At 34.4% G+C, this 576,716-nt stretch overlaps 8 protein-coding genes across 22 annotated transcripts in view; 2 read left to right on the forward strand and 6 right to left on the reverse strand.

Annotated features, from left to right (window-relative positions):
- Positions 1-1,043: 1,043 nt before the first annotated feature.
- LOC111043759 (DEAD-box ATP-dependent RNA helicase 20) lies at positions 1,044-17,766 on the reverse strand. Its single transcript, XM_022328802.2, has 10 exons — positions 17,615-17,766; positions 17,379-17,476; positions 15,065-15,313; positions 13,985-14,222; positions 11,596-11,964; positions 9,701-9,984; positions 9,049-9,110; positions 8,704-8,763; positions 7,829-8,071; positions 1,044-4,685 (listed from the first exon to the last, which is right to left on the reverse strand). Exons 2-10 carry the CDS (start codon positions 17,411-17,413, stop codon positions 4,012-4,014), a joined length of 2,214 nt encoding a protein of 737 aa, XP_022184494.1. The 5' UTR covers positions 17,414-17,476; positions 17,615-17,766; the 3' UTR covers positions 1,044-4,011.
- Positions 17,767-26,037: 8,271 nt separating this feature from the next.
- Positions 26,038-29,677, forward strand: LOC120351311. The gene is made up of 2 exons (XM_039428075.1): positions 26,038-26,583; positions 29,131-29,677. The coding sequence occupies exons 1-2, from the start codon at positions 26,180-26,182 to the stop codon at positions 29,135-29,137; spliced, it is 411 nt and encodes a 136-aa protein (XP_039284009.1). The 5' UTR covers positions 26,038-26,179; the 3' UTR covers positions 29,138-29,677.
- Positions 29,678-42,862: 13,185 nt separating this feature from the next.
- Positions 42,863-200,108, reverse strand: LOC111043752 (fibrous sheath CABYR-binding protein). 12 transcript variants are annotated; one of them, XM_039428081.1, is made up of 14 exons: positions 199,958-200,108; positions 189,328-189,391; positions 167,555-167,607; positions 149,648-149,705; positions 128,669-128,732; positions 116,144-116,196; positions 102,633-102,812; positions 81,422-81,787; positions 55,572-55,640; positions 53,993-54,346; positions 51,849-52,106; positions 50,459-50,572; positions 48,176-48,307; positions 42,863-45,238 (listed from the first exon to the last, which is right to left on the reverse strand). In XM_039428081.1, the coding sequence occupies exons 7-14, from the start codon at positions 102,798-102,800 to the stop codon at positions 45,209-45,211; spliced, it is 1,491 nt and encodes a 496-aa protein (XP_039284015.1). In that variant the 5' UTR covers positions 102,801-102,812; positions 116,144-116,196; positions 128,669-128,732; positions 149,648-149,705; positions 167,555-167,607; positions 189,328-189,391; positions 199,958-200,108; the 3' UTR covers positions 42,863-45,208. The 12 variants fall into 12 exon arrangements, with proteins under 12 accessions (XP_039284015.1, XP_039284016.1, XP_039284017.1 ...); XM_039428082.1 differs by lacking the exons at positions 149,648-149,705; positions 167,555-167,607; XM_039428083.1 differs by lacking the exons at positions 128,669-128,732; positions 149,648-149,705.
- LOC111043760 lies at positions 158,011-160,831 on the forward strand. The gene is made up of 3 exons (XM_022328804.2): positions 158,011-158,298; positions 159,407-159,557; positions 160,054-160,831. The coding sequence occupies exons 1-3, from the start codon at positions 158,100-158,102 to the stop codon at positions 160,574-160,576; spliced, it is 873 nt and encodes a 290-aa protein (XP_022184496.1). The 5' UTR covers positions 158,011-158,099; the 3' UTR covers positions 160,577-160,831.
- A 4,897-nt stretch (positions 200,109-205,005) lies between the features above and the next one.
- Positions 205,006-224,175, reverse strand: LOC111057805 (TATA-box-binding protein). 2 transcript variants are annotated; one of them, XM_022345271.2, is made up of 8 exons: positions 223,894-224,175; positions 222,761-222,868; positions 221,281-221,391; positions 219,082-219,215; positions 216,994-217,237; positions 213,546-213,649; positions 212,896-212,990; positions 205,006-205,108 (listed from the first exon to the last, which is right to left on the reverse strand). In XM_022345271.2, exons 2-8 carry the CDS (start codon positions 222,770-222,772, stop codon positions 205,032-205,034), a joined length of 777 nt encoding a protein of 258 aa, XP_022200963.2. In that variant the 5' UTR covers positions 222,773-222,868; positions 223,894-224,175; the 3' UTR covers positions 205,006-205,031. The 2 variants fall into 2 exon arrangements, with proteins under 2 accessions (XP_022200963.2, XP_022200964.2); XM_022345272.2 differs by having other exon boundaries at positions 223,785-224,018.
- A 6,541-nt stretch (positions 224,176-230,716) lies between these two features.
- On the reverse strand, positions 230,717-291,504 carry LOC111044090 (blastoderm-specific protein 25D). 2 transcript variants are annotated; one of them, XM_039428090.1, is made up of 22 exons: positions 291,273-291,504; positions 290,128-290,425; positions 285,574-285,795; positions 277,331-277,515; positions 273,547-273,743; positions 272,059-272,301; positions 270,768-270,908; positions 269,669-269,831; positions 268,738-268,854; positions 267,859-268,007; positions 265,533-265,750; positions 263,336-263,436; positions 262,785-262,895; positions 258,083-258,181; positions 256,021-256,935; positions 255,386-255,529; positions 254,643-254,763; positions 253,302-253,372; positions 245,899-246,090; positions 244,124-244,241; positions 242,755-242,855; positions 230,717-231,421 (listed from the first exon to the last, which is right to left on the reverse strand). In XM_039428090.1, the coding sequence occupies exons 2-22, from the start codon at positions 290,411-290,413 to the stop codon at positions 231,284-231,286; spliced, it is 4,032 nt and encodes a 1,343-aa protein (XP_039284024.1). In that variant the 5' UTR covers positions 290,414-290,425; positions 291,273-291,504; the 3' UTR covers positions 230,717-231,283. The 2 variants fall into 2 exon arrangements, with proteins under 2 accessions (XP_039284024.1, XP_039284025.1); XM_039428091.1 differs by lacking the exon at positions 291,273-291,504 and adding an exon at positions 291,055-291,210 and having other exon boundaries at positions 231,131-231,421.
- A 4,680-nt stretch (positions 291,505-296,184) lies between these two features.
- LOC120351312 (blastoderm-specific protein 25D-like) lies at positions 296,185-297,577 on the reverse strand. Of its 2 annotated transcripts, none has more exons than XM_039428092.1 (2): positions 297,355-297,577; positions 296,185-296,508 (listed from the first exon to the last, which is right to left on the reverse strand). In XM_039428092.1, exon 2 carries the CDS (start codon positions 296,494-296,496, stop codon positions 296,200-296,202), a length of 297 nt encoding a protein of 98 aa, XP_039284026.1. In that variant the 5' UTR covers positions 296,497-296,508; positions 297,355-297,577; the 3' UTR covers positions 296,185-296,199. The 2 variants fall into 2 exon arrangements, with proteins under 2 accessions (XP_039284026.1, XP_039284027.1); XM_039428093.1 differs by lacking the exon at positions 297,355-297,577 and adding an exon at positions 297,137-297,293.
- Positions 297,578-317,556: 19,979 nt separating this feature from the next.
- The window catches only part of LOC111044076 (G-protein coupled receptor GRL101), a 492,864-nt gene continuing 233,704 nt past the window's right edge, over positions 317,557-576,716 (reverse strand). The window contains 24 exon segments of the mRNA XM_039428094.1: positions 317,557-318,433; positions 319,052-319,269; positions 322,887-322,978; positions 323,966-324,113; positions 325,712-325,910; positions 327,297-327,495; positions 327,933-328,004; positions 328,756-328,827; positions 334,418-334,489; positions 335,398-335,469; positions 335,933-336,102; positions 336,460-336,614; positions 337,318-337,437; positions 339,372-339,500; positions 343,915-344,031; positions 345,157-345,273; positions 346,360-346,497; positions 347,941-348,093; positions 380,240-380,419; positions 382,000-382,098; positions 393,412-393,540; positions 419,495-419,611; positions 435,038-435,142; positions 474,040-474,180. Of these exon segments, the coding sequence (XP_039284028.1) occupies positions 318,101-318,433; positions 319,052-319,269; positions 322,887-322,978; positions 323,966-324,113; positions 325,712-325,910; positions 327,297-327,495; positions 327,933-328,004; positions 328,756-328,827; positions 334,418-334,489; positions 335,398-335,469; positions 335,933-336,102; positions 336,460-336,614; positions 337,318-337,437; positions 339,372-339,500; positions 343,915-344,031; positions 345,157-345,273; positions 346,360-346,497; positions 347,941-348,093; positions 380,240-380,419; positions 382,000-382,098; positions 393,412-393,540; positions 419,495-419,611; positions 435,038-435,142; positions 474,040-474,180 (3,347 nt within the window). The 3' untranslated portion in view covers positions 317,557-318,100.

Consider the following 576,716-nt stretch of genomic DNA (forward strand, 5'->3'; position numbering starts at 1 on the left):
GGAGGAAAGCCATAAATGATAAATGGGTATTGAGTATTGTCATGTGTATATTCGCTATACGATAATATACTCGCAATACTGATGATAATGATTGAATCAGTACCCCAACACCTCCCATAAAAAGGAATCAGTTGTTGAAGAATATTGTATCTGATGAACAATATATTTCACTTTTTGTGTAGTTGAGAAGTTGAACAATATATTTCTGTTCATTTAATATAATGATCAATATATTTCCAAAGAACAATATAGTTATGTCCCAAGCTGAAAGCTGTTCTATCTTTGCTTAACAAAATGTCCAAAAAATGTATAGACTGATATGTTGATACTGAACGTCAAAACAAAAAATGTACAGCTATGAATCTCACTCTCTATTGTAGTTCGATGTTTTGTCAAAAGGTAGTATGGCATGAGGAGTCCGCATGCAAACTAAAAGGCCTAGCGACCTAGTCTAGGCTACTCATTAACAAGCTATGAAGTTATACCAAAAGATATGTTTCTATTATTTTTGTATTTATCTCGCTTAAGCTACGTACGGTGGTCTCAAACAAGATATTTACTGTCTAAGTAGGCAGTAGAGCCCTCTGTAAAGAGGTCGAATTCCCAAGTGATGTCTGTAACGACTTTAGCCACGGCTATATAGCTTAGTAATCGGACCTAAGATTGATAAAAATGTTTAAGAAAGCTATCTTAATTTTTTTAAACCGATAAGCTTTCAAACAATAAATGTGGAAAATTCTCAAGCTATCAAATATTGGCATTTCAGTTCAGATGAGAATTCTTAGTTATTCCTCTGAGATTACAAACATAAGCTCTCTGGTATTAAATCGCAATCAAATTCCTATTGTTTCTAATGCTTAGCTCACTCATATTTCCGACTATTATTATAATTTATTACTTCTTTTACTGCTTGTAATTTTAAAATTATAATTTGGTTTTTGTTATCAAATATAATTTTATTTGATATGAATTACTCTTGAGAGCAAAATTATTTTCAATAGCTAATATCAAGCAAGGTGAGGGAAAAGTGAATAAACTTTAGATTAAATCAAGATTGCATGATTTTAATTTTTTCTAATAATAATACTGTATTACATACAAGAAATGCACTTTGAAGAAACTCACAGAAGAGTTTTACTCGATCATTATATTCTATAGAAAAATTGTTACAGATCTTCTGACAATTTTTTTATACATATAAAAACTATCACAACATCTCCTGCTTTCTCTGTCAACAAACACTCGCTATCCAAGAGTTTGCCCTCAAAGGAAACAAAGGCTTTGTGCAAATATATCTTTCATCCCACACTTTCACAAGGGTCGCCAAACTTATTTAAAAAGAAAGAAATCATAACAAATTGACCTATATATTTTACCAGTATACAAATATATATTATTTTCACAAATTTCATTTTGTCATGGTAAAAAAATTGCACGGCACAGAATCAAGAACACCGAGCACTTGCTATTGCTATTTAATTTCTCAAATACCATTCGTTAAGATCAATTATTCGTAAAGTCATTATCTGTCTGCATCATTACACTTTTACAACAACTGCGATTGTAAGCTTTTTCTTATCCATTAACTACTAGAATAATAATTTGTTCTCATCTTTTCCTACGAGAAAGGTGGGCGGAGACGGCATCATCTTAGAGCTCCGTTGTCTGAACCCAAACACATACTGACTTATTCCTACGGTACCTCTACTGTTTATTAATCGATTAACAATATACAACGCTATCTAAATTCATTCGTTTCTAAACTTCAAAAAGATAAAAATCAAACGTAACATAAAAAATAAAACATTTGTAATATACCGTACAAAGACTGAAATTCCTTAGTATATTAGAATATCGATATATCAATGTATATGAGCAAGATTAAAACAACTAGTTTACATACATGTCGTTCACACATATATAAACAATCTAGCATGATGTGCTCATATAATTTTTGTACAAAAAATAACTTTGTAAAAAACATACAGACCAGATTGGTTGAGAGCAGTCGTATAATTTTCCTAACAACCGCTACTAGCTCAGGCCTGTTAGCAAACTCCTGAGGAAAACAAGCTTGCATTTACGTCACCGATTTATTATTAAAAACAGTCTAATGCTTGTAATTAATCATTTATCAGTCTTTGAGAAAAATATCACAATAGTTTAACCGCACGGCGCAAGGCCGACGACATACATCAGTAAAATAGTAGTACTAATAATAATTTGTATATCAAAATACTGTAGCGTCTCAATTGCGGACAAAGACTTCAGACAAAGTCTCTGCAGTTGCAAATTACTACTTGGAACGCGCGCGTTGCTTGATTGATGCAGATAGTATGTGTGTGTAAGTGTGTTTTGTGTAATGATGGTTCTAACCGACCTTTCTCATGGACACGATAGACAAGATTCGATGCAAACTTAAGTTAAAATATTATTCTCTACATTTACATATCACAGTTCAAGTGTAATCAAGGTCTTCCATTATAGCGTTCAATTAGAATAATCAATAGACTTAATACATTACTAAATTTATCATCATTATTATAAACAACTATTAGTAGGTATTACATATGTACACGACCCTTGAGGGTGGACTGATCGTACCATTACAATATTTAGATATAAGAGAGGATTTAAGGAACATTTCTGGGCGTGAGCCCGTCCTCTCACTCGCTACTAAACTCTCTCTCTCTCTTCCTCCCTCACTAACAAACGGCCAAAAAATAGAAAATCAGATTCTTTGCTTGCAAAATTAATTTCTATTCGTTATTTCCAAGCATAGATTTAAGAACAACATAGTATTTTTCAGTTAACAAAGTACTCGATAAAAATAGTCAGATTGTTTTTGGCACCGGAAGGAACAATACATAATTTGGTCTAGGTGACTCACACACAACACAACTATGATCACATCTATGATGAATGTCATTCGTTGTCATTGTAGAGCAATGCATAACGTTCATTCGCACTCTCTCTATTCATCAGTTTGCGAACAGAAGTGGTATAATGACTTCATCACTTTATTTACAGATAAAATTATTTGAAAAGAAAATAATATTCGCCAGATTATCTGGCTGGGGAAAGAATGTTACTATCATGAAGTTGATGAACATTATCTAGTGTCTTAAATTACAAATACAAGATAGGTTTCCTATCCAGCACCAATCTGAAATATCACAAATACAAGAAGCAAAAAATACCGACAGGTAATTATTATTTTGTAAAAAAATAATAGAAGAAAATATGTATAACACAACTAATAACATTTTTCAACCGTCGTTCGTGACAATATGTAATCTTGTAAATCCTTCCATAGTTTCAAAGAAAACAGATTTTTAGTCTTCCAATTATTACATTTTAATGATGATGATTGATTGATTGATGATAATGATTCACTTTAGCTCATAACCCTCCCCTTCTGAATGTTTCGTGCATTTCAAAGGCATACAGAGATTTTTATAATTCTACAATTATTATCAAATACCGAGATACATAGTTTTAATAATAGTTATTATAATAAGAAAAAATAATAAAACACAAAAAGATTGGAATGTGGCCACATCATATACTCGGACAACAATATTGTGTTGTTTGTGATAAAGAGATAGAAACAGACGATAGTAGTTGTATAGAAATAACTATTATAATGTAATAACGCTATCCAACCAACACAACCAATCGACCGACCACAAATAATAAGAAGACACTCTGGTGTTTTATACAAAGGCTAGCATCGAAAATAATCATGTGCAGCGACACATGACAAAGATTCGTGTGTTGTTAAGTTAGTAGAAAATAATTATTACTGTGCACACTTCAGTGGTGCAAACCCAAAACACCTAAACTTCTTTGCAAATAGCTTAGTATTTACGATTATATTATTGTATACGTTGGAAAAGACTAAACAAAAAAGAAAACAATATTGAAAGCACAAATGTGTGACACATTCTCACTAACTACTTTGGAATAAGAAGGTAATAATGTAATGAAGAAGAGGATGGGGATGGGGACCTACTGCTGGACAGTCTGCATGCTGTAGGCGGGGTAGGGGGGGAAGGGCATGGCCATGGGCATGGGGGGAGAGTGGCAGTGGCTGGTCTGTGGGGGCGGACGGCTCTGCTGGTAGAACTTGGGGTTCATCATGGGCGACTGGTCGGAGCCCGAGTAGGTGGGCATCATGGGAGGGGGCATCGAGTAGACGTTGCCGTTCTCCTGACCGCCGCCGTACTTCTGGTAGCGCTGTTGCTGGAAGCGTTGCTGATAGTTGCCTTGGCCGGCCTGCTGGTTGCGGTCGGGTGCGGCGTAATTGCGTTGCTGGTAGCCGCCATAGCCTCCACTCTGCGAATCCTGACTGTGCTGACTGCCGTTGGCGTACTGGTTGCGGAAAGGCCTAGGCTGCTGCTGCTGCTGCTGTTGTTGTTGCTGCTGCATGTATCCGCCATAGGCTCCGCCCCCCGCGCCTGGATGCCCACCGTATCCGCCGCCGTTCTGCTGCTGGTATCCGCCGTAGTTCTGGCCCTTGTAGCCGCCTCCGTTCTGGTACTGGCCGCCGCCTCCAGCTTGGAATCGGTTCGGCTGACTCGGCTTGAACTCCTTCACATCCTGGATGTTCTGGTTCCATGTGCCCTTGTTCACAAAGCCGTTTGTATTCTCTCTTGTCCTGTTATTGTTCCATCTGTTACGATCTGCAAAGACAGCAACAAAAGTTAGTATCAGAAACAGAAAATTTTACATTTATACATTAAAACAGTAAAAACACCAATTTCAAGGTATTATTTTTAAAAAACTCGGAATAAAAAAACCGAACATTCAATGAAGGTTAGTATAAAATATAGTCGTATCCCATATCCCTGGGCGTTTATGTTACAAATTTCACTCTTAACTCAAGCTGACAGTCCGCGTAGTTCCTTGTCGTGAAGCCATATGGTCTCTCATACTGTGCTGTTCACAGCACTCTCAACAACACAGTAATAATCGTCAGTAATCGGCTCAAGATAATAAAAACACCTTAGAATTTGGAACATAAACGACCTATACCATGTGATATCTTCTTATGCTTTCTTTTCTCTATGGTAAAAAGTTTTCAATAGTTTGTGAAAAGCTTTCACAATAAACTATGAAATTCAAAACTATAAGGCAATCAATGAGAGCTCATTTATGAAAAATTGACTATTTACTAGTAGTTATGTGAACTGAAGACCTCGTAAAGTTAGTAGCCTCCTTTAATAATGTCAACTGGTCAGCCAGAGTAGAAAGCAGAGAAAGGTAGAAAAAATACAAGTTTACTTTGTCCCGGTTGCACAAAAGGCTGTTAAATTTCAATCATGATTAAATTCAATGAAAACCAATCAGAGAAGGATTTTATGTAAATCTTTCTCTGATTGGTTAGATCATTTTTATCCATTAGTCATTCTAACTGAATCCGAAGTGAAATAGCAGCTTGACATTACTTTACTTCAACTTATTTTTCCTTCTTCAATCATTTCAATGATTAGTATTATGTGTTATGATAAAAACAAAGAATATAGTGCCCAGGACATAACTGGTCTAGCCGTTCTTTAGGAATGTACCTATCGACATTTCTATCTCATGTATTCCTATTAAGATTGTATTTTAGGTTAAAAGTAAGAGGAGGCTCTTAATAGGTCGATTGAATAGAAGCTAGCAATTTCTAGTCCAATGCTCGGTTGAAGAGTCGTCACATAAAGTTAAAAACACGCAGTTAACTCATTTTCGAAGCCATAACTCCACTTTTCGTTGCACAGAAACTATAGCTCACATACAACTAACAACGCCCCGATTAGACATATTATGATTTTGTTGCACTGTCGTCAGAAGGAGCTTAAAGGTTCGTACCCACTAGAACGTACCAGACACGGACCGTGTCAGACCATGCCAGGCACGTAAAATAACAAATATGCCCACTACAACGGATCAACAGCGTTCTATGCCAGTACATTACGCGTACGGTACGCGTATGATACGCTTATGATGTATGATGCCCGGTCAGAAGTTGTTGGGAACGCGTCAGTTAGCAAGAGAATGTAGCGATGAACAGATGTACGTATTTTGCGGTGTTGTAAAAAAGTGTTCTAATCAGTGTTAAGTCGTGCTGTTAAAATCACTATCTAATCGCTCCAAATGCATTTTTGACCGAACGCAGTGAGGTCTATGTTTCAACTCGGATTTTCTTTTGTCTGTATGTAAAAAAATGAGCGCGTCTTCAGGCAGGTTGTCAATCAGCACCTCACATGCATTTCGACGGGCAACAAAGTCGCGTTCAGTCACCTCTTGAACAAAAGCCAATTTTTAGGAATTAAAATTGAAGGTCTTCATGGAAAATTCGTCGAACAGTGGAGTCAGAAATTGCCATAGCAGCTGCGTGTTTGCGAGCCGAACGCCGGGAAGAACGAACAACTGACTGCCTCTCTGTTTCGATATTTTCTGGAGTTCAAATGATTCGTTGAAGTCTATTTCTGGTTTTAGCGACACTTCCACATTCCCTAAATGAGTTAACCCAGACAGAATAGGATTACGGCCAGGAACGAGTCTATGAGGAAAAATTTCAAATCGAGACTGGAAGGCACGTTGTGTAGCAACAACAAGTGATCGACCATTAGAAAAGAAGCTCTCAAATGCGAAGGCCCGCTGCTCTCTAGACCAGAGGATGATGGCTACTTACTTGAGGGAGGATAAATTTGAGAACTTCCCCCTTCAGATGTGCCCCCTCCTGCCCCTCTACACGACAAATCCCCCCCGCGGGAATTTTTTTCAAATAAGTAAGTTTCTCTGGCACCTTGTATCAACGCGTTTGGCCGTAAATGCGTTACATACATAAATACAGACAAAAGAAAATCCGAGTTAAAACGTAGACCTCACTGTGTTCGGTCAATAAATTTTAAACCAAATTCTTAAACAAACATAATTAAATATAATTTCAAAATAAAATAAACCAAATAAAACCACATCATTGCTACAACAAAATTCTTTCGGCAGTTGGGCCTATCAGTTACAATTCACGTCACAAAAGATTAAGGAGTAAATATTATTATATTATCTTTATCGAGTTTAGTTTACTAATAAGTATTTACTAACAAGTAAATATTTATAAGTATGCATCATCTAACGAGTATTTTGGCTACCCACAACTCATATTATTGTAGCCTCAATACTTGTAGGTGCTCAACCAACATGATAGAATTGTTATATAATAAATTATAATAATTAGTCTATGTCTTACATGATTATTAATAACCAATGATTATTATAATTTAGCCATATCGCCATGTTGTTCGTCAATTTTATTTGAGGTCTTCTAGGTCTGTTGACATTAATGTCTATTGAAACTTTCCACGTTGCCATGACATTGGTTGGATAGAAGCATGTTCGGAAAAGTGATGCTAATTCGAGATATAGCTAAATGGGTTCTGGCGAACGACTGTGCAATGACCAACCATTTACGTCAGTGATTTTAATCTATGTCTCACATAGCTGTGTTTGATTTTATGTAACGACTCTGCAACTGGGCCTAGATGATTTCAAGCAAATGCTTGGATTCGAGTCAGCTGTATAATCTTATTTGTACAGCTAGAGAACTAATGGCTAGGTGCTAGTCACTAGATTCTAGTTCTTATTCAATCGAACCATTGCCTCAACTTCGCCCACAACACTTGTAGTAATTTGAAGTGTGATAAATAAAGGCAATTATCTATTATCTATCTATCGCTAGGTGAAGATGGCGACGGCTAGTCGTTACAGTCGTCGCTTACGAATTCCACCTTACTTTAGACTGAATCTGAATAATAGAATATGTGAACATTAGACTGACTCTGTTTGCCGTTCATGGTGTTCTTGGCCATGTTGGCGAGCTCGTGCAGCTTGGGGTTGACGTCCTGTTTGGCCTCGGTGAGCACCGAGATCAGCTCCTTGGCCTGGCGCTGGTTGTTGGCCGTGAAGAACGTGTAGGCTGTGCCCGCCTGCTGGCAGCGTCCGGTCCGCCCGATCCGGTGGATGTAGTCTTCAGACGTGTTCGGGTAGTCAAAGTTTATAACATACTTCACGTCTTCAACGTCTGCGCAAACCAAAAACAATGCCATTGTCCAGTCAATGATGCACACTTAAAAACAATACCACAATAATAATAATAATAATGTTGAAACTGAATTTATAAGAATATGTTGAATCTGTTGAATATTTTACAATTGTTATTAATTTTACTGTAAGTATGTACCTTTGTACATAAAGTATGTAACTGGTACTGCAGTACACTGTATTATTAAAGCTCATTTTGAATTACATCGTTCTATAATTAATAAAATCGAATATGGCTACAATTCATTCAATTCATCAAAGAAATACATTCAAGAGTACAAGATTACATACTCAAGATATGAAAAAATATAAAAAGTCCAGCTTATTAAATGTAACAAACCTATAGGTTTGATGAGCTCTTTAGATTCAATAAGTGTCCTAGTAGGTGCGTCTTAAAAAAACACTTAACGTAATAAAGATATAGTTTTATTCAAAATTGACTTGACCTAATACATTAATGATTCAGCAAATGAATAAATACCACATAAAATAATTATCATTCTACTGTAATAACAAATTACTGTATTCCATTCCCAGTAAACTATCTAAATTGTTAGTATTTATGTAGTTTTTTTTTCAAAGTAAGTTGGAAGAATTGGAAGTGGAACATACCTAATCCACGAGCGGCGACATCGGTAGCTACTAAGATGGCGCATTTTCCACTGCGGAATTCTGAAAAAGTACACAATTCAAATTATAGGAAGATTAAAGCTACTGCACTGTAGGATTTTGAATCTTGGTATGAATTATAAACGGAATAAATTTAGAAAGAAAGAAGAACAGGATAGGCGTAATTCGTTGTTAATTTGATTATGAGTTAGATAATTTATTATTAAAACAAGAACATATATCACAATAATTCGTTTTTTAATAACTATTATTATTTTTTTGAACTCTACCAGTTTTTATGCCGGCCTGTAATATTAATGCACTACGTAACTACAGCAAGGTACACACCTGACAGAACATAATCTCTTTCTTGCTGGGACTTGTCTCCGTGAATGCAGATCGCAGGGAATCTGTAACATGAAAGACATTACAGTAAAAAAAGTTCTATTTACAATTAATAAAGAGCATTCACTTTAAAACTCAATTTAAAACTGTCACCAAAATTACGATCATGATTCCTATCCACTTCTAATAACTCATTATTCAAGAACTGTATATTAACGCTACTAAAATACTCAGTGATAAATTACATTTTTCATTACAGCAAGTAGAACAACAAATATTTACTGAATATAATCTTGATCAAGGTCTATAGAAATAAATCTAGACACCAATGTTACTTATGGAGCGACCATATATTGAAGCTATATTGGAGGCAAATTTCAAAAAATTTTCTAAACTCTACATTAAACCAGATAGCTTCAATATGGCCATTCTGCAATGCACCATGGGATCGTATCTGGCCTCTTTCTATAGACCTTGATCTTGATCTTATTTTCTAGGGCAACTGAAAGAAAATGATTCAAATATTTTTCTAGTAAAATTTTTTAATCATACCATTCAATGAATAAATATTCTACAATATAAATATAAAAATATTTACTGAATGTATAATTATACCGTAATTTATTGTTCACTGAATAGTGCCAATAATACATACCCATCCTTTTTGATGAGCTTTGTGATGTCATCCACTTTCTTTTTCGTTTCAACAAAGATGATAGCTTTGAAGCCGCGTTCATTGCCAATGTCTTTGAGCAGTTTCATGAGCTTGCCCTCCTTTTCGGCATCGTTGCACACATCGATGATCTGTCGGATGTTGTGGTTGGCAGCCAGCTCCAGCGAGCCAATGTTGATTTGCACGTAATCGTTGAGGAAGTCCTCAGCCAGAGCTTGCACCTCCTTGGGCCACGTTGCTGACCACATCAGAACTTGCCGGTCAGGCTAAAACACAAATACATTCAACATTAATTCCATATTCCACAATATAAGGCTGTGACTGTATAATAATATTATGTATACTATAATCAACATCTGTACTATATTATTGACCGAGTGAAGTGAGGTCTAAGATTCAAGTCGACTGTTTGGCATTTCTCTTAATGTTTAAATGATTATATGTTGCACATTTACGGCGAAACGCGGTAATAGAGTTTCATGAAATTTGACAGGTATGTTCCTTTTTTAATTGCGCGTCGACATATATACAAGGTTTTTGGAAATTTTGCATTTCAAGGATAATATAAAAGGAAAAAGGAGCCTCCTTCATACAACAATATTAGAGTAAAATCAGACTATAGAATTATTCATCATAAATCAGCTGACAAGTGTTTACACAGATGTGTGGAGAAGCCAGTCTAATGCTGTATTTCCATTTGCCAGTCAATAGTTTCAATCAGGTACTTGTGGATGAGAATACTGCGTGAGGTCTACTGTTCACAGAACTACTAGTATCTATACTATAATGTACCATAATATAATGGACTGTAAACATACCTACAAATCAAATTAATTAATGGAGTTGATAATTATTATTATACGAAAATCCAAATTAAATGCTGTAATTCACCCCGAAGACTTCTGCTACTGCAAATATTCACAACAGGGTAAGCAGCTAGATGGAAATTCATTCTTTGGGGTGAATTACAGCATTTAATTTGGATTTTCGTTTAATAATAATTAATTCATTAACATTTGAATAATTGCAATATCTCATATGTTAATTAATAGAGCGCTGAGGCACTATAAATGGAGATTGTAATGAGATTGGGCATTCAAGTGTAGTAGTTTATCTTCTCAACGTGTTATACTAAGGCACTTAAATGTTTAATCTAAATGCAGTATAACACTACAACTCTCATACTAAAAGTACTGCTGCAGTCGAATTGATTTGATTATCATGATTTGGAATAAAATCTATTGAATAAAGTTCGAAGAAACAGGAATTTTTATAAAGTTGAGTTCACTATAATATTTGCATTTATATAATCCGCATATTCAATTCAAGTACTGATCAGAACGAAATCAAACAGCTTTATAAAGTAATTCGAACATAATGTTATATAATTAAATCATAAATTGTATTGATGATTGTTTGAATCAATATTGTAGTGGTGAACTGAATTTGAACGAATTGGGTAGGATCGTAGCCCGTTCAACGAGAATCTAGGCCTGGACAGTGAATGAGAGACATAATGACATAGCAACATTCTGTGTATCAATGAATAAATAAATAATTCAAGTATGCATAATTATATTTTATCAATGAAATATAATGACGAAAATAAAAGTGCAAAGTGGTATTTATTCATTTATGTGTAGTCTCATAAGGTAATTTCAAGTATAAAACTCACTTGTTTATTGAGGTTAAATTTTGTCAACTTGTGTAGCAAAATAGAACTTCCTAAACACAGACCTGTAGTCTAGTGGAACTCTAGATGCACCTCTTATTAGAGAGTTGAAACCTGTAGTCTAGATAAAACTCTTATTTTGTATGTAACAACATTCTGGGAAATGAATTGATTTGAAAAAACAAAACATAAGCTCTAGACTCACTCGGATCTGTTCGATGATCTTCCTGATCTGCGGCTCGAAGCCCATGTCGAGCATACGGTCGGCCTCGTCGAGCACGAGGTAGGTGCATCGCTTGAGGTTGGTGGTGCCTCTCTCGAGGAAGTCAATGAGGCGTCCAGGTGTGGCGATGACAATCTCGACGCCGCGCTCCAAATCCTTGGCCTGCGGTCCCTTGGGCGCGCCGCCAAAGATGCACGTGTTGCGAATGGACGACGTGCCGCCGAAGTCGTGCGCCACTGACTGGATCTGCTGGGCGAGCTCCCGTGTCGGCGCCAGGATCAGCGCGATCGGCCCGTCACCGCGGTTAAGCTTGCTCTGGTTCTTGATGTGCACCGCCGCTGGCAGAATGTACTACAAACAACAAACACCAACGTCATATTCCAGCTTTAGGCCTACACAACAAAAAGTCAATCATGCTATAATTATATGAACTACCTCTGAAGCTACCTCTAAGTGTTGCCACACAACACTATAGAGCACCTAGAGTCTATAGAGCACTATGTGCACCTAGAGTCCTAATTCCTGTTCTGTTTCTTGATATGCACAGTTTTTAGTGGTACATACTAATGCCTAGTCCACATGTTGGCCCAGCCTGCAAGGTGAACACTGAACAGTGCTCAATGGAGGCCAGCGGTAGCCATCGTTTGCAGACCACCCCATTCACACACTGGCGCTGGTCGTCATTGGGCCAACATATGGATGGTGGCATAGGAAACAACCAATAACATCATCAACTTGAGGTCCAAGAGTCAGTCTGAATGAGTTATTATAAGAATAATCAAGAGATACCTAGATCTCCAGTTCTTCCTAGATCTGAAAAGAAAACGTTTACATAAATTCACGCTCAAGTTGTAAACACGTCTGAATGAGTTATTCCGTTTAAAGATTATTTTGGGTTTTAACAAACTTCCAACAGTCGAAATAAATTCAGTCAATTGAATACTCATCATCAGAAACAATTGTTCTAATAAAAATAATTCTCTCACAAATAACAAAAAGTGTGTTGCTCTTGAAATAATATAATATTTAAATTTCAATTATTGCTACATTGAATATATTCAATATGAAATTAATCTGAATATATTTCACAGCACAATCAATAATGCATTACAAGTATCCGCCGTTCTACCGGGAACCACATTTACTTCGACGATTACGAAAAAACTCTTGCGATCACAGAGAAATGACAGTTTTTATACCGTAACTAAATACAACTTTCAACGATCAACAGGTCTATTCTTCAAACAACGTTTTGTAGTGTGAACGTTCCTGTCTTTCACTAGTATTGTAAAAACATCATTACCTCACCAGAAGTATTGTAATGTCAACAGATGAGAATTGTTCGAATTCCAGCCACCAACTCAGTTTACCGAGAGAGAGATCATAGTTATCAGTCCAGTGTCACTCGCAAAGTAATACTTTACCAGATACTGAACCGTTTTCGAAACGAGATGGGAAGTTACGGGTGATTTAAGAGATCCAGACGTGTATACAATATTCCCACGCAACTAAACATTTCGCCACCACGGAATCTTAAGGATTGGTTCCGTCCATTCAACTCCACTCCACAACAAGTAGAAACCGCTGCTGTACCTATGAAATGCTAAGAACTGCAATCAACAATTGAGCAAACACACAAGCATGTCAAGCATGTACACAATCTCTTGAAAAATCTCTCATTGAAAGGTGATTTTTCCAAGACAATCTTAACAAACCAGAATTGAACTTTCATATTGTTTAGGTTAATTGACATTTATTTAAATTTTAGCGCATGCACAATCCTTTTTCAATATATGGTTCAACCAAACCACGTAACCAACTCCAAGTAGGATGCCTTAGTAGAGCATATCCAAAACATTACAGGCGTTCATCTTAAATCTTACACACCGGTACTTGACACTACAGTGTATATTGGTATATTTTCAATCTGAAACTTATTTCTAATCATCATTTTATATAAACTTGAAATCAGTGATACATTTTACTCTTTACTTTTTCTTTGTATTTCCTTACAAACAAAAAGACAGGACGTGCAAGACAAATCCATATCAGCCTCAAAGCCTGCATATATTTAGCTTCAATATGTTTATTATCCTTTCAAATTATTAAATTGAATGCTGTTGTTTGAACAATCAAATTGTACAGTTCTGAAAGTGAGAGAGTTGTTTGTTTTATACAAGCAATAGGCTAAAACTGTTTCACAACTACTCTTAAAATCTCCCTGTCGCTTCACTTCACTCACAGCTTAATACATTCAAGTCCGAACTTAGTACACTTCGAACTGGTCCGAGTAGTTGATATAATTTTTTGAGGGAAATAGCAAGTGAAAATACAATTATGCAGTTCTAAAATGAGTCCGTTCAATACTTACAGCCAAAGTTTTGCCGGAGCCAGTTTGAGCAATGCCGACTAGATCGCGTCCGCTGAGCGCAATCGGCCAGCCTTGCGCCTGAATGGCTGTTGGCTCGGAGAAGCCTTGGCGCATGATCACGTCCATCACGTAGGTGGGAAAGTTGCCCTCCTTGAAGAACTGCGACGGAAACGGAATGTTCTGTCCCTTCACAGTAATCTCCTTTCTACTTCTGTATTCTCCAACTTCGTCTTCGCTTCTGAGAATCAATAAAAAGTTATACATTCAATAGGTTTTGGGGCAAAATCTATTAGAATATTAACAATTCTATTATTATAATTCAATCACGAAAAAACATTCTATGAATATTCAGTAGGATTTGGGGTAAAATCTATTGAAATATTAGCAGTGCTGTCATCATTGATTCCACTTTTACATGAACAAAAAGTGGTAGATTTTCTAGGTTAAGAATTGAAATTCTTATATTAACATACTAAACATGTGAACAGAAAATCGCAAAAAGTTCATTTATAGAAAACTGTAAAAAAGGTGAATAATATTCAGAGACCGATATTATTTGAATTGTGGAACCTCTTTTGAGTTTCAATTCGATACGAATCCAATAAGTATTAATCATTTCAGAGTTAACTAGATCTATTTGACAAATAATCAGGAAAGTTGAGCTGTCTGAATTTTGATTGAAATGGATGTTTCAATCGAAGTTTTCTAACATTTCAAATAGCCATTGAATGATTTCATAACAAACAAGAATAATTGATCAATCTTTAGATTGAAAGAAATCAAGAAAAATTAATTGGCTAGATACTTCAAATGAATGATAACAATTCTATTATTTTTATTGAATACTTGATAATTTGATGTTACATGCAGCTTGAACATCAATTTATTCGGTTTTTAATATCATTCTTAAATTTACAATAACAATTTGCAATAATAAAAAATTTGCATTACAATAAGACACTTACGGATAGTTACATCTTGCAAATTGTTCAATGTTATAATGGAAAACATGGTTGACTCATTTCAGGTGAGTTTCGAACTCTTGGGTAAGTAATAATAAAACATATAATGAAATCGTACCTATTTTTGACATCTTGATGCGGTTCATAGAAGTTCTTCTCAAACGGCATGAGAGCAGTTTTGTCCCAAATGGGCTTCCTGAGACCCTGGCCAGGCATAGTGCCCTTTCCTTTCGGCCCGATTGCCATCCTTTCGAAGCCGTTGATCAGGCCATTCTGATTGACTTGATCGATCCTGGGAACCCAGAACCGGTTCTTGTAAGGCTGCTGTTGCTGTTGCTGCTCGTTGTTGCGAAACCTGTTAAAGTTACTGTAACCAATAAAAAAATTCATTACCAAATAAATTAATTAAATGTCATTCTAAATTTCTAAATGCACGCGTGATGTAGTGGTCAGGGGTTTACAACTCAGCCAGCTTCGATTGACTCATTAAACTGAAAATTGAATTATACACTCATCATGATTGGCCAATACATTTTTCCAATCGTGGACATCATGAACAATATTCAATTCAATTTTCTTTCCATCCATGACCAGTCTTTACACTGGATAGATTTCGTCAAAAGATATTAAATCATAATTATGAAAATTCATTTTGAAATTATTGAAAAATATAATTTTTTGCTCAATAAAATGCAATTGATTATTTTAAACGAGAATGAACAGTTAATATTACATTATTAAACCTGTATCAGCTACCGTCTATAAAAGGTATTGACAAGGCAGAGGATCGGCAACGTTGTACTATATTTATCCACTGACATTATAACATGGACCTCACTATAATTATGCCACAATTCTGTATCTCACCTTTTTTTGAAGTCGATATCTTTAAAAAAGAACTAAATACAATTGTGACGTAATTAGCATCAGCCGATAAGATAAGCCATTAAAACTTTAGTAGGCTACCAAAAGTAACAAAAAATATAAATAAATAAAAAATTTACTATTACAAATACTCTGTCTAATCTAACATCAAAAATATATTCAAAACCTGTATAAACAATCATTCCAAGGTGTAACGATTAAATTATAAGAAATGAAATTAATCATAATGAAATAAAGTTTAAAATTTCAAAATAAGCGTTATAATTTTTAGTCCTAACAAAATCATCTTATTGGACAGATTAAAAAAGTGATTAATACATTATTATCAAATAACTTAAGACTAAAAAGTCAAAGAACTAAGCTTTTATTCAATCTGAATACGGTAGTTAGAGTTTAGGTTGGTTTAGAATAAAATTTCAAAGTCTCATCTTAAATTTTTAGGCCCGGTTGCACAAAAGGTGGTTGAATTTTAACCGTGATTAATTTTACGGTAACAAATTGGAAGTCTTTTTATGATAAGAACTCTTCTCTGAACTAAATTAGGTTTTTCGTGAAATTAATCATGATTAAAATTTAACCGGCTTTTGTGCAACCGGCTCTTAGAATTGAAATTGAAAAATCATGAAATTTTTCTAAAATGTTCTCAAAATAAAAATGAAAAAGACCCTTGTCAAGACAAACTGCCTGAACAGAATAGTTCAAGTTGTGATAGAAATTGGTGTAACCTAACTTACTCTATAAAAAAATCATTTTTCCAGTAATTTCAACATAGATGGCTATATACAATTTCATTAATAGAAAATAAAACTCACTTACTGAAATCAAACTTCAAAAGTAACATGTTATGAAATAACAGCTAAAAAATGCTTGTAAAAACTTGTTTGTGAAAAGCTTGGAGTGTAACACAAAATTGTGTAGTCTACCTACAAAAGTAAAGCCGAAATTTGCATTGAGTAAGTTAATAAAGCAGTGGAATGTAAAAAATGAAACATTAAAATTGCAAGCTAATCAATAACATTTATATTGCAAGTGACCTAGATTGTATATTATAAACATCTTTTTGCAAATGACTAAAGTTTGAATTTATTTTATTAGAAAGATTCCTGAGGAAATACATGTATAAAAATTTACTTTGAAAAGTCATTGTTTCAATAAAAGAGAATGTTAGGCTAACCCAGTAACTTATTGATTTTTCAAGATTCCGCATACCTATTTCAGACGACGTAATCGGAAGTGAAATTCTCCATTTTATCAATGCTGTAGAATCAAAAGTTAGAACCATTGTATTTCATTAGCTACTAGAAAATTATTGTTAAAAAACCGTCTTTTTTATAAAAATCCTAAATTTTATAGTTTTAAAAATAGGAAGACGATAATAAGCAATAAAGAGAGTAGTCTTTCTTGCTTTCTCGAAATAGATAGAAAAATCTGTAGCCTGAAAACAAGATGGTGGATCCAGGTCAAAAGTGGAAAATACATTTCGGATAGACCTAAAGAACTCAAACTAAATTCAACTAAAAAATTTATATCAATATAATTTTACTCACGCATTGTTTTGATGATTGTTGTAATTGCCGTACATAGTACAGCAGATAATCTTTCTTGAGAAAACTTAAATCTCTTCTACCCTAATCCTCCAACTGGCCTGAAAATAAGTCAATAATTTGTTGTTAGTAAACTTGAAAGAACCAATACTATATCCAATGATAGAAATAATGTAACTAGAGTAATTTTATTCAAAGGTTTATTGTTATTCTAATAAGGTTTAGAAAATATAAATTACCTTTGCAACCGGCTAACAAAGAGAAAATGGCAGAAAGGGAAGGGCCAGGCGAGCTAAGCAGCAGTGACCAAGTGAACAAACTCAACAAGAACACGTAAATAGCCAAAAAGATTACAGTGCGCATATGCTCATTATCAAACACCAATCACAGCCCGTCTGATGTCATTTTTAGTTACAAATCTAGCAAGATGCAGCGCTGTTGTTAAATTTGCAGCGCTATCTATAAAAATAGCTCGAGATTCAAAATAGCTAAGATCTATACTCTCCACTTCTACAGAATTTTTATTATAATAATAGTAGGTACAGTTTATGATATTCTATAATTTTGTTAAAGCTCAATATAATTAAATATTTCTCTCACTCATGACCAGAAATTTTGATTGACTGTGTCATTGGGTGAACTTAAATGTTGTTTTATACCGCTTGCAATCATAGATCCTATAGTATAGATCTATAGGTAATAACTTTTAAAGTAGCCTAAGTTATTTTTCATTACAATTTAAATAAACTTTACTAATAATTATAATATTATTATTGCTAACGAAAAATTTTTAAGTGAACAAGTGGAATGAAACAGTGCTTTCGTCCATTTATCAAAAGTTTTTTATTAAAATATGGCAGGATACTAAATAATAAAGTTGTGGCATTACAAAATAAGATTAAATTAGCAGGCCTACTGAAATCAAATAGGTGTTATAAAAAATAACTTTCATAAAAATAGAGTACGGCATACCTTTTAATCAAGTATAATATGATCGATTCTTGGTCCTCAGTTGTTCCTTGTATTTTATCAACGACTTCAGTGTGCATGGAAAAGCCTTGTTTTCTGATGTTACCACCCTACTAGCCCAGGATGAGGACCCCCAAACTGCTGTTTCCCAGTCTAATCTTCTTGTAGAAGAGGCTAGCCAGTGGTTTAAATCAAACAAACTGTGTCTGAATGAGGGGGAACACAGAACCTGTTGTGCACCTTAAGGCGTAGTCTGCAGGCTCGTGGTGAGGCGGAGGTCAAACTCTTGAGTTTTGTGATGGACCCCACTCTATCGTGGGATAAACATGATATGTATGACATTATATTGGCACGCTGTGCAATCAACTAGCCAGGGTAACGTTTTTGATGCGGAAGCTGAAGCAGTTGTTCCATAGTATAAACTACGGAATAGTACTATGGGGCCATGCGGGTAGCTAAGAAAGGATTCTCCTTCTACAGAAGAAAGTTCTTCGTGTCATCACGTCATCGCATTACCTGGAGCACTGCCGAGCACGGCCAATTTTCAAACGTCTGAAAATACTGACAGTGTACAGTCAGTACATGTATAGCTCCCTACTGCACCTAAGGAGTAGGGTTCATGCCTACCAGGAGAGGGGTCATCTGCACCACCACAATACCAGGAGACGGGGCAACATTGACCTGCCCTACTCCAGATTACAGTATCGAAAGCACATGAATGTGCTTTCTACCCCTTACAGACGCTAAAATTTTTTAACAAACTGACGATTTGTGTTCCTGAGCTGGATTATGGGAGGTTTTGTAGGCTGGTACGTGAGAAACTCATCAACTACCCTCTTTACTCACTGAGAGATGATGAGACCAGTGGACTTGTGGACCAGTTTGAGATTTTTTCATGATTTAGTATTACAGTCCATCTACAGAGCCACATGAAACGACCTATCTTCAGCCATCTCTAGTTAATTTGTGTATTAATTGTTTTATACTTTGGCAAAGTCTGTCTGGCGACTGCCGGTCATGAACTGAATATACTGAATGTTTTTTGATGACAAAACTATAACATGATACCACCCCTATATGGAAGGTACCTTTTTTACTTTATGACTTTATTTTTATGAATAACGATTTGCCTCGGCTTGGCTTCAATCGGTAGAGCATGAGAATTAAATTCTATAAAATCTGGTCTTGGTTTTCTAAGATACAATTTCGCTAGTCTTAATAGGCTCATTCAGGAGCTCTTGCAATTTATTGCTTGGGCCATTTATAGAAATTTCTGGAAAGTATTATTTCCAGAGCTTTAATTAATATTACAGTATATGGCTGTGAAAACCAGTTTATTCTATTACTGATAAAATTGGGTGGTAACTCTCCCAATAATTTAATACTGATGATTAATAGATATATATGAGATTTGTACTGTATGGTATTGGGGAATAAAATGAATGGTACACCGTAAAAAAATTGATACATATATTGAACAAATAATTTTAAAGTCAGATCAATATAGAAAATATATAGAGCAACAAAATATACAATAAAAACAAGAATAAATATTAAGATAAAATATCACATATCAGTACACTATTCTTCAGCTCTATAGCACGAAACTTTACCATGTGCTTTTCAATTCATTGATAATATGCATTTATTTGCATGTAGCTTCGGTATAGACTTGCTGTTGCTTGTCGATTTAGGTAATCTCACTTTATATCTGATTTCATAAATCATAGAATGATAAATTGACAAATCAATGATTATAAATATATTAATTTCTATAATTTCCAGTAAATTTCTCAATAATATATATTATATATTTCTCAGGGTGTAAGATTCGGCACCTGATGGAAATAGATAAATCAATTTATCCAGTGAACCAGAGCTACATTATATTATTACAAATTATATTATAAAATCAATGATTGGGTGAACGTTAGTATTACAAGCTTAGAATTTAATATTCTTTTAATTGGTGTACTTTTGGATATATAAATTGACTCATTCCTATTCAATAAAGTATTTCTTATACCCTTTTAAGACTTGCGCAAGTTTTTTGTATTAATTTCTTAATATTTAAAACCTTTCCAATGAGCTACCTTTATTTTTATTTCACTCGAAGCACTGAGGGCGCCCTAATTTTATTTCAACTATTTATCACTCACGTGCTGAATTTTTATAAGTTGCTGGCAGCGATCTGAAATTCCTGGTAGTCCTGGATTGTTGGTGGCCGAAGTCGTCTCCTCCAAGGGATTAAATAAATATTTGAATGACTTTCGCTTTAATGCAGCATCACAAAGTCTTATAGAAAATTAATAATTGGATTTAAACTTTAAGTCTTTAAAAGGTACAATATAATAAAGAGTCTTGTGCTCTACAAATTTTGGTGACATTCCATGGTAGTGTCTGGCAGGCAAGTGGGTGGGTTCTACTTTTCTTTCCACAATTTTTATTTCCGACTTGCAAATTTACATAAATTTAAATAATTTGCTACTATGCCATTTAAAGTTTCAAATAGTTCGTGCCAATCTATTAAATTATTACTTGTATCCTAGGTCTAATATTTTATACTTTCTCAGGCCATATCCAATACATAAACTGAACAGTAAAAATCTACAAAATCTTATCATTTACAGAAATATTTATAAATACATTTGAATGGGCTTACTATTGCCGCCTATCGATTACTACAACTTGATTGGTTCATGCAAATCCACTACAGTATACATGCACCTATGAACCTCCTATTTCCTTAATACTCTAATTTATTTTTATTTGGGGGTTTAAGTATATTTATTTATTTATTTATTTATTTATTTATTTATTTATTTATTTATTCCTTGAAAAAGCATTACAATAATTCACAATTTAGAAATATAACAACAAAATGAATCAATAGGAAATACAAATAAACATAAGGAACTATTTCCCCAAAAGAGCAAGCTCGAGCTTGGGGAAGGAGCAGCCGTACTTTGACTACTTACTTATTATTAATTAATATTACAGTATATACATTAACAACTAAAATCAAATCCTTTCAATAAACAAGATAAATCAGTGATGCTATAATAGATCAATATATTTACATACAATATGTGTTAGAATGCAACAAAATTTGTAAATTATAATAAATTATAATAATGACCTGATATTGCCTAGCCCAGTGTATAACATGATATAAGATGTGGTACAAAATGAAATCTATTCAATTGGAATAATTACTATACTAATGTAATCCAGAAATTCTCGGCACTATCCCAGCCATGAGAGCTAACCAGATACTTTTTCAAATGTAGTCCAAAGTTTTTTTGGGCGAGTAAACCTCTCAAATTACTTGGAAGAATATTAAAAAATAATGGAGATAAATATATGAAGCTACGCTGACCAGCAGTAGTCAATAATCTAGGAACAGTAACCAGACCTGACTCCTCCCGTCTTGTAATAGCACAATCCGTTCTATTAATGAAATGAAAAAGTGATAGCTTCTTATAATATAATATGATGTGTTTCAGGTATATCTGTCTAATCGGTAGAACTGAAAATTCCAAAAAAGCCAATCTTGTTGAAGTTGAATACATTCTATTCTTTTTCAGAATAATTTTTAATATTAAATTTTGTATTGTTTTTACTGGTTTTAGAACATTTGTATATGCACCACCCCAACCCACAATACCATATTGGAGCAATGACTGTGCCAGTGCATAATACACTATCTTCATGACTTTCATAGGCAAAACAGAACGTAATTTCACAAATAAATAAATAAGTTTTCTAGATCGTGTAGTAAGCTGCGACAAATGTACATCCCACTTTAAATGCTGATCAACCATTACTCCAAGATATCTGATACTGCTAACCTTCTCTATTTTATTACAATTAACTGAACACCCTAAATCTACATGACTAAGACAATTTGGAGAATGCAAAACAAGTGACATATTAACTGGCTGATTCTGTATATTCAAGGAAAAAGAGATGTATTTTGTTTTGGACAAATTCAGAGTCAGTTTTCTTCTATCAAGCCATTTTTTTACTTCTCCCAGTCCCCTAGCAGCTGAGTCATATGTGCTAGCCCAGTTTTCTTCATGAAAAATTAAAACTGCATCGTCTGCAAATGACAATATTTTCCCATTGATTAAATTAAGGTTACAAAAGTCATTAATATAGATCAGGAAGAGGCAAGGTCCAATCACTGTTCCCTGCGGGATTCCCATTTTAACAGATTTATATTCACTAACAGTGTTATTGACTCTAACACATTGTTGCCTATTCTTTAAATAACTGCAAAACCATCCCAGTGCCACATCCTCAAGACCAAGGCTACGGAGACAATCAAGTAGACGATCATGGCAAACTGTATCAAAGGCTTTTGCAAGATCAAGAAAAATAGCTATTTGTCTCCTACCTACATCCAAGTTTAAGATTGTTTCTTGAACAAAAGCAGCAATTGCTTCCTGTGTTCCCATCCCCTCTCTAAAACCAAATTGATTTTTTGACAGAATATTATTCACTTCCAAAAATTTATGTAGCTGTCTCTTTACACATTTTTCAATTATTTTAGCCAAATTCGAAAGTAAACTTATAGGTCTATAGTTGGTAATTTTCCTTTTGTCTTGTGATTTGAATATTGGTTTTACTACAGTTGTTTTAAAAGAATCTGGAAAAATACCTTGTTCAAAACTTACATTAATAATGTGTTTGAGTGGAGAGGCAACAATACTTTTAACAGATTTTAAAACAGATACAGTAATGCCATCATGACCAGGCCCAGATGCACCTCTAAGACTCTCGATCGCCTCCACAACCTCAGTCTCTGATACATATTGAAAAGTAAAATAATCTTGCGGATTGTGGGGATTGTCTGGTTGCAAATCGTCACCAGGCTCACTAGGAATATTTTGTACCATTTTCTCTCCTATAGAGATGAAAAATCGTTAAAAGCATTAGCACATATATTGGGATTATCCCTAGCACTATAGATATTACCATCAATTTCAATTTCTTCCAAACACTCCTTCCTTATTTTACAACCAGCTACCTCCCTAACTACATTCCAAGTCCGTTTTACATCATTTCCAGCCTCCTCAATTTTTCTGCTATAATACAATCGTTTAGCTTCTCTAATAAGGACTGTCAATCTATTTCGATAACTTCTAAAATAATTTCTCAGATTTAAATTGAATGGTTCCTTTTTACATTTGTTAAATAGAGCTTGCTTTCTTCTAATAGAAAATACTAAACCTTGAGTAATCCATGGCTTGATTTTTTTAAACCTCGAACTAGATTTGGCTACATTTATAGTGGATTTTTCAATATAGCTTTGTAGAGTTGCTACAAAGTTATCTGTTGAAACATTAACATCCCTACTAGAAAATACAGACTGCCAGCCCTCAGACTGGATAAGAGACAAAAGCCTATCATAATCGAGCCTGGTGGCAACAAGTGGCAACTGAGCAGCATTGTTAGTCAAGTCTATTTCACAACGAACCCTAAGAGAAGTAACATAGTGATCAGTAATACAAGTCTTCAATACCATGGGTTCAATGTGCTTATTAGTGTGAACATTACCGAAATAATGATCTAAACACGAAGGTGTTCCCTGAAATGGAACCCTTGTAAAACAATTCACATAAGATATAAGCCCATTTTCGTTCAATAAATTCAAATAAGATTCAGTGTGGATGTTATTTCTATTATTCAAGATATCAATATTTATATCTCCTACAAATATAATATTTTTTCCTAAATTTAAATTCGAAAGCAGCTCAGCTAAAGAGTTAACAAAGTCCTGGCAATTATCATTAGGTGATCTGTAAGCACAAACAATAACCCCCTCCTCAAAAATTTTCAGCTCTATCACGAGACAACTAGCCCCAACTATTGTGCATTCCCGCACATGAACATGATCATAATCTTTTTTCAAGTAAACTACTACACCCCCATTTCTATTTGTGTGATTCATTGAATAGTACTGATTAAAACCAGGTATATCACACCCTATGGGCCTAACACCTTGGTGACCCGTCTCAGATAATACAATCATGTCTATAAATGGCAATACATTAGCAAATTCTAAACAGAACTCGTCTAAATTCTTCCCAATGAATCTGATATTACTATGAATTATATCAAAATTTACACTGGGTTGATTAGAAATAATATTGTAATAATCATTAGAGTTATTCAAACATAATGTCTCAACTTCATCGAATTCATCTAAATTTTCAAAAATGTCCATAATAAAATTATTTTACTGTTCATTGTTAAACAAGTCTTTAGTACTTACATCTTAGAAAGGTCCACATCACTTTTAATATGTAAAACATTCTTACTGGTTTCGTCTTTTTTGACAAGAATATTACCATCATGTACCCACACAAAGCGATATCCTTTCTCCCGAGCGATTGTTCTGGTCGTATTTAGCAGTTCAAGTGTTGAACATTATTACATGCAGTATATTTTTATAAGGTTTATAAGTTGTTTCTCACTTTATAATAATTAGCCATGTGCTTTTTTAATTCCTCTAGTTGCATACCATTTTTGTACAATAAATTTCTGCCAAGGTGTCTGGCTAGATTTTATGTTATGCGACTTGATCGATCATTATGTCGCCGATCAGTGGATATTTTAAGCCTAACCTCAATTTTTTCAATACTTTATATAATATAATATAATATAAGTAGCAAATAACTTTCTATTTCTATTCAGCTGTTCTAATTTTAGCCGTGATACCTGATATTATCTAATCTTCTAAAACGTTATCACATTTGGCGATACTAGACTATTATTCCACTTCAGACCTATAAAATTCTTTCAAATAGGAATTTTGTTTACCCATCAGATTTTGATATGTTACAACTCCTATAGTACTTGTTTCGTCTTCTTCATAGTCAGTGATCTCTATTTTATTAGAACATCTTTGACCCAGTGATGTATGTTTTAAATGCTAAGGAAATTGGACAGATGTATCATGCCTTTGTTCAGTCATTATTATCATATGGTATTCTGGCCTATGGTGCTGCCTACCAGGTGCACATTAGCATATTAGAGTATTAGAGACTGTTCAGAAATCAATTCTTAAGGCAGGTTCAAAAAAGAATAGAAGATATTCCTCTGCATCCTGCATTACTTTTTTGTGAGTCCAGAGTTTTGTCACTGAGAAAACTTTTCATGAAAGATCTGTTGATTTATATCTATCAAAATTCCCATTCAATATTTACTCCTACAGAACATTCATATAATACAAGATATGCATCAGTAGTAGGTGAAATACTGACACAATACAACAAACAAGATCTTTTTCAAAAACAAATTGCTTTTACATTTCCCATATTTTATCCCGAAATTTCCTTCTCCATTCCAACCAAAATAGATTATTGGATGTAGTTTCTACCTCTGCTTTCAAGTGGCACTTGAAGAACTGGCTGTTTGATAACAGTGAGGATAATGCCATCTCACTCATCGTTACTGGGGGTGCACGTGTCTAATTCAATTTGGGCGCCTTCAGAGAGAATTTTTTCTGTTCTGTCAAGCTTGTCTGTTCTGCTTTTCCTGATTTGTATTTGTTATTTAAATTGTATCCTGAATTCAAAAAGATTGAAGACCTAAGTAGAAAAGTTTCGTGGTACTGTGACTTGTGCAATTTGAAGGTTAGGGAGACAATTGAAAATTCGAAGTCTACTACTTGTGTTAAGTCTACTTGTGATAATATTGTTTTGGACGGTTACTGTGAACAATTAAAACAGGTAAATGCAAATTATTTAAATCTGTGCAAAAGATTGGAATTACTAGAAAAATTTCAAAACGTGACAAAACCCAATTGCAATGGGCTGCCTGTTGTGATGCAACAACCTAACAAGCAGTTACAGGTTAAAACAATTGTAGCTGATAAACTTCCTGCTGTTAGTGTTAACGAACTTGTCGAAACGTTTGAAACAAAATCTTCTTCTAGTGACAAACAAAGTGCTTCTGTTTCCAATCAGAAGAAATCTGATACTTCGCGAGTGTCACGTATGAACTATAGTGCTGCTGTAGGTAAAAAGTCAAAACATATTATTGGCTCAGTAAAAAGTTCTTCCACTGTGACTGTTGAGAGTGGTGTTTTGCCTCTGAGAACGGTTGATAAGCATAGATCAATCTTTGTATCTAGGCTGCAGCCTGAAGTGACGGTGTCTGAAGTTACCACGTATCTGAATCAGTCTGGCATAGCCAGCACGGATTTTGACTGTCAAAAATTGAATTCCAGGTATGACTCCTATTCTTCTTTCAAGTTGGCTGTAGCCGATAAGTTCTTTGATCGTGTGCTGCCTGCTGAATTTTGGACGGAGGGGACTTTAGTTATAAAATACATCCCTGCAAACAGGAAAAATAAGCAATCATCTAATGTTTTTTTAGGCAGTCCAAAACTGGCTCCTCAACTGAAAGACTAATCGATTCTGACGATTGTGTTTCCATGCATGATTTTCCTTATGATAAACTGATTTTTGACATGCTTTTTTATAATGTGCAATACATTAAAAATAAAGTGAATGAACTTGAATTGTTTCTTAGCACAAACATGAGATTTAAATTGCTGTGTCTGTCTGAGCATTGGATGTGCTTGGATGATCTAAAACGTTTTAAAATTGCTGGATATGAGTTGGTAGCCTACTTCTGTTGAAGTGAGTTCCAGTGTGGTGGGGTTGCTATTTATATAGACACATCTGTGATTGCCCACTTTGCATGCATTGACATTTCTATGCACTGTGTTGAAAAAGAGCATGAATTCGCATGTGTATCCCTGTTGCATGCAAAGTTATACATTGTTACAGTCTATCAGTCACCAGCTGGTTGCCTTCAAAATTTTTCCAACTCACTTGAGGGACTTGTCGTTCAGTTAGCTAACTTAAATCCTGGTTTTAACATAATTGTTGGTGGTGACTTCAACATTGACGTGTTGAAGGCTGACCACAGGACAAGGGAGTTCTTTAACCTACTGAGATCTCTGGACCTCTATGTGGCTAACTGGCAGCCCACTAGATTGGATGCTTGCCTCAATAATGTGATTACAAATCCGAACATTGGCAATAACATTAGTTGTTCAATTGTAAATCCTCTCCTCAGTGACCACCTGGCACTCGGCTGCAATGTGGAATGCCAACTTCCACCTACCCTGCCTCTATACCTGCAGGGCATGATCGATTCACTTGGGTGCGACCCATCACACAGGGTGGATGCGAGCATGTGCATTTACATTCTGCATTATCTGACTCTGATTGACTGGAGCTTTCTGAAGGATCATCCTGATGCACAGCCCAATTTCACGGCGTTTTTTGATAGACTCCTGACTGGCTTCAACAACTGCTTTCCACTAAAACATTTCCTCTCTGGAAGGCCTGGTAAACGTGGTGCACTGTGGATTACAGACGACCTTCTTGACCTGAGAGACCTGGTTCTTATGGCATACAAGCGGTTTCGGGCTGATCGACTTCTGTCCTCTAAACAGACCTACATGGGACTGAGGAGAACTTACCAGCAGGCTGCTCGTGCGGCCAGGATGCGCTACAACTCTGAGCTGATTGACCGGGCACCCAATAGGTGCAAAGCTGCCTGGGGTATCATCAGGGCCGCTGCGGGTGTACCAGCTCCTGGTGCTGTTCCAGTATCTGTGGATGATCTTCACGATGCATGGACCAGCTCTATTCGCGGTATCTGTGAGGGGATCCGAGCTTCCCCTGTAGTGGCGGTGGATCTGCTCTCAGCTTCAGTTCGGCCCCCCACTCTTCGGCGCCGTATTACTTGTGATGATGTCACTCGAGTTGTGAACTTAGTAAAGACATTTATGGTATGACCAGTGCTACTATTAAGGATGTATTAGCTCTTATTGTTTCTCCCCTGACTGTTTGTATTAATCTGTGTTTCCAGCAGTCTGTATTTCCTTCTCAGCTTAAAATTTCTAAGACAGTGCCTGTCTTTAAGAAGGGTGATAGGCATGATCCTACTAACTATAGGCCTATTTCCATCCTGCCTATTATATCGAAGATTTTTGAAATTCTTATTGCCGAGCAACTCCTTGCTTATTGTGACCAGTGCGGCCTGTTTGCGACCACCCAGTTTGGTTTCAGGAAAAATAGATCCACCACTGATGCAGTAGATTTCCTGCTTTCCAAAATATTTGATTGCTTTGAGGCATGTGGACTTGCTGGGCTCACCTTGTGTGATCTCAGCAAGGCCTTTGATACAATGGATTCTCATGGACAAGCTTAGGCATTATGGTGTGGGACTGTCTCCTCACAAACTGATTCAGGCCTACCTGGGGGGTCGCAGACAGGCGGTTCTGGCTAATGGAGTTCTCTCTGAGATTAGGGATTGTGTTGACTGTGGAGTGCCTCAGGGCTCTGTCCTGGGGCCTCTGTTGTTTCTTATTTCAGTTAACGATATAGCTCAGGTGGATGGCAGGTGTGTTGTCTGTTATGCAGACGACACCACCTTCTTCAATGCTGGTCGTGAGATGAGAGGACTGAGGGCGGCTATGGTGGAGACTGGAGCATTTGCATCGGACTGGTTCTCTGCCAATCGCTTCCTCCTCAATGAAGACAAAACTCAGTCTATTGTGTTCAGTCTCAGAAATGAGAATGAGTACAATTTTGCCCCCGTCAAACTGTTAGGGTTTACCCTTGACAGGAAGTTCTCTTGGGGCGAGCACATTGAGACAGTCTGCGCCAGGTTGAGCAGAGTGGTTTTCCTGCTGAGGGGTCTCAAATACAGTGTGCCACCTCATTATCTTGAAATGTGCTACTTTGGCTTTTTTCAGAGCGTGATTTTATATGGCCTCCCCCTCTGGGGTGGAGCCACAGAAGTCGCCCGAGTCCTTCATCTCCAGAAGAGGGCCCTGAGGATTATTTGTGAGGCTGGTAGATTAGCCCACTGTCGCCCGCTCTTTATCAAAGAGAGGATCCTCACCGTCTTCTCCCTCTATGTTCTCCATACCCTTTGCAGAACACATGCAAACGTGGGGTTGCTCATGACCCGACAGAGCTTCCACCCATATGAGACTAGGGGTAGACTCAGGCTGGATTTACCCTACCAGAGGCTGAGCAGAACTCGGACTGGTCTGGCTCATAATATGTCTATCAGCCTCTATAATAGGCTGCCTCTGTTGGCCAGGGATCTGCCTGCTGTGCAGTTTCGAGGGGCTCTGAGGAGCCTGCTGATGGATCACCCCCTGTACTCACTCCGTGAGTTCTGTATGTTGGAGAGCAGTGTGGTGAGTGCCTATTTTCTTATTTGATTTCTGCCTCTGGGCAGTTGTTTTTCTTTTACATTTTTGATGTGTCCCAGTGGGCTTCACTTTAGTGATCCCTTTTATGGACCTATTTAAATAAATACTAAATACTCCCTCACTATTCCTTGGTTTCATCAATCCATTTTATCATCTTTTATTTATAAATCTAAAATTATTTATAACTTAGTTTTCCACTTTCTTAAATCCTTTCTCAAAAAAAGAGAATTATAGAATCATTCTTGAAATTTTTCAATGTAGTTTAGTTCTCTAATAAGAATTGAGATCTCTCTTTATAATTCTAATGCGTTTTGTTATGTCAACTCGAGCTTACGCAAAGGCCTTTGTTGCCTATGTAAGCTCTTTCCTATCTGATTCCAAGAATGAAATTGTGATAGCTAAACCTCAAGAGTTTTATTGTTTAGTATAGTTTTATATTTTGATTAAAGTACCTAAATATATTGTATTGATTCTTGAATTGTATATACTTTATTGCTTAAGATTCTATGTAACTGCTTTGAATTGTATTCAGAAGGAAAAAATAAATGTAATTGAATCTTTTTGGTAGGAGTTTGTGAGTCGGCCGTCTCTAGTCCTCAATTCGTCATGTTACATGTTTGAATGTACGGTATATATTCCCCCACATACTCCGACACTACTCCAGTTTCCAAGCTATAGGGCTACACAGCAGACTTCCTATTATTCTATAAATAGGAAGTACACTGAAGGTCCTGGATGGTCTATATGCAGTGGCGGCTCGTGCAAATACTAATGGGGGGTTCACATTTAACATGAGCAACAAGATCTAGATCTTTAATAATTTGTTAAACCCCATGTTTCAAGTGAATTTTGTTCGTTTCACGTAGTAGAATGTAATTTTTTATTCCTAGAAGAGTACTAGGCCTATCATATTATTACGTAGGTAACAAAATATTCTAATGGGTTGTATTATATTAAGTACCTATATAATAATTTGGATTTTCGTTTAATAATAATAAGTATTTAGATATACTCAGGATTCTCAACCTAGAAGATGTACTCCCATACTCCCATTGAATAATTCATGTACAAATCATAAATTATACAGAAAACAGCAATAATTTTTCCTCGATGTAAGATAATTTCCAATCAAAGAAATAAGGATTAACATGCTTTTAGAGACTTTTTTAACACTCACCCTCCTTCTAGTTGGCATTTACAGAGCATTTTTTGAAAATAAAATCCATCCTCCTCTCCTTCCTTGCTGCGAAAACATCGATCACCATGCTTTTTAATTTTTTGAGTCAAATGAGCTAAATCACACACACCGTTCTTAATCCATGCTGGATCGCCTTTTTCGCGAGCAAACAACAAGCACAGAAAACAATAAAGTTTGTTAGTTTCTTCACAACCACACAGCCAAGATGTCTTTTCATATTGTTGGTCTTTGAAATCTCTCTTGTATGTCCTGGATTTCGATGTAGAAGTCTGATGTATATCAATTGTCGGTGTAGGCCTACCACTTTCCTTAATCGATATATTTTTTCCTCCATTGATAAATTAGAGAACACTATCTCTAAATAGCTAACTGAAACCTTTCTTGAACCCTCCATTCTCACTTTTCAAAACACAAGAAAGAAGAAACAAGAATTAACCTCAAAATCGACAACACATGTAGCGCAAACGCGAAACTGCAAACAGTAAACAAAATAGTAGCCAGTGCCAGCTAGAACAGTTCATAAGTGGAAACGGCTCTAGAAGGCAATGGCGCCAATGCAAAGTCACACTATCACAGCTATGAGCTGCTTGGAAGGCAGCTCACTGTAAAGCTAATGTAAATAGTCTCCCACCCCCCACGGGGAGGGGATGAAGCACCGCCATCTTTGTCTAGTGGAACCGCGTCAAACGGGACATCGTCCCTAGTAAACAAACACTTGCAGTCAGTTCCTATTAGTTCAGTTTACATCGTGTTTCGTTATATTGATGTGATTGAGTGATTGAGATTGAGTATTAGCAGTGAATATTGATGGAGTATCGAGTGTCAAGTGAATTATTGTAAGTGATACAATATGGACAAGTTTGTATTTAAAAAAGCGCGTGTTGATGAGATCGCAAAACCACTCCCAGCACTGGAATCATCTGTAGTGGTACCTGGAACATCTGCCAGTCCCAGTAATAGTGACAGTTTAGATTTGAACAGCAATAAAAAGGTAATCGGTAAGGGAAGATCCTTTCAGAAGTCATGGGTATCTAAATATTCTTGGTTAGAATATGAAAATGAAACTGACAAAGCATTTTGTAAAGTTTGCAAAGATGCAGAAGCGAAAGGCCTTATTAAGTTTACTCTAAAGAGAGAAGATGCTTTTACTTCTGTCGGCTTTTCAAACTGGTAAAGGGCCTTGGAAAAGTTTCGTACTCATGAAACTACCAATGTTCACAAGGAGAGTATTCTTAAATTGTCAACTGTTTCAAACTCAAGTGTAGCTGCCCAGTTAAATGAGCAAATAGATAATGACATGAAAAAAGCCCGGTTAGCGCTAACTGCTATTTTCACAACTATGAAATTCCTATGTAGACAAGGTCTAGCAATTAGAGGCCATGAAGACAAAAACTCGAATTTTTTGCAACTATTGAAACTCAGGAAAGAAGATGTCCCGGAATTAAAAAAATCGTTCAGGTTTTAAATGGACATCCCATGATATTCAAAATGAAATAATCGATTTGCTAGGTCAGTCTGTTCTGCGGTCGGTCTTATCTAACATTAAAAAATGTGAACACTTTTCCATCATGGTGGATGAAACAAGTGATGTTTCGATCCACGAACAAGTATCATTTTGTATTAGGACAGTAAATGATGATTTGACCACCAATGAAGATTTTATTGGATTATATGAAACGCCAAACACTGATTCTAAAACTTTGTTTACTATTGTCAATGACATTCTGTTACGTTTGGATTTGCCCATTGAAAAATTGAGAGGACAGTGCTACGATGGTGCTTCTAATATGAGCGGAAAGTTTAATGGACTGCAAAAGTTAATTTTAAACTTGCAACATCAGGCCATTTTCGTCCACTGTACTGCACACAGTCTTAATTTAGCAGTTGAAGACAGTCTTCGGTGCCTGACTTGTATGAGAGACATTATGAACCTTGCAAAGGATCTAATTAATAATATTAGAGAATCCCCAAAAAGGATGGAACTATTCAGAAGTGTAATCAGTGCCAATGCTACTGTTCTACATGATACATCAGGAATTCGACCACTTTGCCCAACTCGATGGACAATGAGAGCATCAAGTGTGCAACAAATCTTGTAGAATTATGAAAATATTTTGGAGTTGTTTGAAACCATCTCTTCCTCGGATAAGAACGAAGCAGGTTATAAATGTGCAGGCTTTTTGGAATCAATGCTGACTTTCAAGACTTATTTCCTTTTACAGGTTTATTGCTATGTAATGAACCCAGTTGAAGAGGTAAATCGCAAAGTTCAATCACCTGATTTGAGCGTAACTGATTTAGAAGATATGTTTATTAACCTAGTCTGTATTTTGGAAGAAAAGCGTGGAGGGTTTGAGGACTTCTGGAAGTTTTGCCTATCAGTGAAGCCACCATCAGTAGCTGAACCGGAACTAGCAAGAAAACGCCGCATTCCTCAACGGTATGAAAACAAGGAGGCTGGAGCACCCCACACATTCAACACACCAGCTGAATTTTTTAAAATCAAATACATTGAAATTTGTGAAACTGTGAGGTCTTGTGTTGCCAGCAGATTTGATGCAACAGGACTGTCAAAGGTCATTGCAGTGGAAAGGGAGTGTCTGTCTGTTTTAAACGAAGGACAAAAAAGTGATATGACACGCTCTAAAGAGTTTTTTCAAAATGATCTGGACACTGACAGATTATTCTTACATTTGTCAATGTTAAGTGACATTTCCAAACAAAAGAAGCTGCAACTTCGTACGTTGAATGATGTTAAAAAGTACTTTGAACTAGAACCCAGTGTGAAGGAAATGTTACCAGAACTTGTGAAAGGCTTGAAACTGCTTCAAGTTGTGCCGGTGACGTCAGCAACTAACGAACATTCATTTAGTGCCTTGCGCCGCCTCAAAACCTACCTTAGAGCTACAATGGGACAGAAAAGACTCAACAACTTAGCGATAACTCATGCTCATCAAGATATTTTGGAAGAAATAGACATTTGTCAAGTCATCAACGAGTTCATTAAAAGGAATCCAGTCAGAAGATCCAGTTTTGCACTCTTCTAAGGACAAACTGTTCTGTTTTCTCTTCTAAGGATAAAAGTTTCAGGTAAAGCCTCAAATTCTGTTTACTTTACATTCTAATGTCAATTTTTCATGTCATGTTTTTTAAAGACAGTTTTCAGCAATTCTTATCTCAGAATTCTGTTATTTAGGCTACAATAATTTCATTCAATACTACTTAAATTATTTTTTAAAGAGGTTGGCTGTATTTTAAACACAAATACAAAAACACACATACATTTAAAATACAAGAACTTAATTTTTGATTGAAACTTATGTAACCTTTACCTAAAATAAATAGAATATTTTTGATTGAAACTTATGTAACCTTTACCTAAAATAAATAGCTTTTGAACCTCTTAGTAACAGTCAGTTTTGTTACCTATTTTTTCATCCATACTTGATTTTCTAACTTTGAATTCTAAGCAAATTATCCTATTAAAGAGCTAAGTTGAGAACAAAATTTTTCAATAGGCCTAGGTTTCATAACAGGCGATGGACCTATTTATTAAAACTTATACATGAAGTTGATTGGTTTACTGTTAATTACACTTTTAATGTTGTTATAAAAGAACAAAAACAATGAGCAATCTTCACTTAAAAAGTTGAAAAAATAGAGGAAAAGGTGGTAATATGGCCCCTGCATATAATATGGCACCCCTCTGTATTTCAATAACCAAGTGCTGAGATCTAGTTTTGTAGATGGGAACTAGCTCATTAGCTCAGTTGATGGTCACTTGGAGTCCATGGAACAAGTCTATGCAGCAGTTGGTGAATTTTGAGGTTATTTCTATCCTTGTGTTTTTTGAAAGTTTGGAAGGTATGTAAATTTCTCAAATTTAATGTGCTATAACTAATAATTTCTCATTATTGAGCATTGTAATTATGATCTAGAAGTTATTTCCAACATTTTAACATAAACTAGAATGCTCTGTTGCTTTCAAGTTCTAACCTACAAACCACTTTGTTAAATCACAATCATGTCTGCAATATGGCCCCCTTAGGTGAATGTAATATGGACCCCGGGGTCCATATTACAAGCAGTTTGAATATTTGTTGTTAAAAACCTGCTATTGCTCTCCATACAAGAAAGAACTAGAGGACTTCTATGCAAATAAAGAAGCTGACACTCACAGAAGAGGCCGTGGCCGTGGACGTGGACGTGGTAGAGGTGCCAAATAAATTTGATTTTTAACGACCCTCAGCTTTCTACATCAGGACTCCAATCTCCTATTACTGATCAAGAGCATGGAAAATCAAAGACAATAAAAAGGCCTAAACATCAAGAACAAACCGACAGCAGTGATGATGATGATGATGATGAGGTGCAGCTCTCCACTTGCTCCATCGAGTCACCCTTTGACCTGCCAATTGGAGAGCCTCAACCAGACGAAAAAGATGTGGCATGTATTTTCTGCGATGAAAAATTCTCGAGTAATGTACGAGGAGAATTATGGGTCCAATGCTTGATGTGTTCTCTTTGGGCCCATAATGAATGTGCAGGAGCAGAGAGGGAGGAATATGTCTGCGATTTTTGTCGTTAACTTTTTCTACATTCACTGACCTTCAATCATCTACAAATATCTATAATCCATTTTTTTACCCTAATATAAGACTATTACTCATGCATAATAAACTTTTTTAGTGCCACAAAGCCGTTTTTAATTTTTTTCTCCTTATTTTTGTATGTAAATTATGAGGTCCATATTACAAACACCATGGGGGCCATATTAACAACACCTCCCAATATTTTCAGTATGTGTAGGGTTATGAAAATTTATTTTTAAAAATTATAAAATGAGGGTTTTAATGATTATTAATACAACATTGTGTTCTGCAACTAACAATAGATTGTATTTCTGCAAAAAGCAAAGGTTTTTTATCAATAGTATCCATTTTATAAGACAAAAACAAAGTGGGGGTCCATATTACCACCTCCTCCTCTACTTCAAACAAATTTTATATGCTCAATAAAAAGCAATTTTTTATTTTATTTTAGTCAAAACTTGATTGTTACTCATCATCGAAACAAATTGTATTGTGTTTTGAGGGTTTTTTCCCCTGGTTTATTAATACTGTGTAAGTAAAAAGATAGCCTAAAAATGCTTCTGAGCACCTTAAAATTTCAAAAAATTTCCGGGGAGTACCCCCGGACTCCCCTGTTCCTGGGGGGTATTCCATACCCCCCAGACCCCCCGGTGCAATTGAGCCCACCCAAAGTTTTTGATAAGTCGGCGCCATGAACAAATGGTAATCTGAAGGTGCTAAATCTGCATTTACAGTCGTTCCGCGTGGTGTAAAGTCAATCAATATAATGCCAAATCGATCCCAAAATTTTGTGACCATCAATTTCCTTCCAAACGGCAGTGGCTTGATCTTTTTTGGTTTTGTTGGTGACTGAGGATGACGCCATTCACATGATTGCCGTTTTCTTTCTGGCGTGTAATAAGAAATCCAGGTTTCATTGCTGGTAACTATTGAATTAAGGAATTCATCACCATTTTCTTTGTAGTGCATTAGGAATTCCAAAGCAGATCCCATTCGGATTTGTTTGTGACATTCCGATAACGCGTATGGCACCCAATGCGCACAAACTTTTCTGAAGACTAAATGGTCATGCACAATGCGACCAATAACAGCTCTTGAAACACCAGGGAAAATACGGGTCAATTCAGATATTGTCACGCGACGATTGTTTTTGATTATTTCATTGACCTTTTTCAACAAGTCCTCGTTGATTATTGAGGGCCTCCTGGAACGTTCTTCATCATGCACATTAACTCTCTTATTTCTAAACCTTTCACACCTTTTCGAACGTTTCTTTCATTCATTACATTTTCACCATACACAGTAACAAACTGCCTATGAATTTCGACCGGTTTAACGTTTTGATGGTTTAAAAAACGTATCACTCCACGAATTTCACAATCGGCAGCAACATCAATTGTCTCATTCATTTCTAAACGCTATAGCTGAAACGTAAATAAAGATAGAACAACGCGACAAATGGCAGACAACAATGCAGTGTGTATATTACGAGACTGGATTCAGCCGACACAGGTTAGCCAACCTCACGGCGAGAAATTTCCCAACGGTCTTTACTTTAGAGATAACCTCTCGTATATAGACTGAATATCGCTTATAAATTTTTCAAGTCTCTAGATCCACGGTACCTCTCACATAAATTGTTATTAATTTCCCTCTGATGGAATTTAACAAATTGTATAAGCTTATACGGTATTTTATGTAGGCCTACTCTATGGGAACCGGTGCAGTATACCTTCTATAGTGAGGTCCACGTTGATTGATTGTCCATATTATAATGTCAATGGAAAAGATAATACAAAAGCGTTGCCGAGAGATTTAGGAACGATTTATTGTCCAACGACTCGCTCCGACACTTGGTAGGTATCTCACTGGTGCAGGGGTGTCCGAACCTGGTAGCCTAATGCAATATGAATGAGCCTTAATGAGTTGTAATGTTGTGATCTATATAATTAACCACCGTATGGGTATTTTAGATATATTTCAGTATTAAATCAGAATTTTCCAATAATTTATGACTAAGCAAAATGTTTTTAGCTCAATCTTTTAGATTGATTATACATACGGTACCCCTGGATATTTTCATCTAAATAAAAAACATAATTATGTTGATTGAATTATTTAACAATGTAAGTGGATAGAATACACAATCAACTTAGACATTACTCAAATATAAGTATACTTATTTTCACAGTTAAGAATTACATAAAACCTAGACATATTAATAATTTTAGGAGTTTGAGTGAGAGAGCAAATAACTAAGTTATTCAGCGCAGCATAGAAGTCCAATATTTAGGAATGATTTGATTTGGTAAGACATGTCCAATATTTTTTTTCAGTAACTTTAATAATGTTCTAGCCTTCTTTCTAATCCAAGAGATTTGAGCATCAAATCTGCCAGGGCTGGGATGGAATAAGTTAGACATATATATAATTAGAAGATCGAAAAGTAACTAGTGATTTCGCCTCACTCAGGTAAGTCTACTTGTGTAAGTAACTTGACCAATACTAATCCTAACCTGATCTCCAATACTAATCTCCAATTGTAGCCTATTATTAACTCATTTATGTAGACAATTATTATGTAGAACTTGCATGTTGAGTGTTGATCTTGTAGTCTTTGTCAGTAAAATTAAAATTCCCAATTTTTCAGCTCTACCTTGAGATTTGAGACGTAGGCCTACAATCACATCACTTGGTGTTGGGTTTCAGTAAAAATAAGTAGCATGATGTTGGACATTTTCACACATGAGCAGGCCATTCACTATTCAACATTACTGCACCACTATAGCTGGATCTTTCACAACTCACGCTCCGACTGGTTCATTAAGGTTATTCGGTACACCTTTTTATTTTTATTCAAATTGGATAATATTTTTCAATATAATTGTTAAGATCATTATAAGAGTGAGAAAAAGTGGCAACTGAAATTTTTAAGTGGTCTAATAAGCGAGTTATGGGTTGTTGAAGTGCTAAACTCAGTTTTCTTTCCAGATCATAAATGGTTTCGAATTTTCCATTGGAGTTTTTTTTAATACATTCAGTATATCATTGGCTTCGTTCTAATCAACTATCCATATAACTGGATAGCGAACAGAGTAGGCTTTGCCAGCCGAGAAACGGTCCGGCGCATTTTCAGCCATCCCCTCCACAAAAGGGCACACGAGTAGCCTACTTCCAGCCGAAGGCCTATGCACCATTATTGAAATACCATTATTCTGACGAATTACCACTATTCATTTCATATTACTGTACTACGTTTCATATTAATAACTCTCATTAAAGCTCCAAAGATCGAGCACCTTACTGTACACGATGGTTGCTTCATGTTCTGCACCAATTGCACCAACAGATTTAAGAAAGGAAGTGATATTTCACTAGTAAGTTGAATATATTTATATATATTTATGAATATATATATGTAAGTTGAATATATATTTATTCTTCTATGTAGATTGAAATACCATTATTCTAACTATTCATTCTTATTATTATTCTATCATTTTTTTCTACACCGAGTATATTCTATAATTAGTTAATTTTGGCTATTGAAAAGAAATAGTCCATTATACAGTCATAGATTGTTTAATAATTACTAATTTTATTTTCCAGAATATATAGAAATACATTTATGAACTTGCTGCACATATAAATTAACTGCCTTCTAACCACACTTAATCAGTCAAAGTTTGATAAACTTTGTATTTATAGCTTATTATTTAGTCTAAAATTGTATTGAGTTCTAAAATGCCAAGAGTGTATTGACTCATTGTGAATTACTACTTTACAGAATTCACTGACTACATAATTATCAAATGGCAAACTTGTCAGGCCAAGCAAAGATGTATTGAAAATTGTCAAGTTTGTTTACAGTAGGTGATACACTTCAAAACTGTAAACTAATGAATAATATCATATTGAGAAGTTGTATGCATTTTGAAAATTCCCTATTCAAAAATCATTTTAGTAATGGTGATATTGGTGAGAACAACCACCGGGTAAATCTAACAAGACCTGAAGAATATAGGCCATCATTTGGCAAGGGAGGAAACAAATAGAATTAATATAGATAGAACAGAGCTCCGACAGAAGTTCCCTAAACTTATTCTATTCAATAACGTTTGATTTTGTTTGGATTTGATTGTAAATATTGTGATTATAGATTAGATAAATTTAGAGTTTATAAGATTAAAAATAATGTGCTTCTCATTGTAATCGTATGGATTTGATTGTAAATATTGTTGACCGAGTGAAGTAAGGTCTAAGATTCAATTCGACGGTTTGGCATTTCTCTTAATGTTTAAATGTTTATATGTTGCGCATTTACGGCGAAACGCGGTAATAGATTTTCATTAAATTTGACAGGTATGTTCCATTTTAAATTGCGCGTCGACGTATATACAAGGATTTCGGAAATTTTGCATTTCAAGGATAATATTAAAGGGAAAAGGAGCCTCCTTCATACGTCAATATTAGAGTAAAAATCAGACTATAGAAATAATTATTCATCATAAATCAGTTGTCGAGTTGACTATAAATCGCCTGCCATGACGCATGCAATTCAATATCTCAATGTAACTTGATAAAAAATCAGCAGCTGTGTAGACTATAAAAGGCATGCCTCATTGAATGCAATTTTTATGCACTATTAAATAGGATGCAAAGAACTTATAACAGCTTGTTTGAGCGCTTAGATGTCTTCTGGTTTTCTCGCGCTAAATTCCGGAAAGCATTATGATAATTTTAAATCTTGTGTAAGCATATCAGATCAAATAAATAGTTGTTGTTGTATCAGTGTGGATGTGGATATGGTTTGGGACGTCGTTCAGTTATAAATGTTATTTATTCTATTGATAAAAGTTTTGTTCATTATTTGTTATTATATTCTTTAATTTTTATAAGTTTTGGAATGTTGAATTCTCAATTTGTTTTATTTTTACTTTTTCCAAAAGTATTTGAAATCTTTGTATTTTTCATTTTTGAATTAAGTGGTATTTTTGTTGTTCGTATTATTTTTATCATTATTTCTCTTTTTTTATTTGTATCTGTACAATTTTTATTGTTAAGGAGACATATTTAGGAAAACCCGTTGTCTCCATTGTGAATAAATATATAAAATAATAAAATTAACTATTTATTGCGTGCAATAACACGCATGCAATTAATAACTAAAATAACATAGTATTGTCTCTCGAACTTTCTCTGCTTTGAACTTGGGCTGTCCTGTTGCCGGTATGTCTTGAAGGAGATTAGCTTTTGATGTTAGCATTTTTTATACACCAACCCCAACAGCCATTAGCCGTTTTTACACCGATATCTCGCCGACACGACATACAGACAAGATTTACTCAGATGGACAGTATAAGAGGAGGCTGCGGTTTATAACTGCGCGAGGTCTACTGTTCACAGAACTACTAGTTATTATCAATTAGGTAGATTAGATTAGATCAGTGGTCGCCAGACAGTCGATCGCGAGCTACTAGTAGCTCGTGGGGTAGTTTTTGGTAGCTCACAGAAATGCTTGAGTTGGCAACCAATATTTGACCTCAAGTCCACAAAGAAAAATATTCAAATATTATTCAAGTTGCATTGAGGTTGAAAGCTATCTATGTTCAGCTCTACCTAAGTGTGTAAAGCATCTTTTTCGAGTATGAAATTCATAAAAAATCGATATAGGAACAGACTCTGACTGATGAACATTTGGACAACTGCATCAGAATGGCAGCTACAACGTACTTTTCAAACATCAAGTAAATACTTGATGACCAAAAAGAGTTCCACTGCTCTAATTGAAATGTACATTTCAACTCTTGTTATACTTTTTACTATAAGATGAGTAGATTTCAACACTAAAAATGTATCTCTGTAGGCAGTAAAAGTGTGAAAAATTTCATTTTGCGTACCCTACCGTACTTTCTTCATTCTAATATTCCTTGGTAGCTCACTTGAAGATTTATGAATGCTATTCTAGCTCACAGGCTCATAAGTTTGGCGACCATTGGATTAGATACTGTGCAATAAATTAGATCATTGTGCACAACAGAATATAGTTCGCATTATATATTATTATTGATTAGTTAGATTAATGGCCGTTTGCAGAGTCGTCACATAACTTTATTGACTCGTATTTAGCCTATGTGCATCCACATAAACACAATTTGCATTGCCCAGACGCCACACAGTTATGTGGGATGGTAAACTAAATTCTTTCTCAGGCGTTGCACAGTCGTCAAATAGCATTTATGAGCATCTACATAAGCTAAAATCATCCTTTTAAACTATGGGTACGAAGTCGTGCTGTTGAAAGATAAATATATTAATTCAGAATATTACATATTTTTTTTTACATGCTTTGTTTGTCTACAGTTTCCTTTTTATTAATAAGTAAGATTATTGAGAATATAAAGCGAATTTTTGTCAAGAAGGGTTTGATAGTGCAATAGAAAAGCAAGGGTACCTTCCAGCGCTGTGCCATTCTTGCCCCTTTGTGGTGGGGAGAGCGCTCAGCCCAGCCCAGCCGGACCGGTTCTTTCAACATGTAGTTCGCTATCCAGTTATAATTTTTTTCACATTCCATCACTCTCATTCCATCACTCACATTCCATCACTCTCATTCCATCACTCACATTCCATCACTCTCATTCCATCACTCACATTCCATCACTCTCATTCCATCACTCACATTCCATCACTCACATTCCATCACTCTCATTCCATCACTCACATTCCATCACTCACATTCCATCACTCTCATTCCATCACTCACATTCCATCACTCTCATTCCATCACTCTCATTCCATCACTCACATTCCATCACTCACATTCCATCACTCACATTCCAGCTCGACTCTTATCACTGCCACTCTATGTATAGAGACGGCAGTGCTCTTACTAGGCGGCTGACCTTGGGATCACGGATTTCAAACCTTCGTGATGGACCTTTAGATCCAACTCGATCGGCTAGACATACAATATTCAACAACACCATTCACGGTCTGACGTCTAATCCAACATTGAATGTTGGACTCACGTTGGACAACAAATCGAATAGTGAATGTCCTGCTATACCGATTTTCAGCCCTCGGTCGACATTTGGATTGTCCTCTGATTGGCAAATTTTCATCAACAGCTGATTCTCAGCCAAAGGACAATTCTGAGAGTCGACCGACAATCGGTAAGTGTGGAAACGGCTCGTGACGTGCTAAACTCTTGTCTAGCACATCTCAATTAAAAAAAAAATAATGGGAATTCTACTTTCGCCTTGTTATGAGATATTCGAATGTATTTACGCTATTATAGTCAAATAGTCTAGTCTGTACTCTATTATATAATTATATATGATGTAAAACCTTGATAGCATCATACAATTATGAACTATATAATGTGAAAATATTAACAAGAATTTCAAAATAGGGAAGGTATTGATGGTCTCGGATAATTTGTATGAAAGGTCTATCACAATAAAAGAATGAACCCTTGAACAAAAAATTTGAAACATTGTATATTTTAAAATCTATAAACACATTCACACGACAATATAAGATTGAGTGGGGATCATGATAATATATATTTTCATATAAAATCAATTCAAATCAATTATCATAATTTATACATTATGGTATGATGTGTATAAATGGAAGGTTAGTTTTAAAATTGACATACAATAATTTCTAGTAGAACATTTACAAAGCTGATATTTTCTATGTACATTTAGAATAATAAATTCAACAATTATTTAAATAGGAAGTACACAAAAAATTACAGCTTCGTTGCTTATCAAAACGAGTCTTAGTCGAGTTTACAGTAACAAACTTTTGATGATATCTTGACGCTATTTTTATACTTTGGATGGAATAAGAAACCAGTTCTCCAAAATTTCTCATCAGTCAAGTTGAATGTAAAATATGTCGAAGATCCAAACATACGGAAGGAAAATTTTCTCGGTATTCAAATCTAATAATTTATATTCATATATGATAATTCATTAAAAATGAATGAATTCGAAAAATTCACAAATGCTATTCTGTATAAAAAATTTCTCTACCACATAACAATATTCTCTTTCTCAATTTGAACGGCAATGCTTGGAGACATGACATTAATTAGAACTATTTGAAGCTGTTTCACTAATGTGTAATAAATATCAAAATAGCAATATACTTGGTTTGAAACTTTCCTTATTTTGACATAGCAAACTCAAGGTAAGATGTTTTGGCACCAGTGAAGAGAAATAGATATTGTTCAATAGTTCTACTCATAGCCAACTAGACTAACGTTTAAACATAATACAATTATCATTACATGTATATTTCAAGCATTGCTCCAATTTTCAAGGATTATGGAAATTAAAACACAAACTAAGATAATCTCGAAAACAAGAGCCAGTCTTGAAATTATTCTACAACTAATTTAGAGTCATTGGTAATTTCATTCGCTATCAAGCAGTTTCCCCACTCCAATCTAACAACCTTAATGGAGATCTCAAACAATTATTCTAAATTTGTTCTGATTTTGCGTTCTCATCATTATGATATACGATCTCTTAGCTGCAAAAACCTTCGATTTGCGATAGCATCGCCTGTTTCATTCTACCATGTTGTCTACTCAAAACTGTATTGAAGAACCAATTAAATGAAAATGAACATTCAAAGAAGTCTACAAAACTACAAGTGAAAAGAATAAAAAAATAGATAAAAAAATATATATCCCCAGTCCCGCCCTATTTGTTGATTAAACATTTGTGAATTTGTTTTCGTGATGATTGGGTTAAGTGGGCGTGAGGACTGAGTTGGAGTTGGAGTGTGCTGGCTGGCCGAAACACATCAATCATCCATCAAGTTTATACACATACAATCTTGCCACTAAAATTACATACATCATAATCATAAGTAATGATAATAATAAGCATTGCATTTAAACTTTATTAAAAAAAACTATTTTACAATTTTCAATTAGCAATTTCTATATATAGTAATTATCAATAATATTTAATACATATAAAAAGCTTTACAAACAAAAAGCCGCTCAGCGCTGACTTTCATGTAACCTCTAATTCACATTCACACTTGCAGTGAAATATATAATATATATATAAACAAACATTCCAATGTAAATATCATTACTGATTATTCAGAATTTAAAACTGGCTAGACTACTAATATTATAATTATAAATCTATTCTACATTTATGAATGATAATATTGATACATACTGCCATGCGAAAGTTTTGTGTTGTTTGATCATGCTTACTTATTCATGTTTTGATCAAACCAATCTGAAAACGAATTCACCAATTAGAGAGATCTAGGAGTCTAGAAATTAGGGGTGTATTTCAATCATTGAGATTGGAAGTTGAGTTGTGCTGTTCCAGAACAGAGAAGCCTAGTGCTGAGATAAATTGTTCCCAATGCACAAAGCGTTTTACCTGGAATTTTATATGTTTGTTTTCTCTTCTAAAATTTGCAATTGAAATTGAACACAAATTATTTCACCGTCTAGACGAAATGCCATTGGAAGAATCCCACCTTGTAGAATTGTTTATAAACTTTCAACAGTAACTACACTGTTCAACGAAATACGAAAGACAATAGTTGTGGAAAGTTGAGACAATAATTTGTTCTTATTTTGTTCGCATTCAAATAATTTCAATCAAATGAACTTGTCACTTGAATTTTAGCTCCAACAAAAAGTGACATGTGCGCATAATTATTTCGGCGAACGAAAAAAAGTTCTTACAAATTTCTATCCACACTTTCACTTTTATCCAACTATACATTATTTATATATATACGTGAGCGCTCGTTCTCATCTGTGGATGGCTCTTTAGTCCATGGTTGCTACCGAATCAGAAACCTGTAGAAAAAAAACAAATTAAAATCAATTTTTCACATTATTATGTCTTGAAAAATTATATTTCCTCACGCCATATTTGAATGTTGAAAGTAATTTTCCTAAGTACTGTATATTCAACGATTTTATTAATTAGTGAGTCATGATTGACATTTATTGTTGATTAAATCGCAGTTGAAATGGGCTCACAGGAAATAATTATATACTGAACTGTCATAAAATTAATACCATAGAATATATTGTCATGCGCCAGGTTGCACAAAATCCTGTTGAATTTCAATCATGAGTAAATTCCACAAGAACCTACCAGGTAAGACTTCAAGGCTTCCTTGATTGGTTCTCGTGCTATTTAATCACAGTTGAAATTCAAGGCTTTTGTACAACCGAGCCTCAGACTTTTAGTAATTGAGACAAATTTATTCAATTTGTGATACAAAGTTATTTAGAGATAAAAGGCAAAAGAAATAGTGAGTACGTCAAGTGAAGCTGTGTCCTGTTCGAGATGATACCGTCTCGGGTTCTCAGCCGCTCAGAGCCCATCTTTTATTGCAAAGAAACGAATTTTGAACTTCAATGAAGATTATTCATGTAATTTTAACAAAATAATAAATAATCATTCTATTTCTGTATATTTTTCATAGTATAATACTTTTTCATTTTTACCATAGAGCTATAAAACTACATATATACAAATCTTTTTGAAATTTCCTAGACAAATTGTTGTTTCATTTTAATTAATAATATTATATACAGTGTTCTGAAAAAGGTTCCCATAAGTCAGGGCGTAATTCCTTTCATCAAAAGAAGAAGAAAAGTTCTAATTAACATAGGTCCGAAAATGCTTTGTTACTAAGTTTTACAGAGTGAAAGATATCGTCTTAATTTCAGTTCCCCTGCCAAAACGAAGCCCTACGTGTATTTGTTGGCTGTTAATTAAGATGTAAAAGCTTACTTTAAGTAAAATGAACTGAGAAATTGAATAAAACCCCTTCCAGACCTGTAGCTACAGTAATTTCTAAGATATGTGTCGAAATACGCTAAACTTGGTCCCGGAAAACAAGTTCCTTCAAGGTTTGAAGCAGATTTACTATGTTAAATGTACAATAAACACATATTTTATTCCCTCCACCTCCTGTCTAAAGTACTTACTTTACTCCCTGGAACATAATACTAAAGTGTCACTTTTTCGCTCTCGGGAGGAAAAACAAAAAAAACTCCCTAGAGCGTCTTATTTTATTCAATATTTTTAGTTATTTTAGTCAATAAAAGAGCGTAAAAGTAACTCCATTTCAATAACATGGAAAGCAGCTCTATTTTAAAAACGTGCATTTGAAATAGATTAGAAGGTCTAAGCTCAGATGAGGAAGCATATTATAGAATAGTCATTAAACCAACTAAATTCAATTCGAACCTCAACCAGACATTTGATCAATATATGAAATTTATGTTTGTATGCTAAAATTATTACAAACTTCATATCACTATACTAAAAAAATGTATAAATATTTTTTATATTCCATGTTATTCAAAATACCAGCCAACGAATATTCCTCATTAACTAATCAGATTTGAAACGGGAGCTTCATCATAGTTGTAGTTGTGGCGGCCATTGTTGTTACAACTTTTGCCGACAGATAGCGCATAGCGCTGTCGGCGGAGAACTGTGATTACAAGCCAGCTTAGCTGTTTACTTTTTAGATTATGTTTTAACACATTGTTTGGTCACGTTCGTTTTAAAAAATTATTTTATTTGCAGTTTTTATAAAAATGTAGGTGGAGGAAAAATGTTGTGTATATCACGAGTGAAAAATGTTTTCTAGATTATTATGACAAAAAATAGTGTAAGTTACTTGAACGTGAATGTCTTTTGCAGTGCTCGGATGAAATTCTAGTCTCGGCTAACGCCTCGAATAGAAACATCATTCTCGCCTGCAAAAGGCCTCTTCCCGGCCTTGTGACTTAATCCTTTTGCGTTAAGCGTATAAAAATAATTCATATATTTTGTATGTAATCAAGGATTATATTTTCAAGGTTGTGTTTGTCTATCAAAGACTTATTCTACATCTTTCTCTTCAAAATTAAATTTTCTAAAAGTTCTGTAAAAAATATTTTTTGTTTATGGGACATTTAACATGGTAAATTGTTTCAAACCTTGTTTTTGAACTTGTTTTTCAGGACTAAGTTTAGCGTATTTTGTTTGACACATGTCTTAAAAATTACTGTAGCTTCATGTCTGGAAGCAGTTTTATTCAATTTCTCAGTTCATTTTACATAAAGTATGCTAAATTGTACATCTCAATATTAACAGCCAACTAATACCCGTAGGGCTTCGTTTCAGCAGGGGAACTGAAATTCAGACGTTATCACTCTGTATAACTTGGCAACTAAGCATTTTCGCACTTATGTCAATTAGAACATTTTTCTTCTTTTGATGAAAGGAATTACGCCCTGACTTATGAGCACCTTTTCTCAGAACACCCTGTATTTACAAAAAATAACGATTTGGTACACACTAGTAGGCTATGAATAAACTATTTACAAATAGCAACGAAACCTGATTCTTTGATTAGAAATAATTATTTATAATGAACAGTTGTTGAAAATTAACAATTTTTTTGTCTATTGTGGAGAAATAACACATCAATCAGAACACACTCAAATTGATAATAGTGTCATGGAAAGTAGGTGTAACTACTGTACACATTACTTTAAGTGTAAAAATAACCTATTTTTGGATTCTATCTAAATTTGGGAGAAGAACAGTTTTGGGTTTTAAGCCTGTTGTTCCTTTCCCAATCATTCATAGTTGAGAATTATATTGTATGTATAAATAAATAACCCGATTACAGATGTGAAAAAAGCACAAAATATTAAAGCAAACAATCATTTGGACATTGACGAGCAACTTATCTATAAGTTATGAGTAAAAAGGATACTCACATCATTGTTGCATTCATAAGAGTTCACTTCATTGTTGCATTCAACAGAACTCAATTCTGGAATATCTGTGTTAAGATCCAAAGATTTAACTATTTCTACTTTCTCCATTTGGCTGATAACTTCTTCGATCACCTGCAGCAGAACAAAAAGAGGTTTTAGAAGTTTTGTCAACTAAATAATACAGTGAAAAATTATTTTTTTTCCTACATGTACATCTTTTGTCTTCAGTAAAAGGCTTCAAACAAACAACAGCTATTTGAATTTGGGATTAGGTTTTTGTTTCTACGATTCTTCGTTGTTTATTTATTCTTCGCTGCTCTATTTGAGGTTAAATTATTACTTAATTGGTATAATTTGCAATTTTCCAGTGGTTGTTCATTTGTTATTATTGGTGGTTTACTTTATGCTAAAAACTGTTCAAGAAGTTTCGACTGATGTAAAGTCGAAACATCATGCAGTTATTAGATCATGTTTGTGCATGTAAAAGTGTGTTTGACAGCCTGCAGTATCGATAGTGGCAGGCCTTAGTTATTAACATTAATAAGAACATAGTAAAATAGTCAAACTGTTTCTAGGAACCTGTATTGATTTACATAGTTTAAACAATGCTTTTTCTAGTGCTAGTAATACGTAGGCGTCACCTGTATTTTGACTCAATTTATCTTTTTTGATCCAATAAAACACATTATTTAAACAAATTAAACCAGTAATCTCCAACCTATGGCCCGCGGATGGATTTTTTCCGGCCCGCCGAGAGTTATTACAACAGATTTTTCAAAATATATATTTATACACATTTTCGACAACAACTGTGAGTTCAATACTCTTCTCTTACTAGCCACTCCATTTCTTAATAAGTGTAAAATTAGCTGTAAACAAGCAGCGATCAACCATTGCGAGATATTAGCAAATGGTCTGCACGGACTGTACACGTCCCTGTTTGAACGCTACAAAGAAGGTAACCTACTTCCTTTTTACTGTTCTCTCCCAGAAAGACTTTTAAAACATAAAAAACCATGCTTGAGCTATGTTATCTCTTTTTGGATCTACCTACAAGTGCGAGCAGACATTTTCAAAAATGAAGTTTGTTAAATCCAAATACTTCCTTGTCAAATGAACATTTGAAATCAATTTTAATGATCGGAACCACAAAGTTTGATCCTAAATGGGCGGACATTCTAAGTGGAAAACAAAATATGCAATCTTCTCACTAAAAATAAGTATTCTCTTTTAGCATGGTAACCTTTTGTGAATTCATGTATTGTCTTATTACTATTAAACAGTTATTATTTTGTTTAACTTGCTAAATTCACGAATTTTCAAGATTTCTCATGACCTTTTTACACACAATAAATTGGACTTTGTATTAAAATGGAATGAGTTGGTTTGTTTCTTCCTACTTGAAACTCCTCATATTATTTTAATGGAAATATAATAGTTTTACACCTCCCAAATGCCCCGTCGTGTGTGTCCCCACAAGTCAAAGTCCACTATTGCAAATTCTTGCTATTGGCCCTCTAAGCCTCCCAAGAATTAACAATGTGACCCTTGGATAAAAACGGTTGGAGACCCCTGAACCATTCAATATAAGGAAACTGGACATTACAATTCACCAAATATCAAAAACACACTAGCTGTCATTCGTTTTGAATGAGTCTTTCAATAATTGAAATGAAAATATTGAAATTTAATGCATATAGAGTAACAATATTTTCATTTGAAACAAACTAAATTCAACTCTATTAATTTCTCAACATACAATAAAACATGTAGGAAGGAAGCTACCAAATAATTTTTACAACCATTAAATGAAAACAAAAAACTTATGATACACATGTTACTTATATCGCTCAAAGCTGTATACAAAAACAATGTTCACAGCTACAGTAATTCAACTATTACTAGCTCATAACTGAATACTTGAAACATTATTGTGATCAATTCGTGTATCTTGAATGATACATGAGATGAGTGAATGGTTTATTAAACATACACTGGAAAGTATAACTGAAACGAATTTCTATTTTCGTAATCCTACAATTGGTAAAGATCAAATCAACATCTTATAATTATTATATTTCTAACAATTATATATATTTAAATAATTCCATCACCCTTTCACCTCACTGCCCAAGCATAAGCTTCAAGCGTAGGAAAGGTAGCTCATAATATTATTCAAGTTCATTATATTACACCATAATCCACGTATATTGTGGGAGGAATAGTAGAAAGGAGTTGACTCGTCAACTATACAAAGTGATGTGATAAATGCATAATTATTACCGAGTGATGACCGTCATCACCGAATCCGTTGACAAGTGGTGGAGGGAGAGGGAGGGATTTGTCCTCCTGCTCCTCCTCGAATTCAGCCATTCCTTCACCTCCTCCATTCACCTCCTGCAACACCAACACCCCCTTACTAAATCTAGGCTCTCTCACACTTCAATCAACCACTAGCAACCATATAAGCAGCAATAGATAATTCTCAACAAAGCAATGTGCAAAAAGCAGACAAAACTCCTAATTATACATTTCAATCATCATCAGCATCCAACAAAAAGGACCATAAAAATTGTGTAGAGTAAAGCACTAAATGCAAACACACTACTATACTAGCAGAAGGGGGATGAATAGAATAATTGAATAGAGATATAATCAACAAGCACATTGCATAGTAAATAGCCATACAACAAGCAGATCAAAAATAACTTGAAAGTAATTATTCACTATTGTCGATTACAATATTATTTTTTGTAGAATTAGGAACCGCTATTTTCTTCAAGAGAATTTGTGATTGTACAGTTGATGAAAACTATTCAATAAAACTTGTTGAATGTGAGGTACAAAACAATAACTCAAAATATTAAAGATATGGAGAGATTAAAGTATTCAAATAGTTAAAAACCTGTTGCATGTAAAAAGTATATGTAACAACAATTAGATTACACAAACATCAAACTCAAAATACAACATCAACTTATTCACATAAGAGAGCGAATTTCGAATCCAATCATTTATTACGAGAAATAAATCATTTTTGTGAAGATATATTAAAACGGCATCAAAATATAAATATCTGGAAGAGAATTGAATAATCAAATCAAATTTGTTTGTCTTTATGGTACTATATTATTAAAATATATTAAAAACATTTGGCCCGATGAGAGTACAAGAACGACACAGTATGAGAGACTACCAGCGTCACATAGCTTCACGAAAAATATTACTACGACTATCGGATCTAACAGTAAAATTTAGAACATAAACGCCGTACACCATACGATATCTTATTAAGCTATCTATGCTACACAGCTTCTCTATGCTATAGTAAAATCAATGTGGTCAATGTGGAATTTTGTTATTTATATGGATCATATTTTCAGCATTTAATAATATTCGTTTATTTTTTATTCCAATAAATAAATGAAGTTATATGAGTGAATTGGAGTTTTACTTCCAAAACAAGAAAATAATAAAGTACGATATCTCAGATTTATGCGATTATTTCAAGTTATAGATTAATCTTAATTATTCAAACAACCCATAATTTTCAAGATCCTTGTCTCATTTACCGAATTATGTAGGCCTAATCTTTAGTTAATTTTAATGAATAAGTTTGATGAAGTATTAGAAATAGGGCGGTTGGTTTTGATGAGAAGTGACGCTAGCAAACCTCGGTCTCATGGGTGTCCTTTTCGGGCTCGACTTCTGGGGCCGGGGTGGGTGCGACGGGGGTTGGGGGCGGTGCCTCGGTCGGAGGAGGACTGGCCGGCAGGGGAGGCGGCACGGCTGCTGTCTCTTCTGCTACAGGTGCAGGGGCCTCTTCAACGGGGGCGGCTGGGGCCTCTTCAACGGGGGCGGCTGGAGCCTCTTCAACGGGGGCGGCTGGGGCCTCTTCAACGGGGGCGGCGGCTACTACTTCTACTTCAGGCTGCTCAACACAAACAAACACAACACTAAACACAAATAGCCTAGCACTGCAGCAACTGCAACTGCCAACAACTGCAACTGTAATCTTCGGATATGACAATGAATGAACGTTCAGTAGAGTTTACTCTACAAATTAAGAATTATTATTTCAACCATCAATATTAATGACCATTTTCAATTATTATATTGATAAAAAAATATACGAGGTACCTTGATATAATTTTTATTTCGATTCATGTGGTAGCCCTATTGAATATTTTTCAACCAAGTATATAATATACCAAGTGCACAGTTAAACGAGGTGCCAGACTAGAAAGATAATACAAGACAGAAGAGGTCATGCAAATGACGTAATGCATAAATGTAAGGACTAGATTTCAAGTGTTTCTGACGTAAATGCACATTTATTAATCGGTTTTACAATTAAATTACAATAGATTTGCTACTAGGTGACATTTAGCTTCGTAGCTATTGCGCATACATGACCCCTATTGTCCACTTCTATTACAGTGGTACTCACCAAATGTTAGTTGAAAATATCAAGTTTACTGAACTATTTTGTCTACGGAGATTTCCGATTCAACGAGTAGTTTAACAATTAAGTTACGCCTAAAATTAATTTCAGAATAGAAAATCTCCCAAAAAGCTTCCAGTCTTCATCTTTTCGTATGTGATCACTCAAATTATGCACAACAATTCATTATGCTATAAGCTATAAGGTGTTAAAACATCCATCATGGAAGAACTAAAAAGGATCAGCTAAAGTAATCATTCATAAATATCATGCTAAAACAATGCGCCAACATGCTATTGATAGCAAATCACACTCTTCATGTTTGTTTTTTTTCTGTTAAAAAAATAACTGAGAAGTATCAGGGGTTTTTACTTCTTCCTAGAGGAAATGAGTTACATAAATTTATATGTATCAGAAACACGAAATTGATTTGAGATCTGTATTGCAAACCTCAAAGCTTCTTGAGAACATCAATAATGGGACTGGAAATAAGTTGCACTTTCTAGAAATACTTGATATTGCAGTTTATCTTTATCATACTGCAATGAAATATTACTGTAATATTATATTGACAAACTAATGACCAGCATTCATGATAGTTGGTTATTGAAAAAGAGCTCAAACCACATTTACAGAATGTAAAATAAAAGCTTGGGTGTTTTTCAAATATGTGGCTGTATCTTTGGTTGTTGTGAAATTACATTTCCTAATAATAATTACAATAAAGTAGACTAATAATAACTGTAGTAATGTATTTCCATCTAAATAAATATTTCAAACTGTAAAGGGAAATTGGAATCGTAATAAAATATTAGTACAGATGAAATGTGTAATTGATAAACTCGGAAGAAACTAGTACAATGAAATTCTTATCACGCGATACAGGTAGTAGCTACCACATCGAAGATATGAACTTTGATCATTAAAATCTATGACACACAATTCTCTTTAAAAACTACCTACACTAATACAATTGCTTGGTATCTAATGACTTTCAAACTACTTTTCATTCATTCATAATTTTATTTATTTGGATGACTTGAATGATATAGGCCTGTAGGTCAGCAGATAAATTCAATTTTGGATGATTTTGCATTGGGAAGTAGATGGAAAATGCCAATTAAAAAGTTGAAACAACCAAGAAAACAACTTTACAAGTCTATACAAAGAATTAAGTTGAACAATTTTATTTTAATCTCAATTAAAACTGTGAGCCAATCAATGGGGGTACGGTATTAAAAAAATTGGATAGAATGAACATACAAATGAACGGCCAAATACCAGAAAAGCAATGAATTGAGCAAGCTAGAGCCATGCAGCGAGGGTTGCCTGCAACCGAGCGTAGGTTGGGTTAGGTTAGGTTAGTGACTGACCTCTTTGACAACTGGCGGCTCAGGCTCAGAGACGGGGGCAGCTGGCGGGACAATGGGACACACTGGATCGGCGACAACTGGCTTCTCAACTGGCGCTGCTTCAACTGGTGCAGCTGGCTCTTCGACTGGAGCGGGAGCTGCGGGTGCAGCTGGGGCTTCGACGGAGACTGGTGCCGGCGGCGGGGTGCTGACCACGGGTGCTTCCGCACTCTTCACGGCCTCTGTGACGGCGGCGACCGCCTCAGATGCTGCCGCAACCACCTCCACTGCCTCCACTGCCTTCACTGCCTCCACAACCTTCTTCTCTTCTTTCTTTTCCTCCTCTTTCTTCTCGCTTACTGCTTCCACGGCAGCCTGTAAAGTAGAAAATGAATTAGAAACGGTTTCATTCATCAACAAACTTAAACTCAAGATGAAACTCACAAAAGATGATAATAGTAGCAATGGATGAAAAAAATATAAAAATGGGATAAGTTGAATAGTAGATCATGTTCAATAATCAGGCGAACCAGTTTACTTATGCTAGTAAGGCCTGAAAAGTGGTGCAAATATTAGTATGGAAAATATCAATACATAGAAATTTTAAACATAGAACGTGTATTATAGTAAAACATTAAATTAAAAACAAAATTCAGTTTTAAGAATGGAAACAGTTGACAGGCAGCAATATGTGTTTTATAGAATAGTTCATAGTAATAATACTTTATTAATAGTGATGGCCAAGATCACTTGGTACATTTACAATAAATGAATGTGTCTAACCATCTTGTTTTTGTCATAGAGCGATAAATTTCACTCAACTATTAGCCTAAACGTTCATTTTATTTTCACTTCAAGTCACTGGTAAAATATTAATTTATCTATTATTAAAAAAAGACACTCAGCACAAGAGAAAATGTTTGTAAATTGATAGGTAATGAATTATATAATAATTGTACGACGTTCTTGTAACATAAAGTAAAACAGGATGAAATAAGATAATCTTGTCAGATTATTGATTAAACAGTACTCATAATTTGAACAGAAATGACAACCATTGCAAGTTGGAGACATTTTTGGAATATTTCAGTAATTTACATATTTTAGAAGTTTAACTGAGGAATTCTTTGACATATGTTTCAGAGGTTACAAAATTGCATTTTATGATGAATATCTAGTCTTTTATAAGCCTAGAACTATTGATTACGATTATATTATGATTAAGCCCTACTTAAATAATTCAACAGTCAAGACGAGAAGTAGGCATGTCTCTCTATTCGCCTTTTGTATAATATGGCATTCCAAGTTAAACGAATCGTATTACAAATTCATTGACAAATTATTCATCTGTAGAATAAGTTCAAAATAAAATCTTCAAGTAATCAAGTTGTGAGAAAATTCATACATAATTTACATATAGGCCTAGGTAGGTTATATTTTTAGAGTTGATAATGTGCCAAAATAACATATTTCATCCACCATTTAAATTCCTCTCCCACTCATATCTCAACGGTCAAGAGAGGATTAATGATAACTGGGGTTTTGATATAGCGAAGCAGACTCTTACAAAAATGAATAATGGAGAATATTGTTACTATACCTTCTCAGTCTCGGCTACTTTTTCTGTTGCCTCTGCTTCGGCCACTGGAGCTTCAGTTGTTTCAGCAACCTGAAAAATATTTTTAAATTAGACAAGTTTAAATTTCACAACCTTCCAACTACAGTATCAAAAATACCAAGATAAAGGCGCGAGTATGACTGTAATGTTTGATTCAAAGACAAAATTACAACTTTTGTTACTAAAACATTCAACGTAATTTGAAACGTAATTTTAAATGTACTTCAACAGTTAGGCTCAACTTACACTTACGCGACTCAGGTCGAGATCATATGTTTCCAAATGGTGACACTCAGACCAGTCGATTCTAGTCTCCGCGACGTCACCCATTTGAAAACACTTTCTCTCGACTAGAATCGAGTCTCTTCTCGACCTGAGTCGCAAAAGTGTGAGTTGAGCCTTTCACACCATTGAAAAAGTCTTATATTATCAGTTAAAAAATAAGGGAGCCAATTCAAACGAACAACTTAAAATAAAAATCAATAAAAAAGAAAAAAAGAATAAAACCAATATTAAATATTTTTCAAGTGAGTAAGTGAGTGAATATTGAAATTATTGGAAAGTATGATAGTTTAAAATATGTTCAATCTGAACTCAATTTTGCGAATTGATCAATTTAGTATGAGTAGAAACTAATTGGAATTAATTCACAATTCAATTACAGTAGCTTGATAAGGACGCAAAACAGAGTTTTCAAACATTACTTGCTATACGTTTCTCATAGTATTTACAATTTCATACATGATTCTGTACAGAAACAAATCATTTACTAAATATTGATCATAATATACATGTTTGTAATACATTTTTCAGAGAACAAATAGTGCTATACATTACACAATGAACAACAGAAATGAAATGGCTCTAAAAATTTATAATTTTAATTACTAAAATAATTACAATAACTCAATTTTCATATTCAAAGTATACGGTAACTATATAATAATGAGGTTGTGCGAGAAAAGTGAGATGGTTAACCTCAATACTTAGGTTAGTTTATTCAACTACCGTGGGCTTGTTAGAATATCAGGCTGATGAATGATATTGGATAGGTCTAGTAGGCTACCTATTCCTGTAATGGAAGTTGAATATCGAAAAGAGAAAACATCTGTTTAGTACAAGAACTATTAATATCATTGCCAATGTCAATTAACGATGCTAGTTCTTGCACAAGCCAAAATATTACATTTTTATGAAAATGTAGATGAAACATCTATTAATGTTTTTCTTGTCTGTAGAATGAGAACAATGCCGGCCGGGTTGGTCTAGTGGTTACAAACTTCGCTCTGCTAGTACCGCCTGGTTCGGGGTTTGAATCCCGCCGATGGCATGGACGTTTGATAATCTCATCAATTCACCAACGCACTTTAAATTACCCACGCACAAGCATAAAGCTCATCTGAGCATCATCCGCGATAAAAAAAAATGATACGGTTGGCACATCTCTCAAATAATGAGGGAATTCCCTCACCGTTCTACCTCTTTGCATAGTATCAGTATAAAAGAAGTCTTAATTTCAGAGCTATCATAGTATGGGCGCTCATTTTGCGACGTCAGACAAAGAATAGGAAATTGTATTAGTGGGAAGAAGCCGGTTGCTAAGCAGATGAGGCTGGTGGCTGCTGCACTGAAACACAGTTGGCAACGAGATGTAATTTGGAGCTCTTAGCACGTACAAAGGAGACCGTTAATCCAGGCACAAAGCTATGAGAATTGAATCAGCCGTCAAAGGGCGGCCAAAGCCTGACTATCTGATTTGGCCAACAGTTGCCAGTCGCTGCAAGAACCATGATCAATGCTCAGGCTCAGGTCATGACTAAAACAAATGCTTCTAACGATCACAAGATTACATAATTAGTTGTCATTATCATGATGAAATAAAAGCATTCAAGTTGACGCAAAAATTGAAAGCACTGTTCTATGAAGATATCAATTTATTGCAGGTTGATATTCATAAGTACTGTAACAAAATTGGTGAAATAACATTGCAAAGATAATAAATTAATGCACTTTCTCAGATTTCCATAATATATCATTGCTTATTTATAATTCTATGATTTATTTTTATTACATAGTGGTTCTATTTATAGTGTTGATTTATTAAGCTATTAATTTTTGCTCACCCAGGCTGAGGTTTGGTATTTGCAAGGTATCTCCTTGTTGTATTTATATGCTCTTCAAGAGTTGTTCCATATTTTTATTATTTTAGTCATATTTAAGAAAGAGAATAATTTGATTTGAGTCACCAGAAGCACAATATCGACAAAGCTCGATAGAATACTAAATTCCAAGATAAACTGATTTGAATGAAATGGAGAGACTAGACTGGGATGAGGTACCTTCTACACTACAGTTTACTGAAAATGTAACATGTTATTGAAACTGTTAAAAGAGCTTTCAGGGGCAGTGGAGGAAGGATAATACTTACAAAAAATCACATAAATGGAACAAATTTAACTCGTTAGGGAAGCTATATCTGGTTTTTGTCGAGGTGACGTGGCTCTAACTTCACGCCTTGTATTATTCCTTTCACAATGTTCTCTCATTTAAATTTTTTAGAATGAATATACCACGTTTTATTTCAGTACCTATAATATGATGACGACTTCATATATCAACAATTATTATTAAACATGTGAATAGAATCTCAAGGTTCCTTGTGAAAAAAACCAGCCAAATCCACAAAGTAAGGTAAGATATAATGTATTGTGTAGAAATTGCAATAGTGTAATTTTTAGTTTACTGAAATTTGTGACATCACTTATTTCCTAGTAATCTTTTTGAATTTGAACATATTAATTTTTCATTACGCACAAGCTTATATGAGCATCATCCACCATAAATAAAAATAAATTGCACACAATAAAGAATAATATCAATTGAATAAAGCTCATCACATACAGGGTGGGTGAAAAATCCGAGAACGGCTTAATATCTCATACACAAAGGTAATTTGATAATTGCAAATCATGAATGAAATACATAAGTGGTATTGATTAATATTATGAATATCTTCTAAACGGTTTGAGATATCGATGTGCGGTTTTCACCATTCATTTTTTCTTAAAATTCCGTATCGAAATCATGCATCGCATGACCACCTTCCTATTTGAAAAAATGAAGTTGCATTCAAAACGGCGGATCCAAGATGGTGGGCCAGATTTCTAAAGTCATAGTAAAGTAGTATTTTCAATTTGAGTAGGATTCCCAATCACATCCACCTTGGAATCACATTTATTTATGAGATACTATGCCGTTCTCGGACTTCTTCTTCTCTCCTTTCTGCTTTGAATAGTATTGATTAATAACGTGAATATCTTCGAAACAGTTTGAGACATCGATATGCGGTTTTCGCCATTCTTTTTTTCTTGAAATTCCGTATCGAAATCATGTATCGCATGACCACCTTCCAATTTGAAAAAAATAAGTTGCAATCACATCCACCGTCAAATTACCTTTGTGTATGAGATATTAAGCCGTTCTCGGACTTTTCACCCACACAATACAATGTAAAAATTATGATACAATGAATTGCTCACAATTTAATATTTGATTCACTTTTCATTTGAGATGATGGGTATGTGGATATAAAGTGATGAAAACAAAAATCCGAAAAACCAATAACATGTGAGTAGTTCAGTATGAAAAGCGTAAGCCACTATGAAATATTTACAAGTGAGTGTGTTCAGCAGTTCACACAAACAAAATCCCAGAAAAATGTATTTTATAAGTCGGTTAACTTATATAATCATACTCCCGACCATTTAAAGCAGCTGCCACTCAGCAAATTTGAGCGGAAAGAGTAATTAATTGCTGAGTGCTTGTACACAGTGTTGACGAATATTTTGAAGTTGATTGGAGTTAGGTGATACAATGCTGATACTGTAGCCTACATCCTAATTATTATTTAGTATATTTTTACGAATAGTTTTCAAGTTTTGTTGTAAACCTTCTATTTTTTTATGCTGTCTGACAATGATCCGTGTATTATTGTAGTATTTATGACCAATAAAATATTTATTTATTGAGAATTTTCTTGAAAACATAAATGATAAATAAATGGAAATTTACTAATAACTTTAAAAAAAATGAAATCACTAATCCTCAACCTAGAGATTGAATTCAAAGACACAGACTAATAAAATAAGAACAGAATATTCCCAAGTACCGTAACCAAAATACAAACTGAACCCAAAAAATAAAATTGGAATAATTGCAATTCCATTATAATATCAGTATTCGATTCTTACAAAAATTTGGTAGCTTTCTAAATTTGCATTCTCAAACAGTATTAACTACTTTGACTAGCTTCAGCACGGTAATAACTATATCAAGATTTTTGATAAATTAATATGAAAGTAGAATTTTCACCTGTACAAGAGTTTCATCCTTCTGTTCCTCACTCATGATTGTACGTACTAATCAACAACAATAACTTGAAAAAACTGAACTTGAACAAATAACGAATTAGTAATTGAAGGGAGGGAGGGACGTATCGACTGGAAATGTGCTCAGCTCGGGATACCAGCAGCAAGCAGACTGACAGAGTCAACGGTATTTATGTAACTATTTATAGGGCGAGTAGTAGGGATGCACTCACTCACACAGGTAGGGTTGATTCATCAACTTATTTATTTATTTACATACACGACAGACACATGATGAGAAAAATAGTCTGTAGCAAGGTCGGGGAGTAAGCCGAGAGTCTCGGGTTTCATCGACATGAGCAATGAGATATGGTGGGCGTTGAAGAGGAGGAAAAGAAGGAGATGGCACAGAGGGGTGAGGGTGAGGGTGAGGAGGAAGTTTGAGTAGGAAGCACCACACCTTCCGTTAACATACAGCAGAGCACAAGATCCCCAGTGTCAAGCAAAAAAGTGCATTAACTTCAAGTGCATTAAGCTTGCCAAAATTTGCCAAACACATAAACACACTTGTTCTAAGTCATTCAATTTGACGCATGAAGCAGTTCAGATGACAAATTGGTGACACACATTTCAAAATTGAGAAAGATGGACAAGAGATAAATTATGATCAGCCTACCACTTCCAGTATCTCCTTGAATATCTGCAGGAAAATAGAACATGGACATTATATCACTATAATTTTAATTTAAAATTCTTGATTTTATTCCTTTGTAACATTTGATTCTTCCTTCATTCATGGCTATACAATGTATTCATTGGTCATATTGATCTGTACAATGTATTCATATGTTATATTGATAAATAAGTAATCTTGAAATTATTTTTTAATGCTTCAAAACAGTGATAATCAAAATTTTAATATTTGGTTGAAAAATGTTACAAACGAACACAGTAAGGTATTTAAATATTTAGATATCAAATTGACGTGAAAGCTACTAAAATTTATCAAGATTATCAAATTTATCAAGAAGTAAATATCAGCGGTAGATTAAAAGTGGGATAAGTGATGGAGTGGACAATAATTGCTACAATGATTGCTGTTTGTGGCCTGGTTGGAAGTTTTCTCTTAATTTATGTTTCTTGTGGTTCATGAAATATGCGATTCCAGGAGGCGTAGCCGTTTGCTCTATAAACAGAACTGCTGAAAGGTCAGTGGAGGAGCAATAGTAGTTTTTGGGCGCCCAACAATTTTCTGTGAAATATCGCCTACACTTGCTTGCGCCGCGCCGAACTGTTCCAGTGTACAAGTCAACAGACAGTTTCTTCCGAGTGTCGTTTGTGACGCGCTTATAAAGTGTTGAAGCGTATCCGACGATAAAAAATCAACTTTACTCAAACGCTGAGAAAGTGGCGAAGGAGAAACCTACACTTTTTGGCAGAGATCTGGTAAACAGAATCTTGACAGATATATCAATCAGGCTACATACAAGAATCAATAGAACATTTTACTGTCCATTCCAAAGTACTCAATCAATTTTTTCAAGTTTTCATTGTCATAGACGTCTATAAGCATTTGTGGCACTGCATTAAAGACTTGATTAGATTTAACAGTCTTCACACTCTGATTATTATTGAAAGAGTTCCGTGGAAAGCTAATATGTGACTAATAGATAAGTAATTAAAACGTTATAGCTTTTGAAATTAGAATTTAGATAAGAAGCAGAGAGAGAGAGAGAGAGAGAGAGAGAGAGAGAGAGAGAGAGAGAGAGAGAGAGAGTTGTAGCTTGCATTTCTAAGCAAACGTATCGTACTTCTGTATAGCTAATATTAATTATTGTACTATACTATGAAGCATTTGATGGCATCATAGTCTTCATTTGATACTACAATAATCGGTGAGTTGAACCATGTTTATTACCAGTTTGACATTTAATAGTGAATTGATAGCAGTGATTAGTTTATAAAAATATAAAAAACATGATGGATATTATAAAAAGTTGATTGAAAGTCAATCGCTCATCACGAAATTACTGGTGGATTTGTAGAAATACAACCAACTCGGAAAACTTTGGATAAAGTCAACTGGACATATTATACTAACAAATTGATGAAATTTGTAAAAGCAAGTAGATTAATAACGAGAATACTGATTTAAGCTTCATTTGACTTGATAGCGATCTTGGAGCTCACAGGAAAGTACGTGAATAAAGTGCTCACTAGAATAATTTTCATCGATTAAAACTCAAAAATAGAAAATGTACCATAATAGTAAATAACAATTTCCATCAATAGACAAGTCAACCAGAATAATATAGAAAACGAAGCCGACTGGATACGACAGTTGCTTCTGTGTTATAAAAATAATTATTATCTTCTTTCAATGATTGTGAAACATCTCATTGATAGAAACAAACAACTGGCTTGAATGAAGTCCATTAGCCTACTCCATAAAAACACTTGTGTCCTGTTCACCTGACAAGGCCTGCAATGGAAGCTTGAGGTCGTTTCACCCAATGCACAGAGTGACAACAACAAAACAGCGCACTGATTGAATTTCAAGTAAGGCACGGATAGTTTTACCTGTATATGTCAATACATTAGTTGATATTTGTTTGTGTTCATTCAAAAAACACATTCTGATTCAAAGACGACACAATGACAGAAAAAGATAACAAGGTCAGAATTTCTGGATGGTAAACAAGCTAAGAAAAATCCATTTCCTGCAACACAAGCTCAGTTACATAAAGTTATTTTCTAGTAACTTTGGAGTTTTACATAATTTTTTTTTTTCAAAATAACTTTGGAGTTGAACTATTCTAATTTTGTAAAGAGCAAAATATGACAATTTGTCGTTTCTCCACTGATTCTAATAATTTATTATAATTTTCAATTCACTCACTTGAACACAAAATTCATTTTATTTTGTTAATGAATCATAGTAAAGATTATTGCATTATTATCAGTATCTTTTAGTTATTTTTATTCAATTGTTTTGTAACATGCTTATTAGAACTTGCAAATTTATAAATTTAGTAGGCTACATGAATATATTTTTAAAATTGATAATTTATTATTGTAGAGTGATGTAGTTATAGATAATAATAATTGGAGCATTTTTCTAGATAAAAGTTTTTGGGCGAATGTCAAGTATATCTTTCCATAAAGTGATTAAACTGTAATTTCCATAAATTTTGCTGAAGAACCTGATGATTTAGTTATTAAAAATAATACAATATTAGGTATCTACACAGCGATTTTGGCCTTGAGCCGAAAGTGAGAACTCGCTAACGCTTGTTCAATAAAGATTTTTATCCAGACATAATAAATGTAACAATTATTATGCTCTATTTCTTCCAACCGGATCGTTATCAATGTGTGCAAGTTTAGCTTTGTCCTGCGGACGTAAATAGATAGGTTCCATTATTGTGTTACACAATTAAAGATTTAAGCTATTTTTGGACCCAAAACAAAAGGCATTTTCAAACAGTTGCAAACTCTCAACAAGCGGTCGCTCAAATAATGTCTCAAATTTAGGAAGTTATTTGAGTGAGAAGCCCAAAAATTCCAAGGGGGTCACATGGCATGCCTCAGTGAAGGCAGCTGTACACCAGCTGTCAGCTTTTGAAGAGCAAGCAGCTGATGGCGGGAAAATGCAAACCAAGTGGGGGAGCTGTAGTCAGATTCAATAACAACTGTCAGCATTGGTTCAATGAGCAACTATTCGTGTTATTTATAAGAAGAAATGCGTTAAGTTAAAAGTGACTCTCACTATACAACTACTATGCTACTGGTCCTTCTTATGTATGCTATTTAAAGCCCCTATCGCTACCTCTGTCTGCTCTTGCAATAAGATATTCTGCCGACTCATTCATTGTAAAATTGGCCTCCTTTTACGAACAATGCAAACTACAAATAATATTAGTAAAAGTTCTCTTGTTTAGAGATAGATAGACTGAGTTTCTTTTTGAACCAATAGAATTAAGGTTGAAGACAAATTTTATTGAATATTTGATTGATGAATTTAACTTTTATTGAAAGCTACTTAATGAATTTGCTAGGATTTTAATGTTTTTTTTTTCAATACAGTATACCGCGATTGGTAGGTGTTCACAATGATATTGAAGTTGATAACTGGTATAAAACAGTACCATCAACTCCTAAGTATAGTATTATTATCTTATGAAATATAATTTTAAATTCAATTCAAAACCTTTGTCTAAATAGATTCAAATTCAATCCATATGAGTCTTCACTCACAATACAGTAACTCTGCTGTGAATTCCAGCAGAATATGAATTTCATAGTCGACTTGATTAGGCTTCCAAACAACTGGCGCAACTCTCACGCTGTGGCAAAGTTTAAAGCCTGCCGCCAAGTTGGAAGCCTTCTCACCACCAAGAGTAGGAAGGAGGTTGAAAGCGGAAGGGTGCAAAGGAGCATGGAGCAGGTAGATAATGGAGTGGCAACGTGGCTAAGTTGGCCAGACTTCACGAAATAGGTGAAACCCGATCGAATTTGGCTAATCTGCTCTTCTTCCCCATTTCCAATCCCGAGTAGGGATTCCGCTAACCCTGCGATAATTCTGTGACATGAAATGGAGGAAAGTGGCCTGGAGAAGTGGAAATCAGCTGGGATGCTGCACTCACTGCCTTGTATCAATTCTGGCATCAAACCCTTCCACAGAAACAAACACCAGCTAATTCCGACCCCTTTTAGCGTGGTTAGAAATTCTGGCATAAATCCAGGAAACCATTGGATAGTGGTGTGAGAGGTAATTGAGGCCCGGACATCGCATCCCAACCAACTGACGAACAACGCAAAATTTACGACCAGCGCCTGCTCATTCGTCATGCATGCACAAGGTGGTCCGCGCGAGAAATGAATTTTCAATGCCCTGCCCATTGGCTTATTGCTGGTGTGATTGGCCACACTATAAATTGTTGCCAATGCACTTCACGCTCATAAACTTCCCTACTCTTCCCCTTCCACAAGCGGCGTTAATGACATTCAAAAAAGAAAATGTCCCATTCGATAGTTACTGGCATTTTTAATCCCAACCTAGGCCTATATTGAGACTTGCTAATCCCGCTACCTAGCTAGTTCCCTTTTCTACACATTACTGTGTTCTAGGAATGGCGATTTTCAAATGGCTATTACCAACAAATTGGTTTTATCTCTGTGTGAGATGATGATATAAGTACTGTGAAATAATTTTCTTTTATTTAGATAATGAATTCATGATGATGTCAATTTTTTCTTCACCGGCTTCTATATTGTAAATCTAAACGTGAGACTACATTCACGGGTACTAATTAATCGAATTGCATGTGTGAATACGGGCGTGGATTAGTTTTATTACTCTAAATTACTCACTAATTAATTGGAGTGAGCAAATGATGTCCACTCCTTGACAAGGTGAGTAAGATAATAGCATAGAGAAACAATAGCGTAAGTAGATATCCCATGGTTTAGGGAGTCTATGTCGTAACTTTTACTGTTATCTCAAGCCGATAGTCCACGTAGCTCTTTCCCTTGAAGCTGTGTGACACTGATAGTCTCTCATATTGTGACATTCATACACTCTAACCCGGCCAAAACAGTAAAAAACGACAGTAATCGGCATGAGATAACAGTAAAAGTTGCGAAATAATCTCCCTATACCATGAGATATCTACTTACGCTATTGTTTCTCTATGATAATAGTGATAGTGAGGAGTGTAAAATACAATCATTTTTACATCATTCCATTCCTTGTCAAAGATTTAATTGCACATTGGAGATCTCCATCACGTGACAGCAACTTATTTGGCCGATAGATCGGATTGCATGCACCATCTGATGACAGCCTGGGCGCCGCATGTAACATATCGTTGCATTGCAGCATGCGTCATTCTACCACAAAAGCGCCTTCTATTCCCTGCTAAGACTGAAAACCGATCGATCTGATAGAAAAAAGTAAGTTTCCCCACAAAGAGGAAAGGAAATTGAATGTTTTGTGGCTTCCCCTCACAGCCACCAGCAGGATTTTCTCCGGTTTCAAAGGTTTCTGCGGTTCGGACACACCTCAACAATGGCAACATATTCTGGGTCAAAAGAGAGAGAACCAAGCGAGACAGAAGAGAAGACAATCAGTAATTTCGCCAATGGCAGAGTTCAGTATTCCTAACAGCAGAACAGAAGATCTGTCCAATTGAATCGTAGCAAGTTTCAATCAAGATACTAGACCATTATTTATTGGTTCAGATAGTGGCTTTTAAATCCAGTAACTAGAGCGACTTACTTAGTACTTATTTATAAAATTGATTGATTTAATAGAAACCATAATGGATAACATATATAACTAGTTAATCCAATCGCTTCACGCCTAATAGTAAAATTCTTCGTTTTGAAACTCATCTCACTCTTACCAAAGGAAATGTTCAATAGCTTACAAGATTGCAATGATGCAATCAAATCTATTTTTTTAGATTCCAGTAATTGGATGGGAAAATAGTTTTATTCGTTCATTTTCTCTTCGTTCTTAAAAGTAGCCTACTTTAAAATTAAACGGTTTTTATTTGTCAGTATTCCATACATTACCACCAACTACCGCTAGTGAAGAAAGTATTCAAAGTTGAGAACAAACCTGAAACAAGAAAAAAATACATTATTTATTTATTCATTAAACATTATACCAACGATGACTCTGTTTATAAATCTGCCCTAATAGAGAGAGGGATGATAATGTACTAATATAGTACATTATTAAATTCATTGTGCCGGAAAAAGAATCAGTATTTCACATTGGAATCACTTCATTTTCCTTCCTTAAGGGGTTTTTCTCTTTCACAGTTTTCTAATACCTGAAAAATATGCTCACAGACTTGACGTGTGAATGTATCACACAATTCGTAATGAATTATGTTCAAATATAATTATTAAATACCATGGAAGCTGCTTGTCTACGTTTCAGTGTACAATAATTGAAAAATTCAAAAATAATACATTTTCCGAGATGAGGATATTTTGATATTATTGTGCCTTTGGCATTGGATTCAATCAGCTCCTGTTGTAACAAGTAAAGGAACGTGGGTTAAGAATGACGAGACAGATTTGTACCTCACAACAGATTTGATTTAAAAGAGCTTGCATCCAACGCAGGAAGGAATGATGCGCTTCGAAAAGGCTGCAGAATGGGGAAAATTGGAGGAGCAGCTCACTTCTCTTGAGAAGGAAAACAGGAGCAGGGTTGAGGTGAAAGATGAGAACTGCAGAAAGTGGAAAAAAGTAAGTGCTGATAAGGAGCCATTGCCTTTACCTCACTCTCACTCACTCCCCTCCCTTCCTAACCGTATCCAAATAGAGAACGAATGTTAGTGTGCAGCAGAAAATATCTTCCATGCACGCGCCTGTCCTGTTTATAGTTGTAAATAAAACATTTTCCCTGCGGATCTTCTCGTAAAGAAAAGAAAATGAACAATAAGTAGAAGAGAGGCTTATCTGAGATGAAATCCACCCAAAGCAGGGGAAAAATGAGATTCCACGCTTCCTCAACAGCTTTTTCAAAAGAGTAGGGTGGTGGGGGATGTTTTTGAAGTAGAGCGAGACTGTTCCAAGACTTTCAGGCGGCGGCTGATGATTTCATCACGACTGATCCTCGAGACAGCTCAGCTAACAAGGCTCTTTATTAATTTATCGCTAAACTAATTTTTAAAATTTCCAGGTGTATTGAAAGCCAGGCTTCCGTATTTAATGCAATTCATTACGTCTATAAAGGAGCGAGGAGTGCTTCCAGCTTATAAACCTTTATGGAGATTCTCGCTCATAACAACACCTTTATGGAGTACTCGCTCAATTATAACTCAGCTTAGTGAAGTAAGAAGATCCGAATTTAAACATAAATCCCAGGATGTCTCTTGTTTATTATACTAATTCAAAATAGTTTAGATCCTACACAGACCTTTCAACACGAGTCTGTGAATAATAAGACAATGTCCAATCTCAACAAGCTTCAAAATTGAAAAAGCGTACAACCTATAGTAGTGATGTAGGCTAGTCCTACATGGATACATTTATCATGTGAGCACGGTTGTCAAGATGACTGACTGTTTTGGCAACGAACTGTTTATGAGAAGATAAGAACTTAGAGTTTTATTTGGAGTTTTATGAGAAAAGTTCAAAGATGATGTTTTATTTGATTTTTATTTTGTTCATAAATTTAAACTTTTAATGAATAAAGGGTTAATTACAAACGCACATTTACAACAGTATTATAGGGAAGAATACATCACTACTTGTGGACCAAAAATGAGATACATATTGTACATAATATTATTCTAGTGTGATGTTCAGATTCCAAGAAGTTTCGATATCGAATACTACTCACGATCTAATACATTTATCAATTCTCAATTCAATTCAAATTTATTGATTCTCAAAAAAATATACAACACTTTCAAGACAAATATATATATATAAGAATCTACACCTGCAAAGAAACCCTGTGCGCAGGTGTGAGTTGCAATATAAATGTTTTTCAAAAATATTTAACAAAAATGATCCAAAACAAATTTCTTGAAAAAAATACAGAATAAAAACTAGTACTTAATAATAAAGAGATACTAAAAATAAAGGAACGGAAGGAGAAAAGACGGAAAAGGCCAAGAAGAAAGAAGAAGGAGAATGAAGAAGAAGAGAACGGTAAGAGGTAGGTAAGTCAACTGCAACCATGGAGTAGACGAAAATTAGTTTATTTAAAACAATTTTTCCTCGATTTTATTTGCTATTATCCATTTATCTATGTCTGATCTAAGCCTTTGGTTTATGTTTGTTTTTTCAAGAATATTTAAGGGAATGTGGTTTATTAATTTATTGGAAATATAAGAAAACTGTCTCCTACAAACATTCAAGTCCATTCTGACAAATTGAAAAATGTATATTTATATTCTTACTAATAGAAAATCCGGTACGATCTCAAACTCTAGAAAAATGATTTTCGAATTCTCAAAGCAGTTGCAGGTCAATTAATTACGAGCCAATGTGTGAAATCAAGTTTTCAAAAATGTGAAATCGCCAATATTTTATTAATGTTTACAAGCTCCTTCAAAAGCATAACGGCTTATTCGAATATTCTTTTTGCTCAGAATAGTACAGAGAAGATTCAAGCGCAAGCCATCAAGTTATTTCTTAATCTTTAGAAAAGGAAGGCTGGCTACATCTTGAAGTAGTTGATTTCGAATTAAGGCTGTTGAAGTGAAACGCTTTATGCGACACACCATCAAAGGAAACGAATTTCCATCCAAGCAGTTGTGTGCCGGCTTCAACTGCTAAGATTCTGTTGGTATTTTCAGCGATCTCATTTCCCGCGTACCAGCACGAGACTATTTGCAGCGAAATTTTTCACAAAATGGAAATTCTTTTAGTGGGGGCGGTTTTTTGCAACCGGTCTTTCAATGGAACAGACGACTGGTTTTTCCTACGGTAGTGGATAATGTGTACCCCATCAAGCGTATCTCGACTGGCGTTATAATGGCCTTCACCAGTCAGGCCCCCTTAAATTGCTCGGGGGACCCATTCTACTCAACCACCCCCCCCCCCCTAAAACGACCCCGCACATTGCAAATGCCACTTTCAACTTTCATAATGTCTTGAGTTCTTCCCCGACTCCGGCTCTTGTCACAATATTCACTCTCACTCACATTCACACTCACCCTCTCACTTCTTCCGACCAGCTCACTCCAATCCTTGTAAATGCCAGTATTTAATCTCGTAAAGTATCAATTCACCCTCACTAACATCATCGGTGCCTACTCACCGAGATTAAATTACCAAACAACGGACACACCAACAGCCTGGCAAAATTACTGACCAAGTCAGTATAGAAATATATAAACACGAAAAATCTTTCAACTTATATTTGAACTTGTCCAGATATCAAGTACTAATGTTAGATGTCTAATTGACACATAAATTATCTCTAGCACTTATAGAATTCATTATAATCAGTTGATTTAACAGTTCACTTATTCATTTTTGATAATGAATGTTGTACCAACAGACACTATGCCTAAAACTAATAAAACATTAATTATGAAAATAAAGCAACACGTTAAAAAAATAAATACTATTACAGTCCGGCTTCTTATGGCTCAAAAACAGGGTTTCGTGGGCACTTCGTGAAGATTGATACTGACCCAAATATTCTGATTGTAGGGTACCTCCGGATATCCGAACCACTTGATGCGCATTTGGGGGTCGCGACTGGGCCATAAACCAATGGCTGCAAACCATACTTTTCTCTCTTTTTCCAATGACGCTTCAGAAGTGAAAAGTAGACTTACAGCCCTCAACTAGATGTCATTTTAAAGCTTTGGGAATATTCCACAACACAGTATCAGTAATGGTAGGTTATGTTCACTGTGAATACATTTACAGAGTGGAAAGTGAAATTTCGTCCCCGAAGATTGTATGCTACAAGTTTTTGAAACTAAATTAATCATGGAAAGAGTAGGTAATTAAAATGAGATTGATACCTAGAAAATTATATTTTCGGTAGTTATGAACACTTTGGGGGTAGAATCGATCCGATATCTCTCAGTATAACTGAATAGAAATCGATATAAAAGAATTTATCAGTTATGACCGCCATCTTGAATTTATCAATAATGAAAAATATATTCGTTGCTTTGCTATTAATATTCTTATTTGGCTGGTTGTAACGAAGAGATTAAGACCATTTTCAAGTCTTTATCATGAAGTAGTCGTGAAAAAATGTATATTTCAGTTTTAATGATAGTTAATTGGCTCAGCGGCTAGAATGACATCATAAAAAATCATAACTCCAGAACAAAAGGTGATAAAAGCTTGAAACAAACGGGAATAGATAATAAATTCTATTTCAAAGAAGGTTTGTTTCGCACTCTATATCCAAAAATTGCCATTGAAAGTAGTTAGTTATTCAGAAAAAATTCTCGTGAAAAATAAAATGTTTTTGAAAAAGTTCATTTTTGTAGGTTAAAATCATGTTTTAGGTGGAAATATGTAATACTGTAACAAACTTGGTAGAATAGTTAATTGTGATTCGATTCGCGTTTACTAGAGGCCTCTTATCATGGATGGTAACCATTCTATGACCGTTTTCATTAATGCTGGATCCGCCAATTTGAATCAGCCATTACACGGCACAGTCGCGACCCCCAAATGCGCATCAAGTGGTTCGGATATCCGGAGGTAGGCTACCCTACAATCAGAATATTTGGGTCTGTATCCATCTTCATGAAGTGCCCACAAAATCCCTTAAGTAACCGTACTGTTAGTAGAATTACTTTGAAGACTTAGCAAGGTATCAGGACTTAGCAAGAAGTTGCTCAAGATAGATAATTTTAACTTTAGAATCAAGGCATTAATCAACAAATCGAATTCAACAATGCACTTGCAGATTCTAATTTAGTTCATATTATTATGATTGTTATTCCAGCATTATCAAGCATCCTGACTGCATTTAAATTTGTCTAGTTTAAATACAGTAATTCTAATTACATATGAAAATTAGAAAAAAACAGCCTGTGATTAAAGCTGAATTAAATAGCATAAATTAAAATCAAGAATTCTTAGAACTGTGTTAGAAGTTACAAATCTCGAAATAGACTTGCTTAGAGAAACAGCCTGTTCAATCAAACAAACGTTCAATCATTTACAATAATATCTGTGTACAATAACGTACACAGGATTTTCCCCAACAGCAGCCCGAGAAATACGTGAAGAGTAAAGAGGCAGTCAAGCACTGATTAAGACAGGAGAAGAGAAGGTAGGTTCAAAGTAGCTTTCCCAAAGTTGGTGTCATCAATCTGGACTGTGGTCTGGTGGCCTGATCGCCATCGCCATCGCCATTGTGCACTTCAAGCGGTTCATCACCTCGTTAAGTGGATTGCGTTCAACATTTCCAACGTTCAAGAAGTTACAACCTAGGCCTTAGGATTTACTGTTCAGCATCAGTCTCAACTCAGAGGAGTTTCAAGCTCAAAACTTCACATAAGCTACTTTGAATGATTGGATAAAGTCATTAATTCAGAGTACTTAGACTACTTCAAAAGACAAATTATTATTATTGATGATTGATGAAGATAGAGATAACTAGCCCGATATGTTCATACTGAAATTATTATAATTTTTGCTGAATACAATGTCAACCTGGAATTGGAAACAAAATGGAGTGTCGATAATGGAACAGAAATTATGATCCTTATGAAAATATAATGAAGTTCATTATATTATTTATGATAATGTAATGAAGTGTCATTATGACTGCAATGCAATGTATTTGACCCCTTGAAGTGGACTTCATTCTAATTCAGATTTTATCATTTTTTAAATCATTTCAAGTTTCTAATTCAGATGTTGAAAATAAATAAAAATCTCGTAATTGGATGACTCAATAAGAGGACTCGTAATCTCGGCATGAAGGAAATATTAAAAGTGACCGCTTTTCCATCTCAAATGGACTTGAAATGCAAATTCAACAATAATGCTGTCTTATAATAACAGTCTTGAGATTGTTTGAAGAGCAAACAACAGCTATATTACAGACATTTGGGGCTGAAAACACTTATTAATCTGCAAGTCACAACTGGGAAGAATATCTACCTGAAAGGAGCCGTTAACGATACGCTTCAAACATGAGAAGAGATTTTCTGTGTAAAGGACAAAAGTATTGTGTAATAGAGCCAACAAAAACAAACAAGCAGAGGGAAGCTGAACAGTTCATTGTTATTCTTTGCCATTGTTGGCGCATTATTAAGAGCAGTGTTTTAAAAGCCGGTGATGAGCGGAGACCGGCAGAAATCTGAGAACAAAGATAATCTGGAGCAAAAAGAGCTCGTGGTGTTGGTTGCTTGCAAGTGATACTGGCGCTGGTGGTTATTAAAATAGTGAGTCGGCGAGGAAGATAGAAAAGCGATTTGATAAAAGGGTGGAGATTTACGAGACAGGAAAGGAGGAAAAAGAAGTGAATTAGTGAGAAGATAAAGATCAGAATGAGAGGAGCTGGATTTCGTTTCTGGCAGGACGCAGCCGCCATTTCTAGACCTGACAAAAACAGAATCCTGGATTTCTTATAACTCCTCATTATTGATGTAATTACTTCAGAAACATTGATGAAATTCATGTTAAATTTATTGATTGTGAGCATTATAAGACTGCCTTTGTTTCCTACTATAAAGTAGAATCTCGATGGATCAAAATCGTTTGATGTCATAACTGACTATTTATTTGAATACCCCGATACAATGAATATTAGTTATGGTCGGGTCCTTGAGATGCGAAATATCAGAACTCGAATATAGTTAGAGTTGGACCTTGGGCCGCAGTCTCAGAGTCTTCAGGAGAGAATTATTGCGAGATGTTTTCTACACAAAGCTTCACTGGAGTGTTCACAGAAAGTTCTAGAGCTGAACAAAATTTGTTTCTACCATAGAATTATGTTGCTACACTTGATGTGCACAGGAACTAAATACGACCAAAAAACAAGACAACTAGTGTGAGAGAGATAGCCAGAAATGCATTTTTGGCAAGTTGTCTGTCACTTTTGGTTGCGTGCATTTCTTTACTACTTCCGGGGGCTTCACCACCACCCCTCCCCACGTGCAAAAGGAAGTTCCAGACAGGAGAGGGGGTGTGAGAGGGAGGTAGACGACTTGAGGGTTCGGGTGCAAACATAATGAAGTGATAGGGTGGGGGTGGAGTGAAGGGGTTGGGATGCATCCTCTGCCCTGCTCTGGTAGACCATCTCTGTTGCACGGATCGATGGCAGCTCTCACCCCGGTGACTGGATGTAACCATGGCAACTGAGCCATGCCGTCTCGATCAACACCCAACACCCTCGTGCCGAGGCGAACCGGGAGCTCGCCCACATTATCATTACTATCTACATCCACACTATGACACACGATTACCATCAAATCCATGTGAAAGCTTCTGTGACATGAGAGCGCTCCATTAGCCCATCACTAACTTTGATTCTGTTTACTCACTATCAATGATCCGGCTTAAAACCTCAACATTAATTATTCAACAATAAGTATTCAACATTAATTTATTCCTAAAATAATTTTGATTCTGTTTGAACACAATCATGGTTCTGCTAAGCAACTAAGTATTAAGATGATATTGTCGAGATTAACTTGTGAATAAAATTATTCAATACAAGATTCTTAAAAATTATCAATAAACATTTGAAGATCAGCTCAGCTCTTCTAACATCAGCTCTGAATTATTCCAAATTCTTCCACATAAATTTCAAGTTATTCAAGTGACTGAAGTAGTAGGCGAGAGATTTATTTATTATTTTCAAACATGCCATATTCAAAACAGATTTGATATGCCTGAGTTCTTTACAATAGAAAAACAAATAAATACGAGAGCAAACATCGAAGTTCATGAGGTTACTAGGGGGAAATGATTGGTAGAGCAAAAACGTTGAGATCATGATCAGAAGAAAAAATGATCAGGAAATATGGAAAAATGGTCATGGAAATAATATAGTTCTCACACCGGAAATATGACAGGGAAAATATAACATTCTATCGATATTGCTATCTGATATAAGTAGTGTTGAGGTTTCTATAACATTAAATCAATATTCACTCACGTATCCGAACACATTGCGTATTAGCAAATAACGATCACGAAAAGACATAATGAACAATTAAAATTGACGAAGGAGCTGAAATATCATTTAAAATTGGTCATTGAATTATAGGAGTAGGAAGTGAAATGAGAAAAAACGTATTACTTGAGGAATCAACATGTAACACTACTGTAAATATGAAGAGAAATAAGCGCTCTTGAGAAGTGTTTCTATAAAGAAAGGGGGAGGAAGGCTACTTGTTTCTTGTTTGCCAGAAATGGGGAAAAATGGAATAAATATTGACGCTTGTGGGATTGTTGCCAACACCATTTGACAGGAAAATTGATGGGAAAATCTCATAGAAAAAGAGAACAAAAGAAAGATGGATTACGCAATATTTGAGGGTTGAGATTGAACATAACTTCGAACTCAGCGACCTCCACTTGCCATTCCAAACCAAAATTTAAAAACACAAAACCACAGAGCTGTTACAGCATCCAAGCTATTTGAACAATTCATTAATATACAGAAGAAAATATAAAAATCCAATTCCCTTGAGAATAATATTGGATTGGAATCCGTTCTGGAGGAGACTGGGAGGACTTGTTATCAATTTGATTAAAGTAAATAACAGCTTTAAAACATACATTTTTCTTCAATTTTGAAAAAAAATCCAAACAAGGATGTTTATTGTTGATCCTTATAATTGACCATCTTCCATATTTGATTGGAGAACATGTTCTGTCACGAACCAATATAGGCCTACAGTGTAGTGAAACATCATTCTCATTCAGTCGATAACTTGAAACAAGAATGAAGAAGGTACCAGCTATAGAAGTACTGTATTGGTTATATATAGTATAGTGAATCAGCCAATGACTCATGACAGAAAATTGTATAACGGTTAAAATGGCAAGACAATTCGACTATTCTCTCTCCGAATAAAACTGAAACCTGTAATAATGGATTGTAGAATTTTCACAATAATTGCCTATCGATTTTCGGCTTTGTACTCTCTCATCAATTATTAATGGTCTTTATTGAGAGAACAAAAATAACTGATAAAAATTTTGTTGATAAATGCTTCTGTTTTCTTGGACTTGGACTACCTAGTAAGTGATGATAGCTTACTTCTTTAGTATTTTAGTTCAGTCTTAGTTTAATTACATTCATTGAAAACAAGAATAGAAATAGATCCAGCTATTTCGAATGGGGTCATTGTTATAGCTCGAGTAGTAATAACGGTACAAATTTGAAGACTTCAATATTTCAAGATAATCTATAGTACACAATAAGAGATATACACTATACGTTGCAAATACAATCTGGAGATTTTCCTTATCACATCATTTATCATTTCATTTGTTTTCTCTTAGCTTATAAAGTTTCCTACAGTTCTCTGTTTGCTCAAGAAATGGGACGAAAATACACCTACGATGCTGAGTTGAAAAACAAAGAAATGGGACAGCTACTCCGAACCAGGTGCAAGATACCAGAAGTTATCGGGGCCTTGAAAAAGTTATTATGTTGTCCACATCGTTACTCCTGGTTACCTTTCTCTCTTCATACCAACTTGGCCCACAAATCTTAATTGGATTCGTTCTTCACCGTTCACAGAAATACTTTTTCCAGAAATCATGAATTTACAAACTTTGTTGTGCAGTGAGAAATAAATTATCTGATGAAGTTTTTCTATCCAAAGGTTGGTTACAAGATAATGTTTTTAGAGTATTTATAGTACCTACAATAGTGCTGTCTTATCCAACATTTAGCAATAATAAATGAGTCTTTGTATTGTACTTTCTATTTGTATTTAAACAATAGATGTTCAAGAGAAAAATAAAAAAGATAATAGAGATGCAATACTAGATTATAATAAAAATATAAATTAAATTATTGATATAGTTGGCCCTGGCATTCTATGCATATTGTAGATCACAGATACTGTACACGAAACTAGTCAAAAGCTTTCGGTTCATGAAACATTTACTACAGCGCTTTCAACATAATAAAGTGTACCAGAAGTAAGAGCAATCCGAAAGCTCCCCAATTAATCTGTCAGCAAGTGAGACTAACTGTTGGGAAAGGAAGTTTGCTCAAGCTCTTGACAGAAAAGTCATTCCAAGCCTTCAAAGCAAGTATGCTTTACTGGGAAGTACATTAATCATGGATATAGCTCGGGAAAGACTTAAAAATGTATGAAGAGGTAGCATCCAACATGTGAATAACGTTAGCGTGTCAGGATTCAATTTTGAATCAACGCTTAGGAACTGAACGATGAGGTTGAGTTGGCGATAATGAATAAAAGATAGCGTCGGATTTTCCGTGAAAAATGGGGTGACGACAAGAGTATACATACCAAGAAGAGATAACGACCGAATCTGTTTGCGGTGGGAAAATGTGAAGGAACAAGATACAAGTTTAAGGAAAAGGGAAATATGAAAAAGAGGATGATAAAAAGTGTAGAACGCTACGAAAGAGGACGAGCAGAACTTTTTCAATGATATCCACGAGGAACGTGATGGGAGGAGGAAGGAGTTGATACGTGCTTCGTTGGAGGTCAGAATATGACACTAACTTACGAATATTGGAGAGAATAAAACAGCAAGTCGAGCAAGAGATAAGTGGACGGGCGAATTTTATCTGTTGTATAAATGCACTCAGTAAAATAAAGACTCATCTCAAAGAATTGAAAATGAAATAATTTATGAAGATAGATGGGAGAGAGGATGAAGGAAAGAAAATAATTACCGGAATGTGGATAGGATGTAGTAAAATGGAAGAAATTAACCAAGGGGGTATATTTACGATGGTGGATAGATGAGACTGATATAAGGAGCAAAAACTGCAAACTCAGAGAATGAGGTTGAGAAAAGAGAAAGGGGATGAAAGTAATTGAAAGAAGAATAGGAAGAATATGGTGTAGAGATAGAGAACTGCAGAATGATAACCTAGCCGACTGAGTAAGGTGAACGTGATAGGAATTCCTGGGTAGAACCGGCAAAAAGGGGTTGTCTCTTTCCCCTCATCGTCCCACGGATTCGTCTCTCTCTTTCTTACAGACATAACGAAGACATCTTGCACCACGACTTGTCGCGGTTTCCAGGCAGGAATTACCCATGATGCTTCACGTCCGGTCTCTTCGGTTAGTCATGGTGTGTCGACCCTCGTGTTTCATGTAATCTAAATTCCCCACATCCCTCACTGAATTTGCCCGTTTGTCACAACATTCAGGTCCGTTATCAATCAACAAGGATCAGGCCGCAGCTTTAATATGTACAGCCAACTAATGTATATAGACCTCTAGAAATGTGAGTTGAACCATTTTAATCCCGCAATCAGATTACTTTTTAGTGTTTAATTAAATTTAATCAAGCTCTCAGAACTCCGTTTCCCTTATGCCTTATTCCCTATGCCGAAGCAAAAAAACAATTGAAGCTTCAAACACAATTCCTTGAAATATGTTCTACTATTTCCATATCATAAGAAGAATTTTTCAATGAAATTTGGTTTGCAACGCACAAAAACAAATTGAAGAAGGATCAATATACAAAAATAGTAACAGTAAAAAATAAATACAGTACTGAAAAAGTTTTTTCTTCAAAACATCAGACCATGATTAAAATAAACTTGACAATATGAATTGGAATTGGAGCAGTACTGTATCCTCTATCCAGAGTGCAAACTTTTACGAAACTAAGCACAAACTCATCTTCATCACTCAACGAACGAAAAAAGAACCTGCAGAGCAAACCCAGTCATAATCAAATCGCTCCAACTTTACTGCGCCGTAATTAATTTCGAGTCTGCATTGTTTTAAAAAGTTCAAAGACCCTTAAAAGTTGGGACTTGGGAGCTCGGGAGAAAAAAAAACGTTGCTGATTGACGCGCTTCACGACTTTAAATCGTTAAGAAAACATTTTATTAGTTTGCCTTGCGCGTAGTGTGTCATCAACGGGTGGATAGAATGCACCAAGTAGCAGCCGAGTTTTAGGAGGAACAAAATAAAAAAGTTTATGAGAGTGGTTGAAGCACCCTTTGGCGCCCTTCAACGCCCTCTCTAGGGCACAAACGGTCCTTGTTCTTCAGGCAACTTGACACTTTAATTAAGTGTAAACACAGTGTGTTGCAGTGGCCTAGGGCTAGGGCGGTGCAACGTCTGACGCTAGCCAGAGCTGAAGCCAGCCCAGAAGACGGGTGACGGGTGACTGAGCACTAATGGCTTATGATAAGGCGTCAACGGTGATGAGGAGTGGCAAACAAGAGGAAATGGTTGCTGAGAAGCATCAACAACGAAGAAGAAGGTGTGAGTGAGCTGGAAAAGTGAAGAAGGTAAGTTAGAGCAAGAGAGCAGTAAGCACTGCACATTGTCACGGAGTATTACTTAACAGAGAGCAAGCACTTGCACTTCAAACCACCCGATTCCTTCAGCTATTTTTCTTTCTCATCCCAAACCAACCCTGCTCGTCGCCGATTCGTGTTATGTGCCGCTGCCACTCTTTAAGTACTCCCACAGCCCTACCACCCGAAAAAATATTATTCTACAAGATTTACGTTTTTGATTTCCAAACGCGTTTCCATGCTGTGATAATCTAGACTTGAATTGACGGATGGAACTGAATTTTGGACATGATTGTCCATGGAATACGGATGTCTACACGAATGTTACTATTTCGTGAGAGAAATATCATACTATATCTCATGGTCAATAGTTAATATAGTACTTAAATATATTCCACATACATTACATTAATAGATATTAATTTGAATAATGAAAATCATTCAAATAAAAACTAAGCGTTTGAAACTTATGCTAAGTTAACAAGTAACTATAAGCATTCAATCTAAAACAATAAAACATTACTTTCACGTTTCCAAATCACGATAAAATTGTTCAGAAATCTGATAAGAAGAATATCACAGTAACACTAAAAATGAAAAACTATCAATTAATAATTTTGTTCGGCACCAAGCTATTAAGTTGATGAAGATTTTTCCATTGAATAAAGTTTATGTGATATTTTGAAATCAAACTGAATTGAAAAAAGAATCGAATCTGGTTGAAAAAAAAATTATGAATTTTCCAAAGGTTTGGTATTTGTGGTCAAGACCTCGTACGGTTTAGTCTCAGGGGTGTGTTTCCCAGAATCAATTTGAATTTAATAATGATTTTCCGTTCCAATCAAGACACATGGATCTATAAAAATGAATCTTAGTTCACTTGTATTTCTGCAAAAAAGGATCCTTATAGGTTTCTTCCAAAAAAAGATTTTTCATGGGTTCTATTCCTAAATGCCTACCCTACAGACATCAATTTCACATGTTCTCAACTGACGTTCCTTTCCATGCGCAACATACTGCAGCCCATCATTTTATCTGCCAGTTTTTATTTTCAATAAATGTCGGTTGCAAAGTGTTTTCAGACATGGTGTGGGGGATGGGCCGAGAAAATGGATGATGTGAGATGAAGAAGTTGGGATGGATGATGTAAAGTGGAAAGTGGTGGTTCCATTTTGGCCAAGAAATGAATAATGACAGTAATAAAAGGGATAAGGTCGACGAACCCTTTGATGCCTTGAGCCGGGCATTCAGCAGCATTGTCCCAAAAGCAGGTGTGTTCTGCTCCAGGAGTGAAAGGAGAGGCTCAGCGCGTGTCCACTCAACAAAACCGAGAGGAGCACAACTTCAGCTTCTCCTCACTCCTCCAAACCATAATCGCTCACCACAATGACAACGAGACGCGTCAATACGCGCAAACACCTCACTATTCAAAACTCACCGTACAAAACACGTCTCTCTAATGAGAGGTGTTAGTCATCGCGCCACAAACTCTACGATAGGATATAAAACAGACAACGAGAGCAAGCTCAACAACCTCACAAAGCAATCGTGTGTATATTCATCACGACTTTTCAAGGACCCCAGCTGCTGTAACAAGTCACTGATCGTACGGACATCATGATATGAGTGGATTAACAAAGTTGATAGTTTGATATACTGACGTTGCTATATAGTATAATTCATTAAAGTGTAAACTCTCACAGGAGTAACAGTGGAAAACTATACTGGCAATAGTGGATATTGATCATGAAACTGGGGAAATTGTTTTCTGAACTCTATTAGTCTAGTTTCACACAAATCGATTTTTTGACGTACGTTTTTTTGCCGTCCTTATAAATTCTATTAGATTAAACATAACTTGGCAAACAGATGATGTGTCCATTTAAACAAGATCCGTTTAATCTGGTGGATTTCATAAGGATGGCAAAAATCGATCTGTGTGTAACTGGCTTTACAGATCAAGAGTAATACAAAAATGAAATTTTACTGTCTAACCAAAGAATTACTAATTATACAGTATACTTAAGACACAGGATGAATGACCGATTATAAGAAAAGATTTCAAGAAGAACCAGAGAATAAAATTCTCTTTGAGCACAAGTTGTCAATTTTCTTACGTTCATGAGTTGTGAGTAATTTAAATTCTACTAGCCAAGGGCTAAATTTAATTTTTCTATGATTTCAAAGTATTGATTTTTTTGGAGAAACCATCTTCTTTAAAGAAACCATATTCAAGGAAGTTACATAAAGTCATATTGTAGTCAATATTTTTTTATAAACGTCTACAAAACATATCAGTCCACGTGCTCTCAACTAGGAATTCATCCATACACCTCATACCTATCATTTTATCAACCAGTTTTTTCAACAGCCTCTGCCCTTCCGTCAATAATTACTGATAGTACAACTGTAACTATGTTCACTACTCCTCACTATGTTTCAATGGCCAATTTTATGTATTCTTCAATGACTATTTTTCTGTATTCATCAATAAATTTAGTGGAATATTGATGTGAACTGACCTCAGGTAAGGCGGCCTCCTTAGCGACTTCGCCGTTCTTTCCGGCCGACTCGTCCTTGGTGACATTCGGCTTGGTCTTGTCCTTCTTAGAGAAGCTGATCGATCTGAACGACCACTTCTTTTTGGACTTTTCCTTCTTCTTCTTTTCGGGCTTGCCGCCCTCCTCCTCCTTGGAGGGTGTCTGGTCGGGGGTGGCTGATCCGTTCTCGGCCGGCGTGGTCGGACTGGCGGGGGTGTCCGAGTCGGCCTCTGTCGTCGCTGGGGTGTCGGGCGTTTTCGGCTCGTCCGGCGTTTTCGCTTCTTCGGTGCTCTTCTCTGGTGTTTCCGGAGTTGCGTGGTCACCACCACCGTTCACCAGTGGAGCCTCCTACAACAAACAACATTGCAAAATACTGTTACAAACTGCAGATATCCAATTGAAACAGACATTTCTGATACAGTTTACATAGACAAAGAAGAATAAAATTATTATGAACTACAGAAGTCCAGCAGCCTTACTATTATCCAATCCTGGATAAAAATTACTGAAACCACCAATGTTTCATTAGTTGTTGAATAATTATATTGCATTGCATCAAACATTTCAATTCCACTGTAAGGGATTGGAGAGTAGCATTAGCGCAAAACGTGATTCCATCAAAAGATATGGTTGAACCGAAAAAAAGCAGTAGTGGCGAGATGATAGACCAAGATAGAGGGGCACAATCAAACAGCAGCTGGAAAAAAGGAAAAAGGAAGAGAACAGTCGTAAAGTGAAATTCACTTTGAACTGTCAGCATTGATTGAATAAGAAGCATTGATTTTATTTATAAGGAATTCTGAAAGTTTAGAGTGAATCCAACTATGGAAGACAGCAAGTTTCGCGCCGAAAAATGGCCTTGACTGCTGCTGCTGTTGCTGCTACTGCTGCTCTTCGGAGAGCAAGAGAGAACAGCATACTGTAAAGAAACAGGCACTAAAAAACTGCGCGGCAAATATCTAGGATTGACAAACGATTTGTGAATGATAGAATAAAAGGAGTGGGAAGCAGAAGCTACCAGCTCCAACTCTGTGAGTGAGAAATTATGATTACACTTGGCAAGAAAGAGAAGGTGGAGTTTTGCCCGCGCTTTTTCATGCCATCTATCCATGACTGGTGCTTTTTTCTTGAAGAACAAGCCAAGCGTGAGTCACACAGCTAGGAGCCGGCTGTCAGCTTGGAGAACGCAGATGAGATGAACCACTATTTGGCCGCTTTCGTTACACTACAATGACTTCCTCACATCATTGCACACAACTTGTTCAGCATGATAATGATCTTAGTCTTCAACAAATGCACTACCAAATAATGTAACAAGACCCAGGAGTTACAAAGTTCAATTTCAAGATATGAGTTCAAGAAAATATTTATAGTAACTTTATGAAACATGAGGCGTTTTGAGATTAGTATAAAAATTATTATTTTCAATTACAGAATGTAGTACCATAGAGAAACAATAGCGTGTTTGTTTCTAACGCTATTGTTTCTCTATGGTAGTACTCAATACAAAATGAAGTATGAGATAAGTGATTTATTATAACCACAAAACCATAAAATGGTGTTCAATCTGTGAGTAAAGGTTATGAAGAAATCAATAACTTTTGGTTCATTTCAAACGGTGCTAAACACAAACCCGACATTAAAAAGGCTGTAATTTAATGGTCTATGGTTACGTGGGAAAGAAAGGATCAGAAGGATTTATGTAAGTTACACGCATTTCAGTGCCCGTAAAGAAAGAATTTTTTATTGCTTTAGGTTGTTGAGAGTGCCGAATAGCTTTCCAGGGGGTTGGAAATGCTCTTATACAGTTGAACAGGTTGTTTCTTCTTAGCGTCTTCAAAGGGATTTGGGAACACAACACGACGGTAAGGGAAGAATCTGGCCCAGTAGCTGAGTCTTAGAATGGATTTTCATCTCTCCAAGGCTAAATCCAAGCCTTTCGAACGACGTAGCCGTTCAAAAGACTCACATATATTTGGTTTAACGTTAGAATTAACTACGTGGACGAACGCACAAAGCTTTCTTTGGGGAGGAGAGGACTCTGAAGTTACTCCTTTATAGGGTAGGAAGAATTCAATTTCAGAACTACATTCTATTTTGTTCAGGAACATTATTTTAACGATTAAAAAGGATACAATTCAGTATTATTCAATGACATCTCTAATATAATGGCCTAGTCTTGTGAATTGGTCCCAGGTATAGTAGAAAAACATAATATATTGTGAAGGTTGGATTTTTAAAATAAAACCACCACGAAAATACTTGGACCTTCGAAGGAATGAATAGTTTTAAAAAATCGTTATTGCCCATAATTACAGATAAAAAATCAAGATTAACTACTTGGACTAAAACGTAAATAATAGGAAGTGAAATAATAATAATAGCCTGATAACAAACATAAGGAATTAGAGAAATAAGTTTTTATGAAAATGATAATGAAAAAAAAAAACAATGAATGATTGAAGCTTTGAGTAATGAGTTGGGAAGAAATTGAATTTATAACTGTGAAAATTTAATACAAGAAGGAAGGACTAAAGGAGGCAATTGAGAGTGAATCGTGGTATGAAAATGATATAAGAGAGCTCAGTTTGGTCAATACGAACACTAAATGAGTTGAAAGAATATAAGATGGCATAGTTTGAGGAATGTGAATATAGAAAGGAAGTAGAACCTTTTAGAAGAAGTAGGTGGAGAACATGAAATATGAACATGAAAAATATAGGGAATAAACACGAACAATGCAAACGGAATAAATTGTCAGGGATAAAAGTTTTGGCTGATATCAACTTCCTACGTGAAGCAGGTACTGACGTGGAATAGGTAACAAGTTAGAAGGGAAGAAGTATTGTTCCGAGACATCGGGGTGGAAGTTCAAAAGTTAAGTAAACGACTTCCTGAAAGTTTCGCAACTTCCTAGTCTGATGTTTTTGTGACCGGAAGATTAATTAGGGCTTAATTTACAAAACGTCGCAAGTGGATTAAATTCACAAATTCACTGTTAAATTTATTAAAATATGTTTGACATTACAATTTTCATCAATATTGGATAAATGCGCAACTAACATGACCTTTTCAGTACAACCAGTAGGTAATAGTTACTATTCCACAGATTCATTTTAGAATTGTAAAGATTATAATTCTACCAATTATAATAATTGTTAGAATTATAATACTAACAATAATTATTATAATTATAATAATTGTTAGTGATGTAATAATTAAGAATAATTGTTAGAATTGCATCTAGCCTTGTTCCAACAATGAGACATCATCTTCCTAGATTCCAGAAAAGTTAGAAATATAATTTGACAAGAAAAAATTAACATAATTCCGTGTTATTGGATTGAGTATAAGAGGAAATTAAAAATAAACGTCAATTTAGGGAGGATACAAATATTTATTGATTATCAAGTAAAAAGATCATCTATTTTCTTGGTCCTGCAAATTATCTAATATCTGATAGCATCATTGTGTCTATAATAAGTTATCTGTCCTACAAGTAGGACAATCATCATGGATAAAATTTCATAAACTGCTACTGGCAGCCATCAACAACAATTCAAATGTATGCGGATTGTGACCGCACTGAGTCCGGATGTGAACCCCGTATGTGATAGTGAGCTTAATATCGTTTAGCGCCAACCCCACCCACTAGATTATTACTCACGAGAAGACGATGCAACAATGAGTCATTCATTCATTCATTCATTCGTACATCACCGAACTGACTGTAGAAGACGTTCCGTTAATTCAATGATGAAAGGGAAAATGTCAGGGGGAATTTAAATTAATTGGACTACAATAACAACGATAGCCATTGCAAAAGGAGGCGTCGAAAAGATGTGACCAGTAGCAATCGTCAGAGCTCAAGATTCACCAGTTCCCACGATCATCTTATTTCCTTTATACGTAACACGAACTTACATTGAAATTGAGATGAAATCGTAATTGGGCCTTATACGGCCGTAAAGTAGGTTTACTGTCTAAAGGGCCTCGTGATATGACAATATTGAGTCTTAAAAACCTGATAATGATATTCAATACTTAAACAAATTGAATGTTTTGAAATTTTAAGATTGAAATTCAACAGTATGGAAAATATAAATCTCTTAGAACGATAACTGTGACATGTGTAAGGGTACGTTTATGTCGGAGCTGCGATTAGTGATAAAAGCTGCGATTCTAGCAACGCGTAGATAATACCAACGTGCTTTCTAATAGGCCTGTTTATGTCGGAGCTGCGATGAAAATCGATCTTGGGTCCTGACCATCGATAAGAGCATCGATAATGGCTCGGGCCATTTTCGAAGCAAGTATCGAGGCTAGTATCGAGTTGTAGAATACAAAGTACAAACATGGACCAATATTTTTTCATGATTTGGGTTGATTTATATGTGGAGTTTCGTAAGCAAGTGACATTTTCTTTACTTTATTAAACTATTTCTTATTCAATTACAAAATTCTATCTTATTGTCAATGATAATAATGAAACATAATATAGACCTTGATGTATGCATTTCAAGAATAAATTCAATTGTTTCTATTTTATTAAAGAATATAACTTTCTTGTATAAACCTACTTACCTTAATGTTAGCATTAATCGCTCCTCTGTCATGATAGGACTTATGTGATAATTATTCCAGTCCTTTTGGAGATTATTGGAAACTCTCGTCAAAATGTAGTCGAAAGTTTCTATTTCCATTCTCATAAAGTCAAAACATTTTTTTGGATGCTGTCTTAAATCTTTATATAAATGATGATACTCTCCAAATACATTCCTCTCCACATTGATAGGATGTGCATAATATTCACATTCTCTACAACCTAGTAAGTAATGCTTTACTGTATTCGATGCAAAAATGAAATCTTCATCAGAATCACTCATTATAGCATACACAAATTGGTTTTTCAATACATGAATTAAAGAATCAAGCTTTAAGCACGACTGTCGGCATGAACAGTCGATAGAAGCTGAGCGCTACTCCCTACTAGCATCGCTTCTCTCATCGTTGCTAGGATCGTTTATCACAGCTCCGACATAAACGTACCCTAATTGTAGGACATAGGTATTGTATTAAGTATTAAAATTTGTAATTGGATGTCGAACAAGTTTTTTCAATGATGGATGGAAGATACCTCAAATACCACAGGAATATTCAAAAAAGTAAAGGCATTGGAAAACATGTCAAAAATACCCTACGACAGGAACACCAGAATGCCATTTGACGATATGATGGCGTCATGGTGCAAGGTCGCACACAATACATCCATTAGAAATCATGTGGAAGTTGGAGAAAAGTGAATTGTGTCACAGGCTTGGTTCCGGGGCACATTCATCCATTATGTGGCACATTTGCAACTGACAATCCCTAGATAAGGAAAGTTTAGACAACAACTATCTTCGTCCTTATCAGATAAGAGACAATAAAATGCTCCTTATGCATTCTTCAGTTGAAAATTAAAGCTTTCTCAGTTGAAAATGATATACAGTAAAATTGATAACTGTTGAACAAGGAAAGATACACAGGAAGTTTTGGTTGAAAGTACGATAAGAGTTGGCCACTGTCTGTTTATTTGATCACATAAAAGGAGAAAGGTGTGTCCAGGGATGGAGCTGTCGTCCTCAAATAAAACTTTTTATCTAATATCCTTTAAATTCCTCTAATATAACTTCAGATATAGAATATAACACACAAGACTGACGTAGAAGTATCCACGAAACATGTTAAGCTTATTCCAACCGACCTTAACATAACCTAGAATAGCTAAACTAACATGGCAGCAACTTTTATACAAATAGGAAAAATATTCGGAGCCCAACTAAAGCTGTAGGTCCACTCATCTTTCATCATCATCCATCTCATTACCCACGCACAAGCATTGAGCTTAGAATTTTCCTCGGCAAAAACGTACTGATTTCCAAATTCCAAATTTTCAATAGCTTTCATTGAAATCAGATTTGTCAATTTCAATATAGACTAATATAAGCTGAAAATTTACGTTATCGATACGATTTTCTTCATCCTGTCTAGAACCTATTTTGTTTCCGTTGATGAAACATTATTACAGACTGAGATTAAATGAGGCGTTTCTAAAAATTTTAGAACCTACGAAAATCAGAATTTTACCTTCCAATGATAATTTATTGAATATTGAGATTCCAATTGCACTCATTTAAAAAGTTCATCGACAAAAATAGGAAGTTATCGCTAACGTACTAAAACTTATGTAGTAGTAATTGACTGAAATATTGTGAAACGTACTGAACTGTGAATGAACTAATCTGAAATGCACTTCCTGTTGCCACACTAAGCACTCGAACTCCAAACTCAAGTGCTCGCTCTCATTTTCGAGTGTTTATCATTTAAAGCACTCGACGTTCTTTGATTTGAAAAAAGCCCGCACTTGATTGCTTCTGAGATGAGACAATAATCATTACGCCATCGAGTATTTCAACGGAGGACTGTATAGTGATTTTGCTATATTACCAAATGCAATTGCACAACACGCCCATCAGCATTGTCATTGACGCCAGCTGATACTTGATACAATTATTTTCAACGCAAATAGAGTAAATAATAGGTGTCAGGAAAGCCAACTGTCCAATAGCAATGAATTGCGCATGTAAATATTCAATTACTAGATCAAGTAACACAAAAAATCAAACAACTAAGTTGTGGCAAGCGTGATTGAAGTGCTTCAAATAATACATTCAATAATAGTTTCCAGGGCACAATCGGTATGAAATTATTTGTTTGCTCAAATTATCAATTTTCTGGTCAGACAGTCATGTAATGAGGGAAATGTGAAATGAATGAATATTGAAATAAATGAGAAGAATTGCAGCCTTCCACACTGCATTTCGACTAGCCTTCAACGTCAATAGATGGAACGTGGAAGTGGATGGATAAGCATCAGGTCTTGAAAATGGTTTGCTTCACGAATTTCAACAAAACACTTCATGTGGGAATAAGTTACTCAGTGAAGGTATCAACACATTTTGAAACTATCAATGATAATTACCACCAATTGAATGATTGACTAGTCTTAAGGTTATCAAAGTTATCAAAATAAGAGAAGTTACTGTACATTTGCTGTTTTGAGCGACAATAGACTAATTTGTATCAATTTTGAAATATTTACAAAAAAATTACTGAACATTTTCAAGAAATGCAGAGAATGTTGGTCTGTCATTGATAAAGCATGTTCACACAGCTTTCCCAGTTCCAATAATAGGCTGGTTCATCAAGCATTTAGGCGCAGAGCAGAGCCCTAATGTGTGGGTGAGAACTGACAAGTGATGGAAGGGGGAAGTTGACTGACTCAAGTCGTCGAGATAAGAGCAGCTATTCATTGTTGGGATTGGGATCGGGGAGAGCAGAGCAGCAATTAGCTCCTTGTTTATCGGGGCCACAGGTCGAGATCACAAGGTCAAATTCCTCCACTCCACATTCCAAATTAAATGAATCCGATTATCATCATTAAATATACTACCAACTAAATTAACAGCACTATTCATGAATGAAGAAATAAGAAAACTAAAGACGCAATTTTGAACAGCATCACCCACCAACTCCTAGTTAATCGCAGCGCCATTAAATCAAAATGACTATGTCTAAAGATAAGTTGAACAGTAAATGATTGTTAGGGAGGATGTTGCCTATAAAGTCTGATAAGGACTGTCCTAGAAACTGGCTGAACTTGATCCCATAAATGCGAAGAAAAAGTCTGGAGCTTGGATAATGACACATTGATATAAACTATTTGAGCTAAATCCAGAATAATTACTATTATCCATAATAAGCCTGGTCTCTGACTTAGACAACTTATTAGTATATCATCGTAACAATAAAATATAAAATAAATATTAATTCAGATATTATGATACGGACAGGATATTATGATGAACAATGAATTCGACAGTGAAGGAACAAGCGACAAGACAGCCTGGAAACAAGATGAGCAAGCATTGTTTTTCTGGGAAAAAGCCCCACTGTACAACTCACAAAACACCGCTCTCCACAACCAACACAATGACCAATAATTCCAGTTTTGTGGGAGAATTACACAGGAACACGCGGCGAGCAGTAATTTTCAAGCAAGGACCTAATTTCGTACGAAATTGGTCTCTCCCTTGGATGAAAATGGAAAAATGAAGATCTGTATTAAGATTACGTGATACACAGTGATGCAACTTCCCAAGAGAATAAATTTCGTCTTTGGAGTTCCTACATTTTCGATAAGCGTTACCAAAAAATGAATGTCCAAGTTATTTCTTGATCATGACTTGTTGAGGTCAATTCAACAGATATCCAGAACGTAAAGAATTCTATATAACTTACTACATCACAAAAACACCAAGCAGTAGTCTACGCAAATTGTGGTTGAATTATTTCAAGAAATTATTGGAAAGTGGATAAAAAACCAGCATAGAAAAACAAAACTAGATCTCATAGAAATAAATATGAATGTTACCAGTTAACATTCTTCATTAAAATCCCTAGAACTTATTAACTGTTTTATATGAAATCTCTGCAGATTCCCATATTGAAATTTATTATTCAAGAACCAATAATTATAAATTCAAATTCTGCTATCATTTAAAATCCACTATAACAAATACAGACTGGAATTTATAATGAGGCGTTAGGTAAACTGAATAAATATTTCAAGACTTTGGCGGGTAATATTTAAAAAAAAAATCAAAATATTATTCACATAGTCATAGTAAAGATATAGTGCATGGGAAGGGTAACTAAGTTCTTAGGGTTTTGACGAGGAATTTTTTTCAAAAATTGAGAATTAATCTAGGTCTTGACTCAGTCAATTACGGATCGTATTTATGAACTACTCTTGAGAACCTTCTGAACCGAACACAACACAAGATATGAATCGAAAGATTGCGGTGGCTGCTGGATTTTTCTGATTGGTTTCTAGTCAACGAAAAGGTGTTTTGTTGGGAATTAAAAATAGGAAAGAAAAATAAGATTGGTTGGAATTAGGATGGATCAATAAGGAAAAGCATGGGAACATGGGTTTGAACGTGGAGAGGTATATTGGGAAGCAGCCAAAGCGAAGAGCGCTCGGAATTGAGAAACTTTGTCGCAATGAAGGGTAATATCACGAGCGAACAAGCGTGAATAACGAAAGAGGACAGAGGTTGGGCTGCTAAGAGGAGGCAGGGAGCACAGGGGAGCCAACCAAATAGAAAGATAAAATGATAGAATTACACGCCGAGTCAAGGTAAGATGGATGCGTGGGCACAAGAATAAAGGCAGGCATGCCGAGAGAACACTGGAAAGCAAAAGGAAAGCCGGAAAGCGTTCAATGATTCATAACCGTATAATATAAAAGAGAGAAGAGTAAAAAGATGTGAAGAGCACCGCAAAAAACTTGTTCACTTCAGTGGAGATCGCCAAGAGCACACAACATTCACCTCTCGGCTTGTTTGGAACGGACGAATTTATCTGCCGTTGTGAATAATATTATCTCGACACAAACTCTGAAAGGGTGATGTCTCAGGAAGACCAAAAAAGCAAGAGAGACCCCACAGTAACAAAGATCAAGCGACCTTGAATCAAGAGAGATCCCTATTCCATCGCCTCACTTCTTATCAAAGTGTGACCTTCACCTTCCACCAGGCTACACTCAACTACGTGGAACAATGAACATTATAAGCGCTATAGATTTTTATGAGCCCATAGATGTCAAGATCTGTTGATGATAAAGTACTCATGAGAGTATAAAACAGATCGGAGCAATATTGAATGGTACACGTTTATCATTAGAACTACAGTATTGTCATTGAAGTGACTGGATGTGAAGGACAGAGAAACATTGAGGATGTGAGGAAGTGCATATGTGTGCACATTCATTTTTTATTGGTTTAATCAGTTCAGATACTCAAGAACTGAATAAATGCTAAATGAGAAAAACTATTCCAGAAATATCAATATGTGGAGGGAATAAGGAACTGATTAATAAGTTCGAATTCAAATCAATTACTGAGAGTGAGAGGATTGGAAGCAGAGAATAAATGTCCATAAATTAAAAGCTAATCATTAAAGCTGCTGATCATTAAGGTCCACTTGAAGTATTCTCAAAATATTTGTTCTGGAGAGTAAAAGAATTAAATGTCAAATCAAATAAAGAATGATATGACCAGAGTATTTATTGATTACTGAGCCATGACTTGAATATTGGAGACTTCAACTTCAATACAATCTGCAAATCCCATGATTGATACATTTCCATTTTCTAATGATCTAGTAAGGCCAAGATAACAAGTTACTCAATTCAATTCTACACTCTGGATAAATATTATAAGACTATTATTTTAATTGAGAGTAAACTAGTTGCTGGTGAGTTGTAGTAATTTAGCCCAATTAATTTCTGCTCAATTTATTAGTCATCGAGTTAGTTTGGTTTAATGAGACGAAACTGGCAGACAAGAGAGCACCACTTGTTCAAATCCAAGGTCACGTGGCCCACCAGCCCAAATTGGCGGGAAATTATTGGCGGCAGCTTCAATGCCAAGATCACTCCCCATTCCATTCATCACATTATTACATCTTTTCAGTTCCACTTATGCTCCTTATACATCAGTCTCCGCTCGCCATGAATTGAACTCATGATAAAAGCTATCTTTTATTTTCTAACCTCTGTTCATGGTTGACTTCTTTGCTATACCAACCTCCCGGCGGGTAACATTCACTTCATAAAGATTACATTTGATCAAGAACCAGCCCGGGTGAGCAACTTCAACACATTCAGTTTTCAGTTCGTCAAGTTGCTGTTGCTTTCAGTAGGTACAGTTTTAGTTACTTAACTTGAGGTCCCATTAGAACTATGTAACTAACGCATTCTCAAATCCTAGAATTTTTGTCATTTTCCAATGAGTGTTCTTTCTCCTAGTAAACAATACATTCCATGAACAAAAACATGCTACAGCCTGCGCCGTGAACAGCCTTCCAAAGAAAGAGGTAGTGCGTGAAGGAATTCCTTGTCACAGAAGCCACCAGTTGTGTGTACTTCACTTTGTACACTTCTCAACTTATTGTCCACTTTCAAAGTGTCTTCCAAAGAAAATCTGTTCTCAGTTTGTTTTAATAATGAGTTTTATCTCTAATCAAGGTAAATTAGACGTAATGTGAAATCTAACAGTGAGACATATCTATCTTACAAGTACTAAGATAACGAGAGTATATGGCAGCTAACGAGAAATAAGAGAGTACTTAGCCTAACGAGTACTAATAGATTTCATTTGAAGCATTTAACTTATAAAACTTATAAAACTAGGAGCATTTGAATAAATAACAAGAAATTAATTTCTTCTCAGCATTGCTTTAAACAAGTATTGTACATGCCGTATTCTACATTCAATTATTATGATTGAAATGTAGTAGGCCTGAATCAATTTTACGAAATCGTATTATTTTCTATTCACTATCTATAAAACGCTATATTTTTATTTTTATACATTTGTTCTATAGATAGTGAATAGAAATACTATTTCGTAAAATTGATTCAGGCCTACTACATTTCAATAATAATAATTGAATGTAGAATACGGCATGTACAATACTTGTTAAAGCAATGCTGAGAAGAAATTAATTTCTTGTTATTTATTCAAATGCTCCTAGTTTTATAAGTTTTTATTATAATATGGTGTTGCTTCAAATGAAATCTATTAGTACTCGTTAGGCTAGTACTCTCTTATCTCTCGTTAGCTACCATATACTCTCATTATCTTAGTACTCGTAATATAGATATGTCTTACTGTTAGATTCGTCATCAATAATTATCAACCATAGTGGAATGTAATGTTGACTCATGATTTCAGAAGAATTGGTCGATAAATGAATTCCGCTTAATCAGCCAACACAAAAGTTGAGCCGAATCAATTATTCTTGTCTAGTCATCTCTAGACAGTCTTGCATTACTCATTATAGCTTCCAAGGAATGCAAAACAGTAATTACAATTAACATTGCTCATGATTTTGTGTATCGGTTCCTGTCTAAATGTTATAATAATGTACACTCTGCACAATTTCGTCTTCAGATGTCAATTCCCATCAAATTTATAACTATGAAGGTACTTTACTACATACTAAAGCGAGTATCGATACTCTACTGTCCACATACAGTAGCATAAATAAAAGATAGCATGAGTCTTATACTATCTTTTCTCCGTGTTAAAGGTCACCTCGTTTCGAAGAATACCTCAATATCATGAGTTTTTCTTGGAACCTCAAAATACTATAGGTTACAAAGGGTGGTTCAACTGTATTTTTCTTGCACTGATGATTAAAAAAAACATATTCATGTTATACAGACTGTCTCACAAAATGTGTAACTACAGAATCAACATGAAGTTTGCAACAAATTTTTTTCTCATATCGACCTTAGTTTTGAGATCTATTGATATTTCGATATTTTCGAAAAACGTGTATAACTAGAAAACTACCAGTCAAAATCTTCTTGTAAGCCGCCGATGTCGATCCAACTCCATGTGGTCCGGGAATATGGTAGCCGGAATCGTCTCTTCCAAGGGGTTATAAATTTAATTAAAAAATGAAAATGACTTCTGCTTCACAATAGCATCACGAAGTCTTTTAAGAAATTAAATAATTTACTTTAACTTTAATTTTTTACAAAATTATTAATAAGGTACTTCGCTCTAAAATATTTGGGGTCCTCTTATGGTGGCATCTGGCTGGCGAGTGCTGGTTCTTCCTTCTCAAGTTTTACAGATCCTCTTTCCGACTTTCAAATTAGCATAAAATTTAAATATCCCAATCCTCCGCCATTAAAATCAAATAGATCTTACAAAAAATGCCAAAATATTGCTTAGATTATATGATTAATAATTTCTTTGCATTCGAGCCATATTGATAACATAGATTACACAAATTTTTACACAAAATCTAGTACATTTATATAAATATATATAAATATTTTTGAATTGGCCTACAGTTGCCGCCTATTAACTGCCGTTTTACTATTGGTGCATGCAAATTTTATTAGGTATTCATGCGCCTGGTAACTCTTATTTCCTGAATACATTAAATTATTTTTATTTGGTTTTTTATTTATGCTCTTTGCATGCTAGTTAATATTCTATATATTAATATTAATTCCATGCTACCTAATAATTAGCCACGTGGACGGGTGTTTTTTCACATTGCACACCATCCGAATGCAATAAAGCTCTGCCAAGGGGTTTTGGTCAGATTCTACGTTCTTCGGTTTGATCGATCTCTAGGTCACCGATCCGTGAATACATCTATATAACCTCAATCTTCAAATATTTTATAAATAATCTATTTATGAGTAGTAAACTTCCTTCAAATCACTTTTAGGTTCTTGTACCATTTAGCCAGAACAAGCTGATGCTATCTAATCTTGTTTATTATCTGCTTGGCGATATTAGCCAATTACTTTATTTTTAGACCTATTACTATTTCTGTTAGGGCTTTTCATCTACCCAGATTTAAATATGTTACACGCGCCCCTGGGTTTGAATTCAAAATATTTGAGAATCACAATGTTTTTAATGAAAACCCACCCTTCAATACATTGATATACACTATACTTTATTTATAAATTATACTCTCCTACTTCTATCACAGATCGCAGACATATTTGCTGCATCTCCTTTATACCTTTATCAAATACAATAACAAATTCTCCTCCTCAACACACATAAAAATATCATAAATATAAACTTCTAAACGCACTCCTCCTGACAACATTTAAAACATAGTAATTTTTAAATTCGCCGCTTGCAGGGCCGCCAACTTAACTACACACATTTCATAATTCTCATAAATGATTCCTTTTAGACAATAATTTCGATTCATAAACTTCTGGGCTTATATCTTATAGTATTTCTTAGGTCTTAATATAAATAATTTTCTATACATCAGGTACAATACTTTCTTTTGCTAATGGCTCTTTGGTTTTGGTAACTGGCATTCACTTTAAGTCTTTTTCAGGTAACAAACGTGGCATAATTAAAAGTAATAAATATAAAAACATATAAATAAATATATCGACATTAATAAATATAATAAATAACAATAATAAATAACTCTTTGGGTACAGTACTTCTTTTTATAAACATATGTTCAACAGACATTACATTCATTTGATTTGGGTGGCTTTGGTCAGCTGGTCGCTGTTCTACAATTCATAGTGCTACATGTTACATCAGAATTTGCTATCGACTTTCATAACTAACCTAACTGCTCAATTTTTTCTCTTAAAAAGGTAATTAACAAATTTTAATTTTATTATCCCCGCTTGTGTCCTTTTTTATCTGATGTATATAATTTAATTACATATTAAAAATTGTTCTTTTCTTATTGCAGGCTTCTAACGGCTGGAAGGAATTAAAACATTGGATTGTTGCCACGAGGTCCTATACCAATATTAAATTTATTAAGGAAGGTTAGTAATCGGTTTGATAATAATGTTTTCCTTGATTTCTTATCGTATTATTTCAAATTGACGATATTGCATGTAAAAATCCCGTGGTTTACTTGCATCTTCTTGCATTCTGTTTGTAGATGTTGTAGGCTGGCTAGGTTATCTGCTGTTGATTTGTGAGGCTGTCCTATTGATAATTTTTCATCATAAATTTAAAGCCCTTGTATCTGGTGTATCTTTTTAAACAATTCCAAGCTTCATTTATACTAGTTTCTTTTAATCCATTCTTTTCCCAATTATCATGTAAATTTAATTCAACTTTCCTCTTATTTTCATCTAATATTCTTGATCTTGGTTCATTATAAATTAGTAGGCTCACAACAATAACTATTTTTATAATATTAGCTTTCCATTCATCAATACTAGATTCTTTTAATAACCACAATATAATATTTTCCATCATATCTATAACAAGTCTTTTATCCATATCACCGCCATTATAACAAACATTAAACACCATATACAAACATTTATTATCTTTTTAATAGCATAATCTCTCATCATATAATAACTATTTACTTCCATTTATTAATATAATTTTTATTGCTTCCATTCTTCTCAAACACCGTTTATCCTTTATTAGTTCCCACAAGTAATCCATTTTGTTATTGCCCATGCACGAATCCATATTTGTTCTATCAGTAGCTCCGTTTCTGTCATATTTCTTTGGCCTATTATTCCGGTCACATCGTTGATTGGCTCTCTTAAAACGTATGTGCCGCGGATGCATGCTCTGTTCCTGTTCTCCTCGGTGTTGGTTCGATGTCCTCCTTGGCCTCTTGAAGCGTGCATGCGGCCTCCATCGGCGCGCGCGGTTCCTCCTTTTCCTTCGCCTCCGGGCCTTATGATGCATGTTCTCCCGAATGCCGTCCTCCTCGTCCTGATGTCGGTCGGGTGTCCTCGGGCGCCTCCGTCTCCGGGCCTTGCGGTGCTCGCCCCTCTTGTCCGGTAGTCCGTCCTCCCTGGTGTCATCCTCTTGGTCCTCTATCCTGGGTTCCTTGGGGTGCCTTGGTGGGGTCGAATGGTGCGCGGGTGCGGTGGCGGTCTCTTGATGCGCGGGTGTGACGTTCAAAGCGGGTAGTATGGTGGCGGTCTCCTCCTGGCGACTGTTTATTTTTGGCAGTGGTGGGATTTCAGCATTATTATAGTGTATCGGTTCTTGTTGTAGGGTTGTGGCCGGTAGTGATTCTTCGGTGGCGGGTTGCTCTTCGGCGGGGAACAGGATACTTAATATGGGTTGATGTTTGCGGCTGGTTTTAATTGCATGGTGGGCGGCGTTTTTTAGTGGTAGGCTGTCTTGTATTGGCATCTGTTTTTCTAATATTTTCGGTTCTTCTAATAATGTTTTTGGTAAATCACTTCTGAATGTGGTGTATGACGTTGAAATATCCTGCTTTTCTTGGTTTGTTTCATTGGAGCTTGTAGGTGTTATATCGGGGGTATCATATAGTCCTGGTTTATTAGCTGTAGTTTTCTGTATATCTGGTGGCGGGTCGTTGGGTGCTGGGTTCCGTGTTTTTTGGTGATTTGATCTGGACGCATGCTCTAATGTGTAGTTTGTACTTATTTGATGAGGTGGCGGTTTGTAATTTTTGTCATAATTATTCTGAGTGTTATCATTATTTGTGTTAAATCGATCACGGCCATAATAATACTTTCTTTCATAGGTTTGCTGTGGATAATGGTTTGTTTGACGATTCTGAAAACTTCTATTATTCCAGCTGTTATTTTGATTATGATTATAGCGGCGTTTAAATTGAGGGGTAGATCGTGAGCAATCATATGGTACTGATTCATAATTTTGGCTGTTATATTGATTAAATTTTGAGTTATGTTGATTTGGTGCGTATCTCTGGTCGGAGCGGTGGTTTGATATTGCCATTGCAGACTGTATGCCATATAAATGATTTATCAACTGCTTACAATCAGTAATGGGTTGTGTGGCGAGTGCCATTCTAACTTGATACGGTAGCTTCTTTAAAATAATACTTGCTAATGCCGATTCGTTAATGGGCTCGCTCAATTGAGAATTTTTAAACTGTAGGGCAGTGACGAAAGTGGTACATGCACCGTCTAAGTTAGGGTTGAAATCGCATGATATGATGTCCGCTAGCACGTCCAACTGTTTACTTCTGCTCCAATACTGTTCCAGGAAGACAGCTACAAACTCATCCAATGATGTAAATTCATGGACTCTACTCCGAAAGAACATCAGGGGTTCGCCAATCAATAAACTAGTCAAACGAAGACGCCAAAAATTCCAAGAGGTGGGTGTTAATGATTGAACTAGTTTTATCTGATCTATAAATTCTTTAGGTTGGAGATAGCGGTCTGTATTGTCAAAACGGCCTAATTCATTGAAACTGTGTAGTGAATCAAACGTTGCTATGGGAATAGGCTCTATATTCTCGTGCGGAAATTGATGTATTTGACTTTCAAGTTGTACTATGTTTTGATTTGTATCAGAATTTGGGTGAGCTATTTCATGAATTTGCGAAGTGTTTTGTGCTGGTAGGTTATCTATTCTTTCGTTTAACTCACAAGTGACAGTATCTATTTTTGCTGTTAAATCGGTTGTAATTAGTTCTTGATTTTCAGCGGTAGATGCTGATATTGTGTCCGCAGTTTCCTTACCCGTTCTTACCGGTGTATCCTTCAATGATTCCCGCATTTCCTTCATTTCCGCCTTTAAGTTCTTCATTACTGTGGTCATTGTTTTTTCTAAACTATTAGAAAATGACTTGATCATCCCCTCTACTATAACCCTCCTTATTGCTTCTTGGGAGACATTTAACGGTTTATTACTGTTCACAGGATTCTTGGCGGTGATTGAAGATATCTGGGCGTTGGACTCCATCGCGCCCCCTCAGCGTCGATCTCCGCTACTATCGCCGTCTGCAGTGTGTCTGCTACCTTACTTTGCGTGGACGAAAAGAGATTCATATTTTAAAAATGGATTAAGTGTCAAGTGTTTGTTAAAAAAAGTGAAAGTTTTGGCCAACAAGGCATTAATAAGGACACAAATGAGGATAGGCCTATGGACATTACAAGCCAGGTAACCTATTTATTACTTAAGCTCTTATAATATAATAATACTATTCATTGATTTCTGACTAGCAGTTTAGGCCATAAAATATAATAGCTCTCTCTATAAAATATATTTTCTTTTTACAATAACAATAATAAAAAATTTTCTTTAAAACATATAATTTCTCTCTACTTAAAGCTCTTGTTTCCCCAAAAAGTAATACAAATTTTCCTTCGCCAGTTTTCCTCACAACTCGTATAAGTTATCTATAATTTTCAATATGGTTATTGACTTAATTTCAAATAATTATTCGATGAGCTTGGCTCTCATCATCAGTCCCACGTTGGTACGACATGTCTTTCTGTATCGTTATTCTTTATATTAAAATAACGATTAGCCTCCTGCTTGGCATCAGTCGGTAAAGCATGAGATTTGATATAATTAGGGCGTGGTTTTCTAATAGTATTCAGTCTTAAAAAATCTTGATGAGCCTAGATATGGGCTTCTCCTATAACTCTTGTAATTCAATAAATAATAAATATATATATAAATGATACTTATACTATAGAGATGAGGAATATAAAATAAATTGCACACCATGAAAATTTCACACATATATTACACAAATAATGCAAAGATCAATCGAGGCAAAAAATATATATAGAGCGATAAAAAATATAATATAAAAAATAGAACAATATTTGAAATCAATAAAAATATCACAGGCTAAACTTTATATTCTAGATTTGTGGCACGAATCATTACCATGTGCCTTTATCTTGAAATCATATGCATTCTTTGGCATGTAGCTGTGACATGTACTTGCTAATACTTGTCGGCTTGGATAATTCAATCAAAAATATGTGCTCTAAGATCAGCTTGATAAATTAGCCACTAATAATCCAAATATATATATATTAAAATCTCTAGTATTTAGTAGATTTATTTGTATCGAATATATATTTTCATCTCAGGGTGCAAGATTCGGCACCTGACGGAATAGGTAGAGCCATTCATCTAGTGAATTAGAACTATGATAAATTATCGCAAATTGTATTGCAAAAAATTAAATATTATATGCATATGTTTTAATAGCCTAGATTTCGTACTTCTTTGATTTAATAGAGATTTCTAAAATATTGATCTATATTTTTCTTTCAAATAAATACCTTTAATACTAATTTTACTTGCGCAAGTATTACTCTTATTAATTTCTCAATTTATAATAAAAACCCTTTCGGCGAGCTAGCTTTGATTATTAGATTAATTCGAAGCACTAGGGCGCCCATCACTAATTCAAATTTAATCACTCACGTGTCGAAAATCTTCTTGTAAGCCGCCGATGTCGATCCAACTCCATGTGGTCCGGGAATATGGTAGCCGGAATCGTCTCTTCCAAGGGGTTATAAATTTAATTAAAAAATGAAAATGACTTCTGCTTCACAATAGCATCACGAAGTCTTTTAAGAAATTAAATAATTTACTTTAACTTTAATTTTTACAAAATTATTAATAAGGTACTTCGCTCTAAAATATTTGGGGTCCTCTTATGGTGTCATCTGGCTGGCGAGTGCTGGTTCTTCCTTCTCAAGTTTTACAGATCCTCTTTCCGACTTTCAAATTAGCATAAAATTTAAATATCCCAATCCTCCGCCATTAAAATCAAATAGATCTTACAAAAAATGCCAAAATATTGCTTAGATTATATGATTAATAATTTCTTTGCATTCGAGCCATATTGATAACATAGATTACACAAATTTTTACACAAAATCTAGTACATTTATATAAATATATATAAATATTTTTGAATTGGCCTACAGTTGCCGCCTATTAACTGCCGTTTTACTATTGGTGCATGCAAATTTTATTAGGTATTCATGCGCCTGGTAACTCTTATTTCCTGAATACATTAAATTATTTTTATTTGGTTTTTTATTTATGCTCTTTGCATGCTAGTTAATATTCTATATATAACAAGTATTGTACATGCCGTATTCTACATTCAATTATTATGATTGAAATGTAGTAGGCCTGAATCAATTTTACGAAATCGTATTATTTTCTATTCACTATCTATAAAACGCTATATTTTTATTTTTATACATTTGTTCTATAGATAGTGAATAGAAATACTATTTCGTAAAATTGATTCAGGCCTACTACATTTCAATAATAATAATTGAATGTAGAATACGGCATGTACAATACTTGTTAAAGCAATGCTGAGAAGAAATTAATTTCTTGTTATTTATTCAAATGCTCCTAGTTTTATAAGTTTTTATTATAATATGGTGTTGCTTCAAATGAAATCTATTAGTACTCGTTAGGCTAGTACTCTCTTATCTCTCGTTAGCTACCATATACTCTCATTATCTTAGTACTCGTAATATAGATATGTCTTACTGTTAGATTCGTCATCAATAATTATCAACCATAGTGGAATGTAATGTTGACTCATGATTTCAGAAGAATTGGTCGATAAATGAATTCCGCTTAATCAGCCAACACAAAAGTTGAGCCGAATCAATTATTCTTGTCTAGTCATCTCTAGACAGTCTTGCATTACTCATTATAGCTTCCAAGGAATGCAAAACAGTAATTACAATTAACATTGCTCATGATTTTGTGTATCGGTTCCTGTCTAAATGTTATAATAATGTACACTCTGCACAATTTCGTCTTCAGATGTCAATTCCCATCAAATTTATAACTATGAAGGTACTTTACTACATACTAAAGCGAGTATCGATACTCTACTGTCCACATACAGTAGCATAAATAAAAGATAGCATGAGTCTTATACTATCTTTTCTCCGTGTTAAAGGTCACCTCGTTTCGAAGAATACCTCAATATCATGAGTTTTTCTTGGAACCTCAAAATACTATAGGTTACAAAGGGTGGTTCAACTGTATTTTTCTTGCACTGATGATTAAAAAAAACATATTCATGTTATACAGACTGTCTCACAAAATGTGTAACTACAGAATCAACATGAAGTTTGCAACAAATTTTTTTCTCATATCGACCTTAGTTTTGAGATCTATTGATATTTCGATATTTTCGAAAAACGTGTATAACTAGAAAACTACCAGTCAAAATCTAATTATAAGGATAAAGAAGGTAAGAGGAAGAAATTTCCAATAATATTCATATAATTTGTTCCTTTGTTAGAGGTTTTTGAACTTTTTATGAGTGCTCAAAGTTGAAAAAGTACATTTTTGCGTTCTAAGCCAAATTTCAAACAATTTGAACGCTCATAAGAAGTTCAAAAAAGTCAAAGGAAGACATTAAATGAATCTTATTGGAAATTCCTCTTTCGAACCAAATCCTTAGAATAAGATTTTTCTGATAGTTTTATAGTTATCGACACTTTTCAAAAATAGGTGATATACGGTATCTAGAGAACTAAGGTCGATATAAGAAAATTTTACTGGACATTTTTTGTTGCAAATTTCATGTAGAATCTATGGTCACCGGCTGTTACCCTTTATCTGAGCATCATGCAATATTCTGTATTTTCTTCATGTTCAAAGTCACCTTGTTCCAAAGAATAACTCAATATCATGATTTTTTCTTGGTACCTCAAAATACTACACAGTGTTTCGACTGTATTCTTGTTGCACTGATATTTCATGTAATATTTTGGTTGAAGCATATTTGAATGACTGACCTGTTCAGCGTGTGGAGCCGTGCCGTTCTGTGCGGGCTTGATGACGTCACCCTCCTCCAGCTTCTCGAGGCGGCCACCTTCGACCGCAGCGCCATTCTCCACTTCGCCCTTCTTCGGCGTGCCCGAGATGTCCACTGACCCCGACCTCTTGCTCTGCTTCACTCCCATCCTACCAACTAGCTGCAACACAACCAACAAACATATTCACTCATCAATCCAACAACAATTTCACATCACACAAAAACACAGATTTCACGCCAATACGAACAAATGTGTGACATAATAATTGTAATATAATCAATTTGAAAAACCCAGCATCAGTTGAAAATCATGTTTCTGGATTCAGGGGAACTTGAAACGAATAGAAAACTTGAAACGAATAGAAAACTTGAAATTGAGGAAAACTTGACATTTTTAATTAGCTATTAATCAAATAACAAACATCATGTTGAATGACAGTCAGTCAATCATCAATGGAATTATAAGTTGATGTTAGTTGACTATGATTCACTTTGTTCACTTTCACAAATTAATTGGGTACAATTAACTCTTCTACATTGTTCACTCTAGATCCGTGCAAATAAATTTGTTTTGGAAAGCAATACTTTCCTTACTTATGGTAGTAAAAAACAAATCAAACATGCTGACGAATGACAGTCAGCCAATAATCAATGGAATTAGAAGTTAATTTTACAACTTGACTTGGAGACTAACTTTGTTCACTAGGAACAAAGTAAAATTACTTGAGTTGCTCCTTCCTGCTAAAGATGGAGGCCCTATGCCCTGAAACGCGTCCAGACTTGACAATTGAGTTGTAGAAGTACTATTTTAAAAGTGAATAATAAAGTTTAGTTATCTACCAATAGTTCTAGTAAGGATGAAGATATTAGAAAATAATATTAATTCAATATTAAATATTGATATTGATATTAATTTTACTGGAAAACATACAACGCATTACAATACAAAAGCTATTTTGATGAGCAATATCACAACAAGACTTTTATCTTTGGTACCGTAATATGAAAAAATTTATAAATAATACACATTATTTGTAGAAAATCAATCACACATCAAATGTAATTAGAAGTGACAGCATACAATTAGTTGAGTTGAAAACCATCAATTAATGAATCAATATAATATATTCCTATTTATGGAAAATGTATCGTATAAATATGATATACTTGGTAAAAATGATAATAATTTGTTATGAGACTTTTCTCTTGAAAATGTTTTAGAGTGATTCCATTTCCCTGATTCATAAAGATTTTTGCTAATTTTTGGTAGATATAAAATAACCCTTCATCCTAACCGAATAAGAAAGATCAAAAATACATTCCGACCACTAGACAAAGTCGCAGGAAGAAAAGCAGGGTTGTATTTGGGTAGGCAAATTACAAATTCAGATGCCATGTCGGCTTATTTTCGAATGAGATGGAGATTAGTTATGCAAAAAAGAAATAGAACTGAAAAGCTGCCTACAGAAAAGCCAGAAACATCAAGGAAAGCCCTTTCTGAAAACAACCTCCAATTTTGAAAACCTCTTTCACCCTTGAATAACTCATTCCGCTCTGTTTTGCATGTCAAGCGACAAGCAGCTCGCATCTAATCTTGACATACGGAATGACGGAGAATGAAAACGAAAATCATGAATGCCGTTAAAAAAATATGAAAATTGTGTAAGATAAATCTCAACTGATAGATAAAAGGTTAATTAACTTTTGAAAAAGGTTTACTGGTTAGATAAATTGATAAAACCATCTAAATCAAAATGAATTTGATCTAATTAGCCAGCGTAAATATAATTCCTTTTAACATAGATAGCCGGCAATTGTTAAAGCCATCACTGTTCTTGGATAATTCTGATCTGAAACTCAGTATCTCAGTACGGTATGGACAGTGATGCAGTGAGAAACACAAATTCAGGATAAATAGATATATATTAAAAATGTTATTCCAGTCTTATAATGGAGCCTAAACAAAGTGAATTTAGATTAGAAATATAAATTAATACTTGCCGAACGAATGAAATCCATAATCGAAAATGTCTATGAGCAATCGAAACTTGCAATCACTGAAGGATGGACATCACAACTGAACTAGCTAACCAATAATTTCAGACTCGAAACTGTTCTTATCTTAACGGTTATCGGGTCATAAATCAACATTCAAAATTAGTCTAAACTTTCTACAAGAGAGATAAGAAACGATGTAATGACTCACAAAGTTTATAGAATATAGTATGTTTATTATACACGAGCCTAAACAAACGCCACATGCCCTTTGGATAGGCCATTGGAAGTTAAGTCGTTGACCTACAATTTATCATTTTTGTCAAGGAAAGATTCTTCTTATGGAAATTGAAAAGAAACTCGTCACACTAGGCGTGAGTACAGATTTATTGGCAGTTTGAATACCACAAGAAAAACATATTTGTTTACCAATGAGAGCTTTGTTTACTATTCTGAAATAAGCCACACTGTTGGGGTTTTGTTTTTGATTCCTCAACCTAATTACTATTTGCTATTGAAACATTCTGGTAAAAGATAAGAAAGAATAACAGGCCTCAATAGGGGCATGGTAATGTTTAGTCTGTAGAATGATGTTTGATATAAATAATGAGAAAACCCAGCAGGCATAGATCTAACTTATAGACTGCCTGTATCGTTTTAGAAAATGTTTCTCTTCATTTACTTCTTTGATAACATTAATGTTAATTAATGATAAGCGAACAAACTATTGAAATCTCAAAGTCAGATTCGTAAGAAACTCCAAAAAATTCTGATTGATACAAACATCTAATCATTTATAACACGATAGAATAAGGGTGGAGGTGAAGGAAAACTGAGCGAATGAATCCAAAATACCCACCAACCCTCGACTATGTTAACCAAGGTTGTAATGGATAATGCTGAATAGTCCTGTCCTTTACAGAGCAAATTACAAATCAAAATATCACAGGATCATCTAATAATAAGTTATCTTTAGAAAAATGTGAATAGTATTTCGGGTGAAAAAATGAATAATTCTTTCCTACAAGTTTTAAATAATTCATCCTCCATAATTTAAATTTTAATAAAAATTTCTTACATTGTTCATTTTAATGACACTTACATAATAGACATCTAGTCTATTCTAGCAATGGTCTACCGTTCTTCTTCATAATGGTAATCGATCATCATCGTAAACGTAATCATCATCATCATCATCAGCCCTAGCGCAGGTGTGGAATGATCACAGATGAACAACTATTACGTTCGTAAATTTTGAGGAATTTCAGTAGTGTCAAAGTGGAAATAACAGAAAGTTAAAGAGCAGTCGAAGCTCTCCCCTGGGGTCTGGGGAATAGTGCAAGCCAAGCAGTGTTCAGTAGGCAGTAGAGCGTGGGCCAATTATTGTCCGTTAGAGGAAGCCGTGAGAAGACAGAAACAGCCTACAGGGGGATGAGTTTCGAATGGGGGAAAAGACACTATATATAGTCGCTAACATTTTGTCGTACAAAAGACAATAATAATTGGTTAACTTGTAATTGGATACAAGTTTTAACGATATTAAAGAAAGGGGGAGCCGATAGCTCACTTGAATTAGCTACTGCTTCAGCTCACGATTATAGCTAATAAGAAGTTAGGGGAGATGGTTTAAGCATAGGCACATGGAACATTGGACAAGTGTCACAGGTTTTCCCCAATTTGTGTAGATGAATGAAATTTTTCCTTTGCCAATTTTCCCTATTTATTCTTGTTAGCAATTCTTGTAATTCATCTCTCCATATATTAATTCAATTCCCTTTCCGTTTACCCAATTCCTTCCATTGATAATGATCGGCAAATTCCTCAAATGTATTGCATCATAATTCAACATATTAAATGTTTCAATCTCAATGAACTTCTCATACTATGTGTGATTTTTTCACTGTTTTCCTGAAAATGCTTGGATTGAACGGATTCAGAATAAATTAAAAAAAAACTACAGTCCCAGACTAATAACCAGTTAGTATAGAATGCTCACTGCTAATAACTTGATCCGTGGACTGAAACACCCTTTCCACAGTATAAAGACACTACTATGCATAGCAATAACATTTGATCATCCAGCTATCTCAGTCAACCAGTCAGCAAGCCGTAATTTCACAATTATTAGCGCATGAGCAGTTTGCTTCCTTCTACCTTCGTCCGCCAACCACCACCAAACAACTACAGAACCACTTATCAGTTCAATACTATAACTACTTTATTCAGGACAAAATCTATCGTGAAATTAACTCACAGCTAAGATGAGTTTCAGTTTCAGATAGTCCTATTGGTCTGGGCCAGACCAATATCAGTCAATACCTTAGGAAATGATGACGAATCAGAAAATGATTGAGGATCAACATGTGGAAAAACTATTTGAGGAGTCGAGGAGGTTAAGTAGATGTATAGCAGAAAAATTACCTCTATTTACATTGTTATTGAAGTCAGTTTTGAATTTTCTAAATCTAAATTGATTAAAAAATCCTGAGTTGAATTTTTTATTTTTTATCATATCTTTTTATTTATTCTTGCTGATTTGAAAAATAAATTTATTTATTTCTTTTCAATTCAATGAATAGGGCAATAATAACACGTAAGTGAATCCAATTGAAACGAATTTAGAGGCTAGAACATATTTTGATCCGGGTGAAACATGGAGCTACAGCTGTTGCCTCACCCACAACCGAATTCCGATCCTATGGAGACGACCCTCAGACCCAGATGACGTCACGATATGAGGGTGTAAAGCGGGTTGGAATTGTTTTCCGTCGTTTACAAACACAACTGGAGCCTGCAAACAGACTTGAGACCAGTGCCCCAGCCAGATAACACTAATGGACGGACAGAGCTCGAAAATAAGGGATGATAAGATCTATCCTCGGTCTGTACAGTTCTAAAGTAACTCCAAGACTCGTGCATAAGCACACGTCCTCAAACTAGACTACTGTACGCGGCTTTTGATTGATTTGATTTACGAATGATACAGAAGGAAAACTGCAAGTGCATTCAAATTGAATTGTTTGATAATGGTTGAGAGGGGGGGGAACAGGAAACAAACGTAAGAGGAGTGTTACGAGACCATTATTTGACAATTTCCTCAATAGAAACCTCAACCTCTAAAACTTAGAGAAGGAAAACTTCATTCAATTACAATAATAATGTAAGTAATTTTTGACATCGAGTACATTACAAAGATGAAGGTGAAATGATGATATATGAGAACGTTTTTCATTATTTATATTATTGGAGAGCCCAGTTTATTATCACAAGGTCTCAGATATTCCTTCAAACGTCGATTCATTTTCAAAATAAGAGGAAGGAAGAAAAATTCATTTTTTCCTAGTTAATGAGCGGTTCATCGATTTTTTAAGCATCTAACAATAATTGGGGAGTTATGTCAGTCAGTAGATTGATTGACAAAACATTGATGGCAAATATTATTGACTGGATTGTTTTTAATTTCTAAATTTTAGAAATGAAGTGCATCTTTAGAGAATAGTATAGTAGGATCAATATAGGTAGGATCGGGAAAAAGCTATTGGGCCATGTTTGTTGAACTAAATCAAGAGAGACTGGACCAATCTAGAGAGCGGGCTCTTGTTCAAACAACGGTTTTGCTGCGTAGACGCTCTCTTTTCAGGCTGGGTTCGACGCTCTCTGTTGCTCTCGAAATCACCACTATGTCTCTTCCAGATAAGGGAGGCATCTCTTGACTCGGGAAGTCTCGAAGGGGGAGTGAAAAGGCAAAGTGCAGGCAAGAACAATATTGCCACTCAGACACAAAGACAGATAAAGAAATAGAAGTAGGAATCGAACCGAACATCAAGTGAGAGTACGTGACCAATCTACTGCCAACAAAACCAGACGCTGCTTCACATCTCGGCAAATTCACAGGGCGAATCTATCTGAACCTCCCTATTGTTTTCTATTACTGATCATGAATGAAATGATTGTATTATATTACATTTATCTGTAGAAGCATGAGTCTACAAATACATTTAATATTATGAATTGATTTAATATCAATCTTTGCAATCACCAATGTAAATTAGGACTACAACATATTCAAACTGCAGTACATAAGAATTATACTAGAGTAAAAATAAATTAGAATAATTTTAAAAATTTCGAAACAATCTGTAAATCTACTACGTCCAAGCATTCAGAAAAACCTTGCTGATCGTGAAACTCTATTTTGACTTGACTACTCAAAAAGGCCTATTTAATTTTAGTTTTAAATACTATAAAAGTTATATTTTACATAAAAACAATTTTCTGCACATAATTCCTTGATAGATTACCCTCAATTTGTCCTAGTTTGATGTACCTACCTCGAAAGCTGATAAAACACTTTGATTTTTTACAAAAAATGTTCAAGTTTATACATCCTTATAGTATATGTGGCGGTAGTCTTATTGATAAGTAATTGCAAATTTTAAATTTCTCAGTAAAAATTTCGAGGAAAATAAACGCTCAAAATCAAACGAATCAATCATCATGCAGCAGTAATATTGCATTTTATTTATTGAAGTTTTCAGTTAATCGCATAATAGTTCGAGATCTTGTGCGACCGGACACCCCAAAATTTCAAAATTTTATGAAATAGTTGGGGAAATGCATTCAAATTAATATAATAGGATATCCTCTCGAACTAGAGCAGGACGAGATCATAGAAGCAGGTCAAGGTCATGCCATGTGATGAGATGGCCCAAAGCCCCAGAGACCGGAACGAGCACAAAAAAAGACGACACAATGACATTGACACGCCCTAAAAAAACCTGCCCTTCAATGCTCAGGTGAATAATGCATAGCTGTGCGCTCAAATTAATTAAAATAGAGACTGAATTATATTCATTGTTACAATAATTCAAGGGATGGATCGTCATTAAGAATATAGTAGTGTTTAAATTAATTAAATTGCAGAGACTGGATGATAATTTCAATATAACAATGGGTAATAGTAAAGGAATCACAAAATAGCAAGAATACACCATATCCATACGACATCAATGGATGAGGAACAATAATTAAATGAGATATGAATGTATTTTCTTGAAACAAACGTCAGATGTTATCTAGAAATACTTTTTTTAAATTATGATTACTAAACCTTGTTTTGTTATGTATGTTTTAAACCATGTATTTTCAAGATAATAACTGAGCTGGTCACAATAACTGATACCTTTACAAAAAAAGAACGTGGGTACAGTTCTCACTTGCTATTACACATAGTTTTGTCTACATACTACCTAATATTGTTTTTCAAGTTTAAAAAATACCAGGGAGCCTCAACTTTATGTGCACCATAATCAATCATAGAAATATTATATGATTTGTTATAATAGATTATAAAGCCGGATGATAATATTATAAATGGATTCAAATCAAATCCATTGATTTATTAATGGTCCAATCAGTAGGTTTCTACTTAGATACAGTACTTGGTTCTAAGTTGAAGCTAAGATTTAGGTAAAGAGAAAAAAGTGATTAGGGCAAGTGGGTGCAGCTGAGCCAAGCGCCAAGCAGTCTAGTAGGAAACTTGTTCGCGCCAATATTAGACAAGGCAGACAGAACAAAAATCAGCATTCTTCTGTAACGACCTTGAGACCTTGGAACACCTTCAGCATTAATCATAGCTCGCCAACTTATCAGCCACTTCTATATTATGCAACAAGGGATTTACAACAAAGAGTTTGGCAAGGATTCAGAATCCTGAATAATTAACCCACAGCTACACAATCTTCCAGCACCACACACACACCTACAAACGTACCAATTTTGCTTTCATTTATGAGTTATAACAAAGAATCATTTTGAAAAGTCCCAATAGCACAAATTCTGATTTTCATTTTGTATCTATTAAAATTTTTATTTAATTTTCTTCAAGCAGTTTTCGGAAAACATATATGTTGAAGAAATCAAGACTTATCAAAGTGTTTAAAAGTCCTACTTTGAAAACACTTCAAACATTGTTCAATATATTGTGAAGAGATCTACTTGAACAAGATATTTGATGCAGATTTGAAGGGCTTTGATGCAATTTGACAAGATCTTTTGACAATGAATTGATGGAGTACGAACGGCTACAATTTCTCACACATCATTTGTTGGAGTGATGTTTTATCAACATCAATAATTATTATTACTAAATACGGGTATTGATTGTCCATTTTTCAAGAAATTGAAAAATATTATTTTCATCAGTGGAAAAACGATTTTCCAAAGATCGTCTAGTGTAGGCTTCTGTCGCTACTAGTATCTTTTTGATCAATTATTCAAGATTAAAAAATCTATCAATTTGTTTGATCAATTATTCAAATAAATCAAATGCTTCTAGTTTACACTGGAAATGATCCCGATTCCACACAGACCTACTCCACGGTGCACCACATCTTGGATAGTTGGTTTAGATAATATATTCTTCGTCTTTTATTCACCACTTGTGTTGGGGCTTTGGATGTGTAGATAGCAGCATGCAAGTCGATTGTGTGTGGAAACTTGTGCATTGCATGTCCTAGGCTAATGCCGTTCCTCTTGGCTCGTTGCAGAGAACAGCTCAGCATGACATCTCGCCAGGAGAAGGATGGATGCAGGTTGGATGAGGGTAAAGAGAGGTAAGAAAAAGGGGAGGGGGGGAGGGTCGGAAGGTGTACAGACGTGGCATGAAACACGCCATCAGCCAAATAAAACAAGAGGCGTGTGAATGTAAGCCCAAGAGCCTCTGTTTATCTTGCACGATGTAGGTTGCTTGGATAAGCATGCAATTACAGGCCCATCAATATTGTTAATTTTATTGTAAACTGTTCAAGACACAATGCAAACTCGGTTTGCGCAATACATTTTATTACCATATTAAGATGTAATGGAATTACAACATGTGTAAGAAATTACAATGGAGTTCAGTAACATGAACTTGAAAGTAACGAAAGATAGAACCTTTTGAAGAACTTTCACCTCTTCATATTTTATTACAAATTTGAATAGTTCTAACAAACATTCATATGGGAATGAGCAATAAGAAAATTGAGGAAGAGAGAAGTTGAAGTATAAGAAAACCTATCTCAAACCGGAGAAAAGGGTATGACATAGATCCCATTGAATTATAATTTCGCGTAAATACAGAGTTATAAAAGGAAAAATATAATGGGAAGAATTACTTTGAACAAAACACGTTTTGTTTCAAACATAGCTGGGAACATTATATCTCCCGAGGATAATAGCAGACAACTAAGAGGCAAAATACATGTATGTCTGCTTGTATGCATGTATATTATTTAAATTATTGAAGGGAATAATAACAGGTTGTCTAGTGTTAATGATGAGTCCCATCGGGCCAGTGAAGGTCACTTGCCTTCAAAAAACGAATAAATGAAAAAACTAGGAGCGAAAATTGGTTGGTTCGTTTTAGTAGCTTTAATCAAACGAGAGATACTGGACAACTGGGACGCTTATTTCAACAAGGAATATCAACCGCCACAACAGTGAAAATAATTTCATGCTATCATTATAAACTTTGAAAATGCAGTACAAGTACTGAAGTTTTTTGAAGGCATCAACACATAGCATATTTTCAACCATTATCGATTATCCACGTTTAAACTTGAAAATGGCCAAAGGCCGAAACTAGTTGTTTGATTTTTTTAAATAAAAGGGTACTTCATGTTTTCGATAATTTTTAATAAAGTAGCCCATGTTAATCCACATTGTATTTCAATAAAAAACTCCCCTAAAGCTTAGATAACTGAATTTAAATTCTAGTGGAAATTGAATTTATCAGAAACCATTAATGATGTATTCTACTAAAATTCTATGTCACCAGTGGTGATTATTGATGTGAGAGATCAATGACAATGAAAGCTATAAAAAGAATCACAAATAAGTTCTAAGAAAAAATGTAAGATCTCTTGAAAGGAAATTAGAGCGTAAAAACTGAGATTAGATTATGTTAATCTTTAATGGGAAAACCGACATAAAACCAATATAGCCTCTCATAAAAAATATTCTGATGACCATTCAAAAGAGTTTGTGTCATTGACTACTGGATAAATTCAATTACAGTGAATCGATAAAGATGAAGTCAAAAATGAACTCAAAATTCAACTAACTTATTCGTTAGCCTAATAAAGAATTTTTTAATTTCATAACTTCATGAAAAACTTGGTGTTAGGAAACTTTTGCCAAAAATCATCCTAATCTACAAAGATGGATGGGATGAGAATTGAACATCAGAATAATATGGTCATAGAAATGTAATCACAATAGAACCATACCACTCTTTTGAGACAAAACTCTTGATTAACCTAATATTAAGACTTTTGTCTTGATTAATAGTCTGAAATGTTTTGAAAATTTAATACCATAATCGACAAAACATGGCCTTCACCTAACAATTTTACATTTATGATGCATTATTAACAATGGAAAATAAAATTGTAACACTAATTGCTGAGGCCATATTTATACCAAGAAAATGGTCAGTGATGATGTTTTTCAAGAATTTTCTTAGCCAAGCACCCTTTCGGAACCAAGAGGTGATAGGCTTAAAACTTCATTGAAAAATCGTTTATAAAGAGGCCATATTTATAGCAAGAAAATGGCCAGTGATGATGTTTTTCAAGAATTTTCTTAGCCAAGCACCCTTTCGGAACCAAGAGGTGATAGGCTTAAAACTTCATTGAAAAATCGTTTATAAAGATAGCCCCAAGTCTCATGAAATTGAACAAAATTTTGAGGCGTTTTCACATAGACCTCTAATTATCTTCATATCTTCTCACCCATCGATCAACAAAACTACCTATTCTACAAATCTAACTATCAATCTATCAATGTACCAATTGATGTTCAGTTCAGGGGTTCACCATCAAGAATAGCAAAATCAAAGTCATCTAAGTCTCGAATCTGAAGTTCAGATTGATTGAGCATTCCTACGTTAAATGTTAAGAGGAGCTTACAACTGAATTGCTTCCCTTTTGAAACGACAGCGTAGTTTCAAATTACAAGCACAACAAACAAATTATTTTTGTTTGCTAATAGATGGAAACGGGAGAGATAGGATAGGATAGGAACAGCACTCAATAGAGTTGAGCGTGTGAAAATGAAAGGAGAGCACCAACGGACGGCACCTATGCCGACAATTTTGTTAAGTAGAAGAGAATGGCAAAAAGGACAACTGGCATCTGCCGAACAACCAAGACGAAAAAGGAACAATGGATCAATTGAGCAAGACAATAAGCTTCAAGACGTCTGTCTGATTGCACACCATTGTCGTCCGCTGAGCTCTTTGCATCACTCACTTATTGTGTTCCAACAATAAAATTTGCAACAGTGTGACTGTACTTGTGAAGTTGAGACAAATTAAGTGTGGCATTTCGTTTCAAAGTGAATGGAACTTTTTTGAAGCTGAAACATTATTCTGCACACCTTCAACAGACAAGTATGCATTAGTTCAGAATGTGTACAATCCCAGAGCCGGAACGTGGCAATTATTTTAGAGTAGAAAAGTTGAATCACATATTATAGTGTTACAACCATTAAAAGATTGTAAATATTCGACAAAAATAAGAATTGTGTGAGAGGAATTACCTGCACAATTCTCAAACAGATTTTCAAGTGTTATACTCAAACGCCACATTGTTCCTTATACTCTAAGAACATGACAAATTATGCAACGTTTTTGGAAATTAGACATTTCACCCGTGCCAAAATAGTAAGCACTGGCACGAACATTACATTCTAGAATACAAGTCAAGCACTACAACATCTATCGTAAACATGGCTGCGAAACATAGCTCAAACAATTTTCAACTGAGTGGAAAAGTTTTCTGCCGGAGGGTGCCACTTGTGTGCAATGTGACATGCAAATTTATGGTTGCAACTCGTTTAGTGTGGCATTGTAATAGAATGGGCTGAAATGGAAGACAAGGTTTTACTAATTCTGGGCTTTTGCAGATGTGAGAAAATTCTGAAATCTCAAGAAACAATATGAAAAGCAAATTTTCTCATTTAAACAATCTAGAATATATGATGTACTTTATATACTAGAAGGAAATGTTTTATTGAAATGTTGGTCATATCTTCTACTACAAACTATTATATAGTATGTGAATTCATATAAAGAACATTACTTTCAACGTTCCAAAATAAAAGGTAAATTGGAATAAGTTTCTTTTGGCTCTTCGTTGTGAAGGTTACTTATTTCAGAGACACGACATTTTAATAGCGATTAAGATGAATGTTATGAATTATTATTAGTTTATAGCACTGAATCATCATTGAATAGCCTAATGCAACTATTGAATAACACAAATATGAAGCTGTGAATAGACACAAATCAAAGGTTGAACAAATGAAATTGTCCAACTTCATCATGAGTTCACTATTCAGAGCCTGATAAGACCATATTGACTGATGGACTGATGAGCAAAAAATTATTCTTGTATTGATAAGAAAAGGAATTGATGAGAGTGATAATTTATCAGATGAAATTGAACAGGAAATTCCAACACACAACATGATTATTCTCTAGGGAATTTCATGAATTCCGAAAAAGCAAGCAAATCACATTAGACAGACCAACATTGATTTTAATGAAAAAGCAACAATATTAGTCGCTGGGGATTCATATAGCGGTAGTGCCGGATGGTTTGTATGCTACTAGTGTGTTGTAATATGAGAGATATGAAACAGAAAGGAGTGGTCAGTTGAAGAGGAAGAGAAGGATTCCGAGCCAGTCTGGTCTTTGGGGAAATCATAGCGCAATCGCTGAAAACCCTCATATTATTGAAATGTATGGCAAATATCATCCATACTCCCACTTTTGTCAATTTGGGGTGAGATTTACATTCTCAACGGTTTACAGCTTAAACAGCTGTGGTTGCAGCACGCCGCATATTGGTTCACTTTGCTTCAGTTTATTCTCCTCCTCAATATAAGAGCGTATAAGAAGAACATTCAAAATTCCCTAGTAATAATATGCATGATAGCAGATCATAATAAACAGAGCCCTGAATAACATTGATTCATGTTGGCCACAAAAGCGCTCAACATAATTTGATTCCACATCATGACACATACTTGTTATAATCATAAGATCAATAAATGCACAAGATTTGTTCTGAATAATTATAAACGACCAAAAAATCCCATATATATATATATATATATATATATATATATATATATATTGAAGGTCACTACTAACTGATGAGTATACAGTGTACAATTAATTTCTGAACAATGAATGTGATTAACTATTTAGTAGTGAAAGTCAACTTTTTATGTAGTAGTGAATGTGATATTGTGTAATAAATTATCCATATTATAAATTACAATAACATTAAATTTTAGAATATTACTCATCCATCATTGACAACAATGATGCCATTCAAAAATATTAGTCATCGGCTTAGAAATTATCCTAAAATGGATATTGAAACTTGACAGCATCCTTGATAAGAAGAATTTTTAGAATTCGCTTCAGAAAATGAAGTACTGTACCTTGAGATCAGCAAACTATTAATTTCACTAATCCTCTAGGGTATCACACGAACCTGAAACAGAAAAATTAAGATTATTATTAAGAAAAAACTGAGCGCCTAGGCATAGAGTTATTTGTACGCATAAAGCGTAAGTGCAACTATCATTAAATTTGTATTCTATTAAATTCCTTCATTGATATCTGAATTCTGAATTTCTTCATTGATATTCTGAAGTTTTTCCCTGCCAGTGAGATGATAAAGGAACTCAAATGAACATCACGGAATGCCTACTCACTTTCAAGCACAAGCTATTAAAGCTCCAAACCCGATATTGTACAGTAAAACAAAGACATGATAGATTAGAAAAAAGCTTCGCCCGCATAACGAATAAACGCGACCTTAACCTTCACCTCTCAGTGAAAGCGAAATTGTCTGGCAGCTGGAGACCACTTCGAGATACTTGCTTTTCCTTATGCTGTTCTAATATTACTCCATAAACGTACCAACAGTACCTTGCCTTATGTAATAGCTTATGAATTTAAATGGATACCCAGTATCAAACCGCAGCTAACTACCAGTAAAGTGCTTGATTGAACCTTCCTATCTCGATAATGGTTTGAGCTACTGCTTATCAAATACGCCAACCAGTTTAGCACTATGATAATTGCCTTGCAGCAACCGTTTGGAGCTGGTTTCTAACATGATTTATAAATAGCATGCAATTTACAAGCATGATAAATTCGCTTATAAAACGGTATCAACAGGCAAATCTCTCTAATATGCTGTATGACTCATTGCTGGACTGAACTATGGCAAATAAGTACAACTGCCCGAGTAGTCAAGTCTGAGTTTTTCAATCAACATACACAAAATTTACATCAGTATTGAAAGATTTTCCTCTCATAATTTCTTTCCTCAACAAAGACAAACTAGTGTTCTAATTGAAGAGAATTGAAATGTTGTCAATATTCACTCGACAAACTTTATTTAATTGTTCTAGAATAATATAGAATTAATTCAGTTTTTCGGTTTGTACTGAAAAATGCCATCTACATCCACTGAATACTCAAGCAGATTAGGACATGAAAATGATATAAAATTATGGAACTGTAGACATTTAAAAGCAAAATTACAGGATCAAAGACAATGTGATCTGTATATGATTTATATCGCGCTCTTCAAACAAGTTTTGCTTTCAGTGCAGCAATTTCCTTTTTAATCACATGTTTCCTTTCTTATCAACTGCTTCGTCTTCCTCTCAATATCCGCTATCCTTCACGCAATGATGAGCATAGCGTTGCAGTTGGTTGCTTGCTTTTGCTCAAAGTCTCTCACACGTCTTCTTAAAATAAACACAATTAGTTTTATCGACCGAAACATAGTTGTTCTTTTAAACAGGCGTTGGTTCAATGTGTCAATATACTAATTATTATGGAAAACTGGATGATTATTCATCCAGTAGAGAGAATTCGCATAACAGAGAAAGTATTCTCCCATTCTGAATCATTGTACAAAAGCAATAATAGATTAATGATTATCAACTTGAAAGGAAAAACAAAGAAAATTTCAAATGAGTGTGAAGAGGAATTCGTACGAGATTGAGTTGCTTTCTGGAAGTCAAAAATGTAAGTTGAATGTATTTATTATATTGCATTACGGCCACTTTCCAACTATATATATAGCTGTACCACACTACTCTTCTATAGCAGAATCTGTTGTGAAAGTGGGAGATTTCTGCTTTAGATACAGTATATTGATCGACAAAGTAAGAAGAGCGTAAGTGTAAGTAGATAGAGCATATATAAAAATGGTGAATCTGAAAAAATAAATTAGTTTCACTAATAGTATCATAGTGAAGTGCAAGCTTAATTCCAATAACGAACATAATCCAATAAGATTGAATTGAATCCACAAGCAAAGAAAATTCTAAAATGTTTTGTGATGAACAAGTTTTTGATGGAAGTCTACCGTCTGCTACAAAACATTCTTAGCCCCTCCCCTTTTTGGTGCAGAAGAGTTATTTACCGAAATGATCCCCTAAAACGGCTCAGACAGATTTCTCTCATTTCCCCAACTCCTATACCTCTCGTTCTGGATATTTCCCCTGTTCCGCTTTTGAGAGACCGTTAAAAGAAGATTCATTGCATTCTGCAATGAACCGTTGAAACTGCACTGCACTGCACTGCAGTCGGCTTTAGCATGCAATAAAAGCCGAGCTCATAATGTAGGCCTAACTCACTTCTCACTGCTCGTTCTGTGTATTGTGGACCGCCGCCCTCTGCTCTGCTCTGTCATTAAAATACCGTTAGCCTGGGTTGCCCAGGTGATCAGATCTGAACAAGACCAAAAACTTGTTCAATAACCATATCAGTGTTACCACAACAAAAATTTTCCGTTTTCAATTACCTTGGGTCGTCTTCAGTAAACAGCTCTTCAATACTCACTTGTTACAGTTTAGAACAGTAATAGAGAAAAATGGTTGAAACCTTATTTCAGCTGCCTTCTCACTACGTTCTCCTGAATTGGATCTCAAATTCATTTTGAGTCGACTTCACAATCATGACTGCTATTACTGTATTTGAAATTGCTGAATTGATAAGCTAAATAACTACAGAGCTGGCTGTTTTTATACCACTAGTGTAAATATTGGAAGCACTTGTTCCTCTACAATAATTATTTACAATTCAAATAAGTTTGATAAATAACAATAATTTTTGACAGATTTTCCTGGGACAATGATGTGCTCTTATCAATCAGATGTATATTATATTATCACTTGATAATAGTTTATAAATCAAAAATAATTTCAAAATTTTGAAATTGAATAGACTTACCGGGAAAATCAAATCCAACAAATTTATTCCAAAAATTATATTGCACTATTCAGAACAAAATACGTAATTCTAATCACAGTTGCACTTCTAATGTAACAAGGAAAATGTAGCATTCAATCACTGGCGCAGTCGACTCGCACAATTTATTGTCAATGCCTCGACCGATTTTATGAGACTGAAAGCCAATTCACATATACAAAGGCACGAGCAAACTGATAACGGAGTTAGCTTCAACAGAGAGGGGGGAGGGGGTCGTTTGGCGTTAGTCATTCGTCCAGTGAGTGTGTGTCAGCTGTCACAGTCAATACACAGAGAAAGGACAGGCCAGTTTTGTTTACGATCTTTGAAAAATCGTCATCATGGCCGATGATTACTCAGCATCTTATTGCGTAATTAAACAATTGGTTCGACCAACTATTTAGAATGAAAGTCATAAATTTCAGTTCCAGATCAGTTGATTTAAAATTCTTATCAATTGACAAAACTATTTCGGTATAAGCAAAAAATCGTAGAATAAAAACTGCGTTCTAGAGAATTCTACGATAGATTTTCTACTAAAAATAGTCATCTTTCTAAAAAACCTGAGACGAATAAATTCTTAAGGGCCCCATACACTGGGGAACTTGGATCGGCCAACTTGGTTCGGGGAACCAAGTTCGTGTAGGATTTGCCCACACACTGTAGTGAGGAGAGCGAACAACCGTTCGTTAGTTCAGTGTCTTTCGGGGTCTAGAGATGAGTATTTCAAAGTTTGCAGCTGTTGTGGGAAGAAAATATATTGAATATAATATATAGATAGAATATATCGCCCTGGCGGACGAACCGAATAAAGTTTTTAATCCAGATTGAAGACCAAGTTCGGCACGAATTTGGTTCGCGTATCGCCAATTTTCCACATACACTGGGGAACTTGGTTCGCAAGAGCCAAGTTCGCCGATCCAAGTTCCCTAGTGTAGTGGGCCCTTCAATTGTATGTTTGTCAATTGAAAAACCAATACATGTTCACTAATTTTGAATATCATATCCATTATTGACAAAATATAGATTACAATAATGATCAAACACATTTTTTACTATAAAAAATATGTTTCGATAACTAATAACTGAAGTTGACAGATACAAATTCCACTCTCCTAAAAAATAATTATTCTTAGTTACATAAAATTCACTATATCTTGTTTTTTGATGACCAAGCAAACATAAATCTAGACAGGAATGTTTTCCAATTTGTATAGTGATTTCCTTTTTTCATCCAGGTGGTGAAGTGATTAACCAACCAATCAACCTCAAGTTAAATCATTCAGGAAATTTCATTTTTCCAAGTTATATCTCAGATTTCAGTGCACGAATCACGGACTATAATCTATTTTTATAATTAGTGCATTGATAATTAATGCTATTTGATTCCCATGTCATTACATTCTACAATTTTCAATAAATTTTTCGTAACACAAAATCTTTTTTATTCATATATATATAAGGTTGAGTTTTGAATCAAGACATTAAAACCTATACCAATAGCATTCCTATTTTAACAGACACTAGAAAACATTACACACAAATCGGAAGCATATTTCCGTTTTGACTCGGCAAATGATTCACCGATTATGAGAACAATGAGCGATTCCGCTCGCGCGACCAATGAGATGGATGCTACAAGAAAGGAGAATGACCGTGGGCTGATTGGACGGTAATATTCGCTTTTAATCAAACAACACGTGCATTGTACAACAATGAAGAGGACAAGTTTGAATTGGAAAATCGATTTAAATTCCTGAACCAACAAGTACTGAAATGACGACGAGAGGATACAGCGCCAGCAGCTCTTTTTGGAATGCAAGGCCGTTCTAGTTCTAGCTAATAGACTCGTCATCGGCTACAACAGAAAGACTGGTGGAAATAATATACATCCTTATTTATAAGGAAATAGTCATCACATTCTTGTAGTTATTGTAATGAATTATTATGGGAAGGGCGCCCAAGAATTTCAATTGCAGCAGATACAGCAGCCAACGTCGAATTCAATCCCACTCGATATGACAAGATTTATTACAAAGAAAAATCCGTATTCATGTACGGTACTATTATTTGAATCATAGCAGAATAGGATCATAACTTTCCTGGAATGGTAAAATTCATAAAATTGAAATATTATGGACTGAAATAATGATTGATAATGTCACTGATTCACTGGATGATAGTAGTCTAAACCCTCGATAACTTCACAGTGAATTTAATTTATTATTTCAAAGACCTAAACATAATAACCGACATTATGTAATTTATGAGTATTATATAGTTTACTATATAATTTTTTCCATATCCAAATCGATATTCCAATATGGATCATACCTAAAATAGTATTCAGTAGTTACTTTACTCCTCACTATGAATAGACTCGATGAGGTTCTTTCTCAATAATTGGGTATGGTACTCCATAATATCTACGAATGAGATAAAATCACTGAAGGTCTGGTATTGATTATTAAATTGAATATTCAAATCATATTACGTAATGAAACAGTCAAAATTCCTTTTAATCACACTTGAATATGAATCTCGCAAATTACAGAAAGGTAAGTAATCACTCAACCAGAGTATTGTTGATAGGATGCCAGAGATTGTATAGCTATTACAGAGAAGCGGAAACGCAAGAAGAGGAAGGTGGAAGGGGGGCGCCAACGCGTGAGGGAGTCTGCTCTGGTAAATACAAGGCAACAAGCAATTGCAATTAGCCTCACTACAACCGGCAATTCGCACAGTCTCGAATAAAGGCGGGAAAGCGGCAGAGGCCACTTCAGACCCAAACTAACACCAATGAAAATCCACTAACGCCAGTTTAAAATGTTTCGCAATTGTGAGGGAGAGGAAAGTGAAGTGTGAGTGCACCTCAGTGAGTACTTTGTATTTCTTCGTGACGCTATTATTTGCTTCAGAATGTACACAACCAAGTTCTATTGTTTCCTCACTCACTACTTTTCAGATCCTACAGCTTCAACAAAGATGCTGAGTGCTTTTGTATTTTACAAAACCCGGACTTTCAATTCAAAACTGACGGAAGCCTCAAGTGTTCAAGTAGAATCATGAGAGTGAATCAAGCAATAACAATTATCAAATTTCGTAGAACAATCAGAAATCGAGATAAAGTTTGTTGAAGGATTTCAGAAGCGCGTGCATGCTAAAAAACTAACTAAACATCAAATTAATTACCAGTGTCCTAAACACTCTGTGACCCAATGACACTATAAAAATCGATGAGATATTCTAAACATTTAGCTCACTTACTCTCCAGCTCTTTACAGCTATCAATCAATACCATGTACTTGAAGTGAGTTATTGTGGTGGATTGATCAAGTTCATAGAGACACTGTACCATAGCCATTAATCTACTTTGTCTGATAAAATCATATGTTTCTTTCAAATAATAAAAACAAACTCCACTATCGATATAAATTTTTGGGATAAAAGAGAAAGTAGAAAATGAAAACATTTTAGTACTTATTACCGGGAGATCAGGGAATGGATAAAGATAAAATCGAGTAAACCCAAAAATCAATCATCAAAATCTCATCATTTTTTGTATTACCTACCATAGAAAAAATGTATCTAATAGATTCAGATTGAATACACACTTGTATCCAATGTCATTTCCCACAAGCCTTTCTAGGATTCAAATAATCATCATACTCAGGAAAAGAACCACACAGGTTCCTATCAAACAAAATATAACCTGATATTTTAATTTTCTCCTCTGCTTCAATAAATATTATCAATTATAGCCTTACATCTTAAGAATCAACAAATTTAGACAAGGAAAAGGTATGCGAATTTTTCAGCTTCTAACACCATCCACTACTCACTATCTTTAAACGCCAACAGCCGCTCAGCTGTTTAACTAGGTCAAATAAAACGTGATGAACTGTCAACTGGTTTCACTTTCTTTGTCAACTGTGAATATCACCATTTGTGTTCAATTGCATTGTGGTAATGAGGCATAATAGTGACAGACTGTAGGCCTACTGTAGGCCTCCACTCTGAGGAGCCCTTCGATTTGCTCCTACATGACAAGAGCCTTGTCTTCCCATCTTGAGACTGCCACTACTTACAATGAATTATTCAGGTGCTTACACTATCAACAAACGTACAACAACAAACCTTCTGTGATGTAGGAAAAATAGGAAAGAATTGAGAAGACGCCAACCTTGCTGATAGCATCGTCAACAGACAACCTAGAAAACTTCCGTTCCAGAAACGATAGTACTCTATTGAATTATTCATTTTATTAAAGGTATCAATTACCAAGATATATTAAAGTATACATCAAAATCTCATAGTAGATAAAATCTGAAGGAAGATTCACACAGTGGCGTGGTTGGACGGTTTTGATGATTGCTTATAAAGTTGGCAATATTATGAAATTAGTCTCATAAAAATGACTTTAAACAACTCGATTAAAATCATGAGGTTTTCAAGTAAGAAGCAATATGAGATGTAAAGACTTGAGAAAATGAATGGAAAGAATGAAAAAATTCAGAAAAAAGAATTTGAAAATTTATAAGATTGGCAGAGTATTTTTTAAAAGCCTTTCAAATTGAATGTGGAGCTGTAAGGTTGAGCATTGCTATTGAAACACTTGGATTGATTGAGAGAGTGATGATAGTGGGTAGATAATTAACTTCTATTACCATTAGCAATGATTTGAGAAAATCTCCTATGTAGTTTGATACAGACTGCTCAATCTAGTGGCAAATTCCACAATTTGCTAGATACCGATAGTCAGTCAGGATTGCTGACCATGAAATTATGCATCAATAAAAATTCTGCACTAATAAGGGAGCAAGTATGATTGGAGATAATTGAGATAGGATAATTAATTTTCTTACTAGTTATCACCTGTATAGAACAGTAGTGATTCACGTTATCACACCTAGTAACCTGGCTTGTTAACAAGAATGACTCAGCCCACAAGTGATCAACATCATTTAAAAAATACTCAACTCATCATTTTTGAAAATTAACAAGTTTTTTTAGTACACGAAAAAAATGCTGATGTGATGCTAATTCTGATGACAGAAAGTGTCATCGAATTTGCAGTTTAGTCACACCTCCCCCCTTTTACACTGATTTCTTCTTTGTATTAGATGAAAGATTCACTACCAAGGAGTTATTCACTACCAAAGACATTCAATCATAAAATTAACTAACAAATCACTTAATCCTATTTCATCGTTGACAAACTGCAAAAATAATGACTTTTTCTAGTGAAAATAAGCCGCCCAGGATGGCCTGAACGACAGGCGTTGCACCCTTCACTCTCCTGGCGCTAGCTGGTCGTGAGTTTGAATCTCGCTGGCAATCATGGACGTTTGCGGTTTGATCATCTCATCAAATCACCCTCGTACTTTCCAGTTTCCAAGCACAGCAAGAAGATCATGTGAACATCATTCGCAATTACACAGAATAGTTCTGAATAACTCAATCTTCAACAAGAGACAGTTTGAGTGAGAAAAAATTCTCCAAGAACGAAGCTCGACCCTGAAAAACAGAATGCTTCATAGGATAACCTTGAGACGGATGAATAGTTAATTCAATTTGAAAATGAATCAGTTCCAAGAATTGGACAAATACAAGCTAGAGGAGTCATGATATGAGAGATTCCACATTGCACTCAGCCAAATAGTTTGCCAATAACTGCAACGTTGATTGCAGACATTTTTAACGAGAGACGAATCAAAGAACAAAAAGTTGAAGTCGAGAAGATAGTGAATGAAAAAATGGCAAATGTGCGAGGAATTGAATGTGGTAGAAGAAAGAGAAAACAGATAAGAGATAAGTAATTTATTTGCGACCGGCAATAAAAAATAGATATGGCGTCAGTGCCATATATGGCTGCGAAGTTCCAAAACCAGTTCAGCAACATTAACGAATGGAGCCAGGACATAGGATAACTGCCCCTTCCCGGGACTTTTCCCTCCTTGCCAGGACTTAATCCGGGCTTAATTTAGTTCCAACAAGGACGGATGTTTATAGCTGGTGTCGAGACAAGACTAAAAAACGGCGACCGCACAAGAGATAGAGGCACGCGACTTCCTGTACACTTTCCGAACTGATCCATCATTGTTAGCCAACCAACTCCACCACACGTCGTACGTTGAACTTTCGTGTCTTGCAACCAGCCAAATGTCCAAGTCTAAACTCCAGTAACATCAACAATGCAATATGGACTCTGTATTAGTAGGAGTGGAAAGAAAGTTGCCACCAACGGAGCAGCCATAGAGTGCTCAACTTGGTTGTAAACTTAGCGATGCAAATGTAAACTCAAACTGCTTCTAAACTTCATGTAAACTTAACAACAGACAGTTCTCTAGTAACAAGTAGTGGAAATCATCCTCGAACGCAAAACAATGTTTTTGCAATACTCCAACCTAAACACAATTCACTCAAAAGTTGAATGCACTGTGTTCGATATCAAGATATGGAATTATGAACCTGTGTTATAAACAAAACAAGTTTTAAATTGTTTTCTACCATGTTGCAGATTCAAGAAAGGATTGTATTCAATAAGAAAGCATAATTTTTTAATCGCATACTGAACAGCAGAAAATTTCATTAAGCAGAAGTTTCATGGATGTATTAAGTACAGGCCTGATAATACTGGATGATTTTAAATATGTGGGCTTCCATATAGGAAATATTACACAAAAATAAATTATATGAGTAAATTCATAGCCACCTCTAATACAAGGCCACGGCCTACGATATTGCAACGTCGCAGCGTAGGCCTAGAATCTAATTTAATACATGATTGGTGAAAAAGATTTTAAAAAATACCAGCTGATCTTTTTCACCAATCATGTATTAGATTGTAGGCCTACACTGCGATGTTGCAATATCGTAGGCCGCGGCCTTGTATTAGATGTGGCTATGGTAAATTACAATAAATATTATCTAAGCCATCGAAGGACTTACTTTTGAAAATGAAAATGTTGATAGTTTTAATTATCAGACAGGAGTCAGTGGAATAAAATTCTATATTCCCACAAGGGTAAAATTAGTAAGGATTGAACAATGAGATGACAAGTGTTCTAGACAGCTAGAATTTGATAACTATAAATCACACATGATGAACATTTACAAGTTTGCAAGCCAAGCATGCGATACCTGGATAATATTATAAATGCCGAAACCAGCCAAGCGGGGGCTGCGATATTTGCTGTAATAATCAGTAACAGAGTTAATTAATAGTGCAATGGAAGTGCTGAGTAGATGAGAAGGGAGGCTAATTTGACACTAACGAGAGATGAGAGCAGGAAGGCCAATCAGCTTTAATTCTCCACCTCCAACTACTTATTATTAAAATCATAATTTCAGTCGGATTATCCAAGTCAAGAACTGGAATATCTATCTGGAATTTGGTCTATCATTGAAGGAAATTTGTTCAATGTAGTCTGATATAAGCAATTGAAAAATTATGTAAGAGAGTAAGAGAGAACGATTAGTTCAACTTTTCACTGGCAATTGTACGTTTTACTCCACAGATAAGGCTGACAATTGATTAATTCGATTTATATTCACCATTGATGAAAAATATGGAAAACAGATAACATTCTGCGATCAAGATGTGTTAGATAATGTGAACTATTGTATGAATAAAGTGTCAAAACGTAACACTGTCGTACAATTAACATGAATCAAGTTCATTTAATTTGGCAAAAACAGCAATAAATTAGCAGTTGCCTTGACCGCACTGTTAGTCCAAGTTCAATGCCACTTTCCAAATGCGGCCAGAGGCAATTCACTAAATTGATGTTATCTCAGCCTATCCACTGGAAACTGGATTGATATGACTAGGCGCTGACATTAACCGTGATAGACGATCGAGGATATCAACAGGTCAGCCACAGAGAGCTGAAATTGATGAAGAACAACGACATTTCAAGAGAGTATGACTCTTTACTTTGTATGTATGACTGTATGGAAACACTTCACTCACATGGGCTACTTTCTAATAAATTAATAAAAAAATGAAAATCTTGAAGTACCCTTTATTTAAAAAAAAAACTTTAAAATAGTTTAACAACTAGTTGAACTATTTCAAAGTTTTTTTTTAAAAATAAAGGGTAATTCAAGATTTTCTTTTTTTTTATTAATTGACTGTATGGAAGTATAACTCTGCAAAGTACAACTTTTTAGAATGCTTCAGAAAAGTAAATTTTTTATTCAAACTAAGTGAGGTGTGGGTTTTCTAAGGATTGATTCAAAATGTGAGTTGGAGTCAATATTTGAAATTATATGAAATTCTGAATAGTTAAAACTCATTGAAGGAAAAGATCAAGCTCAATTGATATGGAAATTTGGAAAGAAGTAGAATTTCAAAACAAAATGAATGTAGCCAAAAAATGTAATAGTACAAAATTATTGTATAAACTGGTACAAACAAGAACTACAGTATTCACTGTGAGAATCGAAACAGATTGACACTCTAATCTGTTTATATTTACACTTTGTATGTAGCATTTTTCCTACGGTATAATAATTTCAAGCTATAAAAAAGCGAATTTCCTACAATAAAGCAACAAACACAGACTACATAACCTGACAAAAAGCAGGACAGGTAGCATAGTGAATGTTCGAAAAACTTTCAATTACCATGAATAATGTATATTATTATCAATGATATAATTGGCAGGGTGTGAGAAACGGCCGGCTTGCAAATTAGGCAGGATGTGAACACTGCATTTTTGTTCTTCGACTGCTACAGTAGATTCTCAACAAGGATCTACTAGCAAAAGTAGACAGTTTGAAGCAAGAAACAGACAAACCCATCTATCCGTTTGTTGCTTATTGAAATTCAGGTGTCGAGGGAGGCGTCTTCCGGTAGCCGTCTGCCGATTACAAAATAAAAACAAAAGCCAACCTCCTCCTGGCCTGACTGACGCCACTGACAAACGCAGCACCAACGCCCAGCGCCCAGGAAGCCATTGGCTCCGGACACTGATACAGTACTGTCCATTCTCAACACAACTCAGACACTCATGGTACAGCTATTGTTTCCAACAAGAATGGTCTCAAATGATCTCCAGTTGGGTATTATAAAAGTACTCCGAAAAATTTGTTGGAATCAAGAATGAATACAAGAATGGTACAGTAGAAATAATTGTCGAGGATTTGTAAGAATAGGAAAATCAAAATATTAGGGGAATCAATACAAATAATTAGGGGAACAAATAATATCAAAGAAGAGATATGACATTTTTTTAGACAAACTTGAAGGAATTATTCTCAGCAAACGGCAATTGGAATTTTTCACCAACTATAGAGCAATATATACTACACTTGTTGAAGCTGAAGGGAAGATAAAACTTTTTTGCTAAATTTGATAACAATTTTTTTCGTAAATGATACATTTTCTAAACAAGTACAATAATTATTATTGTGAGAGATGTTGAGTCTTTGGATGAAAAATTCATTAGAATTCGTCCATTGAAATAGTTCATTTTTCCACTTTCTATTATACAAAGTAATTGAGTTATTTATTTTGTTAGACAATCTGCATAAGATTGAGACTGTGAAAAAACTGAATTCTTCACTAATAGAGGAGAGTAGGACCAGTGCTTCACATACAATAAATATTTGAATATTACCTTAGGTTGTATCAATACTGGGTCGTTATAAGAACCATAAGTAGAAAGCACGTTACAAAGACTTACTATGTTTTTATGAGTGGAGTGTCGGCTAATGACTCAAATTCTGTATGCAAACAAGTGGACGTACCTGGAAAAGAAATAATTCAATTATTTTAAACAGAAGAAAAAATGAGTTTATTGTTCAGTGAATAAAATAAACATGCGAAATAGATTATGATCGTTACACAGTGGTTTGTAGTTCCAATATTCAACAATAACATCAAAAAATTAACAAAAAAGAGTACAGCACAAAGTCAAAAGTAGGCGAAGAGGACAGAGAAGGATGGAGAAGGATGCATGACTGTTCTATTCACTATGCAAGGCTCTTAATTTTGACAATAATATTCAAGTTTAGTGCTTCCAAACCACATCCGTTGCAGCAACGACAACACAACAGATATCGGAGGCCCTAGTACCTAAATCTCGTTGATTTCAATTCAGTTTTACTGCCATTTTACACTCAACTAAACCGGAAATGGTCAACAACGAACTTCCGAGCCGGAAGTGGAGGAGACAAGGAAGAATAGTTTACACTATCATCACAGTGCACCACACACTTCACTTCAACATTCCATGTCCAATTGAATTTATTAATCAAATGATGGTCAATTGAATGAATTAATCTCTTGTTTGACAGCTTCATTCAATGCAGTAAGGTCTTTTCAGGCAGAATTCCTGAGGCCTGTTCCTTAAACAGTAAACGTTCTGTAATATCATAAGTTAAACTTGAATTTTAAAAAACTTTTGAAGTGAAAATGCACTTACTTAATGTATAGTGACGATCGTTTCGACCTGTTGTTGGTCATCATCAGACTGTGGGAATTCACTCAGATGACAAGGCTATGTGTGGTAAGGGATGAAGGTGGTGGAATAGGTTGTGGTGGGGGTTGGGTTGGTGGATATTTAGTGAGGCGGTATTTTTGAACTTTGGACTATTTTGTCAAAGAGTGTGTGGGAAGAGAAATTTATTTGATCATTTAGGAGACTGTTGGGAAACTGTTTTGTGTGGTTGTAGATTTCGTATTGTTCTAATACATTGAGTTTTCTGCTTTTTTGTGAGATATGGAGGATTTCAAGATTGGTGGCGATGTCTGTGTATGTGTGGTTTGTGGATATAATATGGTCAGCAAAGTTTGAGTGGCTATGTGGTTTATTAATGGCTCTGATGTGCTCTTTGTATCTTGTCTGAAAGTCACGTCCAGTCTGTCCAATATACAGTTTACTACAATCATTACATTTCAATTTGTAGATGCCTGGTTGCTCAAATCTCTGTTTGTTTGTTTGATACTTTTGAAAATGTTTTCTCAGTGAATTTGTTGTTTTAAAGGCAATTCTGTATTTGAGTTTTTTAAAAGATGATGCTACTTTCTGTGATTTTTTGTTGTAGTATGTGAGTGTGATGAATTTTTGGTCATTTTCCATATTATTTTTGGTTGATGATTTTGTTCTTATTTTGTGGAGTAGGTTGTCAACTAGAGTTGACTAGTAGTTGTCAACTAAATTCAAGTTTAATTTTAATAGTGAAAAAGTATGGATATACAACAGAGTATCATAAGTTGCTCGCAAATCACTGGACAATATTGAAGTACTCACCGAGACCTAGACCTAGCCTTATTGATCTTCTATAGTGAGATTGAAGTCATTGATATGATAGGACTGCATAGTTGGCAATTTTGCCACCACCTTCTAAAGTAGCAGTTATTCAAGTCATCCCGGTAATTAATTAAGTGTGGATTGTTCTGAATAATCATCAATTGTATCTCATATAATTTTAAATTCATCAAAAAAATGTATATTTTCATAATTCAGATTCAATATTCAGCTAGCTCATTATATTTATTCATAGACCATAGCCTATAAACCATTTAGAGACGGTGCAGAGATAGGAAAGGATAAAGTTACCTGCTTTGTCTACTGGCAGATAAGGATAGCAAGCCAATGTTAATTAGATGATAACGTGAATATCACTATAACTAGGTTCAAGGTGATGTATGAAGAAAATAAAAATTTCATTCCTCATAAAATTAGTTTTGTAAAACATCGAATAATATTAGCCTGAACGATGGGGAATATTTTGCAAGTCAATTGTTGCAGGCCAGACTAGCCTGTTGCTAGCAATAATAAAATGGGAGACTGTGGAGTGTGGCTGACAGGAGTACAGTGTTGAGAGGGTGGGGACGGAAGTACAACTGTCTACTTCTATTGCTGAAAATTCTTATTTACAATAGTAGTACAGCCAGCAGAAGTTGACTACTACAATCAAGTTGGCAAGCCCATTACCGAGCGATACGAGTTCACTTTCGATCGCCAACACAGACAAAGAGACAAGTTTATGCGCTCCAGTCCCAGACATTGCACGACCCTTTCCACAGTCCACACAACCAACTCTTGCAATTTAAGCTCTTTATTTACGGCTCTGTTCAACATGAATGCCCCTGCTGACCTTTCAAAAACTTTCTCGTATGTAGCCAATTCAGTTTAGTTGCAATGGAAATTGAAATAGTTGGATAGGAGTAGTACGATGAGAAGATGAGGGATCAAATATGAGGTGAAGATTGTTGGAAAAGGAGGTAAGATAATACATCAGATTAGATTAATTTTTAATCCAAGCTTATATTGAACAGGTCATTCACTATCTGACTAGTGGCCGAAGAATGTTAGACCACTACTAGATCTACAAGTCGGATGTTTCACCACTCACGTTCCGATTAACTCTCCAACTTCAGTCTCGTCAATGTAAACAAATGCTATTCGGATATTGGACCTTTAGTTGATCCAACTCGTCCGACCAGACTCCCAACATCCATCAACCCCATTCACGGTCCAACTTGTGATTAAACATTCAATGTCAAGTAACAAACTCAATTAGAACGAATTTCATGAAGTAAGGAATTATTCACTAAATTTAAGAATAAATTACTGTAATGACATTGTTTCAGTTTCTACTCATACATTGTATTATTCGACAACAAATTGGTATGAACTACAGATGGTTCTCAAGTCAACAACCCCCGATTGAACAAGTCCCTATGTAGAATTACACTCCCTTGAATTCACTCACACAAAAAATTATATTTCAAAGTAACACCGTAAATAGCCACACAAACTTTTTTCTGAGATTTTGAAGTGTATTGTATTGAATAGAATAGTATACTTCAAAATCGCATCCGCAATGTATTTCAATGTTGCACAATCTGAGTATTGTTCCCCTTCTTGAAAGCCATTCTGACACCTCACCTACATAAAAAGCATAAAATATATGAAACCACATAATATACCTTTCAAGGTGAATGAAAATACTGAAAACCTCCCTAACTTCGCCAGAAACATTATTTACATGAAGCCTACAATTTGGTTGCATGTGAGGGTGAGAGCGTCACTCAAAGTAACTGCACTACATGGACTGCACGGGCGCGCAGTGCAGTGTCCTATGGCCTATGAGGAGCAACCCCAATAGGAGGATGACGATGAGGGGTGGTGGAGGAGTTTCCAGTGGCGTCCGTCTGTCCGAGTGACTCATTCCTGCTGGGGAGGGTGGAAATTACGATTGTCTGTCACGCACCGACCCCAATCCCCATCTATTCCACCACCAGTTCACTCAAACAGGGAAAGCCAAAGCTACGTCCAACTCTGACACTGGCCTCACAATAAAACTCCTTTCACTGCTATCATTCCTCTTTCTTTTCACATAATACGTTGTTTTGTATGCTTCGTCCATGCCACTACCATGTTATCCATTTCCTCTTCCTAATTCAAGATCAATGGTTGTAGAACTTTACTCTACACATTTTATTTTTATTACGGTCAGGTTCAATGATGAGGGTTATTATGATTAAAGTTTTATTGCTGATTTACTGTTTCCTCATCTTCAAAAGTTTTATTGTATTCTCAATGCTGAATTGAGTGAAGCGTAAAAGTTATCATTTCGAATTTATGGAATCATCGAACATAATTTGAACAGAATAACAGTATACTCTTCACTTGAGTGGGTTTACAAGAGTTTGTATTCCAGTTTCTGAACCTTCCAAGTAGTATAATCCATGATAACTGTAAATACTATATCATATATTATAGCAATTTATAAAGCTATCATATTTTTAGTAACCCAATTCTTGAGAAATGGAAATTTTATAACGATGTCACTTTTACTAAAAACTTGAAAATGCAGTGTAAGGCCGGCCGGCAGTATTTGATCATCTTGTGCCATTACAAACTCAAAAGAAAATGCTTACAGATGGAATTTAATAGAGAATGCATTTATTCAAATAATGCTAATTAATATTTATGTGGCTAAACGAAAATTTTTATGTGTGCTATTATCCAGATTACCTACATATCAAGAAATTTCTCAAGACGTAAATTTTCGGAAAGGAGAAATGGAATTTTTAAAATAAATATTTGACTTGTGACTGTATAAATTTCAATGCAGTACGAGAGCTAATGGAAGTTATATTAAGAGGAAATAATGGTATTCCATTTGATTAAGAGGATGACGAAATAATAATGTTCTGATGCTGAGAAATCGCAGCATACTTGGAAATCTGGATGTCTGATGGAAACCACAAGCCACAGAGTATTGCAACTGCAACTGGACCATGAACACTGACGGTAACGGCTCAATAACATTCATTAAAAATGTCAATTCCAATGAGCCCTTCAACAACAGAGCACATGGTCTTTGTAACATGTTTTACCAGAGAACAGTCACGTGTTGGTCACGTTTATTCGTGATCGTCGACTGTGACATGTTCTCGTGGACCAAAGAGAGAAGGGCTGAGAGAAGGAAAAAGACAAAAATGTCACGCCAATGTTCCAAGTCCGACACTCGAATGGCGTACGGTTACACAACCACAATCACTCATCCGTTATTACCTCGCTACGACGGCATTTAATATCAAGAACACGGACTTGAACTTTGCCAATCAGCCTGATCGAACAACAAGAACTTCAACTATTACATTCCCTCTCCAGCCTCTTCTGAGTATTCAGAATCCAGACAACTCAATATTCAACCCACTCGAAAGAGCAAGCATATTGCACAAGTTGCAATGGGCCTAATTGAATTGTTGAACTCATTGATGTTTCATTGAAATCTCAACTTGGACTTGATATTAATAATTACAAACATATGGGATGATATTAAATTGAAACCATTTCAAAGCTGGGATAACCGTGGGTTGAATAATGGATGGACTTTAGCACAATGAGTTGGAGTAGTATTTAATATTGATAATTTGTAATGATACTATTTAATTGTTATTCCTTGTACTTTATTTCAAAGGTATTTTCAAAAGATACTTATCATAAAGAGAGTTATACTTCTTTAAATAATTGATACATATCAAAAAGCTGAATTTGTGTTTGATAGCACGAAAAACCTAAATGCCGTATATATTGTGAGAAAAACATACTGAAGAAAATATAGCTACTCATAGAACATTATATTTTAATTTCATTAAAAGCTTGGCTCTACTAATCTCAGATTGTAAATTTGGTTTGAGCTCAAGCTAGATATTATTAAAATCCTTACACATCCAAATCAAAACTTTCAAATAGAATCCAAAGAACTTCTATGATAATTCAAAGACAGTGTGACATTCAGTATCCGACCTTCTCTTATCTTGATTACCATGCTATTTACAACCACATTTCAATAACACTAGTCTAATAGAATGAATAGCTCCATTCCAACTATTCCATCAATGTGTTTGTCTAAGCCAGACTGATTAAATTGATAGAATCTATCACAATCCGTTCTTTCTATGAATCAACATCATGAAGGTATTTCGATTTGAGAATAAAAATACTTTTATTGCTTACTACAGTAGTTGGAAGATATGCAGATTATTCATTTTAATTCACATGTACTGTACTCTGTACATATTTCGAAAACGATACTGTAATTGTTACCTATTCAACAGTAAAAGGATTCTCTTTTATTTTGATACATTATAATATTTAAGACAACCCAAAGCATTATTTGTTAATATTAGGAGATGATACGATTGCTGATATAGATAGAAATGTATGAAGAAAAATTACCATGTATATGCTACATGGGGCTGAAATAATTTTCAACAGTTTAATTGATGAGATTATGATGATTTATTTAATTGTTATTAAATTACGATATATCATTGAAAAGTATAGCGATTACAATAGACTAAACAAAAACAAGTGTATTGAATCTGCGCCATTACATATACTAAACTAAAAAGCCTGTAATAGAATTGGGGAGAGATGGCTTTCAAGGGCTGATATGCTTCTCAGTAATTCAGTAACAATAGAACGCAATCATAATGAGCAAACAATGACACAATGACTCAATCTAGAAAACAGAAATTCGATGGTGGAGTCTCCATTGTTCGAAATCTAAACCCCTGAACAATACTATCAAATGCAATAGTCGGTGGATGAATAGGGTAAATAACGATCCTAGATAATGCATAAGGGAGATGCGTAGATCGAAAATTTGATAATACCACGAAATGCGGCAATTAGTATTCGGTTTCCTTCCAGTTTTTGTGGAAAAATGGAACTTCCCGTCGATTCCCAAACTTTGAGCGGAACTACACATGAATGACAAACTAGTCTGACTCTTGTGGGGGTGTGAAATGAATGGAGGCCAAAAGACCCAAGAATAGTATATAGCTATATACTATCCTTGCAAAAGACGGTCGGGTTCAGAAATGGAAGGATCTCGTCAGTTGAGGTTGCCGGTTGCCGGGATCCCATCAAATGAACACCAGCAGCAAATTTGCTGACCAATGTCGGCCCACCGATCGATTTCCTGATGAGCTCTACTTGCAAACACTACATTACTGCACAGTAGCAGAGTTCTGGTTGGCTATTTCCTTAGTTCAAATAGCATTGAAACTGCTATTTCGGTTTCATCATCGATTCACTTGAATTTAGTCCTCGAATAAAGAAAGCCTATGACAATGATTCACTAGCAATTTGGTGATGTATATACCGAGTATGATATAATTCATTTAAGCAGATGGATGAAATAATGATTTCTGTTGTTTAAAATCTTGACTATCATGCTGCGATGCTGGATTTTATAAACCAAGATTAACTCCCATCTTCAATTTGTTGATCAAAGTGAGCATAGATGTCTGTTGGAGGAAAAAAATCATTATCCTGAGTCTGGAAAACCATGGCATTTTCAAACTTTGAAGACAGAACGATTAATTCAAGTGTAAAATCGTCAAAATGGCATTTGCTTTTCAATTACTTTTAACACAGTTGTCATTAATGAAGGTATTTTTGGTGGTCTCAGTACTATTCAGCGTGACCTAAAATCAGCGAGGATTTGTGACATAAACTCAATCAATATTAGGCCTAAATGTTACATCACCACTTTATGAATCATTATTCTCTTATTCCAGCTATTTTTTTATTAGTCGTTAATGAAAGATCACATTGAACATAAAAATCATTTCAACTGAAATTCCTATATTAATAGTCGTTGAAAGAATGCTGATTGAATGATACTGCCTTACTCTTTGAAGTTTCTCAAGGATTTCTGTTTTATGTTATTGGAATCTTGAGACATAAAAAAATTGGACCATTTTTTAAAAACTTGGAAAAAGTTTGGAAGACAATTTTTGACTCCGCAATTTTGTTTAGGGTAGTGAGGAGGTGAACATATCAAAAGTCCCCACCCCTACCTCTTGTGCTAAGGGGGTTGGGTTGGTTCGAAAATACATTTTTTTGGTTTCTCGCAGATAACTCCAAAACTATGTATCTTACGGACATAATTGTTCTATACAAAATTAAAGATTACATAATTTCCTACAATATTCATCTCTCAAATTTTTCTATATATTTTCGAGATATCCGCTCTTGCAGGACATTTCAAAAGTCCCCATCCCTAACTCATGTGCTAAGGGGATGAGGGTGTTTTAAAAGTTGCATTTTTCAGATTATTGCTTCCGCGCTCATATATTGAGAACAATGCGTTTAACCGTCTTAAATAATCCAATCAAAAATGAAGCTTGAGAAATTCTCTACACTTTTTGTTCAGTGTAATTCTGCGATATTCCCAACAGTTTCCGAGATATTCGCTCTTAAAGGTGTGCAATTGTTAAAATAACAGGTTTTTATTCAACTTTTTGCTCTTTCAGGGCTTATAACTATTCAACAATGCATCGTGAAAATTTATGCTTATCATAGGTTTGTAGAGCATTAAATTCCCTTTGAAATTTTGTAATATTTCACCATTTCAATTTTCGTTTCATTGTTATAGTAACTTTAATGCAGGGGGTGGAATTTTCAATATTGCAACTGACGTCAACAAGCCTCAGTGGTTCTACACCTTCAACAGAGGGGATGAAGATGCGCACTTTCGCTATGTTCACCTACCAAATAGTCCAAATGAAGCTGCAAAGTCAAAAATTTTGTCACAGAAACCAGCTTCAAATTTCATTGTCGAATGATCAATTGTTACAGCATTGAAAATTTTCCTCCTTTGTCAGTCCACGCTAAAATTCAGCACAGATGTTGGGCAAACAAGTTAATATTTTTTTATAATAATTCACAATCCATCACGTCCACAGGTCTACTTCAACCAAATATAATATTTTTATCTGAACGGCTAATTTATCTATCATTTTTGTTCTGTATTACACTGTGGAAGTCACTCACAGCACTTCAATTTTCATTCGGTATTATTTTGAAATCTCGTTAATAAGATTGTTAAAGATACAGGACCATAGCAATGATTTATTAGATTTCAATTATTCATCATGTCAAATATATAATAAATTATTTTTGAAATACATATATATTATTCTCCTCTGAGAATTAATCTGTTAAATAAAAGTGTACGATTATCAAATTGCATTATTAGATTCTTCTACATTAACAGATTACCATATTCAAAAACAATTATCTAAACGAACTCTAGTTTATCCACAAAATTCAATTCAATCAAATATACAATGAATAATATGGGAATTTGTAAAATTGCAACAACAATCTGGTAGACTTTCTACAAAAATATCTCCTGTTTACTCTCTTTCCAATCACTTCTAACCATACCTGTCACTCACGCAGAAGAAGCCTATGCTTTTCTAATTAGTAACTCGGCTGACTTTATTACTACAGCTATCGGTTTTTTATCGTCCATGGTGAGTTCCTAGTTAACGGAGGTCAATTTTATGAGTCAGCCGCCATCAATCGGCCGATCACCGTTATTTACACTTGGATTGCGTCCTATAGTTCATAAATAATAAATAAAAAAAATGTTGGCTAGCGCACAAGTTTCCAACAATACTAGCCGAGCTACTATATGAAAAATTGTATTTGATTTCGCAATCCAAACGAAAAATATCATATAAGTTAACATCATATTAATGAAGTATTCATTTTCTAAACGCATTATATTAATTTATTACGGATGTTTTCATAAAGGTTACATTGTATTTCAATGACACTCTGGCAAGTAATTTGTTTTAATCTGTTAATTTTGAGAATGAATCAGAACGTCAAGATAAAATCTAAATTAAATAACAGAATAAACTCCTGTTTTAGCTTTTGATGAATTGTAGGAAGAGTTAGAAATTAATGCTGTAATACATTTATTTACAGCGGTTCATGTGTGTCCCCAAACCAACTTCTTGTACTACCACCCCTTTGGTTCCGCAACTTTATGTAAAACCGCTTCAAGACACCCGTTCAGACGACAGGTCTAGGGACGTAAGAGGACGTCGCCGTCAAGCCAAATTCAACCGGTAAAAGCTCACCGCCAAAAACAAGGTACTGTAACCCCGACGATAAAGCAACGTACAGACCAACGAAAGTGCAGTGTAGTGAAACAAAGGTTCATTCGAGAATGTCAATCAAAAGTGGGGATTCAAAATTATTATGAAATGGGTTATATGGGTTACTATCGACGAAACTTGGGTTCAACGGGCTTTTCTTTCTTGAGTAATTTTATGTTGAAGTTAATTATTTGTTATTTGATGACTGATATTGTTTGGTTTTGTGACGTATTGCTATCTAAACGGGGATAGTAATGCGCCCCCGAATCAGATGAAGAATGTCAACAAAGTAACATGAAATTGTTGTTTCTGTTGTTCGATTTTAGTTGCCAATGTTTATTGAAACTGTTTGTATTTTTCAATTATTTCAAATGTAGTGATTTTCTATAGTATAAACCTATTAAATCAGGCATGGCAAGATTAATTGAAGTTTTCTTGACTCTAGCCCGTTCACCTGCATGAATTAGGTATAGACTCAGGTATTTTCTAGATGTGTCGGCCTATTTCTAAATTCTAAATTTTATTCAAAATTGTCTTCTTTATCATCTTTAAAAAAGTGCAGGCACACAACTGCGCCACTCTGCTGTCTAGAGATATTTAAATCTCTGGAATTCAAATTTTCTAAAAAAATTAAATTTTTCATAACTTACTCTAATAATACTAGATCAATTTTCTGAGTCTATACTAATAATTCATTCTGTGAACGTGTTAACTGTCAATATTTTGGGTTTGGAGTTGAATGAATAATTTATAGTTGCTACTCCAATTTTTCTGAAGTTTAAATAATTGTAGATGAACAGGAAAGTTATTCAGTTATGTTAAATCCATTAAATGAAAATCTTTTGAAGAGCTTAAAGATAAAGTTAGGTATCATTGAAGCTCAAGTTGAAAGTATTCTAAAACTTTATATTGAAATTGATTGACAAATTAAATGTTTAACGGTAGAATAAAAATTAGTAGAAGAAACTAGCATAGGTGAAAATAACTGATTCTAAGTGCTGAATAAAATTTTTGTATTCTGTAATTCCGTGAATGGTGATAGAAATTATTGTGATGTCAACGTACGTATTCTGGTCTCACGTCTGGTAGTTGAATATCATTATAGTAGTAGTGAAAGTGAATATTGAGATTTTAAAGGTCAACCCAAGTAAATTATTATGGGAGAATGTTTGGGGAAAATAGGATTTTTTTTTTTTTGATAAGTTTAGGTAGATCGAAGGTAATCAGAGAATAAATAGGAAACTGTTTTATTAGTTATTGTTGATATGTAATTTTGAAAAGTTGGTGAGTAGTTTTGGCCTTGAGATGTTTAAACTAAATAATTGGGTATTGTAGATTAAAGTTGAAACGATAATCAAATCCTTGGGAATTTGTATAAAAATAAGTTGATTGAGATGAGGTTGTTAAGTCCCTTTATCAGTAATGTTTATTCTCGAAAAGGTGAATCAGTTTTATTATTGGAGATTTTTTTTTTTTTGTGATTTTTGCGGTAGGCATGAGTAGTGATAGTGTAAAGATCCGTTGTGTTGGTGACGTTTCCTGTAGGCTGTGGGGAATTTTTTGTTTAGTTGAGACTCAAGATTTAGAGGAGGACACGGGGATGTCCTGCCTATGTGTGTTGTTGTTGAATTTAGGTAATCGGCGCGAGTGTAGGTCCGTGTCCAGAGAGAACGGAGCACTGCCCGATAGTTGTCCATGTAACAAATCAAGGAATTTAGCTGTGACTAACCTTGCAAATTTGTACGGTGGAATTGTATAATTTTAGCGAAAGGCACCGAAGATGGTGTGAGCTAAGATTTAATTGTATCTAGTAAACGGTCTGGTTCATTCGAGAGTTATGGGGCTCGTCAGTAGAATAACGTAAACCGAAATCTAGAATATTTAGTGAGTCTTCGTAGTGATTGTAAGGAAAACAATCAGCGTAATACAGTTTAGGGAAGCCCAGTCAAAAGGTTCGTTAATGTTTGGTAGGAAAGTCAGCCGCAAAAACACAAGTAATAATTAGTAAAAAAAAAAAAAAAAAAAAAAAAAAGGGGTATTATTGAGTTTAAAGTTGCTTAGAAATTTGGTATGGTAACGAAAATTGAAGGTTTTAGACAATGAATATTTAAAGTGATTAGTTAAGGTATACAAATAAAATAACAGAGAAACTTTTTCGAGTACCTAGGTAATGTTAAAATGGTTATCAGTGAAAGTAGAAATAAATATTGGAACACTAATGAACGGGTTAAATTAAAATAAAATTAACAGTGAAATTCTTCTAGTTGAATTTGAAATGAAAAGGGAAAATCTCTTGAGTTAAGCATGAGTTAAAATTATTCTGTAGTTGAGAGTTGAAAGGTTGATTCAAAATTTAAATGGGGATATAAGGTAGAAATATGTAGGAAAATTCGTGTCAAAAAGGAAATAGAATTTTTGTTGGGAAAATTAAATTGAGGTAATTGACAGTAGTAGGACCCTTTAGAGATAAGTAGTCAAAAAGAATTAATAAATAAAAAAAATAGGAAAATCTTTAATGAAATGATAAATTTTTTAATGATGAATAGTAAAATTGCAATCAAGTTTTCCATGTGGATAAGTTGAGATATTTTAAGATCTAGTAGAGTAATTGAAACTAGTTGGATATGAAGTTTATTGTTGAGAAATAATTATGTGAGGCTCCAGTAAGGTTGGAAATGTCAGTGAACTTGGGAATCAGTAATAGTGTAATAGTAGTCTATTAATGTGTTAATGTATTGGTAAATTTCATAATGTTGATAATCAGAAGTCAAGCAGTAGCAGTCCAATGCTAAGATAGTTGTTCCAGTTGAATATTCATATTATTAAATCATGCCTCGAGAATTATTCTTCCAGTGTTTAGAGAAAATGTCACGTACTTTGAGTTTGCGATAAATAATAGCCTGGCACTCGATCATAGTTTTGTTTTGACTAGTGTTCTGTCGTAGAGGTTTCCTACTAGAATATTATAATGAAAAGTGTTTTTCTCATGATTGTAGAATGCAAAATCACGCTTGAGTCATGTTGAAAAATATCCGAAACAGATCAGAAAAAAAAAGGATACAGATCAGTCTATTGAAGGCAAGATTTTTTGTCGTGAGTTATAATTGGATAAGTTTTTGTGAGTATGGCGCCACTCTGTAGCCTTGTCCCTATACACTCAACGAGATGATTCCTAATGAATGAGAAGGAGAAAGGAGAAAAAGAGTTATGATAAAGATATTTACCGTATTTGTTATAAGGATTCATTACGGGTTCATGAAGGGTTTATTAGTCAAAGATTTTGTTACGTGACAATATAATGTATATAGAAGAAATTCCGGAATGTACATCAAGCGTGTGTCATTGCTCTCCGATGACTCGCTAGCGTTGCAGTTTCAACCATTATTATCTTTGAATCGTAGTCGATGTAGAATAGTATTGCCTACTGAATTGCTTTATATTGTTAAAAATATATTGCACTCTCAACTCTATAGTAATGATAGTTAGATTTCAATACATTCAGCTGAGTGAAAAAGTTTCATCCTTTACTATTATGATCAAACGTACTTCATATTTTACAACTGCAGAGTAACATAGAACCAATTAAAACTATGATGTCTTTTAAACGTTTTCCCTTGTTAGAGTTTGCCAAGAAAATAACCAGGGACTCAATAAAGTGATTGAAGTATTCAAGATTATTATACTCGGTCCGTCTTTAGTACCTACTTAAAAGGTGGACACGTCCATATTGTTTTGTCCTGACTCTTGCCACAGTTCTAAAGACTCTTGCCACAAATCTCAATTAGTTATACATTTTGCTGAATTTCGGAATGATTAAAGAGATTTCTTTTGAAGAGGGCCCGCTTCAAATTGGATCCTACTATCAATCCAGAATTCGACTCTCCAAATCATACAGAATGCCTCTATGGTAACATATCCTGATTAGATTTCTTTTTGCGTGTTTCACACCGGAAGGAAGGGGAGTGTGCCGGGCACTGTCTTTAATTCAGGCCTTTTCCCAAGTTATAATAGTAAATTTAATACGCAATAGACTAGAGCCATTATTGTAAGTGAGTTAGCGAAATAAATTATTTTCTCTCTCTATTATGAACGGCCATGACTTCGAGTTTCCCATGATAGATATTTAAAAATTGTGGCTCCGAGTCGTCGAGGAATGTAGATTATGGAATTATCTCTAAAACTTAGCCTTCTTGTCGCGACATAAAATGCGATAAGTTGGAAAACAGCAAGCATTGAAATTATAACAAACTACCGATTTTGCAGTTACTATTTGGTCCAAAGGCTGTAGAAGCCACGCGACGATTGGTCAAATTGATTCCATTCGCCCAATAGGAGACCTGTTTCTAAATACAGTAGTGGGGCGATTCCCCAGCCGACAGACCAGATTACGTTCCGGAGGACACTTTGCTAGGAGCACTACGAGAGTAAAGATGTAGTCACTATGTTTCGCCCTTTTTGGGCAAGTTTACAACTTTATATAATTAGTTAATGTAGGAGCTAGTTTTTTTTATTAATGTTTAAATTTACTAGTAGTGCCATGTCCTGAAAGGTTTAATTGTGTTTCTTCATCATGTACGAATAATTGTTTCTTCAAATAACCGCTAAGGTACGTAAAATAAGGTTAAAATATAATTTTGGGAGTTTTATTGATTGAAACTTCCATAAGAGTATTGAATTAATTAAGCCTGTTATTTTTCAAGTTAATAATATTGATTGAGAATAATCCTTTTGATTTTATTAGTGATGGAAGATAATTATAAATTTTTTTCTACAGAAGTATAGAAAGTTTTCAGTTACGTTACATTTGAGTTATTGTTTCTGGAAATATATTATCGTAGAGTATTGCTGAAAGTCAGGAAGATAGCCTTTAAATTGGAATGAAACTTTTAAGAATTGTTCATATTGAGTTTATGACATTTTTTAATTTATATTTTTCAGACTCTGTTTTCTTATGTCATTAAGGCTGTCGAATGATTTAGTAAATTTTTTATGATAGAAATCTTAATAGACGAAGAAGAAAGTTTTTCTTTTCCAGGAAATTAATATTAATGAATGTTCAAATTTTAATACAATTTAAATTACTTTCTATGTGTTTACTAATTTTATTTAATTAAAGGTAAAAATTCCACAAGATGAATCTCATAAGGCAAACATTATCTTTCCTTAAAGTGAAATTTTCAATATTTTTTTCTTTTATTGTGTTATAAAGTGTCTTGTTTTATTAGGTGATAAATTCATAATTTCAGTTGATACTAGTTTTTGGACTTGTATTTGTAGGTAAATCAAATCATAAACTCTGGAATGTTCATTTTTAATTAAGGTTCTGAGCAGTTTTGGGCGAATGCCCGTTATTTACACTTGGATTGCGTCCTATAGTTCATAAATAATAAATAAAAAAAATGTTGGCTAGCGCACAAGTTTCCAACAATACTAGCCGAGCTACTATATGAAAAATTATATTTGATTTCGCAATCCAAACGAAAAATATCATATAAGTTAACATCATAATTAATGAAGTATTCATTTTCTAAACGCATTATATTAATTTATTACGGATGTTTTCATAAAGGTTACATTGTATTTCAATGACACTCTGGCAAGTAAATTTGTTTTAAATCTGTTAAATTTTGAGAATGAAATCAGAACGTCAAGATAAAATCTAAATTAAATAACAGAATAACTCCTGTTTTAGCTTTTGATGAATTGTAGGAAGAGTTAGAAATTAATGCTGTAATACATTTATTTACAGCGGTTCATGTGTGTCCCCAAACCAACTTCTTGTACTACCACCCCTTTGGTTCCGCAACTTTATGTAAAACCGCTTCAAGACACCCGTTCAGACGACAGGTCTAGGGACGTAAGAGGACGTCGCCGTCAAGCCAAATTCAACCGGTAAAAGCTCACCGCCAAAAACAAGGTACTGTAACCCCGACGATAAAGCAACGTACAGACCAACGAAAGTGCAGTGTAGTGAAACAAAGGTTCATTCGAGAATGTCAATCAAAAGTGGGGATTCAAAATTATTATGAAATGGGTTATACGGGTTACTATCGACGAAACTTGGGTTCAACGGGCTTTTCTTTCTTGAGTAATTTTATGTTGAAGTTAATTATTTGTTATTTGATGACTGACCAATGTCGGCCCACCGATCGATTTCCTGATGAGCTCTACTTGCAAACACTACATTACTGCACAGTAGCAGAGTTCTGGTTGGCTATTTCCTTAGTTCAAATAGCATTGAAACTGCTATTTCGGTTTCATCATCGATTCACTTGAATTTAGTCCTCGAATAAAGAAAGCCTATGACAATGATTCACTAGCAATTTGGTGATGTATATACCGAGTATGATATAATTCATTTAAGCAGATGGATGAAATAATGATTTCTGTTGTTTAAAATCTTGACTATCATGCTGCGATGCTGGATTTTATAAACCAAGATTAACTCCCATCTTCAATTTGTTGATCAAAGTGAGCATAGATGTCTGTTGGAGGAAAAAAATCATTATCCTGAGTCTGGAAAACCATGGCATTTTCAAACTTTGAAGACAGAACGATTAATTCAAGTGTAAAATCGTCAAAATGGCATTTGCTTTTCAATTACTTTTAACACAGTTGTCATTAATGAAGGTATTTTTGGTGGTCTCAGTACTATTCAGCGTGACCTAAAATCAGCGAGGATTTGTGACATAAACTCAATCAATATTAGGCCTAAATGTTACATCACCACTTTATGAATCATTATTCTCTTATTCCAGCTATTTTTTATTAGTCGTTAATGAAAGATCACATTGAACATAAAAATCATTTCAACTGAAATTCCTATATTAATAGTCGTTGAAAGAATGCTGATTGAATGATACTGCCTTACTCTTTGAAGTTTCTCAAGGATTTCTGTTTTATGTTATTGGAATCTTGAGACATAAAAAAATTGGACCATTTTTAAAAACTTGGAAAAAGTTTGGAAGACAATTTTTGACTCCGCAATTTTGTTTAGGGTAGTGAGGAGGTGAACATATCAAAAGTCCCCACCCCTACCTCTTGTGCTAAGGGGGTTGGGTTGGTTCGAAAATACATTTTTTGGTTTCTCGCAGATAACTCCAAAACTATGTATCTTACGGACATAATTGTTCTATACAAAATTAAAGATTACATAATTTCCTACAATATTCATCTCTCAAATTTTTCTATATATTTTCGAGATATCCGCTCTTGCAGGACATTTCAAAAGTCCCCATCCCTAACTCATGTGCTAAGGGGATGAGGGTGTTTTAAAAGTTGCATTTTTCAGATTATTGCTTCCGCGCTCATATATTGAGAACAATGCGTTTAACCGTCTTAAATAATCCAATCAAAAATGAAGCTTGAGAAATTCTCTACACTTTTTGTTCAGTGTAATTCTGCGATATTCCCAACAGTTTCCGAGATATTCGCTCTTAAAGGTGTGCAATTGTTAAAATAACAGGTTTTTATTCAACTTTTTGCTCTTTCAGGGCTTATAACTATTCAACAATGCATCGTGAAAATTTATGCTTATCATAGGTTTGTAGAGCATTAAATTCCCTTTGAAATTTTGTAATATTTCACCATTTCAATTTTCGTTTCATTGTTATAGTAACTTTAATGCAGGGGGTGGAATTTTCAATATTGCAACTGACGTCAACAAGCCTCAGTGGTTCTACACCTTCAACAGAGGGGATGAAGATGCGCACTTTCGCTATGTTCACCTACCAAATAGTCCAAATGAAGCTGCAAAGTCAAAAATTTTGTCACAGAAACCAGCTTCAAATTTCATTGTCGAATGATCAATTGTTACAGCATTGAAAATTTTCCTCCTTTGTCAGTCCACGCTAAAATTCAGCACAGATGTTGGGCAAACAAGTTAATATTTTTTTATAATAATTCACAATCCATCACGTCCACAGGTCTACTTCAACCAAATATAATATTTTTATCTGAACGGCTAATTTATCTATCATTTTTGTTCTGTATTACACTGTGGAAGTCACTCACAGCACTTCAATTTTCATTCGGTATTATTTTGAAATCTCGTTAATAAGATTGTTAAAGATACAGGACCATAGCAATGATTTATTAGATTTCAATTATTCATCATGTCAAATATATAATAAATTATTTTTGAAATACATATATATTATTCTCCTCTGAGAATTAATCTGTTAAATAAAAGTGTACGATTATCAAATTGCATTATTAGATTCTTCTACATTAACAGATTACCTACCATATTCAAAAACAATTATCTAAACGAACTCTAGTTTATCCACAAAATTCAATTCAATCAAATATACAATGAATAATATGGGAATTTGTAAAATTGCAACAACAATCTGGTAGACTTTCTACAAAAATATCTCCTGTTTACTCTCTTTCCAATCACTTCTAACCATACCTGTCACTCACGCAGAAGAAGCCTATGCTTTTCTAATTAGTAACTCGGCTGACTTTATTACTACAGCTATCGGTTTTTTATCGTCCATGGTGAGTTCCTAGTTAACGGAGGTCAATTTTATGAGTCAGCCGCCATCAATCGGCCGATCACCGTTACTTGCCCTCGGCGATGCTTTCTTCTTTTATTCTTCATCCCTCACATCGACATTCATCAATTCTCTTTGTCTTTTCGTTGTTCATTAATCTTGTAGCACGTCAAGAGAAAAGGCACTGGGTCAAGAATTCAATGGTCTTACCTGAAAACCAAATGGTGACCGTGACTAATCAACTATTCCATTCATCGATGCTCTACATGATGTTATTACTTTTGTTTCTTAAAATGAATTAGGAGGTGAACTCAGACACCATGGATAATCCACCTGAGTCCATGTTGATACGAAGACAGGATTACAACACCGATTATTACTCAGAAGAGGACATGAATCATCGAATACACTACTGATGGCTCGAAAAATCTCATTTGCAAGCAAGAGTACAGATACATTTTGATATTGACTTCAAATAAAATAGTCAATATGCAAATTAATTCGAAAAGTAACTACTACCGTAATCTCCCAGACCATCAGACACACTAACACAAAAAGGAAACGTAATTGAAAAAGCTATAAAAACCAAAATAAATTGCAAGAATAGTGCATCAATAGATACTTGTCAAGATAAATAAATGATTCATCCAAGAACAACACATTCTATGAATCGCATGAGGAGAATGATCTAGCACCACAAATTTGAAAACTTTAAATACATAAAATTACAAAAATGAGTGATTTATGAGAAATAAGAATTATTAATGATGAAATAATTCAAGAATGTAAAGTTGGTTACGTCATGAACAAAAAACTAGTGAAGATTGAAACAGTTTAATTTTATTGATATACATATTCCCTTAATAGGACAACATTCAGTTAAGAAGCATTGTTGTAATGATAACAGAGTATAAATTTGAGGCCGACCTTCGCAAAATATTATCTTCTCATTAACAATATTTCTCCAGTATAATTGGAGCAGGGCTGACTAAATTGGCGGAAATTAGCGAGTTTGTATCTGACAAACGAGGACATTACACACACAAGTGTTGCAGTTTGTTAATTGATTCTCTTTTGTTCTAGTTGAGAATTTGCAATTCAATTGAAACCAGCTCGCAAGTGTCAATGAAAGTATTGCAAATTGATACAGAATATTGTTTGGTAATATCAGCTAAAGGCTACAACAAAACACTACTTGGAAACAAACCCGCTTTCGAATCTTTCTTGAGTCAAATCTCTTTTGTATCTCATGAATTATTCTTGGTTCATTTCTTTCGAGGCTTTCTTCCAAGATTGTTTTCTATTTCACTCTCATAATCGCTCCGCATGTTTTAAAATCACAGTATCACTCGGCAGCTCGGCACCCACCCCTAAACCAAATTGAAGCCACGTGAAGGAGCAAACAATCCGATGATGAATTCATGGGACTCGAACAGGCATATTCTCGAATCCGAATGTCTGTTTCAGACAGCCAATGTATGCAATATTGCCACTCTTTTTTGCCAAGTGGAGTGTTGCTACAGCTGTTGACAGTCTGTCCTGACATGTCAACTATGATCGAGTTGTTTATGAACTTAGATCAGTCTGTGTCGTTTGCATATGCCCTTTTCGCGCATACATCACATAATCACACATTCTGCAGAGCACAGCGACAAGCTTCTTCAAAAGAGATGAGCTTGGTTCACTCTACTCAATCTTCACTACATGGAATGTAATCAAGTTGGAAGAGCGATTAAGAATATTTTCTTCATTTGCAATAGTAAATTTCGACCTTATGTAATCAACTACTGTACTGTATTTCAATCATAAAGTTTTTTTGAGCAGATCACTCATGTGGATGTAGTAGTAGTAGTGTGTTGATTTGGATTATTCCATCGTCAATAATTCAAAGTGAAAATGAGTCGAGTGAACGTTGGAATTCATGTAAATATTCATCTGTAAAAATGTGGACAATGAACGCCAGGTTGTAGAAAGTCTATTAAATTATAAATACCACTAAAACCAATCAGAGAAGCGGAAAATGGTTCTAATCAGGACGGAATCACGGTTATACAGGTATCAATAAAAGGTTTGTGCAACCAGGCCTTAAAGAAGTTCTCTAAGCATTAAATTAAGTTAGAGAATGTTAGAAACAGATCATGGGAAAGTCCATGAAAACGTAGGTTCATGGATTACCAGATTCAATGAATAAATTACATATTCATAATATACGAATAAATTAGTACGTAGGATAGTAGATTATTACTTCTGAGTTGACAGAAGGTAAAAGTTGAATCTGACTGGAACTGATACAAAACTACGCCGTTGAGAAGTTGCCCTGATATGTGTTTCAGAAATTGTGATAAGCCTTCCAGCGATATGAACACAGTAGTCAAAATGAAGGTGAAAAATAACTACTACATGCTAAAGCGATAAGTGGTGTGCTACTGAAATAAATAATACAGGACAAAAGGATTTCGCCCAGAGGAGAGCAAAACAAAACTCAGACAAAAGGTGAGCAGAACTGTGCTCATGAAGGCTGATAAATGGCTACCGGCAAGGTACATTGTTCTATTCTACTGTATCATTAGAGCAGCCAGTTGGTCAACTGTTCACTCTGTACTGAGCAGAGCATAGAACTTCAAAATTTAATTGTATACTTTTTGGCACGGATGGTTATTCTCTTTACAATTTGCATACTCATTTCTCTCTCTCTCTCTTTCTCTAACAATCATTGTGTAGTAATATGATGTACTTACTAAAAATCAAATGTTTTGGTATGTATTGCTGTTTGATTCACAGTTCAGGACTACATACCTGGAAACAGAACAAAATTAATTAGTCATAAAAATCTCATTTCAATACCTCTAAATTATTTAATGAATAACGATGAGCACCAATTATAGAAGTAGAATTTTCAAATACAGTAAAAATACTGTTGAAATATTTTTTCAGGTCGTGGACGTGTCTTCCCAACAAGAAATCATTCCAAGTGAACTAATCTTAAAATGTTGAGGACTCAGTTTTCCGATATCATAGAAGAACAAGTCTGACTTCTCATCATGCTGGGTATCACAACAAGGGTCGAGGTCGAATGACTCATAGAGAAAGTAGAAGGTGCCCGGCTGGGCATGGGCAGTTGGCTTCCAGTGCCTTCTAGTACAGACAGACACGAGAAGAGTTTCCACGTTTGCATTGCAGCGCACAGAGAGCGCACCGTGGCCCGTAATTAGACGGCTGCGCGCAACTACAACTGTTCTTTGGTCGGTTGTGCCGTGTTTCCAGTTCACCGTTGCTTCGTTTGTTATCTCTTTGTTCTCGTCTTGTTGCCATCATTCTCCTAACCTTGGCTCGCCAGTACTCAACACTGGTCGAGGATTTGTTTCTTTGTTCCAAGAGTTGAAGCAGGTGAGCTGCAGACTCCACTCCAGCTAATATTGGCATCCAATTCGCCTTGAAATCTTGGAATCAACACAGATGTACCAGTTTGCATCAACTATTGAATGTCAACTTCAACGGATCAATAATTGCTACAACTCATATTGGCAGCCTATTTTGTGTGAAGTCTAGAATAAGCTTCAAGTTCAGGAAAAACTTGTAGCAGTCACACAGGAGCATTGGTATAAATTAACTTTGATTATAAAAAATGATCAATACTTTTCTAGTAAGTTGCATATTTCGAGTAGCTTCAAATATATTGTTTAGTAGGCTATCCGAATATTATCATGGCAATAATCTAAACCTGATATCCTGTTGCTTCAAACATATTATTAAGTATCCCAATATTGCCATAGAAATAATTAAAACCTGATATTCTGCTTATTTGTGGTCGTTTAGAATCCCAACATTGTCAAGATAATAATCTAAACTCCTTATCTAGCTGCCTACCAGATTATCTACCAGAGTCTGAGAAATGATCTCCTACTTCATTCCTACTACTTTTTTCTCAATTTCATATTTTTGACTGTTTTTTCAACACTGTTCACTTCCTCATTTCTCTATTTTACTTTCATAGTAAAAACCGGCACATTTTAGAAATGTTTGAATATGTTTCTATCAATTCAACTACTCTAACCCAAGAAACTTAGGACCATTTTCATGATCTTGTAATTTTGTGAATCAGCAAGACAAACAGTGAATCATTGAAAAATAACTTAATCTTTGAACAATTTTCCGCTTCATAAATCAACTAACCAAATGTGATTGATGAGCCAGTAAAACTTATAAAACAATTATGACAATTGAGAGCTCTCAACAAGAAATGCAGTAAATAGCAAAGGAACGAGTTGAAAAATAGCTGGATCAATTGTCGTCCTAATTGGTATTTAACAACGATGAATTTGAGTGGCATCGTCTTTATTTAAACTGAAATATTAGCGCTCCCAACATAAATATACTTTCTGGTCTGCGACAGTTGTTCACATGCCTCTCGACAGATGAATTTCTCGATCGTTTAGAGTTTGAAGGATAGAGAACTGAATGAGCCTGGCAGCGGAAAAGAGAGGAAAGAAGAGAGTGAGAAATGTCAAAGTACACCCGTTCTTCTCAATTACTGTCACCGTGAAGAGACATCTCTGCAAGAGGGTGATTGGATCCAACATTCAACTAAACGTATTTCACTGCCCATCCTACCAAATAACAAGCATCTGTCACTCCAATCTTCCACGTTTCTTTTTGAAGCCTGGTAATCTTGAAATTTTCCCATTCACGAGACTTACGAGTCTCTCGAGATGCAAATAAAAAAATGTTCAAGTCTATTTGAAGTGACATGGAGTGAGGATGATTATATAAAGTAGAAATAGGTCTTCTCTTTCTATTTATTACAATATTGCATAATTGAGTTCAATGCTCATTTTCACATTATTAAAAAAAAAATGATTCGGAACATATGTTTATTTCCTGAGTAATAAAGAATTGGATCACATTGATTAGAAAATACTAGTTTAAGAATCTGGTGTGGCGCACTCACACAACTTTCCTTGCCGTTATGAAAATTGATCACCTGACGCTAGTGTTCCCGCGCATCTCAAGTCTACTATTCAAAGATTTGAGCCAGCTGGTGACAGGGCAATAACGCTGGAGACACACATGAGGTCTGCTATCTCTTCATAGTGAATGATTTAATAGAATCAACAATAATTTGCAATTGAATAATCACATTTTCTCGAATTTAAAGCTTATTCTCAATTTTAGGTGAAAATGTTACTGAACATTAATTGTAGAGATTTTCATGCTCAATCTACTCCATTTAATTTTTTTCGTTTCAATTGTATCTGAAGCCTGATAATCGGGAATGTATCTGCATTGATGGGGCGAACCTCCTGAATTTTTTACAGATATGGGACTTGTGGCAGTTGATAGAGCTTATCGATGACTATTTTAGGTATGAATTTGATCAAAATCGTTGGAGCCGTTTCCGAGAAAATCACAAAAAACCCTGTTTTTGACAACATTTTCGCCATTTTAGCCGCCATCTTGAATTGCATTTGATCGAAATTGTTCGTGTCGGATCCTTATAGTGAAAGGACCTTAAGTTCCAAATTTCAAGTCATTCCGTTAATTGGAAGATGAGATATGGTGTACATAGACGCACATACACTCATACACACACACACACACACACACACACACACACACACACACACACACACACACACACACACACATACAGACCAATACCCAAAAACCAGTTTTTTGGACTCAGGGGACCTTGAAACGTATAGAAATTTACAAATTGGGGTACCTTAAATTTTTTCGGAAAGCAATACTTTCCTTAACTATGGTAATAGGGCAAGAAAAGTAAAAAACAAAGATAATTCAAGAAAAGAATATTTCAAGAATCATCCACCATCCAGTACTAGGATGTTACTTACTATTGTAGAATATGCTTCAATTCCCACTTGATAGGAGCATCTCATGTTTCCAACTTTGTCTAATTTCGAATCTTGCTAAAAATTCTTAAAACGTAATGGCCTAAATATAATAATCATAATCATAATCTATGATCGATGTAATTCCTTTTTCAATTCAATAGAAATAGTTCTTATTATCAATTCTCAATAGTTGAAATAATTCAATTGTTTATCATTCAGAAATGGACATTATTTAAAATAAACTAACTCGATTCCGATTGATATGAAAACTGAAATGAGGGATAATAATTTAGGATTATGTAATCAGGAAGCCACACATAACTCTAATAAAAATAAACAAACTATCCTTGAATGAGAAAGAAAATTCCATCCACATTAAGTATTCTATACGGGTTTTAACGTGAATTAGTAAACAAATACTAGTAAACAAGAAACACATAACTAAATTGACGATAGAACACTGATTTGACAAAGTCCGCTGGAAACAATTGGAAACCTTGAAAAGATAGGAGAGTGCCAACTTTGGCTAAGGTTCAACTCAACCCGTACATAGTAAAGCAAACAGTTGAGGCTTCGACTCCATGACAAACTGCGTCTTAACAACTCTACTGTATAGGGATGAATGACATAGACTTTCAAGAAGTTTATTTTGAACGCAGTAATAGTCGAAGAATCTTATTAATAATATACTTAGTTGTGATGTAGATACAGATATATAGAAATATATACATTGGAAAATTCCAAAAAATAAGTTCACCTCATTTTATTTACATAATAGAATAGCAATATTACAACATAAGTGAAGGCATTTATACACGTAATTTGTGAAGGGAGAAATCAATCTTGACGGAAAGACGATAGATATCTAGAATATTTTTTCAGAGTTTCTGAGCTCAACAGCTCTTCTTCATACCAAGACGTTTACCGGTTTTTTCCTTTGTCAGATTTTCCTCTTTGAATGTTTTTGTCCCGATGTCAAATTTAACTCACTGTAGCAGAACGACAGAATGAAGAAGAGAGAATGCTAATGCAGAGAAGAAATGGAGGATACATTTTTTTGAGAGGAGAAGCGACCAACGCGTACATCACCTGTCATAAGCATGCCATAACTGGGAATATCGCACTCATCATTTTTATACGAGAGCCAATTTCCTGAAAGAACGTGATTCTCATCGCTTACTTCCTTCGCCATTTTCTTAAAAAACTTTAGACGAAACTCAGAACAGAAGAGTACAATAAACACGTAATTGACTACGATTCACATTAAAATTCTTCTCTTAGTAGGATGTATAAGATATAATAATTAAGTGCAATAATTTACCTGTAAAGGAGTATACAGTAAAAATATACATTCCTAACAAAATTTTGTGACTCTACTTCATGCCTGGTAAGATGCTAATTAGAAGTAACGGGAACTACACATTATGACGGGATGTAGCTGATATGACTGATATTTCAACTCTGAGACAATATTTTAGAGAGAGTATTCAACAAGCATGAATGTATTTGACCGACCTAAAAGAGTTCAAAAGGAAAGAATTGTTTTGACCAATTGCAAATACGGAGGGAATTTGAAAATATCGGAATCGTTCAGCTGAATGTGACAAACAAAATCAGCTTCACTGCTTCAATTTTTCAAAGGATAACGATGAATAACTTGCCAAAGGTAGGAGCACCTAATAAACCAAGAATCATAATACATAAATAAATTGTACACTAAACAATCGTTGTTTAGGTTTTCAGTGAGTTCATTAGGCCTCTTTCACACGATAGGAGACGTGCAACTTGAACACTGAACAGTGTTCTCGTTTTTTTGTCGAAGTACATTGAGTCAAATCGTGTCTTTCACATGGTGACTCCTATCCAGGAACCTCGTTTTGTCACGTCTTTTCCCCTCGAGGCAAGCAGAGGCAAGATCTAACAACTACGCCGCCGTTTCCACAAAGTATGACTCATCACTTTTTTCTCAAAGTCTAACTTCCTTAAAAATATAGATAGAAGATTTCTGATTTCGGATTTGGATTCAGCGACCCCAAATTCTTTAAAGCGTAAGTCCCGTTTTCGAAAATATCCGAAAACAAGGAAGTTATGGCTGTTTTTAATAAAGCTTTCTATTATCATATAATTATACGGTAAAAACGAACAGGTACTGTAATATACAGTACGTAAGTACTCTAGCTATTATAATACAACTTACACTGTATTCGTGTAGGAAATTTGGTAGGTTATTTATCTTGATTTCTGGAAATACCCCAAAATAAGGGAGTAAGATAACTTTGAAAAACCAAAGTTTTCCTGCCGATTGAAGAAACATTAAAAATTAGTCTACAAGACATATTATGTCTTAGAAAAAAACGTGTAACAAATATCAGATCACTATTCAAGCTATCAAGCTTTTCATAAATTTCATAAGTTTGTGTCGACGGTATATGACATAAAAGGCAAATGCTCGCGCTTGGTCCATAGTTCTACGACTGAGGAATGAGGATTTAGGTCAGCAACTAAAATCGACAAGCCATGATTGTCAATCTTACTCATGATACAAAGCTTTGTACTATGATACATGGTTTTCATTCCGTATCATTCTTTAATAAAAATAAAACAAGATTCCGGTTTCAAAAGCATCAAAGTCGCCAGGCTAGTCTGAGCTATTCATGATTTTTTTTCAGTATGCATTATCAATCAACTCAGCAGTTCTAATACACAGACATCACTACTTGGAATGCCATGACATTTTCTATTCTTTCAATTCCTATTATTACCATAGATCGATTCAGATCAGCACAATGTTTATACTGTATGTTCATAATAGATTTTTCTGATTGTAAAAAGAAATAGTCAATAATTGCTGAGAATTTAAAGTGATATTCAACGATTTGAACCTGATAAATTGGATTGTTGAATGACAATTGAAATTCAGTGAATTTTACTGTACAACATTCCTTTTCCTCCTATTTTATTGGGTGATGAGTGGAGATGATTTATGATTTCATATTTGGATTCATCTTTTCATAGTTCAATATTTTTTTGGAAAACTAGAACTTTTAAAAATTAAAAATGTTTATTTATAAACTTCTCAGGTGTTCAAAAACTTCTTAAAACCTTTGCCTGTCCCTTTGTGAGGCAGGAGTATTATTATCTTAGTATGTACTATATAATCATATGATAATGGAAAGCTATATTAAAAACAGCTATAACTCCCTTGTTTTCGGTATTTTTGAAAATGGGACTTACGCTTTAAAGAATTTGGGGTCGCTGAATCCAAATCCGAAATCAGAAATCTTCTATCTATATTTTTAAGGAAGTTAGACTTTGAGAAAAAGTGATGAGTCATAGGTTTGAGCAAACGTCGGCATTGTTGTTAGATCTGTCGGCTTATTCGTAAGATCCCCATGTGAAAGTACAGGAGAGCTGCAAAATATGAAATATGATCTTCTGTAATATGATATTCCAGGAGCGAGGTCTCTGCGAGGTCTCTGCCGTGTGAAACTGGCCTAATAGTTAAAAATATAGTTAAAAATATATAATCCCAAACAATGTAGGATAAATTATGTATTTATAATCTTATTATATATGGCATCGTTCAGTTGCCAATCATGACTATTCTACGTAATTAGCACAATCAAGGCTGGACTTTTCATTGTGGATTTCTCAGTATGCAGTATCCACTCAGCAATAATTTTCCAATCACAAGTGATTGACACCTTTCATTCTAATTTCATTCATCATTATTATTGTTTTACTTGAGAGTAGAATGACTCTTTCTCATAATTTCATCGTCTATTATAATTAGATCAATTCAGACCAGCACAATGTTCATACTATAATGTACTTTATGTCCATAATATATTTAATTGATTGTTGCCAAATTTTCAAGTCAATAATTATTTGAAATTTAGAGTACTATTCAACGTGTTAAGTGTTAAAAAAATTTAATACCATTAGCCTGCCCCTTTGAGAGGCAGAAGAATCATTAGACCCATCTTATTTTCTTAGTTAACAGAGGAACGTTGATTTTCAAGTGTTCGATTACTCCTTTTCTTCTAGACATTTTCGTATATCGGACTTGGATTAATCGGCATTAATTATTCTGGGGTGCTGAATCCAAATATTAAATTAAAAATATTCAGGTTATCTTTACTTTTAAGGGTTAGACTTTGAGAAAAAGTGTTGAGTTAACGTCACCCGAGCTGTAGGATCCTCATGTGAAAGACATAGTAGAGATGAATAATAATAAATTGATAGGAGCTGATAAATAATTTTTAATTTAAATAGATAACTTGATGGAATAGATGAATGGATAAATTCCAATACAATATTAAAATATTTTTGACCAAGAACTCAGTACCATGACAATTCATCCAATTCAATCATTCCATTTAGGCCTGTTTGCAAAAGCCGGTTAAATTTTAACAGTGATTAATTTCAGGAGAACCAATCAGAGGCATTTTTAGAAGACGGCTTCTCTGATTGGTTCTCATGGAACTAATCACGATTGAAATTTAACCGGCATTTGTGCAACCGGCACTTGGAATAATAAACATCTTATTATCTTTTACTGATAATTAATTTCATTAACTAATCATAAATTGATTGGAATAGATTCGGTAAATTCCACTCATATTTTTAAATTTGTATTATTATAATTATTAGCGTATGGTTTTCAATAGAGGGGAGACTTGAGGGTAGTTGCACCTCGCCGTATATAGACCAAAGTTCCCTAATGGAAAACATTTTAATGAATTCTCCAGTAGCCTATATTTAAACTCACAAAGAGAGCACATCATTGAAAAATAGAATTAAAATTCTTCATTTGATTTCAATTGATTAACGGATTTAGTACCCATCGATTCAAAATTAATGATCAATATTGATTAACAAAAAAGTATGACGAGAGAATCCAAATTAAATAATATTCTAATCGTGATTGAAACACATTTGTATTTTTAAATGCTGTTCTTAGATATCAATGACACTCACGAAAACTGCTGATTTCAAGTGGAAATATTACTAAAATATCTACCAGGTTGCTGGTGCATTTCATTGTTTAAATTCGCTGTGCGGTTCGCTGCACGGCGGAAAGGATGGTTCTCTGCGCTGTTTGAGGTTCGGCATGTATGGACATACCACGTGGTGCGTTGCGCAGACACAGATGCCCGTATCTCATGCAACTGTGTCTACAAGGCGATTGAATCTAGTGCGCGCGCATCTAAGCCTTGCGTTGCACTTCCTGCGACACGGCCGAGAGCAGTCAGCAGTCTAGTCTGAGCTACGCTGCGACACAGGCGTATAATTCAAAATCTTCGCGCTTGGAAACTGCTGTTTTATAGTTTGCATTATGGGAACTCCAAATGTGTCAGATTCAAAACTCCTATCTAAAAAACAAAAATTGACTTTTTCTAATGATCAGGATGAAGAACTCATAGAATTAGTGTCTAGTTATGAGGTATTGTGGAGATTTAAGCATCCCGATTACAAGTGCCTCATGAAAAAGGACCAACTATGGGACAAAATAGGGGGTTTACTGGATAAAACAGGTACATTAATGTTTTAAATTATTCTATTTCTACTGTATCTCTATAAAATAAGTGTGTACCGATCATGAACGAACGCGTCGCAATGTGTTCCCAAGATGATCGCGCTCTTGTCTTATTGTTGACTTCAAACAATATGTCTACCGGTCGAGATAAAAAATTTGCTACAACAATAAACTAACCTCACAAATGTAGAACTTACAATCCAGCTGATCGGGTGACAAAACTAAATAAAACTTAGAGGGAGGAAGCTCATTACTTCCTTCGCAACCTAACGTTAACGAGGAAGGAAGCTCATTCCTTCCTTCCTCCAAGAAATAAAATAATATTCCGATCCGGATTGCCAAGTAACCTAATACGAACATAAGTTTATCAATTACAGAAAATATAAACATTAATTAATAAATAATTTGATTATTAATAATTAATTATCAATTTGATAATAATTTTAAATTTCAACAGAGATCATAACTGATCCAACGAAAACGCTTACCGCGCATGTGCAGCTATTGGCATTCGGATCTGCGCTCTGTTCGCGTTCTGTTCTTGGTCTTATGGGTTATGCTTATGCAACCTGCAATCATTTTGCGATCTGCTCGCGTTAACGTTCGGAGCAGTACGTAAGTCTGCACGCACCTCAATAGAAGCAGGTATCATGTTTCGTGTAGGAACTTCAAAATCTTGAACGACTGTCTGATTTGGGGAATCTTAGCAATGACATAATATTTTTATAATTATTATGAAGGCAGCAGCAAACCTACAGACAACAGACATATATAGACCTCACGAGATTCACTGTCTATTTCAAATTGATTGTGAAAAAATTGAAAATACCACTTATTCCAAATGCGGTCTCGGTGTCTCTTTCAGCTCTGTACAAAATATAATCAAACTTCACCAATCATCATAGAATTGTCTTGAGCAGCTTGTTTCTGTGTGAAAGGTTTTATTACATTTTTGTCTAACCTGAAAGGCTTCATCACCGACATAGAGTAGATTTATATAAAAAAAATGCTATATGCCAATAGGCCATTTCATATTTATATTACTTGCTATATCAAAATTAAAAATTAAATTCTTTGGTATACATTTATGATGGCATTATTTTCAGGAGAGGAATGCAAGAACAGATGGAGGAACATCAGGGACAACTATAGACGTCACAAAAGAGACGAAGAAGATACAGGCAAGCCGAACAAGAAGAAGAGAGCTACCTATTGGGACCATTTGACTTTTCTAGAAGACGCCGATGAAGAATGGAAGTAAGTGTGACTGTCTAATTCACAAAATTAATTAATCTGCAACATTTTGACTTGAATTTTCTAATATTTCAGTTTATACACGAAGTTATAATTTAGAATAAAAGAATAAAGTTATGACGCTCTGTCTGTCTCATTTTTGACAATGTTATATTACCGTCTATATTGAATGTGAATATTCAACTTTTAATTCTCTAAAGAGACAAAACTTAGCAAGCTTTTAATTAATACTTGACCTATTTTATAATATAATTGAAACAAGGAACATTTTTGTATATTAATGTAAATTATTTCAATTGTAAATAGCAAACACTTTTGCAAACAAGTAGTTGTTTTACTGATTTTTTAACTTGAGTTCCGGCAAACTCGACACTCTTCAAGTCCGAATTGTTTAAAGTTTACTCAACTATATTTCAATTGAACAAAATTCATATCATTATTTAGATTCCAAATATTGCCAAAAGTCCAGTTCGTTACTAATAGATTTGCATTGTTTTAGAGGGTCTACGATCAGCAACGATACAACTCTGATAGGATACGTTTCCCTCTTCAGTGAAGAGGATAATGCTACTGAAAATCCTCAACCTGAAGCCATTGTGACTTTACCCCCATCTGAGCCAAATGATTTTTATATGGAAACTGAAGACACCCCATCCAAGTCTAATGATTTTTATATTGAAAATGAAGACACTCCATCCAAGTCTAATGATTTTTATATTGAAGTTGGTAAGAGGACTTCAGATAAGTCTATTGAGCAGTTGCAGAAAAAAGTGAAAGAGAATGACGCCATGACTGAATTATTGGATTGTGGAGGGGAGGAGCGAATCCATTTTTTGAAATGCTTACAACAGATTCTTGAGCAACATTCTAAGGAAGAAAATGACATTGACATTTTTTTGAAATCAGTAGGTTCAACATTAAAAACATTTTCTCCTGCAGAGAAAGCCGAGGCAAAGAAAAAGATTTTTAATATTGTCAGTGATATGGAAATCCGCCATCACTCACTGGCGTCGACTCCGTAAGATCAAATTCATAGATTCCGATTATGATAATATTGGTTTTCAGGAATTACAAATTTGACAGACTTTGAGTATTGTAACTATAACAGTTACTGTTATCAACTATGTTTATTCACAAATTTTGACGTAAAAAATAAGTTACTTGTTAAGATAAGTTACATGGGAAAAGTGATAACTTTCTCTAATGTTCAAAGTATTTATATATTGTTTTGTACCTATGAAACAATTTCACAAATATAAAACTTGTAGTTCAGCCTTCATTTATTCCTTCATTTATCAACATCATGAGCTGGGAGGGGTTCAGGTTCCTCCAGATTTCAATTCTTCTACCCTATAAGGTAGATGAACCTAAAATATGAAAGAAACCTAAAAGGTTATGTTTAAAATATAAAGGGTTGGCTAGAGAGGTTATGTTAGTATTATAATATAATATTATTTCCTTTTAAATGATAATATTGGTATTATTCAAAATGTTTTGGTAATTTTAGAATTTAGATAATCAAAACGAAAACGTTGACCGAACAGCTTATTATAGATGGTCTAAAATGAATGTCACCCCTTGCACTACAGCTGTCCCTCGATAATCCGACGTACTCGGTAGTCTGACGCGTTGCCGGCAGCAACATGCATCTCCCTCCCTCCGCTCCGTATCTACATTATTGTACATTTAACTTAAATTTCTTTTGAAAACTTACATGTACTGTAATTTTGTATCCTGGTATTAATAAATTACATGTACCTTTACTGTTTCTTCCTTTTTTTCATTGTGTTCAACTTCAAACACATTAAGAATAAAACCTATTTGATAATATGACATTTTTGGTAATCCGACACTCTCTCGGTCCCTCAACTGTCGGATTATCGACAGACAGCTGTAGTCTAACAGACCTTGACCTAGGACCTAAGATTACTGGATAGGAATGTGATCCATCCTATTCGTCGATGAAAGCCAATTAGAGCTCAATATACCCTGACCGCCAAAACACCATGCACAATTATTTGAAATAAGAGATTCTTTCAACAGCTTTAAAAAAAACTGTCAACCAATAGGATTTCAGACATATTTCAGCCATCTTAATCTTATGTCAAAGTGGTATGGGTGAAGGTGTGGGGGGAAAAAGTGGGTCAATAAGAATACGAATAGAGATCAATCACATTGTATCTCATGTGCAAGCATATGACCGGAAGGTGTGGGTGAGGGTGAGTAATTAGGTCTTGAAAAGCTGCTTTTGAAAATCAAACATGTTTGATGTGTATTGCTGGATGTTTGCCTGATTGGTCCGTGTCACCCACAGACACTGCACTGACTGTCCATGGTCGTCACACTCATTATTACACTCTTTGTCCCTAGTCTGCTGGAGTTTTGGGGTCATACGATTCACACCTTTTCCCCACACCTCTCCGATTTTTGAAAAAGGTTGTGTATGACTTGAAAAGCCTCAAAATGTTTTTAGCTGCACATCTTGTGCCATATAGATGATTCCCCGCATATACCTGCCTACCTGATAACAAAAAGAAAGAAGACATAACCTTAAAACATATATAACACAATGGTAGATAATTATTGTAAAATTGAGAAATAGAAAACGAGTGTTCAGCTCTCCTAAAACGTTTCATCACACGAGTTATAGATTTTTGTATGGTCACTAACGGCATTAGTTTTGCATGTGGAGCCCCAACAACTTATACACAAATGTACTCTTATACAACTAGTATCGCATATGACTATACTTTGTTCAAATTAACTTCCGACTTGGGATGGACATGCGCAGCAGAGAACGCATACAGCGGCAGGGATACAACGGCGGCTATGTTTCCGTTGTTTATCGGCGAGCGTTCTCTAATTTCCAGTGAGTAATCAAGCGCTCATGTTAAACTTAGGAAGTTTCCTCTCTGCAATCACAGTCTCGACTGACTCTATTCGACAAATTGACAACTACGCTTCCACCTTATGACTCAATCCATCACTGCAATTGGCTGATCTCCCTCCATTTCTCTGCACCGCAAATTCCTCCAAGTCTGAAGGAGATATTCACGAAGTATAGATACGAACCTTTCCGCAACGCAGCCAGGAGAACACTGCCTGCGCCTGCGACAAAAATCGAAAAATGTCGCAGTGTAACTACGACATCTACAGGTGGAAACATCCACGTTATCTCAGTGGAAATATAGGACAACAGCGTTACTGAAAATGTAGTATTAGAATGATGGACAGGATATTACAGGAAATAGCATTGAAATGCTACATTTTCCTGAATATCCTGAGATTGAAGTGTTGAATACGAATAGCAGAGCGGGGATTTAGTGATGCAAAAGTTGGAAAATTGTATTACAACTTTATATACAATTCAATAAGATTTGTCCTTTTATATTCATCTTCTCGTTCCATTGTAGCCGATAATCTCAGTTTGTGGCGCATATTCCTCTCCACATACTTTTACTCCTACACACTCACTCCACCGTCTCCGTCTGGCAGACTACATTTCCATCATTTTTACCTTTTTTAGAACTTTCCCGCCAAGCAGCAACCCCCAAGTTGGCATTTGCCAACCAGTCAAGTCGACTATATCCTGTATCCTCCTCGCTCAATGGGACTCCAACACATGCCTGATCAGATCACACGGTTTCTTCCCACCACTGCTCTCCATTTTTCCAGTTCGCTGGTTGGCAATGTTATTCCACTTGGGGAATACTGCCGAAGCAGACAAGAATTCACAGAATTTAATCCTTCACTCCTTTACTTATAAGCTTTACTTCATCTTCGTAATTATTAAAATGATCCTAGATCCTTTTCACTATAGTGAGGTCCACATTATAATGGCAGTGTTTGATTTGTAATGGTATTGCTATCCTTGTCTATCATTCAACAAAGCGGATAGCGCTATCTCTTTCTCGATTTGCTCTGTTGCCAGATCATCTTTTATCAATGTAGCATGCACTGATCAAGACACCATAGTCAGATTCTCTACAAAATGTCAGCATTGGTTCAATGTGGAACATTGATTTCATAATTGATGATTGCTGCCAGTTTGACTTGCATCTCACTATAGCTATTCCAATGAAGCCCCCCCCCCCCCCAACACAAAATACCTATGATAGTCAAAGAGACCACCGACCTTTGTTCCTTGGATGAATTATAGGTAACTAGATCACTTCTAATGGTCTATTATAGATTCTGCTTCTGCATTCCAGCATGCAAGCATTCACAGAGATAATGCCGCACAAACAGGCGGCAATTTCGATTCACAACACTTTGCCACATTCTCATTGTCCATTGGGCTCTTCCTCTCAACTATAATCGATGCTAATAAATCACTAATGTCCAAATTGATTTTATACAGCCAAATGTTTCAATTAATTAAGAATGGGTAACTCAAACTAGACCATTACTTACATAAGAACTGCCAAAGAGCTGGAGAGAAGAGTTATTTTAAAATAATTATGACGTTGCAGATCCCTATTGACGTATAGAAATATTCTGTGAGCTCTTCATTAGCATATAAATTCTCTAACGCTTTACAATTTTTGATATTTTATTTCACAAATAGAAATTAGAGAATTGATGATGGCTGTATTGAATCAATATTAGTATTAATAAAAAAGTAATATTTATTATGTATCTGCCAGTACGTATTACATCAAGGAACAGAGAAAACATAATTCCGCTGGAATTTTCAACAAAATTCGCTATTGAATAAATTACCAGGTTATGAGATGGGCTTACAACTACTCTCACCTGATTTATGAGCAAGTAAAGCCATTACAAGCGATTAGTTACACCTTCTGTCAACCGCCGGTGTGTAACGACCATTTATCACGTCCTGTCGAATCAATTATTCATTATGCCATTGCCTACAGTAGTAGAGTATAGAGGATGAGGGAGAAGACCTCGGACAGTGATAGCGGTTTTATCTACAAAGCACTGGCCGATATGGAACATGAGTATAACATGTAATAATCCTTTAAAAGCAGTGTTCCAAGAGATGAATACTGTATACACATACTGAAGTTGTATACCCATGCATTGGGTATTGCATTCTGGGAGAAGAGGAGAAATCATCATTCACCGTTGAATATTGGTTACTTGTACAGGAACACTACACTATTGAGAGATCAATAAATAGATACCAAAGAATCGTAAAGGACATGTTGGTATACAAACTATAATTATTGGAAATAAGTTGGGCATCACTTTAGCGGTATTATATGGGAAGTACTATATCAAAAATATGTATGTATAACTGAAGAAAATAAATTATTCCTACTTGAAATCATAATCACAGTCGAATGAAGTAATCTTCAAGTTATAAATGAATTTAAACAGATGAATTATAATCCATATTGAAAAAAATGAAAAAAATCTTTATTAGGCGGAGTTGGGACTTCTAAGTCCTCTCTATCAATCAAACATGAAAAATATTCTCCTCAACATCTTCTGTCGATTGCAATAATTTTTATTGCTTTGGTAACTTCCACGTTACCTTGTTGATTGGAATGAACAAATTAAGATACTTTCAAGCATTCAATTATATTGATTATGGAAATGAACAATAAATGATCTTGAATAATTTCAATTGTTATGAATAATTTGTAACTGAATGAAACTCCTTACCAATCCCATGAACCAACTAATTTAAAAGTTATACAAGGTGTCCCACGAATGGTCGAAGACCATACATTCTACGTGAAACTTGCAACAAAAAATGTTGTCAAGAAAAACATACATAGATTCGTCAATATTTTTGAAAAACTTCAATAACTATAAAACTATTATTCAATTCTGATTCTAAGGATATGGTTGGAAGGAGGAGGAAATTTCCAATGAGATTCATAAATTTGTCCCTTTGCTTGACGTTTTTGAACGTTTGATGAGCGTTCAAACTGTTTGAAACTTTGCTTTAAACTCGACGAATGTACTTTTTTCAATTTTGATCGCTCATAAAAAGTTCAAACACGTCAAAAAAATAAGAAAATTATATGAATCTCATTGGAAATGTATTTATTTATTCATTTATTGTATAAAATACTATAATCATAATACAATTATTACATTGGAGGAAAAACTAGGCTGAGCCTGTACTATTTCTTTCCAAAAATTTTGATAAAATGTTATCTAATTTAAGGTGACATATTATTTGACAGAGAAGTGATAATAAAAGAAGCTTAGTTTTTAGGTGAAGGTATCACAACAACAGCACGGCCTATGCCCTATGCGATGGATGGGCTGTTTATAAAAAAGATTTGATACAATGCCAAATGGGTTTCGTAAGAGACTAATGAGATTGGATCTCTGAAAATGAGAGTTGGTCGAGTGGTCAAGAATGTGGTTAGAATGCTAGGCGTCAAGTCTGGCCACATAGGCCTAATAAGTAGCTCGATAATAGAGTTGTGCAGCTAATTGGCTGAAATATATATTCAAGCAATTTGATAGGCAACTTGTCAGGTTGCACGCAAATGATATTCATATCACAGTATTCATATCAAATTCAACAAATATTAATATTGTAATTGAACTGTTGAAGGATCTAGTCATGTGTCCATGACATGTAATAACTAAGACTAAGACATGACATGTATAACTAAGTAATGTAGATTACAGCAAACATTAAGCATGTGAGAATTTACAAACTATTATTAACAATAGAGGTTATACGATGATAAACCCATAACCAACCTCACCATTATGTAATCAATGCGAATAAATAAGATGGAAATCAAACATCTTAGGGGGCCGGTTTCCGAGCATAAGATGAAAATCAGTAGATGAAAATCAAACATCTTAGGGCCGATTTCTGAGCTCGGGATTCAGCCAAGTTCTAGAATTGAACAGCTGGAGTCAGAAAATTGGCTTTCCAAAACGGGGCGTAGTCACAGTTTTTATGACAATCTTTATTTTTTCATTTCTATAATTATTGGAAACGTTCTTCCTTGACAAAATTAAACATTCATAAATATTTCAAAATAGCTGTAGCTTTACACTATTTCCTCTTTATTTTATTTTGTGTTCAATTTTCGATTTTTTCGAAATTTAATTTGAAAGTGACTATGACTATCACTATGACTACGCCCCGTTCCGGAAAGCCAATTTTCTGACTACAGCTGTTTAAAGTCTAGAACTTAGCTAAATCCCGAGCTCGGAAACCGGCCCTAAATCAACTTATTGGAGTTTCATTTTAGGAAACTGATAACTCAATTCAGCATAGAGTAATCTGTATTATCGTGTACTGAGCGATTCTTTCGCAACGAATTCTTGTCTAATTTAAGCTCGAAGATAAGTAAACAGAAACTATAATGAGATTTTATAGAATAATTGCTGCTCCAGTCCTCCTCTACGGAAGTGAGTCGTGGGTTACAACTAAACCCCTAGAGAGTAGAGTGCAGGCGGCGGAGATACGATTCCTCCGGAGAACCAAGGGCTGCGATAGAAGGGACCACATCAGAAACAATGATATCCGAGCAGAACTAGGAATTTACAGCTTGTTGGGGAAAATCACACAATACCGGAAGCAGTGGAAAGACCATGTAGAAAGAATGCCGACAGAAAGGCTTCCACTACAGATATTGAATTATAAACCGGCAAGGAAAAGAGCTATTGGTAGGCCACGGAAGAGATGGCAATAAATACACTACTTGTATATATTATAGCGTAATTTTGTAATTGAAATATAGATATTAATAAGCTGTTTGTAAGTCGGAACAGGCATTAACCTAATCCTTGTACGTAAGATGATGATGAGATAAGTAAACATAAAATATTCAAAGAATTATCATAAATCTGGATTTTTTTGCAGAAATTATGATCACTTGTAAGCTTTTTAATATTTAGTTGCTCTCTCTACACTCAACTCTGTAATTACAAAAATAAAAAGATTAATGTTCAACATTACATCTCATCATTACACTGAAAGTATAGTGTTTTTTATGTATTAATAATATAATCAACAACAAACAAATTGAACATTTCTGATAGAATTCACTTACGTAATTTTAGCAGAGGTAATTAAATGGATCTTTGGAACATTGGGAAGCAATGCCTACCTGCAAAAAACACAATTGATACAATTGAAAATGTGATAAAAATTCTACGGAATATCGGAATAAAACATTGATCAGGGAAATAATGGAAAATATAGTGGATTTCAAAATTGAAGCGATAGTCATAGTCATAGTTACATTTTTCAATGGTTTAAAATGATAATACATAGATAAGGCTGTTTCAAGAGCAATTTTTGAAAATTCAATAACTATGAATAATGGTCACACTCATACTATTTGTTGGAACATTGTTGATCAATACTGGTTAGCTATCGAGAGCATTTATTCTAATTCACTAACAAAATGTATTAATCATTGAAAATTGAAAAAATCATTTGAAAGTATGAACGTTTTACAGAAAATGCTCACTAACATAATACAGTATAATATGCGAGTAGTCAGACTCAATCTGTCAGCAACAACTACTTGACCATTATTCAAGTACTTGAGTGTGGAACACTTGATTCAATATAATGCCGTCTATCGCATGTCCATGAAAGTGCCCTCCTTCACAATAATTGTATACAATAGTTATTTAGCAAAAACAAGGCGAAGGAATTTAGAGCATCACAGATAAGTGGAGGCAGCTACTGTACTTCACAGTTCACAGGCGGCACACATCGCCTCACTGCTTATCCACAACTCAATTCCAACAATTACTATTGATAAGTTAACACCATGAAACTAATGAATAACTCTGCAGTTCAGCTGATAGTATGAATTCGAATAAAATGACTTCAGTAGCGCATTTAATATTATCCATATTATTCAATAAACCTTAGACCGACATTTAACCTTAGATCAAGTTTTGATCAAATATTAAACATTGATTTTGAAAATATAGATATCGTAAATAAGTCATTGACTTATTTTTTTATTCAATTTAATTACACGAATACGTAGAGGAAGAAAAAACCGGCAATCGAATGCCAAATCTATGAGGAAATTTAGTTTGTCGTTTCAGCTAATACGACTTCTAACGAGCCATTTCTATTACCAATACTAGGACTGAAACAAAAATACATCATTTGGAAATAATCAAAAGTGGTGGAATAATCATATGATATCCCATTCAAAATATTGAAAGATAGATTGGAAAAATGAAATAATATCGTACACTCATGTCCCCAACGGGACAGTAAAATTAATTATTCTTGCCTTGTAAGTGAATGACTCACAATCCTAAAAATCAATAAGTTGTGTATCATTGACGAGGAACAAAATGGGATACAAAAACTCAAAGTTAAATGCGTTACATCTCACAACCAAAGTGAGACTTGAACCAAATAAACTGAATAACAATAATTGAATGAAAAAATGATGAATGGGACTGAATCCAGTTGCTTTGACAAATAGCCCTTGCAACAAAGCTTGTCGGCAGGTTTACAAGCAACAATTTACCTAAACAACTCACTAAACTGAAAAAACTGTCAAATGATGACTGAAACCGTTTCAAGAGAATTAGAACATTCGGATAACGGACAGTGTTCGACAGCAGCTTTAGAAATCATCCAGGTGTTTGACTTATGCCAGTCATTTGGGTTCAGTATTGTAACAACCGCTGCAACATCTTCGAAATAGATCAACCGTTCTATGCGGTCTTTGAACTCTTCTTTTCTCAAGAGAGAACAAAGAATAGATGAAAATAAATGTGGACAAATTAATCCAATGAAGAGGCGAGGTTGGTGATTGATATTATGACAATTTAATAGGAAACAATGCTCTCTCATTCAGTCTAGTGCGATAAACAATAATAATGATGATGATACTAGTTTCACCTTCAATCTTCATATTAAAATTTGAATCATGACTATCGAAAATCAGGTAAAGTTTGTAGTAGATTCAAAATTTTCAAATAACAAGGGAGTGGGTACTTGGTGCAGGTCACAAACCGAAGCGATTCGTTCAATTTCCGGTGTACAGAAAGTGATTAGAGAACCGGTCCTCGCCCACCAACCAATTGCAATGCAGTTGTCGCGGTGCTGACCTCTCTAGCTTCTAGCGCATGCTGCTAGTCCAGACTGCATCCTGTGGGCGTCACTTCTTGCTTCATCCTTCGCCTTCAAATAAGAAAGCGCTATTTATAGCTCCATACTATCTCCGACCCACCTCACTTAGCATTCAATTATTTGGTTGAATCGATAACTTTCAAATACAAACTTAAGATCGAATTCAAAGTACAGTAGAACTCCAACTATCCGAATTAATTTGGAACGGACCCCATTCGATTAGTCAAACATTCGGATGATTGGAGTTTTCAAAAAAAAAAACTGAATAATAGGCTAGTATTATTTACTTTAATTATAATCGGTTAAATACTTCACTGTAAAAATGAATCCTTGCTAAAAGAGTGTTAGGTAGCCTACTGCTGTATCAAGGCTGTTCGGTACACATTTTTGTATTAGGCAAATTGGATAATCTTTTCCAATATTATTTTTAAGGTCATAGACCACTTAAAAATTTCAGTTGTCACTTTTTCTCACTCTTATAATGATCTTAACATAAGAAATGTATCGCTTACTTTATTCTAAGTGATTCAGATAGTTCAAGTTCTACTGTGCTTGTGGAGATTGATAAGAAGCATTTCTTCAAAGACTATATTTTCCCATTAAAACAGAATGTTCAAGAATTTGGATTAACTTACCTTTCTTGTAATTTGGATAAAATGGCAACTAATCGAAATTCAAGTGAAAACTATGATATGTCTTCTACCAACTAAGTTGGTATACCAATTCAAAGTTCAATCAAACCATTCAAATTTTAAAGATGTTCAAATCAATATTGATGAAATCACTCTAGACACTAAGCCAAATTGTATATGGAAATAATCATAACACACATTTTTGTGTTGCTATCGTTGAAAAATTGAAGAGATGCTAGCTAACAAGAAGAACTTGATTTAATGTACTGTGGTAACAAACAAGGCCCTGTTTAAACCCTGAAGATTAGAAAAGATCTGAATGATGATGGAGAACTTCAAAGTTTCAGTTCGAATAATGCATTGATTGATATTCAAGTCCAAAGTGTTATTATTGAAAGAGGATAAGAGAGGGTATATGACATGCATGCATGGAAGGCTCTCAGCCGGGGACTATCTGGAAGAACCGTGGGACGAATCTTATCGAATACAATAAAGAATGAGTATCTCTTGCTGTCTCTCTCTGAGAAGGATTTGTGTGCGCCTATAGTCTGTCATAACAATGGCCAGTTCTCCGCGGGAGGGGTGGTCAGTAAATCATTTCCTGTAATAGCCTGTGGGTGGCTGCATTTCTAGGATGTACCGTATTTTCAACAGCTCAACACAACTTTCAAATACTTCAAGAGGAATAGTGAGAGGAATCAGACACTTCACACTTTAATAGCCACAATATTGTTAAAAAATAAAGAGCTTTCAATACAAATTGCTTGTTCAAATTTCAAGAAACAACAGAAAAGGAGATCATTCACTGAATAAATATGCACCACTTTTGAATAAATTAGTTACATGCCATTATTATCGTCTGGTATGTGAGGATCTCAGTAAGGTGTTTTACAATCTACATGACTCCTAAAATTTTTCCAAAAAAAATACATCTAAAACTGAGAAATTGTGTTTGCCATGCAACAGATTCCCCCAAGTACAGTAATCATTTATAATATCGGAAGAACTGATTTTGCCTATTTAAGGAGCCAAAGACAACAATGAATTTCATTAGTTTTCCAAAACTACATTATAACAGCTTCATATAACAGGACCATGAAGCTATAATACTAATAAATCCATCTAATAGATATCTAAGTTTCAATCTATTTCGAAGTGTAAAAAATAGTTCAAAAACGGATTCGATGTTATATTATCATTCAATAGCTTTGGGGTGATAATATATAAAAACTGGTTAAAAAACGAATGATTAATCCACGAAATAGGATATCATAAGTTGAAAAATTTTTTAAAACCACAATAATTGGACTGCAATTCAAAAGGAGAAAACTGAACAAAATTCAAGGCGTAGCGAGGGGAGAGAACAGAAAAATTTGAAGCTAGTGAGAATATGAAGGTATAAGTAACAAAGGAGCAGCAATGAACTAAGGCAGGAATAAAGAGGAAATTAAATCACCCGCATGCATTGGACAAGCTATCAATTAGGCTGATATCAAGGATAATATTACAGCTCACAGACTTGAAAACATTCCAAGGCTCTTCAACAGTCCAAAATGAGCTCATCTCTAGTAGAAATCATCTCTTCAGATTCAACATGACTTGTATAAATTACCAAACCTGGTGATTAGCTTTGTGAGTTTTCATCACTCATGAGTACAATAAGCACCATTTCTGAGAACTCCTGACAAGTTTAACAGGAGTTGATTTCAGTTGAAAAGCCAGTGGAAATATTTTTTGCTTTGGAGCCAATCTCTATATATAAAAATCTGGTGTGGTGCACTCACACAACTTTCCTTGCCGTTATGAAAATTGATCAACTGACGCTAGTGTTCCCGCGCATCTCAAGTCTACTTTTCTAAGATCTGAGCCAGCTGGTGACAGGACAATAGCGCTGCAGACACATGAAGTCTGCTATCTCTTCATAGTGAATGATTTAATAGAATCAACAGTTGTAATTTAATAGTTGCCAACAGTTTGCAATATTGAAAAATCTTATTTTCTCGAATTTCGAGCTTATTTTCAATTTTAGGTGAAAATGCTACTGAACATCAATTGTAGAGATTTTTATGCTCAATCTTTTCCACTTGAAATTTATTGTTTAAATTGTATCTGAAGCCTGATAATTGAAAATCTAAAATCAAACTTTGCATAGATGGTGTAGTGCTCCTGAAATTTTTACAAATATGAGACTTGTGGCAGTTGATAGAGCTCATCAATGACTTTTCTAGGTATGAACTTGATCAAAATCGTTGGAGCCGTTTTCGAGAAAATCGCGAATAACCCTGTTTTTGACAACATTTTCGCCATTTCAGCCGCCATCTTGAAATGCATTTGATCGAAAATGTACGTGTCGGATCCTTAGAGTGTAAGGACCTTAAGTTCAAAATTTCAAGTCTTTCCGTTAATTGGGAGATGAGATATCGTGTACACAGACGCACATACACTCATACACACACACACACACACACACACACACACACACCAATACCCAAAAACCACTTTTTTGGACTCAGGGGACCTTGAAACGTATAGAAATATAGAAATTGGAGTACCTTAATTTTTTTCGGAAAGCAATACTTTCCTTACCTATGGTAATAGGGCAAGGAAAGTAAAAATCTAGTGTGGCGCACTCACACAACTTTCTCAAATGAAAATTGATCACCTGACGGCCTGAAGCTAGTGTTACCGAGCATTTCAAGTCTACTATTCAAAGATCTGAGCCAGCTAGTGACAGGACAATAACGCTGGAGACACACGATGTCTGCTATCTCTTCATAGTGAATCATTTAATAGAATCAACAGTTGCCAACAGTTTGTAATTGGATAATCACATTTTCTCGAATTTCGAGCTTATTTTTAATTTTAGGTGAAAATCTTACTAAACATTAATTGTAGAGATTCTCATGCTCAATCTTTTCCACTAGAAATTATTTGTTTAAATTGTATCTGAAGCCTGATAATTGAGAATCTAAAAATCATACTTTGCATAGATGGGGCGGAGCTCCTGAAATTTTTACAGATATGGGACTTGTGGCAGTTGATGGACATTATCGATGACTATTTTAGGTATAACTTTAATCATGATCGTTGGAGCCGTTTTTGAGAAAATCGCGAAAAACCCTGTTTTTGACAACATTTTCGCCATTTTAGCCGCCATCTTGAATCGCATTTGATCGAAATTGTTCGTGTCGGATCCTTCTATTGTAAGGACCTTACGTTCCAAATTTCAAGTCATTCCGTTAATTGGGAGATGAGATATCGTGTACACCGACGCACATACACTCTAACACACACACACACACACACACACACACACACACAGACCAATACCCAAAAACCACTTTTTTGGACTCAGGGGACCTTGAAACTTATAGAAATTGGGTACCTTAATTTTTTTCGGAAAGTAATACTTTCCTTACCTATGGTAATAGGGCAAGGAAAGTAAAAATGAATGTCTGTATGTGTGTTTAATATTGCATGAATTATACAGTTTTGATGTATTAATAGTAGTTGAAAGTTTATAAAGTGATAGAATTGGAATTGATATTATTGAAAGTTGCTGTTACTCAAGGTTGGTATGGAAACAGCTACATATAATATTTAAATTGAATTTAATTGTATCTAAATAAGCTAGCGAGCTTTATTTTTTTCTCCTCTTTCAAAAAAAAATAGCTTCAATGATCTATATTTATATAAATATATATTTTTTTTAATTCAAGACTTTACTGATAGATATCTCACCAATTGGTGAGAAGAATATGTTTTTGGAATAATAAATGCTGCATGACTGATCACATAGGAAGTCTGTATTGAGATGTAAGCTAAATGAAAATATTGATTGTTCAAATCAAATTCATGATTCACCAAATAAATTCAAGTATGACATTAGATACATTGACTTTTTGGCGGTACGAAGTTCGCCGGGCAAGTTAGTAATTGAATAAAAGTGTTGGGAATGATAATAGTACTGTACAGTGAAACATTTTCCAGACGGCGAAAGTGGCGAAAATGTTGTCAGAAACATGTATTTTTCTAATTAAAATCTCACAACAAAAGTTGCAAAAGCAAATAACAAGATAGTGAATAATGCAGCAAATGGTAGTGAAAATACAAAAGGCAGATGAAGAAAGGAGTAGGCAAAATAAAATAACGAGCAGGAGAGGAACACAAAGAACGAGGAAGGAAAGCAGCTTCCTTCTGAATTCATTATAACTTTCATCAGAAAGATTCGCTGCATGTTTCTGGAACAAATTTTTTACGACAGACTGGAGATATTCTGTTTCTAGCACACGTGCATATTATTACAAATTTCCTGGAAGGCAAGGAATAAAATTTTGTACGACAGGAAGATACGGTCGTCAAATACGTTTAGAGCTCAAGAGCACAAGATTGGACAAGTAATCGAAAAGTCATCCCACAAGGTTTCACAATAAAATATTGTATGCCACAGATGATGGGAAACATCTCCTAACTTACTTTTCTTCAACGATCTACCAATATCCTGTCCTCTGACGTGCTACTAAGACAATCTGAAAGCTGAATCTCAATCTGAAATTAGTTGGAATCAATAATAAATCATCACTCAAAAAGATTTATAGTCAATTTACACAGCTGATTCATTCAATACACCAGTCTTAGGATATCAAAATTTTATATCAATATAAAAAGAAGCGTGTACATGAGATACACCATCATATCCAGTTTCCTCACTTCACACAAGAGGTGGTGGCATTGGGAGGTATGTACAACAATGCAGGAGAGTTCACCAAGAGGGAAACGGAGAATAGAATACCATTGGAAGGGCACAACCCTCCTGAGTGTCTGCGTTTTCGTGCACAGGCCAAGAAATTCAATCCGCCGTAGTTTTCAAGAGAGAAAGCAAGCAATTTGGAGAGCAATTCAAGAGCTGCTTCATGGGAAACACAAAATTGAAGAATGATTTTTGAACGCCACTCTCGCAAAGATTCAACAACCGTGCGTCGCTATAATCACTGGAAAATCATATCATACGAATAATTGGTTTTCTACTCGACAAATGAAATAGACAACAAATAACTCTAGACTCTCCTAGACGATAGACAAGTTAATCTGAGAAAAATATTAGAGATTGTCAATATTAGAAATTGTCAATCAAATCTGTCTGAAATAATGACATAATCAAACAACTTTTCAGTTTTACACGCTATACAAATGTGAAAAGGGACAGAGCATTCACAATGAAACAGTGAAATCATATCAATAACATGTCAGAGCTATCAGTGACCATGTCGGACGCCTAATCGTCATTTCCTGTGTAAATACTACAGTTGGGCCCATTAAATGAGTCAAGTCATTAGTTGGATAGAGATGAATGCCTTGTTAAAAATAGAAATGAGCCAATTATATATTCTAAACAAGGAACAATATAATGTACAGTATATATCGTACTTAAAATTGTTAATAATTCAGAAAATAAGTACTACAGGATATTACATAATAAAATTAATTTGATCTAATGTCAACAATTCAACTACTGTACTGAATGTAATATAATTTATCTACTGTGTAAGTTTTTGTACAATTATAATAAATTAATAGGCTTATACTATCAGTCAGCACTTCAATATTTCAGTATATAATCTGGTCATCTGCTCATTACATTATATATCTTAATGAGACAGAAAGAATGCCATAAAAATAATGATTAGGAATCTGAATGTTTAAAATCTATTCGCTAAATAATAGGCCTATACACATCATTAAACCACTTCAATTTTGTCAAGTATTAATGAGAAATATTTCAGATTTCTCATAATCTGGACTTTTTCCAAACAAAATCTGCTCAGGAGACACCATTATGTCAATAACAGCAATGAAAGCAATGAACTCTATCAGTCTTCTATTTCCCTTGTGCGATAAGATACGGAAAATAGAGGTCCACAAACATAAAAATAGACTATTCGATTGATAAGTCGACTCCCAATACATGATTCTCAAGAGCGTTGTTTACACTTGGGAGAAAACTTCAAATGGGAATATTCGAAATAGCTATCCAATGGTAAACAGATGGAAGTGAAAAGTGGATTCCAATGTGATAAGGCAATTCTCAACCAGTGACAGACCATGGCTTCGCTTATCTGCCTTCTACATAAATATGCGGCTGTATGAAAATGATCAATATGTTAGAAAAACGTTGGAGAACTCTGAAGCAGACGCAGAGAGCTTCACCCTGATAAGAGATGATGAGGTGAGAAAAAACAATCTAGCCTACTACCATCCATCCACAGAATCAAAAACAAAAATAACAGAATTACAAATCTACCACCATCCATCCATGGAATAAAAAAAAAACAGAATTACAAATCCTAAAATTAATTAATTACAAAAACAATCTACCACCATCCATTCATAGAATCAAAAACAAAAATAACACTAATGCACACAGAGTGCACTAAACCGTGACCAAATCAAAACAGTAATCAAAATCTAGACGAAGAACAATAGCTTCTTTCAAAATAACTCGAGACCTTTCAAATTTTGAAATAGTTGTACCGATGTAACAGAATCATAAAATATTTTTATAAAATAGATCCATAGAATAGTACTGACTAGATTAAAATGGAAGGAACCATACAGTATCTAGAGATACTGTGCGTACAGTATCAAGAGATACATTTCTAGTTAAATCAATTATATTTTCGAAATAGAGCATGATTCTTCTAACTTACGTAATTTATATTGATGACGAATAATTAATTATGCCTGATATTACAGTTCAGTCCATCATTACAATTTCAGATAAGAGTCAATACTTTACGGCCATAACGAGCGGAGGAATAGCCGAATGAGTGACAAGAATAGACACTAGACTTCAAATCAAATGTTCGAAACGTCATATCATTTCAACGATAAAAACCACAAAAGCTTTTCAGTTGAAGTGAAATTGCAGATTAAGATTGAGATTGTACAGCACATATGATAATGTGAACACCCATGCAAAAATCAACTGAAATTATGTAATTGTTCACGTTCAAATTTATTCGCCACATGGATATAATTATTATCATAATTACACGAATTTGGGCTAAAATTGATGACATTACCAAAGTACACTAACAATAAACACTGGCATTTGTGATATTAATTTATGAGGCCCATAATTTCTAGAAATTCAAAAGTCTCTACCATGAAAATGATGAACCGTAATGTTATTCAATGAAATATTTAGCATGAAACTCTAGAATAAATCAATTACAAGTTTCAATGGACAATGTATAGATTTATCTGCTACAGCGCAAAGGGAAACCATGTTGAATGAATTTAGCAAACTATAGACTTTGGCTTTGGCGCCAAAAAGCGCTGAAAATGTGTAGTGAAGTATCGGATGAGCTTGTGGTGAGACAGCCCTTGAATCATATTTCACACCATGAACAACAACTATGGATGTTTCCAGCACATAAAAGCTATCCAAAGAAAGGAATGCAGTCGTAAAATGGAGGTGGAAATAGACCACAACAAGAGGTTAACCGCAACGGGGATGGAGTATAGGCCTACTAATAAGGAACGCCGTTTCACAGTTTCGGATCATAGAGCTGTTGATCCAACCTGTTGAGATTCACCAATCTTACAGGTGAGAAAGGGATAGATAACAACATAGCCACCCATTATTATAGGTAAATTACCTAATAAAATACATTTTTAGGGAGGGGGGGGCAAAACTCACTGTAGGCTTACCATTGAAATATGCAAATGCAGCAATTGAGTGATTAATGGGAAAATAATAACACCTGCATAGGTGCTAAACCTGTGTGCAGGTCTGTTAAAAACATCAAACAATAAATTCAAATAAAAACAGCGAATGGCTAACGAACCTAAAACAAATTAGAGTTGACTAGTGTTTACAAAATAAATACTTTATTCCAAATGGAAATTAATTAGATTATTGGCAAGGAAGGAAGGGCATTAATATTGAGTGTGGCCAATGTCCCATTTCATGTTCACAGGGAACATTAAAATGATAGAAAATAATAGGCACTGCACATTTTGCATTATGACTTCTTTCAACCTCTCATTGGAGCAATGGGTCATACTATTGCACTACAGTCTTCTCTCTTCTCTAAGTACCGTCTCCATTTCGGAGGTTGGCAATCATCATGGCGATTTTTACCTTGTTCACAGCCGCTCTAAATAGGTCATTGGTTGTGCAATTAAACGCTTCCCTCAGGTTTCTCAACCAAGACATTCTCCTGCGTCCCACCGAGCGCTTACAAACTATTTTACCTTGGATTATGAGGTGCAGAATCATGTATTGGGTCCTCTCATAATGTGTCCAAGGTAAGTCAACTTTCGTATTTTAATGTCACGCACAATATCTAGTTGCTTACCCATTCTTCTGAGAACTTCTACGTTCGTGAGTCTATCTGTCCACGATATACGGAGTATCCGCCGGTAGCTCCACATTTCAAATGCTTGAAGTCTGGTCTCACATTCCCTATTTAGTGTCCATGCTTCCAACCCATACAAGAGAACAGGGAACACATAGCACCTCAAGAGACGGGTCCTAACCTCAATAGACAAGTCACTAGCCGACAGTAGAGTTCTCATTTTTACAAAGGCAGCTCTGGCTTTTTCAATTCTCATTTTTATTTCTGGCATGTGACTTGCATTGCAGCTGACACGGGTTCCCAGATAGTTATATGCCTCTACCCGTTCTATCATATCCTGTCCAGCAAAAAGGTGCTCTTGTGGAATTTCATGCTTTGTAATGACCATATACTTTGTTTTTTTGGCATTTAATGTGAGCCCATATTCCTCACTTGTCCTTATCAAATTGCTTAGCATTCTTTGCAGGTCTTCTATGCTTTCAGCCAGGAGTACAGTGTCATCTGCATAGCGGATGTTGTTGATATGGGTACCATTGATGACAATGCCCGCTGCTTCTTCAAGAGCTTCTGCTATGATATTTTCCGAGTATAAATTGAACAAGAGTGGGGAGAGTACACATCCTTGACGGACTCCACGCCTTATTGCAAGTTCTCGACTAGTTTTTGATTGGACTCGAACTTCTGCTGTTTGATGGAAGTATAAATTTTTGATTATCTGAATGTCCCTAGTATCAATGCATGCTTCTTCCAAAATTTCCATCAGTGGGTTGTGACGTACTTTGTCAAATGCTTTATTGTAACCAATGAAGCATGCATAGACATTCTTATTCACATCCAGACATCATTGAATTATCACATTATAAGCAAAGAGTGCCTCTCTAGTTCCAAATCCACTTCTGAATCCAAACTGTGTGTTTGATAGCTTCTCTTCCAGTTTCGTGTTAATTCTTTTATGAATTATTTTCAGAAATAATTTGAGAATGTGGCTCATAAGGCTGATTGTGCGGTGTTCTTCACATTTCTTTGCATTATGTTTTTTGGGAAGTGTGATAAATGTTGATTTTAGCCAATCTTCCGGAAATTTTCCACTCTTGTATATCATATTGAACAAATCCGTCAACTTGGCAACATGCCTCTCATCTAACAGCTGTAAAACATCTCCAGGGAGTTCCCTGTTCCCAGTTCAGGGAGTTCATCCGGTCCCGCTGCTTTGCCCTTTTTGATATTATGGATCGCATAGACAACTTCCTCCTTCAAAATATCTGGACCCGTTGTTTATTCCATATTTGCCATTTCCTCTCTTTCATCAGCAAACAACCTCTCTATGTACTCCTCCCACAGTTTAAGCTGTTCATCTGTGTCTATGACTATCTTACCCACATCATTCAGGAGATAATGTGTCCTCTGGTCTCTCCTCCCAGTGAGTTCACTGATCTTCTTGTGAATGTCGTGGGTATCATGCAATGCCTGTAGATGTTCCATCTCTACACACTTCTGTCTTAACCACTGTTCCTTGGCCTGCCTGCACTCATACCGAATCCTGTTCTGAATCTTTCTCATCTCAACCTTCCCCATATTTGAAGCCTTGAGCCTCTGACGTGTTTCCATGAGATTCAAGATGTCTTCTGTCATCCAGTCTTTCTCTTTCTTATGTTTCATTCTTTCCAAATGCTTTTTACATGGCTCCAGAATTGCTGTTTTAATGCTCTGCCATGCCGCTTCAATTCCCTGGTTATCTTTGTTGACTGTGACATTATCAAGTTTCTCATTTAGATCATGGACAACTTTAATCCTGGTAGATGCATCTTTTAATCTGTTGACATCTATTCGGTCTGGCAACTTTGGTTGGATGAGCTTCTCAACCTGATGCAAACTTCTGCAACCAAAATATTGTGGTCTGATCCAATATAGGCTCCAGGGTATGTTTTAGCACTCTTAACTGAGTTTCTGAACCTGTGGTTAATTGTGATGTAATCAATCTGATTACGCATTATTGCACCTGACCTATCCCTAGGTGAAGTCCAGGTGTAGAGACGTCTTTTTGGCAGCTTGAAAAAGGTGTTGGCAAGAACCATCTTGTTTTCTTGACGCAATGTTAGTAATCTGTCACCACGGTCATTTCGTACTCCAAGTCCAAATTTACCCATGACTTCATTCTGTGGGCCTCCACCAACCTTTGCATTGAAATCCCCCAGTATCATGGTGACATCAATGCTCTTCGTCAACTTGAGGGCGGAATTGATGTCTTTGTAGAATTCCTCAACCTCTTCATCTTCTTTATCAAGTGTAGGAGCATAGGCTTGATAGGAATTGTTTTCCCAATTCCATTCCAGTGCATCTCACTAATGCCAAGTATTTTCACTCCCAGCCTTTTCATTTGTTGCATTGCCATATGTGATTTTCCTAATTCTTTCATACCCTGGACATTCCAAGTCTCTATCCTGATCCTTTCCTTGAAGATTGTTAATTCCACCACCACATCTGTTAAAATTGTCCCCCCCGGAGATCCGAATAGGGGACTTACTCCGGACTGATAATTTATTCCAACTGCCATGATGAGTGTACTAGGACATACATAAAGTATCTTTAATGAGGTGGTTGTCGTTGCCTTCCTCATCCTTATGCCGTTGATCAAATAATGATTCATCCGCCTTCAAGAGCAATTTCTTACTCTATGGACAAAAGAGTGCCCACGTTCTTCCAATCTCCTCCACCCGAAGCTGTTGGACTGCAAGAAATGGATTGTTTATACCGACAATCATTCGGTTGTAGCCGCTCAATCCGATGCAGACACTACGTGTTACATGCCTAACATGTTAGGAAATTAAGAAAAAAGGAAAATAAGCCCTTGTCCCAAACTTGTGGTTAAGAGACTAGGGCTTGAAAGGCAAGAGCTTGGTCAAGGAAGGCCAGAAAGAAAGATAAAAGATGAGTTAAAAGGAAGAATGACACAAAGCCAAGTCAATAGAAAAACTGTCATTCAAAAAAAGAGAGAGAGATCCAGAGCATGTTGAAGAAGAAGAAGGGAATGGGAGTAAGGGCTCAGGAAGACGAGGGTCCCCTTTCAGTCGCCTCTTACGACAAGCAGGGATACTGTGGTGTATTCTTTTCTACGATTTGAGTACAGAGTCTACCTTGTCCGACTCTTCTGTACCCCCAACCCACAGGGGGACACTATACAGTAGAACCTTGATAATTCGGACCTCTATAATTCGTAGTAAAGTAATGTATTTCGGTCCCCTCAATAATTCTTAGTAAAATCGAGCACTGACTTATATTTTTATTCAACCTAGTAATTCGTAGTTTTGGTATCTGTTTTTTCATACATTATGGAAGGAGGAAATAATTACAGTGTACTTTGCTATCGCTAATTCTCCAGACATGAGTCATCAACCGGAAAATACATGGACGCCAGACGAATCATTGTCTATTGACAAAGTAGTCAGTCCAGACTACCAAAATAAGTTAAAGTTAAATTTACAATTTTGTCCCTTTTTTTGTAAATTTTCAATTTAAAAATCATTTTTGTGTTTCATTTTCATCTATCTATATTTAAATTCATCTATTCATTTAATCTATTTCAATTGATCCATGTTACAATCTACCAACTTTTTATTTCTATGTCTCGATGTTTTAAAACGATTTTTATTCATAAAATATCATTCTTGATTGCTCTTCGCTCAGTAAATATTCAGCATTCAAATTCAATAGTTCAAATGTTTTCCTCTTCAACCTTCATGATTAGCCTGCCTCCTCCTCCATAGCCTCTATAACGCGTACCCTCCATAATTCGCAGTAAACCCATGGTTCCGACAACTACGAATTATAGAGGTTCTAGTCTATAACTGATCAGAATTGCAGATGAAGAATTGCTAATCTGCATAAGCCTCCGTGCGTGTGGACAACCAATTCTAAGCCGTTTTAACTTACAGTACTAGAAGTGTTCTATCAACGTGTACTATCATCAATCACGTATGAGTGGTGGTAGGAGGTAGGAAGTGAATGCGTATCCTACTTCCTAGGGCACAGAACAATACAGAATGCAATTCGAATCGATCAATCCGGAAATGGAGCGCTGCACACTGCACAATGGACGATTGCACTAGTGAGGTCAGTGAATCATGAATCATGCAGACTGCAATCCATGCAAAACTTGTATTTAACACGATCCCCCCCACACTACCACTCAACAACAAATCAAGCGTCAAGGTTGAATAGGTACGCTAGATAAGTTTCCAACAGTCTGTTACTATACATCCATCTATAACTACATCCTAGATTCTCAAACTATGCATCATTGGCCATACTACATACAATAACAGCAAAAGCCTAGTATCAATGCTCCGAACTCCTGACATCACTTCTAACTATTGTACTATGTGAGTAGAGAATGTTTAAGGTATTCTATACTCACACTTGCACTGTACTCATGAAACTGAAAAAAATATCGAGGAGGATTGAAAATAAAGCTACAATGTTTATAATTTTATGGCAATTCGTTCGTTTGGAAATGATTGCAGTCTAATGTGAAAGATTCACAAAAAATAAAAAGTTAAGAAACATATGAGGTTAACCACAGTGTAGAAGCTATTGGGCTAGGCTACATAAAAACAAAAAATCTGGTGTGGCGCACTCACACAACATTCCTTGCCGTTATTGAAATTGATCAATTGACGCTAGTGTTCACGCGCATCTTAAGTCTACTATTCGAAAATCTAAGCCAGCTGGTGACAGGACAATAATGCTGCAGACACATGAAGTCTGCTATCTGTTCATAGTGAATGATTTAATAGAATCAACACTTTCCAACAGTTTGCAAATTGAATAATCTTATTTTCTCGAACTTCGAGCTTATTTCCAATTTTAGGTGAAAATGTTACTGAACATTAATTGTAGAGATTTTTATGCTCATTCTTTTCCACTTGAATTTTTTTGTTTAAATTGTATCTGAAGCCTAATAATTGGGAATCTAAAATCAAACTTTGCATAGATGGAGCAGAGCTCCTGAAATTTTTACAGATATGGGACTAGTGGCAGTTAATAGAGCTTATCAATGACTTTTTTAGGTATAAATTTGATCAAAATCCTTGGAGCTGTTTTCTAGAAAATCGCGAGAAACCCTTTTTTTGACAACATTTTCGCCATTTTAGCCGCCATCTTGAATTGCATTTGATCGAAATTGTTCGTGTCGGATCCTTATAGGGAAAGGACCTTAAGTTCCATATTACAAGTCATTCCGTTAATTAAAATATGAAATATCGTGTACACAGACGCACATAGGCCTACACTCATACATACACACACACACACACACACACACACACACACACACACACACACATTCAGACCAATACCCAAAAACCACTTTTTTGGACTCAGGGGACCTTGAAACGTATAGAAATATAGAAATTGGAGTACCTTAATTTTTTTCGGAAAGCAATACTTTCCTTACCTATGGTAATAGGGCAAGGAAAGTAAAAACGTTAGTATCAGTTTGAAAACAGTTGTTTTCAATAAATTAGCGATATTATAATATACAGGCATTTTTTACAAATGAAAGTTATAGAGTTCAATTTCGAGGATGAAGGTGTAACAAGTAAATGTTACTATGCTAAAGTTGTAAAAGTGAACTTGAATTTTACATTATACTAGATTGAAAGAGGGAAAAATATCATAGTTTTGAATAATTAATTGAATATCACGACTCTGAGGTTTGGGTACACTCAAGTGCATGATTCAACAATATATTACTTTTTATTTTATTTACTTTTTCAAATATTTCTACTTTTATTCAATTGACAAAACTAATGATCTGTCATTTTCATCACAATAAAATTCTAAGATTTGCAATTAAAGTTATATTCATATAAAAATTAGCAGTTTATCGCCACTTTTTCAGGCCTGGGTTTTAAATTTTTTTATTACATTGTTGATTACAGGTTTTGGTAACTAAATGAGAATTCACTTGCATATTGCAACTCCAGTAAACATATTACGTCAATCCATACTCAACTACATTCTACTATCTACATCCTTCTCGTCGAGATCAGTTAATCAGCCATGATGCGGCTGCAGTGAGCGCGCGGCAACTGAAGCAGCAAAACTGGATCCTGGCCATTGCTACCATATTGAGAAGGACATCATTCTAGGATCAAGTGGCTGGACAGGCGCCAGCAACACCTGCCCTCACCCTTCTTTCAATACTTTCAAATTAAACGCGAAAACAGCTTCACAAGATAAAAGGTCAACTAGGAAATGCCTGCCTGAGTGATGGATGGAAAAGATGATGATGGTTACCAGATAGAGCATAATCTCTACATACGTAAAATCTTGATGTATTGAAAGTTTACTGATTCAAGAGAAAGTTTGAGAAAAGCGCTTAAAAAAGCTATCAATTTTACAATGTAGAGTAATATAATATACTAAAACATAATACGTAGGCCTACATATAATTATTATAGAATGTAAATAATACGTAAAACAGTAAACTACGCAATAATAAACATATTACCTGAAGAGTAGACCTATTAACATTTTATACAGTGGGATGGAAGTGGAATAACTTTTAAAACTTTATTGCAAGTCCAATAATTTATATTAATTGGTATCACTATAATACGAGTAATACACTGTAATACAAGAATATGAAAACAAAACTTGACAACATTTTCGCCATTTTAGCCGCCATCTTGAATTGCATTTGATCGAAATTGTTCGTGTCGGATCCTTATAGGGAAAGGACCTTAAGTTCCATATTACAAGTCATTCCGTTAATTAAGAGATGAAATATCGTGTACACAGACGCACATAGGCCTACACTCATACACACACACACACACACACACACACACACACACACACATTCAGACCAATACCCAAAAACCACTTTTTTGGACTCAGGGGACCTTGAAACGTATAGAAATATAGAAATTGGAGTACCTTAATTTTTTTCGGAAAGCAATACTTTCCTTACCTATGGTAATAGGGCAAGGAAAGTAAAAACGTTAGTATCAGAGTTTGAAAACAGTTGTTTTCAATAAATTAGCGATATTATAATATACAGGCATTTTTTACAAATGAAAGTTATAGAGTTCAATTTCGAGGATGAAGGTGTAACAAGTAAATGTTACTATGCTAAAGTTGTAAAAGTGAACTTGAATTTTACATTATACTAGATTGAAAGAGGGAAAAATATCATAGTTTTGAATAATTAATTGAATATCACGACTCTGAGGTTTGGGTACACTCAAGTGCATGATTCAACAATATATAACTTTTTATTTTATTTACTTTTTCAAATATTTCTACTTTTATTCAATTGACAAAACTAATGATCTGTCATTTTCATCACAATAAAATTCTAAGATTTGCAATTAAAGTTATATTCATATAAAAATTAGCAGTTTATCGCCACTTTTTCAGGCCTGGGTTTTAAATTTTTTTTATTACATTGTTGAGTACAGGTTTTGGTAACTAAATGAGAATTCACTTGCATATTGCAACTCCAGTAAACATATTATGTCAATCCATACTCAACTACATTCTACTATCTACATCCTTCTCGTCGAGATCAGTTAATCAGCCATGATGCGGCTGCAGTGAGCGCGCGGCAACTGAAGCAGCAAAACTGGATCCTGGCCATTGCTACCATATTGAGAAGGACATCATTCTAGGATCAAGTGGCTGGACAGGCGCCAGCAACACCTGCCCCCACTCTTCTTTCAATACTTTCAAATTAAACGCGAAAACAGCTTCACAAGATAAAAGGTCAACTAGGAAATGCCTGCCTGAGTGATGGATGGAAAAGATGATGATGGTTACCAGATAGAGCATAATCTCTACATACGTAAAATCTTGATGTATTGAAAGTTTACTGATTCAAGAGAAAGTTTGAGAAAAGCGCATTAAAAAGCTATCAATTTTACAATGTAGAGTAATATAATATACTAAAACATAATACGTAGGCCTACATATAATTATTATAGAATGTAAATAATACGTAAAACAGTAAACTACGCAATAATAAACATATTACCTGAAGAGTAGACCTATTAACATTTTATACAGTGGGATGGAAGTGGAATAACTTTTTAAACTTTATTGCAAGTCCAATAATTTATATTAATTGGTATCACTATAATACGAGTAATACACTGTAATACAAGAATATGAAAACAAAACTAGAAAAAAGTTACGATTTACATGAAATGGCAAAGTTGGGACAAGTCCTGTCTTATTTTAGAAGTTTTTGTTTACTATTGCGAAAAATTAGTAACTATATGTCGTTCAAAAACATCATCAAATGAAACGCAGTAGCATTTACTACGTGTTTCGTGCTGATGTATTAAAGAAATGACTCAAGAATTTATATGAAACCTCCACAACATTTAGAAACTATTCATTCAAACTTGTATATTTGTGCAAATAGAGGTATATTTATACTTATTATTATAAAATATTTCTGTATTCGCATATATTATCTTCACAAATTAATCATCTGGAAATCAAAATCAATCATTTTCATCTCAACATAATAAATAATCACGAGTAGTCTACATTAATATTAATTACAGCTATCCACGGAGTATATGTCAGTACTACATAAAGCTGAAGAAATTTAAAAACGGAAAACCATAAATAGATATTGAACAAAATGATCTGGTGGTTGCCAGCCTCTTTCTACTATGAGACCAAGACCGCTGTAGGAAGAACGCATGCATGATAGGTGCACACTGCACACTGATAGGTCAGACCGAGGCGAGAAGTCTCACGGAAATGGTGTGACAGCGACGAAAGGACTGGCAGAAAGGAAATGAGTTTCCACCACGAAGCCAATTTTCGAACATAAGCCATGTCGGGTCAGGGGTGGGGAGTCAAAGGGAAATGACCACTACACAAAGAGGAAGGATATTCTGATGAGCAGCACACAATAGAAAGACATATAATCCGGTGGCACGGATGCAAGAATCATGAGAGTGTATTACAGAGTTTCAAAGGAAAAGAATCCCAATGCATCATTGAAAGAAAATGAGCGGAAAATGACAGAACATTTCCATTTTATTAGAAAATATTCCTATCATATCACCATGCACCATCTCCCTCCTCAGTCCACACAGTATTCAGAGAAACAGCTCTGCTGAGTACATGAAATGTCCCTTGACATGTTACTAATGAGGCAGAGTAAACGTTTCTCAGAACAGCTCTTACATAGTACTAATATCAGTTATCAGAATAATAAAATTATTTGGTTCGCGACAAGTTTGAACAGTTTTACTAAAACAGCATCATTAATTCATTCGCAGATTATCTCATTTTTATGTTAACCATCTGCATAGATTTTCAATTTACTAACGACGTATCTTTTACTATTTAAAGCTATTTGAGCCAAGAACAATCTTCTTAGAATCACTATCAATATCTGTTTACATCTCATCCATATAAACATTTTCTTCAGAAGAATTAATTCTTCTTCTTTATTGGTATGCAGCTGCAGTGTTCAATCATTTTCCACAGTACTAAAATTCTATATTAAATTCCAACACAAATGAATAATCCAATTTGATGTTGATAATTGAATACTTTTGAATTTCTCAAAAATATGTTTCAAGTTTTTGGAAAGAATTACATCATTCACTTGACCATAGATTCAAAAGTCGATTAAAGCTTTGGCCTGAAAGTAGCCAGAATTTAATACAAATTCAACCACTAGACCAAACATTTAAATCGGCATTATTTTGCCCCAGCAGATGGCCTGAACCTGAACACAAGCAGAATTTGCCGCCTTCTGCAGCTATCATTATACAGTATATATTCGCCAACTCTTTTTATTCTATTATTGGCCGAACAGGGACCGGTTTTGCAACAGGCGGCCGGTGTCCAACAAAGAAAATAATAGAAGGCACCTGAAAACGAAAAAAGATCCAACAGACAGTCCGCTCCGAAGCTGCCTAGGCTCTATCCCTAGTAGTTTTGTCCTTGCTTAGGTATTTGAGCTGAACATTCTTTTTTCAAAAATCACATCTATTGAGAATGCATCTGAATAAGAAAATTACACAGTAGTGAGTGAGTCTGCATAAACTTCATGGCTTAACATCTAATTTTTTGGCACAGAAAAAGACAATTATTCTGAACTGGCATGATAAAGTAGGCACCAAGAGTATTTTCAAGTTGGATGGCTAACATTCAATAGTGCAAGAGTCTTTTCATTTATCAATTATGGAATAATTTTCTTCCAAGTGGTAGTGATTTTTTACTTTTCTTGAATGTGAACTAATCACCATATAACAGAATCTTTGTTATCTTCGATTTAATAAGTGTGTCTTCCCTCTCATTGCCATGCTGTCATTGATTTTCAGCAATCGATGTATTGTGTGAGTTGTATTTTGATATTCAGATAATGATAAAATTGCTATAACGGTCTGTTTATATTAGTCAGTATCAAAAGTCATTTATGCACTGATAAGAAATCTGTGAATGACGATGAATAGTATTTTATTAGGTTTTTAGGGTAATACAAATTATCGTCCGTTCACCTTCATCTACTTAAGATTGATTGGTTTGAATATTTGAGGGAAGTATTGTATATACTGACTAAAACAAGATGAATATCGTGACGATGATATCACATATCGGAGATAGCAAGGATTTGGATCAAGTAATTTGGGCAAACCATTCCAAGAAGTAACTAAGTATCAGGCAACCCATAAAACACTCACCTTTTACTAAGTAGAAACACTTTAATCCAAAATTGAGGTTAACTATGAGGGAAGAGTTTGTGATCTGGAACAGAAGATTAGATAAGATTAATATCAGAGAGTATAAGTATGATTAAGAAGGATCTGTTAGAAATATTAATCATCTTATGAAAGATTAAGAGAATGAGAATATCGTGTACCGTATATAAGATTTTTATCAAAGAAAAACAAAACAATTTTAATATAAAACACAAGTATTTATAGATAGGCTATATCTTTATATAAAAAGATGATCCGATATGTTATTATTCATGTCAACACATTAATATATTCTTATTACTAATGTGTCTTCAAGATCAGAAAGTAAGGGATCTTAGAACAAACTATTCAATGCCCAATTCGATGTAAAACAATATCATGAATGTGGTCAACATACAGACCACAACTAGCATCTTATGTAAAGCAAACAGTGGCTGATCTCTGGTCGTTTGCATTCGATTTGAAAAGAGTTCGGTAGCTTGGGGAAGTCGCTGTCCAAGTAGGCTCAACTAGTCGCTTAGGAAGTGTGGACCCAATATAATATACAACGCCGCATTTATCTATAGTTTTGTACAGATATATTGTGAGAGTGGAACTTGAGCGCGCACGCCAACAAACCAACCGGTTCTGTTCTTCCAACCTGGAGACCAAAAGGAAGAAAAGAACAAAAGGCAAAAGGAGAGAGAACAAGAATGGAAAAGGATAGAGAACTCTCGTCTAGAAAGTGTTATTCTATTAGGATGCAGCGCTTCATGTAACTGTACACCATGGTAATAATAGTTACGGTGCCAAGTGCCCAGGTGGAGTGAACACTGGAGAGACCAACAGCCGACGGAAGTGGATCCTCCAAGGCTACACTATGGAAGAGCGCCATCAACTCGTTACAAAGGACAATATTTTAGACATGAGTAGTCTCTAGTTTTCATCTACAATTGAGTCAGAGATGTCCAACGTTTCAAATTTGAAAATTGCGCCATACGATACAATCGATCCGTATAAACAAGATTAGTGGGATAGAGGAGATGATGAAATGGAATAAGTGAAATAGAGGAGATGATGAAGGGAAATAGTAGGAATGGTGAAGGGTTGGGAATACTGTAGTTTCATAAAACAGAGGTTCGAATGATAAGTACATCATTAATGGAATCTCTCAATCAATTGAACGTTAACACCTGATTGGAGTGATTTTGATTGTGTACCCGAGTTCAGTTCTTTCAACTATTTTGGAAATGTTTAGTTTATAGAGAACAAATTCTATCTTATAATATTGAATATTTGTAAAATACATTCACTACCAAGTTGAGAATTCATATAAAATTATAATTATTGAAAAATTGATTTGAATCAATGAAAAAATATGTTTTCCTCTTTTTCAATCAGCTATACTAAGAAAATATATTCTAGTGACATTGATATGTTATCGATGTACACTGTACATTTTTATGCTTATCACACACATTACTTCATGATATGTTTTAAAGTATAAATCATTTTATTAGTTACTGATCATCTGAGCAAAATAAGAGATTGATATGGATTTTTTAAATAGTGTTTCCGAATAGAATGATATCCACTACATCACCACTATATGGGATCTAGATCAATATTATCATTAGCAAAGTGAAGACATTATTTATTAATATTATGATTTTATGGATTGGATTTACTGCTATCTAATTTTATGAGCATGGTAACATCATTTTTATGTCGAAAATAAAAATGCAGACTTCAGTTGAATATTGAAATACAACAGTCGACAGAAGAAAATTAGCACATCTACGATAGATAAGACATCAATAAAAATTTAATCTGATAAATATTTTGAAGCTGTTAACTCTTTAAAAATTTATAACATAATTAAGTTTGAATCTATTTTAATTTTGAAGCAAAGCTAACAAATATGAAACGTGGAATAAGTGAAGAAACTTTGATCGTCCAACAATAGTGATCGGTAACGTGAATCCACTGAATATTTACACGACGAAGGTAGATCGGTACCCGACAAATTCCTGGGGACGATCTTTTCATCTTATATGGGGCTTAGGAGGCTTCAAGGTTATAAGAGGCCATAATCACCATGTTTCCAAGACGAGTTATGAATAGGAGAATAAAACATGAGCAGCAGAGTAGCTCGCTGATCCTATCAACCGAGTCTAGAATAGAATTCCAGTCGACACAGACAGACCGAATAAATCTTCATATTTCTCTTATTCCCTTCGCTGCTTCTTCGACTTCTACCCCAAAAATCTACTGAGAAATTGGATGCACACCTCATGGACCGCGGGAGGGAAAGGGAGGTTGGTGAAGCCCCAAACAAATGTGGAGGGTTGCAAGGGCAAGGGGGGACAGCACACCGCACACCCACCCACCAACAATACAAAAGAGGAGATGGGACCCTCGCAGTGTTGCCAGTTCGCCGATCAATTCATTTCGCAGCTTATACTAAACTCGATTAGATCTAGGCACTTGTGACTCACTGAGCACATTGGGCCAAAAGCTGACAAAAATTTTGAACAGGCTGATGTCTTCGATTTCCCAAACCCCACGCATTCTAACAAAGAATCAGAATCAAATAATTGAGATATTAACAAGAATACAATGATTCTAAATGCAGAGGAAACCGAAGTTTACGAGGAGATGTAGGGAGATGTACGTGATGATGTTTGCGCAGCGTAAGTAGTGAGTCGAACAGAGAATTGGACAGGTTGTCAGGATAAAGGTCGTGGTATATAAATGATGGGGACCTTGCAGGCTATTCAATTATACTAATCCAGTTTGCTCAGCAATAGATGTTTATGATATTTGTTCAAAACGTATTGTTCCTTGTACAAATTGTATGCATAGACGTCTCTCCTACCGTATTTCAAGTGAATATTATTATATTTATATAAAAGTGGTGAGATCTTCCACAATTTGCTCCACTGATCAAATTTATTACAATTTGTCAGATTTAAAATTACAAGCACTATTTTTAGTCGGTGATAATCCTATTTCAATTGTATAATGAGTATTGCTCAATGTATCACGATCCTGGGTGGTTAATGTCACTCGTTTCTCCAATCCTCCAACAATTTGTAAACAGCAGACACGAGTCAACTAAACCTCAGTTGTATATACTCAGAAGATACCCAGACAATGTTTACCTAAAAGCAACATTAACAGTTGCAGTCACAAGTCACCCCCACTTCTCCACTTGAGATTCATGTAGTTACAACTTGAATTCCACACGTGCCTCTAATGGCTCCATAACACTCAATAAATTCCCCGATTTAATTATTGTAGTCAAGACATAATACTCATTAATTGAGGATCAACAAAATAATCAATTGAGTAGATAAACAAGCCAGACACACATACATAAAACTCAATTACAAATGAATAATGTAATTATCTTTGAAGGGGTGTATGCACTCAAATCAGATTGTTGTATACAAGTTGATGTTTTTCCTACACAGCCGATCATAGTATACAAATTTGTAAACAGCTATACGCATGTTGAATGATCCGTGAATAAACAGTAAGGAAAAAGTTCATCAATATCATCCTATGCACTTGAAAAACACCGAATTTAGAATCAACATTTTTGTTCAGAGATTGTGAACAATATCTATGTGACCTCATATGAGATCAATTCATAGAATGAAATGAGTAACTACTTCTTTATATAAACCAATAACAGTGGGCATATAAGAGCTTAACAAGAAAGACAGATAAAATAAACCAATTAAATGAATAAATACTAAATTTAGGAGATTCAGGTGAAGACTTTTGTATCTTCACACATTATTATTAACATTATCGGTGAAATGAGAACTTGAGAGTGTTTATGCTGTACTTTAGTAGTAGGGCCTAGGGCGGCACAGTAAAATTAACTGCATTCTGGTTTCTCAATAGATCTTTTACTACTCTGAAATTCAACAGCAAAATTATAAAATAAGGCTTGTTTTATATAAAAATCGCATTAAATTACATGTGGCAGTAATCTTCATGCCTGAACAGTAATAAAAAATTCTATATAAAAAGGTACAAGAAAACCAATGAAGTTGGAAAAACTACCAAGACAGATCATCTCCTCAGAGATCAACAACATACTCAGAAACCTCTGCAATCATTTCTAAACGTCATAATTTCATTTGGAAACGTGAGACATTTATGATAATTGATACTGTGCAAATGATTGTCAGCAACCAATGGGATTTAGAGACAGTTAGAGGTGACTAGGGAGGGAGGGGGTGAGTTAAGTGATGAGGAAACAAGGGCACATGCAAAGCAGACCTGGAAACCCGACACTTGTACAAATACCCTCATCCGAGGCGACAGGGTGGGTCGTAAAACGCATCCAGTCTCATCAGGTGGGAAACACGCTCCGAGCACGCTTCGGCATCGCCATCGCCATCCTACCGTCAGTTTTGTCAATACCTTCCACGTCTTCCAACTGTTTTATTGCTCTGCTCGACTCCCTTCTTTTACACTGTCGAGTAGAAGGGGAGGAAGTGTTTTAAAGAAACAGGGAAGCAGAGACCAGAAACTGTAAAAAGAGCATGCAGAAGAAAAGTCCGGAAATTATGCGGCCGGCACATACAACGATGAATCATGAAGGGTGATACGTGAGGCAGACAAGGTGTGGCCCAACGCCCAAGTCACCAAACACGGGTTCAATCTTCTTGGTAAACAGAACAGAAATGTTAATTAGTTTTGGTACCAATCGAATAAGACTGAACTAAATCAATCCCTGTCTCAAATAGTTTGATACCTTGATTATTGAAAGAAGACAATTATTAAGATGTAGGAGTTGGAATTCAATTCGAAACTCATAAATATATAGATGGATAATAGATTACAAATTCAAGTGCTAATAATATTATAGATTGTATTCAGGAAATAGGCTTATGTGAATTGCTTTGGTGGATCAAGTGATAATTCCATCCAATGAATTGTATGCTAAGCGTTGGAATGATAGATTCAAAAGATTATTTTGTTCATTTATACGCTCCAGTTATATCCTACCTGATTTAGACTAACAATGTCAACCATTATTGATGAAGCCAAAAGCAAGTGGGAAGAAAACGAGCACGTTTATTTTTTTCCAATTGATAAGGCCCAACACAATATCAAATAATATTGCGACTGCAGTCGGCAGTGATAACAGGCTTTACTTAGCCGTCAGTTGGAAATCCTTTCCTTGTAGCAGAGCGACATTCGCACTCCCACACACATGCACGAGCTTATAGGCTCAGCATGAGCCATGTTCCGTCTGCTGTGAGGGGTGATTGTTTAAAGTCCCGATGCCAACCCTCATCGTCATAATATAAACTGAGGGTGGCGGCCAGACGGCAGAAGGGGAAAGGGGGCCGGTTGAAGGTCGAACGAAGGGCACCATGAAGGGGATTGCAACCAAATGGTGGGGGCAAGGAAAGGGCAGACGACTTTGAAAAAGATTAAAATCCACGTTGACAGGCCTCATGGTGGATTAATGAACGACAGATAGGGGCAGCCCGGCCCCAACGCCCCCACAAGCCCCACGACTTCAACATTATTGACAATGATCGCCACTTACTACAAATCAACAAATCGTGGCTTTTATTGATCGAATTATACTGAAGGCCCTCCAGCATCATCATTGATCCAGGTCAGGAACTATCTATCTGGGTACATTCAGGGAAGAGCCAATTGAAACATTTTATTGCCTGGTTCCATATTTGATTCGTTTTAAGTCACTTAAGAAAGGCTGAAAAACTACCAACAATAGAGTAGACCACCAATTGATAACCAACTGTAACTTGAGAAAAATTATCTACATACCGTACTGTACATACTCTACTTCAATCAGTTTTAGAATTCATTTGAATTAATCATTCATTTTCTTATTTATTCTATTTTATTTATTTACAATGCAAATGACACTAAAGTAATGTCATTCTACACTGAAGAATTATATACTTATAATTATAAGTATATTATACTTGTCATTCTATACTTCTACATTGAAGAATTCAATATTGGGGCAAAAATTCTATTTGTAAATAAATCTTAATCACAGTTTGTGAAATTACTTTTATTCTTCAATAGTTAATGTAACTAATAAGATTTTTATATTTTTCAGACTGATGTCATACAATTTATTCTTAAACAAGCTGATGTAGGAAGGTAGCGACCAATTACTGAGGTTTAATTCTGAGAGGATCTGCCGTTTTTCCTCTTATTATTATCAGCATTACCTATGTCCCTCAAGCTGGGGTCTTTTGAAGACATAAAAAATACAGGTACTTGAAAGCAGTAGGTACTTATACGGTACTAAAAACTTCTTCACACTAGAAACGAGGTAAAATTAATTCAAAATAATGTGGTGGCAATAGTGGACAGTGTGAGGTTCTAATTGCCTTTTCCAAAACGCTTAGCATTCGCTGGTCCACCATTTATTTACGAGCTGTCTCAACCAAATGGCCACGAGGTCATTTATTTGGACATTTATTCATTCGTGCTTCCAACACAGTTTACTCCTTCAACAGCATGCCAGAAACCAGACGACCCTTTCTTCTATTGTCTCTTGAATAGCAAATCCCCTCTCAGTAATAAATGTCGCCCTTTTTCATCCAAAAGTCAAACAAAAAATACTAAATAACGAGACTTAACAGCACCTCTCGTAACTGGTGGCTTTCAGAGGTAAATAATTCCATTTGCAGTTTCCCTCTTTGAAGTTACAAAACAGAATAAAAACGGCAAGATGAGTTAGTTTTTAAATCAAGAATAGTCCCTAACCAAAACCTAACCACTAGTCCTGAAACCAAAAATAGTCCCTAATTTGATCAATACTTAAAATAACAATGAGATGTAATAAAATTATTGGATTATTTATTAGAATATGGTTTGGTAGATGTTGAATAAAATCAATGCAAGTAGAAATACACGTTTGTACAGAATGCAATAATGGCTTTGATGACACTGCAATCAGGAATATATATTTTTTAAATCATTCAAATCAAATTCATTACTATTTCAAAAACAATACAATAAAATGATTATCAACGTAATTTTCCTGAGATACACTCTCACATTAGATAAATTTATGTACAGAATATTTATTAAACAAATACGTGACACCAAACACTCATTCTCAAGTGTTACATAAAAAGATACAGTTAGCTATGCATAAAAGTTGACTAATCTATCTATTATTTCAATTTAAAAAATATGAGAACCAAAAAAATGTATAATAATTTCGAATTGCTATTACACCAGATACTAAAATTATAATTCCTATTCATACTGACTATGTATGGTCATTCATAAATATTGACTGAAAAATCCTGAAATGAAAGTTTGAGAATCGAGGAATAATGTTAAATTTAAAGACGTAATAAATTTCCATGAACAATTTGATAAGCGGATGAATCATTGAGTTTATTATTATGAGCCAAGTATACAATTCATCGCCCAACTTGCCTATTACTGGCTGAGTAAACACACTTGGCTTCATGTGATTCATCAATAAGGTCTATAAAACAATAGAAATTCATTAGAATTGTTTTGAAAAGCTATAAAAACTAGAATAGACCATCTGATGCAATAGTAAGTCAGTGAGGTCAACGACAAGTCGACTGCCTAGAAGCAAACTACAAAACAAAGTTGATAAATAGTGGGACTATCTACAATGATAAGAAAATACTAATAATAATGTCAAACTAAGATAGTATTCGACCCATTAATTTGTATTCATATTATTTAAGGCAGAGAAAAAATCAGTGAATAGATTAATGTTTTCAATTCTTTAAATTCTGAACAAAAATGTTAAATTTAAAGAACTTTTTTCATGTTGATTGTCATTAAAACTAGTCTCAGAGACTAACCATTAATTTTCATTACACTATGAAACTTCAGTTCATCCATTGATGGCCCAAGTAGTTCTGAGTTTAAAGAACTGAATAAATTAATAATCAATATTGTTCAAAGTCTGGATAGCCATAGTATTCGACATTTTGTTGAGAACGTGGATGGGCGACGCGCAACAAGAGAGTAAATTGCTCGATCCACAAACCTATACCACTAGGAAGTTGAAAAGGAATCAAGCGGAATGAGTTAAACAGAATAAAGCAATGAGGAGATTCACTACTCTCATCCACTTATTGGGAGGTCTAGCAAGGTAAGACAATTCACTCACCAAGTGGAATTGTATTTTTTCAAATTCAGACCATGACTACAATCTCTTTATTCATCTCCCCTTTTGTACAACCTATCGTACGCAAGAATCGGAGCAATCTTTCCAATATACATAAATATCAATAAACAATTTATGAGAAGCAGTGTTTTTGCTTGCAACAGGAGTTAATTTTGAATTGCATATGGGCAGCTGGAATAAAGTATAACAGATCCACCTTAATGTGAAAGTAACAGTAACAGAATAGCCCTGATTATTAATTAGGGTGTGGTCAGGTCTATAGGGATTAATCTAGAAGTCAAGTAGGCCTACAGAAACCTCATTTCAGTTAATTATTCCAAGTTACCTAGAATTTCATCTCCTTTCCTCCCTAAATTATTACTCATTTAATTCAGCGCACACTCTATACCTCTGCTAACGAAGCAATAATAATCTCATACCCTTTCAATTAGAGCCTTGAATGTGCAATTTACATACACAAACGTTGGAGACGACTCCAGAGCCAGAGCTACCACTCACAGAAACACAACCCTACTGTAGCCTTGCAAAAGTAGCTCCTTTGGAGCTAAAATACAAACTTAACTTGGCAAACCGATTCACATCACCAGTAGCTTATGGTACTGAGATTCCCCTGAAGGTTGAAAAACTTGATTATAGCTTTACAGTTAGAAAGGATCGAATGCAAAATTGAATGTCCTACTCACATACTTTTCAAGAGTATCAATCAGCAATGAAATATCAGACCGTACGCAATGAATTGCAAAAAGGTATTTACTCAAAAGTTACAAATTACAGAATAATTTGAGTTATAATAATAAATTATTATATACTATCAGGTGTTGATAATTATTACCTACTAGGCTATATTCATTTTAGATTTAGGATCATGTCTATGAAAAAAATTAAAGTCAAATTAAACTAAATAGGTACTTGGTTAACGTTTTAGTTGAGCCAAGTGCTTATGAATTTCAATTCTTGAAACACCGTAGGCCTACTCTATTTCTGATGAGGAGCAAATATAGATTTTAAACTCATCAATCTTATAGGCTACAGATTAAAGTGATCGTGTACATTGGAAACGGGAATACTAATTTGAATTTAAACCAGGATTTGTATCTCTATATTACAAATCTATTAAGCTGCATTTACACCTTATAGATTTTATTAGATTGAACAGAACTTGACAAAATCACATGTTCATCATGTGTATAAGTTATGTTCAATCTAATAGAATCCATTAGGATTAAGTTAACATTTTGTTAATAGCTTTTGTGTGAACGCAGCTTTAGCCAAAAAGTTTTAAAATAATGTTTGAATTAGAGAAAGTAGGCCTAATCTAAAAAATTCCTGATGTTGAAGCAACATGCTTAGTGAGAGAAGTTGTGTGTATTTTTGCGTTCAAAATTTTATAAAATAACTTGATTAATTCAATATGAAGTGATAATTAAGTGTTATATTTTAATATAGTTTGGTGTTTTGATTTCTCTAAATTCAAAATTTTTAGCTTATATATATTTTTGGACGAAAATTGAACTTGAACGGTTTACAGTAGAAACATAAACTATTTTTTGGACATTTTATTAAATTATCAAAATTTGGGAATGGAGTAGATTTGGGCCAAGCCTGTTGTTCCTTCCTAATCATATTTATATGATTTGTGATTCTGTCCACAAATAAATAAATTACTGTCCAAAACCAAGCATGACAAAATATTAATTTTTACAACAATTAACCGATTTAATAACTGTAAGGAATTACGGGACCGGTACCGTATCTATTATGTTCTAGGCTATATTCTCATAAAAACTATTGCAGGTTCACCTTTATTTAACTAATGCTACTATAAAAGAATTCCCATAATTTTTAACTAACAGTTTATGGAAAAAATTATACAATAGTTTAAATAGTATGTGATAGGAAAACAATTTGTCACTTGGGAACTAAAGTAATAAATTACAATGCGGTACGGGTACAGTATTATTATAATTATTTGATTACCAGAATTTATGTGAAATCAGTTTTAAAAATGATTTAAACAGTTTTTAAACTTGAGGAAAAACTCCGGCTAATAATAAATCATGAGAATAAAAATTTAAATAACGTGAATTTTTATGCAGAGATATCAAGGAAAGGTGGTCTTTAGTCTACATATCCTATTGTCCGGAATACGAAATACAAATTTATAATCTGATCAAAAAATTTAAAATCCATCCGGATTACTAGTGTTTTTATTATTAAAAACATGCTATTTTTTTACTGAAGAAGGCAAAGCAATATTTATACTCTGCTCACGCCGAGAATGTCGGTTACACTTGGAAGCATGGACAGACACCACATGAAAACAAAGCGTGAATCATGTTTTCGAATAATATTGTGAAAGTACGCGTTGTACAATTACAGTTTACTGATATAAAGAAAATTGAAGTCTTAACTATAAAAATTTGTTCTATTACATACCATTCAATTCAGATATCCTGAGTAATTTTTTACAAAAACTTTTTCAAACACAATCACAGCACGACACTCAACCTCGTTGCACAAATTCACTATGCCGGGTGTTGACGCCGTTGTTTGGAACTGCTACCCCACTCCACCCAGTCACGTGACCGTTTCAACCAATGGCGTTGCACCACTGCCAACAACGTTGAATAGCCGCGCAATGTGACCAACACAACTTCCTTTGTTTAACGTCCAAACTGTTCACAAGGGTGGTAAACCTTCAAGGGAGCGAAATTCAAATTTGAATTTTAAAAGTTAAGTGTTTTGAATTTATATGAAAATAAAAGTTTTGAAGGAAATATAATAGTTTTCATTATTTGACAATAAATGACATACAAATCAAAATGGATTTTATCGAAAATTCCTGTATCAAGTCAAAAATTTATGAAAAATATTATACCTAATCTTAGTAACCAGGCCTGATCTTCCTGAGAGATGTTTTTGTGAATAATTTTGCAATGTAAAATTAAGAAAAAAGTAAGAGCTCAAGAAAAATTATCAATGATAATTATTTTAATACTGCAATAAAATAAAAAATATTCGTATCGATTTATTGGTGGGGAGTTCTATATCAGCCGGGACCGATAATTTAACGTGCCGCACATTCGATAACATTGGAGTGACCTGGCTAAAAACTTTTGTTCGTATCCGGGTATAAACCTTGGACCTCCAGGCTAATACACAAGTACTGCTTATCCACTACACCACGGATCACTCCATTTCAATAACTTTTCAATAACTAATCAAGATGAGTTAGTTGAATTTCTTGAATAGCACTTCGTTATTATATTTTCGCCACACTTGGATGTAATGAGCTGGTTTACGTGCGTCATATGGAGGCCGAAAGTGATTGTTTTCCGACCAGGCCGGTAAAACTTTACGGCCCTAGGGCTGTAAAATGACCTTGAATAACAGCTGATCGTGTCCGATCTCACAAAAATCATAGAGAGATAATCTCATAACGACTGTAATAATCTATATAATTATGTATCGTGAATCGCGGTATTATGTCTATAATATATTTTATAAATTACTGTTTCATAATTTAATATTTATTATTGTGTTTTTGATATCAAACAATAGAATACGATGATATCTCCATAGCCTCAACAATATAATGTTGGCTGCATTGTCCATTGTCAGAAAGGTACATATCGCAAGTATTTAAAGTGAAGAATCGAATTTGAAATCAAAGTACAATAATTGTATCAATATTTAAAAGTGAGGTAGAGTAATAATTGTTTCTTTTTTATTATCGAATTCCACTTCTTAATGCAAAATGCAATACAATCAACAATAATAATAAGAGAATACAGCAGAGATCTTAAGTTCAAGATAAGCCTACTGGTAAAACTCAGCCTTGACTGAAAAATTCCTAGTAATTTTTCCGTAATTCATTATTAAAACTTTTAGATAATTTTTCTTCAATATTAAACCATATAGAGAAAACATTAGGCCCACTCAAGATTGAATCTTCGATGTTTTCTCTATGATTTAACTATTTTCAGAGCAATATTTTGTTGTGAAAATGCCGGCAAACCGGCTTCAAATTTGCCGATATACACTACTAGCCGTCAGGCTCGCTTCGCTCGCCATATCCGTCTAGCCAGGGGGCTCCGCCCCCTGGACCCCCGACTGGATCGTCCAAACATGAGATCAGCAGGCTCGCCTGCATTTTTCATTTGAGCATTTTTATCATATGTTAGGACAATCCAGTCGGGGGTCCAGACTAAACGTCTGGCTGAACGGATATGGCGAGCGAAGCGAGCCTGACGGCTAGTAATATGATATTCCCAGGATTGAAGTAGCAGTGCCCAATCAATTTTTCCGCGATAAATGCATTTAAATCTTCAACTTGGTGCCAACCTAACAAAGTCAACTCAACTTAATGCCAACCTGACAAAATTATTAATTTAGTTGCCAGTTAACAACTGTTTTGAAGAGGTACTCTATCTAGATTATAGTTCTATAGTAACATATGATATGGAAATTTCAATCATAAAGAGACAGGGAGAAGAAGAATATACATGCTAAAAGACGAACTTTAAACCCTTGAAAACAACCCTTAGAGTTAAAATATTGCCAAAAGATTTCTTAGTGCGCCTCTAAAGGGCCAACTGAACATACCTACCAAATTTGAACGTTTTTGGTCCGGTAGATTTTTAGTTCTGCGAGTGAGTGAGTGAGTTAGTGAGTCAGTCAGTGAGTGAGTGCCATTTCGCTTTTATATATATATATATATTATATATATATATATAGATATTATAGAAGCCTATAGTGAGACAGATAATAATAATTTTAATAATATAAGTCATGAGCCAAAGTCAAGTGTACGCTTTTTAGGAGTGAAGTAAACTGTTTTAGGTCTAGTTTACAGTACAGTATTACGTGTATGCTAAGTGTTATCAGTCAGGCTTCTACGTTCAACATTACGCAATGGCCGAGAGCGTAAAGGCGTAATACATCAGAACTTCATAGATCAGTGAGTAACAAACATGATCTAGGTTCGAAACTCGGTCAATGACATTTTTTTTGTCGATGAATTTCGACTTCTATTAGCTATTTTTTATATTAGTTACCGTAATTTAAATTTCAATCAATTTTTTAGATATATTTTGAGACAAAACTGTGAAATATGCAAATATATTAATTTTTCATCACATTATTTCAAAATAGTAGACTAATGAAAATTCTATTCATCTATCTATCCATGAGATATTGCACCGGGCGCAAAGCGCGAGCTATAAAAATTCAAACAATTATTCGAAATATTAATAGTATAAAAATATGGTCACTATTGTAAATTATTAATTAGTAATATTGAAATTAATTGACAGTAAAAGTTGTCATAACCAAGATTCAAACTATCAAAATAGGCTGTTTGAATTTTATTTATTTTCAATTTCTTATATATTGGGGAGTTTTTTTTTGGTGTGGCGAAAAATAGCATTCGCAACACGGGCAAAAATGTTTTCCGGCTCGACTTCGTCTCGAACTTGAAAACCGCGATCTCGAGCCGGAAAACGTACATTTTCGACCCTAGGTGCGAAATATACTATTTTGGCAAGCTTACTTCGAGAATTTGATTTCCTGGACTTTTCCAGAGGGTTTTGAGTTTTTCTTTCTTGGAAAGAAAATCCCAGTCTGCAGCAGTCGGGCTCTGAAATTGTTTTTATTCCTATCTAGTAAGGGTAAGAATTTACCCCAAATTAAATTGGCATTTGGACTTGAGTACCAAGGATGAAATTTTACCACAACCAAGTGGGTCTTGTGGAACTTGGTTTCAAGTCCTTTTATAATTATATAAAATATATCCTTTTATTATTCTACTCTGCAACTATGTTGCAGTCAGGTATGTATGGTAGTTGAGATTCTCATGTAGTGATGCTATTTGAATTAATATAGATAGAACTTCTGGGTGTCGGTATCAACGTTACCGGGCAATTACGAAATAATTGGTACATTTTTCAAAAATAAAGTATTAACTGGTATTATTTATGGATATCCCCTTAACGCCTAAACAGAGTTGATTGATAAATAATAGTTTAGAATTATTAAAATAGGAAATTAATAATATTACTTAATTCCTCCTTGAACATCCATGACCAGTTAACAGGATGGCGTCAAAAAAATGGCAGGTCAAACTATACTGTCTTTGCATCAAAATATTCATTTACTTAATAGTGTATCTCTTCAGCCAGATCTGAACTCTGTTCTTAAAAGCAATACCCTGTAGGTTGTTACAGGTTCACTAACAGGTGGTTCGTTGTATAGGAGCAGTGAAATATAGGGAAGGAGTCCTTTCTCTTGTTGGTTCGCGGTTGTCAAATTCAAGTCTGCTCCTTGTAATACAAGCATATGACTGCCCTCGGTGTCCTTGTGGTGACATGCAACAGGGCAGACTAGACAGTATGTAGGCCTACTGGTTGAAGGATGCCCGCCCTTGTTACTCTTGCAACTTGCCGCATGCCCCCCCCCCCCCCAGAAGGAGTCCATCCAAAATATGGGAATTCAAATGGCGGTACACCATCACCAAATCTTTTCTGCTGAGAAGGGCTCAGAGTCCACGTAGCAAGTAGATTAACCGCCCCAGCCTGGTGCAAACTCCGTTCATGTTTGGAGGTTCAAACTCCAATAATTATTTTGTTACACACTTTACATAATTCAAGTAATGGACATGATATGAACTCAAAGGGATGTAACATCTGCACATCGGCGAAAATATAAATATATCACTACTGTTGTCTGTGACATTAGTAAGAGAGGAGCTAGGACTTGACAACAAAACAAACGTTGAGAAGTACACCCACACTGACCGCAAATTTCGTTAAAGTGGGTTTTATTTGAGAAATAACAGAATGTATTGATGAAAGTAAAGACTCTTTGGAACTAGAAATCAGATATTGATATTTTACAATCGATAGTACTTCTGATTTATTAAGGGTCCAAATTGAAATTATCACTGATTGGTTGAGGTTAAGTTGATTGAACATTTTTTGAAAGGGTTAGACTAAGGCCGGTTGCAGACGAACCACAATCGCATGTGGGATGGGGGAGTGATTATTTTCCATCTGTGGTACCACAAACGCAGCGCATACGGAATGCATTGGCAGGCATGGCAGTGGCACTGATACTTCCATATGACGTTGCGCGCTGAGGTAGCGATTATTTTCCTTGCGATTATGGTACTACTGGTTTGAGCACTACGCTTCCCTAGCTTCTGTACCACAATCGTAGTCGCTGTGATAGTGTTCCCTCGAATTTTATAAAAACACCCGAGTATGATACAAACATCTGAAAGCTGTTGTACTATGAGCGTTTTCTCGAATGTAGTGTGGAAAACTCCCTGCGTTAGTCGTATTGTTCTGTGGTATGCCGGTTCCACATCCCACATTCGATAGTGGTTCGTCTGCAACCGGCCTAAATTGATCAATGGGTGTTGAGTATCAACAGATAACATTGCAAGAAGCAGAAAGATAAAACAATTCAATAAAATGAAACGAAAGTTTTGGAAAATTTGAGTTTAATTCCTTCAGGATTTTCGAAAACTTTTCAGTACTTTGTGAATGTTGTCGAGGGCTTCTTGAGTTTCTTCCCTGCTTTTCGCTCCTAAAAATAAAAAAAAACAAAATTATATAAAACTTTTGGCAGATTTAGCAATACTTGTGCATTGTATAGATTAATAAGACTTCATGCATTAATCATTATCAGTCATTAAATTTTTCGTCAATATTCGCAATGGTATACCGTATTAGAAATCTCATAACTTTATAACTTTCTCCATTCTTCATTTGCATGTAGTATGACTACAATCGCGGACTGAAAAGAAAGTCCCTAGTCGATCAACCACTTCCACTACATCAAGACGCTACTATGCGTAGCAATAACATTTGATCATCCATCTGATTTGTATCTAGCTAGTTGAGTCAACCAGCCAGCAAGACGTAATTTTATAATTACAATAATACAGCAGTTGGCTTCCTCTACTTCCACCTGCCCCCGCGCCGAACAACTATTAATTGATCACCTCATCAGTTTATTGGCCGGGACACACATAACCGCACCGAGCCCGCGCCAACGTACGGCCGAGTGTCGGACGTACTATGGAGATTGAGAAAACAAAGGCTTTCAAACGTGTAGGGACACATACTACCGCACCGCGCCAGCACCGTGGCCGTGTTTGTTTCCCGCGCCGTCACCGACTAGTTCAGTTCACTTTTTTACGGTAACAGTAAGGCCTCTTTAACATAGAGAGTGAAAAACTTATTGAAGAGATACGGAATTAACCAGTTTTGTAAGATATGAGAAATATGGTTGAACGGAAAAATAAGTTAAACCAAAAGTAAAAGTAGAACCAAATAAGTTAAGCCAAAGGTATAATAGACATATTATAAATAATAAAATAAAAAAGTATAACAACAAAAAGTATAAAAGAAGGAACCCGTGACTGTGTCTTAGATTTTAAATTTAAAACTAATCACGTGTAGATGCAGAAGGCAGAAAATAACAATTTTATTGCTGATACATATTTCCGATACATGACTGATGATGGTATTGTTATGCACCGAAATATATACCAGCACTATGATTCTTATCTTCTGTGTCTACAGGTAATTATATTAAAATTGAAAAATATTAACTTAAATCGGATGTAACAAACTTTTAATAGTGTTATATTATTAACAATAGTTTAACAAAGAAATCAGACCACAGTAGCACTACAGAATTGAGACACTGCTGCCGCTCGGCTGTCGCACGGATATGTGTGTTCTCCTACCATTATCACCGTGTTACGGGCTTAGCTTGGCCGTAAGTCGGCGCGGGCTCGGTGCGGTTATATTTATGTGTTCCGGCCTTACTACTGAATTAAACAGAAATGTAGTAAACCAGGGGCGCCGACTTCAAGAGGGTAGTTCACTTTCTGTCCCCATCTACAATGATCACGAATGACAAGAGACAATTTTCTAAGATTTTCAAATTTTAATCTTTTAAGGGCCTTATTATGGTTTCATAATAGTCTAGTGCATAGAGAATCAGTTATTATTTTTCGTTGAAATTTATTAATATGGATGAGGAAAGGTTTTTTTTGCCTCCGAAATTTTTGCCTCCTCCTATGGTTTTAGGTTGCCGCAGCTGATCAAGTCACATTATTCTGATTTTATGTTTACCTACTCCAGTTGAGTATTGCATGTTTGAGTAGGTTAATTTCCAATAAAAATTCAATTTTCTAAATTACTAGTACCCTTTTTAACTTATACTTTTTTTAGTCACGATGGTTACGAGTATTTTAAATAATGTATCGTACATTTAATTTCATTGCTTACTTGTATTTTAAAGGAAATAACATTCATTTATTATTATATTAATTCATAATATACAATACATTAACAATCCACTATTTATAGTTCTCTAATACAATGAAGTTTAACCCTTATTTCATCATCACTGCAATTCATTGTACATTCAAATATTATATTATAATATTATTATTATTGTATTACTACTACACCTGCTCTAGAAAATGGGTTTCCCATAGTTGAGTAAGTCAATTTCCGAAAAAATGCAATTTATTTATATTTATAGTAAATTCCATATTAGCCCAGTCAATGAAGGTCCAAAAAAGCTGTATCGATCCGAAAATTAAATAAAAGCTGAATTTCCCACCATCGATAGAATCTCCCAGAGGGTCATTCTCCCAAAAGTCCCAAGAAATCCCCTTGGAGCTTTCCACCCCAGCCCCCTTTAAACATGAAAAATGCTGGTAATCACGGGAAATCAATTATCTCTGTAACCATTGAACAGAAACAGTTCTATTATACGTCATTCGATGCGTTACATTATGGAATACAATATTAGTTCTATTCATTTTTTAGATAAAATAAACAGTTTTCTTGATAAAATAATATATAATACGTAAAAATTTAGCGGGTTTGCAATTTGATTTTTTTGTTTTCTTCAATTAACTTTGAAGCAAGTAATTTTGATGAAAAATGAGCCAAATAATTAATGTAGCCGCTTTTATTGCAAATCCTTTGATGTATATAGTTATGTATTTACGATTCGATTTGACGCCGTGGAAGGGGAAACAGCCGACGCGGTACAGCGCACTCTCTTCGCCATAGTAAACAGTGAACAGGAAATCAATTTTTTCTACAACTGCACGTAAAGAAAGAATTTACATACTCAATTCTCCTCGTAAAACAGCTTATTTCTGAGGAGAATCTACTTTTTCGCTCGCTAACCATCTGCGCATGCGCAGTAGATTTTCTTTACGCTCGCTAATCATTCGCGCATGTGCAGAAGAGTTTCTTTACGCTCGCTAATCAGCTGATGATAAGCAGCTCGCCAAAAGACAAACCACTCTCGGTCAGACCTTAACCTAAAAAGTCGGTAATTGTACCGATTATACAGCCATGATGGATATCAGTTTAGACGAATTATTATTAACTCCGCCAGATATAAGTGATTTAACAGGTTTGTGCAGTTGTAGAAAATTTTTTATGTAATTCGCGCGTAATGCTTCTTTATCGCTCTTGCAGAATTAACTGTTTTGCGCGAGCGATAAAGTCGCGCATTATGCTCTTAATACATAAATAGCTAATCTCTGTAACCATTAATCGGAAAAAATCTATCATATGTCATTCGATTCGAGACGTTATGGACTACAATATTAGTCGTATTCATTTTCTCGAAAAACAAACAGTTTCCTTGTTAAAAAAATATTTATATAAAAATTTAGGGGTTTTTCGATTTGATTTTTTTTTGTTTTCTTCGATTAACTTCGAAGCAAGTAATTTTTTTTTAAAAGAAAAATGAGTCATATAATTAATGTAGCCACTTTCATTGCGAATCCATTGATGTATATTGTTATGTATTTGATTTGACGCTGTGAAAGGGGAAAGAGCCGATTCGGTACATCGCGGCTGACTCTCTTCACCATAGTAAACAGTAAAATAGTACTGCTTTCTAAGTTGCATCTTATTTACACTATGGCGCTCGAAACAATCAATTTTGCCTATTGTTTTGACTAGCGCTGATACTAAATTTACACTTTTTAGTTCTCTAAATTCTGAATATTGAAATGTTTGAGATTCAACCAAGTTCATTGCAGCAATTTATTCAGCTTTTATTGCCAATTCAGGAAATCAATATTTTTCTACGTGTATTATAATGCCACTATTACAACACAGTCATCATATTGCTGTCTATGTTTTGAATGAAATGTGATGATCAACTCATAATTTTGTTGTTGTATATGTGCTTAATCATGCATTTTATGACAGATAAAGATAGTGTTTGCAACCGATAAAATATTATATATATACATAATATAATAAATATTTATATATATATAGATGTATATGTGTATGATCATAATTCTATGCTATAATTTATCATAAGTTATGAATGTCAAAAACTGAGATGAATCATAGATTACAACAGTGGCAATTTCCTTAAAAATCATAGCGTGCAGTGTTTGCTGTTACCCACAGTTAATATTCTCCATCCAGGTTGATAATATACCTACAGTTGAGGCAAATATAAATAAGCTGAGGCATCAAAAAATTATACATTGGGCTTGTTGAGTTGAAACTCTCTATGCTTCTTTCTCTCTGTAAAGTAGCTCATCTTCCGTTCTTACTAGTTGAATCTACATAATTATCTAAACAGTCCAATATGAAAATTCAGTAGATTCTAAAGATGAAAGCCATGCAAACTAAGGAAGAGTAAGCATGCATAGAAAGTAGGAAAATCATGAAAGTGTTCTACATTCTACCCTCGTAATCACAAGTTGATCAAGTAGGATAGAGAATATTGAATATTCAATATTGAAAACCAGATGTACGGTCCATTGGAGATAGAAAATTCGTAAATAATCATGAACCAAGTACAAAGTATCCTACCGTATAAGATTAATTGAAAGATGATTCATCATCTATTATTATTTGTTAACACATCGATTCTTCAACTCCACTCGCATCTTGTCATTCTTGTCTTAATGAGAACTTTATAAATTGAAGTAAAGCATGAGCTGAATCATACTGGAGTTACAAGGTTGGCAGAAGTTTTTCTTGATGTCGATTAATGTTGATTAATATTGATTTTGATTCGGGCACCAATAGAATAGATCAATTTCTATTTATATGTTGAAGCATTCAAAATAAATCTATTGAAGTATTGAACATTATTTCTTATGACTTGGCATTCACAGACTTAGTTGGGTGAAGTTATTTGAAAAATGTAGCCTAGCTGATTATCAATTTTATAGTTTTTATACCATTTTAGTTCATTGTGATCGTTGAAGGGTTGAAGTGAGTTAGTTCAAGTGAATTCTAGTACAAGTATTTTGTGGTTATAATGGGCTCTTCTCTATTTTCTATCGATGTTTTGCTTCAGTAGAGGACATTGAAAATGTTGGTTTTACATTTTTAAGCTTTAAAGGTACGGTAATATGAATTTGATAAATCCAGTATTAAATTAATCGATGTTGTTTTTCATTGTATCGCTTTGTATCAATGTTACATGCACAGTTTGCAATTAATCACTATTCTCTCGTTAGTTTATGTATTTCATGATCTGAAAATTCAAATTTAAATGCTATGTATTTGGATGACGTTCACATACCATTGGTTTTTTACAATAATTGTTACATTGAAGAGTCAAGCAATTTAATCCATTTGGAAGTAAAAGGAAATCACAGTGCAATTTGAATAGTGGATAGTAACTTTGGAATTCAGTTGCTCAGTTCATTTCGGCTTCATACTATCATTTTCAATTTGAGTTGATCAGAAATGTGCATTGTATATAATTTTTATATTTCAGTTTGGCTAATCTCTTATCACAGTCTCGCTTTCATTCATAAACATGATAATCCGAAATAAGTTGATTACCTAAATAAGTGGATGTAGTTTATCTTACGTCGAACAATGTACAATACAAACAATTTTCATTGAATTACTATTATGATAGGCATTGCATTTTCTGCCTGTGATTGAGAAAAAGTCATTTTGAGAGCCTTGAAATTCGTACCTAGCAAAAGTTGCTTTATTACTAGAAACTTTGTTATTTGTAATATTTATTATAGGTAATGTAGGCTACATTCATTTTTGTGATTATAGACATTAACTAATTTATTCTAAATCACGATAAGGATAAATAGGGAAATTGTGAAATGGGATAATCCCTTAGTTAAATTTACATAGCATAAATTTGAATGCTCTGATAATAATGATTGTGAACGGAACTGCAATTCTGGCTTGGTATTGCCTCTTATGTTCAGTGAGAATAGAAAGCTTCAGAATAATTTGTTCTCACTGTATGTGATAATATTGGTAATATTTGTTAATATTTAAACCAAATGAGCAACAAATTAATCTACTTTCAGCTTGAAAATTTTCAACTTATCAGAAGTACAGTGTTATCATAATATAGTATTACAGTTAGGCCTACCCTTTTGTTTTCTTTGTTCACATGATCTGATGATATTCATTCCATTATCAAGTGTTTAAATTATAAAGAGTAATCAAACAAGAAAAAACACAAAAAAGCTATGAGATGAAATTTTGTATCTCCATTTTTCACAAAATAAGGATAAGATGAAGGAGTCGGACACATAATATATCATCAAACTTCATTGAGAAACACCAATATCTGAATCATCAAACTTCATTGAGAAACACCAATATCTGAAACTAGAATTATCAAGTTGTGATACCTCGGACTCGTATTGAGAAGGCACATTTCAAATCAATATAATAAATTCTGTGAGCAGACAACGAAATCCTGATTTTTATAATCAGCGTGGTTAAGACCGTGATCAAGAAAATTATAATTTTTTTTTAGGATATTGAAAAGTGAAAATCTAGATTCAACGCATGTCAAAATTAATTGTTTCGAGCGCCATAGTGTAAAAATGAAATGCAATGTAGAAAACATTACTATTCTGTTCACTATGGTGAAGGGAGTCAGCCGCGTCGGCTGTTTCCCCTTCCACAGCGTCAAATTAAATCGCAAATAAATAACAATATACATCAATGGATTGGCAATGAAAGTGGCCACATTAATTATTTGGCTCATTTTTCTTTAAAATTTCTGGCTTCGAAGTTAATCGGAAAAAACAAAAAAATCAAATCGAAAAACCCCTAAATTTTCACATATATATTTTTTATCAAGGAAACTGTTTGTTTTTTCGAGAAAACGAATACGTCTAATATTGTAGTCCACAACGTCTCAAATCGAATGATATATGATAGATTTTTTTTCGATTAATGGTTACAGAGATAATTGATTTTCTGTTCACTGTTTACTATGGCGAAGAGAGTCAGCGGCGCCGTACCGCGTCGGCTGTTTCCCTTTCTACGGTGTCAAATCGAATCGCAAATATATAACAATATACATCAATGTATTTGCAATAAAAATGGCTACATTAATTATTTGGCTCATTTTTCTTCAAAATTATTTGCTTAGAAGTTAATGGGAGAAAACAAAAAAATCAAATCTCAAACCCCCTAAATTTTTACATTATATATATATATATATATATATATATATATATATATTATATATATATATATATATTATATATATATATATAATATATATATATATATTATTTTATCAAGAAAACTGTTTATTTTATTATAAAAATGAATATGACTAATATTGTAGTCCACAACGTCTCAAATCGAATGATATATGATAGATTTTTTTTCGATTAATGGTTACAGAGATAATTGATTTTCTGTTCACTGTTTACTATGGCGAAGAGAGTCAGCGGCGCCATACCGCGTCGGCTGTTTCCCCTTCCACAGCGTCAAATTAAATCGCAAATAAATAACAATATACATCAATGGATTGGCAATGAAAGTGGCCACATTAATTATTTGGCTCATTTTTCTTTAAAATTTCTGGCTTCGAAGTTAATCGGAAAAAACAAAAAAATCAAATCGAAAAACCCCTAAATTTTCACATATATATTTTTTATCAAGGAAACTGTTTGTTTTTTCGAGAAAACGAATACGTCTAATATTGTAGTCCATTGTAAGGAATCTAATGACATATAATAGATCTCTTCCCGATCAATGGTTATTGAGATAATTGATTTCCCGTGATTACCTGAATTTTTCAACTTTGAGGGGGGCTAGGGGGGAAAGCTCCAAAGGGATTTCTTGGGATTTTTGGGAGAATGACCCTCTGGGAGGGTTCTATCGATGGTGAAAGATTCAGCTTTTATTTAATTTTCGGATCGAAAAAACCTTTATTGACTGGGCTATATATTATTGTATTTTTGAATATTGTGTATATTTTATTGATTAGTATATTAATAGAAATAAAATTTATTATTATTAGTATTATTATTATTATCTAGATTAGAAATATAATAATTCTTGACTTACCTGTTATCACAACTTTTCCATTCACAAATATTAAAAGAACGACTCTCGGCTTGACCATGCGATAAATCAGCGCAGGAAACAGTTCTGGTTCGTAACTGGAGAAGAGAATGCATATATTATACAAACAGAATATGTCATTTTAGGAAGCATTACATCTGGAAAGTATTCTGTAGTATGGAAGGATGCTTCGAAGGAACTTCGAAACAACAGCCTATACAATAATTACTAAAACCGATAAAAGTAAAGACAATGATATGGGCCAAAGAGAAAAATCATCAGAAGCAGAACACTACATTCAACATACAAAATTACTCAAACAACATGATCCAGATATGATGAGTTGGAATAACGATGTTAATAATGAATTATTACTTCTTTCGAACTTACGGAGCTAAGATTCAAGAATCTCGCCAGAGAATGTCAAAAACGTTGCACATAGTATACACATTTTTAAACCTTACATTGGAAGTCTCGGTACTAGAATCCTTGCAATTTTCTAAGAATGTGATGAGGATCTTCTTTGCTGTGTGTAATCAGTAAAATCTTCAAACTATAATATCGTATTATATAATTTAAAAACATAAATTAATTCATTAAATAAACAAATTGAAGTGAGCTGATGGTATGCAGATGGAATATTGAAGAATTACCTGCTGAACTGGCCATGCACCTGGTTGAGGTTCTCCAATCGAATAGGAAACCGGAGATCACACGTACTGACCATGTTGTGAATTTTGAAGCTCTGGAATTTTACCTGTAAAAAAACATGTTTTGGCATTTCTAGAAGAATCATTAACATAGGTAATATTTTAAACAACAACAACAAGCAGGTTTAATAAAAAAAATGAAAAATGCAGTACACAATAAAATTATGAAACTTAATATTTTCCAATGCTCAAAAGAGCCTGACTGATTTACTGCCAGGGTGATAGTATGCTTGATGATAAAAAAATATTTCCATTAATATACAAATAAGCAATCAAATAAATAAAATGTACACACTATTCGAAAATATAATATATGAAATTTAATACAAATATAAATAAATTTAATTTTTTCGGAAATTAACCTACTCGATCATGGGAAACCCATGTTCTAGAGCAGGTGTAGTAGTAATACATTATATTTAGAATGGGTGTGCAAATACATTGGGTAAGTGAGTTTACATATTGTTCGAAATTATCTTTTCTATATTATGTCTTCCAGTTGTTGTAAACCAGTTTTCAACGGCGCATCTAAATTTTCTTGAGTTTTCTATTACCTTGATGTGTGCAGGAAGTAAATTGTGGAGTTTTGGTGCTAGGTGGTTGAAGTGTCGTTGGTATGTTGCCTTCCTAGCCACGTTCGTGATAAGAAGGCTTCTATTTCTTGTGTTGTGACAATGGTTTCTGTTTTGAAAGCTTTCTGGGTTTTTGTGTAATCTGCAAATAATTTCTAGGGAGTAGAGTTGTCTTGCGTCCATCACACCAAACTCATTGTAGAGCTGGTCTGTCTAATGGATAACGAGGTGGCTTCTGCTTGATGATTTTAATTACTAGTTTTTGCACTTTTATAAAAAAGTAGATATTATCGGAAAGTGAGAGTATATCTTTATGAAGGAGATAGAAACTCTACCTTCTCACCAGTACTGAGTTCATGTCTCCAATATGAATTTGACAAGTCCTCAAGTATTGAAGCAGCCAATCACCAGGTTAGTGAGAAAAATATTAATTTACTGTAAGACAACATGAACATTGGAGTTAAAGAAACGAGACGGTGCCACCAAAAACAATGCATGGACAGGTAGAAGTTCTAGTGACCCTTCAGTGGTCGCCTATTGTTATTATTTCTATTATTAAGGTTTCCACTCAGAGGAATATATTGGTGGACCAGTCTGGTTACTTGAAGGCACTTTCAGCTGTAAACCAGTGATTGGATAAACACACACATTACTATCGATGATAAGTACAAATTTAGTCAAACTATGACCGTATCATATTTAGTGTAGCCTACATGATGAGACTAAATAGTAAACACATTACAGTATTAAGTAAAGCCCACATCGATTTTTGGACGTACATTTGTTTGCCGTCCTTAAATTCTAAATTGAATGGAACTCGACAAACACAAGATAGACATTATATGTTTGCCAAGTTGTGTTCAATCTAATAGAATTTATAGAATTTGAAAGGACGCCAAAAATAGTACGTTCGATAATTATCGAATTGTATGTAACTCAAGTTAGTATGTATACAGTTTGTGAGCAATTTGAGTTTCATCAATAATATAAAGGAATGATACAATTAAAAGTTAGTACTTGATCATTGATTTAGATTCATTAATGTAGAATATTGTAGAAAATACAAGTAACAGATGTAATTTGCAAAGTAATAGATAAGTTGGTGCTTCATACCAGCTAGAAGTGCCTTCAAGAAACCAGCAGGGACCACTAATGAGGGCAATGAAGCGGAATCATAGGGCAATAGAGTATGGTAGTCGTGAGTTGGAGGATGAACCTTTTTGGAACAATAGGCAAGTGCACTAGTAGCGCGGCCTCATCTCGTTTCTTTAACCCGAATACTACGATTAATTCAAGTTGTAGAGTAAACTACCTTTTGCTGTATCATTATTGAGAATAGGCCATTTTGTGAATTTTCAAATTTCTGAGCCATTTTACCTCGATCAATCATTGAATCAAAATACAAAAAAGATTGTTATAAAAGGGAATCGATGATTAGAACTGGTAACTAGCAATATTTATTTAGAAGAGATCTAGTTAAACACTGAGATCTGAATAAATATTTATTTGGAATTTGGCATATATAATTTGCAGTGCATTCGGTACATCAGTTTTTGAGTTTTAGATTGCAGTATAAACATCATTACGATATCGATAACCTTTTGTAATATAATCACTTTTTTGAACAAGAATACCTTTACTTGTTCCTAGTACACGTTAAAACCTCATTGATGCTCCCTCAATCATTTTTGAACAACAAAGTTTGTTAGGAAGGCCTCTAATGACAGGTCAAGTATGTTAAACTTATGTGTTGAAAATGTGTGTACACACATGTCGTCATACATTGTTGTGTCATCACAGCGAAAGGTTTTAAACAGAACGTTTTGAGGTTAGGTTTTTGTATCTTCAATTTTTTACTTTCCATGCCCTATTACCATAGTCAAGGTAATTCTGAATTTCTAATTTCTAAATTTCTATACGTTTCAAGGTCCCCTGAGTTCAAAAAATTGGTTTTTGGGTACTGGTCTGTATGTTTGTTTGTGCGTGCGTGCGTGTGTGTGTGTGTACACGATATCTCATCTCCCAATAAACGGAATGACTTGAAATTTGAAACCTAAGGTCCTTACACTATAAGGATCCGACACGAACAATTTCGATCAAATGCAATTCAAGACGGCGGCTAAAATGGCGAAAATGATGTCAAAAACAGGGGTTTTTACGATTTTATCGAAAACGGTTCCAACGATTTTGATCAAATTTGTACCTAAAATAGTCATTGATAAGCTCTATCAACTGTACAAATTTCAGGAGCTCCGTCTCATCTATGCAAAGTTTGATTATAGATTTAAAATTATCAGGCTTCATACACTATTTAAACGAAACATTCCAGGTGGAAAAGATTGAGCATAAGAATCTCTACAACTGATGTTCCGAAACGTTTTCACCTAAAATTGAAAATAAGCTAGAAACTTAAGAAAATGTGATTATACAAATGCAAACTTAATGAGAGAGGCAACTGTTGATTCTATTGTGAGTGCGACACACCAGATTTTAGTTGTTCATTTTTCCTTTGCTGATCTATTTGTGGTCGATTTTTTTTTTTTAATTATAATTTTTAATTTTCCAGCTGCTGTCAAACAGCTGTTTTTTGTTCTAAGCCTTCAGCTGATGACACAACATGCATGATGATCATGAGAGTACACACACGTTATAGTGCCCAGCCTTAGGCCCATATGCAGATACTCGGTTTAAACGGAGAAACGTCAGCTGTTCGTTTAAACCACGTATGAAACACATTATGATGAATGCAACCATATCTACAAGTAAACGTGGTTTAGCGTTAAACGTAGATGGTGCACATGGTCTTAGAGTGCACTAACCTTGAAGCCCAACTTTTGTATGATGCGGACAAACTTTTTTGACGCTAGGAGCGCACTTGATTCATGTTTGGTTCCAGTGGTGACAATTTTGCCCGAGCTGAAGATCAATGCCGTAGCACGGGGCTCACGCAGTCTCATCACAACTCCACAGAACCTGCCAGGGTTGTATTCCGAATTTCTCGTATAGAAGTTTATCTTACGCAGGTCTAGTTGGCAGCACGTGTTCACTGTCGAAACTACATTTCTGTAAACAGAACGAAAAATTAAAACATTTGAATAGGAAGAGTGAGCTCGCGATTGGAAATGGATGAAATCATATTTGGAAATTTGATAGTTTATATTTACCAATACAAATCAAACCACTTACAAGTGTAAGTATTTGTAAGTACTTACGTACTTGAGTATTTGTAAATATTTATCAAGTATAACTATTGTATTTTAATATAACTTCAAAGTGAAAAAACACTCACATACTTTGGAGTGGCGATGACCGTTTCGTGCTGGTATTGCACATTCTCAAGCCCGACCCAAACTAAAGTATTTAAGGTCAATACTAAAGTATTTGTGTCGGGCTTGAGAATGTGAAACGCCAGACGAAACGGTCGTCGCCACACCAAAGAATGTGAGTGTTTTTTCACTTTAAAGTTATATTAAAATACAATAGTTATACTAATAGTGAAAACAAGATGGATAACCAACAAGGAATTTATTAAGTACTCACAAGTGTAAGTATTTGTAAGTAGATTCATCCTTGAACCACTATAAAAATAAATGAAATTGAACCATTTAATTTTTTAATCGAATTTTAAAATATCACCATAGCAAATATCACAAACCAAGGTAAGCCTAATAATTGTACCTTGAAAATGGGAAAGACGGCTCGAATTTGAATATTATGAGTACCTAACATATAAACGCATAACTGAAAATAAGAACTAAACATTAAGGGCCTGTTTCCGAGCTCGAGATTTAGCTATGTTCTAGACTTTAAACAGCTGGAGTTGGAAAATTGGCTTTCCGAAACGGGGCGTAGTCGTAGTTTTTATGATAATCTTTATTTTCTCATTTCTATAATTGGAAACTTTTTTCCTTGACGAAATGAAACATTCCTGAATAATTCAAAATAGCTGAAACGTTACACTATTTTATCTTTATTTTGTGTACAATTTTTCGAAATTTAATCTAAACGTGGACTACGTCTACGCCCCGTTTCGGAAAGCCAATTTTCTTACTCCATCTGTTTAAAGTCTAGAACGTAGCTAAATTCCGAGCTCGGAAACCGGCCCTAATACTACTAAAAAATCAATCATACTACGAGTATATGGGGAAGATGAAAAAATTCTTATAGTAACGATTATGATGCAGTGTATAATAATATGATGATGTCGAAGCCGATGATAAACAGTTGATTATTCTAATATCCTTAGTTATTTGATATTCTGAAGATGATGATGCAGGCACATTATTTTTATTTAGTAAGTCTTCGCATTCAATTCTGAAGCAATGTCATCAACCTATTTATCTGACATTGATTATTGCTCACCTATTCATCTGCTGATTGATAAAAGACACTATTCATTATTCAAAAATTCTTAATTATCCTTAATATGGATTTACAAATACGTTATTTATTACTTATAATGTAACAAAAACATGGTTAAATTGGTAGAATCAAACTTTCATTAGTTACAGTTACTTGTTTTATAGCCACTTAGAGGCTCGAAATGCAAACATTCATTTAATATCGGACAGTATTTCAGAGTTTTTATTGTTCTTTGTGGTTCTTTCAATTATATCAAAATAAGCATTTTAATTGAATCTCAATTTATCTTTTTGAGAGTGAAAATTGTTGATGTGAAAAATATTTGGAGCTAGACATCCTCACTCTGAATTGGACGAACTAGATTTTGAAAATGTAGTTGAGGGCTAAATCCTGGTTTCTCTTTTCCCTAATTGTAAAGTTGAATCAATAAGTAATATGACTTAGTAAAGTTCTCACGGTTTTATGAAGTTCTGGAAACGTTTACAGAAAAAATGAGTTAGTGCTTGAGAAATGAATGGATTACAAGGTCGAATTATGGCACTCACTGAACAGTTGGCACGGGTCCCGAGTCGATGTTTGGAGCTGGAGGCAAGTAAGTGATGGCCGACTGTGGGGTGGCAGAGGGGGTGGCATTTGCACTGCTCGAGCTAGGCTGATCCTTTTGCGAAGTAGAAGCTACCTGCCAAGTTGACAAATATAACGTGCAGATGTGAGCATACAATTTACACTTTGAGATGTGGAATGTCTCCATATAAGGTGAAATGAAAGAAATGTTGTCAGTTCCACATTATTTATTTGAGCCAAACTATAGTTTCAATACTATAGTCACGGAGTAAAGAACATTTATTGTTATGTATTCTGTGCTATAGCCTAGTTAAATATAGCCTTATGTGCATTGAAACTTTAGTTTGGCTCAAATAAATCATATGGAACTGACACATATCTTTTATATCTGACGTAAATGAGAGCATACGTATAACTAATACAATAGCCAATTTCAACAGGTATTCAGAGAACACACAAATGAACAAGACAAGAATTATTATGGCTGAAAACTCAAAACAAAATGTGTTCTAAATTGCAACGTTTGGTTACAATCAGAATATTCAAGATTGTCTTCAACTTCAAGCTCCAAATGAGGTAGCAATGGTTAAACTATTCTTATTGATTGAACTTATTAACCAACAATCGAAATTATAAGTGCTTTATTCCCTTTATGTGAAGAAAAAAAGAATCTAAGTTTATATACTTCTAAATGTATTGCCTTGGTGCCTTTAAAAGTATTATCCCAATTCAAACTGCATGTTTTTATCATTTTCCTTTTTATTAATAATACTAGGCAATCTAAAGGCATTTTCATCTTGGAATCTTTATGGAGCTTAAACCAATCATTAACTTTTTGGTTTTATAGATCGTAGAAAATATTACTTGAGGAATGAGGTACAACGACTTTATAAAATATTGCAAAGAATTGAGAGCTTTAATCAAGAGGGGTTTGACAGATAGTTAGTTTTGAGAGTTGAAAAAAAATTGAATAAAAAGTGCATGAATATTTGCATTGATCCAGATGATAACATTATTAGGTACATGAAAATTAATGATGGTGATTAAAGTATTAAATGTTTGTTTTTTGTTTAGTTTATCAAGTCGAAATTTGAAACTCATGGTTTATGTGGTATTTGAGAGATAATGTACTAAATTTTGGAAAAGTAATATCATAAACTTTTTGTTTCAGATACCGTACTTTTTATCAATACATTTTTTGAAGAGAGACAGTTTTGAGTACAGCCTGTTGTCTTTTTATGATCATTTATTATTATGATTTGTGACTCTGTTAATGGATAAATACTGAATAAAATGTGATTGAAACCACACAAATAGTAAAACAAATGGAAAGCTAAGTGCGGAGTACAATATTTTAATAGGAAAGCGATTGACTCGTAGACGAGCTAATAAACTATCGACAAGATAAGTGGATAATATCCAAGCACCTGCTACTCCCATTGTTAGGGTGACCACTTCAAGAACCGAACTCCTTCAAAGACCATCTATAGTTCAATTAAATATTAAGGAATCATTTCCCGGTGGTTCGGAGCCCACCGATCCACTGTGAGTTTACTCATCTCTCATCATCATCAACATCAGTTTCATTACATCATATGCACAAACCTGGACCTCAAGTGTGCAACATCCTCATGCTTAAAAAATAATGATCTAATACGATTTATGAGAAAAAGTAAAAAAAATCACAAATCCTTCCAACATCCGAAATATAGATACAAAGTAACAGTTAAATTTTCATAACCTTGAACTTGGAATAAAATGTTAATGATTATTAATAAGATATTTACGGTCATAAGCCGAATAAACAATCGTAGACTGAAGAGGTCAATAGCTTATCACAATAACGGAGTTCTTATCAATTCATTGTCAAAACGTCCTTTAGTTGTTAAAAAGTTGTTAAAGTGGAAGAACTCTGGTTGTGAGCATTTTTTTTTATTTTCTTTGACTTGTCCAAGTAAATTATAATTACTGGAAATGTGTACTAGTTGGTTAACAAAATAACTATGAACAATATTACATTTCAATATTTCTATGTGAAATACATAATACTTTCAATTGGTTGACAAAAATTACTTCTAATTATCTTCAATAATTTTGAGATAATAACCTTTTAGAGTTAATTTCAATCGCAAACTGTAGTTTAAAACTGCATAAATTTGTCACTTCAAAAAACGACTTACCAATGCTGATGGAATACGAGGAGCATCTTGGTTGAATCCTCTGTAGTCAGCATTTCCTTTGGTGGGACTTCTATCCAACGAATCCAACGAATATTGTGCCCTATCTTCAACCTGAATAATACAAGCAATATACAACATTGAACATTTCTGTACGTGACATTCTATCATTCCCAAAATGAAACACAAGTTTTTAATTCAAGTGAATTAGGAGATAAGTAATCATTTTTGAAGCCTGGCCAACATATAAATATACTAATATACACATAAGATATGTCTATACAAATCTGAAATTTAAAGAAAATTATATTACATTTTATATTTGAGCATAGGAAGTGTAGAGGTTGGCTCTGTAGTCACGCTAATAGGCTATCGATAAAGATTCATGCACCTGCTAGTCTCGATTTAAGGGTGGCCACTTGAAGAGCAGACTCTTATAATCATATCTATGAGTTTAAGAAGTCTCTTCCCAGTGGTTCGGAACCAACATAGACTGCAGGTCCACTCATCTCTCATCATCTTCAATATTCTTTCCGAAGAATGGACATTGATATGTCCAAATCTCCTCCAATTTATGTAGATACATAAAAATATTATCTATAGTTATTCCAAATTGTTTTTTTTTCACATAATATACAGTTCAATAATTATTTTCTTAGTCTATATTATGTGAATTCATCTATAATTTTGCTGTATTGTAAGCTATTGTATATAAGTAGTGTATAAGCCAGTATATACCGTAATGAACATAAAGTACTCAAATCAATCATCCGTCTCGTAACCCACGCACTAGCCTCATGTGGACAGCACTCTCAGAAAAAGTAAATGAACGCAAAATAATTGCCCGTATTCATACTCTTACTGATCTACCGAGTAAACAGGCTACATTCAAATATAGATATGAGAAAATTTTCATAAATTCAAGTTTAATGTAATAATCTTCTTCTTTCTTCAACGAATCGCAAACACAATAACGGATTTAAATAAGTTTCCACAATGCAGGATAAATAAGCATACCTTATAAAATAGTAATATATAGAAGGACAATCAATTCACAATAGGTCTTCCCAACAAATTATGATCAGCGTTAAGCACTTGAAGAGATGAACAGATTCAGGCTGGTATTAAACAAGGCCAACAGTCTGAACTACCAGTAGATCGCCAAGTGTACAAGCGAATCGTAGGGCATAAAAAAGATCTTGTTAAGCTCATCACACTCTGGGGTCGCCAGATTCTGACGGCCGGCTGGTGTCTCACTCGGGTCGTCAGCCCGGCAACCAACCCTGGTGTCTCACGTCTCACTGGTATCCTAGTGTGCTTTAAACTCGGTCGCCAATGTGGTGGCCTAATGTACATTAGAGCCTTTCATTCATCCACTAGGAAATTGATAAATACCATAATATATGTAGCTACGGTTAATTTATAGATTTGAGAATAAACAACATAGATGATAAATTTTTAATTGAAAGACTATAATACATACTGCACTAGCCATTTTAGAGTTGGTTTTGAAGCGATATGTTTAATTTTCCTATTTTTGACAATACTGAACGGAGGGGCTGTAGGCTATAGATCTATGGGGGCATCATATCTGAAAAATAAAAAAATTGGTTGTTAATTATAGCAAGTTAATCAATTTTCATGCAAGATAACAAAGAGATAATCAATAATTAATGATGAGGAAATTATCAATGAAATATATTAATTACGGTAAGGTACCATACAGTAACAGAAAAGTTACAAAGATAAAAAAATATAGCTCAAGTACCTATAAACTATAAAAATATTTAGTTACTAGTTTAGTAATATCTAAGTAGCTGTGATGTACTTTTGGTTTGTTTTGACGAATAAGAAAAAGTCTTGAAAGGTTTCTCAAGCTGTGTTTACACCAAAGTTATTAAACAAAATTTTCAATCTATAAGGAACATTTTGTTAATAGCTTTGGTATAAACCCAGCTTTACGGTAGGGTAGTATAGGTTACCGTAATTTGTTGAATAAGAATGAATAATTTAGAAACCGCTAGCCTAAGTTATTGGCTTATCATAATCCACAAATTGAAAAAATTATATAAGAGCAAGCGTACCGTAATTAATATGGTTTCTTCGCATAGAAATGTAACTTTTTAGGTACATGAACAATAAAAATTAGGTTAATAAAACATTCTGTTTAAAAAGTTTAACTTTGTTTGAATCATTTTACAAAAGCAATATTTATTTTTCAAAAATAGCTTAGTCAATACATTATGTAAAAAATTGTGGGTCGGGTTGGGAATCGAACCCGAGAAACAGCAGTCATGAAACCAACGTTTAGGCAATGAGCTACCAAGAGATACAAGAGAGTGAGAAACTTTGACTGAGAATTTCATCATTCAAATCCTTGAAATTCATAAAACAACTTTAATTTTAATGTGATTAATGGAGAACTCAAAATAAATAAAACTTGTACTCTGCAAACAGTACTCGATAAAATAGCTAATAAACTATGAAATTAGGCAGTCATAACATACAAAATGTCTCATCTAAGTCCATGCTTCCTCCGTACGAGAAATTAACCTAGAATGTAAAACAACTAGCAGTCATATAAGTCATAATTTAAGAATATATTATGATACTCACAATAAAAATATCACAAGAATAAGGGCTTCTTCATTTCTCAAATATTGTTAATCGTAATAATTCACGTCATGTCAGGAATCAGGACTCGTGGAGTGTAGGGAGAAGGGAGGGACAGAGAAGACATTTTTCTTTTGACAGCCGACAGATCGACAGCTAGCGCAGCCTGCTGATTACTTGGTGAACATTTTTAAAGCGGCAAATTACAAAATGTTCTTGAATAGCAAGAAAAATAATAATGCATTTTAATAAGATAAAAATAAAAAACAAAAATTACAAAATGTTCTTGAATAGCAGAAAAATAATAATGCATTTTAATAAGATAAAAATATTTCCCTATATAGATTATAAAAATATAGGCTACAATGCCATATCTCAAAAATGAGAGTTAGAAAAGCATGGTACGACTCCTCGAACACAGGACTGTTGGGAGGACCGAATCACAGTGACCGAATTGCCTATTGTATTCAATAGGCAGTACAGGCACAGTGGTACAGGTACGTTGGTTTTTTAGTACGGTACCTATATTTCGCAATCTTCGAATTACATAGCCTACACTGCAGGTGGTATTTTTTTACAATAGAAGATCAATGTGAGACTGCCAGGATAATTTGCTTTTTAGTCCAGTCAGGAGGTAGTGGAAAAGAGCTGTTTGGCGAATTAAGTCCCCTAAAATTTTGTGCAATGATTCTGGACTACAGAAATATGCACTGATTCTGAAATACAGTACAGAAAGTTGACCTCCTATTATAGCCCAGGGGCTTTTTACAAAGTGCTCCAAAAACCACTGATTTTCGGTTCCTTTTCCAGTTCTTTGAGATTAACGCCAAATCGAGTCATTGAACAGAAAAATTCACTCTCACTTTTTTTTCTAGATAATAAATTTAAATAATTCTGAGCTCTCTATATCTTCATTGAGTGTTGTTATAATTTTTTTTTTAATGAGTCAAATTTTTGGAAAACCGAAATTTGGAGGGAATTTTGTCAACTAGCCTATATCTTCAGATCTCCGAATATTCAAATAAGTTTTATTATTTAAATTTATCAATTTTAAAAATAGTCTTATTCTTTTTTTTATTGTTTTACAAAGGCGATTTTCTAGAAGTATTTTAAGCCTAGGTGATGATGATGGGATGAATGATAATACAATGAAGGTAGAGTTATGAATGAATAGAAATTATAGGTTATGCTATCCACTTGAATTGATTTGAGTCCACTTTTCAGTCCAAAAATAAATAAACTAGAAATTTCGAATTTGATTTGATTAAAAACAGAATATAATATTGTGACGTTATATTTGGCGTCGCATGTGCCCTGCATGGCCGCAGTCAGGATTTTTGAATATATTTATTATTTTTATGACTCCTGAAAAAGAAATACCAGAAGTTTCTTACCGGCTCTTCTAGGAGCTCAAATAATTCTCTGCTTTTGATGGCTGCAAACGTTGACTGCTTTAGCAATTTTCAGTTCTTGTTACTGATCTGGTTGACTCCACAATTATAGATGCAGAAGAAGTAGATAAATATAAGGGCTCTGATTTTCGTGCTAGACAATATGGTATCGACACCAATACCACTCGCCACCATCTGACAAAGGGTCAGCAGTGCAAGATGATACCGAGCGGAATCAAAGGCGATACTCTATCAGAATACCTTGTAAATTCTATTAATTTTTAGTACTGCTGCAACTTAATAGGTACTATGTCCCTTGAGTTCTTCCAAATCGGATGCGATGGTTCTGAATAATTTAAGAAAGTCCTGAGAACGCAATATTTCCAAAGACTTAATAATCAATGCTGTATATCGCCGATTTATCCAACTTATTCGGTGAAGAATATAGTTGGTTGATAATTTGAATAATATGTCAATACTGGTAATAGAATAGACTATAACAAGATTGGTCATGCATGAGGATAGGATCATAAATAAAGGGTACACCATTCAACAAATAAAAATATATAATTACATGAGAATATCAACGAGCAATAATAAAAAATAGAGCAAAAAATATAAAAATAATATGAGAAAATATATACAGGGTGATTTTTAATTATGGTAAAATAATTCAATACGTGATAGTAGAGGTAAAAATAAGAAAAAAAGTTCCTATAAACATATATCCATAAACGCTTTATTAGCAATTCACCAATGCTGAATTGTTTGGGGACTATTTTTTGAAAAACTTATGCTTGATTCATATGGAAAAATATCTTAAAAATTGAATAAAACTAGTCTGGAAGCTGTAGTGTGAGTAGTTTTTAAGAAAAAGTTGAAATATGCGAAAAATTTAAGTAAAAAAACACAGACTTCTACGTTTGATGCCCAATAACTTTCTTTAATGACCAGTAAACAGATAATTTTTCGCAATAAAAATTGTAGAGAATTTAATTCTGAAAAGAATTATGTAAGCGGTGTAAACTGAATTTAAATAAAACTTGAATAAAATGTATTCTTATGTAGCCTACTACATTACACCACAAAAATTTGCTGTTTTATGAGGAGAGAACTAATAACTCATAAGTTGTAGCTGATTGCAAATAAAATAGGTTTTATTATGAAAAGTTTTTTATATGAAAGTAGCATATTTAAATGACATTAAACCTGGGAGGAAGCTCGAACAGAAGTAGATGATCTCCTGTGATTACTGCCCAAATGTTTACTGAAAACTGATGTTGTGGAAGATTAGGATTGATGGCATGAGGATTCTCAGCTGCCCAAATATGTTGGTTGTGGACGTTAACGATAGCTGTTCTTGTAAAGTGTGCCTCGTCGGTAAATAAAACGGTTGTTAGAAAGTTTGGGTAAACAAGTTTTACTAAAAACCATCGGCAAATACCAGCATGGAGAATACAGTCTAGTGGCAATAGAGTATGAACTTTCTGGAGGTGGTATGGATGTAATTGTTGCTCTTCTAGTATCCTCCAAATAATAGATTGATTGACATTAAACTGCACTGACATCTCTTGTGATCTTCTCTGGATGTTCATAAATTTCATTAAGAACTTGTTCTTCTAACTCAACAGTCATAGTAGATCGGGGTCTGCCTGCATAAATGTGCTCTTTGGATATCAAAGAACCTTTTTCAGACAGACGTTGATGAATAGTGGCAAAAAACCTTGAACTTGGACATACTCGGTTAGGAAAGTTCTCTTGATACAAACGTCTTGCTTCAGTACTATTAAAGCAGTGTCCCATTCCATACATTAAATGCATGTCAGCTAAATCGGAGTATGAATAATGTCTGAAATTACCTGCCATTTTTTAAAAAGTTAACACTTAACACAAAAGCAAAGTGAAGTGGTTATAAATAACTGGTTAATAGATTAAACAAAAACACAGCGCGGTTACAGTATTAGGCCTAACTTACAGTTTGTTTTTTTGTTCAACAGTGAGCTAAAATATTTCTGAAAATAATTTTCAGCTGATAATTCCTTTTAAATATTTTCTTATTTAAAACAAAGTAAATCAGCTGTTTTGGAATAGCTGTTATTGAAATCCATGTTTTACACAGCTTACATAAATCTTTTCAGAATTAAATTCTTTACAATTTTTATTGCGAAAAATTTTTTGTTTACTGGTCATTGAAGAAAGTTACTGGGCATCAAACGTAGAAGTCTGTGTTTTTCTGCTTGGATTTTTTGCATTTTTCAACTTTTTTCTCAAAAACTACCCACACTACACCTCCCAGACTAGTTTTATTCAATTTTTCCATATGAATCCAGCATAAGTTTTTCAAAAAAAAGTCCCCAAACAATTCAGCATTGGTGTATTTTAACAGAGGAACTGAATTCCAGGCGAAATCTTTCACTCTGTATAGCTTGCTAATGAAGCGTTTATGGATATATGTAGGAACTTTTTTTCTTATTTTTACCTCTACTATCACGTATTGAATTATTTTACCATAATTATGAATCACCCTATATATATATATATATATATATATATATATATATATATATATATATATATATATATATATATATATATATATATATATATTATTATTATTTTATCAAGAAAACTGTTTATTTTATTATAAAAATGAATATGACTAATATAATTGTAGTCAATAATATTGTAAATTATTTTACCATAATTATGAATCACTCTGTATATTGAAAAATATCACAGATAGCTCACTAAAGATTTTACTTTGCTTATTAGCATCAATTAATAATAAATCATGTGCTTCTTTAATCAGCATATATTTTTCCAACTTATTGTGGCTCAGTTGTCGACTTGCTGTTGCTCGAATAAAATTTATAAATCTTGCCTCCAATTAATTCAATTGTAACAGCAGAGACCACAGATTACGAGGTGCAGACGGATGGAGAGAAAAAGGGTACATTTTCAGGGGACATTATGGGGTATTTGGGGGGCGGTTACAAACGGGATATTTAAGATTTGAGTGGGTTATGAATAAGGAAAGGTGTAGCTTATGAATTGATAGAAAAGAGATTTAAAATTAGAAATCAAAAAACAATTAGACTAAAATTGGAGAAAGGAATTGTAGAATTGAACTTGAATGAAATTCATTTTTCATTTTTAATGAACATTTAATATATATTTGATAGCTGTGAAATTTATTATGATATGATGAAATTTATTTCAATTTAATTAAATAGTTTGTGTAGAGTTGATAGCTATGGTACTATTGCTGTCTGTTGAGACCAGATCTGGAAGCAGCTCCAAGCACCCAAATAAAAGCCAATTCTTTTGTCTTGACATCTATGGAGGGGGCTGTGGGAGGGAGGGTGGCAAAGACTTTGACTTTGAAGCATTGGTCAAAGTTCTTTTTGTGCTCAGAGCCATGAGTAGGGAAGTATTATTTTTAAAGGAAGCCCTGTGATTGTTGATCCGGAGGTTTAGGGCAGTGGTGGTTTCACCTGTGTAGAAGGGAGGACAGAAGTTGCAGGAAAGGAGGTAGATGCAATTTTTGGAGATGCAATTACTGGATTGATGGATTTGGTGGGTGTAGTTGGTGATAGGACTGGTAAAGGAGATGGAAGAATCAGTGATAGGACAGGTTTTACAGCGGGGGCGTTGGCAAGGTAGGGTACCAGGTGGAGTTGGGATTTCATCAGAGGTGAGTGATTTGTTTTTACTGAAAATTTTCTCGAGGTTGGGAGGTTGCTTATAAATGGTTGGTGGGGGTGGTTGCTGGAAAAGGTGTTTGGTAGAGGGATTGGAGGAGACGACATGGAACAGATATTTATTTATTTATTCGCATTGTGTACAAATACTTAATCTGAGGAAAGGCACAACAGGCTCATGCCCAAAACTGTCCCATTTCCAATTTATAGGTACTATACTGTCCAAATCAAAATGTTGGTTATGTCACTTTCACTTTTCAAGATAAATTTACACTCTTCAATACTCAGATAAACGAGCAAATTTTGAATCAAATAGATACTAACTAGATACTACTAGAGTCTGAAATTAAAAAATCTAGAACAGTAACTTAATAATTATTTAAAAAGTCTTCATTTTGAATGAAACTAGAAATTTTAGAGCTAAAAACTACGCACTTTACAGAAAACTACAGCTGTTTTCTGTAGTGCTTACTTATAAGGACAGGTTTGAGGTTTTCAATTCCAGGGAAGTAGGTGGTACAGAGCTTTGGAGTTTGTGGGATTTTTTTGTGGTTGGATTAGTGTCAGTTTTGGAGATTTGTTTCTGTAACAACCGTTCAGGATAGTTACATTTCAGGAGGGATTGGTGGAGTTTTTTGAGGTACTGGTCAAGATGGTGAGGATAACTGCAAATTTTTTGGCCTCGGATTGAGAGGGAACGTGGGAGGGATCTTTTGATGTGGTAGGGATGGCAACTCTCAAAGTGTAGGAGCTGTTGAGTGTGGGTGGATTTGGTGAAAGTATTGGTGTATAAGGTATTGGAGTTGACATCTAGGAAGTTGATGGAGGATTCAGAAATATTCCAGGTGAAGGAGACAGAGTAGTTGGAGTTGATTTGATTGAGGAAGTGGGAGAGGGTATCATGTCCATGAGGCCATATGAGGAATATGTCGTCAATATCAGGGGGGATAGGGTTTGTTTGGAAAGGAAATCCTGTTCAAGGAGGCTCATGAATAGGTTTGCATAGGATGGTGCCATCCTGGTGCCCATGGCTGTACCCTGGGTTTGAAGATAATATTTATCAGAAAGAATATTAAAAATATCAAAGACTCCTTCCAGAAGTAAATAATTATAAGCCTCGTCTTAAGATAATCTGGGATCATACATTTTAAGTCTAGAAATGGAAACTCACCTTTAGAACTCAATTCATAAACCGTAAGATGGATGATGACATTCTTACAGCATTTCCTCCATTATAAATTAAAATATGGCACCGATCCGAAGCTTCACTCTAGCTCTCTTTGTGTCTAAACATTAATAATCTTATTGTTTTTTAAACGATTTAAGAGGACAATGTCAATACATTGACACCTGTGTACAGGGGTGCCCATCCCCCAATGGTCCATGTCGAAAAATTCCCCCCCCCCAAAATTCTCAAAATTTGGTATCCATTTAGGTACTTAAAAACTGTATATTGAAAAATCCCCCCATTTTCCCTAGTTTTTTTTCCAAAAATCCCCCCAAAATTCAGCCTCATGTCGCAACTTGCGACATCAAAACATGCTGTGGGCACCCCTGTCTGTGTAAAAAATCTGGGACTATCCAGTATCCAATGAGCCTTACCCGTAGATTGCCTGCTTCTTTCCAACATTCAAAATAATTAAACGAAAGATACTTTGTTGATTTTTGATGAGATATAGGCCTAATACTAAAGTAATAATTATTACTATAAATGATAATTTATAAACCAGATTCTTCTGTTTATAACCATTTATTTATTTGGTATTCACTGCAAGTTAACAAACAATACTCATTCCTATTATAAATGAACAGCTTGTGAAACATGCAATCAATGGTAGAAAAAATAATTCTTAATAACAAGTAAATCTAAAAACAACAACAACAAATTATTCGATAAAAAACAAAATATTTACAGATAAATTAAACACCAAACGTGACTTATTGATTTATGCAGTGAGTGATAAAATTAATCACTTATGTTACATCAAAAATAGTGGATCATTTAGTTTTATTCAAGCTTAATTAATAATTATACTTATTTCCTTATTGCACACCTAAATTGTTCAGACTTGTTACAAGAAAAGTGATTTACAAAATACGTGAGAGGTGAATATTTGGTGGTTAATAACGAATATCAGTCCTTTGGTGAGACAAATACAAGTTAGATTGGATTAGAATATCAAAGTTGATCGTACACGTTTTAAAATCGACTATCATGTCTATGGCCCGAAAATAACATTATTGAGGCCTAAAGTTGACCATTGAGTGATCGATAAATTGGTTAAAATATAAGATAACAATCTATACTGCGCTAGTAAGCATAGCTTTGTCAGTTAGATAGCGGCAATGCTCTTCAAGGTTCTGGATCGTAACTAAGAGCTGACCGTTCTCTACAAACAGATCTTTCACCAGCACATCAGATTTCGCCAGCCGCTCCATCTGTGAACAAATTATAATTATTACTCAAGAATATACAAGTTAATATGTAAATAATATACCAAATTAAATGCAGGGAGTAGGCTACAGCTAGAAAGAAACTCTATTAGCGCTTAAACTAAAAGTTATTTGCCAGAGCTGGGAAAACCCAACACCTATATTGATTAAGAACTATCATAACTATGAAAGGAGGTACTAACTTAATTAGAGGTAGACTAGCTAGAGGTAGAGAATTTGTAGGTAGAGAATATGCTAGTAAAATTCCGGCTATAAATGTAGATTGTGATGAAATATACAACGACCACTTCCCATTAATAAACGAACATTTTACCCTGAATCCTGTTACGAGTGATGAGATGAAATGTATTATAAAAAAATTGAAGAATTCAGCAAGCCCCGGACTAGACCATATCAATAATATTACAATAAAGAAAATATCTACTTGGATTGCAGAACCTTTATGTTTCATCATTAATAAATGCTTTGAGGCTGGTAAATTCCCGATTTGCTTCAAGACAGCCACAATTAAACCGCTTTTTAAGTCAGGTAACGTTGATCTTCCGGAGAATTATAGACCCATAAGTTTAATCAGTAATCTAGCAAAAATAATAGAGAAAGCAATCAAAACTAGATTGATGGGTTTTATAAACAATCACAACATAATTCATAGGGATCAATATGGCTCCAAAATAACAAAAATACTGAGGATACTCTCTGGCCACCTTTACAAATGAAGTTTCTGAAGCCATGTCTTCCAATAACAACAAATGCCTAGCTATAATGATTGACCTGGCAAAAGCCTATGATACCATACCCCACAATAAATTATTAAAAAAATTGGAGAGGTACGGGATTAGAGGACTCCACCTTGAATTATTCAAGAATTATTTAAGTGATCGGACACAATTAATATCTGATAACAACAGTTACAAATCAAATACTACAAAACTTAACGACTTTGGATTACCACAAGGTACCGTCTTGTCCCCGATTTTATTTTTACTCTATATCAACGACATCTTTAAACTAAATATTGATAGTTCGAAAATAATTTCCTTTGCTGACGATACGGCTGTAATAGTTAAGGACCGCTCATGGTTAGAGACGTACTCGAGAGCAGAAAGAGTAATATCCATTGTTAAACAATGGCTTGATATTAATACATTGAGTATAAATACATCAAAAACTAAATAATTATATTATATTTTCTCCTACAATAGTTGGTCAACCAAATGATGCTATGAATTTAAAAATACATACAAATTGTGATTTTGAGAAATGGAAGGATTGTGCATGCCCTCAACTAAAAAATGAAAAATCTATAAAGTATCTGGGCATCATGGTTGATTGTAACCTTAAGTGGGAGCCTCATATAGAATATATTTGTAAACGCTTAAAATTTATTTCCTTTATCTTTTATAAAGTCCGTAAAATATTATACATTAAATTACTTAGGGTCCTTTACTTTGCCTATGTTCAATCGGTGCTGCAATATGGGTTAGTGGTATGGGGAGGAGCGTATGATGTTTTCATGAATAAAATTTTTACATTTCAAAAAATGATAATAAAAGCAATTCTAAATAAGCCAAGGGCTTTTTCTAGTAGTGAAACATTTGCCGAATTTAAAGTGATGACAGTACGTCAAATTTATATAAAGAAACTTCTCTACTATGCATGGATGAGGAAGGATGAATTTACAGTGAATAATAACGTTTCTATGTATAACCTGAGAGTTACATCTCATAACATTTATAATATTAACTATTCAGATTTGACAATAGTGCGAAGACAATTGGGGTATCTTAGCTCAAAAATAATAAATATCATGCCAAATGCATTGTCAGAATCTCTTTCTAATAGGGGTAGACAGAGGATGGAACAGATAAATAAGTGGGTGATAAAAAAATTTTTCTTCGACATCAGTCAAATATTATAATTACTAGTAAATTGTTGAACTTCGATTTTTTGTAGCTTTGATTATTAGTAAATAAATTTTTATATTGTCTAAAAAGCTGATACTCTCACTCAGCGGTCAGGGTTTTGCCCTTGCTGGGTGGTGCCATGTAATTTTGATTTATTTGTAAAATAGCATAATATTATAATCTAGAATATTTCTTTTGTAAGTTTTTATTTTGTATTTTGTTTTTATGGGCAATAAAGATGTTTAAAAAAAATTGCAGTGGACAATTTGTAAAAGTTTTCACAGAGCACGCGTTATTATGACTCACGGCGTTAACCTCAAGTTTTCATTGCCTAAAAACGTATCATGTGATTTCAATAAGTTTCAATAAGAAGCATAGAGAGAAGATATAATAAATTATAGCCTACTATATTTATTCTCTACGGTTGAAGTGTATAACTTCATTAGATTCTAGCAGGTAACCCGTGCTCAGCAAGGGTCTAATTAAAAACTTGACATTCTGAAAACTTGAAGAATTTAAACTAGTGACCCCCTAGGTTGAAGAACTCGCTCATGAGCTGTTGTATTGAATTCCGCAACTAATAATTATACAGAGTTGGTGAGAATTATCATGGAAACAGCTACGGTAAATATCTATTTAAAAGTATGATGATATGACAGTAGGTTTCATGGCGATCCTACTCCAATTGGAAAAGAACCTACTTTCTGTCGCTTCAAAACTTTTGTCCGCCATATGGATCCAACTTCATTTCGAATCCAGCGTAATTTTGAATCCAGTGAGAACACGTGGTAATGTAGTACATGTTTTCGATACAGAGTTTCAAAAGAAAATAAATGGCGAAACCCGCACATCGATATTATCTCAAACCATTTCAATGATCTCAACATTTGAAGATCAAATATTCATCATGTGTTGCCATTCCACACAGCACGTGGTGTGCGTGGCTGGACGCACGCTAGCTACTTTTCAAGACATCGCTTCCCAGCTAATCAAATGAAGCAATTCACATAGCAGCCACGGCCACGCGGCAACGCTTGCTATACTAGCTACGCGTGGCTACCGTTCGCTCTCTGAGCGATCTTTTCAAACGTGTCCGGCCACGTTTTGGTCCGAGCATGCGTAGAACCTTTGACTATAGAAAGAATTTGACTATAGAAAGAAAGGTAGAACGTATACTAGATGTATACTATCGTATAGAACGTATACTATCATTGTCAGCCTCAAGGTCGCGCATTAAATGATGGAATTCGCCATAGGTCTTCCTTTTTTTATTGATTGGATGTACGGACCCACTGGTCCCGTGCTGTCACCGAATACAATAAAACCAGCTCATTATCATTACTACTGCTGCTGTTGAAGTCATAAAACCAAGGTAAGCCACAAGAAAATCCAGATTCACACCACGGGACCGTCGGAGTTGACATCTTCCTGCATACTGACGGGAAACGTGGCCGGTATAGCATCGCAACAGTCGTGGCGGTGTGAATTGGCATGTGGCTAGCGTGGCCGGCGTGGCGTGCGTCCAGCCACGCACGCCACGTGCTGTGTGGAATGGCCTTTAAGGGCCGGTTTCCGAGCTCGGCATCTATAAGTTCTGGACTTACAGAGTCCAGGACTAAAATAAGCGCTCGGGTCTAGATAGACTTTCTGAGTCACGATTTTATCTTCTAAACTCCGGAGTCTATTAAGTTCTCGACTTATTATTTGAGTCCTGGACTTCAACGCAGTAAACATGAGGGAAATTCCATATATTTTCTGTTGTATTGTTGGCATTTAACAGAACGAAAACAGCTGATTGCAGCGGGATAATTCAAATGAGCATGCTCTCCAAATTATTTTGTGAAAATACGTTTCGATTTCTTTGTAGGCCTATTCAAAGCAAAACCTAACCTTTTGAAAGATGAATGAATAAACATTTCATTTTACGTTATGCTATTATTGATAAGTGATCCTAACCAGTGAATTTGGAATTATTGTTACATTATTATTATTAATATGTTGAATATGAAATTGATTAATAACATTCAGATTGGAATATAAATTCCAAGGCAATCCTAGTATTATTTTTCTTGAACATTTTTAGGTTGTCACAGTAGTCGTAAAATGAGGTTAGTTTGTTACGCATAATTCTAATATATTTTATTCCAAAATAAACTTGCTAACTATATTTATGAATTTAGATGGACTAATCCTCATGTAGGTATTCCATGACATCTATTTGGCTTTTTATCTACTCCAAAACAATAACTGAATTGTGTTTGCTCAGTCAAGTCTAGAACTTGATTTAAACCCTACCCCAGTCGAGGGTTTAAAATCACGCTGTTGCAAGTCCTGGACTTAACGATTTTTGATAAATCCTTGACTCGGAAAGAGGCGAGAATCTAATTCAAGTCCTGGAATTATAAGCCCTTCACTCAGAAACGAAATTATAAACTCCAGGGTCTAACGTGATCTCTAAACTCTAGAGTCTATTTAAGTCCTCGACTACGTTACGCTCTGACTCGGAAAGCCAATAATTTTCTGACTCCAGAGTTTAGAGCCAGTTAAAGTCTAGAACTTAGCTGAATTACGAGCTCGGAAACCGGCCCTAATAGTAGCTTCTACTCACAAATATAACAATTTGAACAAAAAAAAGTCATAGCAAATTTGGCAACATTACAAGTAGTGGGCTATTATTAATTACGCGAGTGTTACAGACAGACAATAGACAGGCAGACAGACGTTAACAAAAGCGAGAGCTTATAAATTAAATATTATGTTGTGTATTCAGCTGAAATAAAGTGTCAGGGCATAAAGTCTGTCAGTCAAACAGTCTGTGTGATAACTCCCAAATAGCATCATCGTTTTCAAGTAATTAAAAATTACAGAATTAGCATGCAATTAATTCCAGCTGACTAAATGATAAATCAAAACAATTTTTTTCGCATGCACTGTCAATGTTATTATTATATTCTGGAAAAGGACTAAGGAGTGAGTCAACGAAGGATTTTGTTGTCCAACGAACTTGACCTGTAAAAAGTTCGAAGAATACGTGTTCGAAATTTGAAGATGGTAGATCAATTCTCTTTAAAGTTATTGTAAAACATACAAACAGACGGACAAAGACTTTGGCATTCAGTAAGTCAAAAGTGAGAACTCGCTAACGCTCGTTCAAATAGGCCTATAAACACATCCTCGGTAAATTAGGAGTCAATATGCAAAATTTCAAGTTAATCAGTCCGGTAGTTGAGACTTGATGATGCGTCATTCGTGAATTTCCTAACCCGTATGTGCATAAGCCAATTATTTCCTTTATTATTTCATAGATTTCTAGTATCTTAAAAGTGTCGGATTGCAGCAGCCTTATCACCCAAATCTATTAGTCTTTCAACAAGGGATACAATTGCAGTTTTTGTTGATTTTCCTTTCTGGAACCCATGCTGTTCATCACATATAAAATTAATTTCTTGCAGGTGCAAAAGTAACCTTTTTAAAACTACTCTCTCAAAAATTTTACTAATTACATTTAAAATGCTAATGGGCCTATACTTTTCTACTTTCAGAATCACCACTCTTAAAAATTTGTAAAATCTTCACTTCTTTCAGGTCATCAGGGAAAATAACCTGTTCTAATGAATTATTAATGAGATGGATTAATGGGTCCATTAATACAACTTTACATTCTTTTTAAATTTACTTGGGACCCCATCCAATCCTACTGTTTTTTTATTATTAAATATATTTAATTGTTGATTATTTTTGACAACTCATCTTTTGGACTGGATGAAACTTAAATAACTTTTCAACTGGGTCACTAATATGAAATGTTAGAATATAAATTAATTGCTTATATTTGTAATTTACGTTACAAGTGTTATAAACACTACTCCAGTTTTCTTGAAGAAGTTTCTGCTGCAAACAATTAAAATTTCCTAGTTCACATTGCTAAATTTATATTTTATTTATTATTCATTTTAATTGAATTTTTTCCCTGCAACTTTACATCTAGAATTTGATATTTATGATCCGATAGATCTGAGCTACCTAATCTAAAATTACAACCTTCTATATTTGCAAGGATATTATCAATATTTATTGTCTGTGAAGTTCGTGTTACTCAAATTACCTTAATTTCTAAATTAATCATATTAATAATACCTCTAATATCATAAATAAAATATTATAAAATAGTCACGGATAAGTACAAATTTTGTATTAATTTCATTATTAATTGTTTCTTGATCACGTTTTATCATTTTGTTTTAGATTTTAATTCTTAATTCTATTTTATAAGCCAAACATCGTTTAGAGGTTATTTTGAGGTTAGGTTTTCGAGATTTAAAAATAAACTTAGATAGTTTACTTGACTAAAATTATAACCAAATTAAAATCCTATCATTTATAAATCAATTATTATTATTGCAAGTAATATAATTTCTTAGATAGGAAGATGAGCTCAAGTAGAACACCGAAGGTTATTAATAGAAATGTACACATAGCGGGAGTACTTACGCGTTCCCAAAACCAAAATTCAAAAACGCCAAAACCAAAAACCCCAGTTCCTCAAACTACTTTAGCCGAAAAAGTTGCTCAACTACAAAGTAGCCACACTAATTTAAAAAACCAATTAGAAGTAACTCTAAAAACGTCTGAGGAAGAAAGGTTAGGGATGGTAGAAGAAATTAAATCTTTGGAACTGATTATAAAATTACAAGATGAAGACCATAAAAAAGAAATACTAAATCTAAAAAATCAATGTAGTCTAATGTCGGAGGAAATAAAGAAACTAAAATCTAAATTTGATAATACTAAATGTATGATAGAACCTCCGTCCAAATGCAAAAAAATAGAATCTAACCTAAATGATGGGAAATGCTCTGAAAATGGTCGAAATAAAACGTACAGTGAGGTTTTGAAGACAGCAACAAAAAATATAGCTGAGGGAAATAAAGATAGGAAAGGGAGAGTTCTGCTACTGACGTCCACTCATGGACGTGATTGCAGTGATCTCCTTGATAAAAGATTGAAAAATAAATTTGATGTCCAATGTTTTTTCAAGCCAAGTGCATCAATTAATGCAGTTGTAGAGTCAGCTAGGGAACAAACTAAAGACTTTGATGAAAATGACTATCTAATTGTACTGGGTGGCTCAAATAATATAAATGAACCTAACTTGAATCATCTTCCTCAAGTAACAGAAAAAATCAAGGAAATTGTGCCACTCAGCAAAAAAACAAACTTAATAATAAGTACTATTCCTAATAGGTTTGATAGGCCAGAATTAAATGAAGCAATCAATTCGACAAACAAATCAATCCATAATACAATCAACAGCCTAAAAAATAAGAATTCTAAACAACTGGGGATTTGTTTTCTAAATGAAAGGCTGAAAAGACATAACTTCACTAATCATGGGTTGCATCTAAATCGATCTGGCAAAGTAATCTTTTGTAATAGATTGGCAGAGCTGATTGAAAGCCGTTTGCAATCCTCTGGTTTAAAAACAGTCAAAAAAACAAATAACGATTTTTTAGTAAATTGGCTCAAAACAGGGAAAGGGAAATAGCTACAAATGCTAGAGATAGAGTAGCACAAGATGGTAAGGTTTTTAGTATTTATCATCAAAATATTCAGTATCTTCGCAACAAAATTGACAGATTAGAAGTATTTCTTAAACAGGAGGATCCTGACATTGTTATTTTCACAGAGCATGGCTTAAAAATAAAGGAAATAAATCAAGTTAGGATTCCAGGCTATTCACTGAGATCAGAATTTTGTAGAATAGCTCATAGAAGTGGTGGTGTATGTATATTCACTAGCAATGCTAAACATACCCAAACTTATGAACTGGATTTTGTTAAGAGATTTTCTGTTGAGATGGATTTAGAGGTGACGGGACTAAGGTTAAAAATTGATGATCGATTTGAGGTAGCAGTGTTAGGTATCTATAGGTCACCAAATGGAGACTGGCAAAAATTTTGTGAGCTGCTCCATACACTTTTGGAAATTACAACCGCTCGTTTCACAAATGTTATAGTAGTAGGAGATTTCAATACCGATTTTGCCAGGCAGGATAAAATGACAGAGGATATTAGAGATATTATTAATATGAATAATTTAGAAATTAAGGTCCACAAATATACAAGAGTAACTCGAACTTCACAGACAATTATTGATAATATCCTCACAAATATAGAAGGTTGTAATGTCAGGTTAGGTAGCTCAGATCTATCAGATCATAACTATCAAATTTTAGATGTTAAGTTGCAGGGCCAGAATCCAAGCAGAAAAAAAACTTTTGTGAAAGAAATTCAGCAATATGAGCTAGGAAATATAAATTGTTTGAAGCAGGAACTGCTTCAAGAAAATTGGAGTAGTGTTTATAACAGTTGTAACCTAAATTACAAATATAAGCAATTCATTGATACTCTAAGATTTCACATTAGTGTATGCTGTCCAATAAAAAAAGTCAAAGTAAAAAGTAAATTAAACAAAGTAGATGAATGGATAACTGAAGATATTCTTACTCAAAGAAATATTGTTAGGGAAGCTTATGAGGAATTTAAATTAGTGAGGGATGTTCCGAGTGAAGTCAAATACAAATGTCTAAAGAAAAACTATGCAAAAGAAGTGAGGAAAGCTAAGTGTAAGAAAACAGCTGAAATATTAACAACTAGTACCAATTTTAACTCTGCTGTTTGGGAGGTAATTAATAGAAATAGGAGAGCAGCTCAAAAAGATACAGTTACTAATGTCCCTAGGATAATCGATGAACATGGAAATTATATGGATGATAGTATAGACATTTGTAACTTTTTCAATAAGTATTATCAACAAGTTGCATATAATCTCCAAAAGTCACTGAACACTAATACTTATAATACAACTACATTAAATGCTGAGCCAATTGAAAAGGTATTTAAATTTCATCCATTATCAAGAGATGAGTTGTCAAGAATAATAAAAAATTTGAATAACAAAAAACAGTAGGATTGGATGGGGTCTCAAGCAAAATTTTAAAAGAATGTGAAAATGAATTACTGGACCCTTTATTGCATCTCCTTAATACTTCACTAGAGCAGGGTATTTTCCCTGATGATCTGAAACAAGGAAAAATTTTGCCAATTTTCAAGAGCGGTGATTCTGAAAGAGTTGAAAATTATAGACCCATTAGTATTCTAAATGTAATAAGTAAAATTTTTGAAAGAGTAGTTTTAAATAGGCTATTGATGCACCTGGAAGAAATTAATTTCATATGTGATGAACAGCATGGGTTCCAGAAAGGGAAATCTACTAAGACTGCAATAGTATCCCTTGTTGAAAGACTAATAGATATAATAGATTCAGGTGAGAAGGCAGCCGCAATATTTCTTGATTTATCCAAAGCTTTTGATTGTGTGAACCATAGAATATTATTGGAAATACTAAAAACTGTAGGTGTGAATGGTATAGAACTAAAATGGTTTGAATCATATCTCATAGGTAGAAACCAGTGTGTTGAGCTTACCAAGGTGGATGGGAATGAAATAGTAAAAATTAAATCTCAAAAACTGGAGGTCCAGGCTGGAGTACCTCAAGGCTCAATTCTGGGTCCCTTACTGTTTCTGTTGTATGTGAACCAATTACCAAAAGAGTTAAAAGATCACAGAGCTCTGTTGTTTGCTGATGACACATCGCTTATCTTTAACAATTATTTATTAGATAGTCTAGAAATAAATGCTTTTACTGGAGTACAGTCAATTGTCCAATTCTTGAAGCAAAGGCAATTAACAATAAATAGTAAGAAATGTCAATTCCTACAATTCAAAAGTAAATATAATTCAGTAGAGGATAGAGAAATAAATGTGTTTGTAGAGGAAAATGAATTAGACCAAGAAGAGAAAGTAGCATTCTTGGGAATTTTATTGGACAGGAAATTAACATGGCATCCTTACATTGAGAGGATGTAATAAGATATCATCTGGGGTATTTGTCCTGCGGCAGCTTGCTAGGCTGAATGATAAAAAACTACTGTTAACTGCTTACCATGGACTTATACTATCTCATATTAGGTATGCTATTTTAGTATGGGGTAATTCATCTCAACAAAATATGGACAGGGTGTTTAAGATTCAAAAGAAGGCACTCAGATGTATAGAGAAAGTGAATAGGTTAGACTCTTGTAGGCCTTTATTTAAAAAGCTTGGTCTATTAACTGTGCCATCTTTGTATGTATATGAAGTTGTAATGCATGTGAAAACGAGTGGTGTGATCCAGAATTCAGATGTTCATGAGTATAATACGCGAAACAGAGCAGATTATCATATAATGGGTCACAATAGTAGGTTATTTGAACAAAAACCAGATTATATTGGTAGGAAATTTTATAACAAGCTACCTCAAATCTTGAAAAGTAATGATGATTTGAAGATTTTCAAAAAACAAATTAAAAAATATTTAGTTGATAGAGCTTTTTATAGTGTATATAGTGTACAAGAATTCCTTTCAAACCTAAACTAGGTTGAACTACTTAGTGTTAGAATTATTATGTAATAACATGACTTGTCTTATACTCCATGACTGGAGTCTTTAGGACGTAATCTTAAAAAAAAAAAAATAATAGTAATACCTGTCATTTTATCCTGTCTGTCAAAATCGGTATTGAAATCTCCTACTACAATAAATTCTGTGAAACGAGTGGTTGTAATTTCTAAAAGTGAATTGAACAGCTCACAAAAATTGTGCCAGTCTCCATTTGGTGACCTATAGATACCAAACGCAGCTGCTTCATATCTATTATCAATTTTCAACTTCAATCCAGTTACTTCTAAATCCATTTCAACTGAAAATCTCCAAAAAGCTCCAGCTCATAAGTATTGATGGGTTTAGCATTGCTAGTGAATATACGTGGTTACCACCACTTCTATGAGCTGTTCTACAAAATAATGATTTCAATGAATAACCTGGAATCCTTACTTGATTGATTTAATCTATTTTCAAGCCATGCTCTGTAAATATAACAATGTCAGGATCCTCTTGTTTAAGAAATACTTCTTGTCTGTCAATTTTGTTGCGAAGGTACTGAATATTCTGATGATAAACTCTTAAAACTTCCCTATCCCTTTAGCTACTCTGTTCAAAGCGTCTTTAACTAGTTCCCTTCCCGTATTTGAGCCAATTCACTAAAAAAATTGATTTGTCTTTTTAGCGGTTTTTTGGTCAGAGGATTGCAACGGCTTTCAATCAACTCTGTCAATCTATTACATAATATTAATTTGCCAGATCGATTTAGATGCAGACCATGATTAGTAAAGTTCTATCGTTCAACCTTTCATTCAAAAAAAGAATCCCCAGTTGTTTAGAGTTCATATTTTTTAGGCTGTTAATTGTGTTATGAATTGATTTGTTCGTCACATTGATTGTTTACTCATTGTTCTCACTTGTTCCTGTACTCACTTGTTCTTTGGTTGCTTTAGTTTGTTGGTGCAGTTTCTCTTGAGTCATGCGCAGAGTAGCTTGAACACTGACCAAGTCATTTTTATGCTGTTCCCAAGAAGCTGAAAACAAAAAATATAGAATTTGATAAACTATCTTATTTTAAAAGAATAATATTATCGGGTCCCACGAAAAATTCAAGAAAGTATTTCCCTCTAATAGAGAATGTTTTCTGCTATATTATATGTAACTTATTCCTAAATTTCATACTATATTTGGATTCAATAAGATAGCAAACCTGGTTGCATATTATTAGTTTATTTAGAAATCAGTAAAAATGTATTTAAACTGCTTCGCAATTAATTTTGTTCAACCTGATTAATTTCAATTCTATAGTATCTAATTTGAAATTATCTATAGAAGTCTTCGGAAACTGATTCCACTTTTTAAACAAAATAATTGATAATGACTATTGAACGCGGATTCCCACGTGACAGTAGCAGTTACTGAAACATGCTCTACTGAACATTGTCTGACAGTGATTCCAAGTCACACTCTAAAGTGCTTCCAGCTTCCACTGCTTTCCAGTGCTGAGCCGTTATTTAAAAAATGTTAGAGATTAGGAAAAATTGACGGTTTTAATCTTGTAAACTTGCTTGATATGGGAATAAAACTGATTATTAATAGACTATTATTATTTAGAATAATAAAATTCAATTTAAAATATAATAATAAAATTCCAATCCTTTTCAGTCAACTCACAACCTACAACACACAACCGGTTTACCTAAAATGAAGGAAACAGAAAATCTAACCTCACTTCTCTGTAAATTCGTCCGTGATCTCACACAAATATCGTCGAGGACTTGACTCGGTTTGTTGGTACTGAAGTGCTAATATCACTGCGTCGTATGGGTGGGAATCGTCCCACTTGAACTCATCAAAGAATATTTTCACTGTGGGAATCCAGTTTAATCCAAATCCATTTATACAACTGACTACTTTGGAAAATGAGAAAGAATATAAGTTATGGCCTTGGTCTTTATCTCGTTTCTACTTTTCACAAAAATATAAGTGATTCAATTAAAATTTACAACTATTATTTTCAAAATAAAAAAGGTTGTAAATTGAAACCTTTTGTTATATGGAACTCCACTTAATTTTGTTATAAATTCAAATCGAATAAATGTCACTCATTTTCATAGTACTGTGGTTGGATAACATGCTAAATACACGACTAAAAAAGAACTAATTGATGCATATTGGGTTACAGAATTCAGTTTTAAAAATTCCACAATGTGAATATTATGAAAATACCCGGAAATTATTGGAAAGATAACCATTAAAATAGATCTGCACATCTACAATAACTAAAAAATCGATGAATCACCTTGCAGTATTTTTTCAGTCTGACGTTGCTGGTGTTTCAAAGCAGACTGCAGATGGCGACATCGCATTTCTTGGTAATGTAATTGAGCCACGACATTTTGCATCATCTCTCTTTCGCACTGAAATCATAATGAAAAAGATCGGCATGAAACTCGGAGAAAGAATAACAATTTAAACTTATAGCATTTACTTTGGACACATTCGGATTTCACAACAAGATTTCACTCATTTAACTCCTTAGTGAATAATGAACTCCTGCAATTCTTTTGAGAACATAACTATCCATTTATAACATTTTATAATGTTATATGCGGCTCACTGAAATAATATATATTAGCCTGGAAGCACGCAGGAACAATAGTAGTTTCTACTAGCTGCTACGAGACCGCGGATTTGGAAATGTCTTGTGCACATTTGAATTCCAGACATTGAGGCATTTCCAATTCCGCGTTCCCTCAACAGCTAGTAGAAGCTACTATTGTCCCAGTGCAGCTGCAGAGACTGCTCAACTTACTATTGGCGAACAAGTATTCTTTTGCCAGCTGTGCCATTTTGTAAGAAAGTTGTTATAGATGAGAATTTTAAATTCTGTTTAAGGCAACAAACTATTATTTTTTTCTTCATCAAAATCCAAGTATTTTGTGCACTGTTTTTTGGCGGATTTGAAGAAAATTTAATTTAAAATGGTAAGACATGTTCTAATGGTGTAAAAAGGTAAATGTTGAAGTAATAAATGTTTGATAAACCTTGCAATCCTGACTAAAACCAACCTACCATAAGATGTAAGCGGAGAGGACTCCTTGAATTCCTAATTCAAACAGAATCACAGTAGATTACTGAATTCATTTGATTATTGAAGTGTAAGCAAAGTGAACAAGTAAGTTACAACGAATAAAAAGTTTACTAGAGAAGTGGTAGAGTTGAATTGTATTTTGACTCTGTTCAACTCACATCGGGAAGTCCGATGGGTTGGGAAGTCTGTGGGTATGGGAAGTCCGATGGGTTGGGAAGTCTGTGGGTATGGGAAGTCCGATGGGATGAGAAGTCTGTGGGTATGGGAAGTCCGATGAGTTGGGAAGTCTGTAGATATGGGAAGTCCGATGGGTTGGGAAGTCTGTGAGTATGGGAAGTTCGATGGGTTGGGAAGTCTGTGGGTATGGGAAGTTCGATGGGTTGGGAAGTCTGTGGGTATGGGAAGTCCGATGGGTTGAGAAGTCTGTGGGTATGAGAAGTCCGATGGGTTGAGAAGTCTGTGGGTATGGGAAGTCCGATGGGTTGGGAAGTCTGTGGGTATGGGAAGTCCGATGGGTTGGGAAGTCTGTGGGTATGGAAGTCCGATGGGTTGGAAAGTCTGTGGGTATGGGAAGTCCGATGGGTATCAGTCATCAAATAAACTAACGAAGATGACTAACATCAGACAAGGCCTCAGTTATGAAACTGAATAGATGGTTAGGACCAAATCGAAGCAGAATTAATATGTACAACAACTTGATATGGTTTTCAACCGAATCAGATTTCTCCTCAGAAAACTTGAAATAGATTGCTTTTGATTAATTTGCATATGATCTAAATGGGCATTACGATACTTTTTTTGATAAAACTATACTCCTTACGGATTATAGTATTTTAACTAAATACTTAACTAATAAGAATAATATTAACTAATAACGTATTATTAACTAACAAGAATAATACGGTTTTTATAATCCAAGCTCGTCAATTGCTATAATTTGATTTATATTTGATTGTAAACATTCACTTGGATCGAGAACTCACCACTGCTGGAGGGTAACTATGCTGAAGAGCAGATATGCTTCGCAGTAACTGCTCCTTTCTATGGGACAACACTTTGTACTCGGACTGCAATTTGACTTTGGCTTCTCGCATTTTTTGCACCTCGCGTGGTAACTCTCTGTGGCAATTGCAAGAACATTCGGCCCTCACTTCCCCTGCAGCAAGTTTGCTCTTCTGAAAAAATAATACAAATTGTAAATATCCATTACAATATAGCCTTCAATCATCCATTTTCAATTTTAACAAACGAGAGAACAAACCATTAAAGTTAAGCTTACCCGCACACAGAGATCAGCCAGGTGTTTTGAGTCCCGCGTTCTTGGTAATGCCATAGAGAAAAGATAGCATAAGAAGATATCCCATGGTATCTATTGGGTTACTATTGATACCATGGTATCATGATATCAGCATCTACTGAATCACCATGGGCGGTCATGTTTTGAATTTCAATGTTAACTCAAGTTGATAGTACTTGTATTTCTTTTTTGTGCAGCTATTTGACGCCAGTATACTCTTATTCTGTGCTGTTCTTACACTCTCACCCGGCCAAAACAGTAATAATAGACAGTAAACGACAGTAATCGGCTTGAAATTTAGAACATAAAATATCTTATGCTATCTTTTCTCCATGGTAATACCTACTCTTTAATGAGACTTCACACACTACCGGCGGTAGGACCATGGCTTTCAATGAAAACCCTAGCCTTTCAGGCTGGAGTACTTCAACAAGGCGAAGAACGCGAGAACGCCAGTGGTTCAGCATGGAAACATAATATTTTGAGTTAAAGGAAATCAAATCAGGTCGAAGAATATTGATTGGGGAATAATGGGCCTAAGTATTTAGAGAATTATGGGCCTTGACTTTGTCACAAAGTAAAATTGTGACGAGAAAATAATTAATAATATTATTGAAAGACGCTCGGCTATCAGCAAAGCTGGCTTAACGCGGAGATAAAGAGGGTACCGATGGCGCACCATCTTCCGCGCATCGAGAGGAATCTTACTGCCTCTGGCGGCGGCTGATCTCCATCCCCTCTACTTTGGGAGAGTATTTAAACGCCAGAAGAGCCCTAGACCATGACATTCCGCTCCCAACCATCATCCTCCTTGTACAGCGGCCCGTTGGCTGCCGTCCCTTTCCGTCCATCCTCCCAGGGCACAGCGGCCCGTTGGCTGCCGTCCCTCCCGTCTATCCTTCCTCTTTCTACTATACTGGAGCGGAACCAAGGCCGTAGGGCCAATACAAAATTACCTCGAAGTGGTGTCATCAGAGTAGAGAGCGATCTTCACGCCGTCAGAAGCACCAGGAGGAGCTGTCCACGCCAGCTAAGGTTCAGAGAAGAAATAAGAGGAACTTCAACTTGCCTCCTTTCCCCGCCCACATTACGACTGAGCTAAGTCGTCCAGGAGCAACACCTGGGTATCAATCACCTACCTCTGGAGGTACTCAGGGTGTACGTGATAACTTATACGTGGTTCAAAAATGGGAAAGTGCTAGTTAGGAAAAGACAGGACTCACTCGTGAAAAGAATCACATACGAATAAGACCTAACTAACATCTGTCCCATAAACCCAGCTGGTAATACTAAGTAGTGATAAATTACACAATGAAAAGTGTGCCAATAATCCAGTCAAGGAAAGGTTAGAGAGGGAAAAGTTGAGAAGACAATTTTTACTTTCCTTGCCCTATTACCATAGGTAAAGAAAGTATTGCTTTCCGAAAAAAATTAAGGTACCCCATTTTCTAAATTTCTATACGTTTCAAGGTCCCCTGAGTCCAAAAAGTGGTTTTTGGGTGTTGGTCTGTGTGTGTGTGTGTGTGTGTGTGTGTGTGTGTGTGTGTGTGTGTGTGTGTGTGTGTGTGTGTGTGTGTGTGTACACGATATCTCATCTCCCAATTAACGGAATAACTTGAAATTTGGAACTTAAGGTCCTTACACTATAAGGATCCGACACGAACAATTTAGATCGAATGCTATTCAAGATGACGGCAAAAATGGCGAAAATGTTGTCAAAAACAGGGTTTTTCGCGATTTTCTCGAAAACGGCTCCAACGATTTTGATCAAATTTATACTTAAAATAGTCTATGATAAGCTCTATCAACTGCCACAAGTCTCATATCTGTAAAAATTTCAGGAAGTCCGCCCCATCTATGCAAAGTATGATTTTAGATTCCCAATTATCAGGCTTCAGATACAATTTGAACAAAAAATACCAATTGGAAAAGATTGAGCATGAAAATTTCTTCAATTAATGTTCAGTAAAATTTTCACCTAAAATTGAAAATAAGCTCGAAATTCGAGAAAATGTTATTTCAATTACAAACTATTGGCAACTACTGTTGATTGTATTAAATCATTCACTATGAAGAGATAGCAAACTTCGTGTGTCTCCAGCCTTATTGTCCTGTCACCAGCTGGCTTGGATCTTTGAATAGTAGACTTGAGATGCGCGGGAACACTAGCGTCAGGTGATACATTTTCATAACGGCAAGAAAAGTTGTGTGAGTGCGCCACACCAGATTTTTGACCCCGCAGTTCTGTTGAGGGTAGTAAGGAGGTGAACATACCAAAAGTCCCCACCACTACCCCCTGTGCTAAGGGGGTGGGAGTGGTTTAAAGGTGTCATTTTTTGGTTTCTCGCATAAAACTCAAAAACTATGTATCCTAAGGTCTTGACTGTTATATAACAAATTAAAGCTTACATAATTTCCTACAATATTCATCTCACAATTTTTTTTATATCTCCTCTAGTTTTCGAGATATCCGCCCTTGAAGGTGTGACATTTTTGAAAAAACACTTTTGCCACAAATTTTTTCTATTTTTGCTCTTATAGCTTCTTAAAAAATTGATGGGAAAAATCCATATTGATTATCAGCTTATAGAGCATTAAATTCTCTTCAATTTGATGTATAATTTCACACTTTTACGAATTTCCCTACACCTTTTGCAGCAGCTTTAGTGTTTAGTGTGAAATCTCAATTTTTGCAACAATAGACTAACTGACAAAGGAATTTGGAGGGAATGTTTTAAACAAATTTTCTGACTTTGCATCTTTGTTGAGACTAGTTGGGAGGAGAACATATCACAAGTCCCCATTCCCAACTCATGTGCTAAGGGGATGAGGGTGGTTTAAAAGTTGCATTTTTCAGCGTTTTGCTTCCACACTCATATATTGTGAACATTCAACCGATATAACTAACTATCATATAACTAACATGAGAAATCACTTTCTCATGGACAATAAGATCAGCGGAAAAATTAAACTGGATATAAAAAACTGGACATACAGTAATTTCTTCTTTCATTTAGATATATGACTCGAGATTTCTGCTCCAGCATTGTTTTTTCATTTTTCAGTGGACTCGCTTACCTTTATTTTGAGTACCTATTCCTCTGTTTTCTTCCTTCCCCCCATTTCTCCCTTACCTTTTTCCCTCATTACTTCTCTTCTCTTCTTTGCCTGCCTATTACATGGGAAACCATAGTTGGCTAGGTATCTTCCTCTCTTTTTTTTCTCTTCTCCAACACACCCAACCACAAAGCCCATGGTTTTTTATATTTGTAACATTTTATTGTGTTTTATTTGTTTCAAATTCTTTGTAATTTTGTTTTGTCTTGTTATGTGTGTTTTTAATAAATAAATAAAAAAAATAAATAAAAAAAAGTTTGATAAATTCTCTACACTTTTTGTTCAGTGGAATTTTGTGATATTCCCAACAGTTCCCGAGATATTCGCTCTTGGAGGTGTGTAGTTGTTAAAATATTATAATATTTAATTATAGGTATTTGCGTGATGAAGATTGGGAGAATGTTTATAGCAGTCTAAATATTGAGGAACTAATGCAGCATTTTATATGTAAACTAAAATTCCATATTAAAAAACTCAACAAAAGTGACTAACTTGACGCATAGACTGAAACCCCTCAAGGATTGGATTAGTCCTGGATCAATAAAATCCATAAGAACATGAGATAAAATGCATAAAAAATATTAAAGAACCCTTCTAATCATGTTCTCAAAAATGAATATAAATACTATAGAAACATCTTGAATAAACTGATTAGAAATGCAAAATTAAACTATTACGAAAATAAAATATCTCAACATAGGACTGACAGTAGAAGTTTGGCAATTTATTAATGACTTATTAGACAATAAAAAGAAAACTCAACCCGGGAAAATTGATCCCCGTATCTTGAATAGTCACTTTACAGAAGTTGGCAAAACATACGCTGAAAAGTTAATAGCAGAAAATCTAAATGTACCTAGGCGTTTTCATGGCCCTAATAACAGTATTCCTCCCATAAATTCCTTTTTTCTCTTTCCAACTAATGTAGATGAGGTAATTGCAATTATAAATCACCTAAAAAATAACTCTTCACCAGGTATAGATGGTATAAATAATACCTGTTTGAAAAAATATCTGCCTACATAGCAAAACCTCTTGAATTTATAATAGATAAGTGCTTCGAGCATGGTCATTCCCCTAATGAATTCAAAGTAGCAAAGATAGTTCCAATCATAAGGGTGGTGACGTAATGAATCCCTCCAATTATCGCCCCATTAGCTTAATCAGTAGCTTATCAAAAATAATGGAGAAAATAATCAAAGTAAGGCTAATAAAATACCTGAATAAACATAACATTATCCATAAGAATCAATACGGCTTCCAATCCTATAAAAGTACTGAAGATGCAATTGCCCACCTCGTTAAAATTATTTTACATAATTTCTCTGATAATAAGAAAACTCTTACAGAAATCCTTGACCTGATCAAAGCCTTCGATACTGTCTCACATAAAACACTATTAACCAAACTAGAAAATATAGGAATTTGTGGAATCTGCTTGGGTTTGTTTAAAAGCTATTTACACGGAAGATCTCAGATCATTCACTCTTAACAGCCATAATATCACAGACCACTGAAATTTAATGGAGTATGGAGTCCCTCAGGGGACTGTCTTATCTCCAATATTCTCTTTTTATTATACATAAATGATTTACTATGCCTTGCTATAGACAAGGGATGTATGCTCTCTTTTGCAGACGACACAACCTTAACATTCACAGGCTCAACTTGGGTGATTGGGAATGCTGAGAATGGGCTGAGGAATGTTCGATCTTGGTTGTCTGACCATTTGATGACATTGAATGAGAAAAAGAGTGTTTTCATGCAATTCTCCCCCAGTACCAGATCACTGAATTCCAACTTGTATGTAAGAATACATAACTGTCCCATAATGTTCCCACAACAATGCAACTGTCCAGCTCTAGAAAGGGTACAGAAAGTGAGGTATCTAGGGATAACATTGGATCCTCATTTAAGGTGGAAACACCATATCAATGATAAATGCCAAAAGCTGAAACAAATCATTCATAAATTAAATAATATTAATAAATTAAATGATAAAAATATAATACGAATGATATATTCTGCCTATGCACAGTCCGTGCTCCAATATGGAATCTTGATTTGGGTGGGGCTTTCAATTGTCATTTCAATAAAATGTTTATTGTCCAAATCATATTTTTAGAGCTGCCTTGGGTAAGCCTTGGCTGTATCCCAGTGCCGAGCTTTTCCAAGAAATGAGCGTTCTCACTCTAAAACAGCTTCATGTCAAGAGCTTAATCCTATTCATAAATAAGAATTCAGAATCATTTACCACCCACCCAAATCCATACAATATCCGAAGCGTACGAGTAGAATGTCCCCGAACTGATCTATCAATTTGCAGGACACAATAAATGTGAAATTGTAATCGAATTTTCAATAGTATTCCACAAAATTCCATCACATCCAGGCCGGTTGGGCATGTTAAAAAACGTATAGAAAATTGAATCCGCACCGATCTAAACTCGGTCATGTCTCTTATTAACTGAGCTCAGCACTCATCTTTTTCTATTCCCATTAATTTATTGTATCTTCATGCTTTTATATCAAGTCTTCTTCTGCACAACTTCATATCTTCTTTCGTACTACCACATTATAATATCAAATATTCAAGTTTTACATTGTAATACTATGGAAATCTTCGAGTATATCTTCAATCTAAGAATTTTTTTTGCTAAAAATTTATGTAAAAATCTTCAACACTCGGCCTCTGCGCACAGGTTTTTCTACATTGCAGGGTCCCTCCTTATATATTATATAATTACTAATTATAATACCTACTGTATATATAACTATTAAGTGATGTTTATACTTTAAGTTTTAAACTTTGTAATTATCATTAAGGATAAATAAATTTGAATTATGAAGTTTTCCCTTATCAGTTTTTTTGCACTCATTGACTGGACAGCTTTCTAAATACATCACGCACTAAAGGATAAACCCAACTGGAACGCTTGTATGTGATCTCGGATCTCCTTAGGCCGACCACGTACAACAAGACGAGTCTGTCGAATATGTCTGAACAGACATGTTTTCGAACGAAAAATGCATTCAAGTGAAAGGCTTCGAACAAAAAATAGCTATTTGACAGCAGCTTCTAACACACCCAGCTACGTTTAGCTAGAAATGCGTCTTCGGAAGACGTAGCTATATTATCTGCCAATGTTATATCCAAGCTACGAATCTGCCCGTTCACGCCAGCGTAGCGTAGCTTTTACTATTGGGAGATAGGACGGCTACGTTTAAAAAAACGACCAATAACAATACATAAATCACTGACAATTACAAATTTAATTATAATGATGCAAAATAATTTAACCTCAAAAATAGAGCAGCGAAGAAAAAATTTGATCGACCCTTTTGCTGATGACAAAAACTCGGGCAGCAGAACTCAGAATGCCTGACCACTCTCTGTGAGCGCGTAATCTGGTCTTTTCACACGTAGCGTAGCTAGAAAAAGTCTTTGGAAGATGTAGCCGTCCTATCTCCCAATGTTAAGGCTGTGCAAAGGCTAAAAAAATTCTTCTGGTGATATGGTTCAATATTTTTCGATTTGTTTACTATCAAGCTATCAAAATGAGAATATATCCTCAAAATGTCATGGATTTATCCAAGATACCAAGAATACATGTATTCTAGGTACATTGGATTTATCTCTTACCGAATTTGAAATGTTCTGTTCCAAGAATTTAAACTTTATGCGCTCATATCTCAAAAATTAATGATCAGAAAAAAATGTTTTCCTGAGAAAACATTTTCATTTTGATATCTTGATAGTATACAAATCGAAATACTTTGAAAAATATCACTAGTTAATTTTTTTTCAACCTTTTCACAGCCTTAAACAGCTTGTCTATTTCACACCTGCTTAACGTAGATTTAACATTGGGAGATAGGATGGTTACGTATTTTGAAAAAGTGTTTTTAGTTAAATTAGAGAACTTGGTGTGTGAAGACTTTGAAAAAGGTTTGAAAAAATGTTCAACTTACATTTTGTGATATACTTTCAGACTTTTCAGTACCAACGCTCACAGTATCTGTTTGAATCCCAATTTCACAACCTTAAACAAAATGACAGATCAAAAATGTCAGTTGATGAATCAAATTTAATGAGAATGAGATAAAATAATATTACTATTTTAAATTGATATTTTAAAAGTTTCAATATTTAAAAAAACTGGTCAAGTTCTACAGTAAAGGTTTGTATAGAATGATTCAGAATAGTGAGAACTCATCATACAAGAAAAAAATACATAAATTAATATAAAGATAGGAATTTATAGATGCATGGGAAATTTTTGGAATCCATAGTATTAAAATTGAGTAGAGTATAAGCCAAGAGTTGAGTTCAGGTGATTCGAGTTGAGTTGGTTTGAGTTATTTGAGCTAAGTTGAGTTTTAGTAATATTGCGAGTGAGTTGATTCAATTTGATCTGATTTGAGTTGAGCTATAAGGATCGGATTGGGTCCCTAATGGAGGGTTTCTGAAGGCCTTGTGCACAGCCTTATGGTGTGTGCAACTCACATCTCTTCTCAATGATGACTCACCAAGGTGGAAGGTTGCAAGGTGTACTCCAGGTGGCGTATATCATGAGTAGTTTGATGCTTGATTCTCTCTAAGAGAATTCCAGTCTTACTCTTGGGGAACACTATAGGCAGTTTAGTGGGTATTCATCCAGTGTTGAGAGTGGCTATGCTAGGGATTCATGACAGTGCCGAGCGCATCCATTTGATATCATATCATATCCATACTGGGGACGCACAACAGTATTGAATGCTCCTGCATTGTTCACTCTCAGCTCAGGAATTGTGAGGGAGATGGACTCATCTTGCTAAGCTCATATCTGTGTGTGTAAATGCGTTCTCATCCAATACATTTAATGTATGAAGAGAAAATAGTATAACAAAATATGTCAAGTTTAGTATACAATATTTCAAAATCTGTGTCAACTAAAATATTTTAAATAATTATTTAAAAAATTTATAAACCCTTTTCAAAGGGCTTCAATTCATCAGATAATTTCATTCCATCAACTTTACAAGTCTAGAGATTTTTTTACGAAAAGTTGTTCTAGTTTCGCACAAATAGATTATACGAAATGTTTTTTAACTGATTCGCTTGATAAGTCATATCTTTTTTCGGCCTCAAATTTATATACTTTATATAATTTATATACTTTTTGACAGTACTTGAAACAAATTTTAAAAATTTGACACATGTAGATGAAACAGCTCTTTGTTTCAGCCTGGGCTTGGTTAGGATAAATTTAAAGTAACTAACATTTTACAAGTGTTTTGATTTCAATTTAATGCTACTCCAATGTAACTCACCAGTAGAGTCAACTCTTGATGGAGAGGAAACTTTCAAAAGAGCAATCTCTCTATCTCTTGCAGACAATTCAGCTTCAGCTCTTTTTCGAAATTCCTCAAATTCCTCTTCCAAATCGATAAACTAGAATAATAATAATATAAAAATGATTTCTGAATTCATAATATTAATAGGACTGACATTTTTGAAAAAATGCACAATAATGAATGATAAATTTCATTTCCACCATAAAACAAAGAAATTTCACAAACCTTTTTAGAAAATTAACTGACCACTACATCAAGTAAGCATGGCCAGTGTGAAATTAAACTATTAAATTTAAATAAACACAAAATAGTTGATAACATCGATACTTCCTGCATCGCAACACAATGAATTTGAAATAAAAACACAATCTATTACCATTTTTCTATCTTAATATATTTCTTGAAAGCCAAGTGTCGTTTATTTAAAAAAGTCATTTCTTAGTTGCCTTGCAGAAAAGAGTGGGAGAAGAACATGTCTTTGGGTCATAATATGATATTTTGTTGAAGATGTAATGCCCTAAATACAAGAATGAGTGTCTAAAAGCCCAATTGAAACGAACTGTTAGATTTTTAAAAGCCACACAATCTTCATGCCTAAATATAGGAAAGTTGGAAAACGATTTTTTAAAAATGGTGTACGTCAGAGTTGATAATATTGAATACAAAATAAAAATCTTGAAAATGTCAAATATTTGATTCATATCAAGTAAGTAACAAACCTGTCGTTCAAGGCTGTATTTCTCCTCAATTGTAGGAAGACGATTGTCGATCGGTTTGTGATCATTTTCTGAGCCATACAGTTCAGCATACTCCAATATTTTGCTTTCAAGCTCTGCAAACTTACTATCACTCAACTTTTGCTCCTAAAAATGGAAAAAATAAAGATTAATTAAGGTTAAAAGTTGGAGTGTGAATGGGAAGATTTCTTAAAGAATGGATTGGAGCTCAAGTGTGCTACAAGAAATGAACCAAAAACGTATAATACGAAAGATACATAATTTGACAGGAATTAACTTTGAAATATACAGCTTTGCTGTTTAGCAAATCCATTAATACTCAAGGTTCATTCTATTCGGTATTAATTACATAAAAAATAATTTTCAGATTTTAAATATCGAGTTTTTGGAAAAGTGAAGATGATATAGAAAAAATAAAAATATAAATTCATACAATGGGGAAAGATATTGATTATGAAGAAACATGGTGGTAAATACTGAAACAAGTTGGAAAAGAATTGTAAATACAATATAAGCACTTTCATCTGATTTGTTGCTGATGATGGGTATTGAGTTGTTTGAAAGGGATTGATTTTTTGTGGGGTGATTCATGTCTAGAAGAAGAAATGCAGTTTTACCTGATCAAAAATGCGACGCTCCTCATCCAGTTTACTTTGCCAGTAATCTTCGCATTTTTCATACTCTATTCTCATCAAATCTAGACTAGTTTCAAGCTCAACACATCTGTCAGAAAGTTGTTTATTTTTCAACAATAAATTATTCACATTCTCTTCGCTTACAGTCTTATCATCTGGACAACTTTTGCATTCAATCATTTCGATTTTTGAGTCATCGTAATTCATTTTATTCTCTGTGTCTAATTCAGAATTTACTCTACTTGAGCTACACGTGTCAAGGCACAAAGGTGATGAAGTAAATGGTTTTTCAATTGATTTACTAAAGCTAACGTCATTATCACAACCCAGATCAGGAGTTACTTTGAAAGAGTATTCACACAAATTGTCAAAACTAAAAACTTTCTGTTGTTCGTCATTACTTGAAATTGTAATTTCTTCTTTCACAAAAGAAAAGCTATCTAGGCGATTGTTTTGAGAATTTTGAGAATCAATAGCGATGTCACTATTTACATCACTCTCCAAAGTTCCTTCACTTTTAGCAACAGGCTCAATCTTCAAACTACAATCCCACTGAATTCCATCATTGAAGTTCGTTGGACTTTTACTTTGATCAATTTTCTTTCTCAGAAGTCCCATTTCTTCTCTTAATTTCAGGTTCTCTTCATCACTGGCTTTCTTCTCATTCAAAATATCCAATATTTTGACCTGCACTTCATTCAACTTTGACTCGAGTTCTTGACAATGCTTTTCCAGTTGGTCAACTTCATGAGAGTCCTGGATTGATGTCTGAATTTCCATTTCCGTCAATTGTTTTGGACTGCTTACTTCAATGTTACAGGAAATTTCCTTATCAACTAGATGAGTAGATAAGTCCAATTCATCGCCATCTTTAGACACAATAAAAGTTCTTGGAGCCTGAAAATATAAAAAAATATCAATAAGTATAAGATGAAATAGTACGTGTGAAAAATGCAATACAAGTTAATTCACAACTACTCTAATTATTCTAGTAAAATCTCTGTGTTACATCTAATTCTTATACAACGGAATGAGATCGAAAGAGTGAGTCTGCTAAAAAACAAAGTCGATAAAATCAGGTTAGATGTCTTTAGGGGTGAATTATTGATTCCCAAAAATAATTGAATCTTCACGATTTTGATAGGAATAATTTGAGAATCAAATAAATAATGGATGAGAATAAAGACAAGCATTTGAAATATTCATTAAAACCTGGCTTGCATGAAACGCCTACCGCTTTAAATGTATGAAGAAGGAGAATTATTCCCAAGATGGAAGAAGAATGAAGCAAACTCTCTCTTCTAGTCTTCAAACTCTCCCCCATTTCACGACTAGTCTTTAAGATTACTATAATACTGTGTAAATGATGTACTGCAATCCTATGTTAATCAAGACCGCTCTATATAATCCAAAAATATCACAATATTTATCCTCAAGCCTGGTAAACGAAACTTCTTCCCATTTAAGATTGAAATTGATATTTCAGTTTAAAAGCATTTAGTATAATACTAACCAATCGAAAAAAAAAAAAAAAACAAATAAGAATGTAGAGAAAGGACAAATGTACCATTTCATTTCATTTATTCATAGACAATAGATACAATGCAGGTAAAAACAACAGGCATTCGCCCAAAACTGCTTTAAACCTCAATTTGGAATACACAGTCTAGAGGTTATGTAAATGATAACTATTTACACACTATTTTGTGTCCAAAAAATGTATGTAATACAATAATTTTGAATTTATTAGATTAATAATTTCAAAATACAAATCCAAACAAAAATCTTCCTTTACAATCACAAAAAATGTTTTTGTACCATGTACAAGTATTAATGTGCCTATGTAACATTGTCCATTGTAGTATATGCACCAATGATAGGCCTAGAGTCAATGAACCAAATTGATAAGGTAGCTTTATGAAAATAATTGTATTAAGGTGGATCAGGGAACTTTTAAGATTTCTTTTATAAATTGAATATAAAGAGCATGGAAGAATATTTGATACAGAACCGCTGGTAAATTTTACTATAAGAGTATACTTACTGTACTCTGCTCTTCTAAGTGGGGAAGTTTGATAAATGTTTTGAAATTTGACTCAATTTCACTGTCTTCATCACACATCTCAGGGCCTAGTTCAAAAACCTGAAAGCACGTAGAAAATGCATTTCCCATATCAATAAAACTAGTTTTAATTTATTTATTTTGCTGTCATAGACCGGAAGAAGACAAATTTAATGTACTGTAGTATGAAACCTAAAATGAAGGCACTGTTGGAATCGGGAGTATGAAATATGACTACAGGAATGGAGGAGTACTATTCTGTACCAATACTTGATCTTCAGTCTTTTTTGAAATAATTTATAAGAAAATTCGTTTAGAGGTGAATGTATAAGGCTTAGGCCCGGTTTCTAGGACATTTATTACATTTAATGGACCATTAAACCTATGGATTTAATGGTCAATTACATTTGATAAGTGCCCTAGTAACCGGGCCTTAGATCTTACATTAATACACCTAGAATAAATTCAAGAACTAGTAAAATCTGTGTATTGATTTGATGGTTGATTTTACAAAAGAAATTTAAAAAACTGATTGCTGTTTATAAGAGTGATCTTTAAAAGAAACATCAAGTAATACTGGATGTTTTAAAAAATGCTAGCTAAAGGTATGGATCATTCAATTGTTTTTCCGATATCCTATAACTCCTATGCTCATTAATATCCTATAACTCGCTTGAAATATTTTTTACTATCAAACTGGATTGATTGATCTCCAGGCTGAAATATTTAAGTAGTGAGTTTTTTTTTGACTTCCTTGATGCTATTATTCAGAATAGGTTCAAATGAGAATATAAAATATTGTTTTTTAAATCATTGAAAAAATATCTGATTATAGTAAGTATTTAATTAGTGTCTTGATAGAAAAAATCTACATCTAATACACTAGAATGAAGACTCATCCATTAGGATGGGGAAGGTAAAGAATAAATAATGAAGTGATGGAAATAATATAAAATTCATTTATGAATTCTTGATTGTTACTTGAAAGTGAAGTAAAAATAATTCTGGAAGTTAACTAACATGAAAACGAAGTAAAATTAGTAAAAAAACTTGACTATACAAAACTTACCAAACAGCACTAACAAGAAAAGTTTATCAATTTTGTCAGTAAAATTGGATTAAAAAACTGAAACCTTGTGTCATTCTTGCTTTTGAAGCAAGTTGATCACACAGTAGTTTATATCACGGTAGAAGAAGAATCTAAATACCGTGGTTTATATCATTAAATTGGCTAATAATATATACAGCTGAGAATAGGCAAACACTCATCAGCATTTAAGAATATTGTACAGATTTATAACATGGCTGCTTTCACAGTGTCAAGAAATTGGAGCTTCTCATTATTCAGTGAAGTGGTGCATCCTGGGAGCAAGGAAGAGGTGAGTGAGATTTTAAAATATATATTAAAACACAAATTATAATCTTTAAAGACATTCCTATTTGTTTTTAAAAAATGGGCTAAAAAGGTTGGAAATTCACAAATTTGAGTCTTTTTTAAAATAAATTTGAAAGATCAATATTGGTGTATTTGCATATTCATTCCTAACTAATCAGTCTCCTGGTTATTCGTTTTCAACAAAAAACCTTTATTTCTTCATAAATGCCTCTATTAAGGAAACGTTGCAATATTCGCCGACTAGAATAGCCGAGACTACAGTAACTATATAACCAGTTATATAATTACTGTAGCCGAGACTACAGTTACTATTAATACTGGCCGAGGCGTTGCATCCCCATACACAAGCAAAAACACTCATGTGGGCATCATCCGCAAAAAATGGTATAATCAATAGTATCAGAATTTCATTTCTAACAGTCTATAACACTTTGTATTAAAAGAATTACATAATTTATTTGCAAAAGCAAAATGAAGCAACAGTTTTTCAGGTAAATCGCCAAAGAAAATAAATATTGAAGGGAAATAATTATAATTAACATTTCAATAATTGTTATAGTAATGAAATGAAGTCTTCCAAGTTTGATTAGAGAAGTTTTAAGTTTGATTTCCGGTTAGGAATAGCATTTGAGTAAAACAGCTTCAAGCTTACAAGAACCAACGGAAAATTTGAGCAACAAAGTGAAATATTTTAGACAAGTAGGGAGGAAATTCATAAAATTTAATTTAATAATTAGAACGTCCTTCTTTCCATTGTTTCAAATTCCAGTATCAATAATCAAGTAGAAACATCTCCATTCTCTTTAAAAAATTATTTGATTCTATCATAGTTTAGAGCAGAACATTATCAAGCCTACTTCAAAATAATTTCGATTTAGAATAAGTTGAATGAATGACATTGATTTATTTTTATCCGAAAATTGAGTCAGAATTCTCTAAAACAAAAGAAAATCTCAAACAACACAATTGATTTATGAATGAATATAGTGATGAGTTCAACAAGCATTAGAAAGCTATAGTGTGCATGACATGGAATTTCAAACATGGATAAAAGTAAAAGCCAACATCTTTTCCATAAAACTAATAAGAAATGAGAAATGTAAAAAACAAAAAAGAGAATGAGCTCTGATCAAAACGTTTATTGAATAAAACAATGCATAGTATAATATCATTAGTATTCATGCAATGAAAAATATGAATAAAAGTACATAACAAATGCAGTATCAGATACAAATAATACTTAAAAACTCAACAAAATCAAAATTATTACGAGGAAATCACTTAAAAACAAAATACTGATTTTATTATACAATGAAGTACAAATACTTTTACAGGTTCAATCACATTTCACTAATACAATTAAATCCATATTTTTTTCTTCACGTCAAAAAGTATAAATTATTTATATTTCAGTAGTTTACTTACTGGACTTTGAATGGTAATTCTCAAAGGTTATAATTAACATTACAAATCACGTTTAATCAGGAGTTGTTGGAGTAGATTTAAAAAAAAGAGTTGAAGGCAGAGTTCAAACCAATCTATAAAAAACTGTAACTACCTCACCTTTTTGATATACAACAAAAAATACGTGAATTTATAAAGTGAATTATCACGTGTGAATTGGAAGACTCACAATGTAAAAAGAGTTTGGGAATGAGCCAAGCTCCACAGAAACTGTCTAAGATTAGAGTTCGGATCAAAATCAACCAGTACTGGTACTGCTAAGAAAAGGTAGCGGTTAGAAACTGATTCAATAACGTATTTCGTTATAACAACATTGAGAAGTATGCTACTTTTTTAGAATTTTATAAGTAACAACTATGAGATTACCGTGAATTCAATGAATACGATTAAAATTCACAATGATGAAAAATAAATTATTTTCAAGGGATACTAGCCATACGCTGATATATACGATATTATAAGATTTATTGAAAACGTACAGTGGTTACATATTATATACTAGTACCTTGTAATAAATAATTCAATATGATAAAAATACAAAACACTAATATAATAAAATATTGGATTAATGTGCATGCTCTTAGAAAATACCTATCAGAGCACAAAATTATTTATTAATTCAAATACTATTTAGACATGCAGTTGAAAACATGTTTATGTATAAAATTAGTAAAACTGTATAAAAATACTACTAAAGCATTTGCGATCTGTATAGATGCTATTCTATAGCACTATTGACATGATAAATATTTCAATTTATATCGAATTTAATAAATTGATATCCTCTTAAATTAAAATATAAATAAATTTATCACTTGATAGGATATAAAACCTAAATAAACTAGATATTGTGAATAGTATAATATTAAAGGTGGCTAAAATTTTAGCACATTACTAGAACAAATATTTGAGATTGGAATTGTGAAAATGGATAGAACATACCCAACAATAAAAAATAAAAATCAACAAAACATCCATGCATGAAATACATTTTAAAAAGTAAAAAACTATACAAAACATCCATGCATGATTCAAAACGTGAAAAGATGTTGGCTTGATTCTTTATCCATTATGCATAAAAATATACACAAAATACAAGAATATAATTTCAGATATTTGATTAATATGTGGATGATATGAATGGAAATCTAATGCAATAAATTGGATAGATTTCTAAAATCACTAAAAAAAACAAAAACACTACATTTAAAGAAGGAAAATAAATAATCAAATATATATTTGTCATGACTTAAGGTTTCAATGGGGATGTATTATCACAGTTAGAAGGCAAGAAGAGTTAGAATTTAAAAACGGGATGATAATGATAGTCTATGAATCTCTATAAATCACATGAAAGCGATACAGATAATAATTATTAATAACGCTTCTTAAGAGATCTTATTCTACTACAATCAAATAGTGTACCATTTTTATATTTTCTAGTATTTTTTTCTAGTACTGAACTAACTAATAATTATTATCAAGATAATCGAAACCGAACTCGGATGTTCACGTTAGATTAATAAGGCTATTTATTATTGATACAATATTGAGTATAGATTAAATTCTGGTTAAGAATCATAATCTTCTATTACTATTGTGTAGTCGACAATAAAATATAAAATATTAACCTGTAATTATTACAAATTGTGGTGTGAACATATATTGATAATTTGGAAATAGTATCTGACAACTAATGTGAAGTGAAATTATTCTAATATAAACAATTTGACGGTGCAACTACATAAATTACACTATCAAATCGTGGTATAGTACAAAACTGGGATGAATAAAGAGGTGGTTTTAAATATGTGAAGTGTTTACCGCTAGTTTGAGTCGATACTGTTCCACTAAACGTTCGAGCTCGCAAATGTACGCTTGCAGCTTCTCCACTTCAATGTCCTTGCTCGAATCACTTCCTACTTTGAAGCTCATCTGAAAAATAAATAACAAAGGCCATTGAAGACAAATTCTGTTGAAAATGTAGCATAATTATTACTTAACATTATTATAGAGAACTGTGGCAAATTAAATAAGAGACACATTGTCTTCTATCAGAACTAGATCTGTCTTATATCGAAAGTTCTTTTATAATAATCTGTCCAAAGTTGGTTTCACTCTACAGTTTTGCAAAATAATAATGAATGTTTTTCATTTAAAAACATAATTATATAATTAGTCAGGTTCTTGTGCAGGTAAATCATGATTGTCCAGCTTGAAAAACTTTCAACATTTCACATACATTTAACGTTTCGCAATCAGCATCAGCATTTTTTGATCTCATAACACAAATTTCAAAAAAATAGAATAGATGTTGTTCAACTTGTTCACCAAGTTACGAGTTATTTAAATGGCGATAGGTCTGATTTACTCACCGTATTATCACTGCAGTTTGAAAGCGTCAGTGAGTCATCGAGGGTCTCAAGATCAGCACCAAGCCCACTCTCACTATGCCTCAACGGTCGGATTGCAAGCCCTGCAAATAAACAATGCAATCAATTTTGCAACGCATCAACTCCTCAATAATTCAAAATATATGAAGATCAAATACAGTTTGAATGATGATAGAATAATATAGTGTTGGATCTACATGAAACGGCAGAGTTTGGACGTATAACCGTCCATTTCCTACATAGTAAGCTATTAGCTAAAGCTAATGTCTTTCTAGCTTACTTATATAGTGGCTATTAGCTAAAGCTAATATCTTACTTTATAGTTACAAGCTTTAACTTACTATATAGCTTGCGTTTAATGAAAAAAAAACATAAATACAATTTAAAATAATTATAACCAATTTAAGATTGCTCTGTATCAACATAATGTACCGAAGGGTCACAAAAGTCACTAAAACTCAGTCACAAGCTTAGACTATAATAGGTGCATAGTTACTTCATATTATGTAACAAGACTAATGACTTTCTGAATTAACTATGTGTACTTATTAATAAACTAAGTTACTCGACCAACTAATGAAAATCTAAAAACATGAAATCGGGATCACTCAATTGCTTATCAATATTTATGGTTTATATACAGTCATGTTATTTAATTATGATTTTATCTATACCAATCGGTACAGTTGTGTCTGCAGTCTGTTCATATGATAATTTGAAACTCGCCTTGTAACTCGAAATGCTCTAAGAATATCACTCATCAGTCCACTCCATTTAACATGACTTCGCAAAATTGAAGCCTATGATCAGCATCATATTCCAATCTTACGTAATAGGCCTATTCTTATTAAAAACCCTCCGCAAAGCGTGTTTAGATTGGAAAAGGACCAAAACTCCAAAAACGATGAGACTGATGCAAAGCACTATAGTGAGGTCCACGTTATGATGGCAGTATTTGATTAGCATTGTTGTTGCTGTCCTTGTCAATCATTCGTCAAAGCAGATCCTTTTCTGCAGCGTTGCCTGATGGTTTTTTTAACAATGTAGAAATATAATTAACTATCTATATACTTAATCTCTATTATGACAATTTCTTACTCAATAATTGTAAAATGATTTTTCTTGATGAATAAGATATCATTGATTATATTTTAATCATGAATAAACAGTATGACATTGATATACTGGTATCAAATAACCTCTATAGAAGGCAGTGGCAAGGCAGAGAATCGGAAACGCTGTTCTCCTATCTTTCTCCATTGCCATTATAACGTGGACCTTACTATAGTGTGCAACTGCCGCACTGGGGCATCCGCTATGCGCATGCGCTAGTGACATGTTAGATGAGGTTAGGTTTTGGCTATTCCAAGTAATATTAGTTATTTAATCATTTTAGTCTGGTTACACACACATCTATTTCTTGACGCACGAGTTTTTGCGTCTTTATGAATTCCATTAAATCTGGTAGAATTTTTAAGGTCAGCAATAAAGTCGATGTGTGTGAATTAGCTTTAGAGTTGAGAATCAGAAATGATGTCATCGTAATTGAGCCCGTTCTGGGAACATGGAATGTGGTAAATTGGTCGATTCACAATTCACCAGGTAAAAAGTTCCGCATCCAATGGGAAGAATTTTGACAGATTCTGTACCAGAAACTAGTTCCACTTCCAAGTTTCTGCCCTACAGTCCAAGGCTGGTAAATTGTGAAAGTTCAAATTTTCAGAGCTCTCATTGGTCGATTGAATTGTAGTCTGCTTTCTTCTCTGCGCTGATAGCTTGTTTGTTTACCGTAGCATAGCCATAGAATACATAACCAACAAAATGATGTTTGATAACCATTCGTTAAATGAATTTTTCTCCATAGAAAATTTGAGAGTAATGGAATGAAAGAGATGCACACTTTTCTAGACGGTAAGTTAGTAAAACAGCCTTTGTTCATTAACGCAGCTAGGAAACGACACATTTTGGTGTAAATCAACTTCATAAGTGCGCGCCAAAAACTTGAACCAACGATTTTTTAATGGCATTCCATGGGATCATTTTGCACTAGTCACGTGATTGAACAATTTATCACTTTTTCGTGTTCCCAGACCGTGCCCATTGACAAAACGTGTACCTAGAGAACATAGGTGACACGTTTTGGCCATATCTACATTGTATGAGAGGTACTTGTACTCACCTTCCATAGGAACATTATCGAGTGAAAGATCATTCTCTGTACAACAGCGTCTGACTTTGCCCTGGCGAGGACTAGGAGAGCTAGTGTCACCCCAGTCGCCGCGCACATCCACCCAACTCCGCACCGGCGAATGGCCTTGGCCTCTCCGCTTCGTGCCCCCACCACCACCCCCACTCCCACCGCCGCTCCCCCCCTCCAGCGACATGCTGCTTCCTTGTCTGCAAATACATTATTTATTTATTAATAATCATTACATTACATCAATTTTGGGAATAATCCCATTTGACAGGTAACTTGTCAGTACTAATACTAATCCTAATACTATAATACATACAATCAAAATAATAAAATACAATAACACATTAATATAACAACAGTATAAAATTTGAGCGTTGAATGTATCGGTTAAATGTTCATTATATATTTCAATAGGGCTACTAGAAAGTTTCATCACATAGAATTACTAGTAACCTTTTTATTTTCTTTGGGACATAAGTAATTACGGGTATTTATCATTTATTCATCAAGTGTCAATACAATGCTATATCATTTTTTGATTTAAAAAAATCAAGTATACAATCAAAAATTGATTTGAAAAAAGAGCTTTATGCACTTGGTAAAGGCATTAGAACATGGTTAATATCTACCCCACGATCAAATCAGCAATAATTAGTTCCACCAAATCCAGTTACGTTCAACCACGGTCAAACCAATGGTTAAGTTTGACTGCCGCCGAACCGGCGATCAAATTATTTGAACACGATCAAAAGACTGGTTCGATCAATTTCCTTGCTTGTTTGTGGGTTATGTTTTTGACGCAATGAAAAATTTCAAAGTTTTTAGTGCGATTGAATTTAGTTGTAGTAAGTTATTTATTAGGTTCGTTCTCGGAATCTTTTAATTAGTAAATTATTAAAAAAAGAAAGATTTAAAGGAAAATAAAGGAAGATTTTAAAAAAGATTTGCTTTACTCTTTTATTACACAGTGGGCCTATATTATTCAATCCTTAGATTATTAACCTTGCTGCTTCAATGTGTCTCATTAGAATTGGAATGTTCTTTTGTTCATAAAAAAATTGTCAAAATAGATGGTGATTTGTAAATCTCTTTGTACGAGAGTATTCAATTCATATTATTATAGATGTGTGACTATACAAAACGTCTGTGCCAGGGGCGTATATAAGAAGGCCCCGAAATAATGAATATGAAGAAAAATCAGTACAGTAATCTGAATTTTTGACGGCCTGACGGTAAATTAAAAAAAAGCATTCAGCGCAAATTACCCTCTGAATATGAGCAGCAAAACTGATACCGGTATTAAGTATTATGGGATGTTACTATATTTACTATATTACAGCAATTCAGTAATTTCCATCCATCAAAATCAGATGTAGCCAATAGCAAGCCAGCAAACATGTTGGCCAACTTCAGAAAAGTACAGCTACAAGAGTTGACCATGTTCAGATGTGACCAACGGAGTTTTGATTAATCCCGAGGTTGAAAAACAGTTGTATGTTTGAACGAGTGATCAAATTTTGACTATGGTCTAATTGACCATGGCTAGGCTATATTTGATCAAGGTTGGTGAAACCGGGCACTAGTGTTTAGAAGATTGTGTTTCTTCCGTGGTTTCAAATTTTCTTAAATAACTCAATATTATATACTCTAGTGGTAATTAAGTGAAATTATTCTAATTAACTTAATTCATTAATTTAAAACCATCTAAATTCAACATTTATAATTTCCATGTTTATTTTGGACTGAAATTGTATAGAAATTGTACACGGGAAAGACTAACCTTATCTTGGACTGTGTTACCTAAATTTGGACGAAAAATAGCACAAGGACTTCCTCATTATTTATCTACCAATGTTATTACATCAGTGTCATTTGTATCGTAAATGAATAAAAAAAGTGATTTCCCTAGAAGAGATTATACAAACAGAAGAGGAAAGAGGATAATATTATAGTCAAGTATATATACAAAGTATATACAGTACATAATAATGTTTGAAAGAAACAATCTACAGTTTAGTCATTATAATAACAGGAAAAGTTAATACATGTTGATATTCATTTTGAGTTACTATATTATAATAGCTGCATAAATATAAAACCTGTGTAAGGGCAAGAGTTTCTTGAAGGATCCTCAAGATAGAAGGCACTTTAAAAAATAGTTCTACAGTATATTAATAATAATTTCAAAAGAACTTCAAATTTTGTTGAAAAAAATAAAAGCTGGTTCTGAAAATTTGTAGATGGAAGCACGTTTTGAAAACTTCAATTCATAACACTAGAAAATTATTTATCAAATTGTGAAACTCACTTGCGATTCGAGAGACGTGTTGATAAAGTCTCTATTTGAGTGGTCAATTCATCATTGCGATCTCGTAGCTTGGTATTTTCACTTTGCAGTGCTGTTAGTTGTTCGACAAGAGATGCTACTTGGAAACTACTTCCTTCAAGCTCCGATAACTGAAAGAAACAAAATATATTTAATGACCTAATATAGATTTTTTATATTTTATAAATATAAACACACGATTTTTGACACTTTTATACCAAGAGACATGCTCTCCTAACTCCGCCTAATAAAGATTTTTTTTCATTTAAATTCATTTTTCATTTTCATTTCAGTTTCTGACTATGTGAAATAGTAGTGAAGATCCGGCGTGCTCCAATCCTGTGAGTAACAGATTGTTTCCTCCATCCAAATAATTGACTGCATGTCGGTATGAAAAAAACATGTATAAAAGCGTGTAAAAAGCTTGTAGTACATCGCAGTTCGGGATGTATAAAGAAATCATAACCTTTTATAAAATCATGAAAATTTATAAGATAACTATTGAACTCAACTCCTATAAATACTTGTAATATTATAATAAGGTGTTATTGGCATGTTGCAGGACGATCATAAGTTATTACCAATAACATAACAAATAATAAAAATTTCCCAATATCGCCCAGCTAGAAAATATACTGAAACAACCACTGTCCGGCTCATTTGTTCCATTCCCATTAAATTTGGCATTTAATGCCTCACCTCATTTTATACTACTCAAGTTGTCTTCATAAAACATTGATGGGGTAAGAAACGATTTAATTGATAATCAAAAATAATTTGATAAGAGAATGTAATAAAAATACTGCGGATACCATTAATTGCTGGATTAGGAGGATTATTGGAGAATAAGTAGCAACTTACTCTAATTTGCAATGATTCCATGCGTTGAATTTCATCTTGAGCGTGCTTTCTAGTGGTCTCACTCAATGCCAGTTGCTCAATAAGATTCCTGTTCTCTTTTTCCATATTCAAACATTCCTGTATGAAAAAACAAGGGAGATTATTAAATTTTATCAACAAAAAAAGAGTAGATTAGCTCCAGAATCAGACTGGACAATTGATAAATCTAGCTTGAAGTGGAAAGGATACACCGAAAATATTATGGATTGTGATACAAGAGAAGTTTAAAAATTTGGATAAATATAAAAATTATCACCATATGGAACCAAATCATAAAAACCATTAACAATATTGAAACCAACTAATTGATTTATTGATAGATGACTTTCAAAGTGATGTTTCATAAAGAATATGGTACATCTTAAAGGAATAGCATATTACTCTAAACGTGCATGGCAGCGCTTGTTATTAGCTGTGATATGAATATTATTCAGACGTTGCATAGTTTGCAAGCTCATCCTTGTGCCGATATTTGTTAATCAAACAGTCGCTGTATTGTGTGACCGTTAGAGATATTTCTAAAAAAGGGTTGAATGAAATAGACAAGATAATGAATGGCATAACATGCCATAAATTTGATAATGTTTACGATCAATACTAATGAGGTATTTGATTTCAAACTAAGAAGAAGAGAAGTCATGTCAGTCGTAAGGTCATGTCTGAGGCCCTGAAATTGATCAGATGCGACCCGAAAACTCTGACACCAGACCTGTGCCAGCCAGGTCACTTGATATTAGTATTATTAGAGAAGTTTTGGACTTGAGTGTTTCAAGATTTCTATTGTCTATTGATCTGATCACAGTATATAAACGCACATCAATAAATTGATTCTGTTTTCTGTTAGCAGTGGAGTTGATTGAATGATTGAGGAATTGGAACAAGAGGGGCATACCGATTGCAGTGAAGATACTTCGGAACGCAGCCGGGATTCTTCTTCTTGTACATCGGCCAGCTTCTTCTCCAGCCGGAGAGTGGTGCCAGTCAGCTGTTCACGTTCAGTCACCAGTTGCGAGGTCAACTGCTTCACTTGTTCTGTATGCCTCTGCTCCAACAACCTGCACAACATCAACCCGACATCATCAATAGGTTCCAACAATTACACATCAGATACTTTTTCCTTACAAAATATTTTGATGATATGTAACACCAACAGGTGTTATCAGTAACCTGATATTAATACTGTCATTATCAGAACACCTGTATTAATACAAGTGTTATCAGATAAGTATTATCACTAACCTAAACTAACCTATTCAGCATTGAGCTGACTGATCTAGGACTTCCTTTAAACTGCAGGAGGTCCTGGCTGATCACGTATTGCAACTAATTCCATCTAGTGCAACCCAATTTGAATTGTGTTGAATTAACTGCTGGGTTCCTTGAATAAAATGATCAGATCAATAAATTTGTGATAGCGGTTTTTGAGGTTAGTTTAAAACTTGTTCATTTTCTCAAGTTACTTATTTCCTATTTGGAATGAACACCATTAATAGAGAAAAACGTTTTCGAGTTTCAAGTTATCCATTTGACAATAAGATCGTGGAACAAAACATCGTGAAGGTGATTGAAATATTGAACTTCATTATAGATCAGTTCAGACATGATGATGCGTCATTCGTGTATTTCCTATCCCGTGAATGTTTAAGACGAGATTCTTTCCTTTATTATATTATAGATCGTCCAGTCACGAGAAGATAGCTTGAAATAGCAGCGGCCTCAAGGCGAACGCACACAGCAACAGACAGACTTATGAAGACTGACGGAGGAAAACACAAACGTTTGCAGATATACGTAATCTATTTGTGTGCGTCAAACATAATCTGTGTGCGCTGATAGCCTCGAGAGGGATTTTTCCTCCGTCTGTGAGCATTCGCTTTTATGTGGACGAAGTAACTTATATTTTCTCGTAACTGAACCATTTATATTTCAGTGCAATATTGCAAAATATTGAGGACGTTTTGTCCGGTGAACATGTGATGAGTTGAACTGACTTGACTTGTTTCTGGGTGGCGCGCTCCAAACGGGCGTGACTGTCGTCGACTTCCTGAGCGAGCAGAGTGGCTCTGTGGTTGGCCTCCGCCAAATCATTGCGCAGCTTGTCTCTTTCTCCCGTCAACTGCTCCAAACTGTTCCTGAACAATTACAAAACATACAATTAGAACAATTCAATCCCACTTCATTTACTATTCAATTTTTTATAAGTGTGGCTTGATTTTTGAAAGATTTTAGAAGTATCCTTGAATAAATTAAGACTGTTTGAAAGGGTATATTTTTAAAAATAATTATATAGTCTTATAATCATAATAGTGGAATAGTTGTTATTTCGTTGATGTTTTTATTCCACTATTTGAAAATAGAGGAAAACAAATGTAATTTTCATTGATTTAATCAAGTTCAACAAAATACTATATTTCAAATAAGGTAAAGTAATTAATAAGTAAAAATATACAGATACCACAGTCTTAGTTTTTTCAAATCCAAATTTATTTCCACAAAAACAAACACTTAAACTATACATCACAAATGCAATGAATCACAATCAATTCAAATAAACAATATTCCTCCCTGGAAAATTATAAATAAATAAACCATAATAGTATCAATAGTTCTACTGTATTCCTAAATAGTAAAAGTACTATTAATTAAAATACTATTAAAATATAAGCAAACTGAACTGATTGAGGATTATTTTATCATTAAATTATTATTCAATACACCTAATAATAGCATAAGCTTGGTGGAAATCTACTGGCATACGTGAGAACTTGTCCGTCAGTAGGAGCAGCACCAATCTTAACATGGCCCTCTCAACCTCTATCAATTATTTTATTCAAATAATTCATATTCAAATTATTAATAGGCCTACTAAGTATAACACATACTAATATTCATTCCAATCAACCTTAATATTTTATTCAAGAAATTCAGATTCTTATAAATTATTATTACTGAGTGTAGCACATGAATAATTAATGACAAAGTTGACTAAATGAGAACAATATAGTGACACAGGTTAAAGCCTGTATTAGAACCACGACAAAAACATAAACTTTTCGGCAATATCCAAAGAATAGATATACTTTTAATTCATTTTTGTAGTGAATTAAACTTATTTCACTTGTGGTGAATGAAACTTGAAGTATTCTTGTATAATGAAATAAAAATATCTAAGAAGCAGAAGTTACATACCTAACTTCACTCTTAAAGGATAAAATTAAAAACAATCGCTGGAAAAAGCTCAGCTCTGATATCTTGGAGATGAAAATGAAAACGATCACTCACTTGGATTGCTTGAGCTGAACATGAGATAGAGTCAAAGAGGCACTTAGGTAGGTGACTAGTGGACTGGATGGCAGTTTGACACTACTGGTTCGCAGGGTTCGCAGTTCTTCGTCGAGAATGCCGGACAGCAGCGACAGACTGACGTCCTGCGAGCTGGACACGCCCAGTTCTTGCAGCAGAGAGGCCGCATCCGGCACTCCACTCATTTCCCACAGCTCCACCACGCTGTCCGCCGAAACATACCTGTTCAACACAACCACAACGTCACATATCACTAAAAGTCTAGAAATACAGTGGAATAGAGTATTTCGAGTTCGTTATTTATGAAACTTATTTATTTCATTTACACTTACACAAAATCAGAACAATGATAGGGAGAGAAACAACAGAATCAATAAAAAACTATTTCCCTCCCTCCCGAATTCATATAGTTGATGAGGCAGCCTGAAAAAGGTTATAGTAACAATCTTATAATTTCAAAAAAATGTAACCTACCATAAATTTATTCATCACAGTTTGGGAGAAAGACAATTTTGGGCTATGCCTGTTGTCTTCCCCCAATCATATTATTGAATAATATAATGGTTTGTGATTGACAATAAATGAACCTTACAATAAATTCGGGCTTAGATAAACGTTTATAATAGGATGGAAGGTCTACAATTCATATAATATACAACTAATAATAAACTATAATTAAAAAAAAAGTATAATAAATCAATCAAACCAAATCAATTTTAATCATTATGAATTACGGCAAACAGTATACGAGTACGAGAATGAATGTTTTTCTGGAGGGATAATTTTGAAGTTTGGAAACAATACATCAGCAACAAAATACATGCTATCATAGCCACCTCTAATACAAGCCCCGGCCTACGATATTGCAACGTCGCAGTGTAGGCCTAGAATCTAATACATGATTGGTGAAAAAGATTTTAAAAATACCAGCTGATTTTTCTCACCAATCATGTATCAGATTCTAGGCCTACACTGCGACGTTGCAATATCGTAGGCCGGGGCTTGTATTAGAGGTGGCTATGATGCTATTCATAAAATCAGTCAAATTTATCCCCCCCCCCTAATATGTTGCTTATTGAAAACGACAAACTACATTAATATTAAATACAGTGTATCAACTGTCATTAAAAAATCAGCTCCAGATCTACTGTCAGTGATTATTATTAACATAACTATTGAATAGAAAATGTGGAATTCTTGATGTTACATTATGTAAATTAAATTTTAATAATATTAGAAATATAATGAGGGTACCCTGAAGCTCTGATATTATCAATAAACAAAATAAAGCTCTTTACGGTGCAGTTAAGATATTGACTGAGGCTAATTGCTTACTATTTGATTGTGAAATTGGAAAAGTTTTACAGTATTTTCCAACAACAGATTGTCATGAACATTTCTTGCCCTTAAAATATAGTAAGACTGTTTTGCTATAACAACTATAAAACATTAGAATAATAACATTACCCAGAAGAGCTGACATCGAGACTAGTTGGATGGATGGTGGGATGGAAAGGAGTGGGGGTGGGCGGTGGTGAGGGGGAGGTCTGCAGCGGGGAGGGGGGACACGTGTAGCCACTTCGCAGCAGCTGCACAAACTCGTCGAAGCTGATTCTGCCGCCATCGGCATCGCAGCCCACCTTCGAGAACACTTCTCTCACAATCTGAAACCATATAATCAATAAAATAATTAAAACTCTTTAAATAAGTATTGAAAAATAAAAGAGACCAAAAATAATACAAAACAATAAATAATGAATGAATAATATTTACTCATTAATCATTTATGGGAAGGGACAAGATAAATGATATTCCATCGAACAGTTGGGCCGCTGTGAGAAGCGACACGGGACCCAAGAGTTAAAGTCTCTTCACACTTAGCTACGCTACGCTAAAATACGTCTTCGGAAGACGTAGCCATCCTATCTCCCAACATTGAAGGCTGATGTGAACGGGACAGATTCATAGCTTGGATTTAACATTGGAAAATAAGACGATTTTCAGAGTAGCGTAGCTGAATCTGAACAGACCTTTATGATTACAGTTCTGCTTCCTTCAAAATTTCAGCACATGCGCTGAAGACTGAAACTCCACCTGATTCCTCATTTATGCCTCCGTCATTGTAAGAGAAAGAGTAGGGCTGGTTTTGTTACATAATTTAGATTCTATGTGCGATTCTTCTACATTCAATTCTTACAGCGGCCGAACTACAGTAATGGGAGAAAAAACATAATCCTAAACGAAATTCGAATAAATTACAGTACGAACAAATTATCACAATGTCAAAAAAGGAGGTAAGTAAATGCACTATAGAGGTATTTACTTTTACTGTCAGCATTGGTTGAATGCAAAGCATTGATGTTAAATACAAGGAATGCTGACAATTTAAAGTAAAGTTAATCTCATTGTAACAACATTCAAGTTCCAAGCTCTCTTCTAAATCATTCCTCCTACAATAATAAAGTAAGATTCATATCTTTATTCTGTTTCATCTCAAAGAACTAGAAATTGGTTTTCCAAAAATCAATCAGAAGAGCTTACTTGGTAATTATAATACCAAGCAAACAGTTAATTTTATAATTGACTTGAAATACCAGAATTATCTCAATCACCACCACATACGATTTTAAAGTTTTTCATACTTATGATAATAATCTTGCCCAATAGTATTTATTTAATACGGCAATACAAATTTATTTATACATTGATACATAGGCTACAATATCATACTCAACAATGAATGATTGGGAAAGGAACAACAGGCTTAAAGCCCAAAACTGTTCCTTTCCCAAATTTAGATAGAAATTTACAAATGGGATTTTACAAGAGAGAAATTTAAATTTATTCAACAAAACAAGCATACACAATACTATCAGTATTAGTAGTAGCCTAACACATACTAACTAATATGTCAATTAATCTTAATATAAATATAAATGACTCGAGTGCATTGATCTAATTAAGCTAATTTCAATCAATTGACCAAAATGTTTTTATTCGTTCAAAATGTTTTCTTGTAAAGTGAATATGAAGGTATTTGAGACTTATTTGTGTTACATGTTTGAAAACACGTTGAATAAAACAAATGAACAAATATAATCTTACACAACCCAATTACTTCTATATCGTATCTCATATGTTATGTATCGCAACTTGGCTCGTCACTTCCCACATCAGATAGTAGGCCTACTTCAGGACGTCTCAAAATCCTTATTTGAATTAAAATTTAAGAAATTTCGAATACAGCTGGAAGTAGGCAATACAGAAAACATCATCACAACAAATTACAATACCCACCATTATCGATGAATATGCTGGTGTGACAGCCTGACTACTGTTAGTTCTTATAATCTGTATGCATCATTACACTAATTAATCTTTTTTTTGAGCTGTCCAATAATACACTGAATGTAGTAATAATAGTAAATGAACTTCTGAATGCATCAACATTTTTTCCTTTCTCTCTGTAGAAATCTGAGTATTCAACTATGGTTTGCGCACATGCATTTGCCCATGCAAACCATGTTCTTAAAAGTAATTTAGCTTAGTGCATTCATTATAATATTGTTCTGATTTTTTTATTGTTGTTGATCTTGAAACTGTGTTTGAGTATATTAAATTTTTATTTTATTGCATGTTTTTCAAATAAATATCTTTCTGTAATTTGCATTTTTTTAAAAAATGAATATCTTTCTGTCTTATAAATTAATTCTTCAAAAGTGACAATAATTGTATTGTGAGTTGTTTTAGGGCTGTGCAAAGGCTGAAAATAAACTTTCTACTCGTGATATTTTCCAAAGTTTTTCGATTTTTCAATTCAATTCAATTTATTAAATTTATTTCAATTTATATATCATTAAGATATCAAAATGAAAAAGTTTTCTCAGGAAAACATTTTTTTTCGATCATTACTTTTTGAGATATGAGCGCCTAAAGTTTACATTTTTGGGACAGAACATTTCAAATTCGATAAGAGATAGATCCATGAGATTTAGAGGATAGATTCTTCATGGTATTTTTGATCTAGTAAAACAAAAATTTTCTGAAAATATCCATTTTTGAGATAGTTATTCAATTTACTAAAAATAACCAAAAATAGCTTTTTGTTGAGTAATTTTTGGTAAATTGAAAAACTTTTTCAAAAATTGATATTTTGGGAAAATTTTTGTTTCACTAGATCAACAATACCATGGAGAATCCATCCTCTAAATCTCATGGATTTATATATTACAGAATTTGAAATGTCCTGTCCCAAAAATTCAAACTTCAGGCGCTCATATCTTAAAAATCTGGTGTGGCGCACTCACACAACTTTCCTTGCCGTTATGAAAATTAATCAACTGACGCTAGTGTTCCCGCGCATATCAAATCCACTATTCTAAGATCTGAGACAGCTGGTGATAGGAAAATAGCGCTGCAGACACACGAAGTCTGCTATCTCTTCATAGTGAATGATTTAATAGAATCAACAGTTGCCAACAGTTTGCAACTGAATTATCTTATTTTCTCGCATTTCGAGCTTATTTTGAATTTTAGGTGAAAATGTCACTAAACATAAATTGTAGAGATTTTCATGCTGAATCTTTTTCACTTAATTTTTTTTTGTTTAAATTGTATCTGAAGCTTGATAATTGGGAATCTAAAATCAAACTTTGCATAGATGGGGCGGAGCTCCTGAAATTTTTACAGATATAGGACTTGTCGAAGTTGATACAGCTTATCAATGACTATTTCAGGTATGAATTTGATCAAAATCGATGGAGCCGTTTTCGAGAAAATCGTGAAAACCCCTGTTTTTGACAACATTTTTGCCATTTTAGCCGCCATCTTGGATTGCATTTGATCGAAATTGTTCGTGTCGGATCCTTATAGTGTAAGGACCTTACGTTCCAAATTTCAAGTCATTCCGTTAACTGGGAGATGAGATATCGTGTACACAGACGCACATACACTCATATACACACACACACACACACACAAACACATACAGACCAATACCCAAAAACCACTTTTTCGGACTCAGGGGACCTTGAAACGTATATAAATTGGGGTACCTTAATTTTTTTCCGGAAAGCAATACTTCCCTTACCTATGGTAATAGGGCAAGGAAAGTAAAAAGTAATGATCGGAAAAAAGAATTTCCTGAGAAAACTTTTTTATTTTGATAGCTTAATGATATACGAAAAGAAAAACTTTGAAAAATATCACGAGTAGAAAGTTTATTTTTAGCCTTTGCACACCCTTAAGGTACCTCATTAGCGGCGCGCTCCATGCCTATGGCGCGACACACACTGGCCAACTGGGCTTGGTCAAGGCACCCGTCCGACCCGACTCCCAGCCTCTGCCAGGCAGCCTTCAGCTCCAGCTCACACTGGCTACGAGGCGAGTCACTCTGCTGCTGCTGCTGCTGCTCCTCCTCCTCACACTCTGCCAGCACTACAACACCAAACATGAACTCCAGGCTAGTGTGTGGATAATGAGATGGATGATAATAGTGGAACTACAGCTTGAGGCGAGTTCCGAACCACCGGGGTGCGATTTCTTAAACCCGTAAATGATATTTCTATTTATTTTTAATATGTAATTTTGCTATGATCTTGTAATCTTTAGTATTCCAAGTATATTATTTGAGAATAAAAATCCAATTAATTTCAAAATATTTAGAGGAGTCGGCTCCCCAAGTTGTCAACGGAAGTAGCAGGCGCATGGATCTCAGCTTCTCTTATTGATAGCTTATTAGCGCGACCACATAGCAAGTCGCTTCCATAAAATAAATTAACAAATAAAATAGCTTTTAATCATAATACAGACTATTTTTAAAGATAAACATAACGTGGAATAACTGTTTTTCAGGGTGGGGTAGAAAAGTGTGCTCATTTTAGTAAGTAGTCCTAAAGCAATGCATACTATAATGAAGGTGGGGCTAATGATATCCGAGAGGAGAGTTCCAAGATTGAAATCTTTCGTCATTGAAATAGAACTTGAACTTATCTCTCAAACATAACTATCTACAATATAAATATATATATATATATAATATATATATATATATATATATATATATATATATATATATAATAGATAGATATTAGGATTTGTTATGTTTACGATTTCAAAAATATTATCTTTGTTTCAGTCATCATCATCATCATCGAGTGCAAGAACGTGCATCGCGAATTTGCTGTTAAAGCCGGCTGCAGACATGTGTCATTCGGCAAGCAGCGAATGTTCGGCATTCGGTGAACTATTCGTCTAGATATTTGACGATTAACGAGCACACACATCTACACATATGCGTGGTTTGCCGAGAAGTTGCTCGTTTTGGAAATAGCAAATACTCGTCAACTGAATGTCATCTACCGTCAACATGAAAGAGCTGTTATGTAGCTAAGGTGAACGTGATATTTTCAAACTAAAAATTTAAGTGGTTTCATTTTTTTTTGTGAATTTAAAGTTTGTTTCATGTTTTTACGAAAGTTTTACTATCAATCTATCCAAATTTAAAATTGTTTGTTTTATTCAAATCTATATTCTCAGATTGTGATTTGGTGTAGAAATTGAAATGGACATAACCTATGTATAATATTTGGACAATTTGAAACTAAATTAGGAAATTGGAAAAGTTTTAGGCAATAGCATGTTTTTTCTTTTTCAACCATTGTATTGTTTGTGCTAACCAAATAAATAAATAAACATGGATCTCGATATTGAAGATGCTCTTCCTGCTTACTCTGCTTTTATAAATAAACCAAACAAACCTTGAGTACCCGGGTCAATAACTGTATAGGACATGAAAAGCCCTAGAATTTTAACTTCAATTGATTAAAAAGAAATATTTGTAGAAATATTTAAATAATTCAATAACCTGGACGGGACTGGTTATTATCTAGTTTTCATCAATATTTGAATTATTCATTAACTAGCAGGTAACCCGTGCTCAGCAAGGGTCTATTTTAAAAGTTGATTAATTAAGAACATGAGCGAGTAGAATCTTGAAGAGCTTGAAGTAGGTCTAAAACCATCTTCGGTTAATTATATGCAAAATTTCAAGTTAATTTCAGTCCAGTAATTTAGGCGTGATGATGCATGAAACATAATTTTCCTATCCCGTACGTGTATAAGCCAGTTTTTTTCTTTATTATAGTATAGATAAGTTCTTCAACTTGATACTAACATTAATAATGTGACAGAACTCAAATCTTGTTTAGAAACCTTCAACTTAATGCCAACCTCACAAAATTGGACTGGGTATTAATTTAGTTACCAATTTTAACCATCTGTTTCGGAGAGGTAGTATCTCTGGATTATAGTTCTATATTAACATATGGTATGTACATATCACATGAACATTCGTCCACTTTGATGTGTTCAAAAGTCCCACACCGACCGGGAAAACAACGAGCACGAATGTTCATTGCTTGCCGAATACCAAACATCCATCCACACTACTCGTGATTCGACGAGTATGCTAGGTGTTTGCCGAATGCCGCATGTCTGGAGCCGGCTGAAACAACGAGCACGAATTTTCGCTGCTTGCTGAATAGACAAACATCCATCCACACTACTAGCGATTCGGCGAGTCGCTGCTCGGTGTTTGCCGAATGATGCATGTCTGGAGCCGGCTTAAGGCTAACTTTATCAACAGTCATTCTAGCATTGCTATACAATATGCATTAAAAAAAAAAAAAACACATACATGGGCTACTTTTGTACAAATGAATAAAACAATTAAAACCTTTTATTACCCTTTATTATTGAAAACTTAGAAATATTTCAACAACGACTAGTTTCGACCCTAATTTAGGTCATTTTCAAGTTGAAATGTAGAAAATACATGTAAAATGAATGCATATTTTATTTTCTACATTTCAACGTGAAAATGACCTGAATTAGGGTCAAAACTAGTCGTTGTTGAAATATTTCTAAGTTTTCAATAATAAAGGGTAATAAAAGGTTTTTATATTGTTTTATTAATATGCATTTTAAACGGTTCAATTCTGTTTTGCACGAGAAGTCCAGATTTTGTCTTCTCCACATAATTACAATAGTTTATCTGAGTTATTCACTCATCAAACAAATGTCAGTTGGCGAGAAATATTGAAATATCGGTGCAATATTGAAATTGGCAGCAATATGATCCTTGTGTAGCACTTTCTTGTATCCTTTGATGGCTATGATTGAAACAAGAAGAATAAAACATTTGAGCTATCTTCTCTTGGATGTCATCAGTCCTACCTTCATAATGGGAACCATTGCTCCAGGACTAAAAAATGAAATAAGCAAATTCCTCTGCAGTACCTACTCTGTATTATCTATAACTGATACAAAATATAAGTTGCAGAAACTATCATCTATAAGTGTAAGTGAGGAGCAGATTATTGATACAAAACGAATAATGTGATAATAAGAACAGGGAAACATGAAATTTTGAATGTTACAGTCGTTTGTAGCACTGTAGTTGGTGGTTGTTCGAAATTTTGCTCATATCCCAGTCAATAAAGGTTTTTTCGATCCGAAAGTTAAATAAAAGCTGAATCTCTCAGCATCCATATAACCCATCCAGAGGGTCATTCTCCCAAAAGTCCCAAGAAATCCCCTTGGAGATTTCACCCCTAGCCCCCCTCAAACAAAAATGCAGGTAATCACGGAAAATCAATTATCTCTGTAACCATTTATCGGAGACGGTTCCATTATATGTCATTCAGATCGTTACATTATGTACTACAATATTAGTCATATTCATTTCTTCAATAAAATTTTCAGTTTCTTGATAAAATAATATGTATGTAAAAATTTAGGGTTTTTTCGATTTGATTTTTTGTTTCCTCCGATTAACTTTGAATCAAGTAATTTTAAAGAAAAATGAAACGAATAATTGATGTAGCCACTTTCATTGCGAATCCATTGATGTATATTGTTATGTATTTGCGATTGAAGTTGACGCTGTGGAAGTGAAACAGCCTGCGCGGCTGACTCCCTACGCCATAGTAAACAGAATAGTACTGCTTTCTACATTGCATCTCATTTACACTATGACGCTTGAAACAATTAATTTTGTGTATTGTTTTGACATGCGCTGAATCAAGATGTTCACTTTTGAATACTCTAAAACTTTTTTATATATTTTTTTATTTAACCACGCTAATGATAAAAGTCAGGATTTCGTTGTCTGCTCACAGAATTAATTTGAAGTGTGCCTTCTCAATACGAGTCAGAGATATCACAATTTGGTAACTCTAGTTTCAGATATTGATGTTTTTCAATGAAGTTTGATGATATATTATGTGTCCGACTCCTTCATCTTATCCTTATTTTGTGAAAAATGAAGATTCAAAATTTCTTTTCATAGTTTTTTTTGTGTTTTTTCTTGTTTGATTACTCTTTATTATTTAAACACTTGATAATGGAATGGATATCATCAGATCACGTGGAAAAAAATAAAAGGGTAGGCCTACCTGAGGTTCTATATAACACTGTACTCCTAATTAGTTGAAAATTTTTAAGCTGAAAGTAGATTAAATTGTTGCTCATTCGGTTTAAATAGCTAATGTTACTAAATATTACCAATATTATCACATATAGTGAGAACAAATTACTCTGAAGCTTCCTATTCTCACTGAATATGAAGAGGCAATACCAAGCCAGGATTGCAGTTCCGTTCACAATAATTATTATCAGTGCTTTCAAATTGATGCTATGTAAATTTAACTGTAGCTGTTATCCCAAACTCACAATTTCCCTATTTATCCTTATCGTGATTCAGAATAATGTAGTTGATCTCTATAATCACAAAAATGAATGTACAGTACATATAATAAATATAAAAAAAACAAAATTTCTAGTAATAATGCAACTTTTTCTAGGTACGAGTTTCAAGGCTCTCAAAATGACTTTTTCTCAATCACAGGCAGAAATTCCAATGATCATCATAATAGTAATATAATGAAAATTGTTTGTATTGTACATTGTTCGACGTAAGATAAGCTACATCTTTCAGGTAATCAACTTATTTAGGATTATCATGTTAATGAATTAAAGCGAGACTGTGATAAGAGATTAGTCAAATTGAAATATAAACATTATATACAATGCATATTTCTGATCAACTCAAATTACAAATGATAGTATCAAGCCAAAATGAATTGAGCAACTGAATTCCAAAGCGTCTATCCACTGTTCAAATTGCACTGTGATTTCCTTTTACTTCCAAATGGATTAAATTGCTTGACTCCTCAATGTAAAAATTATTGTAAAAAACCAATGGAATGTGAACGTCATCCAAAGAGCATTTAAATTTGAATTTTCAGATCATGAGATTTATAAAAAACTGATTCTTGAGAGAATAGTGATGATAACAAACAGTGCATGTAACATTGATACAAAGCGATACAATGAAAATCAACATAGATTAATTCAATACTGGGCTTATCAAATTCATATTACCGTACTTTTAAAGCTTATAAAATGTAAAACCAACATTTTCAATTTTCTCTACTGGAGCAAAACATTGATAGAGAATAAAGAAGAGCCCATTATAACCACAAAATACTTGTGTACTAGAATTCATTTGAACTAACTCGTCACTTCAACCCTTCAATGATCACAATGAGCTAGAATGGTATAGAAACCATAAAACTGATAATCAGGTATATTTTTCAAATAGCTTCACCCAACTAAATCTGTGAGAGCCAAGTCATAAGAAATAGATTTATCATGTTCAATTTAATTTGAATGCATCAACATATAAATAAAAATTGATCTATTCTTTTGGTGCCCGAATCAAAATCAATATCAATCAACATTAATCGACATCAAGAAAAGCTTCTGCTAACCTTGTAATTCCAGTATGATTCTGCTCACGTTTTTAGCAGAAATACTTCCATTTATAAAGTTCTCATTAAGGCCTTTGCGTTATGAATGACAAGATGCGACTAGAGGTGAAAAATCGATATGTTAACAAATAATAGAATATGATGAATCATCTTTCAATTCATCTTATACGGTAGGCTAATTTGTATTTGGTTCATGATTATTTACGAATTTTCCATCTCCAATGGACCGTACATCTGGTTTTCAATATTGAATATTCAATATTTCTATCCTACTAGATCAATTTTGTGATTACGAGGGTAGAATGTAAAACACTTTCATGATGTTCCTACCTTTTATGCATGCTTACTCTTCCTTGATTTGTATGTTTGCATGGCTTTCATCTTTAGAATCTACTGAATTTTCATATTGGACTGTTTAGATATGTAGATTCAACTAGTAAGAACGGAAGATAAGCTACTTTACAGAGAGAATCATAGAAAGTTTCAACTCAACAAGCCCAATGTATAATTTTTGGATGCCTCAGCCGTCATATATATTTGCCTCAACTGTAGGTATACTATTATCAACCTGGCTTGGAGAATATTAACTGTAGAAAACAGCGAACACTGCACGCTATGATTTTTCAGGAAATTGCCACTGTTAACACTATTGTAATCTATGATTTATCTCAGACACTTTGACACATAACTTAAGATAAATTAAAGCATAGAATTATAATCATATATATTAAATGTTTTATAATATATAAATATTTTAAATATGTATTATATTATGTAATAGTATGAATATTTTATCGGTTGCAATTTTGCAAACAATATCTTAGTCTGTCATAGAATGCATGATTTAGTACATACATAACAACAAAATGATTTTTGAGAATTAAGAGAATTAAAAAGTAAAAATTTAGTTTCATCGCATGTCAAAACAATAGACAAAATTGATTGTTTCGAGCTCCGTAGTGTAAACAAGATGCAACTTAGAAAGCAGTACCCTACTATTTTATTGTTTACTAAGGTGAAGAGAGTCAGCAACGCCGTACCGCGTCGACTATTTCCCCTTCCACAGCGTCAAATCGAATCACAAATACAAAACACTATACATCGATGAATTAGCAATGAATGTGTCAACATTAATTATTTGTCTGATTTTCTTTAAAATCACATGCTTCGAAGTTAATCGAAGAAAACAAAAAAAAATCAAATCAAAAATCACCTAAATTTTTACATATATATTATCTTATCAAGAACACTAAGTTTTATTGAAAAAATGAATATAACTAATATTGTAGTCCATGATATAACTAATCGAATGACATATAATAGAACTGTTTCCGATCAATGGTTACAGAGATAGGTAATTGATTTCCTGTTTGCTGTTTACTATGGCAAAGAGTCAGCCGCGCCGTAACGCGTCGACTGTTTCCCCTTCCACGGCGTCAAATCGAATCGCAAATACATAACAATATACATCAATGGATTTGTAATGAGAGTGGCTAAATTAATTATCTGAATCATTTTTCTTTAAAATCACATGCTTCGAAATTAATAGAAGAAAACAGAAAAATCAAATCATAAACCCCCTAAATTTTTACATATATATTATTTTATCACGAAAACTGTAAGTTTTATTGAAAAAATGAATATAACTATATTATAGTCCATGATATAACGAATCGAATGACATATAATAGAACTGTTTCCGATCAATGGTTACAGAGATAATTGATTTCCCGTGTTTACCTGCATTTTTCATGTTTTGGGTGGCTGGGGAGAATGACCCTCTGGGAGGGTTCTATCGATGGTGGGAAATTCTGCTTTTATTTAATTTTCGGATCGAAACTGCTTTTTTGAACCTTCATTGACTGGGCTATCAATTGATGTTAACGAATTATCATATAACAATCGTGGACATTGGACTGGTGTGGAAAGAGCAATAGCTGTGACAGCATTTTATATAAATGGTGATATAAATGCCGAACACGGAATAATTTGACAGCATTACAATGTGATGACAGAGACAAGAATAATATAGTTACTTACTTATCCTTCATCTATGGTGATGATCATATCTCTGAAGGGATATCTAAAGGAAAGGTGCAACGTACATGTCCCTGCAGAGCATTATGAATTAATAGAAAAATTGAATGAAATTGCTGACATTCTTAAAAAATTGCTACACTATCATTCGAGTTTCCATAACAGGCTGCGAACGATGAATTTTTAGAAATTTCGATTGTGGCATGATCCATGCCATTTCATTAGTTATTCGATAGTTTTAAATTTATTCATGGAAATGTCATTATATCAAAATTTCCCGTTTTTCTGCGGCACCCTGTTCAAGTATAATCATTGATTCATAATTCATTTGTTGATTCAAGATACACAATATTTGTATAATTATTATTCATTAAAATAATTGTGCGAGGACCAACAGGCACAGCCTAAAACTGGTTCTCCCCCGAATTATGAATAATTATTATTCAAACAAAATTCGAATTGAGTAATACGCTCAATACGAGCGTAAACGTTGTACGTTGGTAAAGTTTATACTGTAATTCTGAATCGGAGACAGTTTTGGGCTGTAAAAGCCTTCTGTTACCACACCTGCATGAGTGCCTGTATTAATATATGAACTATAAAGAAATTAATCTAGATAACAAACCATTTTTATCGAAAATAATGATGTCGTTATTTTGTGGATGAGCCGCCTCATCATGAACCTCTTTCTCAGCACCTTTCTCATCGATTGAAGGCACAAATGCATCTGCATCAGACTCGTCGATATGAATATCGTGAACACCACCATCTTGATCTGTGCTTTCCGGTCTCGATCTTCTTCCATACTTTTTCTGGCCGAAGACAAACTTCGGTGATACCTCACGAACTGAAATACAATTGAACCAAATAAATACTGAAAAATAATTGCACAGCAGACAGCTTGAAACGAATGCTAATTTATAATTTAGTTGACTAGCACCAGAAAGTAGAAAATACACGATAATCTGAGAGCAAAATGTGGACACACAGTTTTTTGCACAAAAATATTTGCAAAACAATCCTCTACAATTTTTGAGTACGACATTTTTCCTACTCATCTGAATTCAATTTAGTTAAGTTGTAACCTTCCAAATCCTACAACATATGTTTTTCATTTCTAATAAATTCCTTCTATTAAAACTTGTTTTGGTGAAGAGATATAAGAAAAATCTTGAAGTAAGAGAATTTTGATCGATTAAACAGCTTCAAAATTATAAGTCTTCACGCGCAGTACATCAATTAATGTGTTCTCTAGCGCCTTCGAAAGAAAACCTTGCATGATCTCTGATTTTTCAATACCAAGCTGAAACTATGAATCTATTTTTTCGTGACAAATTCATGATAAAGATTTGCAAATGGTATCAATCTCTTCATTACAAGCCGAATAAGAGTATGATAAAAACATCGTACAGTTTGCAGGACAAAAATATTTTCCTAAGAACATACAATTGTAAAACCTTGTAAATTATATCTCCTTGAAGATATAGACTTCAAGAATACAATATTTCGATTGTATCAATCGCTTCATAATCAATTTTAGAATGGTCACTATCGATGAAGAAAATCTGAAAAATATTTGACATTATAAAAATACCAGATAGCATTTAAAACGTAATCATCGTCCTTTCAGTCTCTTCAGCTCACCCCCCCCCCTCAGCACGTGTTGTTAACGTAAATGTCATTGGGCCTATGTCAACGATTGAGTTGTTTTGCAATTTTGTTTTCCATAAACTGATAAGAATATTATCAACAACGGTCTGTTTATTTATCACATTGGATATCAATCTCCACCCACTAAAGAGGATCCTAATCCTAGCAACACTCAAAATCACAATTCCCAATTTAAAAAGACTAATGCCCGGTAGCAGAGTCGTCACATAAAGTTAAAAATCTGGTGTGGCGCACTCACACAACTTTCCTTGCCGTTATGAAAATTGATCACCTGACGCTAGTGTTCACGCGCATCTCAAGCCTACTATTCAAAGATCTAAGCCAGCTGGTGACAGGACAATAACGCTGGAGACACACGAGGTCTGCTAACTCTTCATAGTGAATGTTTTAGGGCCGGTTTCCGAGCTCGGGATTTAGCTAAGTCCTAGACTTAAAACAGCTGGAGTCAGAAAATTGGTTTTCAAAAACGGGGCGTAGTCGCAGTTATTGTCATAGTCACGTTTGAATTAAATTTCGAAAAACTAGAAAATGGAACACAAAATAAAATAAAGAGAAAATAGTGTAAAGTTTCAGCTATTTTGAATTATTTAGGAATGTCTTATTTCGTCAAGGATAAACGTTTCCAATTATAGAAATGAGAAAATAAAAACTACGACTACTGTTAGAATAGCTGCGACTACGCCCCGTTTTGGAAAACGAATTTTCTGACTCCAGCTGTTTAAAGTCAAGGACTTAGCTAAATCCCGAGCTCGGAAACCGGCCCTTAATAGAATCTACAGTTGCCAACAGTTTGCAATTGAATAATCACATTTTCTCGAATATCGAGCTTATTTTCAATTTTAGGTGAAAATGCTACTGAACATTGATTGTAGAGATTTTCAAGCTCAATCTTTTCCACTTGAAATTTTTCGTTTAAATTGTATATGTAGCCTGATAATTGAAAATCTAAAATCAAACTTTGCATAGATGGGGCAGAGCTCCTGAAATTTTCACAGATATGGGACTTGTGGCAGTTGATAGAGCTTATCAATGACTGTTTTGGGTATGAGTTTGATGAAAATCGTTGGAGCCGCTTTTGAGATCATTTTCGCCATTTTAGCCGCCATCTTGAATCGCATTTGATCGAAATTGTTCGTGTTGGATCCTTATAGTGTAAGGACCTTAAGTTTCAAATTTCAAGTCATTCCGTCAATTGGGAGTTGATATATCGTGTACACAGACGGACATACACTCATATATATATATATATATACACACACACACACACATACCAATACCCAAAAACCACTTTTTTGGACTCAGGGGACCTTGAAACGTATGGAAATTTAGAAATTGGGGTACCTTAATTTTTTTCGGAAAGCAATACTTTCCTTACCTATGGTAATAGGTAAAAACAGGCAGTTAGCTCATTTACGAAGCAATAAATTCACTTTCCGTTACACAAATGTCAAAGTAAACTATAGCTCCCATAAAACTAAAAACGCCCAATTAGACACATGTTGCACGAAATGTGCAACATTTCGTTGCACAGTCGTCAAAAGAGCTTATTTATGTATCCAATAGCTAAAAACGGTCAGTTAAGTTATGGGCCCGAAGTCTTGCTTTTAAATCCAATATCTACTCCCGCCAAATGCATTTTAGAGGTTGTGATAGCTTTTTTTGAAAGATGTTTACGAAAAAGCATCTGTACATAAGTAAACTAGTAGTTCTGTGAACAGTAGACCTCAAGCAGTTTTCTCATCCACAAGTGTATCTTGTGTCACCTGTTCACCGGCTTCTCCAGACATCTGTTTAATGCATGCAATCACTGAGCTAAATACTACAAAATACTGTAGTATTCAGCTCAGTGCATGCAATGAATAATCAACTTGTCAGCTGATTGTCTAGTAGTTCTGTGAACAGTAGACCTCACGCAGTAATCTCATCCACAAGTACCTGATTGAAACTATAGACCTTATGGAAATACAGCAATAGACTGGCTTCTCCACACATCTGTGTAATAACTTGTCAGCTGATTTATGATGAATAATTCTATAGTCTGTTTTTCACTCTAATATTGGCGTATGAAGGAGGCTCCTTTTTCTTTTTATATTATCCTTGAAATGCAAAATTTCCAAAAACCTTGTATATACGTCGACGCGCAATTAAAAAAGGAACATACCTGTCAAATTTCATGAAAATCTATTACCGCGTTTCGCCGTAAATGCGCAACATATAAACATTCAAACATTTAAACATCAAGAGAAATACCAAACCGTCGACTTGAATCTTAGACCTCACTTAACTCGGTCACTTAAGAATAATTCTATTGTCCGATTAATCCCATCTTCAGAGTAGATGATATAAATATAGTGATATTGGAGTATGAAGAAATTCCTTTTCTTTTCATATTATCCTTAAAATTCAAAATTTCAAAAACCTTGTGTATACATCGGTGCGCAGTTGAAAAAGGAATATTTCTTCCAAATTTAATAGAATTCTATAAACGCGTATGGCCGTAATTGTAGTGCACACTTACAATACTCGGGGGAGAACCAACTTGGATGTTCCGCGCCGTCGACTGTCTAGGGTTAAGGATTGTTTTCCGGTGCTGGCAATCAGGATGTTCAACTGCCTGCCGCAGTCAGTGAAGGGGCGCTCACCTCCCGCTTTCAGGAACACCCTATCAAGGTGGCTCATTGGAAGGAGTTTTTATTCTTTAAAAGATTTTTTCAATGATGACTATGCTGGTCTGTGACGCCGCCATCTATGTGTAAAATACAGTTTTAATTTTTGACACGATCTATCCGGTGAACCCTGGTCATCGATCACGATATTGGATTATGGATTATTGCAGACATATAGACATGGTTCAATACATACAGACAAAAGAGAATCCGAGTTAAAACATAGACCTCACCACGTTCGGTCAATTATTTTTCTATCCCTAAGTTCTTTTAAGTTGTTTATAACCTCCAAATCGCTAAATACGGTGAGAGATCTCGCCAAAAGCCAAGAGTCGCCATATTGTTTATCAATTTTATATGAAGTCTTTTAGGTCTGTTCACAGTGATGTCGATTGAAACTTTCCCCGAAGCCAAGATATTGGTTGGATAGGAGCATGTATTGTACGGAAAAAGTGAATAGAGCTGCAGTGTGACTTATGTGTGATGCTAATTCGAGATATAGCTAAATAAGCTTCGGCAAACGACTGTGCTACGACCAGCCATTTAAGTCAGTGATTTTGAACTATTTCTCACATAGCCTTGTTTGATTTTATGTGACGACTCTGCAACCGGGCATCAGGCTTGTGGAGATTTTTGAATACTATATAAAGGTTTTATAACATCTGTATTCTCATTACAACAGAGGTTTATTTGGTAGGCCTACTGTGATGGGTCTCAAGCCTTTGAAAGAATTTTAATTCTATCAAAAATTATTTGTTAAACCATACTTCTCAATTAAACTATTTAAAATTGTGGAGATTTTAAAATGTTGAAAACCCAGCTTGTTATAGGCTATAACTTACCAGGAGACGGGTCTCTATTTTCTTCGGACTGTTTCATAGCCGAGCCTAGCAGCGTCAGGAGAGCGTCTCTGAATTCGACAAACGTGACAGTTTGCTTTGAATTGAGCAGACATTCGATAAGTTGCGGTCTCGCTTCTTCCAGATGCAATTTGGTGCACAGCAGTTCCAGGCCACAACGATCAAGATAGCCATGATTCCACGAATCACAGCTTCTGAACATTTCCAGCAACTGCTCCTCATAAGGATCAGCAGGATTGCTTCCCAAAAAGTCTGCGTGCTTATCCATTGCATCTTATCACTGCAACAGTTACAAAAAATACTGATTCAATTCATAGACATTTTTCTCTAGTCTTTTAAGATGTAGACTGCTCCAAGTCTTTATCTAAAATACGTATTCACATCATATTGAAAGGGTTTCAGTATCCTAATACTTATCTAAAAAAACATAGACCAGCTCCTTTAGACAATAGATTTAAATTAACTAATCTACTAGCAGTAGCCTACAAATTTTGTCTGTAATCCGTTAGGATAAGAGAAACACTAGAAGAATAGCAATGTTGATTTAAAATTTAGTGTCAAGCAAAAAATCATTACCAGCGTTTTTAACCCTCACTGACATAGTGGAGCATTATAGTTTAGTGTTGTAACTGATGGATTAATCCAGTTGTAGGTTTAAGTTATTAAAAAAGAATCAATTAGGGTGAGTTACTTTCAAAAATTGATTTAAATTTCCAGTTGGGCCTAGTCTACCACTAGAAATGGTACTTGAAACTATATTAGTTTCAAGTAATTCCTGACTTAATACCTATTCCTATTTATCACTATTTTTTACTCATTACTATGTAAATTCAAATTGAATTCACAGCAGATAATACAGAAAAGTGTTCGTAAAGCATTAAACTCTAGTTGTTTAAAAATGTTAACTACCTAGAAACTGCAGAAAGCATATGGAAACAAAATAGTTCATATTTTAATACTGAGATAACAATTATGACTTATTAATACTGGATCAGAATTAAATTCAATCAGACAATATCACACAATGAAGTTAACTAGTAGATTTTACAAATTGGACACAATAACATACGACCTACAAATTTAATTACGGTATGAACACAAAAGTAGAACACCATTGATTTACTAACCAATATTCAACTAGAACTACCCAGGTCCAGCAGTTTCAAGGGAGCTTAGTTGAGTAGATCATATTTATGATAAGTATGTTTGAGATATCATTAAATTTTATAGATTTACAAGAGATCGATGTAATTTCAATTTAATTTACTGAACAATTTAATCTTAAAATTGGTAAATAAAAGTGACATCCAAACACAACAGACAACCGAAAATACAATGCTTCCTTGATCCTTAAGCTGTGCCTTGAGGTTGAGTTGAGTTGTGGTTGAGTACTGACTGAGTAGAAAGAACGCGAAAGAACGAATATAGAGAAGGCAGATAGAAATTAAGGAGAAAATAATTATAAAATTGCTAAAAAATATAACTCTCATCATTCATTTGTCTAGATTATTTGATAAAATGAAATAACAGAGTAAAATGGAACATACGTTCCAAAAGGATTTACGTTGGCAACAGTGTGTGTAGTTGTACCGCGATTCATTACAAAGTTGGGCATTTCACAACTCAACCATAAAGAACAGAGCGTATTTGTATCATTGGATTTCTTGGGACTTTTGGGAGAATGACCCTCTATAGTGAGGTTCACGTTATAATGACAGTATTTGATCAACTTTGGTTTTTCTATCCTTGTCTATTATTCGACAAAGCCGGTGGTACTATCCTTTTCTAGGTCCACAACGATGCCAATTATTTTTTTACAGTGTAGAAATATAATTAATTAATGCAGAGAATCGGCATTGCTATTCTTCTATATTTATCCACTGTCATTATAACGTGGACCTCACTATAGGAGGGTTCTATCGATGGTGAGAGATTCAGCTTTTATTTAATTCTCGGATCGAAAAAACCTTTATTGACTGAGCTATCAGTTGTCTCGGATAAAACTCAATTTCTCAGTTCATTCTTGCATCACACCACTAACTACTGCTTTATTTCCCATCTCCACAACATTAACTACTCTCAATAATATTTTCTCCTTTCGTCCCATGGGCGCCCATACTCGGGAAAGGAGTGGGATGTGGCACTATACATCGGTACTACCTACATTTACAAGTGGTAAATTTAGTGGCCGTGGCTCCCCTCGCTTTCAGGAAAAAATCCTTTTAAAAGTTTTAATAGGAAATTGGGGATTTACAGTTATAGTGAGGTCCATGTTATGACAGTGGATAAAGATAGAAGAATAACGATGCCGATTCTCTGCATTAATAATTATAATCATATTTCTACACTGTCAAAAACATAATTGGCACGGTTTTGGACCTAGAAAAGGATAGTATCACCGGCTTTGTCAAATGATAGACAAGGATAGCAAAACCAAAGTTGATCAAATACTGTCATTATAACGTGGACCTCACTATAGTTCCAACTAACAGAGATACTGTTACATATTAACAGTGTTTTGAAACATTTTTATTGCATAATATTACATCTTTGAATTATTATTATTGATGCTACTTGCTAAATCCCTATGTAATTGCAGGCGTGTGATGGGTGAGCATTCATGCAATATCTGTGTGAGCGATGTGATTGGTATAGTGAGGTCCACGTTATAATGGCAGTGTTTGATTATCAATTGTATTGTTAACCTTGTCTATCATTCAACACAGCGGATAGCGCTATCTCTTTCTCGCTTTGCTCTGTTGCCAGATCGTCTTTTAACAATGTGAAATTAATAATAATTAATTAACAAAAGATTTTATCCTAATTATGAAAACTCATTATTAAATCATTGAAAATATAATTTCTTGCTTAATAAAATATAATTGATTATTTCAAACGAGAATGAACCGTTAATATCACATCAATAAACCTGTATCAGCTACCTCGTCTATAGAAGGCATTGACAAAACAGAGGATCGGCAACGTTTTTCTTCTCTCTTTTTCCACTGCCATTATACGTGGGCCTCACTATTCGCTCGACACGGGACGAGCTGTCGAGCGTCTGCCTCAAGGAAACCGTGTATATTTCATCGGTTTGGGTGAGCTGTGAGTGTTTTGTCAATAATAATTCGTAAAAAATCGATAGTCAATATCGATCTGGTTGACAACAGAACATCGATAACGGATACAGGTCGATGTGACGAGATTCAACATAGTGACAATGACGTTTCCGATCAATTATCCGGTATTGAGGTTAAGTGTACTCAGGCTCAGACAGCAATAGAAAATAAAACTGTTGCTAATGTCTCTACTGCTCTTATCCCTACACCTGATCACTCAAAAGATAAAAATGAAACCTGGGCTACTGTAGTTAAAAAATCAAATAAGCATAAAAAAAGTAATGATTCTTCACATATCCAATTACAATCTTTGGTTAATTCCAAATCGCAGGTGAGTGATAAGAAGAGGTTTAAGCATAATAGCGTTATTCATGGTTCCATGAAAGCTAAAGATGGTTTTCCTGTACCTTTAAAAGCTGCTACAAAAATGTTCTGGTTGTTTTTATCTGGGTTTGACTCGTCAGTTAGTACAGACAATGTAGTGTCCTATCTAAAAAGTCTCAAAGATTCAACTGTTTATGTTTGTGAACGAATCAATTCCAAATATAGCACTTATAGCTCTTTTAAGGTTGGTATACCTCTTGAACTGGCCGATGAACTGATGCATCCCAATCTATGGCCACAAGGATGTGTTGTAGGTAAATATAGAGCACCAAGAAACAAAACTGTGCCAGAAAACCGTTTTTTACAACCAAGTCAAGAACGGCAATTACTGACTTGAATTTAAAATCAGTTTCTGAAAAAACTGTGCAAGCTGTTAGGAAATGTCTGTGTATATTTAGTGTGAATGTACAATCGCTCCGTAATAAAATACATGAACTGGAGATTATTTAAGTGAAACACCAGCTAATGTAATTTGTGTTAACGAGCATTGGCTCCTAGAGGATGAGATTTCTTTGTATGTTCCTAAAGATTTTGTATTAGCTAGTTGCTACTGTAGACAGTCACCGTATGGAGGCTCTGCAATATACGTGGCTAAAAGTATGCTGTTTGAACAGCTAGATGTTGAAAGGTACTGCATTGAAGCTGCTTTTGAAGTTTCAGCTATTAAGATGTCTAAATCTAAGGTGATAATATTATGCATATACCGTCCTCCTAGTTTTAATTTTAACCAGTTCATTTTAAATCTTGAAAAAATTTTATCTGATTTGACAAACGGACCTAAACATTTTAAACATATAGTTATTACAGGAGACCTAAATGTAGATATCTTAAAAGAAAATGATAGTGCTGGTATTGAATTGTTAAATCTACTAAGATCATTTGATATCTACTGTGTTCATAAATGTCCTACCAGATTCAATTCTTGTCTTGACATTGTAGCATCAAATATTTCAGCCAACAGTGTGGAGCTAAAGTTTCTAGAACAGGACATGATCTCTGATCATGCAGGTATCTGGTCTACTTTCTATTTGGATCCTACATCAGAGGTTGAAAATGATGACGCATGTAGTAGAACATACATTAAGAAGCGTTTTATTACTCTAGATAATCTAAACTATTTCAGACAGTTATTGACTACCGCAGACTGGTCTGATATTTATACCAAAGATGTAAATAGTGCTGTTAGGAACTTCTTATATATTTTTACAAAGTATTTCAATGTTAGCTGTCCATACATAAATGTTAGAAATATAAATGGTAAGAAGAAAGCATCTGTGATAAACTGGTTTACTCCTGAACTTGATAGTATGCGTAAACTACTTCTTGTGATATATAACAAATGGAAGAGCTCTAATAACCTTGAGTATAAAATTATGTTCAAGAATTTAAAGATAAAATACAAGAAAGAGATTTCTAGGGCAAAACTTGTAGCTAATGGTAAATTTATAGCTGAGGCTAAAAATCAATGCAAGGCAGCCTGGCAAATTGTCAAAAATGAAGGTAATCTGGTAAATTCAACAAAACAGGTCATTCCAATCTCTCCTGAGCAGTTTAATAATTTTTTTGTTAATGTGTCATGTGCTACTGGTAATATTCAAACAAATAGTAATAGTACAAATGATGTAGACTTCTCTGATCTTTTAAATAATAGTATCAATAGTAATCTGAATAACCAAATTTTAAATTTAAGAAGGTTGATGAAACAATCATTGGTCTTATTATAAATAGAATGAGTCACTCAAAATCTGAGGATGTGTATTGTATGTCAAATTATTTGTTGAAAAATGTAGTTGATGTTTTTATATCTGAACTGACTTATATTGTAAATTATATACTGAGTGAAGGAGTTTTTCCTGATTTTCTAAAAGTTACCAAAGTTACACCTGTTTATAAGAAGGGGGATCCTAATGAACCCCAGAACTATAGACCAATTGCAATTGTACCTATACTAAGTAAAATCATTGAGACATGTATTGTAATTCAACTTAATGAATATTTTGTTAACAACCAGCTGTTCTATCCTTCTCAGTATGGCTTTAGACCGAATCATAGTACTATTGATGCAATTGAAAAACTTGTTGAATATGTTTTAAATGGTTTTGAACTCAAGCAACCAGTTGGATCTTTACTATTGGACTTAAGCAAGGCATTCGACTGTGTCTCTCACTCTATACTCTGCAAAAAACTTGAAAAGTATGGTATTAAAGATAAGGAGCTCATGCTGATCAAGAGTTATTTGAAAAATAGAAAACAAATGGTTAGCTTAAGTCAGTGATTTTGAACTATTTCTCACATAGCCTTGTTTGATTTTATGTGACGACTCTGCAACCGGGCATCAGGCTTGTGGAGATTTTTGAATACTATATAAAGGTTTTATAACATCTGTATTCTCATTACAACAGAGGTTTATTTGGTAGGCCTACTGTGATGGGTCTCAAGCCTTTGAAAGAATTTTAATTCTATCAAAAATTATTTGTTAAACCATACTTCTCAATTAAACTATTTAAAATTGTGGAGATTTTAAAATATTGAAAACCCAGCTTGTTATAGGCTATAACTTACCAGGAGACGGGTCTCTATTTTCTTCGGACTGTTTCATAGCCGAGCCTAGCAGCGTCAGGAGAGCGTCTCTGAATTCGACAAACGTGACAGTTTGCTTTGAATTGAGCAGACATTCGATAAGTTGCGGTCTCGCTTCTTCCAGATGCAATTTGGTGCACAGCAGTTCCAGGCCACAACGATCAAGATAGCCATGATTCCACGAATCACAGCTTCTGAACATTTCCAGCAACTGCTCCTCATAAGGATCAGCAGGATTGCTTCCCAAAAAGTCTGCGTGCTTATCCATTGCATCTTATCACTGCAACAGTTACAAAAAATACTGATTCAATTCATAGACATTTTTCTCTAGTCTTTTAAGATGTAGACTGCTCCAAGTCTTTATCTAAAATACGTATTCACATCATATTGAAAGGGTTTCAGTATCCTAATACTTATCTAAAAAAACATAGACCAGCTCCTTTAGACAATAGATTTAAATTAACTAATCTACTAGCAGTAGCCTACAAATTTTGTCTGTAATCCGTTGGGATAAGAGAAACACTAGAAGAATAGCAATGTTGATTTAAAATTTAGTGTCAAGCAAAAAATCATTACCAGCGTTTTTAACCCTCACTGACATAGTGGAGCATTATAGTTTAGTGTTGTAACTGATGGATTAATCCAGTTGTAGGTTTAAGTTATTAAAAAAGAATCAATTAGGGTGAGTTAATTTCAAAAATTGATTTAATTTCCAGTTGGGCCTAGTCTACCACTAGAAATGGTACTTGAAACTATATTAGTTTCAAGTAATTCCTGACTTAATACCTATTCCTATTTATCACTATTTCTTACTCATTACTATGTAAATTCAAATTGAATTCACAGCAGATAATACAGAAAAGTGTTCGTAAAGCATTAAACTCTAGTTGTTTAAAAATGTTACCTACCTAGAAACTGCAGAAAGCATATGGAAACAAAATAGTTCATATTTTAATACTGAAATAAAAATTATGACTTATTAATACTGGATCAGAATTAAATTCAATCAAACAATATCACACAATGAAGTTAACTAGTAGATTTTACAAATTGGACACAATAACATACGACCTACAAATTTAATTACGGTATGAACACAAAAGTAGAACACCATTGATTTACTAACCAATATTCAACTAGAACTACCCAGCTCCAGCAGTTTCAAGGGAGCTTAGTTGAGTAGATCATATTTATGATAAGTATGTTTTAGATATCATTAAATTTTATAGATTTACAAGAGATCGATGTAATTTCAATTTAATTTACTGAACAATTTAATCTTAAAATTGGTAAATAAAAGTGACATCCAAACACAACAGACAACCGAAAATACAATGCTTCCTTGATCCTTGAGCTGTGCCTTGAGGTTGAGTTGAGTTGTGGTTGAGTACTGTCTGAGTAGAAAGAACGAATATGGAAAAGGCAGATAGAAATTAAGGAGAAAATAATTATAAAATTGCTAAAAAATATAACTCTCATCATTCATTTGTCTAGATTATTCGATAAAATGAAATAACAGAGTAAAATGGAACATACGTTCCATAAGGATTTAAGTTGGCAACAGTGTGTGTAGTTGTACCGCGATTCATTACAAAGTTGGGCATTTCACAACTCAACCATAAAGAACAGAGCGTATTTGTATCATTGGATTTCTTGGGACTTTTGGGAGAATGACCCTCTATAGTGAGGTCCACGTTATAATGACAGTATTTGATCAACTTTGGTTTTGCTATCCTTGTCTATTATTCGACAAAGCCGGTGGTACTATCCTTTTCTAGGTCCACAACGATGCCAATTATTTTTTTACAGTGTAGAAATATAATTAATTAATGCAGAGAATCGGCATTGCTATTCTTCTATATTTATCCACTGTCATTATAACGTGGACCTCACTATAGGAAGGTTCTATCGATGGTGAGAGATTCAGCTTTTATTTAATTCTCGGATCGAAAAAACCTTTATTGACTGAGCTATCAGTTGTCTCGGATAAAACTCAATTCTCAGTTCATTCTTGCATCACACCACTAACTACTTACTACTTTATTTCCCATCTCCACAATATTAACTACTTCCAATAATATTTTCTCCTTTCGTCCCATGGGCGCCCATACTCGGGAAAGGAGTGGGATGTGGCACTATACACCGGTACCACCTACGGTACATTTACAAGTGGTAAATTTAGTGGCCGTGGCTCCCCTCGCTTTAGGAAAAAATTCTTTTAAAAAGTTTTAATAGGAAATTGGGGATTTACAGTTATAGTGAGGTCCATGTTGTGACAGTGGATAAAGATAGAAGAACAACGATGCCGATTCTCTGCATTAATAATTAATCATATTTCTACACTGTCAAAAACATAATTGGCACGGTTTTGGACCTAGAAAAGGATAGTATCACCGGCTTTGTCAAATGATAGACAAGGATAGCAAAACCAAAGTTGATCAAATACTGTCATTATAACGTGGACCTCACTATAGTTCCAACTAACAGAGATACTGTTACATATTAACAGTGTTTTGAAACATTTTTATTGCATAATATTACATCTTTGAATTATTATTATTGATGCTACTTGCTAAATCCCTATGTAATTGCAGGCGTGTGATGGGTGAGCATGCATGCAATATCTGTGTGAGCGATGTGATTGGTATAGTGAGGTCCACGTTATAATGGCAGTGTTTGATTATCAATTGTATTGCTAACCTTGTCTATCATTCAACACAGCGGATAGCGCTATCTCTTTCTCGCTTTGCTCTGTTGCTAGATCGTCTTTTAACAATGTGAAATTAATAATAATTAATTAACAAAAGATTTTATCCTAATTATGAAAACTCATTATTAAATCATTGAAAATATAATTTCTTGCTTAATAAAATATAATTGATTATTTCAAACGAGAATGAACCGTTAATATCAAATCAATAAACCTGTATCAGCTACCTCGTCTATAGAAGGCATTGACAAAACAGAGGATCGGCAACGTTTTTCTTCTCTCTTTTTCCACTGCCATTATAACGTGGACCTCACTATACGCTCGACACGGGACGAGCCGTCGAGCGTCTGCCTCAAGGAAACCGTGTATATTTCATCGGTTTGGGTGAGCTGTGAGTGTTTTGTCAATAATAATTAGTAAAAAAAACTGCAGAATTCAGAAATTGTGTTCCAAAAATTCCCTCCAAATTCCTCTTCCAATTGTTGCAAAACTGAAGATTTCACTGTCAATAGTAGGTAGGTAAGGTACCGTGGCGTACTAAAACTGCTGCAGCGATCATAGGTGAAATTAAATTTACTTATCATGCGATCTGAGCTCTTCTGCATCATAAAATAATGAAATTGTACCTAAATCAAAGATCAAATTGAAGAGATTCTAATGTGCCTATTAGTTGTATTCAAATATACCTACTCTATTATTTCATAATCAGCACGGATTAAAAAAAATATTTAACAAAATGTATATAGAGACAATAAGAGACAAAACCTTGAAGCGAAATAGTTTTTTCAAAAACCTCATGTATGATAAATAATAATAATAATAATATCTCACTTTCATGAAAGTATAACTCAAAAACTACCGTACAGAAATTGATCCGTATCTGTAAGTTATATTATTTTCTTGATAATATTATCAAAATCACGTTCACTAACTGAGTAATAAAGGTGATTTTATAATTATTTCACTTCTTGCTCCATACAAACAAAAGTAAGTTCGTTTTTGGTACGAAGATCAAGGTCTTGGATATAAATAAATTATATTATATTAAAAAATATAAATATAAAACACATAAATAATTAATTGTGTGAAATCTCAATCTGAGGACAATGACGTTAGTCAGGGCCGCCCCGAGGTCAATTGGCACCCGGGGCGAGATTTTAATATGCGCCCCCCACAAGTATAGCGCGGTAAGGTATTAGTATTTAAAAGTAAAGCCACATTGCTCTTCCAGGAGGAGAACTTCCATTATGGGCTGCATCCTTTCCTTGATAATCATGCTATAGATTTTGTAAGCAGTGTTTAGCAAGCTGATTCCTCTATAGTTGTAACAGGAACTTCCTAGTCCAGTCAATATAACAATAAAAAAGGAGGTGTGCTCGCAATTTATATTGTAGTTCTGATTTCTAAATATATTATTTGGATACATGAGAGAAGTCCAGAACCAATCTCTTCATGCAAAATTTCTTTGTGCTAGATACAGAGTGGCCCGAAAACCTCGTATTTTCAGTTCATTCTCCAGTTTTTAGCTATTTCTACCAACTCCAATAATCGGACGGAAACATTTGCTGTACTGAGTTATGATTTTTAAAAAATGAGTAAAATTTAAAGAAGAAATCAATTCTGACGAATTTTAGTTTTTGATCAACAATATCTTTCGATTGTTACGGTACCATTTAGTTAGATGTATAATTCAAAATCCCTCTGGGCGTATTTTTGTGCTCTACAATCTAAGATCAGGTAGAGCGCTCTATCTCATATAGATTTCCAGGTACAACTGACAACAATGCTCCTTGTATTGTGAAAAACACCTAATTTTCAGCTTCAACCATCATCACCTCACATTGATATTTTGCACAATGACATAAGCTCATGAGATTATGCTCTATGAGAATCACCCGTTAGATGCACTCTATTTCAGTATTTCCTAGTGAAGAGGCGCGCATAAGGACACCTCAAGGATAAAAATTTCAAACACATAACTCTTGACACAATGCTCAGATCTCATCGTACCACACTTCATTCTTCTCAGCTCGCCAAGGCGGTCCAAAATCATGCATCATGAGTAAAATTCGGTCGAAAAGTAGAAAATTTATTGTTGAGTGTACTTAAGCACATATTCCAATACACAAAAAATGGCCAATTTCCAGTAGTTGGTGATGATGGTTAAAGCTGAAAATTAGGTGTTTTTCACAATACAAGGAGCATTGTTGTCAGTTGTACCTGGAAATCTATATTAGATAGTTTTTGGGCCACTCTGTATCTTTAGTAAGGTCCACGTTATAATGGCAGTGGATGAAGATAGAAGAATAGCGATGCCGATTCTCTTCATTAATTAATTATATTTCTACACTGTCAGAAACATAATTGGCATCGTTGTGGACCTAGAAAAGGAAAGTACCACCGGCTTTGTCGAATGATATAGACAAGGATAGCAAAACCAAAGTTTATCAAATACTGTCATTATAACGTGGACCTCTCTATAGTACAAGGAAATTTTGCATGAAGAGATTTGTTCTGGACTTTTCTTATGTATCCAAATGATATATTTTTAAAAATCAGAACTACAATATAAATTGCAAGCACCAATGTATATCAAATCATCAAATCAAATAACTTTTTATTCAAAAAACATAATACAAATTCATGAAATTCATTAACACATTTAACAGTGAATACTCTCCACAAAGACTTGAGTCTGTGAGTGGAGAGTGAGTTCTTTCAAGTTGATTGACATTATGTTCTCATGTTGTACATATAATTAAAACTATTTCAATTGAATCAACTAACATTCATCAGCAAATCGAGAATATGAATTGCACACAATGAAATTCCATACTGGTAATAAGTATATATAGACAAATATATAAATAGTAGCTTAAAGGCTATACTTAATCATTATAAATGGCAAATTCACTAAGTTCTGAATAAGAAGGCGGATTGAATCAGTTGCTCTGCAGCATCCCTGCCAATTTCTAATAACCATCTACTCAAATGTTGCTTGTAGGTGTTAATACTGTAATTTTCAGACTGTTTTAAATGATTGGGAACGTTTCTATATAATATATGACATATGTATTTACTATTATTTTTAAAGCAGTTATGTAGGAGTCGGGGATGAGCAATATCAAAGTTAATTAGATTTCTTGTATTATGATTATGAGCTAAATTATTGAAAATGAAGTGTTTGTTGTAGTATATGTAATTCATTAAAACACGTATGTAAAGCTGTCTAATATTAAAAACTTGAAACTCTTGGTAAACAAGATAAGATGGGTAGCGATTGTCTCGCCTGAGACATGTCTTGATGACTGCTCGCTGTGCCACCGCCACCGGCTCCAAGGCAAACGAGGAGGCTCCACCCCAAGCTATGACACCATACATAAGAACTGACTGGATATATGCGTAGTATGCCACCCGCAGTTGATGTAAAGGGAGGACCTCTCTTAGCTGTCTGAAGGCATATATCATTTTGCGCACTCGCTGCTTCAGTGAAATAGCTTGTGGAGCCCAGCTTAATTTGTGGTCAATCAGAATGCCAAGGTACCTGTACTGCTCCACTCGCTGCAATACCCCACAGTCACACGTAGTGGACTGATAGTCATCACATGAGTGGAGCCTGAGGATCTCCTGAACTGGGCAACTGTTTGATTTGAAATAAATAGGCAAATACTTAGTTTTGTCAACATTCAGAGTAAGTTTGTTCTGGTCGAGCCACTTCCTGACACCAAAGAGATCCTTGGTAGCCTTACTGAAAGCATCCTCCCAGGTAGTCCCAAATGATACAACTGCAGTGTCGTCTGCAAAGAGAAATATCTTGCTATCTAGGGGAACTTTACTGAGGTTATTGATGTAGACCAGAAAAAGCAAAGGGCCTAGTGTGCTTCCCTGAATCACACCGTAATCTACATTATACATATCACTGGAAATATTATTAATACAGGTGGTCTGTTTCCGTTCATGTAGATAGCTTTGAAACCATTGCAGTGTCACACCTCTGATCCCACAGCATTCCAATTTCTGCAATAGTTTTGGTCGGTACACAGCATCGAATGCCTTGGCAATATCAAGGAAGGTAATAAGTACATTATTACCTTCGCTCACCTTTTGCACTATTTCGCTGGTGATATCGAACAGAGCATTTGATGTATTCTTGTTTAATCTGAAGCCATACTGATTGGAAACTAACAAATTATTTGATTCTAAATAAGACTGTAATTGAATTTTAACAATTTTTTCAAGAATTTTGGAAAATACACTTAACATGGAAATGGGCCGAAAATTATTGATTGAAGATTTAGAGCCGGATTTAAAAATGGGAATGACCTTGGCAATTTTGAATGCATTTGGGAATTTGCCTGTTCGGATACTTTCATTAATAATGTGGGAGAGAGGCTCGATCACAGCATTTATGTGTTCTTTAATAAATTTAGTATGGATGCCATCCTGACCCGGAGCAGAGCCTCCCCGCATATTCTTGACTATTTTAAAAATATCAAGTCGTGTCACAGGTTGCAACTCAAAAGTCACATCGGTAGAATGATCTACATCACTTTCCAAACTTCTGGGATCCTCAATTGTTTCCAGCACATATTCTTCAAATGGAGGAAGCGAAGTTTGAAGAAGAGTCCCCATGCTTGAACAGCTCCATATTTGAACCATCCGGCACAGCTTGTCTTATCTCTTACACTTTTCTCACCTTGTATTCTGCAGGCTATAACATATTTAATTTTAAATTTCAGTTGATATTCCTAAATTTATAGGATAAAAATTTAATTTATTTCAAATTGAAAAATTTTCAATTTAGGAATATAAACGGAAATTTAAAATTGAATAGGTTTTAGCCTTCAGAATACAAGGTTAGAAAAAAGTATAAGTTAAGAAGTTTTATCTCCCAGCTTGAGACAATGAAGCGACCAATGACAACACTTGCAGGTTGCAGGGGCAGTGGGCGCGCTTAGACTCACTCAATGACTAGAAAAATATACGCCTATGCTATGCGTATAGAGTGACTGTATTTACCAAAAGTTTAATCAGTGAACGTCAAGTTTTTATTGTTTATGCCACAATTCACACTACACATATAAGTAATGAGGTATACACAGAAATGGATTGATAAGAAAATGGTTCAAGACTTTTAAAGTGAAGGTGAAATAAAGGTACCAGGTACTTGAACCGATAATGTCGTGGCGGTAATTATTATACGACCGCGGCGCCCCCCTAGTCGCGGCGCCCAGGGTGACCCTGACGTTAGTGATGATGGTTGAAGCTAAAAATTGGGTGTTTCCCCAAAAGGATCAGATGATATTAGGTGTACCTGGAAATCTATATTTGATAGAGCGCTCTAACTTTTCTCAGGTTGTAGAGCACAAAATTACGACCAGAGATGTTTTGAATTACTGTATACATGACAATAAGAAGATATTATCGATTTCAAACTGAAATTCAGCAAACATTGATTTTTTTCTTAGAATTTTACTTATTTTTGAAAAATTGTAACTCAGTACTCATTCAAGATAGAGAGATCCGAATAATTTCATTTTATTAAAAGTTCCATAATTGAGAAAAGCGAAAGCGATTTTTTCTGTCTTATGACTGTATTTGGCGGAATTAGGTAGAAAATTTAAAATAAACCAAAAATTGACAGTTGAATTTTCAAAAACACGAGGTTTCTGAGCCACTCTGTATCTATCACAAGGAAATTTTGCATGAAAAAATTGGTTCTGGACTTGTCCTATATATCCAAGGAATATATTAAAAAATCAGAACTACAATATTTTATATTGCAAGCATCAATGTATATAGTGATAAGACTATTAGGTCTTCACTTAACAATCAAATATATTCAAATCCATTTGCTCCTTATTATATTACATTTTCAGATGATGCTTGTAGGAAATTATGTATTATTCATTTTTCATAGAATGGTTATGTCCGTAAGACGCATCGTTTTCGAGATAGATGAGAAAACCCCAAAAATGTTATCTAACCATCCTCACCCCCTTAGCACAGGATATAGAGGTGAGGACTTTTGATATTTATTCTCTTCATCCTCGAAAACAATTCACAATTCTAAACAGAGCTGCGGGGTCAAATTGTGTCACAAACTTTTCCCTCTACACCTTGAGTGTTACAAACTTTTCTCTTTACTCCTTTTCTAGAGCATTTGTTGCCTGGAATATTTTCGTGAATATTTATGTTGTAAAAATTTAATTCGAGACTTGAGACATCTTCTTTCTGTTATATTCTGACGATCAATAATAAACTTTATGTGAGTTGTTTATGCCTGTTAAAATATATAATGCTTGAAATAGCTTCTGACCTAAAATCAGTGTTCATACAATATGCGTGTTTTCAAGTCTCTTTTGATATGTATTTTTCTTACCTAATTTGAATTAGAAGCATTTTCTGAAAATATATAAATGGATTTTGATACAGAAAAAGGTAAATATACACTTCTAAAACGCGTTCCACGGGTTTATTTCTTCAACATTTTTCTGGGCCCCCTGTTTTTTGGGGGGTTTCCCATACCATACCCACAGGCTTGTAGGCTTGCCCTTCCGCTACAAAAGTTCATATGGGTGCCAATGTTCCCTTCCCTCATTGATACCTTGTTTTAAATTCCGTTTTGAAAGAAGTCTATATAGGTAGGCCTACTGTATTATAATTTTTTTGAAATTTCCAAGTCCATTGCAAACTGTCATGTTTCATCAAGTTTTAACACTAACATGACGACTTGCAAACTAATATAATTATGCTAGGCCTAATCAATTGTGAAAAATATTAAATATTCATTCACAGACTGAAGCATGCTTTCTAATCGCAAAGGATTCATTGTCAACGCCAACAGATTGAACTACTGTCGTTTGCATGATCACCATATCCAAGATTCAAACTATCTTAATACCTTTTATTACATTTTCCTCATCTATATAACCATGTTCTCCCTTTTATATGATAAAAATCTGGTGTGGTAATCTCGCACAACTCTCCTTGCTCATTTATTCCTTTTGAGATTTTATAATAGTTGTGTAATTAAGTTAATGATAATTGTGAAATGCATTTCCAATCCGTTAGATTTGGATAGCAAGCCTTGTTGCGGTATGCCCATCTGCTATCTAGCTATCTGTTAAAGGTTATAATGTTCATTTTTCAAGGATGGGGTGGAGCTCCTGCTAGTCTCTTTTAGGAAGGAGACTCATACCAGCTGATAGGGCAATGGGAGCTATTGCACCACTAGTCCTAGATGTTTCACAGTCCTAGTCTCAATGTTTTCACTTATTAGTCAAAATATTGACCAAGTAATGAAATTTTCCAACGTTTATTTATCATTATAAAACGTTTTTGAGGAATTTGTATTGTAAGCCAGAAAGAGGGAAGGCGGAAATTCCAAGGCCTAATAAAAAATAATTTTATATAAAATTGTATAGCGGTCACTGTAGTTTCTGATAAAGTATTTGCATAGGGCTAATTGAATTGTTAATTGATAGTTAATTCGCCATTTCTAACCCATTTTCAAGTTTTCTTAAAATACGTTCTAAGGAAAACTTGAAAATGGCTTGGAGATGTCAAAATTAGCTCTTAAGTTTTAGGCTATATAAAAAGTTTTTGAAAACAAGAGTACTATATGGATTTTTCTATTAAATAAGAAGTCACTATAATTAATTACATGCCTATGTATGCCTGGTGAGTGGGCAGAAAAGCTTAAAGTTTTAATGAAATTAACCTTAGGTCTATATTATAACTTACTCAATGCTGGTTATATTGTTCGATGAGAATAAGTATAATAAAACATTCAATAGCTTACATGCAATTATTAGTAGAGAAGATGTATGAGAATGAAATGGAGTTAATAAATTGATAAAAAAGCAACACATATTGGTGGAATAGGGATGAGTTCTTGATCAAAACAATAAAAGTAATGAACTTTTTCATCAAACACTTATAATATCAAAACATCAACTTGAGCAAAAGTATAATATTGAAGTTCATTTTGTATACATGATATTCAAAGAACCCATTTGAACATTAGAACCACCATTTTCATATCTATAAACACTATAGTAACTTGACATATTTAACAAATTCTGATAATTCATCATTGATAGGCTTACTTAATTTAAAGAATCGTTGAAGATTTTAAATTTTTTCTAGGTCATCATCCCTGGGTTTCTTTCGTTGATTGAGTTTAACTATGAACAAAGTGAATGATTACATGAGACAGGTTTCTGTAGAGGTTAGGAAAAATGTAAACAAAATGAATGTTGCTTTGAGTCAAGTTGATGAGTTCAACTTTCAACTGAGAATTGAAAAGGTGTATGCTATACATTCTCAAGTGAACATGACTAACTTTGTAGGCAAAACGGCTTTGTTGAAACAAATGAACCCATGAATAATAAAATCATGTTCTGAAGAAAACAAAACGCAAAGTCTCCATTGATGTATTAGTATTCAAAGGTTGTTTCAAGTTGCTTATTACAAGATGATGACAATGAATCACATGATGAAAGGGTATTCCCCAACACACAATGATTAGGAATCCTGTGTTATGCCGGGATTCAGAATAGCATAATCGCTACACAGTGTATGGTAAGAGTCCATAATTGTGTCTTTTTTCTTTCCTGTAGCCTATTTTCTTGGCCCTTAATCTTTTCAATTTTCGATTCTTTCCTGTCTTTGTGTAATGTTCAGTAAAATCTTCTATGATGCATATCTTAACCAATCTTGTCCATAGTCATTTAAATTTGTATTTTTTTGAAATAATATTAGAAGTTGAAATAGTAGCTTATTTTCCTAATCTTTAATTTGTTGATAAAACTTAACTTTTCCAAAATCTATCCACTGTAGTGTAAAGAATTGTGTGCTTGTGACATATTTTTTCATCATGTATCACTTATTTTGAAATGTCTGTTGTTTTAGGGAACTTAATTACCCATAATTAATCTTTCTCTTCTTTGTATGTTTTAGGGAATTTATTTACCCAGTTTTCTATTTATCTTTTTTGTATTTTTTAGGGAACTTATTTACCCAGTATTCATCTTGATCATCTTTGTATTATAATCTTGAAATGTTTGTACTTATTATACAGTCTTTAAATTTTAAATTATTTTAAAAAATAATTGGTTCAATTTAAAACGTTTTGTTATATTATTAATTGAAATAAGTTTTTTGTAATTGATTTTTTTTTTAATTTTAAAACTGTTTGTTCTATAAATTTTGATATGATTGATTATCGTTTGAAATGGATGCTGGAGTGTATGTAGAATTTTTAGTGGGGTTTGTTGATTGGAATTTTGCTGGTATGTGATTGTTTTTTGAGATGGAAACCCATTATTGCCTAAAGAAGGAATAACAGAGGTTATGACTTAGAGAGGCAGTAATGAGATAATATTTTTTGTGTTGATTACTTATGTTGATTGCCATAGATGCAGATACTTATGAATATTGATTGCCTTTGAAGCAAAATATTATTGATGTTTTGAATGGTTTCTTGTTTAATGATTGATAGTAAAGTTTTGTCATGAAATGTAGTTTGTGTTTAGAACATTGAAGAGTCGAAATAAACTATAGTATCCAACAAACGATGATTAACAATATTAAATAATTTGCTTTTTATACAATTTTTTGAACACAAAAATTAAAACTAAATAATTTTGAAACCCTGAATGATAAATCATAAATGTGAAATGAACATGCTATAAATGAAATGTTATATTAAATGATAATGAAATGCAGATATATTATGTAATGATTGTGAATAGAAGACCAATTGTCTGAAATTATTGAAATATGTATTGAAATTAAATTTTGTTGTGATAATCTGATGTTTTTTTTTACAATTTTGATAATGATACAGGGTGTTATGAAATTATATTTCTATTTTGAAGAATGGATTAAAATTTGATATTTGAACAGTGAATAGATGAAAATGAATGATTTTTTTTTAAATTATCATTGATATGTCCATATTTCACAATTTATGTATTGCTGACTGTATAATAAGATGTTAACAAATTTCATTTCATAAATACTTAAAAATAATTTTCATGTGTATTAGATTGTATGGATAGCCTAAGAAAAATTTTCAATTTAGGAATATAAACGGAATTTAAAATTGAATAGGTTTTAGCCTGCAGAATACAAGGTAAGAAAAAAGTATAAGTTAAGAAGTTTTATCTCCCAGCTTGAGACAATGAAGCGACCAATGACAACACTTGCAGGTTGCAGGGGCAGTGGGCGCGCATAGACTCACTCAATGACTAGAAAAATATACGCCTATGCTATGCGTATAGAGTGACTGTATTTATCAAAAGTTTAATCAGTGAACGTCAAGTTTTTATTGTTTATGCCACAATTCACACTACACGTATAAGTAATGAGGTATACACAGAAATGGATTGATAAGAAAATGGTCAAGACTTTTAAAGTGAAGGTGAAATGAAGGTACCAGGTACTTGAACCAATAATGTCGTGGCGGTAACATCATACGACCGCGGAGCCCCCCTAGCCGCGGCGCCCAGGGCGACCCTGACGTTAGTGATGATGGTTAAAGCTAAAAATTGGGTGTTTCCCCAAAATACAAGGATCAGATGATAATATTAGGTGTACCTGGAAATCTATATTTGATAGAGCGCTCTAACTTTTCTCAGGTTGTAGAGCACAAAATTACGACCAGAGATGTTTTGAATTACTGTATACATGACAATAAGAAGATATTATTGATTTCAAACTGAAATTCAGCAAAAATTGATTTTTTCTTAGAATTTTACTCATTTTTGAAAAATTGTAACTCAGTACTCATTCAAGATAGAGAGATCCGAATAATTTCATTTTATTAAAAGTTCCATAATTGAGAAAAGCGAAAGCGATTTTTTCTGTCTTATGACTGTATTTGGCGGAATTAGGTAGAAAATTTAAAATAAACCAAAAATTGACAGTTGAATTTTCAAAAACACGAGGTTTCTGAGCCACTCTGTATCTATCACAAGGAAATTTTGCATGAAAAAATTGGTTCTGGACTTGTCCTATATATCCAAGGAATATAGTAAAAAATCAGAACTACAATATTTTATATTGCAAGCATCAATGTATATAGTGATAAGACTATTAGGTCTTCACTTAACAATCAAATATATTCAAATCCATTCGCTCCTTATTATATTACATTTTCAGATGATGCTTGTAGGAAATTATGTATTATTCATTTTTCATAGAATGGTTATGTCCGTAAGACGCATCGTTTTCGAGATAGATGAGAAAACCCCAAAAATGTTATCTTTAAACCATCCTCACCCCCTTAGCACAGGATATAGAGGTGAGGACTTTTGATATTTATTATCTTCATCCTCGAACTATCCTAAACAGAGCTGCGGGGTCAAATTGTGTCACAAACTTTTCCCTCTACACCTTAAGTGTTACAAACTTTTCTCTTTACACCTTTTCTAGAGCATTTGTTGCCTGGAATATTTTCGTGAATATTTATCTTGTAAAAATTTAATTCGAAACTTGAGACATCTTCTTTCTGTTATATTCTGACGATCAATAATAAACTTTATGTGAGTTGTTTATGCCTGTTAAAATATATAATGCTTGAAATATAGCTTCTGACCTAAAATCAGTGTTCATACAATATGCGTGTTTTCAAGTCTCTTTTGATATGTATTTTTCTTACCTAATTTGAATTAGAAGCATTTTCTGAAAATATATAAATGGATTTTGATAGGTACAGAAAAAGGTAAATACACTTCTAAAACGCGTTCCACGGGTTTATTTCTTCAACATTTTTCTGGGCCCCCTGTTTTCTGGGGGGTTTCCCATACCATACCCACAGGCTTGTAGGCTTGCCCTTCCGCTATAAAAGTTCATATGGGTGCCAATGTTCCCTTACCTCATTGATACCTTGTTTTAAATTCCGTTTTGAAAGAAGTCTATATAGGTACTGTATTATAATTTTTTTGAAATTTCCAAGTCCATTGCAAACTGTCATGTTTCATCAAGTTTTAACACTAACATGACGACTTGCAAACTAATATAATTATGCTAGGCCTAATCAATTGTGAAAAATATTAAATATTCATTCACAGACTGAAGCATGCTTTCTAATCGCAAAGGATTCATTGTCAACGCCAACAGATTGAACTACTATCGTTTGCATGATCACCATATCCAAGATTCAAACTATCTTAATACCTTTTATTACTACATTTTCCTCATCTATATAACCATGTTCTCCCTTTTATATGATAAAAATCTGGTGTGGTAATCTCGCACAACTCTCCTTGCTCATTTATTCCTTTTGAGATTTTATAATAGTTGTGTAACACCCAAACACTAAGCCCATGGTTTTTTATATTCGTAACATTTTATTGTGTTTTATTTGTTTCGTAAATCTTTGTAATTTTGATTTGTCTTGTTTTGTGTGTTTTTAATAAATTGAAATTGAAATTGAATTAAGTTAATGATAATTGTGAAATGCATTTCCAATCCGTTAGATTTGAATAGCAAGCCTTGTTGCGGTATGCCCATCTGCTATCTAGCTATCTGTTAAAGGTTATAATGTTTATTTTTTAAGGATGGGGTGGAGCTCCTGCTAGTCTCTTTTAGGAAGGAGACTCATACCAGCTGATAGGGCAATGGGAGCTATTGCACCACTAGTCCTAGATGTTTCACAGTCCTAGTCTCAATGTTTTCACTTATTAGTCAAAATACCGGGTGATTACAAATGAAATAGACAGTTTGAATAGCTTGTAGAGAATTTATTATTTAAAAGTTTAGATAATTACTTACATGATTACATAGAAGAATTCTTGAAGTTTTTATTGAAAATTTACAGATGTTCAATGTGTGCACCATTTGCAACACGACAGATATCAACACGGTAGTCAAATTCTGACCACACACGACTAAGCATCTCACGGTTAACTGTAGCAAGAGCATTTGTGATTCGTTGTTTAAGATCATCGATATCAACAGGAAGCGGTGGTACGAAAACTCTGTCTTTTACATAGCCCCACAAGAAAAAGTCGCAGGGCGTTAGGTCCGGACTACGAGGTGGCCACGGCTGAAACACAACGTTTTCCTCACTTGCACGGCCGATCCATCGTCTAGGAAGATGTTCATCCAGATACCCTCTGACGTCTGAGTACCAGTGAGGCGGAGCTCCATCTTGTACAAAAATGAAGTTACAACTATCTTCATGGAGTTGAGGCATTAACCATTCGGTTAACATGTCCAGATAAATTCTTCCGGTTACTGATGGTTCTTGGAAGAAGAAAGGCCCGTAAACCTTTTCACAAGATAAAGCGCAAAACACGTTCACTTTAGGAGAATCGCGTATATGCTGTACAGTCTCTCTTGGGTTTTCTGTTCCCCATACTCGTACATTATGTCTGTTAACTTTTCCACTAATGTGAAAAGTGCATTCATCACTGAAAATTGGGCGATTAAACAATGTGTCGTCATTTTCAAGACAATGTTGCATCTCTTGACAAAAATTTTCATGTACAACTTTATCATTGTCATTTAAACTTTGTACTAACTGCAATTTATAAGGTGTCATTTTCAAACGTTTCCGCAGAATTTTCCACACAGTAGGTTGAGGAATTTGCAATTCTAAACTCGCTGATCTAGTCGATTTTCCTGGACTTCGTACAAAAACATCACGAACACTATCAACTTTTTCTTCTGTAACAGAAGGTCTTCCAGTACTCTTCTTCTTACACACACATCCACTGCTTTCAAAACGTTCATACCAGTCATAAATTGATTGCCTTGTTGGTGGTGGTTTACCGTATTTTGTTCTGAAATGACGCTGCACAACAGTAACAGAGTTTGTTTTGGCTAATTCAAGAACACAATAAGCTTTCTCCACTTGAGTAGCGGCCATATTGCTAAACTAAACTGGCTGTTGTAACACGGAGCAGCCAACAATAGCCAGCAACAGTTCTACCAACATAAACTTTAAGAAATTCCCTACAAACCTATATCACTTACTATGTTGAAATACACCAGTTTAATTTTGTACAGGCTATTGAAGTTGTCTATTTCATTTGTAATCACTCGGTATTGACCAAGTAATGAAATTTTCCAACGTTTATTTATCATTATAAAACGTTTTTGAGGAATTTGTATTGTAAGCCAGAAAGAGGGAAGGCGGAAATTCCAAGGCCTAATAAAAAATAATTTTATATAAAATTGTATAGCGGTCACTGTAGTTTCTGATAAAGTATTTGCATAGGGCTAATTGAATTGTTAATTGATAGTTAATTCGCCATTTCTAACCCATTTTCAAGTTTTCTTAAAATACGTTCTAAGGAAAACTTGAAAATGGCTTAGAGATGTCAAAATTAGCTCTTATGTTTTATATAAAAAGTTTTTGAAAACATAAGAGTACTATATGGATTTTTCCATTAAATAAGAAGTCACTGTAATTAATTACATGCCTATGTATGCCTGGTGAGTGGGCAGAAAAGCTTAAAGTTTTAATGAAATTAACCTTACGTCTATATTATAACTTACTCAATGCTGGTTATATTGTTCGATGAGAATAAGTATAATAAAACATTCAATAACTTACATGCAATTATTAGTAGAGAAGATGTATGAGAATGAAATGGAGTTAATATATTGATAAAAAAGCAACACATATTGGTGGAATAGGGATGAGTTCTTGATCAAAACAATAAAAGTAATAAACTTTTTCATCAAACACTTATAATATCAAAACATCAACTTGAGCAAAAGTATAATATTGAAGTTCATTTTGTATACATGATATTCAAAGAACCCATTTGAACATTAGAACCATCATTTTCATATCTATAAACACTATAGTAACTTGTCATATTTAACAAATTCTGATAATTCATCATTGATAGGCTTACTTAATTTAAAGAATCGTTGAAGATTTTAAATTTTTTCTAGGTCATCATCCCTGGGTTTCTTTCGTTGATTGAGTTTAATTTTTAACATAGTGAACTATGAAGAGACGTATAGAAATCTGTATTTTTCACGATAAAAATGAAATTATCCAATAATTGCAATCCTCTCCACTATTCAACTGCACAATGTTATGCATCAACACTAATGTAAGGAACCAGTAAAAATAAGATTTTCTATTTATAAAATGCTCTTCTAAGATAGGGATTTTGACACGTGTTGAAAAAATATATAAATCACTAACAAGTACGAAAAGAACAGTTCATAAATACTCTTGAAATAGGGCTTTTCAAACGTACAGAATGAGAAAAGTAAATTGAGTAATGTAATTGGTCTATCTAAAATTTATGACATTTTTCATTCCTGTGTTTGACAAAATCAACTTTATCTTGACACTGTAACAGAGCATTTTTTTGCTTTTCTTCTTATATTCAGGAATCCTTACACAGTACATTCATTACGGTTTACTTATTGTGATAAATAAAATGAGCTTTTATAGTATAGGTACTGTATCAAGGTTGTTCGGTACACTTTTTTTATTTAAATTCGATAATATTTTTCAATATAATTGTTAAGATCATCATAAGAGTGAGAAAAAGTGGCAACCGAAATTTTTAAGTGGTCTAATAAGCGAGTTATGGGTTGTTGAAGTGTCAACTCCGTTTTCTTTCCAGATCATAAACGGCTTCGAATTTCCCATTGGAGTTTTTTTTTATACATTCAGTATATCATTCACTTCTCCAATATGCGTTTTTCGCGATTAATGCCAAAAAATAAACAAGTTATCGAATTTACAAAAAATGTTACTTTCTTATTATGAACGATATGGGGAATAAAATATTTTAGTTTGGAGAGATACATTTTTTGAATTTTTAAGAGAAGTTCTGTTAATATGGTAGAAACCGTTTATGATCTGGAAAGAAAACGGAGTTAGCACTTCAACAACCCATAACTCGCATATTAGACAACTTAAAAATTTCACTTCAACAACCCATAACTCGCTTATTAGACCACTTAAAAACACTTAAAAATTTCAGTTGACACTTTATCTTACTCTTATAATGATCTTAACAACTATATTGAAAAAGATTATCCGATTTAAATGGAAAAAGTGTAGCGATCAGCCTTAACACTATGTTATGCCGCATCTATATGTTGGCCCAATGAAGGCCAATATCGACCAGCGCCAGTGTGTAGATGGGTGGTTTGCTAGCGCTGGCCTTCATGCTCTACGTTGGGTTAGCATGCTGCCAGGCCAGGCTGGGCCAGCTTACTGGGCCAACATGTGGACTAGGCATCAAATACCTTAGACCCATGTATGGTGAGATTCACCTTTAACTATCAGCTTTATTTTTATTAATTCAGCATCCAACTATCAGCTTTATTTATCAATTCAGCATTCAACTAACAGCATTCTTCATTCGTTAATCTTAACGACTTCTATCCAACAAATGCTGACAGTAGGTTAAAGTGAATCTCTCTGTAGTCAGGCTGGTCTCTTACTACTACTCCACTTGAACAATAATATTGTAAAACATTCCACTCGTAACAAATCCAGTAGAAAAAAACACATTATTTTTTTAAGATTGAGTAGCAGATGCTGAACAATATTGTAACTTATCCAGCAGATGAAAACACAATATTTTGATAAGATTGAGTACCAGATGCTAAACAATGTTGTTACTGCTTATCCAGCAGATGAAAACACATTATTTTGATAAGATTGAGTAGCAGATGCTGAACAATATTGTAACTGATCCAGCAGATAAAACACATTATTTTGATAAGATTGAGTAGCAGATGCTGAACAATATTGTAACTTATCCAGCAAATGAAAACACAATATTTTGATAAAATTGAGTAGCAGATGCTGAACAATATTGTAACTTATCCAGCAGATGAAAACACATAATTTTGAGTAGCAGATGTTGAGTTCAGTCGTATAGGTGACTCTGGGCCCTGCGATGGGACCCGGGCGAATGTCATTTATTGTCAAGCCGGCTGAGCGGAAAGACCTCGCCTCGCTCGCTGACAGTGGTGTCGACGCGCGTCCACTTGGCCGACGCCCGCTTCGTGACCGCGTAGAGGTCGGCATTGCTGCAGGCAGACGAGTAGCGGCGGATTGGCATGGGTGTCGCTACGCCCGACGAGTAGGTGCGACGCGGATCGGCGCTGAGTGACATCTTGCAGGAGCGCCGGAATCGCAGCAGGCCGCGCCGCGCCGGCGTCAGGAAGGGCGCCGTTGACAGTGTGTAAAGCACCGGGTTGATGGCTGCGTTCAGCGGCAACACGAATACCGCAACCCAGGCGAACACCTGCGCCCATCAAAAATACCTATTTACTCTAGTTCCTGATATTTTAAAAATGGCATCATAGCCGAAACATGTGATTTTTTAACTGGTTTTATAATCAAATTTTATCAATCTACTAGTAGGCCCTACCCTACAGTAACTATACAGAGTGGGTGAAAAGTCCGAGAACGGCTTAATATCTCATACACAAAGGTAATTTGACGGTAGGTGTGATTGGGGATCCTACTTGAATTTGAAATACTACTTTACTATGACTTTGAAAATCTGGTCCGCCATATTGGATCCGCCATTTCGAATGCAACTTCATTTTTTTAAATAGGGAGGTAGTCATGCGATACATGATTTTGATACGGAATTTCAAGAGAAAATGAATGGCGAAAATCGCACATCAATATCATTAATTTTCTCTTGAAATTCCGTATCAAAATCATGTGTCGCATGACCACCTTCCTATTAAAAAAAATGAAGTTGCATTCAAAATGGCGGATCCAAGATGGCGGACAATATTTTGATAAGATTGAGTAGCAGATGCTGAACAATATTGTAACTTATCCAGCAGATGAAAACACATTATTTTGATAAGATTGAGTAGCAGATGCTGAACAATATTGTAACTTATCCAGCAAATGAAAACACAATATTTTGATAAGATTGAGTAGCAGATGCTGAACAATATTGTAACTTATCCAGCAGATGAAAACACATTATTTTGATAAGATTGAGTAGCAGATGCTGAACAATATTGTAACTTATCCAGCAGATGAAAACACATTATTTTGATAAGATTGAGTAGCAGATGCTGAACAATATTGTAACTTATCCAGCAGATGAAAACACAATATTTTGATAAGATTGAGTAGCAGATGCTGAACAATATTGTAACTTATCCAGCAGATGAAAACACATTATTTTGATAAGATTGAGTAGCAGATGCTGAACAATATTGTAACTTATCCAGCAGATGAAAACACATTATTTTTTTAAGATTGAGTAGCAGATGCTGAACAATATTGTAACTTATCCAGCAGATGAAAACACATTATTTTTTTAAGATTGAGTAGCAGATGCTGAACAATATTGTAACTTATCCAGCAAATGAAAACACAATATTTTGATAAGATTGAGTAGCAGATGCTGAACAATATTGTAACTTATCCAGCAGATGAAAACACATTATTTTGATAAGATTGAGTAGCAGATGCTGAACAATATTGTAACTTATCCAGCAAATGAAAACACAATATTTTGATAAGATTGAGTAGCAGATGCTGAACAATATTGTAACTTATCCAGCAGATGAAAACACATTATTTTGATAAGATTGAGTAGCAGATGCTGAACAATATTGTAACTTATCCAGCAGATGAAAACACATTATTTTTTTAAGATTGAGTAGCAGATGCTGAACAATATTGTAACTTATCCAGCAGATGAAAACACATTATTTTGATAAGATTGAGTAGCAGATGCTGAACAATATTGTAACTTATCCAGCAGATGAAAACACAATATTTTGATAAGATTGAGTAGCAGATGCTGAACAATATTGTAACTTATCCAGCAGATGAAAACACATTATTTTGATAAGATTGAGTAGCAGATGCTGAACAATATTGTAACTTATCCAGCAGATGAAAACACATTATTTTGATAAGATTGAGTAGCAGATGCTGAACAATATTGTAACTTATCCAGCAGATGAAAACACAATATTTTGATAAGATTGAGTAGCAGATGCTGAACAATATTGTAACTTATCCAGCAGATGAAAACACATTATTTTTTTAAGATTGAGTAGCAGATGCTGAACAATATTGTAACTTATCCAGCAGATTAAAACACATAATTTTGAGTAGCAGATGTTGAGTTCAGTCGTATAGGTGACTCTGGGCCCTGCGATGGGACCCGGGCGAATGTCATTTATTGTCAAGCCGGCTGAGCGGAAAGACCTCGCCTCGCTCGCTGACAGTGGTGTCGACGCGCGTCCACTTGGCCGACGCCCGCTTCGTGACCGCGTAGAGGTCAGCATTGCTGCAGGCAGACGAGTAGCGGCGGATTGGCATGGGTGTCGCTACGCCCGACGAGTAGGTGCGACGCGGATCGGCGCTGAGTGACATCTTGCAGGAGCGCCGGAATCGCAGCAGGCCGCGCCGCGCCGGCGTCAGGAAGGGCGCCGTTGACAGTGTGTAAAGCACCGGGTTGATGGCTGCGTTCAGCGGCAACACGAATACCGCAACCCAGGCGAACACCTGCGCCCATCAAAAATACCTATTTACTCTAGTTCCTGATATTTTAAAAATGGCATCATAGCCGAAACATGTGATTTTTTAACTGGTTTTATAATCAAATTTTATCAATCTACTAGTAGGCCGTCCCTAGACCCTGATATTTGAAAAATTGTATCATAGCCTAAACATGAAACATGTTGTGTCTTTGAAAATACAACTAAAAGATGACCGGTAACCTTAAAAAACAAAAATAAAATGATTTTTCTTTATTTGATGACGTGTTGAAGGTTGGACAGAAATCCCACTCTACCAACAAAGTCCACTCTACCAATTAAGTAGCCTTATAGCCTTATTACTCATACACCTCCTACCCTTATGAGAATAAATTTATAATAAAAATGAAATGTGAAACATTCCACTTACACAAATGATCATATATCTTATACATCAAGTAGTAAGTCTTTCATTGAACATTATAATGATAGTAAAGTAACGTACGGTAAGCTAAAACTGAATGAGTGATAGACCTACTATAGTATAAAGATCACTCCAAACAGTGAGCATTGGTTGGCAGGGGAGGTTTACATTTCTAATGAATGATGACAATTTGAAGTGAATGTGAGTGTAATAAGGGCCTACCTGAGGTGGAACAGTGTAGCCAGCGAGTGAGACAATGCCGAGCAGAATGATGGGGACCCAGCAGGCGGCGTCAGTGGCGACCAGCATGGTCATCCGCCACGCCATGGCCGCCTCATTCATCTGCCGCTCCTTGGTCACTGCCTTCTGCGTTGTCCGCGCCACCAGGAACATCCACAGGTAGCCCACCGCTATGAAGCCGAACGACAGCAGGTTCAGCACTGCCACACAAACACAAACCATCATCATCTCTAAACCCAGGTTTCTTTATAGGATTAGATTCGATTTCTCTATTAGCCCCGGAGGAGTTGCGCCTTGTATTCACTCCCAGTCATAACTAATCAAGATAATTTATCAAAAAATACGCTGGCTCAATCATGAGAAATATACTCACAATTATAATACACGTTTTGGCCATATCACATACAGACACAGATGAGATCTTTTTGAGAGAAAACCATTCTACAGAGATAAGAAATACGTTGTGAAGCTGCCAACCAGTTTGCTAGTATTATAAGATCTTCAAAATTTTGGAGAGAATTTTTAGGAACATCAGGACCCTGTTTCATAAAAATTATAAGTCACGTAATACAGGAGAATCACCATTCCAATTACATGCTTAATATAACCGATAAAATCAGCTGTTCCTGTATTTCTAGTTTCATTCAAAAGTTAGACTTTTTAAATAATTTATTACTAAGTTACTGTTCTAGATTTATTTATTTTAGACTCTGAAGCTAATAGATTCTATTAGATTGAACATAACTTATCATACACATGATGAACATTATGTGTTTGTCAAGCTCCGTTCAATCTAATAGAATCTTAAAAGATTAAACTATTAACATTTTGTTAATAACTATGGTGTAAACGCAGCTTAATAGATAGCACCTATTTGATTCAAAATTCACTCGTTTATCTGAATATTGAGGAGCGTGAATTGTAAATTTTGAAAATTGAAAGTGACATAACCAACATTTTGATTTGGACAGTGTATAGTATAAATATTGGAAATGAGACAGTTTTGGGCATGAGCCTGTTGTGCCTTTCCTCATGTTATTTATTTGTACACAATGTGATAAATAAATAAATAAATAGAGGACTTCTAAGTTTTTATGAAACAGGGGCCTGGTGAACTTGTCGCTTTATTCCCTACAAGGGTTTCAACCACCGTCAATCTTCTTCTTCTTTCCAGGATTAGGCGTACACACCTGTTCCGGTCTCAAAGGATATAGGTAACTATTTATCTTACCATCTTTTTAGAGGTCTGCCAATATCCCTTCTACCGTAGGGTCTATATTTCACGACAGCCTTTGGAATCCTAGTATCTGGCATTCGTTCCACATGGATTTTCCAGTTCAATCTGTTTATTTCTAGTTGTGCAGCTAATCACGATATTCCTAACTAATTTCTAATGACATCATTGCAGAATCTGTCTAACTTTGTGCAACCTTTCACACTTCGAAGAAAACGCATGTCTGCTGCTTGAACTCTGCTTAATCTACCACTGTCAATTTTCATTTTCAACTAAACTAGGTAACAATGATTTCTTATGTTTTAGTCTTCTGTTAGAAATGGGCTAACTTAGCAATGTGTATCATTTAAGCAATGACTATTCGAATGTATTTGTAGGTACATATTTTGGTGATAACGATTAATTCTATTCTATTCTTTGCAATCATGAGAAATATACTCACAATTATAATACACGTTTTGGCCATATCACATACAGACACAGATGAGATCTTTTTGAGAGAAAACCATTCTACAGAGATAAGAAATACGTTGTGAAGCTGCCAACCAGTTTGCTAGTATTATAAGATCTTCAAAATTTTGGAGAGAATTTTTAGGAACATCAGGACCCTGTTTCATAAAAATTATAAGTCACGTAATACAGGAGAATCACCATTCCAATTACATGCTTAATATAACCGATAAAATCAGCTGTTCCTGTATTTCTAGTTTCATTCAAAAGTTAGACTTTTTAAATAATTTATTACTAAGTTACTGTTCTAGATTTATTTATTTTAGACTCTGAAGCTAATAGATTCTATTAGATTGAACATAACTTATCATACACATGATGAACATATGTGTTTGTCAAGCTCCGTTCAATCTAATAGAATCTTAAAAGATTAAACTATTAACATTTTGTTAATAACTATGGTGTAAACGCAGCTTAATAGATAGCACCTATTTGATTCAAAATTCACTCGTTTATCTGAATATTGAGGAGCGTGAATTGTATTTTGAAAATTGAAAGTGACATAACCAACATTTTGATTTGGACAGTGTAAGGTATAGTATAAATATTGGAAATGAGACAGTTTTGGGCATGAGCCTGTTGTGCCTTTCCTCATGTTATTTATTTGTACACAATGTGATAAATAAATAAATAGAGGACTTCTAAGTTTTTATGAAACAGGGGCCTGGTGAACTTGTCGCTTTATTCCCTACAAGGGTTTCAACCACCGTCAATCTTCTTCTTCTTTCCAGGATTAGGCGTACACACCTGTTCCGGTCTCAAAGGATATAGGTAACTATTTATCTTACCATCTTTTTAGAGGTCTGCCAATATCCCTTCTACCGTAGGGTCTATATTTCACGACAGCCTTTGGAATCCTAGTATCTGGCATTCGTTCCACATGGATTTTCCAGTTCAATCTGTTTATTTCTAGTTGTGCAGCTAATGACGATATTCCTAACTAATTTCTAATGACATCATTGCAGAATCTGTCTAACTTTGTGCAACCTTTCACACTTCGAAGAAAACGCATGTCTGCTGCTTGAACTCTGCTTAATCTACCACTGTCAATTTTCATTTTCAACTAAACTAGGTAACAATGATTTCTTATGTTTTAGTCTTCTGTTAGAAATGGGCTAACTTAGCAATGTGTATCATTTAAGCAATGACTATTCGAATGTATTTGTAGGTACATATTTTGGTGATAACGATTAATTCTATTCTATTCTTTGCACTTATGAAAAATATGCATTCCTCCTACTCAGTACCTTCTAATGGACTGTTGCATTATACAGCCATGAAGTTGGCACCTCATTTACGCTGTCATAGTTACACACGCGTCTTGACAAGTACTGCTCGAATACAGCCAGCGCGACCCAGTGTAGTTATTGTACTTTGTAGTTGTACATGTTTCATAACATTTTCCTTCCTTCAGTTGAAGATTTATTGAATTATGTAAGCAAATGTGAAATATTTACAATAAAGAATTGATAAAAAACTAAACAATAATGGTGATTTTTGGAGATGAAAAACCTTTCTAATTTTCACACCTATAATCCCAATATATATTCTCCTTGAAATCTATTATATCAAATCTGCAAACCTATTCACGCACTATTCTTTAATCCATAATATTATGGAAAAATACCATAAGCAATAAAATCTAAAATTTTATTCTACTCTAACGAGATGGAAATGGAACAAAATGTAAGTTACAATTATTTTATATTATTTATACACTTGGATCGATAGAGTTTGATAGTATAAATGTCCATTCTTTAAAAAGGAAATTAAAAATGTTATTTACCTCAACATTCTACTAAAGTATGGTAGAGTGAAGTTTTGGTATTATTAACTTAAAATTAATCAATTTCAAAGTGAAAGTTCCAGAACTAAGTTTAAGAGCACAAAAAATGGAATTTAGATAATTCGTTTGTTGGAATAGAAATTTGCAACTTTGTTAGCTGCTCTCTATCACTTTTTGCCTCATATAAAACGAGTCACTAGTGTTGTGAGTGATAATATTTAGTTGAAAATAAGTTCAGTAAAAGCATGAGTAAAATCTAATAAACACCAATGTTAAACACCACTCACCAAGAAAAACAAGGACAGAATATTCCCATCCACTTGGCTTGTCTGGTGTTATATGAAGAGCTAAACAAACACCAGATCGCCCGTAGAAATTACTGAAAAACAAAAAGTATATAATTATCAATGTGAAAATATACTTCTATTATTAAAAGACAATATAACATTATTACTAGCAAGTCACCCTTGCTTCGCTATGGTGTAAAATTTATAAAAATAAACCTCTTTAGAAGGGCTACAGCTACTATGTAATCCAACTAGAATTCAATCACTATAAGCAGGTAGGTAATAATAGGGCTACACACTATTAATCTTAATTGGTACTAGATGCTCCAATCCCGTAGACAAAACATAAAACACTTCATTTTTCGAGAATTAGCGAAAAACTTTAGAAATGAGCTTTGACTTTCACTATATGTACAGAGTCTTGAATTCTAAAACTTATCACCTCATTGTATCTACATATACCTAATGGATAGTTTCTTCAGTTTTGATTGTTTTTTGCAACTGAATTCAATATCATTAACCTCTTTGATTTCCCCAAGATAAAGAAATATTTTTTGCTATTGTAGTAGTCATTTTGAATTCTATAAAGCTGGAGATTTGTCACATGTGTATAGTAATTAACATCCTGAATAACTTACAATATTGGAAATACATTTTCGTATACCATTATGTAACGCACTTTTGTTATTGAAAGAATAAGACGTTGATGTTGTTAATATCACTATATTGACTATTGTCAATATCACTATATTGACTATTGTCAATATCACTATATTGACTGTTGTCAATATCACTATATTGACTGTATAATAAGACGTTGATGTTGTCAATATAGTGATATTATAGTGATATCAACGTCTTATTCCTTCAATTATGGAGAGATTCCACAACATCTCATACCATACAATCACTTTTAAAAATTTCTAATCATAACACCAATCACTGAGCATCCCAGCTATTGAATTTCAATTTCTTATTTATTCAAATGCGGGTGATCATTTAAATTTTCCATTTTTTATTTGATAGTGTAAATATGAGCATGTTGCAGGCAAAAATCGTGAAAAAGTTTTGTGACTTACTGAAAATAGGTGAATCGAGACAATGGCAGAGCTGATAGTATTCCGGCTAGCAGCCAACCAAAAGCCATCAATTGCCGAGTACGAGCCATCTCCAGCCTCCTCACTCGAAATGGGAAGATTATCCCTAAGAATCTGTCCAGAGTTATAACTGGAATCACACAATACGTTACAATATTAGTAGCAATACTACATAGGCCTACATCAGTACGGCAACAATTCACTTGAAGAGATGAAGTTCAAAGAAGTTGAGAAAATTGTACACCTCGCTTTTGTAAATTTTTCACTGTTGTTGACATAATATTATTAAAGTGTACGTATTTCGATTAGGACACTATCAATTTACCAAAATGAAACAAATTTCTAAGGAAACTTTCTATCATTTTTAATATTTAAGATATAAGCGCTTAAAGTTGAAACCTTTGGAGTGATTCATTTTCAGTCTGGTAGCAAATTAATTCATGAAATTTTATTTTTTTATTTATGAAAACATGGAAGCATACAGGATTTCTCCCAAAAATTTCTTCCATAACAACATATTACAATAGTTCATTATACAAAGTGCGCCAGAGAAACTTACTTATTTGAAAGGTCGATAAAAACAAAAGTACTTTAGATATTGTTTCAATCTTTTTTTTATGAGAATACAATAACTCAATTTTTTCTATGCAGTCTTGAAAATTACATCAGACCAATGGCGACCCCCATTGTGCATACACTGATAAAGTCGATTTTTGAAATTTCGTTGCAGTATATCAATCGGTATGTTGGCAACGGCGTCGCGAATGTTGTTCTTGAGGTGTGCTATGGTCCGTGGTCAATCGACATGAATCAGGGATTTCAAATAACCCAATAAAAAATCGCATTGAGGAAACGCATGTGGAAATGAGCCTTGTCAAATGACCGCGTCTTTAGACAGGTTGTCAATCAGCATATCACATGCATTTTGACGGGCTACAAAATCGCGTTCAGTCAATTCTTGAACAACAGCCAATTTATAGGGATGAAGTTGGAAGTCTTCATGTAAAATTCGTCGAACAGTGGAGTCAGAAATTGCCATAGCAAACCAAACGCCGGGGAGAACGCACAACTGACTGCCTCACTCTTTCGATATTTTCTGGAGCTCTGATGGTTCGTTGAAGTCCATTTCTGGGTTTAGCGACACTTTCCCACTCCTGGAATGAGTTAACCCACAACAGAATCGAATTATGGCCAGGAACGAGTCTGTGGGGAGGAATTTCAAATCGAGCGCGGAAGGTGATCGACCATTAGAAAAAAATCTCTCAACTGCGAAGGCCTGCTGCTCTCTAGACCGAAGCATGGTGGCTATTCACTTGATGAAGGATTAATTTGAGAACTTCCCCCTCCAGCTCCCCTCCTGCCCCTCTGCACGACCAATTAAACGCATGGGGATTTTTTCAAATAAGTAAGTTTCTCTGGCACACTTTGTACATAGTAGAGTACAAAAAATTAAGAATATTAAATTTTAAGTATACTTTCTTCAGATATTATGTCTCTGATAGATATTATGATATCTATCTCATGACATATTAGATTTCTCAGAATATCAATTCTAGGGATATTTATTCCAGTTTAAAAAATTACTCAAATTGAGTTCTTCTTCTTCATCATCTTCACTTCAAGAATTAGGTCCAGTAAATAACCTGTTACAGTACACTACCTCCCTCGGCTTTTCTATATTCTTCCAAATTGAGTTAGGTACTTTTTCGAAAAAAATGAGTGACTGACCTGTGAGAGTGAAGACGGACAGTTCACTGGAGAAGGTGCTGATACAGCCGGCAAACGCGCACAGCTGACTGGAGCGCCAATCAGAGTCGTGGATGAAGTAGACGCCGCGGTAATGCCAGTCGACCAGTGCAATCAGCAGCAGGTAGGAGCCCATCAGCAGGTCGCCCACTGCTAGGTTCGTGATTAGAAACGAATGCACCTGAACAGACTAGACGTCATAAGACACATTCAACTTAACTTCACAATATATGTTATTGCATAGCATCCACTGCTCTTTCAAGCAGGGGTATCTAGACTTTCGCCAATGTTATAAGGCCAACAAATAAAAACACATACATGGTACAAGACATGAAAAAAGAATTGTACAGTTTTGGGAAGAATTTTGTGCATTTTGGAACATCAACTCTTCTTCAAAAGGAGTTAATGGATGAATGAGTTCATACTTTCTTTATAGAAGCATTTTACATGGTGTCACGATGTATATCGTGACTAATGAGGGAAATTGATTTTAGAGCTAGTTTTGTCGACGCTCGGTAGTCTTGTTATAAGATCTCGTTGTGCAACGAGCGGTGCAGGCACTGGGCTACTGCTCAACTATGCCGCGCACCCATATCTTCTCCCACTCGGCTGCCAAGGGAGGCTCGCCGAGTAGAAGGGAGAGCCAGTTTAGTACAGTCGGTCGAGAACTATTGAAGGAAGCAGGTCGCGGCCAGAGAGTGAGTGCAGCTCGTGACCAGAATCTACTCTTACTCCTTCGACTACTTCAAATCTCGACCCAGAGACACCAACCCTGTTAGGCAGTGCGAAAGCACGGCCCCTCTTTCCTAAAAGAGGGAATCACTTCAATAAGGTACTCAAGGCCCTGTTCCAACCCCCGACTCGAACGAGGGTGGTTGACGGACACCACACCAAGCCTCCCGTCCCCTGCTGCGGCCCACCCCAGACGCCGACTGAGTCTAGCCGGCCCAGAGCGACACTGGGAATTCTGGCAGAAGAAGGTGTGGGCAAAAATCTACTCAGAATGGTAAAGAACATTTGAATATTCTTCCAAATCCCCTGATTACTTCTATTTTAAAATGAATGTGGGACTGATCAGTGATAAGTAGAAATAACACGATACATAAAAAAAAACAATAGAATAAGTTTCCATCCGATCCCTGATCCTATGCTCACTCAGGTGAATGCGGATATGGAGTAAGATGTAGAACATAATACATTGGACATTATAATTATGAATATGCACAGTTAAATCGTTTGAAAAATGTGTATAGAATCAATAGATTTCTCAATTTGAGATGGATGAATGCTTTGAATTGGAAAATACATGTGTGTATAAATTAGGAATTGATCATTATTCATTACAGCAACTCGTTCATTATTTCCCTCTACCTACAAGCATCAGTTGTGATGGAAAATTTAGCCTTCAAACATTTTCAACATCCGAATAAGATTGACCCTCCCAAATAAACAGATATAAGACTTTTCAATGAAAAAAGATCAAGCTATTTCATTCCTCAGCAGACGATTATGAGATGATATGATATGATAATGAATGAATCATATGATTATGTATGATTGTAATTACCTGGTTGCAATGCTTGTATCTGCTGCGCCACATGATGACCAGTACATTGCCCAGTGTGGCTACAATGGCCAACACCCACACGCAAATGCGCAGCACGATATTCGACATGAGATCCTCGCATGAGCTGAACTCGTCGGGTGGCGGTTCGCAATGCTCCACGTGTCGCGCTAGGCAGCAGAATCTAAACTCGTCCGTGATCCTAGAAATATCATCCTGGAATTAATATCGCTCACAAGTGTCACAAGTCACAAGATTATAGGAAATAGGATTTCAATGGAATTCTGGAGCTGAAGATACAGAGACTTCATGAAGATACTTGAATACTTCATAGATAAAACGCTGTTATGACAATAGTTGAAATACTCCCGATAAATATTCGAAATAATAAAAATTATCAATCTTATCTAGTGGCTATTCTAGTAGCAGTGCCTGTTGTTCCTTTTCCAATTATCCATAATCCAAATAATTGTGTATTGCTTAATCAATAAAAATGAATTAGATGGATGAATTTATAATAAGAAAAATTTATTTAGGATATTTACTTATTTTTTTCAAGAACAATTAAAATTGAAGATTTCACAATTTTTCAGTTCATCATTTATAAAAAATTCAAGGAGATGTGAAGTATGTACTTACAACTTCTGAAGATTAGGAGTGTTGAGGAAGACTTGGGTAGCAATCACTTTGATTTTGTTGTACCTTAGATCCCTGTGGAGAAAAAAGTTCAATACATGAAGCCATATATAGTGAACGTTGCTAGTGTGGAACATTTCATCATAAAAGAAGCTTTCAGAAAAAAAGAAAAATTATTAGTTTTAAAGTAAAGTAGAAAATCATGATAATATAGCCTAGTTCAAACTACTATTGTAGTGGTAGAGAAACTAGTACTATAGGTAGGGTACTTTAGATAATCCACCATCAAGAACACTAAAAATCGAAAGTATCACATCAGTTTTCCAGCTCCATAATATAGTTTTATTTCTATTTTCTTATTCCAATTACAATACATTTTACGTTATATAGAGCAGCTCCCAAAATCTTCCTATTTCATTGTTAATTTCATAATAATTGATGCTTAGTATTAATCATGAAATTAATTGAGAGTAGAGTTTTCTTTTTATGTGAGTTTGTCGTTTTAGTTCATATTGTTCAGGTTGCACGAAGAATATTGTTCAAACAATCTGAAGGAGAGTAGATTTGATCCCGTATCGAAGCAATACCAATTATCGTAAGTATGGTAAGCTCATCAGTATGCAGTCCATCCCACCTGCTACAAGCCAACATAGGAAGTAATTTTTAGAATCAAGTTAGCCTATAACTCCTATTAGAATTTAAAACGCAGTAGGCCACATTTCATTTCGAAGAATTCATTCGTTTCTATACATTATTTATAATATTTTTACAATACTCTCACAATACTAAAACACGCACTAATATATTGTAGTACGTACTAACTCACAGGGAGAGCAAACGAGACATTCCTTGAAGTATTCCCTCCTCCAAGTATTTGATCTCATTATGTGATAGGTCTCTGTAATAAAAAGAGAAACAATATCTTTATACAATAAGAAATTGTGAATAATCTACTTGATGATTGATAAAATATATTGCTTTATTCTATTTTAGTTGATATTGAATTGAAAAATAAAAACATGTTGGTCACTGGAGAATAGTGGATTTTTCAACATTCTTTCAGCAGTTTTGATGGATGCCCTGTCCTAACCACCTTAAGCAACTTTGAAGGTTTTAGTAGTATAATAGCGGATATTCTTAAAATAACAGGATAATAACGAGTAGTATCGATAACACTATACGTTGAATGCAAGACTGTACAACACTCATATGATAAGTAGGTTTAGATTGGGTTGAATTAGAATAGGAATAAAAACATGGAAGTAAGAGAAGATACACTCTTGTGTGCCATTTCAATTCCGAATGATGCCTATGAAGATGTCTTACGCTTCAATACAAGTAGAAATCAAAAGATACTAGAAAAAGTAATAGAAACCTCCAGTACTTCAGTACTCAGTACTTACACAAAACGGATATTTTTTACCATGGAATTTAGACTTTTGAATTATATTTTGTAAATTATATTTTCATCCTAATCAATAATAGAGAATAATAATTAATATTGCTAACATTTCGGAACAAGACTATTACAGTTGATTATTTTTATTCCCAATACAATAAGGTCGAGCGGGTAGCCTAGCTGACTCATTGTAGGCGTCCAGTCTTTTTGGTAAAATGAGTTGAGCGGGTGGCCTAACTGACTCATTGCAGGCTGTTCTTCTCCATGTTCTTTCATCTCGTTATTATATCAGCTACCTTTCCTTACAATATAACCCGTTCTGATTCCAACAATACAAAATTGTAGTTGGCTTTTAAAACAAGAGTCAATTCTAAAAATCAGGCAACTGCAGGTCTCATCAAGGGCCTTAAACTTTGTTTTCAGCAACTATCCATTTCATACCGCTTCGGGTCACAACTATTTATTGACCGAGTGAAGTGAGATCTAAGATTCAAGTCGACAGTTTTGAATTTCTTTTTATGTTTATATCCGAATTTACGGCGAAACGCAGCAATATATTTCCATTAAATTTGACAGGTATGTTCCTTTTTGAATTTCGCGTCGAAGTATATATATAAGGTTTTTCGAAATTTTGTATTTCAAGGATAATACAAAAGGTAAAGGAGTCTCCTTCGAATGCCAATATTACCGTAAAAATCAGACTATAGAATTATTCATCATAAATCAGCTGTCGTGTGGAATATTAATTGCAAGCAATGAGACATGCAATTGATAACTCGAAGTAGCATATTATTTTCTCCCGACTTTTCTCTGCTTTCAACTCGGTAAGCTTTTGATGATAGTGGCATAGTTGTTTACAATAAATTATTGTCGATACAACAACCCAAACAGTTATCTGTTGTTTGCACACAGATATCTCGCCGACACGTCAGGACAGGACATAATTCACTCTGATGTTGGATCATGCTCTCAAGACGTGGAGTGCAGTAGGCGCTTCTTCTTCCGCTCTTGAGCTCCACAGCAGTTGTAGTGGTCATGCATATTCAACACACTACCATCAATTTGTTGACCAACAAAGAACATTCCAAAACAGATGGCCGTAGAATGTTCGATATCGTGCATAGCTACTTGGCAATGAAGCGAATAGCCCAAGGATACCGATTTCGACTAAGAAGATGGTTATGCTTTGGAGACCTATTTGACTTGTGACGAAGTACAAAAGGTGCATAAGTGGGAATCACACTGACCACTTCCTCGAGGGCGGGTAAGACGCGTCTGGTATCCCTTCCTCAATGGAGGTGACAAGAGTGTAAGGTACCTAACTATGAAGAGCCAAGTCTCCAATGCACAGGGACCCCTAAAAGAGCGGGCACTTCACTCGATCCAATAATCATAATTGAGTTATTTAATGACGAAGAATAGAAGGCAGCTCCTCTGTTCTTGGTAACCACAGCGGCTGAATCACTCTTTAGCACACATGATGAAGAGGCTGGGGGGAGATGGGAAATTCTCTCACTATCCTCCGTATGAGGGATTCCTTTTCGCATCACCACCCATCCACCCACCTACAGAACACTCAGGGTTGACAGTTTACAGTCGTGTCATACTGCACTGAACGCTTGCCCTCATGAGTGATGCAGGTTGGCGAGGGTTGGGAGGCTCTCACAGCCGACTAGCAAAGGACCGCAAAACTGCAAGTAGGGGACGTTGACGAACAATAGACGTTGCAAAACAATAGTTTTTCATACTATTTTGAGATTACTTCATCCTATCCATCCATGAGGAATAGATGAATAATACTGTCAACATTTTGGAACAAAACTATGTAAGTTTTTTTTCGTTGGAATTTAAAAACAAGAAGTTTCTATGGAACATGTAATTTTGACACAACAATTTTTAATACGAAGAATAGAGGAGAATGTGAAGATGATGGAATAAAGGAGAATTATGAATAATCATAAAGATCAAGTAAGTAGGTAAGCCTACTTGAATTCAGGAAACAGCTGGGATTATTAATTGATAGTTGGAATAGAATCTTCTGGCTTCTTAATATCTCAATAATATAAGGATCAATGTATAGCCTAACTTGGTGACATTTATAATAGCTAGAATGATAACTAAGATGACAACATATCATAAATAAACATAAGGCTTTAAATTATCAATTTAAACTTACAAGCCAGCTAGGTTCCTCAATCCAACAAATGCACTTGGTTCAATCTGATTTATTCTTTGTCCATGAAGATCACTGGAATAAAAAATAACATAAATTCTTGAATGATCAATTCTGTCGTGGTACTTCAATTAAATATATTCGAATAAATGTTAATGTTAAGCATTGTATGTTGAGTTGAAGTTTCCAATTGTATTTTATTTTAAATTGGATATTGCTTCTCTATTAATTATTCAAAACTTTCCAAGTCAATTAGCTCGTTACCGTATGAACAAAATTTGTTGAATAATCATTCATTAAAGAATGATACGGAATGAAAACCATGTATCATAGTACAAAGCTTTGTATCATGAGTAAGATTGACAATCATAGCTTGTCGATTTTAGTTGCTGACCTAAATCCTCATTCCTCAGTCGTAGAACTATGGACCAAGCGCGAGCATTTGCCTTTTATGTCATATACCGTCGACACAAACTTATGAAATTTATGAAAGCTAGATAGCTTGAATAGTGATCTGATATTTGTTACACGTTTTTATTCTAAGACATAATATGTCTTGTAGACTAATTTTTAATGTTTCTTCAATCGGCAGGAAAACTTTGGTTTTTCAAAGTTATCTTACTCCCTTATTTTGGGGTATTTCCAGAAATCAAGATAAATAACCTACCAAATTTCCTACACGAATACAGTGTAAGTTGTATTATAATAGCTAGAGTACTTACGTACTGTATAGTACAGTACCTGTTCGTTTTTACCGTATAATTATATGATAATAGAAAGCTTTATTAAAAACAGCCATAACTTCCTTGTTTTCGGATATTTTCGAAAACGGGACTTACGCTTTAAAGAATTTGGGGTCGCTGAATCCAAATCCGAAATCAGAAATCTTCTATCTATATTTTTAAGGAAGTTAGACTTTGAGAAAAAAGTGATGAGTCATACTTTGTGGAAACGGCGGCGTAGTTGTTAGATCTTGCCTCTGCTTGCCTCGAGGGGAAAAGACGTGACAAAACGAGGTTCCTGGATAGGAGTCACCATGTGAAAGACACGATTTGACTCAATGTACTTCGACAAAAAAACGAGAACACTGTTCAGTGTTCAAGTTGCACGTCTCCTATCGTGTGAAAGAGGCCGTACTGTACTATACAGTACGTAAGTACTCTAGCTATTATAATACAACTTACACTGTATTCGTGTAGGAAATTTGGTAGGTTATTTATCTTGATTTCTGAAAATACCCCAAAATAAGGGAGTAAGATAACTTTGAAAAACCAAAGTTTTCCTGCCGATTGAAGAAACATTAAAAATTAGTCTAAGACATATTATGTCTTAGAATAAAAACGTGTAACAAATATCAGATCACTATTCAAGCTATCAAGCTTTTCATAAATTTATTTGTCTCCTCATGGCAGAAGGTTTGCGCCCAACGTTTCCACTTAAACATTTCTATGATTAAATTGTGATAGAGAACATTATCGTATTGATCTTCTAAATCCAGTTACATGTACATCGATTTTCGTAGAATTGATTTTTTTACCGTTCCTATGAATTCTAAGAATTCTATGAATTGTTTATACAGGTTCATCACAGGCCAGGTTGGTCTGAGCTATTCATGACTTTTTTTCAGTATGCATTATCAACTCAGCAGTTCTAGTTCTCATGACATCACTACTTGGAATGCCATGACATTTTCTATTCTTTCAATTCCTATTATTACCATAGATCGATTCAGATCAGCACAATGTTTATACTGTATGTTCATAATAGATTTTTCTGATTGTAAAAAGAAATAGTCAATAATTGCTGGGAATTTAAAGTGATATTCAACGATTTGAACCTGATAAATTGGATTGTTGAATGACAATTGAAATTCAGTGAATTTTACTGTACAACATTCCTTTTCCTCCTATTTTATTGGGTGATGAGTGGAGATGATTTATGATTTCATATTTGGATTCATCTTTTCATAGTTCAATATTTTTTTGGAAAACTGGAACTTTTAAAAATTAAAAATGTTTATAAACTTCTCAGGTGTTCAAAAACTTCTTAAAACCTTTGCCTGTCCCATTGTGAGGCAGGAGTATTATTATCTTAGTACGTACTATATAATCATATGATAATGGAAAGCTATATTAAAAACAGCTATAACTCCCTTGTTTTCGGGTATTTTTGAAAATGAGACTTGCGCTTTAAAGAATTTGGGGTCGCTGAATCCAAATCCGAAATCAGAAATCTTCTATCTATATTTTTAAGGAAGTTAGACTTTGAGAAAAAGTGATGAGTCATATACTTTGAGCAAACGTCGGCGGAGTTGAGATCTGTCGGCTTATTCGTAAGATCCCCATGTGAAAGTACAGGAGAGCTGCAAAATATGAAATATGATCTTCCGTAATATGATATTCCAGGAGCGAGGTCTCTGCCGTGTGAAACTGGCCGTAGGGGACGTTGACGAACAATAGACATTGCAAAACAATAGTTTTTCATACTATTTTGAGATTACTTCATCCTATCCATCCATGAGGAATAGATGAATAATACTTTCAACATTTTGGAACAAAACTATGTAAGTTTTTTTTTCGTTGGAATTTAAAAACAAGAAGTTTCTATGGAACATGTAATTTTGACACAACAATTTTTAATACGAAGAATAGAGGAGAATGTGAAGATGATGGAATAAAGGAGAATTATGAATAATCATAAAGATCAAGTAAGTAGGTAAGCCTACTTGAATTCAGGAAACAGCTGGGATTATTAATTGATAGTTGGAATAGAATCTTCTGGCTTCTTAATATCTCAATAATATAAGGATCAATGTATAGCCTAACTTGGTGACATTTATAATAGCTAGAATGATAACTAAGATGACAACATATCATAAATAAACATAAGGCTTTAAATTATCAATTTTAAACTTACAAGCCAGCTAGGTTCCTCAATCCAACAAATGCACTTGGTTCAATCTGATTTATTCTTTGTCCATGAAGATCACTGGAATAAAAAATAACATAAATTCTTGAATGATCAATTCTGTCGTGGTACTTCAATTAAATATATTCGAATAAATGTTAATGTTAAGCATTGTATGTTGAGTTGAAGTTTCCAATTGTATTTTTATTTTAAATTGGATATTGCTTCTCTATTAATTATTCAAAACTTTCCAAGTCAATTAGCTCGTTACCGTATGAACAAAATTTGTTGAATAATCATTCAATAATGATTGATAGGTCAACAGTAATTATGCAATGCTGAGAAGAGATTCCTGTGATCTGTCGATTCTGATAGATCCTGATTGGTGCAACTTGAGGTTGAGTACAACCTTTAAGCAAGAATACAACTTGTTATTGGTGTAACCTGATGTACCGTTACATTTAAGAGTAGAGATAGATTGATATATAAAGGAATAATTATCAATGATTACATATCATAATCCACGTTTTTGTAACAAACAAAGCAAATTGAGGCCTATCTAATTCAATCGAGTTCTTCACGATTATTCAATTTTTCAATGAGCTATATTAGAAGGAACTTACATATTTCTCTTCACTTATAATTTATCAGATTATGAAAATTACGCTCATTATCGTATTCTGTGTGATAAGGAATAAATATATAAAACATAATCATGTTTTCCTCATGTAATAAATCATTAGTTGTCAACATCATCTTGATGTAATTGTGTACTCATCATGTATCCCAACTTCCCAATTTCATTCTTACTTAATACATTCAGATAGGCGACTTCATCGAAATAGTTGATAAATGTCCTTATCACGTTGATAAATGTTATAATATTTGAAATGCCGATAAATAGTACAAAATAGTTGATTTATGAGAACCCAGTAAGATGTGATTTAAGTGCAAACAATGAGTGAAATATATTTTCAAATTGAACTTACAGGAATGTGAGAGATGATAATCCAATGAACGCCATTGTCTGAATCTTCTGGATCTGATTCCCTTGTAAATACCTGTTAAGAAGAAAAGTAGATATCACTTGTCAATTATTGTGACTTAAATTACTGTAGGCTTCACTTGAACAGTTGAACAGTACCGTCTCTTCGATTTTACTCATTAGAGAATAAGATGACAATGAAATGGTACTTAACAGACACGAATAGAGTTGTTTCAAACGAGAGGTAAGATTTTCAAATAGTCTCACTCGAAGAGCGACAATCTGAAAAACTCATCAGTAATAACAATTTGAGATAATTCAGCAGCAATCTTGTGCCTGCACAATTGGGGCATTAGAATACAGGGAAGACGATGTTTGAGTTGAAGAGGCTTTGAACCTTCATTAGAATAATAAAGCAATAATTATTGCACTCTTCTAACATAACATTAAGAGGTTCGTTTTGCTAGAGAAGATCATTGAAGTGATAATTTTATTCATGGAAATACAATAGATTGTGAATGATGATGAATTGAACTTACAAACCAGAGACTCCAAATAATCCATAAAACGATCCATTTCCCAAGATTGATATTTTATTATTTTGTAGATTGAGTACAGAGAGCCGCCATAAGTTGCAAAACATGAGAGGCATGAGATGGGTTATGCTATTGTTGCTCAAGTCTCTGAAACATAAATTAATTCCAGTCCACTGAAAAAATTCCATTTTAGATCACATTTTTGTTTTACGACTATCAATATTGTTATCTCATAATTTCTATCTTATGATTTTGGACTTCAAATAACCAACTGAATTAGACAAAAATGTTATTTTTCTAGGATATGAGAATAATTTCCAGAGCTATCATCAAGCAAATTCTATTTCGGTCCATCAGGAAAAATTTATCACAGATATTCGATTGTTACTTTTCTCACTCAACCAAGTTGGAACGAATTATTAAAATGAATAACCGCTGTAACGTTTCCATCAAACTAGTAGTTGAAATTGATTTCAGTCGTAGAAGTACATACTCCAAATAGCTGTTCTACAAATTTATAAAAATAATACATTTCTGTCCCATAAAGGTTTCTATTAAAGATAGAAAACTCACAAAGAAGTAATCTCCTTTTCTGCATCTGGCAATTGAGATAGCCCTTTCCCGGTGCAGTTGATCATCACATCTTGGCATTCGCATTGCGGAGCGCTATTGGAGCAGCTGAATGCTGAAATAATCAATAAAATTATGTGCTTATAAACATCATCATATTTGCATTTTGAAATCAACAATCATGTCAAATTAAAAAGTCCCTAATAATTTCACATTTTCAATCTAATAATGATTATTATTGATTGACTAGCAGGTAAACTGTGCTCCGCATGGGTCTAATTGAAAACTTGACAAACTGAAAGCTTGGTGTAATAAAATATTGAAGAATTGAAAATAGGCCTATAACCATCCTCGGTGTATAAATAATAATCTATATGCGAAATTTCAAGTTAATGAGTCCAGTAGTTCAGTCGTGATGATGCGTCATTTCCTATCCCGTACGAGTTTAAGCTAGTTCTTTCCTTTATTATAATATAGATTATGTTTCTACAACTAATAAAAATAATTATCACGCTCTACTAATCGAAATGAGTGGATTTGCTCTCCACTGGTCAATAAGTCTCCACGATCTGTGTGAATATCATCAGATTTTACTTGTTTCAGTAGCTAATTAATAACGTTTGGTAAAAACATCCATTTTGAGACCAGTTGACACCAGTTCAATTTAGGTAATAGATATTTCAGTTCCGAACAAAAGCTATCAACTTCACTACGAAAATACTGCTTCTAAGAATATTGGTATGTCATAAGAATATTATGTTACTCTAATATAATGATAATATCACAATATTACGATAACATGTGCAGCTGCTACTTACTGCAATTATCTTCATCGGCCCATGATCCGGGGCAATCGATGTTTCCATCACAGATCAGCGACATGTTCAGGCATGGACCCTGGTGACATTTGAACTGCGACTCTGGGCACGACCAGTCACCTGAAACTCATATTTATTTTGATAGATAGACAAAGAATAGATAGATAAAGCATTTATTGATACTCATAACAAAAAGCACAATTACAATTCCAAAGCAATAACAAAAATTCAATTGGCATGAAACATGCCGTCAGCCAGAGTTGGTAGTTTATCTGTATCATATCATATCAATTTTTTGATAAGCTGATTTCTCGAATCAGTTCTAAATTATTTCGGACAACATCTTATCGATACTCTCTATGCATTCAATCGCTCCGAATGAAAGCTATCAATTTTAGAAAAGAAAAATTCATCATCAGACCTTAGCGCATCATATAATTATTCTAAATGGCAGCAAGACTTCTCAAATCATTCACCCAATAAATACATTTAGTTTGATTTGCATGTATAAAAATGAGAAAGTGAGACACAAAAAAATAAAAATAAAAAAATAAATAAATGTATACAACTGTATCTTTAATTACATAAATTACAATAATTCTACGGTACTATAAATGTCATGGGATATAACCCTCATGTTGTTCTTAGTAATTGAACTCTGAAACCAATTGCTCCCGATACTTCAAAGCCTCGTCAATATAGCCCACCAATCTTCTCCAGTTTTCACCATTCAGGTATCTAAGTATAGTTTCCTCTTGTATAATCCAGCGACCGAACCATTTCATCCGAAACTCTCCCAGTACTGTGCATCGACCCAAGAAGTGGCATGTGTCTTCTATCTCCCTGCTATTGCAAAGTGAACATATATAGTTGTTATCATTTTTATCTACCCTGAAATTAAGAGGTAACAGGGACCCTCTCACTCTGAATATCATACTGATAAAACGTCTCTTGTTTTCGTCATTAATATAATCTCTTCCTATTGTATGCGACGTTCTTAGTCTCTGATACATTGAGTGGAACTGCGAAGTTGCGGCCCTATTCCACCAAGTTTCTATCAATCTGTCACGTATCCGTTCAATGATAATTTCACATCCATTTCTCCATAAACTCGGCTGGGTCACTGGATCAATCCAGTCCATATTGTATTGCACATACAAATGTTTCCAATCCTTGTACCATCCACATTTGCTTTGCGCCATCAATCTTGTTATTCTTCCTGTGAATCTGAACTCAGGTAGGTTTATAGTCTTTACTATATACTTCACATTCATTCTCAAAGTATCAAGCCATAAAACGCCCTTCCCACTCACCAGATACAATATATAATTAGGTGTGTTCATTGGTAAGCAAAACAGTCTTTTAATAAAGAATCTATGAAAGCATTCTAGTTGCTCTCTCTGTTGGTACCCCCATACCTCTGCGGCATATGTAACCGTGGCCTTGCTCACCGCATTAAAAACTTGCCGTTTCGTTGATACTGGGACATAATTGTTTGTAATTAACTTCCCCCACAAACTATTCACACCAAATTTCGCTGCTGACACTTTAGCTTTGAAGTGACTAGTCAATGATAGTGCGGATGTGAATGTAACACCTAAGTACTTGTATTCTTTGACTACTTCTATAGGCTCCTCTCCAAACCTCCACTTCTCATTCCTGCGCAATCTACCCCCCTTCCTGAACACCATCATTTTTGACTTATCTCCATTCACTGTCAAGTTCCAGCGGCTACAATAATCCTTCAGTCTGTCAATCATACTTTGCATTTTATGAATACTGTCATTTTATGAATATTTATTTTGAAAGAAGAAGAAGAAGAAGAAGAAGAAGAGAAGAAGAAGAAGAAGAAGAAGAAGAAGAAGAAGAAGAAGAAGAAGAGGAATTACGGTAACTTCTTATGAGTAGTTGAATTACAATAATAATTATATTATAGTCCAATTATATTATTAGTAGTAGGATTTTTGTAATTAATCTTCTCTAGTGATAATAATAGACTAATAAATTATGAAGATACTGTATATTTTCGATTTATGATACATGGTTAGACTTACGACAGTTGAGAAGATGAGATCTATCCGCACACCCCGTTCTTGGATTCCCTGAGGTGTAGCATTTCTGTGTGGAACTCACACACTGGCCGTTATCACATTTGAACTCATCTGATTGGCATTCTCTGATTGCTTGCAACAAAAATTTAAACTACTCTGAATCATTGAATTATCACAGAATTGATATTGACGCAATCACTTTTTTCAAAATGTTTCAAATAGATCCATTCCATTGTACAAAAATATAATACAATATAGTCCAGTCAAATGGTCGTTTTACAGGAAACAGCCCCGAAAGAATTTTTCTCGACTGTTCTATAGGTATTTTGGGGCGCTGAATTCAAACCTAAAATTTGCTGACACGCCAGAGGGCGGCTTCACCCCCAAACCCCTAAAATTCCGGACTTTTTTTAATTTTTCCATTCAATCTCGAAAACTTCGAGTTTTTGGAGAAGAATTATTCTCTACAAAATTAAAGATAATAAAATTCACAATAAATTGAGTGGTCTCGCAGGATTTTACCATTATTGGTTCTGGAGCTACGAATTTTCAAAAAAGGGGTATTTTTAAGAGGTTTTCAACATTTTGTAAACCTACCACTTCTATCCTATACAACTTGGATATTTTTCTAGTATAGATAAGAAACTACACATCACGTGAAATAACAATTAATTCTGAACAGGATTCCTTGGGAATTTTCGAATTTAGTAGTTGGGGGAGGGGGAATAAACCCAAAAATCATGTCCTATAGCCAAAATACAAATTTTTCATTATAATACCTTTTCAAGGCCTTCCTAACTTTAAACACTTATAACTTTCGACAGAATTATTAGATCTCGTCGTACTACAGCTCATTCTTCTCAGCTCGTCAAGGCGGTTCAAAATCATGTATCATTACTGAAATTCGATGAAAAATTCCTCTTTTAGTGTATTTTAGCCCATATTTAAATACACAGAAAAATTGCCAATTTCTATATTCAAAACTGTGTATCTCGGTAACCCGAAATGATAAAAAATGGTGATTGGTATTGATTTGAAGAACAAAATTTCCTTTTCCATGAGGAAACGTTTGTTTAAAAAAATCAAGAAATTTGCGATATTTTCCTCATTTTCACAGTCTTGACCGTTTTTCGATAATAAACACATGCATTATGGATTTAAGGCAACGTAGCTTATAGAGCATGTAATTCTCTTTCATTTGAGACCAATCGCAAGTTTCTATCATGTATCTTACTCGAGTCTCTCTTGAATAACAGTAAAATCACAGAAAAAATGAGAAAATAAAAATAAACATTTTTTCAATTGGCTGTAACTTTTGAGCGGTATTGGAATAAAAAAACGATTCTTGGGAGCAAAAAGACTAGAAAATTCTCTACAACCTTGACTTTGGATTTTCTATCTAAAGTGTTTCAAAAGATACGCAACTTTGAATATGAGAGACTGTGAAAATGATTAACATATCACAAATTGCTCGCATATTCAAAGTTGAGTATCTTGTGAAATCCAAAAAGAAGTCAAGGTTGTAGAAAATTTTCTCCTCTTTCTGCTCCCATGAATCGTTTTTCTATTTCAATACCTTTTAAAAGTTACAGCCGATTAAAAAAATAATTACTTTTTATTTTCTATTTTTTTCTGCAATTCTACTGTTATTCAAGAGTGTTATTAAACAAGTAAGATACATGATAGAAACTTACGATTGGTCTCAAATGAAAGAGAATGACATGCTCTATAAGCTACATTGCCTTAGATTCATCTTGCATGACTGTTTATTATCGAAAAACTGTGAAAATGTAGAAAATATCGCAAATTTATTGATTTTTGAAACAAACGTATCTTACTTCACGATTATATTTTTACAAAATTCATTTACCTACCTATATACAGGTTTATTAATGCAATATTAACTGTGCATTCTTGTTTAAAATAATCAATTGTATTTTATCAAGCAAGAAATTATATTTTTCAATAATTTCGTAATGAATGTTCATAATTGAGATGGAATATTTTGTTAATTAATTCATTATTCTACATTGTTGAAAGACGATCTGGCAAAGCGAAAAGAGATAGCCCTATCTGCTTTGTTGAATGATAGACAGGGATAGCAATACTATTGCTAATCAAACAGTGCCATTACCTCACTATAGTACTAACCAGGGACTTCACAACACAGGGACTTCCCAGAAAGCTGAAAACGTGCCAAACTGATCCTTCTTGACAAAGGCAAATCAGCTGGGGCTATTGGACCTTCCTCCTTCCGGCCACTCTGTCTACTGAATGTTGTTGGCAAGTTCTCAGAACAGCTGCTAGTAAATAGACTGAAGGCAGAACTTGTAGATCACAATGTATTATGTGATTGCCAGTATGGCTTTTGCAAGGGCCTTTCCACAACTGATGCCATACAGCACGTGATAAGGATTGTTGATACAGCTGCAGCTGGAACTTGCTCAACAAGAAGGATACCAGCAGTTCTTACCCTTGACATCAAGAACGCCTTTAATAGTGCTTTATGGCAGTTGATCTTCCAGCGGCTTCAAGAAGCAGGCATCAGCACTTACCTACAGGAGATGGTACAAAAGTACTTCGAACACCAGACACTACTTCCAACATCTTCAACAGGCAGCCTTGAAATCAACATCTTCAGTGGGGTACCTCAAGGATCCGTATTGGGACCAACTCTCTGGAACATCTCATATGATTATATATCAACAAGTCTTCCCCTTGAAGATGGAGCCAACATGATTGGCTATGCAGATGACATTGCCTTAGTGGTTACTGCCAGCAATGAAATCCAGCAAATGAATATAGTCAACAACTCCATCCAGCTAATCAACAACTGGCTACGCAACAATTGGCTTTAGCTGGCAGCCCATAAGACTGAAGCTATTGTCGTGTCCGGTCGAAGAAGACTACAACCCATTTCCTTCCAGATTGACAATACACAAATCATACCCAAAGACAGGCTAAAATATCTTGGGATCTGGTTGGACAAACGCCGCTGCTTTGCCACACATGTGGTTGAGGTTGCTGTCAAAGCAGGGAAAACTGCCTCAGCTCTAAAATTAATGGCTAATTAATGGAAAATTATGGTTAACACTCATGGACCAAAACAGGGCAAGCGAAAGACATTGGCACTGGTAGTGTCATCCACCATCCTGTATGCTGCTCCAATATGGTAAAGGGTCTTAGCAAACAAAAGAGCCATGAAGAAGCTAGAGCAGATCCAGAGGAGAATGGCACTTCGAGTCTGTTGTGCATACAGAACAGCTGGAAGCAAGGCTGTCCATGTTGTGTCTGGCATCCCTCCCGTTGACCTTCTGGTCATTGAACGCTGCCAGATACACAATGGAGGAGATAAGGCAACATGTCGGCAGGCACTACTGGATACCTGGAGTGAAAGGTGGGCTACAGAAAACAGCTGGACAGCGAGACTAATAAGAAATTTGAGCAATTGGTTTGGCAGGCTGCATGGTGACATCAGCTATTGGCTAACCCGATTTCTGACAGGACATGGAATCTTCGCATCGTACCTGAAACGCATTGGGAGGAAACTCACTGACATCTGCTGGTACTGCGAGGACACCGATGATGCTCAGCATACCTTCTTCCACTGCGGCAGATGGGAGACCCAGAGGGAAACGTGTTGGCGGATCATTGGCCGGCATACCCCAGACACCATTGTTGAGGCCATGCTGGAGTCACAACCTGCATGGTTTGGCAGTTGAGACAATGGTGTCCAGTATCCTGACACAAAAGGCAGCAGACGAACGACAACGGCAACAACAACAACAACAACAACAGGGATTTGGATACTAAGAGCAAGACTGCTTAACAGGCTCCAAACAGGTGTTGTTTGTTTTGATAATTGTTTCATGTATTGTTTACTGCTTATTGGTGTTAGAGATTAAGAGCAAAACCGCTTAACGGGCTCAGAATATACGTGAAAACAAATTTGTTACAACTAGTGTATTTTAACCAGAGTGTTCTTGGACCAAATGTGTTTCTATTTACCTTACAGTGATACCAGAAGTGATCTTTTCATCACAAAGATCCATTTCCAGAAGGGAGGCCGAGAATTCGGAAGCCTATGGTCCAGCCCCCCTTTCTGTTGATGATGGAGGGTTTTTGGTTTTAGTGGGTCGGGGGTACAGCTTCACTGTGCTCACCATTCTCCTTCTGAGAATGTGCCACCCCCACATATCCACACAGTTCTGATCCTGTGTGGAATCTGTCAGAAGATTTCCTTTCCCTCACGCATAAAAAAAATAACCAGTACAATATTATAATAATTGTACTATAGTGATCCTAAAATGGTGTTCATACTAATTCGAGAAATTAGTCTCGGTTGATATACCATCATCAATCTGAAAACCAGATAGCCGATCATGATTTAGTTTGGATATGGAACCAGGATTCCCATCCATCTCTCTCTGACACTCTTCTATAGCATTTCCCTCACTTCATTTCATAGGCACAAACTGTACACATATGTAAACCTCATGAGAAAAATGGGGCTTTCATTACTTTTTAATATGAAGACTATACTTACTGCAATTGGTCTCGTCGGATGCATCCAGACAGTCAATGAAAAAATCACACCACTGATCCTCAGGCAGACATTGTCCCGTGGCACATCGCAGCAATCCTTCTCCACATAAATTATTATCTGAGGAAGAGAATCTTCTATTTTCTAAATTATCATAATATAGTTGATATTATGGATATTGAGAATATGCACAACATTTTAGTTTGATCATGATGACTAAAAGTAGGCTACTGGAAGACACACTAGAGGTACAAACTAGAAGCTGCCCAGTTTCATTCAGCAGAATGATTTTCAGATGGAAGTTAATGAGAAATTGCATTTGAATAAATACTGACAATTGTAGTACGGAAGTCTCCGAGGTGGTTTGTAGCATTCAAATTTAGATTTTTGTATAATTATAATAATCAGAATGATTTTCCTTCGAACACAATTATTACGGCACAAAACATTCTCACGCAAGAGATTTCTGCACGATTTTGCAGAAGTAAGAACCTATTAAATTTCGAGTTGTCTCAATAAGGAATCAAAAGGTTTTTCTCAGTATCTGCTATGGAACTGACATGTTATTTTTTATAATAAATTGTAAGCTTGACCTTCTTATGTTCAAAGAAAAACAACGCATGAAGGAACGAACGGTCTGCTGGATGCCAACTTTGGTACAATGGATTATAATGCATAATTATTCTGCTCAAAAGAATACAAGTCGTGTTTTCTCTCCAAAATAATATAATGTTTACACAGCAACGCACTCATCTCAGATAACGGGTGAACAAATATTATTTTGGGAGATTGAGAACCTCTAATTTGCTGTTTAATTTCCTCTACAATGTTCGTGAAAGGTCAGAACGGTATCGTTAATATATTACTGCTGTTTTCAAATGAAATTATACGTTCAAAATGAATAACAAAATCATTCCAATATAATTATTCACGTTGTTAATTAAAAAAAAGAACATTTGTCATCGCTCGAATTACATAACCATAGCACAAATTTGATGTTATGATGAAGGGTTGGATGAAAAGATTTCGATAGCATTAACTATTGAGAAGCTTGTTTTTTATTCATCCCCTTGCTCATGCACAAGTTAGTATAATTACCATCGGCAGGAAACATTATTCTCAAGAGAGAAGAGAACAAGAAGGTTTTATATCTGATCAAGTCTTAGCAATATTGAAAAATCACCCATATATGACTGAATACTCATTATTGTTAGACGGAAGAACCTCGCTATTTCAAATACTCACAGCAATCTGACTCATCACTTCTATCGTAGCAGTCGAAGACCAGATTGCAATAACCAGATTTTGGAATGCATTGTCCATTTTCACAGCGATATTCATTTTCATGACAAATCTCGATTTCTGCAAAAATACATGTCTAATCTCAATAAAATATATAGAAAAAAATTAAATATTGCAGTGGTCAAATGGCAACCGAGCTTTTTCTCGAGTCTCAATTACATCAATATTGAACTATCTACATTCAGTGGAACATATAAAAATTTGATTCTCTTATTTTACCCTCCAATTGATTCATATGATAGAGATACACTGAAGAACCGTTTGTTTTGTGAACAGACTATAACTTTCCATATGCAATAATTATGTTTTTCAGAGATTGAATTAATAGCCTATCATCAGTATTGATTATTTGTGGAACAATAAGGCCTATCAGTAAGTGTATAGAAGAATCAAGAAGGTTTGAATGCGGAGGAAATGAAAAAAAGGAGTTGGAGCTTGAAGGACATATTTACTTACAAGGCATAGGTAACATAAAAGGCAATTGTTATTATTTTAAACAACGTCTTTATTTGTGAGAGCCGGGAAAATACATTGGATGATCAAATACTTTGATCGATTATATTAGCCTTTCAAATACTCAACAAGAATATATTGTTCATGGAGAATAATATCAATGAGTGCTACAGAAATTCGTACGTGATGTGGTTATCATGCCCTGTCCTATCCAAACCCCCAGTTTTTTCAACCAGAGGAGAAGTTTGTTGTGAAAAAATGAGTCTTGAATTTTTTGTTGACTTATTCTTAATTATCTTCCATCTCATCATTACTTGCCTAGCTTTCCTATATGAGATAAGTTTTGAAGTCATGAACGCTCCGACGGGGATGAGAGCGGTAAACTGAAAGCGGAAGATTTTTATGGTAATCTGCTTTTAAAAATCGTTTCCTTCCGCTCCCACTCTCATTCCACGTCGGTGTACGAAAAATTTCAATCAGTTTAAAGCTTATTGGAATCAATTACAAATAGAATAGGCCTAACAGTGAACCAGAATATAACTACTATTATAGCGAAATAAGAGTGTTACCAAGGAGCATATTGTTCAAGAATGGTATATAGAATGCTATACCATCCTTGCATATTGTTAGCATGCACAGGAAGCAAGTGAACTTTCCTAATTTTAAAAAATATCATCTTAAAAATGGCCATACCTGGACAGTCCTCTTCATCATCTCCGTTTAAACAGTCGATATTGAAATCACATCGAAATCTTTTGGGCAAGCTCCTATTGTCGCGACATTGGAACACTTCATCTAAATCCAGTTTCTGATGTTTCTGATTGTATGGACCTGTGACATACCAAACAAGAAATGATTATGTCCATAATTGGACTTGTCAATCAATTATTATAATCCAACTTTGATTAGAATGTTCTACTTCTATTAATGAATGTTGAAATATATTATTAAATGGAAAAGAGATAACTAGAATCATTAGAGTTAAAAGACTCTATCTAGTCTAGATATTCATTCAACCAAATAAACGATCACGAATAGAAGAAGTAATAACTTAATCATTACAACTTATTTCATCAATTTAAATTTCAATCACTCACAATAAAATAACAAAAACCATGAAAATTTTACTTGAAGGGTAGTTTACAGAGAAGCTGTAGCGTCCATCATGTTTCAAAAAATTAAGATATGATACGAATTTCACCCTACTGAGATATTTTCGAGCAGCTTCTTTCTAATAATATAGAGGACGAGCACTATAGTTAGCAAGAGCACGAGTCTGCATTGATTACTGAATAAATCTCTCCAATTCATATCCGACAGAATTTCCAATTCATATTCCAATACTAACTTGGTTTGAGTATTATCCATTTTATCACTCGTAATATCAAAACTAGAAACGGTTTTCAACTCATAACTGATACTCAAGTAATCAACCCAGATCTGTACGAGCGAGTCATTAAAAAGACTAAAGTTTTTTCTGACAATATCCACTTACTTTGTTCTTCCATTCTTTTTTCCACAATAGAATATGCGTTCTTTTACTAATTCCTGATTCTTGTTTTTAACGGTTCAAATCCAACTTGGATTAGAATGTTCTACTTGTATTAATGAATGTTGAAATATATAATTATTAAATGGGAAAGAGATAAATAGAATCATTAGAGTTAAAAGACTCTATCTAGTCTAGATATCCCATTCAATTTTTCCCACCGAATAGATTACAAGTTGAATCTGTTTATTATTCATTATCAATATATTGCTATAAAATCAATATTTTAGAAAAATATGAAATACCGTACCAAAAAAAATCCAAATAGTTTTTTTTCACGTTTAATCCCAGGCGAAAAATGAAATGGCTCAGGTATGGAGTCTGTTGACTTCTTCAGGTCGCACCTCATTATCTTCACAACCTATGACCTCATTCAAAGGCTATTTTTCAACATTGTAATAATTATACTATTGCTGATGTTGTGATAGAAAAAGTGAAGGTTCTTCATAAGAAGATAATTTTATTTTATTCCTATTCATGCATTCCTCCTTTCAAATGAGTGGAGAGATTGGATGAATGTGAGAATAAGAAAGGATGATGGAAAATACTCCAACTCGATTATATTGAGTTGATAGGTGATGTCCTTGATTATTGCAATTCAAATTTACAATTTACAAAACACGATATTATATTCTCTTGTCTACTACATGGTAGTATAGTTCGATGTACGATAGTACGATGTACTACAATCATGGTATCGCAGTTACATCGAGGAGAGTACTTACAGCCGAATTCATCAGAAAGGAAATCTCCATTGTGACAGTCGTTCACTCCGTCACAGAGAAATTGCGGGGCAATGCATCTGCTTTTGGTGTGACTGCTACCTGGGGTTGAACAGCCCAGTGTACTGCCCAGTTCACATTCGAATGCACCTGTACCTGCCAATAGTACGTAACAAGAATTAATAAATTGAACAGCCGAAGAGTTGATTTCCTATGAATATGAAGTAACTAGTATTAATAGAATAGAATAGTTTATTGATCAACAAATATATAAATATACATGGATCTCGTCAAGTAGATAGAAAATAAAATAAAACAAACATCAGGTAACATGTAACAGCATGAGATAACATAGAAGAACATTTGGCATATCAAGACTAGATTAAAAATTGACTCATTATATGATCTCAAATTCGCTGTCAAGATATTCCTCTAGGAAGGTTTCTAATTACGGAGGGCAATTTATTGAACAGTACGAACTGTTGATATATCTATGGCACTTGTAGGATTTGTGCAATCTTATGACGGGCTTTACTAAATCGAACTTTTTCCTAGTTCATGAGATTCATGCTGTTTAATAATTTTTTTTATTTTCTTTCATAGAAAGAAAACCACATTGCTGAAAATGTACATACTAGCCAGGGTCATAATACCCAATAGTTTGAAAGTTTCTCTGCATGATTCCTTGCATTTCAGTCCTCCTATGCATCGTAGAGCTTTGTTCTGCCATAAAAACACTTTATCTGCAGTGGCGCTGGTCCCCCATTATCGTTGTTCCCCGCTGTTCCCACGTAAATTACGAAGGCCGTAATTTAAATGTGAATGAAACAGACCATAACCTGTCATTAGCAAAACTAAAAGTTTGAGTTGAAAGAAATGTGACTCTAGCCAGTTTTTTTTACATAGAAATTAAACGTGGTCATCCCAACAAAGTTTACTGTCCTGCACTATACCAAGTAATTTTACTGGTTGTGTGTAATTTTTCAACTCAGTGTTCAGACTGCTCTTTAGTGGAAATAATGTTTTCTCTTTTTTGGTCTCATTAAGTGATAGACCATTAGAGGTGTCAGGGGTGCCCACAAGGGGGGGGGGCATGGCGCAATTTGCGCCATCAACATTTTTGGGTGGGGCATGATTTTTTTTTATATTCTGTCAACATTTTGAACATGGTTAAAGAATAAAAGTATTAAATAGAGATATCCTAATGTAGTTAATTTTTCCCACCTTTACAATGTTATATTTTGTTAAGTGTAACTAAATATAAAGCATAAGCACAATTGATAATATTTTGTATGCAGGAATTTTATTAATTTTAAGCTTATGAGTTTGAAGGTAAATCTTTGACAAAAATAAATTACAACTTCATCATCCACTATTATTCCGATTGCCTTTGCTTAATTTTAATTTTTAATGGTTCTGTGTTTGAGTTTCCTTGCTGTTGCAACCTAATTTTCTTAAAAGCACAATGATAAGTTGAATTGTAATGTACATTCTAATCAAATAATTATTTTAATTTCGAAGGCGTTTCATGATTTTAATATGTCAAATGGGAATGCAATTATAAACAACATAGCAAACTCTAGTGAATTTGACAGGAGAAAAAACTTCTCTTGTCAAAAATTTGTGAAAAATATCAAATTAAACCAATTTTAATCTTTTAAATTTACACCCTATTTACCACACAGTAATCAAATAATTATTGTAATGCTTCATTACTTTTTTCTGTTTTGTATAATAGTCCAGTCAAATGGTCGTTTTTCAGAGAACAGCCCGAAATAACTTTTCGCGACGGTTCTTCATGTATTTTGGGGCGCTGAATTTTAATCTGAAATTTGCTGATATGCCAGAGGGCGGCTTCACCCCCAAAACTCCCAAAAAAAACCAAAAATTCGGATTTTTTTCAAGTTTTCCATTTAATCTTGAGAACCTTTAACTTTTCGAGAAAAAGCATTCTCTAAAATATTGAAGATAATAAAATTTCCAATGAATTGAGTGATCGCGCAGGCCACACATCACGTGAATTAACAATATTAATTCTGAACAGAATTCCTTAGGTACCTATTTTTGAATTTAGTAGAGGTGTGAGGGGGAATACACCAAAAAATAGAAAATCATGTCCTACAGCCAAAATTCAAATTTTCATTATAATACCTTTTCATGGCCTTCCTAACAGAAAAGAAACATATTTTGGCTGAAATATCCTTACGAGAGTTATGTTCTATGAGAATCACTCGTTAGATTTCAGTATTTCCTAGTGGGGGGCACACATAAGGATACGTCCAGGATAAAAACTTTAATCACTTATAACTTTTGACTGAATGATCACATCTCCTCGTACTACAGCTCGTTCATATCAGCTCGTCAAGGCGGTTGAAAATCATGTATCATCTCACTAAAATTTGTTAAAAAAATAGGAAATTCCTCCTTTACTGTATTTTAGCCCAATGCATAGAAAAATGACCGATTTCTATATTCAAAACTGTGTGTCTCGGTAACTCAAAATGGTAGTTGGTCTTGATTTGAAGAAAGGAATCTCCTCTTTTATGTGAAGTGAATGATTTTTGTAAAAATATAATCGTGTAGTAAGATACGTTTATTTCAAAGCTTCTATCATGTATTGTACTCATTTTAGAGACTATTTAATAACAGTAAAATCGCAAGAAAAATGAGAAAATGAAGATCATCATTCAATTGGCTGTAACTTTTGAACGGTATTGAAAACAGAAGTATATTTCATGGGAGTGAAAAGAGGAGAAAATTCATCACAACCTCGACCACTTTTTGAATTTTTTATCTGAAGTGTTCCACAAGATACGCAACGTTGCATATGCGAGACTGTGAAAATGGGGGAAATATCACAAATTTCTCGCACATTCAAAGTTGTGTATCTTGTGGAACACTTCAGATATAAAATCCAAAAAGTAGTCCTGCGCGACCACTCAATTCATTGGAAATTTTAATATCTTTAATATCATATAGAGAATGCTTTTTCTCGAAAAATTCAAGGTTCTCGAGATTAAATGGAAAACTTAGAAAAAATCAAAATTTTGGGGGTGAAGTCGCCCTCTGGCGTGTCAGCAAAGTTCTGATTAGAATTCAGCGCCCCAAAATATATATAGAACCATCGAAAAAAATTCTTTCGGGGCTGTTTCCTGAAAAACGACCATTTGACTGGACTATAAGTTGTTATCCTATTATATTGAGCGAGCAATTTATGTCTATCTGTTTATATATATTTTTTTATATCTGGTTATCTGGCTATCTGGTTATTTACGTTCAACGGATCTCGGTAACAGCTCTAACATTCATAACAAATTTGGAACAATTTTATTCATATAATATAATAATGTCGGCAAGTTTAGGTATTCTAAATCCTATACTAATAAACGAGCAATTTCTGTTTGGATGTTTAGATGTTTAAATTTTAAGATGTTTATATGTTTGTATTTCACCGGATCTCAAAAACGGCTCTAACGATTCTCAACATAGTAGGTTTATAATACAAAAATTCGATTGCACTAGGTCTCATCCCTGGGGAAACTCGCTGAAGGACATTAAAAGAATTTATTCATCCTTGGAAAAACAGCTGATAATTTCGTCATCTGTTGATGATGGAAGTGAGTGAGCGAGTGCATGTGTGTGGGACTGAGACAAAATTATGACTCAGCTGTTGAACTTTTGTACCTAATTTAATCAGGTACTTAGTGGCAGTAGTACAAAAGCCGGTTAAATTTTAATCCTGATTAATTCCAGTAGAACCAATCAGATAAGCTATCTTTTTGAGATAGTCTTCTGTGATTTGGTTCACGTGACATTAATCAGGATTAAAATTTAACATGCTTTTGTGAGAGAAATTTTTCATTCCTCTGCGAATCAATCTCAATCCACTCTGATTAGATAGAACCTTTCTGTATGAACTATGAATATTTATTATAATTTCTTCTTTCGTAATAATTTTTATATGCTTTTGTAGGTACTCCAGAGCGGAGCTCGGTGCCCCGATATTTATCATAAATTGGAATAGGTTGTCACTGGTGTTGTGTTGTTGGTAGTATTTACTTTTTAAAATTACAGGAGTAAATAACACAAGTCGAACAAAATGTATCTTTAAATGGTTTGGTTTTTGGAATAAAGATATCATCTGAACAAGTACATTCTATAAATTCTATCTAATAATACCAAATATCGGGGCACCGAGCTTTGCTCGTTATTTATTCATTGATAAACAGAACTCAACTCTTTAAAATGATTGGGGAAGGACTAACAGGCACAACCCAAAACTGTTTCTTCCCTGAATTATGATTTATTCACTATAAAATTTATAGTTGGAATATTTAATATTCCAAAAAGTAGGTTATGTTTCATACACTTGAATTCATGTGAAATTTTTAGTCAAAATATTTGAAAACATAAAAGTTCTAATTTTGATTGTTTACATACCAAATTGAATAACAAAATAACACTCACTAATCACTTAGAACTGTAAAATAATGATAAACTTTAAATATTATGATATATACCATCTCATGTCAACAAATCAGATTACTGTATTTTGATCGAGTCAATTAAAATTTCTAGATTTCTCGCGAGATACGGTAAGCTAATTGATTACACAGCTGATCTCCCACACAGGCACACACATCTTCTGTTATCGACAGACGACGAAATCATCATCTGTTTTTCCGAGGATGAATTATCCTTTTCATGTCCTTCAGGAAGTTTTCTCAGGGATGAGACCTAATGCAATCGAATTTTGATATCATAAACCTACTATATTCCGAATTTCGTGAAAATCGTTAGAGCTGTTACCGAGATCCGATGAACATAAATAACCAGATAGCCAGATAACCAGATATAAAAAAAGAAAAATATAAACAGATATACATAAATTGCTCGCTCAATATAATAGGATAACAACTTTTAGTCCAGTCAAATGGTCGTTTTTCAGGAAACAGCCCCGAAAGAATTTTTTTCGATGGTTCTATATATATTTTGGGGCGCTGAATTCTAATCAGAAATTTGCTGACACGCCAGAGGGCGACTTCACCCCCAAAATTTTGATTTTTTCTAAGTTTTCCATTTAATCTCGAGAACCTTGAATTTTTCGAGAAAAAGCATTCTCTATATGATATTAAAATTTCCAATGAATTGAGTGGTCGCGCAGGACTACTTTTTGGATTTTATATCTGAAGTGTTCCACAAGATACACAACTTTGAATGTGCGAGAAATTTGTGATATTTCCCCCATTTTCACAGTCTCGCATATGCAACGTTGCGTATCTTGTGGAACACTTCAGATAAAAAATTCAAAAAGTGGTCGAGGTTGTGATGAATTTTCTCCTCTTTTCACTCCCATGAAATATACTTCTGTTTTCAATACCGTTCAAAAGTTACAGCCAATTGAATGATGATCTTTATTTTCTCATTTTTCTTGCGATTTTACTGTTATTAAAGAGTCTCTAAAATGAGTACAATACATGATAGAAGCTTGCGATTGGTCTTAAATGAGAGAAAATTTCATGCTCTATAAGCTGAGTTGCCTATTGATCTTGCATTACTGTTTATATTGAAAAACTGTCGAGACTGTGAAAATGAGAAAAATATCGCATATTTCTTAATTTTTTGAAATAAACGTATCTTACCACACGATTATATTTTTACAAAAATCATTCACTTCACATAAAAGAGGAGATTCCTTTCTTCAAATCAAGACCAACTACCATCTTGAGTTACCGAGACACACAGTTTTGAATATAGAAATCGGTCATTTTTCTATGCATTGGGCTAAAATACAGTAAAGAAGGAATTTCCTATTTTTTTAACAAATTTTAGTGAGATGATACATGATTTTCAACCGCCTTGACGAGCTGATATGAACGAGCTGTAGTACGAGGAGATGTGATCATTCAGTCAAAAGTTATAAGTGATTAAAGTTTTTATCCTGGACGTATCCTTATGTGTGCCCCCCACTAGGAAATACTGAAATCTAACGAGTGATTCTCATAGAACATAACTCTCGTAAGGATATTTCAGCCAAAATATGTTTCTTTTCTGTTAGGAAGGCCATGAAAAGGTATTATAATGAAAATTTGAATTTTGGCTGTAGGACATGATTTTCTATTTTTGGGTGTATTCCCCCTCACACCTCTACTAAATTCAAAAATAGGTACCTAAGGAATTCTGTTCAGAATTAATATTGTTAATTCACGTGATGTGTGGCTTTCTATCATTACTAGAAAAATATCCTAGTTGTATAGTATAAATGGTAGGTTTGCATAATTTTGAAAACCCCTTAAAAAATACCCCTTTTTTGAAAACTCTTAGCTCCGGAATCAAAAATCGTAGAGTCCTGCGCGACCACATTGGAAATTTTATTATCTTCAATATTTTAGAGAATGCTTTTTCTCAAAAAGTTAAAGGTTCTCAAGATTAAATGGAAAACTTGAAAAAAATCCGAATTTTTGGTTTTTTTGGGAGTTTTGGGGGTGAAGCCGCCCTCTGGCATATCAGAAAATTTCAGATTAAAATTCAGCGCCCCAAAATACATGGAGAACCGTCGCGAAAAGTTATTTCGGGCTGTTCTCTGAAAAACGACCATTTGACTGGACTATTATACAAAACAGAAAAAAGTAATGAAGCATTACAATAATTATTTGATTACTGTGTGGTAAATAGGGTGTAAATTTAAAAGATTAAAATTGGTTTAATTTGATATTTTTCACAAATTTTTGACAAGAGAAGTTTTTTCTCCTGTCAAATTCACTAGAGTTTGCTATGTTGTTTATAATTGCATTCCCATTTGACACATTAAAATCATGAAACGCCTTCGAAATTAAAATAATTATTTGATTAAAATGTACATTACAATTCAACTTATCATTGTGCTTCTAAGAAAATTAGGTTGCAACAGCAAGGAAACTCAAACACAGAACCATTAAAAATTAAAATTAAGCAAAGGCAATCGGAATAATAGTGGATGATGGAGTTGTAATTAATTTTTGTCAAAGATTTACCCTCAAACTCATAAGCTAAAAATTAATAAAATTCCTGCATACAAAATATTATCAATTGTGCTTATGCTTTATATTGAGTTACACTTAGCAAAATATAACATTGTAAAGGTGGGAAAAATTAACTACATTAGGATATCTCTATTTAATACTTTCATTTTTTAACCATGTTCAAAATGTTGACAGAATATAAAAAAAAATCATGCCCCCCCCAAAAATGTTGATGGCGCAAATTGCGCCATGCCCCCCCCCCATGTGGGCACCCCTGTTCCTGCCCACGACTCACGACTACCTACTTTACATGGACTTGAGATTGCACTTGATCCTCATAAAGTGATGAATATTGCGCATGATTATGATCTTCTGTAGTTTTCTCTCAAGAATATTAATTTTCAAAATAATTTACAAAGGAATAAATCTTCCATTTAGCGAACATACAACCATATTATAATTCCGGATAAATTTGTCTTTGCATCCAATCAGTTTAAACAAGAACTTCTATTTCTTACAAACTCAAAGCTTCATATTGGAATATGTCATAATTAAGTTTTGTTGTTACTAGATGATAACGCAACTCACCTAATGTACATTTCAGCCATTGAGTAGATAATACAGTATTTGCAATAAATGTGGAACATGTTTTGTAAACAAGTTTGAAATAACATTTCTCCAGGTTAGTGCGAAGGCTGAATGAAAATCTACACAGAGCATAACAGACTTGTACTGCAACAACAATGGTTTGAGGCCGAAATGCTAAACTTTGTGGACAGGTGGGTGGAGTGGAGGTGTGTGTGTGCCACCTCATCATCACAGGTTCGAGCATCAGAACGTCAACATTAATTCATTCACTCTATTCTCTTGTCATAGTGCTGGTTTAGTAGATTGGACAGGATACGGAATCTTCTGTGTGATGTTTACATCACTAGACAAATAATCTAGTTTGTAATACGTTATCCAACCTTGTAATTATGAATTTGGCTTGTTAATTACAATTGGATATTGCTTTGTAAAATGAGGAAACTGTTTCCAAATTAGTGATGGTCCGTTTATTGTAGGTTTATATATGTGCAGTAACTGTTGAGAAGAATAAAGTGGTTAATGTTAACATTGTGAGCAGACTCAGGTGACATTATGATGACATAATATCACACCACGTATTTTATCAGTGCCTCTTATTTCACTTTCTATAGAGTAAAGGACGGAATATTTTGGTATCCATCTTGAACAAATCACGATTAGTTACTCGCTACTGATAAGTGGTATGGATAGTATTTTTTGAGCGAGCGTTAGCGAAGTTCTCACTTTTGACTTACTAGAGCCCAAAGTCGTTGTCCGTCCGTGTGTATGTTCGACAAGAAATTTAGAGAGAATTGATCAATCAGCTTCAAATTTTGAACAGGAATTCTTCGAACCTTTTTACAGGTCAAGTTTGCTGGACAGTGAAATTGACTCACTCTTCCGTCCTTTTTCAGGATATAAAAATAACATTGAAAGTGCATAACAAAAAAAAAATTGTTTTGATTTATCATTTATTAGTCGTCTGGAATTATTTGCATGCTATCTCTGTAATGTTTCAATTCATTTAAAGAAGCTGATGCTATTATTTGGCAGTTGTCACACACACTGTCAGACAGACAGACTTCATGCGCCAACGCATGATTTCAGCGGGATAATACACAAAATTAATTTATAGTCTGCCTGTCTGTAACATAAACGTAATTCTACAGATAGAAATTACTGAAATATTGAAATTATTCAAATGCTGATGAATTAATTATTATTATTAAATGAAAATCAAAATTATTTAAAAAAAATTATTTTGAATAGTAGCGCTATAGAATTTCCATCTAGCTGTTTACCCTGTTGTCAATATTTGCAGTAGCAGAAGCTGTTCGGGGTGAATTACAGCATTTAATTTGGATTTTCGTTCAATAATAATAATACACGTAATTAATTATACAACTTGTGATAGCATTTGCTATGACAATTTTTTATTCAAAGTGTTAAAATGTGAGTAGAAGTTAACATTAGTGTTCACTAACACTTAATTATTCAATGTATAGGTACCGCACTCATTCATTTCTTGGACCAATACTCTACCTCATCTTTGCCAACGAGCTGTGCTCTATCAATGGATGTCGGTGGCAAAATTATCGCCTTCGCCGATGACACAGCAGTATTATTCCGGGAAACCAGCTGGGATGACGTCTTCAGGTCAGCTGAACTTGGAATGGGAAAAGTTACCTCCTGGCTCTTAAATAACATTCTGACGATTAATGCCTCAAAAACAAAATTTATTGCTCCCTCACTGATAGATTCCAAGAAGCCTTCTAAGCAGACAATCAAACTACATAATTGCAAATTGGATAGTATGAATTGTAATTGTCCTTCAATAGAGCGCACAAACAATATAAAATATTTAGGAGTCATAATAGATGAATTACTTCGCTGGGATAAACACATTTTACATCAAACGGCTAAAATCAGAAAATTAATTTACAAATTCATCCAACTCAGGCAGCTACTATCAATAGACATGATGAAAAATGTTTATTATGCAATAGTCGAGTCCATAGCAAGATATGGCATTTTGGCCTGGGGAGCTAAAAATTTCTGCCACATCGATCCTATCTTCAAGGTTCAGATGCTAATTTTGAGGATAATGGGACGCAAACATCCACTCTTCCCTTCAGTACTACTATACTCGGAGCTCAGCATCCTCAGCATAAGACAGATCTACATTCACAGACTTCTAACATTCACCAGAAAGAACCCACAATTCTTCATCAATTTGAATCACACGCAAGGAACACGCAGAAGGAAGATGGACTTGGCAATTCCCAGGATGACAGCATCAGCTGCTCAGAGGTCAGCCAGATATTCAGGACCAACAATTTTCAATAAACTGCCAATAGCTATTACAGAAACAGTTCCAATCAATTCATTCAAATCGAAAACAAAAAACTGGCTCCTGTCCAATAGAATCAATCATGGAGAAAAATTAGTTCTATGAAAAATTTTCCATACTGTTTCATTCTTATTTTCTTCATTTTAATGATTTTTTTCCATGATTATTAAAAATGTTTTTCATGTTAAATTTTTATAAAATTTCTACATCTTAGGCTATCAATTTTCTTTTTTAAATTTATGTATGTAAATGTGGTTTTCATGAACTTCTATTGACTCGCAAGATTTATCTTAATTCGAATTTTTTACTTTCGGCATAAAATCTTAAACAATAGCAAAATTAGTGGCATCCCGACACATATTCATATATAGTGGGGGCCACATTTTCTTAGATCAGCAAATAATCAACCAATTGTATTGATACTTTGTAGATAATTGTAGCTTATATGCTTTTTGTAATCATGTCTATAATTTGAATAAATTTGTCTGGTCGTGTTGTACCCACGACCAGAGATTATTATTATTATTTCATTTTTGTATCATTTATTAGTACCTTTAAATGTTGAGATCATTGAGATATCGATGTGCGGGTTTCGCCATCTATTTTCCTTTGAAATTCTGTATCGAAATCTTGTATCACATGACCACCTTCTCATTTGAAAAAATGAAGTTAAATTCAAAATGAAGCTGGATTCGAAATGAAGTTGGATCCATATGACGGATCCAAGATGGCGGACGAAAGTTTTGAAGCGACATAAAGGTTTTTTTTCAATTGGAATAGAATACCCATAGAACCTACTACTACAATATCATACTCGTAAAATATATATTTAGCTGTTTCCGTAATAATTCTGAGGCCAGCTCCATCAAGTGACAGTTATGAGCCTCTATTGCAGAATTGTCTTGCAAGAGCAAGTTTAAAAAAAATTATTTGTGGGAAAAGTGACAAACGAAAGAACCACAAGACCATACCTTCTATAATGTGATATACTGTTTCTATGCTGATATTTTCTTCTCAATGAAATATTCAAGGTATAATTATCTCAAGGTTTCGATTGCAGTTTTAAAAAAAAGTTTCTCAGTAAGCAATAATTTATTCATTGCCGAATTCGGAATTGAACAATTTAAATTGCAATTGTAGCAAGATAGACGCTTCACTCAAAATTCAAGCATTTGCCCTTTGCGTCTTGATTGCAGCCAGATTCAAGAAAGATTAATGAGCAATAATTCAGAATCGTGGTTTCAAGAGAATCCAAGGATTTGCTCCTTAGAGGGAATCGTAAAGAGGAGCAAAGAAGAAGGGAGGCAAAAGGAGTAGAATGATTGAGGAGTGAGAAAGAGAGAAGAACACGAGGGTAGACTCTTGAGAGAATACTCATTAATTTAATTACCAACTGAGATCTGTCAGAAATTCAGTTTGTTTCATCCAATTTCTTCCAACGAACGTTCATTTCTGGGTTTCATTTCCTGGGCCAATTTAGTTTTAGATGGAAGCAAAATTTTGTATTGTCGGAATGATAGCAGAAAAATCGAGGGAAACGAGCATTTAATTGGCAGTTTGTCGTCTGTACTGTATGACCAACGCATTCAATAATAGCGCTATGCACTGGTATTCAATTTGAAGAAGAAAAGAGACTTTATTGGTTTAGAAATAACAAGCGACAGCTTTCCTATCCATTTCCGAAGCTCTGTACAACATGCGTCACTATTATATACGACACTACATCGCATCATCAATTAGATTTGTTCTACGTCATCCGATTTTTTAAAGTCTATTATTTTTCATAATAATTGTTTTTAGAACGAGCTTGTCAAAAACGTTTTGAAATAATATGCCCAATAGTATTTTTCCGTAAAACTCGAAAGCTTCGAAACTATCTTTCCTATGGATCTTACCATATACCTTAATTCACTCTATATAACTAATATTATAATAATATAACATTGGATAAAATTTTAACTTCAAAATAGCCTATAATTTTCGATAGAAATGCTGTTAGGTGTCATCACTGGAGAAACTGAGACTGTAAATTGGTTCTTTGGATCATCTACGAGGGTTATCTATAAAACTATAATACAATATATTTTTCTAATTTATTTCTATTCACAAAAATAGTGTCTCAGTCCTGGTAAATCCTAACAATTCCAGCCATTCTCTCATCTCTTAACTTGTTTAGATGGTACTATTTGAACTACGTAATAACAGAATTAACAAAAGAAGATGTTTCATTGACCTCACTCTTTTCTTTCCAATAAAAATATTATTTGCGAGCAGTTCTCGAGGGAGCAAATAGGCGTAACTTGTAACACGGTCTGGCATTTTCCATTACATAAAAATTGTGAATTAGCGCGAGACAGAGTGCAAGTGAAGAATGCACAATATTATTGGTCAACTAAAATAAATGACGTCATCCATGTGAAGTGAACAAGAAGGTGAGCACTTTTTCACAAGGAGGAGAGCAATACCTACTATTACTTAGTAATAGTAGGTATTGAGGAGAGCAGAATCTCGGCGTCATTATAAGTATGACGTCATGGATACATATATCGATATCCATAGCTTAGAATCGATAGTTGCTTATTAGAATCAATAGTTTTGTCACAGAATACAATGATTTTACAGAATACTGTATGTACTCCATGATTTAGTAGCCCAGTTGACAGAGCGACTGTTATGGATTTCTGATATTTAAATTGAAAAGCTTAAAATCATTTTCATTTGAATCAGTGGTACTTTTTATAGTAAAGTCACTAACGTAGCGATCTTTTAGTCTTGTACAAGACCGACAGATCGTTTAAAAAGAACAATATTTGAAGCTTTAAATCTCAAAGTAGCTTACTAGTTAAGGCCCGGTTGCACAACAGCCGGTTACATTTTAATTGTGATTAATCTCATGAGAAAAATATCATTTTTACATAACCTCTAGACTGTGTATTCAAAATTGAGGTTTAGAGCAGTTATGGCCGAATGCCAGTTGTTTCTACCTGGATTGTATTTGTATATGAATAAATAAATATTTTTAACCAAATGCCACTTCATGGTCTCTCAATTTAACAACTATGTCGTTTAATGTTTTAAAATATTTACATAACACATTATTATTAATCCACTTTCAGCGCCATAACATAAACATAACCAACTCTTGCAACATGCAACTGCCAATCAATAATGATCAAAGTAGTGTTGTCAAATCAACAAACTATCGATTCCAAGCAACTTGAATATCGATATAAGTATCCATGACGTCATTTTATCATGACGTCGAGACTCTGCTTTCCTCCTTGTGAAAAAGTGCTCACCGAACAAGGAACAACAGCTCCAATTCGTCGGACATCATTCATGTCACAGTCAACAGAACTTTTTATGTTGACTTGGAAAACCTAAAACCAGAGTGAAGTACTAAAACAACACTTAATGATTTTAGCTTAACATTCAATTTATGTGAACACGAATTAAATTCAACTTCTTCCACTTCATAAATAGTTATTAACAGTTTAGTGGTGAGGCGTCAGGCCAAACTCCGTTTTGGGAAAAGCATCATCCATTAACTAGTTGAAACAAATAAAATAAAACGAGATAAAATCAAATTTAATGTGGAGAGAGAACCAGTAAGGTCAATAAACTTGTATAATGATTATAATTTGTGAGATGATCACTCTCTGTAGCTTGTTGATCTATATATGCTAATTAATAACAAATTAACAATACTTAATTCACCGTTACCTTTGAGGCCCATCCATTCACGTCAGCAATTGTTGAATATGAAGCATCAATGTCATTATTGTAAGTAAAACTGTTTTTTAGGAGTAAATTTTTCTATATTAGCTTAGAAATAGTGTGTTCAATATTTTATTTTCCTGTCGTGGCCTAGAAAACAATAAATTATTTCTATAAACTGATACCATAGGTTTTACTGCATTCTAAATGTTCTTCTGTAATCCACATTCGAATATTTGTTATTACATTAAATTCTATCTATTTTTTGGAAACCAATTCTTGATAAAAAAAAATTATAATCTAGATTTATCCAAATCATGATGGCTCGCAAAAATCAAGTTCAGTCCAGAGAGTATAGTATCACAGATTCAGGCCATTCAAAGCGTTCATGATAGAATGTAACATTCGTTAGAAAGTAACATGTAATAATAATGTTCAGTTTTTATTGAAAAGTTGTTGATAAATCGCTTCCACATAGAATACGGAATCTATAGTTATTTCAATATTTTTTAACTAACATATTGAATAGAATAGATTCTACTTTAATATATTCTATAATTTTCATTATGAAAAATCATGACTTATCAGTTGTAGACTGATACACTTATTTGAATTGATTGAAGCTTCAGGTCTTGCAAGTTGTTCGATTTCTATCAATCCTTGCTATGGAAGGGGGGAGGGAATTCTATTCCAATGACTGTTCCATTAATTGAATTTCATATTAAGCGGATATACAGTAGTTATGCAAAAAATAGAATGAATGGATTGGAAACAATTTTTGAGTTTGAAACTCCCTCAATTTATTTCAATCACGTTCAGTTCATCCTGCTTATCGTAGTCAATTTTAGAGCAGACTGAGCATTTCCTTCGAAATCCTGTCTCAGAATATCAACTAGTTGTTGGGATGCCAGGCTTTGGTTGTCTGTTCCTACATGTAACTGCATATGGATTTTATGAGTTCAATAAAGTCCCTTTCGTGTAGTCGAATCTGAGTTACCCTAGCGTTGCAGCTATGAAAACCCAAAACTCTAAATTTAATGGATGTAGCTGTCAAAAACCGACATCATGAACCAATGAGAACAAAATTCTAGACGCAAGCATCTAGGCAGTACCAACCTGCAGGAAAACGTGGTATAGGAAGACTGGAATAGGTGTAAGAAATTGATTGGCAATGAAGAAGAGAAAATGAGGATGATAAGGAAATGAAAAACTAGGACGAAAAGGAGTGGGAGAAGGAGAAATAGGAGGAGTTGGTGAAGGAGAAGGAGGAGGGTGAGGAAGCGGAGAAGTAGGAGGAGAATAAAGAGGAAGATTATGACAAAAAAGTGAAAAATAATTGCAAACTAGAACTACACTATGAAGGATGATGCTTTGTTGAAGAGGTCGTTCTTTTTTCTGTGAGGGACAGGAGGTATTCTGTGGAACAGAATTTTCAACATTCGTTTCGGCCACTTTATTGATAGCTTTCTTGTTCAGTCTTCAGTCTCAAGAGACCAGCCAGCTGCAAAACGGAAAGTCGGAGCAGATTTGAAAGCTGAGAAACTAGGAAAGAGCCGATATGGCACTGGGGGTGCAGATGTTTACACAAGTTGTTCTTACGGATTCTAAAAGGAGCAATCGTTTTGCGAGGTTTAGTTGCAATACTCATAGAATCTGACTCTTGTTAGCTCTTCCTCTTTGACTGATGCCATTTTCCATTCTGACTACGGTAAACAGGCTTCAACGGGTAACTAACATTATATTATAGCTTGTTGTCTTGTTCGTATACTGCTTGCGTTTTCTTGATGTGTTTTTACTCCTTGTGTCTTTGAATTAGCAGATGATGTTGACAGGATGAGAGCTTTGGTGTAGTTGCATTGGGACAATGGACTTTTATCTGACAAATAACAATAACAATCTTCTTCTTCTTCTTCTTCTTCTTCTTCTTCTTCTCTTCTTCTTCTTCTTCTTCTTCTTCTTTTCTTCTTCTTCTTCTTCTTCTCCTTCTTCACATGTCCTAAATACTAAAGCTTTTGCTACTCAACACTCTGAACAGCCTTCACTCCCAATTCGTTCCAATACCTCAGAATACCTCACCCTCGACGATAAACAATTCGACGATAAACAATTCAAATGCCTAAACTTTGGACAACAAGTTTAAGGTTATATGAAATCACACACCGCTTCGTCGCTTGATTTCCGGTCCAGGAATAGTTTAGAGAATTAATAGCTTGATTTTGATTTATCTGCTGGTAAATGAATTTCTAGTTTGAAATGGAATTTCCCATCTTATATCATTGGAAGTTGGAAGAAGCTGTAAGAGATGATAAGAAATCCTATTCGCCAACAGAAACAGCTCAACAATCTCATCAGGGCACTAATTGCATTTACCATAAAAATTGTTCAGATTGTTCAAGGTGTAGATGCTGAATTGCCCCTATTATCTAGAAATTTGTCTTTAATAAATCAAGCCTATAATTCTGGGTTAATTCTGGGTTACTTATCGTGCGGTTGAACAGTTTTGGAGCTACCTGACAATTTTGGGACTAAATCCGATGAGCGCAATCTGGGTTAATGGGCTCTTATCGTTTGTTTCTATCTCTTGAGAAGAGTTAACTCCTGAACCTCATTACTCTCATTACTCTGACAATCGCACCTGGATACAGCATTCATTGTCAGTCTCTCTGTTGCAAGTCATCAGGTCTCAACTTCTCCATTTTCCGACCCTCTCACTCTCTCTCTCTCTCTCTCTCTCACTCTCTCTCTCTCTATTTCTCTCTTCATTTCTGATAGGTTCTCCTATACGATTTATCTAGTAGAATTTGAAATATTGTTTCCAATTGTATTAATAAATTAAGTTTAAAATTATCTTTTATTATATGTTATTTTATTTTGATTAAGATTTTTATTTACTTATATTAATCCTATGTAGTCTTTTTACATAATATGTAATCTATTTTTTCTGTTTTCTTATGTAAATTTGTCCTCTTTTGTAAAGGGTTGTGTGGCAGAGAGGAACAGGAGTCTTAACTCCGCCCCAATAAAGGCATATAATCAATCAATCAATCTCTTCCCTGAAAGGGAGTGTTCACGTCAAGTTGGTTTAATCTCATACATTTATGTTGTTCACGAGGAAGGGATACTTATATGTCATTTGATATGATTGGATGTCATATTTTGATGGTTCATAATAGTAGGTATTTTCAAAATGTCAATATGAAATTTCAATTCGTATTTGAAAAAGTTAGCTCTCTCTGAGTGCCTATCCATTCCGTATATTGGCTATTCTGTTTTTGTTGGTGGTGATTCAGATAGATTTTGGTTGATGACTTCTTCCCATTGGAATTTCAAAATATGTAGGATCTTCGTCAGCTATGGAGAAGATTGTCTCTCAGTAGTCTATGTTTTTTATATATTTTGTTGAAATACTCTCATGAATAAGGGAAAAGCTTATAAAATTCACAGCATCCAGTTTATTTGTTTATGTATTCTGAGCTAGTTTTGAAAGGTCAATTCCAAATATCAAGGATGACTGTGAAGCAGGAAGAATAGCCAGGAATAAAGTATCGAGTGAATACAGGGAAAAATTCTCAATCCTGAATTTCTTTCTAGCACCAACTGCAATATCTTCTCTTGGTGTGTCACAAAAAGTTGAAGCAAACAATAAGCTGACAGGCATTTTTAATACATGGCTCGAAAAATGGTTTTCTTTGTTGAAAATTACCGGAGTAAGAAGCATCGTCGATCACGCTTATCAATTTCGACGAACCTGGTCGCCTGCAGGCGGTGAAAAGCGATTATCTGTAGCATTGATCATCAATTCTAGCGCCGCGTCTGTCAAAATTCTGAAGCTGCCACCAGACACCAAATCGACGTGCGATGGATGCTTATGCTTACTGAGCGCACCACAAGTAGTAAAAACCTGATCCCTCCAACCATCGAACGTGGCTGCTTAGACGTGCGAAGTAAACATACAGGTTTGATTAATTATACATTCTGATTATTAATGAGTTTCGGTAAACCAAGCCTCTTACTAGAAGTAGTGAATGATATTGTCTTCTCGCGTTATAACGATCTAAAAATCCAGTAGGCTGTTTTAGTATTGATCGACAAGCAATATTTGAATTTTTTACATTGAAGACTAAGAATATTTTTTATCACACTGATATACCAAACCATCTATCAGAGAGACAGTAATTTTATTCCTTTATAGTGGGAAATTGAATGAACCAATGTTCTAATAGAATTTTTTCAAGTCAGTTGAATTGGTCAGGCATTCAGTCTCTACAAGAGTTATGAATAGTTATGAAAAGTTACAATAGTCATTGGTGATCATTTTTAGATTTGCATTGTCTTTATTGTCATGTGACGCTTGGAGCGCCCAGATCGTCAGTCAGTGCTCAGCTCTCATTGTGTTAACATAATGTTATTCAATAAAAATCATTTTTTAAAAACGAAATTAAAATTTATTTGAAGCTATCTGGCGCCCAACCTGCAGATTTTTTGGAAATTTAAAGTGCTGAATTTTTTATCTTTTATCCAAATCGGGACTTTGAAATATTTTCTGGAAAAGTGAGTGTCAACTCTTAATCGTGGGTCGCCAAGAACTTCATCTTCAACTCCAGTCTGGATTCACCTCAGATCTCTCTAGTCCTGGTGGATCAAGATCATTACGTCATCGATTCCTTTCCTTATCAATTGGAGTGGGTCAAGGAGCAAGGAGATTTGTGGAGGATGAAGAACCTGATGCCGACTCAAAACCATCATCTTCAACTCAACTTCTTGAATGTAAGCTTTCGCAAATTAATCTAACCATGGCCAAAGTGCAAAAACTTATACCTGAGTTACTTCTCAATCTAATGCCGGACTATTCTGGAGACCCAAGTGAATCACTAAATTTTGTGGAAGTGGTTTCTCAGCTTCATGGAGAATATACCTTAGATAATATAGAAGAAGCTAAGGAAAATCATTGGGCAATTTTACACAAACCTTTGAACAAATTGCATAGTGAAGCCAAACAAGTAGCACATAACAACGAGTGTTCCACCATTCCAGAACTTATTACAGCTTCAAAAAATAATTTCGCAGATAGTAGGTCAATCCCTCAACCGATGACTGAATTGATAAATATGAGATCCTACAGTAATGAACATCCCTTGCATTTTCTGAACAGGTTAGTAGCGAAACGAACAACAATTGTGACTGAATACAAACTTGAAAATATAGAGGGACAGGCTCTAAAAATGTTTCTTGGACAGTTAGATACTCGAACTGTAAATGTGTTGTGCAACGGTATTCCTACTTCTCTGGTTGTTCATCTCCAAACACTCCAAATAAAAGACTTGAACGATGCTAGAAGTAAACTGATCAATAACAGTCACCTATTATCGAAACAGCGAGGTTTTCACAACGATATGACGAACTTAAACAAGAACGTCAACAAACCCAGCCCCAACAACAATTCTCAGCAAAAGCAACCCTTCCACAATAAGAACAGAAATCAAGTTTTCCAACACAATGTTCCCAGACCATTCTTCAATAGGCCACAAGGTTTCCAAAAACAACAAAATTTCAATGCAAGTAACCAGAATCAATTCCAAAACTTCAATCAAAATCAGTATAAAAATTCAAGACCTTCAAGTTCGGGACAGTCAGACAACAGTTGCCGAATACGGACGTTTCCATGAGAACTGCTTCGACCAACCCCTAATTCAAGACACCAATGCACACCACCGAAATGGATGTTGAGCATATGGATGAAAAAGATCAAATCATTGCTGGATTGACCGAGCGAATAAATTCTTTAGAGCTAAGCATGAACAACAACAACCCAGGTTAAATGTTAAATTGAACTCTATACATACAGAACTACCATATCTTCAGAAAAACAATTTGAAAATTTTAGCTGATTCTGGTAGTCGATATAATTTTGTTAGGAAACATGTACTAAATGAAAAAGCCGAATTGATACCTTGTAAGTTTTGCATAAGTACTCCAGTAGGAAAGTCCTATGGAGAATATAAAGTTAAGATGAATTTCATGTATATTTTAGGAAAAAATGTAGAATCTGATTTTTTGTTGCATGAGTTTTCCCAGAAGTACGACATTTTGCTAGGGTATGAAACACTACAGCAATTGGAAGCACAAGTCGATTATACAGCCAATTGCCTTAGATTTGACTCTACTATAATACCATTGTATGGGGTGGGCCCTTTGAAAATAAAAAAGGGTTGGAATAAATTGTTTATTCCTTGTGAAAGTGAAAATGAAATATTTGTGCTTGAAAATGTTGATTTAGATTTTGAGGAAGTATTAGTAGAATCTGTAGATAATGTTATAAGTATTGATTTTTATTCTGATGATTGCAAAGAAACACAACTTGAAATTTTCAAGTTAGAACCAGTTGAAATTTTCGTAAATGAGTCGACCAATTGTCCTCTCACTAACGGAAATTTACTTCCATTGTTAAGAACTGATCACATGAGAAGTGAGGAAAAAGATAAAATAGTTGATCTGATATTGAAATATCCTCAAATTATCAAAAACGACAATGAACCGTTAACAGTGTAACATATTAAAATTTGAAGTGCAAGCAAAATCGCTAATTGGAAGAATTTTATAGGTCTGAAGTAAAACAGCTACTCTATTATCACCAAATGCGATAACAACAAATGAAAGATTAGATAATAACGGGTACCATGGCTAAAATTAGAACAGCCGAATAAAAAAGGAATTTTATTTGCTACTTATTATATTATATAAAGTATTGGGAATTTTGAGGTTAGGCTTAAAATACCTACTGATCGGCGACCTAATAATCGATCAAGTTGTATAATGTGAAATCTAGCCAGACACCTTGGCAAAAATTTGTTGTAAACAAATAGTATTCAACTAGAGGATTTTGGAAAGCACATGGCTAATTGTTGTAGAGGGAGAAACAACTTATAAAGTCCAAAAATATTTATTATCTGTAATGAACATACATAAACCACCAAATAAAAATAAATTGGAACATTAAGGAAGTAGGATGTTCCTAGGCGCATGGATACAGTACCGTAGTGAATTTGCATGAACCAATCAAATTGCAGTAATCGATGGGCGGCAATAGAGAGCCGATTCAAATGTATATATAAATATTTCTATAAATGATAAGAATTTATAAATTATCACTACTCAGTTTATGTATCAGATATGGTCCGAGTAATTATGGAATGTTATACCTAAGATATAGGTAATAATTTAGTTGATTGGCACGGACTATTTGATCCTTTTAATGGCGTAGTAGTGAATTATTTAAATGTATGTAAATTTGTAAGTTGGAAATGAAATTGTAGAAAATAAGGGTAGAACCTGCCCACTTGCCTGCCAGATGCCACTATGGAACGACACTAAATTTTGTAGAGCACAAGACCCTTTGTTAAATTGTACTTTTGAAAGACTTAAAGTTTAAATTCATTAATTAATTTTTTATAAGACTAAGTGATGCTGCATTCAAATCAAATCAAATCAAATCTTTATTTTGTCCCAAAAACATAATTACAATGACAAAAATGGTTATAAATGAAAAAAGTAAAATACAATATAAAATGAAAAAGAAAAATACCATTAATAGGATTATACATAACTATATTAAAAACGGGAAGTCCCTGCAAGGTTTGAGGAACCTGAGCGCAGAGGCCGATGTGTTCAATGCCTAACAGTACATGAAAATAATAATGGGATATTATAAGAAATAGGGAAAAGAAAAAGTGAGTGAGGAAGGGAAGAGAAAGAGCAGAGTGAAGGCATAGGGGAAAGTAAAGAATAGTTGAAGATTACATAAAAAACATGAGAAGTCTTTGTACTAAGCTATGAGGAAATTACATTGTCAAAATTACATTGTTCGAGATTATCCAGCATGTATGAATTTCAATTAGCAGTTTTCGCATTAAAGCGAAAGTCATTTAAATATTTATTTATTCCCTTGGAGAAGACGACTTCGGCCACCAAAAATCCAGGACAACCAGGAAATTCGGATCGCCGCCAACATCTTGTAAAAATTCAGCACGTGAGTGATAAATTATCGAAATATATAAAGTTGGGGCGCCCTCAGTGCTTCGAGTGAAACAAATATAAAAGCTAGCTCGTCGAAAAGGTTATAAATATTAAAAATCACTATAAAACTTGCGCAAGTCTTAAAAAGGTACAAAAAAACATATTTTATTGGATGAGAGTTGTATCAAATTTATATATCTAAAGATGCATAGATTAAAGGAGTATTTGAATTTAATATTATAAACTACATATGCTCACTCAATCATTGATTTTATTTAGGGATTTGTAAAGATATAATGTAGCTCTTGTTCACTGGATAAATTGATTCATCTACTTCCATCAGAGGCCGAACCTTAAGCCCTGATATATATATATATATATATATATATATATATATATATATATATATATATATATATATATATATTATTGAGAAATATACTGAGATCTATAGATTTAATATATTTATAGTTTATGATTTATCAATTGATTATTTTTATGATTTTTGGGAAGAAGATAATATACAGTGAGATTTTCAAATCGACAAGCAGCAGCAAGTCGATACCTAAGCTACATAGTATAGATGCATACTATTAATGAATTAAAAGCACATGGTAACGTTTCGTGCTAAAGAGCTAAAAAGTAGTGAGCCAATCTGTGATATTTTATTCTTGATATATTTGTTCTTATATTTATTGTTTGTGCTTGTTGCTCTATATGTTTCCACATTTATTTGGTCTTTGATATTTACTTGTACAATATATGTATCAAATTTTTATGGTGTATCCTTTATTTGATTCTCCACTTCCATGCATGACCAATCTCATATTTATTATCGAATTATCGGTATTGAAATATTAAGAAAGTTACCATCCGATTTTATTCTTCACAGAATAAGCTGGTTTACTCAGCGATATATTGTATTGATATTTAATCAAATCTCTGGAAATAATACGTTCCAGAGATTTATATAAATTGTCCAAGAGCAGTGAACTGTGGGAGCTCCTGAGCGAGCCTATAAGAATTTTATCTAAGTTGTATTCTAAGAACCACAACCAGAGTTATATATCTTTGTACTCATGCTTTACCGACTGCGGCCAAGCCAGGCAAACCGTTATTCACAAAAATAACGTCAGAACAGCTACAAATATTTTGATACATAGAGTTGATACAACTGATGAGGAACCCATGTACACGAAAAATTACAGGTATACCTATGCATTCCAACAAGATATAAAAGAAGAAATTGACAAACTATTAGAGAATAAGATCATACGAAATTCAAACTCTCCATATAATTCGCCTTTGTGGATTGTCTCCATGAAGCCTGATGCATCAGGCAAAAGGAAGGTGAGATTAGTAGTTGATTATCGTAAATTGAATCTGAAAACCAAAGACGATCGTTTTCCACTACCGAATATTGAAGACTTATTTGGTAAAATAGGACTCGCTAATTATTTCTCAACTATTGACCTGAAATCCGGATTCCATCAAATTGAATTAGAAGAGGAATCCATTCCCAAAACTGCCTTTTCCACTGAAACAGGGCATTATGAATTTTTGCGACTCCCTTTTGGTCTCAAAAATGGACCACCTTGTTCTCAACGTGCTGTACATATGATTTTTGCTGATTTACCAAATGTGTTGGTTTATATTGATGATATAATTGTGTTTTCCGACTCTCTAAAAGAACATATGAGACACTTGGAAACTGTTTTCAAAAGATTGCAGAAATTCAATTGTAAAGTTCAACTTGACAAAACTGAATTCTTCCATAGAGAATTATTATTTTTAGGTCATGTGATTTCTCGTGAAGGTATAAAACCAAATCCATTGAAAGTGCAAGCAATTAAAAATTTTCCTATTCCCCAAAATCAGAAAAATGTGAAACAATTTTTAGGACTTAGTGGTTATTACAGAAAGTTAATTGAGAATTTTGCTAAAATAGCACAGCCTCTATCTCATTCTCTCAGAAAAAATGTAACGTTCAATAATAAAGATGAATCCTTTGTTAAAGCGTTCAATGATCTTAAAGATCACATCATAAACGCTCCTGTACTCAGATTACCTGATTTGAATAGACCATACATTCTTTGCACCGATGCTTCAAACAAAGCCATTGGTTCCGTTCTTTCTCAGAAGTTTGATGACGGTGAACATCCGGTCTCATTTGCATCAATAACTTTGAACCCAGCGGAAACAAACTTGTCAACAATTGAAAAAGAGTTGCTCGCTGTAGTTTGGTCGATTAAGCATTATCGTCCTTATTTGTACGGAAACAAGTTTACCGTGAGAACTGATCACAAGCCGCTAGTGTGGCTTCATTCATTAAAAGAGCCTAAACTCTAAGCTAGTTCGATGGAAATTGTTATTAGAAGAATTTCAACTTTGACATTGAATACCTACAAGGCAAATCGAATTTAGTTACCGATGCTCTTAGCAGAAATCCTATTGAAGTCCAAAATAAAGAGACAGAAATAAATCCACAACTTGCTCAATACTTGTTAGACGACATGCTAAATAATACCGAAAATGCGCCTGTAATTGACCAAGAAATGTTGAACGAAATACTCGACTGTGTAACTGACAGAAACATACAACAAAATGACAATCAAGAACGAGACGATCATAACGACAGTGACAATAATAGTTTGAATGACTTTTTGACAGCCCCTTTACCTGAATGCAATAAAAAACAATACATACATAATGACAGTGACAATGATAGTTTAATCACAGTTCATTCACAGGAAAGTTGTAATGCTAGAGTTCACATTACAGAAGAGACTAGACCCGTGAATATTGAACATAATCAATTGATTGTAAAGCGTGGTAAATCGAAACCGAATTTCAAAAAAGTTTTTGGTAAACAAAGAATAACTTTCTTCTTTACAAATCCTGACGACATTAAAAATAACGTTGACGAAATTAAAACGTACCTTTATCTTGTACTGACTTATGGAATTTATGGTGACGTTCATGGAAGTACACTTGAGGATTGGAAAAACAAAATAATTCAGACTTTCACTGAAGAACTAACCCAAGTGTTGGACGAGACTAAATTCAAAATCTATTCGAAAAAATGTATTGATGTGATCGTCAAAGACGAACAGCTTGACATAATTCAAAGATATCACGAAGGTAAAACGTTTCATAGGGGTATCAATGAAAACTATACTAGAATTAGAAAATAATATTATTGGCCCTCTATGTACAGAGATGTGGATAATTTCATCAACAAATAATGTACCTAGTAATTGCTTACTAGTGAAATATGATAGCAATCCTGATAAAATTGTTTATGAAAAAACACCTACACCTTTGGCTTCGTTTCAAGAATTACAAATTGACTTTCTCTCTTATCGATAACAAAAAGTGTTGACTATAATATTGATACATTCAGTAGAATGCTTGATGCTTATATTTTAGACAATTTATCAAGGGCAGCCGTAACTAAGGCCCTAAAACAATATTTTGCTAGACACCCTCTTCCTAAGAAAATCCAAATGGACCAAGGAAAAGAATTTGACAATGCTCTATTAAAACAATTTTTGTCAGTTTATGACATTACTCCCTATTATGAATCATCGGGACATCCGGATTCACAAGGCACAATAGAGCGTGCACACTCTACTCTTATTGAAACTCTCAATTCTTTGGAAATTGACAGACCAAATTCAACCCTAGAAGACAAACTACTCCTTAGCTTAATTTCTTACAACAATTCAATCAAAAACGACTTCTGCATAACTTCTTTTGAGTAGACATTTGGACCAAACAAATACATTTTTTTATTTATTTTATTTATTCATTGACAATAGATACAATCCAGGTGTAAACAACAGGCATTCGCCCAAAACTGTTTCTAACCTTCATTTAAAATTAACAAAAATAACATCTCAGATTTAGAAATGACAAGAGCTCAAATCACAGAACATATCGATAATGAACATTTCAAGGAACTTTAAATGTTACATGAAATAAATAGAGCTAAAATCGAGAACGAAAAACATACCAGGACAGAAAAGCTAAACAAAAATCGTGAAAAAGTACCGGAATATGAAGAAAATGAAAGGTTCGTGAGAAACATTCAAAATAAAAAGCATTTGCCAAGATATTTCCCAGCTACTCGAATTGGACCAAATAAATATCAAAGTAAGAGAGGAGTTCTGAAACTTCACCCTAATAGACTTAAGAGACCAAGAATAGTTGAAACCAAAAATGTTGTTTCAGATGCAGATAAGAATAATGATAGGACTAGTCCTTTGCCTTCCGGCTCTGGTGTCGACGTACCACTTGACAGACCTCGGGACTAATTCCGATTAAGACTGGACAATCAACGATAATCAATGAGACTTATAAAATCATCCACTATTCTAATATAACTAATTTACAGACGGAACTTATTTCCCTTCTCTATTCGATAGGACGACTTGAAAATTCTTTTATCTCATATGACATTGTATCCTCTTTGCAAAAATTAGCCAAAAAATTGAATTTCAAATTAGAATCAATCTCTCATGAAGACATGTCACAGAGTGAACGGATAAAAAGAGGCTTATTCAATGGATTAGGAAACGCAATCTCTTTGATAACAGGTCTGATGACTGCTAATGATAAATCTCATTTCAATGATATAATCGAGAAAATTGAAAATAATGAATTGCATCTAGTGAAAAATGAAAAAGCAAACATTGCCTTGAACGAAAATATGATGGAAAAGTACAATTATAATATTAACAGAATTAGGGCCGGTTTCTGAACTTACTGATCTTAGTTCTGGACTTACAGAGTCCTGGACTAAAATAAGCTCTCGGGTCTAAATCGACTTTCTGAGTCACAATTTTATCTTCTAAACTCCGGAGTCTATCAAGTTCTCGACTTATTTGAGTCCAGGACTTTAACGCAGTAAACATGAGGGTAACTCATTTTGCTGTTGTATTGTTGGCATTATAGCAAAACAGAAACAGCTGATTGCAGCGGGACAATTCAAATGAGCATGCTCTCCAAACTATTTTGTAAAAATACGTTTTGATTTCTTCGTAGGCCTATTCAAAGCAAAACCTTTGAAAGGTGAATGAATAAACATTTTATTTTACGTTATGCTATTATTGATCATTGATCCTAACCAGTAGATGGATTCGATATTTATCTCGGGCCACTCCCGTGTTTCGGATGGACACGTTAAACCGTCGGTCCCGGCTGCCTAAAAAGCAGTCGTTAGGTCATGTCAGAGGCCCTGAAATTGATCAGTTGCGACCTGAAAACTCTGACACCAGACCTGAGCCAGCCAGGTCACTCGATGTTATTATTACCAGTGATTTTGGAATAAAAATTTCATTAGGCTATTGAGTTTGAAAACGTATTTGTTTAAAAAAAAACTGGAATAAAAATTCATTATTGTTTTATTATTATTATTATTAATATGTTGAGTATGACATTGATTCACTCATCATATTCAGATTGGAATATAAATTCCAAGGCTAACGTTGTATTATTTTGCGTAAACATTTTTAGGTTATGTCACAGTCGTAAAATGAGGTTAGTTTTTTACGCATAGTTCTGATTTTATTCCAAAATGAACTTGCAAACTATAAATTATGAATTTAGATGGACTAATCCAAATAATTTGGGTATTTCATGACATTTATTTGGCTTTTTATCTACTCCAAAACAATAACTGAATTGTGTTTGCTCAGTTAAGTCTAGAATTTAAATTTAAACCCTACCCCAGTCGAGAGTTCAAAATCACTCTGTTTTAAGTCCTGGACTTTACGATTTTTGATAAATCCTTGTCTCGGAAAGAGGCGAGAATCCAATTCAAGTCCTGGACTTATAAGCCCTTCACTCAGAAAGCGAAATTATAGACTCCAGGGCCTAACGTAATCTCTAAACTCCAGAGTGTATTTAAGTCCTCGACTACGTTAACGCTCTGACTCGGAAAGCCAATTTCCTGAGTCCAGAGTTTAAAGCCAGTTGAAGTCTAGAACTTAGCTAAATCCCGAGCTCGGAAACCGGCCCTTAATTCAAATAACAAGATTTTGAATAAAATTACAAACGAAACTTTGGATTCAATTGAAAAACTTCAAATTGTAAATTTTATTTCTGTAACTTTGGAGCTTCTGGATAATGAAATTAACGACATAATTGATTCAATTTTGTATTGTGAAAATGGAAAACTTCACCCTTCCATATTATCACAAAAAGATTTGTACTTAATTGTGAATAATAAGAATTATTCTTCAGCCAGTAATGATATGATAGTCTTGTGGGAGATAAGCAAAGCTACATGCATATTGTCGAAAAATCTATCAACTTATATAATTCATATTCCTAAGCTCAATATGATTTTTGATATTTACGACTTACTCTCATATCCTGTACAAAATGGTTCAAAAGTATTCACAATGAAATTAACTGAAGATGTTTTATCTGTTTCGAAAGATAACAAAATTTGGAAATTGTATAATTTTATGGACTTCTCATATGACGAATGTATTTTATCATTAATAATGATAATGAACATAATGAACCTTTAAAGTAATGTAAGAAGATCAAATTATCAAATGTTGAACCATACTTGAAATACTATGAAAGATATAATTGTGTAATTGGCTTTAGAGTGAGTCAAATTAACATCAATAATGTCAAAATCAATTCGCCAATCTCATTTTTGTTAAATTCAGAACTTGATGACTTGATGACAGATATAAGGTAACCTTTCTCTTCAATCACACTACTTTTGGTCAAAAATTGTCATTAATTCCTGAAATTACTCAGAAACAAAAGTTTGACATGAGAAATTTAGAAAAAATAGAAAACATGCATTTATCAAATGCTGATACAGGAGAAGAGGACTTGAATGATCCTTGGGTCATCCTCCCACATGTTATCAGTTTCTCTGGTCTATTGATAATCATTGTTATTGTTATTGTTCTCTATCCCAAATTGAAGAATTGTTTGTGTAGTGATGTTGATAACCCAAAGATTATTCATATGCCTTCAACTGTAGTATACGCTCCTTCAGCTTTATGTTAATTAATTGAGATTTTTGGTAATTCAAAGCTTTTAGCCATTTTTGGAAGGTGGGCGAACTTGAATTTCAGGAGGGATGAGTTATGTAGATCAATAGTGTAATTAGTCATTAGTAATCAATTTTGGATTTGCATTGTCTTTATTGTCATGAGCCGCTAGGAGCGCCACGGACCGTCAGTCGGTGCTCAGCTCTCGTTGTGTTAACATCATGTTATTCAATAAAAATCATTTTTTAAAACCGAATTTAAATTTATTTGAATCTATCTGAGGAAAATATTGTATTTATTTCAAAAAGCTGCATAAAGCACAAAGCCGATATACGAGCTGATTGGGACTAGAGATTATCAGAATCATTCTTTGATCCCAATCATGGCGATCCACCATTATTAGTAGGCTTATGCCTACTGTTCCTCTCATTCGACCAACTAGCACAATTATTAATTATATGTTTATAATTATATGACAGAAAATTATTACTCTGATTTTAATGAGTTTTATATCAAACCCTAAAAATCTGCAGAATTAAGATGGATCCAAGAGATATATGGGTTCTCATAAATAGGCCTCTCAAACCCCCAATGTGGAAACTATCACATTTATTACAACTGTAAGATCCACTCGAGCATGTAAATTCAAAAGGAAAACTAGATGATTCATTCCCACTTCATTCTCCACTGAAACAGAATTTCAAGACTTCAATCAATATTGTATGGAATGAATTTGACCGTGTAGCGTGTAGAAATATAGCGTAAAGGTTGATAAAATTGCTTTGGCTTCCAAGGTACTAGAAAAACAATGAAAAAAATCTGCTTGTGCTAGATACAGAGTGGCCCAAAAACCTCGTATTTTCGGTGCATTTTCAGCTATTTCCGCCAAATACAGTAATCGGACAGAAAATTTAGCTCTCGACTTTTTTTAGATTATAAAATGGTTAATAAAATGAGATAATTCAAAACTGTCTATCTCCAAGTTATCATTTTTCAAAAATGAGAAAAATTTTAAGAAAAAAACAACTTTGATGAATTTTAGTTTTTAATCAACAATAGTTTCCGATTATTACCATTTAATGTATAATTCAAAATCCCTGTAGGCGTAATTCTGTGCTCTACAATCTGAGCCCAGGTAGAGCGCTCTAACTCATGTAGATTTCCATGTACACCTGACAACAATGCTCCTTGTATTGTGAAAAACACCTCATTTTTAGCTACAACCATCCAAATTGTTCTGACAGCGATATTTCGCAAGATGATATGAGTTCATGAGATTATGTTCTATGAGAATCACCCGTTAGATGCACTTCATCTCAGCATTTCAGTTGAACATAATCTCATGAACTTATATAATCTTGCAAAATATAACTGTGAGAACAATTCAGTAATTAAAATTTTAATTCAGTTGGCGATGGTGGTTGAAGCTAAAAATGAGGTGTTTTCACAATACAAGAAGCATTGTTGTCAGGTGTACCTGGAAAAAGTACCAGATGTACCAAGTAGAGCACTCTACTTGGTCTCAGATTGTAGAGCACAAAATTACGCCCAGAAGGATTTTGAATTATACATCTGAATTGTAATAATAGCAAGATATTGTTGATCAAAAACTAAAATTCATTAAAGTTGATTCTTTCTTGAAATTATACTCATTTTTTTAAAAATCTTAACTCCATGCTCATTGAAGATAGACAGTTCCGAATCATAGATCTACTATTTCATTCACAATTTTATAATCTAAAAAAAGCGAGAGCTAAATTTTCTGACCGATTACTGGATTTGGCGGAAATAGCTGAGAATTATAAAATGGACCGAAAATACGAGGTTTTTGGGCCACTCTATATTTAGCACAAGGAAATTTTGCATGAAGAAATTGGCTCTGAACCTCTCGCATGTACCCAAATAAAATATTAAAAAATCAGAACTACAATATATTTTGCAAGCACCAATGTATATAGTGACTGGATACATTGAGTGAATGGACTACCTTTGTTTCATGCGAAACTTGCTCTTAAATACGAAATTCTTCAACTCTGTCTAGGTCATAATTCTGCTATCGAGTCTCAAATTGATATTGAATTGGAAAGATCACCTATGTTGACCTGATCTTGCTTTGATGTGTAATTCTTCATAGAAAAATTATCTTCCTTTCAATCAAATAAATCTAGTTGAGTATGAATATTTGAAAATAGGCTACTAATATTTGAAAGGAAGAATGCGGAATAAAGCAAAATCTTTCCGTTTGTAGAACGTTTATTCAACAAAATGGAATAAAAATTTCGAACAATTGATTCTAGAATAATTATTCTCTAAATTCGATTAATTCAGACGCTCATAGTCTTTTGATGATCGGACATGCATTCATGAAAACTATGACGCTCAATTTAACAGCGTCATTCACCGACCCTCTATAATCGTAATCCTCCCTTAATCATATGGTAGCGGAGGAAAATTGTGATCAACTGATAGAGCCTTGAAAAGTGGATCAAGAAAGTGATCAGCAAGGAAAGAAAAAACGAGTTGGCTATCTGATGCGAATGGATGAAGGCAACATGCCAAGAAGACTGATGAAATCTATATAAAACACCGGAAGCAAGAAGCGGGTAAGGTGAGCCTGGAATAGATGAGTATATATATAAGCAAGGGGCTGTTTTCTGGTGGGGATGAAATTGTTGCTTGATTAGTGGCTGTAGAGCAGGGGTGTTGAGGGGGTGATCGATGAGTGCGAGAGAGATGGGTGGACAACTAGCACACAATGAAAAAGAGACAGGATATTTTTTTTTCAACTCATCCAAACTTGGCAAGTGGAACAAGCAGCCATTAGGCTCCAGCGAACAAGTACAGGATGGAAAGAATAATGGAAGAGATGACATCCACAAAGAGGTTGATATCACATGGCTCATGAATACTGCGATTGGGATTGGGTTTAATAGCTTATTGATGATGGAGAATCAATGCGAATGTATCTCCAGTTCTACTGCATTAAATTTCCTCCTCTCCGAACTCAGAAGGAGGAAATGGAGAAAGGAGAACATAGTTGTGGTGGATGGCATCAATTGAAAACAGTACAGGAACAAGAGAATAGAAATGGAAAGAGAGAGATTTATCAATTCTTCATCCAATTTGACTTAATGATAATCGAGCTGATCAAATATTATAATTTTGGAGACACCTTTGGAAAATCCTGAGGTACTAGGAGAACTTAGAAAAATTACAAATACTGAGCAAACCTTGAAAGTCCGTTAGAATTTCTATCATGAGGTTGATTCTCACAAGATATAATTGGTAGCTTTGAGATAGATTTTAGCACATTATACAGGAATTCTAGTTTTGTCAGTGAATGTTGCGATCCATCATAGACTGCTGATGGTTAGATCTGTGGATCCATATAGAATAATTCATATGGACAGTAATGAGGAGATTGGCAGAGGAGATGCAATTGACATCTGATATGTCATTTAGCAGAAAAAATAAGTTCCTACAACAATAACATTTTCTTGGCACATGCATCAGAAATGTCAACTTTCTAAAATTACTTTAGACATGTAAACGAGTAAACCTGGAAATATGCATGAGAACGTCATCAGAATCGATGAAATGTGAATGAACAAAACATGCACTGTGGAACTTACCCTGATGCAGTTTGTAGGAATGAGTGCAGTTAACTTCATCAGCACAGACTTTGTCGTAATAGTAAGTGAGCGAGTTATTGAAGCTGTTCACGCAATCACACTGGGAGTCGCAGACATTCGCCTTTCTTATGCAGCGACCATTCGGACATTTGAAATCGTCCTCTCCAAGGCATTCTTCACCTATGAAAATATTCCTCCTAATAATTTTACAGTAAAGTAAGATGTAGTCTACTAAGCACAAACATGAACCTGGAATCGACAGTAGAATAAGCATGATTAATAACTTTACTATTCAAGTTGCATTTGATGTTTTTTATTATTCATGATTAGTTTTTGTCTGACATAGCTTTTGATACATCATACTGGAGAAATTCACAAATGAGAGAATATTCCTATGTCGAGAAATGAGGAGGAATTTATAGCTTGACAGTATAACGATGAACGAAGATGTGAATCAAAACTTATATTTATTGAAGATTATTGTGTGCACTCACGGTGCTCGGTGGCGTATCTTCGTGAAAGACATTTCGGAAAGTTTGAAATAAGCTCCTTTATTACTTGTATTAATTTCCCAAATTTCCATCAACATGCTTTCTCAGTGACATAAGATATCATTTAACATGAGAGCATGGCATACATCATGGAAGGCTGTATATGACAATACACTTCAAATAACAAATAGCTTGATAAACTTCGATAATTACTATCATCACTTTTTGCTAGTGATATGACGAGGATTAGTAGTTAATGACTTCAAGTCGATTATTGTAAGATACTATGTTTCAACTTTCAAAGAACACTCTTGTTATAACTTCGATTAGAAACAACAAAGTGTTACAAACTGTACAGAAGTGATAATTTGATTTCCATATTGAGTGCATTCAATAGAGATCATCGTAGAAGTTTAAACTGTGGAGAGCTTTGATACTCAAATGCGTTATTTTCAGTCAAATTTGGTGCAGCTGAATAGTCGGATTGGAAAATCAATAGTGGGAGAAGTTGCAATGAAAGTAACCACACTCCTCAGAAAATACTTTTGCCTTAATCATTAGAATAGCTTATCATCAATCATTTATTTATTTAGTATTGAGTTTTTGGAAAACAAAAAATAATGATCAAATAATACAGAGAATGTGAATGAGCACTCCAGTACTCAAATTTCGGAGAATTTTTTCGATGCTCTTAAGATACCAAGTATCTTAATTCATAGAATATTCATTCATCAACATTGATTATAGTATGACTGAACTCAGAATAATTTATGATTTGTATTCCATAGTTATTTTTATCAGTTGCAAGTATACAGATATTTCAAGGGGAGAATTCATCTTCAAGTATGGCTGGGTTAATCATAATTACTATTCCAAACTATACTTTTCTATTCACAATAGTCGAAGGAATTATTTAAGAGACTTGAGAAATTGTCAAAAATCCACTTTATTTTGAATAAGTAATTATGAGAAAGTTCCACAACATCAATATTCACTCTACAAACTTAGTTGAAAAAATATTGAAAACAAAATATTTTTCCTACTTTATATGACTGGTTTCCTATATTATCTCTGTTCATAGATACCTACATCCCTGAGAATTAATACTTTTATGTTATGAGAAGAATGGTTGTGGGGTCCCCAGAATTATGGAGTGTTTCTCTCAGTATTCTTTTGGAAATATAAATAAATTATTGTATGGAATGGGTTTTTGCTTGCAGAAGAAGATTATAACCTATCCAATAAGTATTTCTGAAATGCACAACTTACAATTGAGTTCGTCAGCATGATTATCTGTGCAATCTGGCCAGCCGTCACACCAATAATACTTATGGATCCTCGTGCCATCACCGCATTTAACAAACTTTCCTGAAAAATCACAAATTCAACAAATCAGCGAATCAAATATTTGACTACAAGTATGAAATTATTCTGTGGAAGTGAAGCATGAAACCAAGCCAAGTACTATTTTTGAATAGGAAGAGACATGGTTAATTTAAGGCTGTGCAAAGGCTAAAAATAAACTTTCTACTGGTGATATTTTTCGAAGTTTTTCAATTTGTATACTATCAAGCTATCAAAATAAAAAAGTTTTCACAGGAAAACATTTTTTCCGATCATTACTTTTTGAGATAAGAGCGCCTAAAGTTCAAATTTTTGGGACAGAACATTTCAAGTTCATTTCAACTCAACTAAAAGTTATTTTTGGTCATTTTTAGTAAATTGAATAACTTTCTCAATAATTGATATTTTTTCAGATCTTTTGTTCTATTAGATCAACAATACCATGAAGAATCTATCCTGTAAATCTCATGGATTTATCTCTTACCAAACTTAAAATGTTCTGTCCCAAAAATTTAAACTTCAGGCGCTCATATGTCAAAAAGTAATGATCGGAAGAAAATGTTTTCCTGAGAAAACCTTTTTATTTTGATAGCTTGATAGTATACAAATCGAAAAACTTTGAAAAATATCACCAGTAGAAAATTCATTTTCAGCCTTTGCACAGCCTTAAGAAATTATTTCCACCCAAAGTAAGCTCATCAAAATGAGATACAGAACATAAAGTTTGCGCTTGTGTAAATATACAAGTAATTTCTCATATCAGCTCATTTTATTTTTATTCTATGAAGAGCTCATATCAGCAATTAGAGCTTCACTTTTACACTCATACAATCGTAAACTCTATGTTTTGTATCTTCTTTCGATGAACATACGATAATAGTATTCCTCAGAGTGTGATCGAATTCAAATTCGAATTAATTACAATTACTTACGAAAACTTCAATTGCTTTGGTAGTTTATTGACATTCGAAAGACATAGGAATAATTATTTTTTGTGTGAATTTTGGGAGGATTTGAAAAGAATTACAGGATGCATTTCAGAAGGATTACAATAATGTAGTACTGAAGTGTGGATGATGATGATTAGTTGTTTTTTCATTCACACTACTAAATTTAGGAAAGAGAAAAATATTGGTCTCTTTACATTAAGTTAATCTCTATTGAAAGAGGCTGTATAGTATACAATAAAATATGTTTATTTATTGAAATATCTATTATTGATAGCCTAAAATCTATATATTGGATACGGTACCGTTGAGCTAGGGTTTATTTATTCATAGGATACTAGCTATCGTGGATATTGGTTCAGGATTATTGTAAATATTCAAAAGCATTTCAGCATTTCCGTAATCAAAGCTCATGTACTCTTTGATCGAGTGATGGACTGTTAATATTGGTCGGTTTCCAACTGATCAAAAATGCCATTATAATTGGGCTCGATATTATTTGGTATTAGTGAAACATAATCTATCTTCCGCTTACAGGATAGAAAATAGAATTTCATACAAGCTCCGTAATTGATTTCATCAAAACAGGCAACGTACATGTAGCGCATATATAGCGTCCGACTCTTTGAGACTGAATTATTGACATGTTCAGATTACAGTAGTGGGTGCCATTTATCTGCTCTCGAAACACAGTCATTAAACACATCAATATGCTTTGATCCTCTGATAGAACTCAACATCAAAGTTAGAAAACTCTTATTCTGATTTTACATTCTAAAGGGGTCATTGAAATCTATATATGAAATGTATAAGGCAGTGGGGTATCTCTGATGGAAATCTTCTCAATTCAAACGAATGACTTTTACTACATTTCGAATATATTTTTTGGTCTTCCATCATCATGGAATTTGGTGGATTATTTCCTCTATTCAACAATCACTCATAATTGAAATCATTCATAGGTAATTCAAGTCCTTTAATGCTCAAAGCCTGTTAAACTATGGATAAAAAAAGATAATTATGTTTCAGTGGATATACAAAGACTACGAAAGAACTACTTCGAGATTTAAAATCATTAGAGCTATGACTAGTAGTTCTGTGAACAGTGGACCTCGCGCTCAGTAAGTTACATTGACCTGTTGTTCTGTTTTCTCAGAAAATAATGAATGAATTATCAATTTAAATTGTCTAGAAAAAATCCTAAATAAACATAGAGGTTACTGTCCTATCGTACCGTAACGTGTCGTCCCAGAATGTGAGTGTGGGCGCGGTTATCTGGTTTGGCTGCAACTGTCTACTAAAGTTGATGGAAAGATACATTTTCAAGATGTTCTATGTTTTTGACCAGGTAGTATTATAGTCCACTAAACAGCTGATTTATGATGAATAATTCTATAGTCTGATATTTACTCTAATATTGGCATATATGAAGGAGGCTCCTTTTTCAGGGTTCAAGGTCCCCTGAGTCCAAAAACGTGTGTGTGTGTGTGTGTGTGTGTGTGTGTGTGTGTGTGTGTGTGTGTGTGTGTTGTGTGTGTGTGTGTGTGTGTGGTGTGTGTGTGTGTGGTGTGTGTGTGTGTGTTGTGTGTGTGTGGTGTGTGTGTGTTGTGTGTGTGTGTGGTGTGTGTTGTGTGTGTGTGTGTGTGTGTGTGTGGTGTGTGTGTGTGTGTGTGTGTGTGTGTGTGTGTGTGTGTGTGTGTACACGATATCTCATCTCTCAATTAACAGAATGACTTGAAATTCGGAACTTGAGGTCCTCACAATATAAGGATCCGACACGAACAATTTCGATCAAATGCAATTCAAGATGGCGGCTAAAATGGAGAAATTGTTGTCCAAAACAGTGTTTTTCGCGGTTTTATCGAAAACGGCTCCAGCGATTTTGATTAAATTCATACCTAGAATAGTCATTGATAATCTCTATCAAGTGCCACAAGTCCCATATCTGTAAAATTTTCAGGAGCTCCGCCACATCTATGCAAAGTTTGATTTTAGATTCCCATTATCAGGCTTCAGATACAATTTAAACAAAATATTTCGAGTTGAAAAGATTGAGCATGAGACTCTCTACAATTTATGTTCAATAACATTTTCACCTAAAATTGAAAAAAAGCTCGAAATTCGAGAAAATGTGATTATTCAATTGCAAACTGTTGGCAACTGTTAATCCTATTAAATCATTCACTATTAAGAGATTGTGAATTCAGAAAAGGTCGCTCATATTCAGACAACATTTTCTCCGTATAAAGAGTGATAGAGAAAAGTAGAGAGTTTAATCTTGGAACGCTTATGTCTTTTATTGATTTCGAAAAGGTTTTCGATAGAGTGAATACAAGTATTATGTGGAAGATCTTGATGGAAAAGTTTATCCTTTTCATCTTGTAAATGCTATAAGATCACTGTACCATGATACACAAATAATAATCAATACAGTGATGAACGACTGGATGAAATGGAGTGCGACAAGGGTGTAGTTTATCACCCACTTTATTCAATATATATCTTGACCACATTTTCCAAAAATGGAAATGTAGTGTAGGTTTAGGAATACAACTTGAAAAAAACGTTCACCTGAATGCATTGTTATTTGCTGATGATTTTTGGATAGTGCAGGACAATGAAAATGACCTCCAAAGATCAGTCCATATCTTCAATGAAATAGGTCAGGAATATAATTAAAAAATATCAACTAAGAAAACTAAAATTATGGCATTCAGAGGCAAATATCCGGTCTGATCGAAAATTGTTATTAACAATACAGTGTTGGAACAAGTTTCTCAATATACATATCTAGGAAGTGACATTAGTTACATAGATGAATTAGATATTGAGAAGAAAATAGGAAATGTAACCAACCTTATTTAAGATTACTCAAATAAAGCTGCTTAGCACAATAGGAAGCTATGCTGGTCATGAGGGCCAGTGAATTTTGGCAATCTTGGTTGAAAGAAAAGAGTATAACCAAAGTCCAATTGAATCTTATATTTTTTAACAATAAGAAATCAAACATACTTAAATATTCATAACAGCTTTTGAAAGAATTGAGTTAAATAATTTTGCTATTTAGAATAATTAACAAAGTCTATATAAAAAGCCCGGATAATGAAGATTCTGATGAAGTGTAGAGAAACGCAGATATACGAAGTTAATTCATTATAAAACTCTATGGACTTGGCTGAATTGCTGACAAAATGTTGAATGAAATGTTCTGCTTACCGCACTGATTGTAGATTGAAAAATAACTTGTTATAATTAATACTCATATTCTTTGTTTTATGTCATGGTGTATTTCCTTCAAGTCTAGTATCATTTTGTTGAAGTATCTAACATCGGTTTCAAAGATTGGCTTCATCCATAATTTATATTTTAAAAATCCATGTGAAATATTTGAAGTACGGTAAATAAAAAACCCAACAGGGTTATTAAAAGGTTCAATCAGACATTGGATAATAATTATATATCTTTCCCTAGCATAGTTGAAGAAAATTAAATATGATTAATAATGCCGAAACATTATTAAAAGAAAGAAAAATTGGTACACAAAAGTTTGAGGCGTTCTATCATGATTCTGAACAGAAGTGCAAGTCAGAGCTTTCCACAGCTGACGAAGGCAAAGAGTTCGGCAAGGAGGATCGGAGTTCGGTCAGACAGTAGTACCACAGTAACAAAACAGAATCAATGAGGAAAATAAATATAAAAGGCAAGATGGAAATCTCGAAAGAATCGTCCAAAATAAGAAGAAAGAAAATAAAATGAGCAATTAATAAATTTTTGGTACAAACCTCCTCCACTGGGAGCATTTAATTTGGAAAACAAAATTGTACCAGAAATTTATTGAGGATAGAAGTTAAAGAAATAGGTAAATAGATATATATTGGTTGGCCACCCAATGAAAATGGAAAAAGAAGAAGGGAAGATAAAAGAGAAAGAGATAGCATAGAACATTGTCAATTGATCAGATTGACAAGGCTTGAAAAAAAAAAATAATAAGAATTGAACAAATCTTCAAATCTCCATGTTGCTATAGATGCATGAGTTACAGAGGGAAGAAATTGAGAGTACTGAGATAAAAGAGCAAACAACACAAAATCAAAATACAAATTAAATACAACTAAAATAACTCACTGTAACACACTTGGTTAGAAAGTAATATTAACTACAATTCTTAAAAAGTATAGAATACAATTATATCATATTATATCAAGAAATCAAGTGACACAATCATAGTGCAAAATCACAAGTTTCCAAAAACAACATAAAATAGCTATTTATGTATTAAGAGCGTAATGCGCGACTTTATCGATCGTGCGAAACAGTTATCACGCGACGCGAAACGGAGCATGATAATTTTGCAAACGCGATAAAGAAGCATTACACGCGAATAACATACAAAAATTTTTCTACAACTGCCCAAACCTGTTAAATTACTTATATCGGCGGAGTTACAATTACCGACTTTTTAGGTTAAGATCTGACTTTTTGGCGAGTTGCTTACAATCAGCTGATTAGGGATCATTCAATCGATGTTGACAAGGAATTGATGGAGAATAAAACGTTGATAGAGCAGATGAAAATAAGCATTGAGGTGTTGGAGGCTGAGAATACTGCCTTGAGGAGCGAAAATAAATCATTCGAGATAGAGCTAAAGAATCTCCGAGGTTTCTACTCTCCTGGTGACACAGCTACTAATTACAAAGCCATTAATCCCATGATCACTGCAACAAAAAATTATTATAGTATACTTGAAAATTCATTGGCTGACTCATATCAGACGCATCATCCAACGATAATAATTGCATTGATAGCATTTCACCGAAAACAACAAAACCAATCGGAAAACCGAATAAAACAATCAAAACGATTTTTGCAGAGCAGGAACACCTGGAAAATGAACCGAGAACTGAGAAAAAAAGCGAGTAAAAAATGAAAAAAAAAACAAAATCCTCATCTTAGCTGATAGTCATGGACGCGATATCTGTGAAATTGTCAAAGCTCGAATCCCTAATTCTGATGTACAAGTCTTTTATAAGCCAAATGCTACGTTTGGCCAGTACAGGTGATAAATGGAGCGGACAAACAAACATCAAATTTTGGACCCAAGGACTACTTGATAGTGATGGGAGGTACAAATGACATTGACGACACTGAATCCCAAAACTTCGACTGGTTTAGAGAGAATTTGGATTACCTGATCCCTATCAGTCCAAGAACCAACTTGATTGTGACCACCATTCCTAATCGATTTGACAAACCCGAACTGAACATGGCAATAGACAGGGCAAATGATTTCATCCATAAATATATAAACACAATTGAGAGAAAGAATGTCAAAAACCTGGGAATCTGCTTCATTAATGAGAGATTAAGTAGGGGAGGTTTCACAAGGCATGGGCTACACTTCAACAAGTCAGGAAAACACATTTTGTGTAACAGATTTTCAGAATTGATCACAGATAGGGTGCCATTCAGAAATACTGCTGTAAGGGAGACTTTTTTAATGAAGTGGCTGAGAGGGGGCGCAGTGGCATGATCTCTCACCTGAGTGGTCCGCAACCCAGGGACACATCAAGTAGCTTGAAGAAGGATATTCCTTATCTGCTACATATCAATATCCGTGGAGTGAGAAGCAATAGAAATGATCTGCAAGTCTTCCTTTCTGAATTCCACACACTCATTCCCATAATATGTCTTAATGAACACTGGTTGAACACTTCAAATGTCAGCCTACTTAACTCGATTCCTGGTTTCTCTTGTGCTGATAGTTTCTCTAGGGCAGTAGATAATCATGGCGGCTCAGCAATCCTCGTGAGAAATGATGTTAAATATAAAGTTAGAGGTGAATTACATGTATTTAATAAAGAAAAGGTATTTGAGGCATCGTGCATTGAGCTTACCAGACCTAAGGTACTAATAATATCCCTCTATAGGATCCCCAGACAAGAGCATGTAGGAGAATTTTTTGAAATACTTGACTCTTTCCTCCATCACATTGGTGTTGGAGTCATGTATGAAAACGTCTTTTTTGCAGCGGATTTCAATGTGGACTTGCTTGGTGACAGCGATGATGCTAAAACTTTGGTTGACATTTTTGCATCATTTGCCTTATCCCCCAATTTCAACACCCCAACCAGAGTAACATCAATTTCTGCTACCTGCATAGACAATATCTTTTCTAAAAATGATGTGGAAGTCAGCAATGGAATTGTCCTCAGCATGGGGTTCTCTGACCACGAGGGGTTGTTTTTACCCATGTCAGAGAGAGTCACACCTGAGTCAAAAGTTCAAAAAAGTGTGAAAATGAGAAACTTCTCTATTAACAACTTCAAGGTATTCAGAGACAAGCTCTCTGTTGTAAATTGGGATTTCAATGAGTCTCTCACAGTCAATGAGAACTTTGATTGCTTTCTAGGAAAATTCCTGCCTATATTCAATGAAACATTCTGTGCCATTTCTATAAAACAAACTATTAGAAAGGGTTGGATTACTGCTGGAATTGTAACGTGAAGTAGGAAAAAAAGAGAATTACATAAACTGTACATGGAAACACAGGATCAAAACTTTAAAAATTATTACAGATCGTATAATAGAATATTCAAAAGTGTCATTAAACTTGCCAAAAGGAAATATCATGAAAAGTACTTAGAGATAGCCAACAACAAAGTAAAGGCCGCATGAGACATAGTGAAATTTGAGCTAGGTAAGCACAAGGATAAAGCAAGTACAATCCCATCTAGAGCAAGAATTAATCCTAGTTCAGTAGCAGAGGATTTTAACAGTTTTTTCATCGATGTTCCAAACCGTGTTGGAAGTACTCACAATCTGCTTGCTTCAACAAGAAACATGTTAGATAACTGCAGCTCTAGGATGAGATTTAAACTTCTTAGTCTCAAGCAAGTGGAGGTGCTCATTAAATCGCAGAAAAATAAAAATTCAGCTGGATGGGATGAAATTCCAGTAAAAGTTTTCAGGATGGTTGCTGATATATTGTCTGAACCCTTGTCCAGGATCCTCAACCAGTCTTTCACTGTTGGCGAGTTCCCTCATAAAATGAAGTATGCACTGGTAAGACCTATCTTCAAGAAAAATGACAAGGAGGACTTGAACAATTACAGACCCATTGCCATCCTCACAGCCTTTTCCAAACTTTTTGAGAAGGCAGCTAATGAACAAATTCTTCATTTTATGAGAGTGAATAATATAGTCTCAAAAACACAATTTGGCTTCTTACGTGGACTTGATACAGTAGCAGCTCTAATAAAATTTTTCAATACTGTGCCGGCAAGTTTAGACGCCTCCCAGCAGGTATGTGGAGTGCTATGCAATCTGTCGAAAGCATTCGATTGCGTAAATCATGATATTCTTGTTGAAAAGTTGAGAAAATATGGCATTCGGGGAAGGGAGCTGTGGTGGTTCAATTCGTTTTTGAAAGAGAGGATGCAGGCCACCCTAATAAACCATGACAATAAAAATTATCAATCAAAATGGGCTTTAATCAATGCTGGTGTACCACAGGGCTCCATTCTTGGTCCCACATTATTTATTATATACGTAAATGATCTGTCATCTTGCTCTACTAAGCCACTTATTCAGTATGCCGATGACACATCTTCTATTATTACTAATTCAAGTTTGAGAGCTGTAGTCACCCAAACACAGGAAGAGCTACTGAATATCAAGAAATGGTTTGCTGCAAATGGTCTGTCTATAAACTCAAGTAAGACAAAGTTCATTACCTTCCAACCCCCCATTTTGCAGCCAGAAACTTTAATGAGTTGGCCGATTTGAGTGTACCCCAGCAGAGCGTTGCTGTTGATCTTCTAGGAGTAACACTAGATAGTAGATTGGACTGGTCAGTACACATTCAAAAAATATGCTCCAGGGTTAACTCGGCTATTTTCTCTCTGCGAGTGCTCAAAAACACATTGAGCTTCAAAGCCCTAATGGTGGTATATTACGGTTATCTTTTTCCTTTCCTCAAGTATGGCATAACCCTTTGGGGAAGATCAAAATTCTTCATCCAAGTATTTAGATTTCAGAAAAAAGCATTAAGAGTTATTTTTGGTAAGCCCCCCCGATATCCATGTCGAGATCTATTCCTGAGTAGCAGGATACTTACACTGCCGTCACTGTATATCTTGGAGATCTGTTCATACATTCACAAAAACCTACTAAACTTCACCCGCAATAATGAAATCCACAGTTACAATACAAGGCACTCAGCCTCCCTATAAGTGGCTGCTCATAGAACCGCCATGTTTGAAAAATCTCCGCAATATATTGGCCCAAAAATATATAATAGATTACCTCAGGATATTAGAGACATGGCGGACTTACAAAGATTCAGAGAAATGTTAAAGAGGCTGTTACTTGAAAGGCCATACTATTCTGTGGATGAGTTTCTGCAGGAGTGATATATTATTGTTCCTTGTCTTTGATTCTTCCCAGGTCCTTGCAAACGCCAATGCAAACATTCCAATAGGTAATCTTGACTAACTGCGTTTTTATATATAATATATATAAATAGTGTGTGTGTGTGTGTGTGTGTGTGTGGTGTGTGTGTGTGTGTGTGTTGTGTGTGTGTGTGTGTGTGTTGTGTGTGTGTGTGTGTGGTGTGTGTGGTGTGTGTGTGTGTGTGTGTGTGTGTGTGTGTGTGTGTGTGGTGTGTGTGGTGTGTGTGGTGTGTGTGTGTGGTGTGTGTGTGGTGTGTGTGTGTGTGTGTGTGGTGTGTGTGTGTGTGTGTGTGGTGTGTGTGTGTGTGTGTGTGGTGTGTGTGTGTGTACACGATATCTCATCTCCCAATTAACGGAATAACTTGAAATTTGGAACTTGAGGTCCTTACACTATTAGGATCCGACATGAACAATTTCGATCAAATGCAATTCAAGATGGCAGCTAAAATGGCATAAATGTTGTCAAAAATAGGGCTTTTCGCGATTTTCTCGAAAACGGCATCAACGATTTCGATCAAATTCATACTTGAAATAGTCATTGATAAGCTCTATCAACTACTACCACAAGTCCCATATCTGTAAAAATTTCAGGAGCTGTGCCCCATCTATGCGAAGTTTGATTTTAGATTCCCAATTATCAGGCTTCAGATACAGTTAAAACAAAAAATTTCAAGTCGAAATGATGGAGCATAAAAATCTCTACAATTAATGTTGAGTAACATTTTCACCTAAAATTTTAAATAAGCTCGAAATTCGACAACATAAGATTATTAAATTGCAAACTGTTGGCAACTGTTGATTCTATTATTCACTATGAAGAGATAGCAGACTTCGTGTGTCTGCAGCGTTATTGTCCTGACATTTAAACATTTAAACATTTAAACATTAAACATTTAAACATTTAAACATTTAAAAAACATTTAAACATTTAAACATTAAACTTTAAACATTTAAACATTTAAACATTTAAACATTTAAACATTTAAACATTTAAACATTTAAACATTTAAACATTAAACATTTAAAACATTTAAACATTTAAAATTTAAACATTTAAACATTTAACATTCAAACATTTAAACATTTAAACATTTGAACATTTAAACATTTAAACATTCAAACATTCAAACATTTAAACATTTAACCATTTAAAACATTTAAACATTTAAACATTTAAACATTAAACATTTAAACCTTTAAACATTTAAACATTTTAACATTTAAACATTTAACATTTAAACATTTAAACATTTAAACATTTAAACATTTAAACATTAAACATTTAAACATTTAAACATTTAAACATTTAAAACATTTAAACATTTAAACATTTAAACATTTAAACTTTAAACATTTAAACATTTAAACATTTAAACATTTAAACATTTAAACATTCAACATTTAAACATTTAAACATTTTAACATTTAAACATTTAAACATTCAACATTTAAACATTTAAACATTTAAACATTTAAACATTTAAACATTTAAACATTTAAACATTTAAACATTTAAACATTTAAACATTTAAACATTAAACATTTAAACATTTAAACATTTAAACATTTAAACTTTAAACATTTAAACATTTAAACATTTAAACATTTAAACATTTAAACATTTAACATTTAAACATTTAAACATTTAAACATTTAAACATTTAAACATTTAAACATTTAAACATTTAAACATTTAAACATTTAAACATTTAAACATTTAAACATTTAAACATTTAAACATTTAAACATTTAAACATTTAAACATTTAAACATTTAAACATTTAAACATTTAAACATTTAAACATTTAAACATTTAAACATTTGAACATCATGAGAAATGCCAAACCGTCGACTTGAATCTTTTAGAACTCACTTTGCTCGGTCAATGATGTGAAAATCAATGCATTCAAATCTGAGAGAATAGTGAAATGAATATTTACTGGGATGACAAGTATCCGGTGACTCATCAGATCCATCCTTACAGTCAGGGCTGCCGTCGCAGAGGAATCCTGGTCGAATACACTCACCACTGTCGCACTTGAACTCAGGATTCCAGCACTTCCTCCTAACTGCAAAAAAACAATTAAAATACATGAACGAAATTCAGCTTCACAGTAGTTCTAGGATCAAAGAACAGCACAAATTCCGGTTCCTTTAAGGCTGTGCAAAGGCTGAAAAAAAACTTCCAACAGGTGATATTTTTCAAAGTTTTTCGACTCGTATATCATAAAGTAATCAAAATGAGAAAGGTTTCTCAGGAAAACATTTCTTTTCCGATCATTACTTTTTGAGATATGAGCGCCTAAAGTTTGGATTTTTGGGACAGAACATTTCAAGTTCGGTAAGAGATAAATCCATGAGATTAAGAGAATAGATTCTTAATGGTATTGTTGATAAAATTAAACAGAAATTTTCTGAAAATATCAATTTTTGAGAAAGTTATTCAATTTACTAAAAATGACAAAAAAAGTTTCAGTTAAGTTATTTTTAGTCATTTTTGTTAAATTGAATAACTTTCTCAAAAATCAATATTTCAAAAAAAATATGTTTTACTAGATGAACAATACAATGAAGAATCTATCCTGTAATTCTCATGGATTTATCTTTTACCGAACTTGAAATGTTCTGTCCCAGAAATTTAAACTTTAGGCGCTTAAAACTCAAAAAGTACCTAGGTTAGGTAGAGTAATGATCGGGAAAATTCTTTTCCCAAGAAACTTTTTTCATTTTGATAGCTTCATGATATACAAATCGGAAAGCTCTGAAAAATATCACCAGTAAAAAGTTTATTTTTAGCCTTTGCACAGCCTTAACGCTGGTGTTTATACTTCAACTACTGTTCAATTATTACAATTGAATTACCAATTCAATTCAGTTTATTGTTCACCAAAATGTATACAAATTTAATACCTCCAAATCCTTTTAAATTTATAGCATCTTTGAACTTTCTATATTTGAGCTATAGTTTTCTGAGAATATATTGAATGAACTGTTCCATTATTGATTCGAAAAGAGGTTCTCATGGAAAGTTGCATTACATAATATTACTGAAATATTTTGTAATTTGTGGAAAAAGCTGAAAATAAATACAATGTAACGTCGAAATCTGAATCGAATATCATTATTGATAACGATGTAACGTCGAGTTTGAAATCTTGAAATTTATTTCAGATATAACCCCGATAACACTCTTTAGAAGTGGAACCTTTAAATTTAGGCTATTGTGTTAAATTGTTTTATTAAAATACTAGTTGGTAACCCGTGCTTCGCAAGGGTCTATTTTAAATCTTTTCAAAATGAAAACTTGACATAACAAAAAATTCGAAATTTGAAAATAGGCCTATAACCATCCTCGGTTAATGGAGAATCTTTATGCAAAATTTCAAATCAATCAGTCCAGACGTGATGATGCGTCAAATATAATTTTCCTACATGATGGAAAATTGGCTGGCTGTATGAGCCAGCTCTTTCCATAATTATAGTAAGGATGTTGGATAGATGGATGATTTATCAGTATCTTTGAATGAGAATAACTGTTGAACGGTTTGAGAAATCGGTGCGGTTTTGATGCGACAGAAAATCAGTTATTTTTATTCGAATAGGATTCCCAATCATACCTATCATATAATGTCCCTTTCAAAAGAAATGTTCAGCTGCTTCTTTACAACAACTGGAAGCATGACAAATTGAAAACTCGACGTAATGGAATCTTGAAGAACTGAAAATAGGCATAAACCATCCTCGGTTAATTGAGAATCTATATGCAAAATCTCAAATTAATCAGTTGAGTATTTCAGACGTGATGATGCGTCAAACATAATCCCCTATTCCTTACGTGTATAAGCCAGTTCTTTCCTTTACTATAGTATGGAAAACTGAAGAAGACATGATACTTGAAAAACTCACAGAATCATATTGATTTTTTTTCAATACATCAATAAATTTTAGTATCGATTAGATCCTCCTCAATTTGAATCAGGCAGCCTTTTGTTTTCCCAATTCCAAACTAAATACCTAAAATACTCATTTCACTGCAAATTTGTTTCCGATAGTACATTATAACTGAATAATATAAATTATTACTTATTCTATTGTGATCTATTCATGTTCTTCTCATGAAGTTCAATGATAGGCCTACAGCATGAAGACTATATGTCCATTTCATTTGAACTGGTGGCAAAATTTTACATTAAAAATAATTATTTGATAAAATCCAAGTTCAATTGTAATGAAAACAAATTCCTTCAAAAAGTAATTGATAATAAATACATTTCGAGGGAAAAAATTAAGAACAAAAAAATTGGTAAGAATCAGGATTCAAACCGAGGAACCATCGCTCTGAATGCGAGCGTTTTACCATTATGCTAGACGGACGTTCGAAAATTATTGTCTTTTAAGAAAATTATAACCTTCTCATAGGAAAACACACTTCTGGGCTTCAACAATTTAGCCTATGGAACTTAATGTACGGTAGCATAGATGAAATTTGATTATTAATTCTGTAAAATCTAGAAGGAAAATTGAAATTTGGGCTTCCAGGTGCACGAGATTGATATTTTTAGAATCTATGTGAAAATTTGGAGGTCTAAATCATTCCCGTTTTTCCGGTATGCAATCCACAAGTTGACATGTTTTGATGCGAACAAACAAACACACGAACACACGAATAAACACAACCCTACACTCTCTTATTATATAGGTTATATAGAAGTAATACAGATCATGTGTTTGTGCGAAGTTTCTATCATTTTTTTTTCGATTTGACCATAGACTTGGTACATTTGCCTATATTTGTTCAAAGAATTGAATCCTAGAAATTTTAGTTGGTTATAGAGAGGATCATTCTATTGAGATAGTTTTAGGTGGAGAGGTGAATAATTATAGTCCAACTAAAGTAAACGCAAATTGGTGAGGTGGGTGATGATGGCACCATCTCTGAGTGAAATTGGTAAATTTCAAGCAGTAAAGAAAGTTCATCACTACATGTTTGTTTACATCTGAAATGTCATCATAACCTGACTTCTCATTAAACATATGTTTATACAAGATTTTTCAAATTCAGTCATACATTTATGTAAATGTTACATTTTCACATTCAATTAAAAAAATATACCAAAAATAAGAAACGATTAGCACCAATTCAAGCTTTCACTGAACCATTGTAATTGGACAAGTGAGGAATATTATTGTCTGTTTCTCTCTAAAACATAAATAAAACCTGATTTTAAAACTGTCATATGATTGGCACATCTCCAATATTTGAAAAAAACACAAATGTAATTTTAAGCTTGAAATTTGCCAATTTCACTCAGAGATGGTGCCACCATCACCCGCCTCACCAATTTATTTTGCGTTTACTATAATAGTTGAATAGTCAATCGATAGTGATTCCAGATGATTTTAAGTGGATTTTAAACCATGAAGAAATAACACTTATCTAGGAGATATAATGCTCTCTGGTTTGAATTGAAACAACCAATCTGATTCTGAAAATTGCAGTTTCTATTTTGAATATGACATGAAATTTCGATCATGAAATCCTTTTTCAAATTTGAAAATAAGTATTTTTTATATTGAGAACTCATGTGATTTTTGATAAGTTATAATATTATATAAATTAAAGAATTCAAAAGAATGGTTATGATAATTTCATATCATGTTTTTATTTGTTCCCAATCATGTAATCTTCTTACCACAGTACAAAGCGTAATTCAATTCTCATTATATTTGATTACAATATGATAATTCTCTCTCATTGAATGATTTGATTCCAGAAGAATGGGATGACAACGCAAATTATTAAATGAGTTGTTTTCAAGAGCCAATTAATGAGGAAATCAATGACAAATTGATAACTGCAAACTTGTTCTGTTTCATTGCGAAGTACTGTTTTTCAAATTAGTGCTGGGATGCTAGAAGTGGTCGAATGTGACAAAAAATCATGAACACTTATTCAATTGATCAAATTTCATAAATTATCATTCATTTCATGAGTTGTACTTCGGAATTTTTCTGTACTCGACTTGAAAAATGGAATTACGTTTCCATAGACCGACAATATCCTCTACCATAACTCCAATTTTCATTGGGAGATGGAAACCCAATAAAAATCAAGGGGAAACTCTGCAATTTCCTGCAGCAGGACTCACCACATAATTAATGGATAGCGCTACAAAAAATTCTGATATGGTATTGCTCGTCAGGCTTGCAAATTTTATTTAGGCTGCTATGCTATTACATGGTTAGAGACTATTGCACAGGAGCATCATCATCATCATCATAATCATCATCATCTTCACTTCAGGGATTAGGTTTATTAATGAACCTGTTCCGGTACCCATCTCTTTCTTGGTCTCCCTACATCTCTTTTTCCTGTAGGTCTATAGTTTTGGACTACAACGGGAATTCTTCCAGGTGGCATTCTATCCAAATGACTGCACCAGTTGTGTCTATTTTGAATAATTCTTTCATGTAGAGGAGCAACCAATAAACCCTGTCTTATATCAGTGTTTCTTATTCTATCAACTCTAGTGCAGCCAAATACACTCCTTAGAAACCTCATTTCTGCAGCTTGAATTCGACTGTTCATTCTACGTGTGTGAATCCAATTCTCACTTCCATATAGGAGAGTCGGAACTGCAATGGTATTATAGAACTTTATTCTGGTTTCTTGTCTTCATTTATTTTTCAGGTTTCTATGTATAGTGCCACATATTTTCTGAAACTTTGAAATTTTATTGTATACATCAATATCTGTATCATATGTTACATCATTACCAAGATAGTTGAAATTTTTCACTTGCTCTATGAATTTTCCGTTCAATTCTATTTTGGTTCTAATTGATATTTTCCTTTGAATGCCATTGATTTGGTTTTCATAACTGATATTCTCTAATTGTAATTTTCAGCAACTCTGTCCAACATGAAAACTGATTTTTGTAAGGAATCTTAATTTCTCTGAATTATTACTAAGTCGTCTGCATACATAATTGAATTTACAAAACTATGGGTTGAGAGCTGTAAACCTGAGTCCACTAAAGTTTTCCATGTGTGTAACATGTCGTCAACATAAATATTAAATAAAGTCGGCGATATACAACAACCTTGTCTAACCCCTTTGTTTATGCCAATGGCATCAGTCAAACCCCCCTTTACTTGTAGTATCCATGTAGAGGCTCTGTAGAGATTGAATGATATGTTTGGGATATCCTCTTGATTCAAGAATTGACGATAACATGCCGCGATTAACTGAATCAAAAGCCTTTGTAAAATCGATAAAAGCCATGTGGGTCTCAAGATTATACTCCCTTTTCGCAATTATTTGATTCAAGGAGAAAACTGCATCAGAGCATGATCTACCCTTTCGAAAGCCCATCTGTTCTTCCAGAAGTAATATTTCAGTTATTATTTTCAGTCTATTATTAATTATTTTTGCATATACTTTGTATGTTGCATCCAAAAGACTAATACCTCTGTAATTTTGATGGTCTGATCTATTTCCTTTTTTGAATAGGGATATAACCTTAGACTGCAACCATTCTTTGGGAACTTGGTGTCTCTCCCAACACATATTGAAAAAGTGTAGAATTCTAAGGTGCAAAAGTATTCCACCATACTTAAGCAGCTCCATATTTATCCCATTCAAACCAGGTGCCTTTCGATTTTTCATACTTTTTAAGGCATCTGATAGCTCTTCTAACGTGATTGGATCAACACAGCAATTCTCACAGATTATCTCAGCCCTATTTGGCTCTACATCTTCACACCAAAGCTCTTTGTAATGTTTGATCCATTCATCTGTTCCAATGCAATCGACTTCCACATTGTCTCTTTGGCTCTTATTCAAGACTTTCATAACTTTGTAAGCCAACGATTGTCTCCCATGTACATCGTGTTCAATAGTTGTTATAAATCTATTCCATGATTCTTGATGAGCTTTTTTCACAATTCTTGAGGCCTTATTCCTAGCAATCCGATAAATGATCTTGTTACGTTCTGCCTGACATCCCAAGTATCTCCTATATGCTTCATTTTTCTCTTCAATTGCTTTCTCTATCTCTTCTGTCCATATCTTTAATCCCTTCCTACTCCTATATCCCATTCTGCAACCAACAGCTTCATTTGCACTCTTTACAATTATATTCTTTATATTTGTCCATTCCGTTTCAATATCTTCTTCTGTTGGGGTATTCTGGATGTAAGAATTCATACGCTGCTGATAGAGATGCCTGATACTTTCTTCCTCTAACAGATACACTTTGAAAACTTCATTTCCATGGGTTGCGTTTGTTTCCTTTGTCTTTTTGGTTTTCTTCCATCGTCTATACAAATCAATTCTACCAACAACCAAATAGTGATCTGAGAATACATCAAAACCACGGAACACATTCACATCTGTTATCTTTTTTGCTTTTTTTTGATTAGCTATCATGTAATCTATCAAAGATCTTGTTCCACGTGCTGCCCATGTGAACTTATGTATTTATTTTTTACGGAAGAAAGTATTCATGATTTATAGCTGATTGAAAGTGGCAAATTCTCTAAGGCTCTCCCCGTTTCTGTTGTTTACATTCTCGCCAAAAGCTCCTACCACATTGTTAATAGGTTCTACTCCAACTCTTGCATTCAGATCACCCATGATAATAATTGCATATTTCTTATTATATTTTTCCACCTCCGTCTGAAGTGTGTTGTAGAATGAAACTGTTTCCTCTTCTTTCCCTTCTTCAGGCGCATAGACTCCTATTATCACCAGGTGGCCTCGTCCATATTTGAACTTGATGGTGAGAACTCTTTCATTGATATAATTGTAGTCTACAATTCTCTGTTCCCATTTCCTATCCACAAAAATGGCCACACCCTTGGCTGCCCTGCTCTCCTGATCCACACCACTATAAAACATAGCATAATCTTCTACATATTTCAAGCCAGTCAACTTCATTTTTGTCTCTGTTACAGCAGCAATATTAATATTTTGAATCTTGAAAATTTTACAGAGTTCTATTTCCTTATTCCTTATTCCTCTTACATTCCATGTGGCTATTTTCAATTGTTCCGTAATCCAGTTCCGTTTTCTATGTTTAGCAATCCTGTTCATATTTCCGATAGTCCTGTCCATTCCGAGGCTGTTCTGGGTACTGCAAGTGGTTGGCTTTTTACATGGATAGGGTACTGGCGTATCGCACAACCTCCTGACTAGGAGGACCATAATTTTGGTTTTATTCCCTGGAGTATCAGCCGCCCAATATGGGTACAGACGCTGTTTGAAGCCACCCAATCTGGGTACAGACGCTTCTGAAAGAAGTGAGAGAAATGATAATTTGAGAAAAGAATAACCAGAGTGGTCGGATAGGACAGAGAAAGGATGTAGTGCGCGACCATTGGAACAGCGAGTGTTCACCCTTTGAAACAAGGTGACCCAGCCATCCAACTAGTCGCGCACTGACAAGAATGGCACAAAGCTGAGTAAATTGAAAGGTGCCATGCTAGAAAATAAAGAAGTTCCAAAGCATGTGAAAGAAGAAGAAGAAGGGAGGAGGAATAAGGACTTTGGAAAGTGGTTACCTTTTAGTCGCTTCTTACAAGCAAGCAGGGATACTGTGGGTACAATTCTACTCCCCCTACCACACTGGGCAATAAATAATAATTGCAAATAATTGCAGGAGCAGATGCTCCCTGTTATTATTCATATCATGGCTAAGTGTCAGCCACCATTAATGAAGAAGTTTTTCCTACTATGATTGAAGTGGACTTGATTCATGATCATTATAGGAGAATGAGAATGATCAATAATAAGAAAATGATAGTGATGATTAACATCCTGGTTTCAATACATGAGTGCAATAAAGCATATAGATAACATTTCCTATTCTTAGTAGTCCAAGAGTACTTATTTATTGGAAGTAAATTTTTTGATTGAATGTACTCTTATAATCAATATACATCAATGAATGAAAGACAACTTGGCCATCACTATTATTCCTATTACTTCTGAGACTGAGAAGACCAACGTTGATGCGACAATGTATGGATGGCAATGTATGGATGGTAATGCATGGATGGCAATGTATGGATGGCAATGTATGGATTGCAATGTATGGATTGCAATGTATGGATGGTAATGAATGGATGGCAATGTATGGATGTCAATATATGGATGGCAATGGATGGATGGCAATGTATGGATGGCAATGGATGGATGGCAATGTATGGATGGTAATGCATGGATGGAAATGTATGGATGGCAATGTATGGATTGCAATGTATGGATGGCAATGTATGGATGGTAATGCATGGATGGAAATGTATGGATGGCAATGTATGGATGGTAATGCATGGATGGCAATGAATGGAATACCAGTAGATGGATATTAGATAACTGAAACTGACACTCGTCTTTATTGTGATATTCCATAGTATATAATAGATTGTTCAGTGGAACAGGGAAGTGATATGTCGACAAATACTCATAATATAAGAAGCTCATTTCCAATTTCGTCAATAATTTTTACTTTCCTTGCCCTATTACCATAGGTAAGAAAAGTATTGCTTTCCGAAAAAGGTAAGGTACCCGAATTTCTATACGTTTCAAGGTCCCCTGAGTCCAAAAAAGTGGTTTTTGGTTATTGGTCTGTATGTGTGTGTATATGAGTGTATGTGCGTCTGTGTACACGATATCTCATCTCCCAATCAACGGAATGACTTGAAATTTGGAACTTAAGGTCCTTACGCTATAAGGATCCGACACGAACAATTTCGATCAAATGCAATTCAAGATAGCGGCTAAAATGACAAAAATGTTGTCAAAAACCCGGTTTTTCGCGATTTTCTCTGAAACGGCTTCAACGATTTTGATAAAATCTATACCCAAAATAGTCATTGATAAGCTCTATCAACTGCCACGAGTCCTATATCTGTAAAATTTTCAGAAGCTCCGCCCCATCTATGCAAAGTTTGACTTTAGATTCCCGATTATCTGCCTTCAGATACAATTTAAACGAAAAATTTCCAGTGTAAAAGATTGAAAATAAAAATCTCTACAATATTAATGTTCAGTAACATTTTCACCTAAAATTGAAAATAAGCTTCAAATTAGAGAAAATGTGATTATCCAATTACAAACTGTTGGCAACTGTTGATTCTATCAAATCATTCACTATGAAGAGATAGCAGACCTCATGTGTCACCAGCGTTATTGTCCTGTCACCAGCTGGCTTAGATCTTTGAATAGTATAGCCTTGAGATGCGCGTGGACACTAACGTCAGGTGATCAATTTTCATAACGGCAAGGAAAGTTGTGTGATTGCGCCACACCAGATTTTTTTCAAAGTATTGAAACATTATTAAACAAAGGTGAATCAACCTCAAGTATGTTCAGCTGATAATTCTATCAAATAAAAATATATCTGTTTACCCCTCACACGAAGATAGTAGTAGGGGTGTTCTTGTAATATTGACAAGATTAAAATTGACTGTCAAATGCATTTCTAATAATAGGTTGATTTGAAATTATCACTCCATCGTTTTGCTGAACGGCATCTTTCTAGTTCATTCATAAAACACGTGTATTCAAATACTCTTAAAAATTATGCATGGACATATAATTTATATCCTAGATCACTTTCTTTCATCCAAATTTATTTCGTTCTGTACTGGAGCGATATTTTCTATCTTCCCCTAGAAGCTAGACCCTGGTCAGAAAACAGCACTATTAGGCAGATTAGATGACAGAAGTTTATCTATCACAAAGGTTGTCAGCCATTGTGTTCAGGGGCTTGGAGGAAACCTACGAACTTTCATTTCTATAGTCCGCAGATGAAAGAGACTTGAGCCCATGAATAGTGTGGTAATATTTTTTAAATCAGTAATATTTCTTGAGGTCACTTGCCTTTTATTGGGCTCTAACATTCACTCTAGTGTAATCCACTTTAAGGGCGGCTTCCATTACATTTTTGCTCCATTGTTTCCCAGAACGTCCACTTTTTCTTCATTCTACAAGCACCCACACCACGAGCGCTTTTTGTAGGCAGCTATTTCTTTTCAATTTCTGAGCTCTCAGTCGACTTAATTGATTTTTGTATCTTTCTACTCCTATTCCTCCATAAATAGCTCACAATAAATGAATTTTCATCAAACTGTTTTCGTTCCAGTCGAGAAAGGGATAACAGTAGTGATGATGATAACAAATTTGCAGATTAATTTTGGCTTATTTATTGTAAATTTAGATATGCAACAACACTAGATAATAAGAAATCGAAAATTTGAGTCAATTTAGTAGCTGGTTGAAATCTGACTGAGTAATTCAATTTGAATTAGGCTATAATATTGGAATAAATGCACAGAGCTAATTCTTATAATGTTGGAAATATACTTATCTTATTTCTGGATTGATAATCCGGAAAAAGTATGAAAAATATGAAGTAGGCGTTTCTTCAGGGAAAATGTCTTCAGCTCACCTAACCCAATCCATCGAATCTACATGGTTTTGCATGTACTTGCTGGCTAGCAGTTCTTTTTTAAATCAGTTGAATCAATTGAGGCTATATATTATTTTGACACCTCAACAGTCAGAATTCTGGAGTTTTAATTATTCATATACAATTCTAAAATTCATATTTTCTACTTTGTTTGTGACTAAATTATGTAAACGAATTGGTGAGAGGAACTGTACTCGACTGAGCCACTACCTTCGTAAACGGAGGTAGTGATTGAGCCCGTTATCTCTCTCCCACTCATTTTGTTATGATTCGAAGATAAAAGGAAAGGATACTCTGTTTTTGGAATGGATTGGTCATCATTCATTCATTCATACATTCATGAATGAATTTTATTTGCCAAAAACAAAATACAAAAAAGCTTTACAAAAAAAAATTGCATAGTTGCCTGTAAAGTTGGTATACGGGCGAAAGTTCTACGTGACAACGACTTTGAGTGGTAAAATAATTTTAATGTGAATATTCATTCCTAAAGTAGGAAGAAGGATGAAATAATAGTAACAATTTAAAACATTTATTTATACAAAGAATTATATTTAAAACATTAATTTATACAAAGAATCTCGCACTGAATTTCATATTAACAAAATTTTATTTTTACCTTCACACATCCTCAACAAAATCACTCTGTCTCTCTCGCTCTTAGGTGGGCTAACTGTGCTCGATTCAATTTTTTACATAGCAAGTAGCGCTCATTTTTTCAAGTTAAACAAATTATTATTGGCTGAGAAACGATTTATACTACTTTTGTGATTGAAAACTACCACAACATTGTGATTACTACAACATAACCTATTCACTTATACCTATTATACTTACACTTATACCTATTCACTTAAATAGGCCTACTTATTCACATAGCCTATTCACTAAGTAATGGCGCAGTGGCAGGAGATTGCTCCGTTTCACTCTCTCTCCAGGTGAATGCCTTCGGGTTGCTGTGAGTGAGCTCTATACTAACTACGTTATACTAAATACTCTATACGTTAGTATAGAGTTCAGTGGTTGCTGCTGCGTTGCTCGCCACTGCTCCTATTCGTGCTCTTTCCAGACGACCGTGAACCGAAACGAACGCTCTCACTCGCTCTCATTGTGAGCACATAACGTGGGAACGTAACACAGTTTCTTGAAGTGTCACCCGGCAAACCAATTTATAAGACGTTGTCACGTCAAAATAAATACAAGTATATTATGCTACTGCATTTAACTAAAGTAAATACATAAAAATTGAGGAAATGTTAAATAATTTAATTAGAAATAATAAAAAATTGATATCCTTATTCATGATATTATGAATAATAATCAATTAAATGAAAATTTCATTCATGCTAACATGCAAGAGTAAAGTAGGTGAGGCAAAAACACCGGCAGCGCCAGTGTGAGTCGTAAAATCAGCTTAATCAGAGTAATAATAATATAAACTTGAATTTAGCGTATGTAGTGTTCAAACATGTATAATATGAATATGAATTCGATTATTATATGAAAGTCAACGATTGGAAATAATTCAATTTGAGCCATGCCTCTATGGCTCTTTTTCTGTGTTTATTACTTCGGAAGTTATTAAGTGGAAATTCACTTTCCAGTATATTTATGAATTTACTGCTAATGTAGTAAAGTTGCCTTCTAAGAAGAGTTGAGTTGGTATTATATATTTCATATTTTTTCATAATTTATGTCATCAGCTAGAGGGGAACTATGCTCGTATTTGAAACTGTAATTTGTTATGCAACTAAGATATAACTGTCGTATAGTTTTAACATCAAAGAATCCAGAATACTCTGGTTTATTCGAATAGATTTCAATTATTGTTTCCAAACTCTTTCATTCACCCCTTGAACAACTACACCAATAATCATGCTGAATACTGAACAAGACATTTTTGTAAACTACACACAAATTCAATGATTCGCGCATTTGCAAATGACGAACTGCAGTGGAGTAATTATTATCAAAGTGTAAGACCGTCACGTGGGTGGGTTGATTACTGTTTTGAAGCTTTGGCTATTGACTGCAAGCTGGATCTGATGATTTGCTCCTAAAGTGAGATTCACATTGAACTGTCAGCATCCCTCATAGAGAACATTAGTGCTTCAACCAATGCTGATGATAGTTTGCAGAGACTCTCACTATATCCGCTTACACAGTGACTAGTCTTAGTGAACCCACTCCCCCTCCACTGTATTTGTTCACTCCTCAGCCGCTTCACGTTGCGTTGAGAGTGTATTGTGAGATTTGGATAGGATACCAGTGTGGAGTCCAAATGCTTCAAGCGCATTGGACTGCCAGTGCTTTCTTGTCGAAGATTCAAACTGTCCCATTGGAAAATGTCGTCTGCAGGCCATGTCCTAATTCCACAACAATGGATGACCAGTTTTATTACAATTGAAAACGTTGGTGAATCCTAATAGAGTTATCAAGTTCAACTTGGACAAGGTGAATGAAAATTAATCTCATCCATTCATTTCACTCCAATCGCAATCAAAAGACATTTCAGAGCAATTAGCATTCTTCCAATAATCCGATTTAGATCTGAGAACAATCAGCTAATTAGCTCCCCTTAGCTAGCTAATAGCTATTTGAGGAGCATGCATTTAATTATATTCTAAGAAATAGCTTTTACTTCTCTTCTACATTTCAAATTACTGTGCATAATAAACGTCATTCTCCTCTTCAATTTTCCATCAATAGTTCTGTTTTCGATTCGTAGTTCATCAATGATCTCGTTCTAACTCTAAACTCAACATTAACTTCACTTCAACTCTACATCCAACACCATCTCATCTGATCTATACACTCATATAAAAAATATGAATCATAATATTATTCATTTCATTATTATCCATATTCCTCTAGCTCATTATATTCCAATCTGATTTGTTATAAATCGAGTGAATCAAGAAAGTAAGAATGAATTTGGAGTGGGCATTGGGTGAGATATTTGATTAGGAAGATGATCCAAAAATATGATTTTGTCGAATGGATATTTATTCTTATTGATTCTCTCCATGTTTGAGATGGATATTTTGAATCGATAGCAACGCTTGATACAAACGCTCTATTTTTCGTCTTTTCATATCGGAAAGTTTCCACAAAACTCAACGTTTCTGTTAATAATCAATAATATTCAGTAGACAACATTAATCTTAATTGAGATAGTGATAGAATAATGCATTATCGTACTAATTATAACTGGTGGTTATAAGAAGTCCCTAATCTTCTACATTGGAAATCAATTAATTATTGTATTATGATTATAGTGTTTCATACAATAAATAAAATGAATAAGAGACTTCTCTCGGTCCTTGACTAAGAAAAAACTTTTGCTATAATGATTTCAAATTTTAAGTTAATGGCTTCTCCAATTACTATTACGAATACACTTGGAAGATTATTTTTGAAAATATCACAACAGTTGCAAAATTCTGTTAAATTTGTGAGTTTTTCGAGAGAATCTATTCCTCCTGCTTTTAAAGCCAGGGTTTGTTCAGGAACGTATCAGTAGAAAAGAAGACAGATTTAAATAATCATGTCGCAGAGCGCGTTCATATTATTGGATGGGATTAAAAAAAGTCATTCAAGTTTTTTCTAATAGGAGTTTGATTACTTAAATGAGGTTTAAATTCAGGAATTATACTTTGAATATCCTTATATTAAAGCATTGCTGAGGATAGCCCCTGGACTTTTATTTCTGTATGAGATATAATCAATTATTCGAAAAATTTAGTTGAATTGATAATCCTATCTTGAAGCTAGGAAGAGTGAATTTTAGGCACAGCCGGCTCTCTCATACACTTCACCCAAAATTCTTAGAGTCGTGAATAGTAATTATTAAAATAATTATAATTTTATCCAACAAATCTTACTCTCATCAGTTTGAATAGAATTGAATATACATATTTCCAAGTCATGAGCTTACAAAACCTATTCTCAATAATAATTGTTATCATAATTTGGTGACCTATTAGTGAAGGTCTAATGTAACTCTGAGGAACCAATACTTGATTAGATGAAAATGCTAATTTTCAATTAAGATTAGACAGTTTAGATAGATAGTTTAGATAGATTGAGAGGGAAGGTTCATATAATGAATATCCCGAGAGAAAAGTTTGATAGAGCACGTTATCTTTGCATGAACTGCCACACAAAATCCCTAGAGAGTGACGAATTGTAGAATAACAAAGATAACAAAAGCTGCAGTAATGAGTAATATTGTGCATTGAGTGATGAATTTGAGTGGAATTAAATTGAAATCTATATTCATTATGATAATCAATTGAAACACTTCTGAATCCAAAACAAGTTTCAAAAGTCATGAAAGCCTCTCCATAAATCTACGAGGTAGATTATAGATTTCTATATAGGAGATGGAAGAGAAGAAAATTAAACTCCATACATTTGAAAAATACATGACTTCGTGGTGTCGAATACATCAGCAGTGGGGGCTGTTCTGTGATTGAAATTGTCCAGCATGATTATTTATTTGCTGTTGAAAATTCCAGCCAATAATCAATGCAATAGCCAATCATCGAACGATATTATTGAAATGAAACTATAACATGATGCACATAACTATCTGCTCAAATATAACAGAGAAAGACTGAGACCTCTTTGAACTTTTTCGATAAGTAAAAATACCATTGTCTAAGTTAAATCCCTGAAAACCAAACAGCCATAATTATATATCGCAGACAGGTTTGTATCTGTGGTTGTATTTGAACAGAAAAATCTGGAGTGGCGCACTCACACTACTTTCCTTGCCTTTATGAAAATTAATCACCTGACGCTAGTGTTCACGCGCATCTCAAGTCTACTATTCAAAGACCTGAGCCAGCTGGTGACAGGACAATAACGCTGGAGACACACGAGGTCTGCAATCTCCTCATAGTGATTGATTCAATAGAATCAACAGTTGCCAACAGTTTGCAATAGAATAATCACATTTTCTCGAATTTCAAGCTTATTTTCAATTTTAGGTGAAAATGTTACTGAACATCAATTATAGAGATTTACATGCTGAATCTTTTCCACTTAATTTTTTTCGTTTAAATTGTATCTGAAGCCTGATAATTCTGATAATTGGGAATCTAAAATCAAACTTTGCATAGATGGGGTGGAGCTCCTGAAATTTTCACAGATATGGGACTTGTAACAGTTGATAGAGCTTATCAATGACTATTCTAGTTAACGAATTATTCTAGTCCTCTAGACTGTGTATTCCAAATTAAGGTTTGAAGCAGTTTTGGGCGAATGCCTGTTGTTTTTGCCTTCATTGTATCTATTGCCTATGAATAAATGAAATGAATTATTGGAGCCGTTTTCGAGAAAATCGCGAAAAACCCTGTTCTTATATTGTAAGGACCTCAAGTTCTGAATTTCAAGTCATTCCGTTAATTGGGAGATGAGATATCGTGTACACACACACACACACACACACACACACACACACACACACACACACACTCGCACACACACACACACACATACAGACGAATACCCAAAAACCATTTTTTGGACTCAGGGGACCTTGAAACGTATAGAAAATAGAAATTTGGAGATTGGGATACCTTAATTTTTTTCGGAAAGCAATACTTTCCTTACCTATGGTAAAAGGACAAGGAAAGTAAAAATTGGGTACACAGTTCCAATTTTACAATTCCTCCACGGGCGAAATTCTGCATACATTGGAGTTCTGAATATTTCAATTTTTTTTCTACAACAGTAACATAAGCGAGCTGTCAGTGACCGAATTTGCTGTCTGTTCGTACAGGTGTCGTCCAAAAACGTCAAAAAGAAGTGACATGGTTATGAAAGGTGGTGATGGTTGTGTCGGTGGAGGGGTAGCAGTATGATGAGGAGGGGGAGTAGTAGGAGGATGTGACGGAGACGAAGAGGTGATCGGCAGTCAATTATAATTAATGACTGGACTGGACTGTGAACAGCGCTGCAACTTTTTCGATGGCCTCTTCTCAAATTGACGTCAGCTCCCACATCCACCTAGGCTATATGTAATGACTTGAAATTTGTTCGACATTTCTAACTTAGTTCACATCCATCCTCAACTTGAAAATAACGCGTCCAATTCGGTTGTTCGTTTCTGTCAAATCAATGAGAAATTTAAGAGTGGCAACTGCACGTTGAGTTCCTCCGGTGTATGTTGGGTCGGGCAAACAAATCAAAATGTCTGTCAACGGTACAGTGCACTTATCACTATTTTCTGGAAAATTGAATTTGAAACTATCAGCTTGTCTTCTCAAAAAGTTTATTTCAAATTCTTGATCATGTGTGATGTCCTCCACCTGGCCAACATAATGCATCACTGATTTTTTCAATGGAAACTTTACAAGCACAGAATTGTTTTTTCAATGTTTTGAGTTGCGAAATTAAAGTCTGGTTCCATTTCTTCTGGTTCGTCACTTATTTCTTGATACTCCATTGAATCAGATGTTTCAGAATCATACTCTATAAGTTTTCTCTTTACAGCTTGTTTTCTCTTCATTTTTCTCTCAACAATTTCTTTTTTCAACGTCAATTTCTTCTCTTTTTCAAGTGCTTTAGAGAGCAATGCATCTTTTTCAGGCGTGCTTGTCACAATGAAGGTTCTACCTTTTTCTCTTCCTTTCCCCTGACCCTTACGTGGCTGAGCTTTGGGGAATGGTAGGACATCCTCGGGAGTGATGACAGGACGTGTTGTAGATTGACGACTAGGTGTAGTTTCTGGATGAGCAGAGGATGTGCTTGGCAAATTAACATCAACAAGAGTGGATGTTGAAGGTGAGGCTGTCATTGGGCGATCTGTCACTGCAGATACCAAAAAATCGTCATCAGTAAAAATTTCATCATTAAAAGGACAAATTCCAGTTTTCTGAAATGCAGAAAGAATATTTCTTCTTGTCATTGCATGGTTAAAAGCGATTCCAGCTATTTCGGCGACATTGTAAATAAAAAGAGTTTTACCAGGGTTGTTGAGCATCCAGTTGTTTGCAGCACAATTGTAGTGTGACTTGAAAGGGGCATACACTGCAACATCCAGAGGTTGGAGTCTATGACTGCAGTGCGGGGGCATGGTAAGGAGATGAGCTCCATTATTTCTTGCCTCCAATACAACATCTATGGTGATGTGTGTTTCATGATTATCCATGATAACAAGAATTGGCTCTTCTTTGCTTGGTTTTGCATGTGTTATAAGATGCTTGACAACGAGCAAAAAGTTTTCATTTGTCATCCATCCGGTCTGATGGGCCAAGCTCAAGCTTCCTACAGGGGCTTTGGTTAACATAAAGTCTTTAAAATTAACTCTGGGAAAAACAAACACTGGCGGAATAGTATTTCCATCAGCACTGTTGATGTTGCACATTGTCACTAACTGTCCACGTTCAGCTGATGTGGCTTGGCCTACCTGTTTCAAGCCACGTTGCGCAATCACTTTAGGTGGTTTGTGAACAGCAGTCTCATCAAGATTGAAAACGCGGTCTGGGGTGAACTTATGTTTGTCATACAGGCCTTTTAGATTTTTAAAAAACTCACTGACATTTGTCCTGTTGAACGAAGTAGACCGGCTTAAACTGGTACTTTCCGGTTTTCTCAAAGTTAGCTGTTGTTGGCGGCTTTTAAAACCAAACCACCATTCTTTACCAGCCAACTTTGAAGTTTTCCATGACTGTGGGAATTGAAGACCAAGTCCAACTGCATAATCGTAAGCGAGCTTTCTTGCTTGTAGGGGAGTAAGACCATAATTCATTTTACCAGCTCTTATGAGGTAAGAGCAGAGCATTTCTTCTTCATCTGCTGTAAATACTTGACGAACTGTTGTATTCCGTACAAAGCTGTATTCTGCACCATCCTCCATGTTTTTAGCCTTTTGCACATGACGGTCAAGGGTGGATTTAGAAATGCCTAAATCTCTTGCTACAGCACGAGTTTTATGGCCATCTTTCAATACTAAATTAACTGCTGTTTTTATTTCTTCCGGTGTTCTCCGTTGTCGATCTGTTCTCTTCTTCCAAAATCTTGGCATGATGATCAGTTGGCTGAAACAGAATAAACAACTTCTAATAGATTGTTTTTCCATATTAGGTACCCACAAAATTAATAAAATTTACATTTGAGTAGCCAATCAAATTTTGTAATTTTTGTATTAATGACATCACATTATGCAGCTCCATTATCATTTATGAATAATTGTAACAGCACCAGAAGTAAGTAAATAGACTGTTTTGAATCTACTTTAAAATCCATCATTCCAACTCTATTACCCACTAAAATCTTAGTGTCTACTTTGTTTTGAAAAAAGTTTAAAAGTGTCAATTATCGATTATTTTTATATATTACATTGATCAATGGATAAATGATAATCTGTAGATGCGGTGGCATTAATACACCCATAACCAGATTACCATAGAAGACCCTACCGTACTAGGTTACTAACTCAAATTTTGAATCTGAATAGTTTTCAATTTGAACATAACTTAATCAAAAATTATGAAAGACAATAACTAGATTATTATTACTATTCAGAAGCCCCAATCCACAATTAAAATCATTAAAACCAAATTAATGAACATATCTAAAAGAAACGAAATGAGTTTGTAAAAGGAATGTGTAATGCAGGAGGAATGGGACTGTCCCATTCCTCCTGCAAGTACATGGCTACAAATAATGTTCATAACCTCAAAAACTTCTCGTCATATTTGCACTTTTTATAGTGCATAATTTACAGAAAATAATGTAGATTTACTCTGTATTTTTCAAATTTTTGACATAATTAACACATTATTTAACTTACCTGAACAAAACCTTCCTGAAATTTTACTTCCGACTATTGAAAACTAACTTCTCCAATTAAAAAATCACCTGCACATTTAAGCATCTGGAAACACAGTAGAAAGAAAAACAAGGCTTCTACAGACATGTTCCCCAATTCGGAAAAAAGAAACATCTGTTAAGAACCTCAAAACAGCTGATGTCCCGTTCCTCCTGCGTCCCATTCCTCCCCACTCACCCCTACCTATGTGAAATTCCTTTAGCAAATGTTTCTAATGGGATGATTATTACAACACAATTTCATAATCATTTTACAAACTTCACCAAGAATTGATTTTATCAGCTATGTGTATATTTTCTCGTCCAAATTTGATGAAGCGGTTTTGCGTTACAATATTCATATAAATTGCGTCAAATCATCACACTGATGAAGTTGAAGTTAAAGTTGACATGCTCAGTAACATGTCACAAATTACAAGAAGATTGAAATGATCTTATTGAAAACTGTTACTTTTCAAAGATTGATAACATTCAGAAAGAGTATAATATAAACCTACTGAGCTGCAAACCAAGTTGAATCAATTGCTCTATATCACAAAAGGGTATTATTTTGTTTCCTGTTATATATGAATTGAGGAATGTAAGAAAACTGACTCGGCTGAAGAATATCATGAACACGCTGCTTTCATGTCTGTACATTTTAAATGATGCACAAAAGCAGCTAAGTAAACAGCAGAAGGAATGATTGTCATAAAGATCTTCTCTTTCGCTATTGTTATACCTCTATTGTTAACTTTCATCCTTTGACTACATCTTGAAGACTCTTCTCCACTACGTTCTTGGTTCCCCCATTCACTCCAAATATTCCTTGTACACATCTAGCTAGAGAATTAAATATCAACACTGCAATGGTGGTTGGAGATGAAAATGATTATTTGAGAAATGCAGATGATTACAATGGAAGTCGAAGCGACAAGTTTCTAAAAGTTACATCCCCTCGAGTAGATCTGATGATTTATACCCACTCAAATGACGGCAATTTGTTGCAAACGAAAAACATTGGTTTCTTTCTAATGGTGTGGTCGAATATAACTAGAAGAGGTTTCACTTATAATTCTACAACTGTATATTCAAATAGATCTATAGTCGAATTAAATTCTACATTTTTACAGTATTCTACATAGATACACTTTTATAGATTCCACATTTTCTACAGTATACTATTGATCTAAATATACAAAAATTATTGTTTTGAGAACTATCACTATATTATGAAGGCTGCTCTCTACCTTCTTGAATTTGATTATTCTATTAATCAATCAAACCCCTCACGAATAAGAATTCTAACAATAATTGATGTAGATGACGATCAAAAAAGAGGAGTCTATTTGAAAACGTTCCCATCACATCAGTTTTCTGGGGGCGTAGAATGTTACCAATGTTACCAAGTACCGTTAGTACAACATAGTATGTATACTCGCATGTCATTTGCCAACGTGAGTGACTTGGCAGAACAAATTTGCTTATTTGAATAATGTAAAACCTTCTAGATCTTGTAATTGTTGAGATATAGAGTTATTCTATCATTATTTACTATTGTTGATAACTTTTTGTCGCTATTGTACAATAACGTAGTAGGTTGCATGACATACATTCTATTTGCATGATCCGATAAAAATGTCAAACTTCACATCCTTGCATCTCAAGGTTCTTGAGGTTTTGTTCTATTAATAATCTACTACTATAGAATATACATTTCTGATTATTGTCTTCCTCATAATTTATACTGAGAAATATATTAATTCAGTTATAATAAATTAGTGTCTCTGGTAAGACACTGATAGCTCTTGATATCACATATTCTTCGTTATAATTGACTCAGTATGCGCGAATACTCATGGCAAATATATAGTACAATTAGTAATATCTTAGTAATTTTAGAACCTCCCTGTACATAAGTTTCAACACTTTTACAGCCAGATAACAGACTTGCTTATGATCATCAATAGGCCAAGTTGATTAAGTGTAAGTTCAAATGACTGATATATTTAAAAAAAAATAACTCTTCCTCACTAGTATTGAAGCTTGACGGGTTAGGTGGAGGCAAATGAGATTTTATAATGAAGTAGAAGTTGATTAGCCTCCAAAGTTTGTTGGGTGCAAAATTGGAGGATGAGATGCCTTTGACCATGGGAAACATCGTTCTCTGCACTTTACCCGGAACTTTCTGGCTTCCTTGACATGCTGGTTACCTTTAGTGGCATAAAGTGAGGATAAGCAACAAAGTGGACAAGCCTCAGCCTCAACTACAACTAAACGCTACATGACAAACTTGGGTCATTAATCATTAATTTCCAGCAACTAATGGGTAATGGCTCTGTGTGTTTTTTTTTCTAGGTAACGACGTGAGAGAAATAGACTTGCAACTATGGAATGGAAAGAAGGATTGGAATACAGAAATTAAAATGACACAATGAATACACAATTATCATTAAATGGAATTCCAGTTAAATGCTGTAAATCACCCCGAAGACTTCTGCTACTGCAAATATTGATAACAGGTTATCCATCTGAATACACAATTCTTTAAAATGATTGGGGAAGGACTAACAGGCTCAGCCCAAAACTGTTTCTTCCCCGAATTTTGATTTATACACTATAAATAGTCCATAAATATGTTCCATACACTTGAATTCAGGTCAAATTTTCAGTCCAAACATTTGAAAACAGAAAAGTTTGAATTTGTTTACAAACCAAACTGAATAACAAAATAACACTCACTAATCACTTAAAACTGTAGAATAATGATTAACTTCCACCCGGTAGGCTGTTATAGTCTATATAAATTCAGATCTGTCGTGGCGTTACCGTAGGCTACCACAACGCCACACCATAGGTTTTGAAAGCCATAGACTTGGAAAAGTTGATAGAATTGAACGTGGAAAGGCTTCATTCATTCAATCAAATGCGTTTAAGTTAGATTCTCGGCATATTATTCTCTCACTATATTCCCTAACAATTCTGTTGGAACAATACTTGACTTGTGGAACAACCAAAAGAGAAATAATACATTCTGTAGAAGAGAGAGAGAAGGTATGAGTGTAAGGTAGAGAGAAAGAGTGGATTGGAGTGAGAAAGGGAATGATGAGAATGATTAACGGAGAAGTGTACAAGGGAGACGAATGATCACATGTACCTAAAGTTGATTAGAAGCAATTCTGCCTGCAACAAAGCTTTCCAATTATTCTAGCACATGCGAACTCTCATTCTGCCATGAAACTTGGTTGATAAACATGGTGCATATAGCGCGAATGGACCGTTGAATCAAATATAAAAAATTCAATTTCAAGTTCTATCAGGAGTCGCAATATTCGCTTCCACTTTTTAATCAAGCGGATGTACAATTTATATGTAGATCAAACATTACAAAACAATCTAATTGTTTATATAGACCCTTTTCCTCCCTTATCGATTCTGTTGGTTGATTTGTCACATAATGGGTACACGCCACCGTTATTAAAACATCTCATTGTTCCAATTTTCTATTTCACGGTATCATTAACACCTCGTTATGAATATTGATTCGTGAAAATAAATTACAGTAGAATGAAGGCAGTTGACAACAAGCTATTGTGCTCTTAAATGGAAGAGAATATCACTCATTCTCAGAAATTTTCAATTGAATCAAGTATGGACCATGAGTTCGCGTCTCAATTAAGGTACGTTTTCGTTTATGCGAACTTATCCCACGTCAACCGCGACCGGGTCGGGCTCGAACAAAATGGCCGACTGCTTCTGTGTTAAATCATAGGAGCGTTTTTGCAAATTTTTCACTGCGAACCAAGCTTCGTACGCGATCGATTGCGGCAGCACTCCTCGAGAAGCAGGTTCTCGGCTATCCACAGGGGAATTCTAACCTCAAATATCTCACAGAAGATCCAGCTGGTAACAGTCAAAGAAAAGACCGGGATTAATTTAAAAAAGACTAGAAGGTTTAGTGAAGTTGATGATGAAAAATTGATTGAAAGTATCAGAGAATACAGGATTTTATTTGATCACAACCATCAAGAATATAGAAATATAATCAAGAAAAACAAAATTTCGGAAAAAGTCACGGCAGATAAAACTGGTGAGAGAGAAGAATAATTTTATCGTAGCCTTGGCTCAGGTTGGTGACATTGCGACCCAGCCGTGCAAACGAAATCGTTTCAACCGCAGTCGACCGCTGATTTTCAGCCATCTTGAAATTGAGCCCGACCCGGTAGCGGTTGACATAGGATAAGTTCGCATAAACGAGAACGTACCTTAAAGCTGGGTTTCCGTGTGTGCGTCAATGCCGTCGTCGACCACGACAGGGTGAGGATCTCAGATTGGGTAGATTTCATTTTGTTTTAATAACATGAAGGATTATGTTCAATAATTATGTTTCAATGGGGAGGTTGAGTTTATCCTTTTAAATGGCAATATGTTGATATTATTAGAAATATTCTGATTCTTGAATAATAAATACAAATAATGAAAGTTTATTTGATCAGCTGTTTTAGCACACTTGAAATTTGGACAATATGAATGTCAACAATGCTTGTCGTCGTCGACTGCGGAAGTTTATGCAAAAAGAAAATGCACCTTAAGGATATATATTTCTTGGAGACTAGGATATCCACAAGCTACTGACTAACTTTAAATTCCACTATTTCCACCTTCCTTTCATACTCTCTCGAAGATAGAACTTGCACGTCGTTGCATATTTGAGAACGTTTTACAAAACTTTGAATAAAAATCGAGATAAAGACATCTGTTTGTCACATTTAACTACTTTTTCATAGAATATATTCCTCAATTTAAAAAATATTATTCAATTAATTTCCTATTTCTAAGATGATATTATTGATTCGCATTCCCGTCTTTTAGTTGAAGCTCGCTGAATCTTTGAGATGAGAAGTTGTATTCATGGTTTTATGCGGAAAGTGCAAAGTTCTCTCAGCATGATTAATTGTCTTGACTTGGAGAGTATTTTTCCCAACAGCTGAAAGAGTAGTAGTGGATAAAAACAATGCTCCTCTTCAACGATAGCGTTCTCTTAAGGAAGACCTTATATAATATAACTCAGCGAACGTCTTCATTCGGCGATGAGCCATAACCTCGACACAGCAATCCGGGGATCAAATTTCAAAGAGAATGGAAATGTACTCTGCCTGTCACAGACTGAACTGAAACAGAGTTCGTAAGTGATAATAAAGGGATAAGAAAGGAAGAGGATAGTTGAGACAGGATAAATGTGGCAAGATGGAAGGTAGAAAAAAAAACAACCGCCATTATCACATTGCACCTTCAAAATGATATCAGTTGGCATTTCTCTCCTGTTTGCGAGTATCATTTTAGAGTCTTCCCATCTGTGCAATCGTGGAATCCAGATAAATTTTAAGCGCAATAGGGAAGAAAAACTAAGATAGCCACGAACTGAACGATTCTCTGAATAGTAGTTGAAATTTTCTTGCAGTCTTGAAACAAGAGCGTTTTTAAAACGTATCTGTCACTTTTCTAGAGCTCTGCTTTCCAATCAATTTCTGCTGAGTAAAAACAGGAATCGTAAAAAAACCTACGTCTAATGGAGGGGTTCTCAGATTGGCGTACTAGTGAGGACATTCATTGCAAAGGAGTAAAATTACAGCCAAAAATTCTGCTAAAAAAGAAAAATTTCAAAAAAGGAAGCTGGTATTGCTGTGATTACTTTATAAATATTGTTGTAATTTCCTATTCATCGATAAGTATTCCTGAATATTGATAAAGGTAGCTCTCATTGTACTATGCATTTGTATTATTAATTTTCAATGGTTTAGATTAGTCTTCAGGTCTAGATAATAGTCTAGACCAACACATGCTAAGACATGCAGACTAATACATTCTATAGGAAGCATTTACCAGAGAAGACAACTAATAAATATTATATCTGAAAAATGAATCAATATATAATTTCTCTTGAATGTTATGAAAATGATAGAGAGACTTTTCATTTATTTCGTACTCTATAAATTGTATAAAATATACTTATTATCCTGTTATAGTGGATCCACTATACTCTATACAGAGAGCCTGTCAACTACAATATTACTCTCAGTTGATGGCTTTTGAAAGTAGTCTTTGTAATACATTTTATTACTATGTTCTCTTTAAGTTTTATATGCTCTTCTGTAGAAATGTTCACAATGCTACCCCCTTGAGCACTTTCTATTACAAAGTACGCAGAGTCCTTCATCACAAGACCTCTAACAACAATGATATCCCCTATTCCAAAGAAATACAATTGTTTCTCCTTATCTGAGTATTCAGCTACAGAACAAAGCTGCAGGCCTCGAAGGCGTTTCATGAAAAGAGGCAATCATAATGAAATGCCCAGTCAATTCCACATTGTTCTCTCCAACCAAACTCTCTTCCTAGTAATCACTTGAAGATTTATAAGAAGATTTAAGACGAATCTATTCCTATTGTTTGAATCCAATGAAGAATAGATGTACATGAATGATCTACTGGTCATTCAATGAATTGAATTGAATTCAAATTAAATCCCAACTCTACTATTTCTAAGAGAACAGGACTGAAATCATAGAGGGTTCAATACATAAGGGTTCAAGCAATACAAAGTGTTTGGGTGTTGGGATAATGATAAAGGTGAATGTAAAATTTGATTACAGTTTCGAGTATGTTTGAGGGAATGAATAAAATATAACTTTACTAGCGAAAACTCATGAAACGGAAGAATACTCACCACACTTGAGCTCATCTGAGTTATCACCACAGTCATCCTTAAAGTCACATACCGAATCCAAAGGAATACAGTAGTGATTGCTGCACTTGAAGTGTGTAATTGGACACAGGAAAGTTTCTGAAATCCAAGAGAAGAACAGACATGTTTTAATAACGTTCATCCAATTTCATTCTGATGTACTGATATATATCATTCAAGACAATAAAAAAATTCGTGTGTATTGGGAAGTCTTTAAAAGTGTTCTAGTAATACAGTATATCAGTATTCTTCAATATGAAAATAATATGCATCTAAAACGTAGGTAGATGAGATTCAACATGATACTGTAGTTTGTAAATTTCAAATGTTATAGATATATGAGAAGTTTAAGAGCAATTCGGTCAAGCTTATTACTATAGTGTGGTCCACCTTATAATGGCAGTGGATAAAGATAGAAGAATAGCGATGCCGATTCTCTGCATTAATTAATTATATTTCTACACTGTCAAAAGCATAATTGTCATCGTTGTGGAACTAGAAAAGGATAGTACCACCGGCTTCGTCAAATGATAGACAAGGATAGCAAAACCAAAGTTGATCAAATACTGTCATTATAACGTGGACCTCACTATAGTATTCCCTTATAGATTTAGCTGTTTGTGTGGGAGCAGAACCCTGACCTAGGACATTCTTCTCATTGGTTTCAAATGTCATGTGGTCGATTATGAGTCAAAAGCAATCTATTAGGTAACTCCGTGACTTGATTTTAAACTTCTATTTCAGGCTGATTTGAATCAACTTAAGCAGTGCCGCCGTAAGGAAAGTTTCAGTTGTTTCATGATATATCGAGTGTTTGAACTATCCATAATAATTTCTTTACATAGTTAAGCGATTAATAGAGTCTTTAATCAAACAACACAATGAAGACTGTGTGGAACTCTTCATTTCATCATCAAAAATCAATTCCTTCATCTTTATTTAAAACAGAATCATCCAGGAAATAGAAGTTCCCGTAATAAGAAAGTGAATGTTCTCTTCCTTATTGAAGTTGCCTGAGCTTGAACTGTCTTAAAAGTAAGTTGGGTAGTTTGTAACTTTGAAAGGAAAATAGAAGAAGAAGTCTTTCAAGTCTTGACGAACTTTCAGAACAGAGGGCGAGAGTTTGTCTGTTCGAGGGTGCTTGCTGCTAGCAGCAAACCAAATTCAATTGATTTTGCTTTCGCTGTGTGCATGAAAGCATTCTGAATAGCTCATATTACGTCGCTAAACATTTCATTGCTTCTTAGTAAATCGTCATACAATCAGTAACTTCGAAAGATCTGAATGATGTATGAAAATGTTGACCAAAACAAGTAGCAAAGACTGCAGAAATAGACTATGATGATAAACATGTATTGTGCATGCGTGGGTGTTTGCTACACCAGTTATGTTATTTTATTTCAATTTGTTTGTACAATGTTTGTTTTTGGTCGAATAAATTATTATTATTATTATTAGATTTAAAATGGATAAAGTAGATTAGTGAGCCTGATAAAATTTTGTATTTATTCCATTCCTTTTAGAAATTAAAATAATTATTGATTTATTTAGAACAGAATCAAGGTTTTGTTAGTATATTTTGGAAATAGAGTAGAAACTTCATGGAATAATAAAAATAACATTAGACATAGCAATTTCTGTGCCCAAATCATGTAGAAACATACATAGTTCCATATAATTGAAATTCCCTTGCGAAGTATTCACGTACTCGCGAAACTGTACGTTTCTCACAATTCATAATGTTAATGCTGCTCTTGTTCTTGACTCTCATCAGCAGTGATATGAGACATGGGGCTCCCAAGAATTCTGCTGCATAATAGATTCTACAAATACTTGCCACAATAATACTGTATACAGCACTAATATCCCTAGATGATAAATAAATAAATAAATATATATATATATATATATATATATGTTTTTGAAATTTTCGGCCGAGCGGCTACTGAAGAACGAAAAGATGATCATGATTCAAGATCATATTATTGTGATAATATGATTTAGCATCTAAATTATTTTGTACTGGTATTAAAACGGTAGTTTGGTGTTGAAGTGTAGTTGATTGGTACCAGCTGTTGATAATGGTTCCTTAGAAGACCTATACAAATAATTATCACTCCTCTATCATTGAGAAACTGGAATATGTTGAAAAAATTATTCACCTAATGAAAGAGAGTATATATATATTGTATAGTATATATGTATAGTATTCATATTGCATTCATTAATTACTGAAGAATGAAAGAATAATTCACAATTTTTTGAATTTAGCTTAGCTTATATTCATCCTAAAATGGAAAGAATATGGAATTCTGTGTGATTCTTCGTACATCGCATATTTCCTGGACCATATATCGACAATCTACAGCTATGAAAACATTGGATATTTTTCTTTGAAACACTGATATAACCTTTTTTTTTAATTGAAAACTTTAATGATAGATATTACTACCAATTGATTGAGAAGAATAATATGTTTTCGGAATAATGAATGCTGCATGACTAAGCACATAGGAAGTCCGTATTGAGATGTAAATGAGCATGTTGATTGTCAGATAAATTTCATGATTCACCAAATAAAGTCAAGTGTAACATGAGATACATTGGTGGTACGAAGTTCGCTGGGTAAGCTAATTGTAAATTAAGCTTTATTATTAATAGACAACGCTGAAAAAGACAGGCTCAATCACCAGGAATACTATAAATCTATGAGGGACCAGTAAGCCATTAATTTTGAGTAGTTCAATTACTTCCATTATGGACACTGGATACATTATGGACAATCAATACGTATGAAATTTATTAGCTACCGTACAGAATAAAACATTTTTGATTGCAGTGACCCCGACTACTGTATTATGAATAACCATTCGGATCAAATATAAGGAATTACACGCATCTCTCATCAACTCATAAATTTTATTCACAAAATATTAACAAGAAAAATATATATTAAGTTATATTTAATAGACTCACGGCTAGTACTCAAGTTTGTCTTTTTCTGGCCGTGCTACAAATAAATGTAGGTATATGTTTGACATTTTGTTTCTGTAATCTTGTTGTCTATTGAGAAAGTTTTCAATGTGATTTTTGATGGCAATAAAATTTGAATTTGAAAAAAGAATTATCAACAAACTCCTAACCAAAGATAACCTTTGTGCTCTGTTCTAATCGGAGTGTATGAGACTCCATATTCAGCTGATAGAAGGACAAACCGAACTGGCCAAGCATACAATGATGGAACAAACACGTGCTAAGCTCGCGCTCTCAATCAACGCAAAATAAATTCGATCAGCTAATTGATGAAATTGTTTTAAGCTTTCCAATGATTACATTACAACATATGTTAGAATATCATGTGTCAATTATCTCAGTTCCATATGGAGTTCACCTTACCATAAGCTTACTTAATAAGATCCTTTTTCATCCTTTGAAATCCTTAGAGGCAAAATATCTCAAAATTCGTTCTTACTGCGCATCTAGCATGTTTGAAAAATATTTGTGCAAAGTTTCAAGTCTGTAGGACAATTAGTTTGAGCTGTAGTGTGATTTTACATCAAAATTTTCGAAAAATGCCCTCTCCTGGACCCCCCTGTGCTCCTGATCGAAATTTTTCTGCATAGATATAATTTTTTTCGTAGCTGAACAAAAAAGTTCCTCATGACTTTGCTGTGCAATGAGCGGTTGAAAAGTACAAAATTTTGGGGGGGCCCCAGCTCCCTCAGGGGGGCAAATTTCTGAAAATCCTCTCTTAGTGGATGTTTTCAGGCTACCATAAATAATTGTGCAAAATTTCAAGTTTTCAGGCTCAGTAGTTTGGGCTGTGGTGTGATTTCAGTCTGTCGGGGCTTAGCCTTTTATAAGTATAGAGATAAAAGGCTAAGCCCCGACAGACTGAAATCACACCACAGCCCAAACTACTGAGCCTAAAAACTTAAATCTTCTATATCTATAAAAGGCTAAGCCCCGACAGACTGAAATCACACCACAGCCCAAACTACTGAGCCTAAAAACTTAAAATTTTGCACAATTGTTTATGGTAGCCTCAAAACATTCACTAAGAAAGGATTTTCAGAAATGTGCCCCCTGAGGGAGTTCAGGCCCCCCAACAATTTTGTACTTTTTAACAGTTCATTTCACAGCAAAGTCATAAGGAACTTTTTTGTTCAGCTACGAAAAAAAATTAGATCTATGCAGAAAAATTCTGATCAGGAGCACAGGGGGCATTTTTTGAAAATGTTGATGTAAAATCACACTACAGCTCAAACTAATTGGCCTACAGACTTAAAACTTTGCTCAAATATTCTTCTAACATGCTAGACGCGCACTAAGAACGGATTTTGAGATATTTTGCCTCTAAGGGTTTCAAAGGATAAAAAAGGATCCTATTAAGTAAGGTTATAAACATGATAAGGTGAACGCCGTATGGAACTGAGATAATTGACACATGATATTCTAACATATGTTGTAATCATTGGAAAGCTTAAAATAATTCAATCAATCAGCTGATCAAATTAGTTTTGCGTTGAGAGCGCAATCTTGCCACGTGTGTATTCCATTGTTGTATGCTTGACCAGTTCGGTTTGCGCCTTCTATCAGCTGTATTTGGAGTCTCATACATTCCAATTAGAAAAGAGCACATAGATTTTCTTTGGTTAGAAGTTTGTTAATAATTCTTTTTTCAAATTCAAATTTTATCACTATCAAAAATCACATTGAAAACTTTCTTAATAGACAAAAAAATTACAATCATATACCTACATTTATTTGTAGCACGGCCAGAAAAAGACAAATTTGAGTATTATTCGTGAGTTCATTCAATATAACTTATATATATATTTTTCGTTAATATTTTGTGAATAAAAAGTATGAGTTGATGAGAGATGTGAGTAACTCCTTATATTTGATCCAAATGGTTATTCATATTGTAGTAGTCGTGGTCACTGTAATCAAAAGTTTTTTATTCTGTGGCTAATAAATTTCATATGTATTGATTGTCCATAATGTATCCAGTGTCCATAATGGAAGTGATTGAACTACTGAAAATTAATGGCATACTGGTCCCTCATAGAATGTATAGTATTCCCTGTGATTGAGTCTGTCTTTTTTCAGCTTTGACTATTAATAATAAAGCTTTATTTATAAATAGCTTACCCGGCGAACTTTGTACCGCTAAAGTGTCAATGTATCTCATGTCACACTTGACTCTATTTGGTGAATCATGAAATTTATCTGACAATCAATATTTTCATTCACATCTCAATACGGACTTCCCATGTGCTTAGTCATGCAGCATTCATTATTCCGAAAACATATTCTTCTCAATCAATTGTTATTAATATTTATTAGTAAAGTGTTGAATTAAATAAATAGATAGGTTAAATCAGTGTTTCAAAGATGAATTCAATGTTTTCTTAGTTGTTGATTGTCAATAGATTGCCCAGGAAATTTGCAATGTACGATGAATCACACAGAATTCCATATTCTTTCCATCTTCCACTTTAGGATGAATATAAGCTAAGCTGAATTCAAAAAAATTGTGAATTATTCTTCCATTCTTCAGTAATCAATGAATGCAATATGAACAACTCTCTTTCATGAGAGATCATTTTTTTCAACATTTTCCAGTTTCTCAATGACAGGGGAGTGATAATTATTTGTATAGGTATTCTAAGGAACCATTACCTACAGCTGGTACCAATCAACTACACTCTTAAACTCCAAACTACCGTTTCAATACCAGTACACAATATTTATCACAGGGTAACATGTTTATTACAGCTGGTAACAGATATTATCACAATATGATCTTGAATCAAGATCATCTTTCCGTTCTTCAGTAGCCGCTCGGCCGACAATTTCGAAAACATAGGTCGGTGAAATAGATTAATAAATAATTATTATTAGCCCCCATATTAAAATTTCTGTTCAGAAACCATCGCCAATATTCACACAACATATTCCCAAAGTTTCATGCCGTTATGTCAAGTAGTTTTCAAGTCTATAGGGAACAAACAAACATACAAGCACACAAACATATATATTCATCTGTATCTATATAGATTTACATTCGGCTCATACAAAAGCCTCTCTGAATAGAGGTAGAATGATAAGGTTGACAACTTTCAGTTCTGTTGTTTTAACATTTTTTCAAATCACTTTCAAAACGTTCATGTAGTACTATACCTACTATTGTGTTTGAGCCACTTCTGGCGCTATCATAGTTTCACCACTATTCTGTTCCACAGTCCTATCTCTTGCAGTCGTTAACTAACTATATATCTATAATATTAATAAAGTAAAGAGCTGGCTTATATAGACGTACGGGATAGGAAAATTATGTTTGACGCATCATCACTTCTGAACTACTGGACTAATTAACTTGAAATTCAGCATATAGATTCTCAATTAACCAAGGATGGTTATAGGCCTATTTTCAATTCTCCAAAATATCATTACGTCAAGTTTTCAGTTTGTCAAGTTTTAAAATAGATCCTCGTGGAGCACGGGTTCCTGCTAGTTAATTACTAATTGAATACTGAACAAAATTTAGAATGTAGTGTAATAATGAAGTATAATAGTTATCATTTATGATAAACTAACAGACATGGGACAACTTGAGGATCTAAGGACTCTTCCATAAAATTATAACAGTTGTGTGCTGAACACTTATTTCTCATATGATAATATTTTCAATTGTAAGGCAACATAAATATAATTGTAATTATTTTCCTTGTAGTGGTTTTCATTTTCATTTCAATGAAATTAATCATATCAGTATCTATATCTTTATGAACAATGCTTATGAAACGAGAAATGCGATTCGATTTTCATGTAGAACCACTTAAAAAAATGACACTCAGTATACAAAAATATTGAGGATATTTTTATGCAGATGCATTATATGCAACACAACGGTTTCTATGTGTGAGATAACTCTTTAGTTCTTCTGGCTAAAGAATGTTAATGTTTTTAAAAATATTCTCTAATGCATTACGAAGGGTATAATACTCAAATTTTTCACTTTTCTAATTCCACTTAATTCATAATCTCAGTGTAATATTAATTTATTCAGATTGTATAAATCCGAATTGATGATATAAGAAATGGGAAAATAACCTCATTTGGACTACATTAACTATCAAAATTGGGATATAAACAGTTTTGGGCTAATTCTGTTGATACTCTCCTGATAATCTCAGTCATTGATTTGATCACGTGTATTTGTGAACAAATGAATAATGTAAATATAAATAAGTATTGTTTAATGTGATAATTTATAGCTCATTTTAAGAATTCCTTTTTCAAAAATTGGAAAATACTCATGTAATTCAGTTTGGATCTTATTTCATGATAAGGTAGTAGGTTGTAACTCATGTGATAAATGTCAGAATCCACCTCTGCTGAAGCAATATTAGTCAAAGCTTATGGAGCTTTACGACTATATGTGTCAGGAACAGAGGTTTCCGTTTAACGGCCAAGGGCTTTCAGCGTCCAAATCACGTCACATTTATTGCCGTTAGGCTGCTTTTCTCTCATACTAAATTATTCTCACTACTTGTTCTCTCCCTCTCTAATCGAATATAATCTTATCTCTTCCCACCTTATTCTTCTCAATTAACTTGAATTCTCAATCACAAATGGTACTCCAAAGCAAAATTTTTCAAAAATTGAAATTCATTTATTCGAATTCCAATGCGTAATATTATAGCAAATCTGTCTCAGTTCATCCTGAATAGTGCTGCTGGTCCTTGAAAAGTCTGCTGCATATAATTCTTCATTGAAACAAATTCATATTGAAAGATAGGAGAATTCTGACAAAATTTTACTTGTATAGAAAACCTCTGCTTTTGCACATTGACACAATACAAAATATTGTGACTTCTTTGTCTTACAATGGACGTCAAGCAGCTGAATATTGTTTCCACGTTAATAATGTCAGCCGTCATGTTTTTTCACGAAACTCTGAATTCTACTCTAAGAACCGATGGAGATCAAAGTTTACCTTGCACCGGAGATAGATCATTCTAGTTGTCTCTAACGTTTCTGTCATTCATTATTAGATGTAAAGTTAATCATTCATTCTGATAAAATACTCGTCTCTTGTTTACATCCTTGATATACTCTATGAAAATAAATTATTGTGTTGAGACGTAGACAAAATATTCGAGTTACCTTATTGATTATTGAGCGGAATTGTGACCCATTCATGCAATCACATATGGCTGGATATATTTAATTTAACATACAGTCGATGCAGAGTTTGTTATCTCAGTCATTGCATGGAAAGGTCCCAGATTCTAGACATTTGTCATTGCATATATTTTGTCCAAGACTTAACTAATTTCATCCAGAGAAGAGAATAAAATGTGGTTAATTCAATAAGGTCGAATCAGCTAATCAAATCCATGACAAAAAATTTGATCTATATTTTAGTTCCTATGATATGTGTTCAGAATTTGAAATTGATTAGTCAAAGTGTTCCGGAGTTGGTGGAGCATATTCACGCCAATGTCCCTCAGTCTGAACTGAGAACTCATTTCGCTCGTTCATTGAATTGATTGGTTATGAAAACATTGGGAGCGTACTTGCTTCAAACACATAATTTTCAAACCATTCCGTCTCGTATTGTCTTTGTTTATAATCCGGTTTTTTAGTTTCCAAACTCACATTAAAATATTCCATGAGCAGATTGATAAAAGTAATCATCCTCATAGGAAGACTTTGAATGGAGCTTCGTGATAACGTGGCAGTATCTCAACAATACTGAGACAAGGTCAAGAAAATATGCTTGTAACTATTCCGCGAAGAAAACATTGTAAGTGGATCTCTAGATTCAAAATAATATTCGAATGCATCAACAGTACTCCCCCTCAAAACGTGCTAATTACATGAGCTTCCAACAGCTAGTAATTAACTAATTGAGTGAGCGTCATGAACGAGCACATAAAATATCACTTTAGCGAATTAGCAGCCTGAACAACTATCAAAGGGAAAATCACCAGTGCTGCTGCTATACCAACATTTCCTTGAAGTGCCACAACTTCAACTGTTGGTTCGAAAGTGCAATATAACACATCTAATTCACTCTAAAACTACAAAATAGATTTACAAGATCAGTCACCAAAAGCTGATCTCTGACAAACCCTGAGATTCCAGGATTTCCGTAGCGCGTTTGTGACAGTCAATGATCCCCAGGCCCCGCTAGTTCATGGAACACTAAATAAATCTGTTGAGACTCAGATATAAGTTTGGCGTTAAAATCAAGCTTTCAATTCACTTACAGCACAACTAATCCTACTAATAGCTGACTATAGTTGCATTAATAGTTCACTTGGCCAACTTCGAACACCTCAGAACTTGTTTGTATTGTCTACCATAAGCTTTATAAGCACAATAATTAGTTAAAATTGACGAGTTATCCTTTGCTTTTGATATATTATAATCCCTTCTTCTCTTGCTGATGATTCAACTTGGAAGTGGTGATAATGTTACAAATCAATGCAGAAGAAAAGGAATCGAACTTATTAACGGTGCAGGAATAAAAGTGTGAAGTCGTGACACCATGAACCACTAAGCTCCATCCTCTAACACCGGGAAACAACAATCAATATTCAACGCTGTTATTATCCTAAAGATAATGTTGCAGCATTATGAAGTGGTCCTGATTCTAAACTAAGTTTATATTTGAAACTGAATTATCGAATAAATACAGAGAGACATTGGAATGTAATTACTCTTTATTTGATTAATTTCATATCTAATTTCAAAGGATATCAATTCAGCTGTACTTACTGCATACTATTCCACATTCACAGCGCTATGATCTGAATCCGGATGACCTATTTACTACTAAGTAGGTACCAAGAGTAGTGGAGTAGTAGTAGTAGTAGTATGCAGTAAGTACAGCTGAATTGATATCCTTTGAAATTAGATATGAAATTAATCAAATAAAGAGTAATTACATTCCAATGTCTCTCTGTATTTATTCGATAATTCAGTTTCAAATATAAACTTAGTTTAGAATCAGGACCACTTCATAATGCTGCAACATTATCTTTGGGATAATAACAGCGTTGAATATTGATCAATGTACCTAGAATGTATTCTAGGATAAGTACTACTTCATGAATAATACGTTATCTACTTCCGGAAGACTGAATCCACTACTCCACTGGTGAATTTATATCTACCAATAAAGTTTTTTCGTGGGAACTATTCTTGTTTTCAATTGGAATTTAATCCTCACTTCAGATCAATTTTACTTCTCATTTCATTCAGGATATATTGAGTGTTTTCGCTAAACAAGAATGAAGAGGATAATGTCCATTTGAATATGCAATCGATGATGATAAAAACTGATTGAGGAATGAGACAATAATTTCATAAAAGGTGTTTTGATAAGATGCAAAGCTATTCTAAAAAGAATTGTAAAGTTTTCACTCATCAGTGAATTAAATGAACAGAAAAAAATATTTTGAATTAAATTGTAAGATTTTCACTTATTAGTAATATGAATTTATAGAAGATTAATGGTACGAGTGTAAATGAACGTTGAGCTACTTCTCCAGTAGTGAGAGAGAAGCAAGTAGTAACATTGTATTCTGCTCATTTTTAACCGAACGAATTAAGGTCTACGCGGCAATAGGTTTTCATGAAATTTGACAGGTTCCTTTTTGAATTTCGCGTCGACGACATTAATAATGTAAGGTTTTTTGAAATTTTGCATTTTAAGGATAAAAGACAGAAAGAAAAGGAGTCTCCTTCTAATGCCAATATTAGCGTGAAAATCAGACTATAGAATTATTCGTCATAAATCAGCTGTCGAGTGGATTATTATTTGCATGCAATTATAATATCTCAATGTAACTTAGTAAAAAATCAGCTGTTGTGTGGACTATTAATTGCATGCTTAATTGCATGAGATTTTTATGCACTATTGAATGCACTATCAATTGCATGCAATGACGCATGCAATTATTGATAACTAAAATAACATAGTATTTTCTCTCCACCTTTCTCTGCTTTCTACTCGGGCTGGCCTGTTGCCAGTATGTGTTTAGCTTTTGATGTAAGCATTTTTGATACAACAACCCCAACAGCCATTAGCCGTTTAACACCGATATCTCGCCGATACGACATACAGACAGGATTTACTCTGTTGAACAGTATAAGAGGAGGCTGTGAATTATAACTGCGCAAGGTCTACTGTTCACAGAACTACTAGTTAAAGAGTTTCTATGTTAATCTTGCTTCTGAATTGAGGAATTTTAAGTATGTAAATGACAAAGAGGAATAATGATAGTATTATTGGACGATTAATGGCTCTAACAGTTGTTGGATTCATCAATCAATGGGATTGCAATAATGAAAGCGGGAATATTGAATGCTCAGTACAGCCCATCGCTGAAATTCCGCTCTTTGTATTCAAATTCCGATTCTTTCGAAAACTCGAAGTCTCCGGATATTGGATCTATTCCAGCAATGCGACTTCAATTTCGTTTCATTTGAAAGCGCTTCATCCGAAAGACTTCAACCTTTTCAAGAAGTTGACAAACTGAAAAACTTCTCTGTATACATTATTCGGTCCATACATTCTATCAATATGTATGAAGTTCACACTTTTACCACTTTTACCAAGGTTCAATTCCATCGATTATGTTTTTTTAATCTATAATAGTTAAGAAAATAATAAAATCATGAACTCGGAAATTTGTTGAAAGTTAATTTTAATGACGTGGGTACTAATTGTAAGAATAAAGTTCAATTCCAGCATTAGTTATCACTTTCAAACTTTACAGTGTTGTCTTCTACAAGATGTGTCAATTTGTTGAATGTGACAATACAGTCAATCGAGCAAAACCATAACACATAAATTTTATGGAAGCCACTTGATAAAAATTCATAGAATATCCACATGTTTATTCGTGGGTTCAAGGAAGTGTGAAGGATGATCATTTTTTGGTCAAGTAGACCTTAGGTGGGACCCGAACTCATCTAAACAAAAAATTGTATGGGCTGAAGAAAAAGGAGCAGAAATTTGTTGCCCAGGGTGCAACTGTCAGCAGACCGAACCCTATGGCGAGTAATGCTATTGTCCAGGTTCCTATAAATTTTTCAAAAAATCACGTGTCGTAAGAATATGAGATCTAAGAGGTTCTTTAGAAAGTCACACTAATAGCCGGCATGTTTGGAAGTGAAGAGCTGTGGACCCAAAAAGAAAAGATGGAATTAGTTTAAACTGGAGTTTTTTTATAGAATTGTTTTTTCTGTGTGAGGATTACAAGGAATATTTAAGTACTTTCTGAACCAAACCACAAATCCGATTAAAACAGCTTACATGAAAGCTTTGCTATGCTCACGATGTTATGAAGATGAAAAGAGAGTGAAAAATGAGAGTTACAAAACGCTCCCTCTGAACTTTTTCCAGATCATGGTTTTGAAAGGAATGAACGCTACAAATCATTATATTATCTTAGTTGAGGAAAGTTTTGATACGATCATGAAATTTCCGGCTGTGGTCGATGGAGTAGCTTTGAACGGACTTTTGAATATCGTACTTCTTTTCTAGAATCAAGTGCAATGATACATTTCGGGAATGCCAAATAAGATCTGAGAACAATTATCAGGAATTATGAACGAAATGGAACAAAGAGAAAAATTATTTTTAGAAATTACTGTAAAAAGCTATTCAATATTTATCAAATACATTTCTATTAATACGTATATGCCAGCATTTTTTTTAATAATTGAAACTAGTTTTAAATTGTTTATCAGCAGTTTGAAAACTCTTGAACCATTTTAGGCATTTCCAATGCTGAATGAAGAGAATCATTATTTTTCCAGCTCTCATACAGAGGATTTTCCCCATTAAAGATTGCTCTAGGTTTTAAAAGATGAACAAACTTCATCTGTTCGTCTAATGATTTTGCATGGATATACAAAAACCAATATGCCAATATATGAAGTCTAAATCTAATGTTATTCAATTATCCAATAATCTCAATGTACCAATATTTTCGTTGGCTCTTTCAATAATTTTTTCTGTTGGTGATGATTCTGATACTCCTCACCTTAGGCGATACCAAATGATATAGGCTATATCAATATGTAATAGTTGATTCCTATTGGTACGAGATATAGTTCTAATTCTAATCACTTGGCAGTTACCAATTCAAAAGCTATCAAGTTCATTTCAATTCCTTCCTTGTACTTGTTGGAATTGTAAATTGCCATTTCCATTTCCATTTATTCATAGACAATAGATGCAATGCAGGTAAAAACAACAGGCATTCGCCCAAATGTGATTGATACTTGATTGTGTGAGAGATTTTCTCAATAACTGGCAAAATCACTAAATGAAAAGATTTTATAGGTCTCAAGCAAACAGCTGCTTTGTTATCGCCGGGTGCGATATCAACAAACTAGAGATTAGATAATAACGGGTATCCAGGCTACAGTTTTGAACAGCCAAATAGAAAGAAATTGGTAGCCACATGGCATGTTAATGTAAAAGGAAAAACATTTTTAAAAATACAAAAATATTTATTATGTATCCACGAGCATGTACAAAATGTGTAAAATAAATAAAAATATTAAGGAAATGTGGTATATCCTACTCGGCGCATGAATACATTGTAGTTTTAGAATAAGCCAATCAAAATACAGTAACTGACCGGCAGTAAAAGCAAGTCAATTCAAAAATATACTTTATTTATTATATATATGATAAGAATTTGTAAGTTATACAATACTCAGTTCAATAACAGATGTAAATTGAATAATTAAAAAAATATAATATGTAATCTTTATGCAATAACCTAGCAGATTGACACGGACTATTTTGAATTATGTAATTGCATAGTAGTTGGATATTTAAATAATATGCAAATTTGGAATATGGAAGTATGATCGTGGAAAGAATAGGGGTAGATCAAAGCCCACTTGCTTGTCAGTGGTCACCGGGAACAGCACCAATTTATAGAGCACAAAATCCCTTTTTTAGTAATTGTACATTTAAGTTTGAATTTAAGAATTAATTTCATAAGACTCAGTGAGGTCGTATTAAGGCGTGAGTCGCATAAAAATAAATCAATATTCCCATTGGAGAAGACGACATCAGCCTAACAGAAAGGCCTAGGACGTCAAAAGAATCCGGATCGCCATCATTTTGTGAAATTCGACACGTGAGTTCTACAGTTAAGGAATATCCAGGGAGCCCTCAGTGCTTCGAATAAATCATGATTCAATAAAGCTAGCTCGACGAAAGGTTGTTAAATATTGAAATTAATATCAAACTTGCCAAAGTCTTCAAATGTAAAGGGAATTTTATTAAGAACAATATATCACATCTACATGTTTGAGTATGCACAGATGAAATATTTATTAATTTTTGATATAATATATGCTCACTTGACCATTCTTTTTATCAGTAAATTATAAAGATGTTAATGAAGCTCTTGTTCATAGGATAATTTGATTTATCTGATTTCCACCAGAGGCCGAATCTTAGCCCTGAGAGATACATATTAATATATTCAGAGATTTATAATTTACAATTAGTTATTTATATTAATTTGGAAAGAAGATAAGTTATATAAGATTTTATTCGACAAGCAACAGCAAGTCGATAATTGAGCTGCATAATTTAAATGCATATGATTGCTGATTTAAGAAGCACATGGTAATATTTCGTGCTAAAAGCAAAATCAATACTAGTGAGCTATCTGTGATATTTTTAATATATATATTAATTTGTTCTTTATTTATTTTTTATACTTGTTGCTCAATATTTTTATTTATTCGTTGATATTTTATGTAATGTATTTGTGTCATTATTTGAATTGTGTACCTTTTATTTATTATCCTATCTCCATGCATGACCAATCTCGTTATAATCTATTTTGTTACCAGTATTGAAATATTATTAAGATTACCAGCCAACTATATTCTTCACCGAATAAGTTGGATAAGGCAGCAATATACAGCATTGATTATCAAATCTTTGGAAATAATACGTTCCCGAGATTTATATAAATTATCCAGTACCAACACATCTGATTTGAAGAATCTCAAGGTTATAGTTTTAAGTTGCAGCAACATAAATTAATAGAATTTATAAGGTATTCTGATAGAGTATCGCCTTTGATCCCGCTCGGTATCATTTTTCATTGCTGACCACTTTGGTGAATGGTGGCGAGTGGCATTGGTGGCGATATCACATCGTCTAGTACGATAATCAGAGCCCTTATATCTGTCTACTGCATCTGTATTTATGGAATTCAACAAATCAGTCACAGGAACTGTGAACTGTTAAAGCGGCCGACGTCAGTAACCAGCAAAAACAGAGAACTGTGTGAGCTCCTGAGAGAGCTGGTAAGAAATTGGTATTATTACTTTTCCAGGAACCACAAAAAGTGTTATATATCTTTCAAATCTTGCTCTACCGACTGCAGCCAAGCAGGGCACCACGTTAGTGAAAAAGATAACGTTACAATTGTCATACAATTATTATTCATTACTTACTGCAATCTTCTTCATCTTCTCCCTCTTCGCAGTCTTTCTGGCGGTTACATCGCTTCACTAGATCCACACAACTGTTTCGACAACGAAACTCATTCGGTAGACAACCTGTAAATGAATTCAAATGTTTTCATTCATAAATAATATGAGATTAACAACTTCATTGTTTAATATAATAAATTAATTTGAATTTAATTTTATTGTTTTAGATGAGACATGCATTTGGTAAGCCAGAGTGTCATGTACAATGACGAGATGATTGATTATTTATTGTTTCCAAGCTTTTATAGCTATGTGCAGAATCCTAGGGTAAGAACTTGTACTGAGAATTTTAGTTTCATTGAAGAAAGGTCAAAAGAATATGGATTGCTTCCGTAGCTTGTTGCATTCTCCAGAGAATCCTGGATGAGTTACCAGCCAATTAAATCAGTTTATTGCATCATTTAGATCATCAAGAGAGCTTTCAACAGGGAAATGAGTGCAATAACTAGATTAAATTACTGGTGCCCTCAAATATATAATATATCTTCTTGAAATCACTACAGTTTGATCCATTTCAGTAAAAAAAATTGCGTAGACAAGTGACTGACTAAATCCTCGTTCCTGCTATAAAATAAGAGACCTATAGGGTGTACTCTTATTGCCCAAAAACATTGAAGAGATATACTCCGACTCGTTCATTTTTTCAAATGACGTTTTTTAACAGCTTGGGACCTCAGTGCTATATCAAATTTTAATTAGAGATAGCAGAATGCCGCAAGCTGGAGAGGAGAAAAATAGGGGTTGGTAACGTAATTCAAAACGAGAGTCGGTTCAATTTGAGTGAGCAGGAAAAGTTTCCACCAGATTCCATCGCAATCAAGCTACATAATGAATGGGAAAGTTCACTATAGATACTTAACATTATTTCGCCCTGATGATTTCAGATAATGGCTCCAGATTCAAGAATATAATTTTTTAATGCTGGTTTCGGCCTCTCACGACTAAGATAGTCTAACAGAACTTTAAAAAAATTTGCCTCATAACTCTGCTGGAAAAAAACTCCCTTTACTTTTAGTGGAAATTCTATCCCATTTTCACACTGATAAGATTTGCCTTCAAGGATGAGTGGGATTTATTCTTTCACAATTGTGTTTTGAGTCTCATTCTCGTCAGTACAGTTCTTATAAAGAAATTTGCTTGTTGAAATAGGTGAGGAGAATAAATTAAGATATATCAAGAAAATCTTGCATAATTATTTCATTTCTAACGAAATATTAATACAATATTGAAATCTGTAAATCCTATGTTCTGAAAATAAGCATCGAATATATAAATCTGTATAATAATACCTATGTCACACTTTTTATCACTTTAAATGATAGTAGAAATTGATAGCACAAAAGTAACAGAGTTCAAGACGTGTAGATGATGATCATTGGAAGACTGTTCGACTATTCATAAAATCATAATTCATGATTTGATCAAATAAACGAAGTTCCAAAAGGTTTCTCCTGTCACGTTGATTGGCAAATTCAAGGAGAATACAGTATAAGAAATCTATGACTGCATAGATATTCAGCATCTCTGTAGGGCAAGACATTTTTGACGTAACTCATAATGTATAGTTTCCTAGATTAATATAGACAGACAACAATTTATTTTCCAGTGAAATATCAATTTAAGCGAAAATTTCAAGGAAACTAGAGGTCTAATCGTAGCAGAATAACATGATTAATCAACTTCTACCTTCTACTGTCATCATAATAATTCAGGAATACATTTTACTTGTCGACCAATCAGGAGAGTGGTTATGGTGCTTGGGAAGAGAACTCTGGTGATTTAGTAATCATCTGGTTCTTGAATCGTGATTGACCAATAGGTCGGTCAATCTCATGTTTCTCTCTTTTATTTTCCAACATTGTAAATTCAATTTCTGACACATGCCATTACATTATGTGGTGTTTAATACCAGTCTCCTGTCGGTGACGGCACTTATCTGAGAGTTAATTCCTGTTTTGGGAAGTACCCTTGTCACACGAAATAGGAAAAAATGTCTAAAGTATACTAGATTATTTTCCTGACAATCAATCAAAGGATCATTAACTATATTTTGTCAAAATCAAGTAGCTCGATGATGGGTTACTATTGACCTTTGAAATGAATATATTAGCAAATAAATAAGCTATAAGCAAGGTCGAACACAGGGTCACTAAGGAACAACATGTGATGACTAGTTGCATTTATTCAAATTTACTAAATCATATATGAATATAATTTGTTCAATAATAAATAAGCGAATTAGATAATGTAGGGTTAAGCCCATAAACAATATAATTTGAATTTTAAAAAGTTCTCTCAAGTTTATGAATTTATTAAGGATGAGCATGTAGTGCTTTCACCCAAGAGTTGCTCGACTCAAGTTTGGACAGTGTAACGTCAGAATTTTTATGAACGATATACCAGTTTGTCTATGGAAAATTGAGTCGAAGAGATTTTGAAATAATATTATCATAAATCACTCACATATATGGGCCCATAATATACGCGCACTCACTCATGGAGATTAGTTCGCTGCATGGCTGGCATCTTTCGTCAGGCTGCATGGCATCATAGGCTTCATTAATTTGGCTCGCGATTTTAATCATTGATAACTCCTTTTCAACTGAGACTTGGCAATCAAATTAAATTCTAACGTTACGAGAACTCTACATTTGAACTGAATTTAGCACTCTTGCATAAATTTTAACAATGAAACATTTAAAACGGAAAAATAACAAATAGGAGTTACAAACGACTCTCAATCAGCATGCTCAGTTCATCTCTCCACTTTCTTCCTTCTTCCCAGAAATTGAGAAGCTATGTTTGGGGAAGAAAAGGTCACATGACCAGTTAATTACCAATCACTGGTCAGAAAAAACCAATCTACCAATATGATGGCTATACTAAAGAAATGTGCTCAGGTGTGCCATATAGAATAAATAAATAATTTTACAAATAAAAACGAGAAAACAAGCAAAACAGATATAGGGTAACAATGAGCAGATTCTTCAGCAGGTCAGAGTGTACAATGTACAATAAAATAAAAATTGAAAATCGAAGCAAGCAGTCAACAATCAGAAACAGACACGCCGGCTATCAGCTGACTGATATGGTAGCCGGCTCAGTTTGCAATGAGAAACTAACCCTTATTGTAAACAAACATTCATTATGCTGTTTTAGGTTATTCGAAAACCATTTTCAACTGTTTGTGAATCTGGATCTTAATTATATTTATTTAGTGTATGGCATTTTTTTTGTCAATATTATTAAAATTTCACACTTTTATAAGTGCACGTCAAGGGATGAAATATACTGTACTGCCCGGGGACTTGCTACAGTGAAGTCGTTAGCCTCGCCCAGGTAGGCACGTTTCTCACACTCAAATATAATGTGGTGCACTGTCTGCTCCATCGCCCCACATTCACATACTGGGGAGTCTCCAAGTCCCCATTTGAAAAATGACGCATTGCATCTCCCATGCTGAGTTCGAATTCTGTTGAGTGTCACCCAGATGCGCCGGGGGAGCTCAAAACCAGGAGGCCTAGTGCATGAGAAATAGCTCTCCGGTATTTCGGGGGGCACCTCCTCTCTCCATCTTCTGTTCAGAGAGAACCTCCCATCTCTCAATTGCTCTGCCATCCTGACCGCTGGCCTTCTGGACTTCAGCTCCCTTCTATATAAATCCGGAATGTCCTGATGGATTGGAAGTAGATGATTGGACGAAATCCTTTCATAGAGTCTAAGGAGAGCTTGTGCTCTGCGAAGAGGAGGTGGGGGTATGCTGCTGAGCACTGGGAGCCAGGAAACTGGAGTGGATCGTAAGGCTCCTGTAATTATTCGCATTGAATTATTCAGTTGCACATCTACAAGGTGAGTGTGACAACTGTTGATCCAGGAAGATGCACACTACTCAGCAGCAGCATACACCAGGCCCAGACTAGAGCACATCAGAGTTGAGGAAGATGAGCCCCAAGTTGTGCCACATAGTTTCCTAATAATGTTGTTTCTTGTCTTCAACTTGGCTGCTACAATCCTTAGGTGCTAATTAAAAGAGAGGGTCCTGTCCAGGGTGATGCCAAGATATTTCGGAAACTTATTATGTTTCAAGGCAGCACCATTCATTAAGACTTTCAGCTCAGCATTTGCAAGTTTATTGCTTAGATGGAAGGCTGATACTTCAGTTTTCCCAGGGCTGGGGCACAGCCTCCACTTCGAGAAGTAGTCTGTCAGTAAAGCCAAGTCACTTGTAAGTGTCTCTCTCCAGTCTCAAGGTCACTTCTCTGTATAGCCAAAGCCAAATCATCTGCATATGCAAATACTCTGGACCTGACTCTTGGCAGGTCTGTGACATAAAGGTTGAAAAGGAGAGGAGCCAAGACAGATCCTTGTGGCAGACCATTGTCAAGCCTTTTTGTTCGACTCATCTCATGCCCAATCAACACCTGGAAGGATCCGTTTTTCAGCATATTGTTAACAAGGCTTACTGTATGTTGACATGGAATGATTTGCAACATTTTATATATTAGACATTCTCGCCAGACTGTATCATATGCTGCCTTCAAATCGACAAAAGCTACAGCTGTTTTTTTCTGTCTCCGATATCCAGCCTCAATGAATGTTGTCAGTGCCAAGACCTGGTCCTCACAGCTGCGCTCTGGCCTAAAGCCTGCTTGCTCGATAGGGACTATCTCAAGGATTGTTGTGCTTATCCTACTATGAAGCAGTCTTTCTAGTAATTTATAAACTGAGCTAAGCAGAGCTATTGGCCGATAGCTTTCGACCTGGTCAGCCATCTTTCCAGGCTTCAAGATTGCTACAATTTTTGACCTTTTCATAGCATGTGGGATCTTTCCAGTGGCAAGTATGTCTGAACAGAACCGGCTCAACCATCGCCTGGTGTTTTTCCCAGCATTGAGTAAGAAATCGGGGTGAATTCCATCGAACCCAGGAGCTTTACCAGGTCTCATGTCCCTCAGAGCATTGTCTATGTCTGCAGCATTGAATGGAGCAGAGAAATGTGGGTTTGGCATAACTCTCTCCCTAAGGATCTTCAATTGTCTTCTTATCTCATCAGTGTGCTCCAAATTGTGGTTCACCCTGGAAGCTCTAATAATGTGCTCAGCAACCAATTCAGGCTCCACTTCAGTTCCTTGCCTGGATGGCTTTCTAGCTGCACCAAGTTTTCTTAATAAGCTCCATGCTTGTCGACTAGAATGTTTAAAATCAAGCCTTTCCACTGTTTTATCCCATCGGTCTCTTCTTGCACCATCCAGCTCCTTCAGAAGCTCCTCAGCAATGCGTCCATTTCCACTCTCTTTGAATCTTTTGTAGAGGTTGTTGCATTCATCATTCCAGCCAGGTATATATTCTTTTCTGTATCCCATTGGAATGTGTTTCTTGGCTATTGCAATTACTGCACCAACAAACCTCTGGTAACTATCCTTGGTGGCAGGTATCCATCGTACACACTTGTCAAGATCCGCTGCATAGTCATTCCACCTGGCTTTAGAGAAGTTCCATCTCGGTCGCTGCACTGAGTTAATCAGGGGAATCTGGATGCCTATGTCAATGAGAACAGGCCGGTGCTGACTATGAGGAAAATCAGGTAAAACAGATCGAATTGCAGGCAGTGGTTGTCCAGAGCTATTTCTACTAGTGAAGCACAAGTCTGGATTATAGTCTCTTCCCCATGCAGCCGATCTGAAGGTCCCTCTGTCCTTGCCATCGAAAACTAGATACATACTGTTCCTTTCTGCCCATTCAACAAGGGACGTGCCACAGCTATTATTCTGACTATAGTTCCATGCATCATGGTGGCTATTGAAGTCTCTAATGAATATGCATGGATAATCAAGTTGTGGATCTTAATAAATGAATATATCATAGATTTTGATATTTCAACAGCCAATAAAGGTGGGTAGTTGTAATTTTTAGCTTATTATTATAGAAAGTTGCCGCTTTTCAAAGCTTTTTGGCGAATCTCTCCATGACAATTAGAATGTGGAATATTCAATTATCTGAAATATTATAAAGGGAAGAATCAGCTCATACATATAAATAAAAATAGAAATCTAAGAATCCTTTTTTTATAATTGTTCACTCATGTTTTGGCTATGATGCCATTATCAAGTGATTGAAGAATAAATAAAAGTAAACAATTATAGAAAAATGTACTTACATTCTTATTATTATTTATATTCAAGAGTAGCCCTAACGAGAAAAAGACAATTTGATAGCTCATACATGTATGGGGCAGGAAAAACTACTACTGAACTGATCAACTTGGAATTTTACAAGAATATTCTGAATTTATCAATGAAGAATATAAAAGGCTCATTCTTATTGCTATAAATCAATTATTTTTCATCCAATAGCTGAAACTAATTTATCTAATCTACGATTCGAAGTTTACGCAAAAATAAAAAACCAAATAATAAACAGAGCTTTCTCCAGGTGATTCCTTAGCACGCACGGTTCAAGGTTGCAAAGTTGCGGGTTCGAGACCGATCAAACTATTTTTATTTTTATTTTTTACTGAAAATGTTCAACTTTGATGAAGATTATCCACGCACGTTTTTCTTGAAGAATAATACTTGTAAATAATTATTCAATTTTTCTATCTCTCCTGGAGATAAGGAAATTGCATTTTATAACACAAAATTTACAGTACGAAGCACGGGTTACCTACTAGTATAACATATTTTGCACAATCCTTTCTCACATTTTTGTTTGTTGGGTGACGTTTAATAAGCTGCGAACAGACTTTTGCGCCAGGAACACGCGCATTTCGTCAGCTGATTATAATAATTATTATTGTATTTGTACAGAAACGGTAAGATATAGATATGATAGGCTGAGCATCATCCGATGGAAAGCGAAATACGCGTTTCGTGGCGCTTGAGTCTACGCCGTTTTTCGTAACACAGAGTAGGAAAACAGGAATAAGATAATAAGATAAGTGGGAGAGTAGAATAAACTAGGAATTCTCTTTCTAAAAATATCTGCCATAAAATACAGTACGAAGGCGATGGACTTGTGAAGTTGCTCTGCTATCTATAATAATACGTATAGAGACGTATAGAAATTTAAAAATTGGGGTACCTTAATTTTTTTCGGAAAGCAATACTTTCCTTACCTATGGTAATAGGGCAAGGAAAGTAAAAAAAAAAAAATCCGGGTTTTCATGCTAAAAGTCTGTCAATGCACTACTACATATGCTGCAATAGTGCCACAAGTCAAAATTAAAAGGTCATGCCAATATAGCATCATATGACTTCATTTCATCAGAAGGACTACAAACTCAATATGTCGAATTACGTCGAAATCACAGGCAAACACCTCAGAAACAAGATGGCTGCCAAAATTTTCAGGGTTTTGCTATATCGCTTGTATTTCAATAACCGCTCAAGATATTCAACCGTTTTTTAGACGAAAAAATTTATAAAATCTTCCTCTACAATTTATGTTCTATGAAACTTTCCTCTAAAACGCATATTTTTTAGTTATAACATTCAAAACCTAAAAAAACTTTTTTCTAATTTTTTCAAATTTCATTTCATTGATATTTTTTGTGCAAGAGATTTGTGCACAGAGGAATTTCAAATCTATGAAATTTGGAGCGTTATTTCAACTTTTGAACGATATATCTTTATGCGCTGTACGTCAAAAACTGAGTTCTCCAGCGCCCTCCAAAGAAAACCTTGCATGATTTCTGGTGCGTTTTTCCATAGGCATGAGGTAACAAGCTAGAATTACTAAAAATCGATTTTTTCATGACTACTTCAATAAAGAGACTTGAAAATGGTCTCAATCTCTTCGTTACAACAAGATGAATAAGAATATCCGTGATGTGAACAACGAAAATATTCGACATTATTGAAAAAATCAAGATGGCGGTTATTATTGAAAGAAATTTTAATATTGCTTACTATTCAGTACTATTCGGATTAGTACTATTAGTACTATTCAGCACTATTACTTACTATTCGGATTGGTTTCATCACCGAAGTGTTTAGAATTAACCATACTATGATGTTCGAGAGAAACGTCTCATTTCGATCACTCTTTTCATGATTCATTCAACTTCAAAAACTTAAAACATACAGTTTTTGTGGACAATATTTCACTTTCCACCCTGTAAATGTATTCGCAGTAGACATACACTAATGTTATTGGTAAAGTGTTTTAGAATATTTCCGAAGCTTCAAAATGACATCTGTTTGGAGGCTGTAGGTCCATATTCCACGGCTGGAGCGTCATCGGAAAAACAGAGAAAAGTACTGTTTGCAGCAAAAAACATTATTTTTCCACCAAATGCCAATCCCAACAATTAGAAAACCGTGTAACTCATGACTCCTTGAAGGTACAGACTTGGGAATGGTATTGATCTCTTTATAATGATGTGTAGAGAGGGAATATCCATGATGGCAATCTCAAAAATGTTTGTCATCATGAAAAACAAGATGGCGGCCAAAAAAATGTCGATTTTCAAGAAATCGTCTGTAATTCTAATAATGTCGAGGTTATTGGATCAATTCAGCCATCTGGAAGCTCCAAAATAATACTCCAATATCCAGAAGATCTATCCAATTCCAAAAACAAGGCTAGTTTTTATTTTTTACTAAATTGAATTTTGATAAAAAATTAATTTTTGCATCATAAAACATTTTCTTATAGATATAAGACATGAATGAATAATTCTATTAATTTTTTTGCTTTACCTTGTATTGTTTCTTCACATTGATTGTGTCACATACTTGTATTTCAATTCAAAAATGAGATTTTGTCATGGTGCAATAGTGCCATAACTCGAAATTATTATTGACCTAGCGAAGTGAGGTCTAAAGCTGCGTTTACACCGGAGTTAATATCACAAGTTTTTAACATTTTTGTTATCAACTGATGTTAATAGCATCATGTTGAGTTGCGTTTACACCGGAGTTGATAGCATGAGTTATTAATAATAAGTTGTCAACTTGACTGAATCTACAAAAAATTTTCTTGAAAAAAATTGATAACTCGTGTTTTCAACAGAAAATTCCTTGTTATTAACAAGATTTATGTTATCCATCGAGAGTCGATAACTTTTGTTAATAACAGGTTACTATCTTCCCCCGAAACCCCCTCGCCCAGCATCCCTACCCTACAACTACAGCTGTTGCCTAATAACTACAGCTGCAGACAAAACACGTGACAAAGTTATTAACTTTTGTCTTAGAGAAACAATAGCGTAAGTTTCTCTGTGCTCTTGTTGATAACAAAACTAGCAGCGAAAAGAAAATGTTATTAACTTATGTTGAAAACTTTTATTTTAAACTCTGGTGTAAACGCATTATGATTTATTTACATTAGATCAGATGAAGATCATTATTTTAATGATCACACACATGTTTCAATTCAAATTTGAAGACAATAATATTGCTTTTTATTCCGGCTGTTTTAACATATGAATAGTCTCGTTAAATGAAATCATATGGAAGTCAATTATATTGATAACAAGATCTTGTTGACCGAGCAAAGTGAGTTCCAAGATTCAAGTCAACGGTTTGGCATTTCTCTTAATGTATCAATTTTTAAATGTTCAAATGTTTAAATGTTTAAATGTTTAAATGTTTAAATGTTTAAATGTTTAAATGTTTAAATGTTGTCACGTGGTAATTTGAAACCACCAAATATTTCTAAATAAGCCAATAAAATGTAATAGAACTATAAAATTGGAAAGAAGGTTAGACCTATCTAAAGAGTAAATCAACTCAAATCAAGTATTATTAGTGATTAGGAGTAATAGCATTATCAACAACGATAAGAAAACATGTATTATTGTGATTTAATAATTATGAGAACCCATTGGTAAGATCAAAGAATTATAAAGCGGCATAATTATTATTGGCGGATTACAAAAAAAAAAAAATAAAATAAAATGCATGAACATTGAGGTTAGAGTTACATGTTTACGTTTTGAAAAGAATTAGTCGATCTTGGATAAATCGATAATTATCCGAACCAATACTGAACGAATCAGCTGATTATTCGATCAACCCATATGACCGGTTGAATCATATAAAATTCACTCATAAAGAATATATTATGTATACTAAAGGAAGTCGATGTGTAGAATTACAAACAACTATTATTTCTATACAAATATTTATTACAATCCAAAAAAGCATGATAAATCAAGAGTATAAAAAACTCATATAAAAACAAAATGTATTATCTATTAAAATCATATGTTACGATTTATTTATGAATTCAATTTAAGATAAATACCCCATATATCTGTATAAAAACTTCTTTTATTTAATTTTTTCTATTATAAAGCCGAGGAAGCCCTGATTCCCAAGGCAACCAATTGTATTGAGTCTATTAAATTGAAGGCCAATCAGAGAGTAGCTTATAGAATTATTCTAGGAAGAAGCAAATTTTTCTGAAAACCTCTTTCTTCTGGCTTAAGATCCCACCTCGAGAGGATGCACATGGAGTTTAGGGTCTTTTCTTATTCCTTTTAAAAATTTTTTAATGAATTATTAAGCCAAACCCTTTTTTAAATGTAATGTATGTTTGTTGAATGTAAATTGTTTGTGAACTCAGTGCTGTCAAAGAGTTCGTAATTGTAAAGATTCCCATAAAAATAGCTTTAATTCGAAAGAAACTTATAAAAATCTGGATTACACGTTAGCCCAGCAGTGACGAAAAGGAGCCTACCTAATTAATTATTGGAAATAATTAATTCAATCCACGAGAACATCCAGAACTTCAGTCAGTGAGTGATAAGTCAAACCAAATGAGCTCATTTGTCTACGTTCAGTGGGGTAATAATTAATAAAAAAGCGCTATTCCAATTAATTAGAATAAAAATAGAAAGTCACCACGTGTTGAACAATATCCCATAGTTCACAGGAACATTTTATAAATTTATTTATTATATGTAGGAAGCTTACTTCCATGCACCGCCCGAATTCATATTAAAAGCCCTGAGATCTCATGTTTGAATATTAATTTATTAAATATTAATTTTGTTTATTGAACAAAACATATCATATCAAACTTATAGACCGAACAGGTTTTTATTGGTAGAATTTTGTATTGATTGGAAGTCTAAGTACCAGTATTAAATATAATATATTTATGAATTTGAAATTCATTATTGTGAATATTAGCAAAGCCTGTGATAATTATTCAGATTTTGATACAGAATTAATAAAAAAGGGAAAAATGAAAATTTATTAGAAAGGAATGAAATTCCTAGTCGACGAATATACAAGGTTTTTGGAAATTTTGCATCAATAAGAAGAAGCTTATTTATCTATTCGTTGATATAATTACAAATAATAATTAAACAGTGTTTTCCATGAAAAATAACTTTTTGTTAATAACTCGTGTTATTAACTCCGGTGTTAACGCAGCTTAAGATTCAAGTCGACGGTTAGGCATTTCTCTTAATGTTTGAATGTTCAAATGTTTAAATGTTTAAATGTTTATATGTTGCACATTTACGGCGAAACGCGGTTATAGATTTTCATGAAATTTGACAGGTATTGTAAAGGCGTAAATTGCAAATCCTTTACAGATGATACGATGTTCTTGATATTTATAAGAGCAGTTGCTAAATTCCCTCTTTTGCGAATAAATTCACAAAAAATTAAGGCTGTCCGGTTCGCAAAATTGCTGTGTTCAAACCTCAGCTTTAGCTCAGTGGTAGATACATGAATTTTCCAGATGCAATTAATCACCATAAGGTTCAATGACTGGTGATTATTAATTCTTACCGCTGCTTCTATGAAGTTCTTGAAGAATACCAATGAGGAAATCAAAAGAACATTTGATGACTGACTATCAGTAACCATGTACACAATAAAGAATAATAAAGACCAACTATAGTTTTTCTAGTTGATCCTTAAAACGCTTGTCATGAATACAGGTGTTCACCAATTTATCCTTCTAAAATTCCTCAGAACTTACAACGCCAGTTCTTGAAGCTCTCTGGATCCTTATATGATATAACTGGAACCTTATTAATATAATTATCAATATACTTTTTCTGGCAGACTAATGTGACTATCATCAGAGGATGATAAGTACTGAATGAATTGAATTGAATTGAATTGAATTGAATTGAATGCTCTTAACAAGATTAATAATAATTGATTCAATAATTTCATATGCTGCTGAATATTTTTTTTGGTACCAAGACAGCTCAAACTGTATATCACGAGATGAATTAGGATAAAATAAATTTCTATGATTTGTATGCTGACATAAAACACAAAATATATTCCCATAAAACAATGTATATAAAATTTTCGATATCTATAAATTTTCAATATATATAAAATTTTCTTATATCTATAATTCTCCTTGAATAAATTCTTTTCTAAAATCCAAATAATTATCACAAGGTTTAATAGCATTCACAATATTGAGTTTTAAAATTTACAAATTTGTATTTAATACTGATATATGGACTTCAAGTCAATTCAGAATTCTACAAATAAAAACCTGTTCGGTCTGCAGATTTAATATGATATACTTTGATCAATTTACAAATAATAATTATTAACAAATTAATATTCAACATGAGATCTCAGGGTTTTATATGAGTTCAGGCCGTGCATGGAAGTAAGCTTCCTACATATATCAAGTAAATTCATAAACTGTTCTTATAAATTATGTGATAGCACTCAACACGTTGTGATTTTTCCTTTAATTTAATTTAACTTGTATAGCGCTTTTGATTAATTCCCTAATTATGCGTAGAAAGGCCTAAAACGAGCTCGTTTGATTTATCACTAACATTAATGACGTTCTTGACGGTCTCGTGGATTGAATTAATTATTTCCAATAATTAATTAGGCAGGTCCCTTTCGTCACTGCTGGGCTAACGCGCGGTCCAGATTTCTTATAGATTTCTCTCTGACTTAAAGATATATTTATGGGGAATGAATACAATTACGAACTCTTCAATAACACTGAGTTCACAGATAATTTAACATTAATTACAAATATTTCACATTTAAAGAAAAAGGGTTTGGCTTGATAATTTTAAAATTTAAAGGAAGAAAGAACCCTAAACTCCATGTGCATCCTCTCAGGTCAAGATCACAAGCCAGAAGAAAATGGTTTTCAGAAAAATTTATCTCTTCCTAGAACAATTTTGTAAGCTTCTTTCTGATTGGCCTTCAATTTAGTAAACTCAATACAATTGGTCGCCTCAGAATCAGGGCTTCTTCAACTTTATAATAGAAAAAAATTAAATAAAAAGTTTTTATATAAATATATGGAGTGATTATCTTAAACTATATTCATAAATAAATCGCGATATACGATGTTAATAGATAATATATACATTTAGTTTTTTATGTGAGTTATGTATACTCTTGATTTTCGTGCTTTTTAGATTATAATAAATATTCATACAGCAATAATAGTTGTCCGTATTTCCATACATCAACCTTCCTTAGTATATATAATACATCTTTTGTGAGTAAATTTTTATAATTCAACCTGCACTGGTTGATCGAACAATCAGCTGATTCGCTAGGCATTGATTCAAATAACTATCGATTTATTCTAGATCGATTGATTCATTTAAAAGTGTAAACAAATAATTCTAACCTCAATGTACATGCAAACTTTTATTTTTATAATCTGCCAATAATAAGTAAGCCGCTTTATAATTTTTAATTTTGCCAATGGATTCTCAGTTGTTGAATCACAGTTATACATGTTTTCTTATCATTTTACATAATACAATTACTCTTTATCGCTAACAATATTCGATTCAAGTTGATTGATCCTTTGACTAGGTTTAACTTTCTTTTCCATTTTATAATTCTATTAAAATTCACTGGTTTACTCCAAGTATTCTGTGGTGCTAAAATACCACGTGACAGTATGTTCCTTTTTTAATTGCGCGTCGACGTAATACAAGGTTTTTGGAAATTTTGCATTTCAAGGATAATATAAAAGGAAAAAGGAGCCTCCTTCATACGCCAATATTAGAGTAGAAATCTGACTATAAAATTATTCATCATAAATCAGCTGACAAGTGATTACACAGATGTGTGGAGAAGCCAATCTATTGCTGTATTTCCACAAGGTCTACAGTTTCAATCAGTTACTTGTGGATGAGGTTTTTGGAAATTTTGCATTTCAAGGATAATATAAAAGGAAAAAGGAGCCTCCTTCATACGCCAATATTAGAGTAGAAATCTGACTATAAAATTATTCATCATAAATCAGCTGACAAGTGATTACACAGATGTGTGGAGAAGCCAATCTATTGCTGTATTTCCACAAGGTCTACAGTTTCAATCAGTTACTTGTGGATGAGAATACTGCGTGAGGTCTACTGTTCACAGAACTACTAGTATATTTATATTTTAATAGAATAGTTGATAAATATTTCTTGGCTTTTTTCGTTTGTATCCATCTTTCAAAATAATTTAACGGTGTTTTCCATAAAAAATTAAATTGAAATTGAAATATTAGTCACTTGCTATGAAAGGTCTAATGAAGGGCTGAAACTTTTAATAGCTCTCCAGAAAAATTATAGATTTTTGACTTATGGCAGTATTGCAGCCGGGGTGCGTTTTTGTTGACATGTGGGTTACAACAGTTGTCAACCAAATTTCACTGTTCAACCGTACTAGGCATGGGATGATAATCATGATGTCGTGTATTCTGCGTGATATCTTATCAGCTGAATCTCATTACAGTAGAACTCCAATTATCCGAATTAATGGGGACCGGGACCCATTCGGATAATCAGAGTCTTTTTTTTTAATTTCCATTGGAGAGAAAAAAAGCTGTGTTTTGATATTGGACTATTTTTTTATTGAATTAAACGAGAGAAACATGATATTTTCACATGTTCTAAATATAAATAAAATGTACTTATGTACAAGTTTAGAAATAAAAATAATTGTTTTTTGAACATCTCCGTCAATGTAAGCTCAATGTAATAATAGCGCACTTGAACTTTTTTTAGACAAATTTCTTTAAAAAAGTGATTCGGATAATCGGCTACTCGGATAGTCGGAGTTCGTATAATTGGAATTCTACTGTATATCAAGAATGATGAGTGATAGTGAGTGATGAGTGAATAATGAGTGATGAGTGATATGCTCACTCACATCCATGCCTAAAAAATCGAGCTACCCGAACAACCTTCCACAATCCCTGTCACACGTATTAAAATGCAATTTTGTTCATATTCTACCGTACATCATTTTGATTTATTACCTACTATGATGCCAATAGCTCATAACGAAATATTGTACCATATCGATAGAATATCGACACATACCAGAATATCGACAGAAATTCAATTCACTTTGTGATGAGAAATCGATCTGAGGGATATCAAGTAGGCTACTAAGGAGTGGTTGTGGAGGGAAGTGTTTACGATGAGAATCGACATTCAAGAAGGAACAAATGGGCATTCAATCTTAGCAGAAAAATTGAAACTTATTACTCAAGAATTTCAAATACCGTACTAATTTTTTCATCACTTGAACACAGGTTTGAAAATAAATCTACAGTTTGAAATAAATCAAGACTTTGAACTATCCCTTCCTTTGTTACTCACTAATGGAATAATTTCAATACCATTTCATATGTAACATAATCAAATCAGTTCAACAAAGTCAGTAATTATCGAGTTACATAATTCCATAAAAAATATCTTTATATTTAAATCGGCGTTTGTGCAATTGGACGAGAATATCTCTTGTGTAGCTTTCTCGATAAGCACATCGTAGAGGATCATGACATTTGTGTCACAAAATTTCCTCATCAAGAAAAACATATTATGTCATGTGTAATCTACTTGATTCAGGAAATAAATAAGAGAAAAAAATGTTCGAGGATTTTCTGACTATTCTGGATGATGAGTGTAAAAGGAACCAGCTCAAGCATAAGAAAATTCAAGTCTTCCAAGCAAGCAAGAGATATTCTCTCACAAGAACAGCTATCTCTATCTCCTTCTAGCTTCTTCACGTCATCCCCAGATCTGCCATGACAGCAAACATATAGCGAGTAAGGTTCTTACAACCTTTGCACTATCTCTGTCACGACCCTTATCACGAAGACATCACTCACTTTTCCTCCCTGTCTATCCTCATTTCTCTCTCTCAGGATAGCCTCCACTTTCTGTTGGAAATCGTCTTCCACCTCAGTAATTGCTGTTATTTTCTTTCTAACCGTTCCCACCATCGTTTTCTTATGGAAAAATCACTCTCTAACAAGCCACATTTGTTATACTGTTCCTAATCTGATACTCGAGGAAACTGATAAAACTGATAAAAACGGAAAGCTCTGCCTCCTTTGTTTGGTTTCTAATTGAGTGTCATTCAAACAAGAATACACAACTTTGGAGAAATGCAATTTATTAGGTCTACAAGTTTCTCATATGACCTTCAAGATTTTGATTAGTAAGAAATCACAAAAGATGAAGAAAAAGTCTCATTTTAATAATAACATTTTACAACAAAATAGTGGACATGAAATGAGAATGCAGCCTATAACTTGCATTTCACAAAGCTAATTTATATCCAGTGGCAGATTTTCTTGTAGAGAAAACGGCAGATTTGAAGATTGAAGTTCAGTTCTATATTCTTTTTTGGGATATGAGCCTTCATTTTTTCAGTACCAAAGCCTATGCTGGAATTATTTCATCATTCATAAGATAGAAATATTTTTTCCGCCCTTAATGTCGTCACATGGAACTAGGTAGGAGAATGGCTTTTTCTGTGAGAATCATATCGCTCATTGTTTTGACAGAATCTTGTAGGGAGGACTGAATAAGTAGTTGTTTCTCTGTCGAACAAGCAAACCTGCCACTGGATACAAAAATCAAGTAGCTTTGTCGGATGCATGATGTAGGCAACATTCTCTCACATCCGTCTGTATTTGGTACTGTGAAATATTAATGAATTCCAGAGTGTTTACATTGTGCGTGTGTGCGTCTCTACCGGAGTTTAAGCTTTTGGAATTATCTGTTTGTGTCAGTATACAACGATTTATTATTGAGTAGGCCACTGGGCTTACACATACTCCTCATCCGAGTAGGCTTTTCATCAAATACAAATCGAGTTCTCTTTGAATATTTAAATATTCAAATTCAATTGAGGTGAGTTGAGTTAGTTTCTAATTTATTGAAAAATTCAATTCATTTCAATCGCAGTAAATTTCAAAATATTGTGGTCGGCTTGAACTGTTTTGATATTTAATATAAGACGCATTCAGTGACTTGAATCTGAAATACTTTGAATGAATATTTAAATTTGTTCTTCTTCATTGAACTTATACTCATTATGACGTTATTTTTTAATGAATAACGATTTGCCTCTGCTTGGCTTCAATCGGTAGAGCATGAGAATTAAATACTATAAAATCTGGTCGTGGTTTTTCTAGGATACAATTTCACTAAAGTCTTAATAGGCTCATTCAGGAGCTCTCGCAATAATTTAATACTGATAATAATTAACAAATATATATGAGATTTGTACTCTATAGTATTGGGGAGTAAAATGAATGGTACACCATAAAAATTTGATACATATATTGAACGAATAATTTTAAAGTCAGATCAATATAGAAAATATATAGAGCAACAAAATATACAATAAAACAAGAATAAATAATTATCAAGATAAAATATCACAGATCAGTACACTATTCTTCAGCTCAATTACACGAAACTTTTCCATGTGCTTTTCAATTAATTGATAATATGCATTTATTTGCATGCAGCTTTGGTAACGACTTGCTGTTGCTTGTCGATTTAGGTAATCTCACTTTATATATTATTTCATAAATCAGAGAATGATAAATTGACAAATCAATGATTATAAATATATTAATTCCCAGTAAATTTCTCAATAATAAATATATATATCTCAGGGTGTAAGATTCGGCACCTGATGGAAATAGATAAATCAATTCATCCAATGAACCAGAGCTACATTATGCTATTACAAATTATATTATAAAATCAATGATTGGGTGAACGTTAGTATTACAAGCTTAGAATTTGATATTCTTTTAATTGGTGTACTTTTGGATATGTAAATTGACTCATTCCTATTCAATAAAGTATTTCTTATACCCTCTTAAGACTTGCACAAGTTTTTTGTATTAATTTCTTAATATTTAAAACCTTTCCGACGAGCTAGCTTTTATTTTTATTTCACTCGAAGCACTGAGGGCGCCCTTATTTTATTTCGACTATGTATCACTCACGTGCTGAATTTTTATAAGTTGCTGGCGGCGATCCGAAATTCCTGGTAGTCCTGGTTTGTTGGTGGCCGAAGTCGTCTCCTCCAAGGGATTAAATAAATATTTATATGACTTTCGCTTTAATGCAGCATCACAAAGTCTTATAGAAAATTAATAATTAGATTTAAACTTTAAGTCTTTAAAAGGTACAATACAATAAAGAGTCTTGTGCTCTACAAATTTTGGTGACATTCCCTGGTAGTGTCTGGAAGGGAAGTGGGTGGATTCTACTTTTCTTTCCACAATTTTCATTTCTGACTTGCAAATTTACATAAATTTAAATAATTTGCTACTATGCCATTTAAAGGTTCAAGTAGTCCATGCCAATCTATTAAATTATTACCTATATCATATATCAGATATTTTATATGTCCTCAGGCCATATCCAATACATAAACTGAACAGTAAATTTTTACAAAATCTTATCATGTTTAGAAATATATATAAATACATTTGAATCAGCTCTCTATTGCCGCCCATCGATTACTACAACTTGATTGGTTCATGCAAATCCACTACAGTATACATGCGCCTATGAACCTCCTACTTCCTTAATACTCTAATTTATTTTTATTTGGGGTTTTAAGTACATTTATTACATGCAGTATATTTTTATAAAGTTTATAAGTTGTTTCTCACTTTATAACAATTAGCCATGTGCTTTTTTAATTCCTCTAATTGCATACCATTCAGTTACAATAAATTCCTGCCAAGGTGTCTGGCTAGATTTTACGTTATGCGACTTGATCGATCATTATGTCGCCGATCAATAGATATTTTATGCCTAACCTCAAATTTTCCAATACTTTATATAATATTATATAAGTAGCAAATAACTTTCTATTTCTATTCGGCTGTTCTAATTTTAGCCATGATACCTTGATATTATCTAATCTTCTAATACGTTATCGCATTTGGCGATACTAGACTATTATTCCACTTCAGACCTATAAAATTCTTTCATATAGGGATTTTGTTTACCCATCCGATTTTAATACGTTACATCATCAATGATTCGTCTTTCATCCCTATTCCATAATAATGTGATCGATTATTCTACACAAATTTGCAAGTTTATAGAAGACTAGGAAGGATCAGCTAACAGGAAAAGATTCTGGTTCAACTTCAGGAGCTTTGTTATCTTAAAAATCTTCTACATCACAAATCTCTTCCAGATTAGACATTCAGAATAAAACTAACAAAGATACTAGAGCCCAGTACACGGTTTCATATACAAGCACCTCTTATTGCTTAACGAATATAGTAATATAAGTGAAATCAAATCTAACCTCCTTTTTCGAGACTTGTATTTGTAAAAATTTGGGAGAAGACAGTTTTGGGCTATGCTTGTTGTATTCTCCCAATCATATGTTAATTATGATTTGTGATTGTGAATAAAATAGATAAATAAATATAATCTTAGAAACGAGAATTGAAAAATCAGGTAAAATTAATTTTAAGCATTAAAATTAGTATTAAGTCCAATGCAACACTCTTTTCCAAAGGATTTCTATTTTCCCATTAGTTTGAACGTCTTTTTCGTACTCATTCATCTTAAATAGTATTTGCTGCACTTGCATATCGCTTAGGCATTTCGATAAATTCCCATCATCGTGAGATTCTACTCCTTCAATGGAAAAAGAGGCTCAAACTTGAAAAGTGCATCGATGCTGGAATGTGATGGTATTGGTTATGATATAAGGTTATCTATATTATATAAAAGCGAAATGGCACTCACTCACTGACTGACTGACTCACTCACTCACTCACTCACTCGCATAACTAAAAATCTACCGGACCAAAAACGTTCAAATTTGGTAGGTATGTTCAGTTGGCCCTTTAGAGGCGCACTAAGAAATCTTTTGGCAATATTTCAACTCTAAGGGTTGTTTTTAAGGGTTTAAAGTTCGTCTTTTAGCATGTATACTCTTCTTCTCCCAATCTCTTAATTATAATTGAAATGTCCATATCATATGTTACTATAGAACTATAATCTAGAGTACCTCTTCGAAACAGTTGTTAACTGGTAACTAAATTAATAATTTTGTCAGGTTGGCATTAAGTTGAGTTGACTTTTTTAGGTTGGCACCAAGTTGAAGATTTGAATGCATTTATCGCGGAAAAATTGATTGGACACTGCTACTTCAATCCTGGGAATATATTATCACTAGCCGTCAGGCTCGCTTCGCTCGCCATATCCGTTTAGCCAGACGTTTAGTTTGGACCCCCGACTGGATTGTTCTAACATATGATAAAAATGCTCAAACGAAAAATGCAGGCGAGCGAAGCGAGCCTGATGATGTCATTCTTAGACGATCCAGTCGGGGGTCCAGGGGGCGGAGCCCCCTGGCTAGACGGATATGGCAAGCGAAGCGAGCCTGACGGCTAGTTATAAAATAAGATGTTGGTTATTTTCATGACCAAGATTACATACTATTCCATTGATTTGATTATTTTATTCATTTATTTACTAGCTGTCAGGTTCGCTTCGCTCGCCATATCCGTCTAGCCAGGACCCCCGACTGGATCGTCCATAAATGAGATCAGCGGGCTCGCTTCGCTCGCCTGCATTTTTCATTCGAGCATGCTTCAATCCATCAGAAAGTCAAAGTACTGAAAAAACGCAGAAAATCTAAGAAAAACGCTGATTTTTGGCGTATCTTTGATGAAGTATTGAAGTCACCTCATCACAAAATTTTTAGACCCTAGCTAAACTTCTGTACCAAATTTGAACATTTTCTGTCTATTACTTGATGAAAGAACTGAGAAAACGCTAATTTTGGGCGTATCTTTGGTGTTATTTCAAATTCCTTCTAACACAAAATTATTACACCCCAGCTGAGCTTCTGTAGTAAATTTGAACATTTTCTGTCCATTTGTTCTCGATAATGCTGAGAAAGCACAAAAAACGCTGGAAAAACGCTAATTTTGGGCGTATCTTTGACGTTATTGCAAAATCCTTCTAACACAACATTATTACACCCTAGCTGAGCTTCTGTACTAAATTTGAACATTTTCTGTTCATTTGTTCTCGATAAAGCTGAGAAACCGCTGGAAAAACGCAGATTGTGGGCGTATCATTGGAAATTTTTCAAATCCGTTCTTAGTGCTTAGTGCGTCTCTAAAGGGCCAACTGAACATACCTACCAAATTTGAACGTTTTTGGTCCGGTAAATTTTTAGTTCTGCGAGTGAGTCAGTCAGTGAGTGAGTGCCATTTCGCTTTTATATATATAGATTTATTTATTAGGTTAGCACAAACAATAAAATGATTTTCACTCACGTTACAGTTTCTAGAGAGCATTCAACCATTGCATTCATGCAAATCAGGAGATTACTATAGATTGGCCTTGTTCGGTCATAAATTCCAAACGATATCTTCTCAAGGTGAGCTATTAAAGCAGATAAGCCTGTTATCGAAGCGACCATTATTGGTCGTAGTTGGGATGTAGCAGTAGTCATGATTCTGAATGGCTATTCGATTCGCTCTCATGTTCGTGAAATTAGCATAGTGATCATCAATTCCAAGCAAAAAGAATTCAGAACTTATTTTGACGAATGGTAAATAAATATAATTCAGCAGGTTTATTGCATTCTCAGATCTCATAAATCATGGGAATACATAGAAGACAATCTCGGAGAGTATATTTCCAGCCATAAATATTACGAAATTGGATGTTCAAAGGTGCGTACAGATATACGCGCCGCGAACATGAGCAATTCACTTTTAATCAGCTGATGCCAAGCTTTTTATATCTGTATCTTACCGTTTCTGTAAAAATACAGATAAAGTCAGCTGATTAAAAGTGAATTACTCATGTTCTCGGCGCGTATATCTGTACGCACCTTTAGGAATACAATAATTAGTAAGCAAAGTCTTGTCACATAACATGTTGAAGAAGAGTTTTCATATTAACAAACCAATTCTGAATGAAGCTGTGGGAAAAATATGAATGATTAGCAATCCACATAATGGAAAATGAAATTAGTTTCTTCCGTTTGAGAGTTTACAATTTACTCATGTTGATATTGTTGAGATGGATTGAAGAATAAATAGATAGTGGAAGAGAAATAGAGGTTAATTAAAAGAGTTAGAATGGGAGAAAGAGACAGCTAGATGAAGAGATGATAAACAGAAGACTTCTGAAAAGACGTAGCAATACTTGCAATTCGATAGAGTAGGCTAATATTGAATAATGTATGAGATGGATTTAAGGTCAGAGAACCTCCACAAGAGAGATTGAATGAGGTGGATTCTCAAGACAACGAAGGTTTTCTTCGATTGGAGTAAAACTCAATCATAATCGACTGGCTGATGAATACTGAATCCGCTATTTATATGATTTGTCACGATTCTGGTTGATTAATAATCAGCACATACTCCGTTTCATTTTTTCGTTGACGATCTGATCTCCATTATTTCCGACTAAAACTTAATAGAATTGGTAGAATTAGAAGGAACTAGTTCCAATAATAAAGAACGAAGTGCCTACTAGTTGGTCAGGTCATAGGCCGGTGTTGATGCTCGTCAATGTAACGCGCATACTCTACTTGTAATGAGTTAGATAAGATTTGAGTTTAAGGATTAGGATTGGGGTTGATTAAAGGAAGGTTAGATAGTTAGGTTTAAAATGGTAAACAGCGCATGCGCATGCGCATAATGGATGCTCAATCCCATCCTGACAATAATAAAATTATAAAATATCTATAAATGATTTGATTTGATTAAAATTGCTCAATCATTGAAGTAATAACAGAGTTCATAAATAGTTATCAATCTCATATCCTATCCATTAGTAACAATAGACACATACAATAAGGTCAATTTGAAATCATTATCAAGCATTTCATCTATCCCTATTATGTTTCCCTTTTTCAATTGAAAGTCATGATCCTAAGCAATAAATAAATGCATCATTCTCTAAACTTGAATAATATCAATAATTAGTGCCAGAATTCTAGGAAAATGGTAGAGATAGGTAATGGTAGATATGATAATCATATTCATATGTCACTTTACGCTAACTGGAAAATAATGAATGTAAATAAATGAATTGCTCCCGCTTCACTCATCATACTCACTTTTTCTAATTGCACACGCTGATGAAATGACAGTAAAATTCAGTTGTTCGTTCGTATTGGAAAATAGCATGGCTTTTGAAAACTAGTTAATTCACTGGATGCTCGTCAAAAGGTGTAGCTCCAATATTGAGCAGCTCTCGAATATAATAGCTATTAAACTGTTCTCTCCAACGTCACTTTCCACTGTTTTATATTACTGAAACACTATATTTGCAGTTTCACAGTGATGGGAATGAAAAATATAAGTTGAATCCAAGCAGTGACTCCTCAGTTCATGAATATTTCAAATAATTTATGCTGAATCTTCATGAGCATTAGTGAGTTGATTGAAAAATATGCAATTCGGAAGAGTCAGAGTATTCGGGTTTATTCGAAGTGATTCAATTTCATCAGACGACTCATCAGACCGTCAATGATGAGATGATTTGAAAACTTGCTGAAAATAGGTTTTTGTTAGCAATAATAAAAAACTTTACGTTCTTGGATTATCTGCCCCGATAATTAAATGCAATTTAACGATGTCAAGTAATGATCAACTATGGAAATCCGACTGAGATTGCTATCAAATATAATAATGCGTCAATATTTGTATTGTAATTTCGTTATTATATATATTACTAGCAGGTAACCCGTGCTTCGCAAGGGTCTTTCTTGAAACTTGACGTAATGAAATCTAGAAGAATTCAAAATAGGCCTATAAGAATCCTCGGTTGATTAAGAATTTATATGCTGCATTCCAAGTAAACCAGTATGACCACCTTTCAATTGAAAAAAGAAGTTGGATTCAAAATGACGGAGAAAATTTGGGTGTTACGGAAAACCTGTTTTTATCATTCGAAAAGGATCCCCAATCATACCTATCTTCTAATTTCCCTTTCAAGAGAAATCTTCTGCAAATAATTGCAAACTTGACAAAAAGAAAACTTGATGTAATCAAATCTTGAAGAATTTAAAATTGGTCTATAACCACCCTCGGTTAAGCAAGAATCTATATGCAAAATTTAATCAGTCCAGTAGTTCTGACGTGATAATGCGTCGAACATAATTTCCCTATACTTTACACATGTATAGGCTACGTTTATAATCCAGTTCTTTCCTTTATTATAGTATAGAAGATGATACATGGATGGATGATCATTATTATTTTACTAAAATATAGAATAAGTTGAATATTTTCCCTTTCAGAGGGAGTTTTGACAACCCACAAAAATTATTTTTCATTTGAAGATATAACGAAAAGGTGCATAAGACCTAATTTTTTTGCTCAGCTTGCCAAAATACCCCTCATTCTAATATTAAAATTTTCAACTGACTGTACAGTGAGTCAGTCATTTTATCAGGGCTCGAATAATTTTGAAATTTTAATTGAAAAATCTGGTGTGGTACACTCACACAACTTTCCTTGCTCATTGAACTGCAAGCCTCATTCTCAAATGAGAATAATTTAGGGGAATAACATAATGACGATTGGCGGCAACATATTTGCAACTACGATCAGACTACTGTATATGTGTATATTATAACTAGCCGTCAGGCTCGCTTCGCTCGCCATATCCGTCTAGCCAGGGGGCTCCACCCCCTGGTCCCCCCACTGCATCGTCCAAGAATGAGATCAGCAGGCTCACTACACTCGCCTGCATTTTTCATTTGTAGGACGATGATATGTTAGGACGATCCAGTCGGGGGCCAGACTAAACGTCTGGCTAAACGGATATGGCGAGCGAAGCGAGCCTGACGGCTAGTAATGTAATATTCCCAGGAATAGCTCTTATTGAAGTAGCAGAGCCCAATCAATTTTTCCGCAATAAATGCATTTCAATCTTCAACTTGGTGCCAACCTAACAAAGTCAACTCAACTTAATGCCAACCTGACAAAATTATTAATTTAGTTACCAGTTAACAACTGTTTCGAAGAGGTAGTCTCTCTAGATTATAGTTCTATATTAACATATGGTATGGACATTTTTCAATTATAATTAAGAGAATAAGTAGAATATACATGCTGAAAGACGAACTTTAAACCCTTAAAAACCACCCTTAGAGTTGAAATAATGCCAAAAAAATTCTTAGTGCGCCTCTAAATAGCCAACTGAACATACCTACCAAATTTGAACGTTTTTGGTCCGGTAGATATTTAGTTCTGCGAGTGAGTGAGTGAGTGAGTGAGTCAGTCAGTCAGTGAGTGAGTGCCATTTCGCTTCAATATAGATTGTTTTCAGAGTACTTTTTCCTTTGTGTAAATTGTGAAACTCGATGATTTTTTTTAAAAGTCGTCAAAACAGTTGTTTTACAGATGAAATAATTCGACTATGACTGTGTTCTTTTTATAAACTGCTCTACCTACCTCATGCACGAGAAGGAGGTTACAAAGTCCATTTCTCAAGGATGGGGTGGACCCCCCATTAGTTTCCCAGGAGAAAGACTCATGCCAGTTGATAGAGCTGATAAATTATACAGGGTATGAATTTGAAAAAAATCGTTAGAGCCGTTTTTGAGAAAATCGTGAAAAACGTGGTTTTTTAGTAGGCCTAACTGTCATTTTTCTCAAGAATATTACGGAGCTCCTGCAATTTTCCCTGAAATGAGACTCATATCAGTTGATAGGGCTTATGAATAGCTATCCATGGTATTAATTTGAAGAAAATCGTTAAAGCCGTTTTCGAGAAAACCGTGAAAAACATGGTTTTTCAGTCATTATGCGCCATTTTTGTCATGAATATTACGGAGCTCCTGAAATTTTTTTAGAAATGAGACTCATGCCAGTTGATAGGGCTTATGAATGGTATAAATTTGAAGAAAATCGTTAGAGCCGTTTTTGAGAAAAACATGGTTTTTCAGTCATTATGCGCCATTTTTGTCATGAATATTACGGAGCTCCTGAATTTTTTTTAGAAATGAGACTCATGCCAGTTGATAGGGCTTATGAATGGTATAAATTTGAAGAAAATCGTTAGAGCCGTTTTTGAGAAAAACGTGAAAAACATGGTTTTTTAGTAATTATTCGCCATTTTTCCGCCATCTTGTATTGAATTTCTTATTGTCAGATCCTCATGGTATAAGGACCTTAAGCTCAAAATTTCAAGTCAATCGGTTAATTAGGAATGGAGTTATCGTGTTCACAGACATACACACATACACACATACACACACACACACACACACATACACATACACACACACACACACACACACACATACACACACATACACACACATACACATACACACACACACAGACCAACACCCAAAAATCATGTTTTTAGACTCAGGGGACCTTGGAACGTATAGAAAACTTGAAATTAGGGTACCTTAATTTTTTTACTTTCCTTGCTCTATTACCATAGGTAAGGAAAGTATTGCTTTCCGAAAAAAATTAAGGTACCCCAATTTCTAAATTTCTATACGTTCCAAGGTCCCCTGAGTCCAAGAAACTGGTTTTTGGGTATTGGTCTGTATGTGTGTGCGTGTGTGTGTGTGTGTGTGTGTGTGTGTGTGTGTGTGTATAGGTGCGTACAGACTTTCGTTCCGCTCCAAGACCGAACGTCACTCCAGCAGAGCGATTGATGATCGACCGGCGAGCAACAATGGTTCGACCGGGGAACGCGAGAAGATCTACCATCTTCCGTAACGTTCATGATCGGTGCGAGTAGAGAGCGGAGGCGGAGCGATTGCTGTGCGATGGTGGTACGTGGGCGGTACGAGGGAGGAGCGTGCTCGGTGCGGGTTGGAAGCACGAGTATGTGTACGCAGCTTATGAGTGTATGTGCGTCTGTGTACACGATATCTCATCTCCCAATTAACGGAATGACTTGAAATTTGGAACTTAAGGTACTTCCACTATAAGGATCCGACACGAACAATTTGGATCAAATGCAATTCAAGATGGCGGCTAAAATGGCGAAAATGTTGTCAAAAACAGGGTTTTTCGTGATTTTCTCGGAAACGGCTCCAACGATTTTGATCAAATTCATACCTAAAAGAGTAATCGATAAGCTCTATAAACTGCCACAAGTCCAATACACTAGCGTCAGGTGATCAATTTTCATAACGGCAAGGAAAGTTGTGTGAGTGCGCCACACCAGATTTTTTGGACAGCAATACTTTCCTTACCTATAGTAGTAGGGCAAGGAAAGTAATAAAAATGGAAGAATATAATTTCTTTGTGTAAATAACAACACCTTCATTCAAAGACATATTAACTGCATGCGTTTTCATATTGCCGATACAGCATTGATGAAACTGTAGACGTTTATTCAGCACTTTGGCTCAAAAATTGTTCTAGCTGGGAAATTAATTATCCATGCCACGTGTAGGCCTAAACATTGCATCAGGAAAACGAAGTTTCAAAACTATGTTTCAGGTGGAAAGCAATATAGAAACAGATGTTCCTTTTTTAATTTCGATCATATGATTTGGTGATTTTTTAATGAAATCGAATGTACCATTAATGAAATTTAAACATTAACTCTGAAAAATCTAAAAGGAAAATTAAAATTTGGGCTTCCAGGTGCACGAGATTGATATTTTTGGAATCTATGTGCAAAATTTGGAGATCTAAATCATTCCCGTTTTTATTTTCCTTGCCCTACAACCATAGGTAAGGAAAGTATTGCTTTCCAAAAAAAATTAAGGTACCCCAATTTCAAGTTTTCTATACGTTTCAAGGTCCCCTGAGTATAAGTGCTTCATAATACTGTATTAAGTATATTCAATGAAACAAAGAAAAAAAAATCTGGTGTGGCGCACCCACACAACTTTCCTTACCGTTATGAAAATTTATCACATGACTCTAGTGTTAACGCGCATCTCAAGTCTACTATTCAAAGATCCAATCCAACTGGTGACAGGACAATAACGCTGGAGACACACGGAGACACATCTCTTCATAGAGAATGATTTGATAGAAGATCTTGCAATTTGTAAAGCTCTTACAGGTGAAAAGTTCAGAATTAAGGTGAGGGAGGAGTTGTTGCAGGTTTGTCCTTATTCCAGTGAGGAATTCTTTTTGCATTATAGAATGCAAAGATTGACGACTTAGATTATAATTGACAAATCCTTATACCCCTTTCATAGGTGGTCAGTGGGATGAAAAAATGAAATGAAATGAAAAAAAATGAAAAGATAGAATCAACACTTGCCAACAGTTTGCAATTGAAATAATAACATTATCTCGAATTTCGAGCTTATTTTTAAATTTTAGGTGAAAATGTTACCAAACAACAATTGTAGAGATTTTCATGCTTAATCTTTTCCACTTGGAGTTTTTTTTGTTTAAATTGTGTCTGAAGCCTGATAATTGAGAATTTAAAATCAAACTTTGCATAGATGGGGCGGAGCTCCTGGAACTTTTAAAGATAATTATGGGACTTGTGGCAGTTGATAGATCTTATCAATGACTATGTTAGGTATCAATTTGATTAAAATCGTTGGAGCCGTTTTCGAGAAAATCGCAAAAACCCTGTTTTTGACAACATTTTCGCCATTTTAGCGAAAGAGGTATGCATCTTTAAGCTGGGTTTACACCAGAGTTATTAACAGAATGTTAATAACCTAATCCTTTTAGATTCTATCAGTTTGAACGGAGCTTGACAAACATACATGTTCATCATGTGTATGATAAGTTATGTTCAATCTAATAGAATCTATAAGGATTGAGTTATTAACATTTTGTTAATAACTTTGGTCTAATCGCAGCTTTAAGGTCTTTGGATTCAATATTTTGTTTTGCAGTCATGGTATTATTATGCGTGCCCATTAGTATCAATATTCTCACATTCGAAAAAACTAAATTAATAGGTGATTAAAATAAACAAATGAACTGAATAATTCTGGAGAAATTATAATATTTTTGATTGTAAAAAATTAATTTTCATCACATAGAAAGATTATCACGTAACTGGATGAATTTTATCATATGGAATACAAATTCAAACGTGAACTGAGTTTCTTAACATTTAAAACAAGTGATATCAGGTACTTGTGGATGAGAATACTGCATGAGGTCTAAAGTTCACAGAACTACTAGTACATTGCTATATGAAAAATCAACAGATAGCGACTGCATATGATTCAAATATTACATGATTGTAATGAGACCCCAAGTTACATCCGTGATCAAACGTCGTGAAATATGGGATACACTATATATATCTATCTACATTGCTATAAAGAAAAGTATTGATTCATAGAAATGAACCTAGAATACATTGTATCCTAGGTACCTCGGTTTATACATGAACGGGATAGGAAATAAACGAATGACGCATCATCACGGCTGAACTACTGAACTGGAATTAAACTTGAAATTTTACATATAGATTCTCAATCTACCGATGATAGACATAAGTCGATTTTCATCGCTATTAATCAATTAATTATAATCTAACAATTGGAGCAAGTTTATTCAATTTGTGATTCATAGTTAACGTAACTATGAAAACCCAGCCAAAAAAAGGTTACTGCAAGTGACTCCGTTTGAGGCACGCGCGACTTATGAATGGTTGTGGGTTTGGACCAAACTCTTTTTTCTCGCTGAACATTTTCAACTCTGATTATCTACGTAATTCTGACAAGATAATAAAAAATTATATATATATTTTTATGTTTCCTCGACATAAGAAGATTGCATTTCACTATACACAACATTTACCAGGGCAAAGCACGGGTTATTTGCTAGTAATTATATAGTATAAACTCAAGGTATCTAGAATAGAATGTATTCTAGGTACATTGGTATAAGCTGATGATACGATGTACTTCCATTTCGCCACCAACATTTTTTATTATTATCCGAATTAACATTCATTTTCTCATCGATTGATATTGATATTGATATTGTTTGATTTAGCAATTGAAAATAATTTTGATGAACAAGCTCCACGAACAAAAATAATCATCCAACACACTCTCACTCTGAAAATTGAGTCAAGAATTTCAGTTCATGTGCATTCAGTAGGCTATTACAGTTTTATCATACCTATTCTCCTGGTATGAAAGATTCTATCAAACATCTCCAACTGAGCTCAGCTCATTCAAAAGATTCGTCCTGTTTGAAGAGATACATAAACTTGAATAACTTTATTGCCATGTGCCTGAAATTCATCATCAGCCTTGAGAACCGGAAATGAGATTACTGTTATTTTATGAGAGATATTTCCCTACAATATATTGGGGCTCGAAATGGAGTTTATAAACCTTGCTTCAATATCCAGATGCAGGGATGAAAATTAAAATCCTGTTTCCATGAGGTCTGGTATATTATTATCTCTGCATTTCATGGACAGGATCCGATGATAATATCAGCTTCCAAGTTTACAAGTCTAAGAAGGTCCGTATGCAGATGCTCGGTTTTAGGGTCACTTTCTCCAAAAAAGTTGAAAAAGTACAATATTCTAGTTATCCGATCAGCTAACTCAATTGACACACATTAACAAATTAAGAACTTGCGTCGATTCAGTAGTTGAACCAATTTTGGAGGAAAACGGTAAAATGTTAGCTCTTCGTTTAAACCCCGAATGAAAAACACATTTTGATAAATGCAACCATGTCTTCATGGTAACGTTGTTTAGCGTTTAACGTAGATGGTGCTTATAAAATAGCCTTGATACTGACAGATTATTATTTACCTACCCAATTCATGTTGTTCAATGTTCCACTTTTTATCAGATGATGCTATTCTTATAATTATTTTTTTGTAATTGAACGAATGTTAGCGAGTTCTCACTTTTGACTCACTTAAGGCCAAAGTCGTTGTCCGTCTGTTTGAATGTTCTACAATAACTTTAGAAAGAATTGATCAATGAGCTTCAAATTTCAAACTTGTATTCTTTGTAGCTTTTTACAGGTGAAGTTCATTAGACAACAAAATTGACCCACTCCTTCGTCCTTTTTCAGGATAGCAGAATAACATTGAAAATGCGTAAGAAAAAAACTGTAGTGATTTATCATTTAGTCAGCTGAAGAATTCATTGCATGCAATTACAACAGATTTTCCATTTATTGATTCATAACATCAGCTGAGGCTATTTGGAAGCTATCACACAAACAGACCTTCATGCTTTGATACATGATTTCAGCTGGTTAATATACAACATAATTATCATTTACAACTTTCACATCAACAAACTGATACGGGTTGAGATATCAATCAATGTGCGGTATTCGCCATTCATTTTCTCTTGGAACTCTGTATCGAAAACAAGTATCACATGACCACCTTTTCATTAAAAAAAAATAAATTTGGATTCATATGAGGGACAAAGATATTGAAGCGACAGAGTAATTTTCTATTTCAAATATGATTCTCAATGAAATCTACTGTAAAATTATTATAGTGAAAGAAATATTTAGCTGTTTCTATAATTTTCACCAATTCCGAATAATAATTATATTGAAAGTTGCGGGTTCAAAAAATCACAATACTACAGTTCTTGAGCGAGTTCTCCAACCCAGGGGGTGACTTATATAGTAATTTGTAATATCAGCTCCAAATTCTGTACACGTATTCTTCGAACAGGTCAAGTTCGTTGAACAACAAAATTAACTCACTCCACTATCCTTTTTAAAAATAAAATTGTAAGTGCCTAAGAGAAAAAAATGTAGGATTTACTATGAGTGTTCACTAACACTTGATTTTCGATGTCGGTACCTACTCATTTATTTCATTTTTTGTATAGTTTATTAGTGTCTTCAAATGTGAAGATCATTGAAATGGTCTAAGATATCAATGTGCGGGCTTCGCCATTAATTTTCTTTTGAAACTCTGTATCGAAATCATGTATCACATGACCATTTTCCCAATTGAAAAAATGTAGTAGGATTCAAAATGAACCTGGATTTGAAATGGATTGAATTCATATTGTGCCGAAATTTATTTTTTTTTCAAAATTATAACTTTTCCAAGATAAAATTTTATTAGAGTGCTGGATTAACTTGCGATTCTCATTAACTTGCGATATCACGGTATTGCAGTAGTTTCATGATGTAATTCAGCACATTACGTAATTCAATTCTAATATTTCCTCTATTGTTTTCCAATGTTTTCCTTGAGTACTTAGAATTGCTGTAGACGCGAAATCATCATAAAAAATCAGTTGCACGTCCATTCTATTGCTGAGTCTTCTACTTTGACTGAGGGAATTTTCCTGTATTCTGTCCTTCTTAGTTTTATTCCTTTCTTGTTCTATTGAGGGAAATTATTGTCGTCCCCACCACGTCCTTTGTAATTTGGTATTTTCAATGTATAATATTGCTAGCCCTGATACCTAATTTTTGAGCCTGATTCAGTCGACTTGGAGACCTGAACGAGAGACCGCTTTTAGATTCTGTAGAGTACAGACATTATTTTCTGAGCTGATTTATTTCTTATGTGATTTAATCATGACATATTCGTCTTGTTTTTTGTTCTCTCCTGGAGACTTAATCTCAAGGTATTGGCACTTTGAACCTAATCAAGAGAATTACAGAGATGTTCATCAATACACTCAGAGGAGATGAGGAACATAAGAAACAAAGGAATAATTCAAAATATCTATTGGGACACAGCCTCTGACAAAATGAGATTCTGAATACTGCAGCTAGTTCCAATTTTATTTTACCTTGCTCAAGTAGCTTCCGCAATCATACACCCTGACATGGAGGTGGCTTGAATTATTTCCGGCTCCATTTGAAGGTAAAACAACCACCACTACAGGAAGAATAATAATTGTTTCTAAACATCATATCGAAGAGAACAACCAAATCATTTTATGTTGAACATTTAGGGACGGTTTCCGAGCTCGGAATCTATAAGTTCTGGACTTACAGAGACAAGGATTAAAATAAGCGCTCGGGTCTAAATCGACTTTCTGAGTCACGGGTTTATCTTCCAAACTCCGGGTCTATTAAGTTCTCGACTTATTTGAGTCCAGGACTGTAACGCAGTAAACATGAGGGAAATTGACAATATTATATTGTTGTTATTTAGGCAAGGGGGATAGCTGATTAAAGTGGGCTAATACAAATGAGCATGCTCTTCAAACTATTTTGTGACAATTATTTTGTAAAAATACCTTTTAGATTTCTTTGTAGGCCTATTCAAAGCAAAACTTATTTTTTGAAACATTAATGAATAAACATTTCATTTTACGTAGGCTAAAATAAAAATTTTAGTATGCTATTGTGAGTTGAAAACGTATTTGTTTTGAAAAAAGCTGTAATAACAACTTATTATTGTTATATAACTATTATTATGAGCTATTAACTATAGTTATATAACTATTATGCTGAATATGACATTGATTAATAACATTCACATTGGAAAATGAAATTCAAGGGCAATACTTGTATTATTTTTCTTGCTTTTTTTTAGGTTATGTTACAGTCGTAAAATAAGGTTAGTCTCTAAAGTATAATATTCTGATAGAACTTTATTCCAAAATAGACTTGCAAACTATAAATTATGAATTCAGATGAACTAATCCAAATAATTTAGGTATTCCAAGACATATATTTGTCTATTCATTCACAACAAAACAATAACTGAGATTTGTTTGCTCAGTTTGAGTCCAGAAATTAATATCTACCTCAATCGAGGGTTTAAAATCACGCTGTTTTAAGTTCTGGATTTTTGATAAGTCCTTGACTCGGAAAGAGGCGAGAATCTGATAATACAAGCCTGGACTTATAAGCCCTTTACTCAGAAAGCGAAATTATAAACTCCAGAGTCCAACGTGATCTCTAAACTCCAGGGTCCTCGACTGCGTTTACGCTCTGACTCGGAAAGCCAATTCTCCGACTTCAGAGTTCAAAGCCAGTTGAAGTCTAGAACTTAGCTAAATCCCGAGCTCGGAAACCGGCCCTAAGTTTCTTGTTTCTTGAGGGACATTTGTTTTTTGGCAGGTATTCAAAAATATTCATATTGCTGTTTACTTCAACAGAGCATTGAAGCTATCCAATGTGATAGAATAGAATGACTGCCTTTATTTTCGACCTAGGAGGGCGAAGTTAGGGTGCAGTCGGCCCTCTCTTACACTCAACTCAATGATATGTGATATGTATCTAAGTGATTGAAGTGTGATCTTGATATCATTGAATGAGTCAATGCTTCTTGAACAGGAAAAAGTGTAGAATTGAAGTTCTTTGTGCGGATAGAATCAAGTTCTTCTCTGGCTGCATTTTTGTGGAGACCATTCCCCTGCAGATGGGGAATTGTTGCAATTTACTTAATGAGAAAAGTTCTCTTGGGAAAAAGACAAAGTTTGTAAGTAATCGTTCGTGAAAACTGTTATCATCAAATGGTTCTAATTTGGGCTTCGCCAGTATTATAGTATATTAGCTCCCTTATTCCCAATCACGAATAATTATAGCCATTTTGTAGACTAGCACGCTAGCCTGTTATGAAATTACACGGAGGAGTTTGACGAGCAAAGAATACTACCAATAGAGAACATATAATTCGTTTTAGGGAACTCATTAAAGTTTCTTATTGAAAAACTACCTACCCTACAAACTCAATCTACCAATATAGGGTTCCAAGTAATCAGATACACCGTTTCATTTTCTAGCCAACTAAATTCTTGAGGCTGAATTATGAAAATATCTTACAACAATTTTGATTTGACAGAAAAAGCTCCAAATTTAGTATACATTTTTTTTGTTCGAATGTTAGCAAGTATTCTCAATGTTTGCAAACTATTCTTCGGTGTTGAAAAGTTGCTTATTCCATTTATAATTCTACTATGATGATAACAATCAAAGAAGATGATAACAACAAATTCGAAAATGGAAGAAGGCTTGAACATTTTTTTGTGTATCTCAGTTGTAATTTACATTCTTCTGAAATCAGAACAGTAGGCACTAGTTGACTTGCATTTTACATTTTCAAACCACTGAAAAAGTGTAAACAATTGATTGACTCAACTTTATTCATCCACTACATTCGATGTTCTTGGAAATTGACCATTAATATAAGAGGAAGAGATAACGCCTAAAAAATTATTTTTCAAAGTCTAGAAAACTCCATGAAGGAGCCGAGAGCTGAGTCCATTATAAGAGAGCCTTCAATTCAGACTTGTTTTTTCCCTTAATATTCCTGAAGAGCGTAATAATGTATAGTTCGAGGATAAGAGATATGATAGATCGAATGCCAGTAATCTCCTTCTAATATTAATGTTATTTAGTATTGAATTTGTTTGAAGTTTGTAGAATGGACTCCAAGCTTCAGTATCTTAGTAGTATTGCCTATTGAATCACACCTCACATAACCAACCACAAGGAAAAGCAAGAATAAATATTTCGAATTATTATCCATGAAGTTGATATTGAGGAATGCGGGCTGGCGTTACTTCGTCACTGTTGTGTTGAATGGAGAACTTGCTTAACTTACCTTCTACTCAGTCTTTGAAAAAATGCTTGAATGTGAACAAAATATACGATAAATATACGAGTTGATATCAAGCCTTGTTCAGAGAAGAAATAATGTCTTGTTTTTGTGATATAAACTTGCCAGAAAGTTTTCAAGTCAACTCCGTGGTACATCTACTCAACCAATGTACACTCGAGAGGCGATGGATGCTATTACTCAATACTACTTCTCTTGGGGGGATTTCACTCCATCAGTTTTGAAGAGACTGCACTGAAGGGCACTTAATTCTTGGTGAGAGTGGAGTGAGATGCCAACCTCACTTCCTGACGCCTGAAGTTCCCTTCAATGGCTTCTATCATACCTGATCGACAGTACTTCGGACGATGCTACTCACTCAATGACCCAATTCTTGACATACTTATCCTTCTCAACTCACTTCTGAATCAAAATTCTGGATGAGTAGTTTTCATAACCTTGAATAGCATTCTGTTTCTGATATGATGTTACGAAATTTGAAATAAAATACTTATCACGGTTGGTCTGTGGTATTGAGACAAGGTATGATACCGCAGCTGAGTGGAAACTAATCCAAACAATTGAAATTGTAAATTGGATCAAATTGATCTCATAATACCTGCAATTCATCATATTTATAATGACTATGTTTACTTCAGTTTTGTTCGGTTCTTGAGTTTGAGAAATCTTGGAAAAAGATTTGAGTAAATGTTATCATTGCATCTGAATTATGAATCTAGAGCGTTAAATGCTGCGTTAACATTCCATCAAAATGTTGGTATTTGAAATTGTACAATCAAGCATATTTTCCTATTTGAATAGTCTCCAACTATTTCATATGCGACATGCAGCATGAATAACATCAGTCTGAATATCAGAATCTGTTGAAACAATACTGAGAAGCATCGAATTACGCATCCGCTAGCCAAATATCCCAGTGAATTCTTCGAGTTACGTCCACGCTTGCTTTGTTTTATGCTATCAATCAAACGAACAACAAAGTTTATTGGGCGCTTCGCCACTGCAATTATAAGGTACTTTCAAGAAGCCGGCTAGCTCAAATTCTCGTAATGTAGATAGTGCGTGCAAATGATAAAAAATCTGGTGTGGCGCACTTACACAACTTTCCTTGCCGTTATGAAAATTGATCACCTGACGCTAGTGTTCACGCGCATCTCAAGTCTACTTATAAACAAAGATCTGAGCCAGCTGGTGACAGGACAATAACGCTGGAGACATACGAGGTCTGCTATCTCTTCATAGTGAATCATTTAATAGAATCAACAGTTGCCAACAGTTTGCAATTGGATAATCACATTTACTCGAATTTCGAGCTTATTTCCAATTTTAGGTGAATATGTTACTGAACATTAATTGGAGAGATTTTCATGCTCAATCTTTTCCGCTCAAAATGTTTCGTTGAAATTGTATCTGAAGCCTGATAATTGGGAATCTAAAATCAAACATTGCATAGATGGGGCGGAGTTCCTGAAATTTTCACAGATATGGGACTTATGGCAGTTGATAGAGCTTATCAATGATTATTTTAGGTATAAATTTAAACGTAATCGTTGGAGCCGTTTTCGAGAAAATCGCGATAAACCCTGTTTTTGACAACATTTTCACAATTTTAGCCGCCATCTTGAATTGCATTTGATCGTAATTGTTCGTGTCGGATCCTTATAGTGTAAGGACCTCAAGTTTCAAATTTCAAGTCATTCGGTTGATTGGGAGATGAGATATCGTGTACACAGACGCACATACACTCATACACACACACACACACACACACACACACACACACACAACACACACACACACACACCACACACACACACACACACACACACAACACACACATACAGACCAATACCCCAAAACCACTTTTTTGGACTCAGGGGACCTTGAAACGTATAGAAATTGGAGCACCTTAATTTTTTTCGGAAAGCAATACTTTCCTTACTAATATGTAAAGATGAAGCCTCTGTCATCACACAGCCGTTTTATATCCAGTATGGTTTACACAGAACCTAGTCATGAATGTTCCACGTTTCAACAATAGAGGTAAGCTGCATAATGAAGTTTAAAAATGAGTTTTCAGAGTAAGTCGACCCCTGTAGCACTCAAATGACTTAGCGACTCGAATCAACAATGTCACGTTACAACGTTTGCCATGTTACTAATACAAGACGTGTTTGCTCCCATAGAATTTTCAATTTTTCAACCACAATTGCTAGGAAAGTGTAAAAGGTGATTTGGTGGTGTGGGGGGGTGTAGAAACGATAATAAGGAAAATTAACAGGCAAAAATGAATAATTCCATGGAGAATCCGTTAAAAAGATACATATTGCATTGTTCGTTTCTGATAATACTCAAAAGTGGAAAATTGAAAGAAAATATAGAAAAGAGGAAGGAATCAATACTGAAGAGATTGGGATATATAAAGCTGGGTTTACACCAAAGTTATGAACAAAAAATGTTGATAACACAATCCTTATAGATTCTATTAGATTGGATGGAACTTGACAAACGAATAATTATGTTCATCATGTGTATGATAAGATATGCTCAATTTAATAGAATCTATAAGATTAAGTTATTAACATTTATAGTTATTAACTTTGGTGTAAACGCAGCTTTAGAGAAAAAGTAATATTATCTGTTTGGAGAAACCTTTGAGATTATCATTACAACAAATGGAAGACGAAGAAGAAGAAGAAGAAGAAGAAGAAGAAGAAGAAGAAGAAGAAGAAGAGAAGAGAAGAAGAAGAAGAAGAAGAAGAAGAAGAAGAAGAAGAAGAAGAAGAAGAAGAGAAGAAAGAGGAGAAGAAGGAGAAGAAGAAGAGAAAGAGGAAGAGGACGAGGAAGAGGAAGATGATGATGATGATGGATGATGATGATGATAATGATATGATGATGATGATGATGATGATGATGATGATGATGATGATGATGATGATGATGATGATGATGATGCTGATGATGATGATGATGATGATGATGATGATGATGATGATGATGATGATGATGGATGATGATGATGATGATGATGATGATGATGATGATGATGATGAGATGATGATGATGAGATGATGATGATGATGATGATGATGATGATGATGATGATGATGATGATGATGATGATGATGATGATGATGATGATGATGATGATGATGATGATGATGATGATAGGAGTACTTGTGAAATAATTGAGAATGAACACGTATATGTAGTGAAATTCAGTGTACTGTGAAGGGGGCACTTACCACAAACAGACACGGACTCATCCTGGCCGTTGGGGCACTCCATTATGCCGTTACATGCACTTGTCGTCGGAATGCAAGTTGCTGCATCGCACTGGAACGCTTCCACAGTTGTGTTACAGCTGAACGGCACTATCTGTGTATCTGCAACATTCAATCAAATTAAGTACACACTTTAATACGGCTCACTTACAGCGCAAATCCCCAGTTGGCCATACCCTTTTCTCTTTACATGCATCTCCAATGGAGTTCCACTTTACACATCCATATTCCTTAACAAGTAAGTTAATGCTACAGAGCAGAATGTTGGTCCGCTTGTGCGAGAAAGTGACAATATTGAGAACATATTTCAAGAAAACACGTTGAGAACAAGTTTGATAATAAGTTCATACAGTATCTAAGTTGAATAATAATTTTATTCAGAATCTAGGTTTGATAATAACAGTTAAGCTCAAATGCTCAAGTTACAAACATAGTATAACTTATCATGATTCTATGTATAGTGAGGTCTACGTTATAATGTAAATCGGGAAGGGGCTACAACAATAAATGACAACGAAATTACTTATCAACTGCCTCCTAATTGAAGTAATTCATACTCTTAAGCACATTGCTCGTCACATTCTTATAATTTATGTAACCTAGAAATATATTACAGTTGTTGTGAAGTTTTCAATGTTGAATTCTAAATCAATATAATTTCATGTTACTTTGTTGACATCCTTCATCTGGTTTCAAGACACAGTATTATCACTAAGATTTGCAATAGGCCACAAAACCAAACACAAACAGTCTCAATCTATCAAGTTACAAATTGAGAAATAACTATTATTAAACGAAAATCCTAATTAAATACTTTAAATCACCCCAAAGACTCCTGCTGCTGCAAATATTGCCAACAGGGTAAATTTTCATCCAGCTGTTTACCTTGTTGTCAATATTACCCTGGAAATTTACCCTGTTGTCAATATTTGCAATAGCAGAAGTCTTCGGGGTGATTTACAGAATTAATTGGGACTTTCGTATGATCATAAATTTCTCAATTTCCAACTTGATAGATTGAGACTGTTTGTGTTTGGTTTTGTGGCCTATTGCAAATCTTAGTGATAATACTGCGTCTTGAAACCAGATGAAGGATGTCAACAAAGTAACACGAAATTATATTGATTCAATTAATCAATAACTATTCATCAATGAGCATTTGAACAAATGCTATTTCTAATTTACTTCCATCTGTACAGATTGAGATTCAAAGATAAGCATCTCATATTTTCCAGGATCCCAATTCCCTTTTCGTTGATAACTCATAACTTAATTTTTGATTCTGTTTAACTGTACTTTCGTTGATCTTTACGTCGTATTATTCCCGAAGCTATCTTATTATTGGCGTTGAACTTTCTTCGGTCGAATCTGGCTTCATAGCCATATATTCCTAATATATAATAATAAATTCATAATATTCCTAGGCCGAATACAAATTTCAAATTTGTGCATTTCAAGGTGGGAAAGTTCTTTGAAAATATGAATAAAATGAGTAATAGTAATTGTCTGAATATTGTAGGATTAAATTCTCTGATAGTTAAATTAGCAGCTCCTAATATATCAGAAGTGTTGACTTCCATATTTAACAGGTGCCTTGACTTGGGAATATTTCCTGATGAATTCAAAAGAGTTAAGGTGATACCAGTTCACAAAAAGGAGATAAATCATACATAGATAACTACAGGCCGATATGTTCAATTTATATATTATCGAAAAGTTTTGAGAAGTTTCTTCACTCGCAATTAGTTAACTATTTTGAAAATAACAACCAATATGGTTTTAGAAAGAACCATAGTACTGATGACAATGTTCTTAGACTTGTGAAGGAAGTTATTCAGGACCTGGAGCCGGGAAGTTGTGGACCAGGACCATAAGAATGTACATTTTAGAAGCTTCGATATGTCTTGTGCATTTGATACTGTCAATCATAGCACATTATGTGAAAAACTGTATCATTATGGCCAAGAGCAATCTGCAGTAGATCTAATTTCTTCTTACTTATTAAATAGAGTGCAATTCATTCACAAGAATGGGGAGTATTCCAGAGGTGAAATTGTTAAGTGCGGTGTACCACAAGGTTCTATCTTAGGACCACTCTTATTTATAATATTTATATCAATGATTTGCCTATTTCGATAAATGTAAGTAATAGGAATGGCCTTTCTTATTTGTATGCTGATGATTTAGGACTTAAAGTGAATGATAAGAGCAAGGAAAATTTACAGGTAATGCTCACTGGAAATACCTCATTGATAAATGATTGGTGTGCGGCTAATAATTTGAGCTTGAACATTGACAAAACAATTGACATGAAATTTAGCTTTGATAGGAGTACAATAGGAATAACATCTATGAAATTCCTAGGAATGATGCTGGACACAAATTTAACATGGAATGAACATGTTAGACACATTTCAAAAAGAATTAACAAAGGCATCTATCTTCTTCAGAGACTGAGTCAAATTGTAGATACCTCAGTATTAATGAATGTGTACTTTGCGCATATTCATAGCTATCTAATCTATGGCATTTAACTATGGGGAAATAAAAGGCCTTGAGAATAATATGTAAGAAGGCCCCTCTCACACCATGCAGAGATTTATTTGTGAGTATGGGACTGTTGATAGTGCAATCATTGTATATACTGGCATGCCTAACATCAATGAAGAAAAGTATTAGTGAATATGTGTTGAACAGTAATGTACATAGTTATGGAACTAGGCATAGAAATAATATTAGAGGCAATTATTGTCAGTATGCAGGATCGCAAAAGAATTGGCAATACATGTATATTAAACTTTTTAATGCTCTCCCTAATGAGATAAGAGAAATTGACTGTGATAGTTTTAAACGATTTTTAAAGAAATTGCTGGTTGAAAAATATTTATATAAGGTAGAAGAGTTTTTCGAAATTCAATTTTGATATATGTGATATATGTGTGATATATTTGATATATGTGATATATGTGATATTAGACTATTGTAAGCTTGAACTGACGTTGTTATGACATTTTCATGTTTTTGACAATAAATTATTATTTTTTTATTTATTCAGAGTGACTTCGGAACGTCATCTTACGATCCTGGACATCGGTCTTCCGATTCGCCTTCCAGAAAATTCTGGGTTTAGATTCTTCACGATGGTCAACATCCTGCTGGATGGTAGCATGGCACTTCCTACGGCGAGCTGTATGGGCTCCAGAAGGCTGTATATTCTTGTAAATGAAGTAAGTGAAGTAAAGTTCATACTACGAACAGAAATGTTTTGGTTTTCTCTAAATTAGGGTGTAGTGAAAAAATATTGACAGTTTCACATGATTTATTTGAGCCAAACTGAAGTTTCATTATACTAAAGGCATCATCATCAAGAGTCTTTTTTTGATCATTCTAACAAAAATAAAACCCTGAGCGCATTGGAACTTTAGTTTTACTAAAATCAATTATGTGGAACTGACAATTCCGCTCTCATTTAACCTTAATAATTGAAGTTAATTAGATTTACTGTGAATAAAGTATTGGTCATGAATATTTAAAAGTGGACAGAATGCTTTAAATATACCAATGGACTTCCCAACCGTCTCTCTCACTTCCATTCATAGATATGCAGACTAGTAGTAAAGGAATAACATTTATACAAATCCTATACTATTAAACGAGCAATTTCTGTTTATATGTTTTTTTTTCAAATTCAAATTCAAATTTATTTCTCAAAAAACATACACAATTATAATAATCTAATATTAAACATATAAAAATAATACAAGAAAAATACTATTAAATATATAAAATGATCCCAAAACTGCAGTATATCATTTTTTTATGTCCATCTATGTTTAAGGAGTAGCCTACAAGGTAAAACCTGTGCGTAGACCTAAGTTGCAGTAATATATTTATTCAATATAAACTAAGAAATTGAACCAAAAAAGAACAAAGATTAGTGGAACTTACACACAAATATAAGTTTGTAGATTAAATTAGATAAAAGTTAGTAAAACACAATAATTATTATTCTATGATAAAAAAAAACAAAACATAAAAACAAGAAACAGTTGGTGCTTAGAAGATTTTTTCTTCAGTTTTATTTGATCTTATCCATTCCTCAATCTCGCAATTTAGTTTTTTGCTCCGGCTTGTATTGGCAACAAAATGAGTAGGAACAAGATTTATTATCCTCTGTGATAAGTAAGTGAATTGTCTTCTACATACATTCAAATCCATCCTCTCTTGATGGAATGTTTCTCTAATAGGACGTAAATTTAAATTCAAGTTTCTCTCACGAAGAAGAAATTTATTTTTATTCTTCTTAATATATATTATCAAATTTTTTATGTACAGCTGTCGAACAGTTAGTACTTTGAATTCATTGGAAAGGTCGCTTGTAGGATAGAGTCTGGGTTTGCCTAGAATTGTTTTAATAATATATTTTTGAATTATGAAAAGTTTTTCAAAATGTGTGTTCAAGGCTCCACCCCAAGCTCTTATTCCATATTGTAAGACAGCTTGTGCATAAGAGAAGTAGATTAATCGGGCTATTTTCAAGTTATTTAGTTCTCTAATTTGATGAAATTTATATATTAGAAATTTTATTTTTAAACACATGCTGTTTATATGAATATTCCATCTCAGATATGGATCCAACCGTATTCCCAGGTATTTTACTCGGTCCTTTTTTCGAATTTCAGGACAAAAGCAGTGATTTGTTGATTGTTGACAATTGCAGTTTACTTGGTGTATTTCAATACTTTCTATTTCATGAGGTTGTGTTGGGCATTGGGTGAGAAAGTCATGAATACGCTTTTAGAAGCATTTAAAGTAAGCAGATGTTCATCGAGCCAAGATTGTGCTACTCTTAGACCATTTTCTGCGCTAAGGCGCACGTCCTCCCAGGAATTGCCAGTGAAAGTGAGAGCGGTATCATCAGCAAAGGATACGATTGAGCAGTTCCCAATGTCAACTTTAAGAAAATCATTAATATAAATTTGGAAAAGTATTGGTGATAAAACAGTGCCTTGAGGCAGACCATATTCAGTAAGTTTTTTATTACTTGATAAAGTATTCAGCGTAAGTAGTTGATACCGATCAGTTAGATAACTATTGAATAGTTTGCGAGGTGAGCCTCTGTTTCCAAGGTGTTCCATCTTCTCTAATAATCTTGACTGGGATACAGTGTCAAAAGCCTTTGCCAAGTCTAAGAAAGTTGTTAAAGTTTTCTTTTTACTGTTGAAGTTTTCAATTATTCTTTCCAAAAAGTCGGATATTGCATCTTCTGTTGATATGCCACTCTTAAATCCATACTGATTTCTGTTGATAATTCTATGTTTATTCAAATAACTTACTAGTCTCTTCTTTATAATTTTCTCCATTATTTTAGCTAAATTATTTATTAAACTTATTGGGCGATAATTTGAGGGGTTTGATTTATCACCTGATTTATAAAGAGGAACAACTTTAGCAACTTTAAATAGTTTAGGAAAATAACCTACCAAAAAACATTTATTTATTATCATTTTAAGAGGCTCTACAATATAGGAAGCTATTTTTTTCAGACAGGCAGAACTCAAATTGTCTACTCCTGGAGAGGAGTTACTTCTGAGAGAATTGATTGTGTCTATTATTTCATCATTGTTTGTATCAGCCAAATAAAATGAATTGAATGAGGGGATTGACGAATCGGCATGAGTACGTTGTCTAGGGCTGTTATTTATTATTTTATTAGCATATAATTGACCTACATGCGTGAAATGGTGGTTTAGAACTTCGGGATCTATATGGGGTATTTTTTTATCTCGTTTTATATTCAATAGATCATTGATACACTCCCATGTCTTTTTCAAATTGCCTCTGCTTTGGAGTAGTATATTATTATAGTAGTCATACTTCGATTTTTTTATCATGTTGTTTAATGTGTTTCTGTAGTTTTTATATAGTGATTTGAGAAAGTTGTTTTGAGGCTGTTTTTTTAATTTCTGATGCATTTTATCTCGTTTTCTTATTGACGTTATTAATCCTGCAGTTATCCAAGGCTTGAGAGGCTTTAGTTTGTGTGGTACAATTTTTATTTGGGTTGCATTTCCAATCTCAGTGGATAATGCATCAACGAATAATTCAACAGCATTTTCAATATTCAAATCAAGTTGTGATGCAACCTCGGACCAATTGTACTTCTTAAGATTATTTATCAAATCATGGTAGTTTATAGATTTTCTAGTGTTAACACTTGGTTCAGTTCTACCAGTATTTTCTTCAAGACCAATGTTTATACAAGTCAGATAGTGGTCAGTAATACTTGTTTTCATTATTGATCCAATAATAGACTCACAAACATCATTTGTTTTTCTGTAAAATATGTGATCAATACATGATTGGGATCCGTTTATTTCTCGAGTAGGTTTATTAATGTAAGATTTAAAACCATTTGATGACAAAAGATTGAAATATTCATTAACAAAGTTTGTGTTACTGTTTATATCTATGTTTGTATCACCGATGATTATTATGTTTTGACTATTTTCATGTTTCAAGTAATCAATGCAATCATTCAGACTATTGAGAAAAATTTGCAAATTAGAAGAAGGTGAACGGTAAATAGTAACTATTGTGAATTTAATATTTTCATCAGGTATACTGACACTCAGTATTAGAGAATTACATTCGAGTATAAGAAAATTTATGTTTTCAACATTGAATGTGTTCCTAGTAAAAATACAAACTCCATCGCATTTATTCAGTCTACCTGGTACACTATGAATTGAATAATCATTCAAACTGTGATTAATTGTGCTATCGTTAATCCAAGTTTCACTAAGTGCTATAAAATCAGATTTAGTATCACAATTCCCTAGAATATATGCTAAGTTATCAAAGTTTTTATTCATACTTCTTATATTCATGTGACAAATATTCACAAATCTACATGGCTCAGTGGTATAATTTTGCGGTTTGAAATCAAAAATATCATCTACTTGAATTGTATTGTATGACTGAACTGAGATTTCATGATCAAAATTATTTATTAAATCATTCGTCATATTTATAGAGTAAAAATAAATTTATCACAATAAGGTAAAAGGCTCCAAAAACTAATCTGTTAAACAGTAGTGAAAAATGAGAGTCAATTGTTTTTGATTTGTGATGAGCCAGCAAAATGTTAAGGTTTTCGTATTTCTGTTTGAATTACACAATTTCGAGTTGGCTCTTAATAAGTGTAGTGATATAAAAGGTTTTTGACCTCTGCTCTAAATACAATATTTTATTGGCCATAGTCTGTTTTATCTATTAAACTTTGAATTGCTCTAATATAGCAGGGACAAGTTGTATCATTTACTAGATGTTTATCATCCTTTTTAATGTTCTTGCAATTGGCACATATAGGCGCCTGTGATTTGTTAGGGCAAGTTTTGTATTCGTGATTCTCTTGAGCACAGAAACCACAGATTGTGGTTTCTGCTTTACAAAATTTTGAGGTGTGGCCAAATTTCAAGCATTTGAAGCAACGAGTTACTGATGTGTAATCTTTGACTCGACAAGAGGTCCAATCTACATAGATTCGTCCCTTATTAATTATTTCTCGTCGAATATCAGGAGAACATTCGATTACCCAATGGGTGTACTCTCTCTCTTTTTTACCTACTTTAAATAATGGGTTGAATTCTTTATCAAATTTTTCTTTATTTATTGTGTTTGAGAAATTCCTGTTGAATATTTCTATACTGAAATCACTCTGGCTCAATTCTTTAGAAGTTTAGATACATTATATATAATTACTCTAGGTTTTTTCAACGAAGGAGTACTAATTTCTAAATCTTTATCATTAATTAGTTTGTTTCCTAGAACTTTTACCTTGTCCTCGGATGGGTCCATCACCAATAACACTCCACCTCCACGTACATTTATCGCTTTTTTATTTTCAGTTATTTTTCTTTCGGAATAGTTTTTTTTAAAGTTTCTCTGACTTTTGCACTGCTTTCACTATCACTTCCTGTTACCACTGCAGGCTTCACTATCACGATGTTCTTCTTCTCGGTTATCTTGCGCACTAATTTTTTTCCAGTCAATTGTTGCTGCTGTTGCTGCTGCTGTTTATTTATTTTAATTGGAACTTGCACTACTTCTGCAAATGATCTTGTAGCAGTAGTAGTGGGTGGCTGTCCTCTCTTGAAGTCCGATGAGAGCTGGTTTATGCTTTTTTCCAATGTGTCCAGTCTGCATAGAACTTCGTTCTTTTCTTTCTCCTGGGTTTTTTTCCTCGTTTCAACTCTGGTTATGATCAATGCCAGCTTGTTGCACAGAGCACTGTATTGATCAAAATCCGCTCGAGATAGCTTTTTTTTTCAAATGTCTCACTGCCCCATTTAATGAGATCGGAGTAAAGATCGTGAAGAGTTCCCAAGTCTTCCAGTAAACTCTGGTCCATGATTCTGCTCGCATTTTGATCCTCCATGTTGATGAAGCTGCATCTCTCCGAATATTCATCATCCTCCTCAAACTCAGGAGCTAGAAGAGGCGGCAATTTCACCGGTCCCGAACTATCAATAATTGAAGTTTTTTATGGAAATATACTTCATAACACTACGAATACTTTTCAACTGTTATAGTTTAAAGACAATAATTTTATTATTGCTGACGGCTAGAATACTGTTTGCTAATTCTACAGTAAGACTACGCTGGCACTACGATGTCTACTCTACCGCGTTCGGCTGACGACTGAAGATGTTTAGATGTGTATATGTTTTTATGTTTGTATATATGTCAGTATGTGACCGGATCTCAAAACGGCTCTAACGATTCCCACGAAATTTGGAACAAAGTAGGTTTATGATATGAAGATTCGATTGGGCTAGGTCTCAACCCTGGGATAACTTGCTGAAGGACATTAAAAGGATAAATACGTTCTTGGAAAAAGAAATGGAAATTTTGTCGTCTGTCGATACCGTGGAAGTGATTGAACGATTGCATGTGTGTGGGATCATCCAGCTGATCTCACGAGAAGGAAAATTCAGCAAGAGAAACTTATTTTCGTTTATTTTTCTTTTTTTTAGAAACATGTTCACTTCAGAAAGTCCAAAATCGTAACTAGATGCTGTTAGTGTAGAATAGTTCATAGTATATTAACAAATATTGTAGCAAACATAGTATATCATTCTAAATCGAATTCATAGTACATCTATTTGTAATTGATGATGTGTTTGTTTTTTGAAGTGTGAATAAATTGTTATTTTGATGAGTGATAGTAGCTTAACCTGTTGTGCCTCCTCATATAACTATAAAACTAATTGTACGACTGAGAAAATAAATATAAACTGTAAATTCAATCATTCGTTACAAATGTTCAATGCTTTTATACTCCAGAGCAAAGCTCGGTCCTCCGATATTGATGCAGTAATTGACAAATAACAGTAACAGATATTTTAAGACACAAGTAACCGTAAAATTGATGAAAGTTGAGTACAGGTAGCAGTTATTCGTTGGGAAGTCAGCGATTGAATCTTTGTTAGTAGGAAATGCCATGCTTAATGAGCTCGTGGGAAATGCTACCTTGGGAAGTGGCACGTAGCCGTTTAGCAGACTATTGACGGAATTCATTCGAAATTTTTCCTAAAGATGTAGTTCATCTACAATACATGAGCTTCTGTAAAGGAATGTATCTACTGCATTAATTTTTTACTGTTCCTACTAGTCATCAGTTCCTTTCCGTTAAGGCGAGTGTTATAGTTTGGTGATTGAAGATTAAAATTTCAAGAGTATCACCATGCTAAACAGTTTAATTGACTAAATGTAAAAATGTGATCGGCGCAGTCTTATTTCATCAATTCGTCTCTTTCTCAATCCAAAATAGTGGTCCCCTGATGATTGGCAATTGACACCATCTTCAACAATATTAATAACGATTTGGTTAGAAAATCAAGAATGCGTTTGGATGAGTGTCGGACAAAAAATTCTTTTCGTTACCTGTTTCATTTATCATCCAAAAATCTGAACCCACCTGAAATTATGCTCTTCATATTCCGATGCAAGTAGCCCAATATGATACGGTAACATGAACTATTTAGTATGTACTTAGAGAAGAAAAATGAGCTAGAGGTAGGTTGATTCTTGTAACAAAAGAAATCACATTGATGATATAGGCCTTTTTAACAGTCAATTAGCTCTCAGAGTCTCTCTACAAAAAGAGTGATAAAATATAACAATTATCTGTTCACTCCAGAGAAGGATGAAAAATATGATAAAACTTATTCTTGCTTCCACTTCACCAGCTTCCAGTAAATTCATCAAGTTGGATGATAACATCTGAGGCTTGTGTTATTCTGTAATAAGATTTGGAGTGATGTAGAAAGTAGAGACATGGCAGCTTGCACAAGCGCGTAAGTGTGTCATTCGGTTTTGACATCTGAGGAAAAGAAGGAGTAAATGCTAAGAGTAACAGCGAGAGCAGAGTGATTTGAATAAGTAGATTGAGATTGCGACGAGCTCACGAGTACGAGAAGCGTCCAACAGACAACATCCAGCTTCTCTGCAAAAAACATCCAGAACTCCTTGAATCTTTCAAACAGTCTGTATAAATTACTTCACTTCCAGCTTCGTGTTATTATTACTCACTTTGGAATTTGCACTCAAGTTCTCCGTATGTTTGGTATAAAGGGTGCATTTTGCGAGAACATAAGGAATCTGTGAATAGTAGTGAACACAGTATGCATAACGTTACTATTGAAATTTATTGTTCTGTTGTGAATTTGATTCTATGAAGACTTCATATACTACGAAGAGATTACTAACAAAAATATTGAAGGATGTATTTTACACGTATTAAAAACTCTTCTAGTTGAGTTATTGGCTCACGTTATTGATAATTGACGACAGTTTTGCTGTGATATTGGACATAGCTGCGACTGACTGACCAATCATATCCTTCTCCTACCGTGAGTCAAGAAAACTTGGGATAATCATATATTAGAAAAATATGACACAACCTATATCTGCAATAATTGATTCACTAGATGTAAAATAATTATTTTAGGTACTCCATGATTGTACTCAATGTATACGAATGAGTTAGTTATAATGATTACTATAAATTCAATCGGTAGAAATTCAACAAGGAAACAAGGATTGATATTTGATACCATAATTACTCAATTGCTGTGTCGGTTCCCTGTTAAAGTGAGATTTAATTGACTGTAAATGACTGTGTATTGTGCTGGTGGTAATCACAAAATATATTTCCATTCTATGCTATGTTGAAATAATAACGAAATTCACTTTACGGGAGAAGTAGAGCCCACATACACTGAACAGTAGCTAACTGTGACATTTTGAGTTCAAAATAGGGAGAATTACTCAGACTCTTGGGATATAAAGTGGAGTATTTTATTCATCATTAATTCTTAATATCATCATGATGCTAATTACAATAGTTATTTTTATATCTAGAGTGTAAAATACAGCTTTCCCACACTGAGAAGTAGTATGTTTGATGCTCGAGGCGAAGCCGAGGGAAAATTTTCTCCCAGGGAGAAAAAGTATTTTTCACTCGTGGAGTACACATTTTTTCTCCACCCACATTTTATAAAAACTGCAAATAGAATAATAATTTTATAAACTCAAGTGACAGGTGACAGCTGAGAATAGGCAAGGTGACAGGCAAGAACTGTTTTATTGTAATTTTTGAGACCAGCAACTTTTATTTATACAGAGTTGATGAAAATTATGAAAACAGCTAAATTTTTCTCATGCAAGAATAATTTGACAGTAGGTCTCATTGGGGATCCTATTATTTTGAAATGAAAAATTACTCTTCAAAAAAGTAAGTAAATTTGTATGGCTTTTGTTGGTGAGGAGTCCCTTGAAGGAAGGTTCCACCGCCTGAATATATTAAACCTGTATATATATTTAAATATATTATATAATTTAAGCCGTCAATGGGCCTTACGACTGTCATACTTCAGCCGGGACCGACAGTTTAACGTGCCAACCCGATAACACGGGAGTGATCTGGTTAAACTCTTCAAATGTGGACATATTTTAATATCTGTCGCTTCAACATCTTTGATCCTCATATGAATCCAAATCAATGTTTTTTTAATGAGAAGGTGGTCATGTGATACATGATTTCGATATAGAGTTCCAAGAGATAATAAATACTCTTCAATGTTTTTTCCATTACAAACTGCAAGTTAATGATCACTTTAAAATACTCAAATTTCGACGAAAATAAATGGCGAAAACCGCACATTGATAATACTATATCAATTCATTTTGTTTATGTGAAAGTTGTATTTCAATCAGCTGAAATCATATTTCATCTTCATCTATATATATATAAAAGCGAAATGGCACTCACTCACTCACTCACTCACTCGCATAACTAAAAATCTACCGGACCAAAAATGTTCTTATTTGGTAGGTATGTTCAGTTGGCCCTTTAGAGGCGCACTAAGAAATCTTTTGGCAATATTTCAACTCTAAGGGTTGTTTTTAAGGGTTTAAAGTTCGTCTTTTAGCATGTATATTCTTCTTCTCCCAATCTCTTAATTAGAATTGAAATTTCCATATCATATGTTACTATAGAACTATAATCTAGATAGAGTACCTCTTCGAAACAGTTGTTAACTGGCAACTAAATTAATAATTTTGTCAGGTTGGCATTAAGTTGAGTTGATTTTGTTAGGTTGGCACCAAGTTGAAGATTTAAATGCATTTATCGCGGAAAAATTTATTGGGCACTGCTACTTCAATCCTGGGAATATTATATTACTAGCCGTCAGGCTCGCTTCGCTCGCCATATCTGTTTAGCCAGACGTTTAGTCTGGACCCCCGACTGGATTGTCCTAATATAATATGATAAAAATGAAAAAATGCAGGCGAGCGAAGCGAGCCTGCTGATCTCATTCTTGGACGATCCAGTCGGGGGTCCAGGGGGCGGAGCCCCCTGGCTAGACGGATATGGCGAGCGAAGCGAGCCTGACGGCTAGTGAGAATATAATAGTCAGAAATATCCTCAGCTGAAGTTATGAAAGAATGAATGAAAAAACTGTATAGTAGTAATTGCATGCAAAGAATTCTTCAGCTGACTAAATGATAAATCATAACAATACGTTTCTTTTACACTTTCAATTTTTTTATATCCTGAAGAAGGACGAAGGATTTAGCCAATTTCGTTGTCCAACGAACTTGACCTGTAAAAAGCTTTGAAGAATGCGTGTTCAAAATTTGAAGCTGATTGATCCATTCTTTCTAAAGTTTCTTTCGAACTTACAAACAGACGGATAACGACTTTGGCCAGTAAGTCAAAAGTGGGAACTCGCTGACGCTCGTTCAATTATTCATTGTGCATGGGTGAGATGTTTGCAATGATAGTATTGATAATACAAGGTGTGTTACTTGTGCAATACAAATTGTGAAATAGGAGGAATACATAAGAAATATCACTGTAATAAAGAATTTTACATTGTATATGGCAGAAGTATAAGTTCTTGTAGCTCTTATCATTGAAGTAGTTACTTTGATATTCCCAACTGTAGTTTTTCTCATATTATTGTGATTCAATTTCAATGTACGGAACGGTTTGATTCATTTGCTAGGCAATACTAGAATAATGTTCGATTTAGGGCAGTGGACCATGATATTGATTTGAGCCCCGAATAAGTTCTAGCTGAATGAGCAACGTCAATGAAAGCCGTGAGCGCCTCTTGCAATCAAATGGATACAAATCGAAATAACAACTTGTGTCTACCACAACACAATTTGTGACTAACGGAAGTGTAACACTAACACGTGCTTACAGGTACACTATCATTGGATGAAATAACAAAAGTCAACAGTTTGGCACTGCTCCATCCTCATTTGACGCTCGAGTGTTTGAAGCACACTTGAACAGACAGTCACAATATCCTGTCCAAATGAAAACCTCATTACTCTCAAACACAACTTCACGTTCACGTTCATGTATAGGCAGTCATAGACAATCGGTAGGTTAGCATTACTTGATTCACGAGCGAACATGATGATTCCACAATTCGTGCTAGGAGAGGTGATCGAGTGTTGATAGAAAATAGAAACATTTTAAATCAACAGAATGACGATGCTAAGCCTTGAAGCCCATATTAAAATAAGGCACAAACAAACTCACATAGAGAGGATGGAAAATTGCGATAGAATACATAGTTGTTAACAGTAAAACATAATGTTATTATTCTCCTGTCTGTCAAAGACAATCATTCTATAATGTCGTTAAGTATGGTATTCAATTTCAATCTTGAGTGTTATAATTTTTGTAGACAAGAATGACTCTACTCACCTCACCTGATCATAACAAATCCATATTATCTTCCAGAGATTCAAGTCATATATCATATTCCTACTCATTCCTATTCGCTCATTCGTAATATCTTTCTTATTCATGCGAATAGAAAAGCAAAATATTTTTAAGGAGCACGATTTTTGATCGAGTGAGCCCATTGGATTTAATTTTCAATAACAGTTTCCCGAGTGTGTTTATTGCATAACATTTTCACCTTGGCTCCGATCGGTTCAAGGTAACCCATTAAACACTGCAAACAATCATGGCCAGTGAGAAGTTTAAAGTTGGAATGGAAGTGGAGCAGCACTTGATTGCATTATCAAAGCACCAGCGCTGCCTGCATGTCCGCAACGAAACACTACTGTAACTTATGAATTCACTAATTGAACAATTTGTAATTAGCTGAGATGTCAGCTTTAAACTTCTTGTTGAAATATAATTAGTTTCAGAATTACTCTGGTCATAAAAAAATAATTGCTATTCATGACTGGTTTCAAGTTCGAGTTTTATTGAAGAAACTTTGTAAAAGGATAGATCTCAACTGCACAATGTGGTTCAAAAATTAGTGATTGAAATATCCAAAATACGAAAAATTAATGAATAAATACATTTGATTGCTTTCATCAATAACAGAATCTGGAAATAATGGATTCAAATAAGAACTTTGGATCAACGTTGTAAGGGATTCTTATCTGAATATAAAACAAAATAGCTAGAGGATTTGGAAATGCTAGGTGGATTGGATTTGGATTTCTTGGTGTAATGGACAACTATGTTGAAAGAGGAAAACTGAACAATTTATTTCGAGTTACGTTGTTGATAAATAAAATAAACAAATGCCAGCAATTTCAGATTTACAAAAACAAATCCCGGTGGCACAAGGACGTGAAAAACTGTTTCAAACACGTGATACCTTAACGTTGAATACCGGTGAATAACATACTAATGTTGAAAACTTGTGAAATTGTCCGCCCTTTCAACCACATGAACAACCTTATCAACGTTGAATGAACATTGAAAACACGCAATGATAACCATTATTTCCAACAATTAATAAACGTTGAAAACACGTGATAATAGCCATCATTTCCAACAATGGATAGACATCGAAAACACGTGATGATAACCATTATTTTCAACAATGGATTGAAGTTGGAAAGACGAGATAATAGCTATTAATTTCACTATCGAAAACAGTGGAAATGAGGCTGGACACATACCTGAGGAGGCACAGTGGAGGCATAATGTGAAGTGGTTTTCATTGGTGAAATAGAGTTTGCCTTGCCACTCTGCGCCCGTTTTACAACCAATGGGTACCCAATTGGTACAGCACGGTGCGGTGCGGCAAAGAAAACTCCATTTGACCAATAAGAAGCACTTTACATTGTCATGCCACATTGTGCCTCTTCAGGAGTGCGTCCAGCCTAACCATATCCTATCAATGTTGGAAATGATACTACCCAAGCAGCAAAATAATCAGTTGAAAGAACTTTCAAAAGTAATTTTAAATCATTGTCAAGCACTTTCAAATGATTGTACAATGATTCAAATGAGAAAAGTTGTGATTTTAAAACTACTTTGAATTGAAGCAGTGACACAGCCATTCAAGCTCAACTACAATAAAAATTCATTAAGTTTCTAATTCTAATATTTTCATATATATGTAATTTATACGTATTTTGGAATACTTGACATAGTTCACCAAGATTGATAAAAAAATACGTATATAATAGATAGTGTGTTGACTGGGTATATAGTACATAACAGAAAACACTTTACAGTTTCATAATACTAATTCAAATATAGGTAAGAAGGTTTACCTTCCTAGGAAGGTGACGCAGTCATCGAAAATTTCGGAAAATAATGTAAGCTTCTAAGTGTTTTTTCACCTCTTTGTATCGTCTTTGTTTATAACTATATATATTTTGTCACGTTCTGCTCCTGGGAGGGGCATGAACATGCACTAAAAATGAATAATTATAAGTAGCCGTCAAACCATTCACTAAATAAACAGTTGGAAACTTGGAGGTTATGAAACTGTACCTCGTAATTATAGGTTATGTTGATCTCCGCCCGACCTGCAAATGCATAGATGGCAACAAAGTTTATGATCTATAGTGCGGTCCACGTTATAATGGCAGTGGATAAAGATAGAAGAATAGCGATGCCGATTCTCTGCATTAATTAATTATATTTCTACACTGTCAAAAATATAATTGGCATCGTTTTGAACCCAGAAAAGGATAGTAACACCGGCTTTGTCAAATAATAGACAAGGATAGCGAAACCTAAGTTGATTAAATACTGTCATTATAACGTGGACCGCACTATAGAAAGAGTGAAAGGTATATAGTAAAAGGTTGATTTGAAGAAAGAATAGTTTGCTGAATTGGTAGGTTGACGGTCTACAAAGTAGCCGAATTTGGAACGTAAACTTCCAAACTAATGCTGTAGTTGGAAATATGGTAAATTAAAATTAAATTCAAACCAATAATAAAATGCAGTTCAGTTTGAATCTGCCTATTATAATAAATGCTGTCGCCAGGACCAAGCAGAGATTTAAACTTCTGAATGAATTCACTCTCCAAATAATAACCAGAATACTTAGATTCTGATACCTGTTTTACAATTGGGGGCGATATTAGACCGCACAAGACAACAAACAAAATTGAAAATCCATGCAAACTGGATCTCTGACAAATACTTTAGGTTTTAATATTGCAAAGTGCTAAACCAAGGTAGTAGATGCTTTGAGTACCGAGTTCAATTTTGATGCTGTCCATGCGATCAATTACCTCCCCTTGTAGCATTAACTGGTTGTTAATGTTGGATCCAATACACCTCGATGTGGTAGGTTGACAGCAGTCGATCTTATTTGATCCGGGAAGATATCTCCAATAAAATGTTTTATAACTTGATACGAATATCTACTACCATCTTCCGCCAGAAGGAATAACGTTCTAATAATATTTATGATACTCAACAATTTCTGACTACTGCAAAGCAGGTCGTGTCCTGTATGATCGATATGTGTCAGTTGCGAAAGAACGAACTTGGAGGTGTAATGAAATAAATTCAGAGAGGTGAATAGATAATATAAATATATTGTTGAAGACATACTCAAATAGCAAAAAATTGAATTGATAGATGAGTATATTCTCTCTTAAAGTATATTCTCTAGTATAAAGTATATTCTCTCTATAAGTATAAAATGCTTATTTTAAGTAACAATATAGGCTATTAGGCCTATATTTAAATAGTATTGGCTATTTTAACGGACTCAATGTACCACACACAGGCTCTGGCCTAAGTGGTTGTGATGCATAATATTTTTAGAATTTGTTCTGCCTAAAGTATACACTGTTTGTAAAATTAGTTATGTTATTGAGTTATAAGTTTTTTCTTGTATTTTTGTTATATGCAAAATAAAAGCCAATTTGATTTGATTTTGATTTTGATTTGAACAGATTATAAAAATATAGTTAAAAACTGATAATGAGTGAATAATAAATGATAATAAAATCGAATATTCAAATAATAGATACTGTATGAGAATGTGATGATTTTAAATTGATTAAATGAGATAGGTGATAGCTCTTGGACAGGGTAATAAGACATACAAAAACTGAATAGGCCAAGTAGGCTTGTACAAAATTATTATTTGAAAATTAAATGAATTTACTAGTAAAAGATTTCAGGGTGAGGGTTCGCCTAAGGGAATAGACCTTTCTGCTAAGTACAGCGTGAATATTAAATTTTACTTATTGAATAAGAATCATTCATAATAATTTGGTACCCTTGAATCTATAGTCATGACTTTTTCCCAAATTGACGAATCTATGCGCTGTATAAATTTCGTAGAATAGCGGGGATCCCCTTTTATACGTTTGAATAACTTACGTAGACTTTTGTTTCCGTTTTTTGTATTTGAAATATATTCGGCTGTAGAATATTTCGTGCCGGCTGGATCCTTCACGCATGGCGAAATCGTCGATCAGACCTAACTATTAGAATTTTAGGGACTCTTTAAATGATTTCGTGAAAAATCAATATCACAGACTATTATAGGAACTTTAGAACAACTTTTAAAAACAGAAAGAACAAAGTTAAATTAAATTGAAACAGGAATTAAGTATGTGGACCAGGTCTGTATGTCACTGGTGATTTGTCGAAAAGTGGCCTCGAGTACTCTTCTTCTAATTTCCACCTGAGTTTCTTCTCAGAAATTAATACTCTCCAAATTTGTATACTAATGCGGGACTGGTCAGATCCCGTGACGTAACAAATGCGCCAATTGAGTAGTGGATAAAGATTCAACTTCGAAGCTTTTAAATGAGAAAAATTCCTTATTATAAGTTGTTCTAAATTATTATTAGGTTCCTTCAAAACATAAAATAAATAATATAATCACATCTTATTTAATCACATCTTATTTTTCACAACTCTTAATTTCCTTATGCTGCTGCCTTGTAGATGTGATATTGGTTTATCAAAGGCTGAGGGAAGAAAATCCTGAAAGAAAATTGACCGGTCCTTCTGGTAGAGGGTTGGATCGATGGGCCTGCACCCCGTCATCTATATAAAAAAAAAATTCGCAAAAGATCCCAAAAATTTGCCTCGGACGGACTGGAATTCTCGAAAAAAATAGGATATAACAAACAACGAATTAGGAAACGGAAACAGATAATCAATTTTGCAGCTTGGAACGTACAGGGGATGAATACAAAGAAGAGAGAAGTGGCAGAAGAGCTGAAGCAGTACATAATTGATATAGCTGCACTCACAGAAACAAAAAAAAAAAAAAGGATTTGGCTTTGAGGACATGGGTGATTATATACTATTTTTCAGTGGAGTCCCAAAAAGTAATGGGGCACGAGCTGGAATTGCGATTGCAATAAGGAAACAACTTAAACCCCTAGTAAAATCATGGGAAGAAATCGATGAACGTCTCATGAAAATCAATTTGAAGATAATGGGCCATGATGTTGTTGTAATTGCAGTTTATGCACCCACAGATGACTCAAACAATGACGTAAAAGATATGTTTGAGGATAAGCTAACAGAATTGTTAAGTAACATAAGAAAGAGGGAAGAAATAATACTATTAGGCGACTTCAATGCTCGAACAGGTAGAAGAATGAATGATCCAGTTGTAGGACGATTTGGAGAAGATGTAGTGAACAATAATGGAACTCGACTGATAGAAACATGTCAAACTTTTGATCTGAAGATACAGAACGGCCACTTCCAGCATAAAGATATTCACAAATTCACATGGATTCAACCAACTAGACAGCTAAGATCCATAATTGACTATGCTCTCACTAGGCAGAACACCCCACTCAACATTCATGATATAAGGGTATACAGAGGTGCAGAATGTGGAACTGATCATCATCTACTCAAAATGGAAGTGCAACTACCTATTAAAATAACGTGCGACCGTATGGAGGATAATAATAACACAGACGAATCTGGCAGATTAGACCAGAGGAAGTATATGACAGAGAGTTTAGAGGATGACTCAATAAGCTTCCTTTATAAATTGAGACTATCTTCCAAGTTTCAAACTCGCACAACAGGTACGGCAGAAGAAGAGTATGGTGCATTGAAAGAAGCAATAGTCTACATACTGCAGCTGGAGAAGCTCTTGGCGAACGTGGAAAACAGGTAGAAAAAAAGAGAAACTCTTGGTGGACGGAAAGCATTGAGAAAATTGTTTCGGAGAAGAAAAGGCTTTACAACAACTGGCTACTATCAAAGGATGAACAAGACAGAAAATTGTATCAGCAGAAACGAAAAGAAGTCTAAATAAAGGTACAGCAATTAAAGAATGAAGAATGGGAGAAAACATGCGCAAGGATTGATCAGTACATTGGTGGAACAAGGACAAAAGAGGCATTGAATGTTTTTAAGAACCTAAGGAAGGAAAGAAGGGGAATAGCAATCGATATGATAGGTATTGATAGATGGAGAAATTACTTTGCTGAGATTTTAAAGGAAGATAGAGAAGAGTATTTGAAAGTGTGGGAAGAATCAGAACCAGTCGGCCAAATAGAAGAAATAACAACAAGAGAAGTGCAAGAGAGTCTCAGAGAAATGAAGAGTGGTGAATCACCAGGTCCTGGAGGTATCCCTGTTGAGCTCCTAAAGCATGCAACTTCCAGAACTTTAGAAATTCTAGCATATATATTTAATAGATGCCTGTTTATGCACGATAAAATTCCCCAAGATTGGAAGCTTGGCTTTTTGACACCTATCCTCAAGAAGGGACCACGTGATGACTGTGCAAATTATAGAGGTATCACAGTATTAGCTACAATGGGGAGACTGTACGGACGCATAATAAGAAAGAGAATTGAAAAAGAAATCAATATAGGAGAAGAACAAAGTGGATTTACCGCAGGACGCTCTTTGTACTGACAATAATTATGTTCACATTAAAACAACTCATTGAAAAGAGGAAACTGATGAATTTGGAAACCCACTTGATATCTATCGATCTGGAAAAAGCTTCTGATACTGTACCAATACAGAGACTTTTCGAAATTCTAGACAAATCAGCTATTAACGAACATTATATTTCTGCTGTCAAAGAAATTTACAAGGACCAAGAAAATGTTATAAAAATCGGAAACAGAGTGTCAAAACCATTTGGTACAAATGAGGGCGTACGTCAAGGCTGTTGCCTCTCTCCAACCCTGTTCAAAATCTACCTTGAGGATATATTACAAGAATGGAAAAGAAAATGTAAATGTATGGGTATCCCAATAAATAACGAATATATTTACTCACTCTTGTTCGCTGATGATCAAGTAATAATGACTGGTGATGAACATGATATTCATTACATGATCAGGAAGCTTGCTGATTCTTATGAAGGAAATGGAATGAAAATAAATTTTAAGAAGACCAAATACCTAGTCTCAGGAAGTACATCTATGGATCTACAAGTTGGAGATCATAAGGTGATGCAATGTGATGTATATAAATACCTGGGCAGCGTAATATCATCAGAGAGCAATTCCAAAAGAGAGATCACAAGTAGAATAGGACAGGCTAGGCAGACAACACAAACATTAAATTCCATACATTGTTCCAAAAATATTACAAACCCAACAAAAATAAAAATGTATCATTCCATTGTACAGAGTATATTGCTCTATGGCTCTGAAACATGGGAATTAACAGAACGAGACACTCAAAGAATAAATGCTGTGGAAATGGATTTCTTGCGCCGGAGTTGTTGTGTTTCAAGGATGGATCGAGTGAGGAATACAGAGATAAGGAACAGAATAGGGAAACGACACAACAGTGGAGCAGATTGAAAAGAAGCGCCTTGTATGGTTAGGACATGCACAGAGGATTAGAGATGAGAGGTGGCCCAAAAAGATACTGAATTGGGATCCACCTGGAAAAAGAAGGAGAGGTAGACCGCCCGAACTGTGGAACAAACAGGTGTATACGTGTATGAGGAATAGAAATCTGGTCTAGGGAGACTGGAATAATCGCATTTATTGCGATTATATATATATATATATATATATATATATATATATAATATATATATATATTATATATATATATATATATAATAAATGCAATGTAAATGTAGTCAAGGAGGATCTTATTGTGTGTAGTTAGTGCAAGAACAGTGTTCACTATTTATGTCAGTCGATAAGTGAAAAAAACTTTAGAAAAATGTCTACTGAAAAAAAATCCAAATGGAAGTGTGTTTCTTGCAAGACGACAACGATTGAACCTGCTGTAGTGATTGAAGCGGTGAAGAGGGTGAGGGGACTGCTGCAGTCATTGAACTGGCGAAGGGTGGTGAGGGGTCTGCGATAGCTCAGCCGACCGGCGGTGCGTTATCTCAGCTCGACTTGGAAGCTATCTCCACTATCGTCAAGCAGATTATTCAATCACAATTATGTCCTACTTTTCTCCGTGATTTCCAAGATATGAAATCATCTATTGAATTCGTGTCGGACGAGTTCGATAAATTCAAACAGGAACTGAAAGATTGCAATGAGGAACTCAAAATAGTGAAAAGTGAGAATGAAAACTTGAAAGCAGACATTAGCTCATTAAAAAAACAAATCGCTGATTTTGAGATGTACACTCGGCGTGACAACGTTATTGTAACTGGTTTACCTGAATCTCCTAAGGAATCCGTATTTGAAATTTTTAAAAATATTTCTACTGCAATAGGTAGTCCTCTAACAGGCAAGGATCTTAGTGCCGCACACAGAGTTCCTTCGCGTACCAAGGACGGCATTAAGCCTATTATTTTAAAATTTATGCGTCGAGAAGATAAGGTGACATGGCTGTCTGAATTCAAGAAGAAGGCACTTGAAGACAAAAGTGAGCCTGGCATATCGACAAAGACTGTATCTCGCTTTCTTCCGGTTGGTAGGATATCGGCGTACCAACACTTGTCCCCGGCGGTGTCCATGCTGCTCAAAGACACGAAGAAGTTGGCTGAAGAGAAAAACTACCGCTACGTATGGTCTAGAGATGGAAAAATTTTTGTCAGGAAGACTGAAACCAGTCCGGCTTTGCTGATTAGATCGAAGGATGATTACAACAAGCTGTAAATTAGTTTCTATTTGGTTATTGTTTTTTTTCTCTCTAATTTATTATGGAGAACTGCCAAGTAAGAGACTTATTGGAGGAACTTTATGACAATAATAATTGTAAAACTTCGAAGCTACAAGATTCTAATCATGTTAATTTTTTCTTTTCGGACAATTCTGTTTTAAAAATTTTTCATTTGAACATTAGAAGTGTCAGACGGAATTTTGATGAATTATGTGTGCTTCTTACTAGTTTAAATGTAAATTTTGATATTATAATACTCACTGAAACCTGGTTGTCTCATGATGACGGGTTTGATCTACCCAATTACAATAAATACATAAAACCAACAAAATATAATAAATGCGATGGAATTATTGTGTATATTAAGCATGGTATTAAGTTTGAAATATTGAATGTCGATAATCAACAAACAAATGTTATTAATTTTATTATTGATTTTCAACAAAACCAGTTTTACTTCACTGCCCTTTATCGATCACCGTCAGATACGAATGTTTTTGAATTCATAGATAACCTTGAAATGTTTTTAGAGGAGACTAAATGCTTCTCAAATCGCGTCCTGATTGATGATACGAATATTGATATCTTGGAAAATCGTTTAGGTCTAGCTGGGCATAGGTATATGGATGTATTGAATGAATATGGGTTTATAAGTTATCTTTATGGAGGTACTAGAATCGGTGACGTATCTGAAACATGTATTGACCATTTTTTTCTAAAAAGTCGGTATTTTAGGGTTAATCCAGCTATTTTTAATTGTTCGATTACTGACCATGAAGCAATAATGGGTACTATTAGTGAGACTAAGAATCAAATATGTGAAAATAAAAATACTGCTGTTGATGATCTACAAATCATACAAGAAAAAATTGATTTAAATAATTTTAAGATTAGAATTGAAAACGAATCGTGGGGGGAAACTATGTCAGAAAACAGTGCTAAAAAAGCCTTTATAATTTTCTTTGATACTATCATAAAACATTTTACATTATCAAAAAAAGGTTGTCATAGGGTTAGCAGTAGACAAACCCGACTTAAACCCTGGATCACATCAAGTTTAGTTAGATCTATAAGGACAAGGAACAAAATGACTATAAAAGCTAGAAGACAGCCGTTCAATGATGCACTTGCCAACAAATTAAAAAATTATAATACTATTTTAAAGAGAATTTTGCGCGTGGTAAAGGAGACTTATTTCAAAAACAAATTTATTAACTGTAAACATAATATCAAGAAGACCTGGGGAACAATAAATGAAGCAACGGATTCTACTAAACAAAAGAAAAATATATCTTCTGATATACAAGGCATTGATAAACGAGTAATAAAGTCAGACAAAAAGAAAGAGATAGCAGATGAATTCAATAAATATTTCACTACAATCGGTAAAGAGATTACAAATAGGAATCTAAAGAACTTAAATCAAGACAAAACATACAGGTATAGAGTAATTCCAGGAAATTGTAATTCATTCTTTTTTACACCAGTCTCAGAAGAAGAAATTATTAAAACTATTTTTAGTCTGAAAAGGAGGGTAACTCCTGGCCCTGATGGAGTATATGCAAATTGCCTCATTGAAAATGCATATAATATTTCTAAACCTCTTGAGCATATAATTAATCTATGTTTTCAACAGGGCTACTTCCCTGACGAAATGAAACGGGCTATAGTCATTCCATTACATAAAGGAAAGGAGAAATCCAGTTTGAATAATTATCGTCCCATTTCCCTCTTATCTAGTATTAGTAAAATTATAGAAAAATGTGTAAAGTCGAGACTAATATCCTACTTAAATAAATATAAAATCTTAAATAGTTCGCAATTGGGTTTTCAAAGTGGCCTTAATACTTCTGATGCAATATTTAGAGTGAGTAGAGAAGTTATAAATCATTTAGATAGAGGAAAAAAGTGCTTGGGAATCTTTCTGGACTTCCAAAAGGCTTTCGACACAGTGGACCATGAACTCTTGCTAAATAAAATGGAAATTATCGGTTTTAGAGGCATAGTTTTGAAATTTTTTAGGTCGTACTTAAACTTAAGGTCACAAGCCGTAAAAATTGATGATACAATTAGCAACGATAGGAGAGTTGAAGCTGAGATTCCACAAGGAACAGTGCTTGGCCCAATTCTATTCCTAATTCATATTAATGATTTAATAAATATTGATCTAGACTGTGGCTCTCTCTACTCATTTGCGGATGACACTTTAGCTCTGTTTCATGGAAATTCATGGATGGAAACATTTGAGAAAGCAAAAAGTAGTATAGCAAAGATAAAAAATTGGTGTGACCACAATAAATTATGTATAAATAAAGATAAAACTGTGGTTCTACCCTTTTACCTCACAATGGCTGGTAAGCCCTCTGAGGAGTACCAACTTAAAATTATTATCCATAAACCTGACTGTAACCAGTCTTATTGCCAGTGTGTTCCTCTCTTTGTTCATGATTCTGTAAAATATCTAGGCATCATGATAGATTCTCGACTAAGGTGGGAGCCACATATTTCTTATGTTTGTAATAGATTAAGGAAAACATTTTATAAATTTGTTCAATTGAGAAATATTCTTCCATTGTACCAGTTGAGGATGGTATTCCTTGCCCTAATCTCTTCTGTAATTGAATACGGCATTGTTGGATGGGGAGGTTGTGGATCTTCCATCTTACAACCCCTTATTTTGCAATATAAGAAAATTGCAAAAATATGTCTGAATAGACCAATTAGATATCCCACTAACCTAATCTATAAAGAATTCAAAGTTCTAAGCCCTGAGGATTTATATAAATTGAACTTATTAAAATATGTATTTGAACGACCATTAGATTTTCCAGTGACTCCTGAACATGGATATACAACTCGTGGTCAAGCCAGAGAGAAACTGTATGAGCCGAGATGTGTAACTGCATCTGCGGCTGGTCATGCAGCCTTTCAGGGTCCTCGTTTATTTAATGTTTTACCTTTCGATATTTCTAGAGAGTCCTCCTTATCGATTTTCTGTAGAAGGTTAAGACTGTATTTATCGGCTTCATAAATTGTTTCGTTTCGTTTTGTTTCATTGAAATATGTTTAACTTTATTCTGTAAACTAGGCTATATAAACTAAGCATTGTAATCAATTTGTTTCTTTTTGTGAAAGATGTGTATTTTTGTTTAGATTGCTTAATGGCATAAGATAATACTATTTTTTTTTTTTTTTTTTTTTTTTTAAGATTACGTCCTAAAGACTCCAGTCATGGAGTATAAGACAAGTCATGTTATTACATAATAATTCTAACACTAAGTAGTTCAACCTAGTTTAGGTTTGAAAGGAATTCTTGTACACTATAAAAAGCTCTATCAACTAAATATTTTTTAATTTGTTTTTTGAAAATCTTCAAATCATCATTACTTTTCAAGATTTGAGGTAGCTTGTTATAAAATTTCCTACCAATATAATCTGGTTTTTGTTCAAATAACCTACTATTGTGACCCATTATATGATAATCTGCTCTGTTTCGCGTATTATACTCATGAACATCTGAATTCTGGATCACACCACTCGTTTTCACATGCATTACAACTTCATATACATACAAAGATGGCACAGTTAATAGACCAAGCTTTTTAAATAAAGGCCTACAAGAGTCTAACCTATTCACTTTCTCTATACATCTGAGTGCCTTCTTTTGAATCTTAAACACCCTGTCCATATTTTGTTGAGATGAATTACCCCATACTAAAATAGCATACCTAATATGAGATAGTATAAGTCCATGGTAAGCAGTTAACAGTAGTTTTTTATCATTCAGCCTAGCAAGCTGCCGCAGGACAAATACCCCAGATGATATCTTATTACATATCCTCTCAATGTAAGGATGCCATGTTAATTTCCTGTCCAATAAAATTCCCAAGAATGCTACTTTCTCTTCTTGGTCTAATTCATTTTCCTCTACAAACACATTTATTTCTCTATCCTCTACTGAATTATATTTACTTTTGAATTGTAGGAATTGACATTTCTTACTATTTATTGTTAATTGCCTTTGCTTCAAGAATTGGACAATTGACTGTACTCCAGTAAAAGCATTTATTTCTAGACTATCTAATAAATAATTGTTAAAGATAAGCGATGTGTCATCAGCAAACAACAGAGCTCTGTGATCTTTTAACTCTTTTGGTAATTGGTTCACATACAACAGAAACAGTAAGGGACCCAGAATTGAGCCTTGAGGTACTCCAGCCTGGACCTCCAGTTTTTGAGATTTAATTTTTACTATTTCATTCCCATCCACCTTGGTAAGCTCAACACACTGGTTTCTACCTATGAGATATGATTCAAACCATTTTAGTTCTATACCATTCACACCTACAGTTTTTAGTATTTCCAATAATATTCTATGGTTCACACAATCAAAAGCTTTGGATAAATCAAGAAATATTGCGGCTGCCTTCTCACCTGAATCTATTATATCTATTAGTCTTTCAACAAGGGATACTATTGCAGTCTTAGTAGATTTCCCTTTCTGGAACCCATGCTGTTCATCACATATGAAATTAATTTCTTCCAGGTGCATCAATAGCCTATTTAAAACTACTCTTTCAAAAATTTTACTTATTACATTTAGAATACTAATGGGTCTATAATTTTCAACTCTTTCAGAATCACCGCTCTTGAAAATTGGCAAAATTTTTCCTTGTTTCAGATCATCAGGGAAAATACCCTGCTCTAGTGAAGTATTAAGGAGATGCAATAAAGGGTCCAGTAATTCATTTTCACATTCTTTTAAAATTTTGCTTGAGACCCCATCCAATCCTACTGTTTTTTTGTTATTCAAATTTTTTATTATTCTTGACAACTCATCTCTTGATAATGGATGAAATTTAAAAACCTTTTCAATTGGCTCAGCATTTAATGTAGTTGTATTACAAGTATTAGTGTTCAGTGACTTTTGGAGATTATATGCAACCTGTTGATAATACTTATTGAAAAAGTTACAAATGTCTATACTATCATCCATATAATTTCCATGTTCATCGATTATCCTAGGGACATTAGTAACTGTATCTTTTTGAGCTGCTCTCCTATTTCTATTAATTACCTCCCAAACAGCAGAGTTAAAATTGGTACTAGTTGTTAATATTTCAGCTGTTTTCTTACACTTAGCTTTCCTCACTTCTTTTGCATAGTTTTTCTTTAGACATTTGTATTTGACTTCACTCGGAACATCCCTCACTAATTTAAATTCCTCATAGGCTTCCCTAACAATATTTCTTTGAGTAAGAATATCTTCAGTTATCCATTCATCTACTTTGTCCAATTTACTTTTTACTTTGACTTTTTTTATTGGACAGCATACACTAATGTGAAATCTTAGAGTATCAATGAATTGCTTATATTTGTAATTTAGGTTACAACTGTTATAAACACTACTCCAATTTTCTTGAAGCAGTTCCTGCTTCAAACAATTTATATTTCCTAGCTCATATTGCTGAATTTCTTTCACAAAAGTTTTTTTTCTGCTTGGATTCTGGCCCTGCAACTTAACATCTAAAATTTGATAGTTATGATCTGATAGATCTGAGCTACCTAACCTGACATTACAACCTTCTATATTTGTGAGGATATTATCAATAATTGTCTGTGAAGTTCGAGTTACTCTTGTATATTCGTGGACCTTAATTTCTAAATTATTCATATTAATAATATCTCTAATATCCTCTGTCATTTTATCCTGCCTGGCAAAATCGGTATTGAAATCTCCTACTACTATAACATTTGTGAAACGAGCGGTTGTAATTTCCAAAAGTGTGTGGAGCAGCTCACAAAATTTTTGCCAGTCTCCATTTGGTGACCTATAGATACCTAACACTGCTACCTCAAATCGATCATCAATTTTTAACCTTAGTCCCGTCACCTCTAAATCCATCTCAACAGAAAATCTCTTAACAAAATCCAGTTCATAAGTTTGGGTATGTTTAGCATTGCTAGTGAATATACATACACCACCACTTCTATGAGCTATTCTACAAAATTCTGATCTCAGTGAATAGCCTGGAATCCTAACTTGATTTATTTCCTTTATTTTTAAGCCATGCTCTGTGAAAATAACAATGTCAGGATCCTCCTGTTTAAGAAATACTTCTAATCTGTCAATTTTGTTGCGAAGATACTGAATATTTTGATGATAAATACTAAAAACCTTACCATCTTGTGCTACTCTATCTCTAGCATTTGTAGCTATTTCCCTTTCCCTGTTTTGAGCCAATTTACTAAAAAATCGTTATTTGTTTTTTTGACTGTTTTTAAACCAGAGGATTGCAAACGGCTTTCAATCAGCTCTGCCAATCTATTACAAAATATTACTTTGCCAGATCGATTTAGATGCAACCCATGATTAGTGAAGTTATGTCTTTTCAGCCTTTCATTTAGAAAACAAATCCCCAGTTGTTTAGAATTCTTATTTTTTAGGCTGTTGATTGTATTATGGATTGATTTGTTTGTCGAATTGATTGCTTCATTTAACTCTGGCCTATCAAACCTATTAGGAATAGTACTTATTATTAAGTTTGTTTTTTTGCTGAGTGGCACAATTTCCTTGATTTTTTCTGTTACTTGAGGAAGATGATTCAAGTTAGGTTCATTTATATTATTTGAGCCACCCAGTACAATTAGATAGTCATTTTCATCAAAGTCTTTAGTTTGTTCCCTAGCTGACTCTACAACTGCATTAATTGATGCACTTGGCTTGAAAAAACATTGGACATCAAATTTATTTTTCAATCTTTTATCAAGGAGATCACTGCAATCACGTCCATGACTGGACGTCAGTAGCAGAACTCTCCCTTTCCTATCTTTATTTCCCTCAGCTATATTTTTGGTTGCTGTCTTCAAAACCTCACTGTACGTTTTATTTCGACCATTTTCAGAGCATTTCCCATCATTTAGGTTAGATTCTATTTTTTTGCATTTGGACGGAGGTTCTATCATACATTTAGTATTATCAAATTTAGATTTTAGTTTCTTTATTTCCTCCGACATTAGACTACATTGATTTTTTAGATTTAGTATTTCTTTTTTATGGTCTTCATCTTGTAATTTTATAATCAGTTCCAAAGATTTAATTTCTTCTACCATCCCTAACCTTTCTTCCTCAGACGTTTTTAGAGTTACTTCTAATTGGTTTTTTAAATTAGTGTGGCTACTTTGTAGTTGAGCAACTTTTTCGGCTAAAGTAGTTTGAGGAACTGGGGTTTTTGGTTTTGGCGTTTTTGAATTTTGGTTTTGGGAACGCGTAAGTACTCCCGCAATGTTTACATTTCTATTAATAACCTTCGGTGTTCTATTTGAGCTCATCTTCCTATCTAAGAAATTATATTACTTGCAATAATAATAATAATTGATTTATAAATGATAGGATTTTAATTAGGTTATAATTTTAGTCAAGTAAACTATCTATGTTTATTTTTAAATCTCGAAAACCTAACCTCAAAATAACCTCTAAACGATGTTTGGCTTCCAAAATAGCCAATAATTTGTGAAACAGACGTAATTTCATAAAATAAAGTAGGAGTATAAATACAATCATATAATAACACACATGCTTGTAATAATAATAAATATATTTCTCTAGTTTATATTGCTTTTGCTGTGATTGAATGTCAATCCCAAATCACTACACATAATTAAACCATATAAAAATTCTAAAATAAATGTAACTTCATGACAGCTCATGAATAAATATCCGGACCCATTTGGTAAATAAATTACAATATGAAAAGGTGAAAATTAATATCATATAGCTGTTGCTAATAATTATTACGCAAGCTGCCTTCTCAATTGGCTAGTTGTTGGCACAAGTAAGCTTTGGTTTATTTAGGGTTATGTATCGGTTCAATTGTAACCTCCAAATATTTGAACTACCATTCAAAATAGTAAACATTATGAATACATGTGGCTTTTGTTAATAAATTTGTGAAAAATATACTTTATCTGATTTACTAGTTGTAACCTTTATAGGTCAGATAACTGTCGTTTATCTGCCTTAGATAAGATTGTGATTCTTACTCAGTATTGGAATTTGTTTTGTTCGCTTAATGGTCTATAAAAATTCTTTAATTCATAATTCAGGGGTTGTGCAATCATTTGGTATATCACAATATTGATTTTCATTTGTAAAAATAATATTTGATGATAGCATATTAAAATGGAAAGCTAGAACAGTTAGAAAACATTAAATATTATGAAGTTTTGCATGTTGAAAAGAATGTAGAAAAAGGTTGAAATTATAACGTTGAATATCTTGATCATTTGCATTATGGAACACATTGAAAATAAATGAAAGATAGTTGAACATTTAAAAGTATAACACGTTGAAGGCACATTTAAAAAAACTTGTGAGAAACGTTGAAATTATAACGTTGAATATTCTATACTTATGCACGTTGAAAAACTGGTGAGAAATCGTTGCAATTATGACGTTGAATATTTTAAAAATTTGCACGTTGAAAACACATTGAAAAAATAGTCAAAGATAGTTGAAAATTTGAAAGTTTTGCACGTTCAATACATGTTAAGAAAACCAGTGAAAATATGTTGTAATTATACCGTTGAATATTTTTAACTTTCCACATTGGTAACACATTATAAAAACCATGAAAACCCCGTTTAAATAATGACGTTGAAAAATTCAACCTCTTACGGTTATTCAACCAAAAAAACCAAATGTCAACGTTGAAAAGACAATCTTGTGCTACCTGGGAATGTAACAACTTCAATATTTGAATAAATAAGAATTTACAGAACAAAATTGGGCTATTCGCTTGGTAAGAATCTGTGGTCACCTAAGAAATTGTAGCTCAAATTGGGGGGGAACTAAAATAGTAAAACTTATTCGCCAAGACCCAATCTATAAAGAGCCTTGGTCCTTTTTGGTCAGCACCTAGGCCTTGTATGGAACTCACTCCGGACGTAAAGAGAAAATCAAATAAAAATTTCAAGATGATACAATATTGGAACACTACCATATTCCGAAAGTATCTCAATCATGGGAATATATTTTTGCAGGTTTAGACTGCCCGAACTGAGGCCTAATTGCAGGATGGGCCAGCTTACTTGGTCAGCGACTGGGTCAACTGTAGAGATGGAGCAATGTTATGTATGACTTCGTATTCATTGTTTTTTTCTGGATTATTGATTAATTATTAAGAAATATATACTCCGGTAGTCAAGTCTACGCCTTGAAGTGAATATGTTGTGAAGAATTTTGACACTAAACGTGAGCCAGCCAGGACACTACCTCCGTAAACGGAGGTAGTGGCCAGGACAATACTAATATTTTATTTCAATCATCTGTTATTTATCCACAACATGGAAATAATTAACTCTTCTTCTCATTGAGAGAGAATAGATGTGAAAAACGCAAAACCAATAAGCCTACAAAATTATCGTGGAATGATGAAGATGGTAAGCTGATTATAGAAGTCGAACGACCTTGTCTGTAATAAGAGGATTTGCGCTGACTGTTTGGAGGATTTGTGGTATGAGGTTGAGGAAAGTGAGGGGGTTGAATAGTTCCTCCCTATCACTATCACCTCGACACACATGAACTGAAGGTAATCCTACAATTATAGAGAGATGGAGAGCGAGAGAGAGTGAGTGTGAGAGGGAGCTGAGAGACAATGATCCGACGCATCTCTTGCAAATAGGAAAGCTCTGAACCCAACTGATTCGATTCCAAATTTCTTAGCATCTCAACATGTCACAAGGTAGTGACACAACTAATTGTGGTTTCATGTGATTGAGGTTAGACGTCACAGTATTTATCCGACTATAATTCTATTAGATCATGCTTTGATTGACAGTTTGAGAAATCAAATGCATGTACCAAAATGGGGATCGTTATCTTTGCAGAGGACAATCATGACCTTTGCAGTTGAAACTCTGAATGTAGAGCACAAACATTGGTGTATATATACGACAGAAAACAAGCTAAGCATCCTCTGATTCATCCGAAGACAATTCCATGTAGTAATACACCTTATTATAGCATGGAATTAACTATTCAAGCAATGTCATATCCTATATCTTGCAACTTACAGCCTACTACAAAAAGATTGAAAAGTCGCACACAAGCATCTAAATAAGATTTTCTCTTCTGAGTGAGTTATGTTGTAGTGAGTATAGAATGTAATAGAGCTGCCTTGCTCATAGCTGAATGCAGAGCTGGAGCGTGCTTGACCCCCCAACTCACTGGTTAAATACCACGCCAAAGCCGTCTCAAGTCTTTATATTGCAAGCATTACGCGAATTGTCCATATCTCCACTTCTAATGGAAATATTGAAATGTAATTCATGTTGATGGCTTTCTCAAATTATTATCTACAATTAAAGTCATAACTTTTCATCGTAGCTGCCACTGTTTGCATGCTATCTGTGTACAAACCGAAATAGTATAATATTTGACGATTGTATATATACTTCCATTTTATTCTATGAACAATTATGGAAGCGTTCAACGAAAAAATGTTATGATCAAATTTGTAGTTCATGAATGACCTTTCCATTGATATATTATAATAATACGTACATGGTGGTCACAGAGCAACACACCAATGCTTTAAAGAGCCGAAATAATATAATCATCATTACTTGAAACTGTAAGCTGAATGAGCATTGTACTACTAGAGTGAAGAGGGAATAGAATAATTACATACTATGAATATTTACATACTAGAATATAGAGAATAGAATAATTACATACTAGAATATTTACAGCAATGGTAAAATGTATCTAATGAGTTGACATATATTCATTTACAGACACTCTTTCCTATTGTTCATGACTTATATATGTACTGCATATATATAATATGTTTTTTTACTACACTTTTCAACACCAACTTGATTCTGAATTTGTTTGATTTCAGCGACTCATTCCATGGGAAAAGTGATTGATAGAAGTACCTTTGTCAAAAAATAGATATTTTGATTCCTAGAAAGTAATTATTTCATTTTAAAATTCATTTATGTTCAGCCGAGTATAATCATAAAAATCTAGTGTGGCGCACTCACACAATTTTACTTGCCGTTATGAAAATTGATCACCTGACGCTAGTGTTCACGCGCATCTCAAGTCTACTGTTCAAAGATCTGAGCCAGCTGGTGACAGGATAATAACTCTGGAGAAACATTAGGTCTGCTATCTCTTCATAGTGGATGATTTAATAGAATCAACAGTTGCCAAAAGTTTGCAATCAAATAATCACATTTTCTCGAATTTCGAGCTTATTTTCAATTTCAGGTGAAAATGTTACTGAACATTAATTGTAGAGATTTTCATGCTCAATCTTTTCCACTTAGAAACTGTTGGAGCCGTTTTCAAGAAAATGCGGAAAACCCTGTTTTGGAGAACATTTTCGCCATTTCAGCCGCCATCTTGAATTGCATTTGATGCATATTGTAAGGACCTTGAGTTCCAAATTTCAAGTCATTCCGTTGATTGGGAGATGAGATATCGTGTACACAGACGCACATACACTCATACACACACACACACACACACACACACACACACACACACACACACACACACACGCACACACTTACAGACCAATACCCAAAAACCACTTTTTTGGACTTAGGGGACCTTGAAACGTATAGAAATTTACAAATTGGGTTACCTTAATTTTTTTCGGAAAGCAATACTTTACTTTTGCTGGTGGAAGGGTGGAGGGGCAACTGGGGCCTAGGCAATTTTGAGCGTCCAGAATGTAACTCAATAGTTTTTGTAAAGCATTGGTTTGATTTTGCCTCCGGGAAAGCAAACTGAGCTTGTTCAGTGCTATGACCAACATCAACTGAAGTTGATAGGAAGGTTTGGCTCGTCTGTTGAACAATTCTGGGCCATCTACAGTCACCTTGTTAGGAAAGTAAAAATTGGCTTATTGAGTCCGTAGGAGAAATACATTTCTCAATATCGAATAAGAAATAATATATGCAGTATTATAATATATAGCTATAGAGCTATGTGTGTATTGTTAAGTGTAAATGATGAGTTCAGTGTAATAATTTCAATGTATAATAAAGTCGGACAAAATCATAAAATTAATGATTGTGACCTGATCAGAATACATCATATTTCTGGAGGTGAATACAACTGGAATATCAAAGGTAAATTGTAGCTTAGATGATATTTTTACAATTCTATAATTACAATATTAGTCGAGTGTAGTTTTAGAGCAGAGTCACAGTGATCCATCCCTGGTTTTGTTTCGTTAGAACGCATAATCTGTTGTTCTGTGATCATCAAGTATGTATGATTTTATATAAATTTGAAGGTCTTCCTATGTACTAGAAGTTCTATTGGTAGCATTTTGTTGTTTAAAGCTTGCATAATACCATTTTGAAGAGAATATAAATGTATGCAAACGTTGAATATCGAATTTTTTTAGCTTGCACACTGATAACTATCAAATAGTTGCAGATAAATGAAAAGGTATGACATTAATTGTAGAGAATGATGTGAGAAAGACATGGACATTAATTTTGTTTCGATATTTCCAATGGTACTAGAGATATGGACGATTTCCGTAACGCTTGCAATATAAAGCCTTGAGACGGCTAAAGCGAGGTATTTAAGGTTGTGCAAAGTATAGAAATAAACTTTCTACTGTTGATATTTTCCAAAGTTTTTCGATTTGTATTTCATCAAGCTATCAAAATAAAAAAGTTTTCCTGGGTAACATTTTTTTCCGAACATTACTTTTTGAGATATGAGAAACTTTTTAGAAACTTTTTTAGATATGATTACTTTTTGAGCATTTTGCTCATATCTCAAAAAGTAATGATCGGAAAAAAAATGTTTTCCTGAGAAAACTTTTTCATTTTGATAGCTTGATGTTATATAAATCGAAAAACATTGGAAAATATCACCAGTAGAAAGTTAATTTTTAGCCTTTGCACAACCTTAACCAGAAAGTTTGGGGGTCAAGCACGCTCCACTCTACAGGAAGGCAGCTCTATTATATTCCATACTCACTGTTGTCTACCGAAAAATATAATCGGGCATAATGAATGTGATATTCAATTGAAAAAATATACACATTATCGAACTGTTTATTTCTTCATTCCATTCCACAATCACAATGTCAAATAAATTGATGATTGGGAGAGAATCAAACGGGTCACGTAACTGGGGTATCATTGTAGCGTTAGCGTTTTTGAGTTTATTGATCTGTGAACGTGTCTTATTCTGAAGAGCAAGTAATTTTTTCATACAAATCTTAGTTTATGGTTCTATGGAATTTTACTTTCAATTTCTTCAAACTTTTCGATGAATTATTTTCATACAAATCTTAGTTTATGGTTCTATGGAATTTTACTCTTAATTTCTTCAAACTTTTCGATGAATTATATCCTCTGTAGAAGCAGAGGTGATATGACATTGAATGCTGCAATACCATTATTGTGAATAACAAACACTATTAAATTAAAATGGCGAATGAATTAGTTAAGATAAATACATCTTGTGTATAAGCCAGTCCTCTCCTTTATTACAATAAAGATTACTATTTTGCCTCATCAACCTCACATTATGCAAAATGTGATTTTGTTATAAGGATCCTTCAGATTTATTGTTCTCCTATCCTCTATTTCTTGTATTAAAAACAAAGGGTTTCACAGCTCGTGCGGAAGGACAATTCAGATGAAAATGAATGAGGATCGTCTTTTCAAGGTTAAATCTCATCATCAGAATTAAATTTCCAAGAAATTAAATCAAGAGACTTTCATATCCCTCCCATCGAAACAATTTATTGGTACATGCTTTTCACCGTGGTGTCATCACCCCAAACCAAATCATCGTTCATCACAGCTTGATGATCGCGCAGTGTTGAATTACCCCGGGGCGGAATTGAACGCGAGTCAACAGCATAGCTTTCCTTCCCTCCTCTCACCTTCATAATGCACTGAGCGCTGATGGAATTAATTTCCCTTGTCTGCAAGAAGCACTTAATACAGATATTTTCCCTCCACATTCGTTTTCCAATTTTTATCCTCTCGTAGATGATACGTGTTGGGGAAAATTTCTTACTGTATCGCTTCTCTATTACTTGTTCTATAAAAATGTAAGTTGAGTGATAGCATATTTTTTAAGTACAACACCAATATTAAATTATAAGTATAAAAATAAATAAATGGTGAGTGCACAAACTATATCCTTTGAAACCGGAGCACGAGTGTAATACTGGAAAGAAGGAGAAGAAGAAGAAGAAGAAGAAGATAATGAAAATAAATATTATCCACAAAAAAGAATATAATTGATTCAGCTCTAAATGCTTGATACTGAAAAAGTTTCAATCTGCTATGATAAGACGTTAGTGAAGCTCCAGAGTTTAGCTCATGAAAATTCATCGAGAAAACTATAAAATGGAATTAGTGTCGTCTCAAGTTCATAGAAGAGTTTTTAGTGGACGCTTGATAAACCCAATTGCCTCATTTCCATTAAATCTCTCAGACTAAAGACTAGCAACTTGGACTCTTCTGACTTGATAGAGAGTAATGTTGGTAGTTGTTCTTCGTTCATCCTCTTCATAATTTCAACATTAATTCGATTTATATCGGTTGGATTTTTCCTTATCAGAGACAATAAGAGAAACTCTTACATGGAAAAGTTGGATCAAAGTTTTGCAGTATTGTTGCATTATCATTACCACAGTTACAAAACTGAAAGTGATAATATTGAATCTGAGGATGTGATCCGACGTTATTTTGAATTGTGGTTGTTTATAGATAAAACATATTACTATGATCACAGTAATAGATTATACCCAACTAGATGATCCTCTCTTCGGAACATCTGAAGCTTGTTTAATGGCCCATATAAATAAAACCAGAGCAAATGCTCATGAGCAAGAGCAAGGAGCATAAGGTTTTGCTCATGAGCAAAAGGTAGAAGCAAACGCATTTTCTCATTTTTATATGAATAAGCTTTACCTTCTACTCTTACCTTATGCTCCTGAACTCTGAAGCAAATGTTCACGTATTTTAAAGATTTTTCATCAGCTGATTCGCTTTTGTAGCCTTAGTTTGGTTTTATAGCTCACGGAAGCGCTAAATATGCAAATAGGGTGCACCGCTTGTGTTTGCGTCGTCTGCTCTGTTTTCTATTTATTTATGAATAGAGTTTTAGGTTAGTTGAGTTTAGAATTTTGAAATAATAGCGTGAAAAAATGGTGATAAGCTACTCTAGACTAGACTCACCTTTTTTGAAGCATTTGCTTCAAAAGTTGAGCAAATGCTCTAGTTTATTCATACAATTTTGACCAAAAGCTTTTACTTTTGAGCAAATGTTCAAACTATTTTTTTGATGAGCATGAGCAAAAGGTTTTGCTCACGTTTATTCATAGAAAATGGAGCAAATGCTCCATATCTTAGAAGTATAAGCAAATGCCCAACTTTATTCATATGGCCCAATATCTATGAATCCATTTATACTACTTCTTTGATGATTCAAATAATAAAGAAAAGTCACGACTTTTTTCTTATCCTGTGATGAGATGTCTCGAAACTCAAAAGTTATGCCAAAGATGTCCGTAGCATGTTTCACTTTGAGTTATTATTTCAATTTTTATTGTGATTCCTTTATCGAACCGGTGAATCCTGATCCTGAATATCATTCATATTCATTATCATCATCATCAATAGATAAATAATAATAATATCGAGTGACCTGGCTGGCTCAGGTCTGGTGTCAGAGTTTTCAGGTCGCAACTGATCAATTTCAGGGCCTCTGACATGACCTAACGACTGCTTTTTAGGCAGCCGGGACCGACGGCTTAACGTGTCCATCCGAAACACGGGAGTGGCCCGAGATAAATATCTTGCCCGGGCCGGGATTTGAACCCGGGCCTCTGAATCCAGCATCTGATCCACTCGACTACGGCCACTCCTATCAATAGATAATTACAAGCAATCAAATACTGGAAGTGGTGCTTCTGAGGAAAAACATTGAGGGGCGAGGGTGATAATCTCCCAGAACAGAATTTATCAATCCTCAATCAGTCTATGAACTACACTTTACACTAAGGAAATCAATCATTAATTGGGTTCTTTGCACAGGATGAACATAGATAAAATTGTCAAAAGGATGGAGTTGGAGAAGATTTTGATCGTTGTTCTTCAGCGTAACAGACAGCTTCCTGGCTCGAATGAGAGCCATAAGCCTGTTGAGTGCAATATAATTGAAGAAGAGCTTGTAAAAGGTGTTCTCGGGTAATTAGTAGGAGATAGGGAAGAGTAGATGACGAAGAAAAGATCAAAGAAATGGATGAGCAATTGGGATGAGTGAAGCGAGAAATCTTTTACGAGGCAGTTTAAAATGTTCGGGGAATTCTCATCAATCATAGATCTCCTCGAAATTATAATGATGGAAGGAAAGAGTTTATATTAATAGACTTATATTTCACGAGATATTGTGCTGAAGGTGATGCCCACATGAGCTCTAGGCTAGGAACAATAGTTGTTCCTTTAAATATGATCTATGATCATAGTAATAGATTATACCCAACTAGATGATCCTCTCTTCGGAACATCTGAAGCTTGTTTGATGAACTTTTAAGTCCCTGTCATTCAGGAAAAAGCTTCTCACACAAAAGATGTGTACGCAGGGAAAGCTCATGTGCGTGTACACACAAGAAGTGTGGAATTCATATTTATAGAGTTAATCTTGCATTGAAATCATTTATTGAATGTCTTTCAAGATCAACGGCACATGTTCATAAGTCCAGAATAGTTTTAATAATTATTTGGAAGTGCCGTGAAGTAGGAGCAGCAAGATGTGTGCTCACTGGTAATGCATAGCATGAACTGTATGTGATTTATGAGACATGAACTGTATGTGATTCTGTATACATATATTGTTTATAACAGCAGTATATAACGAGCTTTTTCTTTTTCACTTTTTATTTTTATTTTCTTTCACCAAAACCGGAACACACTGGAATGATCTAGAAGCCCCCCTGCCTCCTCAGTGTCAATTTCCAGAAGATTCCAGAAACCCCTCGCCGCTGACATCCCTCCAAAGGCCTCATTCATAACAATATATTGTATTTAACAGCAGCTCTCTATAACGAGAATTTTCTTCAATGAAGTGAACTATCACTATCAAATGAGAGGACAAAACCTATTATATTCAGAATACAATCCAAAAATTTTATACCTATTATATATTATACCTATATACTTTGTACCTATTACCTATTATATTCAAAATACAATCCAAAAATTTTCATTGATGAATTTTCGGAAGTTTTGGGTATCCGAGAATTCCATCAAACAACAAATACCCCAAGGTTGCGAGCCCCACAGGCCCGTTTTTGCCATCATTGTGCAATAAACACATGTCGTCATGAGTCATGAGAAACTACGAGTAAAATGTCTAATGGAAAATTTACGATCTTCAAACTTGATTGGTGATTTATTACATTGATGAGTATTGAGGAAAATGAAGGATTCTCAAGAAAATCAAGAATGGTTTCAGAAATTTTCTCAGAGCCTACGTACTAGATTCAAACAGAAGACTGGAAGGAGCCTTCCGAGAAAGGGATGGCTGATGAATAATGTTCATTTGCATCATTTAAAAATACTATGCACAACTTGGCAGGCTACAATATCTTAAAATACGTGGAGGCAAACTTCATTTTTAATGATAACTTCTCGTCTTTTTCTCGGATTATGGCTTTTCCAACAGCAAGTATTTGTAAGGAACAAATATGTATCTCCACAAACTAACACCCCATAGGGCATCCTATTCTACTACTTTACCGTTACTACATAAAATTAACGTTGGTATATATATTTTCATTGTAAAGGGTTGTTAGAAATTTGATCCACCCCGAAATGAGGACATTTAAGAGGAGCCTAGGGTTGAGGGTGAAATAGGTAAGCACGATCTGGACGGCGGGAAAAGCCTCCACCAAAATATGTAAGCAATATATGCCTTCACTGAATATGTAAGGGTGGGAAAATGAAAAACAAGAAACACAATAAAAGATCGTACAGGTTTTTGATATTAAATAAAAACAATAAATTATTTATTATGAAATTAGAATTATAATTTAGAATTTATACGAAATAATAATCAGATGAATATTTCAAGGGCTACTCGCTTTGCTGCTAGTGAGGATTCATTTGTTGTGGTTGATGAAAAATTTATGAACAATGACTCAGTAGTCACTTACCTTTATGAAAATGGCTTCCCACTTTGGCATCCACTGGTTGAAACACGACGTTAATTACTAATTAAAAATCAAAAAACTGATCTAATGAAGTGGGTTCAGATCCCTTCCTATTTAATAATACAATTCTCTTTAAACTGCCCGAACTGTGACAGAAAAACTGTATTATAAAACAAGAACAAAATCTATTCCTTTCACCAGAACAGCCGGACTTTACTCACAGTCCTATCGAACGAGCTCACACACTGACACACTGACTAAAAGAAAAATTTTGGGTATTAAATATAACTCAGTCAATGCCAAACATGGAAGCCATTTCAAATACATATTTTTATCAGTCGCACAAGCGGCACGTTTGTTATTAAAAACAAAAAGAGAAGCTACATTAATTTTTATAACAAATGGAAATAAACAATCTTTCTGTCGATGACAAAAATTGTTCAAAGACAAAAACACTGTTCATTAAACTTTTCTAAATTAAAACTCTAAAATCCTGATCAATATGAGATAAATATATGATTCAAATATATGTCTCATATGACCAGGTGACAGTATATCATTGAAACATTTTATATTGATATTTATAATTTGATGGCAGAGGTAAATAAGCCTTAATTAGGTTCTAACGGATTCACCGTTAGGAATAACCGAAGCTTTTGAACATGTTATACAGCAGAAAATATAAGGGTATATATAACAATGAAAACTTATAGCTTTTCATTTGAGGATCATTAATCATTATATTTATAATTTCTTCGCATCACGCCCTTCAGATGTTTTCTACTGTACGAATACATTCTCAACTTTTAAAATCTGTGTTTGAGATTTCACCTCGATCGCTGAAACATTTCTAATGGAATAATGTGGATTCAATCCTGAATTATCCGTATCAATTTAACCAAAGTTATTATGTTTCTTTCAAGCTAGCTTAATTAGGGGATTAGAGCTATCATTATGTTCGCTGCTTTACAGCATTTCATAATTTTTTGACACTTTTTCATCCACTATTTTGAATACAACTTTTTTTCCAAATGTAAAGGTGCTCTTGTGATACATGATTCCGATACAAAATGAATGGCGATAACCGCACATCTACATCTCAAACCGTCTCCAATAAGCTAATCCCATTCAAAGATATTAATAAATCACACAGGAATGCTGAGTACATTACAAATCTGTCAGATCAAATTTTTCAAATCAAATCAGATCAAATGTTAAAGGTGTGAAATATAGTCCAGGCAACGAATGCTCAAAAAAAGGTATAGAGGGAAAAGTTTGGAACACAATTTTTAACCCCACAGCTCTTCAAATGATAGTAAAAGGATTAACATATCAAAAGTCCTCACCCCCACCCCCTGATCAGTTGACAATGAAATTTGGAGGGAATGTTTGGAACACAATTTTTGACTTTGCAGCTTTGTTGAGACTAGTTTGGGGGTGAAGATATCAGAAATTCCAATTTCTACATCATGTGCTGACGGGATGAGGGTGGTTTGAAAGTTGCATTCTCCACTTATCACTCACATGCTTATATCTTGGGAACAATGTGTTCTATTGATATAATTAACTTCGTAAAACTAAAGCTTGATGAATTTCCTACGAGTTTTGTTATGTAATAGTTATTTGTATATCTAGAGTGAAAAGTACGACTTTTTCTCCCTGTGGGAAAAAGTTTGAAGCCCGAGGCGAAGCCGAGGGCAGCAATTTTCCTGAGGGAGAAAAAGTATTTTTCGCTCGTGATGTACACAACATTTTTCCTCCATCTACAATTTTTTATAGAAACTGCAAATAAAATCATTCTAATAACTTACGTATTGGTGACAATGATTCCTAACAACATAACCTAAATCTAAAACCTAAAAACCGGTCGTCTGATTGGCACTGCAATTGCGCTATCTATCGGCAAAAGTTGTAACAATTATATCAGCTGAGCAGCTACCAAAAATGGCTGACTCCAGATCACGCGGTTCAGATTTGAATTGCAGATCAAAAATATTTGTTGGCTGGTATTTTGAATAGAATAAAATATTGTATAAATTCTTATCGTCTACTAATATTAAGAATATAATAATTATCATACAAACATATATTTCATGAGTTAATTAAATTTCTGGTTGTGGTATTGAATTCAGTTGACTCAATGACAGACACCTCTATTATGCTTTCTCATCTGAGCTTAGACCTTCTAACCTATTAAAATGTAAGTTTCAAAATAGAGATGCTCCCCATGTTATTTAAATGGAGTCACTTTTACTCCCTAGGGAGTTTTTCTGTTTTTTACTACCGAGAGCGAAAAAGTGACACATTAGTATTAGGTTTCAGGGAGAAAAGTAAGTACTTTAGACAGTGGGTGGAGGAAAAGGTTTTTTTCTCATACTTACTCAATTGCAGCTGTTTTCCATGCATCAAATCAAGCCGGTAAACAGCTGTTTGCAAAACAAGAAAACATGTGATTTTCATTACAGCATACTATACTGTAAAGAGATCATATGCTTTTCTTTACAGTCGAGTATGTTTTCCCAGTTCCGAAATTGGAACATTCAAATTGATTCAAATAGCTATCATAGTCTTCAGTTGTTATATTGGTAACAATAATTTAAACTTCCTATTGTTGAGAACTTTAGTGAGAAGAAGAGAGTGAGTTAATAATATCTAAGTAACTAATAGAATATCTCAAATATTATTAGAACTCATCTAATAAGTTTCAAGTTATAAGAACTCATCTGACTTTTTCAACATTGGCCTTTATTATTCTATTTGAGCTAGATGGGTCTGTTATAACCTAGGAACTATGGGCTAGGTCATGTTTATAGAATGCAGTAACTCGAACAGCAGCAGGTAAGGTAATGGTTACTGTTTCTCAGCAATATTATTCTTTCTGAGAAAAGTATGGAAAAAAATATTGTACGTAACTTGTACGGTAACGTATTTACCGCATTCGTATGATAATTCTGCCCTCAACTACGTTTCGGGCAGAAACAATCATACTTATGCGGTAAACTTCCGTTACCGGACTTGTGACGTAAAGTACTATTGATATATCTGATACTTTACGAGATATTTATGTTCTAAAGTGATGCATTTTCGAAAATCCAATTCTTCTTCATTTCTCCGCTCTTTCAGGTCTTATAACTTTTCAACAATTGATAAAACAAGAATGTGCTAATTACAAGATTGTGGAGCATTAAATATCTTTCATTTCTTGTATAATTCGACTATTTCACGCATTCTCATACGACTGTTGCAGCAGTTGTAGTTTTTAGTGTCAAATATCAAGATTTGCAACAAGTGACTTTTTCGAATATCACACTATTCTGTCATCATAAATTATTGGCAGTGTGCTTCAGTATGAACATTCATATTGAGTACCTATAGGAACGTCTGCGGAACTGAACACAGGGGGTGTTTCTTAACTTCCTACCAAACAAAGATACTCATATGGGAATGCGTGAAATAATCGAATTATACATAAAATGAAAGATAATTTGATACTTTATCAGCTTATCAGCTCTTAATCAGCAATGATTTTTTTTCACCAATAATTCAAAAATTATAAGGCCGAAAAGATGAACAAATTGGAGGTAGGAGTGATTTTTTTTAAATGTCTAACCTTCAAGAGTGGATATCTCAGAAACTATGAGAGATATTGGAAAAATGTAGAGGACAAAACTTGTTGGTAATTGTTTATCTTAAATTTTGTATATGAAAAAATGTTCATAGAATGCATAGTTTCCGAGATATATGCGTAAAATGAAAAAATGGTACTTTCAAACCACCCCCACCCCTTTAGCACAGGGGGTGGGGGTGAGGACTTTTGATATGTTAATCCTTTTACTATCATTTGAAGAGCTGTGGGGTTGAAAATTGTGTTCCCAACTTTTCCCTCTATAATCTTCATTGACTGGACTAATATGTGGACAGATGTTACAAAAAATGTTCACTCACACTTGGGAAAATAAAATATGATATTTGAATTTCTTAGATTTGCAATGTAGCTTACTCATTCACTCAAATTTTTTTTTTGATTTATTAATATCTTCAAATGTGGAAATTTTTCAATAAGTTTGATATGTTGATGTGCGGCTTCCGCCATTCATTTTCTCATGAACCTGCTCATTTGAAAAAATGAAATTGGACTCAATATGGTGGATCTCAGATAGCTCCGAAATTTCGAAGACACAGAAAAGTACTTTTTTCTATTCAAATAGGATCCTCAATAACACCTACTGTCAAATTATCCTTGTAAAATAGATATCAATCTTTTTCCATGATTTTCACCAACTTTCTATACGTCCTATTCCATAAATGACTATGACTGACTCATTCTCGAAATATACATTCTGTTCCATTCATTCATTCTTATATTAAGAGTTCTCACAAAATTCCTGTGTAAAGTGGAGATGATCACTCCTATTCGTTTCACTCCTAGTGCCTCCAGTCCTATCTGCTTTATCAGCTGCTCTCAAATTCAGTGTCTCTCTCATTTTTTATACTTATGAAAGGAAAAATTGGTAATTGTGCTACCAATTTCCGCGCCCGTGTTCTGCCTCAAGCTAATGGTGTAGGTGAATGAAGAAAGAAAATTATTGTGGATGTCATTGGCCTGTATCATCACTGCAAAAACACTCATCTGCGGAATAATGATGACATTTGTTTGATGGTGGGAAAGTCATGGCACAGATCATCAGGTATTCCACAGGACAGGACATTGTTTGCTTTTCTTTCAGCCGTTCAACATTGTCATTGAGCAAGCATTGTTTTTGCAGCAACGAGTGTCTGGCGAGAACACATTGCAGGCAAGCTTTTCATTAGTTGTTGTTTCCATCCAATCAGGCCTGACTGAGTTCGATAAATAAGAGTGCCTGACACAAGTCTCGCTCCTATTTACACTGTTCAGAGTTTTATTAGAACAATCTATCTTTCAAGCTGTTCTGGTCCACTGTTCTGATGTGCAGCTGTTAGTATTACTGACTAAAAGCTTCATCCAATTAGGGTACTTCCTAGAATTCAGAGCTAAAATCGGCGTGGTTTGCAAATATGCTCTTTTAATCTCATAGAACTCCTGCGAATTGGAGATTACTCTGTATTGTTTGATTGAATGTGCGATTTATAATGAAAAGTTGGGAAATGGAGATTGGAAACGGTAAGCTTCAAGAATTGCAAAAAAGGAGCTTAATCATTGGAACAGTTTTCTGTCATATCTGAGTATGAAATTAATTTTTTTTTTGTTTTAACTTAGACTTTATTCCCTAGTATTCTCAATACTGAATAACAACACAATAAAAACCGATCGAATAATTTGTTTGTTCAGGTAGGCTTTATATAAGATCAATCATCAATGTCGTGAACAAGTATTTTTTTTTTAAAGAAGCTTTGGAGTAAGTCTGATATGGCTATCCTAAATATACCTATCATAAATTCATAGAGGAGAATATTATGTAGATCTTCATCGCAAATCCATTAACTTTATCTTTTAATTTTTTGGAAAGGTACTATTGATGTTGTTACTATATCCAGTTTGAGCTCAACTACTCTTTCACTGTTTCTGTACAGAGAGATCAACATCAAAGATCACAGCTCACAACCGAAGATTATCTGCAGTATTTGAATAGTAAAGATGAGAGGGAATTCACTATTCAATAATTCAATGATAAGCAGATATCAATATTGAGTTGAAGGGAGTAAAAGTCCGGCTGTCCTGGAGAAAAGGATAGATTTTGCTATTGTTTTATAATACAGTTTTTCTGTCGCAGTTCGGGCAGTTTAAAGATGATTGTATTATTGAATAAGACGGGATCTGAACCCATTTCACTGGATCAGTTATTTTGATTTTTGAATAATAATTAACGTCGCGAATAATTATCAGTATTGCCAAGCAGGAAAGCATCTTCGGAAAGGTAGGTGTTATCCTTTTGAGTTTTCTTTTCTATTTTTCATCACCACAAAAATTGATTCAATGCAGCAAAGCGAGTAGCCCTTTAATATTTTTTTCTTCCAATAGAGTAATCTTGATTGTTTTAATTGTTATATATAATAAAGTTTCATTAAATTATATGGTAGATTGTTCACCTTTTGTTTTATCTTTAAAACCACCAAAACAGATTACATGTAGTTTCTTTCCCCCGTTACATAATTGGTATTACATAATTGATAATAATCAATTGATGAATTTGGCGTTCAAATGCTTTTGCTTTTTGCTTTGAAAAAGTTTGATTTTCACCTAAATGATTACCTTTTACCTATAAGGCATTTTGAATTCTATTGTCCCTTGAATTCAAAAAAATGTATCGATTCATCAACTCACCATTCGCTTATTCAAAACCATCAAGGATTGACATGGTCTGTGGGTTTCTCTATTGATGAAATTTATCATAAAATAAGTTCCATTTGAGTTTTGTAGTTCATTTCCTAGAAATTGGGGAACTGCTTTTTGCATGAATATAAGCATGAAATTCTAGTGCTCTTAGAACACGAATAGGACAGCACAGTCATTTGATGAATTCACTGAATGCCTTACTTGCCATTGTATTCTAATTATTTATTTTTTTGTTGAGGTGATTCCCAAAATGAGCTTCAAGCTTGTCCGTATGCAATGAATGATACGGATGATGATGAGAGATAAGTTACTCATGAACATATTTTTTTGAGAACTATTCCGGCTTTTATTCATTTTATCCGACATTATTCATCATAAATACTAGCTCATTGTAGTAACTTGAGCTTATATTCTCGTTGATAAGTTCAGAAATAGTTGAGATTTCAGCTTTTCATTTTACTCAATACTGTGAATTCATAACATGCGAAATGTGGATGTCATCATAGTTCATAGTTTATTGTAATGGCCGAATGAATGAAGTACAGGGATCACTTTCTGTTATGCTATTAATAAATAATAAATAGCAATTAGTACATTCAAAGCTGTACAACAATATAGGCTAAGGTGTTGCTGTATGATTAGACGATTTTTTAGAATAAAGTGAAGTCAATTATAACAGACACAATTGTAACATGTTAACATGTTAACATGTTACAATGTGTAATTACATGTTTACATGTTAACATAGATTAACAGAAGGTAGGATTTAGAAGAAATGTGGATGAGAATGTATCTTCTCAATACGCATGCAGTGAGTGAACTAGGTGCAATAGGATGTCTGTGCTCTTGAAAGCAGGAAATATAACTAGTTTTGGCCAAATACTTTGAAAATATACATTAGTATCCTTCTAAGAGGGTTCAATAGAGTTGATCTTACGTCAAATTCATATGATTACAATGATTAACGAATTATCTTATTCATTGATTTTCATCGATATACTGTTATTGTGTGAGCTTGGTTCCCAACAGGTCAGCTCAATTCATTCAATTAATTGTTTGAGCAATCCATCATCCTCTGTCAACTAGTATTTGAAATGAGTCGCCCGGCTGCAATAATGACATTTGCCCGTTGAAAGCAAGTGCTCGCATTTCCATTCTTCCTTCTCGTTCTCACTCACTCTCTCTACATTCATTACAAGTCAGCGCTCTCATTCCAGCTACGATTCGGTCAAAACGTTTGGCTGAATGCATCGCTGAGCATCGCACTGGGAAAGGGAAATGGCTAAGAAGAAAGGCACACCACCAGTCCTCTGTGAACAAAGGCTGAGCGAGTATTCAAATCAAGACCTTCTGCGCCAGGAATTCAATATACTCAAAAGAAGACGTAATGGCCTAGGCAGACTATCATACTACCAACCAACTCACACCAACTTCAAAGCTGATGTAATTTCTTTTCGATGCAATTGTGCAGCATATTGCACTGGAGAACATTGTATCTATTCTCTGCCACTTTCATTATCACTCATCAAATGAGATAAAAATGAGCTCGATATATAAATGCTGGAAGATAATTTTCTTTTTGTTCGAGTTCATTCCAAAATGTTCCATTATTAACGTAAGCTGTATGTACTGAAACATTGACTGGTTGAAGGGATTCCTGATACTTATGAAAGATCTTATCAGTTTACTTTAAAATTCTCAAAGTCCCAGTTTTAACATAATTTCATTTTCAATTCCCTTTTTGGATAAGTTTTATGCCTTATATTATTTGATGTCAACTATTCTCAAAGGCTTTAAAACAAAAAGTTTTTTTCAAAAGTGAATTTTTCATAAAGAATTTTTAAAGACAAGACTGAGAATATTTTCTGTCCTCAAAATGTTTTATGGAGATGGGAAGTAGGTATTGATGTTTTTCAACGTTTCTGCCTTGTGTTTTTAAGTACTGTTTTTAATTTTAATGTGAGTAATTGTACATTAGATATTGAGTGAATTTTGGAATCAATTTGAAGCTCTTTTTTTGCAAGCCGGAAACATTCCAGTAATGTCTCCCGGCTACATAGGCCAAAGTCCTTTTCAGGGCAATCCAGATAGTTACTTACTTAGAATAGCACAACTTAATATTGAGGGCATGACAAGAGCTAAAGGAGAAATTTGTGGAAAAATGAGTAAAGATCTCAAAATTGACATCATACTGATTCAAGAAACACATGTAGCAGCGAATATGGATAACAAGCTGAAGATTCCTGGCTATACACTTGTTAACATTTTAAATCATGATAAGCATGGAATTGCCACATTTGTTACATCGAATATTGCTTCTCATTGTAGTGGTTTAAATGGAGATAGTCATGCCATAGGCATAGCATACGGAGGACTGAGTATATTCAATGTGTAAAAACCCCCTGGGGAAGAATGGGAGAACCCTGCCCTCCCTCATGCTGCACATCCGTGCATATATGCTGGCGATTTCAACTCTCATAGCCCTCTGTGAGGCTACAGAACTGAAAACAGGGATGGTGAGAGTCTGATTCGATGGGCTGAAGTAAATGATTGTCACATGGGATATGATGCTAAACAAGGCAGTACTTTTCATTCTGCCAGATGGGGAACTTCTACCACTTTGTTTGTGACAAGATCAGTTGAATCAAGATTCCCTAGAAGTCAACATAGCATGGTGGTTTTAGAGATTGGCATGAGGTTGCCATGTGTTCAAAATCCTGAACTTCCAAGGTGGAATCGCCGTAAGGCAGTTTGAGGAAAGTTTACTGAAGAAGTGGAAAAAACAGTATCCATAATCCCTATCAACATACCAAACTATGGAAGGTTCAGTAGACTGCTTTTCATGGCTGCAAAGAGATCTATCCCAAGAGGCCATAGAAAGAATTATGTCCCTTGTTGGAATGCAGAATGTGATGGTTTACTAGCTGCATATAGAGTTTTCACCAACTGATGAGCTTGCCAATAGCCTGATAAGAAATCTGGATGAAGGAAGATGCAATCGTTGGATGGAAGCCATGCAGAGTCTTGATTTCACTCACTCCAGCAGAAAATCATGGAGTTTACATCAAAAGCTGAGTGGGAACACAAGATCAATAAAAAGAGCGGATGTGACTCCTGATTAAACAGCTGACATCTTCCAGGAAAATGGTAATATAGATGTGCCCCCAAAGCTGAAAGCTCAAATGAAGCGGAAACTACAGAAGGAGCTGAAAAACTGCATGCAACAATCCTTTTTGGCTGAGTTGGTGAGTTCTGAAGAGATTAGAGCTGCCATTGGAAAGATGAAATGCAATAGAGCACTAGGAGTTGATAGAGTTCTGCCTGAGTTTATCAATCATTTGGGACCAAAAGCTATAAAGTGGCTCTCAAAGTATTTTTCTGAAGTAATGGTTAGAGCTGAGCTCCCCAAATCCTGGAAACAAACAAAGGTTGTAGCAGTATTGAAGCCAGGAAAAGATCAAAGAGACCCAAAAAGCTATAGACCAATAGCCCTGTTGTCAGTTGTGTACAAACTTTTTGAACGAGTCCTGATGACAAGAGTCGGGAGCAGAATGGATGAATGTTTGCCAGAGGATCAGGCTGGTTTCAGGGAGAGTAGGAGTTGTGAGGAACAAGTATTGGGGCTCACAACTTACATTGAGCATGGGTTTGAGAGAAACCTCGAATCAGGAGCCGTATTTCTAGACCTTAGTGCAGCATATGACACAGTGTGGAGATCTGGTCTTCTCCTGAAGTTAGCAAGGATCCTGAAATGCAAGGCAACCGTCAATCTCTTTGGAGCTATATTGAGAGACCGTACATGCAGAGTGTCTCTTTATGGTAAACTTAGCACTATAAGAAGATTACAAAATGGTTTACCTCAAGGATCGGCTCTTTCACCAATTTTGTTCAATGTTTACACTGCAGACCTGCCTGTTACTCAATCACGCAAGTTTATTTATGCCGATGACATTGGGCTTGTTTCTCAAGGACAAAATTTTGAACAGCTCCAAACTGTGTTGAATGAAGATTTAGAGATAATGGGAGAATACTTCCAGCAGTGGTTCTTGAAGCCAAACTCGTCCAGAACTGTCTCAACAATATTCCATCTCAGTAAACAGCATGCAAAAAGACAATTGATCTCAGGTTATGTGGCAGAAGAATATCTCATAAGGAAGCTCCCCGTTACCTAGGAGTCAGACTTGATAGATCCATCACATATCGATAACATCTGCAGGGGTTAAGAGATAAACTGAAGACAAGGCTAAATATCATCAGCAAAATTGCGGAAACAACCTGGGGTTGTGACATGAATGCCCTTCGAATATCAAGTCTTGCACTTTTGTACAGTACAGGGGAGTACTGCTCTTCTGTCTGGGCTCGCAGCAGACATGTTGAGAAAATTGATAAAGTTTCCAATTAAACTATGAGGAAGATAAGTGGGACATTGAGACCAACAGAGAATGAGTGGTTGCCTGTGCTTAGTAACATCATGCCTCCAGATCTCAAAAGGTTGGAGAAGAAGAACAAGTTCATTTCCCAGTTGCAACACATTCATGAGGATCTCCCAGTCTCTAGAGATTTGGCTAGCCCTCCACCAAGGCGCCTCAAGTCAAGTAGATACTTGGGACTTGATGAGCAGGAGGGAATAATAAGTGCGAGGGAGTTATGGAGACTGAGATGGTTGCAGGGAGAGGTCAGGAACAAAGGCCTTGTGGATGACCCCAATTACATTGTCCCTGGCACCCAGCTGGGACGTAGAAAGTGGTGTGGCCTTACTTGATGACAACAAGGGGATACACCTCTGATCCTCTGTGCCAATGTGGACAAATTCAATCAATGAATCATTCAATATCTGAGTCATGGAGGGCTGACAGAAGTTCATGATGCTGGAGAAGAGGCATGTCAGTGGCTCCAGAACTTACTAGATTCTATTAGTATTTAACATATTGAGTGTAAAATTATGTTTCTTCTAACTTTGGCCTATGAATGCATATGCATATATATATATATATATATATATATATATGTATATATATCAGTTTACTGCCATTCAAGAGCGAGATGCTAGAATCATCCTTCTCAAACGAAGTTCATCATTATCAGATCAGGTCCAGCTTGAAATTCCACCCATATTTTCTTGAATCATTTCAAGATGCTCTTAGTTTGAGGTTCATAATCTTAATGGAACGTGCACTTGAGAAGTAGAACATTGTTTCTTCCCCGATTATTCTCAACAGTTTTATACTGCGTCAAAATGTTATTGCAATCATACTGTGGGTGGTGTTCTCTTACTCAGGAAGACAGAATAATAATATTACCTACGATAAAAATTCCCTCAATGCCTCGCAATTTCAATTATTAGCAATGTCAGAGAATACATTGTATATAATTATAATGTATATGAAAACTATCACCGCTTTCAACAGGTATCCACACTCATATTCTGGAAAGTCAACTCCAGTAACTTCATTGATGATGAAAACCATCCTTTGATGGTTGAATAATGTTGATGAATCATTCCAGCAAAAGTTCAAGTATCGTGATGATTCTAAATGGTGAAGAGCTAACTTATTTCTACGTGGGGAGAAGAGTTTCCACAGATACAGGTCGACAGTCTCCATCATCATATTTTATTTAGAGTGATTTAGAGTCTAGTCATAACCGTCCGCAATAATATTGCTATTATTTGAGAGCAGCTTCAGCATCCATTCCTGGCGCTGTCATCAAACACTCTCACACTCTCTTTACTCTCACTCACTCTCTCGTTTCTCTTTATCCCTCATTTTTCCACTGTCTCACTCACATTATCTTTTTTTTAGAAGAAGCACGCAGCTCATGAAACCTGTGCAATTTGACGCTTTCTAGAGCCATTTAAGCATCCGGCTATCTAATCGGTTGAAGGAATACACACTGATTTGAATACCGTTCTGCGTACTCTATTACTCTAATTAGAAACAGAAATCCTATTCCAAATCACTTCCATCATTTTTGTGATGTATGTATTTGAGCTCCAAAAAAGTTCATTTGAGTCTATGAGGAGTCCAAAATAGTCTTATCTACTTTTCCGAATTCTTCAGAAATCACAAAAAAACTGGAGAAAATACTTAGATTAGTAGTGATTTAAAGTTATATTATTCCAATACGTTATATTATACCACGGAGGAAAGAACTCGACTATTTATTTTTTTTTATTTATTCCTTTTCTTCTGTGCTTGAGCTTTGAATTATAAATTTTCAAATAAATAGATCGTTTTAAGCTGTGTTTACACCAAAGTTATTACCAAATTTTAATAACCTTATCCTTATAGATTCTATTAGATTGAACATAAAATGATGAATGTATGTGTTTGTCAAGTTCCGTTCAATCTAATAGGATCTATAAGGATTTAGCTATTAACATGTTGTTAATAACTTTGGTGTAAACGCACCTTAAAACTGTTTTCAGTAGAAAATGAATAATTCAATACTGATGTTTGGATGAGGCTCTCTTTGGAATAGATCTGGATATACACCTGTTTTGGAACACGTGATGATAGATTATGAACTGTTTGGAACAGGTGATGATAGATTATGAACTGTTTGGAACAGGTGATGATAGATTATGAACTGTTTGGAACAGGTGATGATGCATTTGGAATTGTTAGAAACCGTTTTCTTGTCTTCCGATCCACCAATTTTGTTATTCTGATGCTTTCATTTGACTTCTTCAGACTCTCTTCGGAACAGCTAGTTACGATCGCCATAGCATTATGGTAGCATTATGGTTTTCTCTCCAAATCAGTACTTTGTAAAAATTATAAATAAATAAATAGAATAAATACGTATGAAATATTAATGAGTTGTCGTACATCAATAGGATGGATTGAATGAAGTTAATAGATTGAATAAAATCCACATAAGAAACTGCCATCATTAGTTCAAGATTGTCTGACAAGGTACTCTATTGATTCAAATAACTTTGACAAGAAATGGTGTTACTGTGGAGATTTGTCTGAGGCTGGGAGCAGGTGCACATCTGCGAGATTAATAAGTGTCATTTTTGAGCAAAAGCCTGGGGAAAAATCTCTCTTCACAATGGATAATGCTCTTTCAGTCGTGACACGAGTACTCACTCTGAATTGCGTGAGGTTGATTGTCAAAATAAGCACCTGCACACTATAATATAGTATACTATAATATAGCAAAGATAATATTATTATCATAGAGCAGTCCAATCCATCAGTCAAAAAGAAATATTGATAACCTACTTTAACTTTGAAGAAGAAGGGTGTTACACACACGATTATCCTGTACATCTTCAAATTTTCAATTGAACATTTTTCATTGATTATTATAAAGCTGGAGGAAACTTATCACAATATTGGAATTAAATCAATCCTCCATTGGATAGATTTGAAACTTGAGTGCCCTTTCCATCACCAAACATACAACTTTTAATACTCAAATTCCTTTCAAATGGACTATCCCATGATGAAGTAATCCAGTCATATTTGAAAGTCATACTCATACGTATCCTGTTTCATCTTATCAAATGATATTTATGGAAACTTCGAAATACAGTAGTAGCAACTCAACAAATATCTTTCTTTCTAATTTACAGACAAAAAGCTGTCAACTGATTTAATTCCAATTGATTTCCATGTTTTAAAAATTCAAGCTTACTGTATTTAAGTCTATATTATTATAACTTTGATTTTTCTGAGTAATTCGTTAACCAGATTCAAAGGAGTACTTTATCCAATATTAAAAGGTACGAACAATAATTGTGAAAATTGATTCATTGAATCTGTAGAAATATGTGATATGCTCAATATTTTAAGTTATAGTTGTATATTTTTTTATATTCTTTTAAAGTTGACTATGGCTCCTTGGAGAAGATGAGACTGAACAGAGACACATGAAAATAGCACTTGAAAAAACTACAAGGAGTAGTTGGTAATTTCGTCGGAGTTCCAGGGTACAATTAACGGAAGCTGAAATGCTGCAGTATAAGACAGAAAAACAAGTAAAGTTGTGTTGCAGTTGGTTGAAGCTTGATGAAATGAGACTCCAAAGGGAGTTGAAGCGGCTTGTGAAAGACTGCCAGCCAGGTCACAAGGTCCTCTCTCCCGCCTACTCCCAAGGGAGACAATCTATCTTATTCACAGAGCCCTAATTAAAGGCAGATAGATGAAGCTGGAACCTGTACATATTGATCCGACAAGTTTCAGCCCTTTAGAAATGTATTAACTTAGTTTGAGAGTGGTATTTACAGTTGCGCGCTGTGGTTCAATGACACTGGCAAATCATTCAATGCTCACTATCGCAAGCACTGGTCATAGAACCACCCACGTATCGCCATCATAATGATTATCACCTGTTGCCAGCATTGATTTCCCAAAGTATTTGATTATCAAACTATTTAAGATAATATACTATGAAACATCTTCTATCGTTTTTCAACGAGATCTGTTCAATCACTTCAAGCACAACAAATTAAAAAAAAAAATGAATGCAGCATTAATGGAACACATCGAAATGTTGAACAGGTCAATAGATTGATCGATTAATATAAATAATAGGTATTCGATTCATTACCAGACAATTCAATCATCCTTCATCAATATTTCATAGTGATAATTATCTTTTGTGTGGCAACGATGTAAATTAGCTACTTGATATGAGGATTACAATCATTGACAAGAAGAAATTTGCTTTTTTCTACTGGATTTTTGGCTTTATTCTTCTCCAAAACTGAAATAATCATGCTACTTTCTTCCATTTATACAAAGCCTCTCATCCAGTGACTGTACGGTAATATACAAAACTTCAAACAATAATGTTAAAATATTATAAAAATAATATAATAATGTGGGTAGAGAGACTCGGGCTGAAGCGAGGAGCTCGGAAACCGGCCAATAGTGTATGGATTCTTCATAATATGGGAAATAGCTTAGATTACAAAGAAGTAAATGAACGAATCTAGACGAAGGAATCTGTTATACATACAGTATCAGAATCCCTGAGACAATGGGTAAACCATAACATTTTACATTTATCTAGGACACACAGCTTCACTATCAGAACTCGATGCTCCTCCATCTACCAGCATTCTAATGTTAAATGCCTGTGTTGAGGAGAGCTGAGTCAATGAGCGAGTGTTTCAGACACAAAGACTCCCACGCAACCAACATCTCAATAAAGCAGATGATTTGCAATCATTATTGTGTAGTGCGAAGTAAGAGTTCGGGCATGGGAAGTTGCTTTTACCTCTGAGCTCAAATTCAAACTGAGATTCAACTCAAATCGACTCAAAATTGGAGATGACTCCTGCTCTCAGGATATTCAAGTCAACTATGAATTATTGTTCAAATTACGCACATCATAGATTGATTGTAGACTATGGAGTAGTAGTTGACTGGTTTATTCTTTATTGATTCATACAATAAATACATCATCAAAATGATAGAGAGAGAGAAAATAAGGTAGGCTATGCTATGTGAACGATATAAAACGCTAGCTTCGTGAACAAGATGTCTAGGGTTCAATACCCTGTCAGTCGAGGTATATTTCTGGCTACAAACACAGTCGTCAAGTCATGTTTGAGGGCCTTAAATTGATCAGATGCGATCATGTGACCTGAAAACTCTGTCACCAGAACTTAGTTAGCCAGGCCTTTCAGTATTCATTTTGATCTATATATCAATCGTCATTGTTATTATATTCAAGTCCATTCAGTTATACAGAGGTATAGATGAAGCTCATGTCTCAGTTACCGGTCAAAAATGATTACGGAACTTCTGGGAATTTTAAGGGATCCGAAACTTCCTAGAGTTATTTCATTGGTCAATAACCAATCTACCGAGATGATGCTCAGCCAGCTTAGCAATATTGTCTTTGACGTTCAACTTCAACAAGAGTTCAACTTTCATAGGCATATCATTCCACCAAATAGTTTCTGTGAGCCTAATATATTGGGCTCAGTGATTTTCTGTATCTCCGTTACCTCCAAGTTACAAAGTTCTCATCAATTGAACTCTTGAACAATTCCTTGAATCTGTTATTCTGCTCGAGATTAGTATATTGCCTATCTCCTGCAATAGCTCTAGTGATATTTTAGGAAACAACAAACTAATAGGGCAGTGCAGATAATACTAGTATATGATGCTACAGCTTTATTGAAAATATAAAATATTCAGTGTTCATGATGCAATATTCTTACTAGACGAACACTAAATAATTGTAATTAATCATTTTCACGGAATATTTGAAAATTATCATTGACCTTAATCCCAGCTTGTGATGATTCAAGGACTTCCAATCAGGAAGATCGCCGTTATCATATAAAAAATGAATTATACTTGGATGCTTAAGAAGGCTTTAGAAAGAACGGATTATTGGTGTCTTTAGTGGATTAAACGACTTGAATCAATGTGTTCTTCATATAATTTGGAACAAAAAGAAAATAAAACATTGTCGTAACTTGTATTGAGAGTTTTGTATAAACAATGGAGAGCTAAATCTCTTAAAACAAATACAGTATAACGTGATATGCATGAACGGTATCACTGATATCTCCTGAACTACCAATGCATGAAATACCTTAGACCTACAAAATATTAACTATTCATAATATTGTGACATTAAGGGCCGGTTTCCGAGCTCGGGATTAGGTAATTTCTAGACTTTAAACAGCTAGTGTCATAAAATTGGCTTACCGAAACGGGGCGTAGTCGTAGTTTTTATGATAATCTTTATTTTCTCATTTCTATAATTGGAAACATTTTTCCTTGACGGAATAAAACATTCCTAAATAATTCAAAATAGCTGAAACTTTACACTATTTTCTCTTTATTTTATGTTAAATTTTCTAGTTTTTCGAAATATTTAATTTAAAAGTGGACTAAGGAAAGCCAATTTTCTGACTCCAGCTGTTTAAAGTCTAGAACTTATTCAATTCCAGAGCTCGGAAACCGGTCCTTAGTTACCTGCACATTAGAAAACTCTACCGAATAGTTCTTGTAAATGTAATGTAATATAGTGACCGAAGAAATATGCCAATAAAATTGAAATTAAGATTTTCTCAAGACTTTCTCACTTTGACGGAGAAGAGTATGAAATTCTAGCCTATTAATAATGTTGGACACCTCTATATCACCAGGACTAGTATCACTGACTATAACTTTTACTATGACATTATATTTTTACTTACTGATATTAGTATCACCCAAGGTACCTAGAATACATTCTAGGTACATTGAAATTGACTATGGACATTCTCTATGTATTTTTTTTGGTATTACCATACAGAAAAGGAAGCATACGAAGATATAGGTCATAGGTATAGGATGCACAGTAAAGGTCGTTCAAGATCAAATTTCAAGCCGATTACTGTCGAGTACTGTCAATTATTACTGTTTTGGTCGGGTGAGAGTGTAATAACGGCACAATATAGGAGACTTGCAGGGTCACATAGCTTCATGAAAGAGAACTACTAGGTCTATTGACTTGAGATAACAATGAAATTTGGAACAAGAATCCCCTTTACCATGGGATATCTTCTAAAGCTTTTTCTCTCTATGGTATTACTGACTTAGAACAACACGACCCAGATCTAGAACGAAATAAATGATAATTCATGTGATGGATGATTTCAACAATATTGATTGATATGATGTATGGAAAAACAATCTGTAGATTGAAACTCAGTACGGTAAGTTCGTTCTTTATGGATTACAATCACGAATATCATTGAATGACTCTGTGTTACTGTGGAATATATTATCCAGGTCCATGCATAATTATTGATAAACAGAGTATCAATTAAATTGACTCATTGAATGATGGCTGCATTAGATTGATGGAAACCAAAGAAAACTTATCATTCCCCCTTCCACCTCTACCATTGCAATAAGGAAATTACCATTAACTTCAATAGAATAAAGTGTTGTATTTATTTATTTCATACAAAAAATATGTGGAGGAAAACAGGTAAAAACGCAAAACTTGCCTCCCTTACTCAAGTTACACAATACAAATGTTATAAATATTTATAAAATTAGAATAAAAACTTATACATAAAAAAAATCAAAATCATATGATAAACTTATTATTATAAACATATACAGTATGAATCTTCAAATAAAAAATATATAATACAACTGGCCGTCAGGCTCGCTTCGCTCGCCATATCCGTCTACTCCTGACTGGATCGTCCAAGAATGAGATCAGCAGGCACGCTTCGCTCGCCTGCATTTTTCATTTGGGCATTTTTATCATATGTTAGGACAATCCAGTCGGGGGTCCAGACTAAACGGCTGGCTAAACGGATATGGCGAGCGAAGCGAGCCTGACTGCCAGTAATATAATATTCCCAGGATTGAAGTAGCAGTGCTCAATCAATTTTTCCGCGATAAATGCATTTAAATCTTCAACTTGGTGCCAACCTAACAAAGTCAACTCAACTTGATGCCAACCTGTCAAAATTATTAATTTAGTTGCCAGTTAACAACTGTTTCGAAGAGGTACTCTATCTAGATTATAGTTCTATAGTAACATATGATATGGAAATTTCAATTATAATTAAGAGATTGGGAGAAGAAGAATATACATGCCAAAAGACGAACTTTAAACCCTTAAAAACAACCCTTAGAGTTAAAATATTGCCAAAAGATTTCTTAGTGCGCCTCTAAAGGGCCAACTGAACATACCTACCAAATTTGAACGTTTTTGGTCCGGTAGATTTTTAGTTATGCGAGTGAGTGAGTGAGTCAGTCAGTCAGTCAGTCAGTCAATCAGTGAGTGAGTGCCATTTCGCTTTTATATATATTGATGGCATGAATGAAAATAATAATTCCTTGGGAAAATATTATGAAGATGAAATTAATTATAATTTGATAATCGTTGCAGGTAAAAAAATAATAAAATGAGATGATGAATTAATTATTACAAACTAGGAACTCGATAAAATTTGATGAACAAAGATGAAAAAAAGATAATACTTGAGAAAAAAACAGTATTAAAGGAGTTGGCACATAGAAGCAGTTTTCAAGATGAACTGATTAATTTCGAGCACTGATTGGATTGTAAGTGGGTTTCCAGCAATAACTGTAACAACACGTATTATAGGTAACAGGTAAAGCTATAACAGGTAATTGTGTACAGTACGAATATAGCTTCAAAAGCGATTGCATTCAGAACGCTTGAAGTTTCGTAAGTATTGTGAGTTTGTGATCCATTTATTTGATAAGTGAGTTTTGAGACTGGAACAGTACATGATTTGTCCGGGAAGTAATGTCAATAATTTTTCCAAAGCCATTGTACATTCAAGATTATACAATGGAACTGGGGGACTAGTGGTTTGCGGTGTTGTCAACAAAGTTGACTTCGCACCAGTTGCTCCCGCCGTGACGGAGAGTTTTTACAGGCAGTTTTTACAGCACTCTTGAATGTATAATGAAGTTGAAAAAATCATAAACATTACTTAACGGACAGACCTTGGATATTCCCTAAGAAATTATTGTTTGGTCCGATTCCATTTGATCCATATCTGAAGTGGATTGAAGATTTTATTTATCTATTGGAAACGATATTTCACTTTTAGAATAACATCTGGAGAATACTTGCGAATATTATTAAGAAGCATTAGACTACAGACTCTGGACTCTATGTAGTCCAAAGCAATATTATTTTTGTTTGGAAAGTTTCAATTGTATTCTTGTTTCTTCATTAATATCACTGTGGATGAATTGGTCACTTTTGATTACATTCCTTGTGACTTTAAGTTATCTTATTGTAAGTGAATTGCATTAGTTTATGGATAATTGATAAAATGCGAGAATAGTTTGAGTTCCGTGATTCAGCGAAAAAATAAACATGATTTTAAGCCAAAATAAACTGAAGTGATTCTGTTCCAATCACTAGTGAACCGCTATAAGCATTTTGCTTCAACCTTTTAACAGATTCACCATTGAAATTTCGAGTTTAAAATTCATTGGAACTAAATTTTGCTAGAATCCAGCTTAAAACCACTGACATTCCCGACAAGAGAAGACTCAACATTTCATGACTCAAATTCCTGTATAATAAATTCTGTATCATTCATTGCAAACAAATCTATTCAACGGTAAATTTCTGGGAATATGAGGGAGTGCAGAGTTTTCGTATCACTGAAACTCCCGTCAGAGAGATCAAGAGCAGGATGTGAAATGTCTAGAATGAGCGTGCCTGGCTGTATTGAGAGAATCTCGTCTTTATTACGGAGCACTACTTCACTCCCGAATCAGTTCTTTCTCCTTCCTCTACCGAGAATAAATTTCCATCCATTCTTTTTCATGAGATTTTCGTAGATTGTTTCGACACCTTCACTGTTCGACGGCTCAAAAAAGACCAGTTTAACCTTTATCTGGCCGAGAACGGTTGAATGAATTTCAGCAATTCAATTCAAGTCTCATAAAGTTCCCCCGCGTTGGAAGCACTTGCCCTAATCCTCTTCACTCCACTTTCAGTGTTATATGATCATGTTTCGTCCAACATTCTCTCATCTCGAAGGTAGCTACTGGTTTATCATTTCTCTCTTCATCCTTTAAAACTCCATTGTAATCTGCGGGATGACTGGCATTGTATACAGTTCTATATGAAACAGAAATTTGGTAGAATTGTCTCAATTCAGCGCTTTCCGGTTTTAGCTGTATTATTAATCTTTACTTCCAAAGCTTAAACGGTTCATTAACGTTACTTCTGAGGTCCATCGCCTTTGATCGTAGAATAATTATTACTCAAGAGAAATTTTGATTGCCTTTTTCGAAAAGGAGTACTCCTCCATCACTCTATGAAAACAGATAAGTTAAGAAGTGAATTGCTTATCATATATTCAGAATGAGGTGAGTGCACTTATGTAGTCTGTGTTGTTATACATACTCCAGTTGGAGAGTACGAAAACAGTGATCACGAAGAACAAACCGATTCTGAAAATGATGAAAATTTTCAATTACCAACTTCCGAACCTGAACTTGAATACTTCCATAATCCTCAAGCAACCCAAAACCAAGAAAACGAAATTAGTACTACTGCCGAGAGCTTACAACCTACACAACAGACTACTGGACAAGAAAACCAAAATACATATCCAAGAAGAAGTTTTAGAAATAGAAGACCTCCTAATTATTTGAATGACTACATTCATTAACTCTTTGGGGGGAAGAATGTAGTATAACAACATATGTTTTGGATTTGTTATTACTGTTACTAAGTCTTCAAACAAACTCATTCCAATTCGAAACCTGTATAGTTCAAGTTATTAAAAACCTTTCTTAAGGTACCTATTAGATACTTATGTCGTGTTTACTCTCATTCCTATTACAGTGAGCATTTCAACCCACATGATTATTGTTATATACATCCTAGAAACGTAACACTATGGATAAGTAAGAATCGATATCCATATATTTCTATCCACTTCCTAATAAGTAAAAAATATAGATAATGTTACAACCAGTTTAATAATAAACAAGAAAAAGAATGCAATGAACCCCAGAGTCGGCAGATCATGTCAACAGCTCAATATCATGAAAGTAATCAGTTTAAAGATTTCTTTGTGTGGTCTTGGTCTGGTTAAATTACTTGCGGATCGGAGATAATATTCGCGGTTAGCAACGTTCACTTGTCCACTTCTAAAAAAGAAAATTGACAATACTTTGAAGAAATACAGATACCTTAGTGGTAGAAATCCCCATTTTCTGAAAATTGGCAAAGAGCTAAATAATCTTGGTTTTCTGTCTATGGTCCTCAATATGTATTTTTGCCCGGTGACAAGAGGTTTAATGTTATTAAAATAAGCTCCTCCCCATACCGCTATTCCATATTGTAGTCTACTGTTTACGAGTGCATAGTACAGCGATTTCATGACATATTCGGGGCATAAATTTCTTATATAGTAAAATTTTCTGCATACACACGTAAGTTCCCTCTTCAATTTAATATTTGTTGGTTCCAAGTAAGCTGGAATCAATTATAATACCTAGATATTTAACTTGGGGTGCTTCTGAAATCTTTTCACAGGTGCAGTTTATTGGACTATCACATTCATTTGAATGAAATGATATATTCATTAAATCATTTCCTTCAGGCCTCAGCTTGTGGACAATTATGTGGGATTTACTGGCATTCAGTTCTAGGGCGTTCACCTGCAGCCATAAATTCAATTTCTTCAAATCTTCACTAATCATCTGAGCCAACTGACCCCTATCATCTGCACTGTAACTCAGTGCTGTGTCGTCGGCAAAGGCTGTGACAGATCCCTCAAAGTTGCCGTTACAAAGATCATTAACATACACAAGGAACAGCTCAGCTGATAGACCGGACCCCTGAGGCAGACCTACCCCTGTATCTATAAGTTTTAGCTCGCTTAGCGAATCCCCAATCCTTACCTGTTGTGACCTATTACTTAGAAAGCTTTTAAAACAATTATTACATACACCTCTAACTCCTGAGTCTTGCAATTTTCCCAACAATATATCGTGATTCACAGTATCATACGCTTTTCGGATATCCAAATAGAGGCCGGCACATTTCTTATTATTGTTTATTCCATTATATATTTCAGAGATAAATTTAAGCATGGCGTCCTCTGTACTTAGTCCTTTTTGAAACCCGAATTGATTTTTGCTGAAAAAACTGTGTTTGGTTAGAAAGCTTACTAATCTTATCCTGACAACTTTCTCTAGGATTTTTGCGAATACTGAGAGAAGAGCGATAGGTCGGTAGTTGTTTGGATTTTCTTTATCCCCAGATTTGAAAATTGGTACTACAATTGCATTTTAATTTTTTTGGATACACACCAGTCTCCAAACTGAGGTTATATATGTGAGCAAGGGTGCTAGAGATCGATTTTATTACATTTTTAATTAGCTCAATTCTTATATTATCATAGCCTGGAGATTTTCTGGATTTCATTGAGAGTACAATTCCTTCTATCTCTAAATTAGTTATTGGTGTGAAAAACATTGAATGGTAATGGTGAATTGGTTTGTCAAAAAGCATTTTATAACTGTTATAATCGTTGATATTTAGCTTTTTTGTATTCTTAGCGCTGTATATACTGATAAAGTGATTATTAAGCTCATTTGCAATTAGATTCTCGTTTAGGAGAGTCTCTCCATTTGTTGCTCTCATTTTTTTAACTGGCTCTCTCCTGTTATTTTCTCCTAATAGCGTATTCACTACTTTCCAAGTCTCCTTAGAGTTTCCCCTCAAATTGTTTAGAGTCTCGCGAAAATATTTATTTTTGGATTCCTGTATTTCTTTCTTGAGTTTATCCCTGTACCTTTTATAATAATTTAGCAAGTTCTCGTTATATGGTTGTTTTGTGGTTTTTTTGTATAAGCGATTTTTAACTGTTATTCGGTTTAGCAAGTAGGGAGTGAGCCATGGTTTATGTGGTGGTTGTGTAAATATTTTCCTTTTATTACTTTCTCCTGTACATGCTTTTGATTACATTCCTTGTGACTTTAAGTTATCTTATTGTAAGTGAATTGCATTAGTTTATGAATAATTGATAAAATGCGAGAATAGTTTGAGTTCCGTGATTCAGCGAAAAAATAAACATGATTTTAAGCCAAAATAAACTGAAGTGATTCTGTTCCAATCACTAGTGAACCGCTATAAGCATTTTGCTTCAACCTTTTAACAGATTCACCATTGAAATTTCGAGTTTAAAATTCATTGGAACTAAATTTTGCTAGAATCCAGCTTAAAACCACTGACATTCCCGACAAGAGAAGACTCAACATTTCATGACTCAAATTCCTGTATAATAAATTCTGTATCATTCATTGCAAACAAATCTATTCAACCGTAAATTTCTGGGAATATGAGGGAGTGCAGAGTTTTCGTATCACTGAAACTCCCGTCAGAGAGATCAAGAGCAGGATGTGAATTGTCTAGAATGAGCGTGCCTAGCTGTATTGAGAGAATCTCGTCTTTATTACGGAGCACTACTCCACTCCCGAATCAGTTCTTTCTCCTTCCTCTACCGAGAATAAATTTCCATCCATTCTTTTTCATGAGATTTTCGTAGATTGTTTCGACACCTTCACTGTTCGACGGCTCAAAAAAGACCAGTTTAACCTTTATCTGGCCGAGAACGGTTGAATGAATTTCAGCAATTCAATTCAAGTCTCATAAAGTTCCCCCGCGTTGGAAGCACTTGCCCTAATCCTCTTCACTCCACTTTCAGTGTTATATGATCATGTTTCGTCCAACATTCTCTCATCTCGAAGGTAGCTACTGGTTTATCATTTCTCTTTTCATCCTTTAAAACTCCATTGTAATCAGCGGGATGACTGGCATTGTATAGAGTTTTATATGAAACAGAAATTTGGTAGAATTGTCTAAATTCAGCGCTTTCCGGTTTTAGCTGTATTATTAATCTTTACTTCCAAAGCTCAAACGGTTCATTAACGTTACTTCTGAGGTCCATCGCCTTTGATCGTAGAATAATTACTCAAGAGAGATTTTGATTGCCTTTTTCGAAAAGGAGTACTCCTCCATCACTCTATGAAAACAGATAAGTTGAGAAGTGAATTGCTTATCATATATATTCAAAATGAGGTGAGTGCACTTATGTAGTCTGTGAGTTAGTATAACAACATATGTTTTGAATTTTTTATTACTGTTACTAAGTCTCCAAACAAACTCATTCCAATTCGAAACCTGTATAGTTCAAGTTATTAAAAACCTTTCTTAAGGTATTAAATACTTATGTTTACTCTCATTCCTATTACAATTTCAATAACTTGAACTATACAGGTTTCGAATAATTTGCCGTAATTGTGGAAAACAGGGGCACTTTGCTAAAGTCTGCAGGTCGAGAAAATTACAAACCAAACAATAAAAAAATCGAAAGATATTATGAACTCTATTGACCTAGCAGCTTCGCCCGGAGGATTGACAAAGAGTACAGTACAAGCCCTGGTTAATGGAAAATCTGTCTCTGCTTTGATAGATACAGGAGTTCTCTGAGTTTTATAAACAATTCTACTGCTCTTAACCTAGGTCTTCCTATAAGAACAGGTAGGGGTACTGTATCAATGGCGACTACATCAATCACATCCAATATAACAGGACAATGCTTAGCTTTTCATTCTTGATCACTGTTACAAACAAGCAAATCTTTCTGTCTTACCAGAGCTTTGTGCGGATATAATTGTTGGACATGATATTTTGAAAAACCATGAAAGTATTGAAGTAGTTTTTGGTGGAAAAAAGCCGCAGTTAACCGTATGCAGCGTGGCAGCCTCAACTGTAGAACCGGTGTCATTGTTTTCTAATTTAAAACCGGAATGTAAACCAATTGCAATCAAATATCATCGACACAGTACGGATGATTTGAAGTTTATTGAAAATTAAGTAAGTAAATTGCTTAAAGACGATGTTATGGAGCCCAGCATTTCTCCATGGAGAGCTCAAGCGTTAGTGGTTACAAATGAAAATCATAGAAAAAGAATGCTCATTGATTACTCCAAAACTATAAATCGTTTTACATTACTGGATGCTTACCCACTACCAAGAATCGATGATATTGTAAACAAAGTTGCAAATTATGAGTTTTCCAGTACTATCGACTTGATAGTGCATAACACCAAATTACGATAAGGAAAGAAGAAAAGCACTACACAGCATTTGAGGCATGTGGTCAACTCTACCAGTTTAAACGCATTCCGTTTGGGGTCACTAATGGAGTGGGAGTGTTCCAACGTGTAATTGACCAAGTTATACGGTCTGAACAGCTACAAGACACTTATGCTTACCTTGATGATGTTACAATCTGTGGCAAAACACAGGAGCAACACGATATAAACTTGAAAAAGTTTATCAACGCTGCAAACAAATACAACCTAACTATCAATAATGAGAAGTCTTCATTTTCACTGGAATCGATCAACTTGTTGGGCTATCATATATCTAACAAAACTATCAAGCCTGACCCCAGCCGATTGGAACCACTGAAAAATTTACCTCCGCCTAGAGACACTGCATCGCTGAGGAGGACCCTTGGTATGTTTTCACATTATGCATCACTAATACCAGATTATGCCACTAAGGTGATTCCTCTTGCCCGTACTGCATTTCCCTTGTCTAAAGCAGGGTTACAATCGTTTGAAACTATAAAAAGTGAAATAATTGGATCTGTAGTAAACTGCATTGACCCTGAAGCACAATTCATTGTGGAAACTGATGCATCTGAGAGCACCATTGCTGCTACTTTGACTCAATCAAACCGTCCAGTTGCATTCTTCTCAAGGATACTTTCACCAGCAGAACAAAGACATTCAAGTGTTTAGGAAGAAGCACAAGCCATTGTAGAAGCACTGCGAAAATGGCGTCACTATTTGGTTGGCAAACATTTCAAGCTAATTACTGATCAGAGGTCGGTAGCTTTTATGTTTGATAACAAACGTCATGGTAAAGTGAAAAATGAAAAGATAATGAGGTGGAAACTGGAATTGTCTTGTTTTCATTACGATATTGTATATAGACCTGGCAAAGATAATATGGCTGCTGATGCTCTGTCTAGAGTATGTTCTTCAATCCAAAATCAGGAAAATCTATTAGTTGATTTACATGAGTCTCTATGCCCACCCAGGCATAACACAGTTGTACCACTGGGTTCGGAGTAAAAACTTACCCTACTCAATTGATGAAATCAGACGCATATCAAACTCCTGCAAAGTGTGTGCTGCTGTCAAGCCCAAATTCTTCAAACACAAAGGGACTCTGATAAAGCCACTTCTGCATTTGAACGGGTAAATATCGAATTCAAAGGCCCTCTGCCTTCATCAATCCGAAATCGTTATTTTATTGGTAATAGTAGATGAGCTTTCACGGTTCCCTTTTGCTTCCCCATGTCCAGACATGTCATCATCTACAGTTAAATCAAAACTGAAAACCCTGTTTTCTACGTTTGGGGTTCCTAGTTACATACTTTCAGACAGAGGAACATCATTTATGAGTCAAGACTTGAAAAATTACCTAATCTCGCATGGAATTGCAACTAGCAGAACCACTGCTTACAACCCAGCAGATAATGGACAGGTTGAAAGATATAATGGTATTATATGGAAAACGATTGAGCTAGCATTAAAATCACTTAATTTAGAAATAAATCAATGGGAGTCAGTTTTAGAAGATGCTCTTAGCTCAACAAGAACATTACTTTGCACAGCCACAAATCAAACTCCTCATGAGCGTATGTTCTTACACCCACGTAGATCTGGAAACAATGGTGTTTCAGCTCCTTCTTGGCTTCTTAATTCCGGCCCTGTCTATTTAAAAAAATTCAATCGAACATCTAAATATGAGCCACTTGTTGAAGAGGTCCAACTTCTACATGGAAATGCTGAGTATGCACATGTAAAGCTACCTGATGGAAGAAAAACCACAGTATCAACACGTCATCTTGCTCCAGTTGGAGAGTACGAAAACAGAGATCACGAAGAACAAACCGATTCTGAAAATGATGAAAATTCTCAATTACCAACTTCCGAACCTGAACTTGAATACTTCCATAATCCTCAAGCAACCCAAAACCAAGAAAACGAAACTAGTACTACTGCCGAGAGCTTACAACCTACACAACAGACTACTGGACAAGAAAACCAAAATACATATCCAAGAAGAAGTTTTAGAAATAGAAGACCTCCTAAATATTTGAATGACTACATTCATTAACTCTTTGGGGGGAAGAATGTAGTATAACAACATATGTTTTGAATTTGTTATTACTGTTACTAAGTCTCCAAACAAACTCATTCCAATTCGAAACCTGTATAGTTCAAGTTATTAAAAACCTTTCTTAAGGTATTGAATACTGTCGTGTTTACTCTCATTCCTATTACAGTGAGCATTTCAACCCACATGATTATTGTTATATACATCCTAGAAAGGTAACACTATGGATAATTATGAATCGATATCTATATATTGCTATCCACTTCCTAATAAGAAAAAATATAGATAATGTTACAACCAGTTTCATAATAAACAAGAAAAAGAATGCAATGAACCCCATAGTCGGCAGATCATGTCAACAGCTCAATATCATGAAAGTAATCAGGTTGAGGAAATTCGAAATTTGAGAGAGTCAAGAAAATAATAATATATTCCTCAAAACAAATATGAGAATCAAGAAAAAAAATTATTTTCTTTATTGTCACAAAGTACAGAATTACAAAAGATTGGTATGGAATTAAATTTAGAGTTCATGAATTTAGGAAGTAGCGCTACCCCATTAATATTTCACTCGATGTTTTGAAAGATTTCCAAGTTATCAATTTGCGAAGAGAATATGTAGTTGAAGAAAATGTAGAAATTTGATGATGCAGCTTACCGGAATTTAGAAGATGTATTTACTTTATTTTGCTGTGTCTTCATGATGTTTAGTCATGTTTACTTAAATTCTATTGTCCAGTAGTTAGATTCGTTGTACAAGAAGGTTGTGTTTTAAGATATCTTCAATTTAATCATATTCAACATAAATCAAAAAACTTGTATGGACAAATAACAATCTGATAATTCTACATACAAAATTATTACTTGTTAAAACAAGATAGCTTTGTTGAAATTTGTAAAATCGGTAACAAATAAAGAAAAGGTACATATCAAATTGAGAATGAGATTTCCAGAAAATAGAATAAATTTAGAGACATTATAAAAGTAAGAAAGAACAGATGTAAAATAATAAAAATTGAATAATTGAGAATTAGGTCATTGGATGGTAGAACAGGTTAGGTCTAGTCAGAAAGTAGAAAAATTCTAACGTTTCGTAAATTTAACTTCAGTTAATGAGAATAAAAGATATTCAATGAATTCGGAATAATGATCAGAATATAAAGAAACATTACAAGATTTTAAAAATAATATAGATGAATTTTCCAGAACATGAGAAAGTGATAGAAGGTCTGCAAGCTAATTTAAAAGATCTATAAATTTAAAAAAAAGGTTTCAAACTTACTCAACTGGTTTAAAAAAAAGACTAAATCAAAACATTAAAAGTAAAGAAGGCCGAAGTCAATTTTGGCAAAATTAATTCATGTTGGAAGATAATTAAATACTGAACGAAAAGAAGAAACCATTTCTTAAATTTTGAGTCGTACAATGCCAAAATCAAATGAATAAGTGAGTGACGAAGCCTTCAGTAGTGAATGAAGCATAACAGTCCAGCTGTTCAACAGCAGTTTTGCCAACTTGCAAAAAAATACAAAAGTATAAATTTTTTATGAACTATAAACCGACAAAATTCAATTATAATTATTCAAATTACGGAATTATAATTATAGTTAACTATCAAGAGTTTAATTTAGGTACAATAGTTATTATGAATCGATAAATAAGTTCCATAACATTTGAATCAATGATGATTGTCATTCAATGGTCGATGAATGAGAGTGAATCGCTCTTATATCACCTGCAACCTCATTTAGTTTTACGATGATGAAGCATGAGTGGGGATTTTATAATTGCCTCGATCTGAAATTTACACTATTCCAGTAATGCTCTGTGCGTACTGGTGGAATCCAGTTCACGAGTGTGGAATAAGGAATGAAGGCCAATACGTTTCATGTTGAAACTGTTATTTGGAATTCAATGAAACTGAATATTACTATTATAGCTAATCGTATTCCGTGGAATGTGCTTTGAAGGGGCTCCTATTCTATCAACAGGTAAATATTTCTGAAATTCAGCTAGCAGAAATTCCAGTGGTCCTATTTTGAGTTGGAATATTATGATCAACTGTAGAATTTATAGTTTTATCATAGGTGTTGTATAATGAAACTGAAAATCAATCTTAGTTCATCTATATTTAAATTTCAATTATGTATTTTATTTATAGTTATTACTTCTCTGGCTCATCGTATGAGTTGATTAAAAGTAGCCTATATGCAACTCACTCGAGATTTCAGGACTGATGAATCCAGGATACTGTCCTGGATACTGTCCATGATGTAATGATAAAGTGAGGTGGAAGATAGAAACTAGAAACAGAGGCTCAGATCAACCACTGATGCTAAGCATGCAGTTTTATTTGACTTTCGTCCCTAATAGCTTTTCCTTGTAAATAGGAACTTCTGATTGAGTATTAAGTAGGGTTTCTAAGTCGAAACAAGGAATTGAGAAATTGGCTCAAGTAACTTAAATGGCGACTCCTTCTGTCTCATGGCCTTCTCCAGCATATGTGAGTTGTAAGTATATTATGAGTTCATCCATAATGTTTTTTGTTATTTCTAATGTATACCCACTCATCACATACTTGGTTTTTGGTAGCGCATTGCCATGGAAAGATACAATACGGAGCGATGTGATTCACAATAAGGCTACTTTCACACGATAGGAGACGTGCAACTTGAACACTGAACAGTGTTCACGTTTTTTTGTCGAAGTACATTGAGTCAAATCGTGTCTTTCACATGGTGACTCCTATCCAGGAACCTCGTTTTGTCACTCTTTTCCCCTCGAGGCAAGCAGAGGCAAGGATCTAACAACTACACCGCTGTTTGCTCAAAGTACGACTCATCACTTTTTTCTCAAAGTCTAACTTCCTTAAAAATCTAGGTAGAAGATTCGGATTGGATTCAGCGACCCCAAAATTCTTTAAAGAGTAAGTCCCGTTTTCGAATCTCCGAAAACAAGAAGTTATGGCTGTTTTTAATAATAAGCTCTCTATTAATCATATAATATTACGGTTAAACGAACAGGTACTGTACTATACAGACGTTAGTACTGTAATATTATAATACAACTTACACTGTATTCGTTGTCACGTTATTCTTTATATTTAAATAACGATTAGCCTCCTGCTTGGCATCAGTCGGTAAAGCATGAGATTTGATATAATTAGGGCGTGGTTTTCTAATAGTATTCAGTCTTAAAAATCTTGATAGGCCTAGATATGGGCTTCTCCTATAACTCTTGTAATTCAATAAATAATAATATATAAAAATGATACTTATACTATAGAGTTGAGGAATAAAAATAAATTGCACACCATGAAAATTTCACACATATATTACACAAATAATGCAAAGATCAATCGAGGCAAAAAATATATATAGAGCGATAAAAAATATAATATAAAAATAGAACAATATTTGAAATCAATAAAAATATCACAGGCTAAACTTTATATTCTAGATTTGTGGCACGAATCATTACCATGTGCCTTTATCTTGAAATCATATGCATTCTTTTGCATGTAGCTGTGACATGTACTTGCTAATACTTGTCGGCTTGGATAATTCAATCAAAAATATGTGCTCTAAGATCAGCTTGATAAATTAGCCACTAATAATCCAAATATATATATATATTAAAATCTCTAGTATTTAGTAGATTTATTTGTATCGAATATATATTTTCATCTCAGGGTGCAAGATTCGGCACCTGACGGAATAGGTAGAGCCATTCATCTAGTGAATTAGAACTATGATAAATTATCGCAAATTGTATTGCAAAAAATTAACTATTATATGCATATGTTTGATAGCCTAGATTTCGTACTTCTTTGATTAAATAGAATTTCTAAAATATTGATCTATATATTTTTCTTTCAATTAAATACCTTTAATACTAATTTTTACTTGCGCAAGTATTACTCTTATTAATTTCTCAATTTATAATAACCCTTTCGGCGAGCTAGCTTTGATCATCAGATTATTCGAAGCACTAGGGCGCCCATCACTAAATTCAAATTAATCACTCACGTGTCGAAAATCTTCTTGTAAGCCGCCGATGTCGATCCAACTCCATGTGGTCCGGGAATATGGTAGCCGGAATCGTCTCCTCCAAGGGTTATAAATTTAATAAAAATGAAAAATGACTTCTGCTTCACAATAGCATCACGAAGTCTTTTAAGAAATTTAATAATTTACTTTAACTTAAATTTTTACAAAATTATTAATAAGGTACTTCGCTCTAAAATATTTGGGGTCCTCTTATGGTGGCATCTGGCTGGCGAGTGCTGGTTCTTCCTTCTCAAGTTTTACAGATCCTCTTTCCGACTTTCAAATTAGCATAAAATTTAAATATCTCAATCCTCCGCCATTAAATTCAAATAGATCTTACAAAAAATGCCAAAATATTGCTTAGATTATATGATTAATAATTTCTTTGCATTCGAGCCATATTGATAACATAGATTACACAATTTTTACACAAAATCTAGTACAATTATATAATATATATAAATATTTTTGAATTGGCCTACAGTTGCCGCCTATTAACTGCCGTTTTACTATTGGTGCATGCAAATTTTATTAGGTATTCATGCGCCTGGTAACTCTTATTTCCTGAATACATTAAATTATTTTTATTTGGTTTTTTATTTATGCTCTTTGCATGCTAGTTAATATTATATATTAATATTAATTCCATGCTAACTAATAATTAGCCACGTGGACGGGTGTTTTTTCACATTGCACACCATCCGAATGCAATAAAGCTCTGCCAAGGGGTTTTGGTCAGATTCTACGTTCTTCGGTTTGATCGATCTCTAGGTCACCGATCCGTGAATACATCTACATAACCTCAATCTTCAAATATTTTATAAATAATCTATTTATGAGTAGTAAACTTCCTTCAAATCCTTTTTAAGTTCTTGTACCATTTAGCCAGAACAAGCTGATGCTATCTAATCTTGTTTATTATCTGCTTGGCGATATTAGCCAATTACTTTATTTTTAGACCTATTACTATTTCTGTTAGGGCTTTTCATCTACCCAGATTTAAATATGTTACACGCGCCCCTGGGTTTGAATTCAAAATATTTGAGAATCACAATGTTTTTAATGAAAACCCACCCTTCAATACATTGATATACACTATACTTTATTTATAAATTATACTCTCCTACTTCTATCACATTTCGCAGACATATTTGCTGCATCTCCTTTATACCTTTATCAAAACAATAACAAATTCTCCTCCTCAACACACATAAAATATCATAAATATAAACTTCTAAACGCACTCCTCCTGACAACATTTACAACACAGTAATTTTTAAATTCGCCGCTTGCAGGGCGCCAACTTAACTACACACATTTCATAATTCTCATAAATGATTCCTTTTAGACAATAATTTCGATTCATAAACTTCTGGGCTTATATCTTATAGTATTTCTTAGGTCTTAATATAAATAATTTTCTATACATCAGGTACAATACTTTCTTTTGCTAATGGCTCTTTGGTTTTGGTAACTGGTATTCACTTTAAGTCTTTTCAGGTAACAAACGTGGCATAATTAAAAGTAATAAATATAAAAACATATAAATAAATATATCGACATTAATAAATATAATAAATAACAATAATAAATAACTCTTTGGGTACAGTACTTCTTTTTATAAACATATGTTCAACAGATATTACATTCATTTGATTTGGGTGGCTTTGGTCAGCTGTTCGCTGTTCTACAATTCATAGTGTACATGTTACATCAGAATTTGCTATCGACTTTCATAACTAACCTAACTGCTCAATTTTTTCTCTTAAAAAGGTAATTAACAAATTTTAATTTTATTATCCCCGCTTGTGTCCTTTTTTATCTGATGTATATAATTTAATTACATATTTAAAAATTGTTCTTTTCCTTATTGCAGGCTTCTAACGGCTGGAAGGAATTAAACATTGGATTGTTGCCACGAGGTCCTATACCAATATTAAATTTATTAAGGAAGGTTAGTAATCGGTTTGATAATAATGTTTTCCTTGATTTTCTTATCATATTTATTTCAAATTCGATGATATTTCATGTAGAATTGTTGTGATTTCCCGTATCTTTTGCTTTCTGCTTGTAGCTATTGCTGTAGGCTGGTTAGGTTATCTGCTGTTGATTGTTGGTGAGGCTGTCCTAATTGATAATTTATCTTCATGAATTTAAAGCCCGGTATCTGGTGTATTCTTTCAAATAAATCCTTGCTTCATTAATTGTGGTTCCTCTCAATCCATTCTTTTTCCAATCAATCTGTACTCTTAATTCATCCTTCCTTTTATTTTCATCTAATACTCTTGATTTCGGCTCATTATAACTCATTAGGCTTGCAACAATAAACATTTTTATAATATTAAATTTCCAATTATCAATAATAGATTCTTTCAATACCACAATACAATATTTTCCCTCCTATCTACAACACAGTATTTTATTAATATCACAGCCATTATTACAAACATTAACACACCATATCAAAACATTTATCAACTCTTTTAACAATATAATCTTTCAACATATAGCCAGGTACTTCCATTTTATTAATTAATTCTTATTCTTCCACTCTTATTAACCACTTCCCATTCTTCATTATTCCTATCTCCATTTCCTTGTTGCCCATGCACGAATCCATAGTATTCCTATCAGTTCCATTCTTTATTCCAACATGATCATAATAGTTTTTAGCATCTCCGTTTTGTTCCATTTTTGATTCCTTTTTTTCGGTCACATCGCTGATTTGCCCTCTTGAAGCGTATGTGCCGCGGATGCATGCCGTCGGTCCGCTCCTGTCCTCCTTGGTGCCGGTCCGGAATCCTCCTTGGCCTCTTGAAGCGTGCATGCGGCCGGTATGCGCGCGCGCGGTTCCTCCTTTTCTTTCGCCTCCGGGCCTTGCGATGCATGTTCTTACGGTCCTGTATGCTGTCCTCCTCGTCCTGATGCCGGTCGGGTGTCCTCGGGCGCTTCCGTCTCCGGGCCTTGCGGTGGTCGCCCCTCTTGTCCGGTAGTCCGTCCTCCCTGGTGTCATCCTCTTGGTCCTGGTCCTTGGTCTGCTGTGGGGTCAAATGATGCGCGGGTGTGGTGTGCAGATACATGGTGGCGGTCTCTTGATGTGCGGGCTGCTCTTCCTGCGGTGATGGGTCTTCGGCGGGAAACAATATACTTAAAATGGGTTGTTGCTTGCGGCTGGCTTTAATTGCATGTTTGGCGGCGGTTTTTTGTGGTAGGCTGTCTTGTATTGGCTTTGGTTCTTCTAATAATATTTTCGGTAAATCATTTCTAAAGGTGGTGTATGATGTTGAAATATCTTGATTTTCTTGGTTTGTTTCATTTGAGCTTGTGCTTGTTATATCGGGGGTATCATATAGTCCTGGTTTATTAGCTGTAGTTTTCTGTATATCTGGTGGCGGGTCGTTGGGTGCTGGGTTCCGGTTTTTTGTTGATTGATCCTGTTGCATGCGCTAATGTATAGTTGTACTTATTTGATGAGGTGGCGGTTTGTAATTTCTATTATGATTATTCTGAGTGTAATCATTATTTGTGTTAAATCGATCACGGCCATAATAATAATTTCTTTTGTAGGTTTGCTGTGGATAATGGTTTGTTTGACGATTTTGAAAGCTTCTATTATTCCAATTATTTTGATTATGATCATAGCGGCGTTTAAATTGAGGAGTAGATCGAGAGTGATCATATGGTACTGATTCATAATTTTGGCTGTTATACTGATTAATTTTTGAGTTATGTTGATTTTGTGCGTATCTCTGGTCTGAACGGTGGTTTGATATTGCCATCACAGACTGTATGCCATATAAATGATTTATCAGCTGCTTGCAATCAGTAATGGGTTGTGTGGCGAGTGCCATTCTAACTTGATACGGTAGCTTCTTTAAAATAATACTTGCTAATGCCGATTCATTAATGGGCTCGCTCAATTGAGAATTTTTAAACTGTAGGGCAGTGACGAAAGTGGTACATGCACCGTCTAAGTTAGGGTTGAAATCGCATGATATATGTCCGCTAGCACGTCCAACTGTTTACTTCTGCTCCAATACTGTTCCAGGAAGACAGCTACAAACTCATCCAATGATGTAAATTCATGGGCTCTACTCCGAAAGAACATCAGGGGTTCGCCAATCAATAAACTAGTCAAACGAAGACGCCAAAAATTCCAAGAGGTGGGTGTTAATGATTGAACTAGTTTTATCTGATCTATAAATTCTTTAGGTTGGAGATAGCGGTCTGTATTGTCAAAACGGCCTAATTCATTGAAACTGTGTAGTGAATCAAACGTTGCTATGGGAATAGGCTCTATATTCTCGTGCGGAAATTGATGTATTTGACTTTCAAGTTGTACTATGTTTTGATTTATATCAGAATTTGGGTGAGCTATTTCATGAATTTGCGAAGTGTTTTGTGCTGGTAGGTTATCTATTCTTTCGTTTAACTCACAAGTGACAGTATCTATTTTTGCTGTTAAATCGGTTGTAATTAGTTCTTGATTTTCAGCGGTAGATGCTGATATTGTGTCCGCAGTTTCCTTACCCGTTCTTACCGATGTATCCTTCAATGATTCCCGCATTTCCTTCATTTCCGCCTTCAAGTCCTTCATTACCATGGTCATTGTTTTTTCTAAACTATTAGAAAATGACTTGATCATCCCCTCTACTATAACCCTTCTTATTGCTTCTTGGGAGACATTTAACGGTTTATTACTGTTCACAGGATTCTTGGCGGTGATTGAAGAGATCTGGGCGTTGGACTCCATCGCGCCCCCCTCAGCGTCGATCTCCGCTACTATCGCCGTCTGCAGTGTGTCTGCTACCTTACTTTGCGTGGACGAAAAGAGACTCATATTTTAAAAATGGATTAAGTGTCAAGTGTTTGTTAAAAAAGTGAAAGTTTTGGCCAACAAGGCATTAATAAGGACACAAATGAGGATAGGCCTATGGACATTACAAGCCAGGTAACCTATTTATTACTTAAGCTCTTATAATATAATAATACTATTCATTGATTTCTGACTAGCAGTTTAGGCCATAAAATATAATAGCTCTCTCTATAAAATATATTTTTTTACAGTACTAATAATATAAAATTTTCTTTAAACATATAATTTCTCTTTATTTAAAGCTATTGATTCCCCAAAAAGTAATACAAATTTCCTTCGCCAGTTTTCCTCACAACTCGTATAAGTTATCTATAATTTTCAATATGGTTATTGACTAATTTCAAATAATTATTCAATGAGCTTGGCTCTCATCATCAGTCCCACGTTGTACGACATGTCTTTCTGTCGTATCCGTGGCCTATCACGTTGGGCGACATGTCTTTCTGTCACGTTATTCTTTATATTTAAATAACGATTAGCCTCCTGCTTGGCATCAGTCGGTAAAGCATGAGATTTGATATAATTAGGGCGTGGTTTTCTAATAGTATTCAGTCTTAAAAAATCTTGATAGGCCTAGATATGGGCTTCTCCAATAACTCTTGTAATTCAATAAATAATAAATATATATAAAATGATACTTATACTATAGAGTTGAGGAATAAAAAATAAATTGCACACCATGAAAATTTCACACATATATTACACAAATAATGCAAAGATCATCGAGGCAAAAAATATATATAGAGCGATAAAAAATATAATATAAAAATAGAACAATATTTGAAATCAATAAAAATATCACAGGCTAACTTTATATTCTAGATTTATGGCACGAATCATTACCATGTGCCTTTATCTTGAAATCATATGCATTCTTTTGCATGTAGCTGTGGCATGTACTTGCTAATACTTGTCGACTTGGATAATTCAATCAAAAATATGTGCTCTAAGATCAGCTTGATAAATTAGCCACTAATAATCCAAATATATATATATATTAAAATCTCTAGTATTTAGTAGATTTATTTGTATCGAATATATATTTTTATCTCAGGGTGCAAGATTCGGCACCTGACGGAATAGGTAGAGCCATTCATCTAGTGAATTAGAACTATGATAAATTATCGCAAATTGTATTGCAAAAAATTAAATATTGTATGCATACGTTTGATAGCCTAGATTTCGTACTTCTTTGATTAAATAGAAATTTCTAAAATATTGATCTATATATTTTCTTTCAATTAAATACCTTTAATACTAATTTTTACTTGCGCAAGTATTACTCTTATTAATTTCTCAATTTATAATAACCCTTTCGGCGAGCTAGCTTTGATCATCAGATTAATTCGAAGCACTAGGGCGCCCATCACTAAATTCAAATTTAAATCACTCACGTGTCGAAAATCTTCTTGTAAGCCGCCAATGTCGATCCAACTCCATGTGGTCCGGGAATATGGTAGCCGGAATCGTCTCCTCCAAGGGGTTATAAATTTAATAAAAATGAAAATGACTTCTGCTTCACAATAGCATCACGAAGTCTTTTAAGAAATTTAATAATTTACTTTAACTTTAATTTTTACAAAATTATTAATAAGGTACTTCGCTCTAAAATATTTGGGGTCCTCTTATGGTGGCATCTGGCTGGCGAGTGCTGGTTCTTCCTTCTCAAGTTTTACAGATCCTCTTTCCGACTTTCAAATTAGCATAAAATTTAAATATCTCAATCCTCCGCCATTAAATTCAAATAGATCTTACAAAAATGCCAAAATATTGCTTAGATTATATGATTAATAATTTCTTTGCATTCGAGCCATATTGATAACATAGATTACACAAATTTTTACACAAAATCTAGTACATTTATATAAATATATATAAATATTTTTGAATTGGCCTACAGTTGCCGCCTATTAACTGCCGTTTTACTATTGGTGCATGCAAATTTTATTAGGTATTCATGCGCCTGGTAACTCTTATTTCCTGAATACATTAAATTATTTTTATTTGGTTTTTTATTTATGCTCTTTGCATGCTAGTTAATATTCTATATATTAATATTAATTCCATGCTAACTAATAATTAGCCACGTGGACGGGTGTTTTTTCACATTGCACACCATCCGAATGCAATAAAGCTCTGCCAAGGGGTTTTGGTCAGATTCTACGTTCTTCGGTTTGATCGATCTCTAGGTCACCGATCCGTGAATACATCTACATAACCTCAATCTTCAAATATTTTATAAATAATCTATTTATGAGTAGTAAACTTCCTTCAAATCCTTTTTAAGTTCTTGTACCATTTAGCCAGAACAAGCTGATGCTATCTAATCTTGTTTATTATCTGCTTGGCGATATTAGCCAATTACTTTATTTTTAGACCTATTACTATTTCTGTTAGGGCTTTTCATCTACCCAGATTTAAATATGTTACATCGTGTAGGAAATTTGGTAGGTTATTTATCTTGATTTCTGAAAATACCCCAAAATAAGGGAGTAAGATAACTTTGAAAAACCAAAGTTTTCCTGCCGATTGAAGAAACATTAAAAATTAGTCTAAGACATATTATGTCTTAGAATAAAAACGTGTAACAAATATCAGATCACTATTCAAGCTATCAAGCTTTTCATAAATTTATTTGTCTCCTAATGGCAGAAGTTTGCGCCCAACGTTTTCACTTTAACATTTCTATGATTAAATTGTGATAGAGAACATTATCGTATTGATCTTCTAAATCCAGTTACATGTACATCGATTTTCGTAAAATTGATTTTTTTACCGTTCCTTTGAATTCTAAGAATTCTATGAATTGTTTATACAGGTTCATCACAGGCCAGGCTGGTCTGAGCTATTCATGACTTTTTTCAGTATGCATTATCAACTCAGCAGTTCTAATACACAGACATCACTACTTGGAAAGCTATTTGAAAATAAGGAGGTATTTTTGAAAATGGGACCTACGCTTTTAAGAATTTGGGGTCGCTGAATCCAAATCCGAAATCAGAAATCTTCTATCTATATTTTTAAGGAAGTTAGACTTTGAGAAAAAGTGATGAGTCATACTTTGAGCAAACGTCGGCATAGTTGTTAGATCTGTCGGCTTATTCGTAAGATCCCCATGTGAAAGTACAGGAGAGCTGCAAAATATGAAATATGATCTTCCGTAATATGATATTCCAGGAGCGAGGTCTCTGCCGTGTGAAACTGGCCTAACGGTATCTTTGACAGATAAGTTTTTTTTTTTTTGTATATTAAGATGGTGTCGTCTATGAGCGATCAGGGAAAACGAAGTCTACTGAGCGATCCATTGTTCAGAATAATAACAATAAGGATAGGCAGACGCTATGAATGGGAGGACTTGAGTGTCATCAATCATCAATGACAGTGATGGAGGAAGGCCACAAGCGTATGTGTACACTCGCAATGATGATGATTGAATCAGTAGGATGGAATCTGATATGTGAATAAAATATGGGAGCCATTTCGCTTCACGATTGTAGATTGGCATAAATTTGAAATTTGTGATTGCTTGTAGATTGCTTCAGATGTGAAGTTGATCTTTAATCTTTTTTATATCTATTTGCAGTAAAGTTTCTCATTTACTTGAAGAAATGCAGATGATTGATAGAACTTGATGGAATTGTGAATTTTTATATATACGCTATAATTAAGATGAATTAAAACTGTTCGGAGCTGGAAGCTGTCCGATCTTTGCTTAACAACTGATTCATTTTTGTGGGAGGTGGTTGGTACTGATTCAATCATCATCATCAATATAATATCGTATTGCGAGTATACACATGACACTACCCATTTATCGCTTGTGGTCTTCCTCAATCACTGTCCCTGATGATCAATGACCCAAATCCTCCCATTCATAGCGCCTGCCTATACTTATTGTTATTCTGAAAAATGGATCGCTCAGTGACTGCTAAACCCCAAAGTCGCTCATCAGACGTAACCATTTAGATAATATCATCTTGTTCTCATATCTAGAAAACTATGAGAGATATGAGGAAATGTTACAAATGAAACTTGTAGGCTAATTTGTTAGCTTTAATATATTCAACTTTGAATTGTATGCTTTCGTATGAGAAAAAATATACGAAAGACTCACATTGTTCGAGATATATGCAAAAAACCAAAATATGATACTTTCAAATCACCCTTCCAAATAGATGTCCTTAGCACAGGGGGTAGAGGTGATGACTTTTGATATGTTCAACTTATTTCGATTACCATTCTATTATCTGTCAATGACTAAATTAATTACAATTTCACAATATATAAAATTTATATTCAATGAATCTGATGCTTGAACTCGGAGCAAAATTTCGTTATTATCGATCGAATTCCTTGACTGGTGTAACCCAGTATTGTGTGATTTCAAAGATGAATAAGCGCTTCTTACCTTTGAGAAAACAGCTACATTTGGTATTACTTTTGATATGTCGGGACCCTAAACTATTGGAGATCATCATTTCAAGACAAATATCAGAAGCCCAAATGTCCTGCTGAGATCTGATGGAGGATGTTTTGACATAGACACAGGTGATTCTTGTGGAATTCACCATTCATGTAATCAAATTTGCTTTGCTACTTTACTGCAATGTAATGGATAATTCGATTATTATCAGAGTACATGTTATAAAATTGAATTACATGTTCTAGTGACAACTAATAGCGTTATTTGTTTCGCTTTTGTTTGCCAAGAGTCCAGGGTGGAATTGGAGTGAATAAGTAAGGGAGCTCTCATGTAAATTAGGTATGAATACTTGCTGCTACAATAAATAAACTCGTTCTAGGTGAAAAAAACACATTTAAAAACTTTTATTGCACAAAAAGTTCAGTTACTTGCTGAACACTGCAGCAGTTCTAGTCCACAATTGAGTTAACTAATTCATTTCTATGTGTTGTATTCAGACTAGTGAAAAACACTTGTCTGATCTCCAAAAGAAAAAGTACTGAAGTTGTCGGTATGTTTTATCCTCAACTAGTTGAACGTGATATGCTATAAAAATATTGTACAAAGTGCGCCAGAGAAACTTACTCATTTGAAAGGTCAATAAAAGCAAAAGTACTTAATATACCGTATTGTTTTTATATGTTTTCTATATGAGAATAGAATATCACAATTTCTTTTCCATGCAGTCTTGAAAAATGAGATCAAACCAATGGCGACCCCCATTGCGCATACACTGATGAGGTCGATTTCATTGAAATATATCAATCGGTATGTTGGCAATGGCGTCGCGAATGTTGTTCTTGAGGTGTGCTATTGTCCGTGGTCGATTGACATGAACCAAAGATAAATAACCCCACAGAAAAATCGCATTGACGAACCGCATGTGGAAATGAGCCTTGTCACTAAAAAAATGACTGCGTCTTCAGGCAGGTTGTCAATCAGCATATCACATGCATTTGACAGACAACAAAATCGCGCTCAGTCAATTCTTGAACAACAGCCGATTTATGGAGATGAGGTTGAAGGTCTTCATGGAAAATTCGTCGAACAGTGGAGTCAGAAATTGCCACATCAGCTGCGTGTTTGCGAGCCGAACGCCTTGGAGAGCGCACAACTGACTGCCTCACTCTTTCTATATTTCTGGAGTTCTGATGGTTCTTTGAAGTCCATTTCTGGGTTTAGCGACACTTCCACACTCCTGAATTGAGTTAACCCAAGACAGAATTGAATTACGGCCAGGAACTAGTCTGTGGGGAGGAATTTCTAATCGAGCGCGGAAGGTGATCGACCATTCGAAAAGAAGCTCTCAACTGCAAAGGCCCGCTGCTCTCTAGACCAGAGTATGACAGCTAATTTACTTGAGGGAGGATACATTTGAGAACTTCCCCCTCCAGATGCGCCACCACCTGTTCCTCTACACGACCAATTCAACGTACTGGATTTTTTCAAATAAGTAAGATTCTCTGGCGCACTTTGTAGTATCAGACTGAATTAATTGGATTTCAGTTATCAATACCCTCATTGTAGTACATTTATTCAAACTTTTACAATACATTCATGATGAAAGTAATGTTCAGTACTCAAGAAATACATGAAATTTGTCTGTTTGCATGCAATTCAATAGAAATTATTGATACTCTGAGAGAGTAAATTGAATAAATGAAAGTTTACTTCTATTGACTTTTTGGTCTATTTCATATTATTCTGAGCATATCATTCATTATTGTAAGAATATATTCATAATATAATATGACTTCTTATAGTTTCATTCATAGAATAGAATTATTATAGCACACTTTTTGGAAATTGATAAAATAAATATCGGAGCACCGATCTTCGCTCCGGAGTACAAGAGCATAGAAGCATAGCTTATATTTATTTTTTCATTTATTGATACACAACACAATTATTTCAATTGATTGGGGAAGGACAATCAGGCACAGTCCAAAACTGTTTCTTCCCCGAAATTTGATTTATACACTATAAATATAGAAGTCCAAAAAGTAGGTTATCTTCCATACACATTTGAATTCCAATTTTCAGTCCAAACATTTGAAAACAGAAAAGTTCAAATTTCGATTTTTCACAAGTCAAATTTAATAACGAAATATCACTAACTGATCACTTAAAACTGTTAAATAATGATTAACTTTAAAAATTTTGATATAGGTACTTCTATTTGAATAAAAAAAATTATAAATCTTGAATAAAATCATATCGTTGGTCATGTCAACAAATCAGATAATGTTGATCAAGTAGGTTTAGAAAGTCGGTTTATCTATAATAATTAATTGCCAGATAATAAGTTACTTCTCATGAGATCCACTGATGGAATGAAATAATAGATAGTATCAGTAATGAACTATTGTTAGGACATAGGAGGTCCTGAGCATAAAAAGAATTGGCTCTCGTAATTGGTGGACTTATAGGAACTCTCACTAAGGAAAATCACTAACCAGCTATTTGGGAGGCTGAGACCCTCCCAAATAGCTGGTTAGTTGAAATCTCAGCTCGTCTAATTCCTGTTTGAAAAATATTAATACCAGCTACCATCTACGGCGGACATTTTTTGTAGGTGCAGGCCGGTAGTATAATAGCAAGTCCTGCTACTATCCAATAACATTATTATTTGACGGACTTCCCATAATTATACTAGAAGAGGCAAAAGATTTGTTCGACGTGTGAGAGATTAGTTGATGGATTCTTGTCAACCAAAGATAACACTAATAGGACTATCACTGAATCGGAAATTTGAGATTCATTTTATGAGAATAGTTAGTAAGATGACATGTATCTATCTGTTAATAATCACCAGTTCACTTCTCCCGTAAAAAGTATAACTGTGGTATAAGAAGATTAGTATCCTTCGCAACTCTACCTGCAGTGAATGTCTAATTTTGGAATACACTGCTGGTTGAATCAACAAAGCAGGAAGAGTGACTGAGCCGAATGGCCAATAAATAAAAAGAGAGCTGATAAAAATTTATCATCATCATCTATCATGGACTAGGCTTGTAAATCCCGGTGTCCACCGCTTCCTCGGTCTTCCGACGTCTCTTTTCCCATCCAGCTGCAACTTCCAAGCTTATAGTGGAAGATGCGTTGGTGACATACGACGTAGTTGATTTGTCCATTTCAATCTGTATTTTTTCATGATTCCTGTTAGTAGTTGAACTGATAAAAAATGCAATAATAAACAATAACAATAATGAACTATGCATATTCACTGATGAGCATTAGATAAATCAAGAACTGTTTAGAAGAAACATGAATAAAAAATGGGGAATAGAAAATTGGATTAAAACATAGGCCTAATCCTGAGTCTCGACATGATTGGGTTAGTTTGCATCTTGTGAACATAACACATAATTGAAATTACAAACGAAGTGGAAATCCTATTATATTGAGCGAGCAATTTCTGTATATTTATATCTGGCTATTTTTATAACTGGTTATTTATGTTCAACGGATCTCGAAAACGGCTCTAACGATTTTCACGGAATTTGGAACATAGTGGGTTTATGATATAAAAATTCGATTGCACTAGGTCTCATCCTTGGGAAAACTCGCTGAAAGTTAGAAGGATAATTCATCCATTGCTGAAACAGCTGAGACTTTCGTCGTCTGTGGATAGTGAAAAGTGAGCGAGTGATTCTATGAAAAATCAAAATATCGCATCCCCGAAATTCATAAGCTGACGTTTAGCCAGCTGTAAAATATAAACACGATCATTTCAGAGTTTTCCCAAGGATGAGACCTAGTGCAATCGAATTTTTATATCATAAACCTACTTTGTTCCAAATTTTGTGAAAATCGTTAGAGCCGTGTTTGAAATCCTTTGAACATAAATAACCAAATATAAAAATACAGAAATTGTTCGCTTAATACAATAGGATAAAAATAACGAGCGAAGCTCGGTGCCCCGATATTAAATAGTAAACTACAGAAAAATTAGATTATTACTGAAACAAAATTAATATGGTCATAAGATAAATGGATTAGTTACTCAGCATTATAGAAAATAAGTATTAATTAAACTAAAGTTACTCAGCATTATAGAAAATAAGTATTAATTAAACGACACTGTGGTCACAGAGATCAGGATAATCGTAAATTAATTAAAACTGAAATTGGAATTCTCTATTCTCCAAAAAAGATATCACAAAAAAGATTTCTAAGGTAGTGTATATGATTGCTCCATTTCAGCCGACAATCAAATATCACGCCGAGGTATTTATATTCATATACTCGTTCAATACACTCACACTGACATTGTGCATAATTATTCTGTGCGCCACAGGTGTGTAGTTTCAGTTCTAGACCGATTGGATCATCATTGGCTCTAATGGGAATAGGTAGGTATTTCGTCTTGCTGATATTGATGGTTAGTCGATTATCATCAAACAAGTCCTTCACAACACCCAATCCTAACTCAGCTGCATGAAAAACCTCATCCCAGCTGTTTCCCTCAAAAAGCAACGCGGTATCGTCTGCATACAAATATATATGACTATTATTAATATTCACCGTACTCAGGTTATTTATATTATTAAAAACAGTATTAGGCCCAGAGTGCTACCCTGGATCACTCCAAAGTGGTTATTCATTGGTGCACTCTCTTTGTCCAAGATAGAAACAACTTGACTCCTTCCAGAGCTCAAACTTACCCAGAATGGGGAATTAAGTGGCTCAATAATAAAATGAAATAAAGAAAAGAATGATCTGAATCATTATCATAAGCCATAAGTACTGTCGTGCATTCCAGTTTGCAAAAACTGATAGATCAGAACGGGTTAGTGGCTTCTATGCTGGTCCAAAAAGAGATCAATCAACCCACGGTATATAGAAGAATATATATTTTTATCTAAATACCGTGAATCAACCCACCCACTACAGACAGCTGCTAGCGAAGCAGATACTCAGTATCTTTGGGCTCAGCCTGTTGTTCCTTCCCCAATCATTTTAAAGAATTGTGTTCTGTTTATCAATAAATAAATAATGAGCGAAGCGCGGTGCCCCGATATTTTTATATATTATTATATGAACCACTGAAAATGGTTTGATATATGATTTGCGTAATTATACTATCAATAAAAATGAACTAGGATAATGAACTAAGGATGAATAACATGAAATGCATTTTCAAATAAATTGTGGTACACGATGAATGAATTTTTGATCTGGTTGAATATATATCTCATCTTTGCTTCCACAATGCTACTAATCATGGAATATTATCAATAGCCTAGAGGGCATTATTGAAGAGTCAATAAATCCTTAAATCCTAACATGAATTGATACTTTTTACCATCAATTTGGTTTCTACGAATGAGAAAAATGTCATTGAACACGAATCTGTGAACCTTGCTGCAAGGAAACTGATTTCAAATGATGAATAGCTCCAGCGCGAACAGTCTCAAACTTTTGAAATAAGCGAAGTTCAAGCATGAACTCACGCAGCAGCAAAAAACTTTTCGAAAAAAGAATCTGTTTAACAAGGAAAGTTAGGCTCCTATTCTTGAAAATTGGTTGTATGGCAAGTTACCGTCCATGACTGTCGAGAAAGAGACTTTGAAAAAGTACCTTTTTCTATTCCAATTATTGTCTTACGCCTGTCATGGAAAAGAAAATGCAAGTCGAGTGAGGTTTTGCAGGATTTGTGCTTCTCGTAAGAGGTGAAATTTCCCTTTCCTCTCACATTGATGACTAAGACATCAGTCACAATCATCAGTTGTCAGATTTGTGACTCCAATCCATCACAATCATTCAATATTCACATGCTTCCGCTTCTGCCGGATTCTTCGCTGTACAATACTCAGAATTATATTTAGTTTGAAATTGTATTGTGTTTGTTTTCATTTTCCTGTTGACTCTCGTAAATATGAAGAGTATATTATCCGAGAATGAATCATCCTCCATTTATTTTTCCAGGATATTAATCGCAATTCATTGGGAACTTCCATATTTTATGGAGACATTAATCATCCAATCATTCAAAATATATCAATCATGGAATAAGGAAACTTATTTATGAATTTCATCTTTCTGGACATTATAATTGAATTGAATTTGTCTCTGAATCATGTTGACATGTTCACAATCGAGACATACTGACAAAAAGTTTTTGAAAACTGTATATTCCACATTAGTCATATCTCTTATGAGGTATGGTTTGTTAGAGTTGAAAGATTTGATCACTTTTGACTGTCTAGACTTGTAATGTTCGAATAATAATATCCACATTCATTATACAAGTGAGTATCTTGCTCAACCAATACATTAGTTAGGACATGACAAATCTAATACATGTTTTTCATGAATCCTTTTAATTGAAATCTAAGTTCCCAGCGAATTCGTTTCTCAAGAATAAGTGTAGGTATTATAATAAATAATTCAAGAATACACAAAGACTCATCAATCTACTCATAATTAATAGAATCAACAGACCTTTCTAGTTCTCAGCTCTCGAAATGAAACTCAATTCTTATTCTCGAAGCCTAACTAAGATAAACTTAAACTCATCCATTTCTCATCATTTTCCGCGAATTTTTACCAGCTTTGAAATATTTTTGAGTCTTACCAAGTCAGCCTTATAATAACATACTCATTGATGGATCTTCTTCTTCTTCTTTTTCTTCTTCTTTCTCTCACAAACAATAATTATTAGGCTACAGCCTGTTGCGACTCACATCAAGCTAATAATTCATTAAAGCTACAATATTACAAAATTGTTTATTATTGCCACCGCTTGCGTGTACTGCGAACATCTCTTTTGCCTTCTGGCTGATAATATTAGTAACCCAATCATTACTATTTATCATTTTTTGATAATAGTCCAGAATCAGCTGGATAAGTTCATACTTATTGGCTCGATCATAATTCAATGAACTTGATATTATTGCTTTTGGATTTGTTTTATGTTTTATGCTTTCATTTTCATGTTTCGTCAAATTTATATTATTGATATCTTTGGATCAGTATATTGGGAAATATTGAAAAAGAAGCATTTTGTTCAGACATTATTTAATATCACTTCATTGAATTCTTATAAGTTCGTAGAAACAGATTATTACTATTGAGGTTGAGAAGAATATCATTCAACGGACGATGAGAAATTTTTAATAATTCATGGATTTGATGAGCAGTCTGCTTTGTGCTACAGACTCGTACTTCATACCGTGATAACATCTGATGTGTATGCCTTATGACTCCAGCACCTCATATATTGCCTGAATTTGACTAATGAAAAATCACCAATGAAAAGAGAACGAGGGAATATGAGCTGCTTCCCACCGTTCAGATAATGTGTAATATGGAGATCAAAAAAGTCTAGACCCGAGTGCAGAAGAAAATCAATATTCAATTTCTCAGAAGATATTTGAATGTACTGTAATCTTGTTCCATCGATATTGCAAACGGGAATGGCGTTATTATGAGGAAAAATGCTTTATCGGAATCAGAAATGAGGGAGACAAGAAGAAATTGAAGAAAGGATATTCTTCTCAATCATTATTTTTTCAACGCTACTCACGTCACCAAATTGGAAGAATCAATTATATACCTCAGCAGTGTATTGCTTCAGATCGATACTCGTTTCATCCATATAATATTGCAGACGTGAATATCACAATATTGGAATCTACGTGGAGTAAGAGCAGTATCATTAATATTTTCTACTAAAGCCACTTCAGAACCAAAATTCAACCAATAGAGCCAGAATAGAAGAACGTAAGAGGAAATCAATTTGATTTCTCAGATGTGATCAACCCATCGACTGCAGAATATAATATTTTTGCAACAAAGAAGGATTGGAGAAAGAACAGTATCCCCATCATTTATTGGACAAGAGTTCCTTCTTCAATGTACAAAATCGATTGCAATATTGAGATCGGTATTTTCATAGCAAACAAGCGTTTTAGTCTGTGATGAGAGTTGGGCGAAGGATGTATTGTGCTGAACATGATATCATTGAAAATAGATGACAATGGAAGGAGGATGGCGAGGAGAAGAGTATTGAACGTTTTTGCTACAAAGGAAGCGATCAGATAGAAAAAAGATTGGCCGACAAAAGCATCGCTGAAGAAAATTAGGTTGTAAATTATTGAATTTTCTCTATGTTCCTTCGCATGAAAGGTCTCTGTGAGAATTGGAGGAACAAGGCGATTCTTCCCCAAACAAGAAACAAGTAAATTATGATTCAAGCCTTTTTATAGCAAGCGAATACGCAATGATAAATGTGCGAATTGACGATCCGCACGATTGAACGGAATCAGTTATTGATTCCCATTCAGATGAACGTTGATAACAAAACATTCCTGTAACAATGTACATCCTTGATTATTTCTGTCAGGAAATCATATTCACAAATGATATGACTCTAATATGACGGTTTTTGTCTTGAATATCAACTTCAGAAGTGTCGAAGGTCCTGAGTTGCTTTGAATTTCAATAACATTGAGTGCGTGAACAAGTATTTTCTCATGTAGAAACTGAGCATGAGGATGAAAGAGCTCAGAGAATCGGAATGAAATGTATGTAAGAGAAATTAAAACAGAACGATGATTAGGCCTATTCACGAATCACGGGAACAGATTCTTGAATTTTCATTCTCTGGAAGTAATAATTGTCGTTGATGTAATCATGATATTATGAGGGTTGGGGAAATAGACACACAAAAAGTCCATAGAATTTAACCCATAAAGATATGACCATAAAAATAACGTAAAAAATTTGAAACAGGTATATTTATGTTTATTTCATCAGAAACTATATTTTCCATACATATTTTTTGAAGATTTTTACATTCTTGCCTTGCTCTCAGTTTCAAAATTAGTATAAATTGAGAACATTCCTAACTGCTGAACTTATCCAACAAATGAGAACATCATCAACCACTGACACGACATATTAATAGTTGTGCGTTTCGCTCACACATCGGACGTCATTGAACAAAGCAATAATTGCTAATGATGTGCGCTGCTTGTTGGTCGAAGCGGTTATACAAACTTGATAATGCATATGCTGTTGATTATTGCCTTGAAACATTATTGACGCACAACCAACATCAATAAGGCGCTGAATTATTGTTTTCACTTGCCGGCACTATGTCACGATTGTGTGAGCTTCCTGTGTGAGTTTGGTGATGTGATACCATCATCATAATCCTCACAATTACTCATAATTATGAATTAATTATCACATTATGGAAAGCCGTAAGAAAGAGCTGAAAATTGAGTATCTCTAATACTGGGTATTAATGCATGTATGAAAATGTGTTTAGCTGTTGAAATGAATTCAAAGAGTTTAATGAGTTGATGGAAAATGTTAGAGTAATTACAAAAAGAGAGTGAGACGGAGATGAAGAGAGAGTGAGAGATAGAGGGATACATATATGGAGGAATTGAGTATGAATGGAATGGAAATTAGTAAAACACAATTAGATAATACGCTTGAAGCAGGTGCAGCAGCCGGATATCATGTCTAATGAGTATTTGCGAGATTAGCTGGCATGAAGAGGGATAACGAATACATTGTATTCAAAGTAACACAATCCATCAGTTTATTTGGTGAATTATGAAATTTATTATTCCTCCTCCTCCTGTCTAAAGTGCTCACTTCACTTCCTGGAACATAATTCTAAAGTGTCACTTTTTCAATAACATGGGAAGCATCTCTATTTCAAGAACGTACATTTGAAATAGGTTAGAAGGTGCTCGGATGAGGAAGCATATAGTAGTCATTAAACCAACTAAATTCAATACCTCAACCAGACATTTGATCAATATATGAAATTCATATTTGTATGCTATAATTATTGAAAACTTTATATTTACTATACTAGAGAAATGTATAAATTTTTTTATTTAGTTTATTTTTAATAAATATTCTTCATTAACTAATCAAATTTGATACAGGAACATCATCATAGCTGTAGTTGTAGCGGCCATTGTTGTTACAACTTTTGCCGACAGATAGCGCATGGCGCTGTCGGCGGAGAACTGTGATTATAAGCCAGCGGTTTCTGTTTACTTTTTTACTTTCCTTGCCCTATTACCATAGGTAAGGAAAGTATTGCTTTCCAAAAAAAATTAAGGTACCCTAATTTCAAGTTTTCTATACGTTTCAAGGTCCCCTGAGTCCAAAAACATGATTTGTGTGTGTGTGTGTGTGTGTGTGTGTGTGTGTGTGTGTGTGTGTGTGTGTGTGTGTGTGTGTGTGTGTGTGTGTGTGTGTGTGTGTGTGTGTGTGTGTGTGTGTGTGTGTGTGTGTGTGTGTGTGTGTGTGTGTGTGTGTGTGTGTGTGTGTTTGTGTGTGTTTATGTGTGTGCGTATGTGTGTATGTCTGTGAACAAGATAACTCCATTCCTAATCAGACTTGAAATTCTAAGCTTAAGGTCCTTATACCATGAGGATATGACAATAAGAAATTCAATAAAATTGAATTCAAAATGGCGGATAATTACTAAAAAACCATGTTTTTCACGGTTTTCTCGAAAACGGCTCTAACGATTTTCTTCAAATTCATACCATGGATAGCTATTTATAAGCCCTATCAACTGACATGAGTCTCATTTCTGGGAAAATTACAGGACCTCCGTAATATTTTTGAGAAAAATGGCGGATAATTACTAAAAAACCACGTTTTTCACGATTTTATCAAAAATAACTTGACCGATTTTTTTCAATTCATACCCTTTATGGTTTTTTATCAGCTCTATCAACTGGCAATTATGTGCACGCTGCATCCTCTGCAAAAGTTGAACTGTCATGCCAAGAGTCACAATGTCACAGTAGTTGAAGATTGGGAAAATCAGAGTCTTGACCAGCATAACCTTTGTTGGAAAGGGAATGAAGTCAGAGATCCTCTTCAATGTCACGATCCCCCCAATGAACCTGTTACAAGTCTGAGTCTCGTGGCTGGTCCAGTCAAGAGTCCTTGTCATTGTCAGTCTCAAATTTTTCACGTCAGAACTGTATTCCAATTGTATGTTATTCAATGTTATGTATGGTCCGTTAGATATGTCAATTGTGTTTAAAAGTCTTGAGTAACCTATCACTATAGATTTCAATTAACGAGACAAAATCGAAATCTATAGTGATAGGTTACTCAAGACTTTTAAACACAATTGACATATCTAACGGACCATACATAACATTGAATAACATACAATTGGAATACAGTTCTGACGTGAAAAATTGGGACTGACAATGACAAGGACTCTTGACTGGACCAGCCACGTGACTCAGACTTGTAACAGGGTCATTGGGGGGATCATGACATTGAAGAGGATCTCTGACTTCTTCCCTTTCCAACAAAGGTTATGCTGGTCAAGACTCTGATTTTCCCAATCTTCAACTACTGTGACATGTGACTCTTGACATGACAGTTCAACTTTTGCAGAGGATGCAGCGTGCACATAATTATTGTGTTCGCTTTATCTTCAACCTGAGACGTGACGACCATGTGACCGAATACTTTAACAGACTTGAACTCATGAAGCTGCGTGAGAGTAGATCACATCATGCTTTGTGCTTCCTGCATAAGATATATTGAAAACCAAAACGCCTAAGTATCTGGCAGTGGAATACCGTTACTTGGGTGATTTTGGCCGTGGAGGAACGCGGCATGGATCCCATCTGCTGGCTGTCCCAACACATAGGACTGTTATGTTCAATAAGTCGTTCCTTGTGACAGCCTGTAGTTTATGGAATTCTTTGCCTGCTGAGCTGAAGCTAGTTGAGGGACATCGGTGGTTCGGCGCGGCGGTCTTGCGGTGGATCAGAGGTGGTGGACTCGGCTGGAATGCTCCCTAACCCGTGATTCAAGTCTGTATATGTGTGTGTTGTGGTGTGGTGTGTGTGTGTGTTGTGTGTGTGTGTGTGTGTGTGTGTGTGTGTGTGTGTGTGTGTGTGTGTGTGTGTGTGTGTGTGTGTATGTGTGTATGTGTGGTTCCTCTCTTTCTTCCTTCTTTCTCTCTTCCTTTTTCTTTTCTTCTTTTCCCTTCTTCCCTTTCTTCTACCGGAATAATCTATGGATTTGGATTGAAAATTCTCAACTTTTTATTTATTTTTTTTTTTTCAATTCATTAAAAACACACAAAAAAAGACAAAACAAAATTACAAAGATTTACGAAACAAATAAAACACAATAAAATGTTACAAATATAAAAAAAACAATGGGCTTAGTGTTTGGGTGTGTTGGAGAAGAGAAAAAAAGAGAGGAAGGTACCTAGCCAACTATGGTTTCCCATGTAATAGGCAGGCAAAGAAGAGAAGAGAAGTAATGAGGAAAAAAAGGAAGGGAGAAATGGGGGAAGGAAGAAAACAGAGGAATAGGTACTCAAAATAAAGGTAAGCGAGTCCACTGAAAAATGAAAAAACTAATGAAAATACAATGCTGGAGCAGAAATCTCGAGTCATATATCTAAATGGAAGTAGAAATTACTGTATGTCCAGTTTTTTATATCCAGTTTAATTTTTCCGCTGATCTTATTGTCCATGAGAAAGTGATTTGGAATGAGGTTTATTATTTTAGTACCTATGTAAATTAATTGCCTCCTTATACATTCAATATTAGTGTTATAGGTTACATATTTGTTAGCAGTGGCCCTTAGACTATAATAATTAAGAGTAGAGTTTATTGTGAGAGGAAAATCGGATCTATATTTTATTAAGTACTCAATTACGGTTTTTATGTATAATTGACGTATAGTCATGACCTCAAAATCACTAAAAACCATATCCGTTGGATAGAGCCTGAGTTTGCTTAATATAGTTTTAATTATCAGTTTTTGTGCTACAAATAATTCAGCAATATGACAGTTGAAACAACCTCCCCAAACAACTATGCCATACTGCAGAATTGACTCGACTAGAGCATGATACATCATTTTCAGGTGGTTCTTATTAAGATATCTGTTAACTTGGTAAAATTTAAAAGATAAATATCTAATTTTTCTACATATGTATTTAATATGAACATCCCATTTAAGGTTTCCATCAATTATAATTCCCAAATACTTAGTATTATTGACTTTTTTAATGGTGGGACAATCACAATTACCCAAGTTTAAATTGGACTGAGAATGGAGTCTCAAATCTTGATTCTCGTTAGGCTGTCCTACTCTATTTGCAGGGAAATTTATGTGATTAGTTTTTTCAATATTTAAACTTAAGGTATTCTTATCTAACCACTTCCTAATTAAAAGCATATTATTTTCAGCTATGGTATGAACTTCGTTCCATGAATTACCGTGAAAAATAGCTGCAGTATCATCTGCAAAGGATATCACAGTTGAGTTTAGAAGTCTTAAGTTTAAAAAGTCATTTACATAGAGTATGAAAAGGATGGGAGAAAGTACAGTACCTTGAGGAAGACCATAAGAAGTTAAGTTAGTTACACTAGATTGATCATTTATGGTTAGGGACTGGGTTCTATTACTCAGATAGCTTTTGAACAATTTAATCGAGACTGCTCTGAAACCATAGGACTCCAGTTTATTGAACAAAGTATTATGAGGTATTGTATCAAAAGCTTTGCGTATATCCAGGAAGACCACAATTGTTTTCTTATTGGAGTTTATTTTATCAGATAAAGTATTGATGAATTTGAGCGTCAGATGTACTTTTACCATTTTGGAAACCGAATTGGTTCTTGGAGATTATTTTGTTAAGATTCAAGAAAGAAACAACTCTTGACTTTATTAGTTTCTCCATTATTTTAGCAAGGTTACTGATAAGACTAATCGGTCTATAATTACAGGGATTAGTCGGGTCACCTTGTTTGAATAGAGGTTTTATTTTGGCTGATTTGAGGTGCTCGGGAAAATATTCCTCCTCAAAGCATCTATTAAAAATGAAAGCGAGAGGTTGAGATATAAAATTGGCTATTTTCTTCAGCGTAATGTTACCTAGACCATCAATACCAGGACTGCAGTTGTTCTTTAGATTTTTAATAGTTGCCTCAACTTCAACTGGGCAAGTTGGTCTCATAAAAAACGTGTTATCGATCTGTATTGCAGGAAATCGATCACCAGTATTATCAGGGATATTGATAGTTTGAGCTTGTAATTTACCCACATTTGTGAAATAATTGTTGAGGGAGTGAGCATCAAGTTCAGTACTCTTTTCCTTGATACTGGCCTCACCTATAACTTCGTTTATGCACTTCCACAACTTCATGCTGTTGTTATTACAATTTTCAATTTTTCCTTTATAGTAGACTTCCTTTGCATGATTTATGATCTTATTTAAACCATTACGATAAGCCTTATATTCATTCTTTAAGATATTGTTATTAGGATCTTTTCTGAGTCTAGAATGCATTTTGTCCCGCGTGATTATTGATCTTATGATGCCTTCAGATATCCAGGGCTTCAGGGGACGAAGTCTGTTAGGTATCACTTTTACCTTCTTGCATTGATTGATGAGACTGGTCAAACGATCGACAAATTTATCCATAATAGTGTCAATGCTTCCATTCACGGTATAGATTTCTTCCCAATCCTCATTCCTTATGCGTTCCAATAGTGCATGATAGTTGGTTCTAGTTAATGTGTCTATCAATACGTTTCTATTATCCTCATTGATAGGAACCTTCACCAAGTTCAGTACAACCGCGTAGTGGTCAGTTATGGTTGTCCTAAATATAGCTCCTTTAATGGACATAGAATGGTTGCCTGAATTTTTATAAAAAATGTGGTCAATGCACATAATGAGCTGTATTCACTTTTCTCTTCTACCTTTTGCGTAACCCCTTTTATTGAATGAAAAAAGACTAAGAAATTGTCAAAAAACCACTGATTTATTGATAATTAGAAAGACCGGTTTCGGTTTGTTTATCAGAGATTGACAATGGTGTAATAACCGAAACCGTTCTTTCTAATTATCAATAAATCAGTGGTTTTTTTGACAATTTCTTAGTCTTTTTTCATTCAATATGAATAATTACCACAATATCAACTTCTCAACTACACAAAAGTAACCTCTTTTACGTACTTAAATTCGAAAGAAGTTCAAGTTTAAATTTTTTTTTTTTTATTTTTATTATATTTATATATATTTATAAATAAGTATAATATAAAAAATTTAATATAATTATTATATTTATATGTATTTTTTCTTGTTGATTTGTTTTCTTTTACTTTAGTTCATTGTTTATGATGTTGTTTTAGTTGTAACTTAGAATTGTATGGAGGGTTAAGTGTAAGAGAGGGCCGGCTGCGCCCTAACTTCGCCCTCCTAGGTTTTTAATAAAGGCAGCGACTCAATACAATTCAATTCAATTCAACTGGCATGAGTCTTTTTTCTGGGAAACTAATGGGGGGTCCAACCCATCCTTGAGAAATGGACTTAGTAACCTCCTTCTCGTGCATGAGGTAGGTAGGTAGCGCAGTTCATAAAAAGAACACATAGTCGAGATATTTCATCAGTAAAACAGCTGTTTTAACGACCTTAAAAAAATGACGACTTGAAAAAATCATCGAATTTCAAAATTTACACAAAGGGAAAAGTAGGCCTACTCTGAAAACAATTATTAATTTATACACATTTACAGAAGTCTGATGGTATTTTCAAATATGAGCAAGGAAAGTTGTGTGAGTGTACCACACCAGATTTTTAGATTATGTTATAACACATTGTTTGGTCACGTACGTTTTCAAAAATTATTTTATTTGCAGTTTTCATAAAAATGTAGGTGGAGAGAAAATGTTGTGTATATCACGAGTGAAAAATGTTTTTTCTCCCTCAGGAAAATTGTTGCTTTTCACTCTAGATATACAAATAGCTATATTTACAATAAAAAATTTCATTTACATCTCAATACAGACCTCCTTTGTGCTTAAAACTACCGTTTCAATACCAGTAAACAATGTTATCACAGTGTGATGTGTTTATTACAGCTGGTAAGTTTAGATGCTAAATCACAACATGATCTTGAATCATGATGATCTTCCCGTTCTACGTTCGGCCGACAATTTCGAAAACATAGGTCGGTAAAATGGATTAATATATAATTATTTTTAGCCCCCTATTAAAATTTCTGGTCAGAAACCATCCCCAATATTCACACAACATATTCCCAAAGTTTCATGCCGTTCTGTCAAGTAGTTTTCGAGTCTATAAGGAACAAACAAACTTACACACAAACAAACATTCATTTTTATATATAGAGATGGCAATGCCACTATCAAAAAACACTCAACTCAAGTTATAACTGTGTTTTTCCCACCACAATATCTTCACTTCCAGTTTCATCTCATGATTCTTATCTCATGAATCAAACTTTTGAATCATATTATAGATGATAATCTATTCCGAATTCATCAATTAGTAAGAATGTGGAGAGTATTGAGAAAGTATTCAGTCTAGTCACATAGTAGGTTTTAAGGAAAGCAATCCAAGAAATGTTTTACTGGATTGTTACGTAAGTGCTGAGAGCGATTAGTGAATACTTTGACAGTTGAACTAAAGAATAGAATAATAAAAAAGTATAAAAGTACACTCAGCAATGAAGTCTTGAAATTCGCCAAGTTTCATAATTTTCCCATAGTTTCATAATTTGCTTACTTCTACTGTGATATTTTTCCTACTCTAACTTATAATTTGCCTAGATTACTGTTTCTGAACAACCACAAATACAAGATGAAGAAAGCACAATTACCACATTTATGTTGCTTTCGAGAATATTGTGATATGATTTTTAGTGATTAATCGCAAACATTTTTTACGTCGAGCAGTTAATTGTTATTATAAAATAGGTTTGAATAATAATCATCAGCAAGTGTATACTTTTGAAATTTTCAAAAGTATATTATACCGATCCCTCAGTCTTCTGGAGGTACAGAATCTCTCAGACTCCTGGAAATAGGCGTTAAATAGGCAACCCGGAGAACACAGAATCAAATATAAAATAATAACCTTCTCGAAGTCGCGCCCTACTCTATCTATCACACGAGCAGTAGCGTGTTGTAATTTCTACAACATAATTTTTTTCATGTGTTATGTACTCTATTTACTGTCAAAATACATTCATAATTTAACTGTCAAAATACAATTCATTGTATAATTAATATTTCCATCTAATTGGATTATTTTACGCCTATGAACATTTGAATGATTACTGTTAAAATACTAGGAAGGCTTTTTCAAATTTTTGAACAGCGCGTGCTACAGTTCATTACCAACCTCTGCAGCCTGAGTTTTTCTCTCGCGTCTGTTGCACCTCCTTTCTTCTTCATTTTCTTTTTCTTTCCCCCCGCTTGTTCTAACCTCTTCACTCCTGTTTCTAGTTTGTGCGATGACTCGACTTGAATGGCTGAAAAGATGTCTTACATCGAAATCGTTGATCGTTTGTGTGAATAATTTCGGCAAGTATTTATTGGCAACTGCAACGCCAATTGAACTGGTTTATTACATTCACATCTTATTCTTCAAACATTAATTCTTCAGCAACTGCAACGCTGAGATATTATTGTGTTAGTTTCACTGAACTCTCAAGTTTCAAGTATTTATTGGCAACTGCAACACCAATTGAACTGTTTTATTACATCCACATCTGATTCTTCAAACATTTATTCTTTAGCAACTGCAACGCTGAGATATTATTGTGTTAACTTTACTGAACTCAAGTTTCACTCAAGAATTTAGTTTTCTACAACGTTTAATTTGACAACTGCAACGTCAAAACCTAACTATTGTGCCATGACTTATGAATTCGTGATTTGTCATACATAATTTCGAATTCCACTAGCTTACCTTACTAGCTTGTTAAGGTTAGTTCTCACTTTTGAACTTTGAATAGTGCTATTGCCACATTCAAATTACATGCACTTGAATTCAACCTACTATTTGTGTTGTGCCATTCAACTATACACTCAACCACTTATATTCCACTGCTATTTACAATTCTACATTCCTTTGGTGATTGCATCAAGAATTTCAAGATTGCATCAAGATTGCTTCAAGTACTTTCAACAACTGAGATTTCCTTCTGATGGTGCTGGGCTTGGTTGTTGGATGATCTCTGTCTTGGTTGGGCTCTGTGTGCTCACAACTCGTTCCAATCCATATCTTATGTCCCTTGTGACCCTCTTCAGCTTCAGCGAGGTTGGAGCATCCACAAAGGCGGTATTGGTTCCAATTCATCTATTCATTTGTATTGTTTATTGTAAAATTGTTACTAGTCAATTGTATTACAATTTAGACTTTACTGAAAATTGATTGTTGTGAATTGAATCTCTATTCAATCACTTGCTTACCTGCTTTGACTACATTGAAAATTGATTGTTGTAAATTGAATCTTTATTCGATCACTTACTCACCTGCTTTGACTACATTGAAAATTGATTGTTGTAATTGAATCTTTATTCGATCACTTACTCACCTGCTTTGACTACATTGAAAATTGATTGTTGTAATTGAATCTGCATTCAATCACTTACTTACCTGCTTTGACTATACTGAAAATTAATTGTTGTAATTTGAATTTTTATTCAATCACTTGCTTCCCTATTTTGACCACTTTGAAATTCACTGTTGTGAAACATATCACCTGTCAATAAGGTTAATTCAATTCACTATTTAGAATTATATTTAATCTATGTCTATTAGTCCATGCATATTTTTTAACTTTGATTGATTTAAATTCAGACATTGTCAATCACTTTGAAATCTACATCCAAAACTATTAATTACATTTGCTGAAAATTACTTAAATTGTTCAATTTCATTCTCTTGCCAAATTTGTTGGCCTTGAATTGTATTTCATCATTAATTTCATTCCTTTTGAATAAATTCCTTGTTTTCATAATCTGACTTTTATTGGCTACATTAGCATAATTCCTTCTCTGTCGGTTATTGAGAGAGAATGCAGTACAGTTACTCGAAGGTTAGGCATTGCTAATATTTTATCAATTTTAGAAACTAGGATGCTAACAATTACCTTTTCGTAGCCCAATAAGGTACACCATGCAAAGCCAACAATTCTGTGTTATTGGTTCGTTGGCAGTCTCTTTCCCTGTTATATGCACTGGTCATCATATGCACTACTTATGCACTGTCGCGACTAAAGATTGGACCATTGCTCGGTTGATACTGCAACTCAGTGGAGTGATGTGGGGAAAGTTTTGGAATGCATAGGTGACTCATTCCCTCATACCATTCAATAGTTTTGTACAGCAAAAAAACTGACACTGCTGTAGTTTTTACAACAGCGCGACTGCCAGAATGTTAATTGCGATTTAGTCCGGGGTAACAGCCGTGGAAGATGTCTCAATTTCTTCGTTTGGTCTGAGGAAATTTAGAGCGTTTTTTAACTTTGTAACGATATATTTTTATGTGCTGTAGCTCAAAAATGAGTTCTCCAGCGCCCTCCAAAGAAAATACTGCATGATTTCTGGTGCGTTTTTCCTTACGCATGAGGTAACAAGCTAGAACTATGAAATTGATTTTTTAATACTAATTTAGGATAGAGACTTGCAAGTGGTCTCAATCTCTTTGTCACAACAAGCCGAATAAGGATATTGATGATGGAAAGAACAAAAATATTCGACATCAATGAAAAATTCAAGATGGCGGTCATTATTGATAGACATTTTTATATCGCTTGCTATTCAGTTATCGTAAAAGATATCGAATTGATTTTATCAACAAAGCGTTTTGAATTAACCATACCAAGATGTTCGAGATAATCGTCTCATTTCAATCAATCTTTTCATGATTTATTCTACTTCAAAAACTTGAAACATACATTTTTCGGGGGCAATATTTCACTTTCCACCCTGTGAATGTATTCACACTAGACATACACGACTAGTGTTATTGGTAGGCTACAGTGTTTCAGAATATTTCCGAAACTTGAAAACGACATCTGGTTGGAGGCCATATTCCATATTCCACATATTCCAAGTCCATATTCCACGGCTGGAGCCCCATCGGAAAAAGAGAGAAAAGTAATGTTTGCAACAGAAAACACGCTTTTTCCACCAAATTCCAAACCCAACAATAATAAAACCGTGTAACTCAGGACTCCTTGAAGGTACAGACTTAGAAGTGATATCGATCTCTGTGTAATGATGTGTAGAGAGAGATTATCCATGATGACAATCTCAAAAATGTATGTCATCATGAAAAAACA

The sequence above is a fragment of the Nilaparvata lugens genome, chromosome 5, assembly GCF_014356525.2.
Source record: "Nilaparvata lugens isolate BPH chromosome 5, ASM1435652v1, whole genome shotgun sequence".
NCBI lineage: Eukaryota > Metazoa > Arthropoda > Insecta > Hemiptera > Delphacidae > Nilaparvata > Nilaparvata lugens.

Bases quoted from the DNA above. Each gene is read 5' to 3' on its own strand.
- LOC111043760 (XM_022328804.2), top strand. From the start codon at position 158,100: ATGGGAACTCCAAATGTGTCAGATTCAAAACTCCTATCTAAAAAACAA. The intron at 158,299-159,406 runs GTACATTAATGT...CATTATTTTCAG, and splicing joins GGGTTTACTGGATAAAACAG to GAGAGGAATGCAAGAACAGA. The intron at 159,558-160,053 runs GTAAGTGTGACT...GCATTGTTTTAG, and splicing joins GACGCCGATGAAGAATGGAA to AGGGTCTACGATCAGCAACG.
- LOC111044090 (XM_039428090.1), bottom strand. From the start codon at position 290,413: ATGGATAAGCACGCAGACTTTTTGGGAAGCAATCCTGCTGATCCTTAT. The intron at 277,516-285,573 runs GTTTGTTATCTA...TTGGTGTTGTAG, and splicing joins CATTATTTTCGATAAAAATG to TGCTGGCAGAGTGTGAGGAG. The intron at 262,896-263,335 runs GTGAGTAAATCA...TTTATTTTTCAG, and splicing joins CAAACTGCAGTGATAATACG to ATGAGCTTCAAAGTAGGAAG.
- LOC120351311 (XM_039428075.1), top strand. From the start codon at position 26,180: ATGCAACAACCTAACAAGCAGTTACAGGTTAAAACAATTGTAGCTGAT.
- LOC111043759 (XM_022328802.2), bottom strand. From the start codon at position 17,413: ATGTACGGCAATTACAACAATCATCAAAACAATGC. The intron at 15,314-17,378 runs GTGAGTAAAATT...TATTGGTTACAG, and splicing joins AACAATCATCAAAACAATGC to TAACTTTAACAGGTTTCGCA. The intron at 4,686-7,828 runs GTCAGTCTAATG...CTGTCTTTGCAG, and splicing joins CACCATGAACGGCAAACAGA to ATCGTAACAGATGGAACAAT.
- LOC120351312 (XM_039428092.1), bottom strand. From the start codon at position 296,496: ATGGATAAGCACGCAGACTTTTTGGGAAGCAATCCTGCTGATCCTTAT.
- LOC111043752 (XM_039428077.1), bottom strand. The intron at 81,788-102,632 runs GTCAGTCATTCA...TGTTTGTTGTAG, and splicing joins CGGCTCCACACGCTGAACAG to GAGGCTCCACTGGTGAACGG. The intron at 54,347-55,571 runs GTATAGTAACAA...TCTACTTTACAG, and splicing joins AAGTAGCCGAGACTGAGAAG to GCTGCCGTGGAAGCAGTAAG.
- LOC111057805 (XM_022345271.2), bottom strand. The intron at 219,216-221,280 runs GTAAGTCGTTTT...TCAACTTGGCAG, and splicing joins CTCGTATTCCATCAGCATTG to GTAGCTTCTACTTCGCAAAA. The intron at 217,238-219,081 runs GTGAGTGCCATA...TTCTGTTTACAG, and splicing joins GGACCCGTGCCAACTGTTCA to AAATGTAGTTTCGACAGTGA.